The sequence below is a fragment of the Microtus oregoni genome, unplaced genomic scaffold (genome assembly GCF_018167655.1).
Source record: "Microtus oregoni isolate MIOR12 unplaced genomic scaffold, Mior012 000012F_ref0000307, whole genome shotgun sequence".
In the NCBI taxonomy this organism is placed as follows: domain Eukaryota; kingdom Metazoa; phylum Chordata; class Mammalia; order Rodentia; family Cricetidae; genus Microtus; species Microtus oregoni.
Window position 1 is genome coordinate 27705564 of NW_024543071.1, and position 464437 is coordinate 28170000.

The 464437-nt window shown below is 43.0% G+C and overlaps 3 protein-coding genes, 1 long non-coding RNA gene and 1 other non-coding gene across 14 annotated transcripts in view; 3 read left to right on the forward strand and 2 right to left on the reverse strand.

Annotated features, from left to right (window-relative positions):
• Nucleotides 1-63673: 63673 nt before the first annotated feature.
• On the reverse strand, nucleotides 63674-67704 carry LOC121454525. Of its 2 annotated transcripts, none has more exons than XR_005975259.1 (5): nucleotides 67649-67704; nucleotides 65733-66462; nucleotides 65066-65190; nucleotides 64377-64463; nucleotides 63674-63930 (listed from the first exon to the last, which is right to left on the reverse strand). It is a non-coding gene; the product is annotated as an uncharacterized LOC121454525 (long non-coding RNA). The 2 variants fall into 2 exon arrangements; XR_005975260.1 differs by having other exon boundaries at nucleotides 64377-64470.
• A 2924-nt stretch (nucleotides 67705-70628) lies between these two features.
• Nucleotides 70629-92901, reverse strand: Minpp1 (multiple inositol-polyphosphate phosphatase 1). The gene is made up of 5 exons (XM_041661960.1): nucleotides 92100-92901; nucleotides 88892-89089; nucleotides 86307-86404; nucleotides 83158-83291; nucleotides 70629-72076 (listed from the first exon to the last, which is right to left on the reverse strand). The coding sequence occupies exons 1-5, from the start codon at nucleotides 92716-92718 to the stop codon at nucleotides 71680-71682; spliced, it is 1446 nt and encodes a 481-aa protein (XP_041517894.1). The 5' UTR covers nucleotides 92719-92901; the 3' UTR covers nucleotides 70629-71679.
• A 7912-nt stretch (nucleotides 92902-100813) lies between these two features.
• Nucleotides 100814-100943, forward strand: LOC121454843. Its single transcript, XR_005975358.1, has one exon. It is a non-coding gene; the product is annotated as a small nucleolar RNA SNORA38 (small nucleolar RNA).
• Nucleotides 100944-154734: 53791 nt separating this feature from the next.
• On the forward strand, nucleotides 154735-416119 carry Sgms1 (sphingomyelin synthase 1). Of its 9 annotated transcripts, none has more exons than XM_041661109.1 (10): nucleotides 154735-154866; nucleotides 185146-185224; nucleotides 241454-241539; nucleotides 290661-290703; nucleotides 317873-317954; nucleotides 378447-379285; nucleotides 395527-395644; nucleotides 409689-409842; nucleotides 413542-413708; nucleotides 414319-416119. In XM_041661109.1, the coding sequence occupies exons 6-10, from the start codon at nucleotides 378663-378665 to the stop codon at nucleotides 414496-414498; spliced, it is 1242 nt and encodes a 413-aa protein (XP_041517043.1). In that variant the 5' UTR covers nucleotides 154735-154866; nucleotides 185146-185224; nucleotides 241454-241539; nucleotides 290661-290703; nucleotides 317873-317954; nucleotides 378447-378662; the 3' UTR covers nucleotides 414499-416119. The 9 variants fall into 9 exon arrangements, with proteins under 9 accessions (XP_041517043.1, XP_041517042.1, XP_041517048.1 ...); XM_041661108.1 differs by lacking the exon at nucleotides 154735-154866 and adding an exon at nucleotides 156093-156208; XM_041661111.1 differs by lacking the exon at nucleotides 154735-154866 and adding an exon at nucleotides 156599-156795.
• A 14626-nt stretch (nucleotides 416120-430745) lies between these two features.
• Asah2 (N-acylsphingosine amidohydrolase 2) overlaps nucleotides 430746-464437 on the forward strand; it is a 91898-nt gene continuing 58206 nt past the window's right edge. Inside the window, exons 1-2 of the mRNA XM_041661776.1 lie at nucleotides 430746-430870; nucleotides 461445-461558. The gene's annotated coding sequence lies outside the window, so the exon portion shown is untranslated. The remainder of the gene's footprint in view (nucleotides 430871-461444; nucleotides 461559-464437) is intronic.

Here is a 464437-nt window from a genome sequence, read left to right on the forward strand (position 1 = left end):
TCTGAAAACTTTTATATATGCACTAATATTATTTAAATGTTTTATGTGTTATAGAAGAATAACTCACAGTCACTTAAAATGTTATCAAATTCATTTCTTGATCTTCATGTAATATTTCCATCACTCAATACTAAAAACACAACTACAGTCTTGCTCTCGCTCTCCTCTCTCTCTCTCCTCTCTTTTTCTCTTCTCTCTCTCTCTCTCTCTCTCTCTCTCCCTCACCCCATCTTTTCAGAAAAGGGCTTCTCTGTGTAGCCTTTGGCTGTTCTGGAACTTGCTCTGTAGACCAGGTTGGACTCAAACTCACAGAGATCGTCCTGCCTTTGCCTCCTGAGCACTGGGATTAAAGGCATGCACCATGGTTATTAGGGAAGGAGAGGACCAATGAGGGGGTCATGGATGGGGAATGTAAACAAGACACACTGGGAAGGTTTATTCCTAGGACTATAATATACTGGTCATTGTGGTTGCCCGAGGACCTTAAAACAAAAATCCCAAACAGCCCTGCTGCCTAGACTTTGCCTTCCCCCAGATGGACAGCTGCCAGGGTGGAGAGCCTGCCGCATCCTGGGATGGTTCTGCAGTGCAGCCAGCTGGGAACCACAAAGGTTCTCGGACTGTAGTGTGTACAGAAATCCCCTAGAGTGCTCACAAAAGTCCGCATTCCTCCCTCTCACCCTGGCATTTCTTGGCAAGGTCATTTAGCTCTGATTATCTTGGGGGCCTTGTTCATTAGCCTGGGCTCTCTTTCTCCAAAGGCTTTGTTTAGTCTGCCTTCTCAGAGAGCTTTTAAACGTGTAACACCATCACAGGGAGACACTAGTTTCTGTTTACCACTCTGAAACCAGAACGTTCTTCTCAAATGGTGGTGAGTACAGGGAAAAAGGAATAGTGAGTACAAACATCCATTAATGTTATTAAAACACTGTCACAATATGCATTTTAGAATTTTTTAAATTAAGTGTAGTTGGCATACAAAATAATGGATTTCATTAAGACATTTCACATGTTTATCATTATATACTATCATTATATACCTTAAAATAAATGTAACCATGGAAGTGAAAGACCTGCAATGAGAAGTTAAAATGGTAAAGGAAAAAAAAAAAACCTGAAGCCACTAGATGATGAAAGACTGCCCGTGCTCATGGGTTGTGAGGATTAATATCGTAAAATGGCTGTGCTGCCTGCGTATACCCTGTTCATATTCCCCATGCCCCATTCTTCCTGCAAATGGTACTGCTTCTACTTTCATACCATATATAAAAAATATATTAATTATGTATATATGTAATATTTTAAAATACAGATTAGCCTATAAGAGAAAAATGTGATGTTTAGTTTATCTAGTTCTGACTTTGTTTAAAATTATGATCTCTAGTTCCATTCATTTCCCTTCAAGTGACATAAAGTCTTCCTTATATCTGAATAAAATTCCATTGGTCTAGACACACCAATTTTCTTTATTCCTTCAGCGGTTGATGGGAATCTAGGCTGCTTCTGTATCTTGGCTATTATGAATAGAGTAGCAATAAGGAAATATCTCTAGCACGCTTGCTTATAGTCCTTCAGGTAAGGATTTAGGCATGGTTTATCTGGATAACATAGTGGGTGGAACACCCTTCTCCCTGGCTTCATAGCTGACCAGTTTACTTGCCATCAGCAGGAGAGGGCTCCTCTCCTCACACCTCACCAGCTTTTGTTGTCATTGGCTTACTCAATGATGTCCATTCTGCCTGGGGTGTGATAGAGTTTGCATTCTCCCGATGGCTAAAGATGTTGAATTCCACCCTCCCCGAAGTATTTACTGGACGCTTGTATTTCTTCTTGTGAGAACTGTCTGTTCAATTCAGTGGTCCATTTCTTAATGGGTGTTTTTATTTTTAATTTTTTGAGTTCTTTATATTCTAGATATTAATTCTTGGTTAGATGCTGCGTTTTAATATTTCATACAATTTTTGAAGTCTTTTTTTCTAGTTCTGTGAAGAATACTATTGAAAGTTTAATGAAGCTTGCATTAAATTGATAGGTCATTTTTGGTAATATAACCATTTTTACAATACTAATTTTGCCAGCCCATGAACTTGGAAGATTTTTTTTTTCATGTTCTAGTCTCTTCTCAATTTCTTTCTTCGTAGTTTTTTATTTAAGAATTCTGTATTTTACACTAATTTATTTTGATTTTTTTGAGATAGGGTCTCTCTACGTAGTCCTAGATATCCTGGAACCTATATGTGAAACAGGCTGGCCTCTAACTCACAGAGATCTGCCTCTGCCTCCAGAGTGTTGGGATCAAAGGCATGCACCACCACACCTGGCTCTTCACAGTTTTAAATATGCATTGTGGAAATATTTTTACTTCTTTGGTTGTTTATGTTTATCCCTAGGAATTTTTTTCAAGGATTCGGTGAGTGGATTTTATTTCCTGACTTCATTCTTGGCAAGTTCATTGCTGGTATTCAGTAAAACTGTTTTTTTTTTTCTGTGTTGATTTTGCATTTGTTGAAAATGTTTATCATAGCTAAGAGTATAGTATTATCATGGAGTCTTAAGTACGGGATCATGTCATGACCCCACAGTGGTCATTTAATTTCTGCCTTTCCTATTTTAAATCGAGTTCATTATTTTCCCTCTTGCTTTAAGGCTGTGACTATGACTTTGCTAGGCCTAAATCTGCGATGTCCTCCAAAAGGACAACAAGGAGACCATGTCCCATATGTACAAGCAAAGAGCCTTTATTTTATACAAGTTTGTAAACTCGGTCTCTCCACATGTCCAACGTATTGTAATAAACGGAGAGCCCCGAGCTCAGAGTTGGGCTTTTATAGTAGTAAAGATGGGGGATCAGGGGTTTCTGAGGTTCAGGACCCCTGATTGGCTGACATTTGTCTGGGGATATCCTGGTGTATGTGTGCTGGAAGGTGATCCTATCTACAGTGGTTGGAACTTTAGGCATTTCCTTTGGATGGTCTGTTTTTGGGTGGTGCTCAGGTATTGCTTCAGGGTAAACTACTAAGACTCAGGCCTCCATTAAACTTATAGATGGCTGAGTCCTACTCTGGCAGGTGATAATGTTGGAAGTGAAGAACTTCCTTTGGGTGATCTGTTCATATTTAGCTTATCATGGCTGGCTCCTACAGACTTCAAGTACTTTATTGAATGAGAGTTGAAATATTCTTGTCTCATTCCCGATTTTAGAGAAAATGCTTTTATTTTTCCCTGGTTAGTATAAAGCTAGTTATAGATTTGTCATATCTAGTGTCCCTCATGTTGAGGTATGTTTTATTCCTCATTTCTTCCAGGCTTTTATAATGAAGGAATGCTGATGTTTGTCAAAAGTCTTTTCTACATCTGTTGAGATGACCACACAATTGCTATTCTTAGGGTATTTACCTGCTGTCTTACATTTGTTTTGTAAAGAGTTATTTACTTTTCTTTTATGTACATGCGTGTTTTGTCTGTATGTGTGTATGTCTCCCGAGTGTATGCCTGGTGCCTGTGGAGCAAGAAGAGGGCATTTTCTTTTGATTCTGACTCTTTTTTTTCCTCCTCATTTTCTTCAATGGCCCAGTGGTCATTCAAACGTATGTTGTTCATTCTCCAAGTTTTTGTATGTCTCTGTGGTTTTTCTTGTTATTGATGTCTGCTTTTATCTTCTGCTATCCATATCTGTTTTTCTTGGTTTTTATTTAATAATACTCCCTTCTTCTATATGGCTTGTGGTGCTTTGCCATGATTCAAAGTGCTAGCTGGCGGGATCTATCCCTAGCAGCCACTGAGCTGATATCAAGTCTTTGTCACGAGTCACAATAGGGCCTATGAGAAGCAACTAGGTTTCACAATCTGCAACTCTCTTGTTCTCCCCATTCTTGACTAACTAGGTGATTATTTTATCTGGCTCTTTACAATGCCTCCTCATATTATAAAGGGCATCTGAGTGGAAATGTTAGTAATTATAATAGTATAATAAATTTTACACACATTTAAGAAGAGCAAGTTTCCCTGCCATGTGTCTCTATTCAGGCTTTTTATACCCATGCTGCAGAAGAACCCTAGGCTTGGAAGCAGAAAACCTGTATTCAACTCTTTTTCTTCCCTTTTGTGTTTCCTAACAGTGGGCAGGGGCCACAGCCCCAGGAAGACCCAGGGCCAGTTAAAAGTCAGCTTCAGGTATAGAATATATATGGCTTCAATCCTCCTCACAATTTGCAGACCCTCTATAATACAGGCTTTTTCAGGACATGGAGCAAGTAGCTTTAATTTGGTTTTGTATGAACTCCCAGCTCTCTCCCCCTTGCTGCCTACAAGTAGTGAATATATTGCCTTTTGCACAGGTAACATATTTTTGCATGTAAAAGTGTCCCCCTCCTCTCTCATTTACCAAGGAAATAAGGGCACCCCAACATTAATGATGCAAAATGGCCACCAAAACAAATCTGCACAAATAAGCCTTACTAAACTGACCATCTTTTTCAATCAGTTTCCCCTCAATTTAATACAACATAGAAGTTCTTCACTGGGAAAGTTTTCCTTATTTTCTAGGAAGGCCTTCTCCCTACATTCATATGAAATCAACCTTTGAATTTATTATTCTGCCTCTAGCTAGTTTGACTCCAAGACCCACCCACCCTCTAACTCTAAAAGAGTAGAGGAAAAGGTTTTGTTTTGTGTGTTTTCCTTCCCGAATACTGGGAAGTTCTCCCTCTGATCTGCTCCGCCAAATCCTCAGGACTTCAGTGTGCTCAAAATTTCTCTCAAATTATCATTGCCTATAGCTCTCTGCCATGTCCAGTCCTGCATGGAATCAGTGGGGTAAACGGACATGCGGAGCCATTTACAAATCGTGTCAGATACTTGCATTATTGTAAATGCAACATAGCCAGGTGATATGTTTTGTTTAATTCCTGACAAGTTCTTCAAGCCATAGACAGCTGAGAGGTTTAGTAATTCAGACATGATTTAACAAGTGGGAATGTGCCCTGATCTACTCCTGCCCCCCAATACTTTATTATCAGCAGGTCAATTGAACTATTTTCTACCTTTATACAATTAGTACTCTCTGTAGTGAACCTTCTTTCATCTCCACTCTGCTAGAACGCCACACGTCTGTCAATGTCACAGATGACTTCTTTCCCGAGAGTTAACTTCGTGGACTGGAGATACAGCGGTGTTGTAAAGTGTTGGCTCAGCGTCTGCAAATCCTGGCTTCTATGCCCCTCCCCCAACAACAACGATAAACAACAACAGCTTTGGAATAGTGGAAGAATTTCTTAACTTTTGTGTGCTATGTTTTCATTTTTTGGATAGTTTTTGGTTTTTTGTTTGGTTTTGGTTTTTCAAGACAGGGTTTCTCTGTAACCCTGAGAATCCTGGAACTTGCTCTCTAGATGAGGCTGAACTTGAACTCCGAGATCCGCCTGCCTCTGCCTCCTGACTGCTGGGGTTAAAGGAGGTGTGTGCCACCACCACCCAGCTTCTGTGCTATTTTTAATGTAACAATTTTAATCATGATCTATCCTTAAATTAATATTCATTATTCCATAAAAATTATCTGTTTTTTCTTTTTATAAAAGGTTTATTATTATGATTTTTAGTTATTTGAGACAGGTTCTCTCTACAGCCTTGAACTCACTGAGATCTACCTGCTTCTACCTCCTGAGTGCTGAGGTTAAAGGCCTGTACCACTTTGTCTAGCCTATTTGTGTTATTTCTAAATTATGTTATATGTGTGTCCATAGTGTTAAAGCCCAAGGAGACCAGTGGTTTTACATCTCTCTGGAACTGGAGTTACAGGTGGTTGTGAGCCACCCAATATGGGGTGCTGAAAATGGAACTGGGGTCCTTTACAAGAACTGTACATGCTCTTAACTGCTGAGCCATCTCTCTGGCTCTTCTTTGAATTTTATTTTCTGTCTTATATTTTACTCTGTATGTTTATGGGGGGCACACATGCATGTGGAGGGCAGAAGACAATTTCCAGAAGCTGATCCTCTCCTGCTACCCAAGTTCCTGGGACTGAACTCCGATTGTTAGTTTTGGCCTTTATCTTCTGAGACGTCTCACTGGCCAACAAAACCTTTCTTGAAACAGCAAAAACTCTAACAATGCGTTTTAACATACCAAGCACAGAACCATTCAAGGATGATAGATTGTAGGTCATAGTCAGCTGACTTTAATTTTTGAGAGGAGGCAATTGCTGCCAGGAACTTTTAACCCTCAGATTTCTGGGATTGGTGCCAGAGATCAGGGAGGGCACAAAGTTGTGAATATGGGAGACAGTCCCTGAGGTAACTCATATTGTCCCCGTTTCCTGTTGTGTCATCTTGGGCATGGGCTAGACTGATGACTGGCTTTCTATGGCAAGATTAGGTCAAAAAAGGACAGGCTTGCCGGGCGGTGGTGGTGCACGCCTTTAATCCCAGCACTCGGGAGGCAGAGGCAGGCGGATCTCTGTGAGTTCGAGACCAGCCTGGTCTACAAGAGCTAGTTCCAGGACAGGCTCCAAAACCACAGAGAAACCCTGTCTCGAAAAACCAAAAAAAAAAAAAAAAAAAAAAAAAAAGGACAGGCTTCCTATTGCCCTGTCGCCCCGTCCTCACTTTTCCCACTGCCTCTCCACCTCTTTGAGCACCTCCTCCTCTGGATGCTGTGTTCTGAGCTGCCCTGGAGTGAGATCCACCTGAGAAGGAAACCAGAACCCGTGATGCCTGAGGCCTGGCAATAGCCGCACAAAGAACATGAAAACAATGTTCTTTTAGTCAGCCCCTGAGATGAAGAGTCACATACTACCAGGTCACTAAAGTGCAGCACCTGTCCCCTAAGCTTTGAGGCATAGGGGCCCGGCTAAGTCATGCCTGGAACCCTGACCTATATAAACAGAGATGGTAAATGTTTGTTTAGGACAACTCTTTCTAACATAGATAGGTATCTGATACCCATGATTGGAAATGAATAGGATGCTAATCAATCCCCTTTGCAGACAATCTGAACAGCTCTAGGAGGTTAACTCCCCGAGTTTGTACTGCCCAGGTCCACAGGGCTCAGCTGGGACTTGGTGAGGTCTTTGCTCGCCTCTTCACTCCAGTTGCCACAGCTGAAGGGCCCTTCTGCTTCTATTGGGATGTTTTGGTAACAATGAGCAGTCCACCAAACCAGAAACTTCATCAGATCAAGTACAACCTCCACTCCGTTAAAGACGCAACCAGTAACTTGCTTCTGCTTCTTGAGCAAGCTGCTATCTCTGCTCTGCTATGCCTGCACTGCAATTTTGTTTGCATGGTCCCTGAGGATATCCAGGTATTCAGTGCTTAGAATGAGAACACAGACCTTTTATTTTCTTTTTTCTTCTGGGAGATTCACCATTCACATTTCTCTGGGTTACAGATGAAAGTTATTTCTATTTCTATTTTTATTTTTTTTCAAGACAGGGTTTCTCTGTGTAACAGCCTTGGCTCTCCTGGAACTAGCTCTGTAGACCAGGCTGGCCTCGAACTCACAGAGAGCTGCCTGTCTGCCTCCCAAGTGCTGGGATTAAAGTGCCACCACTGCCTTGCCATATTTCTATTTTTTAAAAAATAACCTTCCATTAATTCACTGAAAATTTCATGTAACACATCTCGATCATATTCACCCCATATTTCTTATCCCCTCCCAGATGCTCTCCCACTTCCCTCCCCACCTACATAACCTGTGTTGAAAAAAAAAATCCTATTGCACTACTCAAATATGTTTGGGTTTGAGATCTACCATGGAGCTTGGTTAACTTAACCAGGTCATGACCTTAAAGAAGGAGCTAGAAGCAGCTAGCAATGGCCAATAGCTCCTCGGGTAGATGGAGGACTTCATAACCATTTTCCCACTGCATCCTGGGATTTTCTGTGGCATGAACTCTTACAAGTCTTGGGCGTGTTACACTGGTGTTGAAATGACCAGCTGCTATGCTATTGTCTTGAAAGCACAATTTCCTTGTGGTCAAATAAGCCTGTAACTGCCTCCGCCCCTTCTGTGAAAATCCCATAGCCTTGCACAGAAGGATGTGATATGAAAATCCCATTTGGGGATGAGCACCCTGAAGACTTTTATTCTCTGCACACTGACCAGCTAGTTGCCGTCTACTACAAGAAGAAGCTTCTCTGGTGACGGTTGAGAGATACCCTATCCTACAGGTCTGGCTCCAATAAGTCATTAGGAGTCACTTTAATACTAAATCCATCTAGCCGACTATAATAACAGGCTCTCCCTTAGGACTCTCTAGCCAGAGGTTCTTGACCCTGAGAACAGTGCTTGCTATGGCTTCCGTCATGTGCAGCAGGTCTAAAGTCCGATCAGAAAGTATTTGGTTATGCCCATGGCATGTGTACCACAAACATCCAACATAATCCTCTTTTTTAGGCCATGTTTATTAAGATTAAACTTTATAGGCTGAAGGAAATGGGGGGCATTGATAGCAGTCATTCTACTCTGAGAGGCAATTACACCATAAAGTGCTGAAGAAACTTGCCAAGGCTCCAACATTTGGGGTTCTTTTACTGATACAGTTTACAGCTGGTGTAACCTCACGTTAGTGAGATGTGGGAATTTCCTGGTTTTGGCCGAATGCAGAGTTAGCAAATCCAGGCAGAGAAGTTAATAGCCAGGGCGCTGGGCACTATTGTGAAAGGGCTTGTAGTAGTTTGAAAGAAAATGGCCCCCAAAGGGCGTGGCACCGTTAGGAGGTGTGGCCTTGTTGGAGGAAGTGGGGGTGGGCTTTCAGGTCTGCTTTGCTCAAGCAGTGCTTGGCTGTGACACACAGTTACTTCTGCTGCCTGCAGATCAAGATGCTGAACTCTCGGCTCCTTCTCCAGCACCACGTCTGCCTGCTTGCCATCCACCATGATAATAAACTAAACCTCTGAAACTGTAAGCCAGCCCCAATGAAATGTTTCCTTTCATAAGAGTTGCCATGGTCATGCTGTCTCGGTACAGCAATGGAAGCTTTAACTAAGGCAGTGCTTTATATTTATTGGGGGATTTAAGCACTCAGCAGGTGCTATTGCTGTTACACTTCATCAAGGGTGGAAATGAGGTACGGAAAGGTTAAGGGACTAAGTAAAGGACATACCAGCATTCAAACGCGGAGTCAGGCCCCACAGCCAATACTAGACACTGTTTAACAAGCCTCCTGGCCTGCCCCTGTGCCTGCAGCATGTTTGAAATATTTTAAGTGAAATAAAATGATCATTAACTTTCAAATACTCATAAAAAATTAATTCTTGTTAAGTGAAGAAGGAACTTAGGTGTTTGTAGAAAACACACCAATCGTTAAGTCTTTGATGATTTAAAAGAAATTGTTTTATGATTTGTGTTTTCATATACCTCTAACAGCAGGAGTTTACTTTTAGACCTGAGCTATTTCCTGATAGACAGCCTGCAGGAGGAGCATAATGTCTGTGTTTAATCATTTAAGGGACTGCCAGACTGTTTCTCAAGGTGGTTGAACCATAATCCCAAAAGCCACTATAGGAGGGTTCCAGGTTCTTCACAGTCTTATTCATCACTGTCTGCTTTAAAAAAAAAAAAGTACCTCCAGTTAATATAAAGTGATACCTTGTGTTTTTTTCTTTGTTTCTCTCCCCACCTCCAATTATTAATGTTAAATATGTTTTTGTATTGTTTTTTGGCTATTTGTATTGTTTCTTTGGAGAGCTTTATTTCTTTACCTGGTTCACTTTATTTCTTTATTTCTTACCTGTCACTTTATTTCTGGCCTGATTCAGTTTCTCTTCTTGTGGGAAAAGCAATCGCAACTCAATCCGTCACTGGTCTCACTTATCTCAGTACAGTTCCTGATCTCCAGGAAATGGCAAAATGGGTTGGTAAAGCATGTGATCTTTGCATTGTTAACCTCTTAGTTTTCAGAGTTCATAACTTCAATAAAAGACTCCATGAACTCAAAGTTCGTTGCAGATGGGCTGATCTTAGATCTAAGACGGTTTACATATTCAAGATACCATTGAACCTCTATGAGAGCAGCGCTTTATTCCAGGGCCATAACTCAGGGTGAGAATCAGTCACAAAATATCAGAAGAAGGATCTAGAATAAAAAGAAAATCAAAATAGTGCAGCTCAGGGCCTTTCAAAACCCCCAAAGGTTAACAAACAAACATGGGTTGCCTTGATCTGTCCTGGTTTTCTCAGATAGTTCTGGGCAATACCAAAGCCCTGGTTAAAGAAGTCCACCAGCCATGTGTCCTCATGCTCTCAGGTGTGAGGTTACAGAGCTGTAAATAAGGCAGCCATGAAGTGCATTGGCTGACCTCTGAGGCTGTGTCAACATCATGGCTTTGAACTCTAGACTGGCTGTTTATTTTCAGCTTATGAATCTTGGCATTCACTTTGCCTCTGTGAACCTCAGGCAAGTTCAGGTGAGACACAGAAGGGTTCAGGTCTAATGTGGATCATGGTAAAAGTTAGTATCTAAGGGTGGAATTCATATATTGTCAATAGTAACCTTGAAAATTCTTCAAGTTCAAAAGCAAGCACATCCCAAGCACATAGTTGAATGTAGACAATGCTAAATACAGTTTCTTCATATGCCCCAAAGTTTTGTTCATTATCCTCAATGCACCAGTTCCTTTATGCCAGCTCAGAGGAGAGATTTTCAGAAAAGGGTAGGACTCCCTGGGAGAGACCAAGGTAGAATAATCTGGAATTAAAGATGTGGATTGTCCATGGGCCTGAGTGTGAGGTGTAAGTTCACTTGGGAATGAGGAACACTTTGTCTTCAGCCCACTCTATGTCCCCAATCTAAATGGTTTTGCTCCTATTTCATCTCTGCCCCAAGACTAGTACCTCTGAGCCTGTTTCCATGTCTGTCAATGAGTATATGAGCATGTATGCCAGCTCAAGAAGCTAGGGAGCATGCCAGTAACTATATGTATTTTTCGTGTGTGTGTGTGTGTGTAGGTACATACGCCACAGTGCACATATGAAGGGCAGAGCAAACCCTTGGGTTCCAGTACTCATCTTTCACCATGTTTGGAAGCAGCGTCTCTTGCCTTCTTCTGTGAACACTCTCTCACCTCTGGCAGAAAAAAAAAAGAGCTCATTTTGGGGAGTCAAACCTTTGCAATCACCTTTCCAGTCTTTCTAAAGATTTCAGCTCACGAGTGAGGCGGATCTCAGGTACGACTGTCTCTACTGCTCGTCTTAGGGTCATCGGGCGACTTGTAAGGCATGCCTTAGACTACTTTACTTTTTCCTCTTTTTCTCTAAGTACTCATGTTGACCTCTTGCAAGTTAAGTGTATGCATGCCGGTTCTCCGCCATGGAGATGCCATATGGCAGAGCACTGATCAAGCCCTCTCATGAAAGACCTTCAACACACACCCAAGAAGTCAAAGTACCCCAAACTGAGCTGCTTTGTTGACTGAAGTGGTAACCTCCAAGATTTCTCTTCTGAGAGAAGAGCAGGATACTGCAAGGCACAGTCTAGTGCCCAACTCTGCTGGCCAACCTATATGGAGGCCTCTCCCACAGCCATTATTCTAGAAGCTTTCCAGGCCTGCTCCACCTAGTCTATTACTCAGTACACAGAGTATGATTGTCACAACGGAGGTCAGCTGGTGCCTGGAGAAGTTTGTTTAAATCGAGCTAGACCCGGAGCTTCAGCGTCTACCCCCAGCAGCAACAATGGCGAGAGGCAAGAATTTAACACTGTCCTCCAGGATCAGGAAGAGTGCGGAGACACATAGGCACCATCAGCCAGGAAAACGAGGACATTTGGAACCTGACTGGGAATACAAAGTGGCACCTCCCCGTTATTGTGGCTTATTCATTGGGAGGCTCCTCTCTGAAGTGTTTTAACAAAAGGGAAACCCTTTGCACTGGCAGAAGCAGAAAGGCCTTTCTGGTGTGAGAGTAAGAGACTGTGCCAGACCAGTCGGTTGGCTCAGTGGGTCAAGGTGTTTGCTTCTTAAGTCTGGGAACTTAAGTTCTAACCCCGGAACCCATATAAAGATTAAAGGAGCAAACCAATCTTACAAAGGTGTTTTCCAATCTCCAAACATATGCCATATACGATGGTACACTTGCACACACACACACACACACACACACACACACACCTACTAAAAAGACTGCATTGGTTAAGTATTCATCAGTAGAGAAATGGTTAAGGCCATCATGGTATATCTGGTATACCTTCCTAAGAGAATATCTATCTGTTCTAGTACAGGACAGACTCTGGGACCTGTTACTAAGAGGGAAAAGGTGGGGTGTGTGAAAGAGAAAAGGGAAAGGAGGTTGTAGATAAGCCCACATCCTTTTTGATACTTGCTTCTCAGATCTCTAGGAAGAGACACGAAACATGATCAGCAGCTGTTGCTTTTACAAAGGAAGACATACTCCTTTCTACTGTTTAAATATTTTGTGCATTTGTATCAGATTTGTTTAAATAACCCCATAATATTAAAATCCAACTATAAGAAAACTTAAAAAAAGCATCTCATGTCTCTTTCCTTTATATTACTAGCAAAGTGGTGTGTAATAGACTTCCTGTTGCTCTGGCCTTTTCTGGCAAAAGGGTTTTACAATCGGATAACCAAAGGTTGGGTTGGATAGCATCCACACAGTAAACACAGAAATGTATAGTCATCTTTTAAAGATCAAGCACATAATTTAGATAATGACAACACGTGGAACGGAGCGGGCAGGTACAATGACTGTGCAGATTGGTGTTGATCCAGTACCGTCTCACAGCACTCAGAAAATGAACGTGTATTTTCCCTTATATCGGAGAAGGAAAAATAATTCCTTCACACCGTGTTCAAATTTCTATGCATATATAGGACAAGGTGACTCATGTCTCTAATATTAGCACTGGAGAGGCTGAGGCAGGGGGACTGTGAGTTTGAGTCCAGCCTGGACTAGATGGTGGGATTCTGGCAGAAAGAGAAAGGGGGTAGTGAGAAGAAACATGAGTTTCCTTCTTATATCTATGAGGAATTTAAGTCTTTTTTAATTAAACAAATAGAACACATCCTTCCATAGTGAAACAAACACTCCACAACAATGTCCTCCTTTCCTAGTGTCGCCACTGGGTTTTCCTCTGGGAAAACGCCAGGACTCCTCTTCTTGGCTCAGGTGACTTTTTCATAGCTTCACAACTGAGACTCTGCACCATAACCATTGGCCACCTCAGGAGGAGGGCAGGTACCTGGCATCTTCTAAGTCCTGGTCCTAATACTACAAATGGGAACCAAGGAAAGCTGGGACCAAGACAAGGAAGGCCAACATGGTCACACAAGGAGGGAAGGGAACTCCATCAAAGATAATCTCACAGGATTGCTCGCCTTTGTGCCTCTGCATGTAATTTAAAGCCTGCAGAACGGCAGTTGGCAGACACTTATTTAGTGACCGGTGGACAGGAGGCCCAGGGCTGCTTGATAAACAAAACCAACTCTGTGAGCTGTCTCCCCACCCTCAAGGGGCCCACTAGGCACAGGGGGACAAGTGCCTCACAAGGAAAGATCTTCTGGGCAGGCCTGGCAGATTAGAAGAAGTGGTGGTATTTGAGGTGAGAATTTGGCAGGATTCAATGGGTAGAGATGGGCAAGAAAGTTGGTTTTAGACTCATGAGATCAGTAGAGAGCACCATGTGGATGGGAGTCGATTCATCGAGACAAGTGACCAGAAAGGTGGCTTTCAGAATATGGCTTATTAGTTACATCCTAAGAGTCATAAGGATTGCATGGCTTTAAGTCAGGACGACATGAGAGAGAGTTTAACCAAGGACATGAAGGCTCGGGCTCTGGTTGGCAGCAGTGTCACTGGGGGAAGACAATAAAATGCATGGATTTAGCGGCAGGTAACTCCTTTGTGCTTTGATTAGGCTTAGGGAGACATTAGACATGAACAAGTGTAAGCTGCCTAGCCATTCCGTCCTCTCAGGATGGAGGCTTCCTGGCTGTATTATGAGATAACCTGTACCCTCACAATACCTGTTGCTTCTCGGAGGCAGCTGACTGGAAATTTTTGCCACTTCTGATGAAGGCTGTGTGTTTCACTGTGAAGTATTTACCAGTGCGGCCTAAGAAATGCAGTGGAGCTGGAGTCTTAAAATGCTTTGTATTCTTTGATCTACAGCTCCGTGCCTGCTTTTAATTTCAGTACACACGAGGCAGAGCCAGGTGGATCTCTGTGAGACTAAGGTCAGCCAGAGTTACACCGAATGATCCTGTATCAAAAAAAAAAAAAAAAAAAAAAAGTTTGCTTACGCATGAGCCTGAACCTAAGCCAGCATCAGCCACAGTTTCTGCCTCAGGTTCATAGGTTCATGCTGGAATTCCTGCCCTGCCCTCGGTGAGGGGCTGCAACCTCCAAGGTGAAATAAACCCTTCCTCCCCGCTGCTCCTAAAAATAATACACTACAAAATGTACTAAATAAATGCGCTTATGTTCCGCCCAGGTTCTCCCAAATCACACATAAACACCTGCGTGTCAAATGTAATCCTTCCCCTAACAGTGCTCCGTGAAATGAGTCTCTCTCTGGTATACGATTGACACAGCAGGTCTGAGAAGGCTTCGGAACAGCTTGTTCTGTCCCCGAAACCCGCACAACAGAGCTTGCCCCCCTGCTGAATCGCTCTTAGCTCTGACCGAGGCAGCTTAAGAACAGTGTCCACGGTTATTTGAACGTGCTGTGGGTAGTTAGTATGAGTGAGGTTGACACCAGGTACCTGCCGACAAGAAAGTCTCCAGCCCGTTTCCTAGACTGTCGCAGACTGTATTTCGTGCCTAAATGCGGATAGAGTCAGAAGCGAGCTTGGAAAAATGTTGCTTTTTCCCAAAGAGCAGCAATCTTCATCCAGGAGAAACCCGAGAGCCTCTTTCCCAGGTCACGCGTGTGTTCTGACACCACTTGTTTAGCCCTGAGATGGACAGAAGCGAGATGCAGGAGTCATTTGCCACCTCTGTTCCAGGTTGCTCAGGGTGCCGAGAGGAAGTGGTTCAGTGTTTAAACCGCAGGAGTCCTTGTGTCAACGTGCAATAACAAAACCAGACAGCAGAAACAGAGAAAAGCTGGGGAGGTCTCTAGGGCCATCAAACAATAGACTTCACAGATGTCACAAAGCATGTGGCCCGTGAGTGTGGATCAATAGGCTTTGCTTTTGGACGGGGTAAAGGACAATACAGTCTGATGGAGCGCTGTGCCCAGAGGCGCAGCTGTGTGGGGAACCTTGCTCCCTCTGCAGAGTTTCCAGAGCCTTAAGGAACTCCTATGGAAATGTACAGGAAAAGGTGGGGGAGAAGCCCAGGGGTGGAGGCTAATGAGAAAGGCGTGACTGTGCTGGACCACTCCCTCCTCACCAGCTGAGACACAAACGTTCCCAAACTGAGAGTACCCATCGCGGTCAGCATTGTATTGTGCAAATGCCTCTTGAGAAAGTTACTCTTGATATTGGGCAATCCTGAGTTGACCCTCCAGATCAGCTGCCTGCTGTCCCCTGCTCTCGGGGCTACTGGACTCTGTGGTCAACACCCGCAGGTTCCCTTTCAGTTAACTTCAGGTGGTAGACTTTGGCAGGACACCAGGAAATCAGAAAGGTACCAGGGAAGGTCCCTAGTAACTGATTAGCAGAACAAAGCTCAGCCATTAAGAGCACCTGTTCCTCTTACAGAGGACCCAAGACCAATTCCCAGCACCCAAATAGTGGTTCACAGCCATCTGTAACTCCAGTCCCAGAGACATTCTGACTTTTGAGGGTACCAGGTGCACATGCGGTACACATACCTTCACAGAGACAAAACACTCACGCATAAAATAAATATATCTAAGAATTGAATAAATATTAATTGACAACAGCAAGTCTAAATCCAGAGTTTGGTGGAAATCTGGCTCCTATGCCTATCCGAGCAGACACACAGTGCTTACCACTGGGCATGTTTACCACATTTGACCCCCTCCCTTCCTGCCAGGCTGCAGGTTGGTACTGGCCACACACTGGGCTAGGCCTGCCCTGCTCCAGGGGTCTTCTTTCAGCTCTCTGTTGCTGTGAACTGCTTTGTCCATCTTGTGTTTGTGTGACAAAATGACAGCCTACAGAATGGGAAAAGATCTTCACCAACCCCACATCAGACAGGGGGCTGATCTCTAAAATATACAAAGAACTCAAGAAATTGGTCATCAAAAGAACAAATAGTTCAATAAAAAAAAAAAATAGAGTACAGACCTAAACAGCGAACTCTCAACAGAGGAATCTAAAATGGCTGAAAGACACTTAAGGAAATGCTCAACATCCTTAGCCATCAGAGAAATGCAAATCAAAACAACTCTGAGATTCCATCTTACACCTGGAAGAATGGCCAAGATCAAAAACATTGATGACAACTTAGGCTGGAGAGGATGTGGGGTATAAGGAATACTCCTCCATTGCTGGTATGAGTGCAAACTGGTACAGCCCCTTTGGATGTCAGTATGGTGATTTCTCAGAAAATTAGGAAACAACCTTCCTCAAAACCCAGAAATACCACTTTTGGGTATATATCCAAAGGATGCTCAATCGTACCACAAGGACACATGTTTAACTAATCATAACAGCATTGTTTGTCATAGCCAGAAGCTGGAAACAACCTAAATGCCCCTTGATCAAAGAATGGATAAGGAAAATGTGGTACATTTACACAATGGACTACTACACAGCAGAGAAAATAATGAAAAAGGCAAATGGATGGGGCTAGAAACATCATTTTGAGTGAGGTAACTCAGACCTAGAAAGACAATTAGCACATGTACTCACTCATAAGTGGTTTTTGAACATAAAGCAAAGAAAACCAGCCTACAAATCACAATTACAGAGAACCTAAACAACAATGAGGACCCTAAGAGAGACATGGATCTAAATCTACATGGGAAGTAGTAAAAGACAAGATCTCCTGAATAAATTGGGAACATAGGGACGATAGGAGAGAATTGAAGAGGAGGGGAGAGGCAGGGAATAGAACAGAGAAAAATGTGGAGCTCAATAAAATCAATAAAAAACAAAAAACTAGTGGTGGCTGAGAAGAGACCAGCATCACTGAGGTGAAATATTATGGGAAGTGTTTCCTGAAGGTCAGCAAACACAGAAGCGTTTGGGGTTGTACTTTGCTCTGGCAGCTGATCTTGGTAGTGTACAAGTCACTCAAGTGGTATTGGTTTTGAAGACGCTAAGGGACCATGGAGAGTAGCTGAAGTCTGGCACAGTTAGAGGCCAGGGGAAGTCATTAGTGAAGGTGCAGCCCCAGTGGCAACTGAAGGCCTATAACTGTGTTGTCTGAGTTTTTCTATTCAGCCTGGTCCCTGGCAATCGTTAAGCTCCAAATAATCACACAGAGGTCTACATTAACTATAAACTGATTGACCCATTAGCTCAGGCTTCTTATTAACTCTTCTAACTTATATTAATCCATTATTTTTTGACTATGTCAGCCACATGGCTCAGTACCTTTTTCAGCAAGGCAGTCACATCTTGCTTCTCCTGTGGATGGGCCAGGATTGCAGAAGGAACTTCCTTCTTCCCAGAATTCTCCTGTTCTGATTGACCCACCTCTACTTCCTGGTTGTCCTGACTATACTTCCTCCTTGGCTACTGGCCAATCAGCATTTATTTAAAATATACTCGACAGAATATAGACCATGGTCCCACACCACTCATGCAAAGAAGTTAAGGCTTGGCACCATGAAGAGAGCCTATGAGAGGCTATTGGTGAAAGTGCAGCCCAGTGGCAGCAGAGGATCCCAGCATTGTGGAGATGCCAGTACCACGAGATGACTGGCAAGAACTGCAAGAGCAGGAAGTGGAGCCCGCCGGAGCCTAGAAAACGAGCTGTGTGTGCTGCAGAGGGCAGAGCTGGAGAAGGAGCTCAAGCTCCTTGGAGGAGTCCGGAAGATCGTGCGTGAAGCCCAGATAACTGGGAATCTGGTTATTTATACTCTTGGAGTTTGGCTTTGCTTGATTTAGATTGTGACTGTGTCCTAATTCTTCCCTCTTGAAGAAGACAGTTAATTTAATTTAAATTTTTACAGGAGCCTCAGGCTGAAAGACTGAACTTTTAAGAGAGATGTTGACTATTTAGAGTGATTGGATATGTTAAAGACACTGAAATTTAATGTGTTTGGATTTGTAAAGACTATGGAATTCTTAAGTTATTTATGCTTTTAAAATGAGAAGTTGGGGATGAATAGGAAAGGAAGGGTGTGGCTTAATAGTAATGTGTTGTGTGTTAAGTTGACAAGAGTTCAGTTATGCTGGCTGGTCTTGTGTCAACTTGACACACAATCTGGAGTTATTTTATATTTTCCCTTTGCAAATATGTTATGGTTTCCAGGGCAGTGTTTTTATGGGATTCTTTAAAGTTTAAATGAATGGGTCTCAGCACCTTTATCTGTTTCTTCCGCCCTTTCCCATCTGTCTGTTTCTGTTTATTTTGACGTATACTGATGTGTTAGTTTCTGTTTTATATTATTATATATTATTATCCCATAGGACCCTGTTTGTTTTCTTCTAATGAGAGATAGGAAGGGGATGTATTTGGATGGCAGGGGAAGAACTGGAAGAAGTAGAGGTAGGGGATACTGTAACTAGAATATACTATGTAACAGAAAAAAGTCTATTTTCATTAAATAAGAAAAATGGAAAATATTTTCCCAGTCAGTGTGATTCAATAGGGCATCTCAGTTAAATGGTACTGATATATAAAACCCATTTCAGAAAGTACTCAACCCAAAAGCAGTCCTTAATTAGGTGCCCTGACCCAGCCTTGGGCCAGAACGTGCCAGTGACTTGGATGAAATCGCAAGCTTATGAAGGTTGTAGGTGCTTAAAGGTTTGTGTGTGGGGCCACACCATTGCTAGAGAAAATGAAGGCTTACAAGAGGCTCTGAAGGCTGAGCAGGAGGAGCTGGAAGAGGCCCTGTGAGGTTTGGTCCACCTGAAGGACTTATCTCTTGATGGGTTCAAAGAGGTAGAAATGGCACAGTAGGCAGAAGTTGCTGAGAGATATTTCAAAGCTTGGTGTGGTCAATGGTGGAATGAGATTCTTGAGTAAGCATTCTGTGCCATGTTCACACAAGCATTTGGGAAGCTGTGCTTTTTGTGTATTTTTTCACTGTTTGAGATGCTGGGGTGGCCGGGGTATATGTTTCCATCTCAGAGAGTTGATTATCCCAATGAAGCACTCACATACAATCAATAATATGACTCATTTCCCAGAGATGATTTTTTCCTCCCCTTTTCTAGAAAATATAATCACTGTTCATTATCCATTGAAGTCAAGGAAGGGATTCAAGCCAGAACCTGGAGGCAGGAGCTGATGCAGAGGCCATGGAGAGGTGCTGCTTACTGACTTGCTCCTTAGAGATTGCTCAGCCTGCTTTCTTATAGAGCTCAGGACCACCAGCCCAGGGGTGGCCCAGCCCATTGTGGATCAATCATTAATTAAGAAAGTGTCTCACAGGCTGGCCTACAGTCCAATCTTACAGAGATATCTTCTCAAATGAGATTCTCTCCTCTCATATGACTCTAGCTCGTGTCAAGTTGGCATTAAAACTAACCAGCACAGGAGCCTATGAAAATATTTAACTTCTCTTCAATTTAGGAGGAAAATAAAATCAAGACATTTGCAATAAAATGGACAAGCTGGAAGTCATTATGTTAAGTGAAATAAACCATGCTATAAAGATAAACACCACATGTGATCTCTCATATATGGATCCCAGATTTTAATGTGTGGCTCTGGGTCTGAGTTTAAGTCATGAAGCTAGAAAGGTGACCAAGAGAGGGGAAGAAGAACTTAAGTGAGGGTGTGTGTGATGGAATACATGTGACAGGAAAGCAGAAGGGGTGGGGGCATGGGACGAGAGGAAGAGAACCACGGGGGGGGGGGGGGGGGGATGAGTAACAAAGTTACTCACAATTCCATAAAGAAATTCACTACTTTGAATACTGACTGAAAATAAAAAAACTGGGATTGAAGAAAATATTTTGATTTCTTTGTTTTGGGAAAAAAAACCCAAACCAGACAAACAAATAAAATGACAATCTCTACTACAGTGAGAGAACCCTAGAGGCCAATAGGTTCCCAGCCAACTCTATCAGAAGGAATTTCAAAACAGGTTTCTTGGAAAAGGTGTTTGCAACCAAGCTTTGGGATCGCCGGTACTTGTTTATCCCTTGCAGTTGGCAGCAAAGGACTGGAAGGGATGGCAAGGACATTTCAGAGAAGACAAAATCACGGTCAATACCAGCAAATGGGGGGGGGGGAGCTAATCCAATATGTGTGGGAGGGTGAGTGTTGCAGGGCAGGGATTTGCTGGCAGGTTCAGACCTCTAGATAGCAGTAGGGAAAGCACCCTGAGTCAGGGCAGGAGTGCAAAATCCACTCAGTGCTACAGAGTATAAGATGTTGGCTGGAAACAAAATAACTCTGTGGAGAGCTGCACAGAGGCTTGTGTGCAGACGGCATCCGACATGCTTGTCGGGGGGGAAATGTCATTGGCCCTGGACTGGTAATGTGAAGGATGACTGATCTTTTTCAAGGCAAAAATAAAACCCTTCTTAGAAATGGAAGAATGCAGGCAAGGAAGGCATTTTCCGTGGGAGAATTTCATCTTCTAGGTGGAAGAATATTCTAGAAGCAGAATTTGCAGTTATGAAAGGCTCTAGTGTATCTAACTGAAAGCTTTCCAGAGTTAACTACTCTAAGGATTAGAGAAGATGAATTTCTTTATAGAAAATTTAAAAAAAAAAAAGTTCTACTCAGTGGAGCACGAATTCTAATTGGTTTTAATAATAAAAAACCAGAGTCAGATATTAGGGTAAATGCTGAAAGATCAGAGAGACAAAGGAACAAGCCACAGCCTATTCTAATCTTGCCAGCTCCTCAGCCTGAAAGGGACCATTCCTGCCTCCACCCACCTTTTACTCCTCTCTTCCTCCAGCTATATTGCTTCCTGTTTCCTCCTCCCTGCTGCTGGGATTAAAGACATCTCAAAAACTGGGATCAAAGGTATGGGATCCCAAGTGCTGGGATTAAAAAGTGTGAGCCACCACTGCCTGGCCTCTGTGGTTAACTAGTGGCTAGCTCCACTCTCTGATCTCCAGGCAAGCTATATTTGTTAGAGCGTAAACAAAATACTACCACAACTCAATTGTTTAGTTTAAAAAGCACACATTTGCTAAATTCCCAAATACAAGGACATGTTATGTTAAAACTCAATGAACACTCACAGCAAACAGTTTCGGAAGAAACATTGTCTTGGTGACAGTGCCATATCTTGTTGATGCAAATGTCTGAGAGACCTTGGTCCCAGCTCTGTCCTTCTAAAACCCCACACTCTGAAGCACTGTCCTCGAAGTCTCTCTCCATCTGCTACTCAGACGGGAGGCCACTTGAACTCAGCCCCATTTTCTTGAGGGATGTTCTCTGTTCTCTGTTCCGTGTGTGTGAGGTTGACCAGATGCTTCTAGGAAGTGCAGATCCTGACCCAGTTCAAGAAGCGTAGCCGGGGGCTAGGGAGATGGTGTTCAAGCATGAAGATCTGAGTTGAACTCAGGTTCCATAGTTTGCACCTGTAATCTCAGCTTTGGGGGGGGGGGGGCAGAGGCAGGGGCACCCCGGGCTTGCTTGCCAGTCAGTCTAGCCAAATCTACAAGTCCCAGATTTATTGAGAGACTCTGAAAGAGTAAGGAGAAGAGCAATTGAGAAAGACACCTTCTGTCAACCTCTATCATCCTCAGGTGTATGTAAACATGTATGGACACACTCATACACACACACACACACACACACACACACAGAGTCAGGGATGGACTGGGTGGCTCTTTCTCAGGTTCTGTCATTCATCTAAAATAAACCTCAGGTAGTTTATATAAAAATAGTTTCCCTTAGATCTAGGTCCCACCTCTAGATGAAGAGTATAGGCAATTGAAATTCTCCCACCTAGACTGACAAAGCCATAGAGTAGCTAACAAAAACCCCAATTCCAGGCATGAGAAATCCCCTTTCAAATTGTCGATCAGGGGAATCCAAGAAACTTCCCAAACATTATAGGACATTGCTATTGCCCTTGGTTGTCTCCCAGAGGTTGAAGGTAATTCCCTATTCCGGAAGATACATGGGTTCAGACACAAGACCCAGAGGATCTGACCTGGGTTCCGACCCGAGAGCCTCCTTCCTCTCTGAGGTTTAGTTTTCATGGTACTAGAAGTTGGCACAGAAGCTTCCAAACCCTACCATAATTCTACCAGATAAGATACCTATGAGAGAACCACAACATAACTAGCATAGCATGATAACCCTAGAGTTGCAATGGCGGCACTTACGTCTTGGCAGTAACCAACAGCTGTCTAAATTAGACTTAAGGCCCTGCTCAGTAAGAGGGAGATCGTGTTGGGTACTGGCAACTGAGCCAACTACCTGGGGCTAGTGAGGTGGAGAATCCTGGAGGAGAACCCTCTACCATCACTTTATACAGCCAGCATAATTGCCCATGACATTCTAAATATGTATCCCTATGCCCACGAGTGTAGGCCCCACCTGCATCAAAGAAATTTCTCTCTGCAATAGTCAGAGACCATTACAGAAAACCACACTGGTCAAACTGCTTTGAACAAAAAAGGTTGTGTGGTGCCCAACCACAACTGATACATCTACAATGTATCTATCTCCTGCACCTAAGACTCAGGGAGCATTGAGGAAGAAAGGACAGGATGGTTAAAAGAGCTATAGATAATTAGTGACTGCTAAGATGGAGAATTGGTCTTCTCTAGGGATGAACCCAAGCCTACATGATCATCCAAAACACATACACATATGAACAACAATAAATGGACTCAGCAGGTTGTATTTGTATATTCATATGTATGCATGTATGTATGTATGTATGTATGTAAAGAAGAGGTCATGGAGTTGAGAGGGGTGAGGGGCATGGGAGGAGTTGGAGAGGGGAGAGTATGAGATGGAAACAGTGTAAATACAACACCCATGTATGAATGTAAGAGGATTGTTTAGTTAGAAAGGTACCCTCTGGGTCATTTCTTAGTTAGCCCATCCTTATAATATCCTTGTTGACAACATAGCTGTGGGCCTGCTATGTGTAGGTATTCCCATTAAGTACTTGAAAATAGCATTTTATTTATTATAAGAACTTCAGAAAGTCCTTACCATCACCCATGGGCTTGAACGTGCTCATGATTGTAAATTCGGCAAGTGGCCTAAAATTAAAAGACAGATAGTTGCCTCTGCCCTTATTCAGGAGGCTCCTGTGGATCTGCTTGGCTAGGGACTCCTTTGCCCCACCAGGTCTGCCTGCCAGCAATGGGTTCAGCTTTATGCATGATCACGATGGCAGAATGCGTATTCAAGAGTCCTATGTCCTGTGGGCTCCTGCGTCATATACCTGCCAAGGTAACTGGGCTTCCAGTTCATTTCCTATGACAATGCCACTATCTCCTCCCCACTTTCAGGCATGGCGTTGGAATTAGTTGCCCATTCCTCTTCTCCTGCCCCACCCATACCTCTGTTCCTTCTTCATCGGATCATTCAGAACAAAGGCACTTCACTGTTTCCCTTCCTCAATTTTCAGGGACTTTGATTTTGTGTTTTGTTTATTTACATACTTCTTGATTCTCCTGAGTTTGTCTACTGACCTGGGCTTTTCCTCACATGCAGCTCAGGACTGAGTCTAGGAGTGCGCTTGTCCCAGCTCCAGCCTTTAGCCTTCCAAGCAAGCCCTTCTTAGTTTCTCATCTTCTGTGTTAAAAATAACAATGGCTCAGCACTGGCTACTCTTCCAGAGGACCCGGGTTCAATTCCCAGCACCCACACGGCAGCTTCACAACTGTCTAGAACTCCAGTTCCAGGAATCTGGCATCCTCACACAGATGTACATGCAGGCAAAACACTAGTGCATATAAAAATAAAGGAATCTTAAAAAAATAACAGATATAGACAGTAGACAGTATCTCTTTAAAAGGATAGTGGTCACATGCCAAATGCTACCCTTGGTTGTCTGCCTCTGCCCTCTCCTCTGTTACTATCCCCCAAAAGGTTTTCCAAGACAAGAGGGCTGTCACACGCACCTCCCCTCAGCACCAGGGCTCCCTAGAAACCCAGGCAGCTCCACCGGCTTGTGTACAGGTTCTGTGAGACAATGGGGATAGAGATTAGAAGTCTTGGAATTGGCTCAGCTCTGAGAACCTCCATTTAACCATCTGAGGCCAGCCCAACTTCCAGAACATCAGGTCCCCCTCTCAGGGAACAGAGTTTCCTGAACTTTTAAGAACCTCCTGACTCAGAAGCAGAGCCCTTTTTTGTAAGTCTGATTCACAAAGAAACTGGATCTTCAACAGGAAATTCTGCTTTTGGAAAATTTTTCGTGTTTTTAGCAGGCTAAAAATGACCATTTTCCCATGGCTCTTCATCCCTCTGATTAAATGTCCCCTCTTCCTTGTATGTCTCCAAAAATTGTGTCACTAGAATACTTTTTTTCTTTTAAAAAATATATTTTTAATTTTATGCATAGAAGTGTGTATCTGTTGTGTGGATATTCACATGTGTGTGGTTGACCACCGAAGTCGTAAGAGTGTGTTGTATCCCGGGGATCTGGGCTTACTGATGTCTGCCAGCCACATGATGTGGGTGCAGGGATGGATCTCTGGTCCTCGGCAAGAACACTTAGTGCCGTTAACTGCTGAGTCATCTCTCCAGCTAACATCTCAAAGTCACATGGTTATCTACTATTCATTGGAGTAGGCTCTCTCTCTCTCTCTCTCTCTCTCTCTCTCTCTCTCTGTGTGTGTGTGTGTGTGTGTGTGTGTGTGTGTGTGTGATTCCTAGCATTGTTCAATCTCCTGCTGTTACCACATCAGCGATTGAACTGGAGCTCTGGAAGCTAGAAAAGGCTGGCAGGAATAAGACACAATTGGCATAAATGGCATTTATGCCGGCTCACTGGTATTGCTCTAAGAATTATGGATTCTGAGAAACACAAGGTAAGAAGTACTTTGGAATATGTGACAGAGTGTGAAGAAATGCTTTGTAAGTGGCAGCAAGTGGTTCAGATTCTGGGGATTTTACTCTTAATTTCTGCAATTTATACCGTTAAATTTAAAAACTTATTTCTTTTTATATGTATGAATGTTTGCCTACATGTGTGTATGTATACCACATACATGGTGCCTGGAAGGTCAGAAGAGAGTGCTAGATCTCCTGGAAATGGAGTTAAATTTGTGAGCCACGGTGTGGGTGCTGAGAAGTGAACCCAGATATTCTGAAAGAAAAGTGCTCTTAATGTCTGAGCCATCTTTCCGGCTCCCTAATCTAAAAAAAAAAAAAAAAAGATTGTTAAGCAAAAGATACAGAGATTTGAACTTGTCCTTATAAAAAGGAGCAAGTTTTTTTGGTTTTTTGCTTTTGTTTTTTAGTTAGGTCTTGTGGTGGTTTGAAAGAAAAGGACCCCCCAAAGGAAGTGGCACTATTAGGAGAAGTGGCCTTGCTGGTAGGTGTGGTTTTGGAGGAAGTGTGTCACTCAGGAGGGGGACTTTGAGAGGTCTCCTTTCTCGAGCTTTAGTCAGTCAGCTTCTGGTTGCCTGTCTATGAAGATATAAGAACTCTCAGCTCTGGAACCATGTCTGCTTGCATGCCACCATGCTCCCTGCCATGCTGATGATAGACTCAACCTTTGAAACTGTAAGCAAGTCCTCTCAAGTAAATGTTTTTCTTATAAGAGTTGCCATGGTCATGGTATCTCTTCACAGCAATAAAAAATCTAACTTAGACATTTCTGGTAAAACATGTCCCTAAAATTAGATTCTTTTTTTTAATATTTATTTATTATGTATACAATATTCTTTCCATGTATATGCCTGCAGGCCAGAAGAGGGCACTAGACCCCATTACAGACGGCTGTGAGCCACCATGTGGTTGCTGGGAATTGAACTCAGGACCTTTGGAAGAGCAGGCAATGCTCTTAACCTCTGAGCCATCTCTCCAGCCCCCTAGATTCTTTATTCGTATTAAAAAAAATTTCCATTCAGGTGGCAGTGGCATATGCCTTTAATCTCAGCACTTGGGAGGCAGATGGATATCTGAGTTCAAGGCCAACCTGGTCTTTGAAGCAAGTTTCAGGAGAGCCTGGGCTACACAGAGACACTCCATCTCAAAAAACAAAAAGCAAACAAAATGAAACAAAAAAGATTTTTTCCTAATCTTTGTTTGTTTAGGAGTTTAATAGACAATGGACAAACAATAAATGTCCGTCTCTGCATTCAGTTGGAGCCTGTGTTATTAATATATTTGATTGCAAAATTTGCAAAAGGGGGATGAGATGGCTTTATCTGCATGCAGTGTCCTGCAGAGGGACAACCTGGACTGAAAACTCCCAAAGGGGACTTGGTTTTTGGTAATTTTGGAGACTCAGAAGCCCCAAATGGAATTTATCTAGAGAGCATGCCCTCAAGTCAGGCTACAGACAGCTGTCACAGAGAGTACAAGTGACTCTGAGCTTAAAATTTTTAGAAAAGAAAATCACAGACCACTCAATGATCAGTAGAAGCCAATGGGGAAAACACCCCCCAAAGACGCTGGGCGTGAGAATTACCAGATAAAATTGTAAAATGCTGGAAGAAATAAAAGTTATGGCAAATGAAGAGGGTTTAAAATGATCACTTATGAAAAAAAAAACCAAATGCTCTCATTTTCAAATCGAAAAATATGAAAAGAAACCAACCAAATGCAACAGCATAAAGCCGTGCCGTCCTGACTGGTGACAAACTGAAAACAGTGAAACTGGAAACAGAACCGGCTCTTCAGCAAGGAGACAACAGCCGGCTCTGCAGTTCAGCATCAGTCCTAAGGTGAACTAGGACCCGGAGAAAGTTCATAGCAGTGAGGAGGGAACCATGAAGCTCCAGCTGTCCTCTGAAGGGCGTGGGGTGGACTAACTGAAGTGAGCACCATGTGTGACAGGTTTAGGTGCACATCTGCTTGGTGCTCATGGGAAGCCACAGTGAAAAGTGCCAGTCTGACCATCCCGGAACAAGGCTTGACCGCTGGGGACAAAGCTCCACAGGGGCTGCCAGATGGACCCTTGGCTCTGAGTTGTTAGGGTCTCTGGATACTCGGTCTCTTTCTGTGGAAGAGTCCACTGCTTACATTCTCGTTGAGAGTTAGGATCTCAACCCAGAAAGTTGGAGTGACACAAACATAGCAGCATTATTTACACGCAAGGAAATTCCCTGGTGGACATTTGATGCATTGAGAATTGTGTATCATTTTGAAACACCCTAAAATACAGATAAGGACCATTTCCCACACTCCGAGAAAGCCTTTTCTTTCTTTGTTTTCTTTTTTGCTGCTTGGGATTTATTGGGCTTTTATACCTGACTCATCTTAGTCCTGACAAGCGTTCAGCTGTTATTTCTTTGACTATTTCATGTTGCCCTTCCCTCTCAAACTTCATTCTAGAAATACAAACCTCCATGCCTCACCCTTTTTATTTTCCTCATCTCTTCATCTTTTTTGGCCACATTCTGAGTACTTTTTTTTTTTTTTAACCATATTGGTCTTCTACATTCACCATCTCTCTATAGAAAGTAACCGGATATCAAAAGGACAAGGTATAAAGGGAAACTTTTCTTTAAATAAAAATAATTACTTCCATTTTAAATTTTGTCTTTTCCATATGGAACCTTTCTAACATGATTTGGGAAGCTATACAGAACATTTTTTGTTTGGAAAGAAGGAAATGAGTAGGTGTCTTGTTACTATTTATCATATTGCAGTATAAAATTTAAAACAACAAAAGTTATCATTTTTATTCTTTTAGTAACAAAACTTCAGAAAGATGAAAGTATTTCCAAAAATTAACTTACAAAGTAATTTTCCCATATCACACATCTTTAATCCCAGCGCTTAGGAGGCTGAGGCAGGAGGATTGCTACAAGTTGAAGGCCATATAACAAGCAGTAGCATGATAGCCATGACAGATAACAAGACCCTGTCTCAAAAAAAAAATGTTGTGAAAATTTCTAAGAAAGAGTGTGGTTAGAGAGACGGTTCAGAAGTTCAGAGCAGGGGTTCCTCTTCTACAGGACCCAGGTTCAGTTCCCAGTACCCACATGGTAGCTAACAACCATCTACAACTCCAGTTCCAGGAGACCTAATGCCCTTTTCTGGCCTCTGAGGACACCAAACACATACAGAGTGTGTAGACATACATATAAACCAAATAATTATACACACAAAATAAAATAATTTAAAAAGGGCCGGGTGGTGGTGGTGGCGCACGCCTTTAATCCCAGCACTCGGGAGGCAGAGGCACGCAGATCTCTGTGAGTTCGAGGCCAGCCTGGTCTAGAAGAGCTAGTTCCAGGACAGGAACCAAAAAGCTACAGAGAAACCCTGTCTCGAAAATCCAAAAAAAAAATTAATAATAATAATTTAAAAAGGTTTGTGCTTTAAAGGCCACTGTGAAGAAAGTAGAAAACCACAGGACATCATAAATCATATCTGATAAGGTCTAGTATCCAAACTAGAGACTATATAAAGAACTCTAACTATTCAATAGTAGGAAAACTACTCAGCCAAAAATTATACAAGAATTGAGAAAACATTTAACCAAAGATGCTAAACAAACTTCCAGAAACATGATAAGTTTCTCAAGGTCTTTAGTAATTTGAGAAATGTACATAAAACCACAGTGAGATACCATTCACAACCATCAAGATGACAATAATCAAATAGATAATGACAAATGTTGACATGGATTTGGAGAAACTGGAACTCTCATATATGGGGAAGGGAGTTTATAAAATGTTGCAGTCACTTGGCAAAAAGTGTGGCAGTTCCTTAAATGATTAAATATTCAGTTAGTGCATGAGCTAGCAATGCTACTCTTCATTAAATAAATGAAAACAAAGAACCAAAAATATTGAACAGAAATATTTAAATCACAATTATTCTTTATAGGCTCAAAGTAGAAGCAGCTGAAACATCCATCAGTTGATTAAGAGACAAAGAACCTGTGGCATATCTGTTCACTGGAACATTATTTGGCCATAAAGAGGAATGAATTACAGATACACGCGACTACAATACAGATACAGATTAATATAACATTAAAGAAGCAAGACACATCTGTATCATTAAACTTACATGAAATGTCCAGCAAACCCATGGAGACAGAAATGATTGCTGGTCATTTCTAGAGCCTGAGAGTGGAGGGGAGTCTGGGGTCTACTAAAGAGTGTGGGTTTCTTTTGAGGGAAAGAAAAAATACTGTAAAACTAGGTAGTGCTAATGTGGGCATAACTTTGTGACTATAGAAAAAGCCACGGATATAAATCCTTAATAAAATAAAAAAATGGTATTAAAATAAACCAAATTGGTCTAAACCTTTGAACCAAAAATTGATTTTTTTAAAAAAGAAGTCTATTTCATCATGTTACTATATGCTAAAGCAGAGATGTTTGTGCTGACCCTAATTTAAATGTGCTTATAAGATGGTATAATATTTATCTTATCCTTTAAACATAACCTGCTCTCCAGTATACATAAACTACTGTCATTTTATTTATTTTATTTCAGTCAGGGTCTCATGTAGCCAAGGCTGACCGCAAGCTGACTGTATCCCTGAGGGTGACCTTAAACTTCTGATTCTTTTGCCACTACTTCTTGAGCCCTAGAATTACAGGCATGTATCTATAATTTTATGCATTGCTGGAGGCTGCAGCCAGGGCTTTATCATGTTAGGCAAGCACTCTAACAAGTGAGCTACATCTCCAGCCCCACGTTATATATAATATCAGTGAAACAATATAGCAATATAATCTCTAGTATGTAGGAGATACAGTCACAAAGTTTCCTACTGATGGAAGATAAGAAACACGAAAGGTTTGAGACCATTTTGTTAATGTCTTGTCAACTGAGAGGAAAAATCTTGGAAAGATTGATATCAGCAGAGGTCAGTGACACATCAAATTTTATCTCATAAACCCTGAGAAAATTTATGTATATAACAAAGATGAATTGGAATGTCTCTATTGGAAGTGTTATATGCATAATTTATTAATGTATCACTCAATTTCATTTATCCTTTGCTGACAACTTAGTAAGTTTCCAGTCCGTGTTTTCCACAGAGGAGGGTCACACCTCACTTACCATGTACTCAATAAACCCTTTGAGAATAATGATGTTACAGTTTTCTTCAGGCGTGTCGCGGACTGCTAGCCAGGCCCTGGCACCCTTTCCCAATTCAGCTTCAGTCATACACGTCGTCGTCTGGACCAACGTCTGGTTTCTTTCACCGGCTTGCCCTGGAAAAAGACAGTGGTGTCCCTGTAGTCTGTGGTCTGTCTCCTCCAATGTTTGCCTGACCTCGTTATCCAGAACAGTCTCCAAGTGTAGGCTGCCTCCAGCACTGAGTCTGCAAAAGGGCAGGGTGCTCCCTTTAAAGTGACAAAGCAAAATAGAACCATCTGTCTAGCCTGGCTTGGGAAATGCCAGGGCCTGGTTGCTCTGGGTTGAAAGAAAATTTATAAGCCAGGCTGTGGCCACAACCCTGAGTCACGGCTGGGGAAACTTTTATACAATATTCAAAAGCCCAGAAGACAGCCTGCTTCGCTGCTTGGCTTTCCTATTTACTGGGTGCTCTTCAGGAGAAGCTTGGTCCTGTGTGAGTGACATAGACTTAGGGCCAACCTCTCAGCCCATACTCAAGTATTCTTTTTGTCATGATGCTGTCGCAGGAAGTATGTCCAGAGAACTCGCATTAAAATTCTCTATCTGTGGACTGGAGAGATAGCACAGTAGCTAAGAGCACTGGCTGCTCTTCCGGAGAACCTGAGTTTGATCCCCAGAACACTCACGTCAATTCACAATTGCCTGTCATTTCAGTCCCAGGGACTCCAAGGGCAGCAGGCTCTCACATGGTTCAGAAACACGCATGTAGACAAAATACTCGTACATAAAAAATAATTAAAATTAAGATAAAATAGGTCTTAATTTTTAAAATATCTATGTCTGTTTTCTGTCTCTGGGAAGCCCCTCATGGCTCTAATCTTTGCTGTGCTGGTCTTGCAGATGGAGACATTGGGAAGGAGCTGTGTGTAACTAACATAAGAGAGTGTCATGGAAAACAGCACCATGCTTGGGACACAGTGGGCATTCAACAGACACTGTATCTGACTGAAATGGATTCTCCTTCTCAGGCCATAAGCAACACAGCTGACGATGTGTGAACAGCCTGTTGATGTCGCCTTCCTTATAGAAAGAAGCCTGGATTTTATTCATAGAGTGTTTGAGCACTGGACTCCCTGAAGGCCAAATCTGAGATAAGCCTGGTGTGTGTATGTTTATGTGTGAGTTGACCCAGGGAAAGTGGGTCAAAGGAAGATGGATTATTACGGTGACCATTGTGACCTGGACCCCTTCCCCTTATCCCCCTGGACCTTCCAGGAAATGTTCAGAGGGCCTTGATGGTTGGGATGCAGAAGCATTTTCACGCGGCTTTCCATCCTGCCCAGGGCAGGTTTTTCTTTCTGAACCGACCATGTTCACCAGCTGAGTTAGCACCCACCGGTACATGTTGCTTCAGGAAAGTGGGGGAGAGAAAGCAACTGCTTGAAACGGAAGCAAGAAAAGGTTGGCCAGGACCAGCTAAAAGTTGGCAGTGCAGAAGTGAATGCAAACTGAAGGGGGGGGGAGGCTCTTTGTCTATAAATGGTTAAGAATTTAAAGGCGGCATCAGCCCTTCTTAAATGAGCGGTCACATGCACCAAGAGGCCAATGCTCACTCCAGCCCTGGTTGAAATTCAAAGTAAGACCAGAGACCATAAATGTCATACTCTGGCAGCGGTGTGCCCAGCATGGAGGTTGAACTGAAATGGGCCTGAACCTATCAGTGTGATCTCATTCCCTTCCTATAGTGATTGGCTGGAGGTAGTCATGCGTTAGTCAGTAGGATGTAACTGGGAAGCCACTCAAGGATGCTATGTGCAGAGAGGCAGGCCGTTTAAAGATTTTTTTTTTTTTTGCTTCTTTCTCCTGTGCTGTTATAAACGCTGTCCTGTGAGGACATAATGGTGGGGGCTATGTGTAGCCATGAGTTGTCACTGAGAACAGAGCTGTGGAAAAGAATGAGGCTGGGGACCTTGAAGAATTCTAAGTAGCTCATCCACCCCAAGAGCATCTTTTGTATCAGTGAAGACCAATAACTAGGTTAAGGGCAATGTCACCTACAACTAGAAGCATTTCTAACTTTTACGAACCTCCTCTCACGGGTGCATCCCCATGCTCCTGGGGTAGTCATGTGTCCATCTGTAGGCTGACTTTGATTAGGGCAGGGCAGACACGAGTTAAAGAAGCAAATTATCAGTGTCATTGAACAAATGAGAGCCACGCTAAATTCACTGTACTCTTGGTATAACCTGTGTTCTTCGCCTCTAGACCTTTGCCAGAGTTCTTCACGGAGAGGAATGGTCAAAGCAGGAATGACCACTGATTCCCTCTGCCCACCAGGAGGTGACTTAAGTTGCAATTGGATTTTATTGTGTATGGATTGAATTACTGAAGTTCTATAGGGACTACTGGTCCATTTGCCTGCTTCAAATTCCCTCTGTCTGGCAGAGGGCTCTGCCTGACTTTAAGGAATTGTTTGGCCTCCTTTGTGTAGCCTTGGTGAAACCAATTCAGAGCCAAAGAACCTGGATCTCCCTTGGCAAAGGTTTGGGCACCAATCCAGAGGCCAATTGCATTCTTTCTCCAGGAAGCATTAATCCCAATGGCAGAGCTCTGAGCGGACCATCCACTCTTGTTGTGTGGATTCTGCTTTGTCCTGGGTTCCTGAAGGTCAAGCTCGAGAGTCTACGATCTATCTCAGTTCTCATTACATGCAGACACACATGCGCACACACACACACAGACACACGCTCACACAAATACAAGCATGTACACACGCACACACTCAGAAACACATGCATGCAAAGCATGGACTCACACATACAGGCATGCACACACACACACACACACACACACACACACACACACACACACAGTCTCTCTTACTCTCATACCCGTGCCACCAAAGAATTAAAGGACAAACTTCAAATCTGACATTTAAAGGAAGTAGAAATGGTTGATTTATAAACCAACCCTTTTCATTTCCCGTGTACTCTCACGTTAGTGGTGGGCACAGCAGGATGCTGATTGCGAAACTGGCCCCAGTTGCCCTGACTTCCCTTTGCAATGTGACTTTTAGTCCCTAGCCACATAAAAATGGAATCTATTGTCTACCCCCTTGAATATGGGTCATCCTTGGGATATGCTGTGTATAACCAAATGTATAAATATAAATATATATATGTACAAGTATGCATATATGTATATATAGTTTTAAATTATATATATTATTTTATATATATATATATATATATATATATATATATATATATACACACACACACACACACATATATATATAGTTTCAGGCTGTTTCAAGGCTGGCTCTTCGCTTCCCGTGACTGCCCTTTGAACAAACACATGCTAGCCTGCTGCAGAAAGACATGGAACATAGCTGAGTCATTCTAACCACCTCAGCCAGGCTCTAAATCTGTGAGAAAGTCTAAACCTAGACCAGAAAAGTAGCCTATGAATGAACTCCGGCTGACTGAGAATGCATGTGGTAGCCTAGCCACAGGGAACAGAACCCTACCATTGACGGATAAGCTCTCAAGCCAGGATTAGTCCCTATTGTAACCCTGTTGAGTTTGGGATAGTTTGCTGTGCAGCAATAGCACTAATGCTTGGCTAGTTATCTTGTTAGCTGTCTCTAAAACAAAAATGTTTGTTTGCTTGTTTGTTTGTTTGTTTGTTTTGGCAGTAGCTGAGCCATCTACTAAACCATTTTTAAAGAGGTCACTGTAGACTTTAAGCCAGGACTGTTTTTGTTAGGGTTACCATATTGTCTGCTCAGGTTTTGATAACATTTAACAGTTATTTATGTCTACCAGAGCGAGCCTGGTGGTTCTATTTAAGACCAGAATAATCTTACATTTATGAGTCAAACCAAAACACATCCCCCACCCAACACACTTGGAAATTTTGATTCAGTTCTAAGATTACTTAGGACACTGTATGAATAACCATGTACACAAAGGGGGCCTGGCAGAGACACCATGGTTCAGTGAAGCCATTCATGTCATCACAGACAAGGACAAAGTTTGGGTGTGTTTGGATTTTTTCCCCCTAGTTTTAAAATAAACTTCTCCAAAGTTTTAAAGTAAACTTTGGAAGAAGTCGCACTTAAACCTCAAATATTAGACCAGTAGTTTCTGTGGTGCATTCAATAGGTAGCCATCACTTTTACTGTACAAACATTTCTAGTAAAATATAATTTTGAAATATTATTAATAACTTGACCTGTGGTTTGGGAGGATCTAGAAAATATTTGTAGTGATTTGTTTGAATCATATATGGTCCCAAACAGAATGAAATCCACTTGTGAAACCGGTTTTTCCAACACACACATAAGTACATCTGTCAGTACCTCTGGTTATAACCAGACACACTGTTTCTTGATAAATCTGGTCACTCCTACTGATATCTTGACAGAACAATTTTTCTGAAACTTACGGAAAAATAAATAACAAATTAAGTTGTTGAAGGTTAACATGTACCACTGTCAATCTATTGTTAGCAAAGCCCTTCGCCCAGGGTGAGAGAGGAAGTAAGTTTCTCACCTGTCTCTAAGATAAGAAACTTCTAGCAAACCAAACGGTCCTGTGTTTTCCCATCTCTACCCGTAGGACTTCAAAATCTCCAGACAGATGCTAATCTATCTATGGTTATCAGCAAATGTTTTATCTCAGAAAAAAGAAGCAGCAGATCAAACAGTAAGAAAATCTTCGCAGAATCAGATTCCCCATACAGGGCTTAGGAAGACGTGGAGAAGCAAAGCCACACCAGCAATGATGCTACATTTTATCCTTCTGACCTTGGCCTGCGGTTTGGTGCTTCTCCAGTAGAAAACCTAAACCAATTCTGCTTGGGGCCAATTGGAGTCAGCTGCTCCGTGTTTGTTTTTAGTCCACATTGAACAATCATCTAGCAAACCCTGGGACTTTGGGAAACTGTAGTGTCCTTGGCCTCACAGTAAGGCACAGGTGCAGACTACAATCCCTAAGGGAGACGCCGACGGTTAAGCCTCTTCCAAAGCAAACACAGCTCACCTGATTGCAGAACTCAGATTTCCAACAGCAAACGCCATGTCTGCCTAACTTCCTGCAGCTGATGTTGGCTCATTCTTTATCCTTTAGATTAGAAACCTGTGGATGCCAAAAGCCATGGCCACTTGCTCAATGTGTCCTGTCTTGTCTGTCTAATCATATTCCATCTCTGCACCTGTGTCTGAGGTTCACTGCTGGGCTCTGAAGGGGAAGAACAAAGAAAACAATTTTCCAGTTCTTTAAAGGGATGTAATTTCGTGTAATACTGTCTTAGACAGCTGTAGTGATATTTTGTTTATGTTTGAACAAATGAAGCCTACCGGAAGATTAGAATTCAGAGTTAAGCCACTAGATGCCAGGGACTGGAGGCACACACCTTTAATCCAGGACTCAGAAGACAGAGGCAGAGGGATCTCTGTTAGTTCAAGACCACCCTGGGCTACAAAAGAGTGAAGCTGTCTAAAAGAAAAACAGAGCTCACACAAAGGGGATCCCAGCACTGAGGATTCCATGCCTTTAATCTCAGCACTAAGAAGGTGGAGACAGGAGTGATATGGCTGGGCAGAGAGAGGAATATAAGGTGAAAGGAGACAGGAGCTCAGTGCAGCCTGAGGTTTGGTGGAGACAGATGCAGTCTGAGGACAGAATCGCCCCTTTGGTCTGAGCATTGGCAGAGGTAAATAAAATAATAAAACACTGTTTTTATTATTAAGACTAAATAGAATTCATGCTACAGACAATAGTTCTCAACCTGTGGACCATGACCCTTTGGGGGTTGAATGACCCTTTCCAAGGGGTGGCAGATCAGATATCCTGCATATAAGATATTTATATTGTGATTTGTAGTAGTAGCAAAATTACAGTTACAAAGTAGCAACAAGATAATTTTATGGTTAGGGGTCTTGTATTAAAGGGCGGCATTAGGAAGGTTGAGAACCACTGCTTTAAGAAGTTAAAGCCTATCTCAGAAATGCCTGTGTGTCCGAACACTATGCTTTTGCAAAGACGGAAAACAGGTAATGTGGGGAGCATTTGTTTGTTTGTTGTTTGTTTTTTGAGACAGGGTCTCTCTGTGTAACAACAGCTCTGGCTGTCCTGGAACTCGCTTTGTAGACCAGGCTGGCTTCAGACTCACTGCAATCTCCCTGCCTCTGCCTCTGCCTCTGCCTTCTAAGTACTGGGATTAAAAGCGTGTGCCACCACTACTGGGCTATAGAAAGCATTTTGGTAGCACCTTCTGTTGGCAGAGGCTGCTGGTTTGTTTCCTGGCTGCCTAGACTCCCAAAATAATCACACATAAATCTGGATTGATTGCAATACTGTTTAGCCTTACTAGCTCCAACTTCTTATTGGCTAGTTCTTATATCTTAAATTAACCCATTTCTATTATTTTATACTTTACCACAAGGCTCATGGTTTACCAGCTCTGGTGTGTGTGTCTCTGGCAGGGATACATGGTTTCTCCCTGACTCTGTCTTCTTCCTCCCAGCATTCAGTTTAGTTTTCACCGCCTAGCTCTATTCTGCCCTATCACAGGCCAAAGCAGCTTCTTTATTCATTAACCAATAAAAGCAACACATATACAGAAGAACTTTCCACATCATTTCTTCTTTTCTGTCTAAATAAAAAGGAAGGATTTAACTTTAACATAGCAAGATTACATATAACAAAACAGGTATCAAGCGAGAATTACAGTTACAATATTTATATCTACTTTATCTTTTATCATAACTGAGGAAAACTATAATTATAACTATCTATTCTTCAACTCCATCAAAGACCCCCAGAAGGATATAATATTACCTAAAAACAGGAAGTGCATTATAAGTAACTTCCAAAATTCTATAATTGACAGAGACATCTCCCTGCCTGGATAGTCATCCAAAGTTCCTCTAACATTGGGGCATCCAATCTTCAACCTACAGACCCATAGTATCTGACAGACTTTTCCATGAAGCAGGAAGTTTCAAAGATAGTTTCACCTATATTGGCAGTTTGTCAGTCACTTTCTTCTGTGTCCTGCAGAATGTCTGGCAGACTCTTTCATGAATCAGGAACCCTGATTTGTATCCTGCAGAATGCCTTTCTACTCAGATACTATGGACCAGTAGGCTGAAGATGGGTGCCTGCAATGTTACAGAGGAACTTTGGGTGACTGTCCAGGCAGCAAGATGTTTCTGTCAATAGTCTAGAGTTTTGAAAGTTGCTTACAATGCACTTCCTGTTTTCATAGATAATATTATATCCTTCTGAAGTCTTTGATGGAGATGAAGAATAGGTAATAATAGTTTTCTTAGTTATGATAAGAGATTAAGTAGATATAAATGTTGTAACTGTAATTCTTGCTTGATACCTGTCTTATTTTAGGTAGTTTTACTATGTTAAATTTAAAATCTTCCTTTTTATTTAAACAGAAAAGGGAAAATGGTGTGGAAGTCCTTCTGTCTATGTGCTGCTTTTATTGGTTAACGAATAAAGCTGTTTCAGCCAGTGGCTTAGCAGAATAGAGCTAGGCGGGGAAAACTAAACTGAATTCTGGGAAAAAGAAGGCGGAGTTAGTGAGATGCCATGTAGCCCTGCCAGAGACAGACACAGAAGATGGAACTTTACCCGGTAAGCCACAGCCACAAGGTGATACACAGATTAATGGATTTAGTTAGTTTAGGATATAAGAGTTAGCCAGAAATATGCTTAAGTTATTGGCCAAACAGTATTGCAAATAATATGGTTTCTGTGTGACTATTTTGGGTCTGGATAGCTGGGAAATGAATGAGCAGCCTCCCCCTTCCCTTAGAAGCATCTAGCACTTAGGGCATTGTTCTAATTTAGTGAATTCATAATTCATACACAAACTTTTTTTTTTTTTGCTTTGGTCTTTGTACATGCTGGGCTGGAAGGCAAGTGTCCCCAGTGAGGAGATCCCAGGTGGTAGTAAAAGCCAGGGGACAACAGAAACCTTGGAATTAAAAAGTGTGCTGTGACATTACAACCTACTAGCAATATCAAATGGAAGCATAATTGTAAAGTTTTTAAAACTGACAGACGACAGCAGCAGGTTTTGCACTGTCGGAGGCTGAGTGGTGAAGGAGTTAGTCAAAGCATAGCTTCTAGAATGTAGCCAGAAAAGAATGAAAATACAAAACAAAAACAAATCCCACAGTATTAGAGGCAAATTGTACATCGTAAAAGCTGTGGGAAGAAAAAGACACATTTAAAGGCTAGAAACATGCACTGGTCGGTGGTGGCATATGACTTTAGTTGCAGCACTCAGGAGGTAGAGGCAGGAGGATCTCTGTGAGCTCGAACCCAGCCTGGTCTACAAAGCGAGTTCTAGAACAGGGGTTCTCTGTTACACGGAGAAACCCTGTCTCTCAGAACAAAAAAACAAAACAAAACAGCAAGAAGAACGCTATACTAGCAGCAATTGAGATTAAATACCAGTGTGCTAAAAGAAAGTAATTTTGGATCTAGGACTCTCTATACCCAGTCAAATGATCATGGAATTGTAAGAATGAAAGACACTTTCAGTCATACAAATTCGTAGAACAAAGCTGGGCAGTGGAGGAGCATGCCTTTAGTCCCAGCATTGGGGAGGCAGCGGCAGGCCGATATGAGCTCAAGATGGGAGAAAGCTTGTCTCAAAAAACGAAACGAAACAAAACCAAAAAGAAAACAAAAACCCCAAACATAGACCAGTTGTCATCTAGAAATTCTCTCTGGAAGAGCTGCTTCAGATTATGTTCAGGAGGAAAAGGAATGAATTTAAAGGAAAATGAATTTAAAGCAAAAGTCACAGTGAGAAAATCAATCATTAGGAAAATAGCAGTGAGACCAGCATGATGCTTCAGCAGGTAAAGGTGCCTGCTTCCGAGTCTGATGACCTGAGTCCATCCCCAGGGTCCACAAGAACTGACTCTTGCAAGTTGCCCTCAGACCCCCACACGGGCGCCATGGCATGCGTGTGTGCTCACTCTTGCTCTCATTTTCTGTTTCGCTAGGTGTCACAGAAGGATAAAGTGCAACTTTTAGAATATTAAAAAGAATATAGCAATAAATATAAATGAATAATGCATGTCAACAAGTATGAGCTTAAAAACAAACTGGAAAGAACATTTCAGAAAGTGTCAGCAGGAGGCTGGGGAAAAAGTGTCCTGGGCAGAGGTCATTACCACTTGAACAGATATTTAGATATTAGTGAAAGTCAACATTTAATTCTGTCTTAAATGTTCAAAGGAAACATTTGCATGCACACATATAAAATAAGGGAAGAAGAAAATAAATGTAAAAATTAATAATATAAAAAAATGCAACAAAAGTCAGGACAAGGAGAAAAAGAGCCAGAAAATAGCAAAGCTACAGCCATGGAAACAAGTTAAAACCAGTCATAAGCTGGAAGGAAGGGAACTGCAATTCTGAGATGCCCTGGGAGTCCCCAGTCATCCTTTGAAGGAAGCACCTCTGGGGGATTTTACAGCAGCATCCCCCAGCCTGAGTCAACTTCTCCTCACCCCTTCGGGTTTGCACAGCTTTTCTCCTTCCTCTTGGGTATCCATTTCTACAATGTGGTTAGTTTTCTTTCAAGACTTCCAGCTCACTAATAAAAAGAAATAAAAAATCTAAAGGCCATTGGCTGCCTTGTGAAGCTGTCTTACCCCACTGCCTTCAACGTCCTGATTTTGGGAGCCCTCAGATCTTTACTAGGAAAAAATAAATCAGAAAAATATGGATAACATCAAGTGCAACAGTTTGCCTCTTTGGATGTGGTTCCTCTTAGAGCCATGCAGAAAGAAATATCCTGAGCTCTGGCTTCCCAAATCGCTTTACATATATGAACCTCAGATTAGCAACTGGAGAACGGTGTGGTCCCACTCAGAATGCCATTCACTTAGCGTCCTGGGCAGACGCTGCCTAGCATCGTTAGGCCTACTGAGGATTCTCACAGAACCATCCATCAGTTTGCAAAGCCTATTAGCTAGCTGTTGCTGTGCAACGAATCACGCAAATTTTGAAACTTAAGAACTTTTATTGTTGCAAGTTCTGCAACTCAGCAATCCAGGCAAGACTTTGCTGATAGCCTCAGCACACAAAGTACATCCATGAACAAAGCAATGGCTCCCACGGCTATTATCTACTGAGTTCTTTCTGTATCTCGGGTGCACCAGACACATTCTTTATATTATTTTTGTTTTAATCACTACAAAATTAACTGATCGACGTTTCAACAGATAAAATGCTATATCCCCCACACAGGTACTAAACAGCTGAGCTGGAAGTCTAGCCTAGGCCTGTGTGACTCAGAAGCTCTCCTGGAAACTACTGTCATTCATTTGTAGCAGTCTAGATTAAAGATTAAATCAAGAAGAAGGCGGCAACACCACTCTGACGGTAACAGGCAAAGCCTCGTAGAAAACGCTGGCTCCACACACTTGTGTGTGTGAGCAGAAAACAGCTGTGGCTCTGCACACTCGTGTGTGTGTCCATTTGTTTCTCTCACTGCTTTTCCCACTTTGTTCTAAATCTTTTTCTTGCATTTTTCTTTATTTTCAGGTGAGACTTCCTCCTGTTTAGGTTGGCGATATTTCTTTTAAAAAGAGTGAAAAGTGACAGAAAAATATTTGCCAATCATATACCTGATACGCTGTTAATATCCACACATATAAAGAGCTTGTACACTCAACAAACTCGGCTCAACTTAAAAGATGTTAGATAGATATTTCTCCAAAGGACATATACACATATAAGAAGTTCTTCAATTAGGAAGTAGGTAATAGTAATCAAGATCCCAATGATATACCACTGCCCTAACCAAGATAGCTATAATTTAAAGGGTAGACAGTAAAAGTGTCGGTGTCACTTCCTGGGGGAAACAAAGAGTATCTGCCCACTTCCCTAAGGCACCAATAACAGACCAAAGTACACACCATCAATGTTCACTTTGAGGTGAATTTATTGGGCTTTCTTAAAGAGTGTAGGTGAGGGAAGGGTTACTTTTAGGAGTATGGGGGTTCTCCCTACAAAAGCTGCATTAAAAAGCCTTTGCCCAGCAGGGATGATAGCTTTCTGTATCTCGACATAGAGAGCATCCCCTCTCTCCTAGCCCTTCCCCAAGACCCCAGAGGCCACAGCAATTAGAGCAAAATTGCAAACAACTCTTTGGGAGAGGTAGTTGGAAACTCAAGGGAGGGTCCCATGAGCGTCTCATCCCCCCTTTGTGTAAGAGAAGTTCAAAGTCAACAAGCCCAGCAGAAATAATCTTTGCCAAGCGGGTCCAACTGAATCCTGAAGGAATGGCGGTTTGGCTCAGAGAATAATTCTATACTACAGAGGGTGGATATACAGAGAAACTGGAAATCTTGTAACAGCTGATGGGAAGGTGAAAGGGTGCTACCGTGTTGCGTCTATTCTTCACAAAGCTAGTCATCTGACTCGACAATTTACCTCTAGGAATTTATTCAAACTCAAAACAGGACTCTGTGTATGGCAGGGTTTATAGCGGCAATATTCAAGTCAAAGGTGCAAACAACCCAGTGTCTATCAGCAGGTGGTTAGACAGGCACATTGTGGTGATCCACACAGCAGGAGGTCTCTCAGCCATGAAGGAAGACATTCTCACGGTGCTATAACATGAACGAGCCTTGAAAACACAGGAAATAAAGCAGACACACAATGAAAATCCATGTCAATTTCTCTTGTGTAATATATGAAATATTTAGACGGGGAAAATTAGTGATGGCAGAAGTTAGGATTTCCTAAGCAAAAATAGAGAATTATTGCTTAAGGATCAGTATTTCTGTTTGGGTTAATGAAAGTTTTGGAAGTCATGTCTTGGCTTTAAACGATTTTGGTGTGGGAGTTTGAATAGAATTGGCCCTCATAAGCTTGTAGGAAGTGGCACTATTAGGAGGTGTGGCCTTGTTGGAGTAGGTATGGAGGAAGGGTGTCACTGTGGGGGTAGGGTTTGAGGTCTCCTATGCTCAAGCTATGCCCAGTGTCACAGTTCACTTCCTGTTGTCTGTAGATCAAGATGTAGAACTTGAAGTTCCTTCTCCAGCACCAAGTCTGCCTGCATGCCACCATGTCCTGCCATGACGATACAGCCTTTGAAACTGTTAGCCACCTCAATTAAATGTTTTCCTTTATGGGAGTTGCTGTGGTCGTAGTGTCTCTTCACAGCAATAGAAACCCTAAGACACTTAGATATTAAATTGATTCCACCAAACTGTACACTTTAGGGAAATGACTCCACAGGCAAAAATGCTTCATGCAAGCAGCAAGGACCGAGTGTGAACAACCAGAACTCATGTAAAAGCTGGACATGGGTGACAAGTGAGTAATTCCACTACTGTCACGGGCAGATGGCAGGTGAATGCCTGAGGAGCACAGCAGGAAAATAAGGAAGTGACCCTAAAGTTTCCCTGTGACCTCCACTCATGCACTGTAGTGTGCACACTCTCTCTCCTACACACACAACTTAAGAAATGGCTTCAATGGCAAATGAACGCATATGGTGTGTATGTGTGTGCACAGGTGTGCCAATGTGTGCACATGAGTGTGCCCACAGAAGCCACAGCTCAGTGTTGGGATGTCTTTCTGGCCTGTTACTGAACTTGGAGCTCAAGCTTTCAGTTAGACTGGCTTCCCGTGAAATGCAGGTATCCTCCTGCCTCCAGCCACCCCACCAAATGCAGTTACAGATGCTCAGGGTCACGCCTGACATTTTACATGGGGGCTGAGAATTGGAATTTGGGTTCTCATGTTCATGTAGCAAGCGCTACCCACTGAACCAACTTCCCAGCCCCTTTTAGTGGTAAATTATGTATTTTATTATATAATTACTTTATTATATAATATATATAATAATTATATAATTATTTTATTATAATAAGAAAACAGGAAAAAATTAAACTCAGAGATGAGTCTTACAAAAGAGAAATCGGGTTAAAGTAGCCTATTTTTACTCAAGTCTGAGATTGCTAGAGGAGATGGCCTGGTTTTGCTGGCTCTGAGTAGGCAGGTAACAAGGGCACCGGCTGCTTCCTTGGTTCAGGGGTAAGCAGGGAACAAGGCCACTGGCTCTTTTTTTCTATCTAGTGGTCCTCATACAGTCTAAGCAATTCCAGGACCATCATTTCAGCCTCTTCCATCTTCCATGTCAGAAGAACCATGCAATACTAGAGTCTCCAGCATTTCACAAAGTACTCAGCAACGTCAAACGCTTCTTCTGACTGGTGGCCTTCCCCGCCCTGCATGATACTATCACACTAAATAATGCACGGTGTTGCTCATAATAGCACAGGGCCGGTGCTTCCAGTTGGGTTGAAAGATGCAATCCAGAGGCGGTGGCTGACATCCTGGTTCTTTGTTTAGTTTTCGGTGCTGGTAACTAAACTCAGGTCCACGCTAGACAAGCCCTCTACCACTTAACTGAGACCCAGGCACAGAAGACTGTTTCTCAGATGGGCGCTCCTATTTCTTCTCTCACCTGTTCTTACCTTAGTCAATAGGATTCATGATTTTGAATCATGTCTTACAGGCCTGCAGTTGATTTAAATCTTGAAGCCTTTAGTTTTCTATTATCCCATTGTCTTAGAGTTTCTATTGTTGTGATGAAATACCATGACCAAAAAACAAGCAGGGGAGGAAAGGGTTTATTTGACTCACATTTCCATAGCACTGTTCATCATTGGAGGAAATCAGAACAGGAACTCAAACAGGGCAGGAACCTGAAGGCAGGAGCAGAGGTCATGGAGGAATGCTGCTTACTGTCTTCTCTCCATGCTTTTTGAGCCTGCTTTCTTTAGAATGCAGGACCACCAGTCCAGGGATGGCCCCACCCACATGGGCTGGGCCCTCCCCCATTAATCATATAGGAAAATGCCATATAGCCAGATCTTATGGAGACATTTCCTCCATTAAGATTCCCTTCTTTCAGATAACTCTAGCTTGTGTCAGGCTGACTTAAACTATCCAGCACACCCATGTTCTCAAGTATCTAAAGCTGGACCTGGTGGTGCATGCCTGCAATCCCAGCACATGGGCAACTGAGACCAAAGGACCATTGAGTTTAAAGAGCTGCATAGAGTATACCAGGACAGCCTGGGCTACAGCAGGAGAACATGGCGAAAACACAAAGCATATTTTTCAGGAAAAAAACGCCATGTGGTTTCAGCTAGGCAAAGTACTTGGTGTTTCATATTCGTGGACAAAGACAGAGGAAGACATTCAAGTTCAACTATATGGGAGTTCCATACTTCCTCCTCCTCACTAATAGCAGGGTCTTAAAAAGATTACTTTGCTCCCCTTTTAGCTCAGGTGAAATCAGTTGTCCCCTCATCCTGGCTGGATTTTTTTCAACCTGGAAACAACCTAGCATTATTTGGGAAGAGGGCTCTCAGCTGAGATAATGCCTCCACCAGATTGCCTGAAGGAAGCCTTTGGGCACAGATTCTTGATTAACAAGGAGGGCCTGGATCATTTTTGGTGGCCTATCCCTGGGCAGGTCATCCTGGGTTGTATAAGAAAGCAATTGGCAGAGAGAACCCTGCACCTTGCCTGGGCAAAACAGTAGAGCTGGCCCTGGCGACATGAGGGAGGGAGGCCCGGATCTGAGGGCCTGAGAGCAAGGAGAGAAGAGGCCCTGCTCCTTGCTGTAGGCTGCATTGTGTGAGCTACTGTAGCGTGCTGGAGAGCTCATCTGGGTAGTGACAGCCAGGGAAAGCTAGAGAGCTGACCAACCCAGGTACCACCCAGGCCCAGGCCCAGGGCTATGAGTTGACCTGTCCGAACATCCACTGAACCTATGAACTGTTGGAGCACGTGAAGGGATGAACCTACAGATCCAAAGCAGCAGGATCTCCATGACACAGGACAACAGCAGGATTCTTGAGAGGAGCCCCAGTGAGAGGCTGTTATTGGTGGTGTAGAGAAGCCAGAGGCCTCCAGCTAGACTCATGACTCATGCTAATGAACACTTGCAAGAAGAACAGACTAGCAGGCCATGCTACAGCTTCCTCAAGATTCTTCCTTTTTATTTGTTTGGATTGTTTTTGCTTTTTCTTCTAAATTTGGTTTCGTTTGGGGTAGGGGAGGTTGCAAAGGCAGAGGGCATGTGCGAGGAGTCAGGGAGATGAGTGGAATCAAAATGTATGATGTGAAATCCACAGAGAATCAATGAAAGATAAAAAAAAGAAAAGAAAGAAAAAGAAAGCCAGCTGAGCAAGCCACGGGGCACATGCCAGTAAGCAGGGCCCCTCCTGTTTCAATCTCTGCCTCCTGAATCCTGTCCTGACTTCCCTTCACGGTGGACGTCAGTTGTAAGCTGAAATAAACCTGTTCCTTCCTAACTAGTTTTTGGTCCTGGTGCTTATCACAGCAACAGAAAGTGGATTGAAACATCCCTCTTTTCTTCTTCAGTAATGAGGAGAAGGTCTCTGACATCATACTTTAAGCATACAAAATTAAAGGCCAAATCGAAGATGGGATACAGGTTATTTATCTAGTCTTTTCTTGTTTAGTTTGACTGAGACCATTGCCTGGGCACAGTTAGATAGTCTTAAAGTAAATCTGTTCCGGAGAGCCTGTTTTGCAGGCTCTACGCCCCTACAGTGTCCAAGTGGAGGCTGTTCTCATCAGCAGAGGCATGCACGGGGTCACATTTCTTTCTTTCCCCAGCCTGAGTCCCCTTTACACCACCTGATGGTGAAAATGCTCCCACTGTGAACTCTGCTCTGCTCTCAGGCCCCAAAGAACCTCCGACCTTATGCGACTCGTGCCCGCCTCGCTGCGGCATGGTTGTGAGTCGTCCTATCTCAGTAGGCTTTGGTCTTTGTGTGGAAGAGGTTTTCGTCTCAAGGCCTGACTCGGTGACTATTTGCTAAGCGAATGGATTGGGCCATACAAGCTTCCATCTGCCATTCACTCCCTACCTCGGCTTGCATCGCCTTCTCCCGGCCTCACAGATGACCGCCTGACTCTGACCTCAGTCTGCATGGCCTAAGTCTTGCACATTTCTTAGGCAGACTTCTCTAACTGCTCCATATTGGGTAGCCACGTTCTCCTTTGGCGACTGTCACCTCTTGCCTCTCCTGTATCAGCAGATGTTAAATGGTGACACAGCACTTTTTACAGATTAGAAAATGGTGTCCTCTGGGGACATGCACCTTGAACCAGAACACACAGGAGAGGGTAGATTAACCCCATCCCTCGATCACCTGTTAACTGCGTGCTCTTGGGCAGTGAACCGTTTGCACACCAGATAAGGAAGTCCTGATACAGAGTCCCCTGGAGCAGACCACAACCAGGACAGGGAATTCCTTTGACAATCCTCCTACCCACCCTCACAGATAGTTTTTACATTTCATTTTGTTTCGTTTGCAGCCCATTTGTTTTTTTATGCCAAACTTTTCTCCCTTACATGCTCCTTTGGGCATAATAATCATTGTCATTTATTATTCAACGTTTTCCAGACAGGGTCTCTATGCAGCCCAGTCCAAAGGCAAGCGCTCCCAGTGTTACAGGAATTACAGGCACACCACACCCAGTTTAATTTATTGAGTATTGCTAATTATTAGGTTTCTGATAAAGTGAAATAATTTTGAGAAATACATTACCTGAAAAACTAATAAAATTATTGTGACATTATCATGCTTATTGTCTTTGTAATAGCTTTGTTGAGTTTTATTCTTCTACTATAAAGTTCATCTTCTAAAGTGCACAGGTCAGGGGCTTTAGTATACTCCCAGAGTCATAGACCCATCGTACAATGCTTTAAGTATTTTCTACCCCCAAAAGAAACCTTAAACATTTCTTATCCCATTCCTTAGTAATCCTAGCAACTACTGAACTTGCTGGATCTTTGTGTATGAACTTGTCTATTCTGAGCTTTCATATAAATGGAGCCATACAGTATATGATAGTGTAAGATTACACAATATTTCTGGGTACTGTGATATATGCTGTAATCTGATTAGTCAGGAGGCTGAGGCAGAAGGATTGTCAGGAATTGGAGGTTAGCCTGGGAGACATAGTGAGAACCTGTTTTAACCACACACACACACACACGGTTGACAGTGATTAATGAAGATACCCAACATCAAACACTGGCCTCCATTTACACATGCACACATGCACTCATGCATGAACATGCATGCACACTTAGACAGAGTGAATGGCTTGAGCAGCCTTGGGTCCAAATTCCCCCCAAGAACACAGTGGGGAACTGAGGAGGAACTGGCCCTAGTCAGCATTCAGGGTCCAGCTCACCACAGACACTGGCCTTTATGCTCCCAGACCTCTACAGGTAGAAGAGTTTGAAGCCACTGATTTGAGTTATTTTGGTCCCCGTCATTCATCCTCTCTGAAAGAAAATATACCAAGTAACTGCATAATAGTTTCGTGTCTGTTTCCTTGGAGCCCTACAAAGAGATAGGACAAATGTGGAAAATTAGCTTAAGAGCCGAATGAACGACAAGACTGCACACAGCTCCCACAGAGGACTGACATTCAGTTCCCAGCACCCACATTGGAGATTCACACATGGTAGATGGCTGAAGACCATTTCCAGGTCCCACAGGTTCTTAAATGTGGTGGTCATTTAACTTTCAGGCTCTTATGTTAAACATGGGGTGATTGTAGAGACAACACAAATTCTCTTTGCAAGTCTAGGAATATCTGTATGAATTCTCTGTCTCCTGATCTCCGAGCAGGTGCCTACTAACTAGTTGTAACCACTTCCTATTGGAGGATCAACACGCCTCGTGCCAGCCTGATGAAATTTCTTCACCAATTTCATCAGAAATGCTTTTAGCCAGGTGTTTTAAGGCATTCTCATACAAGGTTAAGGCCATCTGATTATTATTTTACTGTATCGATTTCAAGAACTTTATAATGTTACCCTTGTACCTTGACCGACCCAGTGAAGAGTGGCAGTCAATGTTATCTGGCAGAAGCAAATTAGAAAGTAGGGAAAGTTTCTGAGTACTCAGAAGAAACATTTCCATCGAGTCTAAGGCCCACATCCCCAAGGGCAGAAACCAGGGCACATGGGTCACTTTCCTAGTCTCTCCTAATAAAATACCGTGAGTAGGCACAGGTTTGTAAGTCTAGCTACACTGGAGGCCATAGCAGGGAGAATGAAAGTTCAAGGCCTGCTTGGGCTACAGGGTGAGCTCATGGCTAGGCAACTTCTTAAGGTTTTGTCTCAAAATAGCTTCAAAAGGGATAGTTTAGTGGTAAAGCACCTGCCTAGATTGCATGAGGTTCTAGGTTCAAACCCCATTGCCCCCACCTCCAAGTAACACCTCACAAAACAGTGGAAAGACAAGAAACAGTTACAGAAGCATGGGACCTGGAAACGGTCTTCAGCCGTCTACCATGTGTGAATGTGAATCTCCAACCAGGGTTTTGGGGATCGAATGTGGGTCCTCTGTGCAAGCTGTGTGCAGTCTTGTCTGCTGACCCAACTTTCCAGCCTCCACAAGTTGAGAATCCTTTATATGTTATTGGCGTAAGTCATTACTTAGACACTTTATTTACAGATAAAAGTAAATATTTATAAATATATTCTCCCAGTTTTTCATAAAGACTTTTTAAAGTAATTTAGTTTTTTTTGAGATTATAACATCCTTACACCATCCTCCTTCCCTTTCCTCCCTCTGAACTCTCCCATTTATACCCCCACTCCTTCAAATCTTGATCTCCTTTTCTTTGTTATTATATACATATATAAAGATATACACATATACATGTGTGTGTTTTCATAAATGCATAACTACAACCTCCTCAGTCTGTATAATGTTACTTGTATATGTGTTTTCAGGGATGATAAGTTGGTATGGGCTATCCAACTGATGTGCTCTTCCCTGGAGAAGACTATTTCTCCCACTGTCAACATTCCTTAGTTGTCTGTAATTCTTCGCTTTGGGGTTGAGACCTCATTACCTATCCTCCCATGGCTACTGGTGTCATATTTATTAAGTTCATGTTTTTGGCATCCATGTTGGTGAGATTTAATTCATGGATGTAGCTTCTGACATCTTTTGAAGGCACAATCTCACAGCCAACTCTGTATTCTTCTGGCTGTAACAATCTTTCTGAACTCTTTTTCATAATGACCCCAGGGCCTTAGGTACAGGAGCTCTTTTGTAGATGTATCAGTTGGGCCCCCACAACTCTGTATTTTGACCTACTGTAGTTCTGTGATGATCTCCATTTGCTGCCAAGAGAAGTTTCTTTGATGAGGGGTGACAGATACACCTGTCTGCGGGCATTAAGGACAAATATTTCGAATGTAGTTAGGAATGATGCTGTTTGGGTAAAGTGTCAGTTGTAGGTTCTCCTCCAGGATCTAAGACTTCAGTAGTCTTGAGTAGTTGCCTAGGTTTCCAGGACCAGGCATGATTTCCCTCTGAGTGGGTCTTACGATCAATTAGAGAGCTGTTGGTTACCACCAAGGCATGCATGCCAGTATCGCACCCTCGGTGTTATCATGCCATGCCGGCCATTGTTGTAGGGTTTTAGTCTCTCATTATTTAAAAGCACCAAAAATGATTTAAATCTACTCCCGTTTCCCTTCATTTTGCATAAGCTACTTTACACAGGTTTTGTTGTTGTTGTTGTTTAATATTGTAGCACTTGCTTCCCACCAGGCTTCCCTATTTCCTAGTAGACACCAACCATTGTATGTATATGTATGTATATGTATGTGGCATAGTTTACTCAACCAGTCCCATGCTGTCATCCTTACCTTTTCTCTTGGCTATTACAAATGATACCACAATTAAAATTCTTGAGTGCAGCTCAATGCTTTGCTGTCAAGGTACCACTGTTTCATATTTTTGGCCCTGTGCATTTGGGGTAAATATCGAACAGTGAGAATGCTGGGGTGAAGAGTATATGCTCACATAATATTGCTAGTAATTAGTAAATCCCATTCCCGAGTTATTTTGCATTTTTATCAGCAGTGCGTCCCAGAAGTTCTTTTCTTGAGAGCTGATCAATAAAATATGTTGTTAAACTTTTGCAGTTTGCCCTCTGACAGATAAGCGATATCGTAGTATTATTATAATTATGATCTCTTACTTTGAATGAGGCCACTCTTAATGGCATATGGCTAAGGGCAATAGAAATAAACACATTCAGCTATATCATGATGTGTTCTTACTTTCACAGTGGGGTGATGCATTCACATCGAGGAACAGGACGTGGCCAATGCATTTCATAGAGAGACTCCAACAACGCTTTAGTCGGAAGATCACATGGAGAAAAAATGCCTCTGTGTTGATCACTTCTGTCATTGTTACAAAATACCCAAGCAAATCAAATCGTAGTGGAAAATAATTTACTCTAGCTAGCTGCCGTTGGAGAGGTGTCATTCCATGGTGGGTGAGCATCACTGTCATGGTCTTGAGGTGAGGCCGAACACGATGGCAGTAGAAGCGTGTGACGAAAGAAACAGCTCCTCTTACAGCAGCCAGCGACACGAAGTTCCCTCATAGACATGCATCTGTTCCCTGACTCACTTCCTGAAAGCCCATTCAGTTATGAATTCATCAGTGGATTAATACACTGATGAGGCCAATGCCCTCATGAACCAAACATCTCCCAACAGTGCCACCAGCTGAGGAGCAAGTAAGCCTTCAGCACATCCGCTTTGGGCCATTTTCTCTGTAAGCCATGACAGTTTCCTTACAGGGACATGTACTCAATGACCGTTTCACCTTCGGCAGCGTGTCACACTCAGACACAGAATTTGAAAAGAAGAGAACGAAGAAACAAGGATGCATGGGTTTCCCAGATCTACTCCAAACAGAAACTTGGGTCTGGTGAGTGTGAAGTGAGGCCTTCATGGTTGTGTTTTTGAGATGCTGTGTGTGTTTGTGTAGGACATGTGTGTGTTTGTATGTGTGTGTGTGTGTTTGTGTAGTATGTATATGTGGCTTTTTATGTGTATGTGTGTATGTAAGTTTATGTGTGTTTGTGTGCATGTGTGGTGTGTTTATATATATTGTGTGTTTGTGTATGTGTATGGTATGTGTGTTTGTATGCATGTGTGTATTTGTGTGTGTATGTATTTGTGTGTGTGTTTGTAGGTGTTTGTGTGTTTTTGTGTGTGTGGCATGTATGTGTGTGTTTGTATGTGTATGCGCATGGGGTTGGTTGTTGCTTTACGTTTTTAAAGCTGCAGTGATTCTGTGCAGACAAACCTGTAAATAAAGCGTATTATTGACAAATACTAACTGGATCCCTACTAAGAGTCAGGCAATGTGCTGTCTAATGGGTGTTGGAAACACAATAGTAGCAAGACAAACAGCTCCTGCAGCCCTGGGCTGTAGATAGATGCAGCAGAAATATTTAATAAATTTACTTCGGGCTTTCAGAAATCGAATTCTTTCAGTCCTGTGAAAGGACTTGGGCTGAGATAGAGCAACAGCATGAAGGAATGCTTCTTGGTAGGTAGGCTGGCTACGGAAGGTCTCCCAGAGATGGTACTTAAGCTGATTCGCAGAATAAAAATGGGCTTTGAGGCTTGTTAAACCTTTACTTTTAAGGGTTATTGAAAGATTTGAGTAGAATTTCCAGAAAGCGCCATGTTCCAGGCCTGGTTCACAGTGAGTGGCAGCTGAGAGGACGATGACGAAGACGACCACGATTTCCTGCTCGGCCCGTTACTAAGGAATTCCACCAAACCTTTCACGGTGAGCCCAGCCCACTCTGATTCATTCGTTGACAAAGGAGAAGTGGACCCTCCTGTTCACCAGGCCCTAGGATGCTGTGGTGCAACCAGCCTGCCTTCATGGAACGTGATTCAGGAAGTGATGCAACCTCACAAGTACATGTTAGTGTGCCGGCTCTAGATGAAGACAGGATTGTGAGCTTTTTTTTTTTTGGGGGGGGGGGGCATATCCTTCTCTGAACGTCTCTCCATAGTTCCAGGCACGGTCTCAGACTGTGGGACTTCTAGCTGATTTAACCTGCAGCACCTTTCATCAGCTAAGAAACTGTGACCTGGCCGTGCTATTAACCAGCAACTATAAGTTGGTGTCACACCTCAGACCCCACTGCTATGACCCAGCTCATAGCATCAACGGGGGATGTTTTTATTGGTGGTGGTGCTACCAACCAACTCGAAGAAAACTCTCTCTCTTTTTTTAAGGTCATATGTTCCTTATTCTTGGAGAAACTTCTGAATTCTAACACTAATAAATAACCTTCACTGTCTGCTCCCATAAGTCCCTCTTACATAGCTGCTGTGCAAAGTCTGTTGTTTTGTTCAAATCTCCTACTTATGTCAAGTCAGTACTCCTGTCTGAAAGCCCTTATCGTACCAACTTAAAACATGGTTCACTTAATGTTATCTGTCATTGGACAAGTACTACAATAGGCTACCAGTTAAATTTTAATTTCAGATAAATTTAATATCAGACAAATAATAACTAATATATATGCTATGTGGTACCTGAGGCTCATTTGTGCTTAAAGATTGCTTCCTAAAAATAAAATTAAAAGGCTATTTTGCATTTTTATTTACTATCTCTTAGTCTTAATTATTATATGTCTTTACTTAGGGTGTACTCACAGAAAGCTATACAAAGTATTCATAATATTTTTATAAATATGGAAACAGAGGCTCAGAGAGGGCAATAATGTCAAGTATACATAACTGGTATGCAGTAGAATCAGGATTCAGTGCTGTCCAAATGCAAAAGCATTTTTTTTATTCTTCTGCTGTTTTCAAAACCCAGCTCTTTGCCATGCTGAAAGTCAGAACCAGATGTATTCTCTCAGCTGTAACAAGGTGATCAACCCTTGACCTTCATAGTTCAGCCTACCAGATGCCTTGTGAAGCATCCACTGACCATCAAGAAGAATTCTCTAAACACCACCATTACAGCCCTTACACAGTATACTGATTATCTTCCAAAGTGTTACAGTCCCTAAAAGGCCGTGGGTGTCCTGAAATAGTGACTGTCTCCTAGGTTCCAAGAGCCTAGTATAGGACAGTTCAGTGAAGGGATGAGATGAGCCCCGCTTCCTGGCATCAGGTGCTGAAGCATGTGTTGGGGGGAACTGATGGGAGACAGTGGCTCTGTCTGGGAAGAACATCCTTAGAGAGCAGGTATCAGAAACCGGCCTTGTTCTCAGAAACCATAATCCTTTTGTTACTTAATTTGGGAACTACTCTACTAGATACATTTTTTGTGTAGCTATTTTTTCTGTGACCTTTGGCACAGTTGTAACTACTATTATTGAATCATTATCTCGAATGAGACATCTGAGGGTGAATCAGCTTTAGTTCACATTCACAAATACCCTGAAGGCAAGGAGCGGGAAAGGAAGAAGCCTGAACTCCAGCTCCGTGAACTTCCGACAAGTCATTTGGAAAAGCCAGTACTCCCTCCTTCCATCCTCCCCGACCTGGTCCCTCCTGTTCCCATGAAGGAGAGTGCTGTGAAAGACAACTGGAATCAGGGCTATCTCCGAGATGAGCTAGAAACATAGGGCAATGGAAACTCCCAGAAATCTATGAGGGTGAATCCTAGCAACGGTAGATCTGAAGCCTGAACCAGCTGTCTCCTGTACCCAGGAAAGACTTCCAATAGAGGGATTGGGACCTTGGCCAAGTCAGTCACATAACTTTTGACTTACAATACACCCTGCCTACAGGATGTGCTAGGGGTAAAGGTTTGTTGTAGAATATTAGTTTAAGGTATGTGACTTTTGGTTATGCTGCCTTTATTTAATCCTGTGAAGCTGTGATTCTTTGCCTGTCTAAAACTCCTGATGTTTCTAATAAAGAACTGAACGTCCCGTAGCGAGGCAGGAGCAAGGGTAGGTGGGGCTGGCGGGCAAAGAGTATAAATAGAAGGAGAACCAAGAAGAAGAAGAAGAAGAGAGTCAGAGAAGGAGAAGGAGGAGGACATCAGGGCCCAGCCATCCAGCTACAGAGTAAGAGTAAGATTTACAGAAGTAAGAGAGTGGGAAAAGTCCAGAGCGAAAAGTAGACAGGATAATATAAGTTAAGGAAAGCTGCCAAGAAACAAGCCAAGTTAAGACCAGGCATTCCTAACTTAGAATGATGTAGTGATTTATTTGGGAGCTGGGTAGTGGGCCCAAAGCCAAAAGAGTAAAGGATAAAACATCATACAACAAGAGGTGGCACAGAAATTAGGGGAATGACCAACCAATGACTGGTCCAGCCTGAGACTCATACCATGAGAGGGAGCCTGCTCCTGTGACTGCCTGAATGGCAGAGGACCCAGAGGCTGGGCAGCCCAGAGAGCTAGGATAGAAGCAAACATGACCACCAAAAACAAGTAGTCAGTGAAGTGAATCAAATGATAATCTGCTATACTCATAGATTGGTGCCTAGCCCAGTTGTCATCAGAGAGGCTTAATTCACTAACTGGTGGAAACAGATGCAGAGACCCACAGCCAGACATTAGGTGAACATCAGAAAATCATGTGGAAGAGGGGGAGGAAGGATTGTGGGAGCCAGAGGGACCAAGGACACCACACACACACACACACACACACACACACACACACAAATCCTCACAGCATCGACTAACCTGGGCTCATAGGAGCTCACAGAGACTGAACTGCCCATTAGAGAGCTTACATGGGACTAACCAAGGCCCTCTGCACATGTGTTACAGTTATGTAGCTTAGTTTTCAGTGGGAGCGTAGACTCTGACTCTTAGTTGCTTTGGGGACTCTGGGTTGCCTTGTCCAATTGGAAAGGAGGTGCCCAGTCTCACTGCAACTCGATATGCCATGGCTGGCTGACATGGGAGACTTGCCCTTTTCTGAAGAAAAAGGAGTGGGTATGGATGGGGAGGGGACAAGTTGGAGGGAGGGAGTGGGAAGAGAGGAGGGAGGGGAACTGTGATTGAGCTGACCCAAATTAATTAATAAAAATAAATATATAAAAAAGCCAATTTCCCGTGGAATTGCAAAGTCATTTCAACTGCTAACGCTATGTGTGCTTGGCCTATAAGGGTGTTACTCTACTTGACTTTAGTCCCGAGGTAAAAAGATCATCTTGAAATTAATTGCAAACCTGTTGAATGCAGGGCTTCTCTGTCTTCTCTCATTTATGGATAGATGTACCTAATTAGACAGATAATATATAATATGGAACTCTCGTCCCTTGGCTGACCTGCTCATCACTCCAGACTGAGGCATGTTTGGGGGTAGTAAAGCATTAGTTGAGTAAGGAAAGGAACATGCCATTCCCTCTGGTTGTTCTTCGGCTTTCTGGCCAAAACTTTCCAGATAAAAACAATTATTGAGCCGATGCCCTTTCCACAGTGGAAATAAATAAATACATGATGGATTTATCTGATTTATGCTGATCAATAAATGGTTTAAGAAGGATTCACAAGCTGTGACAGATTTAGATGATTTCTATTGATACAAACAGTGGTTAAACCAGTACCCTCTCTCCTTATTTGGAAGTGCAGAGTGCAAACAATCCACTCAGCAACACACCTGATACAGTCAACAAGGAAATGACAGTTTCTGTTTGCTAGGCACTTGATGGGCCGGACAAAGCTTGGGGTCAAAAAGAAGTCTACCAGGAGAATCCCAAACATCAAACCTGAAGTGCAGTTCTGCTCCTGTGAGGCAGAGGAACCTCCTTCTATCCCAGACACGGCCAGGCTGGCCACTGTATCACCAAGTGTCGGTTGGCGGGACAAGCGAGGCCTGGGAACACGGGCTGGGAACACGGGCTGGGAACACGGGCTGGGAACACAGGCTCCAGTGAGACGGCTCTGATCTGTCTCCTACTCCTGACCCTTCTTGATTCTGGACAAGGTCCTTCTCCCTCAGTCCCATTTTCCTCACTTATAAGTGGAAGTGATAGGAATGCCTGCCTCAGATTACAATGGGCTTAAGGAGTCTGTAGGCAAAGGGCTCAGCCCCGGGGCCAGCACACAGTGTGAAGACTCCTCCTGCAATTCTTCTTTGCCCATCTGTCTACACAGATAAACGAACAGCAAGTTATTAAGCACACAGATAAAGTTTAAGCTTCTGACCACAGCTTTTGCATAGACAGATTTCCATGCATGATTTAAGTCCTATTAAAGGAACATAGATTTATAGACAGAGGGATGGGCTGGCAGGAACTCAGGACTTCAAATGCTCTGTCTTCCTCTTCTCATTGTTTTGGATCCCTTCTAACTTAACATTCTTGAGAGAAACAGCAACAGCACAGAGGCTAGGCCAGAGCCTGCTGGGAGACCCTGGCTGCAGCCCCTTACAGACCTGAGGAGCTGGGCTGGCCTTGAGACCTGAGGAGTTTCGGCTTTCCCAGCCCGTGGCAAAATGCAGCCTGTGGCTGGATCAGTGCAGCTTCATCAGCCTCAACCTTTCAAAGCCATACTTGTTGGTTTGGATCTGACCATTTTAAAAGGAAAAAAAATAAAAGGTGGCTAGGGACTAGGGAGCACTATGGAGTTAGGGAAGAACCAACTTATTTCAGGCAACGTGCTCCTCATTGGGCACTCGGCTGGTCCAGGCTTTCTCTGGAGGTGAATACAAAAGTCTAGCCTGGGTAAAGAGAGAGAGAGAGAAAGCCAGAAGACAGAGCTGAGAGAAACCACCTTGTTTAGGTACAAACATTTAACTCATCCAATCCATTCAACACATTTCCTTGAGCCTGTGTTATGTGGTGGGCCCTTGCACATACGGAAAGCCTGCTCAATTCAAAAGCTTTATTCCCAGGAGTCCAGCCTGCGTGGCGAGCCCCTCCAAGCTGCCCCCTCCTCTGGCAGAGCTTTAGTCCTTGCCTTGTCAGTTCCTGGCTTTGAACCTGCCTCTGTTTCCTTCAGAGGGAAGGCAGAAATTGAATCTCTCTCTCTCTCTCTCTCTTTCTCTCTCTCTCTCTCTCTCTCTCTCTCTCTCTCTCTCTCTCTCTGTGTGTGTGTGTGTGTGTGTGTGTGTGTGGTGACAGGGAGCATGTGCACATTGTATGCAGGCAGCTAGCAGAAGGGAGGTATCTTCTGTCATTTTTCCCCATTCCTCAGAGCTGGGTCAGAAAGCAGTGGTTCTGTTGACCCAAGCCACTATCCCTCAACTGAGTCTTCATAAAGTTCAAGTTCCTGACAGTGTACTGTCATTTGTCCCAAGATGGAAAAAGAAAGGAAGGAAGGAAAAGATAGAGAGAGGGAGGGAGGAAAAGAGGGAGTGAGAGGGAAGAAATTTAGCAGCTGATACCAACTAAGGGGAAAAAAACAATTAGTTTGCACAGAACCCTGGGGGGTCAGGTAGCCAGCCACCAGCTTCCAGCACGGGATTATCCAGATTCATGACAACCCTCTCAGTGCCCAGAGCCAGGTGGAAGCCTAGCTGCAGACAGAAGGAGCTCACAGACATTTCTTCACAAGCGGGCCGCGATTCCAGCTGTCCCAGAACGGGTTTGGCGGGGGTGGTGGTGGTGGTGGTGGGGGGGGGGGAACATGGCTGGCGCTCAGAGGCTTCAGGTCCAAACCTTGAGCTGCTCCTTTAAATTCCTACTCAGCACTCCTGACAATGTTGAAAACTTAAATCAGATTAGAACAACAGGCGTGATTTTATTTGGATTTTGAAATTGGACCAGTTCAAGCAATCAGGATCTTTTGTGTTCAAACACAAAGACTATAATTCAAGGAGGAAAAACACCTAAAGCTCTCAAAATTCAAGGGTTTTGTGTGTGTGTGTGTGTGTGTGTGTGTGTGTTCTTCTGTCTTTGGAACTTTCTTCATCTACTAGAGAATAAAAAGACGAGAGGCAAACAGGAGGTAAACTGGCTCCTCAAGCCACACAGCTTGCTTGCTGCAGGAGACACAGTGGGCCCATACCCTCCCTGTTGTTCATGACTGGTGTCTTAAGCCACTCTACGCACTGGCTTCAGCATATCATAGCAGCAGGCTGGTTTCTTTAAGCAACTGGAAAAAAAAAATCTTATCACGTTCCTAAAAGTTTCATGTTTTGTGGATCTTAATAATTATTTATTCGGTTGATTTAATTATTTAGTAAAAAGCAGCAGTTTTTGTTTAACTAGCCAAGCTCTTCTTCCCAGATCATGTGATCATTGTTCTTATGCTGCAAGATAAACGACCACCCATCCCATGGTAGCCATCTCTCCTGGCTGTAGGGCAGGCGCGGGTTCATCTAATGATTGCTTCTGAGGCCAGCTCGACCATGCTCAACACTTCTTTCTCGATTTCTACCCTTTGCTCTTTGCCTAAGATTCAACTTTCATATCAGAGGGGTTGGACTCTCAGACTCTTATCTGGTTTTATGTATGGAATTTCAGAATTTGGCATCTGAGCCAGTTCTGCGTCCAGGGAAGATTAGAGAAATCTCCACGGCTAACTAGAATGGGTGTATATGCCGTGCCAAGGATTAGATACCTTGATTCTCTGCCAAGTGAGCCAGAAACAACTCTTGAGTCAGAAAATAGAGATTCAAAGTCTCCTACTCCCCAAATTAGCCAAGCGAACATGGATACAGTCATCGATTATAGGGTAAATATATTTAGAATTAAAAGGCCTTAAGAATATTTTTTTTTCAGATAGGTGAACTTGGGTTCATAGAAATTCAGTAATGTTGCCTCTCATCTGGAAGGACATAAAACTTAAAATGCATAATTAGACTTTTGGTTAAGATGATGCAGTAAGTCAGCTGTACAGGCACGCATCTATAATACAGCTCTAGGGGAGAACGGGGGTTCCCTTGAATCTAGGAGTTTGAAATCAGACTGAGCAACAACCAACATTCCATCTCAAAAAGGAAAGTTAAACATAAATAAGGACCAGGGCACTAGCTCGGTTGGAAAAATGCAAGATAAATAGGAGTAAGGCAATTGTTCGGAGAGCACCAGAGGGAGGCTGTACAGAAAAGTACAGGAAAAAGTACAGAAAAGCAGCAAAGTCGTAGGGGATGGGGACATGGCTTGGTGCTCAAGGCATTTCCCACACAAATGTGAGGATGGGAGTCTAGAGTCCCGGAACCCATCCATGCTGGCTGGCTGTGGAGGTACACCTGTAATTCCTGTGCGGGGGATCGTCAGGGCGAGCTGGCTATTCACATTAGCAATTCTGATGAACTCTGGGTTCGTTTGTAAGATCCTGCTTCAGTGACAGAGGCAGAGAGAAATGGAGGAAGACTCCCAGGGTTGGCCTTGGGCCTCCACGTGTGTGTGAGCACACGGACACAGACCCATATGCCTACGAGGAATAAAAGGGCAGCAACTGGAAGGATCCAGCATGGATCTAAGAGTCACACAAAAGCGAAATGTAAGCTGAAAAATAGTTCAAGAAAGAGAAACTGAGCAGTTTCTGGAATTGGAACTTTCAACCCTCCCCTCCCACCCTAGGTTAAAGATGATTCCAGAATCCAGAATCTCAAGGGTAAAGGGTAAAGTCTGAAAGTTTGAATAGGGGACGAATCAATACAAGGAACAGCCAACAAGCAAACCGAAACCAAGCAGCCAGGCTCGTCACAAAAGACATTATATAATACCTGCTGGGAAAGGGCTTCAGTTTCCTTAGTCATCCAAGAAATGCAAATTCAGCCCTCTCTGAGAGATCTCAGCACATCACAAGAATGGCTGAAAGGAAGAATATAAGATGTGGGGGAGTGGAGGTAGCCCTGAGCGTGTGAAGCCCTGAGAGAAGGTGTGTTGTTGTTATAGGCACAGCCATGTCAAGGACCCTAGCGCCTTATGACTCTCTCTCTCTCTCTCTCTCTCTCTCTCTCTCTCTCTCTCTCTCTCTCACTGTGTGTGTGTGTGTGTGTGTGTGTGTGTGTGTGTGTGTGTTTGTGTGCAGAAAATGTCCACCCTAGCTTTCTCTCCCTGGATAATTACAACCTGAACACTGCTCCCCTACAGAGATGGCCCCTGTCCAGATCAGCTCAACCTGCCCCTTACGCAGCTCTATGCACAATCCTATTTGTAATCATCCTGCCTCCTTGCTCAGCGGTGTGCAGTAACTCTACCTCTCCGTTCAACTCTGTATAATTAACAAACCCAGCTTTTTGGGTGCCGTGGTTTCTCCATTAGAGTCCAGTTCACCTGAACCCAGCTTTTTGTCTGTGCATCCGCATATCTGTCTTTTCTTCATTCCTCACCAGTCAGGTCCATCCTTGGAGCCTTGCTGGACATGGCAACCAAATGCTGGCAGAAAGGCAGTTGGATGGTACGTTCACATATTGTTGGCGGAAGTACATCCTGACAAACTGTTTTTGGAAAACTGTTTAGCGATATAGAGATTCCCTTCCTATTTTTCCTTACCCAAAATGCTGAGACCAGACAATTTCGGATTCTGGATCCCCTGCCTCCAGATTTTGGAATATTTGCATATCCATAGCGAAATTTCATGGAGGATCCAAACCTAAACACAAAGCTTATTTGTTTTATATACATGGATAATTATATGTAGTTTTAGGGTGCCTGTGGTTTTACTGTGGCCTGTTACATAAGGTCTGATGTGACATTTCTACTTATGATGTTCTATCGGCACTCGAAGAGGGATTTTGGAACATGTCAGATTTTGAGTTTCTATATAGCAAAGATGAACATATATTTTCTCTACAGCCTCAAAATTCCACTCTGAATAGAATTGTATGCATAGAAAATGCACACAAAAGTTCACTAAAAGAACAGCACTATTTGGGGAGCCAAAACTTTTAAAGTACCCCAATGTCCATCAAGATAATAAATTGTATTCATATAGTAGGATATGAGAATTCATGAAAAGCTCATGAAACACAAATAAATCCATGAAGGTAATGTTGATTAAAAGAAGCTACAAACTTGGAGAAAATATTTTACAATATCTTGTAAAGAATTTATAGCCCGAATATATAAAGAACACTTATAGCTCAATACTAATGAACAACTCACTTTAAAGGGGGGCAAAATAAAGTTAGGCATGGTGATATATGCCTGTAATCCCAGCGCTGAAGAGAATGAGGCAAGAGGATCCAAGTCCAAGGCCAGCCTGAACTACATGAGACCCTGTACCGAAAAGAAGAAGGAGGGGGCAAAATAACTGAATAGCATCTTTATCAGAAAAGAGTGGAATTCAGAGGCTTTTGGCCCATTGGTGTAGTACAGGCTTTCTTGTGCTCGTCTATTGCATGTAAGTCTTCATACAACGTCATGATTCACACATCACATTAGCATCTTAATCCTCCAACTGGATGTACATTTCATCATTTCAATGTATTATAATATTATAATAGACAACCTTCAGAGAGTCTGCTTGTGCCCGTGTCTGCAGCCTGATTTAGTCAGCGCTAGCTGGGGACTTTTCTAGCTTTTTGCTGCCTTTTGCCCTGTTCATCTGCCTTAGAAGTTTCCTTCTACGTAAAGCCCCACGTGGGACCATGTATTAGGTGGTAGAGTTATTGCTGGGAAAACGAGTTTTATATTCGAGTCTTCCAACTGGGCAATAATTTTAGCAGTGTAAAATTTTTAGCAGTGTAAAAAAAGTCTGTAACAAGACTCTACCCACATCAACAGTTGAGAGGTGGAGTGGCATTTACTGTAACACACACAGCTACTAAAATGGGCAGAGGGGACATACTCCATTATATGGGGTTGGGGTGCGGTGGAGATCATTGACACAGGTCAACATGTACAACAGATGGCAAGTTGGTAGCAGGCTCTGGCTTTTCTATCCTTAAATTCTGCATCCTGGCTCTTAGGTAAGATATCTACCAGCTGCCACTGCTGCACTCAATCAACCTGCTTTACAGAATCAACAGTTGAGCTTCAGGAATGAGGCTGTGAGTCTGGCCTATGTCGATGACAGCTGTGTCCCGGAATCCATCAAATATAGTCATCTTCTTTCTCTGAGAACTTCCTGAGGGTATATAGAATCAGGGATAAGACCTAATTATCACACGCACAGTGTGCACATAAAATATATGAGCTCCTGTCATATTTTATCTCTGCTTAATCTCTTGCTAAATTCCCAGTTATTGCCCTGACAGGTTTGTTATAAAGCCAATAAAAGGGGAAACAAGCCTGTGCTGTAATGTAGCTGTGTCTGGCATCAAAGCAAGGTATGGATCACACCTTGCTTTAAAAGTTCCAACAAGGTGTGAATTGTGCCATGCTCTGAGAAACTTCAGAGACAACTCTATGATATGGTTTAATACAAGAATCAATGGACCTGGATCAGCAAGATGGCACAGAGGGTAAAGGCACTTCCTGCCAAGCCCAACAATGAGTTCCAACCCAAATTGATGGAAGGAGGGAACCAGTTCTCACAAGCGGCCCTCTGACTTCCACATGGGCAAAGGGCACACCTTCCCCACCCCCACCCCCAATGTAAGTAAGTGCAATTAAGACAAAAGAATCAAGGAAGCTGTCCCCACCCCTTGACTGACTGAAAAAACCTTCTGGACTAGGCAGTTAGCTGCCTCGGGAGACAGAAGAAACTGAAGAGGTTATACATGAAGCTCTGCTCATTGTGGAATATTCCTTTACACTGTGATTGACTTAATAAAGAGTTGAATGGCCATTAGCTAGGCAGGAAGTGGTTAGGTGGGACTTCTGGGGACAGAGAGCTCTGGGAATAAGAAAGGGGGGGGTCACCAGTCAGATGGAGAGGAAGCAGGATGGGCAGTCAGAGTGATGGTAACCGAACCATATAAAGAACATAGATTAAAATGTGGGTTAAAATAAGGGCTAATTTAAATTATAAGAACTAGTTAGGGGGCTAGAGAGATGGCTCAGCAGTTAAAAGCACCGACTGCTTTTCCAGAGGACTCAGGTTCAATTCCCAGTACCTACACGGCAGCTCACAACTGTCTGTAACTCCAAGATCTGCACCCTCACACAGACATGTCGGCAAAATACCAATAAAAGTAAATAAATTATTGAAAAAGAGAACCAGTTAGGAACAAGACTAAAATAAGGCTGAGCTTTCATAATTAATAAGTCTCCGTGCCGTCTTTTGTGAGCTGGTGACCCAAAGAAAGATCAGTCTACGGCTCATAGTTTGCTTTTACCTCCTCCCACTTCCTGCATCTCCTTGGTCTTAGCGAGTACAGCCAATGGTTCCAGGGGCAAAGGTCAGCGGCACCTCAAAAACATGTTTATTGCAGCGATGAATCAAGCAAGCAGAGTAGCTGGCAATCAGTCTGCCTCACAGAAACAGCCTGCAGATTCCACTACTAGCCCCGAGGGAAGTGTAGCAAATTTAGATCCCGCATGAAGTGTTAGAAGAAAGAAAAATAACAACACTAATTTTTGCCATTTTCTCACTGGCCAAGTGGGTCTCATACTACTAAGCTCAGTACGAGGATGAAGTAGGAGAATTTATCTTTATATGCTCCAACGCTTGTCAGGTGTTGGTATGTCTCCTACCCAGTGTTTTTCTTTAATACACAGATTTCTGTAATAATCTAACACCACATCTATCACTGGGTAGAATTACAAAGCATATATTTTATTACATTACACGAGAGGATTCCCTTGGGACTGACTTTCGCATACGTGTTTGAGCAAATGCCGGTGAACACAGGTATCCATCTAGAAAAGTGCTTATGAAATGCCCAGTAATCAGAGGTTTCAGTTGCCGGGAAGGAGCTTCTGAAGTATCGTGTAGGGCTACTAGTCATGCTTTTAACATCTCTTTCTTCCTTTCTTCTTTTGTTTTTTAAAGAGTGAGGTTGCTGCAGAATCCTGGCCGGTGAGCATGGGCAACATCGTTGTTAGTATCTGAATCATTGGCGGTAGAGTAACAACAAGAGACCTCAAGCAAGAGTGAACCTGTTCTCATTCGTCCATAGGAGTCAGAGGGAGGGGCATCAAAGACTTCCCCCTCCAAGTAACCGCTCAGCTGCCCATGGTTTCAGGGAGCGCTACAGTGGACCGGGTGGGGGTAAATAGTTAACCAAAGGGACCCATGTTTGTTTGGGACTTCTGGTGACACAGGTGTTTTAGGGTTGTCCATGTTCCATTATGTAAGCCCTATAAACTCAGCGGTTCCCAAAGCCAGACTCAGTGGAATCCTTTCTTTGGTCTGTTGCTGATACCCCAATAGCGGAGACTATACTCCAGGAAACTGTCCCTCCACAGAGCCTAAGGGCAGTTTGAACTGTTTGGAAAGATGTTAACGATTCTCTTACCTTCAGTAGATGTCTGGAGCAAAAGTCAGAAGAACCGAAAGGTTTCCGAGTGGGACCCAGACAACTTCATGCTCTTCCTAGAAAAACCTGAAGCCTTGAAACACGGTTAGAGGATGTAGAACTCGCACCTGCATCACCATTTGCCTGTGCACCCGGGAGTGTTCTGGCTTTGGCTCAACAAGGACAGGGAAACCCTTTCAATGTCCTGTCCCAGAGATGGTGTCACTTTAACTCAGTCACGTGGTACTGAAGATACAAAAAGCATTCCGCCGGGCGGTGGTGGCACACACCTTTAATCCCAGTACTAGGGAGACGGAAACGGGCAGATCTCTGTGAGTTCAAGGCCAGCCTGGTCTACAAGAGCTAGTTATAGGACAGGCTCCAAAGCTACAGAGAAACCCTGTCTTGAAAAACAAACAAAGAAAAGAAAAGCAGCATTCCCCAGCCTGACCTCCACAAGCAATAATCAGCCGCTTCCACAAGCATCACTACTGCTCTGCTCTGCCTTCTGAGGAAGAAGAGAGAATGATCCCATCAAGGGGGAAAGAGTACTGAAAGAGACTACTGGAAAGTGTGTGTATGTGTGTGTGTGTGGGGGGGGGTCAGATAAAAACCTGGTGCAAGGGAATCCCCCAAGAATCTATTAAGACGATCCCAGTTTAGACTCCTAGGAAGAACAAATTTGTAACCTGAGCGAGCCATCTTTTGTGACCAGATTGGCGGCTAGTCCAATTGTTATCAGAGAGGCCTCATCCAGCAAGAGATGGAAACAGACGCAGACCCACAGCCAAACAGTAGGTGGAGTTCAGGGATCCTGCAGAAGACGGGGAGAAAGGATTGTAGGAGCCAGAGAGGTCAAGGACACAACAAGAAAACCTACAGAAGCAACAAATCTGGGCTCACAGAGGCTCACAGAGACTGAACTGACAGCCAGAGAGCCTACATGGGACTGAACAGGCCATCTACATATGTTACAGTTGTATAGCTTGGGTTCTTTCGTGGGACTTCTAATCTTGCCCAGCCTTAATACCCAGGAGGTATTGCTTAGTCTTACAGCAACTTGATATGCCACATTTTGTTGATACTCATGGGAGATCTGGCCTTTCCCAAATGGAAACGGAGGTGGAGTGGATTGGGGGCTGGGGATGTGGACGGGCCGGGGGAGGGACTGAGAGTAGAGGAGGGAGGGTAAACTACAACAGGCTATAAAACAAACAAACAAATAAATAAGCAAATAAACAAATAAGTAAATTTATTAAAAAGAAATACCTAAAACAATAACAACAACAGTGACCCACGGAAAGGAAACCAGGAGACAAACCCCCAAGGATTGGCCATGGAACCATACTTCCTTACCAGAGTTAGGAACCAGATGATGACTGGAATACGGCCTGATAAGGACCTGGCATTTGCCTCATAGGCACCCTGGTGGTCGCATGGAAAGATGGCAGGAGGAGGAGTAAAAAGCTTGTAAAGATACTCTCCTTTCAAACGGCCAGGTATGAAGGAGGAGACAAAGCTTTCTGCTGTGGATATACTGGGCAAAACAATTGCTCTCAAACATAAACAGGCCAGAGATGAACGGACTTGAGCGTGCTAGCAAGTGAAACAGGCTGCCAGATGTCCGGAAGAACAAACCTGAACCAGAACAATGGCTCAGAGACAGTTAAGTGATCTGTGACCCAGATTCAGGGTCATAGTCCCATGCGACAAATTATAGCATCATGAATGCTCAGTTTTAGTTTATTTTCGGCAAAAGGCAGTCAAGTTCCAAGGGTCATTAGAGAACCACCTTAGGGAAAGGTGCTGCACAATGTCCTACTTGATGTTCTGGGTCAGCGGATTAACTCCACAGCCTTTCCGGGTGTGGCCCAGCTCTGCAGTGATGACCGGACACAGCGGAATTGAGTTGTGTGCCTGGAGAGACGACGCAGTCATTTCTTCACTGCTCACTTTTGCTTCAAGTGTCTAGGAACGGTAGGGGTTAGATGTGGGAAGTTTCCAGTGAATGGCAGGGACCAGCACCTTCACAATGGCCACGGGGTCAAAACAACGAAGCAGCACAATGCTCACACGCAGTTCTCAACTAGAAAAATAGCTAACGTCAGCATGTATGATTAGTCGATAAGACGTCAAAGTAACAGGGGTTAAATTTTGGCTTAACTAAACTGCACCTTCTTAGGCAAATATTATTTCCAATGTCCAGTCCTTCACATATCTCAGGTAGGACTTCCAGTTCTTATTCCAAATGAGAATAACACCAGACTAACGTCACAACTGTAGTTAGTTTTAACAAAATCAATAAAAATAGCCATTGCTTGCCTTCTGACCTCAAATATTTATAGGCCATGTGTGTTTACATGGTTGATATTGACTATAGTCCTATTGAACAACGAACTCTATTACTATCACACTTTCATGATATCTGATATTTTACAGAGTCATCCAAAGAGTCCCAAGCTATGTAGCCAGCACAAGACACCAAGCCCACTTGCTCTTCAGGTGACACTTTTGGATAAAAGAACGAGGGAGAGTCATCTTCACACAGCCACAGGGTAAACGCAGCGTCTGAACACAGAATGCCCTCAGCAGGTACAGGTGAATTCAAAGGACCATCTTAGGGCTAACAGGATGGATCAGCAGCTGAAGCTGGGTGCTTGCTGCCAACCCCGACCATCTGAGCACTATCCCCAGAGTCCAGCGTGTGGCCAATTGACTGCAGCAAGTTGTTCTTTCATATGCATGTTGTCCATGCAGGCTGTCCTAGGCTTTTATCGCTGTGAAGAGACACCATGGCCAAGGCAACTCTTTTTATTTTATTTATTTTTATTTATTTATTTTTTGATTTTTGAGACAGGGTTTCTCTGTAGTTTTTGGTGCCTATCCTGGAACTAGCTCTTGTAGACCAGGCTGGCCTCGAACTCACAAAGATCCTCTTGCCTCTGCATCCTGAGTGCTAGGATTAAAGGCATGTGCCACCACCGCCCGGCGGCGACTCTTTTTATTTATCTATTTTATTTATTTTTCTTTGGTTTTCGATACAGGATATTTGTGTGTGTGTGTGTGTGTGTGTGTGCGCGCGCGCGTGCACACCCGTGTGCACACACACAACCTTGATTGTCTTGGAACTAGCTCTGTGGACCAAGCTAGCCTCGAACTCACAGAGATCCATCTGCCTTTGCCTTCTGAGTGCTGGGATTAAAGGTGTGTGCCACCACCGCTTGGCCAAGACAACTCTTATAAAGGAAAACATTTAATTGGGGCTGACTTACAGGTTCAGAGGTTTAGTCCAGTATCATCATGGTGGGAAGCATGCTGGTATGCAGGCAGACATGGTGCCGGACTGGTAGCTGAGAGTTCTACATCTGGATCCAAAGGCCGTAGGAAGACGCAGTGAACCTTGAAACCTGGCTTGAGCATTTGAAACCTCAAAGTCCACCCCCTCAGTGATACACTTCCTCCAACAAGGCCACACCTCCTAATATGTCACTCCCTGTGAGCCTATGGGGGCCATTTTCATTCAAATCACCACACAGGCACAGATACAAAATAAATGTAAAAAAAAATAAAAATTATAATTTGTGCCAAAGATCAGGACCAACAAGCACATCAGTTAAATCACATACAAGAACAGCACACACGCTATGACTCCGTTCCATGGAGCTATTTTCGGTTAACTCTCAAGTTTTCAGTTAGGCATTGTCACGGCGTGGTGAAAACTCTAGGCAGTGAATGAGGAAAGCTGGGCTGGAGAAGCACACAGGTCCTCAGCACTGCTGGCATCTGGTTGAGATCTAAAGCGTATGTTACAATGTTCATTTCGGTAAAGCAGGATGGGTGGAGTGCTCATTATTTTATGTTTGTATCACACATTTAGAGGTTTAGAAACTCAGTGTTGCAGGAGCAACCATGAGTCAAAGCACAAGGTGCCAGCTGCATTTGTTGTGATAGCAAAGTGACGACAAACCCCCTGCTTTATGAACGGCCTTTGGAGACCAAGGACTTTCATTTGCAGCTTTGATTTAAATTTAAAAAAAAAAACTTAAATTAAAAAAAAGTTTCCATAGTTAAGTGAAAAATATAAAGCACCACTTTAAGATAAATTCCTAATGCTTCCGTTTATCTGCTCTAATTTACAAGTGCAACTATTTCTCACTTGTATTTAATTCAGCCATTTACAATGATTCCCAGATGGCATGGTTTCACCTCAAAAAAGCTAAATATCCTCTCATTTATAGTACCCACAGGAGACTATTCTTGAAGAACTTCGGTCTAATGAGTCAGAAAACTGCCTGGAAAGGCACTCAGTAGTGTGTGAATAGCCTGGAACATTGTGTAAGAAAATAGAATCCTGAGGGCATTCTGAAGCCAGCATCCTCCTGCAGCATCAATTATAACTTCTATCTTTGCTACTTTTCTATTGCTGTGAAGAGACACCATGACCAAGGCAGCTTATAAAAGAAAGCATTTAATTGGGGACTTGCTTACAGTTTCAGTTAGTCTCTGCCCATCATGGCAGGAAGCATGGCGGCGGCGGGCAGGGTTTGTTTTGGACCAGTAGCTGAGAGCTCACATCTCATTCAAAGTTGGAGGCATAGAGAAAGACTAGGCTTGTTATGGGCTTATTGAAACCTCAAAGCCTACCCCCAGTGGCACACTTCCTCCAACTAGAAACCAAACATTCAATTAAGTGAGACTATGGGGACCCTTTTCATTCAAACCACACCTTCTTTGCAGGACTTGCGTTCTGGAAGACTAGGTGAATCAATAATGTCTGTATTGGACAGGTCCTCTAGTGGACAGAGCCAAGAGAATGCATGAACGTGTGCGCTAATACATTTGAATGGCTTATAACCAATAAGGACCAGGTAGTTCCCACAGTGGCTAGAGAGGGTGAGAACCAATTTCTCCTCAGGCTACAAAGCCTGATGCTTCAGCAGTCCCAAAATAGTGCTTTAGGACTAGATGAGTCCTGGGAAGTTGCTAGTCTTCAATCCATGTTAGGAGTCCAAAGATGCTGCTATCTGAGGTCACTGAAGGATGGTAGTAGCATTATCATCATTATCATCAGCAGCAGCAATAGCCATACTCATTAGCAAAAGTGGAAGCAGGCAGGCAGTCTGTCCGTGCAATCTTTTTACGGCCGACGCTGGAAAGAGCTACCCAATCTGGGGTTGTCTTCCCCATGCCAATCTTCCTGGAAGTACCTCCCACACCTGCCTTCTCTTAGTTGTTCACATCAGCCAGCACAGTGCCCAGCTCTGGATGTTTGCTGTTCTAGAATAATCTAGTTTCTGAAAAAGCTGTGCATCATCTTTCCACAGCATGAACACCATATTTAAATCCCCCAGAGTTGGCTTGTCTCTTTATTCATCTGTAGTGCTTTTTTTTTTACCCTTGGCAAACATTCAAAAAGGCATTGGCAATGTCACACAATCCAGTGGTTCATTTAATTTTAAACATGCCTCTAGCTATATATTTAAATCTTACTACTTGAAAGTGTTTCTGTGTATGTACACACCATGTGTGCACACACATGTGGAGGACAGAGACAACTTGTGGGAGTCTATGTTCTCCTCCCATGGGAATCCAGGGGATCAAACTAAAGTTGACAGGCAGGCATCTTTACCCACTGAGCCATCTTGCTGGCCCCTCTAGTTATAGTTTACAAAACGGGAAGAGAAGGGTTTACTTTCAAAAGACAGCATTAAAAATCTTTTACCTGTATTCCTAAATTTAGTGTATGGTTTTACTTTTAACCGTGTCCCTAGTTTTAGAGTAGCTTCACTGGCCAAAAAAATTTATTGGATTAAACATTAATGTAACTAGGAAGCATACTGATGGCTTCCAAATGGCACGCATCTTAGCTTTTCTTCAAGGCCTAACATGGATTTTTCTTTTACTAGTGGAAACGTGGCTGAAATGTCCGCATGCTCACAACAGGTGATGCTGTGTCCAGACACAGGCGCAGCCTCACTGTGGATTGATTGCCACAGGATTCCTTTCCTCAGAGGTAAACTATAAAATTATGCAGCAGATTATATTGAGATTTGACTAATATGCTTTGATAATATTAACCATACATTTCAACACAAAAAAATTTTCTCTTTTGAAGATACGATCTTTTATGGTAAATACAAATTAGAACGAGAGGCATTGGAACGGCCCATTCACTGGTTTGCTGTGCCAAGGCAAACACTTGAAATTCCAACTCCTCATTATCAACGACCGAATGAAGAAATGACTCGCTAGTAAAGTCACAAGAACTTTATTGCAGCAAACACTTTCATGGCATTTGAGAGAACTCAGAATTTCTGTGAAACAGGTTTGAAAGTTATACAATTAAATCAGCCAGAATAGTCTTTATTTAAAAAGAGAAAATCCAAAGCACCAAAAAAATATGCTTAATGTAATAACAAAATATAAAAAGGAAAGCCATGATGGAATGAAAAGGGCAGCCTGCAATGAACGTGAGAAAGGCTGGCATCTGTCTGCCCAGTGTGCACTCTGCCATCACGACACACCACAGACAGGCCAAATGGAATTCAGGTGACCCTGCAAGACCTCCTTGGAGGTTGAAGGAAATTACTGATGAAGTGTTTAAATATTTTTATAAATAATAGTAACAAAAATACCCCACACTTTCAGTCTGCTTCAGCCTGGTTCTTCGCACACCCTCTGGGGGGCTATTATTTTAGGCTTTCTTCTGAAGCCAGGCGCCACGTTACCACATTTATGACTGAATGACGTCATTTGTGCTAGCGGTGACCTACATGAAGCAGAAGGAAGGAAGTCAACATGATCACTGAAGTCCCTGACTTAGCTCATCCAGGGACACTGTGCTTTGGTATCCAACATTCTGAAGTGTCACTTTCTAAGAATGTTCCATCCCAGGGAGTTTCTTAGGTTAAGTTGGAGCAATTTCAGCTCTGCAGACACTTGCTGGGCCAGCTGTTTCCTTGGACTTGGCTTTGCCCTGATGAGAGCTGCCCCAGGGAAAGTCATGTCCTACCCGTATGCCCAGATCCTAAAAGAAATTATTATTTTCTGTGAAAAGACACAAGGACTAAGCAATCTATGGTGATTTCTCTATGTAGCCTTGGCTGGCCTGAAACTCACTATGAAGATCAGGCTAGCCTTGAACTCACAGAGATCCTCTTGCCTGTCTCCAGAGGGCTGGGATTAAAGCTGTATACCACGACCCCAAGGCCTTGAAAGCTTTCTGGATAGAGACGTTGCCTACCTACTGCAAACACAATCACCCCGAGGAAGGCACTACCAGACTGAGTTTGCCCTCAGCTCCTCACAGCTCATCAGAGGTGATGTTCACTTTGGGAAGGTCGCATTCCTTACTGGTTTGACAGTTCTCAAGAATGTCCTTGTAGTGGCTCTTCAGATCCTCATAAAAAGCAACGGTTTCCTGCGAGTGAGCCAAAGGTAACACCTTTTCGTTCAGCAGCATCTGTACTTGGAATTCTTCTTGTGGGGTCTTTGCGTTTTCACAGTGGTAAAGCACAAATATCAAGTTTGAGGCATAAGGTACGATGCGGCCACTTCGGAACTTGCGATGGTCCTGCTCCTTAAAATTATATGCTGTGAGAGGCTCCTTGTCTTTGAAGTAGCCCATGAGTGAGAGCAGTGGCAGGAGGGTCTCTGCATGACCAAACTGGAGGATGACTGGAGAAGAAACTGGCTGAGACCTTAAATAAGAAATTGAAGGGAAAACATATACTCATGTCAAAAAACATAATAGTTATACTTAATGATACCTCATTTTCTCATTTGAAAATGTAATCTCATCTTTATTTTTATTATTATTACACTTAGTGTTAAGTTAAGGGAGGCTCACTAATGCTATGGAATATTCCTTTACACTGTGAATATATATTTAATAAAGAAGCTGAATGGCCAATTGCTGAATAGAATATAGTTAGGCAGGAGAGTCGGAGTAGGGGAATGCTGGGAGGAGGAGGGTCAGAGACTGGAGTTGACAGTCAGACACAGGGGGAGGAGATGAGTGCATCATACTAAAAAAGGTACTGACACGTGACAGAGCGTAAATAAGGAACGGGCTAATTTAAAACGGAAGAGCTAGTTAGTCATAAGCCTGATCTATTGGCTGAGTATAAGTAATATAAGTGTGTTTGTTTGAGAGTGGCTGCAGGACAGGAAATCCCCACCTACACACTATTGCTGTAGCATGGAGGTCAGAGGACAAATGTCAGGAGTTGGTCCTCTCCTTCCACTATGTGGGTCTGTACACAGAACTTGATCGATGGTCAGGCTTGGCAGTCATCTTGATGACTCCTATTTAAAAAGTTCTTTATAAGCCGGGCGGTGTTGGCGCACGCCTTTAATCCCAGCACTCGGGAGGCAGAGGCAGGCGGATCTCTGTGAGTTCAAGGCCAGCCTGATCTATAAGAGCTAGTTCCAGGACAGGAACCAAAAGTTACAGAGAAACCCTGTCTTGAAAAAAAAAAAAATCAAAAAAAAAAAGTTCTTTATATACAAAACTCAAGCATATGGCTGAAATTCTGTGGGAGAACTGAACTATTTTTACAGAAAATGTCAAGTTCTAGGAATGAGGATATCCGGAGTGCTGCATCCCTACCTGAAGACGAACACAGGACCATTCTGTTGAGAAGACCCTCAAGTGCCCACTGCAGCAGTGGTCTGCCTTTCTGTGTGGTGAGGGCTGAGCAGGTCCCCGGGAAGACTGCTCTATGGCGCACCCCATGAAAGAATCCACTCAAAGTGCTGTCTCTTTCCACGTGTTCTTTCTCTCAGTACATAATTATTCATTTGTGTGTGTGCACCTTTGCACACACAGAGAGACCAGAAGAAGGTGCTGAGTGCTAGCCTCTGTCACTTTCCTTTAAGACTGGAGGTCTTTCCCCAATGGTTGCCTTTTTTTTGGGGGGGGGGTGAGGCCAGAGTTCAGCAGGCCCCAGTAATTCTGTCCCCAGAGCTGAAGGAACAGGCATTTGTGAGGATAAATACATAACAGGCATGTGTTGGGCGGAGAGATCAAAAGGGCTGAGCATAAACTGTGAATTTAAGGCCCTTAAACATATCTAAACTACAGAAAAATTAAATCTAGGTTGTGATCCATTTGAACTAGAGTTTGAACATAAGAACACATCTATCACTGAGCTTGCTATAATCCCAGTCTGACCCAAATTTTAAAACTGAAGATTCTTTATGCTTAAATTTTAAAAAGTGCCTCATTTTTTCTTCTATCTCCCTTGCTATCAACAACGTTGTAAAATCAAGTTTTCAGAAGAACATTAAGGAAAATGGTGCTGTAAAATGTCACTGTGGGGCCAGAAAGGAGAAGTTTAAAGCACAGGCTACTCCCACAGATGCCCAAGGCGGGTTCCCAACATCATATAAGACAGCTCACAATTGCCTGTAACTCCAGCTCCAGGGGATTGGATGCCCTCTTCTGGCCTTTGCTAGTACCTACATGCATGTGTGCACGTGCACACATAAATAAATATTAAAGATAACTTTTTAAAAACACTGAGTTTTCGAAAGGTGTACTGAGTATTTTATGTACAATCAAACTGTTTATATATTAGATTCATAAGGAAGCCATGCAAACCACAAATAAATTATTGTCTTCTGGCATTTGATTGAATTTAAAAATAACTTATTTTTTCCTATAAATTAGTATTTACAGAAGAACTACTTATGAAATTATTTTACAAATATATTTTATGAATAGATAAAATTTATAATATTTATAAAATAATTTATAAAATAAATTATTCTAGATGGCGGGGCTGGATACATGGTTCAGGTGTTTAGAACACTGACTGGTTATTCTTCCAGAGGGTCTGGGTTCTACTTCCAGCACCCACACGATGGCTCGCAACCACCTGAAACCCAGTTCCAGTGACCCCCAATACCCCCTTCTGGCTCCATGGGCACAATACACACATGCAAGCAAAACCTACACATAAATAAAAATAAATAACAATTTAAATTTAAAACAATTTACAACAGGAAAGAAAGTGCTCGTTTTAATAAATGCCACCAGAGCATGATCTGATGCAGAACACTCTCTGCTGTAAAAACAGAACTCTAAGGCTCTGGCTAATATGCCGGTACCATAGAACAAAAAAAATTATGATTATAGCTAAATGTAAAATGTTTTAATCCCTCAATAACAGTCTAAAAAGCTAAATGAGAATCATTAAAAGCAGTTAGAACATGGTTCCAAATGTGTCTATAGGAAATAATAACTAATAGTTTATGTATTTTATAGTAACCAAGTAAAGATATTTTAAGTTTATAAAATAATGTCAAATAAAATAAGAGGAATGAGCATGATTTCAAGTTTGATGTTTTCTCAACCTTTACTGCGGATCAAAACATCCAGTATGAAGCAGATGTTCTTGTAACTAAGAAAGAGGGTACAAGGTGGTGCTGCTCATATTAAAATAAAAGGTCCCAAATAAAACAGCCATGTTCATTTTTCAAGATGTCATAAGGAACAGCCTTTTCAAAGGTCCACTGGGCGAATTTGCTGGGTGTGGTAGAAGCATCCCTCCATGCCGGGCACCTCACTCACCACTCACGTGGGTTGGGGTGAAGAGAAAGGCGGGTAAGATAACAGGAGGCAATGGGTTTCTGGCTCTCACAGATAGTTGCATCTAACTTGGTAAATTCTTCTGTCTGAGGAGGAACTTGCTAAGGATCAGTGTGTGGAGAGCCCCATGTACCTACTCCTTCCTGCCTGATAACTGAGCAAGTGCAGCAGCCGGCTGGCATTGCCAAGGCAGGAATACACTTGTATTTGCTGTACACAGGAACACACTGGAATTCACTGTTTAGACCAGTCCAGCCTCAGACTCCCAGAGATTTGCCTGCTCCTGCCTGTCAAGTACTAGCATTAAAGAAAGGCATGGACTACTACATAGGCCATAAAGTTACATATTTTAAAAGATTAGTTTCCCTCAGGTAGAATGTACCTGAAAATTAAAAATAAACTCGTGGCTTGCTACTCTGGCTCTGGATGCAAGTTCAAAATCAAGAGTACATTTACAACTAAGAATACAGAATGCATTTCTTCATTTATATATAAAAAAAAGCTTGTGGCTGTACATAATCTGATTTCTACTTTGTTGTTTAAAACTCAGCTGGTAAAAATATCAATTAGATAAACATAGACTTCCATGGAAACATCTATGTCAAAAAGGGAATGGGCCCCTGAAAGGGTTAATATAGTCCTTAAACAGCTGCCCACGCTTTCATTTCCCTACCCTTTTATAAGACCTAAATGTCTATTACTTAAATGTCTGGGGTGGGGTAGATTTAAGTAATATAAGCACTCAGTGGGGAAAAAATATTGTGTTTCTCTTCTAAATTACACCTGAGTAGCAAATGTGTGTAGGGGGGAGGGTGTGTAAAGGATCCTCACTATGGGAGGCTGACTGAGCTGTGGGATTTTTGCACATGCATATACAAAAGATTTTTTTTCATGTGCACATACTGTGCTGTGCTCATTTTCACATCCCACCCCCCCTCCTAACTCCCTCTGAAGTCTTCCTTCCCAACAATCTCTCTCTATCTCTCTCTTTTTTTTTCTGTTTGCTTTGTTTTCATGACCCACTGAGTTGCGCTAAGGCCGCTGGCATGAGCATGGTGAGGGGCTGTTTACTGGAGCACCAGCAACTCAACAGTGGCTGCGCCCTTCCCCATCAACCTTTAACTGCCAACAGCTTCCAGGGAGAGATGGGGCTTCGGGAACGCCTCCCCACACAGGGGCTTTGAGCAGCTCCTGTTGCAAGAGTATATGAACTGATTTTTATGAGAAGCCATTAAAAGTATGCACATAGTTTTTATAAATGTTTTTAAAGGGAGGATTTCTTTTGGCTTAAGTTTCAGAGGGTTAGTCATCACCATTCACCAGAAGAGGCAACTTCACAGAACCCTGTGGCAGCAGGGCCTGGCTGAGTAGAACTGTTCGCTTCACAGCCAATCAGGAAGAGATTGGGTAAATCAGTAACTCCTATAAGGAAGCAATTAAGGTTCATTTCTAGGGACATGTTGCCATTGCTCCGAGCACTAAACTGAAGAGTAAACCTCAGGGAGTTCAATTTAGTTCTAAGCCATCTCCTGGGAACAGGTCTGCTATGATTCAGACAGGCTAACTCCATGAAAGCACCAGTCGCCGGTTTCTGCCTCTGCTGTATCCCAAGGATAGCATGGAAGGTGTCTGGATTTATTTCTGGCCTTCTCTGAGTCAGAGCTCCAGAGCTAGTCTACGATGGAGCCCAGATACTAGCAACACAAATGGGAGCAAATGTGCCTGAGTCTGAATGGAGAAAATGCGCTCTCTCTGTCTCTCTCTCTGTCTCTCTCTCTCTCTCTCTGTCTCTCTCTCTCTGTCTCTCTCTCTCTCTCTGTCTCTCTCTCTGTCTCTGTCTCTCTCTCTCTCTCTCACACACACACACACACACACACACACACACACACACACACAGAGGAAGGGGATTGTTGGGAAGAAAGTTTGTGGGTTTGTGGGCAGGGGAAGGGACCAGAGGGTCATGCAATGAATACGCTGAAGACAGATCATGGACATGTATGGACTGTAATTCAGGTTGCTTGTGTGATCATGGGCATGGGATTGTGGCATTAGTTATAGGAGCACAGGTGACTTCCCATGGCTACACCAATGAAGAAGAATGCCCTGCTATCCCCCAGCAGTCACTAGCTGACCAGAGCTCCTCAGCTACAGGTGGAATCTCATACTCTAGTTTGTGACATGGGATTGCTCACTGAATCTGCAACTCCCCAGATGGGCTACACTGGCTGGCCTGGAATCTACCTGTCTCTGCCTCCCAGTGTAAGGGTTACAGAAGTGTGCTGCCATGTCCTGCTATTTACACGGGTGCTGGGGACTCCAATGCAGATCTTCATGTTTGCACAGCAAACAGTTTACTTGTTAAGCCACCTCCCTAGCTCCTAAGCAAATCTAACAAACCAGATCTCAGAAATAAAAAGTTCACTGTAGTCAATGAATTACCTTATGTTACCCAGGAAGAATATGGTTCTGAAAATTACTCCCTTATTTTACTTATATAAATCATCAAGATTTTAAATCTTCAACCAAAACCAAAATTAAATCCAAAGTCTAAAATTGCATTAAGAAATGAGTAAATGCCTGAAGTAATTTGAAATACTCGAAAAGAAAAACTAATAATTGCATGTTTCCCCCGAAATGTACTCAGCTAAATCTTTCTAAGCTCTTAATTTATGTTTCACACGCAACTGGTATTACACAAACTTTGTTTCCAAATATGATCTAGGAATATCAGGTGGAGCTTTGGGCAAATCTCACCACTTGCACACTTATGTAAGAACACAAACAAGCAGCTGGAACTGCCAGGCTTATAAGAAGTTTTGAGATGAAAATCAGCGAAAATAAATTTTGTTTACAAGTCTTCTTACAGATTTAACTACAGTAAGTCTCTGGAGAAGTATGTATTTGACAATGTAAGCCTAGAACTAAAATGACGTAATTTTTTCTTAAGCAAAACCATGTGGAAATTAAGCTCACAAGATAGAGAGGAATAAAAGCTATTATCCTCCCTACTAATATTAGGACGTGGGGAGAATGATATGAAACAGCAGTGTTTAGACAGACAATGGAGTAAGAGAGAAAGGAGGCAAATGAGCTGATCCCACCAACTGCCCTGGCTGACTTCCTAGAGCTTGCAGGCTGTGGTGGAGGGCGGAGGAGCATGCAGCAGAACAGGCTGTGGAGGAGGATAGAGGAGCACACACAGCAGGGCAGGCTGTGGTGGAGGAGCACACACAGCAGGGCAGGCTGTGGTGGAGGGCGGAGGAGCACACAGCAGGGCAGGCTGTGGTGGAGGACGGAGGAGCACACATGAGCAATCCTGAGGTGAGCGGGAATCTATTAAGGAAGCCCTGGCTGGGACTCATGGAGCAGATCCCAGAGAGGTGAAACAACAGGCAAGGAAGCTCGGGAGTCCAGATGGGGCTGCTCAAATGTCAGCAACTGTCACACACACGGAGTCATACATCCAAATTTGAAGGAAACGATTGGCAAAAATATTGCCTAAGCTGACAAGGCAAACTGGTAAAACCTCAAATCCATAGGAAAGAGATGTCTCTCTGCTGGGACAACAGATTATCAAGAGGCATCAACAGAGACCAAAAGAGGGCCGGAGAGATGGCTCACAGTTCAGAGTATTTGTTGTTCTTCCAAAGGACCTGAGTTCTGTTCCCAACACCCATGCTGAGTAGCTCACAATGCATATAATTCCAGATCCAAGGGATCTAACACCCTCTTCTGCCATCTGCAGGAACCTGCACACACACACACACACACACACACACACACACACACAACTAAAAATAAAATAAATCTTAAAAGAGAGAGTGTGCTAAAGATTTAGCGAGTATAAACAGCAGTAGAGGAAGACATAACATGGGGGTCTGACCTCTACACACATGCATACATCTGTGCATACATACAGACATGTACTTTCACTCCTACTACACACATGCACACATCTGTGCATACATACAGACATGTACTTACACTCCTACTACACATATGCATACATCTGTGCATACATACAGAAATGTACTTACACTCCTATTACACACAGATACATACAAGATAATCACGTTTTTTAAAATCTAGGAGAAAAGGGATATTAGCTTAAATTGAAGTTAGCTGCAATAAAGCTAAAGAAAATGTAAAGAATTGGAAAGTATAAAAAATGTATATTGGAAGGCTTAAACATCTGAAGAGATGGCTCAGAGGGAAAAGGCCTTCAAGTCTCAACCTGAGTTTGACACCTGGAATCTACAGGGTAGAAGAGAACAGACTCCCTCACACATGCTGTGACACACACTCATGTAAACACACACATGCACGAGCATAGGTAAGTAAATAAATGTAATTTTAAAAACCCACAAAGCAATGACTAGATATAGAACACAAGGAAAATGGATTCCATAATGACATGGTATTATCAGTTAGATGGCTAGGAGGCTGGTTTGGCACTAAACTAGGTAGTACAGAAGAAAATGCAGCATTGTAGAAACGCCTCTGTCTATATCACATTCTACATCATACACACATATGGCACCAACTATCCAAGGCATTGAGATAGTGAAGACAAAACAGTGTGCTGAAAATGTCTTAGACTCACACAGAATAACAACGAGAGCTTGCCTACCCAAGAGAGACAGAGAGAGAGAGAGAGAGAGAGAGAGAGAGAGAGATATGAGCCCCCCAAAACAGTTAGACATATGAATCTGAATTTAGGGAATAGCCATGCTGTTTACATAAACTCCCCTTATTTAGCCCATCTTCTTTCAGTACCTAGCACTAAAAAGATCATGGCCCCAGGGTTACAGCCCATGGACTTTACAAAACAACCTACAATCTGAACACATTCCTAAGAACTTTAAGAGACCATACCCCCACATTGCTTTAAACGAGTAAACTGACAAAAACAGTACAAATTTATTGTGCCCCTATACAAGGGAATCATAGCGCAGTGGTTTCAATGCTACCATCTAACGTTAAAAGAATTATACAACCTAAAAAAAACCCCTATTAATTACAAAATCTGAAATACCCAAGGCATAAGAGTAATGTCTATCTTTTTATATTACTACTGAGTAGATACTTTGGGTGGATTTGCTCAGTTACATGATGTTTAATGTCAGAAACTGACAATGTTCTCTAAAAAGCGTATAATATTTTACACTTGTACATCAGTCACGAATGAAGTTGATCCTCTTATTTTCCCCAGTTTAAGGGTCACTGTGGCATTGATATCCATGATGATGGATGATGGAAAATGCTGGTGAATATTTTCTCATATACATACTTCCCATACATGTATTGTCTTTAATTAAATCTGTTTATATCTTTTGCTCTTCCTTATTATTTGGGAGGGGGGATAATGGGCATTCAGCCCAGGACTTGTATTTATTAAGTACAGACTGCACTCTATATCTGTAATCCCTTTTATACCTTTTTTAAAAAACAGATCATTTTCTTATTAAGTAAGATGTAATTCTCTATATATCTGGATTCAAATTATTATATACATATAAGTTTTGCAAATACGTTCTATTTCCCAAACAGTAACTTTGAGAAGAATAGTTTAAAATGTGATAAACCTATTTTGTGAATTTTTATTAATGGATCATGGTTTGGGTGTTACGTAAGAAAGCCTCACTTAATCCAAGATCATGAATGTTTTCTCCTGAGAGTTCAATCTTCCATAATTAGGCCATTACTCTTATTCTCTCTTTCGAAAGTTTATGGTTTTAGACTGTACATTAAAATCTATGACTTATTTGTACGGTGAAGGGTCTAAGTGTCTTATCTCTTTAGCACAGACATCTAGCTGTCCCAGCATCATCTGTTAAAGTGATGTCTTTTCCCATAGTATTGCCTTGGGATCTTCTGTTGAAAAGCAATTTAACACGCATAGCTGTTCTTCAGTACGCGTGGGGAACTGGTTCTAGGGCTCCCCCATGGTGTAATATTTACATATGACCTGTATTTATCGTGCCATACACTTTATCGCTAGATTATTTCTAACGGCTATGTAAAGATTCATATTCAGTATTATTCAAAGAATAATGAAGAATAAAAAAAATCTATATATATTCAGTACCCATGTGAATTTACACATAATTGACTAAACTCTGAGGTGGGGAAGCCATGGATATAGATGGCCTACTAAATATGAGTTTATTTCATGATGTTACTATATCCCTTGATTTATCTATGACTATATTATATCTGAGGGTTTCTTTTTGAGGCAGGGTTTTGTTATGTAACCCAGGATGATCCTCCAACCCATAATCCTGCCTCAGACTCCAAAGTGCTGGGATTCTAGGTACATACCAACACACCAGCACACCAAAACACACCAGCACATCAGGAGCACACCAGAACACCAGGTACATATCAGCACACAGGTGCACACCAGGTACATATCAGCACACCAGGTGCACACCAGGTACATATCAGCACACCAGGTGCACACCAGTACATCAGGAGCACACCAGCACACTAAGTACATACCAGAACACCACGAGCACACTAGTATAGCAGGAGCACACCAGCACACTAGGTGCACACCAGCATACCAGGTGCACCCCAGCACACCAGGTTTTCTGTAGGTTCTGACAGAAATATGACAAATCTTTTTGCTCTTTTCAAAATTATTTTTATTTCTATAGATCTTTTAAAGTCCTGTGTAAATTTGGAACTTCTCGATTTCCACAAAGAAACTTGAGGGATTTCGATAAAAATTCTACACAACTATAGCCCGGTGTGGTGGTCCATGCCTTTAAACACAGCACTTTGGAGGCAGTTCAAGATCAAGATTTGTGAGTTCAAGATCAGCCTGGTCTACATAGTGAGTTCCAGGACAGCCAGAGCTACATAATAGGGAGACCTTGTCTCAAAAAGAAACAAGAACAAAACAAACAAACAAACAAACAAAACCCAAAGAATTCTGCTCAACCAATAATTGGGTCTTGTCTCATTTATTTTAAAACAGTACTGATAAAATTTTATTACTTAAGCTCTGAACTAGAATTAAATTATAATAGCAAGCTTTACAGAGTTATTTAAGAGCCTCTTGACGCAATTATAAATTTATTATCCCTAAACACTGAGCCAATGAACAATGACCAACCAGGAAAGGTCTGCTGTCTTATAAAGTGTAAGAGCAGTAAGCCATTCAGAAAATCAAACAGGAAAACGTTAACTCTTATCATAAGTATTATCTTTATTTGAAATCCCCATAGAAGCTTCTGGTCGAACCACTGAGATGGCTCAGCTGGTAAAAGAACTTGCCGCCGTGACTGATGACCCAGGGTTTATACCTGGGATCCACACAGTGGAAGAGAAAATCAACTCTTGCAAGTTGTCACTTGACATCCACGCAATAAATAAATACACACATGCCATTTTTAAAAAATGTTTCTGTTAGCAGAAACTAAGTAGTTAATCTAGCTGGCGGTTTTGTTTTTTTAGGGTTTTTGTCTTAACTCCTGTCAAATCCAAGAACATTTTATAAACTAGTACTGAGCCCATAAATAAAATACATTGGTATGAATAAAATGTCTTACTTTAACCCCTGTGGAACAGACTACCTCCAGGTTCTGTTGCCCCATTTTGACCAACATCTGTAGCTATGTATGTGTCAAGTGAGACAGGGTTGAGGGTCTATCAAATATTTCTATCATGAGCTTTAATTTTGTTTGCTTGCTTTTGGTGCTAAACACCTCACACTCAGCATGTACCTGAGCACCGAGCTACAACCTCAAGGTTGTAAGAACTTGTTTGCAAAAATAAATTTTTAAAGTATGAATGTTAACAAAAGCTTCTTTTCTTCAAATGAGAGATTCTCTTGTAAGGGAAAAGCATTTTGCATATTCATGTCGGAAGCTATTTTATAACAAACTACAAAGAACTCAAGTGCAACCAAGAAGTGAAGACAGCTAAAACTGCCATATACTCACAGCATGGACAACCTCACTGCAGGACATATGCAATTACAGAACTATCAGAAATGTAATGTTGAGAGGGGAAAAAAATACATAGTACGACTTCAACATGACTAGTATATTGATTGGGCAATATCAATTATCGTATATTCTTTTTAAAATATACACAAAAGTCATGCATTGTAAAACATTTTCCAGAAGTTTATGAACCGCTAGCTCTAAATGAACTCCACATTTTTAAAGACATTTTTACCTTTGCTTCTGCTCAACTGCTTTGTCCATGTGTAAAAAGATATCCTGAAACAGGGTGCAGCTGGACCGGCTGTTAATGCTATAGCCATAGCTTCGTTTCCAATATTGCTTCAGATCATTTAAATATTCCAGTACCTAAACAGAAACATTTCAAAGGTAATTTCTAATACAGTTCCAGACATGTACCAGGTGTCCTGATTAATACTAACAGCTCTGAGAAGAGTTACACTAATTTCATCATAGAGCAAATGGCGCAGTCTTAGCTTCTGCCAGCACATCGGCCGCCTCAGGCCTCTAAGGACTGACCCCTGAGGTCCAGGACTCACAGCAACATCTGTGGTGTAACTGGAGTCGGGGTTAAAGGGAGACAAAGATCATCAGCTCTGGCCACTTTCTTCTGACTTTTAATCGCAGTCAATATAAATTTTTAAGAATTTTAAGACAAGAAATCCTAGAGAAACTTGGTACTAGTCAAAGCTTAGGAGTAGAGTTAGGTCAGTATGCCGGACCTCAAACAAAACCCATCAAAGTCAGCAAAAGGAAGAAGCAACCACACATACAGACAGATTTCAACAGAATATGAACTAGATAAAGATATAATAAATCTACTCAGGAATAAAATAATAGAATTAGGAATGAAAACAGTAGCAAATTATCATTACAAAAAAATCACCCCATCCTCACATTTAACATGTCATATAAAAAGCTGGAAAGTGCAGGTGCAAAAGAATTTAAGAGCAAAGTCTAATATAAGCTACCTGACTGGGAAAATTTGCATTAACAAATAACTAGAGTCAAGGTTCTAAAGAGAAGCTGAGTGTTTAAACGGCGACTAGAGTCAAGGTTCTAAAGAGAAGCTGAGTGTTTAAACGGCGAGGGGCAGGTTTACCAGAAGGGAGGTCTGGATAATGCGAATGACTTTTATAGGAAATTCTTAAACACAGAAGGCGACCACAGAATAGGAAATGCAGGTGCATTTGTAACTGAAGCGGGTGCGGAGCTGTGAAAAAGGCAACGCTGCGGAGTGCAGCTGGTTCTGCACCACCTCTTCAGTAAAGCCTGCCCGGCCACTGCTGGCCGACTTCTTACCCATCCCGTGACCTCCGGAGAGAGCACATTAACACCCTTCATTCCTTGTGCTTATCTTTATCAGTATTTCAGCTCTAAGCAAATATCTCACATAAAACAGCCACTAAAACAAATTTATGCTAAATAACAGTACAAGTGGCCCAGCATTTCATAAGGTAACTAAAAATCTCCACAGTTCTCAGAATTGTGAAAATGTCTCTCCATTTAAAATCTTTTATACATTCATTGTGTGTATGTGTGTGTGCACGCATGCACAGAAGCACACTTGATTATCTAAAGTAGAAAAAAAGATGTACAGAAAGCAAGAGTAAATGTTTGATAGAAGAGGAAGTGAATAAGTGGGGTGAGGGCAGTACTCCGGTGATGAGACAGGGGTCAGCGGGCAGGTTATGGCCTCCTCTAAGAAAGCAGCGTGCACTTAAAGAGGCCCTGTCAGTCTTCACAAGGGAGCACATGGACAAAGCCACGCAGAACAAAATAGAGCAGGCAGCCAAGTCAGTTATATCCTAAACGATTCAACAATTAGAGTAACCTGGGCAGATAAATTCAGTTAAATGAAATTTCTCTATTACCAAAATTCATCATTTATGTATTAACTGAAAATCCTATCAGTTATGATCTTCCCCTGGACCCAAGCAGTATGGGTAGGGAGGAAAGGAGATGCTTTGAGGCATGTGAATGGTGACCAGACATTTCTTTGTATTGATATTGGCAAAATTATCAATGGGGCTCTTTTCATTTTGAAAGTGTCCAGTTAAAGGAGAAATGAGGGAGAAGAAAGAAATCTGAAGGGAAGAGAGGTAGGGGAGCAAAAGTGGGCAACAGGGGGAAGAAAGATAAAATACCTTATGCTTTCTCTCATATAAAGAAAAAAAAACTAGCTGTGGTGGGCAGAGAAGCAGGGGGAAATAGAGAAGGGCAGAAGCAGAGGAGAATAAGGTTATTATATAACATACATGTACATAGTCTAATTCATTATTTTGTAGCTAACTAAAAACACTAAAATATGAAATGGGACTGGGAAGATAGTTTAGACTCAGGTCTGCGGGAAAATGTTCTCTCTGAGGACAACTGGCTTTATACTGGCCCTGCCAATTCTCCCAGCAGCAGGTATTTAATAGGTTTGGAGGCCATACAGAGGTTAATGGGGGATGAGAAGAAGCTAGCCATCCAGCACTGACTCAGAGCACAAAGGGGAAGAACAAACATGCATCCACGCTGGCACTCAGCACCTGACAGCAGCCATTCACTGAGAACCTGTCACTCCTCTCAACCTCCCATGGCACTGCTCAAGAACCATGGATGACCTTTGACCTGCTGCTGGCCACCTAAGTCTCCACAAACAAAATAAAGCGCCTTCATGTGCTTGAAATTTGCTGTTTGGCGTATTTCTTTAGAATTTAATAAACTTTGAAGCAATTCCCAATTCCCATATAAAACACTGTTTTATTTATGCACATAAGGAGTAACTAAGGTCCAGAAGTCTATAATCCTGAACAATCCAAAATATTCTCCTAATTCATCCTTTATAGACCCCAGCACTCAAGAATCAAGCAAAATTTAGCTCCCTTAAAGTCCTCAGAGGTCTCTCTGCACTCCTTCAAAGTGCACCAGTCAGGTGAGGAGAGGGGACAGGAAGACAGACAAACTGTGCGGCACCACTGCCACCACCAGGTGGAACCAGGGACCTCTTAGGCAAACAGGAGCTGAATTTCTCATGAATGGGATGAATTCACAGGATGAACCAGGTCTGAGGGAAACGGTCCTTGCTCAGCAGAACTTGATCTTATATTAGTCCTACTACCTCTCCCAGAGTGGGTTTCTAATTGGAATGGGGAGGGGGAAAGACTTAGAAATCAAATTACTATAAAAAGAAGTTTTTCTGAGTTCTATGAACCCAAATAATTTCCTCCTTAAGCCTCCATCCCTCCTGACCTAGGAAAATTGGGAGTTAGTCGCAGGCAGTTTATCGTACTTATTTTCTGGAACACTGCTTTGAGAAAACAACAAAAATTTCAATTGACTAAAAAGCACGAGGAAGAGAACACAAACGGAACTTACCTTTGCGTCATCTACATCAAACACATCACACCAAGGAGAATGGACGCCTTTAATTGCCAGGTCAAATGAACAGGTGAAAAAAGCTACCTGAATTAAGTCTGGGGGAGAAAACAGGTAGAATGTGGGTTATTCATTTCTCTAGTTTTTAAAGACTATATACCCATAGACTACTATGTGCACAGTTATATGCACAGCTGAAAAACTGTATTTCTGGAGAGGAGACTATCTGAGGACCAAGGCTTGACTGTGCATGCAAACGGACAACTGCAACAGCAGAGGAAACCTCGAGGGAGGCATCTCTGTCCAACGAGCCTATGAAGCAGCCTGCAAAGGGCGATTTTTAAAGTTTCTAAGTTTGTTTCTAAGTGCATGCTTTGTAGCAGACCCAACAAAGGATTCACACATTGACTTATTAAATAGAACTCCACATTGATATCTTTAGAAGGGTAGGAAAAGGGAGCAAAAGTTTCCAATGTTTTGTCCTCCTTGAATATTAGCAATGACAGTATATTTACTACCAGTTTTAAAAACTACAAAACAGCTCCTATTATAACTTTTAATACATAAATAGAGACACGTAAAATGTGAGAGAGGACCCTAGAAGACTGAGAAGGAAAAATGGAACGAAGGGGCCGGAGAAAGATGAAGACTCCAAGCAGAGAACAAGGAAAGGACAACCCCGTACTAGCAAGGTAATTAGATCCATTTTCCAAACTTAGCTGCCTAAGAAATTCCAGCAGATTTCAGAATCAGGAACCAGGAATATTTATACTGCTAACTGCTTTACTTTAGACATAAACGGTACTAAAGAAAGGGATACGCGTATCAGAGCTTGGGCTATAAAAGGAGGCCTTGGTCAAGAGGAGTCAAACACGGGGTTCTCTAGTAAACAAGTGGGAACATCTAAAGCTGAAGAGTTCAGGGAACGAAGGCATGAGGTGCCAACGGTGGTGACTGCTACCGTTACTCTGAGTTTTGGTTTGTTTTACTGTGTTTTTCTTTCCCAAAGGAAAATGAGACCAAGATTAAATAATTGATATTTTCCATACCAGTTCAGTTTAAAGAATTCCTGAGGTAATATATTTAAAACACACACACACACACACACACACACACACACACAAACCACAACATTTTGGGGGTGGAAAGATGGATCAGCAGTGAAAAGCCCTAGCTGCTCTCAGAGAGGATCCAGGTTCTATTCCTAGCATTCACATGAAAGCTCACAATGGTCTGTGATCAGTTCCAGAGGATCTGATCCCCTCTTCTGGCCTCCCTGGCACCACCAGGCAACACACGTGGCAGTCACACACCCACACATTTGCAGGCAAACACTCACACACATAAAATAAAATCTTAAGAAAGACTTTTATTTCTTTAGAACTATACATAAAAGCTATTGGAAACTTGGGCTTCTATAAGGTTTTAGAACCACAACACCTAATAAAGCACAGTGGCTTGTTAACGCTGTGTGTGTCTGGGGACATGGTATGGCTCATCTGGAGCTTGAGTTCTGGCTCTCAGACTATGAGGTGCTGTACTCTATACCAGGAAACAAATGACAAAACAAACAAGCAAGACACACTTTACCAAGCCAGGTACAGTAGATTTTAATTTTCCCCCCTTGTACCAACACCTTCTTCTTCTAACCTTTTAGAAACTGATTTACAATATAATGAGACATATAGTCACTTCTCTATATATTAATATCTACTAATATCATAATAAATTATAAAGCTTTAGAAAACAGAAAAAAAAAACTTCATTCTCTTAGTTGTCCACTCCTAGGCGACCGTGTGCCCTGTTTCCCACTGCAGTCACTGCTCTCACTCTCCCAAGGGTCTCAGCATAGATGACAAACCACAGGCTCCCTTCAACAGCTCAGGACAGACCTGACTACTCAAGTCCCTGAAGTCTCCTCCACATACAGAAGTTGCAAACCTACTTCAATTCTCACTCCCTAAAACCTACCATTCTTCACAATAACATGCACTCCTAAGGTTTCCCAAAACAAAAGCATTTATGATTTTTCCTTGCACTTTTTACAAAGAGGTAATATTTATTTAATTTTACATACCAATTTCAGTTGCTTTTCCTTCCTCTCCTCCCGCTCCCCCCCTCCAAGATAATTTTGTTTGTTTGTTTGTTTTTTGAGACAGGGTTTCCCTGTGTAAAAGTCCTGGCTGTCCTGGAACTCACATTGTAGACCAGGCTGGCCTCGAACTCAGAGATCTGCCTGCCTCTGCCTCCTGAGTGCTGGGATTAAAGGCATGCGCCTCCACCACATGACACAAAGAGACAATTTAGAAAAGGCAATTTTTAAATTAAGTTATGCTTAGAGATGAGGCTCGCACAAAAAAATCCACATTTAGAAGCCTCATACATTAATTTATAAAAGATTTTAAAAATATGAAAATAAAATGAAGCATGTGGTATATAATTTTCCTGGCCCAAGACATGCTATTTAGTTAACATAATTTTATTGTGACCCCTAAGAGTAACTGTTGTTTTTGTTTGTTTGTTTACATTTAACGTTCCCAAACTGTTTACACCAGAATTGAAATGAAATACAACAGATATATTACCTGCATTTAAACTGTTTACTGGCACTTGTAATGTAGCTGAAACTTTGTTTAAAGTCTTCTGCATTTCAGGTCCAGTTTTGAAGGCTTCTACATGATAAAGAGCCGAATCGTTTCTTTCCACATCAGTTAAAAACTTCTCACAATGATCAAAGAACCTCATTAGTTTATCGTTAATTATTGGAGGGTCACACCCCATATCTGAAGTGAAGAAAGCATACATGTGTAAGTCATTGGCATTAGTGACAATTCAAATTACTGAAAATTTAAAGTGAAAAAGGTACATTTAACAAACAAAGAAAATAGAGTGATCAAGAGAAGGGTGCAGTTGCTAGTGGAAACCAGAAGAGGGAGTCAGATCCTGGGGAGCTGGAGTTAACAAATTTGAGTTGCCTGACCTTGGAACCAAACTTGAGTCCTCTGCAAGAGCAATACTCTCAACCACAGAGTCATCTCTCTAGTCCCAAAGAGAATGGGTTTTTCGTGGAGTGTTTATTTTGCTTTTTTGAGGTATTAGGGGTCAAACTCAGGGCCTTTATACGGTAGGCCAGCTCTCTACCCAATAAGCTAACTACATCCCCAACTCAGTTTCTTCATTTATAACAATTACAATGCATGAACTGATAGGCTAGAAAAGACTAAAAAAAGTAGATTGAAAAGAAATGTTAAAGCAATACTATACAAGGTATATATATTCTTAAAACATCGGTACCCTTAGAAAGCAAACTAAGACCCAGCAGTTTCCAGACACCAAGCGGAGAATTCGACAGGTCTGTTTCTCCTGCTAAGCAAGACTACAAGTGGAGCATTTCAGTTTCTCAACTAATTTTCCAAGCCGTGCTACCTGACAAAATATTGTTTTGACAAAAACTACAGAAACCAGCAAAGCATCATTGCTGTTTAAGGTCCACTGTTTCAGCTCAGAAGCCAGCCCCCTTGGCTCCTCCTCTGCCTGAAGCTCTCAGATGGCTCCCATTTAGCATTTACTAGGTTACATTGTTTCCACAACTTGGCAACAAATATTTATAGAAAAAGCGTTCATTATCATGCTTCAATTTGTTGGGGCCTTTTTCCAGTCATATTCAAAACATCTCAATCACCATTCTTACAATGGGAAAAGAACACTAAGTATTGCTTCTGTATATGAACGTGAAAACACAAGTTAGACCAAATTATGTTGGTTATCTGGGTAAAAATATAAACATATACGTAAATATATTTCCCAAACATAATTGTGCCTACTCTACTTGCCAACTGAATTATAGTTCTTACAGAAACATCCTGAACAAGGGAATTCTGTCATCTTCCCATATGGCTCCAAAGATCAACTTCTCACTTGTGTTATCAAATTACATTGTTCTGTTTCTATAAAAACCTAAAATCTGATTGTGTGGCCTTTCTCAGAAGTCCAGATGTACACTGTAGACAAAACGACCCTCTACGATGACAATGGAGTGGTCAGGGGTAGTTTAACCTCTGGGACTGAAACAATCAGGGCTAGATTTCCCTAAACTGTTTCCATCCCTGGCTTTGCACACGAGGCAAATGCCAATCCTCACAATGCAATCTGAAGACCATAATTCATTTCTCCTGTATATATTTACACAGTACACACTGTGCATTTTAAAAAGTAACAGGTATTTATTCAGTGTGCAGCTGGCAGAGCTCAGTTCTCTCCCTTCACTATGCATGTCCAGGGATCTGAGTCCGGCTGGCAGGCGTGGCTGCAAGAGCCTTGACCCGCTGAGCCATCTCACCAGCCCTGTGGTGCCATTTTCAATGTTCGAGTTTTCAGACTCAAGTGAACGTTAATGGATTTAGAAGGATTTCCACTCAAAGTAATGAAAAAAAAATGTAGCCACAATTAAAAAGCACACTCAATAAATAGGCACACGTATGTCATTAGTAAGATGACACACAACAATGGGGAATTCTCTAGAATAGCTTTTTAAATGTTAGGGCAGAGATGACAAACTGAGTACTTCTAATTTTTTTTTTTTGAGTTACCTTAACACTGATAAGCAGTTGCTCACACTTGCTCATCTTTTGGTACAAAGATGTTACATGCTATTTTCATCAGCTATGTTACGGGCAAAGTACTCAGAAGATGTAAGGTGTCACAGTTGAGAGCAAGTTCTAAATCGGGTTTCCTAGATCCACATCCAGCTGAATGAAAATTAACAAGTTATTTGGTATTTTTGCTTCATTTCTTCGTCTGTGAGACTGGGCGGTGGACACGATTAGCGACTTCATAAAGCCGTGGTAAGCAGTCAACAAACTAAACGTGAAGCCTGCGCGGTACACAAAGGCATTATGTTTGCTGCGGTTATCTGCAGCAAATGGAACATTTTTGGAGGGAAAAGACAATCTAGAAAAGCCACGACCTGGATTCTGGCCTGACTAGTCATAAGCTATGTAAGAACAAACGAAGGAAGCACACCAAACAGGATTCCACCCCAAGAGCTCCCAAATTCTGAAACGGTGTCATGATGGAGTAAGTTTACCAACTTACATGTGGAGCACGTGCCCATATACCACAGCCACAACGAGGGAAATGCTACAGAAAACACAAGAACAAAACAGAGGGGAAAAGAAGGGCACAGAGAAGATCTGAGGAGCGGCTTCCTAAAACAGCACGTAAATGTGTTAACACCCGAAAAGACGATGATAAAAAAGAAAGAAAAAAAAGTCCAACTGACATAAGCAATGCAGGAGGAAAAAGTTCTAGCGCCAGTTGTTTTGTTTCTCTGTAGTTTTGGATCTAGCTCTTACAGACCAGGCTGGTCTCGAACTCATAGAAATCCACCTGCCTCTGCCTCCCGAGTGCTAGGACTATGGGCGTGCGCCACCACCGCCCGGCAAATGCGCCAGCTGTTAAACTAGTTGCCAGGAAGGGAAAGATTGGCGCTCAGAGGGATAACACAGTTTGTAAATGGGGAATGTAACTCTGGGAGCGATACTCCTCCCTTTTCCTGCTGGATCTCCAGCGTCCCCTACAGCACCCCTCACGCAGAAAATGCTAGGAAGTCACAGCTGATGAGTGACTAAACAAGCATGCTATTAAGACAACAGAGGCAGCCAAGTCCACAACATCCTGCGCTCTGAGAGCGCAAACGGCGGTGGAGTGCGGGGAACGTAAGGCTGGAAAGGGGGCCGCGAGCAGAGGCTGAGCTGGGGGTCCGGATCTGGGGGAGGCGGGGCGCGCTGTCACCTGAGACGTCTGGCGGTGGCAGTCCGGGGTGGTAGTGTTGCCACAGCCCTTGGAGGAAGGCGGCGCTGCTGTCCACACAGCGGTGCTTGGAGCTGGTGATCAGCTGCAGGCGGCCGTAGTTCTCCCGGCTGAAGAGGTCGGGGAAGAGGGCGGCGAGGCGCAGTGCCAGCTGTCGCATGTCCTGCCGCCCCTTCTCCACCAGCTGCCCGTCCATCCAGTCATCGTACCACAGCGACCACTCGGCCAGCGCGGCTGCCACTCCGCTCCCGCGGTCTCCGGTTCCCCGAGTCTGCAGCAGCCCCTGCAGCTGCCTCAGCTTGCGGATCTGCTTGGTCGTAGGGTAGCGGGTGCCGTGACGGATGAGGGCGACCAGCTGCACCGGGGTGCAGGTCCCCGCCAGCAGCTTCGGGTCCCGCTGCTGAGCCACCGGGTTGACCAGCAGCCAGGGGTTGACATCTTCGTAGCGAGTCTTCGTGCCGAAGTAGGGGCTGAGCACCGACGCCACCGGGTCGCCGCGCCCCGAGAGAGAGCAGCGCGCGAACGACGAGAGCAGCGCCGCAGCCAGGACCGCGGCGGGTGCTACAGAGGCCGGGAGGCGGCTGCGGACGCCGGAGAGCATCCTGCCCGGGGGCCCGCGGAGGGCGGCGCGCCGCGGCCGACCCCCACTTCCGGATCCGCCGGCGGGGGGCGGGAGTAGAGCGCGCTTCCGGCTGGGGACCTCTGAGAGCGAGCGTGCTCTCCGGTACCTCAGCTTCAGAGTTGGCTCAGAGCTGTAGGGCGGACGATCGCTGGGAACCGCGGTGGATGTGGGCAGATGGAGCGGTGGAAAATCCCGAGGAGTGTGCGACACCGGGCGCAGGTGGAACCGGCGTCACCTGACCCCGGGGTGTGGGCGTCTGTCTGGCAGGTTGGCGCCTCAGGAACCGACGTCAAAGATTCCTGGGCTGTTTAGGTTCTATGGTTGTGCCAAAGGAGCCCACATCCAGTCTCAGTGCCGGTTCTGCCAAAAGAGAATCCTTAGTAGATGGCTTTTGTCTCGTCCTTTACTGTGTATTTTCAAAATGTGGCCTCTGAAGCTTCGGTCTCAGGGCCACTCAACAAAGGACGTCTCTGGCCTTTGCGGGATACCTCCCGAAGTACTACCCCCTCCCCCCCACCCGCCTGCTTTTTATTAGGATTTGAAAATAAACAGGACACATCAGAAGTCTGAATTTGAACAGGGGCTTATTTCAACAGAAATTGAAATTCCGGGCCTCTAGTATGATTTCGATCAGGCTAGAGCTGACACAACACCTCAAAATTGTATGCTTGTTGATCCCGAAGGCTCTTTAGAGAGTAGAAACAGCCGTCCTTATAATTTGGGTACACTGAGTCATGGCCTAACAGATGCACCCCATTATTAAGTATGAACTCATCTGCTGTATGGAAGAAACACCCACATTTCTCCCATGTGGTTAGATACACAAACCAGTACTTGAGTTTTAAAGATGTTCTTAATGTCTAATGTGTGAACCAGCAGGACAAGACTTTATGTGCAACCGTGTGTGTGCAGAAGCCATGGAGGCTGGAATAAGGCATTGGAGGTATAGGCGGTAACGAGTTCTCCTGTGCGTGTTGGGGACTTCCCTCGGGTCCTCTTCAAAAAGTAGTAAGCACTCAGCCGCTGAGCCATCTCTCCAGCCCCAACAGTTGAGTGTCTGTTAAGGCTATTAGACTTGAACTCAAAAGTTATGACATTTAAATACCTTGGTTTTTCTATCAGAACCCCAGTGTATGTACCAGTTGAGGAAAGAAGCGGTAAACCATGTGATGATCCAAACTTAAGAAAGTTGGACCACAGTTTGCAAGTGATGGTTTCCCTTAAAGACACCGCCACCATCTTTAATCTTTCAGTTAAGTATCTCCTCTCTAGTTCTAACAAGAAGAAAATGCTACAAAATCAAGAATAGAGTCCAACTTGAATGCTGAAAATTTAAGACTTGCTGTGTAAGAATTCTGAGACAAGTGTGCTCCTTGTGACCTGTCATTTTGTAGGCTCTCAAGAGACTAAAAATTCACGGTCAGTCTTATTTTTTCATAGAAGGTTACTTAAATTAGCATTTACTGAGTTTTAAGCCTTATGCTTTATAGTCTAAGGTGCTTGTTTGGTTGTTTTTTTTCAATATGACACATTTTTTTCAATTGCTGTAATTTTATGGTTTACAGAGTCGTAGGTTTCCTTGTGGCGTTTTCACACGTACTTAGTTTAGGCTGTAGTTCTCTCTCTCTCCATCTCCCAGCTCAAAACACTCACTTAGACCTTTCTCCAGTATTCCTCCTTCCTTTCTAGATCTCTCCTAGTACCTTGCCGGCCCCTCACCCTTAGTAAAGCTTCCTCTGCTCCTCATGGCCCCCTTTTAGTTTCCCAGTGTCTACACACACTCACACAGATATACACCAAAAACTAAAGTCTGAAAATCAGAGCGAACGTAGGGTGTTAGCTTTTCTAAGCCTGGGCCACCTCAGTATTGCCCAGTTCTATTGGTTTCCTAAAAGTTTCATTTTTCTGTATGACTGAGTAGAATTCCATATATATATATAGATATTTATTAGTATATATAAATTATAATACAGTATATGTATTATATAATACAGAATATTTATTTGGATTATTCATCCGTTGATGGACATCTAGGCCGATTTTTTTCTAGTTGTGAGTAGAGCTATAGTAAGCATGGCTGAGCAAGCATCTCTGTAGTGGGATGTAGACCCCTTTGGGTGTGTTTCTGAATGACATAGCTGAGCAAGCATCTCTGTAGTGGGATGTAGACCCCTTTGGGTGTATTTCTGAATGACATAGCTGAGCAAGCATCTCTGTAGTGGGATGTAGACCCCTTTGGGTGTATTTCTGAATGACATAGCTGAGCAAGCATCTCTGTAGTGGGATGTAGACCCTTTGGGTGTGTATCTGAATGACAAAGCTGGGATGTACAGAAGTTCTGTATCGCAGCCTTTCTGGAAATGCTGACTTACATAGTAGCTACAGCTCTTTACACTCCAACCAACCCTAACACAGGATTCTCTTTTCCTTCACCCTTACCAACATTTGTTGTCATGTATCTTATTGATACTAGTCATTCTGATGGAGGGGGTGATGGAAAATCAAAGTAGTTTTAATTCACATTCTCTGGTCACTAAGGATGTTGAAGACTTTTGAAAATACTCATTGACAATTTATATTTCTTCTTTTGAGAACTTTATCCATTTTCTTGACCTGTTATTTTTTTCTTATTACTCCCCCCACACACACCTATGAGACAGGGTTTCTCGGTGTAGCCTTAGCTGTCCTGGAACTCACTCTATAGACCAGGCTGCCCTCAAACTTACAGAGATCCTCCTGCCTCTGCATCCCAAGTGCTGGAATTACAGGCATGTGCCACCATTACCTGGCTTTTTTTTTCATTTTTAATTAAAATACAGTTACATCTCTTCCCCTTTTCTCCCTCCAACTCCTTCCATGTCTCCTACAAGACCCTCTTAAGCTGATGGCCTCTTTTTCTTTGGTTATTCTTATATATACATAAACACATATATGCATAAAAATAAATATATTAGGGGCTGGAGAGATGGCTCAGCGGTTAAGAGCATTGCCTGCTCTTCCAAAGGTCCTGAGTTCAATTCCCAGCAACCACATGGTGGCTCACAACCATCTGTAATGAGATCTGGCGCCCTCTTCTGGCCTGCAGGCACACATGGAAGCAGAATATTGTATACATAATAAATAAATATTAAAAAAAATAAATAAATATATAAATACCACCTGCCAAGTCCCATTAGTGTTGCTTATGTATATGTGATTTCAGGGCTGACCATTTGGTATTGGATAAACAATTAGGGCGCTCATACCAAGGAGAGATTGATTCTTCTCCCTCAACCGTCATTAGCTGTCTGGAGTTCTTTGTTTAGGGGCGGTGACCCATGATTTCCTTCTTCTGTCTGTGTTAGGATGTTTATTGGTGATGTCATTGTTCAGATCTTTCATCGGCAGCCATGTTGTTGAGGTGTTGTGGGTGTACCTCCCCTGTCATTTCCAGGAGATGCATTCTCACAGCAGACTTCTTGGTCACCTGGCTCTTACAGTCTTTCTGCCCACCTCTTCTGCAGTGTTCTCTGAGCTTTAGGTGAAGGTTTTGTTGTAGATGTATCCTTTGGGACTCCCCATGATCACAGCGTTATGACCAATTGTTGCTTTCTGAAATGGTCTCTATTTTCTGCAAGAGAAACTTCTTTTTCTGGAGGGGTAAAAGCTGTGTTTTATCTATGGGCTTGAGTTTTAGGATGCAGTTAGGAATTATGCTGGTCTAGTATGGTGATGATAGTGGGTTTGCCTTAAGATCCATGACCTCACTAGCCCCAGGTATTTGGCAAAGTTTCTAGAAAGTACCAGACATTATTTCTCTCTTTTTGAGTGGGCCTTACTCCCAATTAGACAGTCAGGGTTACCAACAAGATATGAGTACCATTCTTCCATCATTAGGGATATCTTGCCAGGCTGGACAATGTTGTGGTTCCTAGGCATCACAGCTGGGTAGCATTGTTGATTGCATCCCTCCCTTGGCATCATAAATAGCATTTTCTGTCCTATGGCATTTACTCAGAATCAATCTTCTGGGTTCCATCTCCAGTGTGTAGAGCCTTCAGCTTTAGGGATGTAACGTCAACCTTTGAGAGGTAACCAAGGACAACAGCAATGGTCTGTATTGTTCTGGAGGTCACTTGGAGTACCCTGACAAACAACTCAAATGGAGATTTCCCAGGCCTAGTAATGGGGATGATTGTGGCAGGATATAGGTAATCTGAAGGGGGCTTCTTCCATAGAGGAGAATAGGGAGGTCAATATAGAAGAAGAGGAGCAAATAAGGAACAAATACCATTAGTGATGTCTTATAAAGTCTCCAGGAATCATTGTTATTTATGTAAAATTATATCTAATACATGTGCGCACACACACACAAATACCTTAAATGAAGCTTTACCACTTGGGCTGACGATGCTCCTCACAAGAGCCATAGAGTATCTTAGCCATTTTTTTTTTGGATTAAATTATTTTCTTGTTTAGTTTTTTTGAGTCCTTTGTACATTTAGGATATTAATCTGTCAGATATTTCTTGGTATTCATTCAGCAAATGCTTATTCCAGATAGAACTATAGTTTGTCTAGCACATGTGTTTACTAATGATCACCTTGGAAAGAAATGATCACTTTGCAGGCTCTTGCATCCTCAGTTGCTACCAAGCTACCTCTTCCTGGTTAGTCAGTCCATAGTGACCCTGCTAGAACTACATACAGAGCCTAGGATATACTCAAATAACTTATATACACTAAATTTGCCCCTAGCTGAGTATTATTTCCCTCCTGATTATCTCTTAAGTTTATTCTGTTTTATAATCTTAGGTAAAGCCAATCGGTATCTTTTCAACGTCATGGTACTCTGACAAGGATAAAACTGAGCTGTGAAATGTTTTGAAAAGGGAAAGGCTAGGTATCTTCTGAAGAGGACAAAGAACCCACAAGCTCTGGAAACAAAGTCCAAACTCCATGACTCACTAACTGACGACATTGATCTGAAAACAGAGCCCAAACTCTGTGACTCACTAACTGAGGACATTGATATATTATCTAAACTCTCCGAGCTTTTGTTTCCTTATCTGAAAACTTCGGAATCTTAGAACCTACACTTTGGGGTTAATGACAGATACTTATAACCCACATAAGTGGGTGCTGTAAATTGTGTTTTATTAGTATTCATGTTTGACGTTTTTCCTGCACTGAGCACTCCAGCAGTTGTGTATTATGTATTTATTTCCACAGAACATTAAGTAAATGCTTCTTCCACAAACTGGTCACGGAGAAAATTTTATAGCTTATTTAATAATAATAAAATCTCCCCATGTCCCATATAGACTGTCAATTCCTACAGTAGTGGGATTTAGTAGGATGAGAAACTATGTTTTCATGTCAAGTCATGTCTTAATTCTCTGATCAGTGTGTAAACTGGCTGTCCCTCAAGGGACCTATTCCTCTGCTGATCTATAATCAGGCGGAGTACACACAGTACAAAGCATAGCTGCCCTTTGTAGAGATCATGAGTCACTCACTCTCCCTCGTAAGAGGCTGTGGAAGCTACAGCAATATGCTTGACAAATCTGCCATAATCCGCCGTGACAAGAGACAAAATGGAAAATTAATGTGTCAAGGTATTTGAAGAAATTGAAGAAGATGGAACCCAGAACAGAGCTAATTTAATTCGTGACAGAAGAAAACTTGTCTTTTCAGTGAAGATGGGGAAGGTGGGTGACCATATGGCTAAAAGCGTAGGCATTGTAGTAGTAGGGACTTCATGGGACCCACACCAGATGGCCAGTTTCTGTAGTAATAGTGGAGGCAAGATTGCCTGAAAGAGGGACAGACAGAAGTAGAGCCTTGGAAAGTGCAGCTGACACGTGGGTTTGACTGGCTTCAGTTGGTAATCGGAATGAAAGTGGGAAAGGATCTGTAGCTAAAAGAAATGGGGAAACAAAAGTTGATTGATCAGCTTTGAGAATTGAAGAATACAAGACTTGGACCTCCAGTGATTGCATAATTTTATACACAAGTGAAAATTAGCTGCTGTGTTTAGAGTGGAGGAAAGCTTGACTCAGCCATTTTGCATTATCCTTTAAGTAGATTTTTTTTCAACCTACGACACTAAAAATAGGCTGTATTATTTTCACACATTATCCCTAGGGTGTCTAAAGTAGCCATAGCAATGATAACATCACATGGTACCATAGATGGGATCTTAGTGACAGTCATTTGCTGTGCTTTTTAAGGGCTGTACTACACAACAACACAGATTCTGATGGTAGGCTTTCTAACTTTCAACTCAAACTCCATTGTTTACTCTCCACGAGATCTTAAGCAAGTTAAAGTCTTCTGCTTTTCCATTTCACCTATCAAGAGTTGAATATCCGTACAACTACACCTGATAGCACCGACGACGTGAGGCTGAAAAAGTTAAACGAGACAGTTAACGAAAACAATGTAGACTCTTGCTCCCCCCTGATATCAGTTATTTCTTTTGGGCAGCATTTAGACTTCTTATTTCCACTTCTCCCCTAGTCGAGTAGACTGACAGATGGTCATTTTTCATAGATATTTATTATCTCACAGCAACATTAAGCAACTGGCTTAATGCCTTTGCCAGGAAAGCTGCCGCTTCGTTATCTTACCACCCACCGGTTGTATCAGTCCTCTTTCTACTTCTTCCAGTTGTTGGTCTAATGTCCACTTGCTTTGCACCTCAGCAAATAGCTGGATAATAGATGGTGTAAGATGGACGGGGCTGTAGGGATCCTTGCATTGGTAGCATTTCCTTCAACTTGCTTAATAGTCCAGGCTCTTCAGGTCACCGGTGCTGCAGGCTCTAAGATACGTTTGCTCAGAAACAGTAGTTGACCACAGTTTGTCCCCTAACCTACCTACATTGAATGAGGTGGAGTTGTGTTTTAGTTCATGTAGAGAATTCTACTAACTACGCATAAACATGGCTGATTATACTTTCCATTGTGCCCTGCTTGAAGAATTGACAAAGCTGACCTCTGGTGTCCTGACATGTCTTAAGATAATGTGCTAATATCTTTCTTTTTATTAAAACTGAGTTCTAAATCATACACAAACCAAAATTCCGATAGGTTTAAGTTACTAATATTCATTGGATCATGTGTTATTCCCCTTTTAATGGAAGAAACAACTGCTATACATTTGCTGGTCCTCTTCTAGTGATGTTACCATTGCTGCATAGCTACATAATTTCTTCCAGAAGTGTCATACACCCAAAGTAAATTGGTATCACTTCACAGAGATAAATAACGAGTTTCCAAACCCTGCTTGTCTTGTCTGTGGCAGCACTCCTTTAATCCCAGCACTCAGGAGGCAGAGGCAGGTGGATCTCATGAGTTCAAGGCCAACCTGCTTGACAGAGCAAGTTCCGTAACAGCCAAGGCTACACAGAGAAAGCCTGTTCTCGAAGAAACAAACAAAAACCTCGACTTGAGAACAAAATACACGGTCATGATTATATTAGCATCTTTTGTGCAGTGTTAGTTTTCCAAAATATAAAGTCTTTAACACCCTTAGATCATAGTGGTTTTATTTTGTTAGTTCCTTTGTAGGAAGGCAGTTTTTTTTTTAATTTAGTCTTTGAATGTCCCTTTATTTAACCTCCATGGTCAATTTAAAACAACCTTTTTTCTCTTTTAGTTTTGTCTTTTATTTGTTTGTTGTAGAAAGAAAAGATTTTTTTCTTGGATTGAATTGGTTGTCTGTCTTTGATATATCAACAAATATTAAATGTCAAACAGTACCTAAGTCAGAAGACAATATAGGTCTTTATGTGCTATACACATTGCTGCAGCCACCTTACTAAACAAGGCAGTTTACTGTCCATGAAAGCACATATAATGGTTCCATAACACCTTTATTCCCACATATTATCTTTCCCCTTGTCTGATTCTGTACTGTAAGAGATAAGGCAGGGCTGAAAAAAATTCGTTAATACTCTAATACAGGAAGCTAGTAAAAAACATTCCTTCTATCATACAGTAAATATATTCTCAACAATTCTTTGGTGAAAAGGCGGGTTAATTATTTGTGTGTTAGGTGTGTGTATAAAAATGAATGAAAAGAGAAATGGATCCTCCTGCAAAGGCATGTTTTGGGCTCCTTGTTCTTGGACATGTAAGAATCTGAGGTAGAAAAATGTTGAATTGCAAAGTCTGAGACCGGCTTGCTCCATTCAAGCTCTGGATCATCCATCCCATAGAGAAGAGAAGCAATTAAAAAAAGAAAAGAGAAATGGGCAGTGTGGAAAGCTGCAATATGGAAATGTAGCTTGCAGTAGAGTTATCTCATTTTATCTTCCCAGCTATCTCATGATGTTGCAGACTAACACTAATACAATGTTGTGAATGCAGAATCAGAATTCACATGCCTTTCCTGGAGTTGCCCAACAAGGATTAAGTTACATCCATTCTAGAATGTAATCAAAGGAGGTGGAGCCATCCTGTGTTTCTTTCCTTCAGACCTTTTCTTCCTCCTTGCATGTTTGAAGTTACTCTCAAGTGTTGTTGGTTTTGCTGAAATCACTTATTAAGGGCAATAGAAAAATCACAGATTGTTATATTCTAACGCTATTTCCTTGGTTCTGTGTAATCTTGGGTCTCAATACCATGGCTATGGAGTGTGGGAGGTAGTGAGCAGGTTCAAAGGTAGGTGGGTAAGATGAGATGTGAGTTGGAGGTGAGCAGGGTCAGGACACTTGTAGGCAAGATGAAATGTAGAAGCTGAGCGGGAGATGCAAATGAAAACCAAACAGAAGCCCATTCTTAGCCCAGAGCCTTTAGAAGGTAGCCCACGTGGCACCATGCCTTATAGTAGCTACATTACTGCAATACCCGTGCTATTCTCTCAAGTGAGAGATCAGTGTTTATAACATAATGGAAAGTCCTCACTCGGCTTGTGTTCTGCAGTCCGATATGTGTTCCGATAACGTGATGACCTAAAAGTGAGAGTGCTGATTTCAGCTCTTCCTGTAAACATCTAAGAACTCTCTGTATTGTTCTCGTTCTTAGCTATTTTAACTTCTTAAGATTTATCTATTTATTTTATGGGTATAAACATTTTGCCAGCATGCATGTATGTGTACTACATGCATGCCTGGTGTCTGCTGAATTCAGAAGAAGGTGGTTGAATCCGCTAGAACTGGAGTTACAGAAGGTTGTAGCCATGTGGGTGCTGGGAATAAAACCCAGGTTCTTTGCAGGAGCAACAATTGCTCTAAATGGCTGAGCCATCCTTTAGCCTTGTAGAAGTTCAGTTTGGAAAATGTCCTTAACATTTGATCTAGCTTGTTTCCTTAATGGCTGCTTGTTTTTTTTTTTAAATAAATGTCTTTATAAGAATGTTATAATTGATACAGTGTTCACAAATATTAAAGAGAAAATGTAACAACACAAACTATTCTCTGCCTGATGACACTGGAGACATTCATTTCTTCTTATGGTTTTAGGCATTTGAGAAAAAAATAATTGCTGGCTCTTTTACAATCACTTGAGTTGAGAGTCATGAAGACAAAGTAAACAAGGATTAGAACAGAAAAAGCCTAAGTTGAAACTAGAGAGATAGCGCAGATAGTTTTAAATAAAAATAAATAAAAAATAAAAAGGTGGTTCTTTGAAAAGATCAACAAAATCAAAAATCTTTAGGTCAATTAAAAAAGAGCAAACACTCAGATAACACGATAAATGAAGGCAATTTAACACTTCACAAGGACAAAATGATTCTAAGAAAATATTGTGAGCAGCTGTGTCCAACAAAGTTATATAACTTAGTATAGGTAAATGGACCAGTTTGTAGAAACTCACAACCTGCTAAAGCTGCTTCAAGAAGAAAGCAGCAATCTGAACAGACCAGTTTCATGCATGAAGATAGAATCAGCCATGAGAAACCTCCCCAAACTAGCCCAGGACAGGGTGATTTCATTGACATCTTCTGTCAAACAGAAGGGAAAGAGTCAGCATTTTCCCTTCTCAAATACTTGCAGGCGAGGAAAGAACTCTTCCTAACCCATTGATGAGACCAGCATTACCCCAACGAAAAAGGCAAGAACTTCACAACTACAGACTAATAGTCCTTGTGAGTGTAAGTGCAAACATTCTCCCCAATAGGCCAGGAAGTGTATGATTCTGCTCACGATAAATGGATTGTGTACTGTTATGTGTTGTTCACTGAACTTTGATGAAGATTTTAAGAGCTTTTCAAGTGTAAAAGCAATGTAATACAACACATTGATAAAATGATAGATTTTTTAAGCCATAAAAATAAGTATTTATTTATTTTTGGATTTTTGAATCTCACTGTTAGCCTTTACTGGCCTGGAACTTGCAATGTAGACAAGGCTGGCCTTGAGCTCATAGAAATCCACCTTCCTGTGCCTCCTGAGTATTGGATTCAAGGTGTGTGCTACAATGCTTGGCATGACAACTCAACTTTAAATGAAAAAAGTAAATAAATATTCTATGAGAAATATATACGGAAAGATGCTATTCAAAACTCCAAGGAGATACCCCTTGATGAATGTCAGAAAGGAAAAATGAATCACTAGTGCTGATGAAGATGTGGAGAAATTGAAGACCTGGTATGTTAGGATATTAAACAGTACTTTCACTGTGAAATACACCTTGGCCACCTCTTAAGAAGCAAAATATAGAATAACCATATGGCCAGTAATTCCTTTCTTATATATATATATTTCCAAAGAATTGAAAGCAGCAACTGAAACAGATACTTATACTCAAATGTCTGTAGCCCCACTATTCACAATATCCCAAAGGAGAAACATCCACATGTACCCATCAACAGAGAAACGAATAGGCAAGATGCAATGTACATATGAAAGGAAACATTATTCAAGCCATCAGAAGCATGAAGAGTTCTGTGGCAATTGGATTAACTGTGCAAGCAATGTGTCTGGTGTAGTGGCATTACATATAATGCCCACAGTTGGTGAATTCATGGAGAGATTGTATTACGCCTGGGAGGGGAGAGAGGAGGCGCTGATGAGCGATGACCAGTATTTTATAATTAAGGCCTTCTGGATTACTAATGCTTAGAATGATGGCTTCAATGGAGTTTCTGCCTTTAGACCAAATCCCAGGGATAAAGTATCTCTCCTTGGCACGTGCAGAAACTGCAGTTCTCAGGATTAAGCAGAACGTTAGAGTCCTAGGACAGGAGGGGAGGGACATATACTGATAAAGCCCAACTCCGCTTCATGGTGGTTATAGATAATTCTGGGGAGCAGAATAGAAGCATCTTTTCAGAAAGAGGAGGCTGCAGGCAGGAGATCAAGGCATACTCAGGTTAGCTGTTGCCAAGAGCCGTAAACAAGATCTTAGTTCCTTCTCCTGGACATAGAAGTAACATCTTTATGAAAAACTGAACACTAAAGACACATGTATTAAAATAATGCCCACATTTGTTCATTTATCCCACAGTCGTTTACTTCATGCGACACGCACTCGCGAGGCAGAGGCTTGTGTATCTTTGTAAGTTTGAGACCAGCCTGGTCTACAGAGCTAGTTCCAGGACAGCTAGGCTACACAGGAGAAATGCTGTTTCAAAAAAACAAAAACAAAACAAAAAAATCAATCCCTGTTTATTTTTTCAGATTTGCATAGACACTACTCTGGTTATTGTCCAGCCTGGTATCCTTTTATAGTTATAGCAAATAAACTCTTTCTCCTATTCTGGCCTAAAGAATGAATTTGCTCCGTGTCTCTCGTGCCTTCCCTGCTACTGTGGTGAACACTTGGTTCTCTAGAAGCAATACTGTGGGAGGGAAGCCTGGTAATGAGAGACCAAAACCAGAGAAGGGGCCCCCATGAGGAACTTTTCAAAAGCTTAGTCCAGAACTCCCGAACAAGCTAAGCACAGCCATGCACAACCTAGCACTAGGGAGGCTCAGTGAAAGGATGAAGACTGCAAGGTCAGCCTGCCGCAAGTGAGAGCCTGCCTCAAACAGCAAAAATAGACTTTCACTGTGGCCCAGAAAGCAGTCTCTTTTGGAGATAGTTCCTCGGGTTGCTAAGTAGAATGTTTATGCTAAAGCCTTTGACATCTGTTAATCCCATTTGATTTATCGTATAGTTTTTAAGTCTCAAGTTTTTTGTTCAATTTCTGTCGGGAAAATTGATCTTTTGATGAATCGGTCACTCACTATTATTTTATCTAGACTTATCTGTCTCTTTGTGTCCAGTAGTATTTTTCTTGTGATTAAGTGTGATTTATATGCATTTATCATTGTTATATATTATTGACAGATTCACTGTATTAAGTGTACTGGCTTTCTTTATTATTTCTGCTTTATTTTGCTTGAGTCTACTTTGTCAGGTAAAACAATGGCTTCTTTTGTCTATTTCCTACTTCTATTTACTTGGTGTGTAGCTTTTCACCCTTTGACTCAGCCTCAGACAAAAGTCCCATGGTTTTCTGCGGTTACAGATGTGCAGTACCGCACCAGGCTATTGCACAATCGTGTTATCCTGTAACTTTCAGTGCAGCATGCTGAAGGCTTATGCTAACATGATGGGTTTTTAACCGTGGTCACAAATTTTCTAATCATGGTAATTATAAGCTATCTTTCTATCCTCTGCATAAATTTAAATTTTTCCTTACATTTTTCTGTGTTTTCCCTCCTGGTAATTCTTATATGTTATTATTTTTTTTTCTCTTTCCTTCATGTGTAGGTTCCTGGGGTGGGCAGGCATGTGTGTTCAAACACGTGTGATTGCACTTGTGTGAGCAGGCACACATGTATGTGTGTGCTCCTGTCTGAGGAAGCCTGTGTTTGACAGCTGCCCTCCTCCTCCACTGCTCCCCCACCTTATTGACTGAGGCAGGATCGCTCAGTCTAGATTGCACTCATACAGCTAGAGAGAATTCTCAGGGAATTCCCCCTCTCTCCTCTGTAGCACTGACCTCACGGCAGGCTCCCAGGTCCTCCAGCATTCACAGGTAGGCGGTCTGGGGAATCAGAGCTCCTTTTTGACTTGTCAGCAAGCACTTCAACCCCTGAACCATCGCCCCAGCCCACAGTTTTTTTCATTTTAAGCTGTTACAGCAGAGCTGATGGTAAAACACTAGAAGAGAGCCCACACTGTTTGCAGGGACTTTGAAATAGGTTTGTAGTAATTGAGTTTTTCATCAAAAAGCTTAAGAGTTAAGTTTCTTATTTTTGAAATTCAGAAATCTTACAGTCTCCTAGGTCACTGGGAATGCTTACTTTTGAAAACTTCAAGTCTATTTATGTTCAGGAAAATTTTATTTTTGTCACCTTTTATAATCAAAGATTTCTATAGAAATCCAGATAGGGGCAGGGGGAGAGGATGGGAGGGGGGAAGACAGAGCGAGACAGACAGAGAGAGAACAGTGGGAAGTTGGATTAGGAGGATTACAGATTTGAGATCTTGTCTGAAAGAAAGAAATAAGACAGCCTTGGATGGCAGCTATTCCTGTGAAATTCTATGCTCTAAGGCCTTCTAGCCTGGTAATTTTTCATTCACTATTTTTCTTTCCTTGTATTGCGGCTACTATGTCTTAAGATATTTCCTTCACCGATCTTGCTTTTACTTCACCTTTCCTACTTCATTTTGGAATTTGAAATTATGTGTTACATTTCGGGGTTGTTTTGTGCTGTCCGCCTCCATAAACGCGAGCACTCCCATTTCTTTTTCGTCACCACGCTCTTCTGTGTCTCATATTCTTTATCTTCACAAGCCACCACCCGTGTACCCGAGAGCTCCTTTTCAAAGCGGCATGTCCTTCTAAACGGACACAAGTCCCTTTATTGTTAGAGCTATCAATGAGAAAGAGGGTTGAGGTATCTTCCTCTCTGATGCTAAAGGCAAACAGGTTTTCAGCCTGAGAACACCCAAATGAGGCGTGCCAAGGGAGTGTGCTCTGTTCTTCTCTCAATCCAGTCAGGTGAGACAGGATTTGTGAGACTGATCTGCCTCTCCCTAGCCTAAAGCAGCAAGTAGGCCGAGAACTCTCTCCATATGAATCCCCTGGACTAGTGCAGTGCAACCAACATACTCCTATTTCAGGCAATCTCATTGTGTTCCCCCAGGCTCCCGTCAGACTAGGATACTCTCAGCACAGACACCTCACACGTACAGTGGGACCTGTTAAGGATGCAGAACAGCACCTTGCTTATACGAAGACAATACCCATCACCACCGTAAAGCTTAGCCCACTGGTCTAGTTGGTTTTCTGAAGGGTCACCCCCTCTAAGAGCCAGAGAGAAAATTTGCAGAACATTCAGAGTGTGCAAACTGGTTCTTTCATGGTATTTATATTTATCACTAATGTAAGACGTTAGTTTCTTCCTCCAATTGTAAGCATCCTCAAATGCCCCATCCATTAAATGGTACTTTTTAAAACTATGGAACATTTTTGTGTGCTGCATCCTATTAAAAAGAATCAGGGCACTCCAGGCCTCAGAAAAGAAAAAGCATAGCTCCTATCTCACTCGATCATGCTTTTGACCCAAACCAGAGTCATCAGAGGAAGGAGCCTCAGCTGAGGAAATGCCTCCTTGAGATCCAGCTGTGTTAGTTTCTCATTCAGTGATGCATGCAGGAGGGCCCAGCCCATAGTGGATGGTGCCATCCCTGGGTTGATGATCCTGGGTTCTTTAAGGTGGGCTGAACAAGCCATAGGAAGCAAGACAGTAAGCAGCTCCCCTCCATGGCCTCTGCATCAGCTACTTCCTGCAGGGTCCTGCCCTGTCTGAGTTCCTGTCCTGACGTCCTTCAGTGATGAACAGCAAAGCTGAAGTGTAAGCCTAATAAAACCCTTTCCTCCCCCAACTTGCCTTTTGGTCATGGTGTTTCATCACAGCCATAGAAACCCTAAGCCAGTGTCCTTATAGAAAAGATCCAAGAGAGACCCCTTGTCCCTTCTGCCATGTGATGCTGGAGAAGAACAACAGCTGTTCAGAGGAAGGAGACCAGACCAGACACCAGATCTGTGCATGAGCTTGGACTTCTCAGCCCTCATAACCATGGGAACAAATATCTATTACTTATAGGTCACCTAGTGTATGTTATTACAGTGGCCCAAAGAGACAAGAGGACAGCTAGGGTGATTGTTGGTTAAAATTAGTTCCAATTTCCTTCCGAGAATCCATGGAAACACTCGTTTATTCCTTGCAGGTGTGAGCCTGCTCTTGTCAATGGTGGAAGGGAGACAAAGCCAACACCACCACCAGCACCTGAAAACTTCGCCACTTCCTGACTTCCGCTCTGCTAAAGCCATGTCATTGACTGCATCAGAGCAGGCGTGTAGGCTGAGTCGGAGTGTAGCAAAGTTAGGGGATTATGAAGGAGAGATAGTGATAGCACATGCTTCCGATTTAAGAACCACATTTACTTCCCAAGGCAAAAGTAATGGGCATTGACAAAGGGGGGCTTAAGAAAAATGACACTCCCAAGACATGGGTATAGACTTTTCAAAAGGGAGTCATGGTTAGGTGTCTTTACTGTGTGTGCGTTTAAAGATTAAGCAAAGTTGGAAATTGATGTAAAGTTTAACAATGAAGTAAACATGTGTGAACTACTTTACTGATCTTTAAGAATTTTCCTGTAATGAAATTACAGGTGGCCTTATGAGGTATATTGTTTAGATTTGGGGGTGAGAGAGGTCTGCTAATCTAGTTAAATTCCAGGTCACAGACATCCTGGCATAAGGCATAGTCTATTTGTTCTAAGAGCATAGTTTATTTTATTTTCTAATGCCCTTGTTTGAGGAATCTACAGGAAAATGAACCTCGTGTCTGCAGGCAGTCCTGGATTATCAGTTGTGTTGAAGCTTCTCGCGTTCAGCAGGAAACATGAACAAGATTTCAGGGGCAAAAGTTTCCTTTGCTTCTCACAGCCCAATTCCTCCTTTCTTTCTATCCTGCCTCATTCCTGCTCCCTGGTGGTGTTTTCTCTCTTCTATAGTCCCAATAGAATATGACCAGAGAATACTGGTTCAAGCTGGATGCTTGTCACCTTAAATTAGTATGTCCATACTACACAATGTGCCATTTGTTAAACCTACTGATTGGTGAGGATAAGGATGTGTCTCAGAGGTAAAGGTTTCCCTAACATGCAAAAGGCAATGAGTTCCATGTAAAAAAGTTATACAATGTTAAGCTATACAACCACTGAATTTTGATAGTATGTTTGACAGGATAGACTGTGAGGCATATATCCCACTTACACAAATATAAAAGTGTTTTCTTATCCGACAAACAGAAGAAAGAACAAACAAGGTGCATGGGCAGTCTTTGCCAACACAGACCAAGAATGCACCGTCTACTCTAAAATGCAGCCTGCGGATGAGTCCTAGATGATAAGGTCCATGCAGTGAGCTCTTCTCGGGTGTTCTGCAGTGCAGAAGTATCTCCACATCCACCCACAGCTCACACGCATGCAGCACTGGCATATTCCCTCGCAGAGCCCAGTCCGGGAGGAGGCACCTGGAAGTGGCCACCTGTACCTTGTCAGTTTGTTGGCTGCACAGTATACATGAGTACAAAATTCCGAGTGGGCACCCAAAAATTACAACCCCCCCCTCATCAATTTCAGGCTTTATAATCTAGTACTGCCTGAACTTACTCTGAAGGAAACAAATACACGGATCAGTTTCCAGCCCTGTTCTAAATGTGTTTGAGCAAGTTTTTAGACTCCCTGTAGGGTGTGTGTTGGGTAGATCCCTTTGGCAACTTGCATTTTCCCTCTGTAGCATTTATCACAATGAGACATTAACCAACCCGAGGGTAGAAAACTCTTACTACTTTTAGGTGTTGCTACATTCAAAATGCCCAGAACAATGTCTGGCACATGATAGAACCCCAATGAATCTTTGCCAATAAATAAATGAACAAGTTGGTAGTTGAGTACCTATTGTATCTCATCCCTTGGACTATACACACAGGAGGAGGCTTCCTCCATGCTGTTTGCTTCTGTGTCCTGTGCCTAACAGAATCTGCCTCAGGGGTTGCCTTTTTCAGTAGCTAGTACATGGAATTCAGTAAAAACGCATTGAGCTAAGGTTCAGATAAAAACAACTGCATATTTCTACTCCAAATTTTCCTTGCTGGGTGTGTAGCTTAGTGATATACCTTGTTTATCTAGCATTACAAGAGCCTTGATCGGTTCCAGGCATCCACTGCTCACTTAGAAGAAAATAGCTCTTTAAAGAAAAACTTTATCAATCAATGTATCTTTTCATCTTCTATGTGCAGAGATTTTTATTATTTGAACAACACGTATTTAAAATACCCAGTTCAAAAAATAAAAATAGAAAAAATACCCAGTTCAGTCTTATCTGTACAGATATATTATTTTCTTTTTGGTGATCATAAAATAGTTTAAAATACACTTTCTTGTTTTCCTCTTCTAGACGTTTGCTGATGTTTTACTTTCTTGTTTTTGCATTGAGCTCAGCCCCTTTTACATGTTAGACAAAGCACTCTGCCTCTGAGATATGGAGCCAGCCTTGCTGGTTAATTTTTACTGATGGTTTGGAGTTTATTATAAAGAAGAGAGTTCTGGTGGGGACTCGAGAAGCAAGAGGTATTGCTAATGCCTCTGAGAATAAAACTGCTCTGGATCACATTAAAATTCATTTCATGGAAAATTTAAGTAATATGGTTGACTAGAGAGGAAGGTATTTATAATTTTATTTGGCTGATGAATAATCCATGATCATAACTTTTCTAAAATTAAATCTGAATATATGGTGATTTAGAACACCTTAATGCTTAGTCTTGTCATGTGGGTGAGTCCCTCTCATCTAATCAGAACTCTAAAATTACCTCCATCCTTTATCCTAATTGTCTAACATACCTACCAGTGGCTTATTCTGCCCAATTTAGTTTCATAATTCTTCTTCCATAAAGAAATGTTAGTAAAACGTACACATAAAAGTGGGTGAGATGGCTTGGTGATTCATGCCTGTAAGTACAGTACTTAAGAGACTGAAGCAGAGAAATCGCCCAGTTCAGTGCCAGCCTGGGGTACATAGCAAGGCCCTATCTCAAAACAACCACAACAACCACAGCAAGAAATGAGAAAAACATAAAGACTACTGGTTGCTTCCCTCATTTGGCATCGTAGCTGGGTAGGACTACTGGATGCTTCTCTCATTTGGAAGCTTGCATGGCTCCTTTGGTACCACGAAAGTTAGTTCTCAAGGAGGAGACTTTCTGGTCAGTTGCAGATCAGGAACCTCTGCGCCTTATGTCTAAAGCTGCATGGTGTCTTCCGCAGTCAGTATTGACCTTCTACCTCTGGGGAGCAGCCAAAGGCAACAGCAATAAGTTGTAATGTTTCCCAAGTCTCTTGCACAAGCCTGACCTCAAAAAAGGGCTTCTCATGCCCAGTGTTGGTTTTTTGTTAGGTGGTCTTTGGGTCTTGAAGGAAGCATTATCAACCAGATGAGATTTCATTTAGACTATATATATATATATTTATACACAGACTTACATGTATTATAGATTTTCTTAGGTAGGTGATTTCTGTGACTTTTTCAGATATCTTCGCTGTTCTCTTTCCCTACTCTCTACTGCTGTACTTATCTCTCTCCTGCTCCCTAAGTAGAGTCCCCACATTTCCTATTTCCCTGATCAGAACACTTGTATCCTACCGTTCCCCTCTCTCTTTCTCCTCCACCCTCACAATGGTCCCTTTTGCTTTCCTGGTTTCTGTAGTTACTCCAGGAAACATACTCATACCTGAAATTTTTGAGCTAGGAGCCTCAATTAAGAGAGAACATGTGACATTTGTCTTTCCGGGTCTGGGTCATCTCATTCGCTGACCTTTGCAGCAAATGAGGGTTCCCTTTCCCCACACTTCCTCTCATATTTCTTGCCCGTTATTTTGTTGATCTTTGCCATTCTGACTGAGGTAAGATGGAATTTCAAAGTTGTTTTGATTTGAATTTCTCTAATTACTAGTGATGATGAATATTTTTAGATACTTCTTAACTTATTATTTTTCTTCTGAGAACTTTCTGTTCAGTTCCCAGGCCCATTTTTTGAATGTGTTGTTTGAAGTTTTGTTGTTGTTTTGATTCTTTGTTTTGAATATCATTCTGGATATTTGTCCGTTACTGTCAGATGTACAACTGGCAATGATTCGCTCCCGTTCTGCAGGCTCCTCTTCAGCTGCTTGGTTGTTTCTTTAGCTGTGCAGAAACTTGCTAGTTTATGGGGGCCCACTTGTCAACTGTTGGTCTTAATTCTTGGGAAAATCGAGCCCTATTTAGAACATGCTTTCCTAACGTTCCTCACGGAGGGCGCTGCTCGTGTTTTCTTCTAGCGGTTTCGGGCTTTCCATTTAAGTCTTTGATTTGGAGCTGAGCTTTCTGTGGTAGGTGAGGCTCTATTGCCATTTCTCTGTACCTGGACATCCAGTCTTCCCAGTGACATTTGTTGAAAATGCTTTGCTTTTCCAGTTTATGTCATTGGCAGCTTTGTTCCTGGCTCAAGTTACTCATATTTGCGCTTTCAATTTTGTTCCTTTGGTCTACTCTCAGGGTTTTTTCTGCCCTACTGTGTTGTTTTTATTACCGTGGTTCTGTAATATATCTTAAGGGCCAGAATGGTAATCCCCCCCAGCACTGTTTCAGCATTGGATTGTTTGGTTAGCTGGGATCTTTTGTGGTTTCATATGAGTTTTAGGATACTTTGTCCGGTTTCTGTAGAGAATGAGATGAGGATTTTGATTGGGATGGCACTGAACATGTAAATAACTTTTAGTAAAATGGTCATTTTCATAATATTAAATCTACTGATCCATGAGCATGGGATGTCTTTTAGTTTTCGAATGTCTTTCTCTGTCCCTGTCTCTGTTTAAAGTTTTTATTGTAGAGGGCCTTCATTTCCTTAGTTGGGTTTTTTCCTGGATATTTTATTTTCTTTGAGGCTATTGTGAAGGGGAGTGTGAATGCCTAATTTTTTACAAGAGTGTCAAAAACGTTCACTGGGGAAAAAAAGCCAGTCTTTTCAACAAAGAATACTGGCAAAATTGGATTTCTTCTGCCTTCAGAAGAATGAAATTAGGTCCATATTCTCACTCTACATAAAAGTAATTTTAAACTGGATTAAAGGCCTTAATTTAGGGCCAGAGAGATGGTTCAAAGGTTAAGAGCACTGACTGTTTTTCCAAAGGTCCTAAGTTCAATTCTCAGCAACCACGTGGTGGCTCACAGTCATCTGTAATAAGATCTGGTGCCCTCTTCTGGCCTTTAGGTATACACACAGGCAGAACACTGAACACTATAAATAATAAATAAGTACATCTTTTTTAAAAATAAAAACCTTAATTTAAAACTGGAAATGCTTAAACTGCTAAAGAAAGATATAGGGAAACAGTTCAGGACATAGGAATAGATACCACTTTCTGAATACAACCTCAATAGTGCTAGAAACAGCCACAGCAATTCACAAATGAGACTACATAGAATTAAAAGGCTTCTGCAGAGCGAAAGGACCTCTCAACAGAGTGAACAGACAGCCTGTAGGGTGGGAGGAAATCCATATAGCTATACTTCAGAAAGGGGTTAATATCTAGAATATGTAAAACACAGCAGAAACTCCACTAAATACCCCAAAGTCAAGCAACCCAGTAAGTGGGCTAACAAAATGAAAACATATTTCTTAAAAGAGGATGTTCTTGTGACCAATAAACATACATAGAATGGCAGTGGAGTTTTGGTGAGGATTGCATAAGCAGGGTGTTTGAAAGCTAGACCAGCTTTGTCAAGAACAGAAAACAGGCATGTGGTGTCTAATCTTAACATGTGCCTTACTGGCCACATGGCAAGTACTTCTAGGGACCTAGGAGTGCCCATTCTTGAAAGAAAAAATATGAATACAATATAAAAAGATATCCTGTCACCCTAAAAATTGGGTAATGAGAATTGAGAAAAAGGAATGTGAACTTGAAGTGTAAGATGGCCTAAAAGAACTTATAGATGTTGTGGAAGTTCAAGGCTAAAAAAGATAACTCTCAGGGTAAAGTTCAGTAATGCAAAGGAATATGAATTGTTTTAGGATATAATGACAAGAACATGGCAGATATGTCAAACAGAACATAAGGCTGGACATTAATGGAATGGTTTACTTCCAATATGACAAGCATTGGAGACAGAAAATGTCTGTCAGAACAAGAGAAGTACTTTGTCCAGGAGAGGGAAGTGAAGCCCTCTACAGAATTCACCTGCAGAGAGATCACTCAGGCTGCACTCAGCGGAAGGCTTGTGTAAGTGGCTTTTGTCTAAAAAGACCTTGGGGAAACAACCTTGATGCAGAATAAAGGTGCAGATAAAGCCAGGTCAGACAGACAAATGAGACAGACAGACAAATGAGAGGCAGACCCATTAAACAGGGCATGAGTAGTCGTTAGCAAGGGTGCTTGAACCAGAAGTGTTCTAGATTTTGAACTTTTTCAGATCTTGGAGTGTTAACATGCAGCAAATGAGTATTGTGGGAATGAGAGCCCTGACAAGAATGAATCTGGTGTTTTTAGCTGCCTTGTGTCCGTAGTCTGTGAATTTAGATAGCACTCTGGTTGTCTTGTATTATGGATAAGCCCGTCACATGAGGTCAGTCATGGAATTTTCCGCCTGTGGCACCGCATCAACATTCAGAAAGCTTTGTATTCTGGGTCTTTTCAGATATTTGATTTTTGCACTAAGGCTGCTCAACCTGTATCCACATACATACTAATTTCACCAACCTAAAGTGACAAACGAAATGATGTATGCTACTATAGGTCTCTATTTGTAGGGGCCACATATAGTGTAGGCTGGGGGGGTATTCTTTAGGCTGTGACATTAATAAGATCATAAAGAAAGGATTGGAGAAAAGGAAGCACGGGAGGTCTTAGAGTCTTGGGATTTGGAATCGCTTGCAGGGATTTGTAGGCAAAGAGACCTGGGGGGTCATTAAGTACACAGCACAGGTAGTAGAGCTTCATGGAGTCATTTATTAGCGTTGAGCCACAGAGCTGTCTACAGTGCAAGGCCACTGAGAGCTTAAATCCAGAGAGAACAGGACACTAAGTTTTTCTAACCAGGAGAGGTTTATGTTTATACCTGAAGGGATCATTTATTAAAGCAGACTCTAAAAGGAAGGCTAGAAAGAAAGACAGTCAGAAGGACTATAAGCCAGTGAGTGACTTTATTATAAGTTATAAGAGTTACCAAGAAGCCTGAGCTAATGGGCCAATCAGTTTATATCTAATGTAGGCTCTCTGTGTGATTTTCTTTGGGACTAATTGCTGTGGGAACTGGGCAGGACAGAAACCTCATGTTACATGACTTTGCCTGACTGAGTGACTGTCACCCTCTATTTCACTGAGAAGAATGTTCTCTATGAAATGGGAGGTTTGGGTGCAGGTGATTTTTCTGGAAAAGGTATGAAGGTCACCTAGCTAAGGAAATTGATGACATCAATAGGAAGCTATGTGAGGAAAAGCCCACATTGGAACACATCATGGTGCTTAGGGTGGGGATCTGTGGGTGCCGTCTAAATCTGGGTACCTGAAACAGCATATATGTATACTATTGAGTAGACATAATATGGGCTCATCAAATCATGGAACAGCAAGATGAAGAAGCACCCTTATGCATTTTTAAATAAATAAAAACAAAGCAGTACATTTAGGAAATTACCTTAATTTGAGAAGTGCATTACAGAAATACAGATTTGCTTATTGCCAACTATCAGAATATCACTTCAAAGAGAATACAAGATAGTTTATTTTTCACCAGATGAGAGTGTCCATGGTCTAGGAACAACATACAAAATGGTACATAAGCAGTTATATGACATGAAAAATTATTGAAAGCACACATAACACAATTGCACTAAACCGGTCTGCTTTCTTAGTGGGAACAAAGACAATTTACATCTTCGTGTTTTTGAAATGGAAGAGGAAACCACTGAAATTCAAGGATTTTTTGTTTTGTTTTTGTTGTTGTTGTTTGGTTTTGGAAACAGAATATTCCATTCAGGACTTGACCATAATTCAAATTTTTCTTTAGGTGCCCATAAGACTATCAGTGCCCCCAATCAGCAGAACGTAGCCTGGAAAACTATGCCCACATTCCACCCGCCCCCCCCCCAAAAAAAAAAACCGGATTATGGATGTTTGCCTTTGTTTAGAATGTTTCCTTTTCCTCCTTGGGAAACCTTATCGTTTCTGAGGAGTAGATGGGGGAGTTGGGTGAGGGAGAGATGGGGGAGGGGAAGGAGGGAGAGAAAACTTTTAAACAACAACAAGAAAAAAATTCATTCCTGTGTTACCAGGTTGGTATTTAGAGAAGCCAGATTCTGTTTTCCCAGGCTATGGTTACTCCCATTTGGCTCCAGAATAAATTCTTACTCCCTTCAAGGTGAGAACTGTGTTTTGCATCCACAGTGTATTCAACATGCTGGTATGCTTAAACGGATGTAAGTGTGATGCTGATGTTCTGTTGCTAAGGAACATTAAGGTCATTCCCCACTCAAGCTCTGTATGTAAGTGAGCAGTTAGAGCAGGGAAAAAAAGTTAAGAATTATTCACCAGAGAAGCGGGTACATATTAAAAGGATCCTGCAAGGAAACCTACTTCAGCTGGGGAATGTATAGACTGTAATCCTCAGGAGCAGGGGATAGCTAGTGTTCTGGTTTAAGTTCCAGTCCCACAATGTTGCATGTTCGAACACTTGGTCCCCAGCTGATGTGCTGTTTGGGAAGGTTGTGGAGCCTTTACAAGGTGAAGTCTCTCCCAAACAAGTGGTTAGCTGGGGAAGACTTAAGGTTTTATGGTCAAACTTCCCCTCCTATTTATTTTCTGCAGCCTGTATGTGGATATAATGTGACCAGCCCATGTCCTGCCCATACAACCATGTCTTCCCTGCTTGCTGTACCATGATGGGCTGTATCCCTGTAGGCCTGTTAACCAAAATTAATCTTTTCTACCTTAAAATGCTGTCTTAGGGTTTCTGTTGCTATAATAAAATACATAAATAAAAGCAACTTGGGGAGGAAAGGGTTTATTTTAGCTAACAGCTCTCAGGCCATGATCCATCACGGAGGGAGGACAGAGTAGGAACTCTTAGCAGGCGCTGAAGCAGAGGTCAGAGTAGGAACTCCTGGCAGCACCAATTACTTCAAGAGGAAGATAGGCATTGAAGAAACTCCTTATGGAGTTTACTAGCCATTTGGGCAAGAAACTGCTTTTGCCTGGACTGCTTGATATTATGCTGTATGAACTAGACATGCAGAACCCACAGAGAAATGACTGCTGAAATTGCCTAAAGGTGAAATGATCCTTCAGGGTTCTTGCTCCGTAAAAGAGTCTGCAAGACATTCTACAGGACATAGAAAAAAGTGACTGACAAATTGCCATTACAAGGAAGAACAGATCTTCAAATCTCCTGCTTCATGGAAAAGTCTGCTGGATACTATGGGCCTGTAGGCTAAAGATGGATGCTCCAACAATACAGAAGAACTTTGGGTGACTGTCCAGGCAGTAATATGTCTCTGTCAATTCTAGAGTTTTGGAAGTTGCTTACAATTTTATTATATCTTTCTGCAGTCTTTTATGGAGTTGAAGAATAGATAGCTATAGTTATAGTTTTCCTTAGTTATAATAGAAGATAAAGCAGCTATTAATATTATAACTGTAATTCTTGCTTGACATCTGTTTTTTTATATGTAATTTTACTATGTTAAAGTTAAAACCTTCCTTTTCATTTAGACAGCATAGTGTTGATTGGTCCTGCCAACAATATTGGCTCTTCTAGTCAGCATGAAGTACCACCTTCTGGTACTGAAACTCACCTCAAAAGAAGTCTGAGAAAGTCTGTGTGTAACCTGCCATCAAAGCATACAAATGGGTAAAAATTATCTGGGAATTATTGATGGACAATATGGGTCAATCTCAGAGACACCGTGCAGAGTGAAAGAGGGTAGAAATGCAAGATCCTGGGTGAAAGGCTTAAATGGAGATCAGTAGAAACAAACCTGTAAGAGGACCAGCGAGGGGAGTGAGTGGTTGCCTAGGGTAGCGGGCTCTGGGGTACTGGCTGCAAATAGGCAAGAAAGGCTTTTGTGTTGCAATGGAAATATCAAAATTCATGAAATTATGTATTAAAGTAGGCAATTTTTATGTGTCTAAAGTATGGTTCAGTAAAACTTAAATAAATTTTACTCTTTTATTAAATTTCCTTGAAGAGATGTTGTCTTTAAATTTTGCACTTAACTAACCCAGATTGTCTATTTTAATAAAGAAGAATGCCTTTATGAAAGATAATTTATAATTAGAGGATTTCAATGGTAGGTCTGAGAACAATTTAGAATAAGAGATCAAGTGAAAAATCAAGACCAAATTCTAATGGCACACAAATAGCTATAACTTTCTGCTGCCCCCTAGCGGCAGCAACTCAAAATTTCAGCACATTTGTTCATTTCACAAGTGACCAGCTTTAGGAGACTGCTTTTTGCAGTCCGAAGGCCATATGTTGGCAAGGCCGTGTGGTTCAATGAACGGACTCTTCTGCATGCCATGCCCTAGTCAGAGACCAGGAGACGGTGCTGTACAAGACAGACCAAGTCCTTGCCTTCATCATGCTCACCTCCTAGTCTCAGACAGTCAAAAGTAAACAGCCAGATTGGCAAAAGCACTGCCCCTTATAGTAAGAAATTAATGAACTAAACAATTGATAGCTTGCTTGAGGTTATAGAAGTTAATGAAGAAATAAGAAGGCCAGATAAGGCAAGATAGATACAACATCAGAAGATCATTCCAGATAAAGTTGGCAAGTTGAACATCTGTGAGCTGGAATGGATGCTGAGTGGGGGGATGCGTACAAACAGAGTTGGGAGGAGTATGGGAATGATCATTGTAGCAACTCAAGGATTCTGGTGAGGAGTCTAATTCAGGAGAAAGTCACAGAAGAAGTCACTGTCTCAGTTTATGCTCTAAAATGGACTTCCTGCGGCCAGTGACATGGCTCCCTGATAGGTAAGGCACTTTACCTCACTTCCTGAATTTGATCCCCCAGGACACAGGATGGGAAGAGAGAGCTGACTCCCACAGATTGTCCTCGGACCTCCACATGTATTCTCTGGCACATGCATGCCTGCTCATACTCTCTCTCTCTCTCTCTCTCTCTCTCTCTCTCTCTCTCTCTCTCTCTCACACACACACACACACACACACGTAAAATCTAATAAAAAGCCAAAACATTCAGTGAAAGAATCTACATTTTATTTTCTCAAACGTCTGTAAAGTTACTCAGATCCTAACTCTAGGAAGGCTTTGTGTTTTACAGTGGATCTTCTGGCTATAGACGCACAGCCAAACAAACACAATCAAGTAGTTATAGCTTTGTTTGTTCGGTTAAATCAGCTGCAAGCATTGTTGACTCCACAGTAAAATCCATTTCTTGATGTTTCTTGGCTGTATTGACTCTTCTCAGTTCTTCGTCAGCTCCTTCATCATTTCCTCCTTCCTGTCTCCTTCAGTTTCTTATCTAAAACGTTCCAAAAATAATTATTGTAAAAGCTGGGGAGACATGATGACCCTCTTTATTGGAAAGAAACGAATCTTTCAGACTCACTCTCAGCCCATTCTTGCAGCACCCACAGATGTATGAGCGTGCCTTGGTGCTTAGGCATGCAGAACAGATATTGCATTTCATACGCTTTCCCAATTTATTATCCATAATAATATCATCTCTGCAGTTTAGTAATGCTTGGGGAATGGCTAAGCCATTGTCCCCAGCAAGCTGATGCACAGAAATGGGCTATTGAGTCAACTCTGAATCATCTCAGAAGAGAAGTTTATAAATGCTGTTTGTGTATTTTCATACAAGGCTGTCAAGTTCAATTTGCCTTAGCAAAGGCTATCTCCTTGGCCCAGTCAATTTCCCTACCTGGAATGCTTTGAGTTCGTGTGCGCCCATCCTGTTGTAGTGATACTTTGTTTGTTATCTAACAAATAAAGCTTGCCTGGAGATCAGAGTGCAGAGCTAAGATACTATTTAGCCATAGAGGCCGGGCAGTGGTGGCATACACCTTTAATCCCAGCCCTGGGGAGACAGGGGCAGACGGATTTCTGTGAGTTCAACACTGACATGGTCTACACAAGATCGAATATTTCTAAAAGAGAAACAGCTCACACAAAGGTGATTCCAGGATTTGGGATCCCACTCCTTTAATCCCAGCACTAGGGAGCTGGGGACAGGAGTGATACGGGTGGGCGGAGGGAGGAATATAAGGTGGAAGAGGCAGGAGCTCAGATGCAGTCTGAGGTTCCATAGAGGCGGCAGCAGCCTGAGGTTTTTAAGGGACAGGATGGCCCCTTCGGTCTGAGCATTGGGAGAGGTAAGAACTCTCTAGTGGTGGCTGCTCTGCCTCTCTGATTCTTCAGCTCTCATCCCCTCATACCTGACTCCAGGTTTTTATTGTTAAGGTCAATTAGAATTTGTGCTACATCCTATGAGGCACGGCTCAGTTTCACACGGTCTACGCAGGGTCCCTCGATCAGTTCCCTTTGGTGTGGAAGCTCTTTCTTTAAACATCTAAGCACCGCTGACTGGCATCATCATTGTTATCAGTGGCATCTGTTGAGCAGAGTCGTCACATGAATGTCACCTCTCCCAGCTGCACCTTCACTGAGGGCAGAGGTGGAGCTTAGGAGCCTCTTCTAACCCTGTAGAGGTGAGGCTGTGGCCCTTCACAGGGTACTTTTCCAGAATATTGCCAAGATGATCCCTAGAATAGCCTGACTGCTTTGGGAGCTCCACTCGCTCTTGTGGTGGGGCCATGGAACATGGGATCGAGAAATAAGAAAAGAAAAATGAATCCTAAATCAAGAAGACAGGTGTGAATCAAGTTGGGGTGGAAGGGGAAAGCTCTTGAAGAGGCAGTCCCCGGGTGCGGGGCTCTAACTCCTCCCGTGGCGCTGTTCTGTTCCTCTTCCGTGTCCCCTCTGATCGGCCTCCAGCCAGCCCTGCGTATCTCCATCTCAAGGATGTCTGGTGACGTCATTCTGTCCACTTTTCTAGGTACAACAAGGTGCGGTAGGGTGGAGTCAGGCTCTGTGACATCACTCTGTGTCCACCATCTTATTGAGCGCACGCTTGGGCCTCCCTCGCAGTGCTTTTTCTTGGCACTGATGGCGCTCCCCGATTTTCATCCTCCCGGAGCGGCTCCAGGAGCGGCTCCAGATCATCATCTTCATGGGCGATGACGACCGTGGACCGGGACCAAATGTCTTGTCACTGTGTTGTCAGCCTTTTTGAAAGCAGAGGATAGGCCTGATTCACGATGCAGGACAGTCTCTGTTAGGTCGTGACTGCCCAAAAGATGCTAAGGACCTCTAGGGGGCGATATTGTCCCATCCACATGTTTCTCTGCATGTATTTCAAGACTTGCCTCTAAACTTGCCAAACCATAATGCATTTGTAGTTTCCATTACTAACTTATTTAAAAGGTAAAAGAAATAGGGAGGAATGGTATGAAAATACTCAAGGAAGTGATTACCATAAAATGTGAAAATGGCCACTATTTAGTGTGATCTTTAGACCATTCTCTTCTCCCTTTTTAAAATTGTAGATTCTTTCCCTATACGTTATATCCTGATTGTAGGTTCTCCTTCCTCTACTCCTAGCTACTCTGCACCTCCCGTCCCCTCCAGATCCACTTCCTTTCTGTCTCTCATTAGAAAAGAACAGGCTTTTAAATAAATAACAACCAACCTGACAAAATAAAAGATAGTAAGATAAAGCAAAAACCAGCATCTGGAAGTTGGACACAGCAATCCAATAGGAGGAAAAGAGTCCCAAGAACTGGACTCACACTCAGAGGTTCCATAAAAAACACTAAGCTAAAAGCTATAATATCCATGCAGAGGACCTGGTCCAGAACCACGTAGGCCCTGTGTTTGCTGCATCTGTCTCTGTGAGATCATAAACACCTGGTTTAGTTGATTTGGAGGGCCTTGCTCTCCTGATGTCCTTCTTCTCCTCTGATTCTTACGTTCTTTTTCTGTCTCCTCTTCAGGTTTGAAGAGGAGCTCTGAGGGGAGGGATTTGATAAAAAAACAAAAAACAAAACAAAACAAAACTCACATTTAGACTCTGAGTAATGTCTGTAGTTGAATGGTCTTGTACCACCAACCCCCAAATCATGACACAGAGACTTATTATTAATTTTGAAAGCTTGGCCTTTAGCGTGTGCGTGTTTCCAACTAGCTCTTAGACCTTAAATTAACCTGCTTTTGTTAATGTACATTCTGCCACGTGGCTCATCACCTCTCTTCCATAATGTACGTCTGCCTCTTTCTGTCTCTTGCTGGTGTTTCCCTCAGACGCCTAGATTCATCGGGAGTTCCTCTCTTTCCCTGGAAGACCTGCCCATTCTCTTCTGCATAGCTACTGACTGTTTTCTTTATTAGACTAATCACAAGGACACATCTTCACACTGTGTAAACAAATATCCTGCAACAAATGTCTGGTTGTGGGATGTCTGGTTGTGGGTCTTTGTATCTGCTTCTATCTGCTGATGGAGGAAGCTTCTCTGATGAGGACTAAGTAAGGCATTGATCTATGAATATAGCAGAATATTAATAGGAGTCATCTTATTGATTTTTTTTCCGTTTTAGACATGTAGTGTTTGGTTTTACTCTAGATCTTTGGGCTATCTAGTTCCTGGTTCTTGGTTGTCATGGCATTGTCAGGTGTGGGCTCTATATCAGAGAGTGGCCTTCAGTCGAATTAGACATTGGTTGGCTACTACCACAAGTGCTGGGCCACCATTGCCCTGGCATATTTTCCAAGTAGGACAGATTGTAGGTCAAGGGTTTTGTGGCTGGGTTTGTGTTTCTGTTTTTCTTTTGGCAGCCTGCTGAGTACCTTTCTGCACTAAAGAGGCATAGAGGTGAAGGCTCCATGTAGGCACCAGCTCAACTTCTCCATGGTTGGTGAGTTGTATGGGTGTTGTTCTCAGCAGCAGAGCACAGCTGCCAGTTTGCAGAGAGTAACCTATTGTTTTAACAGCTGCCTGGGTTGTTTGAAGATTTCCATGGGACCCCCTTGGCCAACAATTCAATTGAATGCAACCCAGTCTGGCTCCTGGAAGCCCCATTTGGTGACAAGAGATGGCCAGTTGAGACTCTGAATCCCCCTTATTAGGAGACCTCATTAGGACCCCCTCGTATATTTTAGAAAGCTTCCACTGCACTATTCCACATCATCCAGTAAACACCCTCAATTCTGTCTTTCCTCGTACTCTCTTTCTCTACCTCATCTCTCCTCCCCCTTGGTGGTAGTTTGAATGTATTCACCCTCAGAAGCTCATAGAATATTGCTACTAAGAGGTGTGACTTTGTTGGGGGAGGCTAGATGACGTATGCCTTTAATCCAGACCTTGAGACTGGAGGGTACACCTTTAATCTGGGCCACACCTTTGGCTGGAAGTGTGCCACTGTGTGGCAGACTTTGAGGTCTTTTTCTCAAGCTTCCCTGAGTGTGACAGTCAGTCAACTTCCTGTTGCCTGTAAGATGAAGGGCACATGGCTATTTCTCCAGTGCTACACCTGCTTATATGCTTCCTACCATGCTGGACTGAACCTCTGAACTGGGAGCGAGCCACCACAATTAAACATTTCCTTTATAAGAGTTGTCATGGTCATGGTGTCTCTTCACAGCAGCAGAAACCCTAAAGACACCCTTTCCATCTGATCTTCCCACTCCTGTCCCCACACCCCCAGTCCACCCAGAGATTTCCCCCTCACAGAGAAGTCCATGTGTAATTGGATTATTTGGTTTTTTTATAACTAGTTTTTTGAGTTCTTTATATATTTTTGATATTAGCCCTCTGTCAGATGTGAAGTTGGGTAAAGATCTTTTCCCACTCTATGGGCTGCTACTTTGTTCAATTGATGACATCCTTGGCCTTACAGAAACTTTTCAGCTTCATGAGTTCTCATTTATTAATTGTTGATCTTATTGACCGTGTTAATGGTATTCTGTTCAGAAAGTCTTCTCTTGAGCCATTGAGTTCAAGGATATTCTACATTTTCTCTTCTATCACATTAAGTCTATCTGGGTTTATGTTGGGGTCCTTGATCTACTTGGACTTGAGTTTTGTGCAGGGTGATAAGTATGGATCTACTTGCATTCTTCTACATGCTGACATATGGTTAGATAAGCCTTCTTTTTTCCAGTGTGATTATTGGCTTCTATATCAGAAATCTGGTGTATGTGTATGCATGTGTACTTATGTATGGACAATACCATGAGATTTTTATTACTATAACTCTATAGTACAACTTGAAATCAGAAATGGTGAGACTTCTCATAGTTCTTTTATTGTTCAAGATTAAGCTATCCTAAGTTTTTCATATTTTATATGAAGTTGAGTGTTGTTCTTTCAAGGTCTGTAAAGAATTGTGCTGGGATTTTAATGGGGTTTGTATTGAATCTGTAGATTGCTTTTGGTAGAATGGCCATTTTACTATGTTAATCTTCCAGTCCATGAGCAGAGAAGATCTTTCCTTTTCTGATTTCTTCTTCAATTTCTGTCTTTGAAGACTTACAGTTTTTATCATACAAACCTTTCACTTTCTTGGTTAGGGTTACCCCAAGTTATTTTATATTATTTGAGGCTATTGTAAAAGGTGTTGTTTCCCTGATTTCTTCCTAAGCCCACTTGTCATTTGTACATAAGAACACTACTGGTTTTTATGAATTAATGTGTGTGTCTAGTCAATTTTGCTGAAAGTGTTTATCAGTTGTATGAGCTTCCCAGTGGAAATTTTAGGGTCCCTTAAAAATATACTATCATATCATCTGCAGATAATGATACTGTCTTCTTCCTTTCCAATTTGTGTCCCCTTGATGTCCTCCAGTTATCATATTACTCTAGCTAAGACTTCAAGAACTGTATTGAGTAGATATGGAGAGCATGTCTTGTCTTGGTCCTGATTTTAATGGAATTTCTTTTGAGTTTCTCTCCATTTAATTTGATGTCAGCTATAGGCTTGCCGTAAATCGCCTTTATATTTAGGCATGTTCCTTGTATCCCTAATCTCTCCAGTACTTTACCATAAGATGTGTCAGATTTTGCCAAAAGTCTTTTCTGCGTCTAATGAGATGATCATTTTTTCTTTCAGTTTGTTTATATGGTGGATTACATTTATTGATATTCATACATTTATTGAATCATCCCTCTGTCTCTGGGATGAAGCCAACTTGATCATGGTGGATGATCTTTTTGATGTGTTCTTGGTTTGTAAGCATTTTATTGAGTATATTTTGCATCTGTTTTCATAAGTGAAATTGGTCTGTAATTCTTTCTTTGTTGCGTTTTTATGTGGTTTGGGTATCAGGGTAAACTATGGCCTCATAGTATGAACTGGGCAATGTTCCTTCTGTTTTTTATTGCTAGAGAGCTGGGGGTGAGACTGGGGAAATTGAATCTCAGGAGCAGAAGAAGTGTAGTTAGACCATTTCTTTTTGTTCTTTCTTTTTCCTTCCTCCCTTCCTCCCTTCCTTCCTTCCTCCCTTCCTTCCTTCCTTCCTTCCTTCTTTCTCTCTTTCTTTCTTTCTTGTTTTTTTTTTTTTTCGAGTCAGGGATTCTCTGTGTAACAGCCCTGGCTGTCCTGGAACTCACTCTGTAGAACAGGCTGACCTCAAACTCAGAGATTTTCCTGCTTCTGCCTCCCAACTTCTGTGTGTTTCCCCATGCCCAGTGGATAATTTCTTAACCTTTTGTTATGTTGTTAGATAACTATAGCTCTCAATTTTAATGTTGTATAATTAAAATAGTGTAAGAGTTGAACCCTGATTTGTAAACTTTTAAAAGCATTTCTGTAGCAGCATCTTGGGTTTTAAGTATAAAAAAGAAGTACCTCATTATTGTACAGAGCTACCAACTCACTAAAGAGAGAGATATGTGTCTCAGAAGAATATACTCATGGAAAATATTCCAATAAGTGAAAAAAGTAGTGTTATTGATTTAAATGCAGTGGAACTATTTCACATATGTCAGATCTCCCTCTCTTTTCCTGTTCCAGGCTCCTTGGTGATGAAGGAATGTTTAGTGCTATCAATGAGTGACCAGGTAAGATACAGGTTGGATATTGTGGTGGTTTGAAAGAAAATGGCCCCCATGGCTCATAGGGAGTAGCACTATTAGGAGGTGTGGTCTTGTTGGAGGAAGTATGTCACTGGGAGTGAGCTTTGAAGTTTCAGATGCTCAAGTAAGGCCTAGTGGCTCACTGTCTCTTCCTGCTGCCTGTGGGTCAAGATGTAGAACTCTCAACTTCCTTTCTAGCACCATGTCTGCCTGCATGCCACCATGCTTCCCACTGTGATGATATTGGACTAGACCTAGAAGCTGTAAGCCAGCCCAATTAAATGTTTTCCTTTATAAGAGTTGCTGAGGTCATAGTCTTTCTTCATAGTAATAGAATCCCGACTAAGACAGAAGTACAGATAACCAACTCTTAGGTAGAAAGTGGGTCCATCAAGAAAACACTTGACTGATTCACTAAATATTTATGATTACCCTGTACTTAACAAGCATGGCACTGAATATGTGAAGGAAATTGCACAGTTAAAATTATTAATCCCATGAAGTTTACATGCTGGGTGGGATAAGAGACAGCTGTTAAAAAATGAGAAATGGGTGATAGTGATGTATACCTGTAGTCCCAGATATCAGGGGAGCTGAGGCAGAACTACTTAAGCCTTGCTAGTTCAATTTAAGCTTGGTCAACATAAAGAAGTCCCATCTCAAAATAAACAAACAAACAAGAGCAATGTTCTTTAAAGAGTTTAAATAGGACAGACTGTCCTAGATCTGAGGCTGTGAGGGCTTATGTGAAGAGGGGCTGTTTAAGTTGAGATCTGACTGACAGACAAGGAGCTAGCCTTAAGAGGTGAGGCAGAGGAAGGCAGCCCAGGAATGCAAATGCTGGAACAAACTGAAGAGGTTGGGGAAACCAAGAGCCTGGTGACTGGAGTGTAGTAGCTGGAGTGTTATCGGGTAGGGGGAAGAGCAGAGATGAAGTCAGAAGAGTGAGGAAAGAGCCTGGTCAAGTGACAGTCTCACAGACCATCACAAGGAGCTTGGGTTTTATTTCACTATGTTGAAAGACGGGGAAGATTTCACAGAGGAATGGCATGACTCGACATAGATTTTGAAATCACTCTGATTGCCTTTGAGGAGCAAATGTGGGAGCTGGGAGACCAGATGAGAGTTAGTCAGGAGGAGGCCAACTGTGGTAAGGCCTGGACCAGGATTACTGCAGTGAGAAGGAAGACAGAGTTGTGAAAACTTTCAGAGATGGGTCTGTTGATTTTGAGGGATTTATTGGCTATACGTGGTGGTGATGGATCTAAAGGAAGACTCTTAGCATTTCCCGTTGAGCAGTTGGGGCATGAGATGGGGAGAATGAGGAGATCATGTTCCAGGGGAGAATTTTTGGTATTCAGTGAATAATGCCACTGGATAAGTGTTTGTGTGACTTCAGGCTGTCTCTCTTTAGCAGCTAGTGGGAGTGAATGGTTAAGCCAACAGGCATTACTCTGAGTAAGCTAGCCTACTCTAAAGTCCAGTTATACAGGAGAAACTCAACGCTGGGTTTTGGGTCTATAGTCAATAATCTATCACAACAAAGATATCTGTACAGGAGCATTCAGATAGACTAACTTCTCAAACTGCCGCTATTCCAAATGAATTGCCATTACTCACTGGACATATAACCCTTCTCAGAGTTCTTAGATATTTTAAAAATATATTTAGAATTATTAGATGATGTAGGATGCCCTTCTATATGTTATGTATATGTGTTTCTCTCATTGGTTGATGAATAAACCTGTTTTAGCGAGTAGCTAGCAGAATAGAGCCAGGCAGAAGATCCAATCAAAGATACAGAGAGAAAGAAGACAGAGTCAGGGAGACACCAGGGAACTGCCAAAGGAGTAACATGCCAGGACAACATCAGTAAGGCATGGCCGTGTGGTGGCACTTAGATTAGTAGATATGGGTTAATTTAATTGTGAAAACTAGTCAGTAATATGCCTGAGCCATTGGTCAAACAATTACAATTATTATTAAGCCTCTGAGCAGTTACTTTATAATTGGTTGTGGGGACCCGGTGTGGGAAGTATTTTTATATATGTGTTGCTTTTATTGGTTAAAGAATAAAGAAGCTGCTTTTGGTCAGTGGCTTAACAGAATAAAGCCAGGCTAGAAGAGATATTTACAGAGAGCAGGGGAAGTCAGAGAGATGCCATGGAGCCATCAGAGAAGAAAGACATAAGCAGCTTGGCAGAAACTTGCTGGTAAGCCATGAGCTTCGTGGTAAAATATAAAATAATAAAATGGGTTAATTTAATATATAAGAGCTTGATAGAAATATGCTAGAGTCATTGGGCAAGCAGTGTTTTAAATAATACAGTTTCTGTATGATAATTTCAGGTCCGAACTGCTGGGTTGTTGGGGAATGAACTAGCAGCCTCATATAACAGGGACAACAGGAGAAGAGAAACTGGTCCAGTGGGACCAGGCAAGATAGAGAAAAGTCTTCATTTACAGATGGCACCCAATATGGGGCACATAAATCCATATAAAACCTGAGAAAAATTTTAAAAAGCAGATTGCAGAACACATAGACAGAGTTGAGGACAGCTTCCTGGTTATGTCTTTTATGCAGGCAACAGTGCAGAGACACCGCAGCATTTGGGCATAGTGAATTCCCATTGTAGTACACAGAGGTATCTCTAAGCCATGTAATATTCTGTATGTTATATTTGGTTTTTACTCATACAGACAAAAAAAATGTTTATGGGCAGTGTGCTACAAGATTCTCGGTGGCAGCATGGACCTGCTGTTTCCCAGAGCTGGTGGTGAGCATACCTTGCCCACATTGGAAAGCTGGATGGGGCAAAGCTAACATCCAGGGCCATCACCTTGGTCCTAACTATGCCCACTTAATATTTTAAATACCTTTCTGGTTAAAAAAATTACAGATACACAATAAGAACAAATTCAGACAAAAAGACCTCTGAATGGGTCATAGTCTGTTTGATAAATATGCCTGGACATGAAAGAGAGAGAATAGAGGATAGAATGAGTCATAGATAAAAATAATAATGATTATAAACTGAAGTTCTTAAAGGAGAAATAGAGTAAAATTTATAATAGGCCATGTAAAGATCCAAAAATACATAGAGAGTCTAGATCATATATATTGTTGTGTTTTCTTTGACTTTTTTGACTGTTGATAGCTAACTGCTGAGAGACATTTGATTGTGAGAGCTGCTAAGCTAGTCCAACATATATATTTTAAAGGTATCTTGACTTCAAATTTTAAGTCTAAGGATATTTTGCTTTGAAAAAAGAGCTTCTGCTTTTGTTTCCACAGAAGATGAGAAGCTGTGGATTCCTTCCAGGCTCATATGGTTTGATTGAGCAAGAGAGCATGAAAAGTCTCCATGAACCCTAAAGATCCATAGATAGCAAGAAGCATTTTGGAGAAAATGATGTTCACATTCCCAATAGTTGTAAGGAGTATGGATGGCCTTTGGCTATTTGGCAGGTTATGGATGTTTGTTAAATTTAGGAAAACATATGAATATAGGATACAAAGACAACTATTAATGCCAGATATTTACCTTGACTTGGATTTTGATATGATACAAATTAAAAGTTAATTTTGTTACACTGTGTATATGTTCTTATTCTTGTTTAGAGGAATTTGTGTATTGATACAAATTTAAGGTCAATTTTATTATACTATATATATATATTTCTACTCTTGTTTAAGGTATTATGTTTATGCGGCTCACTTAAAAATATGGAGTTAAGAAATACAAATTAATAGTTATCTATAATAGCCAAACTTATAAAAATGTTAGGTTTTCTAGATATACAGAAATATATTTCAGATAGATAGGTAATCTTCAAACACTTTAAAGACCTACAGAGTATGACTTTAAAATGTTTTAAGAACTTAGATTTTTCTCCACTGTGAAACACATCTGTTCCTGGCAATACCAATTGCTTCAAAGAGGATGATGGGCATCAAAGAAACTCATTATAAGGTTTGCCTTCAGTGTGGCAAGGCTAGCCATTTGAGCAAGAAAATGCTCTTCCTTGGACTGCTTGACTGTAATTCTATATAAACTAGACATACAGGACCCATGGCAAAGTGACTGCTGTTATTTATACTTATTTACATAAATTGAAAACAAGTATGTACCATAGATCCCAAACATCCATTTTAATGTTTCAGCATCCTTTAAATATAAATAAAAGAAGCTGTGGGTTTTCATAAAGAGATATACAAATGCATATATCGATGAAGTTCAAGAAAAGTTGCATGAGTAAGGACAAGGACATGCCACACTTGGGAAAAACATGCTTTTCCATAGAGCAGCCGAAGTAAACTCACTCCTATCCACTACACATGGGAGGATCATGTGAACACATTCCAAGAACAATTCTGTGCTTTGAAAAAACTGAAGTCACAAGACTCTTGTTTTCTTGCTCAGAGTTCTCACACAACGCCATTTTTTGGACTGTGCTCGGACACATCTTAAACCATAAATACATGCTTTTGTTTGCAGGGAATTATGAAGTTGGCCTGGTCTAGCTGCCTTGAGAGGTCATAGGTTCTTCAGGTTAAAGTCTGTTACTCCTGGGGCATTGTGTGCCTTTCGGGTCCTGAGAAACTGAGGCACTCACTCAGGCAGTGAAGCATTCAGGCTGCCTTCTGATTCTCTGTGTTCCCTAGAAGTCAATAAAGCATCTAGAAGCTTGGCTGGACCACTGATCTTAGACATTAATCTTGTGTACCTTGTGTAGCTTGTTTGGCAACTAGCATTGTATTGATCCTGGCAATTGCCGTTATATTCTGCTTCTGATAAAGTTATAAAAGGTCTGATAGCTTGCAATAAACTTGTCACAGTCTCAGTCTTGTTTTGACCTTTCCAACCTGTGTCTTGTCAGAGGTTCATTTCTCACTGGCAATATCAGGTAAATTTAACTCAATAAGTAAGTACTGGCATTTACATTTGCTTTTGTGTCAAGCATGGAGAATTTTGAGGTCATACATTTGCTCATACAGAAGTCCTAGTTCATCACAACCTTTGATCTCACTTGATGTGGGATGTCCTTCTGTATATGTGTTGCTTTTATTGGTTGATGAATAAAGCTGTTTTGGTCAATGGCTTAACAGAGTAAAGCCAGGTAGGAAATCAGAACAAAGATGTAGAGAGAAAGAAAGCAGAGCCAAGGAGACGCCATGAGGCAACCCAAGAAACAAGAGGTAACAAACCATGAACCTCGTGGTAAAATATAAAATAATAGAAATGGGATAATTTAAGATGTAAGAGTTAGTTAATAAGAAGCCTGAGCTGTGTGATTATTTGCGTCTGGGTGGACGGGAGATGAAGGCACAGTTTCCTCTTATACTCCCTCATCTCCTTCTCATCACTGAGAGTGTTTTGTCTGTCATTAAGTGGACCTTCCCAGGAGAAAGGCTACCACAGGTTTGGTCTCTTTTTTCAGTAACTAGAGCTCTCCATTTTAGCAAGATCTTTGTATGTTGATGCCTGCAGGAAGAGGGTCACCTTCTCTGTATAATGTAGGAGCCCCAGTTCTACTCCTGACAAGGTAGTAAAACCCTGAACCTCACAACACTTGTCCTTGTTCTCCACAGCAAATACCCAGGCAGAAGTAGCAGGACCCTGAACCTCACAACACTGCTCCTACTCCTCCATGGCAAATGCCCAGGCAGAGCCAGTGGAGGCATTGTCTTCACTCACTCTTTTCCCCAGGGTTGTCTTCCAACCTGTCACAAAGATAAAGAACATAGCAGAGTGACACGGTGGTATAATCTGTTTGGAGCACAGAGATAGGCCAAGAAAAGTCCTCTTGCAGTATACACATTATTATACAACAATCCTTGAGAAAATGACCCAATATAACCCAAATTATACTGACTTCCTGGCTCTCCGCTAACCAACCACTTCTCTCTGCCATCATTTTCCATGAGGCTTTCACTAAACCTGTGCCAGCCATCTCTTCTCCTTCTTTTGTCTCAAAGCAGATATACTTCTGCCTTGTGGCCTTCTCTTTTTGGGTCCTCTACCTAGAATATTTTTTCCTTAGTTCTGTGCAGCATATTCCTTTGCCTCCTTTAAGTCTTGACTCCATATCACACACATATCTTGTCCACTAACAAGAAATTTATAATTACATACTTTTATAGAATTTTGATAGATTTGTTTATTTTTACTTCTTGATTGCATTTTTAAAAATGTTTTTGTGGAAATATGTCATTACATACCCTATTTTAGGGGAAATACTTTCAGAATTCTTCGACAATATAAAATAGTAATAGAAAACATTTACTGACCAAATATTATGTACTTAACATGAGAGTATGTTTTCACAGGAATGATCTCAGATAATCCTCAGACTATCCCAGTGAAGTCAATGCTTCCAGGCCTCCCATTCTGCAACAGCGTGAGTTATAGCCCAGTGAATTTATTTGACCTTCACATTGTCCTGGGAGTGAGTGGGAGGACTCAGAGTTTAAACTATCATTCATATTTTCAACTGCTGTCAGGTGTTTTAATACGTAAGTTAAAACCCACTAGGAAAAATGTCACTTGTTAATGTCTCTGAATAATCAACCCAAGTGGGAGTAGGAATTACCAGTGGGCACCCAAAAGACATACACTGGTCATGCTGCGCCCCCTGGAGGATTCCTCTGTGTTCAGTGTTTGGTGATGCATGCTATTGGATTAAACAAGTTCTTCATTCACTGACTCCAGTACCAAACAATTTCATCTGGCCACTGTGGGGAAGAGGTCAAATAAACTCCTCCCATTCATATATACTTTAAGTCAAATTTCAGCTAGCTTGTGTCCATAGAATTCGAAATACTTAAAACCTCAGGTGGACACTGACTGCTTTCTTTTAATCCCAGCACTTGAGAGACAGAGGTAGGTGACTCTCCGCGAGTTTGAGGCGAGCCTCGTCTACTACACAGGATAAGTTCCAGAAAAGCCATGGCTACAGAAAGGGACCCCTGTCTCAGAAAGAAAGAAAAAAACCAACAATTAAAATACAAAAACCTGTAAACATGGCTATCACTTCTGGAAATGAAAGTAATCGGAGGAACTCACAAATTATTACGTATGGCGAAATTTCTCGAAGACTTATTTGCAGTGGTGACAGGATGGAAAGAATGGAGGGGTGCAGCTGGGGGAAATCATTTAATGTTTTCTTGGTATGTCATTACATCTGAATACAATAGTCATTCATAACGTCTTTAGTTCTTCAGGTGAGAGACGTCGGCATTATAGTGTCAAATTAGAAAAGTTTTAAAACATGCTGGCGTGTTCTTCATCATATAACATAACACATAGGACATGACTTACGTGTGTTCTAGAGTAAAGCAGATGCCTTCAACAGTGGAAGCAAACCGAAAGGCAGATAAAGAAAATGTCTGGTGGAGAGATCACCAGCAGTTTCTACTCTCTCCTTTATGGTTTTGCACTTTCCAAATTTCAACAATGCCCATCTATCATTTTTTTCTAATAAAAACATTATTGTAAAACAAAAAGAATATATGCACTCCTTTTCAGCCCCATTACTGAATCATAATGCAGTCTGGCTGATCCTCTGCCATCCGTCACACTGTGGCAACCACAGACATAGCCCTGGACTGCTCATTCTAATTTCTAAACATTGCAATGACTCTGGGCCCAGCCAGTGTGTTCAGATGGAACTGAAGCAGGAGGTTGGCTCAGACAGAATGGATTCCAGACTCTCAGTGATTCACGGTAATGGAAATGACTTTTATATCGATTGCCTTGGGGACGAATTCCTAGGACCTGGCTTGTACCATTTCCAAGAAAGATACATGAATTTCTTATTGATGATCTCAACTCTGTGCAAAGTATGCTTGGGGAAAAATTATTTCTTTTTGAAAATCAAAAGAAAAGCACATCATAAAGTTTTTGCTCTTGAGGATAATGGGGAGAGATTTCACGTGATGGGGAATCTTTTTAAAATAAAGATTATTAAATTCATATTTGTGTGTGTTGTGAGTGTGTCTGCTACTGCACATATGTGAAGATATGTGTATATCTGCATATATGCGCATATACTGCACATATGGTCAGAGGATTATTTACCAATAGATAATATAAAATTATATTCATCAATGTATATACATACATATATTTACATATAAATGGCCAGCTCAAAGGAATATCTGTGGAATTTGCATCCATAGAGCCAACCAACTATAAAAGGAAAATATACTGTCTTAGTTAGGGTTTCTGTTGTTGTTAAGAGATACCATGACCACTTATAAAGGAAACCATGTAATTGGGGCTGACTTAGAATTTCAGAGGTTTAATCCATTGTCATCACGATGGGTGGCATGGAGGCAGACATGGTGCTGGAGAAGAAACTGAGTTTTACATCTTGATCCATAGGTAACAGGGAACCCACCTGCACAATGACACACTTCCGCCAATAAGACCCAACCTACTTCAAAAGGCCACACCTCCTAATTGTGCTACTCCCTTCCTATGGGCCAAGCATTCAAACATATGAGTCTATGGGGGCCATTTCTAGTCAAACCAGCATATACATTTTTTAATTAAAAAATTATTTAACCCTAACTCTAACCTTAACAAAGTAAAATTTTATTATAACATTTCCATCTTAGTTCATTCTCCTCCACATACCTCTCCCCTACCTTCTACTTGTACCATTTAGTTAGTTTCATTATCCCCGTCTCAATTTCTCACCCCCAACCAAAACAGAAAAAAATGGAAGAAAAGGAGTCCAAGAGAAGACACAAGAAACAGACATAGATATAGAGACCCACTTGCTGGTACATCAGGAATTCCATAAAAATGCTAATTAGAAACCATAATATATACACAGAAGACCTGTAGTGTAAAAAGAGAGAATAAAAGATATATAAATAATATTTTAAAAATTAAAAAAATAAGATAAAAAAAGGAAAAGTCTGACATGACACTAACATCATAAGACAAGGCACCTCCAAAGATCCCGTTGTGTTTGTTTCTGTTGGCCATTGGCTGCTGGGCATGCAGCCTGCCAGGCTTAGTTCCCAACTCTGGAAGAAGAAAAAAAGACAAAATCAAGAAAAGACCAAACAACAAAAGCAAAACAAAAACAAAACAGGTGTGGGCGTCCCTTTTTCCTTCAGGTCTGTTGGCCACCGGTCCACGAGGACAAATGGGCAGAAGTGGCAACAGAGAGCTTTGTACGGCCTGGGAACACGGTGGAAATTGCCTTCTGGGCCTCAGTGAGGCAGCTCAACTTTATTCCAGAGCATACAGGACATATAGATGGTAGCTGGGGAATCACCATTAAATGGCATTAAATGCATTAAATGGCAGGCGCCTATCACGTACCTGGATTAGTAGCAGCATGGCCCTACGATTATGAAAATATCAAAAGCTGGTCACCTAATTACCATATGGGCAGCAAGGGAAGAGTGTTTGCAGGGAACTGTGTCAAGGGTCATCTTTGAGATAAGGCAGATGTCAGGGCCTACAGACTTCTCCAAATAAGGTCAGATAAAGAGCAGGAAGCCCTCAGTGGGGGGACTGTGTCCTCCCTATTGTGCCAGTTCAGAGGGGGGAACTGCCAAACCACGGTAGACTGCAACCTCTGACCTGCAAGGCCTCCCAACAAACAAGGGGCTAACAACTATTCCTACTGCATCTACACTGTGTTTGATGTTTTAAGTAACCTAGCAACATTTTCAAGTGTATGGGAGCGTGTAAACACTGCACAATTTAATATGGAGAACTTGATTTTCTTGAGTATTTTCTTTATATCAAAGGAGGGCTTAAAACAAATCTTTCAGAACACACACACACACACACACACACACACACACACTACATTTTGACACGTATTTCCCTTGTGCCAGGCAGTATGCCTTTAGAAAAGGACAGTCACAAGTTTCTTACATCTCGGTAGCAGAGACACGAAAGCATGAAAGCTGATGTCAAGTTACCCACGGCGAGAAAAGGATGGAAGGAACGGGCGAGGTGGAGACTAGTTAGGTTTCTGCCCCTTAGGAGCCAAACCACCTATGTGGGGTTGAAACATTGCTTTGCTTACTTGGTGAGTCAGCAGCTCATGTAGCCCAGGCTGGCCTCAAACTTGATAAACAGCCGAGAATCTTGAATTATTGATCTTCTTGCCTTTACGTCTTAAGTCTTGTGATTCCTGGCATGTGCCACCACACCTGGCTAAAAGGCTTTTTTGTTTTGTTTTTTGTTTTATCGAGACAGGGTTTTTCAGTGTGACTTTGGTGCCTGTCCTGTAACTAGTTCTTGTAGATCAGGCTGGCCTTGAACTCATAGAGATCCGCCTGTCTCTGCCTCCCACCCAGCTTTAAAAGGCACTTTAAACACTACTCCTATATACACAAAATCCTCAACTCTGCAGAAGGTTGGGATGAGGTAGATCTGTATTCTAACATGGAATTGGGAGTGGTCCCAGCACCCACACCAGTGCATGTTAAATCAGGCCCCGAGTTATCCATGACACGACTTACTTCCTTGTTTGTATAACCTACCTACAAAAATCACCTCATTTTCATATTCATTGACAAATTTCGACGTTTCTATGGCTCTTACACTTTTAAGTGGGAATGAAGCAAACTATCACATGTCTTCAGTTTGGCAGGGCTGGGGGGACAGTAATGAAATGGCATCTAAAGTAAAGAGTGGTCCTTATTTTTACACCCAAAGGCAATCAGTAATGTGACCTATGCACTTTGTCATGACGATGGCACACAGGACATAAATTATTAATCCTACATAGCATTTGATTCATTTCAATCATTCCTGTCTGCGATGGTATAATAAATTAGCAAGAAGTCTGCCAATTTTTGATGTATTCACAAAACGTGAAAACTGTGTATAAATCAGCAAAGCTACTCCCGTATTATTTCTGTCATCAACAAAAGAAATGACACTGTGGCAGTTGCTGGGTGTGTTTTTATGCAAAACTGATATGAGAGGCAGATTTTAAAGCACATAACTTTTTTTTCTCAATATATGTAAGTCATTTTATTAAAAAAAATCCAGGACAGAAGAATGAAGTTTCAAAAGTTATTTATTTTGTCTCCTGGCATGGTGGAAATGGTAGGAAATAATGAATAGAATTGTGTGGTGGCCTGTTAAATTTCCAACTGTACCACTGTTTCCCCATGTTCCCTCCCTCCCGCACACATCACAAATGTACTAAATATATAATGAAATGAATGTGACCTTTCTTGGATTTGTTTTGATGATTGGGTTTTATTAATTTTATTAGCAGATAGCTAATGTTTTGATGATTGGGTTTTATTAGCTATCTGCTAATAAAAATTATACTACCAGACACAGTACCTAGATGGGGAAGGGCCATCACTGGGAGCTATGCCTTTGAAGGTTATACCTAGTGCCTGGTCCCTCCCTTTCTCTATGCTTTTTGGCTGCCATAAAGGATGCTGAGCTGTTCTACCCAGATCTCCATGGGATGAGGCTTCTGCTTCTGTCCCTGTGACCCAAACCCCGATTTTGAAATCAAGCAGCAGAGCAGTGACTGGAGGAACCAAAGAATAACAGCTTGTGCAAAACCCAAAGGGGGCTGTGGTTGCTGAAGAGAAGTAGGAAATGCAGCAGAAACAGGGTTTCAGTTTCCTCAATACACTTGCCAAAGGTGAAAAGAGCAGCCCCTCACCACAGTGAAAATGCGTTTGCCCTGGAGACTGCTTTCCTCGGGATCCAGGAGGAGGTGGGAGCCAGAGGCACTTGGCCCTCATGGCTCTTCTGCATCATAGACAACTTGCTTTGTGTTGCTGTCAAACTGGACATTCTTCACACTCTGTATTCCCCATATACACATTCTTCACACTCTATAGTCACCATATACACATTCTTCACACTCTATATTCACCATATACACATTCTTCACACTCTGTATTCCCCATATACACATTCTTCACACTCTATATTCACCATATACACACTTGTGGTTTGAATATGGAAAGTATCCCCAGGTGCACATGTTGAGTGCTTGGTCCCCAGCTGCTGTGCTATTTTGGGAGGAAGTGGTGATGTTAGGTGGCAGGGCCTAGCAGGAGGAGGGACATCATCATCACTGGAGGCTTATACTTTGAAGGCTATAAGTGTTCCCCAGTCTCTTTCTTCTCTCTGCTTCCTGGCTGCTATGATGATTGTTGATCTATTCCACCCAGCTCTCCCCATGGGACTGAAACCTCTAAAACCATAAGCTAAAATAAATTATTATTTTGTTGTTTTTGTCTTAGGTATTTTTTTTCATAGCAATGAAAAATTTTTACTGACACAATCTTACTTATTTCTTCATCTGTGAAATGAGGTTCATAGAGCTATGGATAGTTTAAAACAATGTCTATACACAGTAAATTCAATCATCGTACTATTGTACAATGGAAAACTGTCTTTTAGAGAGCATGTACTTTTCAGTTCACACAGTATGTTTAGTATTATTATAGAGACACTGTTGATATGCTCCAAAATTCTTTATCCCCTGCTCAGCTGAAGGTATCATCTTCTTTAAAAAATGGACATGGGGCAGGGGTGGGAGTCAGACCACATGACATATAGTAACTTAAGTTGCTCGGAAGTTTGGTTTGGTGTGTGTGTTTGTTTCCAAGGAAACATGTTTTTCAGTTCAAATCAGAATGTGGGAAAGCCAGAGTTCTGCCTCTGATTTAGATCTCAAGGTGGGACCAAGATCTAAATCTTTTACTCCACATGGCCCATGTGTTACAGCCTTTATTTTTACTGGATGTCAGTGTCTTCATAGCTAAAAATGGGGGGAGGTAGGCTCAGCCTTCACAGTCTCTGTAAAATGCTATTTCCTATGCTAAGAACAAATGTCTCATTCTAGTGACATGAGGTACCCAGAATAAACAGATTCATAGATACCAAAAGTAGACTAGCAGATGCCAGGGACTTAGAATGAGTATAGCATTTCTGTTTGAAATAGGTATTAGTCATGTCCATAAAAATATGAATGTGCTTAATGTATTGAATTTAATACTTTAAAACTGTAAGATTTATGTTATGCATATTTTGTCACAGAGAATGAATTTACCCATACATATACAACTGCTTCCTAGACAGAGCTTTGGGAGCAAGTAAAGTATTTCTGAACTCTATAGTTTGGCCTCAAGAGTTATTTGGTATTCAAAAGAGACTTGTGGTTTATTGATGAAGGTCAAGACATCTCCTTAGTCCTTATTTTGGTTGACATTATGTCTACTTTCTTATCCTCCTAATAGTACATCTCTGCTCAAAACCTCCTGGTTACTTCCTATGTCTTTCAAAGGGACTCAAAGTTCCAGTTTCTGTTACAGATATATGAACAGATTCCTTTAAAATATCACCATGGACACCTTGAGACCTTGCGACAACCCTCATCTACTTCAGGGCAGGGCCCATGAGTCCTACTCAGTTCCATCAAACTTACACAGTTTGAATTTTTATTGTGCTGTGTTTCTTTCTCCCTCTCCTTCCTCCCCCATTAGATATGGTCTCCCTAGATTGACTTAGAGCTTCTAATCTCCTGCCTCAGCCTCTGTAGCATCAAGAGCACAAGGATAGGTCACCATGCTCGGCTAAGGTTTGACAGTGTCCTGCTGATGCTCACCCCCAGTTGACAGGAAATCATTTCATTTTCTCTGTTGCTGTGTGTCCTATTTGCAATTCCCCCTGTGCTGGTAGAGGATTTCCTTGGCTTCTGACAGTTGATGACTAGATGGAACCAGATTTATAAATGAGAAGAAAAATACTTTCCAAATATCCTTCTTGCAATACTCATACAGAGTCCAGTGTAAAAGGGGTGGCGGGCTGTGTTCCTACTGCCCGGCTCCTGGCTGCCTGACTAGCTTACATCTGAAATAATTACACGGAAACTGTATTCATTTAAACACTGCCTGGCCCATTAGTTCTAGCCTCTTATTGGCTAACTCTCACATCTTGATTAACCCATTTTTAATAATCTGTGTAGAACCACGAGGTAGTGGCTTACTGGGAAAGATTCAGCATGTCTGACCAGGAAGCTTCATGGCGGCGGCTCTCTGACCCTGCTTTCTTCCTTCCAGAATTCACTTCCGTATTCTCAGCCTATCTAAGGGCCGCCCTATCAAAGACCAAGGCAGTCTCTTTATTTAACAAATGAAAGTAACACATAGACAGAAGACCCTCCTATATCAGTCAAGCAACAAAGAAAATCCAGTACCCACCAAGAAACTAAAAACCTCTCCTTTACCTCTTTCCTCCTTTAGCTTTCTCATCTCTGTGACAGTGTCTGACACAAGCTAGTTAAGAAGAAAAGTTTGTTTAGCTAACAGTTCAGCGGTTTCAGTCTGTTATGGCAAAGAGGACATGGGTGGAGCAGCTTACACCATGGTGACCAGGAAAGAAAGGAGTGAGAACAGAAGGAGGAGGAGGAGAAGGAAGATGAGTAAGAGGAGGAAGAAAAGGTGAAGGAGGAGGAGGAAGATGAGGAAGAGGAGAATCTCCTCTTTATCCTTTCTGAAGCACCCTTCACAGATGTATTCATGTGTGTGCTTTGCTGGTCCCCTAAGGACTTCTCAGTTGGATCAAGTGTACAACCAAGATTCGCTACCACTCCCTCTCTCCTCTACCTGTAGAGTTCAGCCACAGGAAACCTAGCAACAGTGTCCATGACCCCAAGAAGTGTATCCATTTATTTGAGTTCTGTACATAGACTATTGAGTTGACTTCATTCATTTCTCCCCAAATGCCCTATTAGGACCCTTATTCCACAGGTAAGAAAAACAAGGCCCAGATAAGTTACTTCCTCCAAACCCTGTGGCTGGCATGGGAATGTAATGTCAGTACCATCTGGTTAGAGGCCACACACTAATTAACCATCACCCTCAGCTCCTCCAGTTAGGTGTTCATATTTCTGCCCCCATTATAACCATGTAAAGACATCCAGTAAAATACATTATCATTAGTTGACCCCATAGTTTCTAAGTCTTCCAATGACAAAGCAATAAATGTGGTATTTAAAATCTGGTCTACTGTTGGCAAGCACCCCCCAAAATTACTGAGGGAACCAACCACCTGAGACCGTACGGTCCTAATCACTTCTTAAGGGAATTTAATGAATCTAATTGGAAACATCTACTTGATTCCCTCCTGGATTATGTCATAGAAACCTGTGTGAGAAAGGAGCTAAAATCAATAAACGAGAGAGTGGAGTTGAAAAGAGAGAGGCTAGAACACCAGTGCCGTAGGTCAGAAAGAATGCCTTAGAGCAGTTGTGCAACCGATGTCGAAGAGACAATGTACGGTTCAGGTTCACAGAGCACATTTCCCCCTTAAGCAGCTGGTAATCCCAATTACAGAATGTTATGTTTATCAGTGAGCAGTGTGTGGGGCTGGCCTGTTCAAAGGGCCACATTGCAGGCAGATTTCAGGCCCCGCTAAGAATTTAGATGATGGCAGAGCCTTTGCTTAGTCACTCATTTATCCCTCGTGGAGGTGAGTTGAGTTTGAAGAATGAGAAGAACTCTCTCCCCTCTCCATTCCTCCTCCTCCTTTCTTCTCTCCCCACTCTGGACAGTCTTACTCTATAGTCCAGCCTAGTCTTGAGTTCAAAATCCTTCTGCCTCAGCCTCCCGAACGTTGGGATTATGGGTCCGGCTTCCCCCCCCCCCCATCTTTATGTGTAGGATTTTGGTGGGCAGTGAGGGTGGACTGTGGCTGGATATTGGAGCCAGAGTCATTTAATGAGTGGATATCTCTGGTGGGAAAGTGAGAGAGGTGAAGACAGAAGAGAGAAATAGGACCGTGCTGTGTAAAATGGCTTCCACTGGGCACAAGGATAAGAATTTAACATGAGCTGGGTAGGGAGTGGTGGGGGGAAATGGGACACACCACAGGAATTTTTCCTTGCTCCTTCATAGATGATGGATGGCTATAACAATATCTTGTTTCCTTTATTTACAGCTTCACTTTCAGGTTTAATCACCTGTGGCCAGCCACAGTCTAACACTTTAAATGGAAAATTCCAGAAATAAACAATTCATAAGCTTTCAGTTGTGTGCTCTTTTGAACAGCGCAATGGAATCTCACACCTTGTATGCGAATCACGCTGGAGCTGTCTGTCTGCCATTCCTAGGTGCCTCCTGCTTGTGGTCAAGAAACCCTTAGCTGGATCTGTCAAGATGCTTCGGTGGGCTATGAGGCTTGATGACAGGTCAGAAGACCTGTGTTCAATCCTTAGAACCCACATTGTGAAAGAGAACCTAACACACACACACACACACACACACACACACACACACACACACACCATACAAAATAAATAATAATAGATAGATAAGTTTAAAAAAAAAAGCAATCCTTATTTAGAATTGGCCCCAAAGTAGACGTGTTAAGATTCAAAGAAGACGGCAGGTATACAACCCAGAAGAGCGGGTTACTCTGTCAATACTTCCGGGAAATCCAGTTTATCTCAGAACTGGCTACTTACTCCCTGAGGTGTTAGGTATCCAGTGTGATTCTTGCAACCCCACCCTGCGGATAAGTTGGTGATGTTATAGTCCTTCTTTCTGTCACCTCCTGCGGATAAGGTGGTGATGTTATAGTCCTTCTTTCTGTCACCTCCTGCGGAAAAGGTAGTGATGTTATAGTCCTTCTTTCTGTCACCTCCTGCCACATAGCTGCTTTCACTATGTGTGTCCCCACAGTTCCCCCCTTGGTAAGCCTCCACTGCACACCAGAGTTGTGTCTTTGCCTTCCTGACCTCCCCCAGCCTCTTTTACTGATCAGATCCTTTGGTTCCAGCTCTAGTCCTCAACATTATCTTCAAGAGAGAAATATTACCAGGATGGTGGCATTGAGTATCACATTGCAGAGGGTAGGAGGGTGATTCAGAGTATGGGCTGTGGCTGTCAGGGAGTGGAGAAGGAGGCTGGCTGCAAATCTGTAAGCAAATCACATTTATTTATTTTATTTGTGAGTGTGTTGTGTGCATTTGTGTGGGCATGTGTGTCATGGTGGAAGTGTGGAGGCTAGAGGACAGCTTGGGGAAGTTGAATCTCTTCTACGACATGGTGCCTGGGAATCAAACTCAGATTGCCAGGTTTGGCAGCAAGACCGTCTACCAGCTGAGCCATCTCTACAGTCCTCAGTCCCTTTTTAAGGGTTGGTTTGTGAGAAGGATAAGACCTCTGGAAAGAAAAAAAGTTGAAAGGGGCTTAAAATAGTGGGTAAGTTCCCAGAAGGCACAGTGATCACAAGGTTGTCTAGGTTACTCTCATTTTAATCATCCATGCTTAGGGTACACATTACGATGGGTTTGTTTTTCTCATAAATCTTTGGTTGATTATTATTATCCTGGTATGTGTACTCCCAAGAACATGTGTGAAGGGTTAGGAGCTAACTCTGTGGAGTCACTTCTCACCTTCCACCTTTGCGTGGATTCCTGGGATTGAGCTCAAGCCAGCAGCAAGCCCTTTATTCACTGGGCCATCTCACTGACCCCTATGTTGCAATCTCTGTCCTTTTGCTAAGTTTGAAGTCCAAATTATCGCTGGCTAGCTTATTAACTCGTGTGCCCTTTGCTTTCATTAGCGTACAGGGACAATGCCATCAGTATGGTTGGCTGGTGAATTAAAAATGAGCTGGAATTAAAGTGTTTTTTAAGAGTAATTAGAAAGTATGTTGACTGCCTGGAAAAGATGAAAAATCAACTCAGAACAATACAGGTGGAAAACGGCTTTATGCAAGTAAAGTCGTTTATTTATAAAGAAAGGTTTCTTGTTAAAGATGGAAACTGGATGGCAAATTTAACACCAGAGATAAGGAGCAGTTAGCTAGTTTATCAATCAATCATGTATATAGCGATATATGTTTGTTTGAAATGAGACCACATCTTATTCATTACAGTTCCTTCATAAAGCAACAAGTTCTGTTCTTTACTTGCACAAGCAGGCAGTGAATAACAGTCTTGGAATCCCCTGTCAAAGATGCAATTTAGGTCAATGCCAAGATGAGTATGCTTCTCAAGGAGACTGCAGGAGAGACTCCTCACACATGGAACAGTAGTTCTAATAAAATGACCAACATGCCCAAGCAACCAGGCAATGAAATGAGTCAAAGAGGCTCAGTAGAAATTCAAGGAAACATTTGAAAGGTAAGCTTCCGTAAGAACCCAATATACAAACACCAGCTATTCTGATTCCTGAGGCACTTCTAATAGAGGGGCTAGCCACTTAAAGACAGACTTCTCAACCTCATCTACAAGGATTCTAGACTTAATGTCTAACCTGCCCTCTTTGACCCTCCACAGCCTGACTAAGGTTTGACTTACTGGTCTGCGAGGGAGCCTGGATCCAGGGATTCTTCCAAGTCCTCAAGTGATGAGAAGCAGCAGCCAAGGCCATGGCCTTTAAATGTGTGTAGCTTTATAGGTTTGGCAACAATTCCATGACCTCTGATGATTTCCTTTTAAGTGCCACGATTCCCTCTTAGGTAGTGAGTGAATGATAATAACTCTTCAGAAAGCATATACCCAAACCTGGGCTTTCTTGGATGAACGGAGTGAGGATTGCTGAGTGGACGTTTAGCACAGATATTTTTATGTTTATTTTGGTAATTTTAATGTACAGCCAGAGTTTCAAGGCCCTGCTTTGTAGTTATTTAAACCCTGACACATGATATTATCTGTGCTATTGTCAGTAACATAATACCTAGACCAGACAAGAAGGAAGAGATTTACCTTGCGTTATAGTAAGTCCAGACTAAGGGGCCATATGTGATGGTCTTCAGCGGCAGAGTTCTGAAGTGTGCAGGACATCACGTGGCAAGAAATGGTATGCTTATGTATGCACGTCCTCTGGTCTTTCTCCTTCATATAAAGCCACCCCTATTTGACCATGGTGGCTCCCTGCTAATCATCTTACCTGATCCTAATCATTTCCCACATGCCCTATCTCTAAGCGTCATTGACAGATGAGGTTTCCAATATCTTAATCCCTATAGTAGTCATCTTTGTGTTACTATAAGACAATCTGTGAGCTAATCAATTTTGGAAGAAATGTTTATTTTGGTTTGAGGTTTCAGAGGTTAGTTGAGCCCCCGGCATCTGGGTCTGTGGAGATGCAGCTCATTGTAGGTGGAAGTTTCTGTCCTGTCCTCCAGTTCCCAAATAACCAAAACAGAGGCTTAATATTAATTACAAATGCTTGGCCAATAGCTCAGGCTTGCTACTAGCTAACACTTATATTTTAAATTAACCAATATTTCTTTTTTTTTTAATAATTTTTTTTATTAAGAAAAGAAGAAAAAAAACATAAACAAAAAACAAGTTTCCACCTCCTCCCAGCCTCCCATTTCCCTCCCCCTCCTCCCACCCTTCTCCCCCTCCTCCCACCCTTCTACCCCTCCCCCCACTCCTCTCCCCCTCCCTCTCCAGTCCACAGAGCAGTCCAGGTTCCCTGCCCTGTGGTAAGTCCTAGGTCCTCCCCCCTCCGTCCATATCTAGGAAGGTGAACATCCAAACTGGCTAGGCTTCCACAAAGCCAGCACATTAAGTAGGATCAAAACCCCGTGCCATTGTCCTTGGCGTCTCATTAGCCCTCATTGTTCGCCATGTTCAGAGAGTCCGGTTTTATCCCATGCTTTTTCGGTCACAGTCCAGCTGGCCTTGGTGAGCTCCCAGTAGATCAGCTCCACTGTCTCAGTGGGTGGGTGCACGCCTCGTGGTCCCGACTTCTTTGCTCATGTTCTCCCTCCTTCTGCTCCTCATTGGGACCTTGGGAGCTCAGTCCAGTGCTCCAGTGTGGGTCTCTGTCTCTGTCTCCATCCATCACCAGATGAAGGTTCTATGATGATATGCAAGACTTTAAAATGCTAATTAACCCAATTAAAAAATGGGGCACTGAACTGAACAGAGAATTCTCAGCAGAGGAAGTTCAAATGGCCAAAAGACACTTAAAGTCGTGCTCAACTTCCTTAGCAATCAGGGAAATGCAAATCAAAACAACTTTGAGATATCATCTTACACCTGTCAGAATGGCTAAAGTCAAAAACACCAAGGATAACCTTTGCTGGAGAGGCTGTGGAGGAACGGGTACCCTCATCCATTGCTGGTGGGAATGCCATCTTGTGCAACCACTGTGGAAGTCAGTGTTTCGGTTTCTCAGGAAATTCGGGATCAACTTACCCCTGGACCCAGCAATACCACTCCTGGGAATATACCCAAGAGATGCTCTATCATATGACAAAAGCATTTGTTCAACTATGTTCATAGCAGTATTATTTGTAATAGCCAGAACCTGGAAACAACCTAGATGCCCTTCAATGGAAGAATGGATGAAGAAAGTATGGAATATATACACGCTAGAGTACTACGCTGCGGTAAAAAACAATGACTTCTCGAATTTTGCAGGCAAATGGATGGAAATAGAAAACACTATCCTGAGTGAGGTGTCCCAGACCCAAAAAGATGAACTTGGGATGTACTCGCTCATAATTGGTTTCTAGCCATAAATTAGGGCCACGGAGTCTACAATAGGTGAACCTAAAGAAGCTAAGTAAGAAGGTGAACCCAAGGAAAAACATATAGTTATCCTCTTGGCTAAGGGAAGTAGACCCAATTGCCGGGGAGAAAATTAGGATCTTGGGGGTGGGGTGGGATGGGGGTAAGGGGAGATGGGGAGAGAAAAGGTAGAAGGGAAGGAGGGGGGATTTGGGGAATCAGGAGAATTGGGATAAAGGAAAGGTGGATAGGGGAGCACGGAACCACAATTCTTAGTTAAGGGAACCACTTTAGGGTGAGCAAGAGATTTGACCCTAGAGGGGCTCCCAAGTGCCCAACATGAGGTTCCCAGTTAGTTCCTTGGGTAGCTGAGGATTGGGAACCTGAAATGACCCTATCCGAGAGCAATACTGACGAACCAATATTTCTTATCTCTGCTTTGCCACAGGGCATAGTACCTTTTCTCATTACAGCACACCCATCTTGCTTCTCTCTATGTCTGCTCGTGATCTTCTCTCTTCCCTGCTTCCTACCTAGCCTTATCCTGTTTAGCTATTGGCCAGTCAGCTTCTTTATTAAACCAATCAGAGTAATGCATATTCACAGTGTCCAGAAGGATGACAGCCATGCACTCCCTGGCATCTGTGCATGTGGAGAGACTCACTACCACAGCGATGTATGATAGAGGAAGCTCCTCACCACAGGCCAGCTAGAAGCAAGGCCAGTGGGGAAAACTCTGGTCTCACAGTCTCCTTGGAAGACACACCCTTAATGATTTACAACCTCTTACCAGGTCCCACCTCTTGAACCTCCTGACTTCCCACTAGCATCAAGTCAGGAATCGTGCCATTTAGAAATGGGCCCTTGGAAGCAAGTCAAGGTACAACTTACCAGTACTTCATTACTGGAATTAGTCTTAAAATTGCAGGAGGCATACTCAAACCCCAGCTAAACCACAGTGGCTGATAATTGAAGAAACAAGTGAAGCTATCATTTAAATTCTTCTCAGGTTCAGACATGAGCTGTATCTTGCTTACTGTTGCTTATACCTAGTAAATGCAAAGTGTCGGAGAAATGTTAGAAGCTAGACCATTCGTGAGGTGCTTTCAGAAGTCAACTTCCTTTTTCCTTGAAGGGAATACTTAAAAGCTTTAGAAAGAAACAAACATCTGGAGGGCATTAGTGCCCCTTAATTACAGCGCTCCAGGGAAGCATTCTCTCTTGTATCTCTGCTGGGGTAGTAGAGCCCAGCTCTATGCAAATGCTGTATGAGAATGCAAAGAGAACACAGGGATGAGATGGTGCCCCCCATACAATCTTCCCTTGTCCAGACCACTCAATGTTTGTTCTGTTGAAACAATCTTGCTGCCTACTTCATTCTGCCCTCAAACTAAATCCTCCTGCCTCAGCTTCTTAACTACTGGGATTACAGGTGTACTCCACCAGGCCCGTTTGCAAGAGTTTTTACTTAGACTTTAGTTTCTGTTGTTTGACATGTCTTTAGAACAATCACTTAATTTAGTTTATGTATTCATGTGTGTACCTGAGTATATGTAGGTCCACAGTGCATATTAATGAGCCCAGGGACATAAGAAGAGGGCCTTGGATCCTCTCAAATTGGGAGTTACAGGTAGGTGTGAGCCACGATGTGAGTGTTAGGAACTGGTCCTAACCTGGTCCTCTGCAGGAGCAGTAAGAACTCTTAAGTGCTAAGCCATTACTCCAGTTCCCAGAATGCCTTTAGTTTTAGAAAGCCGTAGAAGTAGACTTTCTCCCAATGTTGCTGTTAAGCACAACTAAAACGCCTGGCCATTATGAGTATGACACAAACCCCTGAAGATCCTGAAAGGCAAAAAGAAGGCAGGGGCCATCCATGAACCTTGGAACCCAGGGTTCAACAAGGCAGCGGGTTCCTGAGTTTGTCCTTCTGTCCTATATATTGCAAACCTGGATGTGAAGAGGCCTGCAACTCAAGAATCATGGTAGATCCAGATAAACAAAGCTGCAGCAAAGCCAAAGACCAGAAAGAAAGCAGCAGAGGCCAGCAGCTCCCATAGCAATCTTACAATGTCCGTGTTCTTCAGTGACTCGTCTCTGTTGCTTTAAGATAAAATTATGATACTCTACAGTGATTGATTAAAGTTTGTGAGGCCACAGTTTGTGTGGTCTAGCTAAGCAACCCCCAATGGCTACAAAATTCTGTCATGCCCCCCCGAAGTCCTCTTTCTAATATAGTTAGATTAAATCTCACCCTCTTAATATCTCACAGCAGGTATTAAATTTCCACACATGAACCCAGTCCAGACTGCTTGGATTACCTATTGAACTTACAAAAAATACTGATGTCTGGGTCCTCCTGCTCCAAATCACTTAAATCAGGACCTCCAGGGATGGGTTGATATTCATTAAAATACTTATTTGATTAAAGTCTGTTTCAGTACCACACAGTCAGCTCTGTAAGGGCAGGAATCAGGTAAATGAGCCAGGCATGGTGGTAGCGAATGTCTGTAATTTCAGAATGCTGGGGGTAGGGGACAAGATCAGGAGTCAAGGTCATCCCTGGCTATATAACAATGTGGAGGTTAGCCTGGGCTATACAAGACCCTGGTCTCAAATACTAAAGCCAAAGCTACAAAAGTGAGGCAAGGCAAAAGAAATCTCTTTTTCCTGAACCCACGAAAGGCTGCAGTATCTCCGAGTCCATCCCATCACTCCGGAGCTACATTATCTAGCTGCAGAAGAGATCAGCACAGCGTTGTTCCGAGAGGCACTGTCATAACTTCCGGATTGATGCTTACGATGCCTCTTTCTTTACACCCAATCAACAAACTGAAGTGAAAGAGAAGCTGACAAGGAGGCAAGAGTGACACACATTCTTCCTCGCGCAGAAAGAATGGAAACGGTTTTAAAAGTGGCTTTAGAAAATTAGAGGTGCTCACTGACAGAGGTGCGGAGAGATTTTATGGAAGGAAAAAGCTGCGTCTTTTGACTTAATAAAATGGCCCCTGACCTGCTCTCTCAAGGCTTTTGTGAGCATGGCTCCCTGAATGTTAATGAATAAGATGATGTGGTGAGACACCTAATTCAATAAATTTTCAGTGTTCTTAGGCTTATATTCGCTCTGCCTGATCCCCTCCTCTGTACCTTGGTTTCCCCCTCCCCAGTCTGCAGCTCTGTTTATAGTGCGAATACAAGAGCTAATGTTTTAAACAATCACTCAAGACATTTTACCTTCTGACATTTTCTAAAAATATTAGCCTCCAGACCCCACTGTGTGAGAAATACACCTATTTTTAGTGACCCTGCTTAATTTCACTTCTACAATACTGACACCCCCTCGTCTATGCTATGCATTTTGGGGAAAACGTCCTGATTTTCTTTAAGAGTTTTTTGTGTGTACGAGTGTTTGCCTGCACCTATGTATGCATACTACATGTGTGCCTGTTATCTGTGGAGGGCAGAAGAGGATGTAGAATTTCTTGGAACTGGAGTCACAGGTGGCTGAGTCATCATGTTGATGCTGGGAATTGAACCCAGGTCCTCAGCAAGAGCTCTTAACCTCTGAGCTATCTCACCAGTCTCGAGATAACATTATGATATCTTTAAAACATTATGTCAGCTTTTTAATTTTTGCTATGAGGAGTATCCCCCCCCCATTCTATCCACATTTCTTTTTAAAAAAATTATTATTTGATTTTTGTGTGTATGGATATTTTGCCCACATATATGTCAGAGCAACATGTGTGTGCCTGGGACCCATAGAAACCAGGAGAGGTGTCATATCCCCTGGAACCGGGGCTATAAATGGCTATGAGTTGCCACTGAGTGCTGGGAATGGAACCCTGTGTCCCTTGGAAGAGCAGCCAGTGCTCTTCACTGCTGAGCCATCTCTCCAGCCCTCTTTCCCCTCTTTCCTTAAAAAAGTGTTTGCAATAACTTTTTGGGGGAGTGAGTGATAGGATGTGATGTATTCAGAATGGCCCCACCCCCCAGGCTCCAGAACTATAGATGAGTGCCATTGTACCTGAGTCACCCTTGGCATGAGTGCACAGTCACGACTTAGGATGGTGGTAAAACTTTATGTCCACAGGGCTTCCAGACTCAGCAGTTAAAAACTCAAGACACAGAATTTCATTAGGGTTTTAAGTAAGTAATAAAATGATAGCATCAGTATGTAGCATGTGGTATCTGACAACCTTGATCGAGGGTAGATATTGGCATGGGGATGATGGATGGACCTTCTGTGGAGAATTGGGACTTCCTGTTTATTGCACACACATGATATTTGATCTTGTGCTCTGTCTGGTACAACTTGACAATGACTGGCTGAATGGATTCAGTATGGACAGCCAATATGAGCTAAGTGACGATCAATTTAAGATCCTAGCTTCTTTTGATTCACTTACTCCATTTTATACACTGCCAAAATAGTATTTTTCAATGCAGGCTGAATCCCCTCCACCTTCTCAGAGGACATACAGCAATGCCTGGATATATGGCTGTCACAGCCAGCAGGGCTATTACTGGCATCTAGTTGGTTAAGGCCATGGATGCTGCTAAACGTCCTATGGTTGACAGGGGAGCTCCTTACAACAGAGTGTCTGGTCCAAATGTCCAGGGCTCAGGCAGAGAAGCCCTGGTCTAGACTGCAGTGCACAGGATTTAGCCACTGTTCTATCAAATTATTCCAGGACAGTTGCTATCTCATTCCTCAAGGTGTCAAATGAAAAGAGAGAACGCGAGTGTATCTTACCCTTTCCACTGACCAAGCCCTGGTGGAAAGAATCCAATACACTCCTCCAATATCTCCTAAGGGAAATGTAGAAACAGTGCCAGCCCTCGACTGCCACGGTTCTCACTGCAGCATGGCCTAGCTATGAGGAGTTTGTTCTGGAACCATATAATTCAGGGGATATTACGTAACTCTCCCCTCCTTTAGCGCTGGAGCTACCTGGGACCCACTTATAAACGCTAGTTAGAGAAGACAATATGCGCCTATCACTCTGTCCAGTGCTTGTACGAGAAGGAAGCTGATTGCTAAATACAACATTCACAATAAATTCAACAATACTTCATGTTTTTATTATGTTCACCTTTAATTGTCTATAAAAATTTTACAGACATATATTTGTATTAAGATCTAATTAATTTTCATAATACCCATGGAAGCGAGGAGGGTGGATTACAGAATTCTCATTTTAAGAGGCAAGAATTAAACCTGCCTGGAGTTACATACTGATTACTCAAGAAGCCAGGAGTGAAGTGGTGGTTTTGGCAGGGGTACCATATCTACCATCCTGGGCAGCACTCTGTAGATGCCATCTATCCATCTGACCCTTGTTAGTCAAGTGTCTTAGTTACCTTTCTGTTGCTATGACACTATGACCAAGGCAGCTTGTAAAAGAAACCACTTAATTGAGGGATGACAAACATAGGGCTGGAGTCCATGACCATAACGGCAGGGACATGGCAACAGGCAGGCGGTCATGGTGCTGGAGCAGTAGTTGAGAGCTTACTGGTTCATAAACAGGAAGCAGAGAGGGAGAAGGAGAGGGAGAGGGGGATCGCTAACAGGGAATAGCATGGGCTTATCGCAGTGACACACTTCCTACAAGATCACACCTCCTAACCCTTCTCAGACAGTTCCACTAACAGAGGACCAATTCAAACATAGGAGTCCATGGGGGCCGTCCTCATTCAAATAACACCAGTCACAAATGTCTACTCTGAAAATCCCTTTAAAATATACATGTGAGATTGGAAAGGTAGAATCCTAGCTAGAGAGGGAAAATATAACAAAGACATTTCCATTCTTTGTATTTATCCTATTTGTGCCAATTTGCAGCACAGAGAAATAAAAACAGAAAAGAGAATAATACGTTATGGTCCAGAAACTATTTACTAAGAGCTATTTTGGTTGACACCCATTTGCTAGATACCCAGAAAGATCAGAGACAATACATATCCATCCTACGGCATTTAACATGTAGGGAAAGATGTTTTGTGTACAGGGAGAAATTGGGCTGCATCCTCCATCTACCCAAGTACGGTCAAATAATCCCAGTTTTTGTTGACTAATAGAAGGAATCAAGAAACAGTAAAGCCAGGAATCTTAGGCGGAGGCACAGGAATGAACTTCGAGGGCAGATTTTTCACATATCTACTCCTTAGGGCACATACTTGGAAGGAGCCTTGTCATAGGCGGCTGGCTCCCCTCCCACAGCATTGATGTTTGAGCCCAGGATGTAGGTTGACCAGATGTATTTAAGGAGACGGGAAGGCCATTAAGCCTTGTTCCTGCTGCTCAGGCTGTGCAGCTCTGGATTCTTGAACAGAGACACATCTCCACGGCTACACACTGACATCCCCTTGATTCTGGAGCATTGTGTGAAGTTTGACTACTGTCTAGTAAGTGGTGGCTGCTACTTTCAGGTCAATGGGATTAAATTCTATTTTCTATTTAGATTATTAATTTTTAAAAACAACCAACTTCGAAGTAGTTACTTGGGCAAGTAAAGCATATGTCTCAGTACTTGTTCTTGGTGTTATTTTAGCATGACACACGGGCTTGGTGGTGTTTCATTTTTGTTAGCTCTTCCAACATTATCTATGCTTGTCCATGTACTTAAGAGGCCTAAATTTTTTTAAATTAATATATTTCTTATAATCAATTTTGTAAGAAAGTTAGGACTTTTTTATTTTTTAAAGAGATATATTGAGAAACCCTGTCTCAAAAAAAATAAAGAGATATATCATTTATGATTGTTTGCCCATCTGCCTGCATGCATGCGATTTTGGTAAGAAAGTTAGGATTCTTTTCTTTCTTAAAGAGATATATCATTTATGATTGTTTGCCTGTCTGCCTGCATGCATGTGTACGTCTTGCATGCTTGGTGCTCTCTGCAGTCAGAAGAGGGCATCAGGATCCCCTGGGGCTGGAATTATAGATGGCTATTAGTTGCAAGGTGGGTGTTGGGAACTGAAGTAGGATCCTCTTCAAGAACAGCAAGTACTCTCAACCGCCAAGTTATCCCTCCAGCTCCCTGGTAAGGTTCTTTGTCACTCAGAGGACTAGAAAGGGAGCATTAAATACTAAATATTTTTTGGTACCAAGAGTGACTTAAAGAACACAATTTAAATGAAAAGGATGTCAACTCTGAAGTGTCTCTTATGACCACACAATTCAGACTTTACTAAATGTTATGGTTTCTCTTTAGATTTTCATGTCTCCTCCCATTTTTTTAACAGCTATGTTAAGTATAGTGTATTTATGTGTGCTTTTTCTCAGAACTATTTCTTGAAATTTTATATGAAAATGCTTTTATACCCTTCCCTTTTCATATGTTATGCATCATCCTAAAATTACACACAGAAGAAATCCGTTTTGTTTTTATTTTATTTTCTACAAAAACGTCTCAAAGACATAGGGGTAAAAGGGAAAACTAGACTGTGACACATTAGTGACTGTCATTGTTCTTCAGACTTCAATTCATTTTTACAAGTGTACATACACACACACACACACACATACACACGCGCGCGCGCGCAGGGGTGCTGGGGATGGATTTAAAAGTCTAGATTCCTTGACCTATCACATTGCAGGGCTTGCTTGGACCTCGGTTACAGCAAGTGCAAAGTAGCACTGCGAACTGCCAGTGGCTGTCCAGCACTTAAGACAGCAAGCCTGCCTTTTATCCTTTAGGAACCAACTGATGTAAATACCCAATGGGGATACTATGACTCTCAGGCACTCCCGTGCTCTTGGCTGAAACTCCACACTGAACTGAATGCCAGTTGTCATTTAAAAGAACCATGTGACAAAGGCACCCTTTCTTAATCTCCCCGAGAAGTGCAGTGGTATAGTGTCCTCGGGTGAAGAGGCCAGAGATGAAGGTGAGGACAAGACTTTAAGTGCCTGCACAGGAAAAAGGCCTCAGTTTGAATCCGTTTGAGGGCAGAGCATGCTGAGCTTTCAGCGTCTTACATGAAAACGAGTCTCTAGGGCTTAGGGAAAGAGGCCATTAGATTCACCTTGAGGAAGTGTTAACCAGATTCCAGTAAGGACCCCACCAGGAGCGTCTCTGATTCCGTAGGTCTAGGTGTGATAGTGAATGTGCCCTTCTAAGGAATCCTCGGGTGATGAGGTTGCGGGTCCAGAGATTTCAGGGACCCCAAGTGACTAACAGCATCACCATCGAACCTGAGGAGCAGCAGGGGAAATGCACGGAGGAGAGCGACGGCGGTCCTGACGTCTTCCGCCACCTCCATCCTCCCTCGCTAGGAATGGGTCAGAACAGGGAAGCAGCAGAAGCGGTACCGGTGCCTGCGCCTTAGGAACGGGAACTCCTTCCAACTTCCGCCCCGGGGGGAAAAGCAGAAGCCGTCTGGCCCAGGAGAGCTGCTCTCCAACTCGTAGCCTTCAGGTTCGGGCTCCAGAGACAGCCCGTCCTCCAGGCGATCGAGGGCCAGCGCAGCGGCACCCAGGCTGTAGCCCCGCGGATGCAGGTGAGGGCGGGGACCCGGGCCTGGTGGGGTGGCGGCGGGACTGGGTCCCTCGCCAGCGGCCCCGCAGGGCGGAAGATGGCTGCCCCGGAGCGCGGCGGACAGTCACGTGTCACGCAGACAGGGCCGCTCCCGGTCCCCCCCCCCCCCCCATACCCTCCCCGTCCACAGACCTGACCCCCGCGGGCAGCGCAATCAGGGCGACCTGTGTCACCGCAGCACGCGCGGGCGGGCCCAGAAGGCCGGGTACCCGGGAAGGCTGCTGTCCCTGCTGCGCGATCCGGGTCCCGGTACTGGGTTCCGCTGTGCGAGCAGGAGGAAATCTGCGGGAGACCCGCTCCCCGTGGGGCCATTGGGCATGCGCAGTGCTCCGGCTCTGGTGCGGCGCTCTCCAGGTTTTCGCCGCAGCTCCGAGCGGCGGCAGGAGGTGGGGCCCGGCCGGACTAGGCGGCCCGGTGCGCCGAGACTGCTAGGAGCCCTCCGGCGCCTCCGAGCTGCCTGGCGCTGCGTGATTTAGGAAGCCGGCATACTCCTGATTTTGGGGGGAAGATGGGAGTGTAAGGATTAGAGCTTTGGGAAATGTTCCCAAGAGTTTGAGGACCATTCATTTTTAAATGATCACTCATGAGTCAGTCACCAGTGTCGCTCTCTTGGGCTTGGTGGGGAAGAAAATCCCAGTGTACTTCGCAAACTGCTGTCCCCGAGGGTAGTTTCTCGAAGGCTGAGTTTGAGTCCCCAGCTCTTTGGCCGGCTGTAGCCGCACAAATCTCGGGCTGGCTCCTAATTGGGCTTCTGATCCCGGAGGATGAAATCAGCCATCTGGGCCCTTGTCGCCATGTGGGGGATGCGCTCACCTCTCCAGTTCCCGTTGCTTGAAACGAAAAGGACAAGGACCTACCCCCCCCCCCGCCCCCCCTAGCACCCAATCCCTCCGTGCACGTCCCAGGGCTCGTTGTCCTGCGGGACTCCACTGGGTCCCCGGTCGAGCGTCCACGGTCCCCGCCCCCCGGCCGCCGGGAACACCCGGAGGAACGGACCGGCGTCGCGCGGGAAGCCGACCCGGCTTCGCCGCGGACTGGGCATGCTCGGCAGCCGGAGGCTCCAAGTCGGAAGCCTTCTTGCCAGCTCCGCAGCGGCCCGGCCGGGGCAGCGGCGGCGGACTGCCGGCTGGACAGGAGCGGGGAGGGCCGGTGCGGACGGGCTGTTCTTCTCGGGAGCCTAGCACTCGGGCGGGAGGGCGCGATCGGTGCGGAGCCCGCACGCTGCCCTGCCCCGGATTTCGTTCCGCGGCTGGGAGCTCTACGCGTGGAAAAGAATTCCGGCGGCTGCGACGACTCGCGTGCAAGTGAGTCGCGGGGCGGGGGCGGAGGGCCGGCCTCCGGGTCGCGGGCGGCTGGATCTGACCCGAGTCTCGCGGGCCCGGCCTGACCTCGGCGGACGGCAGGCGGGCAGCCGGGGCGAGGGGGCGTGAGCGCAGCCCGCGCGGTGTCGCGCGCGTCCCTGGCCGGCTGTCCCCCCGCGGCCGCTCGTGGGGGTGGGCGCGGGGGAGCGCTCTGGCGGCCACGATCCCGGCTCCGAGGGGGCGGGCCGCCGGCGGGGCTCCCCCGCCAACTTGGGCGGGGAGGAAGGCGGAGGCGTCAGTGGGCACCTTTCCGAGGTGCTGCGTGCGGGCTGGAAGGCTGCCTGGTGTCATATTGGGGCGAGTGGACTGTGGCGGAGCCCGAGAACCCAGAGCCGAGGACCTTTGGAGCGCCAGCCAGCCGGAGGTCCGGCAGTGTTCAGGGGTGGACCCCCAAATCGCAGCCCCACCCCCACAGCCCGGGCGGCGGAGTGACAGTTGGTACCTCCTGGTCTGATTGCAGCTGGCTAGGCGCCCGCGGCTTTGGGATTCCCTTCAGCACGGCCCCTTGATGACCCCCAACGACATAACAGGTGGGACCCTCTGCCCGGAGGAGCGAGCCCCTCCTCCCCAGGCGGCGTAACAGCCCCAGGATCACTCGCCGGTGCTCCGAGACCCCGCGTATCCCCGCAGCGTGGGGGTGTTAAAGGGTAAGGCCTGTAGGGGCATCAGCGTCGCTCTGGTCGCGGTTCGCCCAGCGAATGAGGGGTCTGCGTGGTCGTAGGCGACTTGTCAAGGGCACATCAGCGGCAGCAGTGGCTGCCTCTGCCCGCGTCTTAACCCACACTGGGGCTATCATCCTTCGGTGGTCCCGGTGCTCTTGTTCAGCTAACGGATTCATCCTGGCGCGTTCTGCTTAATGCTTGATCCCTTTTGACTGTAGCGAGTAACTGTCAGGGTGAAGGATGCTTGTGGTCCTGGGGAGCTGAGAGAATCCGGGCAGGTGCTTCTTGGATGTTGCATTTCACCTTCAGAACAGGACAGAGTTCAGCGGAACACACTTAGAAAAAGACAGAAGGCTGGTTTCTGACGGGAAGTTTATTTTCTGTGTTCTGAGGCCTGCCTTCTGTCATAGCTCCCCCGAAATTTACCGTCTTCAGACTGGCGGTGTTTCTGGTTGGCTATCTGGCTGTGTAAGTGGTGGATGCCTGTCATTCTGTGCTGCCAACTTCCCATGCCTTCTGGCACTGGGGGCTGAATATCAGCAGGGGTGGGGGGCTGAGGGAGCAGAAAGGAGTGAGATTGATGAGGTAGGATTCTGGAGGAAGTTGTCTTGGGAGGCAGTTTGGGTCTGGGAGGCAGGGGAAAGGACTTCTGGGCCAGGTGTTTCATTGGTCAATGGTAGGTGTCCATGGAAGAAGCCAGCCGGAGTTGGGTGACGATGTGGTCATTTTTTTTTTTTTAAAGGGAAGTCCAGGGAGGTTTGGTGATTCAGCAGGTGGCATGTTTCCAGCTCCAAAGCCTTGCCTTGGTGGAGCAAGCAGGCGAGCAAGCTGCAGAGCCTATGCCCGCTGCTGGCCGTGCCTAGCTGTGGAGAAACTCCAGGATCGGCTTCTTAGGCACAGCCGAAGTCTCTTGCCCTGTCTCGCCCCGTTTCCTTCCGAATGCCCTGGTTCTTTGGGTTTCCTTAATGTTCCTCTTAAGCTATCAGGCACATTTTAAAGCCTCTGCATCGCAGACTTGCTGGGTGGCAGGAGGTGGCTCTCACTACAGTGAGAACCCCCTTCCGTTTCTGCTTCAGAGACCAGACATTTTTATTGTTAGTAAACACACATCATTATTTTTTTGCCACTTGTCACGACATTGAACTATTTCAAATATCAGGGAACTTAAAAGAAACTAATAATCCAGGATATTAAGTTACTGAAGGCACACATTTATTTAAAGTATCTTACTCATTGGAGAGCTCCAGTGTCTTGCATGATGCCTGACCTGTATGTAGTACTCAGTAACTGCTTGTTCATATTTAAAAACAGTTTTCATATGAGAAGAGCACTAGTATTTACCACATTCCTCATCCTTTTTGTCTGTAAGCAAAATGTGTCTGTTAGAACAAAGACTGCACAGCAATGTCTGTGAATTATACAAGCTAGACACTTAAAGACCTTTGTGTATTTTCCCAAGATGCAAGTGCCTCGTGTTGACCGTCAACAACAGTTGCATGTCAAGTACTCAATGCTTGTCTTGTTTACATTTTCATTTTCAACTTGTGGCAGGTACTTCTCTTGAGCTAGAATAAAGGGCATTTGGGGTAGCTCATTAAAAAACGTGAAGGAAGACTCTTAAATGCGCTAGTCACCAGCTGTTTGTAACTGAATTGTGCTCCTGACATGTATCATGTGTTCTTTGGTTGGCAAGACCTCATTTCCTGGGAAGCACTTTAGGGAACTGCAGGATCCCTAACTCGTTGTCATCCAGTGATAAGCACCGCTGTAGAAAAGGCGAAATCTGCTCAAGTGCCAAGAAGACATGGTGGCCAGTGTTGTTTTGTGGAGACAGGACAGAGTATAGGTAGCTGTGTCTTTGAATGGTACCACTTTTTTTCCCACTTTTTTTTAAAAATAAATTTTTTGGTATGCCTTGTCTTTAAAGATTTGGGCTTGTTGGTTAAAACTGTTCATCAGGAATATAAATTCAAGACAGAGAAAGAGAAGGTACCAATTCTTATTTATTGCTCCCTGTGCTGCAAAGTTTGTCACTTAAATTAGAGTACCCAGTTAAAAAAAAACACACTTTGGATCAGTTTGTTTTGGTGTGAGGGTGGGGAATGATTTAAGGGGAAGAGAGGGCAGTCCCTGTGGGCAGGGAGATGGTTTGGGTTTGTGGCTGTGGCTGTAACTTCTGGTTTCAGTCAAACCAAATTGAATGACTTGTGAACAGGTGTGGCGCAGTGTCTGCCAGAATGCTTTGTCCCCCTCAGAGTCTTTTCTCAACATATAGATGCACCACAGACAGGTGTAGATGTGGAAATATTCATACACACACACACACACACACACACACACACACACACACACACACACAGCGAGAACCCCAGCTTCCTTTGAATCTGTCAAAGGGAAGACTAGGCCTCAATGGAATGTTGAAATCCTGAGTATTGGATTACCCCATGCTTCTATTTGAGAAAGAATTCCTTCTGCTCTCACTGGCCAGCCAGATACCCTTGGACGAGGATGCAAGGCTACTGGGACTTCCAGGGAGGCAGCAATTTTAGGTCAATGCAGGGGAACGAGAACTTAGAACCTGGGTGATTTTCTTCCCTCCTAGGCTTGGCATCAGGTCCTCTCATTGTACAGAACCCCTCGCTGTTGGGTTGTCACTCCGTTCCTCTCCATTCTGCCAGAGCAGTCTTCTCTCTTGTATTGCATGAGGTTTTTTGGGGAAGGGGTTGTGTGGATATTTGTTAAAGATGTTTTACTTGATTTGTTGTCTTCAACTTCCCTGAGTGGTGCTGAGGCTGTGGACCAGCAGGAGAGTGCTTGCTCAAGCATGCACAAGGTCCTGGGTTCCAAGTGGAGCACTTACTGCAAAAGGAAAGCACTTCAAACCTCCCAAAAACATTTATCCTGGAAATGGTTCAACATTTCATGAGAGTTGACAGAATTTCTTTCAATGTTTTATTTGGTAGCTTTGTGTAGGTTTAGCTTGTATGTATGTACTCATACTTACCCCCCTACTGTCTTTGGGTTTCTGTTGCTGTGAAGAGACACCATGACTGCTGCAACTCTTATAAAGGAAAACATTTTTAATTGGGTGGCTTACAATTTCAGAGGTTTAGTCCATTATCGTCTTGACAGGACATGGTGACATGCAGGCAGACATGGTGCTGGAGAAGGAGCTACATCTTGATCCCACAGTCAACAGGAAGTGAGATGTTTCACTAGGTGTAGCTGGAGCATAGGAGACTTCAAAGCCCATCTCCACAGAGACACACTTCTTCCAACAAAGCCACACCACATCTACCCCAACAAGGCCATTCCTCCGAATAGTACCACTCCCTATGAACTTATGGGGGCCAGTTACATTCAAACTGCCACACAGACTCGTGTAAGTTCATATGCATGTATGTGTATGTGTGTGCTAGAGATAAACGCTCAACTCACCTTCGTCCTGTGACAACAGGCAAAACTGAATGAAATGCTGACTGCCTTCTCTTTCTGATCTCCGTGAAAGGCTCTCTAGGGGTAGTGATTTTGGAAGCATGCTTCCTACTAGTGATGCAGATTTTAGACCCTCTGAATCAAACTCTGAGGTCAGAAGCCACTAATCTGTGTTTTGATGTCCCTCACCTGGGGATTCTGATGCAGGGGAGCCTTTGAGAAGCACTGTTGCAGCGCCTGGGTCCAGGACCTGCTCTGGGAGGCTGAGAAACACCAGCATGCACTGAGCTACTTTCTGAGCTGCTGAGCTGGTCACACTTGCAAGCTGGTTTCAGGGTGATACTTTCCGTCCGTGTTAGTGTTGGGTGTTAACCAGCTCTTTAGTTTACCAGGGTTTTGTGGCTAGATAATGAGCTCTCATGGTTTTCATGTGTATTTATATGATTCTTAATGAATTGGAGGCATTCCTTGTATTATTTAGTTGTTACCCAGTTGACCAACTGCCCATTTTATCTTCTGTTCTTCCCTTCTTATTCTCTTTTCTCTCCCCCACATTTGTGTTTCTTTCCCTCCTTTTTTTATTTTGTGAGACAGCTTTCCTAAACCATCACTTAAACAATGCATTCTTTCATGATTTTGGTGAGGCTGTTTTGATTACATGTCATGTTTGCACATATACACGAGACTTTGTCAGTTTTTCAAGAATTATAATTTATGTAGATAAATCAATTTAAAATGTGTACTTTACTTTTGACAATGTAGCTAACTTGGAGCTGCCACAGTGAAGATACTGAACGTTTCTGTCACCCCCGAACTTTCCCTGGGCTCATTTTGTAGTTAGGCCCTTCTTGTTATACCCAGACTTGTATAGTCACTATAGCTTGCATTTCTAGAATTTTATATAAATAGTCCATACTGTATGGTACTTTATTGTGTCTGGCTCCTTTCACTAAACATACTGGTTTATAATTCTTCAAAAAAATGTGATACAGTATTTATTTAAAATATCTTCTTTTGAACTGTGACATAAGACATAGGATGTAAACTTTCGAGGCAATCATTTTTGTGTGGTTCAGTAGTGTGACATTCATGTTGAATAAGCATCAGCATGATTCCTCTCCAGAATGTTGTCATCCCCTGCACCTAACCCTGCTCCCCTTAAGTTCCGCCCACTAATTTTGATGCCTCCTAGGGCCTGGTATTTTGTTCTTAGTTCTTCCAGTCTTCTGTTTCTGTGCCAAGCCCTTATTTTTTCATAAGAGCTTTACACCGTGTTTGAGATGGTGGGATGGGACCGTCTTGTTTTTGACGTTGGCTTGATCTTTGCTTTTCTATATATATTTTGGAATGCTTCTTAAGTCCTTAATAAAGTCTAGGAAATGTGATTGCCAATCCTTGGGTTAAGTCTCATGGAGAGGATTGATATTGTTTTTATTTTGATACTGAGTTTATCATGGTCATTGTCATCCCATCTTTAAAAAATAACCTTTAATAAAGTTTACAATTTTCTCTGTGATGGTAACATTTCTTTTATTATCGGTGCTGGAACTTGAATACCATATACATGCTAAACACATTCTGTACTACTGAGCCAATGGGAATTTTTTAGGTCATATGTTTGGGCAGAGTTTGTTTGGATGTTTTATTATTAACACCCGAGAGAAGCAATTCTCTAAGCAATGCTCTAAGCAGAGGAGGCATGGTCCCTAAGTGTTCTGTCTGCAGTTGCTCGACCTCATGGTAGCAGCACGTGGAGGGGACTCTCATCACGGCAGGTAACAGAGAGCTACCAGGAAGTATTCAGGGACAAGATACCCCAAGGACTACCTGGTGGCCTACTTTTTCCAACTGTGGACAGCCACTCAAAGTTTTTAAAAGCTTCCGTAATAGCTCCACCAGCTGGGGACCTAGCCTTTTACACACGTGCCTGTGGCAGACATTACATATTAAAACACAATTGTTCCTACTTTACAGGTGTAGACAGAGTAAGGGCTTTGAGGATGGGTCTTGAACAGTCTCTGTCTCTTTCAGGCTTGAGTGACATTGGTCATTTTTTCCCTCCTCTCTGCTTCACTGCCCTAAACTCCTCCTTCCTCAAGCCTGGATAAGTGCACTTCCTCTGTGAGGCCCTGGAGGTACCCGAGTGCCGGCCTGGAAGCAGAGCCAATGTCATAGCCCACCCAACACTGGCTTTGAATAGTACATTTCAGACTTTCATCTGCTTTAAGGATTTATGACCAACAAGCAAAGTGAAGGAGCCAGCCAATTAGTGTGTGGCACCCCAGATCTACGGATGGGAGCTTGGAACCTCCATCTACTTTCCCAGAAAGTATGGATACTTCCAAGAAATTTTACAGTTGAGTCGGGAGGAAAATACAACGAATATCCAATCAGCAGTCAGAGGACTCTTTGTAGCGAATGGTATTTAATTAATTTCTACAGGCCAGCAGAGTCGTGGGAAGAGGGAAATTTGCTCTTGGAGGTTTGACATGTGTGGCGTTCAAGTAGGGAGGAGAGAGGAGGATGGCAAAAACGAATGTATTTAACATTTCTATTGGGGACTCTGAGGACCTGGTGTTGAACCTTCTGGTAATAAATGTTGCACCTAGATTTTAAAAAATATCAATATTTTTAAATTTACTTGTTTGTTGTGTGTGTGTGTTTGCATGTTTGCACGCACACACATCTCAGTCTATGTATGGAGGTCAGGTGACAACTTGTAGAAGTTGGTTCTCTTTATCCACCATGCAGTTCCTGGGAAATGAGCTCAGACTGTGAGGTGTATGGCAAGTGCCCTTGGTCGTCTGTTGAACCCTCTTGCCTACCCCCCTGCTGGGATCAGTGCTTTATGATCAGTGTTCTGCTAAGTCGTGCTAGGTGGCTGGTGTATGTGTAGATAGTAGTAGCTCTCTGAGTTCTAGAATGTAAGAGCGTTGACCATGGAGCTAGAGTGCTTGGCTTTGCCTCTCGGCCCCACCGTGGATGGGCTGTACATTGGCAGCAGGTTCTGTGTTCTTGGGTGGGCGCAAGAACAGCTACCGTCTAGGGTGGTTGAGTAGCTGTGAGAAAGACATAAGCTAATGTTTGTAAGGCACTGAGTGTCTGTTTCGGGTCATGGTCATGTGGCTTGAGGAGAGGTTGTGTTTTATGCTAGTGTCACTGGGATCTTGCTGTCAGCTCTCTCAGTGCCCTGCTCTTTGTGATCTCTGAAGAATTAAGATGAGCCACACAGAGGATATTGTAGCAGACAGGCAGAGTTTATTACTAATTTTATGGCTGTGTTTATTACATAATGATGAAGGTAGGCAGCGAGTCAAACAGGCTTGCTCTTGAGAGTGCACGGTGACCCAAAGGACCATTGTGTTGATTTATGTGCTCGGCATGCTTTCTCCTCTCATGAAAGCATCCGGAACCTGTCCAGGTGATTGACAGGCCCTTCTGTGTCGAGTTGTACAGGGAGGGTGCAGTGGTGTGTCCTTGTTTGTTCTCAGAAAGCTGCAGGGCTACATAGTAATCTTATAAGTTTGGGGCCTCTGGGACTAGGTTTAGACAGCAATCAGTTTCTGACTTTCTGGGAAGTTTAGGATGTGACTTTTCCTTCCAAGGTCACAGACCTAACTCAGGTTCTCTTCCTTTAGGACCTTCTTGTACCTGTATTGATTGTGAGGGGAGGGGCCAGCCCCGAAGCCATCAAGTCCACTGATTTCTGTCTATCTAATGGTGGGGACTCATAGTAGAGAAAGACACTCATCTGACAGAAGCCAGCATGGAAGAGAGGGAGGGAAAGGCTCGGGTCCTCAGATCTCTCCTATGACCTAACTTCCTTCGACTGGGCCACAGCTCTTAAAGAACTCACCTCTTTCCAGTAGCATCATTGTCTGGGACCAAACCTCCAAACATGGGCATTTGGGGGAACACTGGAGATCCAAACTGTGGTACCAATTTAGAGCCATGTAAACGTTAGCTGCTGGTCTTTCCATCTTTGTTGATACCCCACAGTCTTACTCTGTTTCCTTTGAGGTGTGTGAGGCACGATGCCCCTGAGTCGGATGGCTTTTGTCCAGAAGGGTCTGATGGGAGGCTCTGTAGTCTAGTAGTATGGACTTTCTGCATGCTGTTGGATGTGCAAGGCGTGGTCAGGTTATAGACGGAGCAGATATGTGCCTGAGACACTGCTGAGGCTGGTGTATGTCTGTTATTCTGAATGTCTTCCCTCAGAGCTCTGGAAGGGAAAGGGTAGAAAGAAATACGATGGTGAACACACAGTAAGCCAGTCTCATTTCCCTAGTTCTGTTTAGTCCTTTCGGCAGGATTACAGAAAAGATTCGTGGAAGGCTAATCTGTGAGCGCCCACAGTTATGAGCCTGTTCCACCTTGACTGGAGGTCGGAGTTTGAGCTTGTTTTTGCTCTTTCAAAGTTGTTGACAACAGATGTTGGCTACAAACAAGAGATTCTGACCTAGAGTGTAGTGAATTGCTATTTTAGGTATAGAGGTGAATCTGCTCCACCGGGATCAAAAGTGGAACATTCAAGTCTATTCCTTATATCATGTTAATGAGGTCTATTACCTCCCTGCTCCCCTTTTGGAGTGAAGTATATAAGCTTGTGGAGAATAAACATGGATAAATTCAGCATTCACTGAATTTCCCTCCCCATGCCGTTCTGTGTTTCTCTCTTATTTCTCTCATATCTCTGCTCCTCCTACCTGACAGTTCTAATCCACACGCTCCTACCCTAGAATGTACGAATTTCGTCGAGGCTGGTCTTCCACAGAAGTCACCCCAATGTGTGGTTTCTGACACTCATCCCAAACCAGCCCGTGTCTACTGTGACCCTAAGATGTGGATGTTGCCACTCCCTTTTTGGAGACAAGAAAGTGAGGCCTGAGTAATTTCCCTGAGAAAACAGGAGGAGGAGTGTCCTGAAGGAGTTCACCTTTGGGGCTCTTGCCAGTTGGCAAAAAACAGTGGGTGCTGTTGGTGAGAAGTCAGGTAATTATGTCAGGTTGTGATACAGAGGTTGGCCCAAGCTGGGTGTTCCCATGACCTTGTGACCTTGAATGTTACTCTGCCTGAGCTAGTGGGCCTCAAGTTTCAGTTTGCATCAGTTTTACCACCCCGCCTGCTCGCTGGGCCCAACCCCCAGAGTTTCTGTGGCAGGTTGCTTGGGGGCAGGTGGCAGGCAGCCAGTGCGTTTCTCATGTTCACCTGCTCCCAGGTGCTGCTGCCATTGATCTGGCGACATGCTTTGGGAACTGCCACCCAAAGCCGTGCTGCAGCCGCCTGGGACCGGTTGCTTCTGTTTGGGATGGCAGAGCAGCGAGCGCCCCTGCTCAGCACTGTGTGTGATGTGGATAAGAGCAATGGTAAACTGGGGCGTCAGCAACACCTGACACCCTAAGATTCCTCAGAGTATGGAGTGCCACCCGGCAACCTGTCTTCGGAAGATGGCATCGTTTGTTTTCTGGCCCCACTTCCACATGCCCAGATTAGGGGGTGGTGCTTCCCACCATTTAGCCCCTTGGGAAAAGGAAGCACAGATGATGAAAGATTCCTAGCCTGGCAGTAGCGAGACAGAAGGTAGTCTAATTCACTGATTTAACTGTGACGCCAAAGTGTTTGTAGCAAGAAAGAGCTCGGCACCACTCCGAGAGAGTAGGTAAGAGGGCTGCCACGTGGGCACGCTGATACTAATGAGTCCTCGAGCAGCACAAACAGCTGCAGTTAGCATAGCAGGTTTCCCCGCGTGAGCAGGGTTACAGCTAAAACAGGAAGGAGGAGCAGCTTGGAGCCTAGAAAAGGTTTTGTGAGAGGGCCATGTCCTCAGGTAGTAGTATGGCTGCCACATAGTGAGGCCAGGTCACAGCTGAGCACCAGGCCCCCTGGGACAGTGGTCTCTTCCTGTGGCTTCCCTGCATTGGCGCAGTGTACAGAAGAGAGCCAATGGTATGGGATGGCAGCGTGCTGTGGGCGGAGCATAAGCCGTCCTTGGCGCAGGGGTCTGGGAAGGTGGGACCTAATAGTGGTCATCGGCAAGAAGAACTGGAGACCAGGACTGTGTTCCGAACCCACCCGGCGAGTCACGGGACATTGCCAGTTCACACCTTTGCCTTTAAAGATGCAGGCAGACCGGTTCCTAAGATGGAAACTTAGGGAAGATGTCCGGCTCTTTTTTCAGCTTGGGTTTTTCTGCTGAATTCTACTTTCAGTGGCTGTGCTTTCTTTCCCTCTTACTCCTGCCTCCTGCTCCTGAAGCGTCCTCACAAACGAGGGCAGGCAGAGCCTGTGTGCCCACCAAGCGGCTGGGGAACCTTGGGCCTCTGCTCCTTTGTGGGGAAGGGAAAATTTGGAACAGCCCACTGCTGGCCAGTTAGTCCCCAGCTAGCATTGCTCCCTCCTGTGCCTGAACAGTGCAGCCCGTGCATTTGCGTGGCCGCTGTTTGCTAGCCTTTGCCAGAGAAACTGAGTCCTGTTTTCCGTGGCCCTGCTTTGCTTTGGCCATGCCCAAGCCACTTGATAGAAACAGCAGTTAGGGCTCGATTTTCCAGCTGTTGAAGGCTTACATTTTATAAGGGAGTTATAAAAGGCCTCTTCCGGGAACACCTCTGGCTGTCAGCCAAAGCCAGGCTGCCCCGTCACCTGAGATGACGGAGGGCAAGTGAGGGCCGTGATGGCAGATGTGCCTGGGTTGCACTTCAGACGTTACCTGAACTTTGCCTGCTGTTTGTGGGGAAGGCGAGTCCATAAGAGACCTCTGGGTAACAGGAACTCAGCTAGCAAGGACACAGGTGTCTGATTCAATAGCAGTGGGCTCGGCCTTGCCCTCTTTTGGGCAATCCTCATGTGAAATAGAATATTAGCTACTGGTGGTGCAAGCATTGTGTGAAGACCTTAGCCATACCCATGGGGTGTAGCGTGGCGTCCTTTAATGGTAAAGGTGGCTGGGGGAAGTAGCCACAGAGGGTGATGTTAGAGGAAATGTGCTGTCCCTTTCTCGCAGGGGTGTTCTTACCAGTCAGTGGCCAAGACTCTTGGAGTGAGGCCCCGTGCTGCTGAACTGGATGGCCCGTTTCCCTGGCCTCTGCTCTTGGACCCTATTACAGCTTCCCTGTGATTTTTACCATTGTTTGTTGTCAGTTCCCCTTTGCACCTCGCAGTCGCTGGTGCATGCACAGCAAGGCACCAGGTGAAGGTCCTGGATCTTTAGTGAAGTCTTTGAAGATGCCCGAAGTCTCTGACACTTCAGCTTCAGCTAGTGTGAAGTGTATAGGTGTGAACAGAACAAAACCTAGATCACATGGTGTTTTCTGGGTGGTGGGCAATAGGAACTAATTAAGAAAATGAACAGGAGCCCCCCTAGGTGGTCAAGGGGTGACTCTTCATGTAGGGAACCACCTGGGAACAGCTTTGCCAACCATTCACAAGGTTTCAGAACTTGACATTTGCTTTAGTGCATAGAAATAGCTGAATTACTTGGGGAGGCCCTACAAAGTTACCCAGCTGGGGGATGGGCAGTAGGCCAGGTTTCCATGGGGCCCTCAGCCTGACATTTTCCCCTCTGATTGCAACAACAGAAACCGGACCGGACTTCTGCAAGCTGCACATTTGTAGTCACCGTTTGTTAGATGGTCCTGTCAGCTCCCAGGTCTGCGGCTGAACTCCTGGAAGGCTCCACAATGAGTGTGCCCCTTTTGCGGGTACTTAAGTGTGTATTTTTGGGGGCACAGTAGCTAGAGCACTCAATCACTTCACCAGAAAGGTGTATGAAGGCCAACGGTCCTGAGCGGGTGAAGAGTGAAAATTGTAGGCCTGAGAACTTGACCTTAGGGCACTTCCTGTTTTTCGGAGGAACTATTGGGAAGTGATTACCCAAGAGGAAGCAGGTGGACAGTTGAGACCCTCACAGGAGACACAGGGCTTGTGCTTTTGTCTTACGATGGCACAGACTCAGTTTTCCTCAGAGGTAGGTAGAGCAAAGTGGCACAGTGGGCAGTGGAACCGGTTCCGTGTTAGACTCTCGTCCCGTTCTCCACGGCCGGAAGAGGGGCTGAGCTGCTGGGGCCCGAGGCAGATGGTGCTCGCAGCTGTGTCCCATGAACCCGGGCCTGAAGCCTGGAAAGGACAGTTTGTGACTTTGGTGGTCAGGGTCATCACTTTCCAACCCCAGAAAGTTCATGATGGTTGCCTTCATGTGAAGCATTGAGGGTTAGCTTCTAAGGGTAGCTTAGATACATACTTTCTGACCCAACCATCCTGCCCTATGGGGTTACTTTAAAAACCAGTCAAGATGAGTCTTCATGCCAGAGCTCCTAATCATAATGCAAAGAGGGAAGCCTGACACCCAACTAGAGGAGTTGGTTAAATAAATTGTGTCTGTCCACATAACAGGTAGTAGCAATTGTAAAAAATACATCTATGAGAATAAAGGTGCTTTGAAAACATCGTTAGATACAAAATGTATACACTACTTTTGTTAAAAAAACTAAACTATTCATATGACTTTGGCTGGCTGTCTTTGTGAGCCAGTGATGAAGGACTCAGGCTGGCTCCTACACTCTGGGGGTTTCAGCCTGCAAGGGAGTCAGGCCCCACTGGCTTGGCCAGCTTGTTTCCTGTGACTGCTCACTGCAGAACAGCAAGAATGATTTCCCTGACAATGTTTCTATACGGCGTGCCCATTTCAGGTGTGCCTCCGCTTACGGGGCAGCAGGCTGTCACTTCTGGCATCTCTGAAGCGGATGAGGTGCTCCTTGTATTATGGATGAGTGTTCGTCCTGTTGCTCTCGCTTCCTTCCAGCGCACACCGGGCTCTGAGGGCAGCGTGTTTCTGTAATAGGACTGGTTGTGAATGGTGACCCTGGAGCCATAGAACTTGTGCTGAGGACAGAGGGTGGCTCCTTAGTGACTGACGCCTTAGCCAGGTCCAAACCCTTTTTCTCCTTTTCTCCTTCCCCGTCATTTCCCATCTCCATTTACAGAACACAGTAAACATAGTAGTAGCTCCCCTGTCACCTGTAGGGATGGCTGCTGCTGCTGTATTTTAGTACACATGTATCTCTGCGTTTTTCCCTCTATAAATGTCAAATGTGCACCAAGTGAGCATGTTAGCCCAATATGGACGGTGGAGCGCTCAGAGGGACAACCCAGGCAGAACTGAGTCTGGGTGAGCAGGACCACACTTGTGTTATAAAACCTGAAGCTTTATATGAATTTTTCTGGTTTTAGGGCTCAGATCCTGGTGGCGTTTAGTGCTCTAATACAGGATCTTAGCTTCATAGCAGGTATGATCAATGCAGGGAAGTGTGACACTGGATGGGGCTAGATTTGAGCTGGGGGTGGGGGCGGGAGAGCAAAGCTTTCTTTTGGTTTGATTTGGACCATTTGGGTAGCTCTGCCAGGGCACTAAGCTGAGAGTGTTTGTCTCCAAGCCACTGAAGTTTTGTGAAGTAAATGACTTTGCTCCCTCACAGAAACTCTTGGGTGGTTAGGGTACGGTTTTGTTTCAGTAACCCCTCACCCCTGCTTTGTGTACTGCTGGAGGAGAATGTCTCTGGATCACTTCAGACACAGAAGTGAGACGGTGTCTTGAGCATGTTTTTTGTTTGTTTATATGTTTCTATTTTGTTTTCCCTGATGCTTTCTGCAAGCGCTTGGTGCTTCCCACAGGCAGTTAGGAGGGACCAGAGTCCTTCTGCCTTGGCCTGAAACCCTGACAGTGCAGCGGGATGATGGATTTGAAGATAACAGAGCTGCTTCCTGACTTTTCATCTGCATCTCAGCTTTCATGGCCTGCAACTCACCCCAGCATCTTCACAGGGGTAACATGTAGGGGAGTGTCACTCTTGTATGTCTTCAGTAAGCTACATTTCCTGCACCGAGGTCTTCTTAGGAGCAAGCTCTTTGGGGGTAACGTTGCTCTCTCTGTTGTGTGTGTCCACAGTTGGCCACATTTCCTGCACCAAAGTGTTGCTTATGAGCCAAGCAAGCTCTTTGGGATTGCTGTTACCTTCTCAGAACTAGAGTTTTCTTATAGTCACCCAGACTTAAGGCACCCAATAGCCAGCTACCCTGCCTTTGAACATCACTTGTAACTATGTACAGAATCTCACTGCTTGAAGGATGCCCACCACCACTGGAGAGTGTCTTTGGATATCAGCATGTGCTCCTGTGCTAGGCCTTGGTCCCAGTGCCCATGGCCTCCTGATGCCGTGGCCTTTGTCAGTGTGGTCACTGCCAACATTAGAAGAGAACTTTTGGCTTGTTGCTTCCTAAATGAAGACTGAAGATCAGATTTGGCCAAGTATGAGGTGGAAGACGTGTTTAAGGCCAGCCTGGGTTACCCTGCAAGACTCTGCCTCAAAAATCAAAACATAATAAGGAAGTATATGTTTATATCATTTCAGATTATAATAATTTCTAAGATATGACTGAAATTATTGTCAGCATTTTCATTTTTAAAATACAAAAATACCTTTTAGTTTCAAAAACTGAAGTGAAATACAGGCATAAAATTTTTCATCTTTGTTATTTTAAGTATATTATTCAGGACATTAAGTACATCCATACTGTTGCACAGCCATCTCTGTTGTCCATCTACGGAGCCTGATGTCATCTGAACGCTAATACTCAGAAAGTGGTTCTCACTTTTCTTTCTCCATAGCCAGTGGCAACTATTTTACTTTCTGTGCCTATGAATTTGATTACCCTATGCACTCATATATGAATTATATAACTTTTCCTTTGTATCCAACTTTTTTTACTTAGCAAGACATTTTCAAGATTAATATATATTGTAACACATATTCAGATTCTCCCTTTTAATGGCTGAGTAGTATTTCATAACATCTGTATAGCACATTTAAATAAACATGGATGAATGTTCTCTGGACATTGTGAATATGGCTGCATAACTGTTGCTTTGGATTGACCTTTCAGAAGGTCTTTAAAAAAGGACTTTCTAAGTCAGAGGCTTCTTAGTGATCAGTCCCTTTACCCAGCTTGGCTCCAGGCATCAGAGCCCTTTGACCCTTTGGCCGGTTTTGGTTGATGGCGCTAGTGTTGCCTGAGGTCAAGAGAGCAACTTTACATTCTGGGGAATATTCTTCCCCACACACTTGGCAGCATCTGTGAGCCAGGCCAGCATTCTTGGAAGCCAGCCTGGTCTTTCCTTATCTTTTGCTTTGATAGCTCTTGCCTGTCAGTAACTCAAGAGGAGATCTGGCCATGGCGTTTGCTTCCTCAATCCAGTCTCAGGTGACCAAGCTCTCAGCGAACCCTTTGTGGGACTGCAGACAGGAGCTGCAGTGGCCTGTGCATCTTCGAGCTTGTGTTGGGGGCAGTGGTGCTGGGCTTTCTGCAGGGAGATGATAATGAGTTCAGGTCGGGCTGAGGTTCTGGGCTATATGCTGTGTTTGGACAGCAAACTTTGATTTTGTTTTGTGTTTTTCTCCAAATCTGTGTAGTAAGGAAGGCTGCGTGGAGACCCTAGAGTAGCAGACTTCCCCTCTGTGGGAAGTCTAGCAGTTTGGCCTGGTCTACCTTCTGTGGTTGAAGATACATTTTTCTTCTTTTGTGGACTTATGGGAAATTGAGATTACCTTCCTATTTTGTGGGGAAAGTATGATACTTAGTTCTTTGATAGGCCTGATAATAATCAAATGTGGCTAAAGTCATAAAAATATGCCAGCCAGTCAAGTGCATTTGCTTATATTGCCTACACTTTCTTCTTCACTTTTTTTCTGTTTATATTTTCTAAAGGCACACGAGTGCTCTGAAAGGGGAGAAAGCTTATCCTGTTTACTGACAGCACTGTGGTTGGTGTCTTCAGAGTAAGGGGCTATTTTCATGCTGTATGGTATATGTGCCTGCGTATTTATTTTCAGCATTTATTTTATGTGGGTGTGTGTACATACAGAGATCAGAGGACAGATTTCAGGAGTTGGTTTTCTTCCACCATGTAGATTCTAGGGATCCAACTCTGTTGACAGAGATTTCTGTCCCACCCAGTCCTGCAGTCATTTACTCCCAAAGAAACACAGAAGTCTACATTAATTATAAATTGATTGGCCTATTAGCTCAGGCTACTTCTTAACTAACTCTTATATCATAAATTAGTTCATTATTCTTGTCTATATTTAGCCACATGGCTTGGTACCTTTTATCAGTGAGGTGTTCTCATCTTGCTTCCTCTGTGTCTGGCTGCCTCTGTGACAACTAGAGACTGACTCTTTCCTCTTCCCAGAATTCTCCTGCTCTGGTCGCTCCGCCTATACTTCTTGCCTGGCTACTGACCAATCAGCATTTTATTAAAATACAAGTAACAAATCATTACAGGATACAAGACCATTGTTCCACAGCATAACTCAAGTCATGAAGCTTGACAGGAAGTGCTTTTACCTGCTGAACCATCTCATTGACTAGAGTTAATTAATTAATTAATTTTGGTGCCTGGAATGGAATCCAGGGCCTCATGCATGTCAGATTATGCTATGGAGCCATGACAGTAGTTCTGATCCTACCATACTGGGTGACTCATCCTCTTCCTCCTTGACTGTCCTTACATTTCCTTCTCCCCTTTGGGTATGTGAGTCTCAGCACTCCTGGCTGTCTTATCTTCCTTATTATAACCCTTGTTTTAGGCCCTACCTGTGGTTTCTCTGCCTGAGTTGCACCTGCAAATGTTTCCTGTCATTCAATCCTCAGCCCTGATATGTGCTGGCTGTAGGCTGGAATGTGACATGTGGTATGTGCCCCATGGTGGCACACACAGGCTCATGTGGGCAGACCAGTTTTCTTTCTTTTGGGTGGGGGTGGCAGGAGCAGGAAAGTCTAACTGGTAAATAGAGCACTTTGGTAATGTGTTTTGTGTGTATATGCGTGTGTGTGCTTGTGCCCTGTGTGTGTGTGTGTATGTGTGTGTGTGTATGTGTGTGTGTGTGTGTGTGTGTGTGTGTAGGTGACAAGACGACCTTGGGTGTTGTTTTTGGGATAGAGCCTCTGATTGGTCTGGGGCTGAACATGTTGGCTGCATGTGTCTCCTGCCCTGATAATATAGTTTTGAGTAAAAAAGTCCTCACTGTCTTGGACGTATAGCTGGAACAGTTTAGCTTTTAAGCTTCAGACTCTGTGGGAGGGAACCATGAGAAAAGCACAGAGCTTTTTGTTTTGTGCCAAAGCCTCTATTTTGGGAATAAACTCTGTAGGTCAGAAATATTGATGTGAACATTCAATCCAATTCTTTCCATTTTCTTTTTCTATATTTTATTTCCAGAATAGTTAATGCAACTCCTACTGGGATAAACAGTAGCATGTATTTCAAGCTTTAGGCTATTCTTAATCTTTAAAAATTTGGTAAACAATAACATTTTAATATGCTCACCTGTGTCTTGCTCCTTTGTCTACATGTAGAAAACAAACTTTGCACACTTTCACAATAACCAGTGTTCAAAACATAAATCACTTTAGAGAGTTACTTTAAGAATTTTTTTCTCTCTTTTTGGGGGGTTGAACATATAGTTCAGTGGTCGAGCACTTGTCTGTCGTACACAGAACCCTGTTTGTTGTCAGCACCACAGAAAAAACAAGCCAAAGCAAAACAGAAGTGCTTTAGCTGGGTATGATTACACACACTTGGAATCCCGGGACTCGGGAGGCTGAGACAGGAGGATCACACAAGTTTTAGGTTGTGCTGGGCTACCCAGTGAGACTGTATGTAGAGTTCATAGAAACAAGCCAGAATGAAAGAAAACTCTTCTTCTTTTTAACTTTCTCACATTTTGTTGCTGCTTGTACATTTAATATCCCTTCAAATGTTATTGGTGTCAAATTCAAAAAAAGAATTCTGGAACACTTGTCTATCACATGCAAGTCCCCAGGTGCCATCTCTAGCATTGCTAAGATAAAAACAAGCAAATCTTAAAAACAGCACTTCTTTCATGACTGTGGTGTTTCTGACTTCATTTTTTTACCCTCTAAATGGTCCCTTCATATCCTTTCCCAAAGGGCTTTGTGTATGCTAGGTTATCTACAGTTTTGGCATCTCTCAGTTTTATTTTTATTGTCTTGAGCTAACATTTGGAAGTGCTAACCTTTATCTCCAGACTAATTTCTTGGAGTTTTGTCTTCAGTTCACAGAGCCGCCTGCTAGAGAGTTCATTCTTGATGTGGTTCAGTCATTTGTAGGGCTCAGAGGTAGATGCGAACCAAGGCAGAGACATGTCAGGGAGTGGTAGGGATGTGTTGCGGTGTAATGAAAGCAAACCCGTGGTTCTGACTCTTGTCAGGGATGGGACTGGATGGCAGCCCTGTCAGTCACCAGCAGCGTGAGCTTTTGAGTATTCATCTCATCTATAAAGGGGATGATAGCGCCGACCTACAAGTTTATTATGGAACCATGTCTGCAGACCCCCAGTGCATTATGCACGTTGATGTCTCCTGAGGCAGCAGTACCTGAAAATGTACTTCTATTATTGTACCAGAAGATGTGGAGATAGAGATGAGGACCTTTTAGCTCGACGAAGGGTCTCTTCTCCTTTTACAAAACCCTTATTGTTAATTATGTATACGTATGTGTGTGTTTGTGTGTGGTTATGTACGTGTGCGCGCAGGCACACTTGAGACCAGAGGACACCCTGGAGCTCCAGTTCCAGACAGTTGGGAACAGGCTGATTGGGTGCTGGGAAGTGAGGTCAGGTCCTCTGCAAGAGCAGTACATGATCTTAATTAACCCTCATCTCTCCGGCCCTTGAGAACCTCTTGTTGTTACCTGGTTGAATTCTGTTGGCTGGACTTGGTCATTTCTATTTTTCCCCCCTTTCTGACTGCTTTTTCAGCTGTAAAAAGCTGAATGTTAAAAAAAAATAGATTACAGTAAAAATTTCTCATCCACAATTCTTGGAAATGAATTAACTCGGCAAGCTACTTTCCCCAGCCAATAGAGACTTTGCCTTTAATGTTTTCTCACTAAAAACTATTTTTTATTTTTAAAGTATTTTAAATGTTGAGAAAAAATAGGGCAAAAATGCTTTTAACAAAATCCAACCCCAGTTTTATCAAATATGAACATTTTGATGTGTTTATGTGCTTACATATAAAGTATTTATAGTGTGTGGATATAGTTTATATAATACAGTTTCCCAAGAATGTAAGTTGAGAGACTGAGGTGGTTTGAATGAAAAGAACCCCCATAGGCTGACATGTTTGACTGTTTTGTCCCTAGATGGAACAGTTTGGAGGATTAGGAGGTGTGGCTTATTGGAGGAGGTGTGTCTTTGGAGGTGGGTTTTGAGATTTCAAAAGACTCCTACCATTTGGAGTGAGCTCTCTCTGCCTTTGGCTTGAGCTTGAGATGTCAGCTCTCAGCTCTTCCTGCCACCATGCCTTCACTCTACATCATGAACTAAATTTAGCCCACTGAAGCAAAAGTCTAGTTAAACACGCTTTTATAAGCTGCTTTGGTCATGCTGTTTCACCCCAACCATAGAAAAGTACGCGATGTGGAGAAACTGCCGTCTGGTCACGGCTTTCTCTCTGATGTTTAAGGACAGTGCCCAGTGAGTGTCAGGCTCGCAGTAAACACTGTAAAACAGACCCAGCAGCTTCCCCCTCCCCTTCCAGATGTAATTCCAGCGCAGACAGCTGCTGAACATGCTAGGCACTAATGCCCTCTGATAATAACCACCCTCAAGGCATGAACTTCAGTGCCATGACACAAGACAGGAAAAATAGGTTCAAAGGTAGTTATTATAGGCTGCCTGTGGTGGTCACACCTGTAATTCCAGCACCTGAGGGTGAAGGCAGGAAGCTCAGTAATTCAAGCTCATACTCAGTGAGTTTCAGACCTGCCTGACCCTGCCTTGAGGAAAAAGAAGGAAAAAAGGACATCTGTAGAAGGCAGAACGCTTGCCTCCATTATCTGCAGCTTCATAGGCTAGCTGGCTGATTGGCTGTCAATAACAAGTGTGTATTTGGTCTCTGCTCATAGTTTCTGACACGTAGTTTTTAAAACCCTAGACTCTGCAGTGGAACGAGCGTCTGATGCTGGATCTCCTGGTTTGTGAGAACGGGAGCTGGTCTCCAGAACGAGCAAGGCACTAGGGGGCGTCTTAGTTACTACCCTGTTGTGCTGAAACACCATAGCCAAGGCAAGATAGAGAAGGAAGGGTTTATCCAAGCTTCCAGTTCCAGAAGGTTAAGAGTCCATCACCATCACGAGTGGGAAGTGTGGCAGCAGGCAGACCTGACAGCTGGGGCAGCAGCTGAGAGCTCACATCTTGAGTCTCAAGCAGGAAGTAGAGAGTGTGAACTGCTTGAGATATTCTCGTTCAAACCACCACAGAGGGACTGACGGTTGAGTTGATTACCAGTGCTAAATGCTTTACCCAGCCACGCCTGTATGTCTAGAGGAGGTTGCAAAGAGTACCGTAAGTCACACAGGCAGGAGAGATCTAATCTAGATTTTAACCCAGATATTCTGTAAACAGATTTTCCCCCTTACACTTACATGTCACTCAGTAACTGACCCCATACGTGTGCCAAGCTGTTCGTCAGCATTACACTAGCTACTGAAGGTGGTACAGCTTCCACCGTTTAAGGGCTCAGTCCCACAAGACCGGCCCCCATTTCAGAGTTTACCTGAAATGTTTTACCTGTGTTTCTAACCAACTAGCTCTAAACCAGAAAATTGGGGATTGCTATAGCCTCACCCCCTCAGGGGTCACTCATTTGCTTAGGATGGCTCACTGACTCAGGGAACCACTTATGTTTGCTGGTTTATAATAAAGGACATCACTAAAGATACAGCAGGTGCCCATCTTTATTTATTTATTTGGCTTTTCAAGACTGGGTTTCTCTGTAGTTTTTGGAGCCTGTCCTGAAACTAGCTTTTTTAGACCAGGACAGAGATCCACCTGCCTCTGCCTCCTCTGTGCTGGGATTAAAGGTGTGTCATCACTGCTGGTTTAGTGGAAGCCGTGAGAGCAAAGTACAGGCTGTGATAAGCGTGATCATGTGGTCGGGTCTTTGGGATGTTGTGAAGGAGGAATCGGAAGCTTGTGTCTGTGGGTTAGGCAAGCCCATAGTTCTGTAAGCAGAGCTTACTGGGCCACTGTCCTCAGGACTTCCAAGAGGGAGCAAGGGCTCCTACCAGGAATTGACTGCTAGCGGCCATTGTGTTTCATTTGACAAGCACTCTGGCTGTGTCCTGAAAATGTGAGTGACACTGAAGACAAAAATAATGGGCTGTGTGTTTGGCAGAGGAAGTCTCAAGGCAGCATGATGGTCAGGCTGCGGTGTGGTCATTGCACTCCGCGTTCACTGAGGTTTACAGGGTGCGAGAGAGTGGAGAACAGACTAGAAACAGGACGAATGTACAGCTCGGGAAGGAAAGGAGTGCGATCCTGGCTAAAGCCAGAGAAGATAATATTTTTGTTAAAGACATTAGTGCCATCGAGTAAAATCCTGGACTTTTTATTGTGGCCATAGGAGCCCATGGTTAGGAGATGTCTGAGCACTTACAATATGCTCTGAGCCAGTAACATCACCCATATACTGGTTGGTGACTTTGGGCCAGTCATTTGAAAGTCAACTTGTTATCTGTGAAGTCGGGACCTGTATTACATGTCTCCCAGAAGAGACAAATACAAACACATTTGTTTAGGAAGAATGCAGACATCTGTGGAGCAGAATCGTTTGTCCGTAGGACATCCTGAGAAAATGCAAGCATCGGCCACCTCTGCCGTCTTCACACAGCTCCCACTGTCTGAGGTGGTTGCTGTTCCTTCTCGTTATCTGCTTCGGAAAAAGGCCCGTTGTTAGGTGTTTGCTCCCCTCTGTATCACATCCGGAACAGCTGGTGTCTCAGGCTTCCTCAGGCCAGCATCAGTGGGTCAGGAGTGACTGGATCGCTCCAGCTTGCAACGTAGAACTGCAGTCCTGCAGCTGCTGCTGCTCTGTCATTCTTTGTAAACATGCAAACAGGATCAGTTACCATGGAGATGTTAGGCACTAACGTGGACACTCTGTTCCCAAGTTCACATGTCATACGTGAAATATCTCTTATGTGCAGCACAGGGGTGCTGTTGAGGAGGCCCAGCTTGGTGTAGGCAGAGGTCATTTGGCCATTTACTGTCTTTTCTTTTTTCTTTTCTCCTCCTCCTCCATTGGTTCTTCATTGGCCAGATAATTTGAGATGATTTTCAGGAAACTAGAAATATGTTGAAAAAAAAAACCTGCTATTTTTAAATGAGTGATTGCAATTTTTCTGATCTAGAAGACTTAAAATGAGCAATGTTTATATCAAAAGTGTAATGCCTACTAAGTTCTAAAAGGTCGATCTCATTGGCAACATTACTCTGTTTAGGGTAGTACAGGATGAAGAAGCCATTTTAAAAAGATACTTTACCTGTGTGTGTCTGTCTGTGTCTGTGTGTCTGTGCATGTGTGTGCAGGTGCCCATGAAGGCCAGCTGTGTGCGTCAGATCTGGACCTGGAGTGCCAGGCCGTTCCCTTGTAGGGCCTGGGAACCATCTCCTGTTCTTTGATAAATTAAGACCAGTAAATGCTCTTGATTGCCGAAGCATCTCCCACCCATCCCCTAGCCCCAGAACTAGGAAATCTTAATATTAGTAAAAACCCACTGGGATCCATGTGTGGCTATTAAAATTTTCTCAGGTCCTTAACTGTGAAGACCGAGGCTTTGTGGATAGAACAGTGTGTGTGCGCGCATTGGCTCATGGCTGTCTTCCCTGCCGAGCGGCTCTTCACTTTTCACTCCCAAGCGGCTGTGTACGATGCCTACTGTGTGCCAGGTGCATTTCCTGTGTATATCTCATTCATCCTCACTGTAATCCTTTGAAAGAAAATATTCCCATTTTGTGGACAGAAGCTTTATGTCCTAGAGGACATTTGCCTGTCCTGGGTAAACCCATAAGGAGGTGGTGTTGGGTTGGGCTCTTCAGTCTGCCAGGACACCAGGTTTCTTCACAGGAGTCTGTGCATTTTTCCTCTTTGGGAACTGGTCTCGGGGTCTAAGGTCAATACCTGCTTATGGAGCCCTGAGCTCAGGTGACATTCCATCACCTACAGCAGTGGCTGTCACCTTCCTAATGCTGCGACCCTTTACCACAGTTCAACCATAAAATTATTTTGTTGCTCCTTCCTAACTGTAATTTTGCTATTGTTATGAATCCTAATGTGTTTTCTGATGGTCTTAAGGCCCCTTGTGAAAGGGTCATTTGCCTTTTTTTTTTTAATAGCCTATGCTATTCTCCCCAACTTTCTCAGTATCTCAGAGCTTAAATATCTTCAAGAACAAAATGGCAGTATTCCTCCTAGCTGTGTGGGAAGACCACAGAGAATGGAGGCCAACATTGGAGACGCGCTTGGCATATATAGGAGCTTAGTGTTCAGCAGGTGTGCCTGTCGACACCTCTCAGGCTCTTCCATCTCAGGCTTGAGTGTCTGAGGAGAGGCCTAGGGAAATGGGTCGGAGTGCGGATTCTAGGCCAGGAGTAGAGGCATAACCAGCATTACTGGAGGCAGATGTGGAAGGATCCTGAGTTTGAGGCAAGCCTGGGATATGGTTTATGATTCTATCTTCACACAAGTAAACAAGCAAATTCAGACTGTTGAAATAAACTTCTTGGGTTCAAATCCTGGTCCCGCAGCTTATCAGTTGCATTGTGTATAACTTCATGGCTTTCTCTGCCTCAGTGATCTCCATCTATAAATGGGTACAGTGGCTCCCATCTCATACAGATGCATAATTAAACACTGCTATTTTGCAAATGTTTTGCCTTCATTTATGTTTGTGTACCACTTGTGTGTCTGGTGCCTGGGGAGTTCAGAGGAGGGCGTTCCAGCTCCTGGAAATGGAGTTACAGTTGTCAATCTCCATGTGGGTGCTGTGAATTGAACCTGGGTCATCGGGAAGAGCGGCCGGTGCTCCTAATTGTCAAGCTCTCTCTAGCACCAAGATAAATGATTTTAAAGAGACAAATACAAATTTCTGAGAGATTGACTTCAAATGATCTCATTTTTAAAAATTCTGACTTGTATAAAAATGCTTTCCTGGCCAAATCGAAATAATTTATTATTACTTGTGTTTAATGACAGAAGAGTTATTTGTGGTCTCATTTTTTACTAGACATGTAGATTATCATAAAGTTACCCCTTCCACCTCAGAAACTGGATTAGCTAACTCTGCAATTTTTGTTATAGAAAATACTTAATTTTTTAAATAGAAGTACTAAAAAGAGAAATTAGTGGCAGTATGTAGTAGTTTCATCTTTCAGGTGAAAATATAAAAAGCAAAGCCTGTCTTCCTCAAGGAGAGTCGTTTCATAATGGTGACTGACTCCTCCGGCTTAGTTTTGAATTTGGCTGTTGTGAGCAAGTTCTTTTTTTTTTTTGTTGTTCCCATTTTACTATGACGACAATAAAGTAGGACCACACTGTGAGTTCATCAAGAAGAAAACAACCTCTGTATTTACCTGCCCTGGGTCTAGATGCGGCCTCACTCCACAGGCAGTGTGTGGTTCTGGCTTGGTTTCCATCCTTATTCTGAAGTCCTGTGAACACTGTGCTCCGCCTGCCTGGGTCACCGCTTTGGAGTGGTGTTTATTTGCAGGAGTGACACTGAAAAGAGGAACAGCTTTTCCGTTTGTTGGTTGACCGCTTTCCCTATAATTAGTAAAACAAGCATGCCCCTCACAGAGAGACCGGAAAAGCGGCTAGAGGCTGCCAAACACACACACTTTGAGGAACAATTTGGCATTACTTAGAGGACTGAGCTTGCTCGGTCCCCAAGCCTCGCCATTTTTCCCTAGGTAGATCCTGCAAGAAACTTGCCTTGCATACCAGGGCACAAGTGCCAGGATATAATGGCATCATTATTCAGGACAGTTGAAAATTGAAAACTCCCAAGATTCTCAGCAGTAGACTAGAGCTAGGAATTGTGAGTCTGTTCACACAATGAAAAATGTGGAATGAGGAAAAAAGAAAAGGAATGGACCACAGCTGCATGAATCAACAAGGACAAATCTCAGAATCAAATCTTAGGGAAAGAGGAAGTCTCAGAAGAAGGTAGCACAGTATGGATTCCTTTACATTTGGCTTCAATTAGGCGCAACACAATGGCATATTGAGACTACATAGATGGTGAAGCCGTAAAGAGAAACAATGACTGATTAGCTCGGAACTCAGGCTAGGGGTGCATCTCCACGGCTGGGGAGGTGGTAAAGAGGAGCAGAGAAAGAGTCAGCAAGCGCATCCACAGCCTCCACAGCAAAACCCAAGCCAGGTGCTTTCTGTGACCGTAGTCATTGCCTGACAGCTATCTCAGAACCTTTACACTAGACCTCAGCATGAGCTCATATTTTCTGTGTGGGGGTCAGAAACCTGGGAGCAGGTTAGCTGGGTAGTTTTGACTTGGGGTTTCATGGAGTTGCAGTGAGGACCACCTAGTGCCGAGGATCTGTGTCTATGGCTCATAGTCATGGTTGTTGGAGGCCTTAGTTTCTCACTGGGTTTTGGGAATAGATTTTTACCGTGTTACTCCCTGAAGAACTTCTTTTTGTTGGTGTGTGTGTGTGTGTGTGTGTGTGTGTGTGTGTGTGTGTGTATGAAAGCATACAGATGCAGCAGGTATGTCTGTAGTCCCCTTGATCCTATGATAAGATGGTAATGCACAGGTTCTGGGGATTCGAACTCAGGTCTTCCTGCTTGCATGCCAAGTGCTCTACCTATGGAACTGTATCTCCAGCTCTAGTACAGCTTCTTGAGTGTCTTCATGGAATGGCAGCCAGCTTCCCTCCCTCCAAAGACAGAAAAAGACATGAGCTGCAGAGTCTTTGTGTACCCTTTGAAGCACCTGTTGGGCTTTCCCCTGTGGTGTAGTGTTCACCCACAGCATCCTGGTTCACTGTGGGCAGGATAGACTGCACCACTACAGGAATGCTGGGAGGTGGAGATGCAGGAATGCTGGGAGGTGGGGATGCAGGAATGCTGGGAGGTGGGGATGCAGGAATGCTGGGAGGTAGAGATGCAGGAATGCTGGGAGGTGGGGATGCAGGAATGCTGGGAAGTGGGGATGCAGGAATGCTGGGAAGTGGGGATATAGGAATGCTGGGAAGTGAAGATGCAGGAATGCTGGGAGGTGGAGATGCAGGAATGCTGGGAGGTGAGAATGCAGAAATGCTGGGAGATAGAGACCACCGACCTCCATTTTGGAGGCTGCCTTCCACACTCAACTCTTTTTCAAACTTATTTTGGAATAACAACTTTTTAGAGACAAACTAAATTGATGTTTATTTTTATATAGTAGCCATACAATTGTCACTTTAAATGAAAATTGCTGCAAATAATGTCTTACCAATAGGTACAGAAAAATGTCACCAATATAAAACCCAGTGCGTGCGTGATAGGAGCCCGCCAGATGAGCTTGTAACTGTAGGGGGTCAGTGGGTGGGAAGGATGATGAGGAAGGTTGGACTCCAGGGATACCTGTCTACATGTGATGGAGAGATGGGCTTATAGGTACCCAGAGTTCCTTCTGTCTGCCTCTATAGCTGGGACCCCTGATTTTGAAGAGATGTCTTCAGAACGAGGGCCATTGTGGAGTTATATTCCATGGCATACCTGTGCCCTCTCTGTGGCTATCTTTAATAAGAATGGAGCGTAAGTCCATGATTCTCTTCCCATCCCACACAAATGAGAGCAAAGCTGGAAATGGCCTAGGGAAGTCAAACAGGATTTTTTTTTTCTTAAGAATCCATGTACCTGTTGCATTCTACCTCTTGTTTTAATATGAGCAACTTGTAGATGATTAGTCTATTTGCTTAGCCTTCTCCCACCCACATCTTTGAGTTCATATCAGTGTTTCTGCAAAACACGCTATGCATTTCCCCTTAGTTCTGTGTGGCTGCAGCAATGACTGCTCGGTGAATATTCCTGGGGGTCCAAGTGCCCCAGTTTGTGGGGTGGGGCCACTAGTCTCCTTGTGAATCCAGCATCTCTGGAAGGCAATGTGAGCTCCAGGTGAGGCTGCAGCTGGGTGGGCATCTCTCACTTCTTAAGCTCGCCCGTGGAGTGGACAGGGCTTCACCATGTCTGTCCGTTAGCTCTCCTCAGGCCTCTGCTCCCCAGTTAACTATCGCACCCCCAAGCTCTGTGTGCACAGACGTGCTCAGTGGAGAGGCCCTTCCCGCCAGCACACGGAGAGTTTCCGTTCTCCCCTCTGCGTCTGGTCTTCATTTATGGGGCGGTGTCTGTGCCACAGTATTGCATCATAGCTTTTATTTTATGGAAAGGAGAGTCCTCACCAGCAAGGGTGTCCTTGGATTACCTCAAAGATAAAAATTACCAGCGTTCCAATGGGATTTTTGTTATTTACTTCAGTTAGTTGGCCAACTGCATCTTTCTAGAAAAGGGAAGAAAATGAATTATATGTATAAAATACCAGAAATACATGGAGGGTTATTGTGTCTGCAAGGGAAGTATAATTATTAGTAGTAATTATAGTAATTGTGCTGATTACAGGACTAATGGTACTATTAAGCATGACTGTGGATGTCTCCTCTTAGGAAACATGCATTAGCGCATACCCGCTCCCTCAGGTAGTGCTGTTTGCCCTTTGGCTTTGGATGCTTTTCAGAAGAGCATCATCTTCGCCTGGGGCAGAGTAAACCGCGTGTAGTGAGACAAACTCTGATTCTGGGGCCGGAAGGCTTGCATTGGAATTTCATTTCTGTTATTTTCTAGTCAAATATCTTTGTTAGACGTCATCTTTGACTCTTCGCTGCCTTCTCTAGCCAGCAATAAACCCACTGAGAGCTATGGGAAAACTGAGGTGGCTTAGGTACCTCCAGAGCAGAAGGTCTGTGGTAGCAATGTGAGTGTTGCCTTGCTGGGAAGCACGAAGTGGGGTGTTGGTTGGGTTTGGCTCTCTCCGCTTCAGATGAGTTGAGTAAGTCCTGCCGTCTTGTTGTGAGAGAAGACCTGATGCTCATGGTCTCAGAAGTTCCAGGTCAGAAGGAGGCACACAGGCCCTTGTACTTCCAGTCTTTTCTGAGTTGGGGCTGAGTTCAGGATGTTTGGACTGTGCAGCCATCTTGAAATGGTTTCAGATGAAGAGAAACTCCCTGTGGCACTGATATTTGGAAGACCGGAAGGCTGACATGACGGCTGTTATTAAGAAGAATGTATTCTGAGTTGGAAAGTTGCTGAGAGCAGAGAATTCTCTGGACTTCTCACCACAAATAATAAAGTAACTAATAGCTGAGAGCGGGTGGCCCGTACCTATAACCCCAGCACTCTGGATACAGGCTAGGAAGGTCCAGAGTTAAAGCCAGCCTGGGCTACATACCCAGACATGGGCCAAAACAATCAAAGAAGGTAATTAAGTACATGAAGTAACAGACATGTTAATTAGGTGATTGTAGTAATAATTTCTCAGTGTATACATATGGTAGAACATCACTTTGTCTATCCTAACTATAGGCAGTTTTTGTCAAGCGCACCTTAAGATGAAGCTAGAGAGAGTATGAAAAAGAAGTTCATTACGAGATTGCTTTGAGACAAGGATTCCTAGAGTGAGTGAGGCTGATGGAATATCCCACGGGCAATAGGGGATCATTGCTTTCTTTTCATATTTCTTCCTGTTTTTTCAAGTTATAGCAAAGTTTTAATCTCGAAGCTTGCTATATAAGTACATCTACTGATGGGAATAGCATTAACTTAATACTGTTCCTTCCTTGCTGCTAATACGTTGCTTCCTGTTGCTCGCAGGGTGAAGACAGCATGAGCGGCGCCCGTGGGCAGACTTAGCCATTTGATTTTACTTAGAAGATAGCCACCCACTTGGAAGGTGAGTAAAGACTCTGCAGTATTTTCCTATGAAAAATTCTCAAGGCTGCCGAAGAGTGGAGAGAACACACAGTGAACCCCTGTGTGCCGTAGTGGGATTGGAATGTCATTAGCGTTCTGCTAGAATGTTTTTCCTGTTTGGGTGGGTTTGTTCCTCTAAAAAATATTTCTGTTATTTTGTTTTTGTTTTGCGGAAGCACATGGAAATAAGTTGCAAGCATCATGGCATTTTCTCCTAAATTTTTAGGAGCTTCTAAAAATACTGACGTTCTCCCGTGAGTGGCATTTTAGAACACTCATACGTTATGCGACACCAGATCACTTAGGTGTATAACTGAGATTGTTTCCCTTCATAGTTTACAGAAATAAGAGACCTTTAACTGATATTGTTAGCATTTTGCTAACATTTTTATCTAATTAATTTAACACCAATTTTTATCTAATGAACGAGCAGCTAAGCAGTCTGAATTAGGTTGGTAAGAGCCATGTGAATAGAGAGGTGCGGTGTTGGCCCCACGTGGGAGAGATGTCTGTGCTTACTCCTCCTGTAAGCTGCTTGTCCACCGTGGCTGCCTCTGGTTGGCTGGGTGAGTGGACGAGATGTGACCACCCTCTTCCCCATGAACGTTTCATAAAGTAAGCCAACCTCTTTGATCTAATGTGATGGAAGATTGGTTAGTTTAAAAGAAAAAACCCAAAAACAAAACTGTAGGAAGCTGTGGAAAGATCATGAGTGTTGATGTGAAATTGGGGTTAATCTGTTGAAATCAACACTGGAGAGACTAAAAATGATCCTAAGCTCTGGGGTTTGACTGTCGGAGTAGAAATTGTACATAATATCTAAAAGACTTGCTGAACTTTATCATTTTTATATTGATTATGGTTACAAGTCATTAAAATCAGAGCTGATGACGTGAACCATTATTTCTTGCAGGGTAGCTCCTGGCTGCTCTGAATTCCAGGTTTCTTCTAATTACACACATTAGAAATATATAGCTTAAGATAATTTCACAAACTAAATATATTTGTGTGATTAGCACCTAGATTAAGGAACACCATCAATGCCATCTCATCACCTCTAGTAGACACTATGCTGCTCCCCTGACTTGTAGCAGCATAAATTGTGTGTGTGTATGTGTGTGTGCATGTGCGTGTGAAGTATAACCCAGATTATATTTTTGTGTGATTTTGTCAAACAAGCATCTACTACTGCTGTCATTGCGCACAGTTGTACAGTGTCCCTGTTCATCGCTATTGAGCATTCCACTGTGTGAAAGTGCCATAATTTATTTATTCTAGCCGATATGGTTCATTCTGAGGGGTTCACGTATCCAGGCCATTCTTCACCAAAATGGGGATCGAGTGAGGTTTATCTTTACCATGGCTACAGTGGAATAGCAATAGGATGGCCAGCCTTTGCCCAGCTCCTGCTGTTTGTGGAGGAGAAGTCCTGCCATGATGGGGGATGCAGGCACATGGGGCACACTGTGTGGTTTCTTCAGTCCTGCCGTGACACTGGCTGCTCTTGGGACTCTCTGCTCTGCTCTGCTGCCCCTGTTGTTTAGAGCCTCCTCTGCCTCCGTAACTCTGCAGTCCCCAGGAAGGGGAAGAGTTGTTTGCGTAGCCTTGCTCTTGAGGAGGCTGTTGTGGTTATGGAGCCACAGTGGTGGACATGGATTAGTTGTACTCAAGAAAGTCATTCACAAGCATCCAGAGACCAAGTTGGCAACAGGACTGCAGTTAACAGGCAATAACTGCAGAGATTTGAGTGTCTAGAACAACTGGCTTGGTTTAGCAAGCTGTTTAAGAGCTAGAAGAAAGTATTCTCCATGGCAAAATGAGTTTTTTTTTTATTGCCAAATTCTGTTTTTCTAAGTAAAGTTCTATTCAAATACAATCATGCTGATTTGCTCAAACATTGTGTTATATAACAATAGAGTTGAAAGTTGCATAAAAACCCAGGGGATGTAGTTGCAACAAATGATTTATATGGCTCACAAAAATGAAAATATTTATGATCTGCCCTTTTCAAAATGTTTGCCAGCTCCTGCTTTATGTCATTGAAGCAAAGACATAGTAAGATAATCTAGGTGGTTATATAAAAACCTGAGCTCGTCAAGTTTGTTCATTCATTCATTCATCCAACAGGATTTAAAGTGCCATTATATTTTATGTACAAATGATGGTAATCAGATAAAGTTTGTGTACTTAGAACATTTTTAATAGATGTGTGATTTCAAAATTTCATTCTTTGTTTGTGTTTAGTATGAGGTATACCAAAATACAGTATGAAAATGAAACTGTCAGTTCCTCAATTTAAAATTAATGTATCAGCCATCTCAATTAGTTTTATAAATTTGATATGTAGGTACTCTACACAGTTAAGAGAACTGTGTAAGAACTCCAGTTCTTAGAGCTCTAAGAGCCTAGCTGTTTATGGATGTGTAACTCCAGGCTGTGTGATGGCTGCTTGGTCTGGAGAGGGGGAGGGGAACTTTGGAATGTTTATCACAACAAGTCCTGCAAAGCTCTGTCTTATGCGGCTGTAATCATAACAAAGCTCAACAGAAAGAACAGCCAACCTAGATAATACAGTGTGGAATGTGGTGTGGCGAATCAGGCTATGATTGTGTGCTTATCTGTTCCCTCGCTCAGGGTCATTCATAAACGGTTATGTTTAATAGGAGTCTGGAGACAGCACTGCCAGGAACACAGAGTAATGCCTTTTCTATTTCTCTGAGAAATGTGTTTTAAATATCACTTTGATCTAGTGTTTATTTAGTTTTTCAAGACAGGGATTCTCTATGTAACAGTTCTGGCTGTCCTGGAACTCACTCTGTAGCCTTGAACTCATAAAGATTCACCTGCCTCTGCCTCCCAAGTGCTGGGATTAAAGACTTGTGCCACTTGGTTAGTTAGTGGTGTGTGTGTGTGTGTGTGTGTGTGTGCGCGCGCATCTTATGGGCGGACACTTGGGCATTAATTGCCCACTCACCACCCCATGGCTGTCCTCAGACCAGCTATGATCACGTGAGTTAGCCATCATAGGCTTCACGGGCTGCACCTCTGTCTTTTAGCCCAAGCGGTCTTTTAGGAAGTGAGACTGGGTGTTTCCTTGGATGTTGTAGCTGTAATTTTTTAGTGGCGTGCAATGATTCTCAAGTGCAGAAAAGCTTAAATCTCTCGGTGATGCTCTCCATCACCTTTGGAGCCCCCAGACCACAGGTGAAATGCTTTTTTTTACCCTACTTGGGGGCAGGGGCATAGACGGGCAACAATGCTTTTCTCTGAAGTCTCAGGATTTCTGAAGGAACCGCAGAGAGGGACTGTGAGCGAATACAGAGTGAGCGAGAGTGACCTCCATATTGATTTTTTCTGTTGCCAAGCTTGGGTGCAGCCGATTTGCTTTAAGAGCTATAGATTGTTTCCCAGAAGTTCACACGCTAGAGATGCGTGAAATGATGCTGCAGGTGAGTCACGACCCGTTGGGGTCAAATGACCCTTTCACAGGGGTCACATATCAAATGTCCTGCATATTCCATATTTTCATTATGATTCATAATAGTAAAAAATACAGTTAAGAAGTAGCAGTGAAATAATTTTATGGTTGGGGGTCATCGCAACATGATTTAATCCATCATGACTGTATTAAAGGTGGCAGCATTAGGAAGGTTGAGAACTGCCGTGCTGGAGAGGAGGCCAGCTGGGTGCTGCCCTCAGAGGGAATTAACGTGGTTCCTGAGATCCTGCTTAGCTTATTGAGACTGAGTGTCCCGTTCTCGCTCCGCTCCTGTATTTGGTGCTCGCCGCTCTGCATGTGTGCTCATCGGTGTTGTCATTGCTTTGCACAAGGACCTGCCATAGCTGAGCAGATGCTGGTGGCATGCTTCCGACCCTGCAGAATTGCGAACTGATAGCCCTGGAGCTAAAACACCCCCCTCTCAACTATTTCCTCAACTGGCTTTGAACTTTCAATCTTCTTGTCTCAATGTCCTAAGTAGCTCGGATTTATAGGCCTGCATCATTGGCACAACTTAGTATATTATTTCCTTAAAAAAAATTGGCAATAGGAAAATCGCTTGCTTTGTGGCACTAGGAAAATCAACTTGTTCTTCTATATTATATGGAGCTATCTTGCCAGGAATGCTACCCTTAGGGGGGTTGTCTTGTCAAGCCCATCTCGTTAAAATTTCCTTTGTCAGTCTCTCAAATTTTATTTTCAAAAAAGAGTGTTCTGAAGTCCACGTCAGCGTGGCACAATAGAATAAAGTGTGCTGTAGAAAGTACCAAGATGATTCTCTTGGTTGAAAGTGATGGAGAACCCGTTCAAACTACCAACTTAGTGTGAATGTTATTGAGGTCAGGGATGGGTCTCCCTAAAGGAGGAGCCTGGCTGGGAATCTAAGGGATGCTCTCAGCATCTGCATAGACTGTGTGTTTGAGTGCAGACCTGTAGCAACTTCAAGTTCAGGTCATGAAATGATTGTCCCGGCTGTGATTCGATGTGTGCCAAGCGCGAGGAGATCCCTGTGGTTGGGGTCACTGGTCTACTTTGATTGGATTGTCATAGTATGTGCTTCAGTTCTGGATCCTGAGGTTGGCATTCCTTTAACTGAAGTGGAAATGCAGTGGATGAGCAGTAGGTAGCGGTTGTCTTTAGTGGTACTTGAAGGTAGTTACCAGGAAGGTCATTTGGTATTGGAAGGCTCACTAATTGTGGTAGTTGTAATCAGCATGTCTCTATATGGTTTGCAAAGCATTTTGAAATTTGTTCTCTTGTTTGAACTGAGAGATACAGTAGGGTGGCAGAATGAACAGGTGATGAGGAGCATAGATGTGTAGGTCTGGATGCATAAACTTGACATAGTACTCAACCTCCTTCCGCCCCTGTTCAATGGAGATAAAGGTTTTTACCCCTCAAGGTCCTAGAAAAGTTCAACTGAATGGGTATTTATGTGGTATTTCTAATAGTATCTTGTGATTGCCAGGTTTATTACCCCTTGTTATTGGGCTGAGGTCCTGGCAGGTGGCATATTGACTGTTAAGGGTCAGTATTGTCAAGTCCTGACCTTTTCTATGGCACTCTTGCCTTTGTGTTGGCTGTGGGGCATTTGAGTTAATAACCGAGGCAGCAGGGACGAAGAATCCATACAAAGTAGACCGCTCTGTAGAAGTACCTCCGTGTCCAAAGGCCGGTGCTGCTCCTGACTGTACGGAGTTGATCTTTCTGCCATGTTCTGCTGTTGTTCCTCCCTGGTAGGAACATACTTGAGTGGGGATGTTCGGGCACATCCAGAGGTAGCATGCACTCAAGAATGTCTTCTGGTTGTTTAATCAATCAAACCCTGTAGTCAGAGTAGTAGATGACAAACACATTTTTGGGGTGGGAGGTGACTTGATTGTGTCAGCAGAGTGTGAGATGTGGTCCCTGACTGTGACCATCTTTTTGTTTCTGAGACTTTTGACCAGTTCTGTCTAGAAGGAGTCAGTATTTCCCTATTAAAATGTTTTTCCACAATTGCTGAGAATGCTTTTTCCTTTGTAATGTAGGAGGATTGCTCTTGGGTCTCAGATATTGGTTTGACCAATTTAGGGAGGGTCATGTGGTGTTGTGGGGAGAACTACTATGGTCTCTTTATATTTACTGTAGACTGGAGACTGGAAATTGAAGGATGTAGTTCTCACATGTGCAGCTATCAAAGCAAGGGAAAACTTAGTAGAAAACACAGTTTTGGCTCTCCATGCCGTGCTTTTAAGGGAAAAATGGTGTTAATCAATATTTACAAAGCTTATTTCCTGGCCAGACCCATCGCTTCCCTGCATGACAACCGCCCTCCAGTACATTTTCTGCTGAGTGCAGCTGCCTGGCGTGTGGGAGGAGCTCAGATAGGCCTTGAATGAACAAACCCCTCTGAGCTGTGCTGTTGCCTTTGTGTTTTATTTATTTATTTTGAACCTTTCTTTTGATAAGAGCGTGACAATGAGACACTGTTAGGAATTTCAGACAACTCTTACACTAACACCTAGTGTTCAAACACTCTTTGTTATTGTCGTCTCTTTAACAGGAGGATGTGGTGGTGTTTGAGTATTGATTCCAACACCTTGTTTTATGATGATAATTACATTCCAAATCTCACACACTCAGAAAGTCAGTGGATTAACTTCTGATTGTGTAGAGTGAGCCCGAGTTTACCAGTGCCTGTGGGAACATAATAAATAGTTTCTTAGATTTAACTCCACCTGACTGTTCTCTACTCCTCCCAATCTTCCTGCTAAGTAGTCTAGGACTGAATATTAATAATTCCTTCATTGCCTTTGACCTGGGCCCATCTCATAGCCAAAAAAAAAAAAAACGGCTCACCTTCATTATTATGTGACAACATTATTATTCACTATGGGATGCATACCACTGTGAGTTCTTTTGCTGACTACCTGTTTAGTGTTTTCTCTTTTAAAACCTTTAGAAATTTTTAAAAAGTTTACTTTTATTTTAATTTTATTGGTGTTCTGCCTACATATGTGTCTGTATACCATGTGTCTTGAACATCTTGGGACTGGAGTTACAGATGGTTGTGAGCTGCCATGGGGTTGCTGGGAATTGAACCCATGTCCTCTGGAAGAGCAACTAGTGCTCTTAACCCCCGAGCCATCTCTCCAGCCTCTAAAAAATGTTTTAAATTGAAACAGAATTACATCGTTTCCTTTCTCTCCTTCCCTCCAATCTACTCTCCCAAGAGCCCCTCCCTGGTTCCTGCTTCTCACCCTCACACTGATACCCTTTTTCTTTGATTATGTGAAACACTAAATCCCATCACACACTCTTGGTTTTTTCCTGCTCTCTAAACTCTGGTGTTGTTTTTCTTTTTTCATGGATTTCACTATTTCAGATATTGTTGCAAGGAGAGGGTCCGCTTGTTCATCCCAGCTGCCTTGCTAGCTTACATCTGGAATAACCACACAGAAACTGTATTAATTAAACCACTGCTTGGCCCATTAGCTCTAACTTCTTATTGGCTCTTACATATTAGTTTAACCCATTTTTATTAATCTGTATATCACCACCAGGTTGTGGCCTACCAGCAAAGTCTCAGCACGTTTATCTCCGGCAATGGGTCCATGGCGATTCTCTCCTCACTTCGCCTTTCTTCCTCCCAGCATTCAGTTCTGTCTTCCCCGCCTACCTAAGTTCTGCCCTACCAACTAGGCCAACACAGTTTCTTTATTAACCAAGGAAAGCAACACAAAGACAAAAGGACCTCCTACACCAAGATATATCATGGACCGAGCACAGAGTGACCTGGTGAGCGTGAGTGAGAAGACCCGAGGTGCAGTCCTGTCAGGCTCACGTCCTTGTGTTCCCCAGGGCCTGTCTGGAGCAGTTTGTGAGTCTGGAATCCACTCTGAGCATGCCATGTTCTTTGTAGTCCAGCATCTGCAAACTTGTTGATGGAAGGTGTTTCAATTTGCTTGTTTTCTCAGAGGCCATGTCCTTCCCAGAAAGGGCTTAGGTTACTGCCTCTGGCACAGCTGTGCTAAGTTTAAATGACGCGACACACTGAAACTATTTTGTAAGTCGTTAAGACTGATATAGGTATAACACTGACTTAGCAGTTTAGGCTTTATAATTTTTTCGTTTTTTTTTTTTTTTTTTTTTTTTTTTTTTTTTTTTTTTTTTTTTTTGTGCAGCTCTGGCTGTACTGGAACTTGCTCTGTAGACCAGGCTGGCCTTGAACTCACAAACTTACAGAGATCCACCTGTCTCTTCCCCACCTCCCCCAGCATGTGCCACCACTGCCTGGCTTCTTTATACTTTTTGAAAGGTCCAGTTCCTTTATGCTGTTCTCTTCCTGGTATTTACCTTATACTATGTAAGTAGGATTCAGATTTGTGGATGCCTTGTTTAGTAGCTCAGCTACATTTATCTTAATTTTTTTTTAAAAAAATTATGTCACCTTTTCTTTTTAAAGGTGTGTATCAGTAACTGCAGCATTCCACACGAGGCTTCTGGCAATATTTTAATACATTTCAGTTTCATCTTGAAGGACTCACCCCTGAACCATATCCTGGGCATGCATCCTTGTGCTATGGGCTTGCTGTGTTGTGCTTTGCCCCCCGTTTCTGAGGAGTGCTTCTATCCTCCCTCTGCATTCATTAGCTTTCCTCTTTCCTCCATTCTATATTCTGGTTTTTCTTCTTTTACTATCTAATTTTGCAGGCTTTCTAATAATTTGCAAATGAAAGGTAAGACTTCCGAGCTGCTACCTGAGAATGTGGCGCTCGTGTATAATTTATTGCCCGGCTTGGTGTAGAATTCCGGGCTGGAAATCACCGAGTTGTGGATGGGGAAGCACCGTTCATCATCTCCTGGCATCCATGCTCAATGTAAGAACCGGTACCTGCTGATTCTGCATTCTTTCTAGAACCTTTTATTCTGTGTCTTGACTTTATTCTTTATCATGTCAGACAGTTTACTGATACTACACCATGGTCGGATGTACTTTTCTGGTTTTTTGTTTGTTTGTTTGTTTTTATTATCTATCTATCTATCTATCTATCTATCTATCTATCTATCTATCTATGCTGAGATCCAAACGGACACTGCCATGAATAGCTTTACCATGTAATAACACCTAGAAGGATTTGGGAAGAGTCTCAGGGAGGAATTAAGTAGATCAGGTTGGCCCATGAGCATCTTCTTAATTGAGGCGAGAAAACTCACCCTGAATGTGGGCAGCACCATTTCCTGGTTTGGGGTCCTGTTTAGGGAGACAGTTAGCCCAGTACAGTAGGGCACTGCAGCAAGGAACCCTAAGCCAAATAAGCCCCTCCTCCTCTAAGCTGCTTTCCCTGGGTGTTTACCACAGGACCCTGCAGGAGATGCTCATTCCTTGTTCTGTTTTCTATGCTAGGATTGGCTTTCCCCACTGTTTGCTCAGCTTTCTTCCAAGATGTTGACTTGTCTGTGAGAGCCTCTTTTATGTTTGTGGTCATGCTTATTTTCTGCTATTGATATTTCCTTAATGTTTTCATAAACAGTGAGTTTTCTGAGATTAATTTTTTTAACCTTTTGAAACTTTATTTTTTGCACTATCTTTGCTTCTAGTTGCATTTTTTTTCTCTTTTCTCGTCATTCGTGTTATATATCTCATGTGCCGGAAGGTTCTGGAAGGTCTGTTTCTGAGGCTGAATGGTGCTTCACAAACTGGAAGACTTGTCTTCTTTTGCTTTGTGAGTCTGTTGCCTTCATTTTCCAACTTTAAACCAATGTGAAGATTTTACTCTCTGCTTTTGCTATCTTTCTCCTAGGAGATTTACAGCTTTTTCAGTGAAATAAGTATTTCTGCGTTGAGAATTTTGAAAAGAGGCACTAAAAGTATTTGCTAACTTAACTTGAAATCCATGTGGAAGTCTTAAAAACAAAAACCCAAACCAAACAAGCCAGCACCCTTGGAGGACAGACTTTGCAGGATTCACAGGTCACTGCCTGCTTGGTCAGACACACCTTCACTGGGAGTGCTCTATTTTTAAGGTGTGGTATATATTTAGATGGTCTCAGGGGAGATCTTGGCTTTCTTGTTAACTATGCAGAGGCTGTCTTTCCTTTTTGGGTTAAAGGCCTTTGTTTCAGGTGCTTGAGTACCAATAAATGTGTAAATGATAATTGGGACGTCTGATAAAAAAAAATACTTAAAAAGCTCCTCACTGATGTTTCTAAAAGGAATTTTCCAGGAACTAAGCATATAATCCTGAGATTAAAATGCAATGGGCTCATTAAGTTGTTTCCCATAAAAAGCAGAATAATAGACTTTAAATCTATTTGCCGCTGGCCACCCACAAAGGACATTCCTGGGCCAAAGAGATTAGATATAAATACAGCATAGGGAGCTGGGTTAAATTTGTGAGTTTTATTCTTAGTAAATGTTTCCACGAAGCACTCCTGCTCGGGCTGGCAATGGGAAGATAAAGAAGTTTTGACTTTCATTCCAAGAGCAGGTCAGGCAGTTTGAGGAGGGCAGAGCGGCTCTTTTAGGACAGGCTAACTGTGTGGATTCTTTCACAATTCGCCTCTGCTGGTGGTCAGTTCAGTTGCTTCCTGTCTCTCTGGATATGGGATGAGCCCGCCGCCATCCACGTCCATACACAGCTGCTTGGAGGAATGCTTTGGTCATTGTGCAGTAAGCAAAATATGTTCCTGGCCTTGGTGTTCACCAGATAACAGACCTCTTTTCAGTGGTCACACAAGGGCCACTCCTCAGTGGCTGTCACTTCCCACCAGAGACACAAAGGAAACCCGTTTCCATGCTGATTGCTGGGAAAGCTTGCCTGGGCCTTTCTTGTGGACGCGCAGGGTAGAGGGCGAAGCAGACAGCACTGTCCGTCTGGCTGGTCTGGGCCCTCTAGCCACCTCTGTAGAAACCAGACTCACAGCTTTCCTGTGTCTAGAACGTCACTCTTCTCTCTTGAAACTCCTACAGTCTTGTACTATTTTTAGTTAAATTAAATATAAATAAAGTATAAATTCTTGCTGATCAGGACAGGGACCTTCCTTGTTTAATTGGCTTGCTTGAAACTTCTGTCTTGGTCACGTCATGTCCTTCAGGCCTGCCTCCCCGGTTCTCTCTTTATATGGTAGTGAAATGAGCGGTGTGAGCTGTGCCCACCAGGACCTTCCGTGCTAAGAGGGGGGCGTGTGGATGATGACACACTAGCCGAGACATGCCAACCCCGGGTTTCCTGCAAGTTTTCATCCCCACTGATTATCGCAGTTGCTGCTTCTGCCATGTACCCGCTTTCAAAGCTCCCTGGCCCTCGAATTGCTCCAGTATCTCCTTGGCTCTCCTCCCTTTAGCTGAAGCAGCTTGAATCATTCAGAAAGACTTCTGAATTCTGAGAGCACACAAAGGGAAATGAAGGCCCACCCCCTTCTCTCTTCCCCTTGGTCTCGATGAAAAGGAGAACTCTAACTGCTGTGTACAGAAACCCTCACTTTCTGAACTTGCTAGAATTAGTTCATGCTCAGCGCTTAGAGCCTAGCTCTGCACTATTTATAGGTTCCTGGATGAAAGAGCCAGAGAGCCTCCAAAGACAGTTTCCAAGAACATTGAGAGTCTATGCTTGAGGGACAACAGTTATTAAAATTTCATCCTGTTGCCAACATGATGTAAGTACTCAGTGTTTGGTAACTGTTTTTTGTCTCTCATCCAAGTACTAACCAAGCCCAACCCTGCTTAGCTTCAGAGATCAGAGAGGATCAGGCATATTCTGGGTGGTATGGCCATAGACAGTAACTGTTATTTGTATTCCTTAACAAATTTCTGTTAGCTGAAGGTGTGTGTGTGTGTGTGCGCGCACGCATGCATGCGCATGCATGCGTGTGAGTGAGCAAGTGAGTGAGTGAGCGAGCGAGAAATTATTGCATAATGGGCGACCTCAAAAGTGCCATAGGAAACAAAAGGGTTAAATTTGCGACACAGATTTGATGATTCAAAAAAATATGTGCAGTATTATGAGACAGAGAACAGCTTTGTCATTTGTCACTTTAGGTAGTCATGAATAGGTCCCTCATCTGGTTGAGAATTTAACTACCCAGTTTCCCTATGAGAAAAATTGTTCTCCAGCAGAGTGTGAATGAAATATTCTGTCCATTGTGGGACTCCTCCAGCTTGTGGAGGGGTTGAGAAGAAAGGGTGGCATTTATGGAATTCGACTGTTCTGCCAAAAAGGGTGTGCTCCCCAGCTACAGCTGTGGTGGCTGCTGGGGAAGAGCTGGGACAAGGCTTTGAGATCAGTGCCTTTGGTAGGGTGTCCTAGAAACTGTTGGCATTCCGTGAGAACCCTGTGTGGAGGTCCCAGTTAGAACATGATTTGGGAGATGCCTGCTCTGTCCAGAATAAGATGAATAAGAGTTGGGGCAGGGGGAAGAAGGTCTGTGTTTTTGAGTGGTCAGGGTGTGTCTGCCCATCCCTGTCTGAGCTCAGGTTCTGTAAGAAGTCAGAGAAATCATTAGTCTGTTAATCACTCTGGAGCCCAAGGCCACCAATGTGGTTCCTATAAGATGGTCTGCTCCCGTGCACAGGCTCTCCAGCACAGATAACCGTTCTCATTTAGGTGGTCTGCCCTGCAGCATTCTCAGTTCTTGAAATCCGAGGTGAGGATGACCTTTTAGGAGGCAGTTCTTTTCTTCCACGGCTGGTGCTGAGACTGTCTCAGGTCTTCAGGTGTGCCCAGCAAGTGCTTTGAGTCAGTGAGCTGAGCCATCTACTGACCCTTCTTTGGGGCATGCCCAGAGGCTAAGCTAAATAACCCCTCACAGGTGTGCTCCAAGGTGTGCCTCCTGTGTGAGTAGACCCTGTCAAGTTGACAGTGCCCCCAACCATCCCAGAGGGGACACGATATAATTAGAAGTAGACAAGTGAAAAGAGCCTGCTGTTTGAAACTAAAGGTAGAAACACCATTGTAAGCAGAATTCAGAGAGACAAAGACAGAAGACATGTACCTGCATATGTTCTTTGGGAACCATCTTTCCTGTGAATAGCTCTGTGACTAGGAGATACAGAGAATGAGTTCTAGCGGGAGGGCTTAGATGTTGGGTTACCCTGCGTTAGAACCATCTTCTATACTGTCATGGCTTTGTTGCTGTTGGAAGGACTGACACAAATGACTCCATTTTTACTGTTGACATTGAGACAAGGTCTGCTGAGGTAGTGCAGGCTGTCCTTGAGCTTGAGATAGGTGCAAGGTGCTGGTGTGTCAGCGTGCCCAGTGAGTTCATTTCAGTCCTGGCAAACTGCCCTCACTACCTCTGTGCAGTTCCCTCTGATGACATGACTGATAACCCACCCTGTTTGGTCTTGACAGATGAGATCTGTCCCCTTTGGTCTGATCAGATCCTGTGTGCATGTGTGTGTATGTGCATGCATGTGCGTGTGTGTGCGTGCATGCGTGTGTGTAGTCTCTCTGTGTGTGTGAATGCATGCGTGTGTGAGCAGCAGTCACAAATGATAAGGAGTCAATGCCAGAAACTTCTGGCCAAATTCAAGCAATTAGAAACATCCCTGAAGTCCTCTGATGCTCGGTTCTGTCTGTTCTGTGGTAATTCATAGTATCTCAGAAATGCCATTCAGGATTTTGTTAGAAGTTGCCCTTCTGCGGAATGTCAGCATACAGCACATTCAGAGCTCTACAGGAGGATAGAAAACTTAAGAACAAGTCTCTAAAGAATAAATAGTTTGAACAAGAAATGCCTGCTAGAGCAATTTTCGGTGCCCTTGACAGTAAATGCTTTTGAAAAGGATAGATACTCTAGACGATAAAATTAGACCAGACCTGGAGAGAATATGGAAGGACGTTTTCTAAACTGTTCGCTTTCGTTTCATATAGCATTTTAGAGCAAATGTTTTGATTTGTATGTTATACGTTAGGACTGTAGGAGTTGCCTTAATTTTATTTTTTGAATAAGCTTAAATTTATTTTCCACTTAAGTAATGATATAATTTGTCAATGGTAGGTTGCCTTTATATATAAAACTTCTCATTTCATTTTGCCTGTTTTCTTGAAGGGATGTTGAAGTTTTTTTGCCAAAGGGAATTTCTGTATCTGTTGAAATGATCATATGCTTTCTGACTAAAAGTGTGTTTACATACATCTTATACATACCGAATTCTGTATGTTGAGCCAAACTTGTATCTTGAATGAAACCAATTAGGTGATGTTTAGTTTGCAAAAATTTTGTTAAGAATTTTTGCTTCCATATTGTTCATTGTGGTGTGGATCTATTTAAATTGTGTATATCCTCATGACCTAAATTTGGTAGCTTATGTGTGTCTAGGACTTGATTCATTTCTTTTGGACTTTCATGGTTTTTGGAATGAACTTTTTAAAATACTATCCAATGAGTCTTTGGATTTCACCGTACTCTGTAGAAACTGCTTCTCTTTGTTTTTTTATTTTTTATTAATTTGGTTCCTCTCTCTTTGTCTCTCTGTCTCACTCAATCTTGGCAGTCTTGGGTCCAGGTTTGTGAGTGTTTTAGTTTTACAAAGAACCAAGCCTTTGAGTCTATGCATTATTGTTTTTGTCTGTATTTCCTTAATCTCTTCTTTCATCGTTATTATTTCTTGCTGTCTTCTGCTCTGGGATCTATATTAGTCTTGTGTTTATGAGACTTTAGGTTGCAGCCTTGGCTTATTTATTTGAGATCGTCCTCATTTTTTTAGTCTAAACGCTTTAGGCGTAAACTTTCCTTTGTCTTGGCCATCTCTCCAAGTGCCTGGTAAACTGTGTTTTCCTTTTCTTATACTCTAGGGATTTTTTAAGTGTCCCCCTTGTTTCCTTTGGCCATTTGCTGGCCTTTCACGAGCACTTTGTATAGTCTCCATGCGTTTGTGTAGTTTCTGTCATTTTGCTTGTTGATTTCTGGATTTCTTGCATTGTAATCTGATACAGTGGAAGGAATGACTTCATTTCTTTTATGTTTTGTAAGACTTGGTTTGTGGCCAAGAATGTGGTCTGTGCTAGACTGAGTTCCATGGGCTGCAGAGAAGACTGTGCCTTCTGACTTTGCTGGATGCAGTATTTTGTGTGGATCTAACGAGACTCTTGCTGTATCCATCAAATTACCCATCTTTCGTCAGGACAATCGTTCTAGACACAGACTAACAGGAAAAAAATACCCCGAGGCAGTTACATTAATTGCTCTGAATTTTGTGGTTTACAGAAGACTAGGCAGCTCGAATTCTCCCAAAGGGACCAAAAGATCATGTAGACTTAGTGTTTCTATGGTTACACAAGTTACAATAGAGATTTCCTAGTGGGATTTCTGTTGGGTCACTGTACCTCGTATCTCTTTCCACGCCAGTAAATGTCCAAATACTTCAAGTCAGCTCTGATTTGCTCAAAAGAATCCCCGGAAGAAGGCCTATCAGATAAATGACAGATGCTCGCAGTGACAAGGAAAAGGAAAGTCAAGGAACACTGATTTAGGAACCCTTAAGGGCCAGCATTTTGATCCTGTGACATTCAAACACTAATTTCTCTGAATAGGGGTAGAGAGTGGCTGATGCTGGCAGGAGTTGGGAAACAAGAAAACGTTTTGTGGGACATTTCATTGTTTTGCCTGGGTCCAGGTTTGGCTTGCTAAGAGTGCTGATGCTGAAAAAGCTTTCTGGGCTCAGTTAGTCCAAGTTGTTGCTAGAGTTTCAGGAAATGTCAAAAACTTCTCTGGTGGTTTGAATGAAAATGCCCCCCTTAGACTCATAAAGAGTAGCATTATTTGAAAGGATGAGGACATGTGATCTTGTAGGAGGAAGTATGTTACTGGGGGCGGGCTTTGAGGTTTCAGAAGCTGAAGCTAAGCCCAATGTCCCACTCTTCTTTCTGCTGCCTGCTGATCCAGATGTAGAACTCTTGGTTACTTCTCCAGCACCACGTCTGCCTGCCACTGCTGTGCCTCTTATCATGATGATAATGGACTAAACCTCTGAACCTGTAAGCCAGCTCCAATGAAATACTTTCCGTTGTAAGAGTTTTCATGGTCATGGTGCCTTGTCATAGCAATAGAGACCCCAGCTAAGACAACTGCTCCTGGAAGCCTTGATAATTCATCCCCAAAATGCCAGTTAAAGAGAAGAAGAGCATGTGGGACAAGAGAAGAGAATACAGAGAAAGCAGAGGCCATTGGGAGGCATCTTTCTGGTTAGCTATGATATCATCTCAGTTGTCAATTTGATGCTATCTAGAATCACTTGGGGATGGGTGCTCTGGTTTGCCTGAGGAGGATTGCTTGGCTAAGTTAATTAAGGGAGAAGACCCGTCCACCTTCAGTGGCAAACTCTAGAGTTGGATTCGGACCATATTAAAAGGAGAAGTGAGCCGAGCTTAGGCACTGAACTGCCTCTGCTTCCTGGCTGTGGATGGACACAAGTGACTAGCTGCTCAGTCAAGCTCCTCTTCGGAGGCTTCCTCACCTGGATGGCTTATTCCCTTGAACTGTGAGCCAAAATAAGACCTCTCTGCTTAAAGCCATGTCTGCCAGAGTAGTTTATCATAGCAACAGGGAAAGAAAGTCATAGATGTTTACATTTGGTTTCAGAATCAACAAGTTGCTCCCCAGCCTTTTGTCTAAGAGCAAGTGCAGAAAACCCAACAAGTAACTGCCCAGTATTGTTTGCTACTAACTTCACCAGGGTCATGGAGTTAGAGTCTCAGCAATGGAAACTTCCTCTGATACACCCTCGAACACAAACCTTAGCTTCTCACACTGTGGAGCTGATGTGGTGGAGGTCACTGTCTCTCTGGCTCGGAGCCTGCATAAACTTACAAACTGCGGAGAACGCTCGACACCGCACACACTGACTCTTCAGTTTGGTGGGAGAGACCTCCGGTGGGTGTCTTATCTTTTGCCGTAGTCTATAATCCTTGATCACACATCAAATTTATAGGGATATCCTCAGGAGTTGTTTTAGTTTTCATAGAAGAAGGGCTGTGAGCCTTACAGGGGGAGGTCTTTGTCCTGACAGCTGCACTGAATTCCATATGGTGTCATCAGCTCTGAGGAGAATTGGTGATGATTCTCTCCAGTTGGGGCAGGCGGGGGGGGGGGCACTGCTGGCCTTATCAGCACGTTTACTAGATGAATAATGTTAGTCTGTGTCACCATCCTGTGTGGCTGTCAGCTGTCTGAGATAGTGCACAAAAAGCACAGACAAATCCTCCCTCCCTGACTATAACTGTGGAAAGGGCATTTATCCTTTTACACTCACAGATTTTGTGTCAATCACCAAGTGGGTATACCATTTGCCTCAGGGTAATTAGAAGGCTTACTTGTGTGTAAGTAAGTATATCAGAAAACACAATATATATATATATATATATATACACACACATACACATTATATATGTAAATATAGTTTATAGATTTTTAAATCTAAGCTATGTATATGTACATGCATGTAGTGCTTAGCATGGTGCTGGATAAATGGTCATGCTAATGCACAGCAGATGTTATCATCCTGTGTGTATTAGCATGCTATATTTATAATCATGTATTGTTTTGTGCTGGTTCTGTATGGTGCCACTTTCTGTGTGCCAAATACCATACCAGAAGCAACAGTGCTCCTTGCGGGAAAATGGAAAGGGTGCCAAGCTCTGTTTGGATTGCATCCAGATTCCAACATGGTTTTCTTCATTGCTATCGTTTTGATCTTTAAGCCCCATTTTTCAGTGTCTACCGTGGACTCTTGAAGTATTAGCTGTTAGAGTTGATGTTGTTAGTTCTTGATGCTTTCCTGGGAACTTCTAGGGCATCAGCTGCACAGCCTGATAAAGATGTATAATAGTTCTCCTTTTGAAACTTTTAAATTTACTAGTGGAAAGAAATTGTTCATAAAGCAAGCTGAATTTAGTAGGTAGCTATACCCCCCCCCCCACAGTGGTTTAATTAGAAGTGTGATTCTTGCATTTGGCCAGAAGTAAGAACTGTGGCCTTTCAGCTTCTTACCTTGTCCACATGGTTCCTAATTAGAATCTTAACAGTGCAATATTGAGGGCTTTGGGATTCTTTCCTGCCTCAAACACAGGTAAAAGACACTAATCCAGTCAAGGTCCTTGTGGCCAGGTCTCATTATGTGCTTCAGGATGACTACAAATGGGTGACCGACCCAGGCAGGCATTGAGTTCTGGATCCTTCTGCCTTCTGGAAATCATAAGCATCACTACCGTACCCAGTGCTCAGCATTTACTTTTACTCTAGGAAGAATTTAATACCTCCTTTAATAGCACTAGTCATACAAGGGCTCATTATGTAAGACAGTGGCTGGCCTCGAACTCATAAAGAGGGAGCCCTCTGCCTCTATAACGCTAGGCTCAGTGTTTGCCATTATGCTTGGTGGCATAATGGCAACTCACTTTATACTCACAGGCTCTGTTTATATCAACGATTCTCAACCTTCCCTTTGCGGTGACCCTTCAATGCAGTTCCTCATGTTGGGGTGGACCACACCCCAACCATAAAGTTATTTTTATTGCTACTTCATAAATGGAATTTTACTCCTGTCATGTATCATAATGTAAATATCTGTGTTTTCTGATGGTGTTAGGCAATTCCTGTGGAAGGACAGTTTGACCCCCAAAGGGGTTGTGACCCATAGGTTGGGAACCACTAATTTATATTGATTTGTTTTTCAGGATTGTTAAGAATATGTTCAGAGTCATCAAAGCTCGAAAGAAATGTGCATTTTCTTAGACTTATTGACATTATAAGGATAGACTTGAGGATCAATAATGGAGTTCCTGAAAGAGGTTTCTGTTGTACTTGGTAATTTCACATAATTGAGATCTGCTTCTTTCCTGTCTTTGGTATTGAGGATCCAAGACAGCAAGTTCTCTGTCGGAGCTGGAAGCTGGTTAAGCAGTAAAGACCTGCCTTTTGGGTGCAGAGTTTCCTTCTGAGGTAAGAACTGAGGAAACCTAGACAAGCTTTGCCTCAGTCCCCTGGAAGTCCCGGCACATTGCACAGTTATCTTTAACAATGCAACCGTGGTTTCTTAGGTGGTTGGCAGGCAACCAGCAGCCCTGGCTATCCTGGGTTTTTTATTTTTCCATATAAAGTTGATTATTGTCTTCTCAAGGTCTGTGAATAATTTTGATGGGATTTTGATGGGGATTGTATTGAATCTATAGATTGGTTTTGGTAGAATTGCCATTTTTACTATGTTGATCCTCCCAATCCAAGAGCAAGGGAGATCCTTCCGTTTTCTGGTGTCCTTTTCAATTTCTTTTTTCAAAGACTTAAAGTTCTTGTCAAATAGATCTTTCACTTCCTTGGTCAGAGTTACCCCAAGATATTTTATGCTATTTGTGGCTATTGTGAAAGGTGATGCTTCTCTGATTTCCCTCTCTCCTTCCTTATCCTTAGTGTATAGGAAGGCAACTGATTTTTTGGAGTTGATCTTGTATCCTGCCACATTATTAAAGGTGTTTATCAGCTTTAGGAGTTCTTTGGTAGAATTTTTGGGGTCGCTTATGTATACTATCATATCATCTGCAAATAACGAAAGTTTAACTTCTTCCTTTCTAATACGAATCCCCTTGATCTCCTTATGTTGTCTTATTGTTATTGCTAGAACTTCAAGCATCTAGTATGTATCTGCCAGACTCTTCTAAGCCTGGGGATTTGAGCTCAGCAAGTTAGTTTCTGGGGGAGAGAGAGACAGAGACAGAGACTGAGACTGACTTCATGACTTAATTCTCTTGTAAAAACAGATCAGTGCAAAGTTTCAGACACTTAACTGGAAAGGAAATCCACTGAGAAAACTAAGTGATGCTGACTGGCATGTTGCTTCTGGTAAGGGGTGGGGAAAGGCCACCAATGATAGCAAAGAGGCCCAGAGCATCAAAGACCTGGTTTTGTCTTCTTTTTATAATCTAGTGATTACCGCTGTTCTGACATTTTGTGTAATAGGCAAAAAGTTCTTTATTTCATTGTAGTCTATTAATGGGTCATTCATACTGTCCTGGGTCCTTTCTTACTCACAAATCGCTTATTGCTCAGTTCTACATTTGAGTTATAGAATTTGGAGAGAGCTCCTAGCGATCTGGGTATATGAGCAGCAATAGTAACACTGCCGGGTTTTGTTATCAAATGTGTTCTTTTGATTTATCTTGTGGCTATTAGGGACAAAGTTTTCATTGTCAAGCAAAAAGAGTGCTGTTTGTGACTTTCCCTTAACTCTTCCATGGTCCTTATCCATTCTTCCTTCAAATAAGTTCTGAGAACAAATGACTCAAGGCCGGTCTCAATATTCACATGTCTTTCAAAAGGGCACTTGACTTCAGATGGAACCAAACCATGCAAGTCCAAACTGTCTGCCAGAGGTGGAGGCTCAAAGGTGGCCTTCTCCATGTTAAGCTCCATGAAGTGTGGAGCACACATAGAAAATACTCTTTTTATCAGAAGCATTTAATGAGAATGATCTCCCAGGGCCCAGATGCTCACCGAGCTAGCAGGGTTTACTTATCCAAACACCTCTGCCCTTCGTGAGCTTGGTCCTCTTCCTCCCCTGTGACGTATACAGTTCTGATTGTACCTGTCACTTCCTTGCAGCAGGTCTTTTCTGCTTCATATGTGATAGATCCTCCCTTCCCCTCCTTCCCCTGAACAAGTATCTGTGTCTTGTGTGGTGGATTCAGGAGAGCTAGAGTTCATACTAGATCCCAGGTTGTGGTCACCATGGAGCTAAAGTTCGTGCTGTAATGGCTGGAACAGGAGCATGTTTGGGCACAAGAGTGTTGTGTTGGAGGAGAGGCTGTTGAACTTGGCACTATGGCTGGTGTCCTCCAGGCCCAAGTGGTGCCTATCTTTCTTCTAGCCTGAGCCTCCCTAGGCTCGCAGAGAACTGTTTGCTGGCAGGATCTGGGTGAGCTGGCATGGAGTACTGGGAGCAGGTGTCCTGGCCACTTGTGGCATTTGCGATAGAGTGTCAGTAACTTCATTCAAAGCATACACAAGTGTAATCAGAAACGCTGAGCCTGTGGATTCCTGTAACTCAAACCCCAGTCACTATGGGACTGATTGCATAGGAAATAAGTTTAAGAAGAACACCTTATGTAAGAGGATTTAAGGGGGTTTTTGGTGACAGGGCTTTAGAGAGATTCTTTTACACTCTGGTATGATATAGTCTTTAATAGAGTAGTGGCATGTCAGCATGGTGTGCTCAGACCGCTTGCCCTGTGTGCACAGAATACCTTTCCTCTAGGCATGAGTGTGCAAATTCCTACCTATGTTTGGCCAGAGAATGGTGGATCTGAAAGCAGTGATGACTGGGGACTGACTCTGAACTGTCTCATGTTAGTGCATATTCTACACATCAAGTGTGGACGAGAAAGCCATTGTCTGCCGAGTGCTTATTAGTTCCCGAGGAGAGTTACTGGCTGGGGATGAATTGCTAAAGCTGTCATGGACTTTGATACTGAGATTTTGCATTCTAGGAGGGCCATAGCAGTGACCAGCTCGGGGCATAGATGTCTGTTTTAAAGATGGTGTCTCGGGAATTGTGAGCAGATGCATAGGAAAGGACACAGCAGAAACCCAGCCATTCCTGAGGGGGAGTGCCGCTGAGTGCATGTAATCTGCGCTTGAGAAGTGTGGAGCCTTGCTCCTGAAACATCTGCCATAGTGCTCTTCCAAGTGTGCTCTCCCAACTCTGTGCCAGAGAGATGGAGGGGGAGGACTGTGGTTGCTGCTGCTGCTTCTGCTGTGTGTGCACATGCACATGTGTGTACATGTGTGAACATGTGCATGTACGTGTATAGATGTGTACTTGTATGAATAGGTGTATACACATGGATGCAGAGGATGTTTCTCAGTCTTATAGACCTCTGAAGCTTACAGTAGATCTACCATACGTCCTGTAACCTATGAGTACAGAAGCTGGGAATTTGCTTGTTGGCCAGACCTTTCTTTTTACACATAGTGGAGTCCTAGAATAATTAATCTAGAAACTAGCAGCTTGTCCATTTATTTACATGGGGATTGAGTTGGGCTGGGGAGAGACAAGGATTTTGAAAGTTGAAAAATTAAAAAAAGGTGAGATAAAAAGTGTGTGACTCAGATTTGTTTGCTGACTTGGAAAAGAAAGGTGTATGTGAACATGGTGATCCCTCCCACCACCACCACCACCAGTGTCTTTGTATGTTTTTAATTTAACCTTTTAGGACATATTTTGAACTCACATAAAGATGTGCTCTCTGCTGGCTTCCAGATGTTACTGCACCCTCCTTCTCTTTTGTCAGGAAGCAGGGTGGTAGGTGATGTGGGCAGAGTCCTGTTAGGAGAAGTCTGCCTGAAATGGATGAGGTGGCAGGACAGGTTGTGGTTGATTCTAAGCCATCCTACGTCAGAACATCCTTCTGCCTTTTAGTTCCACGAACTTAGGTCTTCCTACTGCACATACGAACTGACTAAACAAGAAACCTGCGGAGCACAAGGATTTCTAGTTCACTTGATGTTGCTCTTTTATTAAAGTGATCATCCACCACCAGTGCTTTAGATGCTTTATGTATTTTATTATTTAAAGATGAAAGTTTTGCTCTTATGGCAGGCATTGATGAGTTTGAAGAAGGTGGCATAAATGTGACCCATTAAAGTATAGCTCGTGGTTGAGATGTCATGGAAGGTGTAAGTTGAAGGGAATGGTGGCTGTCCTAATGTGACAGGGCTGATGCTCAGTACTGATGGGCTGCATCCTTCATGCTGTCAGCATCACTGGGCTTCTTCTGGCTGCCTACTTGACGTATGAGTGCGGTGACACCTACTTGGTAGTGTTGCTGTGGGATTGAATGAGTTGACTTACACAAAGTGCTTGGACTACGACTCCCAACATGGTAAGCACTTACATGCCATAACAGGAGTGATAAAATAGTCCCAGAGAAATTGTGCTTTGCCTGAGTCCATGTGACCAGTTCAAGATTGGAAAACAAGGCCTTTTAGCTTCTAACCTTTGGTTCCATGAACTTTACCAGTTAGCCGGTTCTTCAACTGTCAACTTAAACCTGTGGGTGCTCACTGCAAGGGCCAACATTTTGGAAGCCCTGCTTGATCTCTTTGCTTAGACTATTCTAAGTCACAAGGTCTGACTCAAATAGGAAAAGATGAACAGAACCAGCAGAACTCTACTATTACTATCTTCTGGTCCCTTAGCAAGTGATGGAGCCTGTGGAAACCACTTCTAGGAACACCAACAGGACACTGAAATCTTTGAGGACAGAGGGTGATCCCAACAGGCTGAAAATATAGTGTACACAATGGATGACGATGTACTGAAATGACCCTGCCATGTGAGAGGAATCACTGTGACACAGGGATTGTGTCAGGTTTCCTACAGAATGGGGGTAACTATCAGGAACCATATCAAGGTTCCGGTCACCCCATCCATTTGACTGGTACTTGTCATTGGTAATGTTCTTTCCTTAATGTCTGACAGTAATACCTGGCAGTTGTTTGGTTGGAATCATCAAGAAAAAGCAAATAATGCAGATGCACACATGTGCACATATTTATGCCTAAGAATGCATATGTTGCCACCGATGCAGACATGGAGTGACTGTTGCCACTGGGAGCCACGGTCCTGCTGAACTGTTTATGTCGGCTTTCCCTTTGTTGATAAAATTTCCCTTCCTGTGTTTGGGAAAGTATCGAGTGTTTCCTGGTGTTTATGTAAAACTGATCTGAAATTCCTAATAACTTTATATAGGAGAAGATACATCTTAGTTTTAAGACTTATAACAGGATGTAAATAGTTTGTTGTTTTTCCCCATACGCCCTGTAAACACCCACGTCACGCTGTGGACATTTGCCTGAGGTTCACTGTGTGAGACTCTTCATTTCTGTCTGTTGGAAGAAGTATTTTCTGTGCTCATTGAATGGTCTCAGCGAACTGCTGGGAAAACCCTCTAAATCCTGTCGATAGGCATGGAGTATAGGGTCGCACTCTGTACTCAGATATCTGTACGGCATTGAATAAGACATTTGGCTTCCTTTTAAAGTTCAGTTTCTCTGCCATTCAAAGGGCTGGTGGATTCCTTGGTTCAAAGACTAGGTCCAGATTGCTGAAGCTGATGCCCTTCCACCCCCTTCTCATTCCATAAACTTCCTGGGTCTGTGCTGTCTGTGGAAGCACACAGAACATGCTGGATAAGAAGGGCTTTGGAAAAAGCCAGCTTCACTGGGTGGAGCTGGGCTGAGGGTTTAATTGTTAGCGATTTGAGAAGTGTCACTGCTTATAAAAACAAGGAAGTTTGAACTAAAAGATTATCCCAAGGAAAACCACATTTTAGGTCTTCCTTGAACCAACCCTTAACCAGTGTTCGCAGCAGGTCTTTGATGTGGAATGTGTACCCCAAGGCGTATTTATGTTTTTGTTAGCATTGTGGTCTCTCTTCCAGATGTGGTCAGAATTGATCTCTGGGGCAGTCTTGAATAACTTCCAGACCAATGTGTGTTTACATGAGATTCAGTGAGCACTGGCTCACTCGAAGGCCTTTCAAATCCACACCATGGACGCTGACAGCACCCAGCTCCTCATTAGCCAGGAAAAGACGCCAGGTGCCATTCTGCATTCGTGTGTGGCTCATACCAAGTTGTTTACCTGGGGTGTTCTAGGCTTGCTGTTTAAGCAGCCAAGGGATACCTTGCTCACTTTTAGTAATGGACGCAGATATCACTTCTAGCAATGAATCTTATGTGGTGCCTCTAAATAGACTATTCTTAAAATTAAAAACCCGATGAAAAAGCAATAAATGAGAGTTCACTGAATATTAATATGTAATAATTGCCAGTCATCCTAGAGTCTCGAAGCATGGGAATGGGAAAGTATTCTGGTTACAGCAGGGACCTAGAGCAATAAGCTATAGCTCACAGAAGCTGTGAACCTCTTAGCTCCTCTGTGCTTTCATTCTCAAGAGCACCTGTTAGGGTGACAGAGAAATAGAAATTGGAATTGCGGCTGGTGCTTGCTGTCTGTATAGTCACGAATGGAGCCGTAGGGCCAGCGAAATGTCAGCACTCTTTCTGTTGTTAACTGTTCTGCTGACTTTTTTTTTGGTTTTTCGAGACAGGGTTTTGCTGTGGCTTTGGAGCCTGTCCTGGAACTCGCTCTGTAGACCAGGCTGGTCTCGAACTCACAGAGATCCGCCTGCCTCTGCCTCCCGAGTGCTGGGATTAAAGGCGTGCACCACCATCGCCCGGCTGTTCTGCTGACATTTGTCAGCCCCCTATTTTGGGGGGCAGAGTTCCCCCTGTGTGTCTTTTGAGGGTTTGAGGTAGAAGGTGGTGCCTCAGGGTGGGTATACTCAGTGCCCAATGGAAAAGATCTGGCTTCCTCAGTCTCTTAGGGTATTTTTTTGCTTCCTGCTTCATAATAGAAACAGAGGGTTTGTGCTGTTTGCTTTAGCTCTGCCATTGACATTTATTTACCTCTGCTCTTTCAGATTTCTAGATCAGGTTCTGATTTCTACAAAAAATGTGTAGAGTTTTATGTATTTCTTGAAATAAAGCACATTTTCTCCTTGGAATATTTTACTAGAATTTTTAGCAGTGATGATATTTTTGTTAGCCACAGTAAAATGGCCATTCTTTCCTAGCTCATAAATAACCACACTGCTTAAATATTAAGAGTGCTAGGTCTTCATTCTTGTTCTCAAGCAACTGCTATTCTGTAAACAAAAAGTTGCTAAAGAAAAATTGTCTTTAGAATAACTTCTGATGATGCTTCTTAACTCTGTAATTTCAAGCATATCTTATGAAAAGCTGCCTCTGTCTCCTCATGGAAATGCAATATCCATCATACTCTTTGTGCTCCGTGCACATATCTAAAACATTTTCAATAATCAAACGGTAACTTCAAAACTGTTCACAAAGAGCGGTACTCCCAGTGCGTATTCTGACACTGGAAAATGCCTCTCGGTTTTACCCAGGAGTGTCTGGAGGGTGCTTGTGTTTGGATGTGCTAGCAAGATCGGCAGCACTGCAAAGCGTCCTGTCCATGGCGTATTAATATGAACTTGACTCAGATTTTACTCAAAGTTGGCGGCAGACAGGACCACAAACCACACTTAGAGCACAATAGCAGCTGGGAGACTGGGTGGCACTGGGGCTACTTCTCTTCATGTTCTCGTCTCAGTTCTCAGACATGTTGACCATAGCCTTCACCCCGGAAGACCAGCATTTCCTGCTGTTGGTTTGAAAGTGATGCCGGAGGACCGTGTGTTGATTGCTAAGCAAACAACGGGATGAATTCTAATGCTTGGCTCTCTATTTCTTGACTTGTTTTTCCTCGATATTCTCAAAACCTTTAAGTTTCTCTGGGAATTTCTGGAAGGAATTACTGAATGGAAAAAACACTGTTTTGGTTTTATTCCAAGTGAGCGTCATGGGTATGACTATGTCTGTGTGGTTATATGTGCGCTCTCTGATCACGTCTCTGACGGCTGGGTCCTGAGGCCCTGCATTCCTGGAATACACAGCCCCTGGCGTGTATTTGTCCCCTCTTTTTCCTTCAGGACACACTCAGTATCCCATCTGGAATGAGACTTTTGTTGACTGCCATGGATGAAGTCCCGCCCTCAAGCCTGCCTCATTAGTCCTTTCCTGTGTCCTCCCCTGGCACAGGCCGCACGCCTGACTGACACCACTATGGGGTGCTTCTGAGCTATGTGACTGTGCACATTGCTTTGATTACTGGCCTGGAGCAGTGCTTGTTGCATGGCAGGGACTCTGGAAATGCTTGCTGAGTGAATTGAGAGAATAAGTGTAGGAGGCTACCCAGGGAGTTCTGTACCCGGGAGAGGGTGGCTCAGGCGACTGTGAAATGAATATTATCGTCATGCCCACCCTGGGATTTCATGAAAACCAAAGCCAAGGGCTTGGAGAATTGAGGTCAGTATGGTAGTGTTTGGAAAAGAAGGAGAAAAGAAGAGGGGACAGTCTAGAATATTCTTCTCTTATAGCTTGGCAATGAGAGATATTCTTTTCATGTAACTACACTAAGAAAGGGTGGGAGAGGCTTCAGTGTTTATTTTGGAAAACAAGTTGTCTGTATTTGGGAAAGAGATCAAAGTGTCTCTGAATGTGTGTTGGTTTCCAGTATGTTTTCTCAGATGCTCTAACCCCCCTGAACTGCTGATTTTACTTTGAGGTCAAGTTTCCTAAAGTGTTTTAAAAGCTAGCCATGCAGGCCAGCAGGCTTTGGCCTCCAGGGAGTTGATATCTTTAGATGGAGAGATTTTTCTGCATCTGGGAACCAAATTGGAATTACTGAAGATCTGAATACTTAATTAGCTTTGCAGGATCTTGAGTCACTAATCGAATTAGTGTTTTAAATATGAGGGTTATTGTTCTCCACTTACCAGCCGCTTCCCTTCAAGAAGGAGAGGCTTGGAGCAGAGACCTCGTCTGTATCCTGCGCTCTTCCTGCATCTCTGGCCTCCCAGGAGGCCCTGGCATTGATATGGGATGGGTAATGTGGCTGTAAGCACCTTGTTTGTGAGTCAGGTTCTGTCCTTGTGATTAAGATCTTGAATCTGGGGAGATAGTGGGCTGCATTAGACTAAGCCAACTAACTCCATTTCAGATGTGCTTTAGAAATAGGTAGATTGTGATTCCCTGAGTTCTAAGTACTGACTTGGATTGTTTTAGCAAATACCTAGACTCATTGTGATTAAAAACCCCAAGCTTAATGTCTGTGCGGCTCCTGGCTGAGTCAGGGTCTTTCCCTTCCTTAGAGGCCTTTTTCTCCCCTTTTCCTTTGTACTGGCCATGCCGGAAGCTTGGCCTTTTGGAAAGGGAAGGCCATTGTATGATGTTGGTGACGTGTCCTATGTGGCCCCATTTTGCAAGAGTGTGGTCTTCTTCTATTTAGCTAGAGGTATCCAAGACCCAGTTATCTGCACTGACATTCTGTGTTCTAACTCTGATTTTAGAGAATGAAGCTGTGAGCATACTGATGCGGAAGGATGTGCTTGTTGTGTTATTGAGTGTAAAAAGCAACTTTGCAAAAGCAAAATACACAGTGACATAGAATGTCAGAAACTGTACAGAGCAAAAGGGAATATTTACTTCCGTTTTATTTGTTTGATTTTTTTGGTAGTTCCAGATATTTGTGAGCTGCCATGTGAGTGGTGGGAATTGAACTCGGGTCCTCCGCAAGAATAGCTAGTGCTCTTGCCTGCGGAGCCATCTCTCAGCCCTCCAATATTTACTTCTTAATTTATTTCCCCTGGGACTTTTTTAAAATTTACTCATATGACATCTCATTTTTAGAAGAAAAACCAGAGAGTGATTGGCTGACTCTCTAGGTGAGCTGTGTTGGAGACAGAGACCCAGGACTGCTCTGGGTACCTGCTCATGAGTGGTGGCAGCCAGGTTCTGTGCTGGCCCTGGAGCTGGCGGGCATGAGTGAGGGTGCCCTTCGGCCGTCAGGCTTTGCCCTCTGCCCACTGCAGGCTGGCTCCACTGCCATTTGGATATTTAACCTCTACTTCAGAATTACAGTAAAAAAGGAGAGGCTTCTTAAAAACCTGTTACTGCTAAGCTTTTTATGAGCATGGGCTTCTTTTTCTGAACTGGGAGTCTCAATGAAGATTTTGCTGTGTGTTTGTGAACTATAGGCTAGTTGAATCTCATCTGTTGTCCCTGACAACTGCTCTGGATTTTTTTTTTTTTAATGTGGCCAGCATCGAGGCTTGTTTTCTTTAACAGTTGCTTAATTGGGCTCATTTTTGCTGGAACTTGGTATTGCTGCCCAAGACAACTAAGTTGGGCACTGGTGTTTTCCTTCCTTCCTTCCTTCCTTCCTTCCTTCCTCCCTCCCTCCCTCCCTCCCTCCCTCGTTCTTTCCTGGGCAGTCAACACAAAGCCTTGATATATTAAGCAAATATTCGATCATTGAGTTTTATCCCCAGTGCGTGTGTGTATGTGTGTGAGTTTAAAGACAGTATTGCTACAGAGTCCAGGCTGGCATTGAATTCTTTCTTCTTCATCTTTTATCAAGTCCTGCCATTACAGGCATGTGCCACCACACCTAGCAAAGGAGTCCTCTTAAAGGTTTTAGGCATCAAGTCTGAGTCTCGGGCATTTCCTGATGTATACAGCGAGCAGATGTTTGTTATATGGTGTGATGTATGTGATACCTTCTGAATCCTCAGTACAAACAGGTGGTGTTGTCAGATGTGGCAGTAGGGGGCGCTTGGGGATGGTGGCAACAGTGATATGTGTGGACACTTGCACTTCACACGGTGACCTTTTGCCTTGTTGCTCGCAGGGGTCCTGTTTTTTGAGCTTTATCAGAATGATTTTATTTGCTGCTCTGAACATAACTGACGGATAAGACAAAGCCTTCAGCTGGAGCTTCAGTAGCTGATAATTAAGATGGACTTGGGTGGCATTCTGTTTCTGCAGTCTAGATGCCCGTTAGTGCAGGGCTCCCTCAGAGGAACAGTACCTTTAAGCTTCCTAACACGTACCATGGATTTAACACAACACTAAGTACGTGTCTTAAAATTATCAACCCTGGCAATTTATCCTGAAAGCTGTGGTCCAGGATGGAACCAGGGGCTCTTGCACCCACCTCTCTTTGTTGAGGTCATTTTCAATGTCTGGCCACATAAATGTTTGTACTTTGTGAAACTGAAGGTCAAAGAATGAGGTTTTGCTTGAGGTTAAACTACATAGACGCAGCCTCCTCAGTAGGAGTAATTATCAAATAATGATTTTCACGGGTTGCATTTTCACTCTCCGAGGTCTGACTATTCCGTGTCACTTACGTGTGAGGTACTATATATACTAAGTGACTTGTGTACATAATCACATTTAATCCACAGAGCAGCTATATAATCATTATTAAATATCAACCTACCTTCCACGTGAGATTCCTGAGTCACACGGGGGACAAACACTTTGACCGAGGCAATGGGATTAACAAGTAACTGTTAAAGCTGGACCTGAAATCCAGCTGGTTGGGTCTGGATCCAGGGTCTCTTGTCATCAGTTACTGATGATTCTTTTAAGTGGGTGATGAAACCTCCCTAACCAAGGTTAATCGTGACCCTAATGAGGACAAGGCTCATCTGATGTCACTGAAGAATATTTAATGAGGGTTTCTGTGTATCCCAGCTGTGATCCTTTTACTTTCTGTCAAATAATGATAGTTGGCCATGGCCTCAGGCTGGATGAACTGCGCCTTAATGGAGCCGAACAGCCCAGCTCCAGCCAGGGCCAGCACAGCTGGACGCAGGGTTGCTCTTGCAGGCTTTGGGCCTTTATATTTTGTAGGCTCTGAGGCACAGGGAGCTTCGAACACAAGAAGCTGTTCAACATTTACCTTCAGTGGCAGTTGCTACAGAGGTTGAATTTAGGCCCAAAACACAAAATGGAAGGCAGAAGTGTACTAAGTATAAATCACATGGCCATGTGGATGCCATAACAGATTATCACAAAATTGGGGCGGCTTAAGTATCAGGAATTTGCTTTCTGATGATTCTGCAGGCCTGACGTCCAGGGTTGGTTTTAATGGTCAGGGCTGTCCCTCTCTGCAGATTCTAGGAGAATCTGCCCTTGCCTCTTGTAGCTGTGGTGGTTCCCAGAATTCCTTTTCTGCGCTGTCTTGTTTGAGTCCCTGTGAGGTTATACTGCCTTTTCTTCTTGTGTTTGGTATCAGGCCAGCCTCTACATGTTAAGGATACCTTTGTATATAGGGACCTACTTGGCTTCTCCAACTTTCACCTAATCGCATTTGTAAAGTCCCTGCACCCAACACCTCAGCTTGTAAAGAAACATTTATAGACTTTAGAGATTAGGGTGTGTTACCATTCCATAGCCCATTGTTTGACCTACCATAATGATGGACAAAATTCAAGCTTTTAGTCTGCCCAGTATGGCTATACACCAGATTTCAAAAACTCTCCAACTGCATTGTAGGTCACAGCGGATAAAAATATATAAATCTTCTATGGTCAAACAAATGTGAGAATTATCGGGTAGGGTGTCTGTCTTAGGGACATTCACAATTCAGTGAATTCCTGATGCGAAGCAAGCTGCTTAACTCTGTTGAGTCCCACACTCCTCAGACTTGGACTATGAAGCCCGTCTTGTTAAAGGACCCAGCAGTTCACAGTTGGCGGAATGCCCGCGCATGTTCTGGAGCTGTGGTTGAGCTTGGGCTCCCTTTAGTATTTCTAAAGCATGAGGTAAATGTTAACCAATTATATGCTGCTTTATGACCTCAAAACCATGACAGATATGCAAAGTTAAATGACATTTATATTCATTCATTCAGTTTTTGACACAGTCTTGATTGGTAGCTTATGCTGTCCAGGAATTTATTCCTAGACTGGTCTCAAACAGTTGGTAATCCCCAGGCCTCAGCCTCCTAAGTGTGAGAATTATAGACATGGAGTTCCTGTCTTGTAATATGTGAGTTTTGATGTTGTGCCCGATGAGTTTTAGGGGTTAAAAGCTATGAGTTATGAAATGGGTGGGATTGTCCTGACATGGAATGATCTAGAGTATTTTCACAGAGAAGGGTGCTCCTCTAAGTGTAGGGAATTCACAGAAGAATAGGGCTGCCCTGTAGAGAAAGGGGAGAGGAGGAATGTGGACCCGATTCTCTATGCCAGCGATAGGCACAGCATGGTCTTTGGTCCAAGTTGAGGTCTCTGCTTGCTTTCATGAAAATGGCTTTATTGTAATATGGGCATTTCTGTTTGCCAGTTGCCACAGCGGCAGAGGAGGGAGGCTTGCAGAGCTCTGAGTATTTGCCATCTTGGCATTCACATAAGAATTCATTGACTTTGATCTAAGTGAGCTATTAAAGGATTCCATCGTGGATGTGTTATCCTTGAGATTTTGTGTTAGAAAACGGACCTTGACAATTGTATAGAACATGGACTGGAAAAGATAAAGACTGGGCAGGGCAACAGAAGGGAGGGGAACAGTGGAAGCTTTGGACGTGGAATTACTACAGTCTGAGTAGGGGTAAGGCAGGATGACAAAGGCAAAGAGAGTTTTTAAAAATAGCTTTAACTTTCTAATGTTAGTACTGCGTGTCAATCACAACTAATTGAGACATTATAATTAATTTGAATCATATTTTATTCAGCTTTCTTAGTTTTTATGTAATAATGTTCCTTTTCTGCAGGCTAACAGCAGGCATGTGTGCCGCATCCTATTTAGCTGGGTTTCTTTGGACTTCTAGATGGTGACTGATAGACTTTCTCTCTCTCTACTTCTGTCTCTGTCTCTCTCTCTCTCTTGACCTTGACAGTGTGGAGGAGTACTAGTCAGACGTTTTATAGACTGTCCTTAGGATTTCCTGATTAGATTAAAGTTGTTTTGCAGGATCAGAGAAAGCAGATGTTCTTTTCATTGTACCTTTCTTAGGAGGAAAAAGCAACATGACTTATCTCTATTGGTATGACCTGGATCACCTCAGCAAGCTGAGACAGTAATGCCAGGTTTCTCTAGTGTGTCAAGTAGCACACACATGAGTTATGCTCAGATGAGGTATCTATAGAAAACACTTTGAATTCTTCTATATAGGAATTTCGTATGCTAGCCACCATTTATTTATTTATTTATTATTGTTTTGTCAAAATAGGGTTTCTCTGTGTAATCCTGGCTGTCCTGGAACTCACTCTGTAGACCAGGCTGGCCTCAAACTCAGAGGTCCACCTGCCTCTGCCTCCCCAATGCTGGGATTAAAGGTGTGTGCCACTACTGCCTGGCCTATTCATCATTTATTGAACATGTCATTTATATATAGCAGTATGGGTTCATGGATAATTAATACTTCAGGTTCAAATCCAGTACTATGTGCTTTTATTTGTATTGCCCAAGATGTTCCAGCCTTGATCATTGGGAGGTCATTTAGGTGGCTCTTAATGTACCCCATTGTCATTGATGTGTGTGTTTGTATGCATATGTGTACATTTTAGTTCTTTCTTCCCTTTATTTTCTAGCATTATATGATGCTTCTGAAACATTCAAATGTGGGCATGAGCTTCTCAGGACAGTATTTAAGTTTCTTTACAATAGCTGTATATATTTGATAGGATTACAGAGGAGAAGATAAAACCGTGACTGGAAAGCCGTGTCCTGGGCATTGACTGTAAACAACGTTTGTAGCCTGTTTGTGAGGTCCTCAGATAACTCCTGCTTCCCCTTGGAGAAACAGGAAGGACATGCCTGCTGAGGCTTTAAGTGTGGTGTGATGGAAAATCTTGACTGTTCACCTGACTGGATTTAAAGTCACCATAGAAACAAACCACTGGGCATGGCTGTGAGGAACTTTCTAGATTATTAATTAAGGTAGCATGATTCATTCTAAATGTGATTCCATGGGATTGGGGTTCAGGATGAATAGAAAGGAGAAAGGGAACCGAGTAGCTGCAGATACAAATATGAGCTCCTTGTGCTTTGGTGCCGTCCCCACTGTGATGTGCTGGGTCACTGTCCAAACAGACCCTCCCTTCAGTTGTTTTTTGCAGGGTATTTTGTCACTGCCACCAGGAGAGCAACTCACGCACATTCCACTGCAACTTTAACATTCATATTGAAATACCTCTATAGAAAAGAAATATTGTCTTTATGAAGGCAATCATCATATTAAATTTTATTAATTGTACTGGAGTTTGTTCATTCTCAACTGGGGAGAGACTTCAGGTGGTCAATTGTTACGAGGAGGCTGCTAGTGTGTTTCCGGCCGCCCAGCAGCTCAGACCTGAAATAATCACACAGAAATTATATTATTTAAAACACTGCTTGGCCCATTAGCTCTAGCTTCTTATTGGCTAACTCTTACATATTAATTTAACCCATCTCCATTAATTTGTGCATCACCATGAGGTCGTGGCCTACCAGCAAAGTTTCAGTACGTCTGTCTCCGGCGGGGCTACCTGGCTTCTCCCAGACATTGCCTCAGTTCTCCCAGCATTCAGTTTAGTTTTTCCCACCTAGCTAAGTTCTGCCGTATCAGGCCAAGCTGTTTTCTTTATTTGTTAATGGTAATCACAGCATACAGAGGAGAATCCCACATCAAACTGGCCTCTGGAGTGTAGAGTTCCTTTCCTTCCTAGGGTCTCTTAATTTTCCCATTTTTTATTAGTGTGTGTGTGTGTGTGTGTGTGTGTGTGTGTGTGTGTGTCTGTCTGTCTGTCTGTCTGTCTGGTCTGCACGTAGAAGCATGAACACACCATGTTGCCCATGTGGAGATCAGAGGACAATCTGTAGGAGTCAACGCTCCCCTTTCACATGGCCTGAATATGAACTGAAGTCATCAGGCTGAGTTATATATCTGCATCTGGTATAGATGATAGACATTTGGCTGGAGGGCAGCTTTGGGAAGGAAGAGCATTCAGAGATAAGGTTGTGGCCAGCACTGCTGGCCCCGAGTACCAGGCCGAGGCATTCTGTGTGGTTTGTGTGTGGAGGAGTGATGAAGGCTGATCACGTTTACAGCTCACACAGAGGAACTGAAGTCTGCAGTGCTTCCCGCTGTTTGCAGGAACAGTGCTCAGAGGAATGGCAGAGAGAAGAAGACATAAGAGGCAGTTCTTTGCCCAGAAGGGTTTGTGCATAGATCAGGTTCTTTCCCAGAAACTAGAGAAGAATTGGTGACTAAGCAGTCTGTTTGCTAGTAATCTCAACAAAAAGGGACCCTGCCTTGCCGTACTTATTGCTTTGTTACTGTTTCCTGCTATCGAGAATATTAATTGAAAGAAAGGTGAACTAACTCTGCCCAGTTTAGACAGTTATGTAATCCAAATAAATGGAGTCCCAAGTTTTCATTTCATTGTTTTGTTTACGTATTTGTGTTGTGTCACAGTGCCTGTGTGGAGGTCAGAAGACAACTCTTGGGCATCAGCTTTCTCCGACTATATTGAGTTGAGGATGGCCTTGAACTCCTGACGTCCCTACTTTCCACCACCTGAATGTGATTATATTCTTCTAGTTGTCCCCAGTTAAGTTCAAATTTACTTTCTGTTGATCTGACGGTCTTCTCTCCATGGTGGTTTTATGGAGCTTTAGCAAGTGTGGTGCTTCTGAGGTCCTGAGAACAGAAGGGGGTTGTCATCGAGCCCTGGTTGTGTAGTAAATAAGCATGGGATCGCCTGCTCCTCATTGGCTGCTGGCGTTTATATTTTTCAGGTCTTTTCCGTGGAACTGGAAGATATGTTTCTCTATGATTTCAGCTATCTGCTTTGTAAAATTGGAAGCAAAGTTGCTGTAGTGCTCTCCCCTGAATGGCTAAAATTATTCTTTTATTACTAAAACACTTGGGCCAAATCACCAGTTCTGGACTGGTTCTCTTTGCCTGTGGGAGTTCAGCCAGTCTCAGATGCTGTTACTCCCAACTTTGGTTCGATGAAGACAGATCAGCTTTCTTGTGTCACACTCCATATCAGTTCTCTGTGAGTGAGAAAGAACTAATTTAGTCCAGTAGTGTGGCCTTGCTTATCTGGTAGGCCAACCTTGTCAACCAAGAGTATCTGCTGGGCTCCTTTCTGAATAGCCTTCCTCGTTTGGAGGGTAAACATTTCATTAGCTTGGGAGGAATTCCTAACTGATTTTTTTAATTGGTAAAACGAGCACAGAAACACCTGCTTTGTGAAGTTCTGAGTGAGCTTAAGGGATGGAAGATCAGTGCCCCGTTTTCTGAGCAGGGTCTTTAGTTACATCTGCTTCTCAAACACCCAGTTCTGTGGGTTTGTGGCAGTAGCTGTGTGCCTTGTTCTGTTGCGGTGGGTACTGCTTGCTCAGCAAAGAGAGCTTTAGGAACAGAACATAGGAAAAACATTCATCTGGACTCCTCCCATGTGGCCCCCCGCCATCAGGGCTGCCACCCTGGGACTGGCTAGCACCTCTTTTTCATTCTCCTGTCACATAGGCAGTTGCTTTCCTGTGACCCAGTGACTTTGAGACACAAAAAAGTATGGGAACCCATATATTGACCTATATGGTTAAAATTTGCATTTTAGGTCAGCCACAAAATGGTTTCTGTCAGAGCATGTTGAATGTAATTATACATCTTGGGATAAGTTTTACAACAGTCAGATGTTCCTGTTCTACAACCCAACAGAAAGCAAACCCCCAACACCCAGCCTGACCCGCTCAATACCTAACTTTCAACCATATTCTGATGATGACTTCATAGCTGGGCAATCTCATGTAACCTCTCTTCTCCATGGTCCCTCCTCCATCTCCCCTCCTTCCCTCACTTGGATTCAGCCATGATAACTTGATTTCAGTTCCTTTGCAGTAGCCTCCATATTTCTCCTTTTCTATCTCTATTTGTTTAGCAATATTCCTTCAATTCCCCGTTAAGTTCCCACTTCTAAGGTCTTAGGTCAGAAAGCGCCCCATTATTGCACCATGCCATCGTCTGGTAGCCCACTGTATAGGTATATAGAGTCCTTGGCATGAAGCAGACACTTAATTATATTTCTTGAGTGAAGGAGTGAAAGTAATGGTATTTATGGATATTTTAAGTGCTGCTTAAGAAGTCTGAGAAGTGGCCCATCTATTTTGTGTGACCAAAATGCCATGGCTAATACAGCACATTGTTTCCCTGAGCTTTCTTACTTGTTGTTTCAAAGCTGTTTCTGGCCACTGGATTATCTGATAGGCCTGTGGTATGCAATGTATCTTTTCTTTCTGTATTTAGCAGATGGAGGCACAACCTTCTCGGTGTTTAGCCTCTTATTTTGCCTTTTACCCTTTCTTTTTAAAGATTTATTTTCTTATTCTTAATTCTGTGCACGCATGTGTATTTGTGTAACAATGTGCATATGAATACAGGTACCCATGGAGGCCAGAAGAGGGTGTTGTACCCCTAGAACTGGAATTACAAGTGATTATAAGCCACCCAAAGTGGGTATTGTGAAATGAACCTGGGTCCTCTGGAAGGGCAGTAAGCATTCTTAACCACTGAGATATTAATGGCTTTCTATATTGACCATTAAACATGCATCAGCTCCTCATTCCTTGGATTCATGACAGCTGATAAAAGTTATTAGATGGTAAGTATTCACGAGAATAAAGAAATACTGAAAAAAAGTAAAGATTATTCCAAAGCAAGATTGTATAATTACATTCAGCATGCTTTGGTAGAAATCATTTTCTTGATCAGCCTAAAAAATAATTTAATCATATAGGTCAATATACATTTTAATAATGACTTTATCTCTATTTGATCATACAGCAGGGACTCTAGTTTTCTTTCAGTGTTAAGGCAATTTTAAAAGTCAATTTGTAACAAAAGATTTATTATATATGTGTGTGTGTCTTGGGCCTGGAGTGTCTACATGTACTTCATGCATGGAGGAGCCTGCAGGGATCCCCAGGAAGGGGTGTTATGGCGGCTGCTGAGAGCTTTCCTGGGGTCCTTTGCAAGAATAGCAAACAAGTGCTCTTAATCTGTGAGCCATCTCTCCAACCCGCGGGTTTTTTTTCTCTTAATTTTTAGTTTTTAAGGTGATTTTTGTTGTTTCCTTTTGACTTTCTTACTTTTGTTAATGAGAAGTTGTCTTATTTTCCTATCAACTTGAAACAAGCTAGAGTCAACTAGAAAGAGGGAACCTCAACTGAGTAATTGCCTCCATCAGATTGGGCCTATGGGGATCTGTGGGGCATTGTCTTGACTAATGATTGATGTGCGAGGGCCTCACCCACAGTGGTGGTGCTGCTTCTGGACAAGTGGCTGGGTTGCGTAAGAAAGCAATCTGAGCAAGCTGGGGGAACAAGCCGGTGAGCATCATTGTTTCATGGAGTCAGTTCCTGTCTTAAGTTAAGCCTTGGCTTAACTCAATATGACCTGTAATATGTAAGCGCTTTCCTTCCTAAGATGCTTTGGTCATGGGGTTTTATCACAACAATAGAAACTCTAAGACATGGATCTGTCTCAAGGCGATAGAATGTAAGCTGTCAAGACGATGTCAGCTTTTAGCTTCTTTTGGGCGTCATTCTGTGCAGTCCTCAATCATCTGTATCAGAAACGTGGCAGGATTTCAGTTTCAGTTCCCTGCCTCTACCGCTTATGGGAACACATGTCGAGTCCCAGAAATTTGCTCTTTTTAGTTAGCACTTTGTATTTTCGCTAGGTTCCAGAATCTAGAGAGCCAGGGCCCATGTGTGCAGGGCATTGTTGGTACATTTTGAGCAGGGTCTAGATGAGAAGACTCACACGCCCACTCGTAAAGTTGTCGTCTGGAAGCTGCCAGTGCTGCCGTAAAAGGTGACAGTACTGATTATGGCTACGCTTGAACACAGTGTCCCTTCCAATCACAGAACAGACGATCAACAAGGAGCCTTGTTCTCAGAAGGCATACACTGGCCTTCAGAACAGTGGCCCTTTGAGAGCTGACAGGCAGGAAGGAACTAAGCAAGTCTCTAATCCTTTTATTCTGGCAAGTTCAGTTCTCTAGAAAGTCCTAGAAATAGGCTGGGGGTACTTGCACCTTCACCAGGACTTTTACTCTTTGCTAGTCTTCCCTAGATGGCCAGGAGCAAGGAACTAGCTTGTCTTAAACAGAACAGGACCAATTGTCGTGTTTTTGGCATTTCTGTTGATGTAGTTAATAATACCATTAATCCTGGTACTTGGGAGACTGAGGCAGGTGGGTCTCTGTTGAGTTCTAGGCCAGCCTGGTCAAGACTATACTCAATTCCAAGCCAGCTAGAACTGTATAGTGAGATGCTCTCTCAAGAACAACAAAAAAGAAGCAATCCTAACACTAGCTGTTTTGTGAGCTCGGCTTTGTTTGGTCTTAGAGTTCATGAAATCACCACAGAGAAGGGGGAGCATGCAAGGTGGGGAGAAACTGTCTCACAACAGGTTTGGTTCTGGACCAGATTCCTGGAGGAACCAGATTTCTTCTGTTCACAGCAGAGCTCACTGGGCATCTTCAGATCACATTTGGTGTACACCTTATCATCCATGCCTGGAGATGCGCTGTTCCCAGTTACATCCCGGGCTCCTGGGAGCTAGCTCCATCTCACTGAGTAGAAACTGGTTCTAAATGGGGTGAGTGACATGCTTGCTCCAATTGTTTGGACATTTCTAGTGGTCACCATGTCCATAGTGTATATTAGTGTTTAATATTCTCAAGTATAGCATGTAAGTACCCCATAGTCCTTGAGACAGCCCTCATCAATTAATGGTGCCTCATTTAGAATCATGGCTTTGTCTGTGTTTTGTCCTGTGCTTCATCATAATACGTTCTGACAGTGTTGCCCAATGGATGCAGTGTGGGTGTAATTGCGTTCAGAGAAAGCCAAGCTTGAAGTCATCTTCTTGGGTGGCTTCACAGCTCTGACAATGATGGTGTCAATTCCTTCTGGGTTCTCCTATAGATTCAACCTTTCGGGTGTGAAATGTGGGTAAGAGTTCTGACAAGGAGAATCAACCTGAGCTATTTCAGTCCCACCTAGGAAATACCTCACAATCTGTAGTCTATTCTTGTACTGGCATGTAAGTTCTATCAACGAAAGTAGGGGATATGCTAAGTACTTTAAGTCTTAGCATCACAAAAGAAAACAGGGTCACAAGAATCCCAGTGCTCTGTCCTAATACCACTTCGAGTGATTATCCTTAGCAAAGTGGGAATGTTCGTAACTTGAAACAGGTTTTCTTTTTTTTTTAAACTTTGAAGCTTTTGGAGAAAAAATTTGCCCACCGTGAGAAATCTACATAAAGGGTTTGATCTGAAATTTAGATAAAATAAGCAGAGGATCCTGGGATATTTGCTGATTAATACTAGTCATTCAGTTCGAAATATGAGCTAAAATATAGCAATAGACAAACATGTTGTGCATAATGATACATGGCCTGGAATGTCAGCACTTGGGAGGCAGAGACAAGAGGATTGGGAGTTCAGGTCCATTCTCATCGACAATAGCACAGGCTAGCTTAGGCTAAGTGAGATCCTGCCTCAAAACACAAAACCATGAACAAGATGTCAGTTGTTATTTCAAATGGTAGAGATGCTGCATTGAGCAGTATAGCTTGTTAGCCAGAGATGATTAGCTGGCTACCATTGTGAATAATTTGAAAATCAAGTACAAATTTAGCTAACAGTAAAGGCAGCAGGAACAGACTAGGAAAATTCAGCCAAAACTGGTTGAGAAAAATGTAGATGCTGAAATGACTCAGAAGGTTTTTTCCCTAAAAGGCCTCTTGTGGCTGACTGAGAAACAATTCGTTAATCCTTTGACTCCAGTGAGCTTCTTTCTAGCGGTTATTTCTATGGAAACTGTTAGCTCTGAAGATGCATAGTAAACATGGGAAGTGACCCAGATGGCTTCTAGCATTTGCTGCAGTTTGTTTGTATGGTAGCCTGTTGTGCATTTGTGTGGATGATGTCGTGCTGGCTCTGCACAAAGTGTATGATAAACAGACTGCAATAAACACATGAGAGTCACATTGCTCTCAAGGAGCTGTGTGAGCACCGGGAGGGCTAAAGATATCCATCACAATGTTCACTACAGTCTCCCGTGGAATTCCATGTCGGGTTCTCCTTCCTTGGGCTTTATTAATTATAGAGCTATCTGTGAGCATGAGAGATTGTTTCTGTAATTGAGCAGTTCAGTACAGTAAGCAAAGCCATATTCAGATGTATGGGTAACTTGGCAACTTTTTACTGAAAGGAATCTAATGAATCTTGTCCTTTTAATTCAAAATAATGAAGGAACTAGTCATCTTAAATCTAAACATTAGTGTTCCTGGGGAACTGTTTGCCCCTCCCATCCCAGTCTGAACAGTGTTTGTCTAGGAACGAGTGTGATGGGAGGAGGACTTGGGCCAGTTCGTCTGTGGAGAGGAAGAAGGGATATTAATATAGTCCCAGACAGCATCGAAACCACACCAGCACAGAAGCCTTAGCTTTTTGCTTAGTTTGAAGGTCTGTCCAGGAAATTTGAGGCCTGGGTGTAGGTGTGCAGTCCTGAATACCCAGTATGCCAGGGCTCGACCTCTGTGTCCCAGAAGAGGTGGATTCAGGTGTGAGAGATGTCAGGCGCTAAAGCTGGCTTTCAGAAGTCAGATTTCTAGCCTAAGGCCTGATCCATGAAGCCATAGGGCTGTATCAGTGAACTGGTCCCTTAAGCATGTAGGTCTTGCATCCTTTGTGCTAGGGCTGCTGGAGCATGCCTTTATTTTCAGCACTTGACAGGCAGAGGCAAAGCCAGGCCAGTTTCTGTGAGTTCAAGGCCAGACTAATCTGCGTAGGGAGTTCATAGTGAGATCCTGCTGAGAGAGAGAGAGAGAGAGAGAGAGAGAGAGAGAGAGAGAGAGAGGCTGAATTTATGTTTATTACAAGTCTGCCTGACACTGTACATCTAGCTGCATCTGTTCATAGACCTTATCTAGCTGGAGTTCTGTGAGTGAGGCATCTTGGGAAGTGGTGGACTTTTTCTACCCACACGAGGCCCTCTTCCTATCCCAGAATGCTGTGCTGTGGTGGCTATGTACATAAAAATGGCAGGTGTTTGTCTAATATGTCATCAGCAACTCATCAAACTTACATGGCTTAGGATTCTGTTTTTGTTTCAAAAGTCTCAGATGACCAGAGTTGACAAGAAACATAAACATATTAGTGCCTTGGCCTCCTAATTTCCCCAGTGAGTAGGTATCCCCGTCTAAGGCTTTCTTCCTCCAAAGGTTTTATTAATAAAACAATGAGTGTACAGGATTTCCAGCCCACTTCCTCTTAGAAAGAACAGGGTGGGGCGGCCTGTATAGGAAGGGCCCCTGGCATCCACGTCCGGCTGTGGCTCTCTGCTCTTTCAAGCTGGAAGGAGACTTCTGGGATGGTAGATGTAGCTTCTGAGCCAGTGAGGGTTCTTTGCCGACTCTTTGGATGTAGGAACACAGGGTTATCAGTGTGCCTGGGCCTATGGGCCAGGCAGAGGAGTGGGCTTAGTCTGGGAGCTGATGTCTCCAGGGCCACCCTCTTTGGCTTCTGTGATTCTGTTGAGGCTGGGGCACAGACACGAAGGCTGGAGATGAGACTCTGAAGTAAGACTGGATTTCCTAGATTCTGTTGTTGGATCACGAGCTTGGAGATGAGATGGATATAAAGTTATTGAAAGGAAATTCTTTCAATTGGGAGCAGAAGCAGCAGTCTTCCCCAGGGATGGGCACACCAACTGGTTATCCAGTACCAAATGGTCAGCCCTGAAAACATATGAACAAGCAACGTAATACAGAATGAGCAGGTTGTATTTGTATATTTAGGTATATATGTATATGTATATATATATGTATATAGTGGTTATTAATGAAAAAAGAGGCTTTGAATTTGAAAGAAAGCAAGGAGCATATGGGGGTTTGGAAGAAGGAAAGGAAGAATTGATATAATACCCCAAATAAAAGAAATAAAGCAAATTGTTTGGGCTTCTGATTGGGAGCAGAATAAAACAAAACAACAAAAACCTTTGTAATATATTAATGAAAATTTATGTGCCTAGGCTATGGTAACTGTGCAAAATACATTTAAAGCGTGGTGTGGAAATGACTGAAGGAATACAAAGCACCTTTTGTTGCCTTAAGTAACGGCATTGGCAAAGCAGCTCAAGCATCACTGGGTTCGAGAGGTGGGCAGCAGGCTTGCCTGTCTCTGAGGCTCACTGTGAAAATGCAGGCTCTTCCTGTGCTACAGATTCTTCATGCCCCAAAGCTCAGTTAAGTCCCCCTTGGTACCTGGTAAATGTCAGTAGACTGGATATATATAGGCTTTTACCCCGGGGTGGAAATGAAGTTGTGTTGAGTTCAACTAGAACAAGGCAGTTGTCCTCCTTTCCTCGACTGAGACGCGTTGCATGGAAGAATGAAGACAACAGTCACAAAACAGCGTTGTAGCTTAGCTGGCAGACTGCTTGCTTAACGTGCATGAGGCCCTAGGTTAGGTCATGAACATCCCATAACCCCAAGTGTGGGCATGGATGCCTGTCCTCTCAGTAAGTGGGAGGGGGAGGCTGCAGGATCAGAAGTTGAGGTAAAGATGAGGCCAGCCTGAGATAATGGGACCATTCTTCAAAAACAGACACACAATAAAGAAAATAAAATATTTTAACTACCCCAACCTCTTGATCCCTGTAGAACAAGGCTGAACATACCACCTAGAAGGTAATCCCAAAGAAAGCGTTAAGAATGAAGTTACAGCAAGGTGCATATGATAAATAAAATGTGTGGAACAACTTTTCTCTTTTCAGTCTGATGATCATTCTTAGATCATAAACTCTTATTTTATTGCTAAACCGAGCCTCTGAAATGAAAATCTGTCTAGCTAGTTCTTTTCTCAGATGTAGGAGTCAAGGCCCAGAGAGGGGAAAGACCTTTAGACCTGGCACGTCATTGTCCATCGTTATTCACAGAGACCAGGCTTCCAGATGTTTCGACTGAACATTTGAACAAAGCTTGAGATACCAGATTCCACAGGAGCTAAGTTTTCAGGCCACATCTGGAGTCCCAAGAGCAAAGGAATATAAAAGACCATGAACATCCTTCTTGCCAGGGCCCAGCAAGTGTCCTCAGCTTAGTGTGAGGTTCCTCAGCCAACACTGCCTGCTGCCTAAGAATATCCCAAGGCACAATACAAATGACCAGACACTAAGATGTCTCTGGTTGTTTTTGATGGAGAGAATTTCAGAATGTCTGTGTGCCTGCACTGAGCTGGAACTGTCGGAGTCCCTGAGAATACAGAAGTGACCAAGACTGGCATTCATGACTGCCATTTTGTCAGCTTTGTTTCTTTTCCTATGTGACCATGTCGGTATATTTGATACTTTAAAGAGCATTTATATGTTTAATATTATATCTTAATTATTTTTGTGTGAAAATAATTTTTACTACCTGCATAGTATTCTATGTGGTTGCCTCCTAAATTTTTAGACTTTTTTTTTTTTGCATTTTCAACAATTATTGAATTTTAGTAGTAGAACTGGATCAAATGGTAGAAGATTCATGAAACTCTGGATGCATAGTGATATCATTCCTCCCAGCACAGGTCTGTTCAGCTTAGTTTATTATCATTCACAGGGAACAGTTCTCAAAGTGCTGACTTCATGGGAAGCATATTGCATTGTTTCTGGTTACATTTCTGTTTAATGTTACTTTCCTTCTGGATTTACGCTTGTCTTTGTTGCTTGGTCCCTATAGCTGCACTCCGTGCTCGAGTGCATTGAGATAATGACTTAGGTATTTAAAAGACAATCAAAGGAATCAGTCATCAGCTTACGCTCTTGTCATTGTAAGTCCAGCAAATCCAGACCTGATCCATGTAGTTATAGAGAAAGGTAGATCTGCATCTGCCTCGCCTAGGAAGGAACATGTGAGTTTGGATTGATACAGAGGCAACCATAAACCACTCCTGGAGCTTAAAATATAGCTCACACTGGTACGTGATGCAGCTGCCTGCCTGACTGTAGCTATCTCATTCCCCAGTAGGAATATGGTCTAAGTCTTTTTTGTTTCTCCACTCCAGGGCCTGTTTGTTTGCATCTATTGGTTTCTTTTCTTACTCATTTTCCCTTTCCCTTTCCTGACACAACTTCTCACTCTATAGCCCAGTCTGTCCTCAAACTTGATCCTCCAGCCTTGGCTTTGAAGTGCTTAGATCATAGACGTGCACTCCCACCCCTTGTTCAGTGCTTTTACTTTTGAGAAAAAAAAATACTGCCTTACCATTCTGTTGCTCTGATTTAAGTCTATTTGGCATAACCCAAGAGCTTAGTGTCTACAGATAGCAAGATGGTTATAGATGTGATACCCCAAAGCGAGCACTCGGGCAGTGGGTACCAACTATACAAGGACCCGGTATCCTGAGATATGACTTGTATGTCAGATGCTTGGGTATGAAGAGCAGTGCCACCAACCCTCATTGTAGGGCATGTGGTGGGATGATCATATAAAGAATTTCAGATTTAGGAAAACCCTAGTTTCAATGACATTGTGGAGATTCTAAAAGACGTTCTCGCTTAGGCAGAGTGATCAGTGTTTGTACTGGCTCAGCATCCATCCTAGTAAAGACATGTGGTAACACCCACGTGAGTGTTTGTTTACCTGCCAAACGCTTGTATTCTTTTCCCTTCCTCCCTCTCCTTCTCATCTTTACTCACCATAAAAGTTAGTGGCAATATATGTTATCTGGCAGATTTTTAAAGTAATCAACAGTACGTACACTGAAGTTAAGGAAGACAGTAAGATTAGATGTCCTGCTAGAACACTGGATGAATTCAGCCTGCTGAAAATGAATCTTTTAAAGCCTCTCAACTTCAAGAGGACTTTTTTTATTAAAAGAAAAAGAAAACTTTGTCCTTCTCAAAACTCTGTTCTTTAGTTTTATGCTCATAGCTTTTTAGTGAAGTCATTTGACACCTTTTGCCTGCGTCCTACAGGCCAGGCTCCAAAGGGATGCCATTTTTCAGGGCTAAGGGGAAAACTCTCCTTATAATTTAACTTTGGTCAGAGCCAAGTGGCCTTCCCTGTTGTCCTTTCTGTCGTCCCAAATATTTAGGGTAATTTCAGTGTAAAGTCATAAGCATTGCCTTATGCTTGAAAAATTAGTTTCTTCATTTTACAGCATGGTTGGTTTTGGCTGTTCCAAGTACATACATGTCCTATATTGTATGTTACCTGAAATATTTCATGCAGGTAAAAATTTTGAAGTTAAAATAACTCTATTTTTTGACATGTGTAATGTATGTTTGTGGTGTGTGTGCATGTACACATATATGTGCTTGCATGTGGAGGTCACCTGTTGACGTGAGGCCTTCTTCCAGCGCTCTCACTTTGCCTACTGAGGCGCGGTCTCTTGCTGAGCCCTCTTTGCCTCTTGGGCTCTGGGGTTGCAGGCAGGCAGTGAGACCCGCCTGGGTTTTCTGTGTGTGCTGGGGATCCGAACTCTGGTTCTCACATTTTCATTGCAAGCGCTTCATAGACTGAGCTGTCTCCCTGTCCCCAAACAGCATGAACTCTTAAATGGCGGCCCCCTAGTTTTAGACAGACCATCCAGTTGGTGTCTCTAAGATTTTTGGATATAGAAACACACATTGTATTAGTTGACTGTTGGAAGAAAGCTCCAGGGAGAAGAACTCTGCTAAGATTCAGTTTGCTAGGCCACTCATGTCTGTTGCGTGGCTGACATCCATTTCACAGCTTGTTTATCCAGTGCCTGTTAGGGAAGTGTGCCCTGTGGATGGTGCCGGACTGGCGCAGTGGGGAGATGAACTGGCATGGTGTGTGCTTTAAAGTTAATGAGGATCAGACAAGGAAATCGCAAAGGTTATTTGGGGAAAGCCCTTTTTCCTCACTAAGTGAGGTTAAAGCCTAAGCAGGATTAGTCATCCCTCCTCCGCACCCTCCCCAACTTGGTTCTGCTTTCCCCAAAGCATTAATTGTATGGTACTGTAATTGTCTGTTTATGTTCTCTCTCCAGTAAACTAGCTGGCCTATCTTATTCTTCTCCGTGCCTTCTGCAGAAGCATAATACTAGTAGATTGTTTTTACCCGTCTGATTCATCTGTCTGAAATAGTAAATTAGAAGACATTTTTTGGCCTGTAGATATTTCAAAATATTGACAAATATTTTGAATAGGCAAAATATTTTTACCCCCGAGTGTAAACTTCGTTCATTTAAAAATAATAGTAGGGGCTGGTTAGATGGCTCAGAGTGTGGGTAAAGGCTCTTACCACGCAAGCCTGGCGAACTGAATTCAAGTCCCGGAATGAAGGTGGAATGGAGAGATACCCAACTCTAGAGTTTTTCTCTGCCCTCCACACACTTACATCATGCACACAAACCGTACTAAAAATTGAAATAATAATAATTCAGACAAATCTGACTTCCCGTGGCTCCACTTTTCCATGACTTTTCCATTCCAAAGAGGAGGTGGGTCTGAGGCCTTCCTGGTGGTCATAACTAGCGCCTCCTCAGGCTGCCACCCTCTTCACACACCTCTTCTCAGCCTTTTGTTCTGTGGCTTGGGGTGTGTGTGTGTGTGTGTGTGTGTGTGTGTGTGAGAGAGAGAGAGAGAGAGAGAGAGAGAGAGAGAGAGAGAGACGCATACCTACATTTACTGAAAGCTGGCAATCAGTGTGTCTAGACCCAGCAGTGATGCACACATGGGCTGCACCCCGCCATCCTCATCCTGGAAGTATTATCAGAAATTAGCATCTTAGAATGTACAGAGTCAGCCTTTTGCCTTTGCCCTTTTTCTTGAGTCTAGCTGACACATAGTCCCATGAACAAGTTGGAGAGTTGTTGAATGCTCCCTGTGCTTAGGATGCTCTGGCTTGTAGGATGGGATCTATAGTAAACACTCACTTTGATAGGTGATGTCTTATGACCTCTTAAGTGCCTGGGACTCAAAGCACAGTCTACATCATGAGGATGTAGCGATGGATGGGTCTGGATATTGCCCAGGGCATTTGGTTGGAGCTAAGGAATGCTTTGTAGAATGGCTGTGTGACAACCCTGCCCCCACCCCCATTTTGTCCCTGATGGCTTCGCCAGTAAGTTTGCTAGTTTACAATATCAGTCTCTGCAGTTTATTGGCAGCATAGCCTGAAGCTAGCCACTTATGCCTTGAGACACTCAAAATCCTCTCACGTAAACCGGGGCCATTTGATGAAACCTGAGTGGTTTTGAGGACTGAATAACATCTGTGAAGTTCCTGTTCCAGGATGAAGGATAGGGTAGGCCTTCGAACACAATGACTGTTCTTAACACTCAACACAAGAGGTTTTCTCATTCTCTAGCATCTTGTTTGTTTGTTTATTTAATATTCCATCCTTATTGATATTTTAATGAGTCCACATTTTATTCAAATCCTTTAAATTTCACCTGTATCAGAATAATCCTGTCTATTTGTTATTTTTTTCTGTGTGGCTTAGTATATAAGTCTTGAAACAGAACAATAGCAATTGTGTGTGTGTATTTATATATGCATGTGTGTATATATATATATGTGTATATATCTACTTATTTTTATTTGGCTCAAAGTTTAATTCCAGCTACAGACCTCATTGGCCCATCCATTTGGTGATAACCACCCCCCCCAGGGCATCTTTGGCACAAGGATCTGTTTGTCATTGGTTAGTATGCAAAAGAAACCCAGATGTATCTAACTTCAAAGCCCAGGTTCTTAAAATAAAACAAAACAAAAACAAGAAAATAAAAACATTTTCATGCAGTTTGTATTATACATTGATCATGAATATACTTATTCCCTTCTAGCCCCACCTTCTCTTTATCCTTTCTTCTCTTCCAGCTGTCTTCGTTGCTCCCTAGATAGTTTCACCTCTGCATTCATTTTATATGTTCAGGAATAACTTATTGTGACAACATAAAATGTAGGAACAACAAGAAAACCTACTTGTCTTTCTGAGACTGGCTTAATTCAAGTAATATTATTATGTCCAGTTGTATCTTTTTTCTGCAAATGTTACAACTCCATTCTTTCTTATTATGGAAAGTAATATCTTTGTGCATACATCCACAGTTTTGTCCATCCATTCTTCTGTTATTGGACACTTAGCTTGGCTCCATTATTTAGCAGTTGTGAAAAGTACTATCCATAATAAGCATTGATGTGCAAGTGTCTCTCTGATAAGTTGACCTAGAGCCCTTTAAGTAAATAGCCAGGAGTTATAGGGCTGACTCATTTGGAAGATCTGTACTCAAGTTTTTGAGCAAGCTCTGTACCAATTTGCATAATGGCTAGACAAGTTTACATTCCCATCAGCGTGTGTAAAAGGTTCCCTTTTCCCCACATCCTTACTAGAATTTGCTGCTGATTTCCTAATGACTGTCTTCTGACTGGGATAAGATAGAATCTCAAGTAGTTTTAACTTCATGGCTAGTGAAGTTGAACATTTCTCATGTTTTCTAAAATACTGTCTTAGAACTTCATCCATAAATACTTTATCTACATCCGCCTGCCTCTCCCCCTTTCTTCCCCCTATCCCTCCCAAATTCATTACCTCTTTTTTTTAATTATTATTGTTATATTTATATGTATATGTATGTGTGTATACACACACAAACAAATGTATGTACAGCCTGCTGAGTCTATTTTGCATTGCCCATAGATACATGGGTCCAGGGATGACCACTTGGTATTGAACAACCTATGTAGGAGCTTGTTCTGCAGGAAAATGATTTTTCTTCTTTCAGTAGCCATTGGCCACCTGTAGTCCTTTATCTAGGGGTGGGACCTTGCGGAATTTCCCCTGTCCACATTGTTTTTTTTTATTTTTTATTTTTTTTAATTTATTTATTTCGTATATGCTCAACTATGTTCATGGCAGCATTGTTTGTAATAGCCAGAACCTGGAAACAACCCTGTCCACATTGTTATCTCACCTGATAGTATCATTATGCTGGTCTTGGTCAGGCAGGCATATTGGTGAGCGTTCATGGTTGCACTTCTCCTGTCTTTTCTAGGGGGCACTATGGAGCAGCTGGCATCCTGGTCCCCTCTTCCTCGATATTCCCTGAGCTGTCAGTGTAGGATTACCTTGCAGATCTCTGCATCTGATCAGCTGTAGATCCCTAGAGCAGTCTCCATCTGTTGCAAATAGAAACTTTGTAGGAGGCAGGGCCATGGACTGACCAGGGCTAGGCTGTGTGACTGAGTGTTGAGGCTGGCATGGATGGGTGGGCTCCAGGTAACACACCTGGCTTGGAGGACCTCACATGTCTATTAGCAATCAGTATTTAATCTCTTGTGAGTTGTCTGTTCATTTTACTAGCCTGTTTGTTGACTAGGTTGTTTGATTTCTTTCTTGTGTGTGTTGAGGTAGGGTGAGGTCAACATTGGGCTTCTTCGATTATTCTTCCTTTTCTCTTTATCCATCAGTGAACCTGGAGCGCATTTATTCAGCTTGGTTGGCCAGTCAGTGAACTCCAAGGGTCTGATGTCTCCATTTCTCTTGTTCTGGGGTCTCAGATGGGCCCTGCCACACCTGGCTTTTATGCAGGTATCAGGGACTTGAATGCAGATCATTATGTATGGCAGGCCCTCTAACAGCCTTTGGATTGATTATTTATAGTTGAATTTTCTGATTTCTTTAAATGTTTTGGATGCTGCTCGTCCATCAGGTGCATGACTAGCCAAGTTTTCTCTCATCCTGTATTCTATCTTTTCTCTTAGTTACTGTTGCTGTTGCTGTAGTGACCCAGGAGGTCACTTAGTGGATTGTTGACCTTGTTTTCCATAGCAATTCAAGTCCTGTTCAGAAAACCTTTCCGTGTATCCACATCTTAAAGTTTCTTCCTTATTTTTTACTCTCATAGTTTGAGGTTTAGGTCTTTTGGTTTTTGTTGTTGCTTTGTTTTGTTTATCAAGACAGGATTTCTCTGTGTAGCCCTGGCTGCTCTGAAACTCACTCTGTAGACTAGGTTGGCCTTGAACTCAGAGATCTGTCTCCCTCTGCCTCCAGAGTGCTAGGATTAAAGGCCTGCGCCACCAGCACCTGGTGAGTTTTAGATCCTGTGTTAAGGCCATGTGTTCATTTTTGTGAGGGTGAGAGATGAACATCTGGATTTATTTTTTACATTAGACATCGAGCACTTATTGAAGAGATTCTTTTCTCTAAAGAATATTTTTGGCTTCTTTGCCAAAAGTCAAGTGGTTGCCTGGGTTTACATCTGCAGCTTCTGTTGTCTCTGTCTGCTTTCGTGCCCGCACTAGGCTGGTTTTGTTACTGTGGCTCTGGATTTGAAATCAAATATGATATTTCCAGCATTATTCTTCTTGTTCAGGAATGCTTTGGGTATCTGGAGTCTTTTGTTCTTATGAATGAAGATGTTTTTTTCTATTTCTGAGAATAATGGCATTGGGATTTGGATGGGGATTGCACTGGATCTGTAGACTGCTTTTAATAAGATAGTTATTTTTACAATATTATCTCTTCCAGTCCATGAACATGCCTGGGGAACATGGCAGCAGGTAGGCAGGCAGGCCTGACACTGGAGTAGTAGGCGAAAGCTTACATCAGACCTACAAGCAGGAGGCAGAGAGAACAAGAAGGAAAATGAGAATCCTGAGAATGTCGTGGGCTTTTGAACCGTGAAAACCCAACCCCAGTGACACATCTCCAACAAGTTCACACCTACTAATTCTTCTCAAACAGTTCCACCAACTGGGGACTAATTATGCATATGAGCCTATGGGGGCATTGTCATTTAAACCACAAGAGACTAGGATGCTGTTCTCTAATCATGGCTCTTGGGGCTGTTTTTGTTCTCATTTTCCCCACCCTGGCGTGTGTTCTTGGTGGACATTTTATGAAATTCTGTTGTAACAGTGGATAGATACCCACTAGCTGTGTGGTTGAACGCGTGGTCTGCTCTTTTTCATTTTGAAGTTATATTTGCCTTACTGCCTCTTGCCTTTAATAGAATCAGAGATAAAATAGCTTGAAGTTGATAAGAGTAAGGTGAAAATTGTTTGTCCGTACCAATAGCTAATGCTTATTAAGTGATTGTTGGATAATAGGTACCAACTAAATACTTTTGGTTAGCATGTTAGTTGATCCTTGAATCTACCATGGCGTGTGTTGCCCCATTTCATACTTTGTAAATTTTATGTGTGTTACGCTTGGAAAGAGTCTGTGCTTAGAAGCAGGGAGATTTCTGTAGCGCCGTCAGAACTGGGCTTCCTTCAATGAGTGGTCTCTGGCTTAAAGCTTTCAACAGTTGCTTCTGTTTTCTATTATTGTTGAAACTTCTATAAGGCAGAATTGCACATTCGACTGAAATATGAACACTGAAGTTCATCATATTGGTCATTAGCACAGCACTTGTATTGGGTGCGGCATCCAGCATGGCTCCTGGGATGCTCCTGACTGGGAAAGCAAGGAGATGAAGAAAAGACAAGCACATAGAGAAGCTTGCATGCAGCTGAACACAGAGGAGGCACTGCATACAGAAAACAAGGTAGCAGGTTTCTGGAATACACCAGCATCCAGGAGGCAAGTTTAGATTATCTTGGTAGGAGTGGTGCCTAGGCATCAATATGGGGTCGGAGGAGCTATGGTGGACATTTTCTGCACATTATCAACATCCACATCTGGACTTAGAGGAAGGCCTTGCCATCCCTCTGAGCCTCAGGGATTGGGGGGGCTTTGCCATTTTCCCCTGTGGCTGAGGGGTTGGAGTTTTTGACATGGCTGTACCCATGTCAACAGCACGTATCACTCAGGACATTCTCCATTCCCCACAATTGTGGGTACATAAACTACATGTTACTTAGATTAAAATTATTGTTTTGGGGGGAAGTCCTTGTATTGAAGCTAAAATTCTCATACTTTACAGTGAAAAATTATGTAGTTATTTATTTCCTATCTTTGGAAATGTAAAAATTCTGTCTATTGCTCCTCATAGCAGAGTAGATCTTAAAATGTCAAATGGTAATGGTTTCCCTGTTTGTTCTTTGGTTTTCTCCCAGATTAAATTCTCCACATGAATTTTGTATCTTCAATTTTTAATGTCTTTTTTCTTGATTCATGTGTATATTTTTGGATTGTAGAAATTGCCCATCTCCTTGTCATATCTTAGCCTATGTTCTGAGAACTCTATATGGGCCAAGTCTTTGAGTATCAGGTACTTGTGAAGGATTCAGATGAGCGAATCTCACTGTCCCTTCAGTATTGTCCCAAGGTCGCTATCGATGTTCTGGGACTTTTCCTTGTATTCCTCATTACCCTGTTAAATTTTTAGCTATTGGAGTTGTTTGGCTCTCCCGCTTCCTGGCTGTGACACTGGGATGCTGTTGCATCCCCTTGCCTGTGTGATTGTCTGTGAAATGAGCTGAGTGTAATAGCATCCTGTTGGCAGAACACCAGCATCCACTGTACAGAACGTGTGGAGACTGAGTGCTCATCCCTGCTTAGCACGGCGGAAGGGATCATCACAGTTCTGCCTGTATTTCTTCCAGAGGTAGCCAGGTGCTGGGAGAGCACTGTGGTGGGGCTGAGGTAGAGCACTGAGGTGGCCCACTAAGCCAGCCTTAGACAGTGATCACAAAAGAATTTCTCAGGGGTTGTCCTGCCCCCAACAAATTAGCCAAGAGGAAGAAGGGAAAGCAGGCTGCTTTGCTAGAGAGGCTGGGGGGTTTTCACAAGAGATGGGGTCTGAAGTGAGGGAGATGAACGGAAGAGCAGATGGGGACCAGTCATGGAGCTCTTGCTGTTCCTGGGAAATGGGAACCCACGAAAGAATCCACGTGGAACAGGATCCATGCTGACTCATGGAAACAGAATTCCACTGGAGATTCAGAGGGACCTCTGAGGAGGTGTGCTGAGGGTTCCTAGGGATGGAGAATGGTAGGGTCGGGAGAGATTGGGAGGGCAGCACTGTTACATCACTCTTGCTTTTTAATTCCTGGGCCATTTGAAGCAAAACCAAAGAAAGGCAAGGCTGTCTGTACGTGGACTAGATTAGCTGCAGTGTGGGGTTTTCACATGGAGAAAAGTCTGCTGAGGCAGTAGTGCGAGGCTCTCATCGCTGTGGTTCTCCCTGCTCCGTGTGTGTGCATGCGTGCGTGTGTGTGTCTGTGTGTGTGTGTGTGTAGCAGGAAGTGTGGATCTGGTGGAACAGTAAAGATAAATTCTTTGGTTTCCTAGAAATACAAAGTTGTCTTTCTTTGCAGCATGTGATGAAAATACCATTTTTTTTTCTTCTGATTTTCCTCTTGTTAACGTTGTGTCTGGGGTTGTATTTTCTTTCTTTCTTTTTTTCTTGACTGCTTTCTAATTCTCTGTCGAGATATGTGGTTAATAGTTTAAAAAAAATGAAAATGCATCAGAAAATGATTCACATGGAAAGTCTTCACTCCTAAGTATGTGCATATAAACAGGAAATATGTACCATAGCAACCGACTGCTGGCTTTGACTGGAGGAAGAGTCATAGAACTACAGCTGTGCTGGGGTGGGGGGCAGCCATGAAGTGAGCGTCTGTTTTCTAGAGTAAGGAGAGACCTTTCTTTGCCATCTCATCTGGAATCACTTCCATCCTAGAGAGCAATTTGGATGCTGGGGCTTACAGACCAAGTGAACAGGTGCATAGCTAAGAATGCGCCAGAAAGTGACTGTTTTGGAATCTGTACAGACCTTATTAAAATGTGCTGAAAGGTGTGATCCTTCACCGTTCCCAGTACAGCCTTACCTAATGTTGGAGGCATGAAGACAAAAAGAGGCAGCTAGAGCTGATCTTCCATTTCCACACTAAATACAGGCACTGCATTCACGAAGCCTCTGGCAGTGGACAACAGGTGGCCAAGACCGTGGCCCATGAGAGAAGAGGGTAATTTGAGGGTCCCCTGTCCTATCCTGGTATTTGGCTTGTGCCCATTTTCTGCCAAAGTAGATGTGGCCAGCACCGGGAGAGCCTGCTGTCTCATAGCATGGAGGTGGCAGGTCTCTCAGGGCCGCTGAGGCTGGAATTCACCCAGCAAGATAATGGAGAAAGAAACTGTTGAGGGTTGAGGTATCCATAAGATCATGGATAGCAGAGAGTAGCTGCATCCAGGCAGAGAACAGAGAGACAGGTGCAGGAAGGTGTGTTCCTTGAGCACCTGAGCCATGCTGGCGACAGATTGGATCAGCCACATCTCAAGGAGTAAGGACAGGACTGTTGAGGAAGGCCACTTGCTGGTGCTAGGGATTTAAGGATCGAAGTGGATCCATTTTAAACAAATGTAGATCCTGGAGTCACAGTTGGTGAGGTCGACCAGTAATTTAGCTGCCACAGCTGAACTGAGCCCTTTGACTTGTCTACTTCTTGGCAGAAAGGAGCATGTGGCTCATAATTAGGATGAAGGTCAACAAGGTGAAGCAGGCTGCCTGGAAACCGTCATTGAGGATCCCGGTCTCTTGTTCTTCTTGGAAAAGACCCTAGGACTCTTTGGAGAAATGATTTCATCCAGAACAGAGAAAGGACAGATACAAGATTAAGTCCTGAACATTTTTTAATGTGAGCAAGAAATAAAAATAAGGAAAACTAAGTATGTTGAAAATACATAGTAGACATCTTGAGGGGCTCTCCCTGGCTAGGTCTGAATTCCAATGTAAAGCGCAGGAATGAAGTAGGGATTTGTCATGAGAAAGCAGGACTCATGTGTTTGTACTGAGCCCAGCTGCTTCACTGGGTGAACAAGGATGGAGAGTGCTGATAATGAACCAGTAGTAACGTGGAAGGAACGCTGGAGTCTGTGCGCTGCAGCTGCCTTTAGTATGGAACAGGAAGACGTCAGGATATCTGGGAAGTTTTCCCCTCTTCACCTCTCCTTTGTCTTAGGCAGGGGCTTACTATGTATCTCAAGCTGGCCTTGAACTCATGATCCCCCTGCCTCAGTTTTCCAAGTGTTGCTGTGACAGAGGGCAGGAGAGGGGATTTTGAGGTGTAGGACAAGGTATTTGGATGGTATTAAAGTGTTTCCCCCTAGATGAAGTATTTGTTGTAAGGCGAAATGCCGTGATTTCTTTTTATTGAATAAAATGGGTATTACTTTGGGGTCAAGATAGACCTTGTACCTTCAGAGGTGATATTCAGAGAGTTTCTCACTTAGGGAATTTTCCAGCTGAGCAATCATAAGCCATTCTGATTCATCCAGAATTACCCGAGGAAAGGTCAGACAAGCTGAAATAGAAATGCTCCATCAATTTAAAAGGGAGGAACTACATTCTTCTCAAGGTGTTGTGGCAACAAAGAGGTGCTGTGTGTGTTTCACGTTACAGAAAATTAGGAGTGAAGTACTTTATCTAACCCTGGTATGTATCCTGAATTGGAAGAAGTCTCATAAAATTTTTGTTTATTAGGGCAACTGAATACAGAGTGAATTAAAGCATCTGGGTCAGTGGTGCCAAGGTTGATGACTGTGTTGCAATTGTGTAAGAGTATCTCTAGTCTTTGGGAATAATCTCTGAAGTTCTTTGAGAAAAGGGGCTGTGATGTGTGAAATTGATCTTCATGTGACTCAAGACAAAAGTGCTCAATGTGTGTGTGGGAGAGAGCAAGAGAATGTTCAGCTGTGATAAATATGACTTTCAGGGCAAAGGAATACTGGGTATGTGAGAAAGATAATGGTTCAGTTACGCTGGTATGGATTTTTTACTCTAAGAGTAGACAAAGGCGTTTCTCCATCTATCAGGTGAAAAGTTAGACCAGCAGATCTCATGCAAGAAGAAACAATATTGGTTCCAGCTCCTAAGGGCTGGGTTCAGGAGCCACAGAGGATGGGGAAATTGAACCCAAGACCATGTTAGACCAGCACTCTGCCAGCTGAGCTGTATGCCAGCCTTTCTCATTTCTTCTTTGACACTTGGTAGCTGAGTGGTTTGGGAGGAAGTTTTCTAACCGTTGAGAACTTCAACTACGTTTAAAAAGAATATTCCCCAGAAGTATCATATCCTCTGGATTGTGGGGTTCCAATGAGGAAATGGACACCACTGCTCTTTGGAAATTAGAATAATTTCTTCCACAAACACTGGCTTACTACTTAGAGTTTTGATTATAGATGAAAAATGGCTCAGGCCAAACTAGAGATTTCCCTTAATTTGGGTGGTCATTTCTCCTCTTAAAATGGTGAAGATTTTACCCAACTTAATGAGTTTCTTTCTGTAATGGACACTTTGGTTTCTTTGTTGACTTGGCTCTCATTTCCTGCCTTTGTTATTCTAGGCAAAGCTTCGGTGGCTGAAGGAGCTGCGACCTTTCTAGCACAGTGCAGTTGGAGTGCAGCAGGGTGTGTGTAAGAGGTAGCACAGGTAAGTGAAATTGCTCCTCATTTACTCTGAGACCTAGTGTCCGACCCTGGTGGCGGTGAGAGAATGTCGTCTTTTGTGGTATCTCAAGGAAAAAATCAGCGAAGGAAATGTACCAGGCTTTTTCCTTGTTTGGGGCCAGCACCCAGCTCTCAAATCATGACACAGAGACTTCTTATTAGTGATGCATGCTCAGCCTATTTAGTCTTGTTTCTGGCTAGCCCTTTTAACTTAAATCAAGCTGTTTCTCTTTATCTACTTTTTCCTTGGGGCTTTTCCTTTTTCTTTCTGTATGTTCTGCTTTACCTGCTTCTTCTGTATCTGTCTGGTGGCTGCCTGGCTGGCTGGCCTCGGGTATCTCTCTCTTTCTCCCTGGTTCTTTCCTCTTTTCTTCTCTCCTCTTCTGAGTCAAGATTTCCTGTAGGAGGAGGCTGCTTGTTTGTCCTGGCTGCCCAGAACCTAAATAACCACACAGAAACCATATTAATTAAAACACTGCTTGGCCCATTAGCTCTAGCTTCTTATTGGCTAACTCTTATATCTTAATTTAATTCATTTCTATTCATCTGTATATCACCACATGGCAGTGGCTTATTGGGAAAGATTCGGCAGGTCTGACTCTGGCAGCTCCATGGCGTCTCTCCCTCTGCCTTCCTTTTCCCAGCGTTCAGTCCAGTCCCCCCACTTCCCAAAGTTCTACCTAAGTTCTGCCCTATCAATAGGCCAAGGCAGTTTCTTTATTCATTAACCAATAAAAGCAACACATAGACAGAAGGACATCCCACACCAATTTCACCTCCTACTTATTCACCTCCTGCTCTGCCTGCCAGCCTCACGTATCTCTCTTCTGCCGTTCAGCTTTCTATTAGACCAATCAGATTCCTTAGGCAGGTAAGGTGAAACAGCAACACATCTTTACATAATTAAACAAATGTATCACAAACAAATGTAACACACCTTTACACAGTTAAAGTAATATTCCACAGCATAAACAAATGTAACACATCTTTATATAGTTAAATATTTCATAACAAGGAAAGGCCATTATCTTCTGTAAAGGGTCAGGAAAGGCACTGGAGAGGCCAGCTTGTCTGTTAGAGGAGGCAAGCAGTGTGGTTAGGCAGAATGACAGACTGCACACAGGAAACAGTCTCCTCCTGAGTCATACAAGCCCCAGGATTTTGAAAGATTTCAGAAAGGCTCAGGGGTATCATCCAGGGGCAGTCCCCTTTTGTCCAGGTTTGCTTTCAACTGAAGTCTCTTTCTTAGAAGATTACAGTTAGCAAATTTGCTGCCTTCCTTGCATTTGGGCAGCTTATGCCAGGGCTGCTAACACTGCTAGGGAGGTGGAATAAAGGCCTTCACGGCGTGTATTGGTTAATGCCATAAAGATAACTCAGAAGGCATTAAAACGTGTCAATGCCACATTAAGGAATGGAAGCAGAGCAACTTCTCCTTAATTTTAGCAAATGCAAGCCCAAATTCCAACTCCCACTACCCTCCTTGCACCTTCTTACTGTAGTTTGTGGTTGCTGGCCGACCTGTAATCTGTCTGTTCTGGGTGTCTGTGCCTGACGCCTGTGACTTGTGCTCATGTATGTCTGAATCTGTGCCTATCCCTACAGAGGGCTTTGTTTTGAATTTACTGAACAGCAGGACATGGAAAGGGAGGGATTCTTTTCAGTATCTCTAGCAGAGTCTTACAAGGAGAAGTTACTTTATTGACCCCCGTGACACAGAAGAGCATTTAACAGTACCAGCAATGCTGTCAAGACAAATTCCCATGCTGCTTCCGGCATCTATGGTGGTGATTGGTTTTAAGGTCCTTCCAGCCTGTTGGCTGTTTATCACCGCATACACATACACACATAACATTATTCTGAGTCAGGGGCATGGGAGAGCACATACTTTAAGATTAAAGCTGTGCACTTAGCTTAATTTCTAAAAGCTTGCATGGGAAATCTAAGATGTAATAAGGTATGTTACTGTCTTCTCTTAAAGGCTGGTTAAAGACAAATAGGCTGAGCATACAGTAGGATAGCAGGCCAAATACACAGCCTTAAATGATTCCAAGCACCATGATTAACCTAGCTGCAAAGTCCAGCAAAAGTTCAGATCCTTTGGGGTCAATAGATATTTTCAGAAAAATGTATTGCTATGACCTAGAATATAAAAGCTAACTGTATGACCTAAATAGTGTCTCCATGTCTCTGTCAGTTGCCAATCTAGCATAACTACTATGCCTGGTGTAATTACCATATATATAACTGTGGTATACATAAAGACAATTCTGCCAAGTTTTGCATATTTTCAGGCTTGATAAGAATGATATATTTCATGTGACATTTTTACAACTTGCCTTTTTTGCTTGTGTGTGTTCTGCGATTGTTGTGTGTAACTGTAATGAATCACCTTTTATTGCTAGAACAGGACCTGCGGGTAGAATCTGTAACATGAAGGACCAGGCCTGCTTGTTTGGGTTTTTGTCCTGCCAGGTACCCCACAACTGTTTAGCCACAAAGAAAATCACACATTGATCTCTATAAATTATAAGCTGGTTGGCCCATTAACTCTAACCTCTCACTGGCTAACTCTCACATCTTGATTAACCCATTTTCCTGATCTATGTTAGCCATGTGGCTCAGTACCTTTTTCAGTGGAGCAGATCACATCCTGCTGCTCCGGTGGTCTGGGAAGGAGTGGGAGGAATCAACTTCCTCTTTCCCAGAATTCTCCTGTTCTCATTACATCATTTCTACTTCCTGTCTGGTTTTCCCGCCTATATTTTTTGCCTGGCCAATCAGCGTTTATTTATAACATGATTGACAGAATACAGACAATTCTCCCACACCAAGAATCCATTGCAGTTCATCTGTGGTCTTGCTTCACTCCAAAAATCTGGTATTTTTGTTGCCCTCCTAGTAGGTGAGGTACTATATTCTAATTTGCTCTTCTTGGTGAATCATGAGATTGAGCATCTTTTGTTTGGAGAACAGAGCTCACAATTTCAACGTAGGTAACACTTTTCAGTCTTTCCTTCTCCCATCTTCTGGCCTCAGCTCCTATTCTGGCCTGGGTCTTTCTCTGTAGCCCAGGCTGCCTAGAACTTGAGATCCTCCTACCTCGTCTCCTGAGAGCTGCATTGGCTTCTTTCATTCTTCCCATGTAGGATGGATGCAGCTTATCTCTCTTTTGTTTATTGGCTATAATGGAACATTGTTGTTTCCTGTGTGGTCCATTTCCATTGCTTTGGATCGAAGTTTCTGTTAGTTCATATCCTTATTCAGTTCCCATTTTCCTTTATGTGTTGAATTTCTCTTCTAATAATTGTCCTGAATGTTCTACAGACACTTGGCAGTTAAGAAAGCTCAGTCAGCATCTCAAATATTCCGACTCCATTCCAGAATAATATAAAACTCACAGGGCCACTAATGTTCTTTCTGAACTTAGATGATTTTGTCAAACTTATATAATTGTGTCACTGTAAGAAATAAACTCGTAATTTTAGGACAGTTTTTATTCGTTTTTTAACTCAACACCTTTACCACGTCTTCCATTTTTCTTTTTCCACCCTGTGCCATTCTTCCATCTTATCAGCTTGTCCTCCCTCTTCAGAAGGAGAGTCTTTTTTTGTTTGGTTTTAGTTTCTGGAATGTCTGATTCTCACTCTTCCATTTCTCGGATTACAATTACTTCCAGATGGCCTTGTAAACACACTCCCCCATTGTGCCTGTACTGCCTTTCTTGTCAGTTTAAGACATCTGTGAGGCTTTTGTTTGCTGCTCTTTAGTGAATGGCTTAACTTACTCCAAGGTTGTCTTTGGTGATGTGCAGTTCTGTTTTTTTTGACATGTTTTTAATTGTGCATTTCATGTATCTGCAGATTTCTTGTTGTTTATCAGTTCTGAAAATGCCCTGGCTATTAGTGTTCTAAACATGGTCTCCTACTTATCCTGTCATTTTGACAGGTTAAGTGAATGTCAGAGGTTCTTTTTCCTCTCAGCACCTTTAAATTCTATTTGATGTCTGCTTTCTTTTCTGGTGCATTTTGTTGACTTCCTCAAGGTTGAACTTCTATTTAATAATTTTCTCTTCTGCTGTATTGAAGTTTTCTTTGAGATCTTACTATTAATGATCTTATATTCTCTTTTTCAAAAGTGCTATTTCTGCTTTCAATATCTGTGAGAATATCTTTGATGAGTTCTTTCTGCTTTATTTCTTATTTTTAACCAACAATAAATAGTTATTTCATACCTTATATTAGTTAATAGCAGGATTTAAGCTCCTGAGTACTCTAAATGAGTCTGTTTTCTTCTTCCCTGAAGTGCAGGTTGAGTTTGTTATTTGTTAATAATACAAATGAGGCTTTTATCTGAGAAGATCACAGGTAACAATACCAGCTGTCTAGGTTGGAGTCACCTGGAGATCCCGACTGTCTAGGATGCAGAGGCAGGAGGATTGTCAGAGTCATTGTTCTAACCCCGTCCAGGCTAGTTCATCCAAGCATGATGTCACTCTTATAGTCCCAGCTCTTGGGAAGCTGAGACATGAGAATTACTGCGTTTTATGTCATCCTGTGCTGCACAATGAATTCTAGGCCATTCTGGGCTATGTAACAGTGAGACTCGTTTCTTACCTCACCCTGCCTTACCACGTCACTTGATAATTCTATCTTGGAATCTCAAGGTATACCTTCTGCGGACTACAGACCCAGGACCATTTTTTGCCTGCTTGCTTGTTTCCAGGAGTATCTGGAAGGCAGGATGTCTAGATTCTCTCCACTGTGCCTGAAGTCTTAGCTGTCTCCCGCAGCTCCGTCATTCTGCTGAGTTTACTCTTCAAGAATCTTAGCCTAAGTTTCAGTGCACGGTTGCTGCCATGTTCTCGCAGATCTGGTGTTTGTACCCGAAGCTAACCCTTGCGTGAAGTCCTTTTTAAAACATCATTTTCTAGCTTTTCTCCAAAATTATTGTATAGCAGAAATCTACCCCAGGTCCTGCCTTAGGAGTGCCCACATGATTAGAACACACACAAGAAAACAAAGCAATGCTTCCTCAGGCCCAGCTTCTTCTATTGCACCATCTGTTTTCTGTTCAAGTGTCACTTTTCTTTCTATCCAGACTATGACACATATAAGATTCAACAGTGGGCTCTGCCTGTGGATGCCTTTCTTCTTCACATGGAGTGGAGAAAGAAGCAGTTTGCTAGTGTGAATCCGAGGTCTCATTTGTGTGAGCACCCTCGGTGTTTAGCCTGTCCTCTGTTAGGTGTGGAAGGCAAAATGAAAGCTTCCATTGATAGAATACTAAGAAGCTTTGGGGCTTGGGCGTCTGGAATACTTCAAAACTGCATGCCCAATATAATTGCTGATTTCATCGTTTCTCCATTTTCTTTGTTCTTTCGCAGAACAAGCCCAGTCATACCTCTTTAGATGGCACAAAATTTTGACAGGTGTGTGTGTGTGTGTAATTAGTGATAAAACTGGGCTGTAAGGCATGCTTCTAACCCACAAGATCTTTATCCTTTGCTGGTTCTAAGGATGGCATTGTGGCTTTTGTAATGCCAGCATAACCTTAGAAAGGCAGGCTCTGCAAAGGCTGCTGGGAAATGCTGAGCTGTGACTGGGGGCTCTCCAAAGATTGACTGGTATTTTCCTCACAGAAATACAAATGCTAGAAAGTTCTGCAGTTTCTCTGCCTCTGGATTTCAGCTTGGATTGGTAGTTCCTTATGTCTGTGCCCTTACAGTCTTGGTTTTGTTTTGATTTATTTATTTGGCAATGCTTCAGGCCCTGCTGCTGGGTTTTGTTTTCTAAGTAGTGTTGGGTTGGCTGAACATTCTTGAAGTTCTACACAGGGACCTGGGGGGAAGTAAGGTATAGGACTGAAGAAGCTTTCCAGGCATGGCCACACTTCTCCAGGGAGCCCTGGCAAGCCCTCTGGGCTGCCTGTCACTAGTGAATGTTACTTGACTATGGGGGATGAATGCAATCACCTCAGCTTTGTCTCTGTTGGCCTGGGCCAGGTGGTTCATTTAGCAGCAGATGCTGGCCCTAGGAGTCTCTGCCCCTCCTTTTCATATTTTTCTGTAAACATATTCCTTTGAAGGTTGTGATTAGTGAGAGCCCCTTGTCTGATTAAAATGTTTTTATGCTTGTGTATAAATTAGGCGAAATCATTTCTAACATGGTTCACCCAAGTACAGTTAGTTTCTTACTGTGGACCCGATGTTGGTCAGCCTAATTATGTGGCATTTCAGATGGCTATGTCTTTTAGGATGTTTAAAACCAGGTCTTGCTGGCCGTTGTCAGAGTGAGTGTGAATCTCCTTTTGTTCACCAGGCCCAGTTTCTGAACCCAGGGCAGTGCTTTGCCAAGTGCTCTCTCTGGTTCTTAGGGCTCCAGCAATTTGCCTCTGTGGTGACACTGATTACTTTTCTCTCTCGCCTTGGCTGTGGACCACCGGCCATTTGCACATCTTCTCTCTACCTCTCTGTCTGAGACTGGTATACTTCTGAACAATGGTTTGGAAGGTTAAGATTCCTGCAAACCCTTTTGACTACAAGTTGTTACCTGCTTGCCAGTTCACCTTTAAAAAACGCCTTCAGGAGTAGCTTGGTAAGCAAGCACATGCCTTGAATCTCAGCACTTGGGAGGCAGAGGCTGGCAGATCTCTATGAGTTCAAGGCCAGCCTGGTCTATGGAGTGAGTTTTAGGACACCCAAAGATACACAGAGAAGCCCTGTCTCGAAAAACAACAAAACAAACAAACCACCAGCACCACCAACAAATGCCCACAGGATAATTGTTTGTTTGTTCATCTGTTTCTTTTGCCTCTACAATAGGAAAGTGCTGAGAAGTTGGAAGCATGGTACAGAGGAAGCCGTATCCGCTTTATTGGTAACCAGACCACATTGGTCCCACTGGAAGTTGAACTCAGCCTGTATGGTTCTGGTTACCACTCAGCTTTCCTCAAACATGCTTTTCCCACCTTATAACCACTTTGATCTGTGCATTTGCCAGAGAAGTGCTTCCCAAGTATTTTGGTTTTATAGCCACTTAATAGTCTTGAATCTCTCTCTTTCTCTCCCTACCCTGTTTGTGTGTGTATTAGATGTTCATGTGACTAACAGGCTTTCTTTTGGGCTACCACCCCGCTCCCAAATCATGACACGGAGGCTTTTTACTAGTTATGAGTGCTTGGACTTAGCTTATGCTTATCCCACTAGCTCTTACAGCTTCAATTAACCTGTTTCTTTTCATCTGCATTTTGCCTCAGGGCTTTTTATTTTTCTTTCATTCTGTATGTCCTACTCTGTGCCTTTCTCATGGTTGCCTGGCTGGCTGGCTCTGCTGTCTCCCTCACTTTCTCCCTTGTTCTCTCTCTGTTCTTCCCTTTTTGCCTAATTCTTTTTTCTATTTATTCTCTCTGCCTACCAGCTCTGCCTATCCCTCTACTGCCTAGCTATTGGCTGTTCAGCTTATTATTAGATCATTCAGGTGCCTTAGGCAGACAAGGTAAAACAGCAACACATCTTTACATAGTTAAACAAATGCAACATAAACAAAGCTACACATCGTTATGTAACTCAAAATGTAGCATCAACCTATGTAACATGCCTTTACATAGTTAAAGGATTATTCCACAACACGCATGCACACGTTGACATTGGGTGACTTCCTCAATTGCTTTCGATCTTGCCTTTTGCGGATAAGGTTTCTTATTAGCCCAGCAGTACCCTGACTGAGGTAGTCTGGAAGGCCAGTGAGTACCAGCGACCTCACTGTCTCCACTTTCCCAGGCCTGTCACTTCAGGCCGTTTTCCTGGATTCTTGGGGGCCAAGCTCAAGTGCTCAGACTTGCCCATCTAGCACTTTAGTGAGCTGTCTCCCCACACCCATTGTATTTGTAAAAGTCACTCAGCACTCCAAAGAGCTTCATGGACATGAGTTAGACCCAGCATGTCATGGAAGCAGAATAATGGTGCCCAAAGATGTCTATGTTCTGACCCGTGGAACCTGGGGGTGTGTTTTCATGTGGCAGAAGATGCAATAACTATAAGGAAGCTAAGAATCTCAAGATGGAAAGAGGAGTCTAAATTGTCTAGTCATATGTAAACAAGGTGTTAGAGCTGGGTCCAAGTAGGATCCCATAAACTCACGTGAAATTCCTTATAAGATTGTCATACGGTGGCCAGTGTCAGGGAAGGAGACATGAGATTAAAGCAGACATCAAAGTACAACACAGCCCAGGGGTCCTACTCTGGCCCTGTTCTCCTTCAGTGCTTCTAAGAGGAACCCAGCCCTGCAACACATTGTAAGATGTACTGTGAACCTGACCTCCAGAACTGTGAGATCATATGTGTGCATTGCTTTCAAGCCATCGAGTTTGTAGTCAGGAAGTTTATAAAGACTATAGGTGAGTTGGGCTCATGGATCTGGAGTCTAAGAAGTGGAAGCGCGTGGACCAGCATCTGCTGAGGGTCTTCTTACTGCGTCCTAACACAAAAAGGAGACAACAGTGTGGGAGCTTGGCCACCAGTGCCCCCATTGAAGCAGCACCACCACGGCCTCTGCGAGTCCTAATGACTTTGCAAGGCTCCATCTCCAAATATAATCAGGACCAAATATAATATAGCCAAATATAGTCATAACCATTGTAATAGGCAGTCACCGAAATGTTAGTCTCCCTTCTTTTTGCTCCAGGATGAGCTAGGAAAAATGAACATGTTTGCGTAGACTGTTTAATTCAGAAATAGCTAAAATAATACACAATAGCATGGAGGCAGAGGCATAATTGCAAGGGAGTGCATTTTTTGGCATTTGTAGATAAACCATACAGAATATCTTTTGTCCGCTGCTCACAGGCAGCTTTTGATAACTCGTTTGGATCTTTTGAAGTTAACAATAAGCTTCCTTTCCCTGGGAAGAAGGAAGTTGAAATGACTTTTAAGATTCAGCTTTGATTTGCAGTTATTCTTCCTGACTTTGAAAATCCATGAGGTGCCACCTTTCTACTGGGGTCATCTGCAGTGGCCCCTGCCACTCCCTACCAGTGTCCTGCAAGTTAAGCATCACTCAGGTCCAGTTTTTGTAGCAGAGTGCCACCTGCTTTGATGGGTGTATAGATAGTGTGACAGTTTGTGTTGAAGTGGCTTGATTTGGAGCTCATTGGAAAACTTTAGTAAAGATTTCATTAATTGGTAAATGTGCCTTTAATGTGTTTATGGAGTTATGTTTAAATGGACGATTGTAATGCTTCTTGTGTGACTGGGAGGTATTTCGGAACTCTCCCTGTGACTTTCAGTTGTTCTTCAGCTTGTGAGTTGGAGAAGCCTGCGTGTCATACTTTATCGTCTGCATTCCTGGCTGTATTGACAATTTGGGGGTGGCAGAAAAGAAGGCAGAGAGGGTAACTCTGGAGACTGGAGTTCTTGTGTAGAGGGATCCTCATTTGGGGACCATGGCTAGGGTGACCTTTGCAGACCAGAGCTGGGAGATGCGTCTACACACTTTGACAACCTTTTCCAGAGGCCCACAACTGCCTGCCCTTGCCAGTTTCTCTTACTGCATGATGTAACCTGGTTACTGCTGTGTAACCAGGACGCAGGTTCTTTCCAATTGAGCCTCAGTTATACGAGGGAGAGGAGAAGCAAGCAATCAGTGACATTTGATGTTGTGTGACCGTGAGTAGAATTCCCATCAGAGCAGCTCAGTGTCTTACGTAAAGCATCACAGTGGTGGCCTCTGTTACCAAATGTAATCACAAGAATCTATTTTGTTTCTGTATATATTTTAGGTTATTGCCTGGGAGCTCCCGGATAGCATGCTTGAGCTTCTCTCGACAGTCCTGGAGTGGAGAAAGAGTGCTTGGTGGGCTATGTATCCTCTCCTCTCCTTTTCAGATGCCCATACTCAGGGATGCTGTGGGTTGACAAAGGTCCAGATGGCCCATTGCTTGTTAGGAGGCAGCCTTCTGAGAAGCCATGTGATTGATTGCATCGGTGTTTAGTGCTGTTTAGAATCATGCATGGGTGGTACTGTGGGCACCGTTTTGATTTGAGAGTTTTTTCATTGATGAATCATTAAATGTCAATGCTTTTTGTGTGCAGAAGCAAACTATAATGCAGGGCCAAGTGCTAAACTATCAGTTCCTTGGCTCCTGAACTTTCTCAGAGCTGGCTCAAGAGATTCAGCAGAGGAGAGACAAGCTTAGAGTCTGCCAAATCCAGGCTATTCATTGCCGTGGACTAGGGTCTCCTGGGCGTGTGTTTGTGAGGGTGATTTGAATATTAGATGTGGCTTTGGAAAGATAGTCTCTCCAGAAAGAAACTTTCTGCAAGTGTTCCCCTGCCCCACGTTTTTTCTTGAGTGTGTCCTGACGACTCCCACCCCAGCTGTTATGGATTCTTGATGCTTCTTGAGCGCTGTGTCTCTGCCAGCACAGCTCTTGGCAGAAGCCCTTAGCGATGAAGTCATAAGACACAGCTTGCGCTTTGCTCCATCAACCTTCACGGTAGTGGGGAAGATCTGCTCTCCCCTACAGTGCTGCTTAGCTGCGTGCGAGCCTCAGTCATGTGTGGGAATGTCTTGTTTTCTACTTGTCACCTCCTGTGGCTCTGCCCCTGTCCTTTTTCGGACACATGGGCATCTCCCTGTCAACATTTAGTTGCTTTATGATATACTTCTTAAACTAGACTGTCTCTACTGCATCTTTGATAGATTTCTTTCCCCTTAAGATCCATTTGTTTCTCAGTCCACTCCCTCAAAACCCTGCTGCTAATAATGCAATTTGATAGCCACACTTCACTTTTGCAAAATGTTCTTTGATCACTTACCCTGTGCCTGGGAATTTGGGGTGTAGATACCAGGCGATAAAGAGATGTATCGGGTAACTGGGACTATTGGTATTGAACAGGGAGGTGGCGCAAGATACGGTTACAAATAGCAGTAGAGGTTAGTAACAGAATGTTTGCAGACTGTGAGTAAGGAACAATTCTGGCTGTCAGTGTGGGTCTCACAGACTCGAAGAGAAGATCATGCTGGATAGTAATTAAAAGCTGGCGATGGATTCCAGTGTTCACTATTCCTGAGAGCATCTGAAACAAGGTCCTATGATGGTTGGACGGCCTATGGGAGAAAGTTGCCATAAGGTGTCCCTAAGATAACATCACTTAGAGAATTGACGATTCTGCATCTCTTCTGAGTCAAGCTTTGGTCCAAGGAGATGAGTGGTCTTCAGGAAAGCTCTTAAGCCGTGGAGATCTTTGGTAGACCTTTCTATTTTGAGAGCATCTTGGCTGTGTCCCTAATAATTAGCCATTCTGAGACTTGGCTGTTTCGTTCTTGTGGAGGGCCCGGGCCTGGAGCACTGAGTCTGGGAGTGGGGTTTGCTTACTAGGACCTTCTTCTTAGTCTTATCCAGACTACGCTCATGACTTGTCACCGTTGGTAGTGTGTGCCAGCTTTGTGTGGGCGTGTGAATCTACTCGAAGTTTCTTTGAAAGAAGTGGCCATTGTCTTCTGACAGCATAAACGGGACCTGAAAATTGAACGCCAGCTTGCTCATAGCAGCTGCGGAGGAGCTAGCTGTCTCATTTGTGTAATATTTGAAAATTAGGATCAAGGTTTTGTGGTCAAGTCTAGCCTGGAGCTTCCTGTGTAGCCTGAGCTAGCTTGGAGCTTCCTATGTAGTCCAGCTAGCCTTGAGCTTGATTTCCTGTTTCTGTGTTCTGATTGTTGGGGTTACATGCATGAGTCACGGTGCCCTGCTTGATGATTGCTTTTTTTCCCTTAAAGATTTATCTATTATTTTATGCATTTGAATGTTTTACCTATGTGTATACTTGTGCACCAGGTGTGTGGTGCCTGCAGAGGTCAGAAGAGGGTCCCACATGCTCTGGGGCTCGAATTATGTATAGTTGAAAGTCATCATCTGGGTGCTGGGAATTGAACTTGGACCCTCCGGAAAAGCCATCAGTGCTCGTAACTACGGAGTCTAGTCTCTCCAGCCAAATAATTGCTTTTCAAAATTTTCTTGGGATAAAAATTGAGAGCAAAAGAAAATCATGATTGACCAAGGGTCTCTGAGGGAAGAACACTTCCTGTATGAGATGCACTTTGATGCCTCAGATTTGTGTTCTGATTGGGAGTGTGGTTGTGTGTAAGTCTGTACATACCAAGTTTGATAGACCTGCATACAAAAAGAGTAAACGCTAGTGAATGGTGACATCTAAGAAGCCTGCAGTGTCATGACTGGTATTATATATGTCAAGTTCCCGGTTTTAACCATTGTGTTGTAGTTAGGGAAGATAGGGCAGCTGGGTAGAGAATGTACTAGAACTCGAAGATTTGCAACTTCTACATCAATCTAGAATTATTTTAAAATAAAAAAGCTTTAAGAAACACAATACACTAATTAAAATGCCCCAAAGTCAGTAACACTGAACAAAATTGGTTAGGACAAAGTCCTGGGCAATGATCTGAGGAATTAGAACTGTTCAACACATTGCTGGTGGGGATGTGAAAGGATGCAGCCTGTTCAAAAAAGCATCCACTTTCTTCCAGTATAAGCCGGCATTTCTGCTCCTGGGTATGTATCCAAGAGAAGCGAAAGTCTTTTTGCACAAAAACCTCTAGGCTAGTATTCCTAGCAGCTTTTTCTAAAACCGTAAAGCACATAGTGGATGATAAAAGAACTGGTCTGTCTGTCAGTGGAAGGTTCCTCACTAGTGGGATGCTACGCACTGGCAGTAAAGAGCAACATAGCCCTGTGGATGAATGTCCGATTTGCCACAGAGCACGGAAGCCAAGCTCACAAGGGTGTGACGAGTAGGATGCTATTCGAGTAACATTCTGGGAAAAGGTGAAGTGTAGAATTTGGAAACAGACCATTTTAGCCGGGAATGGATGACAAGGAGAGAAGATGGAAGGGAAGCGCAAAGGGGGAGAGAAATCTGGAAGGAGTGTTTTTTTCCTCCCTTTCCCTCTCTCCCCTGCCCCCCTCTGCCGTGGTTGTGGCTATTTTTGTCAGAACTGACAGAGCTGAACATGAAGAAGGATGGGTTACTGTATGCAAATGAGACCTCATTAAAATGGACTTTTGATGTGGGATTCCCCTCTGTATGCTATGAATATGTTTTATTACCAGTGATTACTAAAGAAGCTGTTTCATCCAATGGCTTAGTAGAATAAAGCCAGGTGGAAAATCCAAACAGAGATATAGAAAGTAGGTGGAGTCAAAGAGATAACATGTAGCTGCTGAGGCAGATAGATGCCAGCTGCCAGCCGTTACCTTACAGGTAGGCTGCAGCCTCATGGTAATTCACAGCTTAATAGAAATGGGTTAATTTAAGGTGTAAGAGTTAGCTAGAAATATGCCTAAGCTATTGGTCAAACAGTGTTGCAATTAATATAGTTGCTGTGTTATTATTCGGGTCTGGGTGGCCAGGAAACAACTGAGCAGCCTCTGCCTACAGACTTTAAACTGAAAACACTACTGATAATTATTTTTGCCCAAAATGTTATGAAGATTCAGTGTTTCCTCATGCTGGTTGGATAAGAATTGAAACTTCTTTAGTGTCATGTGCTGGCTTGTTAGGATGTATGGTTTGAGCCTCATTGGGACTTTGGCCTCTAAGCCTCAGGAATAACTCTTACCATAGAGGCGGGTGCTGTCCCAGTGCCTGTTAACATGGTGTTCCTGAAAGAGTGTAACAGGCTATGGCTCTTAGTGATTCAGGCTTTAATGTGTGAACATTTAGTCAAATTTCATTCATCTTCTACTCTACCTTTGTTTTGTTTTGTTTTTTTATGTTTTTATTTATTTATTTTTCTTTCCTTTCTTATCTTTTTCTTTTTTTTGTTTTTTTTTTAAATTTATTTATTTATTAAGGATATCTGCCTCCTCCCCACCACTGCCTCCCATTTCCCTCCCCCTCCCCCGATCAAGTCTCCCTCCCTCATCAGCTCGAAGAGCAATCAGGGTTCCCTGCCCTGTGGGAAGTCCAAGGACCACCCACCTCCATCCAGGTCTAGTAAGGTGAGCGTCCAAACTGCCTAGGCTCCCCCAAAGACGGTACGTGCAGTAGGATCAAAAGCCCATTGCCATTGTTCGTGAGTTCTCAGTAGTCCTCATTGTCCGCTATGTTCAGCAAGTCCGGTTTTATCCCAGGCTTTTTCAGATCCAGTCCAGCTGGCCTTGGTGAGTTCCCAATAGAACATCCCCATTGTCTCAGTGTGTGGGTGCACCCCTCACAGTCCTGAGTTCCTTGCTCGTGCTCCCTCTCCTTCTGCTCCTGATTTGGACCTTGAGATTTCTGTCCGGTGCTCCCTACTCTACCTTTGATAGTTATAATTAGTAGAGTCAAAATTTCATATTGTTTTGTTCCTCGACCATAACAACTGTGCTGAGATTTTCAACTTCCTCCCCCATAATAGATTCTCAAATGTAAAAAAAAAAAAAAATGCAGGGGTTTTTCTCCAATAGGAGGCTCCTTGTTGGTTTAAAGTAGGTTTTACTAGACTAGGTTGACTTTGCTTCTGGCCGGTAGTCAGCTTGGTTGAGTAAACAGTTGCTGATCATTGACCAAGTGCACGTGCCTGTCATGAGGTGTTGGGTTTACCCAGGAAGAAGAGTTGTCATTATCTGCTAAGGTGGACCAGACCATGCTAGGGTGGTTGGCATCGCCACAGGAAGAGCGATGAGAAGAGATCATTGTGCAGGACTCGGCCTTGATGTGTAGATGTTGTCTGGCCAGAAAAGAGTGCTATATGGATGATTTTTACTTGTTTCTGGTCCTAATCCTTCCTTCCCTCCCTCCTTCCCTCCCTCCCTCCCTCCCTCCCTCCCTCCCTCCCCCCCTTTCTCCTTTTTTCTTCCTCCCCTCTTTCTTTCTTCAGAGAGCATGAATCTTACATGCAGTTCTTGCCTTTGGGAAGTCATGACAAAGAAGGAAGGCAAAGCATTTAAGTTTCCCAACTAAACAGGTATAATAGGAGTCAGACAATGTGAAAGATTTAAAATGACAAGTAATACATCACGTTTATTCTCCTGTATTCATTGCTCCTGCTGCTGCATAATCAGCTGAGCATTTGCAGATGGAGTAGTACAAGTTTTTGCAGGTCTCAAAAACCCAACATAGGTCACACAGGGCAAAACTCAGCTTCTGACAGGCCTGAGGGTATAGGTAGTCTGTGTTCATGGCTTTTCCAGTTTCTAGGGCCTGCCAGCATTCTTTTGTACATTACCTTGTTGACTGAGATTTCTGTCCTGCCCTGCCTGCAGCTGTTCAGTCTCAAAGAAACACATAGAGGTCTACATTAATCATAAATTGGTTGGCCTATTAGCTCAGGCTTCTTATTAACTAATTCTTACATCTTATGTTAACCCATAATTCTTGTCTGTGTTGGCCACGTGGCTTGGTACCTTTATCAACAAGGCATTCTCATGTTGCGTTTTCTGCGTCTGGGTGTGTAGTAGGAAAGGCAGGCTGCGTCCCACCACCCGGCTAGCTTTACACCCGAAATAATTACATGGAAACTGTATTCTTTTAAACACTGCCTGGCTCATTAATTCCAGCCTGTTATTGGCTAATTCTCACATCTTGATTAGCCCATTTCTAATAATCTGTGTAGCACCACGAGCTGGTGGCTTACCAGGGAGATTCTTAACCTGCGTCTGTGTCGGATGGGAGAATCATGGCTACTGCCCGACTCAGCTTCTTTCTCCCAGCATTCTGTTCTGTCTACTCCGCCTACCTAATTTTCTGTCCTTTAAAGGGCCAAGGCAGTTTCTTTATTTAACCAATGAAATCAACACAAAACAGAAGACTCTCCCACATCATGGGTGATGACTGCAGACTGCGCTTTCCTCTTCCCAGAATTCTCCTGTTCTTATCACCCTGCCTCTGCTTTCTGCCTGGTGATACTACACGAAGTTGTGTACTCTAAAATTTGCTTCATCTTGCAGTGGTGGGGTTTAAACTCGGAGCCTGACGGGCATCGGGCCAGGAGTCACTGAAGTGCACCCCCAGCCTCCAGACCCTTAGTGTTTGTGTCCTGTCGTAGTGTTAGGTGCGTCTGTGTTGCTTTCTTAACTGAAGGTCCCACCAGTGCTGGAGCAAACAGTAATCAGAGAAGATTGGTCCAGAAGCCCCACAGATACCAAGATCTGAGAATGCTCAAGCACCTTGGTTTTTTTTTTTAAAGCAATATTTATATATAACCCACACATCCCCTCCTGAAAACTTTAATTTATCTTCACATTATTTGTAATGCCTAATTTAACATGGTTTAAATGAAGAGGTTTGTGCATGTTCGGTACAGATATATTTTTCCCCCAAGGTATTTTCCATCCCAATTTGGTCAAATTCAAGAATGATAAAATTGTGTCTATGGTTCTCCCTTTGTGTCACCACACCATGGTGACAGTGTGCCTTGCCAGCTTGAAGCTCCTGAGCGTGGCATGAGGCCAATTAGGATGCCGTCCCTAGAAGAGTCTCACGTGTTCAGTTGGTGGCTTGTAAGTGGTATTATGATACTAACACATTAGTTGTTAACTGATTGGTTTGGGGGAACGGGTGAGGCAGTTGGTTTGAGGTCATACCTCAAAGTATTGGTTTGAGGTAGTTGGATCGCATAGAAATTAAACTTCCATATACATCAGACTTAATGCAGAGATTCGCACGCTGTTTTGTATGCAGGGGTGTATTCCACGGCTCAGGCCTCTTTCTGTTCCCTGCTCTTGCACAGGAGGGTAACCATGCATTTTTTAAAAATGTGACTTTGGTGACCCAGAGTGTTTAATAAGAGGTCCCAGCTGCTTGTTCTCTAGACTGCTTAGCCTACTCCCCGTTGTTCGGGGCCCGGGGCTTCTGTGTCCTGCGCTCTGTTGCTCAGTAGAGCAGCTGCACGGAGATGCAGGGACAAGAGACTTGTTGTGGGACTGGGATTGGTGGCAGCTACAGGAGAACAGACAGTCACAGTCCTTCTCTTTGCCTTCATCAGTTCAGGCGGTGCTTGAGGTTGGATGAGCTCAGGGGATGGAGTTTGTTGACCAGACCTCCCTACCAACAAGCTGTGTCATCTTGTGTGTGGACCTTCCTGTGAGCTGGGTGGCTTGGACTGAGCAGCTGCATAACCCACACTGCGTGTTAGAATGCTGGGGACTGCAACATTTGGTACTAGGCCATAGGGCCCCCAATGGACAGGCCTCGAAGGGTTTGGGGGATTTTCAATTGCTTCCTGTTTCTGTCTGGCACCACTTACCCATGTGGGCTGGCTTGGCTCTGTGGTTGACCTGTGTGATCTTAGGTGGTATTCGCTTTGTTTCAGTGCCTTCCTTAGAATGTAGTTCAAGAAGATGAACTCAGACTCCGCAAGACAAACTCTACCCTGCTCAGTCTGGACCTTCATTTTGATTTTCCGCATGGCTTTTTCCTGGTTCCTTACAGCTGTTTTGAAGAAGGAAGACTGTGGGAAAACAGTGAGGAGGGAGAGAGAGCACACGGGAAGTACCTGGAACTCCTTGTTCTTTGCCCAATGTATATTGGACTTTGCTATTTTTGAAGCACTGGGGACATAAAAAAAAAAAGAGTCCAACTGGTATGAACTCTGCCCCCATGGACGTTTGTTTCTAGAAATGATTTGATTACAGTTGCAATTAGTGCTTGGAGAGTCTGTATGTGATATATGTGAGTTAGAGGGATCACATATGACCAGGAGGTCAGAAAAGTCCCTCTGGCTCATTCGCTTCTGCTAGAGGTCTGTAGGATGGAGGGAGAGTGTCCCGGGCCAGGGAGGAGGAGGAGATGCAGAAGGATTCACATCCCTGAGACAGAGGCATTGCTGAAGATAGAAAGGTTTGGAGGCCTGAGCTTTGGCTGGGGTGGAGTGAACTGTGCCCTCTGGGGGTCATCTCCCCTGTAGGTGTGCCTGATCTGTAGTCCCCCCAAGCCAATGCTGAGGTGACTCCAGAGAAGGGACACCTTCCCTGGCTCCACCTCTCCTACTTTGCGGTGCTTGTCACAGCCTGACAGACCCTGGGTGGGCCTCTTAGGAGAAAGGAGTCAATACCACAAGGGTTCTACCAGCCCTGCTAGATGCACTGTGTGGTCTCAGCAAGTACTTGGGTGAGTCATTTGTTCCCATCCTACTGTATGCATTAGGGGCCTCAGCAAGTACCTGGGTGAGTCATGGTTTTGTTTTTGTTTCTTTTTGAAACTCAAATGAGTTTCCAGCTAACCTGAGAGGGCTGGGGTTACTGATCCTGCCACAGATTAAGCCTTTCATTTTAACTAAGGACAAGTAAAAGGATTAATTTTTTTCTTTAACAATGGCAATGGGTTTTTGATCCTACTGCACGTACTGGCTTTGTGGGAGCCTAGGCAGTTTGGATGCTCACCTTACTAGACCTGGATGGAGGTGGGTGGTCCTTGGACTTCCCACAGGGCAGGGAACCCTGATTGCTCTTCTAGCTGATGAGGGAGGGGGATTTGATCGGGAGACGGGGAGGGAAATGGGAGGCGGTGGCGGGGAGGAGGCAGAAATCTTTAATAAATAAATTAATTAATTAAAGAAAATTTTTTTCTTTAAAAAAATTTACTGTGAGCTGTGATACAAAGACAACAGATACAAAATTATTTAAACACAGATGCTCCTTGGCTTATGATTGAGGCTTTATGTACCGATATACCACTTGTAAATGGAAGAGCTCACGGGGCTGAAATGTGTTCAGCACCCCAAACCAGCCCGCCTTCCATCCGAGCTTAGCTGCACAGTATGGCTTGCTTTCTACACTGATCTCCAGCTGCCTTGGCTGCTCATCAGCCACAGGACAGGTTATGAGAAAGCTGGGCAGTGCTGGGAGGTGGACGCTCCGAGTGTGAGCCACAGTTCCAATTGGATGCTTCTGACCACAGCACCGTCGCAAAGTCAAAGAACCACAGTGGAACACCTGAATTCAGGAATCACCTGAACCCTCTGTTGCTCTTCATACACTGGCACAATTACCTAGCCCCACTTCCTCTTTTAATCACTCAACTGGGCTTCAAAGAAAACAGAAGTCTAGCCTTCCATCTCACAGATGTAGGCACTAAATTATAACACACTATAATACTGCTATGCTAACTGTTTATATGGGAGGAGCCCCTGGCCTTTTTGCATGTTTTTTTTTTTTTTTTTTTTTTTTTGCCTCCCCGGGACAGGTCTGGAGACCAGGACCAAAACTGGACCAGCAGCATGAAGATAGCATGCACAGAAGCAGTGTACGTCTTAGCATTCAGGCAGTGACTTGAAAAAGCTAACTCAGAAATATTTCTCTACTTTTTTTTTTTTTTTTTTACCCTTTGAGAGTAAGTAAAGCTGCTGTTACTTCTGGTAAGGTGGGCAGGCTCTGTGCTTGTCAATGAGGCTGTGTATCTAATGTGTACAGTATAGCTATTGGAGTTAGGCCTCTATTCTGATCTCATTTCTATCATATATTATCTGTGCAGTGTTGCACGGTCTACCAACCTTCCTTTAAAATGGATGTTGTCAAAATGCTAGTATTGTATAAGAAGGCCACTGTTAGCTCTTGTTGTCATTTATAAACTAGCATAATTGGTGTAATTACTGAGGGCTGTGGGCTGCAGCATGGTTGTGCACTTCAGCGTTCCCCAGACTTGCTGGAGCTTATGTGCTTCCTCAGGTGCTTGTTAAAAGCAAAGCTTCTCAGGCACCACCCAGATACCCAGACTTGCTCCATCAGCTCCCCATGGGAGAGGCCTGGTGGAGCCCCACGGCACACCCTGGTTTCAGGTGTTTTGCATGAATTTCAGGTGTGAGTCTGTATTTGGTACTTGTGTTCCAATCTTGACAGAGAAAACCATCTCCTCTCATGCAAGTCTTTCTCATAGTCTTCTCAAAATGTGTGGCATTTTCCTACACTCCGAGGACATGAGAGGACTTCAAGCTGCAAAGAAGCATGGTGTTCTCTGCGTGACTTGGCACACCTGGCACTCTTTCTTTCTCTTGGTGTATATGCTCCTCATAACTTGCTCAGTATAATATATGTACCAACATGATGAACCTGCTCACAGTCCTGAGCCCTCCAAGGCCTCAGGCCATCCAAATATGGGTGTGGCAGTAACAGGAAATGATGTTTGCTGTTGAGTGCCTCTCGCCTTTAGCCTTTAGCATTGGAGGGTTCAACTCTTCTTAGCTGAGACCTGGGAACCAGACAGCACGTCTTACTCCAAGGCACACAAGTTGTGTGTTCTGAGTCAGCTGTTCTCACACAAGATTTCCAGTTTATTTTCCTTCTCTAGCCTAGATCATTTCCTTGTTAACATAAAGAGATGGATTTGTACATTTTATTCATAGGACTGAGTTTTGGGGAGACATTACTAGTGGGGTTTTCTGCTCGGGGGTCTCCTTTTCAGCATGCCTCTGGAGATGGGTCATTTTGACTCTACCTTATTCCATGGTGATTAATAAAGTGCTTGATCTTAATGTTTCCCCTCATCCCCTTAGGTCGCGATTTTACATTAATGGAACTTGACTACATTTTGGATTTGGCTTAACTTGGCCTTTCTGTTCGCATTATCTTCATGTCATGAGACAGTGAATGAGTGCTGAGAGTCTTACTGGAGTGTCAGGTTCATTTTCTGACCTGTGAACAAGTCAATCCAGGTTAGGGCGGTTACTCTATAGAGGGGTAAATTTGTTTCTAGTGCAGTTATCCACCCCTCTTTTCTAAAAACCCTGTAAGCCAGCCACACTTGACAGAGAGACCTGGAGGCTGAAGGAAAGCATTTCTGCCCGGCTCATAGCATTCTCCAGGCTTGCACAGCTGTACGGGGAGACTTTCTAAAACGTCACTACAGCTATGAGGGCTTGACTAGGGTCATGGGTAGGTGTTCCTTGCTTCCATAGCATACGAACAGCTCGCCCTTTGCTACTTTGGCCTTGGGGGCAGATGGAAAGCTTGTGGCTCTCTTTGGATCTCCCCCGACCCCTAGCCTTTAAGAGTTTAGGACTGGAATGAGCCCAGGCTGTAGCTCCCTTTACTGACTCCTTTTGCTGTTCGGTTCTGCATTTGCCTTTCCTCACTTGTGAATCTTCACTGGCAGAGGCCAGAGGTAGCCATTCATGTCATCCTTTTGCTGACTGTACAGTTACTCGAGTAAGTGCTTTTGCTCAGCTGTAGCTACAGACTGCCTGGGTCTAGTGAGAGAGAGGCCTTGCCGGAGAAGGGAGTTCACGAAGACTGTATGAGGGCTTGGCCAGTGCTATCTTGATGTCAGTGAGGAGACAAAATCTACCCCAGACATTTCCCAACTGCAAGTGTCTTGTGTAGTGGAGGCCCAGATACCACCCACAAAGCAAGGTTTCTGCTCAAACAGGTAGAAAAACCCCAACCCTTTCTCCCCTGCATTCTGCACACATAAATAACAAAACAGAAAAAAGGGACCATGAAACAAGATGGCCAATCCTGTTAAAGACCCCTACTCAAAACTGTAATTGTTTATGTAATTATGTCTAATTATCTGGAGAGAACCCTAAGCCCCGCCCCTCGAGGGTTTTAATGACGCCATGTCACCTTGTCACTAGACTTTTATTTTCTTTTGAAAAACAAGCACATTTTTATTCATCATTCTTGTTTCTGCATATATGAAGTGTGTCTGTGCCCGTGTATGTGTATGTGTGCACGTGTGCTGCTCTGTACATGGGGAGGTCAGAGGACAACTTTTGGCCGTTGGTTTCCCCTTCCCATCTCAGCTTCTGTTCAAAGGTTTTTTTGTTCGTTTGTCACCGGCTGAGTCTTCTCAGAGTCTCTCACCGCATTTCTAACCTCTGTGAAAGTGGGGCTTCTAGCTTCACACGTTCTAGAAATGCCTGTGGCACCCCACAAGACAGGACCTTATAAGGACTTATAAAGTATAGCAATATATCAGAGGGACTTCAAGTGTTACTCAGTAGTTTGGTCTAAGTGAAATACTGTACTGCTGCGTTGTGGGTGTTCACAATAAAAAGATGTTTAGCGTGTGTGTGTGTGTGTGTGTGTGTGTGTGTGTACGCACACACACATGCATGCACACAAGTGCAGCTATGCATGGCGCAGCATGTGTGTGGAACTCAAAGGACAACTTTTGAGCATCAGTGTAGAAGGAGCAGCGGGCCGCTTCCTGCCACCCAACTCCCGGCTGCCTGGCTAGCTTATGCCCCGAAATAACAACACACAAACTGTATTCTTTTAAACACTGCATGGCCCATTATATCTAGCCTCTACTTGGCTAACTCTCACATCTTTACTAACCTATTTCTAATAATCTGTGTAGCACCACGAGGCAATAGCTTACCGGGAAGGATTCTAGCCTATGTCCATCTTGGGCCGGAGCTTCATGGCGTTTGGCTCAGAGAGGAGAGGCATGGCAATTGCCTCACTTCCTCCCAGCATTCTGTTCTGTTTACTCCACCTACCTAATTTTCTGTCCTATCAAGGGCCAAGACAGTTTCTTTATTAACCAATGAAATCAACTCAAAACAGAAGACTCCCACATCACATCAGTTCTCACCTTCTGCCTTGTTTGAGATAAGGTCTCCCTTGTCTCTGCAGCTGTGCTGAGGACTCCAGGCTAGCTGGCCTGTGACCTTGCAGCCTGTTTTCTTTCTCTGCCTCCCATCTCACTGTAGGAATGCAGGGATTATAGATGTGTGTTACCATAGCTTGCTTTCATAATTTCTGAGGATCAAACTTGGGTCAGATATCTTTACCCATCTTCCTAGCCAGGGTGTTCACATTTTGTCTTGATGTTGATTATTTGCAAACTGCTTTTTCTCAAGAATTGCTTATTAATTTTTCTTAGTTTCTGTATGAGTCATATAGTGTTACAGCTGCAAACTCAAGTCCTTTATGAACTGGAAGGTGAGGGGGGAATTAAACATATTTAAAATGTTTAATTAAAAATGTAACAAAGACTCGAAAAACCAAAAAAAGAAAAAAAAATGTAACAAAGTTTATTTTTGTATATAATGCAAAATTTTTGGTGTTCATGAGATAGTCTTCGACAGTTGGGAGCCTCTCTTTTGTTTGTTGTTACACTGATACAGTTTGAACTGGTCCTTCCCATCCTTTTCCCTTCTCTGGGTGCTGCTGAGGATGGACAAGAGAAGGAAGCTACTTCAGTTGGGCAGGGGAAAGGGGAGCATGAGTATGGGGATACCTTGGGGTGCACTGGAGGAAGGATGGGTGTCACTGCCCGAGTATTGACAGCAAGAGAAGATGGCGGGAGAAGCTACGTGCAGACCCTGGTTGTTGTAGAATGGCTGACATTTGTTCTGAATTGGATGGCAGAAGTGACACAAACAACCGGTGCTTTCTGAAGCTCCCTTTTGCACTGTTCCTGGTGGACTAGAGGCCACCCTAGCAGTTGCTTGCCCAGTTTCTGCTCCCTCTCACCTCCCTGTATTCCTGCACTGTTTTCTTGGGGGGCATACACCGGAACACGGAGGTATGTGCTTTATTCCCTTTCTTGAGCATATCTGCCTTACCTAGCTAGAATGTAAACTCTGCGGGTCAGAGATTGTGTCTTTCTCCGCTGCAGAGCGGCCAGTCCCAGATAGCAGGTGCAGATTCCAGCCAAAGAGATGAATAGGTCAGACACTGAAATCAGAGAGAATTGTTGTTCATCCCGTGAGTGAAATAGTGTGGTTGATTGCAGAAGAGAATAGAAGTAGTTTAATGGAGGCCAGAAATATCTTGGACAAGGGGTCAAAGTTTACGTTTCTAATACTGGCAGCAGGCACTGTGCCCCAGCCAAGAATGAGTCTGTGAGTTTGTCAGGTGACAAAGCAGACAGATGTAATGTTGCCCTTGAAGGATATTCCCTAAAGCAACAGATATCATCTCATAAAGCAGAATAGCATCAGTGTAAAGGGGATGAGGGAGAGCAAGAGCTGAGTGCGGTTTGTGGTCTGTGCTGGATCCATGCTGCCTCTAGTGCTGGAAGAGGAAGTTATTAGAAAGGACGTTCACTTAATTGCCCAAATTACCGTGTTCATGGAGAAGTGAGTGGTGTACAGGGTCCTTATGTGTGACGCAGCTGCTCTGAATGAATGGCTGTCGTTTGTGTGTCCTGGGAAGTGCCATAAAAATCTGGGGTTGAAATCATCCCAGTGAGACTCCCGAGATGTGGTTTCCTGTCCCAAGCATTGGGACCAGGTTCCTTGTCAAAGGTGGCAGCTGGAGATTGGGAAGCCCTCTGACATTAGTTAACAGGGACCTAATAGCAGTCCCGATGAGAACGATGTCAGTGCTAGGCAGGAAGAAGCACTCTGCTTGCCCCTGGGAGGTGAGGCTCAGCTTTCACAAGAGCGGTTTACTAGGGTGGGGCTGAGGGTAAAAACAGTGACAGAGGAGATTCCCTGCTTGTTACCACTCAGCTTCTATTTTCCTCTTTAAAAATTATTTATTCTTTGAGAATGTCGTATATAATGTACTTTGACCAAATGCAGCACCCCATGCCTCCTCCAGTTCTTCTCAGAGGCACTCAGCTTCTTACGGACTTCCTCTGGGTGATCCATTGGAAAGGACGTCGCGGAGGCAGAGGGAATGATGTAATACAGGTGTTACTCCTGTAACACCTGGAGTAGGTGGTGCACAGACAGCGTGAGTACGCTCACTGCTGTGTAGCGGGATGACACTTCTTCAGGAATTCATCTTGTTGGGCATGCTTTGTGGCCAGCGGTGTTCCAGCCCAGTTCACCAAGACCCAGTCATAATAGGTCTCTACAATGTGACCTCCGCTTTCTGAAGACTGGTGAAAAGATTGAGACCTGAGCCAGTAGTGTAACAGGTTTTAGACTGTTATTTGACATGAATATTTCTCAACAGAGTATGTAAATAATGTGTCGAAATTGTAAGGAACCATTCAGAATACATTGTAATATTGATGGGTCTCAACTGCAAAGGTTTATGCAGATTAGAAGTATGAAGTTCTTAGAACATGACAGGGGTCTTGCAGAAGCTTGATTTTCATCTTTTCCGCTTAGGTTTTACTTGAAAACCCACTGATTTGTTTGAACATGTTCATCTTTGTTACACTTCAGTGGTATCTATAACATTCCAATGCATTTTGTATTTTGCTACAATCCATTAGTAAGTTTTTAACAAGCTAACAGCAGACATTTTGTGGGAGTTTGGGTTGCATGATTTTGAATACATAGCCTTGATTCTGTGAACATCATTAAAAATCCAGATACAATTCCCAGAAAAAAGATTCCTGTCCAGTCTCCAGCTGATGGTGCCTTTATTTTTTCATATACCATATGAATTCAGCCGAAACCAAAGGTTTAAAGGTGAGCCTCTTGAATCGGTGAACCAAGAACAGGGGCAAACAGCTACCTCACCATGCCCTCCCATCTTTTGCCATATAACTAGGTTCATTACAATTTTAGGGACATGGTATGTTCTTGTTCCTGCTTCCAAACCATGGGGACGTGGGATTTAGAGCTGCTGCCACAGCTTCTTTTCTTACACTCTGCACACTCTGTGGAAGAATAGGTTTGTAGTCTTACATTTTTAAAAGTGTGGATGAGAAAATGCTGTTAATATAACTCTAATGACATCCTTTAGGCCCGGGAAGTATATTCCCATGGATACTAAGACAATATCATCTGGATGGGTGATGAACCTACATTGAAATGCAATAGGAGGTTTTTGTGAGTTCTGGCAGTTTTCCAGTGATAACAAAACTTTGTCGTCCTTACCATCCCATCTCTCCTGATCTTAGTGCTCATTGGGTGCTGATGTTAAGTGTTGTGTGTAATTCTATAACTTCTCCCAAGAGCTTTGAAGACAAGGGATTTGGGGAATTGCGCAGGTAAAGAGACTGAAGGTTGCGGAAATGCTTTTCCTTGGGAGTGGCTGATTCAGAGCTGTACGCAGTTTCTACAGCTCACTCTCTTTCCTCTTCCCGTCCTTTTCTGTTCCTCCTCTTTTTCTTTTCAGAGCTTTATTAAAATCGCTTCCCAAGAGGTATTTAGAGTATTGATGCAAATCAGGTTTTCTGACATTCTTAGCCAACTACATCGATGAGATAAAAAATGAATTCAATTAATAGATTTTAAAGACGCTGTCTTGTCCGCTATGTTCAGCAAGTCCGGTTTTATCCCAGCCGGACTCGCTGAACATAGCGGACAATGAGGACTACTGAGAACTCAAGAACAATGGCAATGGGTTTTTGATCCTACTGCATGTACTGGCTTTGTGGGAGCCTAGGCAGTTTGGATGCTCACCTTACTAGACCTGGATGGAGGTGGGTGGTCCTTGGACTTCCCACAGGACAGGGAACCCTGATTGCTCTTTGGGCTGACGAGGGAGGGGGACTTGATTGGAGGAGGGGGAGGGAAATGGGAGGCGGTGGCGGGAAAGAGACAGAAATCTTTAATAAATAAATAAATAATAAAAGAAAAGAATTAAAGGGTTGGGCTGGAGAAATGGCACAGCAGTTAAGAGCACTGGCTACTCTTCCAGAGGTCTTAAGTTTAATTCCCAGCAACTACATATTGGTTCACAACCATCTCTAGTAGAATCTGATATTTCTCCTGGCATAAAGGCATGCAGACAGATAGAACACTCATATACATTAAATAAATAAATAAATATAAAGACGCTGTCTTAAGAAACAGAAAATCACAAGTGTGTTGATGATGTGGGAAAACTGGAGTCCTGCTGTGGTTTTGATGGTGATTTAAAGTGGCCCCGCTACCATAGAAAACAGTTGGATAACTCCTCAAGAAATGAAAACTAGGTTCTACAGAATAATTGCAAGTAGAATCTTAATGACTCACTCATGTTCATAACAACATTATTTGTGACAGCTAAGAGTTGGAGCCAACCTAAATATCCACTGAGATATGAATGGAGAAACAGAATATGCCCTACACACAAGGTGGAATGAGCTTATTTTGTTTTTTAAAAGAAATTCAGATTAGGGAGTTGCCAGTCAGTAAAGTGCTTGCCACACATGCCCGAGGACCTGACTGAATTTAGATCCCAGCACCCACATTAAAATAAGTTGGGTGCTATATCCACCTGTGGTCTTAGTGCAGGGAGGTCAGAGACAGGAAGCTTACTGGTTGCTAGCTGGGTATACTTGCCCAGTCATCGAGCTCTGGGTTCATTGAGAGGCCTTGCCTGAGAATGATAGCTGAAACACTGGTGTTGACCACTGGTCCCTCCCACCAGCATGCATCTATATGTACAAGTATATATGTATACATATATGAAACACACATAAACACATAAAGAGGAAGGAAATTGCAGCACATGGTGCAACATGTATGACCCTGAAGTCTTTATGCTAAGTAAAACAAGCCCATCTCAGGAACAAATATTGTTCACTCAGTGAAGCCCCTAGAAACTGCCAGCAGAACGGAGGTTTCCTGGCTCTGGGAGTAGTGGAAGTGGGGAGCTGTTGTGTAACAGAACTTCTGATTTGGGTGGTGTAGACATTTTGGTGATATGATAATAGGGTTGTATAGCAATGTAATATATTTTTTTTCTTAAAAAAAAAAACAAAAAAAAAAAACCCAAAATCAAAACAGGTTTTCTCTATGTAGCCCTGGCTGTCCTGGAACTGTGTATAGACCAGGCTGGCCTAAACTCAGAGATCCATCTGTGTCTGCCTCTCTAATGCTGGGATGAAAGCCACCATGCCCAGCCACAAGTGAATGCTTTTATTTGTTTTTTTTTTCCCCAAACCAGGTTTTTCTGTAACTTTGGAGCCTGTCCTAGGACTAGCTCTTGTAGACCAGGCTGGGCTCGAACTCACAGAGATCTGCCTGCCTCTGCCTCCGGAGTGCTGAAACTAAAGGCATGCACCACTGCAGCCTGGCAATGTGAATGTTGTTGATGCTCAGACTGCCTACTTAACAATGTCCACAGTGGTAGATTTTGTGATGTGTATTTCATTGCACTAAAAATAATTTTAAGATGAGATGGTTGGGTTTGAATTCTTCCCTCTGTTATATAAAAAATATAAAACCATCATATTTTACAAATGGAGTTATTCCAACACACTTAACAGATGGCTGGGACAAGTTAGGAAGAGTAGGAAGTCATTGAGACTTTGAATTATATTTCTCTAATTGTCAGTATGATAGTTGGTTTTGATTGTCAACTTGGCAGAGTTTAGAATCACCTAGGAAATAGCTCTAATGTGTTTGAGACAGTGTTTCTTTAAGGAAACAACTGGGTGGGGAAGCCACCCTCAAAGGGGAGACACTTTGTGAAGTCAGTGCAGATATAAAGAGGCCTTAGAGGAGAAGTATGTGCCTGCCTTTGCTACTGCTCTCCTGTTGAAGGAGCTATGGGCTGTGTTCCTGCCGCCCTGCTCCTAGCCGCCTGGCTAACCTATACCCTGAAATAACAACACACAAACTGTATTCATGTAAACACTGCCTGGCCCATTTCTATTAATGTGTGTAGCACCGAGGTGCGCTTACCGGGAAGATTCTAGCCTATGTCCATCCTGGGTCGGAGCCTCATCGCATCTGCCCCAGAGAGGAGAGCTATAGAGTCTGAGCTCACTTCCTCTTCCTCCCAGCATTCTGTTCTGTTTACTCCGCCTACCTAATTTTCTGTCCTATCAGGGCCAAGGCATATTCTTTTTTTAACCAATGACCTTCCTCCATCACTCTCCAAAGGAGGTTCCTCTGTCACCACTACTGCCAACCTATGCTGATGGCAGACTTCAGCTTCTGTGGCCTTCCGTCATGGAAGGGGTAATGCATTGTCCTTTCTAGAATAGACACTTATTCTAGATCTACATTTGCCTTTTTTCCTGTTAACCCTGCTCCAAAAACTTCTACTCACGGACTTGGAGACTCCACGATCATGCTTTTCCATGAAGCATTGCTTCTGACCATGGCACTCACTTCACTGTCTCCTAGGAGAACTGTGTCCATGGACTCGTACCCATAGAACACACTGGTCTTAACAATTTTCCCCATCATCCTGAAGCCACTGGCTTGATAGGATAGTGAAGATCAGCCACAGTGCTAAGGAGATGGCAGTATCTTACAGTGTTGTCAGGGGTTCTGTGCTGCCCAGTTCCCACAAAGTCCCAAAGAAATCATACAAAGGTCTACATTAGTTATAAACTGATTGGCCCATTAGCTCAGGCTTCTTATTACTCTTACAACTTACATTAGCCCATTATACTTGTCTATGTTAGCCACGTGGCTTGGTACCTTATTCAGAGAGGCAGTGACATCTTGCTTCTTTTGTGGCTGGGTCATGGCTGCAGAAAAAGCTTTCCTCTTTCCAGAATTCTCCTGTTTTCATCACCCTGCCTCTACTTCTTGCCTGGTTGTCCTGCCTATACTTCCTGCCTGGCTACTGGCCAATCAGCGTTTTATTAAAATACAATTGACAAGGTACAAACCATTGTCCCACAGCATTACAGGGATGGACCACGACTCTTCAGAAGACTGTCTGTACCCTTAATCAGCATCCAATATGGTAATAGTTCCTCCCTACCCAGTCCAGGGATGAGGGAGTAGAAACTGGGAAGAAACCCCTTCCCATAATCATGCCATTGACCTCCTGGCCAGCATCAGACCCCGGCTTCTGCAACCTTTGACAAGGAATACTCACTATCAGCGGCTCTGAGGGGAGCTGCCCATCTTTCAGCACCATATTGAAACTTAGGAGGAGACCCAAACTGCGTCTGGGGACTGAGTCACTGCCATGCTCCCTCCTCTGCATTTTCAGGGTGTTGTAGGACTGCTTGGCCCATATCATCAAACTAATGTTTCTTCAGAGTTTGTTGGGGTTTTGGAACTAATTTTGTCGACCAAACTGGCCTCAAATTCATAGAGACCCCACTTCCTCTGCCTCCCTAGTGTTGGGATCAAAGGCATGTGCCACCGGTGCCCCCACTAGGATCCATTCCTAGAGAACCCTGTCTTGTTTGGAGTCTGCATTTTCTTATGTCGTTCAGTTCTGAGTGCGCGGCCTCTCTCAGCAGTTGACTTGCCTGAAAGTTGTTACTGGGGTAATTTCTCTCCAGATGTGCTCAGCAGCAGCTTTCTGAGATAGGAGGGAAAGCAAAGTGCAGACATGCCGTGGAAGATCTGCACTGACCCAGGTGCACTAAGGTTACAACGAAACCCGAAACCAAAAGATAGGCAAGTGAAGTAATAAGGGCGGCGGGGCTGTGTCCCCAGCACCCCGGCCGCCTGCTCGGCTAGCTTATGCCCCGAAATAATTACACGGACACTGTATTCCTCCAAACACTGCCTGGCCCATTCTCTTCTAGGCTAATTCTCACATATTAATTTAGCCCACCTCTAATCATCTGTATGTAGCACCCCAAGGTGCGCTTACCGGGGAGATTCCAGCCTAGTCCATCCTGGGTCGGAGCTTCATCCCGGGAGCGGGGCATGGCGTCTCTCTCTGAGGCGTCTGCTCCCGAGAGAGCTGTGGAGTCTCTGAGCTCACTTCCTCTTCCTCCGAGCATTTTGTTCTGTTTACTCCTCCCACCTATCCTCTAACCAATAAAATGGGCCAGGGCAGTGCCTTTATTAGCCAATGACCTTCCTCCATCATTTCCCCTTTTTCGGTTTAAACAAAAAAAAAAAGCTTTAACTTTAACATAGCAAAATTACATATAACAAAACAGTTATCAAGTAAAAGTTACAATAATCTTTATCATAACTAAGGAAAACTATAACTATAACTAACTATTCTTAACTCCATCAAAGACTCCAGAAAGATACAATACTACCTAAGCAAACAAGAAAAAAGCAACTTTTAAAACTCTAGAAATGACAGAGACATCTCGCTGCCTGGACAGTCACCCAAAGTTCCTCTGTACCGTTGGGGCATCCATCTTCAGCCTTTAGGCCCATGGTATCCAGCAGACATTTCCATATAGCAGGAAAATTCAAAGTCAATTCATTCACTATCTGTTGTGTCCTGCAGAATGTCTCGCAGACTCTTTCATGAATCAGGAACCCCGAAAGATCATCTCACCTTAGGCAAGTTCAGTAGTCCTCTCTCTGCGGGTTCTCTGTGTCCAGTTTATGCAATAGTCCAGGCAAGAGCAGTTTCTTGCCCAAATGGCTATCCAACTCCATAAGGTGCCTCTTCGATGCCCATCTTCCTCTTGAAGTACATTGGTGCTGCCAGGAGCAGAGTGTCTCATTGTCATGAAAATTCCTAAGTTATTAAAACATTAAATGTCCTATTCTGTAATCTTTGAAAGACATGAAGAATGTCTATCTAAAATATATCTCTATATATCTAGAAAATCTAACTAACATGACTACAAGCTTTACTATTATCGATGATTATCCATTAACAACCTATATATATTACATTTTTAAATGAACTACACAATCACAACACCTTAATCAATATCAGAAATACATATACATATAACAAAATTGACCTTAAATCTCTATCAATAAAGCAAAATCTATACTAATGCAAATTATTCATATCTATATCATATCCCCCTTTAAATGTAAAAGAACGTTTATAAACCATATTTGGGAACATGGGCGCAGTTTTTTCTCTCCAAACTGCTTCCTGCTGAATGGGGGCGTCGTTAATTAGGTCTTTCATGGTATAACCTGTGTGCTAGCTTCATCTCAGTTGGCAGTTGAGCGAAGCAATTTTTTGAAGGCGTGCACAGGAACCATTCAGGAGGGCGTGGTCCATCATACCAAATCGGAATAGAAGAAGTGAACAGCGTCTCATCCTCTGTGAAAACAAAATAAGAAACTCCTTTCCAAAGTATCATATCCTTATATCCAAATTTATAATATCTATGTTGGATTAGTTTAGCAGCATTTATAAATAAATATCTTTTAGCATCTGTTGCTCCTTCCTCAGCATTTAAATAATTTAAAGAGAGCGTAATAGCATACAGTATCAAAATTCTCTGTGTATTTTCCATCTTTGTGCAGCTTTGTTTTAACCTCTATTTTGTTTATTTTTACTTTTAACTCTTTGCTTTTTGAGACAGGCTCTCTGTATCTTTGACCTGAAGTAACTCTGTAGACCAGGCTGTCTTTGAACTCTCAGAGATCCGCCTGTCTCTGCCTCCCAGGCATTTGGGATTAAAGGTGTACACTAGTACACCTTGAACTCACAGAGATCTGCCTGCCTCTGCCTTCTAGGCACTGGGATTAAAGGCGTGTGCTACCACACACAACAACTCTCTTCCTTTTTTTTTTTACTTTAAGAACTTCAACTTTTAGTTTGCATATATTTTTAACACATTTAAAACCATTTAGAAATTTTCTTTGTCTTTGAATCTCTCTTTATTGTATATCTCTCTTTTTCTGACCACATGAATCTTTAATTTACCAAGCAATCTCAGTAGGACTAAAGGCGTGGCTTTGCCAGCTAGATCCAGTCCATTTCTTAGCTTTCCAGCCTCATGGCGGATATACAGGCTGTAGCTATGTTTACTGCAACAACTGTATGGCATTTCAAGGTCCCTACCAGCAAGTGAGCTACAACAGACAACACACAAGTCCTCTCTTGGTAGCCGGCCCTCCTGCCTCAAACAGTCAGTGTTTGCCCAGGCAGGATGGCCCAGAAAGCCGGCATTTTTGAACAGCGCAGCTTTTTTCCTGCTACGGCTGAAAACCGAAAAGCATGCGTTCAGCTTTTCGTCAACACTGTTTAAGTGTTTCGTGGCAGGACCTCTTAATGAGCTGCAGGCTTTGCAGCTAAAGCTGAGTCAGGAAGCCTCTCTTAGATGAGGCGCTTGCTTGCCTCTAGCAAGCAGAGTAGAACCGAGAAATTGCTGCTACCAAGAAACCAGGCACAATGCTTTCATTTTGTTCTAGAATTACTTCCCAAGCTGTCTCAGGCTTCATGTGGAAGCAGTTGTCCACGTGGGCGCCATATGGAGTAATAAGGGCGGCGGGGCTGCGTCCCCAGCACCCCGGCCGCCTGCTCGGCTAGCTTATGCCCCGAAATAATTACACGGACACTGTATTCCTCCAAACACTGCCGGCAAGTTAAACACAAGTGGGATGAATTATTTGGTCTTAACTTGTCAGATGATGGCTCTCAACACCCATTTTGCCTTTAGCTTCTCATACCGATTTGTACTGATTCTGTTCAGCCCTGTGTGGGAACATTCAATACAGTAGAACGGGGAAGGCATGAGCATTACACCCAGCTTTAATGTGGCTGGGCGTGCTGATTGTAATGCTTGACAAGATGGGTCCTCACTTTCCTGTTGGTCCACAGCTATTTGAACTGTCATTGTGCAAAGTGCTAGCAATTACACAGAGAGTGGACCGCACGCTCTAGTGCAAATGGGTCCTTAGACCACTGGTTGGGTGGGAAGGTCAGCAAAGGAAAAGAGACGGCATCGGATCCCCTGGAACTGGAGTCACCGACAGTTCTGAGCTGCCATGTGGGTGCTGGGAATCAAACCCAGACCTTTTGGAAGAGCAGCCAGTGCTATTAACTGCTGAGCCATGCCTCCAGCACCTGATACTGGTTTGCTTCTGTTGTTGTTGTTGTTGTGTTTGTCTTTTGTTGAGCTGTTTCAGCATTTAATGTGGAGCTTGGCACCTGAGCTTTGCCATTTAATCCTTCAGAATACACGTACATTAAAGGGCATGCCTGGAAACATGTCATGTACTGTGTCTTCACCAGTGCTATTGATGTTTTTTCTCCCTTCTCCAACAACTTACAGATTTACTTTGAAAGACAGTCTTATAGAATGTCTGTTTCATTGCCAGAGGAACTCTACCGCTGTTTATTATTTGCTCTTGTCAGAGGCGACCTAAGCTGGGTGGAGTCCCCTGGAGTGTCCAGGCGCTTTACCCTGGTTTGGAGACCTTGCTTTAGATCAGTGACATTATTCACACATTGGACTTTTAAGGAACTTGAAGCTCAGAATTAAATGTCTTAATCCCAGGTCATTTCAGATTACACAGGTAGCATGAAATCATACAGTTCACAAACCAGGTTCTTCCTTGTTCCTTGTGGACATGCAGGTCCCATACATACATCTGGAGGTGATCCATTTCCCTGGACCCAGCCTGCTGAATTCTCACTGGGATCCCAGTGACTCAGCCACCTAGGAATGGCCCACACAGTTTCCATGGCTTCTCTTACATGCCATGTTTATATCGCTTAATTTCAAAGCTTGTCTCATCACATCTCACTTCCATTGCCTTCGGTAGTAATTTTTTAATCAACAGTAATCAAACCCCACTCTTGCTCATATTTTGGAATAGTTAGAATCATTGTAAATGCAGATCATTTTAATCCAGAATCCCTGATGAGGCAGCTGCTTACCCAGCACTTTCAGCTGAACGCCCAGGACACAGAGCAAAGGCTGCCATAAGGTGTAACACACACTGGCAGAGGTATGGCCACCTAACTCAGGTCTCGGAACTTGAGGCTCGGACCCCTCCCACTACCCATTTGCTTCAGACCTGTATTTGATATAAGCGATTTTCACCTTCCAATGGAAGATACTCAGATTTCTTACCAGTGTTAAGGTTAACCTAGGCTCTAGAAGCCTTCTTAATAGTTATGTTTGGCACTGGCCCTCAGTAATCCAGCTAAAGACACAGTAGTGGAAAGTAGAAAATGATATTTATTGAAATAGACCACATTGACCAGAGGAATAAAAAAGGTTCACTGACCCCCTTCCTCCCAAGTTCATCTTTAGGGTCCTAACATGAAGCTTAGGTTTAAATAGAGGACAAGAGGTGTGTATATAGATGTGCATAGCTCAGGTCCAGGTCCGGTCCTGGTCTAGGTGTGCTTTGGCTCATCACACCTTTATGGCACCAGTCCCCCCACAAGGTGGTCCGTGGAGCTGTCAGAGCCATGGGAAGTCCGTCTAGGGAATAAATTCACCGTGCTGCTTAACACCAGAGCATCAGCTTTCTCGTTCTCTTTGCACGGGATTTCTGAAGAAATGTCAGTTGCTTGGGTTCCATCTGTTCAGTAGTTGGAAAGCCAGAGGGAGGCACGAGTCTCTCTTGCTCCTGACAGGACAGTTACCTGTTAACAGGACTGAAGAGTAAGTTTGTGGCTAGTTTGGAAAATGTCAATTGGTGTCCAAAGTGGTTACCTACTGTGGTTTTTTGTTTTCTTCCTGCAGGTGTTTAAGAATTATGCTTCCTCAGGATTTAGGGGGATTTTACATAACCTAATCAAAAGGTTCCTAGAATTGTTTGTGAATAGTAAAACATCACCTGAGACTGTCCACTCACTGCAGAGTAGTTAAATACCTCCTGTGCAGCCATCGTCATGGGTGGTGTAGAAGAATTGATGTAGGCTTTGCCTGTTTAGTCTTAGTACCCTTTTTGTAGCTTCAGAGGAGGCTAAGTTTAAAAGATTACTTGCTTATATTGGATTCGTGTGGGTACCTGGATCTGGTAGTTTGAAAGAAAGTGGACCTTATAGGCTTGTAGGATGTGGTACAATTATGAGATGTGGCCTTGTTGGAGGAAGTGTGTCACTGGTTGTGGGGTTTGAGGTTCCCAGCGCCCAAGCCAGGCCTGATGTCACTCTCTCTTCCCTCTGTTTGCCAGTCTGCATGTACAATCTCAGTTACCTCTACAGCACCATGTCTCCCTGCCTGCCACCATGTTTCCTACCATGACGATAATGGCCTAAACCTAGAACCTGTAAGCTAGCCCCAAGTAAATGTTTCCTATTAGTAGCCTGAAAGACCAGCTCTTAAGGCTACTCCCAGTCAAAAAAATGTTCCAAAATGTAACAAAACTGAACTTGAGGCTTTTCTATCTTAGGAGTATGGAATAAATTATACACGTGCTGATTGGGTCATTATCTGTATTTTTTATCTTCTAATTTTCTTCTAAGTTCTAATTCTTTCTATTTCTCCTTTGCTTTAATTCTCTGTTTCAATTCTCCCTCACTTCTCTGTTCACCTGGCTTAAGAACATTTTTTTCTTACAGGAGTCTTGAGGCAATAAGAAAAAAATGTTGTAAGAGTTACATCTCATTGGTCATGGCACATTCCTTGGGTAAATGATAAGGAGCTGAGCCATGTACCATGGTAAATGCTCAAGATTCCAGGTATAAGACTGACCAGAGGTCGGGGGCACAGTGCCCTGCCAGATAAGCTGCTAGATGTAAGTCTTTATCAACCAGACTTGGCAAGTGAAGAGTTGGCATGGTTTTCTAGGTTCCTTCGTGTTAATAACCTTGATTAGACATCTGCAACTCTGACCTTGTACATATCTGTAAAGTTTTTAACTTATCCATTTTACAGAAACATCCAGTCTAGTTTAAACTTGCTCGGAGGTAGAAATTAGCTAATTGTGTATAGCTTGTCTTAGACTGGGAGAAATTGATATTTTCTTGTGTTAGTCTGAGTAAAAGGAGCAAAGCAAGCTTTTAAATGTCTTACAGTCCTCATGAGACAATAGGGCTAGTTATAAAGCATATCCCAGTATATTTTCTGTACACCAAAATCATACAGCTTAATGACAGGTCGTCTTCCTGACCACCTATGGATATATGTACACATAAGATTGAGATGCAATTGTGAGATTACACATACATATCATATGAAGCTACACACAACAGTGCAGGTATTGGGGAGACACTGTAGCTGCTTTTGCCCATGTGAAATTACAGACAGGAGCAACAGTTTCCAGGTCGGTGGTCCCACAGGCCTTGCTTAGATGGGATTCTTCTCCATCAGAGAATCATTCCTCTCGTGGGTTGACATTTGGACAATAGTTGTCACCTGCTGTGTATTCCTGTGGCCTCCCACTTATAAGGGTTGGTGTGGTCCTGGTGTCTTTTTTTTTTTTTGGTTTTTTTCAAGACAGTGTTTCTCTGTAACTTGGGTGCCTTTCCCAGACCTAGCTCTTGTAGACCAGGCTGGCCTCGAACTCCCAGAGATCCGCCTGCCTCTGCCTCCCGAGTGCTGGGATTAAAGGCATGCGCCACCACCACCTGGCTGGTGTCTTTTCACAGTAGTAAAACCCCAGCTAAGACACTGGACAACTGTCATGAAGACTTTACAGGAACAAGGTTAGAATTTGCCCCTGATAAAAAGCTCTTCCTTCTCCCTGCCTAACTGTGTCAGCAAGTATAATAATAATTTTCTGAGAAACTTGAATGTACTGAAAGAAAAATCCATCTTAAATAATTTTGTTATCTGGACAGTTATGTTTGTATTGTTATAGAAACAAGCCTGTTTGGAGGTTTGCTTTAACCTGCATCTCCTAAGGTCCAGGCTTATTACTGCTTTAGTCGTATAGATTTCTGATTTCTGACCTTGAGGTGGTTGGTGAGTGAGTGAAAGAAGTATTCTTGGTGCTGAGTCACAGAAAACTTCAGTCCCAGAACACTCAGTCACAGAATACCTCCCCTGCATGCACCAGGCCTTGGTTCAATCCTTAGCCTCTCTGGGGCAGAGACCTCAGGTTCTGCTTGCTAGTGAGGGCCTTTCTTACTCTGCCAACTCTTTGAGCCCCTGGATAGACGCTTATCGAATGAGGAGGCCCAGGAGCCTAGCTAAGTGCGTCGTTTTCTTTAAGACATTAATTTCATGGTAGTTCTGAGCAATGGAAATTCCTAGTGTACATTAGCCACGGCTCTGGGACATTTTGATGCATAGAAACCAAGGTAACTACAGCCAAGAAATGGATTTCAGTGGCACATGATTGACAGCTAGAAACCAGAGCTGTGGAAGAGGAGGGAACCTCGGTGGTGAAAGCAGTTTTTGCAGCTACTTAGGAGGAACATGAAACCTTTGGTTCCGCAAACCTAAGAGTGACCAACACTCCCTATGCTTGAAGCTTGAAATTGTTTGATTCGATAGGTTGTTCCTTGAAAAGCTATATTTAAATTAAATTCTTTTTTAAATTACTCCAATTCCTGTCTTTAAATCTCAGTAAGATCTCACTACTTGCAGAAATCTTTGATTTTGCTGTGTAAATCCTGTGTGTAAATATATTTTTATGAATCACACTGACTTATATCAAACTCCTGAACTGGTTATTTCAGTTGATGCATTTTCTGACTCAGAAACTGAATACTATGCTACCTCCGTCCCCTGCTTGTGTAAAGACAAATTATTTAGCCCCATTTCCCTTTCCATGCCTGCAATAGTTCCTTTACAAAGTATACTGAGGTATAGGCAGAGCGTCACAAATCTGTATTTTGAGAAGCTTAAGGTTTGCAGGATTTGAAAGTGTTTGCCTGTAGGAAGTACAGCTTAGAATAAAATAAGCATTGGAGAAACCAGGCTTGTCAGTCATGTGGGCCTCTCTTCTTCAAGGGAAGGAAATCAATGAAGCTTTTCACCTGAAAAACTTGAGCAACCGTTGTCTGACAACCTGCTGATCCTTTGCTAGTCTGTTAGGAACCAACCTCCACCTGAATCTCTTCCAAATCCCAGAATGTTTAGGCTCTAAATATCTCTCAGTGGATTTGACCTCATCCCCATGAACTTTGCATCCTTAATCAATAAAATTTATCTGTATGCTCACCACAGATCCTTCCCCTAGGCCCTAGCCTGAGCTCAGTTTATCAGCCAATAGAACTCACTCTTACTGAGGTGGTCACAGGTGCTTTGCACTTTGCTGGAGCGTGTCTGTGTAGGTATGTCTAAAGCTTTGTTGTGACCATTGTCGCATGGAAACCTTTCCCCAAACTTTTACTCTGCATCAGTGTGTAAGAAGACTAAACCCCAAGGTCAGTCTCTGGAACAGATTTTGACCCAGCGCCTGTGAAGATGTTGCTGCCTGAGTTTATTCTTCAACTGGCGTGGATGTCTCCCTTCCAGCAGTGAGGCTTCCAAGGGGAAGGAGGCTGTGCTGATAATGTGTCTACATGTCTCTTCTTTGCTACTTTGGATATGTAGTTATTAGTTCTTAAGATAGGACTTAGCCCCACTTTCTTAGTTATGTGTACTAGCTAACTTTATTACATAGACCTGATGGCATTTTATCCATGGTTTAATACATTTATAGCATTTGTTTGCGTACCACCTTCTTTATGTACATAACAGGACTCTGTTTACACAACATCTTCTCTGTGTATTTTGTAGGATTTTGTTTGTATTGTATTCACTAAGAAGCATATTCAGGGGCCGGGGGGCAGGCCTGGTCAGTGAAGTGGCTGCTGTTGAAGCATGAGGACCTGAGTTTGGAGTCTCAGCACCCACATTAGTAACCCTAGGGCTGGGGGCTGGGTGAACAGGGGGAATCCCTGGAGCAGCTAGCTGAACTTTTCAGCTCCAGGGTCAGTGAGAGACCCTATCTCCTAAAGGAAGGTCGAGAGTCATAGAGGCAGGTGCCCGGCATAAACCTCTGGCTTCCACATGTGCATCTGAGAATGTGTACGCACACACACACACACACACAGACCACACCCCTTTATCTTTAGAAACTCAGATGGTAGCTGTTAGTTGTTTATTTTTAAACTCTGTGTCAGCAGCATAAGCGCTCAGACACACCTCTGCAATTGCCACTCCAGGCTGGACCTTAGGGTGGTCCATGGATGTATTCAGGAGATTAAGAATGTAATTGGCTCAGCTGTTTATGGCAATGTCATCTGTAAGTTACTACCTCATTCTGTCTAAATGGATCTGGCTTCCAAGCAGCACAGTCTGTCAGGTTGTAGTTGATAACTCACTGAGGACTATGGAAGACACTGTTTTAGGTACTCAAGTGAAGTGGGTGGATGACAATGGACCATGATGTGGTTGTAATAAAAATGGCCCCCATAGGCTCAAGGATTTAAAGCTCGTTCACCAGAGAGTGGAAGTTTTCAAAAAGATTACAAAGATTTGGAGGTGTGGCCTTGTTGGAGAGGGTGTGTCACCGGGTGTGGGCTTTAAGGTTTCGAAAGCCAACGCCCAGCCCAGGGTCTGTCTCTGCTATTGGATCAGGATGTGCCTTTCAGCTACTTGAGCACCACGCTCGCCTGCTGCTGTGTTCTCTGCCCTGATCATCATGGAATAAGCCTCTGAAACTGTAAAGCAAGTCCCCAATTAAATGCTTGGTTTTTTTTTTTTTTTTTTGAGTTGCCTCGGTCATGGTGTCTCTTTACAGCCATAGAACAGTGGCTAAGACAGACAGACCATCAGTGCTAAAGAAACATTTTCAAAAGGTTAAAAGCAAGCTGCCAGTCAATATAAAAGGAACATGGCCCAGGATTTTGTAACTGGGACTTTCAGGGTGAAAGCTGAGGCTATGGCAGCCTTAACACACCAGCCTTGGACGCCTTCCCCAGTGTGACAATTACAGACGTAAGTGATGGCGAGAAGCAGAGGATTCATTAGTGTGGCCGCACTGGGAAGAGGAACGAATGACCCTGAATCTTATTTTAAGAGTAGCGATGTTTAAATGGAGGAAGAATTGGAGCCAGGGGCAAGAGGAATGCATAAATACACAGTTCCACGCAGAGCACGGTCTGATGGGTAATTGAGCTCTGTTTCTGCAGTCTTTGTATGAAGGGACTAGTCTGTTTCCTACAGGGTCCTGCTCCAGACCAGGCCTCTTCTGAGGCCTCTGGGTCAGGGATAATTGCTCTCCTCTGGGGTAGGGAGGTGTCAGTCATCAAGGTTCTGCCATCCTGGATCCCAAAAGACTTCAGAGGGAAGGCAAAGGAGAGTCATCTGTTTGTGGTTTACAGACAATGTAAAGGAGACACCAGACAAAAAATAGCGGTCGGAGGTCAAGCTTCCATCCTCTGTCTGGTTACTTGTGAACTCAAGTGAGGAGTCGTAGCTTTTTTCAGCAAAAGCCTCTTCTGAGAAAGTCTGCTCCGGTTCTGTTCAGCTTAGGTAATGTGAAAATTAGAGGGGAATTTGAGGAACTAGAGAACAGCCCTGTTATATTTGGGGTTATTTTTCTTCCCGGCATCTTTAGCAGACAGCATTTCTTTATAGTGCTGTAGGAAAGAAGGACTTAGAATTACTCTCTGTGAAGTAGTACGTGGCCTTACTGGTCCAGCTGATTGCAGAGGCTACTCTAGTTAATGTCTAATGCAGCAAGCACTCAAAGGGGCTCTCTTGCCCATGTTCAAGTCTTAGACAGTTTTTTTTGAGACATTTAAAAATATTTTTGAGCAGTTTCGTTCACCGAATAATTATAGACTCCGGGTCTAATAGAATTCCATTGTCTTGTATCGTGACCACACCCTTCAACCCACTCAGTGTTGCAGCTTCTATAGCCAAGGCTGTAGCCCCATTTTGACTTAGGGATTTCTGCTACAAATCACATAAGATTCTCTGGACTTCTTAGTTTTTTTTAAGAGAGAGAGGCAGGACAGTGAGTATAATTATATTTTTAATGGGAAAAATGAAATACTCTGAGACGTTCTAAGCTATCTACAAATCACTGAAATGATAGACAGATATATTAGTTGTAATTATGAAATCAGTAGGATTACCACGTGGCAGCCACACAGTAGAAAGGACTTTCCATTTGTATAAAGCTATTTGTGTCCCTTTGTTTGACAAGAGGACTAAATATATCAGGGTCATTGCCTGCATTCTATAGGTGAGACACCTGAAGCACAAGGGAGAGACATTGAAAGAATAAAGCTGTATTGTTTTAAAAATGGACCTATGTGCTGTAAGATGTTTCTTCCAATAGCTTACCTAACACGGCAATAGTAAATTTAACTTAGGTTTTTTTTTTCTTTTAAATCATTAGCTGTGTATTTTAGGTATTTTCTCAGTTTCAAAAGTCGTGTTGTATTTTGCTCCAGAAAAGATTAGGATGTAAGGATGTGGATCTGAGGATCCCAGACCAAGAACAGTCGGGACCGTTAGTTTCTGTGCACACTTGGCCTGTGACATTAAGTGTCCCTCAGGACCTTTTACCATGCATCTAGGTTCTCGTAGACTTACTCATATTTGGCTCTTGAGGCAGAGAGCCTCACTGTGGATCCCATCCTCTTTAGAAACCATGCCTTTTGGCCATTTCATAAAGGACTCTTTTTTTGAGTAACTAATCTTTTCAGGTTTAGTCAGTTGTGTCTGTGCGTGTGATTGTATCAGACAGTGCAGCAATGGCAGTTGAGAGACATCTGGATCTGAGAGTATAGTAGAATTCCCCAAGAAGAGTAGGTGAGCCATACCCTGCATGCTACTTGAGAAAATTTGTCGTTTTTTGGTTTGAAACATTTTCCTTTATGTGCCTTGAGAAAGAATTTTACATATGCACACACACTTTTTGGGGGGAGAGTGTCCAGGACTGAACCAGTAAACGTGTGCTCTGGCCCTGAGGTAATCTTCTCTCTCAGCCATTTCATTTTCAGCATGTCCGGGGCAAACAGGAATTGTTAGTTCATCTTACGCTCTGAACTTCTTTGCTATTTTTGCCCTTCTGAGGAACACAAGTGTTTTTGTGTGTGCCGTTGGCACACTTTGTTATGGTAGCTTGGCTTGCTAATTCTTGTGGAATTTTCTTTTGAAGATGTTATGACCAGGTTCTCATTGTTCTTCTGATTTCTGGTAAACACCTATTCTTCTCCATGTCTTAAAAGAACTTGGCTTCAAAAGGCAAGACTCTTAGATTTGTTTCTATGATAGTTATTAAGTCACTGGATTATGGGTTTTGGATTATGGGGTAGGATATATAACTTGTGTTCTGGGGACTTTGGCGAGGGAGGCAGTGTCACTAATTTCAAATGGAAGCTACTTAGACTATAATAGATAAGGGTTGGTATGGAAAATGAAAATAATCTACATTTTTTAATCCTTTTTTGTTTAAAAAGAGGGCGCTATAAAATAGAAGATACTAATATTCAAATGTAACATAGAGGTAATTAACTACCTAAATCAAAGATTTACTTGTGTGTGTGTGTGTGCGCGCGCGCGCGCGTGCACGTGTATTTACATATTTATAGCTTGATTAAAAATAATGAAGACCAAATAAGGTCAGGTAGGTAATTTGTTCATTAGTGTGAGTTATTTCTATCACTCTTGCTAGGCCTGGAAAGGAGAGAGATAGCAATTACACAGCAATATGTTTTTGAAGTACAGATGGTTTTACCAGTGAACTGAGAAACTTGGTTTGCTTTAATGTAGCTGATAGCAGACAGCCATATTGGCATTTACCAGGTGCTGACCGGGATCTGTTGCATTTTAAGCATAAAGGCAAGCGTCATGCTTGCCCTGAGGAAACTGTGTTCCAGTTAGCCCAGGAAGGGTATCTTGGCAGTCCTATTGGCAGAACTTTAAAAGGAACTCACACTGCTCCCATGACATTGGAGGCCGGGCACGTTACTGAGGTCATTCGAGCAAGATATGGTACTGGAAATCATCTCAGCTTGTAAATTTCTCAGTGAAAGCTTCAGGAACCAAAGGCACATTTATTTGGGCCTTCAAAAGGTGACATAGGGATTGAGCTTTTGCTTCCTGGAAAAGCCAGTGTTGAAAAAAACAAACCCCTTTGTGATCACGGACAGAAATTCCAAGAACAAAAGCCAAATACATATTAAAGATTCTATGAGGCCATTTGACTGATTAGAATTTCATAGTTCTGGAGCCAAATTATCTTGGGCTTTTGTTAGCTCCCTTAATAGCTAGCTTGTTGTTGCCCACCTACATGTTTGACCGTACCTCCTTGTGATTATTAGGCAAACCATTTTGGAATATACTGACATGTTTCTAGCTTCATGTGTGGCTCCCTTTTGTTCTACCACTCTGTTTACTACTTTAGAACATGGTATTTGGGGCTGCCTGATTTCATTTTCCCGAGCCATGGCCATCCATATTTGGTTCACTCTAGAATGTGAGAACTATGTCTTCTCGGATCAAGAAGACCCTGTTCTTCATCCCATACCTAGCAGTTCCCATCAGTGAAGCACAGAAGAGTGTTTCTTGGCCTCGCGGTCTTGGCTCAGGGGTTCAGATGAGACCCCTAGTAGGGAGTAGTCATGTTTGCCGATGTTCGTTTACCTCAGTGCTGTCAGTCAGTCACCTCTGTCTGTCCCCACCATCTGCCCAGTGAAGTGCTGAAGTGCCTTTTCCTTCCTGGAACCTGCTCACTTGAGAAGGAGTGCTCCAGGGCACATTCCAGCCTCGCTGCTTCTGGGCTTTCGTCAGCGTGTGTCATTCAGAACATTTCTTCACCAGTTCCTGGAACACAGTCATTTCTAGACTTTCCTTAAGCATGCGTCCTATCTCTCTCGAGTCCCCGTGGCCCCAAATCTTTTCCTTCAACTCCTACATTTTAGCAGATTGCAATCGCTAACTCTGTCTTCCTCTTAGGACATCACTCCAATCAACTGTTCTTTCCTGAGGGAAAAAGAAGGAAAGCCAGATTCAGAGGCAAGCTGAGAAGGGGTACACCATGGGGTACTTGAGGAAGTTGTGTATTTTCTTTTACAACACAGCCTAGCTCCTTCCCAGAAAGCCAGGTTTCTCCTGGGAATTCTGGCAGTTTCAAGAAAGCTTGGGAGAAGACACCCTAGTCATCCATTGCATGTTCTCTTGGTTGGTCTCAAACAGCTAAGACCATGCACTGAAGGGGAGATGAAGGCACTGGGATGATTTTCCTGTGAGGAGGGCTGGCAGCAGGAAGCTGTGGGCGAGGGTAGACTAGCACCTCTCAACCCATGGACCGTGACATTCTTTGGGGTCACATATCAGATATCCTGCATATCCGATATATATATTACAAACCACAGGAGTAGCATTACAGTAGCAACGAAAATAATTTTATGGTTGGGGTTCATCACAACTTTGGGAATTATGTTACAGGTTCACAGTGTTAAAAAGGGTGAGAACCACCGCTCTAGAGGAAGACTGAACTTTCCAGCCTAGAGAGCCAGAGACTATACCTAGAGTGTTTTGACACCTTAAGAGAGATGGCAGAGTTGTAAAGACCCTTCTTCACTTATGAGAGAAAAGGAAGGGAGGTCTGGCTAACCTACCTGTCTTCACTGGGGTGCTAGTGGCTGGTTAACATGTCTTCATATTTTGTCTTTTATGTTTTTTAAAGTCAGACTCTTAATTTACACAATGTATTGCTTATTAGAAAGATTTTTTGGCTTTTTAAAAATTGTTCTAATAAAGTACAGTCTTAGTGGGAAAATGTACTTGAATTGCTCCTGTGCTGTTACTGCTCTCTATATTTCTGATGCCTAATTACACATCATCTCCCTCCAAGAACGAATAACTGAAATTGACTTGCATCAGGCTGCAGAAACAAAGCATGTTTGCTGCATTTCCATACCATCTCTGCATGGCACATAATGGTGACACAATGCCACTGCCTCTCAGGGTTGCTTCTGAGCCACTGACTGTGGCTAACCAACTGACCAACCGGCCAGCTGATCAGATTGCCATCTTGGCACTTCCTGATGTAGGAAGATTTGAAAGTCCTGTACGCTTTCATTTTTTCCTTCCTCAGCAGTGGCTCTTATGTCCACTCCTTCTGCTCTTGGGTCTTTTCCTACTGCAGTGTGTTTTTCTTGGGAGAAAATCACCAGTTGTAAGCCCCGAGGCATTTAAATATTGTCATACCAGAACTCTGACGAGTAGGAGAACCCCTACCTACAATCTTCTGCCTGTCACTGGGTTCATCTCTACAATAATTTCTGCCTTACCTTAAAAATATTATTATTTTCCAATTATAGTTACATTTCCCCCATCCCTTTCTTCTTTCCAACTCTCCATCCATACTCTCTCTCAAATTCATGGATGCTCTCTTTTTCTTTAATTCTTTACACACACACACACCAAAACATCTGTTTATTCTGTGTAATGTTACTTGTATGTATGTGATTTCAGGGTTGACTACTTGGTGTTGGATAACCAGTTAGGGTCCTGTTCCCCTGGGAAGACCATTTTTCCAGCTGGGACTCAGCAGTCCCCAGTTGTCTGTAACTCTTTCTCTCGTGTTGGACCTCCTGAGCGTTTTCCCTTCCATGTTAGTCTGTCAGTGGTGTCATTGTTGTTCAGGTCTTGTTTAGTTCTCTCTCTCTCTCTCTCTCTCTCTCTCTCTCTCTCTCTCTCTCTCTCTCTCTAGCTGGATCCTAAATGAATGTTTAAAGTCATAGCTGCAAGGAGAACTGGGGACTTCCACTCTCTAGCCATTCTTCTGTGAATGACCGGTCTACGGGTTACCTGCTTATCTAGTCCCAGAAAGATTTGTGTCGTCACAAAACACCCACAAGCCTACTCTTTGGCCATCCTGAGTCTCACACAAGGAAACTCCCCAGGGGGCTCTGACTGTCCTCACAGTTCACAGAACAGATCCTGAGTGGATCCAGGCCTCCTGTACTTCCTGTCCTCAGGCTCCTTATTAGCAAAACACTTTTACCATCGCACAAGGAGAAGGGACTTGCAACACCTTTCTCAAGATAAGAGTCCAAATAACTTGAAACTAGAAGATGGAAGTGTTACTGAACGGTTTGAGACAGTCTGGGGGCTTTCATCATAAAGCCAGAGCTGTCATGGTCGTTATAGCCCAAGTAGTTCAACAAGCGTCACTTGGGGCCTTTCCCCCTCTCTCCTGGTATAACCCCAGAGAAGTTGCGTAGCCTCTGAGTTGTCTACATCTGATTAGGTTGTGGCTTCAAGGCTTCCTTCAGCACACTACCCCATGCTTTCAGGGACTGACAGTCTGCAATTGCAATTGAGGTCCAGATTTATATTTATCATTGAGGATGCAGGAAAACCTTTTCAAGCACATATCTTGGCTAGCACACACACACACACACACACACACACACACACACACACACACACTGTCTTTTTAAAGTAGTTGCTGTTTTTTTACCCCTCAAGTGACATAACAGAAACTTCCCTTTTTTGAACTATGTTCCTGTTTTGACCCCGCTCTTTGAAATTACTTATTATACAAAGGAAATATGAACAGAGGCTTGGCACGTTGTTGGAAGGTGGTGTTCTCCGGGTTCCTCAGTAACTGGTGGTACCTGAGTACATGAGCAGCTGCCCATGAGGGACACTGTGTACTTCTGGTGTCTCTTGTTACAAAACGGCTGTAGGAGAATAGTTGGGCCATTTAGCAGGTTTCAGAACTAGCAGGTGGGATGCAGGAAGGTTTCTTTTGAAAGGTCTTCTCCTGCGTACAGAGCGGCTAGTGTGCCTGCTTCACAGAGATGGTCATTGGGTTTGTGGGTAATCTGTAAGAATGGATTCAGAATGACATGAGCCTTCTGATTTGAGTGGTGCTTGGGCAGGGACTACATGTCAGATCCTATATCCAACCATGCGTGTTTATTCCTGTGAACACATGTCCTTTGTTGATAGCATCAGTGGCCCTGCCTGGTACAGCTTGCCTTACCTACTAACTCAGTTGCACTGTTTGGAGATTCTTGGTTCCTATGGACTGGAGGGACCCAAACTTCAGCATTTGCTCTGGGACTTGGAAGACCAAGTGGAGCCATGCACTTTGGTCTAGCGTCCACCACATATAAGTTATGTTGTCTTTACTATGGAGTTTGTTGTTGTTTACCTGTAGAAAGGAAATCAACCCCCCTTTGGCAGTCTTCTTATTCTTATTTCCTCTTTTCCCCCATGTTATCTTTAACAGTTCAGTCTTGCTTCTTAATGGGAAGGCCCTTTCCCTGCTGTCTATCATGAACAACACCCCATCATAGTCTCTGGAGACCCTGCCATTGGCCACCCATCAGCCAAAGCACTTTCATCCTTTGCATGACAGCATCTTCCTGAATAGGATTAGCTCTCAGCCAGCTACCCTCTACTTTTTTTTTCCTTAAAATCTTTAATTTTGGTCCAGTTATGTGGATTCTCAAACTCAGACACTTTTCTGAGTAATAAGGGTCCCTGTATCTGCCTCCAGGCAGAACCTGTGTGTTCAAAGCCAGGCTTCTTCCTTTCCTTCCTTCCTTCCTTCCTTCCTTTTTCCTTTCCTTTCCTTTCCTTTCTTTATTGTTTTTCTTTTTGTTTGTGTGACAGTAATACAAATGTTTATTAATTTTTAAATGTGGTTTATTTAATGTATTTTGTTATAAGAGGCCACTAGTTAGTTCCTGGCTGCCCAGACCCCCAAAACAATCACACAGAAACTATATTATTTGCAATACTACTTGGCCAATAGCTTAAGCATATTGCTAGCTAGCTCTTACATCTAGAATTAACCCATTTCCATTATTTTATATTTTACCAGAAGGCTCATGACCTACTGGCAAAGTTCCATGTGTCTGTCTCTGGCAGCTATATGGTGTCTCACTGACTCGACCTTCTTTCTCCCAGCATTCAATTTAGTTTTCCCCACCTAGCTAAGTTCTGCCTTACTACAGCCCAAAGCAGTTTCTTTATTCATTAACCAATAAAAATAACACATAGACAGAAGGACCTCCTACACCATATTTATTTAGAGACAAAGTCTCAATTTGTAGGTTAGGTTGTTCTTAAACTCATTCTGTTGCCAAGACTGGCCTCAGACTTAATAGTTCTACTCAGTTTTTTGAGTGTTAAATTTAAATTAAAATTAAGCATGTGCCAGTGTGCCAGGCTGCAACTTTAGAGGTACTGTCTCTCTTTCTGTAGTATTTTGATTCACAGACATGTATCTTAAATTTCATTATTCACACATACATGTTGAAAGGATCATGTTTGATTTAGTTGAGAAAATCTGCTGAAGCAGGGCAAAGAAGCATGCCTAAGTGTTTTGTCCAGGGTTCACATCTGTGTACAGGTTCTTCGATCATTGCTCCTCCATGTGCCCATGCTTATTCCACGTAGCTGCTGTTGATTGTATTATGATACAAAGGAATCTATAAACTTCTCACTATCGTTTTCTACCAGAGTTCTAATCTTTACAGTTTGAAAAATATGCTTGCCCACCATATCAGTTTCAATAGTAAGTTAGCAGTTAATGTGAATGGAGACGGGCTGTGTCCTTAGGTCCTTGCCTAGAAGTCTGATGATATGTCCGTAGACAGGTCTGGGTGCACCAGACACAGGCTTGCTCTGCTCGTTTGCCCAATCACAAACCTGGTCTCTCCACCAGGATAACTGGGGTGAAGTTGGAAAGGAGGGAAGAACATTTATTTCTCAGTGGGCAGATAAGGAGGGGGTAGTGATGACCTTGTTTTTTCCTTATAAAGCAGCTCATTGTATGAAGAATGTACTTTAATTTACTTATTTTCTCCTAGACTGGATGGAAGACTGATGAAGAGAAGTAGCAGCATGACTGAGGTAAATGGATGTTGTTTGTCTTCTGGGATGTTCTAGAGAAACGATGATGGCCAACTTGAATATATACAGATTGAGAGTACTACAGATGACGCAGTCAAACACATATTCCCCTTAATTAATTTAGTTATATATGTATATTGAACAAGCATGTATTTTTACTATTCTTTCAGGTATGTAATTGCATAAGTTGCATCAGCATTTTCATTGTAAGAGTCATGTTTCAGAATGTTGACTGCACTTTGCCCAGCATAGTATGGCCTGTTTGCCATCCAGACTTTATGGACTCGTTGTATGATGCTGGCACCTGAGTCTAAACTACAAGTATCCCTTTGTGTAATGTAGGACAGTTGCTGGCTTCATTCATTGGACTGGTAAACATCCAGGACCTCCATTTGGAACAGTTTATATAACTGCTTTTATGAGCTTACTATCTTTTCTCCTTTGTTTTCTTGTTTTTTTTTTTGTTCTCCTTGTTCATTTTATTTATTTTTAAAGTTGTTGCGTATACATTGGTCTCTTAGTTAGGGTTACTATTGCTATGATGAAACACCATGACTAAAGCAACTTGGGTAAGAAAGGGTTTGTTTCAGCTTATATTTTTCATTTTGCAGTTTATCATTGAAGGAAGTTAGGACAGGAACCTGGAGGCAGGAACCAATGCAGAAGCAATGGAAGGGTGCTGCTTTTTAGCTTGCTCTCCATGGCTTGTTCATCCTGCTTTCTTATAGAATCCCTGACCACCAGCCCAGGGATATCAATACCCACAATGTGCTGGGCTCTCTCCCATCAATCACTAATTAAGAAAATACCTTACATGCTTGCCTACAACCTGATGAATGCATTTTCTTGACTGAGGTTCCCTCCTCTCAGATGACTTTATCTTATGTCAAATTTATATAAAACTATCCAGCACAATGGCTAATAGTTTTCCATCTCCCCTTTGACTAAAGATAGACCATTCACCATTTTTGGTTGTATTTTCTGGTATTCATGTATCTGTTTCAAAAAATGGAAAATGCTTTAAGTGTTACTTTAGTGGTTTCTTCAAGAATTTTAGATATCTGTCCTATTTCCTGATGAAGATTTACAGATGACCCTTGACTGCTGGGATTCACTTGCCATTCCTACCCCCACCCACTTTTCTTTTACTTGTCTTCTTCCACCACCTTCTCCTTCTCTCCTTTTATGAGGGGTAGGAGAGACTGTGGGCTTATACTGATCTCAAACTTAGAGTCCTCCTATCTCAGTGTCTGGGACTATTAGATATGTACCACTATGTCTAGATTTCCATTTCTTTTAGTGCAGCTGGGTTCTAGACTGCATTTAAGTATTAATATTTGCTGAGTTGTGATGATTATTTGGTTTTGGCTGAGCATTGTGATATGTGTTGTCATGTAACAACCATTCTGCTTCCTAGTTGGCTGCATGGGACGTTTTATGCCTCTAGGAAATGGTTAACACTTTTCCTTATCCCAAGAATCCGGAAATTCCATGCTGCGGGCTCCCTTCCACAATCCCTCTTTCCTTTTTCTTCTTCTTTTCCATCCCCCTCCCCTCCCTCACTTTCCCTGATATTTGTAGTTTTTCACTTATCATCAGTTTGATGACTTTCTTGCTCTCTTCTGTCACCAAAGTCAGAAATAATCAACTATTTCTTACACTGTATGATTCTGACCAGCTCCTCTCCCTACCCTTTTTTCTTTCTCAGAACTCTTTGATTGCACTGGATTCATTTAGATAATCCCAGATAATCTCCCCATTCCCCTTTTCCTGTGATTAATAAAATACAAGTCACATTACTCACCCTCTTGATCATGTTTAGTATGAGGTAGATAGTGTTAATTTACATCTTTTATATAAAGGATCTTGAGACTTTTTTCATCTTAGAAAATTATTACTTATCTATGAAGTAACAGTTCCTTTTCCCTCTTCCTAGCCCCTGGAAATCATCTTTCTTTCTTTTCCTTTGTCCCTGGAATCTGTTGTCTCGTTGAGGCTAGTTGCTTCCTAATGACCTGACCGTTCGTGCATGTAGCAGCACATGATAGAATCTTCTTTCTGAGGGCTGAACACTATTCCACTGACAAGGCAACCATATTCTCCTTACCCAGTTATTTGTCAGTAGACATATAGTATGGTGCCTTCTAATTTTGGTTATTGCTAAAACTGTCATAATGAATACTGATATGCAAACATCTCTTCAAAATCTTATTTTCAATTCTTTCAGATATACTTCATAAACTAGATCATACGATAGTTCTCTTTTTAACTTTTGAGGGATTGTCTGTGTGTGCTCCATACCAGTTGTACCATTTTACATTTCTAAGAGTGTACAAGGGTTCCAGTTTCTCCACAGTCTTGTCAACACTTGTCATTGTCTGTTTTTGCTAATTGCTATTGTAATATGTAGGCGGCCACATTTGATTTTGCTTTTTGACTTGCTTACCCTGATTAGTGATGTTGAACATCTACTCATGTACAGTTGACCATTTGTTTGTCATCCAGGGAGATGTCTGTGCATAAATTTTTGGTTACTTAGGATTTTTGTTGTTGAGTGCTAAGAGATCTTTACATTTGGCTGTTCATACCTTTCATAGTTACGGTTTGGGAGTGCAGCTTCCTGCTCGTAGCTTGCCTTCCATTCTGTTGATTTCTTCCTTTGCTGTGCAGAAGCTTTTACATTGGATTTAATCCTGGTCTGTTTTGCTGTTGTTGCCTGGGTCTTTGGTGTCACAACCTGAAGAAGGACTAGTATAGGATTTCTTGTAAGTGTCCTTCTTCATCTGTCACCCAACGAACGTGGGGCGAGTAACTTAAAGGCTACTTACTGGCAGTAGGAATTCCTACAGCAACAACCAAGAAATCTTTTGACAAATTACATGCCTTGAACCTTTGTTCTTGCACTTTCTTCTAGGAATTTTAGTTTTAGATCTTACTTTGTACAGCTCAGATCCATTTTGACTTAATTTTTGTAAATGGTATAAGGTAAGAGTTTTTTCTGTAGACTTTTAGGTAGGCTGCCTTTACAGTGTTATTTTGGTCTCTCTGTCCTCAGCCCTGAGGGAACTTCAGTGGCTGTGCTTTGGCTTCTCAGCCTCCACAGTTGCTCCGCTTTCCAGTATACACAGTGCCCAGTGTCCCTTATCTTCTGTGGTGCGGCTTTCATTTCTTTTCTTTTTATGGGTTTGTCATTATGTTGCTATCTTATCATTTTAATGGCAACTTGAAGGGAAGCAGTGCCATTCACAATTCCAAAGTATTGCTTTTAAAAGTTAATACTTGGAAGATTTTAAAAAGTACTTCAGAAATAATTTACAAATCAATTTCTTTTCCATTTGTTTTATTTATTTATTTTTTAATTTATCTTGTGGTACTGGGAACTGAGCCAAGACCTTGGGCACGCCAAGCAAGTGCTCTGCCCCTCAGCTTCATCCCCAACCTCTTCACTTTCTTTTTGGTAGCCATTTGACTTGTGATGCACCAGGACCCGGAGCCAACAGTAGCGAATTTACTTTCCAACTATTATTTCAACATCAAGGTAAACTGAGACTTTTCCCATATGAAGCAATATGAAATTATTGTTTCCTCTTTGGATTTATTATTTTGTTTTTATTTTAGTGAAAGTTTGAATTTGTTATTCCCTTTTTATTGAGATAAAGCCATGGGGCTTTGGCTTTGGGCTTATAGGCTGTGCGTTACTTTTATTAAGAGGTGGTGTTCTTTATATAATAAACGAGTGTGTATCTCTGTATTCCCACTAAGCTGTAAGTGAATGCTGTTTACCATAGAAGGGGATTAGGCTTTAAAACTTTGTCTCATATTAGTTGAGACAGCTGCTACTTTGTGACTGTTTATGGCTATGGTAGGTTGAACATGATTTTTTCTTCCTTTCTTTGTTTCTCTCTCCTTCTATGTGTCTTTCTTTTTTCCTTTCCTCTCTCTCTGTGTGTGTGTGTGTGTGTGTGTGTGTGTGTGTGTGAGAGAGAGAGAGAGAGAGAGAGAGAGAGAGAGAGAGAGACTGACTTACTATGCTGTGTTTGCCCTGGAACTTGCTATGTAGACCAGGCTGGCCTCAGTTTACAGAAATCTGCCTGCGTATTCCCCCCAAGTGCTGGGATTAAAGGTGTGCACCACCATGTTGGACTGAACATGATCACGTACAAGTCGCCAACACTAGGTTCTAAGGAACTGTCAAGAGGGTGGCTGCTTTTGCCCTTTGAGTTGTTTATTCCCAGCAGGCTGGGCTGTAACTCAGCAGTAGAGCACATGCCTAGCATCTGGGAGGCTCTCACTCAATCTCAGCCCCACAAAGGAGGGAGTAGCTCAGCAAGTTAGTCTGCCCAATGCCCTGGACATTGGGTTCAGGAGTGGCTTCTTGAACATTTGAGGTTGAGGCTTAGGAAGGCCTTGGATTCATCACGGGCTTCATGTGAACCTCAAAAAGATTTAGATGGAGGCTTAGAGATTCTAAATGGGAAGGAAAAAGGAAGAAGGGAGGTGAGTGTCTTAGTATCAGCTGCATAGTGATACCGTGACTAAGGCAATTCACAAAAGAACACATTTGATTGGGGTCCCGCTTAGAGTTTCAGAGGGTGAGTCCATGAGCTTCATGGCTGCCAGTGAACCGGAGCTGAGAGCTCTCATTTTATCTTCAAGTTAAAGATAGTGAGAGATAGAGATAGAGAGACTGGGCCAGGTATGGGCTTCTGAAACCTCCAAGTTAACCCCCCTCCCCAGTGAAACACTTTCTCCTATAAGACACCTCTCCATCTTTCCCAAACAGTTCCACCAACTGCCGGAGTTACTCTCGTTCAAACCACCACAAAGGTTAAGGACTTAGTTTTTAATTAAGAAAAGATGTGTTATATCTGTTTTATGTTAATAAAAATGAAAACAGCACAAAATAGAAAAGCTGAAGCTAAGGGGGTAGAGCAGGACTATCGGAATGTTTTGTTGTTGTTTTCAAATTATTAACCATTGTAGTGCTATTATTTCTGTTGAGCCGTTCTCCTGCATTTGTAAGTTTCTTTTAGCTTTGGAATTTGATGATGCTATTTCAGAGTTAATCTCAAACTGTTCCAGTGGTCTAAGATCACCTTTGGGTCCCTAGTAATGAATCCCATTATCTGTCTGGGAAACATGATACCTGGCAAGACCTGCCTCAGAAAACACACATGACAATTATCGCAAAAGAACTGGTTACTAGAGTCGAAACAGTAGTTGTCAGAACCTGGCATGCCTACCCGGATGTACAGAGTTAGGCACCGTGTCCTGTGGGAATGGGGCCAGTGCTTAGGACTGGAACATGCTAGTCTATTCTCTAACCTGAGTGTTACTGTTAGCTCTGACTCAGTCCCTTCCTTTATAGCCCTTCCCATTGCCTGTGGGATAATAATGAATCAGTGAGCCTGACTCTGGCCAGGTGCTGCTGGGGAATTTCTGACTGGAGACTGCGTTGGTGTCTTTTCTGGGAACAGAGCAGTTTGTGTGGAATCTCAGCAAGTGTATGTCCTCCAAATAAACTTTTATTGGCTTTTGAACTTAACCCTGGTCAACACTGGCACTCTCTGGGCTCGGAATCTGTGATGTGTTCTATAGTTCATTGTCTCTGGGCTCGGGATCTGTGCCGTGGACTGTACTCCATGGTCTCTGGGCTCAGGATCTGTGCCGTGGACTGTACTCCATTGTCTCTGGGCTCTGATCTGTACCGTGAACTGTACTCCATTGTCTGGAAATGGCACCGTGTGCTGCCACCTCCTTTTGAAGCTGAATTTAAGAATATATGTTTAATTCTTGAGGAATTTTCAACACTTACTATTTTCATCATTTGCAGAGATGGTTGTTATGAGACCTTATTAAAAGTGCTTCTATTTCTGATGCAGGCTCTGCTGTGGTGTCTGGTTTCATATTTATCATCATCCTGTCCTGTCTGTGTGAACTTAGTGAGGCTGATACTGGAGAAGAAACGATAAGGTTTTTCTAGAAATCTTATGTTGTTCACAAACTTAGTTCAGCGATTAAATCCATTTTAGCAGAGGTCCCCGGGAACTGCGGTTTATCGTAGTCTGGGGGAGAAACCTAGCACTGTAGATATAACCAAGTGAAAAACAAGACATCCACTTAGATACCATGCATTGACTCAGATTGTTGACTCTCAAGAGGTTGTCCTGGAGGACTCAGACTTGGAACTTAGGGACATGACATTCATTCTGTGTTATGTTTATTTTAAAATTAGGTTAAAAGCCTATTTAGGCTTTCGGAATGTTAATGAGTTAACAAAAACTATTCGTCCTGAAAAATATTTTAATCATTGTTTTATCCTTCCTACCCCTGGTACTGAGAATTGAACCCAGGTGCCTCTTTCATGACAGGGAAGTACCCAGCCCCACAGATGAATATTTTAGTTTGTCATCAAAATCCCGGAAAAATCTTAGCTGCTCACTGAGAGACCAACCTGAGGCTTGTGAGGCGGTGAAGCTGCCAGAGATCATGTCCTTAGAAGATGAAGGAGCCCAAACTTGATCGGAGACCCATCTGATTTCCCAGACTGCTTAGGTCTGCCTCGCTGACTGCACACAGGAGTGCCAGCCACGCCTGGGAATTTTCTTGCATCCACACAAAGGCATTCCGAAGCTGTGGTGTGGTGACACATTCTCCTTGGAGCAGTGGGGACTTCCTTCTGGACCTGGGGCTTCCTTAGAGCAGGGTCAGATCAGTTTAGACTCGGAGGGTGTGTCTGCTTGTGAGGTGTGCCAGCCTAGTTTAGTATTCTCAGTAGGGCGCATGCTATCATTCCCAGTGCTCGGGAGGCAGAGGCAGGAGGATCTCTTTTGAGGCCAGCTATGGTCTACGATGTGAGTTCCAGGACACCCAGGGCTACGTAAAGAGGACTTTACTCCAACAAACAAACAGAACAAAATAAAAAGAAAATTAAAAACAGATCAGTTTGCTTTAGTGGTTGCATCAGTAGTGGGGTGGGACTAGGATTTAACCAAGCCATCTCACAGTGAAGGACAGCTCTGGCAGCCGTGTACAGATTTCAGAATTTTGTCTCATATGCCTGTCATTGCCTAAAGAAAATGCCCCCTTCCCCCTTACCACCCTTTTCCATCTTCCTTCCCACTCCCTGTTTTGTGTTACCAATCCATAATTTTTTGGAGATGGGCTGTATTTCCCTAGTGCTGTGGTTAGAGGTGTGTCTCGCCAAGCTCAGTCGTTCGCTCTGAATGGGACTCTAGAGTTTTGCTGTGCAGATTTTAAAGAAAATTTAAGACTATGGTGGTGCATGCTTTGTTCCTAGTGCTCAGGAGGCAGAGGCAGGCAAGTCTCTGATTTTGAGGCCAGCCTGGCCTATTATTTGAGTTCTAGGACAGTCAGGGCTATTGAAAGAGACATTTTCTCAAACAAACAGAACAAAATAAAAAGAAAATTAAAAACCCCTACTTAAAAGTATTCTGGTGTAAGGCTTCAATTCTTATACCTATGAATAGGTATGCCTTTTAAAAAAAAGACAAAATTAAAATCACAAGTCTTTCATATTTATTTTACCCTGTACAATGTCTGCATTTCTTCCACATGCTTAAATATCCTTTGATAATGTGTTCTTCGTGGCATGAAGTCTTCCGTGTGGCTAAAGAGTAAATAATATGCCTGGTGTTAGGTAGACATACTTGTTAGACACTTGAGGTCCCGCTGGAAGGAGAGTATCGAGCGAGGGATGCACAATTGCCACGATTCTCATCTATCTTGTTGTTGTTGGTTTTTGTTTTGTTTTGTTTTGTTTTGTTTTCAAGACAGGGTTTTTTGTGTAGCTTTGGAGCCTGTTCTCGAACGTTCTTTTGTAGAACAGGCTGGCCTTGAACTCATAGAGATCTGCCTTCCTCTGCCTCTCCAGTGCTGGAATTAAAGGCCTGTGCTGCTAATGCCTGGCTTAGAATGGTATTTTTTTTTAAACTAGGGTATTTTGGAACCTCTGTTTCTTTCTTTGAGGTGGGCAGCCAGTCTGTGACCCGAAACCTCTCATATCTTTTTCTTAAGTAGTTTAGCCCTCTTTTTCACTGTGCGAGTTAATTAAAACTCTTCACATCCTCTTTTGTTGTTTAAATATTTTCCACAGTTTAACCCTGGTTAGGTCATTAGCCCCCACTGAACCAAGGAAGCCTCAGACTTCTTGAGAGTTCCTGTTGTAGGCCTTGGTTAGGGGACAGAGGTCAGCCGTCACAATTGGCAGGAAGACAGAAAAAGGAACAGCCAAAACCTGTGTTGTGGGACTCAGTTTAGTGGAAAAAAAGATAGTAAGCTCCATATATATGTAAAATACCCGTATGCTATACTTGATGAGGGTGGGGGAGGGGTAGAGGAGGGGAGACAGAGGTGTGTACTGTATGTGTGTGTGTCAACATTCCCTTCCTCGTGTGAAGATGGGAGCCATGAAGTCTTGTGTGAGAAGGGACAGTCCAGCTATGGGCACAAGCGAGGGGTGAGCCTGCTTATATCTGGGGCAGGGACATCCCAGGCAAAGATGTTGAGGAAGAGCTCCCGAGACTTCCCAAAAGTGCACACAAGCCAAGCTAGCCCAGACGTAACCGCGTCAGAATCGCCACTGTCATGAAGTTGCTCAAAGAGGAGCATTTTCTTCCTCTTAGAAAGGTTTTCAGCACCTGGGAAGAGTTTTATACTCTACAAGCAATGAAGGCTTAGCTGACTGGCTTCCAGACCAAAGGAACGGACACCAGATAAGTAGTTAGATTAAGTGTTGCACTCAGATAACAGAACCTTACATTTACAGCTACCCTCCCTAGGGTCAAGAGGTCACTCCAGAACTATTTCTGCCCTTTGTTTTTAAAATAAAATGTGATTTTCTTAGAAAGTTTTAATATTCTTGTTTTAAATGTGAAAATTTGAAAGCCTGACATTCTAGTTTAGTGGAAGTTGACAAAGACTATGGCCTGGGAGGACATGTGTGTAACAGACAGAAGCATGGACACTTTCCTCCATTAGCCCAGAGGCCTTCATCAGGGGTTTTGTGAGTGGAGCCTGAAGAAGGTAATTGACAGGGAGGAGTCTTCGTGATCCAAGACTCCTTTGGTGAGGTCAGTGTAAGCACCATTGCCTGCTCGTCTCCCTTCCCTCAGGCTGGGGAATAAGTGACTTGTGGCTCTCTCACCCCTATACCTGATGTTGGGGAAGGACAAGGGCCTGGGTGGGTGATATTGTCAGGGGGTCATCCCCTCGCCCCGCCCCTGGGCTGATGTTTGTGTGGGACAGGGGAGTTCGGTGGTGGCAGGGTGGGTTGAGGGATTCAGTCCATAGGTGCTGCTTTGCTTTCTTAGCCAGGATGAAGAAAAGATGCTTAAATTTTGATATCGGATAAACTGATTGCCCGTGAACATGGTGTTGTGATTTTGATAACTACCATCAAGTGTGACCCTCATACCTATCTGAAGACTCTTGACCAAATAGCTTTGTTGTTTGGGGATTCCCAACTGTATTAACTGAATTTTCTGGTAGTAACAATCTCATTGAGTACTAATGTCTTAGTGGTGTTTCACTCTAGAGCCAGCTTGTGAGGCTGCCCCAGTGTAAGGAATGAGGATCCAGCCATAGGAAGCCTCTGCTCTGTGTGTACTCTTCATTCTGTTGTTTCAGTAGGATTCCAGTTAAAGGCATGCGAGGAGCTAAGATCCTACTGGATTGATTGACATCCATGGGAAGCAGTAAATTTTAAATACTGAGATTCCAAATAAATAAAAAATTGTTTTGTTCCCTTTCTCCTTCTCTCCCCCAAGAGCTTCCCTCTTGTGTAGCTAGAGCTACGATCACACTTGTAACTCTCCTGCCTCCACCTAAGAGTGTTGCATGTCCTACCCTCTCACGAGTTTTTGTCTTGTATTCATAGCCTCTAATTTGTTAATGGATTATACTTTTAGAGACACCCCAGTTCATAACAGAAGGGAATAGATGTTTAGAGGTTTATTCACCCTTGTCCTGGTCATTCACTGTTGGGTGCCAATTTGTAGCATGGAGGCCACTTGTTTGTTTCCCGGGTGCTCAGCCCGGAAAATAATCACACAGAAACCATATTACTTAAAACACTGATTGGCCCATTAGCTCTAGCTTCTTAGTGGCTAACTCTTACATTTTAATTTAACTCATTTCTGTTAATCTGTGTATTGCTACATGGCTGTGGTTTACTGGGTAAAGTTCTGGCATCTGTGTCCAGTGGCACTCCACAGCTTCTCTCTTATCTGCCTTCTCCCAGCATTCAGCTTAGTTTTCCCCATCTCCCTCTATTCCCTGCGCAGGCCCAAGACAGTTTCTTTATTAACCAACGGTAGTCACAACACACAGAGGGGAACCCCACATCAATTCACACCCTTCCCCATCATCAGCATTTCCTGCAGGGGTGGCACGCTTGTGACAGGTTGACAAGGCAACCTTGTCATCACCCAAGATTGTGACCACTGCTGGGAACCACTCAGGCTGTACATTCCTTGGATCGACAGTGACACACAGGGCTGGGTTTGAGGCCACTTGAGGCAACCTTGTCATCTCCCAAGATTGTGACCACTGCTGGGAACCACTCAGGCTGTACATTCCTTGGATCGACAGTGACACACAGGGCTGGGTTTGAGGCCACTTGGGTGAGAAAATGAAAACCTTGAAGAGAATGGAAAGGAAGGTCTGGACAAAAAGGGATGGTTGGGGCTCTGTAGGGCAGGAGCCAGCGTGACTCAGGGAGCTGCAGGAAGTTGGTGTCACGTGCTGCTGGGCTGTCAGACTGAACTGAGGACCGCTGTTCCCCTTAGTAACAGTGCAGGTCATTAATGGTTTTGAAATGATAGCTGTAAAGGAAAGTGGTAGGAATAGAAGTAGCTCGGGAGACCATGAGAAGATTCCCAAGGATGGGACTCAACCTGTCTTCTCTTTTTTGGAGGCATGTGCTGCAGTCAGCTTTATTGTGCATGGGTATCCAGGTACCCATGGCACTGGGGCTGGCGGCGGTTCTCAGTATGGCAGGTTTGGGAAGTATGCAATATACAGTTGCTCAGTACTCTGTGCTTTGGACATGTTAGTCACTAAAAAGAAGTTGAGCAAGAGTGTTAGCTATTATGCAGCATAATGTCTGTGGGTGACAAAATATTACTGATCATTTCTGAGAGTAGATTTGAAGTAGTCTCACCGCAACAAAAGAAGTATGGAAGTCAATGTGTGTGTTAATAAGCTTGCTGTAGTCAGTCGCTCACAGGGAAATATAGGCTTAGCAAAGTATCATATTACACATGATAATGATATATAATTTCGACATATCAGTTGTACAGGTTTATCAAAGTATCATATTACACATGATAATTATGTGTAATTTTTACATATCAGCTGAACAAAGAAGAAAGGAAAATATGAGTTACTTTGACTACAGTTAAGAAATGTGACTGGGTAGAGATAGTTATTAAAAATAAGTTTTCTTAAAATCATTCTGTTCTTTAAAAGTTTTAACTGACTTTGCACTTTTCTGTTATTAATATTGCATGTGTGATTTTTGAAAAGAAAAATAATCATGTATTTTTGTTTTGGGAACTGAACCCAGGGCCTAGAGCACTCCAGGTGAGCTCTCTATCGTTGAACTCTTATTCCCTTTTATTATTTATTATATTCCAGCCCTTTTTATACCTCAGTGAGTTTCTTGTCTTTTACCAGACTGAGAGTTTCTCAGTCACAGGGAGTCATCTTTTCTTCATTTCTCTAGTGACTGCTGTCTTACCTGTTGTACTGTAGAGGTTTAAAGATTCTACTGACCGAAAGCACTAGGGCATGAGGATTTGTCTTCTGCTTCACTGTCGCATGCCTTTCCTGTCGTGGGGTTAAAAGTGGCCTTTAAATTGTCAGTGGTGGACTGTGGAGATGATGGCTCCATGGATAATAGACCCTGGGCAAGCATGGAGGCCTGCCTGTAACTCTAGTGCTTGGAAGACTGGGACAGAGGATCCCCAGCAAACACACACACACACACACACACACACACACACACACACACAAACACATACACACACCAGCATGTTAAATACAATTAAATGAGATCTAAAGACAGATTGTTTTTAATTCATATTTTATGAACATTTTAATATGACTGGTTCACAGACTGTTTTGACAGGAAGCTCACAGTTCCTTTTCCTTTTTAAAGAGAGCCAGTGAATTGTCATCTCTCTAGAGGCAGAGGATGCTTCTGTTGGGCATGGTGCCTCACACCCCGAGTTCTAGCTCAGGAGAGGCTCAGGCAGGAGAACAGTAAGTCTGAGGCCAGCCTGGGCTGCATAGCGAGATACTGTCTCAATAAAACAAAATAAAATAAATCAAAGTTAGTGAAAACAAACCAAAGCCATTAAAAAAGGACATTCCTGTCACCCTGGAAAGGTTTTCATATGCCCATTTCCATCATGTGCCCACTCCATCAGTGTCCCTTTTTAACGGGAGTGGGCACAAGTTTGATTGTGTTGACAGGTGCTGGCTCTTCCGAAACCTCAGACACAGTCGTACTGAGTGGGTTTGTCTTCTTTTGTTCTACGTAATGATACTTTTGTGATTCATACTTGTTGTTTGCGTGTCAGTGTGTTCCTTTCTGCTGCTTAGTAATATTTCCTTTGACGACTGCATCTATTTGCTATTGGTGTGTATTAGGGTGGACTTCAATTTGAAACTGTTACGGATGCCTTGAACATAACTGCACACATCTTATTATAAATGTGTGTTTTTCTTTCTTGGAGCCATGTACTTAAAGATACCCCCTTGAGGAAATGTGTGACTTTGTATGAAGTTGTCACACAGCATTTGGCAATGAGATGTACATTGTAGCATTCTCGCAGTAGTGATGCTTTGCTAATTCTACCTTCCACATCCCTGATCCTCCACTTTGCTTTGCCGGATTTTGATGTTAGCCGTCTGTAGATGCGGTGTTATTTTGTGTGCTTTCCCGTGATTTCCTGGGTGCCTAATGATGTTGAAAATGTTTTTGAATACTGCTTTTCATGTCCTCCTTATGAAGGATCTGGCCAAGTCTTCTGCTATTTCAAAAACTGGCTTGTGTGAATCTGGGTGCACGTTTAATGTGTGCCTGGTGCATACTTTGCAATTATTGATTTTTTTCCACTTTTTTTTTGATCTTTGAAAAGGGGGATATTTTCATCTTCATGAAGTCCAAATGATCACTTTTCTCACTTATCTGTAACAGTTGGCCTCCGTACTTACGATTACACTTTGGCTTATTTTGCTGTAAATGGTTTAGTTTTAACTTTTATGCTTAATCGTGTTATAACTCTTATTTCTGTTTAGTCATGAGGCAGTGGTTAGGATCCATCTAGTCCTGCTTAGTTCGCTTCAGAGATTATCCTTACACTAACCAATTATTGTATGTGTGTGACCTCTGCTATATTCCTTTCTTTTAGTCATTTGTCCTTATTATCTTGATCCTGTGTTTTTCTGGGAGCTTTTTTTCTTTGTCTCATGAGTGACATAAATTTAATGTTTTCTTGTTATTCTCTGTTTTTTCTTTTCTTTCTTTGTTCCTTCCTTCCTTCCTTTCTTTGGTCAGCCTGGCACATCCTTCTCACCTGTTTACTAGGCTGTGACTATTTAAAGAACATCCATTGTCGATAAGGGCGGGGTTCTATGTTACCTTTTAAGCATACTTTAAGGATCTATACCTTTCAGTTCTAACATTTCGTCTCTTTTCATTGGCTGCAGTTATTGGCACAGTTAGTATTAGTTCCCTCGTTAAAATTTTTTTTAATTGGTTCATTCTTTTAAAAATGTTTTTTGTTGTTTCTAGTTGTGTGTGTGTGTGTGTGCATATGTGTGTATTTGTACACATTGAGTACAATGCCCACAGAGATCAGCGTCATCAGATCCTCTGGCGCTGGAGTTAAAGTGATTCTGAACCCCGGATGTGGGGTGCTGGGACTCACATTCAGATCCTCTGAAAGAGCAGTGTATCTTTTTAATACCACTGAGCCTTCAGTCTGCCCCAAGAGATTCTTTCTCTCTCCTTTCTCCTCTTTCTCCTTTTTTGAGACAGTGTCTCATTATGTAGCTCTGGCTTTCCTGGGACTCACTATGTAGACCGGAGTGCTGGGGTTAAAGACATGCAACAATGTCCAGTGTGATCCTGTCTTTTAAGACATTTTTTCTAAAATTTCTTTTTCTTCTCCTTTTTATTTAATTGACAAATTCTTTACATTGCATTTTTATTTCAGCTTTTTAGGTATGTCTCTTTGCATCATTATATTTCTATATATTTTTGTTAATTAAAATATCTATCTTAGTAAAATTCCTACCTGGAATTAAGGTGCGGCTTCATGTGAAACTTAAGAAACTTGTAGCGTCTCTCTTTTTCTCCTTTCACACGTCGGTTCTCATTCTTTCATGTATGCTTGTGCATGTATGTCACAGACTAAACAGTGCGCTGACATGCTTTTGATACACTGCAAAATGGTCAGGAATTTCTTTTGCAAGAATAGTGCAATTTACCATCTCTTTTCTTGTGCCTATTTCTTACCTCAAGACTCCTCATTTTTTTTTTATAGACCCGCCCCTCTGCTCAGCATGCCATGGAGTGTTTATCTACTGACCACAAATTCTCAACTTTCATTTATTTAAGGCTAGCATGTCTTCGTTAGTTTCAAAAGGCACCTTTTTGCTTCGTATGTAACTCCAGCTGATTGACCCACACACCTTTCATTTTCTAACACCATTTCTGAAATTTTTGTTGCTTCTTTGGGGTGTCATTTTAGGTGAAGCTTTGTTGTGGTTAACTGAATTTCCTGCTGGGGGGATTGTTATTTGGGCTGAATGTTGAAAGTTCTGGCCATTTTTTTAATAGTTTTTTTTCCCATATCATCTGTATCTTCCCTTCAAAAAATACATTTTATCATCAACTAAAATTATAGTTTTTCCCCAAGTGGCAGAGCATGGGAGACATAGCCATGTACCAGCTGGAGAACATGTGGCATGCTCTTCCTGCTCTTATGGTATAAATCTAGGGCCAGTTCCCTTCTTCTACCGGCCATATCACATTGCCCACATGGCAGGCAGCAAAGCCTCAAAACGCTGTGCAAGATCTGACTGCTGATCTCTACTACCCACATCCTTGCTAAGCGGGACTGCAGTAACCATCAGAGCTTTCTATTTAATCCAGGTCTGCTTGCCTTAGACCTGGGCGTTCAACAAGGTACAGTTCTGGAAGTCTATGCTCGTGCCCGGGAAACAGACATTGCCCCGAGAATGACATGGATACTAACAGGAATGAAGTTCATATCACAGAAATGAGATTTAAAATGATATCACCTGAGATTTTTGAGAGACATTTCTTGGAGAAAGAGATTGGCATCTAAATAAAGAGTTGCGTGAGAAAATGGGAGAGGAGAAGCTAGGGACAGTCTGGAAGGCAGAGGACCTGTCTTAGACAAATGAGAACTCCTTTGTCTCCGTTCATGACAGTCTTCTTTCCGTAGTTACTTTGAAGCAATGGGATGATTTTTGTCCCATAGCCATCTACGTAAAAGATGTGATAAGAAAGGGTAAGAGTTGTGACTTATGGACAACAAACAGCATGTTTTACAGGTGGGGTCTTTGCATCACTAATGCTGAGCAAGTATATCATCTTTCCCGTTCTGACCCCTGTCCCACCACAGTGCTGCACTTCCTGGAACTTCTGGGACTATAAATCCTCAGGCTCTTGGTACCAACTGAATGGCTTCAATGTGCCAAGCTTTTCAGGGAAGCCCGTAGCATCTCCTTCTATCTTTTGGTATGGTAGCCACTGGTTTCCTTATGGAGGCTGGGAGTCAGCAAATCACAGGCTGCAGAGTGAATCTGGACAGAGCTGTTCTTGCTAATATCATCCTAGTGCATGACAACCATGTCCACTGATTTCCAATCGTCTCTCTAGCTATTCTTACACTGGAAATTGTGAAAATTAAGCATTTGCGAAGATACCTTATGCCAGAAAACTAAAACTGTATGCCACTGGTCCCCGCAGATGATGCTGTTCTGCCTCCAGCCCTGACAGAGTCCACACCACCAACCTCGTATCATGCGTCTCTCTTCTCGGTCATTGCTTTTTCCTCTTCTATCCACAACCGGGCATCCATTTGTCATCCTGCCGTCCAGCCTTTTCGTTCTTCTCCCCTTTCCTAGTAGTTACCCCAGGTGGCACGAGTCAATATTTGGGGCTGGCTCTCTTAGGTCATGTCACAGTGCGTTTCTGTCAGTCTTTGTTTTTTATCACTTTTCACTTGAAGTCTGATCACTGCTCACACTTGAATGGTTTTCATTTCTTGGTTCGGAGTGACGGAGAAGAGAAAAGCACAAGCTTTGCCTTCAGTGAAAGAACTGGAGCTGAGCCTCATCGCTTAGGCAGGAGGTTCCAGCTCAGTGCCCGAGAACACCCGGCTCTTCACCTGCCCCAGGACTGTGGGAGGACAGAGCACCTGGGGGCTAATATGTGAAGTAATAAGAGTGGCGGGGCTGCGTTCCCAGCACCCCGGCCGCCTGCTCGGCTAGCTTATGCCCCGAAATAACAACACACAAACTGTATTCATTTAATCACTGCTTGGCCCTTTAGCCCTAGCCCTTACTGGCTAATTCTCACATTCCGATCAACCCATCTCTAATAATCTGTGAGAACCGGTCTTACCGGGAAGATTCTAGCCTAGTCTATCCTGGGTCGGAGCTTCATGCCGGGAGCGGGGCATGGCGTCTCTCTCAGGCTTCTGCTCCTGAGAGGAAAGCTGTCGAGACTGAGCTCACTTCCTCTTCCTCCCAGCGTCCTGTTCTGCCTACTCCTCCCACCTATCCTCTAACCAATAAAATGGGCCAATGCAGTTCCTTTATTAGCCAATGACCTTCCTCCATCATTTCCCCTTTTTCGGTTTAAACAAAAAAAAGGCTTTAACTTTAACATAGCAAAATTACATATAACAAAACAGTTATCAAGTAAAAGTTACAATAATCTTTATCATAACTAAGGAAAACTATAACTATAACTAACTATTCTTAACTCCATCAAAGACTCCAGAAAGATATAATATTACCTAAGTAAACAAGAACTAAGAAACTTCAAACTCTAGAAATGACAAAGACATCTCGCTGCCTGGACAGTCACCTAAAGTTCTTTTGTACCGTTGGGGCATCCATCTTCAGCCTTCAGGCCCATGGTATCCAGCAGACATTTCCATAAAGCAGGAAAATTCAAAGTCAGTTCAGTCACTATCTGTTGTGTCCTGCAGAATGTCTCGCAGACTCTTTCAAAATGAATCAGGAACCCCGAAAGATCATCTCACCTTAGGCAAGTTCAGTAGTCCTCTCTCTTTGCGGGTTCTGTGTGTCCAGTTTATGCAATAGTCCAGGCAAGAGCAGTTTCTTGCCCAAATGGCTATCAAACTCCATAACGAGCCTCTTCGATGCCCATCTTCCTCTTGAAGTAGATTGGTGCTGCCAGGAGCAGAGTGTCTCATTGTCATGAAAAGTCCTCAGTTATTAAAACATTAAATGTGCTATTCTGTAATCTTTGAAAGACATGAAGAATGTCTATCTAACTGAAATACATCTCTATATATCTAGAAAATCTAACTAACATGACTACAAGCTTTACTATTATCGATGATTATCCATTAACAACCTATATTTCTTAATTATACAGTACATATTTAAATGAACTACACAATCACAATACCTTAATCAAAATCAGAAACACTTATACATATAACAAAATTGACCTTAAATCTCTATCAATAAAGCAAAATCTATACTAATGCAAATTATTCATATCTATATCATATCCCCCTTTAAATGTAAAAGAACGTTTATAAACCATATTTGGGAACATGGGCGCAGTTTTTTCTCTCCAAACTGCTTACTGCTGAATGGGGGCGTCGTTAATTAGGTCTTTCATGGTATAACCTGTGTGCTAGTTTCATCTCAGTTGGCAGTTGAGCGAAGCAATTTTCTGAAGGTGTTCATACCAACCCTTCAGGAGGGCGTGGTCCATCATACCAAATCGGAGTAGAAGAAATGAACAGCGTCTCATCCTCTGTGAAAACAAAATAAGAAACTCCTTTCCAAAGTATCATGTCCTTAGATCCAAATTTCAAATTTAAGGCATTTTCAAAGTATCTGTGTTGGATTAGTTTAGCAGCATTTATAAACAAATATCTTTTAGCAGTTGTTTGTCCTTCCTCAGCATTCAAACAATTCAAAGAGAGCATAATAGCATACAGTATCAAAATTCTCTGTGTATTTTCCATCTTTGTGCAGCTGTGTTTTAACCTCTATTTTGTTTATTTTTACTTTTAAGTCTTTGCTTTTTGAGGCAGGTTCTCTGTATCTTTGACCTGAAGTAACTCTGTAGACCAGGCTGTCTTTGAACTCTCAGAGATCCGCCTGTCTCTGCCTCCCAGGCATTCGGGATTAAAGGTGTATACTACTACACCTTGAACTCACAGAGATCTGTTTGTCTCTGCCTTCTAGGCATTGGGATTAAAGGCATGTGCTACCACACACAAAAACTCTCTTCCTTTTTTTATGTTTTTTACTTTAAGAACTTCAACTTTTAGTCTGCATATATTTTTAACACACAGTAAACCATTTAGAAATTTTCTTTGTCTTTGAATCTCTCTTTACTGTATATCTCTCTTTTTCTGACCACACGAGTCTTTAATTTACCAAGCAATATGGGTAGGATTAAAGGCGTGGCTTTGCCGGCTGGATCCAGCCCATTCCTTAGCTTTCCAGCCTCCTGGCTGAGGTACTGGCTGTAGCCATGTTTACTGTGACAACTCTATGGCATTTCAAGGTCCTTGCCAGCAAGCGAGCTTCAGCAGCCTGTGCTTGCAAACCGCATGAACCGCCTGCGTAAAAGAGTCAGAGTTTGCCCTGGCAGGACAGCCCAGAAAGCTGGCATTTTTAAACGGCGCAGCTTTTTTCCTGCTATGGCTGAAAATCGAAAAGCATGCGTTCAGCTTTTCGTCAACACCATTTAAGTGTTTCGTGGCAGGACCTCTTAATGAGCTGCAGGCTTTGCAGCTAAAGCTGAGTCAGGAAGCCTCTCTTAGATGAGGCCCTTGCTTGCCTCTAGCAAGCAGAGTAGAACCGAGAAATTGCTGCTACCAAGAAACCAGGCACAATGCTTTCATTTTGTTCTAGAATTACTTCCCAAGCTGTCTCAGGCTTTATGTGGAAGCAGTTGTCCACGTGAGCGCCATATGAAGTAATAAGAGTGGCGGGGCTGCGTTCCCAGCACCCCGGCCGCCTGCTCGGCTAGCTTATGCCCCGAAATAACAACACACAAACTGTATTCATTTAATCACTGCTTGGCCCTTTAGCCCTAGCCCTTACTGGCTAATTCTCACATTCCGATCAACCCATCTCTAATAATCTGTGAGAACCGGTCTTACCGGGAAGATTCTAGCCTAGTCTATCCTGGGTCGGAGCTTCATGCCGGGAGCGGGGCATGGCGTCTCTCTCAGGCTTCTGCTCCTGAGAGGAAAGCTGTCGAGACTGAGCTCACTTCCTCTTCCTCCCAGCGTCCTGTTCTGCCTACTCCTCCCACCTATCCTCTAACCAATAAAATGGGCCAGGGCAGTGCCTTTATTAGCCAATGACCTTCCTCCATCAAATATGTGTGTTTCTTGTTTTCTGTGTAGCCAAGAGCAGTCCTGATGGATTTTCTTCACTTACAAATGTCTGTGAGAAAGTAACATTAACTTTTGAATTCATTGTGGGAAAATGGGAATTTGTGAGTTGTTGTTGTTGTGGTTGTAGTTGTTGTGAAAACCCGCTCTAGTAACACAAAGAGTCTTCTTGTTGAATTTGGTGTAAATAAGAACTTAGAAAGCTTAAATTTTGTGAATTACACTATTTCTATAGAAACAATCAATAATATTGAATGTAAGCCATTTAGAATGTACTGTTAAAACTAGGAATGCTGCATTGTGACAGAGATAGTAGAGATCAATAATAAATTTAGAAATTACAGGTGTTTCCCAGATGACTGAGTTAGGGCTAGGCTTTTGTTACTATCCTGTCCTTGGAAGAGTGTCACATAGGACATGACAATACAAACTTTGCCTGGTTGAACATAACATGTTCCTGCCTACCTTACACAAACCATGAAACCACTGCTAGGAAACGTCCCACGAGTTTACAGAAGGCGGTGGAATATGAAAGGTTGTCCAGGTGCGTTCCCTTCCCTGGCAAGGAGCCAGAGAAGCCAGCGTTCAGTACATACATGGTGAGGGAAGCCAGGGCTCCCTTATCTTGTATTACTACCCAAAGAGGAGTAAGAGCGGGAACTCTTACGTCTTCCTTATAAGCCATGTGCTTGCATGTGCGTGTGTGAGTGTGTGTGTGTGTGTGTGTGTGTGTGTGCGCGCACGTGCACGCACACGTGTGACATAGAAATATATAAACTTAAACATTTACTGGTAATAGAGGTTTATGTCAGAACAGTTCTTTGCTATACAGAGAATTTTACCATTTATTAAACATGAAAGCTTCATTTGCATACTGAGATGCTGTACTTGTTTATTTTCACATAAAGAATTAAATCTTGGCCGAATATGGGATACTTAGATGAAAATATCTTCAGTATTTTTCCCAGTTGGTTGATATTTTGAATTTATAATCATCAGGGCTGAGAACACCACTTAGCATAAATATACAGTACAAAATGGCAGAAGTGTGTTTAGGGCCAGTTCAGAAACTGGAAATTCCATCCTAATCACAAGGCAAAAAATAGTGAAATGCTTTAGAATTGATTTATTGGTAGCAGCTTAAATATCAACATTGGACATTTCAGGTGGTGCTTGTTGGCCCTGTGTGGTGTGACTGCATGCACACTGTGAAGTGCATGCGGTGTATACTTAGAACCAAGGCTGCCATGAAGTTCCCCGTGCATCAAGAGCAAGTATGGCACCACACATTTCATTTTGAATTAAGATGTGATGTCCAAGCAATGCTAACACAGTGCCTATAGTCCTTGCTGAGTGGAAACTGCGGGCTTCATGGGGAAGAGAAACCCTTTTTATTTTTTGTTTATTTGTTCATGGTCTGGGATAAAGGAGAAAGTTGAAAGGCTACATGGATTTTTCCTTTGGGAAAGTTCCCTAACTGGAGTTGTAGACATATCTGACCCTGTTTGTTGGGATTGCTTGCAATGTCATTACATGGAAGAGCAAGCTGCTGCTTCCTTTTAAATACAGAGGTATCTAGGGGTGACGACAGCCCTGTCTCCATTCTGATCAGCCTCCTGATACACATGCTACAGATTCTTCTGCTGCATTGGTGGGCTGCCAAGATGGGGTTACTTCTGTTGAGAGTGTCGGCAAGCTCTGTTTGCCGATAGCAAGCCAGGCGCCTGTGCTCTGCACCTGCCATGTTGCTCTGGCTCGAGACATCCTCCAGATGTTCACTGAATGAATCAGCGACTTTAGGGATCAGCGTACATGAAATAGTTGAACAGTCTTGCTGGTGCATTTTCTGTGCCTGTCCTCTTTTGATTTTCTTTCTTACTTAACATAAGACGAAAGAGATTCAGGTCATTCATAAGAAAAGCAGCCTATTTAAGGCACACCCCACCTTACTCAGAGAGTAAGATTTGCATTGCTTTGGAAAGGACTGAACATTTAACATGAGTGTTTTTTGTAGTGGTACCCCCTCCCCTGCCGTGCGCTAGAGCATAGCTCTTTAGAAATAAGAACTCTCTGGTATCCTGAAAACTGAATTCCTAATTTTTCTTCACAAAATAATATCACTGCTGTCATGTTTTTATGCTGAAGCTAACATTTGGTAGAGAACTCAGTATAACGAGGCCTGTGCTGCAGAGAAACCTTGGACAGATGAGCTGGTCTTTGGGTGTGTGCATTATGTCTGTCAGCTGCAAGGCTGGGCCTGAATGAGCAATGTAGGTTTTCCACCTTGCAGAGGATGTGACTGTGGGGTGACCTTTCTGCTTGTAGTCAGCTGGGCTGTGAGGTGAGGGGGTGTTTTATTCATAGCTGAGTACACTCTGGCCATGAGTTGAGGTTTCCTGAACTGATTTATAGAAGTTGTAGGTACTTGTTCAGAAGATTTATGTGTGTGTGTGTGTGTGTGTGTGTGTGTGTTCAGTTTTGAGAGTTTGTATTAGGAAAATTTACATGCAACTCTTGGTGTCTTCATTTTATTTTATTTTTTAATTAATTAATTTATTTATTTATTAAAGATTTCTGTCTCTTCCCCGCCACCGCCTCCCATATCCCTCCCCCTCCCCCAGTCAACTCCCCCCTCTCTCATCAGCCCAAAGAGGAGACCGGGTGAAAAAGCATGGGATAAAACTGGTGTCTTCATTTTAATTGAATTCTCAAAGGCACTAAGCACAAGTTTCCAGCTTGCCTCTTCAAGCAGCGTTTAAATACAGTGCATATATATAGCACGCTCACATTATTCTATTATGGCCAAGTCTGTAGGAGAACTCTCCTGGTAAAAATTCTCTTGCTGATCTCAATGGCCCCAGCTTTGGCATGCTGAGTAGCTTTTGGAAGCCAGCCAAGTGTCCCATCACCATTTAGAAGATGATTTTGTTGGTAAATGGGACTAATTATACCTTCCAAGTGGCCAGCCTAGGATGGGAGTCTGTCTCTCCTGAGCCCCGAGGCTCCCTGGGCCTTCCTCTTTCTCCCTCCTCTTCTCCCAGAAGGCAATGAGAAGGCATTATAGATGTGTATTTCTCTTCCTTTCTGCGCTGACTATTTAGAGCCACATAGCCATGCGTACAGCACAATCCTTGTAGATTGACCGACTTACATATGATTTCTTGACTATCCTGGAGCAGGAATCTGGGCCTGAGTGGGCTGAGTGCGGAGCGTGGTCACTGTCTTGTCTGAGGTGCAGCTGGGGAGGGCCTTAGTGTTTTGTGGGCTTTTGGATCAAGCATCTTGAGTTCTTGTGATCAGTTGAGGTTGCCCTCATGTGGCTGTCATTCTGTAACTCACATCATGGCAGCCTGTCTTCATAACCAGCATGGGAGAGACTCCCGTGGCAGAAAGGATATTACAATCTCCTATAGTATAACACACACATCCTGTCATAGCAGTGATGCCCTGTCAGTTAAGTAAGTCATGGGGCCCACTCATACCCAAGGGAAGGGGATTGCCTACAGAATGAATCATGAAAGACAGAGATCATGGGCCCCTATAGAGTCTGCCACACCTGAGCTTGGCCAGGGCTGCCATTTCTCTTTCCTCCTCTCTGTATATCCTGTGTAACTAGGATCCTGTTTCTTACTGCTGCACCTCCCCTCCCACCCACCTTCCCCACACCCTCAGAGACTTTAACTGCCTTGAATGACTTTTTCCTCCTCTTCTCTCCTTCTTTACAAAGCAAACTGCAATGAAAGATAACCAGAGGTCAACCAGTAGCTACATGCTATAGGTTCCTTTCTCTTAGAGTAGCATTTTGAGTATGGGGCATGATCTTTATGCAGTTCTTTCTAAATCATAGTATGTTTTGTATTTAAAAAGACCAGCATGGTCCCTGTGCTCTTCATGCCAGCAGCAAATTCTAGAACAAGATGCCATTCATGGTGCCATCATCTCGGGATTTTTTTTTTTTTGTGAGTTCACGTTGACAAGTCTGTAGCATGAGCACGTTTGGTTCAGAAATGCATTCAGTCCAGTGTCAATAGTCCCCGTAGTCTATCACAGTCTCAACAATGTTTAAAAGTCCAAAGGTCAATGTCTCTTCTGAGATTCATGCAATCTCTTGGCTGTAATCCGCTGTAAAATCAAAATAAGAAACCTTTCACATACTTCCAACATACAGTGGCACAGAATATATGTTACTGTTCCAAAGGGGAGGAAAGGGAGCATAGTGAGGAACACTGGACTGGAGCAAGACGTTTCCTTAGCTGGGCGGGGTCTTTCTTTGAGGTGACCACTTCCTTTATTCCACGTAGCATAGGTTTTCCTGTAATCTGTTTACACTCCGTAGTGCTCCTTTTCCCCTCCCTTTTTTGTATTTTTGTACATTTTGTGTTTCTCCACTTGTTCCTTTTCATTATATATCTGTATAAGTCTGGCCACTGATGTCACACAACACAGTCAAGGCTAGGTTGTTTGGAAATGTCCTCTGTCAAAGCTGTTAATCTATAACTCATCAATTTAGTGTCGGGCAAATTTTTTTATTATAAGGGCAGAAAGCAGACATATTCGTCACCAAAATTTCACAAGAAAGATCTCTAGGCTGCATATTGATATTCTTCTCCTCTGAAACTTCTTAAGTTGGACCCCAGCAGTTCTGATCGCCCTAACCACCACTGTATTTCATGCTCTTAATAGTGTGGTATATTAAGGCCTACTTAAAGGAGCCAATCACTTTTCTTAGTCCAAACAAAAGCCTGATCTGTCCTGTTGCAGCGGTACCCCAGTCATTAGCATGAATTTCTGTCTTGGGAATTCTTTTGCTGTGAAGAGACAATATGACCACAGCAGCTCTCATAGGAGAACAATTAATTGCAGGCTGATTTACAGTTCAGAGGCTTAATCCATTGTCATCATGATGGGAAGCATGACATCATGCAGGCAGACAAGGTAATTGAGAGTTCTACATCCCGTTCAGCAGATAGCAGGAAGAGTGACACTGGGCCTGGCTTGAACATATGAAACCCCAAAGCTATTCCCAGTGACATGCTTCCTCCCATAAGGACATGAGCTGATAGGAGCCATTTTTATTCAAACTCCCACAGTCCTTAGGGGTCTTAAATCCCCTTCCCTGCTTCCAGTGCTTGACAGCATGAATGGGTAGTTCATACTTGTTGATGTCACTTTTAATCACGTAGAACAACTAACCATAGCAGTGACACATTGCTATCCTTGATCATAATTTTAATCCTCTTAGCTAATTTATTAAAATCTTTCCCATAAATAGGAAATAAGGTGGGTTTGCCCCATGCATCAGTGGTGACTGTGCTCAAAGGAGACAGGTGTGCTGATGGACATTGTCCACAGACGTTCTGAAGATGGAAGCAGTCTGCATTATTGGGAGGCGTGTCAAATGGGGCAAGTTAGAGGTGTCAGTGATACCTTCTATAGACACAGAGTTTTAATACCTCTGCTTCAAGGTTGGCATGGTCTTATCCACACTGTCCTCGCTGAGACTGTAATGTGGTGCTGACGGAGATGGGCTGCCTGCCTTTCTGAGGGTGACCCTCGTGTCCAGCAAATGCTGGTGGAGTGCACGGCAGTTCAGTGCCTCCACTGGAAGTGAGTGCCCAGCAGGTCAGTGCCTCTGCTGGAAATGAGTGCACAGCAGTTCAGTGCCTCCGATGGAAATGAGTCATTTTCCCCAGTTCAGAGTCCATCACCATAGAAAGAACTCAGTGCTGATCCAACACCAGCAGGTGCACAGCGCTTTCTCTTGGCTGATGTCAGGAAGGGCTGCCAGAGAAGGTGGCAATTTCTGTTTAACACTCCATTATGATATAAATGTCTCCTAGTAACGATGGGGAAGCTTCAATACCACAACAGTATGGCTGTCTAAACAAGACCTGGAAAAGGACAACAGCAACAGATATGCCAGTATGGAAGGGAAAATCTACGAGAAAATAGTGACTGCATAGAGAAGGAGAGTTTGTCTTCCCCAGGAATGGGCTCCCTGGTTGGTTATCCAACACTCAGTGGTAGCCCCGTTGTATTTATAACTCATAATTAAAGAAAAGTGGCCAAGAATTTGAGATGAAGTGGGAAGAGGGGATTTGAAAGGTTGGAAGGGCAGAGGGAAGAGGAAAATGATGTAATTATTTTTTGATTTTTTAAAATTGCAAACATAATGTCAATTTGAAAAATAAATACTAGGAAGTTTGTGTTACAGTCAGAAGATTTAAACCTCTTTCCCAAGTGTCCACATAGAGAGTCTATGAATTTACTAGATTGCATACTGTTGCTTTTCTAACAAGGAACTTAATATTAGTAGTCTACTGTGATCAGTAGTAGTGACACGCTAGGTGGGGTTTTCTTTTGAGGACACCTTGTGTGGAGGGTCTACACACTCAGCTCCATGTGTCTGCTTTGAACCGTAGGTATTGCTGTTCTCATCATACAGACCTTAAGTCTGCTGAGCCCTAGATGGGATAAACTAGTTGGCAAAGATTGCTCTGTTGTTAAATAGCTAGGCGTGCTTCACACCTACTTCTTTTAAACCTATGTCAAATTGCACAGCATTTTCCATGCTTTTAAAAGCTTCCTTGCAAAGTGGCCAGCCTTATAAAGCCGTAGCTAGCCAATGTCCTTCTCTGTGTTGGGGCTTTAGTCTTTCTCCAAAGGGAAGTCCTTCTGTGCCGGCCAGTTGTCTCTGACCCTGGATTATGTGGCATTTCTTCCTTCTCCTCCCCTCCTGGTCCATCCTGTACCTCCTACTGGCTTGGGTCGCACGAAGCCTCTGTCTTTCCTCCAGGTGACTGTTGCAGCACTGTGTGGACGGAGCCACGTCACCTGTGTTGTCGTTCTCTTTGCTCTGAGTTAGGGCTTCACTTAGGAAAGTTAGCTCATGTTCCTGCTCTGCCAGTGTTGACTCCCTGGAGCGACATGTTCTTCACATAAACTCACCAATAGCTGCATTCTCCGGGGGCACAAGTGACCCTCTGTGACAAAGAAGAACACGAAAGTCCTATTCCTAGTCTGCGGGCCCTCCCTGTTACGAGGTTAAAACCAGCGGTGAAATACTGATCTGAATGGGTCCTCGTTACAAAACACAAGCACTTTTCTGGGCTATTCCATTATTGGATGAACGTGTGTGGATCTGCAGTATCTGATGAACTCAACATGTGGGCAATAACGAAGTTGTAATCATAAGTGTCGGATGTCCCTGTTGCTGAGACAACATCTCTGTCGGATCAAAGGATGTGGACCATGCCCTTTAGCTTACTTAACTGTCACTAAACATAGACAACAGGGGGTATTTGATACTCATTTAGAAATGGAGACTCGGGGAGAGGAATTACTTTCCCAAGAGCCTGTGGCTAGTAAGTGGTAGAATTTTGGACCCTTGGGGGTTTTGCTGTTTTTGTTGTTATCTCTGTGGTATGTTTGCTAAGTGTTCTTAGTAAAGGCCATGCAACTAATGAGATTCCTTCTCCTGGTAACAGGTGATGGAAATGTGCCGGAACACTGGGAGAAGCTAGTATCTTATAGGAAACCAAGATGATAAGAATCTTTTTACAATAATCCGTAAGTAAAGTTTTGTTAGCTCTTTGGAATTCTTTTAATGACTGGGTGAATCATTTTTAAGAAGCCATAGCAAAAGGGCAGTAGAGTCAAGTGACGTAAATATGTAAAAACTGAAAATGTTTTTAAAAGTATCAAACAGAGGCCAGGCGGTGGTGGCGCACGCCTTTAATCCCAGCACTCAGGAGGCAGAGGCAGGCGGATCTCTGGGAGTTCGAGACCAGCCTGGTCTACAAGAGCTAGTTCCGGGACAGGCACTAAAGCTACAGAGAAACCCTGTCTCGAAAAACCAAAAAAAAATTATCAAACAGAGAGGTGACTCCACCGTTAAGAACACTGGCTGCTCTTCCAGTGGTCTCAGGTTCAATTCCCAGCACCCACATGGCCGCTCATCACTAGCTGGAACTCCAGTTCCAGGAGATCTGAGCACTTTCTTTTGGCCTCTGAGTCACTGCACACACATAGTACACAGCCATAGATGCAGGCACAACATGCACACACATAAAATTAAAATAAGAATTAAGAAAAATTTAAAATATTCTAGAAACTTCAGAACACAATGCTAACCCTGTGAAGGCTTGACATTGCATGAGCCATTCTGTGGAGGAGACAGTGTTCTTAGTTGATGGACGGCAGGTGGATCCTTTGTACTAAGGCCAGCAGTTAAACTAGGAATGGCCTCTGAAAAATACTGATGCTCTTGCTTTCAGGGACTTCTATGCCCACTTGTGGGTATTAGACGTAATTACGAGGAAAATTGCTGAATGAGTAAAATTTGATCCGTTGCCCACAAATTTTTCTTCTCTGTGTGTGACACTGTCCCTGGAAAGAGGGGAAACAAGCATCTACTCACCCTTCATGGGAAACCGACTGCAGATGTTACAGACCCAAGTCTCTCTTGGTGCACCAATGCATGCATTGGAGTTCTGTGCAGGAGAATATGGTTGAGCAGTTACTTATGGGAGCAGGGATGAATCAAAGGCAGCTGCGTCACTGAAATCCCACTCCAGCATGGTTGGTAATTCACAAAAGCTGGAACCCTGGAGCTCTCTGCATGACTTGTAGGCAGTATCTTGTCCAGGCTGTTCCATTAGTCCTGGTCTCCACAGCCCTGCCTCTTATATAACCTAGTGCATCTGGTCAGTTTCCAGAACTCCTGGGGACTTCTGAGTTGTTTATTTCCCGAGTCTTAATGAGCTTCCCTCTAGAACCCTAACTCTTAAGGGCCCCCTTTCCAACTTACTGGCTCTCAGCGAACCTTGTAAAGAATTGTCTCATACTACTCTGTCTCTGAACAATCTAGCTGATGTCCAGTTCACTGGGATAATAACACTGCTGCTGGTGGTATCATTGCATGTGGTAGTGAGAAACTCAGATACCTTGAGTCAGGCATTTCTAGACCCCACTTGCTCCTGTGCCATTTAGTACCTACTCCAGCGGAATAATCTGTGTATTGGATTTGGTATTCCCTATTGTGACATGAAAGACTATCCATAGGACTTTCTCTATATACCCTTTCTGTAGAGTTACAACAGATGTGGTTGCCTTCTGTTCATATTCTTTGTATTTGTGATTTACAATTGGTAAGACTTTATTCTGACTTAAAAGATAGCCCAGCTTAAACATGGCATCTCTTTGAAAGGATGCTGATAAATGCTTTAGGTGGCAAAGTCCAGTAAGTGTCAGCGCTGTAGCTCTGCTAGGAGGGCTTCCAATGCCAACAGGTTTCTGGGGCTGTAAGCACTGCTACTATGCTGGATTTCAGCCTACTCCACAGAAGTCACAAAGGCAGGTTTGAAAGCTATGCACACTCCATTATATGGTTTTTCTATGAGTTAGATGCAGTAGTTGTAACACGTAGAAAGGAGCTGCGGGCAGGCCTGCTTTTCGTCCCATCCGGCTTCTGCATGGCTAGCTTTACACCCGAAATAACAACACACAAGTTGTATTCATTTAAACATTGCTTGCCCCATTAGTTTTAGCCTCTTATTGGCTAATTTTCATATCTTGTTTAACCCATTTCTAATAATCTGTGTAGCACCACGAGGCTGACCCAGAGAGGAGAGGCATGGCGATTGCCTCACTTCCCTTCTTTCCAGCATTTTGTTCTGTCTATTCCACCCACCTAAGGGCTGGCCTATTAAATGGGCCAAGGCAGTTTTTTTATTAACCAATGAAATCAACACAAACAGAAGACCCTTCCACATCAGTAAGAAGCATCAAGAGCCTAGCTAATGGCAAAATAATCAGGAAATAATTAATTTTGAGTGTTTATTATCTTTATTTTGGTTATAATTATAAAAGTTTCAAGTTTCTATAATTTTTTAAAAATTCATTTTCTTTTTACTTATGTGTATGGATGCATGTCTGTGTGTGTGCCCATGGAGAGGGCATTGGATGCCCTGGAGCTGGAATCCCAGGCAGGTGTGTGCTGATTGATGTGGGTACTGGGAACAAGCTCAGGTTCTCTGCAAGAGCAGTAAGTGTTCTTATCAGCTGAGCCGTCTAGTTCCCCTAGTTTAATCTTACTGTGGCCAGCTTGCCAGTGGCCCTGAGAAATTAGCAGTCTGCTGCAGCAGCGTGGTGCAAGTCAGCTCCAGTGCACCGGGTGGTTGGCTCCTGTGGTGAAGGCACATCAGAGCCCAAGTCTGCAGAGCCCAGTTCTTGGCTGTGATAGGAACACGTCGCTTTGGCTGATGGCATCAAGGTTTGGTTAAATACATATTCTCGTGACCATATGGCTTTGGGAATGGAAGGTAAATGCCCAGATTAATGTTTTACTTAGGTCTCTGTTCTCAGGGGTTCCACTGACATTATTCAACTAGGTGCTCAGCTTTGTGGATGACCCCTGGCTTGTGTCTTCTGGCTGTTTGGTGGCAAGGCTTGGAGACAGATCCCACCTGCTCACTACCTTTCTACTTCCTCTGTCCCCTCGCCATCATCTCTACATCTCCGTTTGGCTCAGGCAATCAGAATACCTCTGTATACTGCATGTGCTTTTACTTTTGATTCAGAAAGTAGGTTTTAGTGGAAAGTAATTGCTTGCCAAGAGACAGCACCTGAGTGGCTTAATGTTCACCGTGCCTTGATTACGAAATCACAGAGAGTAAAGTAGAGAGAAGAGCAGGCTTGGATCATCCGGACCACATGGCCCAGTTCCTTCTAGAAGCACTTTGTTTTTCAGTTTCTTTCATTTGCCCTTTAGATGGGAGTAACTGAAGCCTGGAATTGTTAAGTAATGGCAGAGATCATGGTGGTTGTTTTTATTTTAGTCTCTGCCACCTAACTCTTAAAACACTTGTTTTTAAGCCACGAAAAGAAAAGAAAACAGAGAGAGAGAGAGAGAGAGAGAGAGAGAGAGAGAGAGAAGGAAAGAAAAGACCTGGGGTATTTTAAAGTGTTCATTTGTGTCAGTTTTATGAATCAGATTTATATAATCTTAAAACATTCGTTTCTCCTATTTCCTCTAAAAACACATTGAATCTGAGGATTATTGAAGCAGTACAAAATTCATACTTATCTATTCCATGTGGAAGCTTATGGTTAAAACCAGAGAGATGTCCTTGGATTATGAATTATCACTCTAGGGCTTCATCAGAATTGAGGATCTTTGTAACAGAAAGTAATCATGGAAGTAACAATTAAAGAAGTGTTTCACAGATAAAATGCTTGATTTGTTTTATTACCTCCTTAGGATGGACCTTCTATGGTTTCTGAGTATCCCAAGCATTAATATAATTCGGGTCAGATCTGCAAGGTGTGTGCAGTCCGCGGCTGTAGTCCCCAGCTGGGTTGCAGCATTGTAGTGTGCACTCAGTTTCTGGGTACCCACTCTCATGGGTTTGGGGGGTAAATTCCAGTACAGATAAAACATGCTAATTCTGCTTCAGGGGTCAGTAATGAAGCCTTAAAAAATAAAATAAACATCTCAATTGAAAGTAGTAGAATATATGAAAGATACATAGAAAAGCATGAAGGAGGGTGAATTACCCAGGTGTCAGGGGGAGGGGACTAGGTTCAGGCGGCTTTCAGAGGCATAGGACATTTAAATTAAAAGCTCATCAGTTTTGAAATACTAGTTCAGGCACCGCTGGGAGGGACCACGCGCTGGTGATAGTGAGGCTATAGTGAGATGGTATCTGGAAATTAACGTGATCAGCATGAAGTCTCGCAGAAACGGGGGGCAGGGGAACTGCTTTTTTAAAATGAGGTGCCCTAGTTTCCTTCTTCAGGCAGTACCCTCTCAGTTATCAGTTGTGCTACTGAAGACACCAACCTTCTTTAGATATTTCCAGCTCAAATGAGGCATTTAGATAAGAGATGAGGACTCATCAAGAAGAACCATTCTTTTCTCTTTAAGCACGTGTCTAACGTTGTCCGTGTCGAGGTATAGAGTATTCCGAACTAGGGGTCCAGCTTCTGGGATCCCAGACCATGATGCATATGCTGCCGTCCATAAAGAAACAGGCAGCGTTCTGCACTCCAGGGCGATTCCAGTTCAATACTTTGTGAACTATGTTGAGTCTGCTGCACTTTCCTGCATGTTTGCCCCGATTTCAGATGCCGTTGCTTTCTGTTTGCTCAGTTAATGTCCTCTTCCTCAGCATGTATTACGATGTGATTCAGCGCGCACTGGGTGTTAAGCTGCTCCTTCTCAAATGTACAGTTTTTCACTTAAACAATTTGTACTGACTTGTTCACTCCCTTGTGTACATGCCCTTTTTTTGCCATATAATTCCTTTAATTTCACAGATGACATGTTAATTTATGTCTCCTGTCATGTAAGTGGATCAACATCCAGTTGCAACAAAATTAAGCCCTTCATTAGTGGGTTGTTTTCTTTGATTTCTGTTTTCCCCTCTGGTTGTTGGCTCACTTTTCCATGATGGATGATAAGTGAATTAGAGTTCATTATTGTTCTTTGAGATGCCCCTTTCCTTTGTCTTTTTATGTCATGAGAGAACCAGTTGGTCTTGGCTTAATCATACCTTCCTTTGGGTAATTTGGGGTTGACCTCTCCAGGCACACATCTCATGACCTGACGTTGTATCAAGGAGACTGGGTGCCCTTTAAAATTACCAGTCCTGGCTAGGTCCGTGGAGTAAAGTCAGGTACTACAATAGCCTGTCTCCCTAGTGGTCTCTGTGTTTGGCAGGGTACCACGAAGGATCCAGTTTCTCCAGGACTGAATTCAAAGTTGTCTTAGTTAGGATGCCTGTTGCTGCAAGGATGCATCGTGACCAAAAGCAAGTTAGGGAGGCTTATACTTCTGGATCATAGTTCATCTTTGGAGGAAGCCAGGACAGAAAATCAAGCAAGGCAGGAACCTGGAGGCAGGAGCTAATGCAGAGGCCATGAAGGGGCACTGATGGCTGTCTTGCTTCCTCTGGCTTGCTCAGCCTGCTTTCTTATAGAACCTAGACAACCAGCACAGAGAGGGCATCGCCCACCATGGTCTGGGCCCTCCCCCATCAATCACTAATCTTATGGAAGCATTTTCTCAATCAAGACTCCCTCCAGTCCAATAACTCTAGCTTGTGTAAATGACATAAAACTAGCCAGCACAGCAATTTTCTGTTCCATTATATCCGATTGACTCTGTGCTACGTTTTCAGAAGGCAAAGAGTACTTACTTCTTTGTTTGCACATTTTGGCGATTTTGAAGATTTTATTTCTAATTATATATGAATGTGTGTGCCTGTGTATGTATGGGCTTGTGCATGTGAGTGCATACTTGAGGAAGCCAGAAACGGAGCCGGACTTCAAGGTGTTGTGAGCCACCTGATGTGGGTGCTGGGGCTGGAACTCAGGTCCTCTGCAAGAGCAGTAAGTGCTTGTAACAGCGAAGCCATTTCTCTAGCACCCTTATTTTAGTTTATTTGAGACCATGTTTCATTATGTAGCCTAAACTGGCTTTCAGTGTGTCCACCTCCCCAGTATGAGAATGCAGGCATGAGCCACCACACCCTATTTTATTATAAAAGGCACTTCTTGCACCAAAGTCTTCTAAATCTTTAACACAACTCTGAAACCATTTCAGCCTCATACAGGAAGAGGAACACACACAGGTTCCTTTTCGAATGGCTGGTTTCTTAGGTGTGGTGACGGTGTGGGTGTTGATTCTATTATTATGTTCCATAACAGATATCATAAATACATCCTTTTGAATGTATTCAGTGCTAGATTACCACGAAAAACTTTTAAGTGTGAGACAGTTTATATTACTGATTGTTCCTACTATGTTTATGATGGCATACCTGGCAGTCTTCTCCAAACCAGCAACATTTAAAAAATTTTAAATTTTCTATTAAAATACTTTAGGCTAATGGTTTAATATAGGTGGTGTTTTCTTTTTTATGAGGGTATTGTTTGTAAGTCCTCGATTTTTCAGATGTTACAGACGGACTCGCAATGTTATAGCTAGAGCAAATCTAAACTAACGTGTACAGGATGGACGTCACTGCCATGACCAAGGATGCCGTAAATGAATTAAATTGTAGATAGAATTTCAGATGCGTTTTCCATGTTTTGAATGAAGTCTGAGTGCAGTATTAGAAATATTATTGATGTCGAATTTCAGATCAGCCCTGAGTTAAATGGGCTATTTAGGATGGGCCAGAGATGCCAGTATCTGCACTCTAGACATAATGTCTCCAGTGACAGGAACTCATTGGCTAGGCAAAAGTTCAGTGGCTTTAACCTTTAGTGGACATTTAGAATGCAATTTATAACCAGGTGGAGAAACACCTGGATCAGCCTCCACATTAGACATAGAGTGAATTTCATGCTAGGTGCTGATTTAATTCCTGAGTCCCACTTCTATGAAGTAGACCCATTTTCTTTCCTATTTTCTGTCTCCGTATAGCATCCCCAGCTGTCTTGGAATTCACTCTTGTAGATCAGGCTGGGCTCGAACTCACAGAGATCTGCCTGTCTCTGCCTCCCGAGTGCCTGAATTAAAGGTGTGCGCCACCATCACTCAGCTTAGTAGATCTGATGGAATTTACTTCTCCCACCAGTCTAACTAGACGATTCTCTTGTAGACCAGGGCATCATAGATAAATGGCCCTGGCTAGAAGGTGGAAGTCTTTGCGGAGAATTTTCAAATTTACAGCTCTAAATGTGGAAGAGTTCCTCATAGTGCCAGTGCTGGGAGGTGAGTAGAAGGTAGGTGCCAGGGGGTTTCTTGTTTCTAAAGAGTTCCTGGGGAGTGGCTCCTAAGGCCCAGAGATGCTGTATCAGGCATTCCTGCTGCCTGATGTCTTCATTCAGTTCACCCCATGTTGCTTCTTGGCCTAGGATGCTTCAGGTACCATCTCTATTACACACAGGCTAAAGAATGCTGACTGCCTCTCTTGATTATTTAGAAGGACATGTTTCAGTGTCCTTTGTCACAAATTTCAGCTGTGAAGCATTTAATTGGATAATAGGGCAGCTGGCTTCTGACGTAGCTTTTTTGGGAAGAGTGGTAATGTTTACTGTCATAAACACAGATATTTATTGACACTAATTAAACTAGTGACTGGAGATATGTGAGTATATATGTGGCAATGACTCTAGGTGCTTGCTCTGATACAAATGTCACATGACTTTTGATTACATCATCCAAACAATTGTACCCCTATCATGGGGCGTGTGTGTTTATGTGTATGTGGGGGTGGGTGGATTTTTCTGTCCCTCCTGCCAACTCCCAAATCATGACATGGAGACTTCTTTTATTAATTAGGAAAGCTTGGCTGATAGCTTAGGCATGTTTCTAATTAGCGCTTCTAATTTAAATTAACCCATTCTATTCACCTATGGGTTGCCACGTGATGTGTGGCATTTACTTGTCCTCCTGCATGCCTTGCTCACTTTCCGTCTGGCTTGCGACTCCTCATGGCTCCAGCCTTCTTCTCAGTGTCCTCTGTGCCTGGAAGTCCTGCCGAGCTATTGGCCATTCAGCTTGTTATTAAACCAATCAGAGTGACACATCGTCACATGTACAAAAAGATTAGTCCGCAACATGTGTGTGAGAGAGTGTGAGTGAGAGAGAGAGAATACAGTTGTGCTTTGATACTGTGCTTTATTATTGAAGTCATTATTAAAGGCAGCTAAAGAGAGATATTGCGACTATAACACATACACTGAGAGATTTATATGAAAGAAGAAATGAGCACTTTGGCAAATCACCAAGCATGCGTCTATGTTCCCTACTGGAAGGAAGCTACACGGAGTTACCGCCACCCTTCAGTGGGCTAGGGTTTGGGGAACTGAGACTTGAGATGACACAGGCTGCATAAACTTCCCTTCCTCTCAGGAAGTCCTGGATTGGCTTCCCGAGAAGCCTTCAGTACTGTTGGAACGTGTTGGAAAGAGAAACACAGCTGATGCTTGGCTTCTGCTCGCCAACTGGTTTCAGAAACTCTAATAGTTGTTTATTCCGGATGCAGCAGCCAAGTTTTCTTTTCACTGTCTAGGTTGTTATATGACTTGGGCAGCATTAGATCAACAACAGTGCCTACTTAGAGTAGCTTAGGCCTTTTGGATCTAGGCCTCTGAAACACACCGCTGCCTGCCTCAGATGCAGTCACCTGCTAGGGGAGAGGGTAGGGAGCTCACGGAGAAGGGTGGTATGAATTCATGAGGTCTGTTCCCCTTGGGGAAGGAGAGAGGACAGGAGCAATCTCGTCAGGGCTCGGGCCAGGAAGCCAGTTCTAGGAGAAGGCAGGATTAAGTGTGTCTGGACTAGGAGAAGTAAAATGATTCGAGAAGCTCATTAGACAGCAAGCCCAGTGTGGGGCAGATGTGGAGGTGACTGTGCTCAGTGCCCGTGGGAAAGCACAGATAGAGTGATGGGTTCTTCGGCAGTGTGATTTAAAGACTGGGTTCCGTGGAGTAGAAGCTGCCTTCTGATGGACTGAATGGTCTGCATCTGGCCTGTGGGCTAATCTTTGTCTTTGTTTTTTCATAACTGTATACTGAGCAGCTTTGTACTTTATGTTGCCATTGTGGATAACAAAGACCTGGAAATATTTAACCCCTTCCTCTTGTGAGAATGCCATAACTATATCGATAATGGCGGCCTTGTTTCTGGTACATAAAGGCTGTGGAAAATGTGTTTTAAGTGCTTTGATTTCTGATTACAGCTGATGGCATTTAGGAAGGTTTCCTTCTTCCTGGGCTTAACACTTGCTCTGAATGTCAAGTTCAATATGTCAACCAGAATATTGTCTAGTAAATAATATCCTAGTACATAATATATAACCAACAGAGTTCACAAGGTCTAATAAATAGCAGTAGTTTTTTTAAAAATAAAAACACTGTTTTTAAAAATCCGCATGAACATGACCATTTGAGACGCTGCCTTTTAAGGAGACTGTTTCCGTTTGCACCTCCTCTAAAGGTACAGTTCGGTGACTGAGGGAGGAAAGGTGTAAGACCTGATGGCATGCTGAACTTTGACATTTATCATGTGATGTGCTGATTTGTCCGGAGGCCCAGAGGGAGGGGCCTTCAGCAGAAATAGCAGTTGGACAGCATCCAACGTCTGTGACTCTGGCACAAGGAGTCAGTGTTTGAACCAAGAACGGCAGAAATGGTACAGGCATAAAGGGACACCTTCCTGGCACACCTGTTGATAGTGAGTTGCCAAGAGATGAAGATGGAGCACAGAGGCTGCCAGAAGTTAGCTTCGAGAGTTGGTGAGTGTCACCTCTCTAGGGGATACGGGGGAAGCGCACCATCAGGCTCCCTTCGTATGCTGGGTATCTGTTGCTAGAGAGAAGTGGAAGGCCTGTCTTGTTTCTGCCCCGTTTGACCATCTGTTTTCCCAGTCAGTTTGATTTTCCTAGTGGACGAGCTGGCAGAGAACTTGAGAGAGATGAAGCTGTGGTTCGGGTCAGCTACTGGCAGAACCCAGACTAGGAAGGGCACTTTTGGTTCATGGTACAGTTTTCTTTCTGTTTCTCCCATTGCCTCACAGGAAAGAACACTGTTTTAGGAAGGCCCCATCCTCGCTTTAGGTCTCGTTGGTTAGAGAACATTTTGAAGAAGTCTTGGCCAGTGGGATGACTGGCTCTAAGGGAACACACGGTGATCTGGGGAAATGGCTCAGCCTGTTAAGCGCTGACTGTGTTAGCTGTTTAACAACTTGACCCTGAGTTAAAACCCCAGAGCCCACATAACCCACTTAAAAAGCCAGACACCAGCATGGGCTGTCAAGATGGCTCAGGTATGGGCTGTCAAGATGGCGTGGGTAAGGGCTCGTGGAGGCTAAGCCTGATAACCCCAAGTTTGGTCCCTGGAACCCACATGATGGAAAAAGAGAACTGACCCCTCTTAGGTATCCTCTGACCTCCACAAAGGTGCTGTGGCACACCCCCTCCCAAATAAATAAACACATAAATGAGTAGATGGGAGAGCTGAGCATGCTGGGGCATGCGTACAGCAGCAGCATTGGGGAAGTAAAGACACACATCTCTGGGGCTTCAGCCTAATTGGGGAATTCCAGGCCAACCTTGTCTCAAAAAAACCAAAATAACTAAAAATGAGTGTTCCTAAGGAAAGGCACCCAAGAGTTTCCTCTGGCCTCTAAGCAAAAACATACATTCAGCCATGCATGTGCGTACCATACACTTGTGCGTGCGCAGCCATGCATATGCATACCATACACTTGCGCATGCGCATACACACGCGGGGGGGGGGTAAGGGAGTCAAACTCAAGAGATCTCTAAACCCAAGAAGATTTAATCTGCAGTTTATAAACAAAGTCTCTTGAGCTGGTGCGATAGCTCAGTGGATAAAGATGCTTCCCCTGCAGGCCTGATGACCCACGTCCAACCCTTGGAACCCGCGTAAAGTAGGAGGAGAACTGACTGCTTGAAGGTGTCCTTTGACCTCCACACTCGTGCACGCGCACCCACCCACCCTGCACACAGGAATAACTAATGAAAATAATCTTTCTTCCTCTCAGAAACTCCATCAGTACCAGTGATCGGTTCATGTTATAATAGGTCAGGACCCTGGGAATTAGGAGTTCTGTAGTCTCCTCTAATTTGCCAAATCCCAACTGTTTACACTTTCTTTTTATTTTTTATTAGAATATGATGTTTAAGCCACTGTATTTAGATAGAATGTTTTTAAAAATATATTCTTGCTTTTAAGTGTCTTTAATTTTTTAAATATCACTCCTTTAAGATTCTTTTTTTGACTAGTAATTCTTTCCTTTCAATTATGTAATTACATCAAATCCAAGAAACTTAAACCATAAGCCTATGTTTCTCATGATTTAAGAGAGTCAAACCGTGCAACACTAAACAGCTATTTTAGCTGTAAAATGCTCTGTGTACTTTTAGCATAAGAAACAATTTTTAAAGTTAAAGGCCAGTTTATCATTTAAAAGTTTTTCCTGCCGGGCGGTGGTGGCGCACGCCTTTAATCCCAGCACTCAGGAGGCAGAGGCAGGCGGATCTCTGTGAGTTCGAGGCCAGCCTGGTCTACAAGAGCTAGTTCCAGGACAGGAACCAAAAGCTACGGAGAAACCCTGTCTCGAAAAATCAAAAAAAAAAAAAAAAAAGTTTTTCCCTTGCAGTTTAGGGAATGGAACCTACTACCTGGTGTGCATTAAGCTAGAACTTTCTCATATGGCTACATCCAGCCCCTGCCACCCCTTAAAAACAAACAAGCTGGGCAGTGGTGGCGGCACACACCCTAATCCCAGCACTCAAGGGCAGAGGCAGGAGGATCTCTGTGAGTTTGAGCCCAGCTAGTTCCAGGACAGCTAGGACTGTTACACAGAGAAACCCTGTCTCGAAAAAAACAAAACCAAACAACCAAAAAAAAAAAAAATAAAAAGCCTTTTGAAACTTTGAGTCAGTCTCCCTAAACTGCCCAGGCAGGTATCCTGCTTTGGCCTCTGGATTAACTGTGATTACAGGTCTGTGTCACCTGGCCCTACTCAGTGAATGGCTGTTGACAATAGTGGCGCTCCGGATTCTGGACTTGGCATATCTGAGTAGCTACTCTGTGAAGCGCTGAGCTAAGTGTCTTGCATGTAGGGTCACCTGTAGTTGGCCACCTTAGGTGGGCACATGCCAGACTCATTGCAGGTCAGCTCTCAGCCTGCTTTGATGGAGGTCTCAAGAGCACTTTGCCCCCATTACAGCCTCAACTCGGAAACTTGTACCAGCAGAAACCCAAGGACTTCCACTGGTTCTTATAACATGATTAATCCTGGCTTCAGAAAAGTTTTCACGAACTTTCGAAGTGCTAAAGTTCGTAAAAGCTTAAACTGGACCTAAAGCTGAACTCGACCTAAATCAAGAAAGGAAAGTTCCGCCTTAACCGACAGTGAACGCGCTTATTGGTTAGGATCGCATAGGGGCTGACTCACTTCTTTAGCTGTAGCAGAGAGCCACGCCCTGCATTCCAAAACCCCTTGCTGCTTGAGGCGCGCGGGCCTGGCTCCTGCAGCCCCCTGAGCTCACTGTCCTCTGTGCTTTCCGCGCCGGTCAGCTTCTTAGAGGCGGTCCGCCTGCGGGGACAGCAGCCACTTCCCACGACCGGCCGCTCGCACGGACGGAGTGCCCGGCTCCAACTTGATCCTTCAGGAACTTTCCAAGGAGCCTGTCTCCGGGAGGAGAGGTACGTGTGGCTCTTTGTGGGAAGGCAAGGAAGGCAGTTTATTAAAATATTCTCCAGGGTGATGGGTTGTAGCAGCGCCAGATGGTGGGACTCCAGGAAAAGGAGAGGAGGAACAAAGTCGCGAGTAACTTCCACAAGGCACCCTGTGATCACCAGTGGCATCTCCTTCACCAAAAGAACTCACGGGAATCGGCTTACCAGTTGGGTTTCAGCCCTAAACTAGGTATACCTAGTAGTAGTGCAGTGGCTGGAACTGTGGTCCCGGGTAGGTAGGGCTAATCAACAAATGCACCAAATCCTGTGTGATGCTAGCCGATGTGGTTCCGAGTATATAGTAAACAAGCGACACAGTTTCAGTTTGGGATTGTCAGGGTTTCCTAGAGTAGTTCTTTGAGAAGTGAGATTGTAGTTACAGCTTGGCTACTGAGTTTTAAGGATTACAGGCTTCCTCTGCTCACCTCTACCAAAGAAAGACCTTCAGCCAGTGTTGGAGGAACTGGGGAGCGAGCCCTGTACCAGGTGCCAGGAGGGAGCACGTGTTGTCTGTGTTTTCCAGAGAGGCTGTTTACTCTGCAGACTTCTGCTTCTGTTTAGTGCTTCAAGGTGATTGATTGCTCTTGTGGAACTAACAGAGAAACGCATGAGGGTTGCCTATTTTTTTTTCCTCCCTGTTTTTCTTTTGCTGTGTGTTTTAACTTGGGTTGTCCCCAACAGGATTCTGAGCTCAGTTTTCATGATGGGAACAAATTTTTATTCTACTTTAACCTGGTTGAGTGTGTGTGCGTGTGCGCGTGTTGCTGGGGATACAGCCCAAGGTCTGCCCCCATGCTACATAAGCATTTTACCAGGTAAACTAAATCGCTAATTTTTTGTCTTGTGGGTTTTTTTTTAAAGCTTTTTTAAAAATCTGTTTGCCCAGCAGATTTGTTTGTATTGTACAAGCCGATTTTTATTTTATTCTTTGGTGGCAGTCGTTCAGTCCAGGACCTCTCGTGGAGCTAAACCTCTCAATCCCCAGTTTACCGACTTTCTTGCCATAGTTTGGGAAGGTAGAGGCCTGGGACATAGCTTTTGGTTGCTAAGGAAATGCACAGTACAACCTAGATGCTATCGTAAGTAGAATGAGTGTGTACCAGAAAGGCGGGCACTTGTTGTTCTGATGGCATAGGCAGTACCAGGGACATTTCAAAACTGATCTATGGTTAAGAATGTGCATTAAGCTAGGAACATTATCCTTGCTCTTCTGCATTTATGAAACTGTAGACTGACGCTTGCAGTAGATGGAGAGAGAGAGAGAGCAGAGTAAAATTCTCTGCAACTGACCTTTCTTAGGTCTATAAAGAAAACTCTAGAAAGAAAGCACTTAGAAATGGAATAATTAAATTACGTTTTGTTGGTAATTGGAGAGGTTAGTTCCCTGCTGCACGTCCAGCACCCATTGGAAGCTCCTGGGCTAATAGTTACGCCAACTGCATTGCCTTAGGTTGATCCAATGTCTGGGTGAAAGGTAACCGCTTGGAAAGCTTGGCTAACAACCTCTGACCTCCAGAGAAAAGTCGCCTCAGGGCACTGCTGGGCAGTTGGAAGGCCCCCTCCTGTGGTGAGAGAGTGGGAGAAGAGCCTGCTAACTTTAAAATGTCTAAAACCTAACTGGATGGTTCACATGCAGTTGTTACAAAGCTGAACATCTAAGGGTGTCCTTTTGTCTGCAACTGAGGCGGTGCGCATCCCCTTCCTCCCACTGACGTTCCGAGTAGCTAAGAGGGAAGTGTATTACCCTGGCTGCGTAGTTCAAGACTTGGTATAACCTGTTTCCTATTTCACAGTCAGTTGCTTTCTTTGTTGGGAGTTAGCGTCAGACATTTGCTGTTTTCCCTGTGGCTCTAATAGCTGTCAAACAGCGCCAGTTTTCCCTATGTGAAGTTATACTGAGGAGAGTCTTGGTTTGAAGCAGATTTCCAAGTGATTTTAAAGGTCTTCGGTGCCCCGTGCCCAAGTCTCAAAGTTCACAGAATAATATATTTACTCAGGAAGCTTGAGGTTTTCAAATATTAACTGAGCAAGCCCTGCACTCTTCTTGATGGGTGGGTTGATACATGTGGCTGCCTCAGGGCGACCAATCTTTGTTGACTTTTCTTCCTGAAGCTCTTTAGTTCTGACTGTGTCCTTCCTGCTCCTCAGAAGGAGCACACTGGCTTTCTCCGAGTGTGACACCAGGCACAGGATCCTAGTGACTGTACATACGGGCTGTGTCGGATGTGCTGTGGGGACATAGTTTTCAAGTTAGGCTGGGCACTTAGTGTGCTGTTAAACTTGCCTTTTCAAAAGGGTGAGCTAGGGGCGAGTGAGATGCTTCTAGCCATCGCAGTGACTGAGAGCACGTGTGGTTCTTACGGAGCACCTGAGTTCAGTTTCCGGCATCCGTGCCAGGCAGCACAACCACCTGTGACTGTAGCCCCAGGGAGAGCTGGTGCCCTTGGCCCCTGTGGACACCTGCCCTCCTGCCTCCTATTCACGTAATTAAAAATAATAAAAATGAACTTAAAAAAGAATAATGAGGTAAAGGACATGAGAGGGGCTACAATTTAACCTGTTAGAAGGAGGAAAAAGTGCAATGTGTCGCTCTAGTGGTGGCCATCTGTAAGCACACCATGTTGCAAGAAAACAGTGCCACCTTCTTGGAAGACCAGAGGCACCTATTCCAGCTTACCCACCTCCTCAGGTCCATCTGCCTTACGTGGACCTCCCACTCACCTTGCAAACCAAGAATGCCTTGGCCACCTCCTCAGATCTCCGCAGCCTGGCTATTTGAAGTAGTGCGCATGCTTGAGGATGTTGAAAGAGCATATCAGGGCTTAGGGGTGTAGCGCGATGACAGAGCATTTGCAAAGTACCCAGGAGAGCCTGGGTTCCCTTCCTGGCCTGTGAAAAAAACAAAGCAAGAGAGCATGCAACAGAATGTGCCATTCTGGTGGACGAACCGCTTAGGAGGAATCTTAGAAATCTCACAGGAAAGTATTCCAGAAATGAGATTTTTAAAAGCAGGTAGATGGTCAGTTCCAAAGGTTTCAGAATCAGAGGGTGTTCTGTTGTCAAAGAGAATTGCAAAATGTATTTTTTTAAAAGATGGATGATGCTCTCACAGAAATCACGTGATGAGGGTGGGGAGTAGTAGCACATGTCTGTAATGTTACCCTGTGGAAAGCAGAAGCAAGAAGATCGGGAGCTCAAGACAAGCCTGGGCTACATAGTGTGGCCCTCAGTATCTCTGTGTCTGGCATATGCCTGCTAAAGATCATTTGTGTTCGTTAACCTCACGTCTTTTTTTAATGGAGGCGTTGGGCAGGAATTTCAGGACGCTGGCATACATATGGCATACCAGCTTCAATATGAGATTTGAAGTGTCCTGTGGGTTCTCTATCCAAAAAGAAAAAATGTGGTTGGGCAGCGCTATGGATACATAAGCTTGTCTTATACCCAAAGAAGGCAGGTCGGAAGAACAGTGATGTCAGACGTAAGTAGTCTTGAGCAACGCGCCTGGATAAACCCATGGATCTCGGGTTACCAGGTGGAGTTCCTAGAAGATGTGATTCCCATGGCTCTTGGATTGACTACAGAAAACAGTAAAGAATCTGGGACTCAGGAGTCAGGTCTTGTGTGATTTTATTGGAACTGCTTGGGCTTCTGTTTCCTTAATCACAAAACAGAAAGAGAAGAATACTTGGCAGTCAGATTTTTCTTTGGACCACCAGCTCGTAAATAATGACATGGAGACTTATTATTAATTATGAAATCTTGGCCTTTAGCTTAGACTTGTTCCCAACTAGTTCTTATAACTTAAATTAACCTGCTTTTTAAATCTATGTTTTACCATGTGGTTTTGTACCATTCTTCCATTTTGTATGTCTGACTCTCTCCAATCTTGCTGATGTCTCCTGTGTGCACCTCCTACTTCCTCTCTGCCAGGAAGTCCTGCCTATACCTCTTGCCTAGCTATTGGCCGATCAGCTTTTATTAAACCAATCTGCACATTATATCTTCACTCAGTGTACAAATATCCCACAATACTGACCTCATAGACAGTTGAAGACATTGAAGGATTAAAGTAGTTAATTCATGAGAAGTGTTCCAGAGCAATAATGAACTTCATGTCTTACCCTTAGTTATTGTTGTCACTGTGGATTTTTTTCTGCTTTTGTGGTACCACTTGAGGCAGGAGGTTGTCTGAACTGAGTTTGTGTTTAGACCTATATCTTTTGTATGCAATGAAATTTTGGAGAGGGTATGGAATCACTTGGGAAGTGGTTGGAGGACACTGGACATGTTCATTATAGAGAAGCTGGCATATTACTTGTTTAATAAAAGGATGCAGATAGCTGACACCAGATTCTGTATGTGCCCTCTGGTGTGACATGTGCCTTCCCATGGGGAGCTGTAGCTTGGTTTGAAGAGGAATATGTACTGAACGAGGTTGTAGGGGAGCTAGTTCCTGCTAGTATCTGAATTTAGTGTAGATTTTCTGTGTGCAGTTCTGTCAGCTGACTCTGGTTCTCCTCAAAGAGCAGGTTTACCCTCCAGAGGACATAAGGTAATGTCTGGACATAGTTTTATTGTCATGACTAGGGATGGGTGGAGCCAGGCATGCTGCTATCCAGCTTGTTTGCAGGCACCTGGATAGTCCATGACAAGGACTTCCCCGTCAGACTGTCAGTCGCACAGGGTTGAGAAATCTTGGCTTACCAGTTGAGTACTTGTTGTGTTTGTGAAATTGGAATAGCTGTTTTTGCTTGGGTATTGTCACTAGCTAACTGGAAGAATGTGTTTATGAGAAAGCCTTTGAGACTGAGTCTATTCTAAAACCTGCAGGTATTTTTATTTTTGTCATTGGGTCCAATAGCATTTGCCCCATCCCCTAGAGGAATATATAAGGTAAACCTATACTTGGATCTCTGCTCTCCAGTTAGTGACCACATGATATAGTCAATGCTAGGCTGTCTTGAAATCTTCTCTGACAATGCCATTAATCTGAAACTCTTCAATTTAGCCTTCAGCAAAATTTTAAGACAAGGACAAAAAGCAGGCATGTTCTTTGTTAAATAGCGCAAGAAGTCTAGGCCGTTTACTAATATTCTTCTCCGCTGAAACATCATAGGCTGCGCTGCCATAATTTACGTTGCTCTCAGCACTAATATCATCCATGTTCCTACTAGAATGACCCATTAACTACCGCTCTATTCTTAGTATGGTTTCTTCATGTATTTCCCTGTGTCTTAAGTTGTAAACAGCACACCCAGCCAGGGTAGGTCCAAAGGCACCAGCGTCATCACCCTAGTGTAGAGGTATCACGTGACCACTGTTCTTGGCCCCTTCTTTTTGTGTCAAGCTGCACAGTCTGTTCTGCAGCATGATGCAGCTCCCTGACAAGAATATTTGTCATGTGCGTTTTTTCCCTTAAGATAAGTGTGAATTTTGTGTGGCAGAAGGCAGATGAGAGATTCCAGTGTTCAAATCCACTTGCTGTCTACATGTTTTGCAGTTTGTTAATTCTTCCATTACTGAAGAGTTCTGTGTCGTAGGAGGGTGCTTTATTAACTGTTGAAAACAGTTGTCCCTCTGAAGGTCTCTTTTTGTGTAACCCTCTCAGAAGTACAGGACTTGAGCCTGTAAAGGTGGCCAGTGTGAGCACCCTCTCCTGCCAGCAGCAGAATTAGAATTCACATTCTCCCCATGAATGGGGACAAGCTGGAATCACAGCAACCTTGGTGTGAGTGGCATGCATAATGGAATGGCTTGGACTTCAGGGTGCACAGCTAAGAAAGTGATTATGCAGACTAAGTAAGCATTGTGAGTTGAGGGAGCCCTTGGTTAAGTTAACCTTCAGGCTCACCTGGTTCTCCTGATAGAGCAGAAATGGGAGGTGGCCTTCTACCTCTAATAGGCTCATGATGCCTGGAAGTTGCTGGGTTATTGGTATTGGCAAACAAATACAACCAAACCCTTACTCTCAGAGAATTTTTCTTGCAGAACCATAAGCCAAGGGTTTAGTGAGTTTAGTCTAGATCTCACAAGCAGGTAGCTTTGAATCTGGAGATTTTTCTGCTGACAAACCAGCAGTGTCTGTGGTTAAGAAGTATGAAATCTGTTTTTTTTTCCCTAATCTCCAAGAAAATAAACTTAAAGACTAAGAAAATTATGAGTTTTTTTTAATTGATTTTTATTGAGCTCTACATTTTTCTCTGTTCCCCTCCCTTCAGCCCTCCCCCAAGGTCCCCATGTTCCCAATTTACTCAGGATCTTGTCTTTTTCTACTTCCCATGTAGATTAGATCTATGTAAGTCTCTTTTAGGGTTCTCATTGTTGTCTAGGTTCTCTGGGATTGTGGTTTGTAGGCTGGTTTTCTTTGCTTTATGTTTAAAAACCACATATGAGTGAGCGCATGTGATAATTGTCTCTCTGGGTCTGGGTTACCTCACTCAAAATAATGTTTTCTAGCTCCATCTATTTTCCTGCAAAATTCAAGATGTCATTATTTTTTTTCTGCTGTGTAGTACTTCATTGTGTAAATGTACCATGTTTTTCTAATCTATTCTTCAGTCGAGGGACATTTAGGTTGTTTCCAGGTTCTGACTATGACAAACAAGGCTGCTATGAACATAGTTGAGCACATGTCCTTGTGGCATGGTTGAGCATCCTTTGGATATATACCCAAAAGTGGTATTGCTGGGTCTTGAGGAAGGTTGTTTCCTAATTTTCTGAGAAATCGCCACACTGACATCCAAAGGGTTTGTACCATCTTGAATTCCCACCAGCAATGCAGAAGTGTTCCCTTTACCCCACAACCTCTCTAGCATAAGTTGTCATCAGTGTTTTTGATCCTGGCCATTCTTACAGGTGTAAGATGGAACCTCAGAGTTGTTTTGATTTGCATTTTTCTGATGGCTAAGGATGTTGAACATTTCCTTAAGTGTCTTTCAGCCATTTTAGATTCCTCTGTTGAGAGTCCTCTGTTTAGGTCTGTACTCCATTTTTTTTTTATTGGATTATGTGTTCTTTTGATGACCAATTTCTTGAGTTCTTTGTATATTTTGGAAATCAGACCTCTGTCTGTTGTGGGGTTAATGAAGATCTTTTCCCATTCTGTAGGCTGTTGTTTTGTCTTGTTGACGTGTCCTTTGCTTTACAGACGCTTTTCAGTTTCAGGAGGTCCCATTTATTAATTGTTTCTCTCAGTGTCTATGCTGATGGGGTTATATTTAGGAAGTGGTCTCCAGTGCCAATGTGTTCAAGTGTATTTCCCACTTTCTCTCCTATAAGGTTCAGTGTGGCTGGCTTTATGTTGAGGTCTTTGATCCATTTGGACTTGAGTTTTGTGCATGGTGATAGCTATGGGTCTATTTTCATTCTTCTACATGTTGATATCCAGTTATGCCAGCACCACTTGTTAAATATGCTTTCTTTTTTCCATTTGATATTTTTTGCTTCTTTGTGAAAAATCAGGTGTTTGAAGATGTGTGGATTGATATTTGGGTCTTCTATTCAGTTCCATTGGTCCTCCTGTTTGTTCTTATGCCAATACCAGGCTGTTTTCAGTACTGTCGCTCTGTAGTAGAGTTTGAAGTCAGGGATTGTGATGCCTCCAGAAGTTCTTTTATTGTACAGGATTGTTTTGGTGATCCTGGGTTTTTTGCTTTTTTTTTTTTTTTTTTTTTTTTTTTTATATATATATATATGAAGTTGAGTACCGTTCTTTTGAGGTCTGTGAAGAATTTTGCTGGGCATTGTGTTGAATCTGTAAATTGCTTGGAAATTTTGTAGAAATTATGAGTTTAAATGGTACCAATGATTGTAGTTTTTGAGACCTGATGGGTATTGGGTGACTTCATGTTAGATCCATTCCTTGTCTTTGTTTTCTTGGGTGTGGGACTGGGAATTACCACATGCTGCTGCAAGTGTTTGTAAGCTGCATACACACGTGCAAAGGCCTTGGCATCAACTTCTGCAGTATCTGCTGTCAAGCTCCCAAGGTCTAGATTGTCTAGCCTCAGAGTATAAAGATAGATTTCTTTGTATTTATGTGGAATGTGGGCTTGCTGCTGTCCCTGAACACTGTAGAGTGTGTCTTAACCGGTAGGGCAGGCACCATGTCTAGTGGTGCAGGGCGGCTCAAGCATGAGTTGCAGTTCCACTCCAGCTGCACATGCTCATGATTGGTATTTGTTGTTCTTCCCAGTGAGCAGGAGCTATCGAGTCCTACATTGTAGTTTGTGTTTCTTACAGTAGAGTATTCAGTTGGCATTTTTACTTTAGTGCTACGTTTAATGTACTCGGCCCAAACGTTTTGAGCCCCTCTATGAACTGTGGTGAATCCGAGGAGATTTTCCCGGTAAAACCAGCTGGCTTCAGAGGGGGTTACTCGTCTACCCCAGGATTCCCTTTCCTCTCCTATTCTCAACATGGGAACGCGATGAATATACTAAGACTGTTAGCAAGTGAGTACCACGGCATGCTTACCCACCCAGGAAACGTAGGGCCCCGCCCTGTGAGTGACACATGCATGAGTAAAGAAAATGAGTTACTGCTGTCGTAGGGATTCCCAGGCCAGTGAGCAGGCCTGTCACTTCTCATTTAAGCTGTACAGACTACCAGAAAGCTACAGAAATCCCTCATCAAAACAGCATGATTAAAAAAAAAAATGCAAATTTTTTTGTGTGGTTTTGTATTGCTAAACATTCTTAGAAGTTTATGAAAAATGCTTTAGTTTGGTTCTCCGGAGGATAGTTTGGATCCACTATCTAGAGTGTTTTGGTTCTCAGGGCTGTAACACTTAAAGCACATGTAAGTCCTAAATTCCCACTGCTGTACTGAAATGCTCTTCACTTCTGTTCATTGTGATTTCTGTATGTTTATTGTCGCTTTGAAACAGAGTCTTTCTTATTGCATATACTAGGCTGGCCTGCACAGTGCAGTGTAGTTCAGACTGTCTTTGAACTCGTGGCAATCCTCCTGCCTCTCAGGTACCTATGTGCTGTTTCCAGATTGTTGAGCAGCTAGGTAATTTTCAGTCCAGGAGCCCGAGAGAGGAAGCTCCTTAACTCCTGAGCACTTGCTCTAAGGAGCAGACGTCTCAGCAGAAGCAGGACTCAGATGTATTTACTTTCTGCCCATGTGAAAGTCAGAGATAGAACAGTATGTGCTTCCTAAAGGAGAACCATCAAAGCAAATGCCCTACGTAACTTGAGCAAGACCGGCACTCACGGAGATGCACTCTGAAAATCCCGCAGGTCTGTAAGACTCCAAGGGAAAAAGAGTTGGGAGGGATGGGTTGTCTGCACAGGGCATAAGCAGGGAGTGGTCCCCCCTGAATTGAAGACTTAAGAGAAACAAGCAAGCATAGCAGTGACACCTCTCTGCTGAGAGTACTAGGTTTGGATTCTCACAGTTCCCTGCCATTTCCGTCGTTCCCAAACTGTCACTGTGCTCATACTCATGCTGATAAAAACTTAACAAGGTCACTTGACTAAGCTGTGTGTAGAGTAGGAACGTACTGTTAGCCAGCACTGTGCTATCCCCTGTCTAAATAAGGGAGTCTCTTTTTTGAGTGAAGTTTTCTCTGTATGGCTAAACTGTTGGGGGAAGAAGATTCAACCAGGAGAGTCCAGCCTTTAAAGAACACAGAGATTACCATGGTTTAAATATGAAATGGACCTTGTAGGTTTATGTAAACAGAACCCAAGCGTAGCCAATATAGGGAATAACCACCACTCCAGGGACTCAAAAAGAAGGAGTGTCCAAAGGAAGAGATTATATTCCCCGCCAGCCCTCCCCCCACAGCTGAGCTCTGAGCTCATTACAGAGGATGTGGCCCTGGCACACTGCATGGCCAAGAAGGCAACACAGTTCCCTGCCAGTAGAGCTTGCTGCCAACCTGCCTTCCAGAATTTACTGAAAAATTTTCTTTAGACGGGCCAAGGAAAGGTGTTCAGAGGGAACTGTCACCCAGGGGGTGTCTTGCTCCATCACTGTTAGAGGGCCCCAGAACCAGGAAGTGCAGCTCCTTGCTCTGCAGTATCTGTTGTTCTGTCTACCCACAAAACCCAAACCAACATTATGCAGCCTGCAAATGAACAAGATACCTGTAAGTCCCAGGTCAGAGTTTGTCAGTTACATCAGTCAAGAACGGAGAGGCAATCGATGAGTAACTGATGGGGCGTGGGGAGGACAAATCCCATTTTCTCAGGATTCGGGGTTTTCTTTTGTTCAGCCTGGCACTTGTTTCATGCTTTCTTGAACTTCTAAGTTTATTCCTGGCTTGTCCATGTAGTGGCTCAATGCTAAAGGCTGATTGTAGGTTAGATTTCTTTCTTCTTGTTTGCCTCCTAAGCCATGGGAAGCATTTGGAGCAGCTTTTATCAAGTGTCACATGGCCCGATGACATTTCACATGTCTTGCTTAATGCCTGTGAAGGTGCAGAGCACCGCTGAAGCTAGAGTTTCTGTGGAACCATCCGGGGAATCTTGCCTCTGAGAGGGGTTTGTTACGACACTCCAGGGCTCTGATTTTACTCATATGAGGTAGGTGTTCTGTGCATGTCTTTATGAGTTGAGGTGATACTGCTTCCAAGAGTGAAAAGACCCCCCCACTCCACCGCAGCGTTGAGATGCTAGGTGTCTGTGGTCTCTTGCTTCATAACACAGTGCAATGTGTAAGTCAACTTTCTGTTTGAAACATTTAGGCATACTCAGCCCTAATCTTGATTCTGAGTTGTCTGTCATCTGCATTGCTTTCTCCTCTCTACTTCTGGTCTCCCGTCTCTTGTTCTGTTAGCTTAACCTCCTGAAGATACTCTTTAAATGGATCTGGGGGAGGTTCAGACATTAAGGCTGATTATAAATTCTTTAAGTTTTCTGCTTATGTTTTAAACCAGATTTTGTTGGATGACATCAAACAGAGTAGATACTTACTCATAATCTTATATCCTGGTAACCATGATAACAAAAATCAAAGCAAAACATGCTTGTGGTTAGTGTATAAACTTATCGAAAGCTATAGATGAGATGTGTTGGTTACATTCAAATGTGTTAGTGTACTTGTGATTTTTTTCCCCTAAAACGGAGTGGCATATCACCATTTGCTCTTAATAAAAATGTTAAACTTTTTAATTCTGCAGCTATTTTTTTTATACTTACAATATTTTGGAGATCTTGCCTAACCACACACAGAAATCATGGCTTTTGGTTGTAGTGATGGTATTGTATTTCATTAAATGAATATATAGTAATTAATTTCACCTTTGCCTCTTTCTAGACATTTTAATAGTTGCCAAACTGTGACCGTGTGCTCACTCAGGTATTAGATTGGCTGTATTCTGCCCTATGTGTAAATCTTGCTGCTAAAGTTGGTGTTTAAATTCCTATAAGTGGGATTTCTAGATCAGAGATTAAATGCATATGAACCTTGCTAGATAAAATCACCAAACTGGAGTCCACAAAGGCCACCAATTTTAATTTTAAACCAAATTTGCATTCTTAATTTTTGTTTAAGATATACTGCTAATAATTGTACAAATTTATGAGCCACAGTAAAATTGTAAGATGTTTATCTGAGACAGGGTCTTAGTATATAATCCTGGCTGGCTTGGGACTTGCTGTCTTGCCCTGGCTAATTTCAAACTCATGGAGATCTACCTGCCTCCTGACATTCACAGTGCAGTGATAATACACGTATGGTATGTTTGCTGTAATCAAATTGTAGTCTTTAACATATTCATTCACCACCTTAGATATTTATCATTCCTTTTCGGTAAGAGCATTGAAACCCTTCCATAGCTATTTTGAGACTCGGTGCAGTATTGTGATCCAGAGTTGCATCTTTCTACCTCCCATCCCTGTAAATCCCACAGCATTAACTGTGCCTGTGTGCTGAGTTGGAAGTAATGCCTATTTTCTTTTGTTTTTCTTCATCGGGTCAAGACTTAGGATCTTTACACTCTTCTTTGTTCCCTGGATTTTAATTCCCTAATCTGGTGTACTTTACTACGTGCTTTTATTTTCTTCATTCTCTTCCTTATTCGTCTTTGCCATTTCCCTGAACATTCTTATTTCTGTTGCATTGACTTACATTAGCACATTTTAAGCATGAAAAATTAGTCTTACTTAATAAATGTTACATGCATTTTGCCTTTCTTTGAGCTTTTTGCTTTCATTGATGCTTTTACTTTAAGTGTAATGAATATTAAACCGCCTTTTAAAAATGAAGTTAAAAATCGAAGAATGATGCTGGTTGAGAAAGCATAACCATACTTTGTGCTGTTTTGGGGGCCGAATAGTTATAGTTCAGGGTATGTACACTGATCTAGTCAGCCCCACAGTCCCAAAGACCTGTAACATCCCGTTTACCAAAACTGTTTATAGGGAGTACTCGTCATTGATGCCCTTCTCCTCTGTTGCATTGGCCCCTATAGGTTTCTTGGCACTCTGGGCAGGTGAGCCTCAAATGTCTTTGACTATTAACACCAGGGTGTAGTCATCTGTGAGATGACTGTGCAATCCCAAGTCGTAGGTGATTCTCTCCTAGATCCTGAACATGTAGGCTTATAATTGCCTTATGGAGCATGGTATATTGAGTGAATTCAGAAGAACAAGAGGTGCAGGGGCAAAAGTGAGCTAGATTAGAAAGCTTAAATGGAAATTCATTTGGGGACACTTGAAGTTGACTAGATGGATCTCACAAATGCACTCTAGATTGTGCAGCGTCTCCCTTTCCTGCTGTCTTAACTCCTAGTCAGTTAGTGTCTAGACATCTGGGGTGGGCTCCCAGGTAATGATAGCCTATTTATCTCATACATGTAGACATTGAACGCACCAACAGTTCATTTGTATCCAATGTTGACTGAATTCTCTCCTTGTTCACGCAGTTACTCTACAGACTGCTAGTGAGATAATCTTGTCTGTTTTCTTGTGAGTAGTGTTAGAAAAGGTACTTCACATTAAGATAAAAAAAAAAAGTCTGACTTAAGTGGATTTCTCTCCAGATTTCTTTGATGAACAAACTTAAAAGAATTCTAATTAATAAAAATTGAATATACATTGTGTTGTTGCAATTTATATAAACTAAGCTTTAATCTAAGTCGCAGGAAAATAGTAGGTTAGTTTTTTATTACTTACACATCTCCTGAGCAGATTTTAAATATTCTTTTCAAAAATCTATATTCATAGCCATATCATGATCCTTTCCTTACTTGGCTTGACAAATGATATTTTCTTAAATGTTAATAGCTCAATTTCTAGTAGAGTTCTGACCTCTTTTTCTTTCTGTTTGACCTGTGATGAGCCAATAGCTTTGTTTACTCCTCACAGTTTCCAGAAGATAATTGACTCAATTAATTTGTATTTACTGAAACAAAAGCCCACAATCAGAAAAATATATCGAATTTTCTGAAAGCTGACGCTATTAGGCTTCAACTTCTGTTACTTTTCATTAACATTCACACAGAAGAGAAAATAATTGAATACTAGGTCATCAGAGAACAGCTATGGTTACTCAAAATGATCATGGTGTTTTTTAAGCAAACATCTCGAAGTAGGCTGAGGAGATCATGGGTGAGTGATGTCGTTAAATAGGCCTTTGACCAGACAATTTGGCTACAATTTGGTGATGGCAGTTTTCTTTTCTAAATAGCATATTGACACAAAAGATAAATGGAGATACTGAGACTGTGTCTTTGACAAAGGAAGGTTCACAAATAGCTTCCTATGTCCAACAGTTTTGCGTCGCTTTGATCCAAGTTGTAACTTCAGCTTTTAACTTATTAATCAAGTTGGCTAAATAAGGCTGACAGAAATTCACTTGTGTATTGTCGTTGACATTTTGCACAGGAGGATAAATGAGTCTGGCAGTGGAATCTACTTAGAAAAATGAGGTCCCGGAAATAAGGATTTCTGTGATTTGTTATACTAAGACATGTCTGAGGGTGAAGGACCTTCTTGGTGGTAAGCCAGTTGTCCCTGGAGAAAGGAAGCAACTATAAACAGAATTCTGCTATCAGTCATGGCAAATGTAAAATGTATAAATCAGCAGGAACTTTTATGAGGCATGTCTGGTTGTCACTCCAAATAATCACACAGCAAATATGTCATTCATTTCTTTACACATTTGTAGGGCTGCGGCAATGGTTTAGTGGGTAAAGTGCTTGGTAAGCAGTCACGAGGACCTGATTTTGGAGCCCTAGTGCCGTAGAAAAGCCAGCTCCACCTGTAACCTAACATTTGGAGGTGGGAACAAAAGGACATTGGGAGCTTGTTGGCCGTCCAGTCGAGTGAAAATGATGAGCTCCAGGTTCAGTGAAGAGACACTGTCTAAAAAATAAGGTGAAGAAGTCACACACACACACACACACACACACACACACACACACACACCAATAAGTCAAAATAGGTTCTCATGTTAGGCAAATTAAGGGGGGATATTTTTCTGGCTTGTCAAAGTTTAAAGTGGACCTCTTAAAATACCAGGTAGGGGAACGGGGCCAGTTTGTAATGTGTTGTCTTTCAGTGAAGTAGATACTTGCTTTGTGTTACTAGAGCATGACCAGTAAGACAGTTTTCCCCATTGCTGTCCCAAATGTTAGATAATTGACCCTGGTTTATGTTGTATGTTTCTAGGTGAGGCTACAAGTCCCATTGAGGTCAATTATTGGGTATAAGTGTTTATAACACGGCATTTGCATTTCAGGAGTTCTCACACCATTGGTCAGGTGAAGCATGGTAATTATTGTTATCATGAGGTAGCCCAGTTGCTGGGCAGCCGCATTAGGAGTTGGTCACAACACATTGAGCTGTGCCCCTAGGGAGCTTCCTGCCCAGGCACCCTCTGGCCGTGCTGTGACCCATAGGGAGTTTGATTGCATCAATGTTGGCCATAAGGTAGGATCTGAGGGCTTTTGTTATTTCTCAGTTTATTTTGCTCCACATTGATACAGAATGTACTTGTAGAGTAAGTCAATGTTGGTAATTTTCTGTTTAATTTTTGTCTCATGAAATTACTCTTTCGTGTCGTAGTTTTACTGATAAGATGTTGGAATTCATGCTCATTTCTGTATGGGGTATCTTTCCTATGCAGTTTGCTTTCTCTTTATGGCTTCGGTGTTGTTACCTCCACTAGTAAAGGCTGCTGTAGTTCAGAGTGGTTGAGCAATTTTTTCCCGATCTTAACGCAGTAAATACAAGAGCCAAGCCTGAAGTCTAGATCATCTGGTTCCAGAATTTCATTGTCTCCCAGCCTCTCCCATAGGAAAGTATGGGCAGCTATATTAAACAGACATGAAAACCGTGGAAAGAACTCTGCAAGTAGCACCCAGCAATAGACCTTTCTTAGCAATGTATGTCCTCATTCCTTCCTTGAACTCTGATAGATAATCCTCCCCTCTATCTGTGTCTACTTCAAAGGGTTAGACATAATGAATAACTTGATGCCCAGCTTTCCAAATATATATGCAATTACATACATTATATATAAACAATCTGTATACACATCTCATGTATCCTGTTGTATAGTAATTGATTGAGTAGGCATTTTTATTTGCTAGCATCTCCCAACCATATTTCTCTCTCAGTGTGTCCCTGGGTGTAATATTGGTCCATTAATTGCTTCACGTGGACCTTTTACAGAATGGTAAAATTTCTCTTAAGTATGTCATTTACCTTGATTTGTTTTGTGAAAGTACTAATTAATGCTCTCTTTTGAAGTTCAGATTATTGGAAAGAACAAAGATGAATAAATTTACTTTTTCCTCCCTTCTGCTTTTTCTTCCCTTCCCCTCCGTTCCTTTGATTGAGAACTGAATAGGTGCTGGCTTTTTGAGTAGTGTACTAGCCTAAACAGCAAGAGCTTGCTAGGAGAGGTAATGCTCAAACTTCCTTGGTCATAACAACACAAACCTGGTTTTGATGTGAAGTATTTACTTCAATTTACTTAGAAAAGTTGCAGAACCCATCTTTATTCAACTCTGTCATATTGCAAATGAATGCATTTAAAGAAGGATTTATTTTATGCATGTGTGTTTGTCTGCATGGATGTATGGGCAGCACATGTATGTTTGGTGCCTATGGAAGCCAAAGAGATGCATGTGAGTGTGGGCTGTTATGTGGATGCTTAGAATAAAACTTGGGAACTCTGTAAGAGTGGCAAGTACACTTAACCACTAAGCCATATCTCTAGCTCCTTCAAAATTATTAATTATTACTTTATTGCTATTGTAAACTATTTTAGATTAAAGGCTAATAACTGTGTGCTTACATGGGCAATTGAAGCTACTCTCATTTCATGGTCTCCCATTTTCATATCTTGAGGCATGACCTGGCTTCCAGGTCATCTGGCAGTTGTGCGAGCATCCGGATGTGTGCTCTCTGCATGGGCATCTTGACTTGGACTCTGGTTTTCCTTGCTCTGTTTTGGGATTTCTCTTTATGGTGAATATAGATTTATTTTTAATTGCCACTTGAAGTGAATAGTTGCTGCTTTCCGAAGACTTCTGCTTTTGAAGAAGTTAAGAGCTGTCATCATCATGCTGTGTCTTCACAGCAGAAGAATAGTAACTAAGACAGTTGGCTGGTACACATACTAGTGGTTTTCTGAGTATCAGCCATGTCTGGGTTGGACTCCAGTAGAATATTGAATTAGGTCTGGGAGGACCTATATTTTTAGAGCCAAGAAAAATACTCAGAAAGGCTTATTAGTTTACCAAAGTCACAGTGAAATTTTGGTGTAGCTCTTTGTGCTTCATAATTCACTTTTCTTAAGACTAACTTGTTTATTACTTTGCCTAGCCCTGGAGGACCACCCTTTCCACAGACTGAAGTTTTCTCCTTTGCTTTGTATAGTCTTAACCTGTTACCACTTCAGAATCTGAGCACAGGGCTTGTGCAGGGTGAGCGTTCTGGGGAGAGAATCCTGTGGCAGTGCCAGTCAGTCTTTGCTGTGCTCTGGTTAGCTTCTAGCTGGCAGGCCCCAGACTTCTAAAGGGCGGGGATTGCATAAGAAGGAGAGGGTAGCAGAACTAGAGTGTGGGCCCCCAGAGGTGGGACCCTGAGCCCTATCCAAAGGGACTTTTGTGACCTGCCGCCTGCTGAGGAGATGGCCAGTGAGGGAAGGGTGAGACAGACTTCATTGGAGGCAAAGTTTGTTCTTGTTGATATGTTTGATGAAAACAATGGGAGTGGGTGGGGCTGAAGCGATGGCTCAGCAGTCAGGAGCACTTGTTCTTGCCAAGGACTCTGACTAGGTTCCTAACACACTGGGTGACTCACAACCACTTGTAACAACAGTTCCAGTGGTTCTAGCTGCAGGTCATCTTCACAGCCGCCCCCTCCATACACATAGGGCTCGCACATACACTTGAGAACCCCACACACAGACAAATAAAATAATCCTATTTTTTTATAACAAGGGCAGAAAATGCAGCGGGAAGGAAACTAGATGTTGGTTTTGTTTGTCTCTGAAGTGAGCAGTTGAATGATCAATCACTTAAGGCTGAAAATAATTAAAATTATACCCTACCACAAGCATTAGAAATAGTGAGGGGAATAATCCAAATACGTTATTACAGTTGTGCGGGTTATTACAGTTTGTTTGTGCGGGTCCTGGGGATTGGACTCAGGTCATTAGGCTTTATAGTTTTTCCTGTGGGGCCATCTCACTCACAAAAAATAAAAAAATTAAAATTTAATAAATGCTTTGACTTTTTTGAGCCCCATGCATAGTGTCCTGCAAGTTTATCTGATTTGTGATGCTTACTGTCTTCCCGGAACCACAACCGGCATGTCTCACCAACCATCCTGTGCTTAATTCTTTAAAGTGGCTGCTCCGGAACAGCAAAGCCTTCAGAAGGAGCCCATTGCCAAGTTCTTGGAGGTTTTTAGGCACTTTCCCCCTTCTGAATATTGAAGCTGCTTCAAATACGAGTTTGGTCACATTCCTCCGTCACCTGACTACCCTTATCAAGCCCCACTAAAGGTTCAGTTTAATTTTATAGGATTAGCAACTCATTTTCCCCTCATACTTGCATTTCATTAGTTAACAGCTTAATTAAATCCTGCAGCAGCAGAAACAAGTCCAACCTGTGTGAACAGGTTTGGAAGCAAATACAACTGTCTTGGTAAGCATTGTGCAACTGTGTGGGAAGGGCATGGCCAGGCTTAAGTCAGCTAGTGTCGTCGGTGACAGTGAGCTGTGTGTTAGTCATCCGGGTGTATTCCTGTATATACAGCAGGAGGACTTAAGCCAGGCCGAGGATTAAGTAGAGGCTCAATAGTTTGAAGAGCTTGGACTGAGTGGTTTAATGCCTGCTCCTTAACTGCTCAAGGAGTTATTTATTAGAGGTATCTCAGAGACTTCAGAAATTTAACTTGATTTTATTCCTAATTGTGCATCAGATTGTAAGTGTCAAGGGTACTGTCCTGGCTGGTTTTACGTCAGTTTGACACAGCTAGAGCCTTCTAAAAGGAGGGAACTCCAACTGAGAAAATGCCTCCGTGAATTCCAGCTATAAGGCATTTTATTTTACTTAGTGATTGATGGGGGAGGACCTAGCCCCTTGTGGATTGTGCCATCCTTGGGCTGGTGGTCCTGGCTTTTGCAAGAAAGCAGGGTAAGCAGCATGCTCCGTGGCCTCTGCATCAGCTCTTGCCTCCGGGCCCCTGCCCTGTTTGAGTTTCTGCCCCGACTTCCTTCAGTGATGGAAGTGTAAGCCTAGAAACCCTTTTCCTCCCCAACTTGCTTTTGGTCCTGGTGTTTCATTGCTGAAATAGAAACCCTAAGATAGGGATTTGTACCAGCATAACAGAGAATTGCTGGGACAGACATGACCATGGTTTGGGGAGGACTGTGGAAGGACTTTGAGATGTTGGGCCAGCAAAACCACTGAGTTGAGAGCCCAATGGAATATTCTCTAGGAGCTTTGAAGAAAAGTCTGAGCAGTACAGATGGAGGCCTGCCTTGTGACGATTCACAGGGAAACGAGCCTCTGGGGCCGTTTGTGTGAGGAATCGGTGTTGTCTGGTCAGCTGGAGCTGATGAATTAGCTGTATAACAAGATAGCAGAACCGCAGGTAACACCTTTGCTTTGCCAGAAAAGATACTAAGGTTCCAGTGACCCATAGATTGGTCTCTTTGCTGATACTGGAATGAAATACCTAGGCCTGGCTTCTTGGTAGCAAAAGGTTTGTTTATCTCCCAGTTTTGTAGAAACCAAGATGGGGTCGCCCCATCAGTTTGGTGCCTGCTGAGGGCCTACTGGTGAGTGCCTTCAGAAAGAAGAACCTGTGCAAACTAAAGAGTTCCCATGGCTGGACAATAAGCTACAGAGGGGTCAGTGTGGTTTCCCTTAGAAAAACTCAGTCTAAGGAGAACTTACCTTTCTCCTGCTAGAATCACCTAAATCCTTTCCCAGCCTAGTACCTTCTATTGAGGACCGCCCTGGGTGTTTTACCCCATAAAGGTCTGTGTCTCCTCCCCCCTATCCCAACATCACACTAGGGACCAAGCTCCCAGTGTGTAAACCCTTGTGTGGTAGATTCGTATCATGAAAGTGTTTTCCTTTGGGGACTGTGGTGAGGGTTCCAGTCATAAGAATGTAGGTTTATGAAAGAGAGGGCAGGTGGATAAGGTTTCTTCTCATCTCAGTGCATGTGACCCTGGACACTGAGATGAATGTATTAGGTGTGTGTTCACTCAGGTGCCACCAGACAACTGCCACTGAGGTCTTCTTGGTAGATGACGGCTGCAAGCAGTCTGTGTAGATGAATTAGAACATAGAGCTTGTGATATGCTGAATTGTTACGGGACATGCTTTAAGAGAGAGCCACGGTCACGGAACGTCAACATTTTAATTTCATTAGACATTCTTATCAGATTAGTTTCTAGAAGTCTGATGCTGACAAGGCAAAGAATTATGTAGACTATATCTTAAAAGATGGATTAAAACAAAAGGAATAGGTAACTGTGTGAAAAAGAATGGTTATCTTCCTAATGCACATTTATTTATTTAATATAACCTCAGATTTATTTAGTTTGCTTTCCATTTCATGTCTGGTTCTAGGATTTGCACAACCCTGTTGAAAGAACACAAACCCACAGCCTTTGGGAAGACCAATAGTATGGATGGCTAGGACTAATTGAATCTTCAATTGGGTGTGATTGGGTCTTGCTGTGTGTCATAAAATATAGTAAAGAATGCACTGTAGTTTTAGCCTACATTTATGCCATTACATGCATTCCTAAAGTAGGAATCCATTGGGCTACTGATGGAGGGGCTACTGAGTTTTAGGCTCAGGCTCTGGAGAGATCAACACTGAGTCTTTAGGTACAATCTCTTGACTAGCTTTGGCTGCCTATTCCCTGATTTGGCAGAGGGATTCCTGATGGCCAAAGCAAAATGAAAACCATCAGAAGATGCACCATACCTAGGAGATGGGAACTGATCACTTTTAAGCAAAACAAATTCTTCTTTCCAAATTCAGAAAAGAAAGAAGTCAGGAGAGATTGGAAACGTTTCTCCTTTAGTAGAGTATTGAATAATAAGCAGGTTTCCTAGTATCTGTAGAGGTGAGATATCTCTCTAAACATTTGAGTAATGAGGACCTTGCTCCAGGCAAATGGACCGAGCACAGTGTCCCATGGAAGATCAAAGGAGTCCTCATTTGGGGGACTGGACCTTTAGCGTTTCACTGGAAAGTCTAAGCTGTTTCCCCCACTCATCCAAAGCTGCTGGTAGCTGAATCTTGACTGTCTGTGCCGACATAAAGGTACTATTTAAAAAGTTATTTTAAAGCTCTCTCTCTCTCTCTCTCTCTCTCTCTCTCTCTCTCTCTCTGTGTGTGTGTGTGTGTGTGTGTCTGTGTGTGTGTGTACATTTATGCACAGTTCTTCTGAGTGTATCCATTTGCATGTAATGATCAGAGGACAACTTGAAAGACAGTTCTTTTTTCCTTTGTATTTTTTGTCTTTTGTTTTTTGTTTGTTTTTGTTTTTTTGAGACAGAGATCTGCCTGTATCTGCCTCCCAAGTGCTAGTATTAAAGGTATCTACCACAACCACCCAGCCATTTCTCTCCTTTTATCATGTGGGTCATGGGAATCAAGCACAAGTCCTTGGCTGGGTAGCAAGTATCTTCATCCTCTGAGCCACTTGCCAGCCCTCTCCTATATAGTTACTGAGGTGTCAAGGGGTAGGTAACAGAGAGGGGCCCACACAGCCTCTTGAAGCCCTACTGGTTGGGCTCAGGATTCTGGGCCTTTATCAAGCCTGTTGATCAACTGGGCGGCAGGTCAGTGACTTCCTGAACTGGAATTTCTAACAATCCTACCTTCCTTCCGGCCTGCTTCCTTATCTGTCACTGTGTTGCTCAGCTGTTTTCTGGCCATCCTGGCCTCTGGAGCGAGATCACTCATGAGGAGTGGGGCGATGGAGGTTGGGTAAGAAAATGCCGATTGAAGATTTGGTGTGTACTTCCTTGTCAGACAGTGTGCCGCGCTTGTGCCTCTTGGCTTTGTATTTTCTGCATGACACAGGCATCTTGCACATCGAGTTTGGCCTTTTCACCTTTCTTTTCTCTTTTCACTGTTTGCTGGACTGTGTTTTTAGTTTGAGGAAGTGGATGTAGGTGAGAGTTGATCTGGGCAATACTAACAGGGATGTGTGGATGCCCTTCCAAAATCGGAACTTGCTTTGATCAAAGGGTGTTGTGTGAATTAGGTAAGTTATGGACGAGCCGCCCCATGGGTCGAATGCCCGAGGTTTGGTGGCAGGACTTTGACCTCCTCTGGCAGTAGTTCGTTGGCTTAGTGGCACCAGCGTGTCTCTGACTTGTTCTCTGCCTTCATCATTACTTCACCTCTAGTTCTTGTGCCTCATTTTCTTCTTAAATTTTTCTAGTACTTAATGCTCACGCGTATATATTATTTTAAACCAAGTGAGTATATAACAGATAAAATTCCAATATTCCAGTTTAAAATCATTCTTAAGGAGTCACTTAATGCACTTGTGGTACAGTAGGGAACCAGTAGATCACAAAAGGGTAGAAGTAACTTAATGACAATTTAAATGTAGGATAGTAAAATAAATCAGATATCTTTATCATTTAGTATTATCATCAGTGTTCTGTGATCCCAGTTCTCTCTCCTGTTCATCACCTTTCAGTCTGGAGAAGAAGACAATATTTCAAAGCAGATCTTAGATAATGTGCCATTTCACCCTTGGACTTTGTCCCGTGTTTGCTGCTCAATTGTTTGTTTGTTTGTTTGTTTTTCTGTTGACTTCCTTTTTCTTTGATTCTTCAGTGACACCTGGACTGTGCCCTAGTTATGTTATGGAAGTATGACTTCTTCCATTCTTACCTGTGATTAGCCCTTCAGAGCCTGGTGCCCTGCGGAAGACCACTCCAGATGTGGCATTCACATCTCCCTTGGAGATCTTCGAGGAATTATCGCTACCTTCCCACCTTATGGAATTAGATGGGAAGCAGATACCTGTTATATGGTGCTGCTTTAGACATAGGCTCAACTCTAAGCTATAATGACATATAATTTTCTCAAGCTCATAAAGAAATTATGACTTAAGATAAGGAAACTCTAAACCAGTGATTCTTCACCCTCCCAATGCTGTGACTGTTTAATACAGTTCTTCGTGTTATAGTGATCCCCAGTCATATCATTATTCTTGTTGCTACTTCATAACTGTGATTTTGCTACTGTTATGAATTGTAATGTAAATGTCCCATGATCTTAGATGACTCCCGTGAAAGGGTTGTTTGACTCCCAAAGGTTAAGAGTCATTGCTCTAAATGGATAGCATTTTGGTTCCCTAATTTCATAGAAGGAAAACTGTGTTTTGTTATTGTTTGTTTTTCTCTTTTTGTCTTTCTTTTTTCCTTTCTTTTTTTGAGACAGGGCCTTATCATAGCCCGGATTGAACTCATTATGTAGCTGACATCAACTAAGGTAATCCTACCTCAGTCTCAACTGCTGGGATTTATTTTAGAGCATATTCTACCAGGAGATTGTTCACTTTACAAACTTATCCTTTATCAATGCACTAGCCCCTAGTTCAATAATGATCCATGCAGTATTTCAGTTTTTAAAAGATTTCTCTGTAGATTTCTTATTTGGGCGTCACAGTAGCGGTTCAGAATGGAAAGTGTTGAAATACCATTGTGTAAGTTAGAGAGGAGTGGGAGCTGTGGGGCCAGAGGTCAGCTGCTGTTCTCGCTGTTCTCTAGTTCTCCCCCACCCCCACCCCACCCCCCAGAAACTGCTTTCTGGAATATGCTCTGTGTTGTTTGGGAAGTCTTTGGAAACTGGAATATTCTCTTTCCTCAGTATTTTATGCCTGTTGTATCTGATACTGGGGAAATCTGCAGCACCATTGGCAGGGTCTGGAGATGCTAAGGGAAGCCCACACTTAATGATGCCCATTCAAAGTGTGACGGTAGCGTGCACAGACCCTGGTAGGACAGTTTGATGCCATCACCGCTCTCCCATGTTGCTGGTTTCTACTACTCTATAACTACTCCAAAGGCTGACCGAGATTATATTTAGGGCCCTTTGCCTGGGTGTGCTCATTATTGTAATACAGTGGAGTTTGAGCCTAAATGTCTAATTTTTTTCCTGAGAACTGGAGACAACTTTATTTAGAAGGATAGTTTTGAGATTCCTTTACCCTTGAATATTTTGTTGCTCTTTCAAAGTGAGTCATTCTAAAGCAGATTAAGAGCACCATTGAAGGAGACAACTGAATTTGCTTGTGTGCTGCCTGTCTGTTGAACTCTAAGGGCTACAACAACAATGTGCATGCCAAGGTAAAGGCTCTAAATGTGCTTATAGCCTGCCTTTGGGGTAGCTGCAGAGAGTGGTAGGAAAGCTGTCTGTAACAGAGAGCAGAGACAGGGGCAACTTCTGCTTCATAAACTTAATTTGCTGGAAACCCAGGATAAATGCCTTCACATTTGCAAGTTCTTATTATCCAGCTTATGATCCAAAGAGACCTCTAGGGCAGGATGAGAGGTGTTATGTTGGTTCTTGACAGCCCGTCCCACTCATTTGGGACCTACCCCCTGATGTCAGTTCCTTGAGCAAAAGTAAGATTGTTGTCCGTGGCTGGTACTTGTGTTGTAAACGGAGACTGTTCTTAAGTTTCCCAGCTGCCCAAACCCAAATAATCACATGGAAACTATACGTGTGATTACACGAGTTACCAGGATACTGTCTCTTAAAGAAACCATGCAGATATTGCTGCCAATGTTGAGTCAGAAAGCTCTCTCTTAAAGAAGTTTCACCCCTGCTTGTCACCAGCGAACAGAGCCTATCTGAAAAAAAACATGGCTACCAAGAAGCTCCAATTGACTCCTGTTTTTGTGAGTCTAGATGCCCTCTTTTTAATTATATCACTGTCTGGCCCTATTAGCTCAGGCTTCTTATTAACTAACTCTTACATCTTAAAGTAATCCATTTCTGTTAATTAATCTCTGCATCACTATGAGGCTGTGGCCTACCAGTAAGGTTCCATTGTGTCTTTCCTTGGCAGCTACATGGTGTCTCCCTGACACTGCCTATTCTCTCTCTATATCGCTGTTCTGATTTCCTGCCTGACTTTACTCTGCTAATGAATTTGCTGAAACAGCTTCAACCAATAAAAGCAACACATATACAGAAGGACATCCCACGTCATTGTGCCAGAGGACCACTGTTCGTATCATGATGGATATGGGGGAGAGAAGAGGAGAGACCATGGGTAATATCTACCCAAGGACCCACACTAGTGACTTACTTTCTCCAGTTAGGCACTACTTTTGAACTTGCTGTACCCTCCAATGGCAGTACAAGCTAAGAATAGGCATTCAAACCTCAAGCCCATGCAGAAGATTCCAGAGTCAAACCATTCCAGCATTCCTTTATTTTGGCTCATCTGTAAAAAAATAAAAATCACTTAAAAGCAAGTCATTGGCAGCTTTACATGCATGTCCTTAGTCCTCTTAACAATCACAGATAGCTTTGTTTTATAAAACACTGAATGGAATAGAACAAGAGAAGATAAAACAGCTTTCCCATTGTGGGTGCATGAATTGGTAGAAAGGTCATTGGACCCAAGACCACTTAATTCCAAAACTTTCATCTCATTCCTGATTTTCCATAGCCGTATTGACAGAAATAACATGGGTCAGCATCCCAAAACAGTAAAACGACAGTTGGCCAGCATGTGCCATTTGGTGTGATAACTGGGCAGGACATGTTTCACTTCTGGGTTTTCTAGCCCAAGGGCATGACCCCAGTTGAATTGGGAGAAAACTCGGGGAGCATCTGAGATTCTCTACAAAATACTGTGGTTTTCAGACCTGCTCAGGTCATCAGAGCCAAGGAAGGAAAGAGGAAGAGGAAGGTGCAAAATTAAGAAAGATTTACAATTAACTGTTCATGGTGGGAAGGTGGCCGGGGGTGAGGTTGCTTGGAGGAGCTAGTGAATTTGAGAGAAGAACACAGGTTTTGTGACTGAGACTGTCATAGCTCCTGGCTTTACTCATTGACACAAAGCTGATGAAAGATATACCTCAATTCCCTATACTGCGCTTGCAACTTTTAAGAACCTTATATTTATTTTAGAATGACAGAAAAAAAAAAGTGGTGGAAACCTTTGGAGGGCAGGGGTGTCATGTCACTTACTGTTGTATTAGGGTAAGGTAACCAAGGTCTCAATTGTGAGACAGCTTAACTGAGATCCTACAAAACAGTAGTCATCAGGAAAGGAAGAATATTCCGCAAGTATTGAGGAAAGAAAGGCCACGTCCCAGTTCGCCCCTGCAGCCATAAGATTACCATAACAACAGAAATGTCTGACCATCCTCAGGATAGGAAAGAAGTTGAAGGCCAGCTTAGTCTTCCTCTGGGACTATTAGCATCAGACCCTTTTGTGGTAGAAGGAACAAGGGAACTGAGCTCTTGGGTCTTGTTTTTATAAAGACACTAGTCCCATCTGTGTGGGCCTTATCATGATAACATAATCACCTCCCAAAAGCCCCGCCTCTTTCTACGTTCACCTCAGGATATAGATGGAAAGGGGATGTTAGTCGTCAAATGTAACATTATATTGAGCACTGTGATCAAAGGCCCTCACACATCTGAATATAAATATGTCACAGGCATTTTCCCTGGCCGAACCCCATGCCTACTAGATGGTTTTTATTTTATACTGGGAAAAAAAAAAAGATGGCTCATGTGCCTACTGAAAACAAAGGAAAACATAAATCTAATAATGTGTTTTGGCATGCACTCAATATCTTGTGTTTATAAACAGAGCAATATTGAGAGAACTTAATGCCAAGGCAGTCTGACAGTACTGTGACGCTGTGCTCTTTGGAATTCAAACCAAACAGGTATACGTTTACCTAGGAAAATAAAAGCTTGTCATTTAAACTGTTGTTATTACTCAAAGAATGTTTACAAAGTCTGAGGTTTCCCTTCTTGTTGGCACCACTACACAGCTGAATTCAGTGCCCTCGGAAGAAGCCATCTTTCTGTTCTCTTAAGCAGAGTTGGGTTGAGGAATGGAGGTTGTGTGTTTGTTTTAAGAAGTTAGGCCAACAGAAAGAGTGGAAGTTTAAAAGAAAATCCCAAGTGAATTGTGAAACACTGACAGCTAGAATTGCAACAGAACTATTTTTAAAACTTGTGAAAGGAGAAATAGGTATTTGCCTTTGTTTCTCTAAGCAATTGAATGATGACTCTGTCAACTCTGTGGGTTAGACTCATAGTGAAAAACTTCAAGCATTCATTTCTTGGGTCTTCTTGTCTTCAACAGTGCAGTACAATTTACCTAAAATCTTTGCTGAGATAATTTGACAATATTATAAAATGCATTAAAAATGTCAGTGTCTGTCGGCGAAAATGTTTTTATTGTAAATCTTGGTATTTTTATTAGGTGTGGTTATTGCTGATTTCTGAGGTTAATAACTACATTTCCAGATTTGAACCTTAAGCATGGTATAAGGGCTCATACTTCTAATCCTGGATACTCTGAGATTGAGATGGGAGGGTGCCTCACATTGAAACCCAGCCCAGGGATCATAGTGACTCCCTGTCTCAAAAAACAAAACAAACAAACAACAAAAACATGGAACAGAATACAAGGAAAAGGAATGGAAAGGAGGTTGACCTTTGCTTGTGGTTTGTGGGGATCCTGTGTTTTATAGAGACACGGGGTGCAGTTTGCCAGGACCTTGTGTAATAGCTCGCTGTGGCACTATTTAATATCCTGGGGGCATTTGATAGAACTAGATGCCTCAGGAAGCCCGGAGTGACAAGCCTATGCATTTTAGTTTCATAAGGCCAGACTATTTCAGGGGTTGTTTTCGAGACATGTAACTCAGATCTGTCCGCTAAATTTAGTTTGTCAGCTCATCGGGTTTTCCCTCTCGCTTTCCGCCTATCACACAGGATGAGCACACGTACGCAGGCAGAGTTTCTGGGAGCAGAGAAGGGAGATGATGTGTACGTGTGTAGTTGTGTTGAGGGAGAGCACCCAGCTATAAGATTTCTATTTTATAGCCTTTCTCAATTATAAAAGTAATGTGTTGATTATAATAAATTTTGGACTATGAAAATATGCAGAATAAAGTCAACCGGGATTCTAGCGATGTGGAGCGTAGACATAAATCCTTACTTTCTGTACATTCAAGTCTATTATATATTACCACATAAGCAGGATCGTGTCAGCCATGACGGTACACGACTTGAATCCCAACGCTCTGGAGTCGAAGGCAGGAGGATCTCTGTGTCTTCCAGGCCAGCCTGGTTTACATAGCGAGTTCCAGGACAGTGTTATATGGTTAATATAACCATATATTATATTATGTCTTCCAAAGCCAAGCCAACAAAGCATGATCACTGAATATAAGCTTGATTAAAATTTGCAATAAGTATCAAGGCACTTTTCCATGTCCTAATAATTTCCTAAGAACACAACTTGCACACAAGAATACTAATTCTGCTCCTATCTAGACTACTTTCCAAGAACAGCTGATGCCAGTCCAAACCCATGGGTCAGAAGTCAAATATAATCCCAGGACTTAATTCACAATGTTCTTCCTTGTAAAAGTTGCTAGTATAAAATATATGTGACTCTATATACATGATCAAACTGTCTAATTTTTTCTTGTCATTTCACCTTCAGTTGCATCAGGAAGTTTTGGGAAAAGGAAAACACCTTCCTCTTCTTGAGCTTCTGGTTGGGAGTGGTGGCTGGGGTGATGGAGGGATGGGGAGCAGGGATGATGGAGGGATGGGGAACTAAGGTGGTGAAGGGATGGGGGCTGGAGGGATGAAGGGATGGGGGGTACCCAAAGCACCTCTTTGTTCTTGAACGCACAACAGAGGTCTGCTAAACTACCCAGAAGACTGGGAATTTCATTCTTTCCTAAATCACCTGTTTCTCTTCTCTACTGCCCTCTGACCCCAGACAGGGGACCTAGGGAAGGCCCAGGGTGAAGGGGGCAAGCTCCCCTCAGTAACCTACTTGTGCCACCACAGAGCCTGTGCTGGCCTACTGTGGGGGGATTATTTTCTTTCTGCTTGGCTTGTTTGCTGGTTCCTTTTTACAAAGAAAACATTTTTCTCAAGTGGTGAAATCAGACTTCTTACCTCACTGCTCTAACCCAGCCCCAGCTTGGCTGCAAACCAAACCCAGGGCCTTAAGCGCTTCCCACTGAGCTAAATTTTTCAGCCCCTTATTCCTGCATTTCTTAAGTGCATAACTTAGCAGTAGCTCCTTTCTCACTTCTGTAACAGAATGCCTGACTGAGACAACTTAAAGAGGAAGGTGGGAACCAGGACCAGGACATAACGCATAAGAACTCCCCCTCCAGTAGTTACTTCCCCTACAGCCCCCATTTCCTAAAGGCAGCCCCAGCAGGGACCAGCGGTAAATACAGGAGCCCGCAGAGGGCATGGCACATGCATGGCGTGGCAGTGGACCTTCACAGTGGCGAAGGACACAGTCCATTTGTAAAACTTGCATCATCTCAAACTGAAAACCGTCTACCTGTTTAGGTAATGAAGGAAAAGGGAGGGGTCCTCAATGCCAAAAGCAATTGAATCCGAAGTGAACTGAAAATCGTGACAGAAGAAACACAAAAGACTTGTCCTCCATCGTCCCTTCTTTCTGCTCTCTGCCCGCTCTTTCAGTGGTGCAGGAGAGACTGGGTGGTTCCCCCGTAGCAGAGAAGCCCCCAGCATCAACCGCAGCTCTCTTGCATTCAGAACGTGTTCCCCAGAGTGGCCCTGCAAACAGTGCTCTTAGGCCCTCCTACACCACAGGACTTAGTCTTAGTGTTTTGTTTATTTGTGTGTGTTCTGTGTGTCTGCGCGTGGAAGCCAGATGTCAGTGTCGAGGGTCTCTAGTGATCGCTCTCTGCTCTGTTTGAGACAGGGCCTGTGGCTGAACTTGAAGCTTATGCACGGTGCTGGTATTGTGAGCACAACCTACCACATCCGAATTCAGACTCAAGTCCTCCTGGTTGTGTGGCAAGCTCTTTACCAGCTGAGCGATACCCCCAAAGTCTCATTCTTAAATTCTCAGTTAAATATTTGTCTTCGTGTCCATTCATTTCAATAAAGAGAGCCAGCATATTTAACACCTTGAACAAAGCTTGCAGTGAATAAGAACATTTGTAAGTAAATCTTGGTATTGATGGTATGGCCAGGTGGTACAGTGATGTCTGCCTGGTCCATGTCTCAGTCCAGTGCAACCTTGGATAGCAACCAGGTGTGTGGCGGGGAGAGGGTGTAGGAGGCAACATGAAGGTTTCTACTCTTAGTCTTATGACCTAGACTAGCTTCTGGGGTGCAGATAAACTAAGAACATCAGACCTCTTTCTGGTCTAGGGTTTAGGGACCTGCTGCAAATTGGGCAGGCCAGGTCAGATTCTTTTCTGTGACTGGTGGTTGCTGTCTTTAATGACTTTTGCCACATTAGGAGAGGTTTCTTTTTCTTCCTCCTCCTCCTCTTCTTTCTCTCCCTCCTCCTCTTGTTCCTCTCATCTTCCTCCTTCCTTCTCCTTTTCTTCTTTCTTCTTCTAAGTCTATTTTCTAGAAACCAGAGTCCCCGTATCTAGGACAGGACCAGAAAGGTCTGTTTGTTGACTGTGGTAGGCCTTGGTTGCTGAGTCTTTCTGAGGAGCTTTGGGTGCTGGCACTTAGAAAACCTCGCGGGTTAGGAGTAAAGTTGCTGGCTCTTGGCCTGGGAGCTGCAGTACCAGCTGTGTTCTTAGAGGAAGCAGCCCAGCTTTCTCTTTCCTTCCTTCATGCCTTGCATCTGGTCCCAGCAGGATTGCCACAGGCCCCTAGCAATGTAGGCTTCCAAAGAGGAAGGAGTTCCAAGCAGGCAGGCTGTGGTAAGTCCACGGCAGCCTTGGCGCTGCTCCAGGAAACGGCTTCCATTTAAAGAGACTTGAGTTCTTAGGTAACTCTTGTTTTGTTTTTCTCTCTTTCTTCTTTCCTCCTGCCCTCTACTCCTTATTTTCAAAGAATAGGATCGTATATAGTGTAAGAAGGTAGAATTCTGTGTTGTCTCCTGTTGTCTTCCTCTCCTCCCACAGAGGATCTCTATGTTTCCAGAAATGTGTACATATATAGATGCAAGTGTGTGTGTCCACTTACCTGTGATAAGTGAATATACCTTGAAATGAACCCTGTGACATGTTGTTTTGTGCAGACACACTGCATTCATTACAATGACTAGTGTTCCATGAGGAAGGGTCCCACATCTACTGCTGGGCCACAGGGGGTGTAGTGCTTGAGGACATTCTCGGGCTGCGGTGCACGCCTTTAATTCCAGCACTTGGCAGGCAGAAACCAGGCAGATCTCTGTGAGTTCAAGGCCAGTCTGATCTGCAGAGCTAGTTTGAGGACAGGCTCCAAAGCTACAGAAAACCTTGTCTCGAAAAACAAAACAAACAAAAAACAAAAAAGCCGAAAAGATTTTTTGATTGTATATGCTTGTGCCTGTGCATGCATTGATGCATTGAGGTGTGTGCGTTCATTTTGAGACATGGTCTTACTATGTATCCTGACTGTTCTGGAAGTCACTTATGAACCTAGGCTAGCTCCCAGCTTCCCAGCCCCCTGCCTCAGCTGTCTAAGTGCTAGGATTATAGGTGTACCTTGCCATGCCCTGTGCTTCCGTGAGCATTTCTGAAGATCTGTCCTTGTGTTTTAATATTTCCCATAATCAGGAAATAGAAACTATGGAGCATAAGTATTATTAAAGAATTGGATGGATGGGGAGGGTCTCATTCTCAGTATTGGAGTGAGTTCCTGTCACACTCGGGTGTCCTGAGTTCTGTCCCAGCCATTCAGAAAAAGACTTTGGTAAACAGGTCTTGCCTTCCTCGTGCGATGTTTAGAACTGGCTGTTGCTTTCGTTTAAACTGAAGCCAGACTTACCTGCTTTTTCACACATTGGCTCCTTTTATTGCATGTGTCCAAGTGAGTGCCATGCTTCCTTAGCGCGGCTATGCTTTACTTACCGTCTGGGATGTGTAGTGATTTCATGGTCGGTGTTCAGTACACTCTGGGTTGTGGAAACCGTGGGGATGGTTTAACCCACATGCAGTGTGCTCTTCGGCCAGGCTTGTGGATGCTTGTTCAGTATATAGTAGCTCTTAGGTGGGAACTAAAGAAGTGAGAAGACGGGCTCACTTAGTAAGTGACATAGTAACAGCTCATTGCTTATGCTCTCCATTCATCCGATGTTCAAAGTCTTTTCTGGGCCAAGTGCTGTTCTCAGCTGAAAATTACATGCTCGTGTGGGCTTCTGATTAAAGTGTTCAGATTAGCAAATGAACGTGCGTTTCCTGGGGTTGTGAAACATTTCAGGCCTTGCTGCTGTCATTGACTGTGATAGAGCGACTGACCTGAGTCAGCTTTTCAGACATGTTGGTGTCAGAGCCTGCTTGCCTGCCAGTGGCCTGGTTATACAGAAGAACATGTAGTTTCCCGGCCAGATCGTTTAAAGCATGTAACTAGACTTACAATTCTTAGTTGTGTGTTTTGAATTTTAAGTAGAATTTGAAGCTCCCCTACTTCTCACCTCTTTCTGGTGTACTATTAATTAGAAATAATTGTTTTGTTGTCTTTATGGAATAAGAAATGTGAGGAAAGAAATCAGCAAGACCAGGGAAATGATTCCATCAGCCACATGAGAGACTCCTGTAGTGAGAATTCTAATTGGTCTTAATAATAAAGACCTGGAGTCAGATGCTAGCGGTGAAAGCCGAAAGATCAGAGAAGCAGAGCAGCAGCCACTAGTTCTTACATCTATGAAATCCTCAGACCGAATGGGGTATCCTGTCTCTACAAGTCCTCAAGACTGAGTGCCCTCTCTATGAAATCTCAAAATGAATCCTGAGCGCCTGTTTCCTCTGAGGCCTTATATTCCTCTCTCCACCCAGCATATCACTTCCTGTCTCCACCTTCCAGTGCTGGGATTAAAGGTGTAAGCCACCACCATTTGGTTCTGTTTCTCTTTTAGACTGATTCAATCTCATGTAGCCCAGGATAGCCTTTGACTCACAGAGATCAATCTGCCTCTACCTCCCGAGTGCTGACATTAAAGGTGTGTGCCACCACTGCCTGGCCTCACTGGCTAACTAGTGGCTAGCTCCACACTCTGATCTTCAGGCAAGCTTCATCTGTTAAAGCACAAACAAAATATCACCATGCTTTTCTAGGGCAAAGGTGGATGTGTAAACTGCAACAGAATGTGTGGATACAGATTGTAGGTTTATGAAGTATTACCTTGTTCCCGAATCATGGCCAAAAATTGTAATAAAGTAGAATCACCACAAATGTATCAAGAACTAGTATTGGCATGTCTTGGGAGAGGGGTCAGCATTTCAGGCAAAAGATATGGTTAAGGCTTTTAAGAAGGGAAGCTTATGTTGGATTATCCAGGTAAACCAAACTGCAATCATATGTGTCCTTATTGAGGGGCAGGGAAAGAGTTGGCACACAGGCAGTGTCAAGGCAAAGCAGATGGCTGATGATGACACCACAGGCTGAGGAGCATCCTGGGATGCCAGCAGGCAGCAGATGACGGGAGGGAGGCAGTGAGCAGATCTTTATGCAGAGCTGAATGGGGGGGTCAGGATTAGGATAACTGCACAGACACCTTGATTGTAGACTTCGGAGCCCCAGAAATCTGAGACACACGTGTACCAGTGACCACAATTTTCCAGTGTCACCTTGATGCGACGGAGATCCCACACTCTGTGCCTTCTGCTGTTTGAAGTGTGTGCTTTCTTGTGGCCTCAGTTTAATCTGGACAAGCTAATGCCTGCCTTCTGTCTGCCCACTGAGTTTCTCTCTCTACCATGCTGTTGTGGGGTGCACTGCTTGCTCCTCCAAAGCCCGTCTCCATTCTGTCTTGAAACAGGGCACATGCTACAGAATGGCTTGCTTGGAGCTGATTTCTTCAGTGGTGGCTTCATGCTTATTCTTTCCTCTTCTCTTTGAGCTATGGTCTTTCTGTGCAACCCAGGATGGCCTTAAACACATGAGCTGAAGCATTCCCCCCTTCAGCCCTCACAATATCTGGGTTTATACGCATGCACCATCATGCGAGACTAGTGCTTTAGTACTGTCTGGATCATGGGTGGTAAGACCTTCTAGTTGCTTCTGGTCCCGAGTTTCTCAAATTTTCTTATTCCAGTCTTTATGCTTCCATAGCTCCCCTTCCCAGTAGCCTCAGGCTGCAAAGATATTAAGTAAATAAAAATATGAAGCAGTAAAATAATATGAAAAGTGATAGTCAAGGAGTTTCAGTTGATGCAAAAGTTATTTGAACCAAACTATTGAGGCAAGGGAGTGACCTGAATCATAGGGATATCCGGGGAGGGGTATCCCCAAAGTTGCCTCAAGTGCAAAGACCCTGAAATAAGAGCCCGTGAGCACGCCCAGTACCTGTGAGACCTGCTGAGCTGGCTCGTGTAGTCAGTGGGATGGATGAGTCATGGCTGAATGAGAGAAGGGGAGATGTGGGAAATGAGGTAGCAGGGCCCAGAGCAAGGACACTGAGTGCCACTGAGAACTTAGGCTTTTCCTTGAAGGGCTGCAACCCACGGGGTTTGAACACAGAAGTGACCTTAAGGGGTCAAGGAGGAAAAGGGAGGTTTGCACAGTAGGCGCATCAGGGGCAGTTATACTTGAAGGTGAAGCTGATGGACAGATGGGCTCGCATAGGTTGAAGGAGTCTGGGAGATGTTGGGCACATATATATACAGAGGGTTTTGCCCCAGAAGAAGGTTTTTAAAAGAGCAGGAATTTGATTTGGGCATTTTCATCTAGTTAGGCAAAAACTGGTATATGTACCCCTGGGGCTCACAGGATGCCAGCAGCATTACTTTTGTACGCACTAGGTGCTTAGTAAATGGTTGGTTAGACTCTGATTCGTGATTTGGTTTTTACCATGCAGTGTAATCTTCAGTCTTTAGCTCCCCTGATGCTGGCTCTCTGAAAGACAAAAGTTCATTAAGTTTATAAATAGATATATTTGAGCTGTGCCTTAATGTAATGAATGTGACACTGGCCCTGCCAGAGCCTTCGGTAATCTCTTCCCTGAATGCTGATCAAGTCCCTTTAATGAATACGATATCCCTGTGGTGTGTACTGCACTCTCTAAATTAAGAACTCTCGGAGGAACGGAGACTCTCATGTTGGGTATATGGTATGACTTCTCTGCCATGTAAGTGAAATATGCTTTGTAATAGATACCCACAGGACTGCTACTCTGATTCTGTGGTAAGAAAGTAGTTCTCAGTGTAGTTTGAAGAGCCATTGTTGGCCGTCTTTACATGCTAAATTCTGCCTTCTTCTGTATGCCATCATAATTACTGACTGGTCTTAGTCTTTTTTCCAGTTTTGATCTTAAAGAGCGATACACACACACACACACACACACACACACACACATAACAAATGAAATCAAAATTTTCCCTTGGTTCTTCTTCACCTGTGGCATTTGGAAGCTAATTGCTTTATCTCCTCATATCTTCAGACCATTTGATGAGGTTCTGAAATGCTTTTGAGCTGCGCCCTTCTTGGGCTATGTTAACGTAATGCTATCTTTGTGCATGAGGTGGCTTTTATCTGATAGTTTGAATGCTAATGTAGGCAGACTAGAAAATCGAGCTTTGTGTGATCTAGATGCAGAAGCTCAATTTAGGACAGTGACACGGCAGCTTTCCAAAGCTGTGAGGTAAGGAATAGTTAGAGACCCGCCCGCCATCCTGGTGATGCCCTGCACTGCTCTGCCTGTGTTCTCGCTCTTCCTATCAGTATCTCCTTGCTGCATGTCTCTAAAGGATGCTGCAGTGTTCATACATAAACTGTTGGAAAGCATCCCTAAGATCCTACACCAGCCTGCATTTCCTGCTGTAATATCTCTCTGTTCCCCCTTCCTTTTTTCCTCCTTCCTCCTTTCTTCCATCCTTCCTTTCTCTTTCTTTTTTCCATTGCTGAAGACTAAGCTGAGGGCCTTGCAAACCCTAGGCAGTTGCTCAGCTACTGACCTGTATTCCCAGACTGTAAAATCTGATTCGGTAACACTGCTAAGGGGGATTTATGGAGCATTGAAAAGAGTGGGGGGTTATTTCCTGTAAGAGATGAATGTGCGTCCAATTGGGTAAATTTTGAGTGTTTTGTTTTTAATTCATTGCTGTTCAGGTACTCTATAAGTTTTGTGTTCTCTGTAACAAAGAATGAAAACTCAGGGACCCTTTCTGGGCCTTTCCTTTGGTCATTTCAGTGGAGCGCTTAGTTCCTTCTGTCAATTTTAGAAGTTAGGGTTGGTTGGTTTGTTTGTTTCTGGGAAAGGGGCTTGCTCCTGTTGGTAGAATGTTTGTCCAGCATACACAAAGGCATGGTTCAGTCTGCAGTACTTAAGGAACAAAAAACACCTGGATATTTTGACAAAGCCTGTAATCTTTTCAGTGAAGAAGGAGAAGCATGAGGACAAGAAGTTCAGAGTCATCCCCAGCTACATAAGGAGTTTGATGCCAGCCTGGGCTACTTGAGATCCTATCTCATTTAAAAAGAAAAGAAAAGGGAGTGATGAGGAGAAGGAAGAAGAAATAAATATTTCAATTCTTGAGCCCGCGATATAGTCCAGTGGGTGAAGATGCTTGCCCACCAAGCCTGATTGACCTGGGTTCCATACCCAGACCCACGGGTAGAAGAAGATAACCAATTCCTACGAGCTGTGCTATGATCCCCACGCATACCTATGGCATGCACATGCTTACACACACACAAACAAAATCATAAAGACGTATAATATCATTTTTTAAAGGAAAAAGCATTTAACCGAGCCCTGAACTGTTTTTTCGGCTGTTGGGGTCTGAGTGAGAATGGCCCCACTGGCTCATATTTCAGTGCTTAGTCACCAGGGAGTGGCACTATTTGAAAGGATCAGGAGGTGTGGCCTTGTTGGAGGAAGTGTATCACTGGGGGTGGGCTTTGAGGTTTCAGTAGTCCATGCCAAGTTCAGTGTCTTCTCTCTCTTTCTGTGGATCAACTTACAGCTCTCAGCTACCTGCATGCACGCTGCCCCAATAATAATGGATCAGACCTCTGAAACTGTAAGCAAGCCACCAAGCTTTCTTTCATAAAGGCTGTCTTGGTCATGGTGTCTCTTCACAGCAATAAAACAGTGAGTCAGACACCTGCTAAAGCAGATTTAAAAGCTAGAAATTGTGTAATTATGTTCTGCACACAGCTCTGAAGCAGTAACTGGAAATGGAGCAGGGTAGCACAGCATTGTGGCGGGACTCAGTCGTACTATGGCGGAAAGGGGCTTATGCGACATGTAGTGTGCCTTGTATTTTAAGAGCGAGATTTCAAAGATAGGAATCACAATCAGGGCTTGAGGGTGAGGGGCTTTGTACAGGCACAAAATGGAGACCATGGCAGAAGCGCCAGTGAAGTGTGGTGTTGCCTGAACCTTGGTGATTGAAACAGAAGTGAAGGGGTGGATTCCTGACCAGCTAAGCAAGCGCTTGGACTTTCATCAACACCATCTCTCATTTAGATGCTTCCTCTTCATCAACTCAGTTACCAAAGCGTAGCCTGTTTTGCTGTCTAATTGTTTTTTAACTAATGAGGTTGAACTTCTCTCTCTCTCTCTCTCTCTCTCTCTCTCTCTCTCTCTCTCTCTCTTTGTGGGGGAGTATGGCGGTGTATGTGTGTATGTTCCTATGATCCTTTGATCAAGCACCTAGCCTCATACACATTAACATATGTGTCTGTGTGTGCTTGTATGTGTGTGTTTTATATATGTATATGACTGGAAGAGTTACAGTCCCTGTTTATTTAAACTTTATCAGATTTTAAAGAGCGTCTCATATTTATGATCTATATCATTAAAAAAAAACAGTTTGTCCTGTGATGTTGCTTATCTTTTTACTTTTGGAGTGTTTTGTCTGTAACTTTAAAGCTGTGATTTATATAATTGTACCATCTATGTTAACAGTAGAGACTCTTAATGCTGTGGACTTGAGAAAGTGTTTATGCTTACTTTGAACTTCAGTTCTTTCCATGTGACACACCATAGTGATGGACACACAGGTCTTCCTAAGAGGACAGAGCTTGTTGGACCCAATGCAGAACAGCCTAGCCATACTTCTTCAGATCTCAGTCAGTAAAAGCAAAATCTTACCATACTATTTTATGAATGAGTTTTACAGCTTATATGTTTATAATTTAATTGTAATTCAGTAATCACCAACGATTGAAGTTCTCATTTTATTGCATTGAAATAAAGCTTATTAAAATTTTATATAAGACAAGGATGTATTTCTAGTGGAGCTCTTAGGGCTAATTTCTCTAGTAAATGGTGATCTCTGATATTTAGGCTTTTGTACTTCCTTGGGATCCTAGAAATTGTTTTGTGACATTGCAGGATAGCACAAATATTTAAAAATAGCCCTATTGCTAATGGTATGAACGTTGAAATCATGAGGGTATTGGGGAAAGAATGTCAGTTGGTGACTCAGAAAGCAGAGGCTGTCGTTCCCGGAGTTTCATTACCTAGTTGACTTCCTCTTAGAAGTGTTCTTTATAACCTGGTGGCGGCTGGCACAGCCTGTCATCTCCTTACTGCTGTGCTGCCTCCTGGTGGTATACACCTTCGCTCACAGGTAGAGCAACCTGATTGTGTGCTGTCTGGCTGCTTTGCATCGTGGGTAAGGCTCTCAGCTGAACTTTGATTTGCGTGTGTGTGTGTGTGTGTGTGTGTGTGTGTGTGTGTGTGTGTGTGTCTGTGTCTGTGTTTTAAACTGTTAGTTGAAAAAGAGGTTCAGAAAAAAGGGCCTTAGATGGTTTGGATTTCGAGGTCTTAGAACAAAGGTGTCACAGATAATTAGAGAGACATTGATGAATGCTTGCTTAGTTTTAGGGATTGCTGCCTGAAAAAGACACAAATGTGATGTGCTTGGGTGTGCAAAGGGAGAGGGAAACTTTTGTTTTCCTTGAAGTCCCCAATCCTGTTTTACCCCAGAAAAGAGAAGCGGGAGAGCTGCGTGCAGTGGCTCCCTGGGCATGGTGCTTCTGTGACCCCAGATGCAGGCACCCTGGACAAGGTGCTTCTCTGACTATGGATGCAGGCACGCTGAAGAGCCATTCATTCAGAGGTCCCCCCTGAATGTTCTCTGGTCTGAAAATAGTTTGAACTTAACCAGTTATCGAAGAAGCATTTGAAATGTAATTTGGGAGACACACTTGAACTTAATTTCTCCTAGCTGGGCCTGTGTATTGTTGCTAATTTTATGCCTGGTGTCAGTCCCCAGGGTCATGTCCTTTAAATGTGGCTTTCTCTGCTTCAGTGGGTCGAGTTTATAAGCATGGCATGGGAGACTTGCCTTGGTGACACAGGAAACTTGCAGCTAACTGACTAGTGGGTATTTCTGTTCCTCAGTGGCCAAGGGAAAGACTTCTATTAATTCGGAACTGGTTCTCTGCCTGCATCCGTTTGACGTGGGTGATCCTCACCTGAGGCAGAGCCTGCTTTAAGACAGCTGCTTTTATTATCTGTGGCAATGTGCTAATCGTGACACCGATTTCCAGAGTTCACAGGTTATTAACAGGGGTACTTCAGAGTCAGAACAATCATGTATTTGACAAAAAACAAAAAACCTATCTACATGTAGGTAGAAGAAGCTATCTTGGAGAAAAGTAATTTAGAAACCAAAATGTTTCCTCTTAAAGGACATTTTCATGGTATTTGAGGGAAGGGAGAGATATATTTGAAATCTGAACACCTTAGAAAATCCAGAGACAGTGCTTACTGTATGTTAAGCTATAAGATACACTCATGGTTTTGCTTTTAGATGTTGATAACACACAGTGAGCATGAATACTCTGGTTCCAATACCGGAGTCAAGGACGGGGATTGAGTGATGTGGGAGAAAATAGAGCCGCGGTGCAAAGCAGGATGGACCGCTTGTCTGTTATTTCTTTGCTCTCTCTCTTCCCTTGAGATAATTAATATGAAGTGGTAATAGTAGTATATATTTTCAGCTACTGTTTTGGAATGCTTGATGCTTGGATGCTTCCCGTCATGTTGGGCAAATTGTATTCCTTTTTCAGGTGTTTTTTTGTTTGTTTGTTTGTTTGTTTTTTGTTTTTGTTTTGTTGTTGTTGTTGTTGTTTTTATAGCCCTGGTTGTTGCTGTCCTGGAACTCACTCTGTAGACCAGGCTGGCCTCAAACACAGAGATCTCTCGGCTTTTGCCTCCTGAGTTCTGGTATTTCAGTTTTTTTGAGTGATTTTTATGATTATTTATACAATTTAAAAAGATATTTTTGATCTTCTTTTTTCCTTTTTGTGTTTTCTTGAGCAATGTCATGTGAGAAACCTTTTCTGCAGGATATAAAAGCACACCCACACACCAGCACAGAGTCTGCTCACTCCAAAAAGGGAGCCAATGACAGACTAACGTAACGATTGCCGCAGAGTCCAGGTTGGTGAACCGTGGTTGTTTTGTTTGTTTGGTTTTGGTTTTCAAGACAGTGTTTCTCTATGTAGCCCTGACTGTTTTAGAACTTTGGAAACCAGGGTAGAATTCCCAGAAATCCTCCTGCCTCTGCCTCTTGAGTGCTGGGATTAAACACATGTACCACAATGCCCTAGGATTAAAGGTGTATGCCACCACACCCAGCCAACCAGTGGGCTTTTATTGGGGATGCTAACTGGAGTCTGGGGTGAGAGGTTGCTTGCAGGAACAAGAGCTTCTCACCCGTAACTGCGTCATGAGGAAAGCCCACCCGAAGGGCTCAGGAAAGCTGCATCTCTGGGGCCCTAGGCATTGCACTCAGGACTGGTCAAAGCCATTCTAAGCAGCAGTTTACTGTTTCTGCCAAGTTCCATTCTTCCCAGACCCAAAAGCCAAGTTCCTGGTCTCACAACTGCTCGCCTCCAGGCCTCCAGTGCGCTACTGGGAAGGCTGTTGAAGGCTCTATGCGGATATCTGCCATAGAATCTGTACCGAAGCTTTGTGGTTTTGTTTGTTTGTTTGTTGTGGTGCTGGGAATTGAATTTAGGGCCTCACACATACCAGACAAGCACTTTACCACTGGGAATACACCACCTCTATATTTCCAGCTTTATAAGCCAGTTGGGTTTTTTCCACAGCCTTGGTTTACTTTTCTGACCTATTGAGAGCTATGCATATGCCTTTATAGTCCAACTAACAAGCCTGGTATCTAGGGATTTGAAGTCTTGATTTTTAAACAGAAGAATGGAAAGGCACAGAGTGAGTTTTGTTAGAAATGGAGAAGCTCTTCTGGCCGGACGACATCAGCATTGTACACATCTGCTCCTATGGGAGCTGCAGGTATCTGAAGCATTGCCTATGCTCTGACATTGTTCAGTGCCCCTAGAGTGAGCCCCCGTCTAAGAATGACAGATTAACCAGCAAGCAGGACAAGAACCCTGCTGGCTCCCAGCAGAGGCAGCTGGTCAGTTGAGTGGGAATAGATTCGCTCCAGTTTTAAGTGAGCTCTAAGAATCAAATCTCAAGGAAAGCTATAGTGATGAGTTTTCAGAGAGCTGTGTGTGCCGGGTTTCCCGTTAACAACCAGGGAAGAATTTCCAAGTGGTCCTTTCCATTTCCTGAAGTGGGAAGACACCACGGGACTCGGTGGTAGGCAGTTATAATTCTCCTGGCTTGTTTTCGCCCTGGACAGTGGGGGATATCAGCCTGGAATTTTGTTGTAGGTTTGGGCTTTAGTCTTATCGTTGCTGGTAGATTGGCTCACTTCTCAGTACTGTTTCTTCATATGTAGGGCTTGGGGTTGTGTCTGTAGATTCTAGTCATGTCTTCAAGCCCATTTCCTATTTCTGAAGAAAGCTGGTATACCTCTTTTCAGCCTTGCAGTGCGACCTTCAGATTTCAGAACAATTTACTTAGAAGAGCGACAAGATTTATTTTTTTTCTTTTCTAGGCAAGAGTAAAATGTGCTTATCAGAGAGATTTTAAGATACTGTGGGGGGAGGGAAGCAGAACATTATTTTATAATTCTGTTATTCTGGGACAACAGGAAGTTAACAAATAATACCTTGACTTTTATCCCATGGTATTTATCGTACATATATATTAACAAAATCGATACTCTGTTTTATAGCTGGCCTTCTCTTCATAAAATGGTAAATATCACTATAAATATAGAAATGTGCTGTAGTCGTTAGTGGGGACTTAGTCATGTATTGTATAATAAAATTTTTAATGTATTTCTAATTTTTTGTTGTACTAAATGATACTTTAGGATCTCTGATTACTGAATGTAGGAACACCTTATCATGAAATGCCTGGGTTGAGTGGACTGTGCTGGCGATGGGGTTCTCTGAAGTAGACAGAACCGTGGTTCATAGTACACGGTTGGCGTGACTGCTTTCTTGTCATTATGTCCTATTAGTTTTACCAACCCAAAGTCACCTCCACCCGGGGACATTGAAGGTTGCTATGTCCCACTGTAGTTCAAGCATTTGTGGGAGTAGAGAGTTAAACAAGGAGACCATTAGATAAACAGTTGGGCAGCCACTGAGGAGGAATTCTCTACAGATAGTGTGAAATCTAAGTGTTAAACTCAGTTAAATCCACAAGGTCGAGTGGAGGCGGAAAGATGTCCCCACATGCAGAACTTCTCAGAGCCGAAGTCTTCGCCGTCCGAGTAGACCAGAAGGCAGAGGTGTGTGTTTTGTAAAGCGAGCCCTCCGCAAAGCTCCACAAAGTAGGTCAGCATGCACTTAGCTGGAGGAGCTGCTTTCAGGAGGGATGATTTTCTCTGTGAACCAAAGCTGGATTGTGGGATTGTGAGCTCTGCATGCACTAGCAATTGAAAATAAAGGCCAGAGCAAAGGTTATAGCAGCTCAGAGGAATCTTCTAAAACTCCCCAGACTGTAGAAGTGAATGTGTAGCTCTTTCAGCCGGCATTGTTGCTCTATCTTTCACATGTAATTTCTAAACTCTTACTTAAATTAACTCTCGAAGAGCTAAATAAGAAAAGGTGCAGCCTACTAGGACTGCTTTGGGGGAAAAAAAACATTCCAGCAGATACCTAAATTGAACTCATGGAGAAGTAAGTATTCCATTGACTTAGGTGGTTAATTAGGTTATTATTGACATTTATGGAATGTTCTAGTAGATTCAGAAACCTTTCTCTAAACTTGAAGCTTTTGCAAAATGTCAGTTGTTTCATGGTAAAGTGATATGAATTAGTGATTTGGATTTCATTTTGCAACCAATTCCTAATTCTAGTCTTTTAGGGGAGATGTTATAGTGTTGTTACAGGTTTGTGAGATTAGGTCTTGCTAGGTAGCCCAGGCTGGCCCTAGGCTTGCCGTCCTCCTGCCTCAGACTCGAGTACTGAGACTGCTGGTGTGATGTTTTAGTTTTATGCCACTCTTAATTCTCACAGGCTTTTATTATCATAATGCTATTTTATTTCTAGACTTTTCCAGGTGACAGGCCATTTAATAGCTCCCTTTGAAGAAGTGTAAGCAAATACTCCTAAAAGATTTATTTTCTGATTTTGCCTGGTTGAGTCATCTTTGTATTTCCAGAATGATTGCTTTAGTTTATTTTTTTCTTCCGTGGAGATCTGGCTTTCATTATTAACTATAAATTCATTGTATAGTGGTGTGCCGTATCATTGAAAGGCTTTTATAGTATTAAAGACTAAAGTAACTATTTTAAGAATCTGAGTCCAGTTGAATTTTGTATAGTTATTTTTCACTTGGCAAAGACCAAATAGGAAGTCCTGCTGGGCTTGGACCCTGTAATGAACGTGTGCTCTGGTCTGCCTTCCGTTAATGGAGCTGCTGAGGACTGTAGATGCTGCGCTCCGGGCTTGAGGCCGTTGACTGTTGGGCAGCAGACACATTCTGCAAGCCCCTTGGTTGTAGAGCCGGTTCTTTCCTATGGATAAAATTTTAGACAAACCAAAATCTGACTCTACATTGTCTCTAAAAATTAGAGATGAGAGTTCCCATACCATCTCTGCCTCTTAAATTTTGGGATATTTCAGGAGGAAATGTTTATTTCTTTTTCATTCTTCTGTATTCCTCCCCCATGTTGTGCTATAAATCCAGTAAGCTGGGACGTGCGTGAGTTCAGCCTGGCTTTTCCAGATGATGATGGGTATTGCCCAAGATGACCTGTCTTCTAGGCCAAGCTGTAGAGATGTTTTGCCTGTCTCCATGTGGAAATCCTTCACTCCATCTCCACTGAGTGAGTGAGGCCAGGGGAGCAATGGCTCTCTCACTTCTGCGTCTCCAGCCAGGCCCTGGAGTCTCTGAACACACTGTTCGCAGTGGCTGTTAAAAAGCTAGGCCCCTGTCACTTCCCCAGAAATGACTTCTCCCAGTTTCCTAACTTGAGCATCAGCTGCAGACAAGCAGCACGTGCATGAGTGTTTTCAAGCTCACCTTAGAATAAAGGTTTGTTTCCTCATGAAGCTGGAAACGGTCTTTAGCCCTGTGTTGGAGCCATGGGACGTTAGAGATGCTATCTGAAAGGACAGCTTCTATAAGTATGTGAAGTGTCCCTATGGGCCCAGTTGGTCCCCGGAAAAGAAGGTAGGGCGTTCTTTAAAGAATAAGATGCTTGCTGGGCGGTGGTGGCACACGCCTTTAATCCCAGCACTCGGGAGGCAGAGGCAGGTGGATCTCTGTGAGTTCGAGGCCAGCCTGGTCTACAAGAGCTAGTTCCAGGACAGGAACCAAAAAGCTACGGAGAAACCCTGTCTCGAAAAATCAAAAAAAAAAAAAAAAAAAAAAAAAAGAGAATAAGATGCTTAATGAAGAAACCTGAGGCTTATATCCCTTTAATGTGACTGGATTCTCATCATGGCTGCAGCCTGTGGGAAGGTGGGTGAGATAGTTACTAGGCTTGGTTTCACTCGAAAGGACTGCCCTCACTAAGGCACCAGTGTTGGCTGCCTGACATGTTTATCCTGTAGAGAACCATCTGAGTGCTCTCCCACACAGACACGCCAGGAGGTTAGATTCTGTGTGTGTCACCAATGTTAGTGAGGAAGGGATTTGGGGGATGTGGAAAGGGCTGAGTGTAGAACTCTGAGGAGGGAAAGTATCCCAGATTGGAGGAAGTGCAGGATCTCTGTTCGGGAGGGAATGCCTTTTTAACCCTTGTTGGCTACAGAATAGAAGATGCTGGCCTATCTTGGAGCATATTTTGGAGAGTTCCTTTGGCTATCAAAAATGATTTGATGGATATGACTTTGCAAGATTCTTGTTCCTCTATTTGGTTGATGTTTGAAGTACTTGCTATGCCAGATAGATATTTAGCTCTATATTAAATTATCTCCCACAATTTGATTTGTTTCTGTTTTGAAGTTTGTTATCGCTCGGTAAGAAATGGTTTGTCTATTTCTCTATCAGAGAGAAGTGATAAATGTCTTGACCTTTGTATAGTCTGTGGTTCTGAGGGTTTCAGACACTGGCGCGCTTCCTGTGCTGGGTAAGAATTATGGGATGTGGGACTTAGGAGAAAGCCAGTGTCCTTCTCCCTTGGGCCTGAACATGAAGTCAAGGTTTTTCTTTAGCATCCTCTTGTAGATGTTGAGGGTTTCTCAAACAGTTACCCTAGATGTCCTGGGGAGTGTTTGAGGCCAGGCTGTGGGTCTCATGCTTAAGAGACAGGCCTCTGTCTTGTACAGCCTGTGCAGGGATTCGGGTTTATTATGCATGCCTTTGGCACTCAGGCCAAATTCACCGCAGTTGAGGTTCCCTGGAAATGGTTATGCATATGCAGAAGTCACATGGGCTTTCTCTCTGGAAAATGCTCATAATTTCCTTGACTGTCCAAGGTAGCTTAAAAGACATTTCAATATTAGTGACACTATTAGGCTTATTTTCCATTACAGTCTGCATGACGCTACGGATGTTCGTGAAGCTATTGGCCAGTTATTGACTGAGTGGCTTTTGAGCCCTGGGGACATGAAATGTGTGGCTGCTTGAAGTAGCTGCCTTTGTGAGGCACTCAGCTTCTGGGAACCTGCAGGTGCTTAGGTAGGAGAGAGTGAGGCAGGGGTGGGGAGTATCCAGCACCTCCAATACTTGGAAGGGACTGGGGTGTGTCCTTAAGGTTGGTACTACTGTTGGTGCTATAAGAAATCGGGAGGACACATGCTGTCTGTCCTCAGTCTAGAGTCAACTTGACGGTTTGATGTGAGACTGGAAAGAAAATGGATGGGCAGAGTAGGCAAGCTTTTGGAGGTCAATTTGAGAAGTCCACGTAAGCATTTTCTCTACTTGGGAATGCCTCAAATGTGTACCTTCCTAATGTGTGCACAGTGGGAAGAGCGCAGTGTGTGCTGAGTGTACTTGGTGGAAGAACTATCCTTTTAAGGCACAGTACACACTACCAGATACAGTTCCATAAGCGCATTCTTAGGAAAACAATGTCACTCATAATTTCCAGCTTTTAAACTTCTAGGGGTGTGGAGCGCCTTCTGTAGTTACCATAGCAATAATCATGTCAGAAAAAGTCCAGGTGGTAGAGTTTGTTGTAGCGGGAGATAAAGTGGACGAGCCTACTGCATAGGACTGATGATGATTTGAGACAGGATAAAAAGACATGTGCCCCACCAACCTCTTGAAAAGCTCAGCTGTTTCATCCGCTTTCATATATAGATTCAGTGATTGACAGCAACCCTCTGAAGGAAATATTTTATTGTTACTGCACCCAATTTAAAGAGAACAGGCTGAAGGTCAGACAGTGAGTCAAGCAGGAGAGATACCACCGCTTGCCACGTTTCATAGCTATGTGGCCTGCATATGAAATTGGGGCTTTTGCTTTGATCTTTCCTTATTTTTTTTTTAGTGATTGTTACAAAATTAGTATGCACTTATAAAAGAAATCAGTGGCAGAAAAACGGGAACCCTCGGAATCATCAAGCATAGCCTAGCTGGTCTTTGTTTTCTGCAGTACTGTGTGTTTTCTGCAGTACTGTGTGTTTACTGCAGTACTGTGTGTTTACTGCAGTACCGTGTGTTTTCTGCAGTACTGTGTGTTTTCTGCAGTACGATGCATTACTCAGGGCCTCTGGTTGCATCTGTTCTGTGTGTGCATCCTTCCCTTGGGGTCTTCACTAGAGCATAGGCCTTTGATTGTTACACCGCTGGTCAAGTATTTTAACGAACGCCGCCTGTCTTAGTTACGGTTTTTATTGCTATGAAGAGACACCATGACCATGGCAACTCTTATAAAGAAAACATTTAACTGAGGATGGCTCGTTTACAGTTTCAGAGGTTCAGTCCATTATGATCATGAAGGGGGCATGGCCGAGTGCAGGCGCAGACATGGTGCTGGAACTGAGAGCACTGCATCTCACAGACAACAGGAAAATGGCTAATTGTCACAGTGAGGGAAGCTTAAGAAAAAGAGACCTCCTAGCCATAGTGACACACTTCCTCCAACAAGGCCACACCTCCTAATAGTGCAGTTCCCTTTAGTGGCCATTTTCTTTTAAACCACCACAAATACATACATGGAACTTACATCCCCTCTATACATTCAACTATGGGCAAGACCTTTGACCTTTATAGGACACATTCCTCTTGTATAGATGAGCAGTGCATCAGATCCTCTTTTTTTAAATCATGGGGATCTACAGAAGTGTCGAGTGACTGAGGATAGAAAGATCACCTGAGCCTTGGCCCTGGGTTCTGCCTGTGTTGTGTCAACCAAGTCAGCCTCTGTGGTACTCTTTTCTGTATTAGGGCTCACACATGTTGGGAAAAAGTGACCTAGTAGCTTTTTTGGCAAGAAAAGAACAAAAAAGGCTTGTAAAGTTGGATTGGACCAGATGATCTTAAGACCAGCATTTCTCTGATTTTCTTCTGTGACACCAAAGTTGTCACATCCTGTGCACATTTTCAGCATTCCCCAGCAGAGAGACTGATGGAGTCAGCAAGGATGCCAGACTGTTTCCTGTGGTGTCATGGAAGTGTGTTAGGTACAGAGAGAACCAATGGTCTCTATTGAGCAGCGTCCAGAGTCTGTTGTGTTATTTTAATAAGTACTCCCTGGGAGATCCATCCACTGCTGTCCCTGACCGTACACATTTTCAGATTCAACTTAATGATCTTTCATGGAAGATTTAGACCAGGGAATCATTAAAACTTGAAACTAACACACTTGAAACAGTTTACCAATGACTGTCCTTCCATGGTTTGATTAATGTACCTCCAGCCTCTTTGCATTTTGAAGGAACTGATCTAGAAGTCCCGTGGTCCTAAACTTTTCTTTTCCTCCCACAGAAGGAAGAATCCTGTTCAGAAATGAGGCGAGTTAATGTTTGGACACCGCTCCATGACGAGTTTTAAACTGCCCTGACCACCTTGCCAACTGAGTCTCTGCTCATGAGACCCAACAAGATGACCCGACCCAGGAGGGATAGTGTCCTGCCTTATACGAACAGTGACTGCTGACGTCTGAGCGCAAATTGGGGGTGCTGCATCTTGTCTGCCAGTACCATGAAGGAAGTGGTTTATTGGTCACCCAAGAAGGTGGCAGACTGGCTGCTGGAGAATGCTATGCCAGAATACTGTGAACCTCTCGAGCATTTCACAGGCCAGGACTTGATCAACCTAACCCAAGAGGATTTCAAAAAGCCCCCACTGTGCCGAGTCTCATCTGACAACGGGCAGCGACTCTTAGACATGATTGAGACCCTGAAAATGGAGCACCATATTGAAGCACACAAGAATGGCCATGCCAACGGGCACCTCAGCGTTGGCGTCGACATTCCCGACCCCGATGACAGCTTCAGCATCAAGATTAAACCCAATGGAATGCCAAATGGGTATAGGAAAGAGATGATAAAGATTCCCATGCCAGAACCAGAGCGCTCCCAGTACCCCATGGAGTGGGGCAAGACTTTTCTGGCCTTTCTTTATGCACTTTCCTGTTTCGTCCTCACTACAGTGATGATCTCGGTCGTCCATGAACGAGTACCTCCTAAGGAGGTGCAGCCTCCACTACCGGACACATTTTTTGACCATTTTAACCGGGTGCAGTGGGCCTTTTCTATTTGCGAAATTAACGGCATGATCCTTGTAGGACTCTGGTTAATTCAGTGGCTGCTCTTAAAATACAAGTAAGTAGAGTAAACCATAGTCTTAAGATCCAGTGATGATGGGTCGGCATTTAGCTATCTAGTCATGGTTTGGAAATGAAATTTACCCAAGTATTGAAATCACAGCATATTGAATAATTTTGAAATGGGACTAACTAAAGCTTCTAGAGCTTTGAGAGAATATTGTATTTGTTTCCTGTTTGATACAGTTCCTCCAGAATTAAGACCATGACTGATGGCTGTCTGTTTTCAGATATCTTCAGAGAGTAAAGGCTGTTGAATTACGGGGGACAGGGGAGGTATGATAAAGCTACCTAGTCTTGGTTGGTGGTTACTCGGGTGAATTGACAATTGGAGGGTGAGCTGTGAGTGGTGGAATAGTTCCTCCTCATCCCCAGCCAGACCCAGAACCTTATCAGTATGTCCTCATAGTTTTTGACCCATAGATCAGACAGCTATTCTGTAATGACTTTGGTTGGGGAAAACTGATATCTCATTTAACTTAAGCAGGTAGAATGTAGTGGAACCTGTATGACATCTTATAGAATGTGTAGCACTTAAAGCAGTGGGTGGTTAAGTCTGTATTTGGTTTTAGTTGGATCCAAAGTGATTTTTATGTCCCAAGCTGTAATCACGGCAGGAATCTCCTAAAGTGAGCTATCTGCTTAGGTAAGTGTCTTTCCCTGGTTTTAATTCATTGCTCTTGTTCTTAGTGTCTCGGTTTTTTTCCCCCCTTAGTGGGACATCTTTGTGGCTTCCCTGTGGTAGTTGGGAATGACCATTTTCCCCTACCCACTGGACTGGGATCATCAGTAAGAGGTACCACTGTGCCCTGGCCACAGCCCAAGCTTGCTGCTGTTGCCCCTGGGGCACTGTAACCAAGTCCACATAGTGAGCAGGACCATGCCTGGGACCGAGGCCAGAACTGGGGCTGCTTCCCTACAGACCTGGAACTGTCACTCTGGGGCAGCTTCTGATGATGGAGCCACCAGCTGTTTTGAGTTTCTCTCTGGTAGACTGAGTTGCCTGAGCCGAACGATGGCTGGATATTAAATTGTCTTCCAAGATAATAAAATATGAAAATGCAGGTGGAGCATTTCTGTTCAGTTTGGCTCTGAGTGTTTTTCTGGTGTTGGATAAACTCTTTCTCAGTTCATGAAGTCAGGCGTCCACAAGTAGAAAGGGAAGGTTACCTGCTGACCTCATCAGGGAGACCATCTTCACTTTGGCAAAGTCACTGGCATAGCCAAGGGTTTACTTGGGGCTAGTTTGACAAATTTATAATCTAAGTAGAATTTGAAATGGAACTGATGGGCTCTGCTATCTAGTTGAAGAAAAAAAAAAAAATGTTGTTGCTTCAGCTTTGAGAGGAATTGGCTTCCGAGATAGCGATGTTTGGGATTCCTTGCATACATTCTGTTGACTGACAGCGTTAGTCCTGCTTCTTTTTGCCCTTTCTCCCTAAAAGCCTGAACCTGTTCCCCATGCTTCCTTCACAGAGGGAAGGGCAGCTCAAATTAAGCTTACTGGGGTTTTTTTGTTTTGTTTTGGTTTGGTTTTTTCCCCTTAAAATTTGTTTTTTCTCCAGTTCGCTTTCTGGCTTTTCACCAAAATTCGTACACACAGGCAAATCTATTGCCCCAGAATATAACTGAATAAGTCAGACTTACTGCAGAATTGAGGTGTTTTGTGATTCCAGTCTTTTTCTGAATGAACTTCCTACACACAGGACTAATTTCTACATGTTTTATTTTTCTAGCAGGGAATTTTCCCCAAATCTGTTTCTCTTTAAATTTTCTAATTTGGTATTCTCCTTGTACTTACTACCAATACTATAGTAATTTATTTATTTAAGTTGTTCAACAACAATAAACCACTTGGAACGCCTTCTACACAGCTAATTCCGTGCTGGAGTAGGCAGCCTGGGTTCTAGCCCCAGCTGTGACTTTGCATGCTAGGTGGCTTAGATGAACTTTTTCAACTCAGGAGCCTTGTTCCCCTCCCAGGAAAAATAACAGCTTCTCAGTCAAGGTTCCTGTTGTCCTAGAAAACTTTTAGGTTGGCTCTAACATTGCGGGTAAGCCACTGTGATGGGGTTGGAGTAGTCAGGTAACTAACTTGAATGCAGCCAGCTAAGGAGTCTTTACGGCCTTCACTCTAGTTTCTACCTTAGACTGTTGTCCTAAGCATCCCCCACCCTGACTGTCTGTGACCTCTCCCAGTGTATGTGGCAGTCCAGGCGTGGAAGAGGGGAGAGGTACGAACTGACAGAGCAGGATGTTTATGCTGATAACTGCCATGTCTGCTGTCATCACAAGGCTAACCCTTGGACACGCTACCCCCAACACCCACTCTCATTTCTAGCTAATTGGCTGTTGCTATGTGACAGTTTTATTTATGGACTGGTTTGAAAACATGGAGCTTTCTGCTTATGGCGTACTCTCCCTCCCTAACTTGCCTTGTTTTTGTGTTTCTTGTGAGTTTGGCCCATCTCTCCATCATCCACCAGCCGGATGGCTTACTATTAAGTTCCCAGCAAAGCCCAAATTTCCATCCCTGCCTCCCAAATTATTCTGACGTTAAGAATCCTGGATTCCTTAAAAAGACCCTCTATTCCTTTTCCCTTTGTACTTTCTAACATAAGATAAAAGATAAAGATGATGAAGAATTGAGAAGTAAGACCACTGGAATTTTGGGCAACATCTGCTGCCAATCAGTCCTTTAGCCAGACTTGTAGGGTTCTGAACACTTTGATTCTGAATTTGTGACATTCAGTTCTGTCTTATGTTGTATACAGTTGTCCTTCACTGTGAAAGTAGGTTCTGAACCTCTTTTTGGTTTTTAAAATTGTAAATAATGTTGTCTCCTCATTTAGAATTGGACTTTCAAGCCAGTGACTAGGAAAAATTCCCGGGAAATCTCTGCCTTTGTGTCAGACTTCACTGCAAACCAGGTACCCCTTGTTTTAAGAAAGCACCATAAAGAGTATTTGGAGCTCACAGACCGATGGAGCTGAGGCTCTCAGCTAACACGGTGTCACCCCTGTATGTTTCCTGTGGCCCTACCCTGTCAGGACATTGCCGACCTTTGACTGAAGGCAGCATCGAGGTTTCCAAGGCAGGTTTTCTGATTAAGGCGAGGGTGAGACCGAGTGTGGTGATCAGGGTGCCTCAGACTCTCTGGGACCCAGGCCAGATTTGTGAGCTGTGTTTCTTAAGTTGCTTTTCCTTTTCTCTGGCCAGTGGCATTTTCTAGAAATGTAGAACAACTCAGCTGGTGTTGTCTAAATAATGAGCTCGGTCAATTCTAGTTCTATGTTCTAGTTCAATTCTAGTTTAGGTATGTCTCCTCCTTTCCTTTTATTTCTAACTGGCATCCACACTGTGGAAGCTGATGAAGACACAACTTCTTAGCTTTGAAGTTCGGGGCTCTTCACAAAAAAAAAAAAAAATTGAGTCTGCCCTATTGTACCCACGGCTGCTCCGGTTCCCTGTAAACACCTTCAGCTCATAACACTTTCCCTTCTCTCAGTTCTGCGTGTGTCTCCTTCAGTGACAGATTTTTTTTTTTTAATTTTCCTTAAAGGAGGAAATGATGCCATGTTCATCACTCCCACTTCTATCCTGATGCTGTGACAGGGCCTGGCAGATCTAAACAGAAATCCATCCATTCATTTAACTTGAGTTCACTGAGGAACCTGCTGTATGTAAGCCAGCAGTGCTAGACCCTGGGGGTGCTGCAGCGAGAAGAGGCCTCTAGTGCAGTGATTAGTCTGGGCAGAGTGAGGCAGCCAGCAAACAGCCCAGGATCTGGCATCAGCTAGTGTAAGGGAGCTAGAGACCGCGAGTCAGCGTAAGGGCTTCGGTGTGTTGGAAATAGGGCAGAGGTGGTATTTTCAGATTGGGTAATTGTGAAAGGCCCTGGATGAGACAGCAGTTCCTCACACACTTGAGTCAAATGGAAGACAATCCCAAGTAGGTATTTGAAAAAGAATGTTCCAGGTAGAAGACATAGCAAGTGTTTGAGGGTGAGTTTATTTCTTTGGCTTCTTTGAGTCCCAAAGTATCTGTAATGGCTGGGGAGAACTGTCCAGTGAGGTACAGACAGGGTCTCAGATGGAACCAGTAGTTGTGGATTTAATGTCAAGTGTGATAAAGCACTGACATACAATGATACAAGCACACTTGTGTTGTGGAAGAATTATATAGCATCAGCAGGATGCTCAATTAGGATGCTTACTACCACACCTTAAAACTGGAGTTTGGATCTCAGAATCCATTTAGTGGAAGGGAAGAAATGATTCCCACAAGTTGTGCTATGACCCACCCCCTCACGCACACCCCCAAAGAAATAAATATGATAAAAAAATTAAAATGATATGGCTGCTTTTTAGGTAACAGGATAACAAGAGTTGAATCCAGAGAATTGTTTGTGACCCCCATTGCCATAGTGAACACAACTGGTTTCTGTTATAGTGTATTTCACACATGAGGCCTTGGATTTGCCCATGAAGCCCTGGTTTTTATGTTATTTAAAGAGGGAGATTCTACTAATTTAGGGGTACTCACAACTGTACTTGAATATATTTTCTTTGGAACAAAGTCAAGTGGTCTGTATAAGCAGAAGGAGAGGGATTCTGGCAGTTGGGAGCAGAAGAAACCATAGAATCACTGTAAGCACTGCAGCTTACAGCCCCGCTCTGGGGGAAGGTTCCCCCATGCAGGTGTCCCAGCTCTGCTCTGGCAGGGGAAGGTTTCCTCATCAAAGCTGTCCCAGCTCAGCTTGCTCTCCTCTGCTCCAGGGAAGTATTGCAGCTCTGCTCAGGCTGCCGGGGTTGGGGGCATGGGGTGAGGGGATTTGGGGGGGGGGTGTTACAGCTCTACTTAGGTCCCCCAGAGTGTTACAATTCTGCTGGACTAGGGGAAAGTTTTCCCTGTAAAAGTGTTACAGTTCTACTTTGGTTCAGTCTGCTCAGGCTCCAGGGAAAGTTGTTACAGCTGGGCTCGGCGAAAATGCCACACTGTGCAACAAACCTGGGGGTGGGGGTGAGGTGGCTGCCTCTTATGAGAAGCAGCAGCAAACTGAACAACAGGGTAAGAGCTTATATATTTCTTGGGAGCAGGGGTGGAGTTTTCCAGGGTGATTTGGGATTAGTGGGTTTTGGTGGTCTGATTCTGAGGCAAGTTCAAGGATTGGTGGGGTTTTTGCTCAGGTCCTCAGTGATTGGTGGGATTCTGCAGCCTGACTTTAGGGCAAGATCAGAGATTGTGATTTCAAACCCCAGTCTTGGAGTCAGGTCAAGGTCAAGATGTTTCTCCTTGGCCTTTTCCACTCTTAGTCTACGGCCTGTGCTGGGTTTTCTCTCATGGTTTGGGGTTAGACATTCCCTTAAGAAGAGTAGAGTAAGTCAGTTGGCTGAGTGGCAAATTATGTAAGAACGAATTAAATGTACTAGTAAATATTTAAAGAAAAAAGAAGAAAGCAGTTGGATTATGGGGTGGACTCAAGAACTTAATGGTAGAGATGTTTGGTGATGAGGGAGAATATTGCACCTTAAAGAGCTGTAGGATCACATGGGACTGGTTGATGAGTGGAAAAGATCATTGAATGGGTTCTTTGAAAACTGATCCCAAAGAGAAGGAAGCGGATAAGGGAAATGACATCTGTATTTAAAAGTGTCTCCACGTGTCCAGTTTTCCAGTGTTGTTCTTCTGGGGTGGTTATTACAGTACCAGGATGGATTTTTAGTGTTTACCCATTATGTAAACACTAAAATGTAGTAAGAGATTTCTACTACTAGAAAAAAAAACCTAGTTTTTGTTTTTAAGATTTGTGTTTTCATGTATATGTGTTTATTCGCATTCATGTATATATACCATGTGTGTACCTGGTGCCTGAGGGTGTTTGCTTCCCTAGAACTGGATTTGCGGATGGTCTGTGCTACCACTTAGAAACTGGGAACCAAAACCCAGGTCCTTTGTAAAAGCAGAAGGACACTGAGCCTTTCTTCACTTTCAGTTTTAATTTTAAAGTTTGTATGCTTGTGTATGTCAGGGGGTAGGCAGGCGGAACTGGTGACTCAGCCCAGGATCTCGCCCATGCTACTGCACCTCCTCTATCCCTGAGCTACACTGCCGCCTTGTTTAGTCTCCAACCAAAGTTGTGGTTTGGGGAGTCTTGTATCTTTGCTATATTTCTGCCACCGTAAGACTATAGCATTCCCTTTCTTTTGAGACTAGAATTTACTTTCTGAGGACAGGCTCTTTGGGCTGATTGGCAGCTGCTTTGGTCAGAGCTATCTTTATCACTTCGGTCTGTTTGGTATTAACAGGACTGTCCGCTGACATTTGTCTTTCATATTGCCCTAGTTGAGTTCCCTCAGTGCCTATTTTCACATTAGCTGTGTTTCCAAGTAGTCATTCCTCTGTCATCTCCATGGTAGGTCATGGCCACAGATACTGTCAGCACACTGTTCCTGGTTTTCTTATCTTGGATGGTGAAGAGTAAGCAAAGTTCTTAAAGCACCTGATGTAGAATATTTGATGTGAAACAATTCTTTCCAGGTTTCTATTCAAGTAGCTTGCTTTCCAAGTTCCAGAAGAGCCATTTCCTAGGGTCAGTTCATTTGATCAGCACTTTGTCATACACTATGGTAGACCAGATGGCTCTTCTCTAATTGCCCTTCCAACATCTTTTTCTGTTTAGTTATTTACCAGGCATTATTGCAAAGGGTCTCTGCAACCTCAGTCTGCAGGAGGCAAGAAGCTAGTTCCATTTAGCACAACTCACTGGTCAGTGTTGGTTCAGACTTCTGGAGTCTGATCCCTAATAGTTAGTTTACTTAGGTATATTTAAGCACAGCACAATTTGGTGAAAATGTATTCTGGTGATAATTAATTCTATCCCTCATATACAGCAAAACATACATAAATCTCTTTGAGGAATAAAGTAAGCTAAGTACGAATGGATGTGATCCATAAAGATGGGTTCTGTGCATTGACTGAGAAAAACAGGCTTACAATATGGACCTAGGAGAGGATCCAGTGCAATCTCTAACTGCATAGATAGTGCAAAGGTCACTAGGCTATTATTAACCACTTTGGTTCTCAGCCTTTTGGGAGGATAGTAGATTATGCATTCCTTCTCTTGAAGAAAACCCCTGTGTGTTTAATGTTCAGGTTCCCCTAGTGCTCATCTGTGAGCACAGAGACCCCAGTGAATTGTGGGTGCTGCAGAGAACATTCTGGGGGAATTTTCCACTGATCCCATAGTCATGTCTCAAATGTTCAAACTGGGAACACAAAGTTCCCTCTTGTTACTGTAATGTTTTTGACACCTCTCCCGTTATTTGATTGGCTGGTATGCTGTCCATAGTTCTCTCTGTCAGTAAATGAGAGAAGAGCTCAGAGTAGTCTCTTCTCTTTCTTTTCTCCTTACTTTTCCTGAATCTTTTGTGTGTCTACTCTTTGATTCTGAAAATTTTCTTCCATGTCAAAAATCTTTACAACTAGTCAAGAGGCAGATTCCAAAATAGCTGATCTTTAAGTAACAATTTTTACATGAATTGTAATATCATTGATCTAATAAGCCTTTTAAAAATAAATGGTGCTATTCTTTTCTCTTTGTGAAAGTAACTGAGACTTGGAGAATCTGTTGACTTGTCCAACATCCCACAGGAACGTATGCTGGGAAGTGACGGTTCTTTGGTGTAAGCCCAGTCTGGAACTTTTGCTACTAAAACAAACACTCTCCGGAAATATATTTTCTTAACACATACTGTGGCATTATCTCCACGCACAAAGGACAAACAGAATAAAAACAGATGGGGTTGGATTTTAGAATAATGCTGTGTGCTGCTTTTCATCTAGAAGACATTTGAACGGGATGCTAGGATGTTCTCACCACCCCTTGTGGTTGTCATGATCTGTCTGCTCCCTGTACATTGTAGCCAATGTATGTAGTTCAGTCCTAGCTGCGTGCTTCCTTGTAACCTCCGAGGTAAGTCAGAACCACCATTTTGGGATAAATGTCCCTCTACCAGCAACTGCAGACCTAGTGCTCCACTAAGTTGACTGACCAAGCTTATCCAAGTTCATAGTCTCACTTTCTGTTTTTTTGACCAAATTTGTGGGTTTCTTTTTGTTGTTTTTTTCTTTTGATTCTGACCCATCATCTCTCTTGCTTCAGGACTGAGATGATTTCCTGTTTTTCTGGGGATCTTTTCTGAACCCTTTGCCTCTCAGGTCATCTACCCCCAGCTTCCTGTACTCTGTGCTCGGCCTCCTCTGTTTTGAGGAACATTGTGAGATAAACCTGTAGGACCAGACAGCGCCACGTGGTTTTACCTGGGCTCACCTTTACCATTTTAGGTTTCATGGCCTAAATAGTCCAGGCCAAAGGAATTGTGGGAAAACTAGATTTCCCTGGATTACCACTGAATTGGTTAATGCCAGCATTTTGACTAAGTTATTCTGTGTTAGTCCTTTACCAGAGTCAAGTTAAATTTTTATTTCTAACACTAAGACAATGTAAGGAATGATCCTTTGTGGAGTCAGACTAATAATGAAAAGTAGTGCTGTTTTAATATGCACTCCTTAATTTACATTGGAACTTAATCCCCAAGTTTTATGTTAATGATCCTTGGAGGTGGGGCTTTTAGGAAATAATGAGGACTAGATGAGTCAGGTAGGTGGGCTCCCCATCTTGAAGAGGGGATGTACAGGCTGTCTCACTTGCTCTGCTTCGCTTCACGGTCTCTGACGTGGTAATGTAGCAAGGAGCCCCTTACCAGGCGCTGAGCACACTGGCACCAAGAGTTTGGACTTTTCAGCTGCCAGAAAGACCCACGAACAAATAAGCTAAATAATCTGATCTTGGTGGTGGTGGTGGTGGTGTGTGTGTATGTTTGAGTGTGTGTGTGTGTGTGTGTGTTTTATATAAATTTTTAAAAATTCTAATTCTTCATCTCACCAGAGAGAAAATAATAACTTTGAGTTCACATTGTTAATCTGCATCTGTGGTTTTAAGTGGATTCATTTTACCTTCTATTTTCTAACGTGCCCCAACAGTCCCTTTAATCCCTTCTCAGCTGTCCACCACAGATGTCTCTGTGTTCTTTCTCCCAGCAGCCTCCTAGTGCCAGGATAGTGCCTATGGGATGATTCTCCTGGTTTAGTCTGACATTCACCTACTGAGCGCTGTGGTTGTTGGACTCTAGCGTCCAAACACCGAGAAGGAGTCGCCCCCAGAGACCATCTCACACACCACAGCTGATGAAAAAGCATGAGGATTTTATTCATTCTGTCATGACAGGGTCCCCCAGCATTCGGGAAGCTGAGGGACCTCAAATAGCTGGTACAGTTTACTTTTAAAGGGGCCACAGAAGCAAGGGGGGATTGTTCTTTGACTATTCTGATTGGCTTATTCGAAAGGGCTATTACCAATAATTGACTGGAGAGCTGTTGCCAGATCAGATGAGGTAAGAGGTCATTTTGACCCCGTTTCCCAGGGGACCGAACCAAAACTTACGTATATGGGTAATTGTTCAGGAACTGAGTACGTGTGAGTGTAGCTGTTAGGTCCTTGGTTCCCAGGGGAGGAGAGGAAGCACTATGGCACGGAGGCTGAGAGGATTCAGAATTGTCAAAAATGGCTTCAGGATTGTCTTAAAGTCTTACATGGTCAAACTATTTGCCTAATCATTTCTTTACCTACAAGATGAGAATGATAGTCATTTTTACCCAATATTGTTATGATGCTGAGTAGAAATAAATTCACAGCATCCCACAGTGCTTGGTACTCAGGCTGGTGTTGGGGCCAGCCTTGGCAAAAATACCCTCTTCCAGAGTGGAGGCATGGTTTTTAGACATATAGTAAAGAATACGAAGACGCGAATGAAAATAAAATGCAGAAACATATAGGATAGTATTGGGAGGGAATGTCAGTGAGTACTGAAAATTCACCCATGTTTAATTTCCAACAGCTTAATATACTCCTGAATTCAAAAGGTAGGAGTAGAACAAAAGGACTGCATTCACATACAAATTGAAAGTTGTGGGGCACAGTTGTTGCCCATGCCCTAGACCAGGCACTCTGTGTGCAAACCACTCCCTGGGTGGAATCCCTAGTTATTTCCTTATAGGGAACTGAAACTTAGTTGGTTCCTTAGACTTTTGTTTTAGGTAGGAACCAACTACTTCCCTATTTCAGGCAATACTTGTTGGCAAGACTTGTGAGAGCAGAACTCTGATTTACATATAGGTGGGACCTTTAAGTTAGAAACACAATAGCCTTTAATGAACTAGAAACAAGTCCCAAACTCTCTGACCTTTGGCCTCTTTGGGCCTCCACATGCTGGTGCTGTTCCCATATGCTTCTTAGCAAGAGCTTCTCTGTTCTTACCTGTTTTCAACCCAAACACCTTGAGTTTTCTTCCCTGATGATGCTTTTTCCCAGTACCTGGTCTGTTAAATCTGAGTCTCCTCGCTGTACCCTCAACTGTTGTCACCTCCTACACAGGGTGGCACTAGAGCCTCCTGCTGGTCTGTTTTTCTTGGGTCAATCAGCAGTCAGTGTTCGCAGCTCTGAGAGGGTATCAGCGTGTATCACTCTTCTGCCTCATGTATCACTAAAGCCATTGTCTTTATCATGGCCTAAAGGTTCTGCCAAAGCCAATGGTTCCTTCCCAGACCACGTGAACTTTGTTCCCCAACTTTCTAATAGGTCAACAAATGGTTAGGCATACTGACCACAAGTGTTTTCTTTCAAGGGGTGTCATGGATAGTTCTTCGAGCCCTGGGTTTTATGGGGATCCTTCCATTCAACTGGTACCTAAAGTCTCTTGTGAAATGGAATATTGCTGAATAGAAATGCAGATAACAAAAGTGTATTTTATATTTTTTTAAAAAATGCTGCAAGATCCCCATTGGCAGTAGGCAGCAGAAATGCTGTAGGTCCCAAATGGTGGTAGCAGGCCATGTGGTGGCAGACAGTGGGCCCTGCGAGCAGCCAGTCCCAGGCAGAGATGATCGCCGGTCCCTGAGCAATGGCTGGTCCCAAGCAGGGAGATACATGTCGGGCAGGCAGGAAACAGAGACATGGATAGACACAACATGCAGAGTGAGGTTGAATATTTATTCAGGGGGTTATGGAGGAGGAAGGGTGAAGGGGGGACGGGGGGGAGGAGAAAGAGACAGAGAAGGGGAGAGGCAGAGAAGTGGGGAGAGAGGCAGGAGCTGCCTCTCTGAGAGGAAGATGAAAAAAAGAGCGAACTCAGGCCAGAAATTGAAGATCAGCCTGCCTCAGTGGATGGGGGAGGGAGTGGGCGTGGCTTGTCTCTTAAAGAGACAGAAAACCATAACAGTGTGAACTTTCTTTGAGTTGGATTTTAAAAAGTTGAGAAGATATTGCACATAAATAGACACATCTCTGAGGTAGGAGCTTGGCTATCTGGATTCATTCTGCCATCTTGCCTGTGGAGATGCCCACATGCTAAGTGAGTTCTGAAAGACCTTAGGAGAGCATTGGTTTTGATTCATTGCAAGTTTGGTCTTTGCCCCTTCATCTGTTTGAATAGCCTTTCTTTGGAGTTTCCCACAACAGTCCTGAGTTCAAGGCCCTGAGTTTTCCTGCTTTGCCTTCTGGTGCTCTGGAGATACAAATGCTGTAATGGGAGTGGAAAGTGCTGTGGGGGGGGGCAGTATGGAGTGGGGAGTAGGGGAGAAAGGTGGCAGTGCTCAGTCTAGGGATTTTCAGACCTGTCTGAATGGATGAAGCCATCTCAGCAAATATTTTAAACTAAAATGTGAATGCCAAAAAAAAAAAAATATGTGGGTTGGAGGGACAGTGTGCATCTGGGCAGATTAATTCTGGCAGATAAACGAAAGGGTTTACAGGGCAAATGTGTATGGATAGAAATGGGGACTAGCTGTTGAGATCGAGAGGCCCACAAAGATCCACCTACCTCTGCCTTCCTAGTTCTGGGATTAAAGGTGTGCACCACCACCACCCAGCTAATAGAATCTTAACTCTCATGTGGGAACTCAAAATGGGATTCCTCGCACAAGTTCCAGCGCCTTTTTGTCTTATGTAATTATGCTTCAGTTTAGACTCCCTGAGACTCAGTTCTGCCTTCTGTGAAAAAGAAATCATAGCCATTCATTGCTGGCCCATCTTAAGAATACAGGGGGCTGAAGAAAAGGCTCCCGGGGAAGAGCAGAGGCTGCGCCTGCAGAGGACCTGAGTTTGATTCTTAGCACCACAGCCAGTGGCTCACAACTATCTGTGATTCTGGTCACAGGGGATCTGACGCCCTCTTCTGGCCTCCATGGGCAACAGGCACACATGTAGTGCTTATACACTTAAGCAGATGTTCACACAGAGGTATAAAAGGAAAGAAACAGAATGAATTAATGCTACAAAGCTTGAAGGCATGAAGGAGAAATTTGGCAAAATTCTCTACCTTTATACAGACAACTTTTGACTTACAATAAAAAAAATGGTAAGTTAAGTATTGCAATATCCTTTCTTAGTTCTTTTCCATAGCCTTTTCTGTTCATTGCTAACCCGTTTCCTTGATGCATTAAAAAGGAAGGCATTGCCCTTGTCCTCCTTTTTCCTGACAAAGAAGCAAATTTTGTAGGAAATACATGGAAATGACTGAGGTCACCTAGAAAGTCTCTGTTAAAGGTACAGCAGCTAGCACGTGAGTGGCGCTGCTGTGGCCCAGTGACAGACGAGTCCCCGTGGATCGCATGCTCGAATCCCTGAGCAGAGACCTGCACTGCACAGGACCTTTCCTCTGCCTACGACGGCGCCCATTATCCTGCACAGCATCTCTCTTGTTACTGCCTCTTAGTTGTGAATGTGTTGTTTGGTTCACTGTTTTTTTATATGGGTCTTTTTGTTTTTAAAAGCCAAGAACTTCCAGAAAGATTTAGGTGATGAAGTCTATGTCAGAGAAATGGGTTAGAAACAAATGGAAAGATCACAAAACAGTATAGTAAAGCTGGGAGTCAGAGTAGTCATTATCTACAATTCTGTATTTCTTTCTTTTGGTTTGGTTTGGTTTTGACTTTCAAGACAGGTTTTCTCTGTATAGCCTTGGCTGTCCTAGAACTCACTCTGAAGACCAGGCTGGCCTCAAACTCATAGAGACCCTCCTGCCTCTTCCTCCCCAATTCTGGAATTAAAGGTGTGCGCCACCACCACCCGGCTTATAATTCCCTTAAATGTGCTGGTCTTTAAGATCTCGGGAAGTAGAGTAATTTAATTTTGAGCCAAGTGCCAGTGGGCGTGCCAGCTCTTATCTGCCACTCTTAGCTACACAGGGAGTGTAAAACCAACCTGGGAAACATGAAATCCTGTTTGGGGGTGGAGGCAGAGATAGAGGCAAGTAGCATACTGCCAAATAATATTTTTCCGTTGATATAGTCCTTTGGGGAGTGGAAATTCTACTCTAAGCCAAGAATGCCGCATGTCCTGCTGCTATGGATTCATGGAAAGAGACCACTTGGGGCGGCAGAACTCTTTCCAGTATTTAATTGAACTTTATAGTCTATTCATTTCTTTGGCCCTTTTTCCTTTAGAATTTTAAACCTTTGTACTAAATGCCAAAAACATTATAATACTGCTGTTTTAGCCTGGTTGTTGAATCACACAATTAGATTCTACGTCCCATTTCCTTTTTGAAATTAGAGATGTTATAAAGTTCAGTAGGGGCCTTGGGCCATGGCTCAGTGGTTCAATACTTGCTTGTATTTCAAGACCCTGAACTCAACTCCTTATCCCAATTCCTGTCTCAAACAAAGCTATATAAGTCACCTGTACTGGAAGCAGCATGCATTTGTAGCAAGTCTTAATTGTATATAAAATATTAACAATTTTACTCATTGTCTTATATGCAAATTGGGCAGATATAATATTCTGAAGGGGGTGGGTAGTAGTGAGCCTGGTGTGCAAAACAATAGTGGGAAGTCTGTTAGCAGATGCAGTCTGTGCACTGCCAGTTACTGCAGTGTGAGCAGATGGAACACAGACTTTGGGACACGAAAGGCATGTTTCTGGACATTCGATGAATGTTCTGGGTTTCGGGGAATTATATCCAGCATCTAACTCCTTCTTGGCATTTGCTTAATCTCTAGTAGTATCCCATGGGCATTCCTTCTATGATTGTTTTTCTTTTTTTAAAAAAAATATTTTTTGAGATTATAATATAGTTACATCATTTCCCTGTTCCTCTAGTCCCTTTTGTATACTCCCCCTATGTTTTCTTTCAAAATCATAGCCTCTTTGTCATTAATTGTTGTTACACACATATATGTATTCCAAAATACATAAATACAACTTGCTCAGTCTCCACAGTGTTACTTGAATGTATGTTTTCATTTGGTATTAGTTGATCAGTTGGTGTGTTCTTCCCTGCAGAAGACGATATCTTCTGCTCTCGGCATTCCTTAGTTGCCTGTAGGTCCTTGTGTAGTTCATGAAGGGTTGAGGCCTCATGGTCTTTTCCCATCTCCTTTTCATGTCCACTGGTGTCATTCTTGTCCAGCTCCTATTTGGGTAGTCTTGTGGGCAAGACTCTATGCGTGTGCCTTCTGACAGTCCTAGGAAGCATAACCTCACAGCAAATTCCTTGATCCTCTGGTTCTTAAAATGTTTCTGCTCCCTCTTCTTCAATGTTCCTTGAGCCTTCTTTTTTTCCATAAAGAATTCAAAGTGTGTGGAATTCCTGAATTTGGGAAAGGAATGCCTTTGTACACTAAAAGTATATACAATTCTTTAAAATATAAATCCTTTGCTTTTGAACATCACAGTGACTACCATAGCCTGCATGTTCTATTCACATCGGCACTTCCTTTGTGGTATTCTTGACTGGCATCTGTTGACCATAGTTTTCACTTCTCTTGTGATTAGACTTGAAACCAGAGATGCACACCTCTCTGTGGCAGCCTCATGTAGAGTGAATTCTCACCACTGGCAGGGATATGACCCCGTGACTATGAGAAAATGATTAAAGCCAGCTCTGACAATGACAGTTCTGACCAACTTGTGAAATACAGATAAGGAGACATAATACCCACCCGTCTTTATTTAGTAAATCCTGAATTAACTTGAACTGTATGTATCCCAGTGATATGCCGGTAGATTAGTAGGAAGTTGTGATACACACACACATATATCACACAGGTAGTGGGTCACGTTATTGCTCTTACTAAATCAACAATTACGAATGACAGTATTTCATTTGGCTTCCACACTCCATTGACCAAGCTAATGGTAGAGCACAATGGTCGAGCAACCACACATTTGCTTTTCTAAAGGAAAAATCTGTCCACTGTTCCTAAATTTTCTTTTTTGCTAAATGATATTTACCCAAGCCAAGAAAAACACCTTGAGCCTAAATATGAGATATACACCATGTGATGTATCTCCCATAGCCCGTGGCTGAACGGGAGAAAGTTAGAGAGTGAAGGTTTCTATTTAAGGAGACATTTAGGACTACATTAATGAGGTCAAGTCTAAGAAACAGGTAGAATTTGGTGCTAGAGTTCATAAGACATGATATATGCCCGTATTCATCTCACTCATTACAAACTAATGGCTCTTCCTTGTCCTTCTTTTTATTTTGTAGCCCTCTGTCTATGCCTGCTCTCTGTTGGGGGCTCCAGATAGTATTTCTAGAGTGGTTATCCCTGTTTTACCTATTAGGAGGAGGAGAGAAGTACTGTCTGAGGTAGCAAAGCAATGAGGAGCAGTGTCGGGGTTCTACTCTGCTTTTCGTAGTTCTTCCTTTGACGCCAGGATGCCTAGAACGTCAGTTCTGGATGTGTACTCCCTCGCTGTTTCCTGTCTGACTCCTTGAAGTTTTCATGCTCATGTCATTCTGAGCACCTTGACGTTTTAGACAGAGAGACACAGAAAATTTAAATGTCCCGGGTCCTGCATGGCTCGGACCGCTCTGAATAAGATTTGCTTATCCATTAGTTGAATGTCAACTCAGATTTAAGGTCCATAAAGCCTAGTTTGTAGCAGTATAAATCTGTGTGATCCTTTTGGACAATGGCCGTATATATAAAGCACAGCCTACAGTATTCTAAAACTCCCCACCTAGATCTTTTGCCAGTGATACTTTACCACTCTGATTTCAAGCTCTTGAGTAGGTTTTTGGGTTTGTTCTGTTGGGTCTTTGAAAACTTTTAAGTAAATGAACCTGCGGAATTTCTTGACTGAGAATCTGCCCTGTTTTTCCCTTTTTCTAGGTCTATTGTTAGCAGAAGATTTTTCTGCATAGTGGGCACGCTGTACCTGTATCGGTGTATTACAATGTATGTAACTACACTCCCAGTACCCGGCATGCATTTCAACTGTTCTCCGAAGGTAAATTATTCCTCCCTGTCATTTCCCCTTTTTGTTTGTTTCTCCTCTTGCCCTGGGGACCTTACACTAAGGCCAAGATGAAAATTTGCTCAGAATCACTTTCATCTGAGAACGTCCCTCAGCTATAGGGCCAGATGGCCACACCCTTCTCAGAATCCCCCAGCTTCGCCAGCCCCTCCCAGATAGGAACAAGTGTGGCTAGGGAGTGTGCTGGAAGCTCTTTATGGGGGTAGAGCTCTTTGCTTCCTCCAGACTATTAGATATGTTCCTTCGTGCAGATCTGGAAGCCTTCATCTGTGTTCCTTCACTGAGACAGAAAGCTGTTTCCTGTGGCACTTGTCCCTCTCTCTGTCTTCCCATCAGTGCTTTCGGCAGGGCCAGGCAGGCACACTCGTGTCCCTTGGCAGTCCTCTGCTAGTTTGTGTGAGACTGTTCTTGGGAAGGATGAGAGGCCTTGCTTGCATCTGCTGCCTTTTCTTGTATCCCAGAAGATTTTGAAGCTGCCCTGTATCTCTTGCTTGGTGGCTCTGCCTTTGTACCAGATTCAAATAACCATTACTTTGGAAGAGATTTTAACTAGAAAATCCTTTGGAATGTCATCAAATTGAAAAAGACTTAATTCTTTAATACATTAAAGCTCCTTAGTGCAGTAAGAAAGGAAAGAAACTAAGTTCTTGCCTTGATTTCTTGATTTAAATATATATATATTGCTATATAATATATATACAATAGTATACTTTGAGATCATTTATCTGCATTGAGCTGTGTGCTGCAAGAGCCAGCTGTCTTTGGTCCCATCCCTTTCTAAGTCTCTTCCTGCCAAAGGAGACATCTTCTCAGAGAAGTTTTGGAAAGGGGCCTGCATATTCTCTCTGGATTTTTTCGTGGCATCTTTATGGTAGGGAGTTCTGGATCCTTTTGGTTTTTCGTGTGCACTTTGTTTCCTCTCAGACTTAGCAAACATTCCCACAGAGGCGATGGGTTGCTTTCCGGACTCTGCGAGGTTCACTGCATTCTGGAGAAGGCACGTTCCGAGTACCGCACTCTGCCAGCCCTCCTTCATCTCTGCCCCCCTCTGTTCCTGGTCCTTGCTCAGTCCTTCCCAGGAAGCCAGCCTCACGTTTCATTTTGTGAATGCTTCCCAGAACCCACTTGCAATGTCCAGATTACAGAATTCACTCATTCATTTCCTTATTTTCTATTTGGAAAGCCCTTGTCGTTGAGAGTCCGGCAGCTCTCGCTGAGTGTGGTTGATAAACAGAATGTTCTGTACTGTCCCCTGACAATTGTGGCACACACCCAAGGGCAGTTCAACTATTTAATAGAGTCTGGATATTGGTAAAGTTGCCACAGAGAAGTAGGTAGATGTGGATTCTGACGATAAGTCTGCGTCTGGGGCCTGTTTTCCCTTCCCTTGTTCGAGGGCTGTGCCTTTGTGAGGGTGTGTGCATTTTGAATCAGCTCTTCAAGTCCAGAGTGGCGAGTCAGCCAGAGTCATCAGTGAACCTAACCACAGTCCATGGCTAAGAAGAGCTCTGGGGTTTTGTTGGTAGAGCCAGAGGTAGCAGGCACCACACAGAGATTAACTCAAACGTGTCATCCATGTGTTGGCCGGAAATCCAATAGTGCCGTGATTTTATGGCAGGCTTCTAAAACTCAGAATCTTAAAAACAAACAGTTGAAGGTGTGTTAGCACATCTCAGCACACAGTAGTTCAAACCAGTCTATTTTATTTTGTCCACTAAGGAAATATTCTGCACACCACTCTTTAAATGCAGGACTTCATGTAGCTCAGGGAACACAACTTTTTATTTTATTCTGGAATTTTCAAATGTATTCAGTGTAGAGAGGCTAGTGTAAGGAAATCTGTTCTACCCAACACTCAGGTTCAGTCCTTATCACAACATGTTAGTTTCGGTTCATCTGTCTGCCTTTTTTTATTTTGGAAGTATTTTAAAACATATCAGACAGTGTCAGCCACTAAATCACTACAGATGTAGCATGTGCCAGAATACTGGACATTAATTACATAAGTGTTAGACTCTTGGTAGTCTAACTAATAATTCTTTAGCATTGACAGTGGAATAGTCTGTCTGTCTTGAAGGCATTTCTGAAGGTTTGTTTGCACTCGTTAGGATCCAGCGTCTGTACATATTTGCCGGGCCTGTCTGTCAGACTCCCCACCCTACCCTTACCCCCATCAGTGAAGTGTAGAGCTCAGGTCCTCGGTCCTGATCTCCACCTACAATCACACCCTAAATGGCCTCCTCTGTGTCTTGGAGACGTCGGTTCATTTGTTCCTCGCTCCTCCATACTTTTTCTCAATAGGAAGTTGTGTTTGGAGACGTGACTTGATTCAGTTTTAGCATGTTTAGCAGGAATTCTTCATGGAGAGAACTCAGAGAGCTGTTTGGATCCAAGGCGAAGAGCTGCAAAGGGCCCTCGGGTAGCAGATCGAGCTTGAGACTCGCTGTTCTGCCACATGCTGGAATGCCTCAGTAGGGGACAGCATCACAAGGAAGAGAAGGTTGGCACGTTAGAAGTCTCAGAGACCACGCCAGGCTGAGGGAATTAGAACCAAAAAGAGCCTTGTAAAATGTCTCTGATCAAGACATCATCACTGCCCTCAGCCTCTAAGACCAAAAGTCTACAGGAAGTAGAAAAAACACTGGGTCACATGCCAGTCTGCTAGCCATGAGACAGATGAAAGTTCATGGGCAAATCTAACTAATAATGTCTTTGATGTGATCTTAAGGATTTGTGAGTGAGCGGAGACAATGTAGAAAGGGCTCTATCATTGTAAGATTCTGCAAGCAGGGAAGGAACTTGGTATTGCTGTCCTTCTCTTCTACTGAGGATCGGGCAGTTTGCATTAAACACCCTGTAAATGGAGATTTTTCTTCATCCCGCCAGTCCCAGTGCACCAGTTTCTCTCCGCCCACCATGTCCCCGCAGTCCCTTATGAAATAACCATTCTGAGGCTTAATGTCATTTACAATTGTTTGGCCAATAGCCAGGTCTCTTAACTGGCTAGCTCTCTCTTATAAATGAACCCATTTCTATTAATCTGTGTATCACTGCGTGGATGTAGCTTAAGGTGATGTGGTGATGCCCTGGCATCTCACTTGCCCTGCAGCTACATAGCTTCTCATCCACTCTGCCTTCTCTTTCTCCCTATCATTGTTTTGACTTACCACTAGCTATATTCTGCCTGGCCATTGGCTGAAACAGCTTTATTCATCAACCAATAAGAGAAACACATAGTCACGGCATACATAAGAACATCCTACTTCAGCACCCACTATGTTTTATGAGCTCAGGTACAAGAGATGGGCCAGGTAGAGATATACTTTGTTGAAAACACCTCAAAATTTACCTGGTTCAGGATTGTCCCATTGTCCCTTATGGAATGAAGTTTTGAGATGATGCTGTAATAGGATCAAGATGAGCCACTAACCCCAAAGATGAAAACACCACACAGATCCGAGCTGTGTTCATGGATTAAATTGGCAATAATTAGAAGGAATGAGAAAGGAAGGGAAAGATTTCAATGACTGGGTTTTACCACTCGGATAATTATAAATGGGAAGGAAGGGCGTTAATGACTTTGCGACGAACACAAGTACTTGTGAGACAGCTAAGTGACATCTATAATGGTTAGATTTGTAGTCTCAAGTTGAAGTAAAAACTAGAGCTAGGAAATAACTATTTGTGATTTGTCATATTGTGAATGATGGTAAAAGCTGTGACTATGAATGAGAAGTCCATAGAAAGGGCAGAGAATCTTTAATGCTTATGTATAGAATTGGATGGTCAGCATCTGAGGTCTCTCTAGGCCTGGTTCTTGATAGATTTTTCTCACTCATCACTAAACACTTGGAAGGCAGTTCAGGCTTTACATGAGTGCTCTGCTGAATGAGGAACCTACACCTGGTTCCAGCATCACGTTTACCCCCATATTAGTATACCTAACCCTTTCCTCCGCATCAGAGTTCAAAATGGGCAGATTGTAAGAAAGTTGGAGCAGCAAATCTGTGACAGTAGTGATAGAAATTGGTCTCACAAGAAGGTAAGGGCTTTAGAAATAGTCACGAGGTGGCAGGGCAGCAGGCGGCACAGGCCTCCCATCACACATTGCTGCAAACGGTCGTAAGTCACTGGAGACATGCAAAGATGTGTTCACTTCGTGGATTGCATACAACAAAGCACCTTCCTGTACCCGTGGGGTGCATGCTGTGCCAGGCTTATGCTGGAGGCTGCCAAGCGTCAGATCCCTTGACTAGCCTATGGCAGTGTTGCCGCAGCTTCTCCCCAAGAGCATTTGTGGATCCCCAACCTCCCTCTTCTTGTCAGAGCTGTGTAGAACTAAAACAAACAAACAAAAAACAGGAACAGCTGGCAATCTTTGATTTTAGGTAAGTTTGTATTTTTCTAAACTCAAAAAAAAAAAGGAAAGAAAGAAAGAAAGAAAGAAAGAAAGAAAGAAAGAAAGAAAACAAAGCACCCTGTGTTTACTCCCCAGATTTGCACATACAGGCCCATGTCAACTTTTGGAAAAGTTGATCTGGTGGTGACTAAGCATTAATCTGAGCTACACAATGTTCTATTGTGGTTTCTGTGGTGACCTTAGATTTCAGACAGGAGATGACACCTCAGCCAGGGCTCTTGGCAAATGAATTTCATTTAAAGTTTTATTCAGGCCCTCAATGAACAGGCCACTGTCAAGCAAGGACCACAGTCATGTTTGGGCAGCCTCAGAGGCTGGTTAATGACTGGGGCAGCCATGGGAAACCCTCCACAGTTATCGTCTCTGCTGTTGCTATCAGCTTGTCTCAGTGGGAGATTTCAGATTCAAAGCTCCTAGAACTCGCTGGCCTCATGGGCCCCTTGCCTTGCACAAGTCCATACTTACAAGGCAGCAGACTGTGCTCTGTGACTATTATAACCCTTTCTCAGGTGGCAGTTGTGGTATTTCATAAGCCCTCCACACTGACACGTTTTAGTAGTTGAATTAGCCCTTGTCAGCCTTCTGAGGACTTCGGAAAGTGCTGTCCATTACCAAAGTAACTTGGTGTCATAGAGTTAAATTGTGTGGAACTTAAGTTTTCATTGATTGATATTGATTTTGCAGTCTTCTGTATACTTTACCAGCTTCTTTTTTTCTTTCTTTTTTTTTTTTTTGAACAACAGTGGTAACAATGTACCATATCATTTCTAGTTTTAGAATTACCTTATTTGTTTTGTTTTGCTTTTCAAGACAGGGTTTCTCTGTTTAACCATCCCAGACTGTCCTGGAACTCTCTATGGAGCAAGCTAGCCTCAAGCTCAGGGATCCACCTGCCTCTATATCCTAAGTGCTGGGATTAAAGGTGTGCACCACCACCGCCCAGCTAAAAAGTACTTGTGTTGTGAATAAGGTTTATTATAGACACGCTGAAAGTATATAGCAAAGAAAATGTTTTTAAATTCATATTTAAATACATTAGTCCTTTATGGTTATCTTTCTTATAATTCCAATTCTGCTGTCTGCACATTTATTACTCTTGTTGCAGCTTATATTTAACAGTGTATTTTGCATTATTTTATAGATTTTCAGCTTCTCCAAGGATTTCTTACTATGGGGAGGGCATCACTCATTCAGACTGCAAGAAAATGCAGATTGCTGATGTGATTGCAGTTGGCTAATACAAGTTATTTCTTCGAGCAAACATCTCTGGAGAGCCTGTCCTGTGTGGACGTAGTGTTGAATATTAAGGGCACAAATGTCCATAGCAAGTGTCCCATCCACCTCCATCCTCCCTCCATGGGCCTCTAGAGCTAGGATCCTTGTGTGATCCATCAGGTCGCTCCCTGGCTTGTTCACTCCTCCCTGTATGAATATGAAGGTCCCAGTTGCCATGGACACACAGGAAAACAGCCATTGTGCTGTGCAGGCAAGCTGCCCTGCAGGAGGTGTGTCTGAGCCAAGGTTCTGAAGGACAAGTCAGAATCTGTGAAGTGGAAACAGAGGGAAGATGGATAGAAAGGGATCATGCAAAGGACTGTAGAATAACTTGAGGTTTAGTGAGCACAGGTATCTGGTTCTCTGGCCCCAGGGGCCTGAGATGAAGTGAAACAGGCAGGATGTGGGCAAATTTGAAAGGGCTTTATACCTTTCTAATGAGTTTTGACTTCAAGGACCATAGGAAGCCTGGAAAGGTTTTAGTAGGAAGTTATTATGTACTCAATTTATCTTTTGGATACATCTTCCTAGTCATACAGTAGGGTGCTTGGGAGAAAAGGAGATAGACTTTGATTGGTGCCAAATCATGTACCCCCTTTTCATTCTCACTGTGGTTCCAAATATGGTTTATTTTCATTTAATGCTGAAAACTCTGAGTGGAGGAAACTGCAGTCAGTTCAGAGATATGGGGCTCTGACTAATGTTTCAGAGCTGCCAGGTGACAGAGGCAGGACATCTGGCCACTGTCTGTTGTAGATGGTACTTTTTCATGGTTGTGTGAATTGGTGAGGAATACCTAGACCTGGCTGGTAGCTCTGTCACTATTGAGGGAAACATTGAGGAGGCAAAAAGCCTTACAGATATTAGGAGCAATCAACTGTGAAGAAGCAAGACATTAATTGAGCAGTTCCAGAGAGCCTTAGAGGTGACTATGTATGCCTCAGGGGGAAACCTTACCTGTAAGTAGAAGTTTCTCTGTCCTACAGCTGCTCTCAATTAAATACTCAGTCTTAAATTAATTATAAATGTTTGGCCAATAGCTCAGGCTTATTGCTACCTAGCTCGTACATTTTAAGTTAACCCATATTCCTTATTTACACACTGCCATGTGGAGGTACCTTTGTTAGTATGGCACATTTATCTACTGCTTTCTCTGCATCTGGCTGTGTGACTTCTAATTCTGCCTTTCTCCTTCCCATCATCCTTTGTTTGTTTTTCCTACTTATACTTCCTGCCTGGCTACTGGCCAATCAGCATTTTATTAGCATGACATATTCAATTCCTGTTCCCTTGCATTTGGCTGGTAACTGCTGACTCTGCCCTTCTCCTTCCCATCATTCTTAGATCCGTCACCCTTCCTATACTTCCTGCCTGGCTACTAGTTAATCAGTGTTTTAGTGTACTAATTTGAGTGACAAGTCTTAGCAGTATACAAGAGGATTGTTCCACAGCACTTCCCCACTGGCTTAGGGTACAGGAGGTGGGCAATGGCAGTTTGATCTTAGGGAATGGTCTTGGAGCTACCTGGGCATGAGAGGCCATCAGTGATAACTCTGAAAAAGCCAGGCTGTTCTGCTTGGGAACTCTCCCTCTGGCCATGATGGGTTTGTCAAACTTTGTTTCTTGCTTTTGCAATGCTGAGACTTGAGCCCAGGCCCTGTCATCTATCTTTCTCACTGAGCTGTAGCCTCATCCCTCAGGATTATGCTTGAGACAGTTTGAGCATAGCAATATCAGTTTGCAATAAATCAAAAGAAACTTTATAACTTGAGAGACACTTTAGAAAAAAAACTAATAAATGTAAAAGAAATAGAAACTGATTATTTGATATCTATTGCAGAAATAATTTGAAAATTATAACCCATAATGGGTGGTTTGAAGCTTTTGGGAGAGGGTTGGGTCCAATAGTATTTAAACAGTTTTTCATAATCACATTTCTTATTAATTATTAGAGGGCAAAGATAACATATTTAGTGGAGAAATCTGGCAGGCATTGTGTGGCCAGATGGCCACACCAGTAGCCGGACAAATGTCACCAGGGCTTCCTCACAGGTGCACTGGGATAGAGACCACAGCCGTTCTGTTTATTCTGCCAACAGCATTTAATTTGAATTTAAGCAGACTGCAGCACTCAGAGAAAATCCAAGGAAGGAGATGATCTTAAAGTGTGACTATCACAGGAGAAGAAAATGAAGACAGAAGCTCTGTCGTTTCTGTGAGAAGCCAGAGCACTACAGGCCCCTTGGCACTGGTCCCTGAGTTGATCCTAGGTCAGTGGGGAGGGATCCAGAGATGATGTTGGGGCTGGTGAGTGGTCTGCATAGAAGCTATGAGATGTGACTGAGGTTGGATCACTGTAGATTTCATGCATGATTATAGCTTCTTACTTTGGATTTTGGAGTGAGGTGTTATAAAACTTATGACACGGGAAAAGAGAAGTAGATGTAGTGAAATACTGACATGGAGTCAAAATGAAGGGCTTCGTTATTTTTCCATGTAAAAATTTCAAAATAAAAACATGAGTACATTTTTTGTAGCCTCCACTTCCTAACTAGGTTGACTAGAGGAACTTGAACACTCCTACTTCCCAAATTTAGAGCAATATAATTTTATTATAGGGACATTTTGCTTTAAACACTGGAGTGTGAGTAACAGATCCAGAGTGGATCCAATTTAAAGTTTTTATGAGGCCTTTGGATAGTGTCCTTATTAAAGGCTATGAAAAATTATTATTTTTGGCTGGAGTATAAAGAGACTGGTGGTAGATTAGTGTCTTGTTGCTGATGTTGCTTAGAGATCTCCACCCACCCCAAAGCCTGCTTAATGTAGGAGCTGATGCAAACATTTGAGTGTGGAAAAGGGCCAAACTGTCCATAGCCAAGTGGAATAAAAAGTCCTGGAAACCCTGTAGGAGAAGTGCTTAGTGAAGCCTCCTGCTGAGAAGTTGTGGTGGCATTTGCAGAGGAAAGCCTGTCTCTGCAGAACTGGGAGAGTTCAAGAGTCTCCTGAGTGGTCGGGAGCTGATCACAATGAGCATCCCGCAGAGCCACAGGTTCACAGAGAACCAGAGCGATCTCCTTTTCATCTGCTGGCTGTTAGGAACTGAGCCTGAGGTTCCCCCTCCAAAAATTGCTTCAACTTGATAACAGTAATACTATCCTCAATTTCTGTAATGTGAGCAGTCACTTTGAAAACAGGTAGTACCTGAGGCTAGGAGAGATAAAATGTTTCCTGCTTGGTTAACCTAAAAACTCTTGTCAGAACATGAAGTTCGTAGGGAAAAGCGAGAGTACAGGGAAGAAAATGGAGTATCAATTCAATCCAAACAAATTATGTGCATGTATGAATATTTAGTAAAGGGGTTTTGGGGGAGGGGAGAAGTGGACAGTTTCAAGACAGGGTTTGTCTATGTAGCCCTTGACTGTCCTGGTACTTGCTCTGTAGACCAGGCTGGCCCTGGACTCAGAGAATCCGCCTGCCTCTGCCTCCCAAGTACTGGGACTAAAGATGTGTGCCACCACACCCAGCTTAAATAAAGTATTTAAAATAGGGCTTGAGTTAGACTTGAGCTCATTTTTGTTCCTATGAAGTGTATCTGAGGATCCAGTGAGACGGTTTAGCATCTGCCATCAACCCTGAGTTCGGTCCTCGCGCCAGTGTCAAGGTGGAAGGAAAGCACCAACTCAACAGTCATCATCTGGCCCCAACATGTGTACTGGGGCACACTCATGCTCAGCTCCCCCCCCAGTGGCACACTCATGCTCAGCTCCCCCCCAGTGACACACTCATGCATGTCCCCCAGTGGCACACTCATGCTCAGCTCCCCCCCAGTGACACACTCATGCATGTCCCCCAGTGGCACACTCATGCTCAGCTCCCCCCAGTGGCACACTCATGCTCAGCTCCCCCCAGTGGCACGCTCATACATAGCTCCCCCCCCCCAGTGACACACTCATGCATGTCCTCCATGGCACACTCATGCATGTCCCTCAGCAGCACACTCATGCTCAGCTCGCCCCAAGTGACACACTCATGCATGTCCCCCATGGTACACTCATGCACAGCTCCCTCCCATACACAATCAAAAATAAATAATAAGGTATATTTGCAAGCGAGACATGATGGCACATACCTGTAACCCCAGCACTAGGAAAGGCCCTGAGTTTGAGGCTAGTCTGGACTCCATGATAAGAGCTGTCTCATACACGCAAAAAATTCTCTTGGAGATTAGTGTAGCATAATAGAAAGCAAGGAGAGCTCGAATTGGGTTGAGAGTGCCTGGCTTAAGAAGGCATTGGAAAAGGTTAAATCAATTAAATTTTATTAGAACAGCAACGAAGTATGAACTTGGAAATGCTGCCCCCTTGCTGTTTCAGGAGGTGCTTACAGCCACGGGGTGCTCTCTCCAAGAGCCGGGTAGGATCATTTGTATTTGGCTCACAGATAGGACCCCTTGTTCTGATCTGAGTCCTTATGTCCTCGTGAGCAGTCCGCAGCCCTCTGTGTACTTGTCTTCTGCAGGATGAACATCATAGCACCGCTGTGAGCCAGCAGACGAGCGTAGGATGGTGGAAGGAGGCAGCTGATGGGAGAATCCTGTTACAAGTTTGGGATCTGTGAAAAGGGAACGCAGTGTTGTGTTCTGTAAAGCCGCCCCACCACTCCTTTTTTACTGAGCAATTGGGTGACAGGAGAACAAAACAAGAAGAGAGCAGGCGACTTTGAGTGACTGATCTTCCTGCTAAGGAATCTATCCTTCCTTTCTGTTACTTTACTCTCCTAGTGGGGCCTCAAGAACTTTCATATCCTTAGTGTGTGAGTATCCAGTCTTGTTCTCAGAAGGCCACCTGCCCGTTAAAACTCAGACAATGGCATGCTTTGCCGTCATTTGTGGAGCTGACTGAGCCCGCCCTCCGAGCATGTGGCTTTCTCAGTGGCAGGATGCTCAAGGCAGGAGCCCACCGGTTCTGTTTCTGTCGCTGCTGTGTGATCCCTGTTTGGTCAGCTCCCCTGCTGTTGGTCTGGTTGCTTTAAGAAGCAGCTTTCGGGGACATGTGATCAATAATAATGCATTTTCTAGTTTGAAGGAAGACTGTTATTTAGGATCAATACACTGTAATTGGCAATGTAGGTAGACTGATGGAATGGCATTTTCCTAAGAGATCTTTGGCGGACCAGGGTAGTTGAAATGCGACATTGATGGTGTGCTCATAATTGTTACTCCCTCTGGATCCGGCGCTCAGTCTGACCAAACTCTGAGGGACTAGCATGGCCGTTGGCATGGTACTTTGCTAATAGTGTGGTCGTGCATTGTTTAAAGGCAAGAATGCTTTCAGGCAAACTCTGTGCCCCTGAGATTTAGCCTGTTCCTTCTAGACTGCAAAACTAGCCTTATAGCATATGACTGTGTTGAGCATTATAGGCAAGTGTAACCTGATTTCAGTATTTGTATGTCTAGTCATGAAAACATACAATGTAAACTAAAAGATTTACTGAAGGTGCAGCTCAGGGCAGTCGCCAGGAATGGAGCTTGCTCTTGGGGGGCCAAGGAGTAGTGTGAAGTCCTAGAAAGTGGCTGTGTGCTACTGTAGACCTAGTAGACACTGCACTGCACACGTAGGCTGTGCTCCACTTGTAAAGACTGTTTTCCCTCACTAGAGTGACATATACTGTAATCTTTATAAACTTTGGTTTAGTATTCCTTTGTAATGATACTTACCTTAAAATACATTGTAAAGCAAATATACTGTAAAAATACATGTAAAACAGAAGTATTTTCTTAAGACACACAGTAGCCCTGGTCTGCAGCAGATCCCCTATACACGGGATCCACTCATCACCATACACAGGGTCCCCTCCCTCATCACTATACACAGGGTCCCCTCCCTTATCACCATACACAGGGTCCCCTCCCTCGTCACCATACACAGGGTCCCTCCCTCGTCACCATACACAGGATCCCTCCTTCGTCACCATACACAGGATCCCCTCCCTCGTCACCATACACAGGGTCCCCTCCCTCGTCACCATACACAGGGTCCCCTCCCTCGTCACCATACACAGGGTTCCCTCCCGTGTCACCATGCACAGGTCCCCTCCCTCATCACCATGCACAGGATCCCCTCCCTCGTCACCATACACAGGGTCCCCTCCCTCGTCACCATACACAGGGTCCCTCCCTCGTCACATACACAGGATCCCTCCTTCGTCACCATACACAGGATCCCCTCCCTCATCACCATACACAGGGTCCCCTCCCTTGTCACCATGCACAGGTCCCCTCCCTTGTCACCATGCCCAGGGTCCCCTCTTAGAGGTCACCCAGTTACGGTTCTGTAAGTGTGCTTAACAGACAGCCAAGTGTCACTTTCCTGTGATTCAGTGACTTTTAGTCTGTGCCCCCCACTTTTGGAGGTGAGGATTGAATGACTTTCATAGGGGTCGCCTAAGGCCGTCGGAGAAACACAGATATTTACAGTACAATTCATAGTAGCAAGATTACAGTTATGAAGTAGCAGCAGAATTGATCTCGTGGGTCAGGGGTCAGCATAGCATGAGGAACTGTGTTAAAAGATCACAGCATTAGGAAGGTGAGAACCGCTGCTGTCGTTACCTTTCCCTTTCTGTACAGTAGTTTGCTCCCCGGAGTTGATAATTGCCTCGTGTTTTGTTCTGTTTCAGTAGTTTTCTATATGTTTCTTTCTACTCAACTTATGCCTTATAGTCAAAAGCCTTGACTAACCCACAGTCTCCTGCCCTCCAATACCTCTGGAAAGCATCTAGACTGGGCACTTTGTGAGTCCATGTTGCCGCTGCCACACAGTGCTGTGGCACTCCCTTCATTGCCTCCCAGAAAGGTCTTCCTCTCTCTGCATTTACTCACCAGCTTTGTAGAATGCATCCTCTGCAGGTCCTGGAGAAGAATAGAGACATGACAAATTTTATAAAGTCTTATGTACGTATAAAGAGTTAGTTGCGTGGCTAGGTCTAAAATCTAAATTGGAAATCACATTGCTTAATAAATTGAAGCCCTCTCCCTGCCCTCAAGCAATGTCTTTTTCTGGAATGTTCTCTCAAAGTCATATCCGTATGGATCCTTCATCTAAAGCGTGGTTTTAATCTCTGAGGACTTTGGCACGGCAGTACCCAGTTCTGAAGTGCCACAGCATGGAATCTTTCAGTGTAAGTCTGCTTCCTTCTGTTTGCTGAGCATTCAGAGTTGCCTTTGAATTAGAAGAGTCAAATCCTCTGGGATCTGGCAGCTTGCTTTCCTGAAGTAGAAAACCTGATTGCTATTTGTAAGGGAAAAGATAATGAAACATGCATTTTTCCGAAGCTGGGGTATTAGCAATTAAATGTTGAAAGGGGATTATGGTAATTAAACTGGCCAACTAGAATGAACAGGAATGCTGCACGTTGGTTCCGTGGTTAAGAGCATTTGTGGCTCTTATAGAGGACCAGGGTTTGACCTCCCAGCACCCACATAGTAGCTCAGAACCATCCATAACTGCTCTTCCAGAGGACCCTCTTCTGCACTAGGCACACACTTGATATACATACATACATGCAAGTGAAACATCCATTCACATAAATAAATCTAAGAACAAAATTGAACAAAAAGAATACTGCAGTCATAGATACAAACATTTGCATGTCTTTGGTGGAGCAAATACACGTTGCATCAAGTGAGTTAGTTAAGCCATTTATTACTTGAATATCCAGCTGAGGCTTGTATCTTAGGCAGATAGATTGCTTTATAAGTTTCTCTCCTACTCTTACTAACAGGAAAAATAGCCGCTGTTGCCTGTGTAATTTCAGAGGGCTGAACATACATCGTTTTGAGTCCCTTGTTTCATGTATTTAACTGACTAACCTCCAATTGCTTTGGCTAATAATTGTTATCCTTTGGGCAAAAATGTTTGCTTAAGAGTCATGCTTTCTTTTTCCAAAGTAGAAATTACAGTAAATCAACCATTAATTCCTTCTGCTTCATTGTATTAAAATTTAAGTTGGATACAGGCGTATAGCTTAGTGGTAGAGCACTTGCCTTCCATGCTTGAGGCCCTGGGTTAAAATCCTGAACCTTAAACATTGCTGAAATGTACTATCGAAGAAATGCCAGCATCTGAATGAGGTTCTAGATCCAGATACGGCAGTGCTAGTACCATACACTTTCCAGGGGCTGCCACTAACCCGATGAACAGTGCGTGCACACTTGATGAGGAGGATCGTGTGTGTTTTAATAAAGTATATGAAAAGCCAATGGGATGCTAGCAAAGATTCATGGGAACTAATGATGAATCTCATTTCTCTTTTCCATAGCTCTTTGGAGACTGGGAAGCTCAAGTGCGGAGGATAATGAAGCTCATCGCCGGAGGCGGCTTGTCCATCACCGGCTCTCACAACATGTGCGGGGACTATCTGTACAGTGGCCACACGGTCATGCTAACACTCACCTACTTATTTATCAAAGAATGTAAGTCTAAAACAACCTTGCTTTGTGATGTTGTCGCCTGCCACTCCCCATGATCCTTTGGAAAATCAGTTTGTGGAAAGTCCCCTAAAGCCAGGCTGGAGGCGTGAGGACTGCTGTCTTATCTTATTGTGCCTGTGCATCCGGCAGATGTTTGGAATGACCTTAGCTGCAGCTCTTGTGGGGGGTGCTTTGTTCCTGGATGGCAGCTGTAATATTTGGTCAGTTTTAAATATATGTAACGGAATCATTTACATAAGTGTGTATGTATATATGAGTTTGAGTGCGTGTATATGTATGTGTATGTACATATATGTGTATATGTATGTACATATATATGTGTGTGTATTGTGCTACTTTTTCCTTTCAGATTGTTTTTGGTACATGAGGCTTGGTTCATTCTTTCTCATTGCTGTTAGAATTTGAGCCCTATAATCGAACAACAGATTATTTGTTTCTCCAGAAAATTCAGTTTTCCTCAAAATTGTACAGTCATAAACTGTTCAATGAACACTCTCTAAGCAGTTCCCATGAAGAGTGATGAATGAAGTAGGATGCTGTGGTCCTTCAGAGGAGGGACGCATGCCACCGCCACAGTCCGGAAATGTTTTATGTGCATTGTAACTGAAAGCCAGTGTGCTGGGAGCTGAGAGTAGTAGCGAGAAAGAGAATCAATAGATAAGTAGCAACGATCAGAGGGTACCCTAAGCTGCAAAGCAGAGTCAGTGGGGTACACTTAGGGAATGGGAGAATAGGGAACAGTGTCTTCTGAATCTCTTTCAAAGTGGGAGAAAACACCCCCCCCCCCCCCCCCCCCCCGCAGGAGCTTTCAAGGGGCTTTGGAGAGAGCAGACCAGAGACCAAGAGATAGGTCATTGGTTTCTGTTGTAGTTATGCAGAGTGGGTGTGGCCTGGCCTGCCCAACACCCATGGGGAGAAGTGGAAGGTACGGTGGTGGGGGGGGGAGGGCGGGTACATATCAGATAGGAAGTAGGGAAGGAGGAAAAGGAAGCAGATTGGCCAGCCCTGACCTTGAAACAAAAGTAAAAGGATGTGACTATGTGATCAAATAAAGTGAATTCTAGTAATGTCTATTCAAAGGGTACATGAACCTTATCTCATAATAAATATAACCAGATATAGAAAACGGGAACCTTAGGGGTCAAATGCCATTGGCCCTTTGGGAAAGGAGTGCCTGCCCCCTACTGGTCAACACCTGAAATAGTTTCTCATGTTAAAATCTATAAGGGATCATAAGCACCACACAAGACCAGGCAAGCACCATGCAAGAATCACAAGACTCTGGTGTGGGATCCTGGAACTATCAGCTACCAGCACTATGACTGGGAAAAATCTTTAATCTCTGTGCGACTTTTTGTTTCTTCATCTTTAAAATGAATTTTTATTTCATGAGTGGAGAAGAAGTTATAAACATTTTTTAAAAATGGTGTGGATGGATACTCACAGAAAATGTCTATATAGTAGCTGCTTTTTCTGTATCATTAAAGTATCAAGTATGAATATTAGTGGGCTATTCCTGCCCCCACCATCCAATTTAAAATTGGGGGAAAAAAAATCAAAGAAAAAACCCTTTCCTCCCTCTCCTCCTGATCCCCTTGTCCTTGTTTATTGTTCATTACTTATACAACCCTGTGATTAGTGTCTTCCTCCGCTCTCCCCTTCTGGCAAGGCTTCCCCCACCAAGGCTGTCCTTTGCCTCCTCTGAGCGTTGGTCCAGGCATCTCAAGCAGGACCTCTCTCTGGGCATGGTAGATGCACACTGCCTTAGTGGGTGACTGACGGACCTCCTGAAAATCCTCCAGGAAAACGCAGTACCTTCTTCCTGGAAGTGGGGGCAGTAGATCCCTCCAAACTTCTCTCTGAACTCCCAGACCCTCTAGCTAGCCCCCTAGCCCTTGAGAATGGGAAAGAGGAAGACATACCTTTACTAACAGAGGGCTTCTCAGTGGTCTTCCCAGATCCGGGAACAGACAAGTATTTGTGTGGCAGGATCCTGTCTTTAGGAAGATGTTTGAACTACAAATTCCGGGCATTTGTTCTTTTATTTATACTTCAGAATTAGCAGCCACACAGTCTTTCTGATGATTGTGTAATTACAGAACCCAGAGGACAGGACGGCAGCCGGAGTGAGGTGACTGTGTAGTTACAGAGCCAGGAAGGCAGGACGGCAGCCATACTGGTTATAATTGCTTTGTTCGTATTTAAGCCTCTGTGGCACAAACATGAGCTAAACAAGGATGGCTCCGCTGAGTGTGCCAGACTGGATGGGGGAAAGGCCATGAGGCCTCAACTCTACACAGAGAACTGTAGACAACTGAGTAAAGCTGGGAACACGAGAGGGGGGCTCTCCCCAGGGAAGAGCATCGCAATTGATTGCCCAGTGTCAAACGAAAACATACGTACAAGTAATATTATAGGGACTCGGCAGGATATTTGTGACTATGTCTGTATATACGAACACAAATGTATACAGTAACAATTAGTGAAAAAAGAGGCCTTGAATTTGAAGGGGAGTGGGGAGGGACATATGGGAGGATTTGGATGGAGGAAGGAGAAGGGAGAAATGTTGTAATTAAATTAAATTAAATTTTATAAAAATGGATCTGTGACACATTGGGTATTGGGTTTATATAAAGCATTTGCCTCAATTTATCAACAAGTGAAATTTAATTAATGGTCATTGAATAGGGCTTGAGGCCTCGGCTCTAGGGGTGGAGTTCATGAGGTGTGAGCATGAGGATATCAGGTAGGCACAGAAGTGTGCTTGTAACTCCAGAGCTGTGGACAAGACAGGGAGTCCTGGGAACAAGCTGAGGAGCTAGACTAGTTGAATTGGTGAGCTGTGGTTTCGATTGCGAGACCCTCCCTCGGCACATAAGGTAGAGAATCAAAAGAGTAACTCGTCAACAACCTCTGGTTTGTACGTGTGAGACACACATGCACCTACATACATGTGTGTCTACACTCATACAAACATGCATACATATATACACATAAAACTGTCAGTAGACAGTCTTTGAAAGTAGCCAGCTCTGATGGCATAAGCCTTTAATCCCAACACTCAGGAAGCAGAGGCAGCCAGATCTCTGTGTTGGCCAGCTTGGTTCACAGAATGAGTTCCAGGACAGCTGGGGCTACACAGAGAGACCCACTGTCAAACAAGTAAACAAAAAAACAAAACAAAAAAAATTGAAGTGCATTGAAATAACCTGTGCATATTTGGTTATAGTCACCTTTCCTTTTTTAAAATTTATTTACTTTTATTTTGTGTGCATTGTGTTCTGCCTGCAGGTATGTCTGTGTGAAAGTGTCCAATCTTAGAGTTAGATAGCTGTGAGCTGCATGGGGTGCTAGGATTTGAACCCGGGTCCTCTAGAAGAGCAGCCAGTACCCTTAACCACTGAACCATCTCTCTAGCCTCCGTAATCACCTTTGAAGTTACATTTCTAATTATATAAAGCAACTTCTAGCCCTATATAGATTACTGCTGCTTGTCACGTACTCATTGAAAGTTGTTTCCAGCTAGCCTTGGTTATAGAGAAATAAAGTCTTTTGGTTTGCTGACCCAGGCTTTCAGGAGAAAAGATGTAAGACAGTTGGTCTCGGGAATGGCAGAGGCATGACTGAGTGCCCTTCATGGTATCTGAGAACAGGACAATTGCAAATCTTTCTTCTTTCTAGATTCCCCTCGGCGACTCTGGTGGTACCACTGGGTTTGCTGGCTCCTCAGCGTCGTTGGAATCTTCTGTATTCTCTTAGCACACGACCACTACACTGTGGACGTGGTGGTGGCCTACTACATCACCACAAGACTCTTCTGGTGGTATCACACAATGGCCAACCAGCAAGTGAGTCTGCCCCTTCCCTGCCTTTGATTTTAACTGCTCATGCCCAGCTCAGTGCCGCCATTGTAGCCTGGAGTCAGAGGAACGGGGAGGAAATGAATCTGTGGATATTTTCCACAGCTTCTCCTTCTTAGAAGTAGCAGACTGAGATGGCACTGGTTTTTATACCTCTGAGCCTCTGCAGAATCTGTTTTGTAAAGTGTTGCTATAATGATACAGATACTGCTTTCTTCTGAAATATAGACCCCGCTGCCTGTGAAAAGAATATTAGCTAAGCATGTGTCTACACTTTGTTTGATGTGCCTTCTTAGCCTCCATTTGTTATGTTGGGCCCCTCACTAGTTTTGTGGTTATATTTAAGTTTTCCCTTATTATAAGCATAGGCTAGAAAGGAAAGGCTGAAATATTTAACAGGCAAGAGTTGAGGGAGTCTCAGTTTTCCTTGCTGTGCTGGAATTTTATGATTTGGGGAATAGTATGGAGGACCCAGAGTGAAGCTGGGCTGTACGGATGGGTGTGGGGCGAGTCTGGGATCCTTTGAATTTCAACATGGGAAGCATTTTTGAATGAAAGATTGTAAGATAAACAATGTGCGTGTTCTTCGCTTTCTTAGGTGCTAAAGGAAGCATCCCCGATGAACCTCCTGGCCAGGGTGTGGTGGTACAGGCCATTTCAGTACTTTGAAAAGAATGTCCAAGGAATTGTACCTCGATCTTACCATTGGCCCTTCCCCTGGCCAGTAGTCCACCTTGGTAGACAAGTCAAATATAGTCGGTTGGTAAACGACACATAACAGCGCTACAAAGAGGGGAATATGAGGACCTGTCCGAAGTGCTAAGAACTCCATGAGAGAAGATGCCATAAACAAACACCTCCCTCCTGCTATTATCTTTCAACAGTTACCTTGACTTAACCTATTGAGTTACCTGGTCAGCACTGTGATCTTTTTTTTTTCTCTCCAAAGGACCTACAGTGGACAACAATAAAGAAAATTGACCCTTCTCATGCACTGTACGCATTTCCTGTTATTAAGCCTGGGGCTTCTCTAACCGGCAGCCACCACTTCCTCTGTGCAATTCAGCAGCGCCACTGTGCGCACGCTTCCATGTCATAAGCTCTGGCCTTTCCAGCCATATCTGGAAATAAAGTGTGTTATTTTCTTGGGAAAACATACTTTTCATATCTCTTGCCCCAAAGACAGGGCTGTAAGCCATTTTCTAGCAAATGTCTCTATGAAGGGTTCAACGTGTCTGAACGGGATTTGGTTCCGAAATCTCTCTGCCTGCTGTGCTGATGCTCAGCTGAAGATGGTAGGTCTGGAGAGGTCTGCTCACTTGGGGTTTTATAAAATCAGCAGAGACAGTGTATTAAAAACTGCAAAAAAAGGAAAAAAAAGATTCTGTTATAAAGTGATTTTTCTAAGTATTTCCTAACTTTATTTTTCAAAAATGATGTTATGAAAACCAAATTTGAAGATTTTTACATGTCACAGAAAACAGAGTGAAAATTTAAAAATGCTTCTTGGGAGAGAAATTTGTCTATGTTTCTAGTGCCTTTCTTGTCTTGAGTGTATGGTCGGTAGGCAATCTTAAATGTTTTTATTTAAAATAAAGTATTCCATGAAAATATAAATGTATGTATACACTACTAAATTTTGCATTTATAGCTAAATTAAATGAAAAGACTGCTAATGGTTTTAAAAATGTTTTGAATTAAAGAATAGGGTTGTGAATTAAGAGTATGTGCCCATTCACATTTTGTGAGCAGGCAATGATGGCACATACCACTGAAATTAGTTCATCTATTTGGTAGTTCAGTTTTAACTACTCAATAAAAACAGCCATGAATATCTTTTTAAAGAGAGTTTTGAAAATGATCACTTAGCCTAAAACTTGAAAGCTATAAATTAGTTGTCCATACTCTCATGACAATTTTGTTGGTGAATAACAACAAAAAAGAGATCTATTTCTTTAAAATAGATTTGTGCAGAACCTGCATGTTTTACTCCTGACATGCGTGTGTTTGGGGAAGTATTCTGCTCCATACTTGCCAACGTGGAGAACAAAATAGTTTTCTAAGAACGAAGAAGTATATATATATATATACATATATAAAATATCCATTCTGTATTTTATGTGCAGCAGAATTACCTTCTGTAGGTTGTATGTGTGTGTATGTGTGCACAAGCGTGTGTGTGTGTGCGTGCGTGCGCGTGTGCGAGTGTGTGTTACTCACAAGGTGATATTTGTATTGTAAAACAATAATGGTGAAGGAAATAAAAAGGCTTTTAAATTTTTGTTTGTTTTGAATCTTTGTAAAGTTATTATTCCAGAGCGTATACTGAGATCTTACAGCTTACCTAAATCATAAATTAATCAAGATGCACTTTGTAATAAAAACTGATACTGAAAGTATATGGCCGTTCTGTTGTGTTCATCTTCACGGAACTCACGACCTTGTTAAATCAGTGCCGGAAACCAAGCCTCGAGATCTCCTCAAAGCGTGTGTGATCCAAATCCTTAGTATTTACCTATTTCTCCATGCAGGACTTTAAGATGTATTTTTATCATCATAAGCTCCTACAGCTCTTTGCTTTTCAGTCTGTAAAAGGAAACACAGATAAGTTAAAATCAAACTGTTAATATTGTTTACCTGTGAATTCTTGAATTCTCAACCAAATTAATCACTTTTTTTTTCTGTAATGAACCAATGTAACCTTTTCCACATAGATCTAGGGAAGGAAGGGTTTGAGGCAGTGGTTCTCAAGCTTCCTAATGCTGAGACCCTTTAATACAAGTCCTCATATTGTGTTATGCCTCGACCATGAGATTATTTCATTACTACTTCTTACCTATAATTTTGCTACATTATGAATTGTAATGTAAATTATCTGATATGTGATCCCAAATGGGTCGTGACCTACAGGTTGAGAACCTCTAATCTGAGTTGAGGTTCAGTGGCAGAGTGTGGACAGTCTGTGACTTGGGAAAACTCTTCACCAAAACATGATACTGATCCCTGATTTAAGGCACAGAAGGGTTTAATAGAAGAGGCCTGTCTTTTTTTGTTAAAGGAGTGCCCCAGGGAGGCCGGTAAAACCAGGGAGTTTGCAGTTTGTGTGTCCCAGGCCTACAGAGCAAACAATCAAAATGCTGCACCTGGTCCATCTTCAATTCTTGGTGGGGTTGGCTTCTCTTGTGCCCTAAACAGATGCTACGTACTGAAAAGGAAGCAGGGTGGGTAGCCATATAAATTACTACCGCGTCTTAGAAATGGGCTCTTTTCCTCCCTCTAAGAAACCTGAGGTAGTGTTTTGTTGTGGTAGAGGGTTGAATCCAGGGCTTTGAGTCTTCTGGGCAGGTAGTGTGCCATTTGCTGCGTCCCTGCCTCACCATTCCCACGGTCTCATGTAGCCTAGGCTAGTCTTGAACTCCTGATCTGCCTTCCCCCTACTTTCCAAGGGCTGGGATTACGGGTACACGCCAGCACAGTCAGCTTCCTTCCCTGTTTTGCTATAAGGTCTGAAGTTACCTAGCCTGGCCTACTACTCGCTGTATCTCAGACAGGCTTAAAACATGTAAGACCCTTCTGCCCCAGCCTCCCGAATTACAGGAGTGTGCCATAACGCCTGGCTGAAACTTGAGGCAATTATATTAAAACGAAAGTTACGAGTTTGTTTGCCGAGTGTATCAGGGAGTACATGCTGTATATTGAGGAGCGCACCCTTGTGCCTCATGTGTCCCCATTATTCCCCCAACAATTTCATATCTACTTTCAGTGTATGTACATACATGATTTTATGTGACTATAAAATCTGCGAACAGAAATGAGAACACGTGCTATCTGTCCTCCTCAGACAGGCATAACTTGCTTCTACCTGCTGTAGAGCCCATGAAGGACACAGAAACGTCTTTTTATCCTGCAGGTTGTACCTGTAGGTTCTGCCCTGTTGGATCAGATAAAGCCCTGGACAACTGCAACAATTATTTCACTCATCTGATGAGCTAAGCATGCTACGTGTGTTATCTTGGTAACCTTCTTGCAACCACGATGTATCACAGTCCTCTGTATGTGTAGACCAGTCGGAGTGACTCAGACCAGGGCACAGATGCGGTACAGGGAGTCCCCAGTTCCCACCCTTCCCGGGCAGCGCTGGGAGCTATCACTGAACATAATGAATCAACAGTGGCCGAAGCCTCTGCTCCTGAGGATAAGCGTAAGCGGGATGACTGTTAATGATGGCCTGAGTCACAGGAAATGCACACCGTGAGGTGTGAGGGAAATTTACCAGTGCCCTAGCGATCCTGTGGTTCTTTTTCTGAGGCGTGCCAGGTTTGATCATTTTGGTGTTTCATACACTTGGTTGAAACCACAGAAGATGAGAAGTTATGCCACTGTAATCTGTCCCCGACTACACAGAAAGTCAGCTAGGTTTTGAGTTTACTCTGGAATAGTTTGCTGCACAAATCATGTAATAGCCTTTATCTTTCTCTCCCTGTGGTCAGCAATCTTACTCGAAAGAAAGTAAAACTCTTGGTATTCTGCTTCCAGCAACTATTTCAGAATACAGGTTAGAAGGAATTTATGTGATCCTTGTCATCAAAGGATCTCGGTATACCAGTTACTCCCCCTTCTGTCAGGTGCATGATAGTGTGTGCTTTGTAGTCCCAGATAAAATGAGGCAGGAGGATTGTTTCACAGCTCAAAATTCCAACCCTGAGCAACCTAGCAAGACCCTGCCGTAATACACAAGTGTCTGGGAGGGTAACTTGGTGGTTAATAAGGGGGCTTGCTATATTTTCCTGAGGACCTGAGTTCCAATCCCAGCACCACAGGCATGGTGCTATACACCTATACCTTCCATCCTGGGGGAAGAGCACTGAAACAGGAGAATTTGCTGTCCCCAGCCTAGCTGCAGGTTCAGCGAGAGATGCTATCTCAGTGCAATAAGGTGGAGAAGTGGAACAGGATGCCAGTGTCCTTGGCATGGCCATTTGTATCTATCTATCTATCTATCTATCTATCTATCTATCTATCTATCTATCATCTATGATATATCTAAAGTTTGTTTTGGAGTTTATAGTGTGCATTTTTGCCTGTCTTGAGTGTAATGTAGGATCTGCCTCATCTTTGTATATGCTCAGCTCCTCCTTCCTGTCCCTTGGGAGCATTGCTGCCGGTCACTTATCCAAATGTCATAATCACCCAGTACATCATCACCATATTCCCTGAAGCAAGCAGTTATCTTTTAGGTTTAATTAAGGACTAAAGGATTAAGAATCAGAAAAAGTCAACAATTGTGTTTATGTAGTGGTGTGCTTTATGTAGATGTAAAGGTTTTGTCTCTTCTGGGGTTTTCTGGGACAGGTTTCTCTCTGTAGTCCTGGTTGGCCTGGAACTCAAAGATCCTTTTGCCTCTGTCTGCAATTACAGTGTGTGCCACCACACCCAGCTAGATGTAAGCTTCTGACCGCCATTTTCATTTAGCTTGAGGAAATTCTTACTCCTTGCTGAGCAGGTTAGCGGGTGATGAACTTTTTTAGCTTTGTCTTGGAATGTTTTTATTTTCCCTTTACTCCCAAAGGATACCTTGCTGGGTGTGGGATTCTAGGTTGCATGGTGGTGACTTTATGGCCCACATCTTGTTGACATGGCTTCTTAACCGAGGCCTGCTGTCATGCTGTTTCTCTGGTGACAGTTAGAGTCTTTCCCCTGGCTTCTTCAAAACAGACCTTCGCTGTCTGTTTGAACAGGACATGCCTAGGCACTGGGGTTTTAATGTTTAATTTCAGTGTTCTGTGAGCATCTCACGTGTCTACTCTAGTGTTCATCATTAGCTTTGGAAAGTTCCTAGCCATGACCACTTCAGATCGTCTCCACTCTCCTTCCTGGTGATATGTTGAATCTTCTGGAGGGGCCTCAAGGTTTGGAATGCTTCTTTGATTTTTCCTGAATTTTTTTTTCTTTTTGTATTTCATGTAAATATCAAGCTTGCTTGTTCTTCGTCAGTGCTGTCCCACTGATGAGCACACCACAGACACTCTTTGTTTCTATTCCAATACTCATGATTTCTGACATTTCCCTTAGCCCTTGAATTTCCCATCTGTCTCACAAAGGATTCCTCTTTCCCGTGACCCACTTTGTCCAGCTCAGGCCTGCATATTCTTACTTGAAGTTCTCTGGATATTCGTGTGTGTGTGTGTGTGTTTGGGTCATTCCTGGATCTGCATTCATTCTTATCTTAAGATTTATCTTTAATTATATGTTTATGAATATCTTGCCTGAATGTGTTAGTATATGTACCACATGAACACCTGGTGCTCCTCAGAGGTCAGAAGAGGGTGTCAGATCCCCTGAAACCAGAGTTATGGATGACTGTCAGTCATCGTGGGAGTGCTAGGAACTGAATGTAGGTTCTCTATAAGAATAATAAGTACTCTTAACCACAGAGCCATCTCTCCGGGCCTTGGGTCTCGTTCTTATTCTTGCTTTGTGTGTTCTATCTTCAAAGTATTTCTTCCTGTCTTTTAGCAAACTTTGTACATTTTTGTTGAAAGGTAGACCTATTAAGTTGGGAAATAGAAATTTAATTTTAATGTATTCGTCAGTGTTGTACTTAATGCTTGCAATGTAGACACCACAGGCTCTATAGCTCTTTGGTGTATTGTATTGGATAGCCCTCATGACTGGGCTTCCCTCAAAGATTCCTAATGGGTATGGGCTGTATTTCTAAGCTTGAACTTTACAATTAAATATGAAACCCTCTAATCTACCACTTGACTCTTGTTGGGTATTTTGTCCCATTATGTCAAATGGGAAGGTAAAAAGTAACTAACACCAGATAAAGGGCCCCCAAGCATTTTTCTTTCTAGCACTGGTTTTCTATTTCTCCCCCCAGCTGTTCATCAGTGTTGCCGTTCTGTTTTGGAACTGCTGTGGCAGAACTCGGTCCTTATTCTAGATGCAGCTACACATATTGTGGTAGTTGGACCTACAACCTTAGTTTTCCGGTGTATCTAGGAAAAGTTGTTTTCTGTTTGGTCCAACCTTTTCTTACCATGACACCTCCCAAAGTTTTACACTGTAGGAAAGAGATTTTTGGTAATATTTTTTGATATGGTGTATAAGTGGTTAATGAATGAGACCATAAGCTTGTCTCCTAACAACAGTTGAAAAACTAAACCTGGCTATCAGAGTCTACCTTGTGTCCCAACTGTCAACCCAGCAGATGTCCAGAAAATCAGGACATGGAGGAATGAAAATGACAGTGGCATGAAAAGTAGAAGTGTTATATTCTAGTGCAGTGGTTCTCACCCTTCCTTATGCTGTGACCCCTTGGTCCAGTTCCTCATATGGTGACCTAGACCATAAAGTTATTTTGTTGTTATTTCAGAACTGTAATTTTGCTGCTATTATGACTCTTAATGTAAATATCTGATATGCAGATATTCTTAGGCAACCCTTGTGAAAGGGTCATTCGACTCCCCCAAAAGAGTTGAGACCCACAGTTTGAGAACTGGTGTTCTCGGACCCTGTAATTAGCATCTCTTTAGATTGCTGAGGCCTATTCCCTACGCTTCTTGACAGTGAGACTTTTCAGAACTGTTGGTGTACCGGTGTGCCTGGCAATACCCATATAGGATTTAGAATGAAGCTATATACAACTCTAGATGTCACATTGCTTTACTAAAAAAGGAAAAAAAATTATGTTATTGAGTGGGGCCTCCTGAAACTAAAAAGCATCTATAAAGCAAAGAACACCATTACTTGAGTAAAGAGTCAGCCTACTGAATAGAAAAATGTCTAGAAAAAACTCAGGAAAACTCAACATCAGTGTTGGAGAGGAGGCTGAGCAGTTAAGAGCACTGGTTGTTCTCCTAGAAAGCACAGATTCAATTTCCAGCACTCACATGGAGATGTACAACTGTCTGTAACTCTAGTCTAATACCCTGCTTCTGCCTCTGTGGTCACTGCGTGCATATGGTTCACAGCTATACATGCAGACAAAACACCCATACACATAAAATAAAAATAAAGGTTGTAAGAAAACAAAGAAAAACCCAAAAACCTAAGCACTAAGAAATCAAACTATCCAATTAAAGATTGAGGCATAGAACTAAACAGAATTCTCAAAAGAACTATAAATGGTTGGGATTTTTTGGTTTTGCTTTTGTTTTTTAATATTCACCATCCTTAGCCTTCAGGATAATGCAAGTTAAAACTAGTTTGAGATTTCCTCTTACCCCAGGCAGAATGTCTGAGATCAAAATGAGTAACTAAATAAATGACAATAAATGGTGGCGTGGATGGGGGTGGAAGGGGAGCGCTTATGCACTGTTGGTGGGAGTACAAACTGCTGCAGCCACTGTGGAAACCAGCATGGAAGTTCCTCCAAAAACTAGAACTAGGTGTCTGATGCAGCTAGACCACTCCTGGGCATATGCCAAAGGACTCTGTTTTACCACACAGACGCCTGATCGTCCATGCTCGTTCCTGCTCTATTCGCAGTAGCCAGGAAATGGAAACAGCCGAGATGCCCATCAGTAGATGAAAGGACAATGATAATGTAAGACATATACACAGTGGAGCTTTACTCAGCTGTAAAGAATGAAATATATGAAACTGGAAATTATCGTTGTAAGTCTGGTAAAGCCACACCCAGAAGGAATCTAACATGTGGATTCTATCTTTGACTGTGTATGTTTAAATACCAGAAGTCATGAGAGTAATAAGGGGCCATAGCGATGGGTGGTAAATGTTGGGGAATTGAACACAGGTGGTTAGAAGGAGAAAAGCAGGAAAAATTATGGAAAAATGGGAGGCAAGTGTTGAGGAGGGAGTATGGAGGGGGATAAATAAAACTGGTAATAGTGCCCCTACAATTAGACATTATAGGCTTTCCAGAAGTCGGTGTCAAGTATGGGTAGGCACTACTTTCTTTCATTTGTTGGTCGGTGGGATTCCATCCCCCCAAAACAATAAAGCCTATTAACATTGATTTTGATTACCCTCTAGAATTTGATGTACCATTCAGACTCTGTTGTGAATGTTGCTCAGCCTGTTGATATCCCATCCAGATACCACATACTTATTATGTCACAGGAAAGGGGTCAATCAAACCGGTACTGACCTGCACATTTCATCCCCACTAGCTAGCTTTCATTGTGCTGGAAGGAGCTATGTTGTGTCTATCAGAGGAGAAAATGAACCGTGTCTTACTCAGCTGTGAACGCTGAAAGCTACAGTAATGACTGGCCTGGTAAAATGCCCACCAAGCTAACAGTGGCCTAGATATTATGGGAGTAAATGATTATATTCTGATTAGTTTTAAGGCCTATTTCACAAAATGAAACTCATGCCTGGAACCACTAGCTAAGCTGAGAACCTGTGGCTAAAGAATACATAGACCCTAAAGGGGAACCTACTGCTACTTGCTATATGAACATGGCATTAAGATGCCCCTAAGTAATTATCTTTATACCCATAGATTAGCACATCTCTCAGCCATCATCAGAGAAGCTGCTTTTATTTTTTATTTTTGCAGTAGATAGCTATTAGAATAGCGATGCACCGCTAGTACATTCAGAAAATAAGAGTGTAAGGAGTGCTTGTCTCTAAATAGAGCGTCTATATGACACCCATTGCTCCTGAGGTTTAAGGATCATAGTGAAAGAGAGGGTGGAAATATTATAAGAGCCAGAGGTAGTGGATAACAGTCGGGAAACAGTGCTTTCTGTACAGATGAACCCACACAGCTGTGATGCATGCGGAAAGCCTACTCCAGATCAAGCCAGAGAAAATCCTAGCAAGAGCAGATGAAAGAATCAGAAAGTCCCATCTCTAGCTGAGAATCTATCGACAATTGATGGCTGCTGAAGTGGGGTAGGAATAGCAATATGGAGAGACAGAGGATGAATTAGAGGGGAGGGAATGGGGGAATGGGGTTGATATGCTGGCTAGTTTTATGTCAACTTGACAAGCTAGCTGAAGGGTGTCATCTGAAAGGATGGAGCCTCAACTGAGCAAACACTCCCATAAGATCAGTCTGTGGGCAAGTTGGTAAGGCATTTTCTTAATTAGTGGTTGATGTGGAAGGGGCTCAACCCACTTTGGGTGGTGCCATCCCTGGGCTGGTCATCCTAGGTGCTATAAGAGAACAGGCTGAGCAAGCCGCGAGGAGTAAGCCAGTAATCAGGGTTCCTCCAAAGCCTCTGCACCAGCTTCTGCCTCTGCGTTCCTGCCCAGCTTGAGTTCCTGTTCTGACCGCCTTTGATAATGAACAGTGGTGTGGAAGTGTAAGCCAAATAAACCCTTCCCTTCTCTTCCCTAGTTGCTTTTGGTCATGGTGTTTCGTCCCAGCAATATTAACCCCAACTAAGACAGGTGGGGTAGATTTGAGAATTTACTTTTTAAAATAAAAATCTCAAAAAATTTAACATATGTTTTTGAAATAGCCGAGGAAGAAATTGTCTCAAGAGACCCAATGAAAGTTGGAGCCCTCCCTAAATTTTTAATGGTGGAGCCATGACTATGGCACAGCCCACCCACCGACATCCAACAAAGGCGAGTTGGCGTTTTAAGGAGCCTCCTATAGAGAGGTTCATATTTACCAGATGTGCAAAGTAAACAGATGTCTGGATGCTCTGCCCATCTTCGTCAGAATGACTCAACCTACCTCAGTTACAATGCACATAGCCTAATTACATATCTGCATCAGAATATTTAATAGTAATAATAATAATAAAAGACAAGGATCATTTGGGTGAAACATGATCTAGCTACTAAGATGTTTGTTTTCTCATTGACTTGGAGTTTCAGGGGGCCCGTAGTCCGTAGTCACCCATTGCCAGGCCTGTGGGAAGTGTGCTTATTGTATGCTTATTGCCAAGGAAGCCTTTTGACTTCTGAATGGTGATCAGCAGTGAGAGGGAACCCAGAAGGGACTTAGAGACAAAGTGTGTCCCGTACACACTTCCTGGCTGTGTCCATTAGCAGACAACACTACACCTAGTTCCACAAGCCTCCTGAATTCTGCATCAAATGGGTTTGTAGGCATTTGCTAACCCTCTCAAGCCGCAGGTTCCATGATGAACAAGTACAAATAGCTGGAAAGGGAATGTTGTCCCACAGGGCTGCGGGCACAAGTCCCCTTTGGATGTGGTGCTTCCCCGCGCTAAGGGACTGGTCTCCTTCCTGGTGCTATTTAGAGCAACTCTCAATCTTCCAGGCAAGTGGGTGTCTAATGAGTTTTCTCAGGGGCTTCTGGGATCTTGAGCACAGAGGGAGGCAACTGTGAGAGGAGGAAGAATTTTTGGCCCATTGTGCCCATTGTGCCCAGCAATAGCAGAGGTTGTTAGAGCATGGGGGGAGGGGAGGAAACCATTCTTTCTCCAGAAGAGAAAATGTCGGTGCTGTGAACGCTCACCTGAGCCACATTCAAACAAAAGTGAAAAGGGAACAAGGCTTCTGAAATGTCACTTTCACACGTGGTGAGGATGGAAAACTGAGTTTGCCATACATCTGGGATAGCAAAACTGTCACCAAATGTGAGCTGCTCAGTGCTCAATCACCTGTTAAAATCAGAAGAAATGATGGGTTGCCCGTCCTGTCCTCTGAAAGCCTATTTCTTTCCTTAGACAAAATGAGGAACTTTTCTCTACAAACTCTCTTCTTCCTTCCATTTCGTTATGAGAAATCTTATTTAAGAATTTCATAATAAAACCCTGTAGTTCCATATATAGTTTCGACCATTACTTTACTCTGCTTGCTTTCCACAGAGCGATCATTTATGCTTCTCTTTATCAATTCATCCTTTTTTTTATGCACAGTTCAAAGTATATAAAAGTGCCAGTTCACTTCCCCCCAAGGTCAGTATGCATATCCTCAACTCAAATTTGTTCAGATTTTTATCTTTCGAATTAAGATTTATTGATTGTGTTAGTTAATATGCTAAAGAAAGCTCAGAGTGGCCACTAAAATGTGTCAATATGGCATTAAGGAATGAAGACAGGAATTTCCTCTTTGATTAGTTTGGCCAAGATTCAGCTCAATTTTGACTTCTGTACTTCTCTCCCCGTGTCTTCATCTGTCTGTAGGTTGTGGTTCCTGACTCATCTGTTGTGTGTCTGTTGTATGTGCCTGATCTGTTCTTGTTGCCTTTCTGCTGTGCCTGTTCTACATCTCTGCCTGTTCCTAACAACCGGCTTTCCTCTGCATTCCTTGCCCAGCACAGAAGACACAGTATGGGAAAGGAACAAGCGATTCCAGGCAGAGTTCTTTGGCAGAGTTTTACAAGGGCGGATGTTACTATCCTGACATAATTCACCCAGAAGAACACTCAAAACTACACAGATGTTATCAACTGCATCTACCTGTCACTTCCAACATATGTTTGGTTTAGGGTTGCTTTCAAACTGTTGGCTTCTTTTAGCAAAAGATTGCCACAACACATACATATGTTATTCTGTATTAAGGCATGGAAGAATCCATAACTTGAGATTAAAGCTATGCATTGAGTTTATATTGTGAGGACTAAGTTGCATAAGAAATCTAAGGATTAGTTAAGTGTGCTACATTGTTCTCTTAAAGGCAGGTTAAACTTAAACAGGTGGTGTACACAGTAGGACCGCAGGATAAGCATATAGTCTTAATTGATCTTGAGGCATATCATTGACTTGGCTGCAAGGTCCAGCAAAATTCATTCTCTTTGAAAGAATAGTTTTTTAAAAAGCATGTATTTACCATTCGTGATAAAATATACAGATTAGTTACTTTAGTTGTTTGACAAATGTGTTTATATACTCCAAATACCCCAAATATCAAGATATCAGATAACGCTATCTCAAGAAAACGGTTCCTATAGCTTTCTCAGTCAGCCTTGACTAGCCCTGCAGAGCTGAGATCGATTCCCACTCTTTGTTTCTACCACCGTGCTTGTTAGTTTTCAATGTCACCTTCATGTAAGCCAGACCCCTCTGAGAGAAGGGGCCCTTAACTGAGAAAATACTTCCAAGATCAGGTTGTATGAAATCCCATAAGATTTTTTTTTATTTGTGGTTGATGAGGGAAGGCCCAGGTGGAGCCACTCCTGGACTGACTGGTTCTATAACAAAGCAGGCTGTTACCTGGTGGTGGTGGTGGTGGTGGTGGTGGTGGTGGTGGTGGTGGTGGTGATGGCGGCGGCGGCAGCAGCAGCACACACCTTTAATCCCAGCACTTGGGAGTTAGAGGCAGGTGGATCTCTGTGAGTTCAAGACTAGCCTTCTATACAAAGTGAGTTTCATGACAGCCAGAGATACACAGAGAAACTCTGTCTTGAAAAAACAGAAAACAAAGAAACAAAAAGAAAGCAGGCAGAGCAAGACTTGAGCAGCAGGCCTTAGTAAGCAGCATCCTGCCTCCAGGTTTCCAGAATAGTATCTGCTCAGGTCCAAAAGAAACTTGGGGTAAACCGCTCACTGTGGTGCCTTTAGCATCTACAAAGCCCATGCCAGCCTCCGGGCTCTTCTCAGCAGCACAAGTACCTGTTACAGAGTCCACCCTGGCATCTGGCTCTTCTCATCCTGCCCCTACCCTAAATTTCTCCAGCTCATAGGCTCCCCGACTCCCAGGTTCTCAGGCTTATATAACTCTGCCGGCCATGTGTTCTCTTGGCCCTCTGCTCTCTTTTTGTCCCTGTCTCCTGTTCTCCCTCACTGCCCCTCCTCTCATGGCCATGTTTAATCTACTGTTTTCTCTCTCTGCTCTGGACTCTTCCCCAGTCGTGTTCTCTCTCTCTCTCTCTCTCTCTCTCTCTCTCTCTCTCTCTCTCCTACAATAAAAACCTTCCCCTCAATCATACTTTGGGGTGACAATGTCCTTGTTTTATACAACATTAGTAGATTGTGATTCAGGATATGTAAACCAAATAAACCCTTTACGCCTTTACACACCCCACCCCCACTGCCAAGTTGCTTCTGATTATGGTATTGTATCACACCAGTGATAACCCTAACTAAGACGCCTGGGTTTTTCTTTTTTTTTAAAACTGTGGTAGGCAAGTGCGCTCTCTCTCTCTCTCTCTCTCTCTCTCTCTCTTTCTCTCTCTCTCTCTCTCTCGCTCTCTCTCTCTTTCTCTCTCTCTCTCTCTCTCTCTCTCTCTCTCTATATATATATATATATATATATATATATATATATATATATATCTCCAGCCGTCCACTCTTCCCCCACAATACCGTGTCTTCAGTAAGTGGTCTCTATGTCTGCTTTGTTTTACTCTGCTTTATATTTTTTTACATTCATCCCTGCTAAGGGCCTTCACTGTCAACTTGACTGAATCTAGAATCATCTAGGAGATTGATGAGGTATAGCCATGAGTGTGTCTATAAGGGCTTTTCCAGAGACAACCCAGGCTGACTACACCCAGTAAAATTTCATCAGCCTGGAACCCAGACAGAATGAAAGGGGAGAAAGGCAGCCCAATGTCCATATCCCCTCTTTCTTTGCGACTTGGTTGCCCATGAAGTGAGCAGTGCTTCCCTGTGGCAGTCCCGACACCATGATGTCCTGTTCAATTGGACCAAGGGACCGTGGGCTGAATATTCTGAAACTGTGGGCAAAAATATGTCCTTTCTCTTTTAAGTCCTTTCTACCAACTCTTGAGTCACAACCACGTGAAAGGTCTGCTTTGTGTGCATTGCTGGGTAACTCTTTCTGTTAGGGAGCAGTGGTAGACAGAACAAAGGTGCTACAGCTCCACTCTGAGCCCTGATATGAATGACGCAGCAGAGAACATTCTTGCATGAACTGCATCCTTGTGCTCAGGCTATGATACATGATCTATGTTTCCTGTGTGTAAACACGAAGGTATGAGATCGGCGGCTTATATCATAGATTTATATTTCCTAGAAATATAGGAAATTCCTAGAGCAACTTTTTGGAAGCTGTTTTTGCTCTTTAAAGATGCTCATGGATGTAGGTGCCTTGTTCCTCTAGCCTGATCTGGATCCTTAACAATGTCCTGGAATGCTAAGATAACTAGGTGTTGGGATGACCTCCTTGGATGTCGTGTGATGCGTTAATAACATCCATTGCTGTGTACTCCAGCTCGAGTCAGAGACATTTTCTAGTTTTTAGTTGACAAGATATAAACAAAGATAAATATTCCTGAAGTATTCCGTACACAGAAGTGATGTGTACTGCTTTCGCAAGCTGAACACACCTGCCAGCTGGTTTCCGGTCAAGAGTCAGGAAATGGGGCTGCTGCACATGTCAGAGTAATTACAAGTGGTAAAGTGAGATCTGAAAGCTCCAAAACGGTGCACTAAACACTAAGGAAGAAATTACGGTCGTTCTCTATAAAGCTGAAATGGTCAGTCTTGTTCATTGTTTCCCTCTCTGCTACCCTCACCCCTCCCAGCCTCCACTGCCTCTTGATCGATAGGCGTCACCTCTCAGTTTTCTCCGTGTGGTCACTTCTGACCTCCCATAACTCAGATTTCAGGTATAGACCAGCCCTGACTCTAGGGTCAACAGGGAAGGAGAAAGGAAGCCAGATTTTGCTGGCTAGCTGGTGGTCCTTCTTACAGAGTGTGTGTGAAACAGTGTACGGGCCTCAGCAGGGTAGCTGCTGTTGTCATTGTCATCAACACCAGGCGTCTAAGCTCTCCTATGCACAGGTCCCTTGCACTCTTTCCTGGAGCTTTGAAACTCCCAGGGTAGAAGTAGTTTAGACAAAGGCTCCAGGGCCTAATTAGCAGGTAATAAACCCCAGAAGGCAGTCCTTGCAGCAGCCTCAAAGAGCAAAGAGGAGGAACAGGCAGTCCCTAGCCCTGGCTACTGTTGGGCCGATCTGTCTTCATGAGTACGTGCAACAGTTCGATTTTAGCAAACATTTGTTTCACAGCTGCCTGCTCTGTACTTAAGTTCTTTCTTCCTTCTGTGGCCTCAGAAGATCACGCCTGGAGACAGCCAGGGACTTGCCATAGCTTGGTTCTTGCCTCGGCATTAGTATGTAGCGATTCACTTCCAAGCGGAAAAGAAGCAAAGTTTTCTTTGGGAATTCTAGGTTTATCAGCCTCCTACATTGACATGAGGGTATGAGACAGGCTGCAATAACTTGAGGCACATGCCTGAGATCTCATCATTCAAGAGGTCTGAGGCCGGGGGATGGTTGTGATTGAAGCTGGGACACAGTGATAATGTGTCTCAAGAAGAAAAAGCTGAAGACAAAATAACAAAAACAAGTTTCTCCAAAACTGGAAGGGTTTACTTTCTTTCCTTGGATTTGATACTTGTAAATCAACTCACAAACAGAAGAATGGCACACACTGCACTCCCCTACCTGCCCTAGGAACTTTAATATAGATAACACGGGCAGTTTTGAAGGAAGCTGCTTTTTGGGTTTCCCTAGAGGGCCATCATAGGAAGTATAAATATGACTTTATTTGTTTCTCCAAATTACCCAGGTAATTTGGTACATTTACTGCATGCGAATAATTTTCTCCTTCAAATTGCACTCTGTCTAGGAAAGTGGAGACACCGCCTTTCCTAGAGCTTAATTCTTTCATCCAAAATGTTCTACACTTCAGTCTCTGCACCGATGGCTCAATCTTGTCTCTGCAGTGTGCAGTGATATCTTGGGGAACGAGCTGATTCCTTTCCAAATCAAAGCAGACAAGCAGGTCAGACTATATCAGTGGTTCTCAACCTTCCTAATGCTGCAACCCTTTAATACAGTTCCTCGTTGGGACCCCAACCATAAAATTATAATTGCTTTGTTGCTACTTCATAACTATAATTTTGCCACTGTTATGGATTGTAATGCAAATTTCCAATGGTCTGAGACGACCCCTAGGGTCATTTGACCGCCCCCCCCCACACACACACACAAAAGGGTTACAACCCACAGGTAGAGAACTGCTTGTCTGTGAGTTCCCTTCCAAGTATTGATGGTGCAAGGGTTGGACCATCAGCAGGCTCAGCAGTGTGCCTGGTGCCTGCTGGCGGAGTCAGCGCGCAAGTGGTTAAATTAGAGAGCCTTGGCTTTCTGGGTTGAGAGCATCCAGCCTCCAAGAGTTAACCTGCAGCGGGTGTTCAGGAGAGCCAAGGCAGAGGATACCCAAGCGTCCCGGCAGGCTTTCTGGCTTGCAGGGAATGCCGAGCAGCTGCAGCAGCGAGTCAGGGTATGTGGCTTTGCTTTGATTGATGCTGTATTGTTTTCCCTCCAGAGAACAAAGCAGTGATTGTTCATGTTTGCAAACAAGGTCCCCTTGAGAAAGAGCGGTTGTCTATTAGCCTGCTTTCTATCATGAAAATAAGAGCCCCGGGTGCATGGTGAGTGCCCGCGGATGGTCCATCCTCATTTAAGCTTCATCTTTGCATCCGTGAACCGTCTTTAAACTGATCTGAATTCCAGTGCTGCATGATCAGGTCATTTGAATGTCATGATTGCAGTGAGATTCAAAAGACACTTTTGCTATATATCCTGTAAATTTCTACCCAGAGGCACAGAGGTGAAGTTGTCTGTCCAATTAGTGGAGCCAGGGGGCAGAAATCCGTTTGTTTTTCTGCCCCGCTTTGGGTGGCAAGATTTAAAACCTCAGACTCAGGGAGCAACTTTTACAAATTCATCACAAGCCCGAATGAGGGAGGCATCACCTTAGATATGACTCTTTCTCCCTGATTGACTACTTTATTCCCCTGTGTATGCAGTGTGACCTGAAGCAACCTTCAGGAAGCCTGGTTGTCTCCTCAGACTGCTGTACTGCTCATGTGGGCATCGCTATTACTTCACAAGCCTGCATTTTTGTTAGTGAAAACCGTATCAGAAACTCAAAATAGACTAGAAATGCCTTCAAAGATTTTAATTTGATGGAATATATTTCAAGGAATACAGGCTGTGCCCAAGGAGTTCTCTCTCTCTCTACATTTCAGCACTGCAGTACCAGCCACAAGCTAAAAACACTTTTTCCCAGTCAGCGCTACCTCCAGATGAAACTGAGTTGCCCCTTAGCCAGCATGGTGAGCAAAACCAAAATTCAAATGCTTTGGCATTACCCAGAATGTTCTCTTCTAAGTGTTGGTAGCTTCTGTTCATCTGTATTTTAACCTAGGCATTCCTTTGATAGCTAAGATTTCTCTGAAAAATTCAAACGCTGTTGTAAAACTTGGGCAAGCCACATGCACTCTGAGAGACTGCCATGGAGCTCGGTTTAATGTCTCGATCAGATCACGTTGCCTGAAGTCATGGATATTTGCTAAAGTGAAAGACAGGTGCCGAAAGGAAGGGCTGTAGAGCCTGGGTTCTGAAGACTAGTGGTTGCTGAGCCAAGGAAACATGGGAGAGCTCAGAGGCAATTTGGGGAAAAGAGGACCATGAAGATACAGTGTAGAAGCTCTGTGCCGAATGTGAAGTTGTTTGCAAGCTTCCAGGAATATGTAGTGTAGTTAGAACCCAAGAGAACCATTGTCCAGATCTCTAACTTCCATTTGATACCTTTTCTGAAAATTTACCTAAGCTTGGACACCATATTGAATAAGAACACACACACACACACACACACACACACACACACACACGAGAGAGAGAGAGAGAGAGAGAGAGAGAGAGAGAGAGAGGAGGGAGAGAGAGAGAGAGAGAGAGAGAGAGAGAGAGAGAGAACCCTTGTCTTGCTTTTGACCTTAGGAAACCGTTTTTCCTTATTTAGTATAATGTTAGCTACTTGTTTGTCATGTATAGTCTTTAAGTGGAGATATATTCCTTATATTCGTACGTATTCAGAGATTATTTTCTATGAAGGGACGTTGAAGTTTGTCAAAAGCTGTTTCTGCATCTCTTCAGATGATTGTGTACTTTCTATCCTTAAGCCTTTTGGATATTATGTTTATTGTTTTTCATATGTTGAATCAACATTGGATCCCTGAGATAGAACAAACTTAATTATGATATATTATCTTAACGTTTTCATGTACACTTTTGACAAATATTTTAGCTTTTTAAAGATTTATTTTACATTTAAAACCTTCAAGCCTTAAAGGCTTTCACTTAGGGTTCAAAAAGAGAAGCCACAATAAGTGCAGGAACTAAAGTTTGATGGCTATAGGAAGGAATCGTCTCTCACACATTCTTTCTATGCATGTGCTTTTTCTTCTCCTTCTTCATTTCATTTCTTCTCAATCTATTTCTTCTGCTGTAACAAATTCCCAAATGTGTGTGTATGTGTGTGTGTATCCATTCATTAGCAACTTGTTAGCAATATAAAAAACTACAAGGAAAATTCTCAGGGACACAGACATTCTTTGAAGATAAGTAGTAAAACGTATCAGCTACTTTGTAGCGTGAGGAGGTCCTGGTCTTTATTTATTTATTTATTTATTTATTTATTTATTTTTGATTTTCAAGAAAGGGTTTCTCTGTAGCTTTTTTGGTTCCTGTCCTGGAACTAGCTCTTGTAGTCCAGGCTGGCCTTGAACTCACAGAGATCCGCCTGCCTCTGCCTCCCAAGTGCTGGGATTAAAGGCATGCGCCACCACCACCCGGCTCCTGGTCATCTTTTAAAGGGGCCACCACAGGTTACAAAGGGAGAAAACTAACCCATTGAGATATCTAAGGAAAAGGCAAAGAATACATGCATTATTTTACATTTTGTAAGTGTGATTAATAATACCTGGACATGGTTAGTCAGTTAGTTGCTATTGATTTCTTGACAAACTAAGAACAAGGACACACACCTTCAATACCACCCTAGGTTATTATAAATCATCTGAAGGCTTAGGTCGTACAAGGCAGACAGTTGCAATTTCATAAGTAAGATCTGAATTATCAATTGCTATAAGCTGTAATTGTGCCATGGCTCACAATAGCTTGTGGTAGATGCTCCTGATAATTTTATCTTTATTGTGTGTATGCGTATGTCTTTTTGTGCAGGCATGGGCACATGAGTGCTGGTGTATTTGGGGACTAATAGAGAGCATCAGATCCTCTGGAGCTGGAGTTCCAGGTACTTGTGAGCCACCTGGCTGGGGTGCTAAGAACCAATCTCAGGTACTCTGGAAGAGTAATATATGCTCTTAATCACTGGAATGTATCTTCAGGCCTGCAAATCGTTTATTCATCTGTGCTCATGAGAAGAATTGGTAAACAGTCTTCTGTTTGTATCTGTGCCTTTATCTACTTTGGGTGTCAGGACAATACTGGCTTCACAAAATGAGTTTGTTAATGCTCTCTCTGTTCTATCAAGGAGCAGTTTGAAGAGTGATGGTGCTAAGTCTTCATCGAATGAGTTCACAGAATTCACCAGTAAGTCCCTCTGGTACAGGGCTTTTCTTCATGGGGAGATAATTTTATTACTGTCTTACTCTTGTTGGTTATGGAACTGTTTAAGTTGCTGATATCTTTTTGATTTAATTTCAGCAGGTTACATGTATATAGGGATTTTATCATTTTTTCTAAACTGTCCAGTTTTGAGAACTGTATTTTCCAAGAATCCCCTGATGAGCTGCTGATTTCTTTGGACTTTATTGTAACACCACTCTCTTTCATCTCTAATTTTATTATTCTGGAACTTTTATCCTTGGCTAGTTTCTCAATCTTATTTATTTTTTTCAAAGAGTCAATTTTGTGTTTAATTGATTCAACATGCTGTTCTTTCTTTGGGTTAGTCCTCATCTTTTTTATTTTTAGCCTTCTACTGATCTTTGGGTTTGGATGGCTTTTGGTCTTCTAAAACCTTGAGGTTCATCATTGGTTATTTATTTGAGACATCTCTGTTGTTGTTGTTTAATTTAAGTATTAAAAGCTATAAATTTACTTCTTAGAACTGCCTTACTTATATCTCAAAAGTTCTGAGAAATTGTGCTTTATTTGATTATACTTGTTGTTTTTAATCTTTTGTCTCTTTTGGGGGCCTTCCCTCTGTCCCCCCCCAAAAAAAATCACACATGAAGGCTTATTCTTTCTTATGAATACCTGGCCTAGTTTGGCTTATTTATAGTCAGCTTTTCTTAAGTTAAATTATCTTGTCTACCTTTTGAATCTGGGTTTTTTCCTTTTCTTACTTCTGTATATCTTACTTTTCCTCTTACTCCGTGGCTTGCTGTGTAGCTGGGTGGCTGGCCACTGATTTCCTCCTCTCCTTGTTCTCTTGTTCCTTTTTCCTCTCAGATTTCTCCTCTTATTTAATCTCTCTGGCTGCCAGCCCCACCTATCCTTTCTCCTGCTGTGCTATTGATCATTCAGTTCTTTATTAGACTAATCAGGTGTTTTAGACAGGCACAGTAACACAGCTTCACAGAATTAAACAAATGCAACATAAAAGAATACAATTCACCTTTGCATCATTAAAAAGTGTTCCACAGCATAAACAAATATAACACATCTTAAAATAATATTTCATATTTCCCCTTTTGTCTAAATAAAAATGAAAGGTTTTGACTTTAACACTGTAAAACTACATACAACAAAACAATTATCAAGTAAGAGTTAATCTACAATATTCAGTCCATTTGCATTTTGCAAATTCAGAGAAAACACTCCACTATCCATTCCATCTTAGTGACGCCAAAGTTTTATACCTAATTTACTTTCTATCATTTCTAAGGAAAACTGAAACTCTATTTAGTCTTTAACTCCATCAAAGACCCAGAAGGATGTAATACTACCTAACCACAGAGACATTTGGCTGCCTGGACAGTCACTCAAAGTTCCTCTGCAGTGCTGGGGCATCCATCTTCATCCTACAGACCTAGAGTATCTGTCAGACTTTTCAGTGAGCCGGGAAATTTGAAGGACCATCCTGCCTTGTATTGGAAAAGTTTGTCAGTCACTTTCTTCTGTGTCCTGCAGAATGTCTGACAGACTCTTCTTTGAAACAGGAATCTCAAAGGACTGTTCTGCCTTGTTTTGTCAAAGTTCAGCAGTACTTTCCTGTGTGTCCTCTCTGTCTAGTCTGCACAACACACTGATGTGGGATTCCCCTCTTTATGCTGGGATTGTCTTTTATTACCATTGCTTAATAAAGAAGCTGCTTTGGCCTATGTCAGGGCAGAATATAGCCAGGCAGAAAATCCAAGTAGAGATAGAGGAGAAAAGAAGGTGGAGTCAGGGAGATGCCAAGTAGCTGCTAAAGGAAAAAGATGACAGAACCTTATGGTAAGCCACAGCCTTGTAGCGATGAATAGAAATGGGCTAATTTAAGATATAAGAGCTAACTAGAAATATGCCTGAGCCATTGGCCAAACAGTATTATAATTAATATAGTTTCTGTGTAATTATTCTGTGTGGTTGGAAAATGAAAGTGCAATCTCTCTGTTTACTGCACACAGTCAAGTAGTCAAAGCAAAAGCAATTTCTTGACCAAATGACTAGCCTTGCGACAATAAAAGTAAACTCCTATCAAGTTTCTTTGATGCTCTTGGCTGTAGGAATTTCTACTGCCAGTAGCCTTTGAGTTACTCGCCCACTTGGGTGTGGCCTCTTATACTATATATGCCCATGTAAAGTGTGTGTCTGGCCTCTTTTCTGACTGTGGGATTTAGTTACTGTTCCCTGTTCCAGCAGAGGATTGTGATTTGTGAGTGTACTCCTAAATAAATAACCTTTTATTATACTCAATTCTGAGTTGGTGTGGGATTTCTTTTTTAGCATCCTTCGTCATCTGGCACCACACCTACCAGGTGAATCAGCTTAAAGGCCTAAATGGTCCACAGTGCAAAAAGTCTCCCACCCCATCCACTTGACTTGCCTTGACCTACTAAATTTTTTTTGTAACCCCCTCCACACACACACACAGTGGAGCTAACTGGGGGCTGTGTGCGGTGGCTTGGGAATTTCCCAAGTGCATGCATGCCTCCTCCCACCCCCACTGCCACATTCCCTGTTGTGTGGAGACTTGAGCAACTTCCGGGTTATACTCCTGGCTCCTGAGTTCTGGGCTTCTTGCTCCATGTATGGAATTTATTCAATTGTTTTTAATTTGTCAAGCAAAGCATATTTCTCAGTATTTAGCCAGCACCAAGGAGGGGAAACCTAAGCAGTTCAGGTCAGTTCATGGCACCAGGTTGCACCTCTAGTTGTGACTCTGCAACCATGACACCTGTTGGACAATAAAGATTATTATGCCTAAAACAATTTACCAGAATTCATAACATGTAATTAATAAATCAGTTATATAATGGCAGACAAAATTACCATTGAAACTTTTAGTAACTTTTTTTGCTAATACTAGAGATTGTATTCTGCAGCGATAGGTAATCTTCAACCACTTCAAAGAGCTGTAGAATATGGCATTTAAATAACTTAGGGTTCTCTTGAAGTGAGACATAATTGCTCCTGGCTGCATTGGTCTATTCCTGAGAGAATTTTGAACACTGAAGACACTCCACTTGGAGCTTGTTTTCTTCTTGGCAAAACTGGCCTTTGGGCAAGGAACTGCTCATGCATCAACCACTGATAAAATGCACTGTCTGGACAGGACAAGCAGGATACAAGAAAAAAGACTGACAAGGCAGGGTAAGATGGTTTTGAAAATTTTCCTGCCTTTGAAAATAGTCTGTTAGTTACTCTAGGCCTTAGCCAAAGTTGGTTGTTCCAACATCGCAAATTGGGCGATTGCCCAGGTAGCCCGTCGCCTCTGTCATTTGTTGCACATTTTGGAAGTTGCTTGATTGCACTTCCTGCTTATTCAAGTAATATTGTTTCCCTTCTTGGGTCTTCATTGAGGTTGAAGACTAGATAGTTGTAGTTATTTCCTCTCATGACTTGACCAAGTTATTTATTATACAAGACTTAAACTCACTAGGATAGGATAATTATTGAAACATTAGTTTGCTTGATATTATTTATGCTGGTTGTAATTCTAATTTTTATACCCAATATTGGTTCTTATTGTATATAACTTTGTATTAGGCTTAGAACTTTCTTATTTAAACAAAAGGGGGAGGTGCTGTAGGAATTCCTATCACCAGTAGCCTTTAAGTTACTCCCCAACTTGGGCATGGTCTCTTAGACTATATATGCCCATGTAATATGCGCATCTGGCCTCTTTTTGGCTGCCGGATTTGGTTGCTGTTCCCTGTTCCAGCAGAGGATTGGGGTCTGTGCGTCTACTCCTAAATAAATAATCTTTTATTATACTCAATTCTGAGCTAGTGTGGGATTTCTCTTTTAACGTCCTTCTTCAGTCCATCATCCTTTTTGAAGTAAATTGGTGCTGCCAGTAGCAGATGTGGCTCATTGTCATGAAAAGCCCTAAGTTAACAAAACATTTTAAATTCCATATTCTATATATCTTTGAAGTATGTCTTTTATACTTCAAAATACCTCTGTATGATCTTGAAAACATGCCTAACATCTACAAGTTTGATTGTTATAGATACTTATTACTAACCTATGTTTCTTGATTATCCTAAATAGTTTATAATAATAGATTTTAAAATCTAGAACTTTACCTTACATTTTTAAATGAGCCATGTAGGTACAATACCCTAAACAAGACTAGAAACATATATACAGTGTAGCAAAAATAACTTTAAATTTGTATCAATATACCAAAATCCATGTTAATGCAAAATATCTGAGATTAATAGTTGTCTCTTTATCCTATATTCCTATATTTCCCTAAATATAACAAACATTCATTACCCAACAATTAACCAAAAGCCTCCCACAACCAAACTCTTGGGAAGGGGGACATTGTTTTTTCTAGACTGCTTCCTGTTGACTGTGGGTGAAGGTGACTGTGGGTGAAGGTGTCTTTAGAGGGGTCTCTGAGAAATTTGAGATATTGGCCAAGTCCTGGGAAGACCAGTGGTAACCTTTGTTGATACATATCACCTGTCAAGTTTCAGGAGGTCTCTCTTGGTCAAACCTGATCCATATTCACCTGGTTTCCATCCTATAGAAACAAAAGCAAAACCTCTTTTTTAACTTCCATTTGACAAATGCATTTTTTTGACATCCATTTGAAGTTAAGGCATTCTTAAAAGATCTAGGCTGGTTTATCTTATCAGTCCCTCTTTCAATCCCATATCTCTTAGCATCTGCTGTTTTCTTGATTAGCATTCAAAAATTTCAATATCAGTCCCTCTTTCAATCCCATATCTCTTAGCATCTGCTGTTTTCTTGATTAGCATTCAAAAATTTCAAAATCAAAACAATACTACATCGGATTCAGACTCCCTGTGTATCTTTACATGGCTTTTTAAAATATTATGTTTACTGCCTCTTTAAAGACCTTGTTTTATTTTTTTAACTATTTCTTTCTTTCTGTGACTGTCTATACCCATATTTTTTCTTTCTTAAGCAAGTCTATTTATTTGCTCTGTATATCAACCTTTCCTATCCTTTCTCTTGCTATGATATTAACTGTTCATCTCTTTATTAGACCAATCAGGTGTTTTAGGCTTATTACTATCTCTTACAACTTAAATTAACCCATTTCTATTAATCTATGTTTTATTATGTGTCTCATGACTTTATCTGTGCTCTAATACATACATCTTGCTCCTCTGGCAGCAGCTAGCGCTGGCTGGTGTCTCTCTGATTCTGCCCTTCTCTCTATCTCTGATTGTATTTCCCTCCTGCTTCTATCCTGCCTTGCTTTAGGTCAAATCAGCTATTTTATTAACCAATGGGAATGAAACATATTTACAGCATACAAGAGGGTTATACCACAGCACACTTAAAATCCCCTTTTCTGATTTTGCTGATCTAGTGGTCATTCAATAATATATTTTTCATTCTCCAAGTATTTGTAAACTTTCTGTGGTTTCTCTTGCTATTTATTTCTAACTCTATGTCACTATTAAGTTACTAAAAAATATTTTGATTATGTTGTATGTATTAAGATTTGATTACCTAGTGTGTTCTATTTTAGAGAATGTTCTACAGTCTACTGGGGGAAAATGTGTAATTCCACATCTCTTGGGTGGAATACTTGGGATCTAGCTATTAAGTCAACTTGATCTATGGTATGCTTTAACTCAGAGGTGTCCTTTGTTGAAGTTGTTGTTGTTGTTTGGATGACCTATTTATTGACATCACCCACAGTTGCTGTATCAATCAAACATTTTATGCTCAATCATATTTTGTTATGGAATTGGTAACTCCACCATTCAGTGCATATATATATATATATATATATATATATATATATATATATATTGCAGCTGTTATTTCTTCTTGATGATTTTTTCTTTATTAACAGGTAGTAGCTTTCATCATCTTGTCTGACTAATTTCAATTTGAAATCTTCACTATTAAGTGTCAGAATTACCACACCAGCTTGTTTTCAGCTTCCACTAGCTTGAAAGACTGGCTTTCAGCCTTTGGCTGTCAGCCTCTGGATGTCTTTACCAACGAGGTGTGTTTTTTTTCTGTAGGCAATGCACAGTTGGTCTTGATTTTTAATCCAGTCAACTAGTTTGTGTTTCTTTACTGGTGATTTGAGGCAACTACAATAAAGGCAATTATATTAACTGCTGTGCTCACTAATTCCAGTAATTGTATTTGTTGTTTTCTGGTTGGCTGGATTGTTTTCACTTTTGAAGGTTTATTTGCTTTACTTAGGTATGTAAGTGTTTTGCTTACATGTATGTATGTGTACCACATGTGTGCCTGGAACCCTCAAAGTTCAGAAGACGGCATTGGTTTGTAGTTGAAAGTTTTCCTGTCCTGACCACCTGGGTTCTGTACTGGCAGCTGCTTCCAAATTACCACACAGAGACTTTACATTACTCATAAGTGCTCCATCAAGAGCTCAGGCTTGTTACTAGCTAACTCATACTTAAATTACCCATATTTCTATTTATGCTTTGCTGTGCCTCAAATCACCAGTTTTGCTATCTCATTTTCTACATGTCCTTGTCTGGCAGCTGGCTGGGTGTGTCTCCCCTGACTCCTCCTCCTTCTTCCCAGAGTCCTCTGTGTCTGACTGTTCTGCCCATACTTCTTTTTCAGCTACTGGGCTTTCAGCTTTTTATTAACCAATGAGAGTAATACTTATTAATAGTGTATAAAAGGATTGTTCCACAGCATTGGTTCCCATGAGACTGGAGTTACAGATGGTTGTAAGCTGCCATGTGGGTGCTGGGAATCAAACCATGGTCCTCTGGAAGAACAGCATATGTTCCCGAATGTTGATTCCACTTTGTAGCCCTGTTTGTTTCTTCTGTCCCGGTTAGTATTAGGGAGTTTTATAGTTTACTAGGTTACACACGATTAATTAATATCTAGCTTTCCTTTGCTGCACATTCCTCTCATAAAGTTCATTCTTTCTGTTGCTCTCATCATTCCATCTTTCTTCCCGTTCCCTATGTAGAATTCTTTTAACTGTCTTCAGCAGCTGTGCATTGGTAGTTATGAACTGCCTTAGTGTGTGCTTGTCTTGGAATATCCTTATTTCTCCAGCTATTCAAGAGATAGCTTTGCTGGAGGTGACGTTTTGGTTGGAGATGTATGCTTTCAGGGTTATAGCACTCCATGGTTTTCTGGCTTTTAGAAATATATCACACCATGGTTTCCTGGCTTTTAGAGATATATCACACCATGATTGCCTGGCTTTCAGGGATATAGCACTCCATGGTTTCCTTTCATTGATAGATCACTCCATGGTTTCCTGATTCAGAGATAGATCACTCCATGGTTGCCTGGCTTTCAGAGATAGATCACTCCACGGTTTCCTGGCTTTCAGAGCTTTCAGGCTTGCTAGTGTGAAAGCTGGTGTTATTCTCTTCACAATCGTGGGCAACTTAGTGTTTTCCCCTTAGAGATCTTTTTTTTTTAAAGATTTATTTCTTATGTATACAACATTTTGCCTCCATGCCAGAAGAGGGCGCCAGATCTCATTACAGATGGTTGTGAGCCACATTGTCATTGCTGAGAATTGAACTCATGACCTCTGGAAGAGCAGCCAGTGCTCTTAACCACTGTGCCATCTCTTCACCCCCCCCCCCTTAGAGATCTTAATATTGCTTCTTTGCTTTGTACTTTTGATGTATTGTCTATAACACACTGTGGAGGAAGTTCTTCTCTTATGTTTAAATGTCCATTCCTTTATCTAGTTTTGAGAAATTTCTGCCATAATTTTGCTGAGCCATCTTTAGTTTTTTTATGTTTGTTTTGTTTTGTTTTTTTATTTTGGTTTTTTGAGACAGTTTTTCTGTAGCTTTGGAGCCTGTTCTGGAACTAGCTCTTGTAGCCCAGGCTGGCCTCGAGTTCACAGAGATCCGCCTGCCTCTGCCTCCTGAGTGCTGGGATTAAAGGTTTTCGCCACAACTGCCCGGCGATCTTTAGTTTTTAATCTCAGCCACTTCTGCCCACTAGATTTTGAGGTTTGTTCTCTTGGTCACATCCCAGAGTTCTAAGACTTTGTGGTCTTGCTCATGTTTGCTTTTTTGTTGGCAGTTGAATGTAGAATCCCTTGCCTTTGTCTTCTGTCGTTGATTCTCTTCTTCTTGGTTGTTTGCTGGTCTTTCTTTCCTCTGTATTATTTGATGTTTGAGTCTTTCTTTTCTAGCATTTCTATCTTTTTCAAAAATCTCCATTTCCCTGTGCATTTATAATGTATTAAGGATATAAAAATATCCTTATATACTCTTGGAGTAGTTTGACATGAGCAAACGCAAGTTTGAATTCTCCACTTAAGACCCCTGAGTCTTCTGCCTGATGCTAACCAAAGGCCTTGGCCTCTCTATTTTTTATGTTTTGCATATTATTAACTTGATTGAGAGGTCCAGCAAAAGTTCAGACTCTTTGAAGTCAAGAGATACTTTCAGAAAAATGTATTACCATATCCTTGCTGATTTTTCACCCATGCTATCAGCCTTTCTTTCCCTTTTTTCTTTTCCCTTTTTTTTTTCTTTCTTTGAATTCAGAAGTTGAAGAGGTATCACCTTTTGGACAGTTTTGTCATGTCTTGCTTTTACGTATTCTCTGTTTTTTCATGACAGAATTTGATGGCTTAGCTATCACTTCTGGCTTTATTTTGTGTATATGAGTATTTTGCCTGTATGTCTGTAAGTGCACCATGTATATGCCTGGGGCCCCTGGAGGTCAGAAGAGAGCAGCAATTCTCTGGCACTGTGATGCTAGGGATGGTTGTGAGCTGCCAGGTAAGAACTGGAAACCGAGCACAAATCCTCTGCAAAAGCAACAAGTGCACGTAACCAGTGAGGCGTGTCTCCAGCACCTCTCTGTGGATCTTCACTCCGAGCCTGCTCTCTACTCAGAGGGGAAAAACAGAAACAAAACCCAAACTCCTACAGTAGCAACGGTGTTACGGTGCACAGGCACTAGACATTCGCTGAAAAACAGTGAATCCCCACGAATGTGTCACCCATGATCGTGAAATAGAAAGAGCAAAAACTAGTGTGGAACGTCTTGTAAAATCATAAACTATTTTAAGAAAATGTGCAAATAATAAATGGAAGAGAACTAAATGGAAGGGAAATGGGAAAGATTTGAACTTTTTTTTTAAAGGGACAAAAAAAATTTAAAAACCTTGCAGACAGGTTTCTCACACCTCCAGAGACTCTCCACATTGTATCTCCTGGAGTGGCTAGCACTCTAGCTGAGGGTGTCTCCCAAGTGCTTTGAGTCTGGAGGAGGTAACCTCCACAGCACTGAGGTTAATGCACGTGGAAAAGCGCCCGTATCAGTGCTAGATAGATGCAGTTATGGGGGTGTGTTCGTGCTCCCCAGCAGTGGAGACGGATTCTCACGAGGCTGATCCGCCAAGGAGATCGAGGTCTGCTCCCAGACGCCAAAGGCAGAGTCTTTCCCAGTGCATCTCTCTGCCTGAGTTGAGCCACTGGGCACCTGCACTTTCTGGCTTGTCGGGGACCGACCCCCACTTTCCACAGCTATCTCCCAGGCTCGTCTCTGATCCTGGAGCTGTAGCAGGTGAAATTCTGGTTCCCTGGCCTGGAACTGTCTCTCGTTTCCACGTTCCAGGGCAGATGAGGTTGAAACAGTAGGTTTTCTCTCGGCCAACGCCTGAACACTGCCTGCGGAGTTATACGGAGTGACAAGATGGGATTCCGCTCCACAGATGACCCGTGGCTCGAGGAATCACTGTCTTACCCAAGCCAGCAGCTGGATTTGGGACTCGTGTGGACTCTGGTGGGCTGCTCTAGAGGGTGCATGGTGAGGACTCTAGCGGGCTCATCTGGAGGGTGTACAGCTCCTCCCTTCACCAGGGATGCCGTGCTGACCTCTTGAATGAGGTGTCTGCTTCGAGGAGGGCCGCAAGGCTGGAGCTGAGAAGTGTGTGTGTGTGTGTGTGTGTGTGTGTGTGTGTGTGTCTGTCTGTCTGTCTTTTTTTCCCCTGACACTTTCCAGTGGTTATTTTGTGAATTTTCAAAGTCCCCCTCCCCATTCTGTCTTGGGAATAAACTATTCTTTCCTCTGTGGACTCTTCTTACTCGGGTCACCAAGATGCAACTTCCAGGCCATTCTCTTAACCCAACACTGTCCCTGGACCTTCCTTTGAGGCCTCATCATGTATCATAGCAGTTGGAGTGAAAAGATACAGACGAGAGGAATTCAAATCCGATGTTTTCAGTTTGTTAGCTTTTGAACCCCCTCAAACTTTAGTTGCTTCATTTGGAAGGCATGCGATCCTGTATACTAACCTCTGGGATGGTTCTGAGACTAGAGAATAGGATGCCAAATTGTCTCCTGGAGACAGACTCATCAATAGTTAAGCATCAGTATGGGTAAGTTAAGAGAAGTTAAGAGAAAGCTGTGGCTTAAGCAACGAACTGTTGGGGGCCTCAGTGTGCAAGAGACAACATCTGTGTGGTTTACCACACATTTTCCCTGTGTTCCTTCCTGAATTCTGTGAAGTGGTTTCTTGTTAGAAGGATTCAGAAAGATGTGGCCCTTCCTCATCACAGGAAACTGTCACAGGAAACAGTGTCCCGCGAGGGGCAGCCTTGGAAACTTTGCCTCTGGTTAAACAGATTCCAGGAGCTGCCTCTGGCAGGTCATCCGAGGTCTTTCTGCAGTGAGGTTTTTCCAGTCTCTCCACTCCTAACCAGAGACAGAAGTACCTGTTTGTCCACAAGACGTGAGAGAGATGGGGGAAGATAGCAAGCCTCCAGAGCCAATCCAGTGTGGAAAGGAAGGAAGCAATGTAAGCTGATCTGAACCAGCCCACAGGCAGAAGGAGCTTCACTGAATCAGGGGGAAATGGGTGTGATATCGCCAATTATTCATTTCCAATTTCACCATTTACATCTGCGGGAATATTCTGGAGAGAGAGAGGATCCCTGACATCCCCTCTGCCTGCATCAAGGGTCTCTATGTCCATGATGCTTCATGCATGCTCCTCTGCCGTCTTGACATTCTCCGTGGGGGACTTTGTATCAGATTCCTCTTAGAAGTTGGCTCTGATAACAGCTATACCTGTTTTTCAAGGCGGTAGCTTCTTCACATCTATGAATAGATTCAGCTTCAGTAACATGGAAGGCAATGCGGCCACAGAGGGCACCGTCAATAATGTACTCCTGACAGAGAATCAGATAGGCGCTCTTGGAACTCGACCAAGAAGTGACATCACCAAGGGCCTTGGCAAATCTCCGGGAACCATCTTTGACCTATATTATCATCGTTACCAACATTTCTTAATTGATTGCCAGGCTGGTCTGATCCGGGAAGAGCAGAAGCCTTAAAGAAAAGTCTCACACCACAATTTTCGTACAAATCAAAGACAACTACATTCTTTGGATAACTTCTATAGCCACAGAGGGATCAAGTCTCGAACCCTGGACCGCGGTGTGTTCCTGGCTTCAAGGGCATATTGTTCCCTGAGACTGCGTTTGAAAGATAGCTCCTAGGTGAGTTGCCAACAAGGACGTGTTGGAGACAGCTCAAAATGGTTCGTTGGAGCCAGTTCCTATACAGACCTGCTCAGAGCTGACTTTTGAGAACTATCTTTTGGTTACTGGAAATCAGCAATGCTTGAAGTCTATATCACAGAAGCTGACAGATGTTGTACATCAAAGAGTTTTATTCCTTAAGATCTGGCTTCAAAATTTATCAGTTGCCTAGCAGTATTTGTTGCAGAAAATTTTGGATAGAGAAATGATGTGTTGTTTTAAAACACCAGGAGAAAACATAGTCTTAATTCAAAAATTACTTTGAGCTTTTAACAGAACATTGCAATAAGCCAAAACTTTATTATTTTTTCTATGATGACTCTAAGGCTTTGAAGACAGGAACAATTATGGTCAGCTTATCTTTCCATCTTTCCACAGCAGTCTACTTCCTAGGTGTTCACGCTTGTAGACCTATTAATTGAATCATACAAATTCATCTTTATGATGGTACTGCATTGAAACAAAAAATATATGAAAAAATTATGTATCCTCCTCCAACTCCAAGGGCAGCTTTGACATCTGAGTTTGTGCTAAAGAAGCCACTAATATATGCTTAAGAGATAGGCGGCCTTGTTGACGGTACCGAGTCTGTCCCAGGCACCTGTTCCGTCCTGTGTAAATACAAGAAGTACAAGGAGTTAGTCAGGTTGGGGTGGAAGTGTAGCTCTAAGGCAGAGATAATGCTTTGGACACGTAAGACACGGCCTGGGTTTCACTTCCAGCACGTATACATTGTTTTTCTTTCCTGTTGTGCTCTCTGGTGAAAGGGCAGTTGCCAAAGTTCATTTTCCCAATGTCATGTACACGGGGCCTGGGTGTGACTGGTAACTACTCTGCTCTGTGCCTAGAATCCCCTTAGTGACAAGGAAAGCCAATGAGAATTTTCCTTATGTCATTTTTTTCCATCTATGATTCTTTAATGTTTCTTATCTGGTCCAGATATATTAAACCAAGGGGACATTTCCTCTTGGAAAGTCTGAGAACCAGACTTTAAAGTCCAGAAAGAATGAGACCTTCATTCTGTGAGACTGAAGCAGTTGTATTTAAGAACTGAGTTCATTTGACATATATTTCTCATGCAGCCCTCATAGCAATCTTTTTATTAGTTAATTAATTTTTTGTCTAAATGTTTTTCATAAAATATATTCAGTCATATTCTTTCTTTCTCCAACTCCTCCCAGATCCTCTCTACCTTCCTGTCTATACAACTTTGTGTTCTTTCCACTTTCTCCAAAACAACCCCACCAAACTCCTAAAAAAAAAAAACAACAACAAAAAACGAAATCAAAACAAACTAACAACAACAAACAAACCCCACCAAAAAGAAATCAAAACAAAACAAACTTTGTACCACTTAAGTCATTTAGTTACCCAGAAACTATTTCTCAAGCACAGTCTCAAACAAAAACAAAACAAAAACAAAAACAAAACACAGAGTCTTTTCTGTGTTGAGCAACTTCTCCTGGTCAAGAGGACTGGCCTGGAATATGGTGGAAATACTCAGAAACGCTCCATTGGAGAAAATGGATTCTCCCTTTCCTAGTAGGTATCAATTGCAAAGAGCTTCTTAGGGCTGGGACTACTTCCCCTTCTCAGTGCTGGGATTCTGTCTGGTTTGAACCTGTGCAGGTCCTGTGTGTGCTCTCAGTCGCTGTGAGATCATCTGTGTGTTGGTCCTGTTGTGTCTGGAAGACAATATTTTCTTGGTGTCACCACCACCTTTGCCTAGCTCTTAAAATCTTTCCCTCTCTTCTTCTGCATAGACCCCTGAGCCTTGAGGGAAAGGGCTTACTAAAGGCATCCCGTTTAGGGCTCAGTGCTCCAAATTGAGGGCCATTACTCAATGCACACTGCCGGTGTTACTTTCCATCCATTGCAAGAAGAAACTCCTTTGATGAGGGTTACATAGTGTTATAATCTATAAGTATAGAAGTCGTTTTGTTGCTATGCTCCTTTAGCAGAAAATAGTATTAGCTTTTCCCCTAAGGCCAACAACCTATGTAGTCTCAGGTTTTAGTGATGCTAACAGTATCTGGCATGGGTGTTATTCCCTGGAGTATTTAAATCCAATAAACACATGGTGATTAATCCTACAGTGTTTGTGCCGCTATTGCACCAGCATGGCTTGCAGGCAGATCATAAGGTTTGTAGCTGATAGCTTTTCTCCTCCAGTAGTAAACAAAGTACTTTCCAGTGCCATGAACACTAATCAGTAAAGGTGGAGCTTCTAGTTGGGCACCAGCTTGATACTCCATGTTCAATGACATAAATAAATTGCGTCTTCAGCAATAGGGTTTTACCCATCAGATTATGGAGAGTAACCAATAGTCTTGACAAGAGAGTGTGACATTTGTTGTTTGTCTATGAGACCCCTTTGGCTAATGACTCAATAAAATGTAACCTGTTCTTGGCACTGGAGGTTTTACTTGTTGGCATAGGATGACTAGTTGGGGCATTGTCTCCATTTAAATTTCTTTTATATATGCTTATATTTAGGAACTATCTATCATATTAGGCATCTATATGACTTTTCATATATGTTAGTTGCCCCTCCCCATATTCTCTCCTTTACCTTGTTAAATATAAGCAATAATAACATAAAAATGCACAAAGCAAAATGAGACAGATATTTGACAAAAATACAACTGAATTTGTTTCATGTTAGCCAAGTAATCCTGGGCATGGGGCATGACTGTTATTTCTTGTTGCTCTCCTAGAGTTTTCAAGTGTGCCATTCATTCTGATCAATGAGCTTTTCCAGGTTTTTGTTGTTGTTTTAATGTGGGCACTTGTGCTATCAGCTTTCCTCTTAGAACTGTCTTCATTGTGTCCCCTAAGTTTGGCATGTTCTGTATTCATTTTCATTAAATTATAAGAAGTTCTTTATTTCCTTCTTGATTTCTGTTTTTGGCCTGATTCTCATTCAACAGTGAACTGTTCAGCTTCCATGAATTTGTATACTTTCTACTCTTTTAATGGTTGTTGATGTCTAGCTTTAATCCACAACAGTCAGATAGGACCTGTATATACCTTGAGACTTGCTTTATATCCTAATAATTAGAGAAAGTTCATTTGGCTTCTGAGAAGAAAGTATAATCTTTAGTGTTTGGGTGTAATGTTCTGGAGATGTCTGTCAGGTCCATACGATTTATGACTCTCTTTTCCCTGACCCCCAGACACAGTGTTTCTCTATGTAAAAGACCTGGCTGTCCTGGAACTTGTTCTATAGATCAGACTGGCCTTGAATTTACAGAGATCTGCCTGACTCTGCCTCCTGAGTGCTGGTATTAAGGTGTGAGCCACCATGCCCAGTAATTTATGACACCTTTTTTAAACTCCAGTATCTCTCTGTGCAATTTGTGGTTTGACAGCCTATGTTTTTCATTTCCAGTTTTATCTTCGTTTGGATTTTCTTTAGTTATTTTGTTTCTCTGTTAAGTCTACTTTCACATCTTGCATTTTTTTATCATTTTATTCAACTGCCTCTATTTTGATTGTGGAATTTAGTCATATACTCCTTGAATATATTCGTATTTGTTAGTTTGAAGTCCTTCTCTTGTACTTCAGATAAATTGTCTTTCTCAGAGCCTATTACAATATGGCTTCTAGCAGAGGCATATTGTCTTGGTTGGTCATGCTTTTGTTTCTGCAGTGATATTTAGGTGTCTTGAGTTACAATGTTTGGAATATTTCTAGGTGTGGATATCTGGTCTTGTTTATGTTAGATGGGTATTCTGTTTTGGGGATGCTATTGTCCACTCTGAGTCCCAGGCAAATGTGGTGGCTGTGGGGTTCCTACTAGAGACTCAATGATTCTGGGTCTTAGCCAAGTGTGGCAGATGTGGGGTCCCTGGTGGAGAACTGTTCTGTGGGTTGCCGGGGAGTCACAAAGGAATGGAGATAGGATAGAAAGCTGAAAGAAGCAGTGAGAAAGAACTAGATCCAAACCAAGAGGCTGAATCCCAAAGAGGTGGAGGTAGGCTGGGAAGAGGGGCTGAGACAGGCAGGTTGCACCAGGGCTGAGAGTGAATCTGGAGAGACCCGAATAAAGAGTAAGAGGGAAGATGAAGGTAGCCTGCCTGCCTGCCAGCCTAGTGTGGGGGCTGGAGGTCATTGGAAGAGAGTGGTTCTACAGGTCAGAGGGGTGGCAAAGGAATGGAAGGAAAGGCTTAGAGGAGAAATGGGCAAGAGCTAGGTATGCCTTGGGTTGGCACCAAGACACTGAGTCCCTCATAGTAATGTTTAGCAGATACTGTTGCCCATTTTACAAATGAGGGAACAAACTCAAATTGCTTTAACACTCTGAGACATCAAATCATTACCTTTTTGTTGTTTAGACAGTGTAGCTTCTCTAGATCAGGTATCCTGAAGGCAGCTGCTCCCCAGTTGACCTCATAGTTACAAAGAAGGAGCGGAAGTACATTTGCATATCTTTTGTTCCTGTTTTATGGAACAATTTGAGGTGTATTGGTATTAACTTTTTGAAAGTTTGATCGAATTCTGATTTTGGTAATTTGAATATTCTCTCTCTGCCTTTTAGTTAGTTTGGAGAAGGGTTTGTCAATCTTGCTGATTTTCTCAAAGAACCAACTCATTTCATTGATTCTTTGTTTTTGTTTGTTGTTTGTTTCTGTTTTCTTGATTTTAGCCCTGAGTTTGATTATATCTCTTTTATCTATTCTTTTTTGGGTATGACTTTTTTTTTCTTTTTGTTCTAGAGCTTTCAGATGTGCTGTTAAATTGCTAGTATGAGAGCTCTCTAATCTTTTATTTAGGCACTTAGTGCTATGAACTTGTCTCTTAGACCTACCTTCATTGTGTCCCACAAGTTTGAATATGTTGTGTGTTCTTTGTCATTCAACTCTAGAAAGTTTTTAATTTCATTCTTAATGTCTATCTTCACTCATTTTTCATTCGGTAGTAACTTGTTCAGTTTTAATAAGTTTGTTAACTTTCTGTTGTTTCTGTTGGGTTGATATCCAGTTTGAATCAGTGATGGTCAGATAGGATTCAGGGTGTTATTACAGTTTTCTAGTATTTGTTGAGGCTTGTTTTGTGTCTGTATAAATGGTCATTTTTAAAGTTCCATGAGGTGCTAAGAAGAAGGTATGTTCTTTTGTGTTCGGGAGAAATGTTTGCAAGTATCTCTTAAGTCCATTTGATTTATAACAATAGTTAGCCCCAGCAGCTTTCTCTTTGCTTTTTGTCTGTGCATTGGCAACAGTGGGGTATTAAAGTCTCCCACTGTTAGTGTATGAGGGTCAACATATGATTTTAGTTTAGCTGCATTTCTTTTATGAGCTCAAGTGCTTTTTTGTTTGATGCATAGATGTTAAGAATTGCAATGTCCTGTTGCAATTGATAGATTTTTCCTTTGATTAATATCTAGTATCCGTCCCTACTCTTCTAATTAATTTTAGTTTGAATTCTACTTGGTCAGATATTAAAATGACTGCATCAACTTGCTTCTAAGGTCTATTTGCTTGGGATATCATTTTCCATCCTTTAACCCCAAGGTGATGTCTATCCTTGATACCATAATTGTGTTTTGGGTGATGTAGCAGGATGGGTTTCTGTTTTTGTATCCTTAATGTTAGTCTGTGGCTTTTATTGGTGAATTGAGATCATTGGAGTTGAGAGATATCAATGGACAGTGTTTTATTTCAGGTTTGACAGGGAGTTCCTGGCTACCCTGGAACTCACTCTGTAGATTAGACTGGTCTTAAACTGAGAGATCCACCTGCTTCTGCCTCCCAAGTGCTGGAGTTAAAGGCATTCACTACTATAGATTGTGTATGATCATTTTTTTCTTCCACTGAATTGTCTTGAACCATGATGAACTAACTTCTTTTGTTTTATTTTCCTCTCCAAATTCTTTACTTACCATTTAAACATCAAGAAGTTGGATCTTGACTTATGGTACTTATGTTTCATTAACAATCAATACTGGGTCTGAGCTTCCTCGTGGCACCGACAAGTGGTGACTCTGCCCCTCGGATAGGGCCACACTGTCCAGCTGCAACAGTCCGTCATCGTCATAGTACCCTCAGTGCCCATTGCGGTTCTTTTACAGACTCTGTAGTCTCTCACACACTGCTTCAAAGAAAGGTGGCTGATAAGTGTGTCCACTTATCTACTTCCCTTTCAGTACGAGAGTAATGCGGGTAGCACTGGCCTCCCCAAGCATCGCTAATGCTCCAGGCCCTCTACAAACCCTCAGTTTTCTCTTTTCATTCAAAGGATTTTCAAGGATAACTCAGCCCTTCATCTGACTACACTGGAACAAGATTTTTAAAATCGAGTAACTTAGTTGTATGATGGAAGAAGCCGTGGGTGGCTGAAGGCATCCTTACCCATGAGTGCTGGCAGAGCGGTAGGCACTCATGCCAGTTTTCTGATGTTCTGATGTTGTCTCCTTCAGTGGTACTCTCAACACACCTTGTAAAACTGCTGCTGTCTCCATTTTGATGAAATAAAACACATTTTAAGCATCATGAGACAAGAGTGTCTAAGGCTTCTATCTCAATGGTTGGGTCTTGCATGAAGCCTCCCCTCTGCCATTGCAAATCCCATGTCTCTAAAGAGAAGCTCAGGCCGGGCGATGGTGGTGCACGCGAGAGGCAGAGGCAGGCGGAACTCTGTGAGTTTGAAACCAGCCTGGCCTACAGAGCTAGTTCCTGGACAGGCTGCAAAGCCACAGAGAAACCCTGTCTCGAAAAACCAAAAAAAAAAAAAAAAAAAAAAAAAAAAGAAGCTCAGCCAGGCTAGTTTGCCCTCAGCAGGTATGCCAACCTTCCCATTGTTTATTCTGGCATCTATCTACTCTGACTGGGCAGAGCTGGCACTGGGAAGATCTGAGTAAAAATTTGAATAGATTAACCCTCGAACTGACACATCAGAATGGGAAATATTCTGGTTTCAGATCATATCTTCAGTTCCATGTACTCATTTGCAAAATCAACAGGTTTGGCAACTTGGTAACAGCCCCTGGCAAACTAGATTTATCAAATCCCTTATGTAAATACCAGTATAATTATCCAATTCCAAAGAATTTGTATCATTATGGTACATATAAGGGTTATTCCACCTGGGCACGACAGCTTGCCTGCTCTTTGATTAGCCCAGTGAATTAAACACGTAGTACCCTGCCTCACTAGCTCTGACTCAATTTACCTCCCAAAGCCCCATGACCTTAGTCCACAGGCTGAGGAGCTCAACCATGGTGCAATCTGAGATGAGCCCAGTCTGAAGGATCTGAGGAGAGATACAGGAACTGATTTTTATCAGAACTGAGCTGGCTGTGTTTGCCCCACGATGCCTTACAGTAGATGGTGGCCTTATCTTATGCCTAAGGAGAGTGGATTTCATCAGCCTCCTTGAGAAATACCTGAATTCATCCCTGCAAAGTTTCCTTTTCTGCCACAAAAGTGACGTGTGATTATTACAGGAGAAATTTAATATGATGAAATGGAATGAAAACTAAAAGTTTTCTCTAAATTTCCCCCTAACAAACATTTATAGTGTCTTGAAATACATTAGTGTAGTTAGTTCTGCCTCTGTTGTCTTTCCATTTTCAATAGCTTTAGAATATTTACTTCTTTCTTATAAAGCCTAAAGTGGGGGTGGGTGGGGACATGTATTCTGGAGGAATGTGTTTCCCAATGAGGGTATTTTAGAGCTCAGAAAAAAAATGACAGAAATTAGCACCCACTTTAATTCCAGCACTCGGGAGGCAGAGGCAGGTGGATCTCTGAATTTGAGGCCAGCCTGGTTTACAGGGCAGGTTCCAGGAGAGGCAGGCCTACACAGAGAACCCTGTCTTGACAAACAGAAATAAAACAAACCAAACCATGGCTTGTCACTCCAACAACTGGTTATAGTTCCAGGCTGAGTCATTTTGAGTCTCTTTCAGCATTTTTCTCTTGCCACCAAGACCCATTTCCCTAAATACTGGTTGTTGTACTAACTGTCTATCATCGAATAAAAATGCTTCGCTACACTTAAGCAGTTCAAAAGTCCCATGCTATGAAAAGCCCCAGAGCCTCTCCCAGACGATAGAACTTTGATTTTTTTTCCTGTGAATTTCTGTGAGCTGCAGATCTTTTATCTTTACTCCCTGTTCTTAACTATGTGTTAAAGTTGAGGCTTCATCAACTGTTATGTTGAGTTAGAGAAATTTTGATACCTCTTGAGCTAAACGGATAACCATTTTATTGGAGGTGTTTGTTGAATGGAATGACATTTGCAAAGGTGTATAGTTGAGCCGAGACGAGGAATCCTGAGGAACCATCTTCATCCACAGGCAGTATGATTGCATTAAGACAGACAAGAGGTTTGGTGTAGTAGCAAGTCCGTTCCTTAGTTGCCTAACATGGAATGTTGATTTCTTATTATGAAAAGCGTATACCTGACCCGGTGAGTCTCTGAGGTTTGTTTCTTTCACCTGAGACCTGGCTCCTGGGATGCACTGCAATTCAGTTTTGCAGCGATGTAGAAGGAGAAACTTGATGGAACTCACACATTCTTCAAATATCTCATTGTCATTCGCTTCAGTCTAGAAGTGACATATGTCGCTGACACCCACAAGCCCCTTGGCCTGTAACCGCCAGAGGGAAAAGCATTCTTTTGCTATATGTCCACGAAGGGATGGAGAACCAGATTTGAGTGAGCTCGGCACGTTACCACGGTGACCACACGCAAGGAACTTCAGTTTGCCTCTTGGTGTTAACTGTGTGACTTAGATGACCTCAGAATCCCCACCTCTTCTTGGAACCTCAGAGTCTAAATGTTTGATTTCTTCCGATAGTAGCTTTGGAAGTTGGATTACATTGTGTTCAGTAGCTTATTGTTACTCTGAGATTCTCATATCTATTAATTGCGTAAGGCACATGCTCATATTGCATGGTGACACTGAGAGCTCACAACAGGACCAAGGACAGCTAAGCTTGTCCTCAGAATCTAGTTTGGCTATATGACTTTCAGTTACTTATTCTCCCTGTGATAGTTTTGTTGTTCTTTATTTGATTTTTCAATTTAAATATCAACAAGTATAGGAATAATATTATCCTCCCAGAGTTCTGGGGCACTCGATGGGGGTAATTTGAATACTGTTCTTGGAATAGTGCCTAGCGTGTACTAAAAGCTCACTACGTTCATTTTACAGTGAGTTTTAAAGTTGCCTCTCCTTGTCCTACAGCTTTGCAAATGTCTACATGTAAGGTCTCCACGGGCTATGACTGTTTTAATTATTGTCTGTCTTGTTTTGGTTAGGTAAGTCAGCCCAGCCCATGCAAATCTCTAATCTACTGACCCACAAAATGGAGTTATGTACGTTGTGTGTAGGAGACTTGGGGCTGAAGCTCAGCACCCCATATCTGTGCTTCATAAGCTTCAGCTTAGATCTTCCTAGGCTCCATCTTGGCTCTGACATCTGAGATGGATCCTGCCTTCGGCCTCTTCAGGCTCCTGATTCCTGTCTGGTTCCCTTGCTCTGACTCATAGACTGATGTGGCCCTTAAACACGTAGGCACCCAACTTAGGTAGGTAACTCCAACTGTAGTCTCAGTTCCTCCAGATTCAAGGTCCACCTCAGTTTCTGGCTAACAGAGGAGCTTGGGGGTAGACAAGTGTCGGATACTGACCCTCTGATTTCCTCAGCTGTACCTCTTGAGCCTCTTGAGCCTTGGAGTGTTACATTGCCATCTTGCCATTGCCACCATCGCAAATGCATGAGGAATCTGCAGGGATTCGTCCCTCTGCAGGCAAGATCTCTCTAGGAGATTCATATAAGCAAGAATATTCTCCTCCCTTGTCCGAGGTTTTTATAGGAATCTCCTTGGAACGTAGAGGAACGGCCACACCAGGAGAGAATTTGAGAAGTGGCATGTGGTTCCCAAATAGGAGCTGGGTGACTAACGTTGATTGTCAGCTGAATTCAATGAAGAAATTCCTAGGGCATTATTGAAATGCACCTTTGGGCATCTCTGTAAGGAACTTTCTAAAGAGGATTAATTCAGGAAGAAGACCCACCCTGTATAGGCAGCGTCATGCCAGGGACTCGGGGCCAGACTGAACCAGGGAGAAAACAGGAACCGGCCTGGTGAGTGTTGCCATTCCTCTCACTCGCTGCTATTTCTTCCAGCTGTCCCTGCCCCCATGGCTTCCTTGCTAAGATACTGTACCCTCATCCTGGGAGCCAAAACAAATCCCTCAAGTTGCTTCTTGTCAGGTGGTGACAAATACAGATGCTGCCAGGCTCCAGCTACCTTTTGCTTCTTGATGAATCTAATGTGGGCGGCGAGGACTCTGCATGGCTGTAGACGGGTGTGGTCTAGGCAGGGAAGTGGGGGTTTCTCACCAGGTGCATCTTATCCCCAGGTCTTATTCCACTCAGTACATGGAAGCCATCATCCCCCTCCACCAGCCTCCACTCAGCCTCGCCTTTAGCTTTTGGGTCTTAGAAAAATTGTTTGAGTCCAGCCAGTTCTGGATACTGTCAGGCTGTCTCCTGACACTCCCTCTTTTCTCAAGTTTTATCAAAAGACAATGTGGCACTTTTCCCATAGGCCCACGGTCTAAGCAGGGGATGCCAAGCCGCCAAGATTTATAGAGTGGGCAAGAGTTAAACGAAAAGATATTGTCACCCTGTCTCTGGAATGATGATAAATGCAGCTGTTGCCTGTTTCCTTCCCATCTGCCTTTGCAATCTTGTATGGCAAACATGTCACATTTGTCTCTGACAAAACGAAACAAATTCTTATCTGTGGCTTTGGAGAAGGATAAATCACCAGAGAATAATTTCCAAACACTCTGGAAAAGGTTATCCAGATCTCCAGGGCTGATCACAAGTGCAGAAGTGGGGAGGTTTTGCAATTCCAATTTTATCTCCTCTCACTGGGCAGCTTCTCAAAGCTCAGTAGGGAGATCTTTGGAACTTAGCAGAAGACGGGGGCTAAGAAAAGATAACTATGCCATAGGGGTTTAGAGGCACAGAAGCTACCACTCATAGACGGTCACACAGTGTCACAACTGACATTTGGTTATAAAATTAGCAAAGAACTTTAAAAAATTGTATTATCCTATGATGTTTTAACAAGATATGTTCTTGTTAGGTTTTCTTGTTCTAAGACGGAAAAATAAATCCCAGAGTGTTTAAAGAAACCAATATTAACCTTCAGATTCAAGTCCCAGCCACTCCCACGCCCCAAATGGCCCCACTTATCTTTTCCCTTTGCATCCAAGGCAGAGCTGGAGTCAGCTGGGGGGACTCTCCAACAACACTGGTCATTTCTCTCATTTATTTATTTTTTGGCAAAGCTAGAGGCTTCTCAGTGCCTACTGGTGTCTTTAGGGCACTACACTGACTTGGTAAATTTTCTAGGGTGGTTAGTGTGTTCTTTCGTGTTCTATACCTTCTGCTCCCTGGTGCTAGGGTTCTCATTAGGTCTTTGCTCAGGGACTTGAGCTTCCCACTGCATGGTAGAATGTCCCTAACTGCGATCTCAGACTCATTGTAGGATAAGTGTAGCATGTGGCCTTAAATGAGACATCCAAATTCCAGATTGCAAGAGCAGGGATTTCTCTTGCAGATCAAGGTTAAACTGATACAAGTGAAAAGGTGAATCTACAGTTAAGCTAAAATCTTCTGGGATTCAAAGCAATTTTTTCCCCATCCCTGTGCAGTCTCTGTGAGCTGGTAATGTACTACAATGTCAGCCCATTAAAAATTAATTTATTTTATGAAAGTTTACTGTGTCAAACTGCTCATCACTTTACATTTTAAAGATCAGTCCAGAGTACCTTGGAAGGCAGCTCAGTTATTAAAACGCATGCGTTATAAGCATGAGGACCTAAGAGGAGTCCCCAATACCCACTTAAAGAGCTAGGCATGGTGCCCTGTGCCTGGAAGCCTGCTGTTAGACCGTTAGAGATACTGAGACAGGCAGGTCCCTGGGGCTTGATGGCCAGCCAAGTGTAATCAGTGAACCTCAGGTCTCAGTAAGAAACCCTGCCTCAAAAAACAAAGTGGATGATTTCTGAGAAATGTCATATAAAGTTGACTCTTGCCTACACATACGCACATGCACACACAGTGTATATACATCGAGCAGACACATACATACACATCGCTTCCCCCAAATGTTCCCAAAAACCGTTTGACGTGAACAGAATCTACTGCTTAGAATGCAGACATTTTTCAAGGAGTGGAAAGTCCAGCACTTGCTTTTATGAGGCCGAGCTTGGACTGTTTTTAGTGGGGGCGTATCAGAGACTCCCCCAGGGAGCTTAGAAGCAAAGGATTCTCACAGGGCTGCGATAACACTGGAATCTCTGCATAGGCTAAAGACCAAGGGTTGAGGCTGAGCTCTTGGACTTAGTTTAACCTTTAGAGTTTTGCTGCTCAGAGACAGAGCACGTGGGTCAGAGTTGTGGAATGAGAAAACAGCCAGGAAGCTCCTAGAAGGTCCATGTTGCCGTGAGACAAAGCGGTAGGACTCATGCCCCTGACACGGTGTCTCTCCAAATGGCTCAGTCCTGATTCTAGTCTCATGGCAGTGCATCTGACAGGCAGGTCCTCATCCGTGATGGCAGAATAGGCAGGTGCGGGTCCAGCATCTGGGATTGGCATGGAAATTGAGGGAAGCCTTCTGTTTCATCTGCTATTACCTGAAACCTGTCTGCCCTGTCAACCAGCATATCAAACAGAGCTTGTTTCTCATGCCTCTGTCCTGTCCTCCCACCCACCCATCTAAATTAGTCTTTTTTGTTTGCTTTCTTCTATTCTCTCAAAAAACAATTTTGTTTCAGAATTATTTCAGGACAACAACCACAACAAAATTTCTTCAGAAACATAACCACATCATTACCATATTAACATTTTAACAAAACTCTTTAATAGCCTGTGATGCCTAGACATTATTCAGCTTTCCCGAATTGCTTCAGAACTTCGGGGGAAACACACATCTGCTTTCTCTTAATCAGATTCCAAGTGACGCTGGCTTGGTGTTTACAGTGTCTGATGCTGATCTGACTCTTTGGGCTCTGGTACTCTGTGCTGTCCCTCTCCTTTCTTCTCCATCTCTCCTGATCATCATCAAGACTTTCTTGTCCTTCCCTCTCCCAGCCCCAGTGGGTTCCTTCCACTCTTACTGCCCCTCCTTTCCTCTCATCTGCATTTATAGAACCCAGCTCACTGTTCAGTATCCGGCAGCCTGGCCTTTTCTGGCCGACTCAGCATATTGGTCCTGTCACACAGTCTCTTGTGTTTTTGTGTTGTCTATAAAGCAAGCACTCAGATTTAAGTTCGACTTAATGACAAAACTTTTGAAAGTGAGTTTTGAACATTACCCAGAGACTTGCCAGATCTCTGTGCTGAGTCTTTTTCATGTCCTGTCCATTTCTTAGATGGTGAGGAAATGTCTTTTACCAATTACTTTACTCTTCCAGGGTAGATATGTACAGAAAAAACAAAACAAAACAGAATAGGTGTTTTTATTTCCGAAATCATCCCTCAATTGTCTCCTTCCTTCCTTCCTTCCTTCTTTCCTCCCCCACCTTCTTTCTTTGTGCTATCAGCTATTAGAAAGGAGAATTTGTTCCTTAGGGTCTTTTCAGAAATGATGGTTTGACAGGATGCTGAATGTCTGTGTCTGCAGCACAGTGATGAAATGCTGTGGATTACAGCATTAGCTTGTGTGACCGATCAGAGGGTAATGACAAAGAAGTGGAAATGCTGTCCTGATTTTATTAGTTCACGTAAATTGAAATATTACATTGTACTTCATAAATAAGAACAATTATTATGTTAATCACAAAAATCTAAAATATTATATGAGATGAAAATGCCTACCGCCTTTATGAGATCATAGACTCAGATGTATTTGTTTCTTCCCATTCTAAAATTATTTTAAAACTAACTATCAGTCTTAGATTAGGAACTTTTTTAGTTCTTTTGGCACAGTTCTAATAATCTTGATGACTTTCTTGATAGAGATTTAGTTCATGTAATTCCTGTCTCTCTAAGGATATTTGGTTTCTTGAGCAAGAAATGATATAAAGGAAAATATGGATGCCATTGTAAACAGGTGCTTTCCTAAACTAGTTCAATTTCTAATTATTTTAAAAATTGCTTAAAGAATAAAAGGCTGTGACTGTCAATGTAGCATATATGAAGTCAGTACCTTGCCTGTTGAGACCCAGAAGTGAAAGACATAAGTAACATATTGTGAAAACTTGGGACCTGGAGAGATGGGTCAGTTGTTAAGAGCGCTTGCTGCTTTCCCAAAGGACTTGAGTTCAGTTCCCAGTGTGCTTAACAGGCTGCTCACCAGTAATCCCACTTCCACGGAATATGGCACCCTCTTCTGGCCTCCACTGGCACTTGTGCACATGTGATGCGCGTGCGCACGATGCTAATGGCTACAGTTAGCCATTAGCATTACAGGTGTGGACAGATTTCCCTCCAGTTTGTATGGGAACTACAGCTATCAGCAGTCTGCATTCTGAGGCTCCTTTGTGCTCCAGGCTTGAACCTGTCTTGATGGCTGACAGAAAGCTCCATAGCAGGCCCATGTAGCCCTAAGAATTTGATCCATGCTGGAGCAGTTAGATGCCATCTTTCAGGACTCAAAGACCAAAGAAAGAGCACAGTGCCCTGAAGTAACCGGAAAGTACCCATCTCAACGGCAGGTTCTGGAGCCCCTGCTCTGCTATGTGCAGAACTGTTCCTCCTGAGAAATCTCATCTCCCCTCCCTCTCCTCCTGCTGCTTACCTTAGCTACCTTTAAGAATTTTAACCTAAATACGCCAACTAAAAAACCCCTCGTTTGCTGCCATGACTTAAACTGTTCCTTTTTGCAGTAGCAGACAGCATTAAGATTCATCACTTGGTGATCTATCTAGAAGCATTTACTTGTAATTCTAGAGACCTCTGTAATTTCTAACTCTGCAAAGGATCAGACGGCCTGCAAGCTGCTACCTAGACCTTGAATTTAGGAGGAAGAAAGGGAATCCAAACAGAGGGGTGAGCCTGTGCCGACAGGCCATTGTTTAGCTTCCCACTTACATAGAAGACAGTATTTAAGGAGAAGAAAAACAGTCCCTTTCTTCTTTACAAAAGTGATACAGGGCTGTTACAGAAACCACCAAGGGATGAAAAAAATGAAAACAAAAGCTACCATTAATCACTAGATAATTACTTCAATTTTGCCATCTGTTCTTATGTCTGTTTGATCTTTATCATGTGCTATTGCAAACTTGAGATAACTTAATATTTGGTGTCATTGGAACTTCTCAGTTCGTCAGTTCTATAATACTACCGTCGTGGTAACTATTTTAAGACAGGCTCTTGGAACATACTGCAGACTGGTCTCTAATGCTTGGTGTACAGTACTGTGCCTTGCTTTCAACATAATTTTGAATATCTATATTATTTATGAATCACATTCTTGTTTAATTTGGACTTTCTGTTTTGCTACAAGGGCCTGAAAACCAAAACATTAAAATCACTGTTTTGTTCTGAAACAGGTATAAATATCCCTCAGTGGTTCCCGTAGGCCACACCCATGCCCAACAACATCCATTTTCTTCCAGCTCACAGGCTGAATAAACACAGGAGATAAATATTTTCAGCGATGTGGGTTGCAGTTCTTGTCGTCAGAACTTGTCATACTGGAAGAGTTGCATTAAGATCGAAATGACCTTCGGTCTAACAGGCCTTCTGCGGCATCTGCCTCCAGTAGCAGGCAGGTTCAGGAGAGTGTGCGAGTGTGCGTGTAAGCGTTCTGTAATCAATGTACTTTAGTCACTCACATCCTTCCGCTGTGGCCACAGGTATGCTAATGAGGCCCAGGACTTGACTATGGAATCTTTCCTCAGTAGATTTGGGAACGCATTGAGCAATCAGCCTCATAACCTGCAAGGGACAAGGAGCAAGACTCTTAATGACCATTTGCTCTCCTGGGAGGTCAACACTGCTTTGAGTCCCAGAATCAGGTAAGAATGATTTTTGGGTTTTTTTCTCAATGGGGAGAGATGGAAAGGAATCATAGCTCATATCGTATTACCTAAGACCTGGGTAACATCTGGAAGCTTCACCTCGTTTGCATAGTTTTGAAAGCTCGTTTGTGCCCAATTGTTATTTTTTTTTTCATAGTTGTCTGCTTTCATAGTTGAAAAACAGATCTTTGCGGAGCTATGACAGATAGCTACACTTGCTGGCTTCTTCCCGGTCAAGGAAGCCACTGTGAAATCCAGACTCATTTAAGATGCAGTGAGAGAGGTGTGGTGCCTTATGGAATATCTGCATTCTGAAGACAGACAAGACAGCTGCCTTCATGTTTTTTTTGTTTGTTTGTTTGTTTGTTTTTTTTTTTTTTTTGGTTTTTTCGAGACAAGGTTTCTCTGTGGTTTTGGAGCCTGTCCTGGAACTAGCTCTGTAGACCAGGCTGGTCTCGAACTCACAGAGATCCGCCTGCCTCTGCCTCCCGAGTGCTGGGATTACAGGTGTGCGCCACCACCGCCCGGCCTGCCTTCATGTTTGATTTGAGACTTTATTAATCAATGCTGGAAGTAAACAGGGCTACTACAAAGTTTATGTCCTGGAAGGAGATGGTAAAGTCAGCTGACATAGTTGAAAAAGAATGGGATGTGTTAGCAGCACTCGTGGGAGATAAACAGAGAGGGGCAGCTTAGGGGGTAGAGCACTCAAGATCTAGTAAGAGCCTAGAGCAAGTGAGTTCTTGCTTTGTGTAGAGGGTTGATAGTGTAAAACCAACACACACGCACAGAGACACATAAACACAAACACACACGTTACCTGTGTTTCAAAGGCAAGCTGTGACCACATTTATATATACAGTCTGTATTCTGATGCTCTAGGGTTGAGATGCCCCGTTGTTCCTCATCTTGATTCAGAAGAAGCACCTAGAAATAGCTTTTTAAAAAGTTATTTAATTTTTTATATTTATTTTATTCATTTTACATGTTATAGGTATATTTATATATATTATTTGTTATATGTTAGCTATGTAAAATATAATATATTATCAATTATTATATATTATTTAAATATATTAAGTATTCATTAAAATATTTTTTAAAAAAATGCTGTAAGCAAGTATTAAATATAATGGGCCTTAAAATTTGTTACTGAAACAGCATCTAGTGATTGGCAAATCTCCTTAAGTATAGAGGTCCAGAAGTATTTTTAGATGTGTTGCTTGATTCTCAAGACTGATGAAGGGAATTGTGACCAAGGCACAGACCTAACTAGTCTTGTCCTAGAATGGAGGTGGCTCTGACATTGGTGTTGAGGATGAGCATAGTCACAATAAAAGAAGGAGAAAATAAGAAATAGTAAGAAAACGTGTTCCTGTCTTTCTGTCATTTCCTTGATCTCTCCAACCCAGAAATTTCTGCTTTTCAGTTGACGCTTTACCTTGAAGCCCAAGGATTATACAGTTCAATACGTAAAGAAACCAGGAAGCGATTAGGTGGCTCAGGCCTATGGGTAGGGATTAACAGGGAGAGACGACCTGGCACACCTGAAGGCAGCAGCTGCTGCCATATTTTGGAACTATATTTGGGTGAAATGCCAACTTTTAGATTTATAAGTGTAACTTCTATCTTAACAGAATCTGAAGATGATATTGTTTAGCTTATCTGAATGCAGCTATCTTGTCATTTTAAAACAACAAGAGAAACTCTTACGTGACCAGTGTCTTAGCCAGAAGCTGCTGCTTTGGAGGCCAAGTTCAACCTCATATGACTGCTTGAGCTTCCTAAAGCACAGGTTAAGCAAACAGGTTCCGGCTGGAGATGGCTCACTGATTAGAGTGCTGGTTGCTTTTGCAGAAGCCCTTGACTCGGTTTCTAGCACCCACATAGTGGCTCACAGCCATCCTTAATGCCCCTTCTGAGGAATTTGACTTGTGACCTACTTGAGGACCAGGCACATGTGTGTTACACATGCAAATATGCTAGCAAAACCCTCACACATATAAAATAAACAAATCAACCCCCCCAATTTAATGAAAAACTGTTCCAAAAAATCTCACCTGGGTTTATAATAACCCTCTAACAACCAACCTCAAGAGGGATGCCGCCTTTACTGTGTGACACGTAGTAATAAAGAAAATCATTGCACACTTAATTCCGTCTCTGGACCAAAGATGTAATGCAGACAGTATAGCATCTCATTTTATGGACTTCTGTAACATGGATCCTAAAATGATCACCATGTATCTGTGGCTGAGTATCTAAGCTTTCCCTGTAAGGGGAAAGTAAGAGACTTCAACTTCGTAGCTAGACTTCAGAAATTAGTTTTAAAACACCAGGTCTTATTTCTTCTCATATTGTAGAGGATTCTCACTCCCAAAGTCACTTTGGGTGATGATAAATTCTTCTGAAATATTATAAAGGAAGTGGTAAAGTGGTACTTTTCTGGAAAACAGGAGTTAAAGTTATGAGGCATCTTTTGATCACTGAAAGAGATTTTTTACTAATTCCTGGCTTGAGCCACCAATCTTTTTTTCTGCACCAGGATGTAAGTGAAGGTGACAACAGGGTTTGAACAGTAATGTAGTGGGTTTCACCTCCATCTGGACACGATAATGCTTCTTTTTCTTTATTATTTTTTTAAATAAATTTATCTGGGAGTGGTAGTACACTCCTTTAATCTCAATACTTGGGAGGCAGAGGCAAGTAAATCTCTGTGAGTTCAAGGCCAGGCTGGTCTACAAAAATACATTGTTTCCATAAGTCAATAGATAGTCTACATTATTTTATTATATGTCTAACTGTTTGGCATGCAAGTATATCTGTATTACTTGCATGCCTAGTGCCCTGAGAAACCACAAGAGGATCTCAGATGA

Excerpts from the sequence above, each read along its gene's own strand:
- Minpp1 (XM_041661960.1), bottom strand. The coding sequence starts at position 92,718 with ATGCTCTCCGGCGTCCGCAGCCGCCTCCCGGCCTCTGTAGCACCCGCC. Across the intron at positions 86,405-88,891 it reads AGTAAACAGTTTAAATGCAG|ACTTAATTCAGGTAGCTTTT; the intron begins GTAATATATCTG and ends TTTCTCCCCCAG. Across the intron at positions 72,077-83,157 it reads GCAGTTGAGCAGAAGCAAAG|GTCTCAGCCAGTTTCTTCTC; the intron begins GTAAAAATGTCT and ends TTCTTATTTAAG.
- Sgms1 (XM_041661109.1), top strand. The coding sequence starts at position 378,663 with ATGAAGGAAGTGGTTTATTGGTCACCCAAGAAGGTGGCAGACTGGCTG. Across the intron at positions 395,645-409,688 it reads ATTTCAACTGTTCTCCGAAG|CTCTTTGGAGACTGGGAAGC; the intron begins GTAAATTATTCC and ends TCTTTTCCATAG. Across the intron at positions 409,843-413,541 it reads CTACTTATTTATCAAAGAAT|ATTCCCCTCGGCGACTCTGG; the intron begins GTAAGTCTAAAA and ends TCTTCTTTCTAG.